General features: G+C 37.9%; 4 protein-coding genes and 1 long non-coding RNA gene across 12 annotated transcripts; 3 read left to right on the forward strand and 2 right to left on the reverse strand.

Annotated features, from left to right (window-relative positions):
- Nucleotides 1-34,402: 34,402 nt before the first annotated feature.
- On the reverse strand, nucleotides 34,403-95,479 carry LOC142602620 (uncharacterized). The gene is made up of 4 exons (XR_012836374.1): nucleotides 94,804-95,479; nucleotides 92,920-92,968; nucleotides 50,189-50,281; nucleotides 34,403-34,526 (listed from the first exon to the last, which is right to left on the reverse strand). It is a non-coding gene; the product is annotated as an uncharacterized LOC142602620 (long non-coding RNA).
- Nucleotides 35,812-48,677, forward strand: PLAU (plasminogen activator, urokinase). Of its 4 annotated transcripts, XR_012836372.1 has the most exons (13): nucleotides 35,812-35,888; nucleotides 37,231-37,342; nucleotides 38,406-38,460; nucleotides 38,631-38,735; nucleotides 39,264-39,429; nucleotides 39,745-39,830; nucleotides 39,938-40,127; nucleotides 40,761-40,915; nucleotides 42,022-42,162; nucleotides 42,715-42,863; nucleotides 47,214-47,357; nucleotides 48,048-48,198; nucleotides 48,275-48,677. XR_012836372.1 is itself a non-coding variant. In XM_075758571.1 (12 exons), exons 2-11 carry the CDS (start codon nucleotides 37,283-37,285, stop codon nucleotides 47,310-47,312), a joined length of 1,206 nt encoding a protein of 401 aa, XP_075614686.1. In that variant the 5' UTR covers nucleotides 35,812-35,888; nucleotides 37,231-37,282; the 3' UTR covers nucleotides 47,313-47,357; nucleotides 48,048-48,677. The 4 variants fall into 4 exon arrangements, 2 of the variants coding, with proteins under 2 accessions (XP_075614686.1, XP_010301575.1); XR_012836371.1 differs by having other exon boundaries at nucleotides 47,214-47,367; nucleotides 48,048-48,677; XM_075758571.1 differs by having other exon boundaries at nucleotides 48,048-48,677.
- A 358-nt stretch (nucleotides 95,480-95,837) lies between the features above and the next one.
- On the forward strand, nucleotides 95,838-161,671 carry VCL (vinculin). 2 transcript variants are annotated; one of them, XM_075758598.1, is made up of 22 exons: nucleotides 95,868-96,313; nucleotides 119,472-119,542; nucleotides 125,810-125,960; nucleotides 127,886-127,994; nucleotides 130,442-130,564; nucleotides 130,841-131,001; nucleotides 136,778-136,868; nucleotides 138,266-138,413; nucleotides 140,807-140,960; nucleotides 141,938-142,113; nucleotides 143,316-143,506; nucleotides 146,218-146,417; nucleotides 148,341-148,469; nucleotides 149,494-149,643; nucleotides 150,184-150,292; nucleotides 151,269-151,571; nucleotides 152,172-152,296; nucleotides 152,619-152,804; nucleotides 155,146-155,355; nucleotides 157,572-157,775; nucleotides 158,355-158,459; nucleotides 159,143-161,671. In XM_075758598.1, exons 1-22 carry the CDS (start codon nucleotides 96,146-96,148, stop codon nucleotides 159,287-159,289), a joined length of 3,411 nt encoding a protein of 1,136 aa, XP_075614713.1. In that variant the 5' UTR covers nucleotides 95,868-96,145; the 3' UTR covers nucleotides 159,290-161,671. The 2 variants fall into 2 exon arrangements, with proteins under 2 accessions (XP_075614712.1, XP_075614713.1); XM_075758597.1 differs by lacking the exon at nucleotides 155,146-155,355 and having other exon boundaries at nucleotides 95,838-96,313.
- A 2,158-nt stretch (nucleotides 161,672-163,829) lies between these two features.
- Nucleotides 163,830-183,895, reverse strand: AP3M1 (adaptor related protein complex 3 subunit mu 1). Its single transcript, XM_075758599.1, has 9 exons — nucleotides 183,605-183,895; nucleotides 174,550-174,825; nucleotides 173,653-173,824; nucleotides 171,204-171,341; nucleotides 169,148-169,233; nucleotides 168,601-168,734; nucleotides 167,736-167,943; nucleotides 166,193-166,337; nucleotides 163,830-164,893 (listed from the first exon to the last, which is right to left on the reverse strand). Exons 2-9 carry the CDS (start codon nucleotides 174,820-174,822, stop codon nucleotides 164,793-164,795), a joined length of 1,257 nt encoding a protein of 418 aa, XP_075614714.1. The 5' UTR covers nucleotides 174,823-174,825; nucleotides 183,605-183,895; the 3' UTR covers nucleotides 163,830-164,792.
- Nucleotides 183,896-183,924: 29 nt separating this feature from the next.
- On the forward strand, nucleotides 183,925-478,956 carry ADK (adenosine kinase). 4 transcript variants are annotated; one of them, XM_075758603.1, is made up of 11 exons: nucleotides 183,925-184,130; nucleotides 199,871-199,945; nucleotides 220,613-220,666; nucleotides 266,916-266,994; nucleotides 321,773-321,945; nucleotides 327,020-327,128; nucleotides 396,209-396,379; nucleotides 429,748-429,783; nucleotides 436,426-436,540; nucleotides 460,363-460,449; nucleotides 477,818-478,956. In XM_075758603.1, the coding sequence occupies exons 1-11, from the start codon at nucleotides 184,075-184,077 to the stop codon at nucleotides 477,940-477,942; spliced, it is 1,080 nt and encodes a 359-aa protein (XP_075614718.1). In that variant the 5' UTR covers nucleotides 183,925-184,074; the 3' UTR covers nucleotides 477,943-478,956. The 4 variants fall into 4 exon arrangements, with proteins under 4 accessions (XP_075614718.1, XP_075614716.1, XP_075614715.1 ...); XM_075758600.1 differs by lacking the exon at nucleotides 183,925-184,130 and adding an exon at nucleotides 192,873-193,059; XM_075758601.1 differs by lacking the exon at nucleotides 396,209-396,379 and having other exon boundaries at nucleotides 183,956-184,130.
- The last annotated feature ends 26,147 nt before the right edge of the window (nucleotides 478,957-505,103 follow it).

A 505,103-nucleotide genomic window follows, 5' to 3' on the forward strand; every position in this document is an offset into this window, starting at 1 on the left:
AAAACTTAGGTCAAGCACATTTGGCACATTCTCTGGGTAAATGTAACAGACTTGAACATGGGAGGAGACACGGTCCCTTAAAGGGCACGTTCCATAACCCTTAGCCCAAAGCTCTTTATTAACAGTGAAATAATAAAGCAGTTAATTAGAAGCACCACCTACAATGCCACTCATGACCTAATGTTACATCTGACAGCTGCATTTCTATTACAATAGCTTGTTTTTACTGGCTGGGTTATCTTGGCCAAGGTCTGATTCAAGCCATACGGAAAGGAAGAATTCTAAAAACTCTGTAATACTGCCAGTTCTTTCTGTAAAAAAATGTTCTCAAGGGATGGGGAGGGGGTTCAAATGTGTAGCGATTTTACCTCTTCCTACCCATTGCTGTGGAAAGAAGTGACAGCCTGTGACTAAGGAAATCAATCACACAATGGTAATACCAAGAAATAGAGAATCTCCCAAAAGATGGTGGGGCAATATTTGGAAATAAGTCATTGATGATCCAATGTCTGTTCTCAAAAGAAAGGATGGCTGGAAAGCAACAAGTGAGTTTTTGAATGGGAGCTATGAATAACAAAATTGAATATGGACATGAACATAAGACTTAAAAAAATCTTATCCATCCTTCATTGAGCTGTTTTGTTGTCTCACCTCCTGGTTTTGCTTAGCTGTCGTGACCATGAGAGCAAATATGGAAGAAGGCAACAAAAATTTCCCCAAATACAAACCCTCTGCACTACGTATGTTACTCACTGCTTTGTAGCTACACTACAATAAATTACTTTTACCCTGAATGTCTGGCTGCCCTAATGTCGGTGACAGTGCTGGCACTTCTCCATCTGTTGCAGCATTAGCAGCCTGACTCCATGGTATTTAGGCTCAGGATTTATTACAACTATATCCTCTAGATTTGCATGGCTGTGTAGGCAAGCTGCTAAAAATAATCAAATTGTTTCTACTCTACCACAGTCAATATGTGATAAACAAGAATTTGAGGAGAGATTCCTAAAACTGCCAGGGTTACACAGTATCATGATGAAGTATAAACACTGGGTTTTCTTCCAAATAAAATACTTTAAATGCATAAACCCTGGTTCAGAAATGCATTTAAGCAGATTGTTCATTTCCAACATATGTGACTTATAGGCAGCTCTGCAAAGGTGTGATTTCCTGAACCAAGACAATATGCATTTTAATTACACAGTGCATTCATGGGTTGGAACTAGAATCTATAAGGTTCCTTCCAACTCAGACCATTCTATGATTATAAGATAATCTCAAATTTAAGCTGATGTTTAATTTTGGAAGAGCAGAGATGAAAAATGAAGAAGAAATTATTAACATTCATTTGTTTTGCTGCTCCACAGTCCTCTTGCCCCCGCAGTCCCTGTACTATATACACAGGGGATCTTCCCCAGTCCTGTCCATAGCCCCACACAGCTGCTTCCCACCCTGATCCCACTGGGCTCCACTAAGCTGGTCAATCCAACTCTCTCTGTGCCACCCTGCAGCTCTCCAGAGCTCTAGACTGAGATGATGCTAACAGAGAAGGGGGAATGCAAAAGGGTGAGATTATAAAATCTACATCTTCACAGGAATGGGAACAGGCTAAGCAAACAGGACAGTTTCCCCCTAATACTCTCTCAGCCTCCATATATTTTCAGTTTCATCCTGTGTGGCTGCTAGGTATGTAGCAGTACCTCCTTCGTCATGTAATTATAAACTGCACAACAAGGGGCTTCAGCTAACACACTGTGCTACTGGAGTAGCACCTGCTCTTAAGTACATCCCATCTGGGTTCATTGCAGAAATCCATTCTGCTCGCAGGTAAGCCTATAGCCTGCTAACAAGAGCCAACACAGCTTTGTCAAGAGCAAATCATGTCAAACCATGTTTTCTTCTTGGTGCAGGATGCCTACTGACCTCTCAAAAGAGAAGGAATAGATCTATTTCCAGCACAATCCCATTTGATATTCTCATGGGTAAACTAGTGAAATACAGTCTAGATGGACACTGCTATAGGGTAGTCCTACTATATGAAAAAGCATACATGCAGTAGTCATCGGTGTTTTGCTGGCACATGGAGAACCCATTTAAGTCAGTTCCCACAGGTCTGCTACTAGCCAATGTTTTCATTAACAATTTGGACGACATATTGAAGATTACAGTTATAGCATCTGTCACAGTGCAAAACCGGGGGGAATTGCAAGCACTCTACAGAGGAGGAAAAAATTTCAAAATTATTTTCTTTAGGATAAGAGAAAGTTTGAAAACAGTAAGATAAAATTCAGGAAAGAGAAGAGCAAACTACCACCCTTGAGAAGGAAGAATGAAAGCACACAAATTTAAAATTAAGAATAATTGCTTACTAGCAAAAGAGCAGTGAAGCATTTAAGTAAAATGTCACACACTGAATAGGGATCAATAATGTGATGGCTACAAAAAGGTAAATCTCAGCTTGTTCTAAATTATCAGTTTTGTTATGGATTAGAGAAGGGAGGTGAAAATCCAATGGTTCTGAGTGCTGGTGAAGAGGGGTATGGTATTGTTTTAAAGACAAACAAAATAAAGATGTAGGCAAACTGGACAAAGTCCAGAGAAGGGTAATCAACTAGAAAATATGCCCTAAAAGAAAAGGTTGAAGAAATTGGAGTGATAGAGTCTGGAAAAGAGACCACTGTGAAGGACCATGATGAAACACAACGGTAGAAGGCTTCTAATATATGAAAGGATTTTATAAAAATAATAGTGATGACTTCTCCATCTTTAGCAGTAGGAAAACAAGAAGAAAGTATAATATGCAGAAGCTGAGGGTTAGTACAAACACTGCAATATTATGGAAAAAGCTTTTAAAGAAATTAGCAGGAGAGGTTTTAAGTCCCATTCACTAGAGATTTGAACACAAATGTGTCCCAGGAATTTATAACTGTTTATATCTATTTATAAGTAATACTACCTCAATGAGGAGGTTACATTGCTTCTCAAAGTTCCCTTTTCACATTTCTGGGGTCATTTTCATAGAACCATAGAATTGTAGAATCAAAGAATCATAGAATCATTGAATGGTTTGGGTTGGAAAGGACCTTAAAGATCATCTAGTTCCAACCCCCCTGCCATGGGCAGGGACACCCTCCACTAGACCAGGTCGCCCAAAGTCCCATCCAGCCTGGCCTTGAACACTTCCAGGGATGGGGCGTCCACAACAAGCCATATAGGAAAATATAAGCACAGAAGTATGATGACTTCCCTAAGCTGAAACAGACCAGAATGAGCCAAGACAGGAGAGAACACAGATCATGAGACTTTGGATTCTCTGCTGTAATCAATACCTCTTCTCCCCACTAGGTACACAGCACTAAGCACTGAGGAAATTGATATGCATTCCTGAAACTCTCAGGGAAATTCCCAGCTTCCTCCTCCTTTTTATGCACTATAAAGTGTTAAGACTGGTAACTTAATGTTACCAAACATCAGATGAACTGTGGGACAGTTATGGCAGTAATTCTAAATAGTGTCACATTTTTATAGGGATTATGGATAGAGAATGTGAGGCTGCCTTTGTCTGCCAAGGACACCTACTCCTTTGTGGTACTTACAGAACTGTGAAAGAATAGTGAGTCCTCTATGTCAACATTTACAACTCAGTCTGCCCACCATGAAGAGAAGAGCCAGTGCAGCAGTGACAACCCAGAGCCCTACCTGAATTCCACTTTGGGCATGGAGGCAGGACTTTGCATTCCTTTTTTCAGTCATCGGTAGCACAGCCTCTGCAGGCTGGCCTGCATGATAGGCAAGTAGCAGATTTCTTATCCGGGCACACTAAATGTTCTCCACAGCAAACCAGAGAAACCTGTTTGTTTGGTTTACGTTTTAATTGCCATAGAGTTGATATGGGTTGGGGTTTCATTGGGTGGGGTTTTAAAAACTAGTTGTCCTTGACCCAGGACTGTTCAATATATTCAAAACAGCAAGAATGGTGGAATAGAGTTAAATACTACTAAGCATGCAGGGCTCAAATACTGGCGAAGATCAGTTTAGAACTTAAGGCAATTTTGGCGAACTAGAAAAATGATTCAAAAAAAAAAAAAAAAAGAATGCAAATCTCTTTTGGCAAATGCAAGAAAATGAGCTTCAGTGACAAGATGGCACTGGCTGGGATACTACTGTCCTGGCAGCAGTTCTGTGGGAATAGATGTCAGGGTTACAATCACTCACAGACTGAAGATGAGTCAGTAACATCATGCTGCTGTGAAAAATGCAAGCATTTTACTGAATTGGAGTTTGGCCTGTACAACACATGAAATAATCCTGCTTCCCTAGTCACTTAGGCACTTGTAAAGCCTCAGCTGAAACACGGGGTGCAGTTCTAGGTGCCGAAGAAGGACATGGGCCAGTAAGAGACAGGAGACCAATAATGTATTCAGAGGTTCACTTCGTGAAAATACTGCCTGTGAGCAGCAATCAGACACACTGCATCAGTCACAGAAAAAGGCAGGAGAGGGGATGTCTCTGCTTTAAGAGTAGTCTTAAAGTACTTGAGTGTAGAAATAAAATGTTTAAATACCTGTGGTAGACAGGACAAGAACTAATGGATTTCAGTTGCAGCGACTGTAATCCAAGTTTTCATTAGAATAAATTGATGAGGAGCATACTGTCTATATTATCACAGTTTTTTTAAAGCAGGTGAAACAATGTCATACATAGGGTGGCCCTGTTTTTGGACAGAGAGATGAACCTAAGGTTCCTTTGAATGTGATTTGTTTTATAATTTAATGAAAGTAAGAGTAACCCGGGACATAGTATTGTAGATGGTTCATTCCTGAGCTTAAGACTACAAAAGAAAACAAATCTAAAAAAACTGATATATAACCCTCTGCCTCTGAGACGACTTCCTTCTCACAAGACCATGCGGATGTGAATGTTATCAATTCCTGTTATGATATGCAGGAACATAAAAATACTAACATGGGAAAAAAAGAACCTCAGGCAAATCATCCTCTTCCTCTTTAATCTTCAACACAAGTTCCTGTTGTCCAACAAAAAAATAATTTCTCTGATTTATGCCTATTATGGAAATGGAGAAGTGTTTGACACACTAACTGCAAACTTTTCAACAAACATTGCTCCTTCCAGAAAGTAATTCCTTGCCTAACATTATAATCCATCATGCAGCCTGAAGCCTCTGTGGGACACACTGCCTTCAGATACCTAGGAAATAGTTAAGCTTTTTAATTTTCTATGACTGCAGGTTTATCTAATTTCCCTGTGCCTCAATCTCTATTTCCTGGGAATACTGCGAGGTTAAAACCATGACTGTCAAAGAAAATTCACTAAACAGACACATCACAATATACTTAAAATAGTCTTTTCCTTGCCAATATGTCAGAAAATAGGGAATGGACTAGATAGTACCTTGGCTGGAATGCATATCAGCTACTCCTATTACACACAGCTTTTTAAATTAACAATACTTTTGCAGCATTTTATTTTGGTTTTGTTTAGAACATGCCTCCAGTAGTCATAAAATCTCAAAAGGATCTGAAAACCAGGAAAAGCACCACTCCTCACTTTCTTTAATTTAGTAAAAACAGCTGCTATAATTGCTAAAAGAATGTCAATGACTTGCATAAGAGATATTTAGATTCAATAAACACATTTTCCACATGAGAACATCTGAAATTAAAGATCATTTTCACAGCTGGAAGTATTACTATAATGAAGATCCTTATGGGAGCATTTTTATGCTGACTGAGGATTCAAAATAAGAAAAAAATAATATATAAAATATCATGCAGACTCAGGGTTCAGGATACTGTAATCAAGGGGTTGAACCTCATTTACTAATTATAAACCTGCAAACAGGAGGCTGCAGAATTGAAGGACACAGAGACATTCCTACCATCTGCTAAGCAACCAGCCTTACACAGTGCAAGCACTACAATAAGAGAGACCACCAGCACGGACAGAGCTTCTAGTGCCTAGAAAAATCTGTGTGAAAGACACTTATCATTCAATGAATTTGATGAAGACAGTTGTAAGACATGAAATACTGGTGTAGTAATATGACAACTTTTGCTTGCCTTTCTGCATCTGAAATAATCATTCTGAATGAACTTCCCTATTTGCCTCTTCAGATCAATCAAAATTTATGGATATACAAGAAATTTCAAACATATGCAATGTTCTTAAATGTAAGGATATCAATAGAGAAATTGTTGAACAGGAACAGTTTTCTAAACAAGGCCTCCAAAGTCATAAAACACAGAAAACCAGCGATGGTTACAGAGGACAGACCCAGCAACCTCAGTTCTGGAAACAGTCAGCGCCAAGAACAATACTGGGGACATTGACTCATGGAGAACTGTTTAAATTCCCGAGTAAATTACTGCACATCTGCATTATATCCTGGAAAAAAGCCAGGCTTGGAGATTTTATCTTCTTCTTTCATGAAACTCCTTAAAATGACTCTTGGGCAATCTCAGACAAAAACTGAACAGATTTTAGGAAATACAGGACTCCATTGGCTAAACTGGTTGAAATAAGCTGAAGGCAGGTAACTTGTAAGCATGCCAGCTTCAGCCCAGTAGGCCATTTGTGCCTCTTGAGATTCACTTTAATCCAAGTTCTTTTGACAAAGGCAAGGAAAAGTTGCTTCACTAGTACATAAGTTCAAATTGTAAAATTCAGATTTGTCTCAGGGTTTTAAGAGCATACCTTGACTTTCGAGAATGTACTTCCAAATGCCCCTTTCAATGCAAAAATCTTTCTGAACCAAATCTTAGCCTGAAACATCTCTTTTTTCAGTATATTACTAGTACCTGAGAACAAAGGACATTACAAGGTGGTTTACAATATTACCTGTAACAATGGCTACCATGAAAGTCCCATGGGTTTGCATACAGAAAGAAGTCCATTGTAGCCCAGTAAAAGAGAGACTGCACTGTAAATAGGTTTGGTTGTAATGTTTACACTGAAGGCTTTTTTGGTTGGCAAATATTTCGTGAGTCAGTTCTGATTTCTTCAGATGTAGTCATTGGGTCATATGAATATATCATAACATTTTCACAAATACCTGAAAATTATTTGAATGAAATCTCACAAACAATTGTGCTTCTGTTACAGTATTTGCAATGTTTATTCAGCAAACTCCATTTGTCTTCTTCAACACATTTTTCTATAGCATTCATATTGTTATAATCGTAAATTTACATTAAGCAATGCCAGAATTGCACTCAAGATACTTCTAACTACCATACTGTATTTAATACTACAGAAGAGAAAGACTTGTATAATCAATACTAACCTTTTAAAACTAGTAAAGAAAACAACTTGACAGCCTTCTCCACATACTCATAATTTATGGGAGAATTATCTTCTTTCCTAGATTAGGCTAAGACTCTGAACACATACCTAAAATACGCAGCTTTGCCATGAATCGCATAAACAATTAACAGAAAAACCAACAGCTGAAGCCAAATCTGAGAGGAAGACTATTTCCATGACAGAACAAGCCAGTATAATCAGGGTTTAGTTCTACATCAATATCTGTAACCATGCCAGTATGTGGGAAGAAAGATGGAAAGCCCACAAAGCCATTCATTTTTTCCATTCCAAATATTTTTTTGGTTCTTATCACCTGATTATTTAACTTCTTTAGGATACTAAAATCAAAATTCTAACACAATAAACTACATCATCTGGTTCATATTCATTCCTTATTCTACTGACACATTCAAAGAATTCTGAAATAAGAGAAGCAAGATTTACCCTTTCAAAACCTGTATTCTTTAATCCTCTGAGAACATAATCTTCCAGTGTTCCCTCTATTTTAGCTACAGTTTCAAATAATTGTTGGGAATAAAGGTAAGGTTTTTTGGTATACAATATTCTGAGTTAACCTTGGAATATTTTTCAACACAAGAGCAATACTTACTAATTCTGATCCTCTTCAGCAGCAGCAATTTTAATTGAGAAGCCACATTATCTTTAACATTCCTGTACTTCATATTAAAGTTCATTCAGAAGTTTCAGATGCTGCTAACCTCCTAACAGCACTACTTCTTTCTGAGCTACTGGTGTGATCAGGCACCCCTTTTTTTGATATCTCATTTTTTCATATATATTACAAGGAGAAAGCAGGTCCAAGACAGGTCTTTCTCCAAAATTAGTAAAGAAGAGAGATACAGAAGGTTGGTTTGCAATCACAGCAATTGTCTAAATTTCCTAACTGTATTTCCTAACACCTTGTGATTCACTAGGCTAATCAAATTGGTCATGGGCTTGCCTTTTCCAATAAACTTAAGGTAGCACATGATTCTTTCGTTTGATTATACAACAATAACCATTTTCTGAACTATTTGTAATGATATCTTCCCTCTTAATGCCTGTCATAATTTATATTTCAGTTTGCTGATTTCATTTGTCAAAGACTTCTGTGTGGCTTTAATGGATTTTCAAACCTCACCATGTAGCCAAAATAATTCTTTGGAACAGAATAGGGCAAATGTTTTTTTGAAACTTATGTATTTTACTTCAATTTCTTTTAAAAGAATTTAAAGTAACTGAAATCAAGTAAGCATGGACACAAGATCATACCACCCTGTCATACCAACGCAATGCCTCTTTGAAACAGCACAGGTGTCAAATAAATCAGGCTTCAATGCCATAGAAGTGGTTCATAAAGGAGTTTGGATATATCAGTCAAAATCCTATGGGTAAATTCAAAGGAAAGCCAAAATTCAATTTGGCTATTGGTTAATAGTCATTACCAAACTGCAAATAACACAACAGAAGAAGAGAGACTACAATGTACGGTATGCAGTATCTATGCAGAGGAAATGAATAAAGATGACCCTACAAGGCTGACAGTCACATTCAGTCTTAAAAGCTACTTAAGTCACATCCTATTTTGTTTGGAAATGCGGCCCACAGTTATGTAAAACAAGGCAGACTTAGCGTCAAGTCATGATTGCATAAACTTATTTACAATAGCGTAAATAAAGGAAGCAAAGTGAAAAATATGTTGAAAATCTGACTGATGTTAGGCAGTCCTCTCACTCATGCTCTTGCAATCATTTTGCTGCTGTGGTGATCAGCAAACTTGCACAGGGACAGATATGTCTAAAAATTTTTCCTTGCCACCGTAAATACTGAATATGCAAACAAAGCTTAGTTCTATGTTGGATCTGAGGAATGAGTCTTATGGGTGATGAGACAACTAATAGGGCTGTAAGCATCTGGACTATACTCTTCTGTGGATTCAAGTTCAGATAAGGTGACAACTGAGAAGAGGCAATATGATGTGTTCTTCCAAGGATATACACTAACATGCTGCAGGAGAGCTGTGCTATTTCCTATAGATTTGAAATGTCAAGAAGTACTATGAAGGGAAATTTATTTTTCAGATCCTGAGTTTGGTACAACTAAATCAATTAATATTTCACTCATGTAAGACTCGGATTTTGAATTCTTTGATAACTGGATGGAAAACTGTCAGTCAGTCCTTGCTCTGGCACCAGTACTATCAAAAGAGGCACATCTCTATACACCTTGATCCTTTCTATCATCACTCTGCCCACAAACTGGGGAATGTTGCTTACTAAGCTGTACTTTTACAGTATTATAACTAATTTTCTTATCCAGATCTGGCATGTCGTGAAGTCTATTGGTAAAGTAGGTGCACTGTAAGATCTGATTTACATATCTCTTGACATCAATAGAACCACTGGTACTAAAAGATACTACACAACAGACCCTCACTATACATTTAAACTTCTATTAAATATCTGAAGAAACTGATGCAAGTACATAATCTAAATAGTTTTCCTCTTCTTCCCCCAATTCATATTACTGAACTTCAGAACTTAATTCTGCATCTTTTGTTCATATATTAAATTCAAATGTAGATTTTAATGTATGTATTTAACAACAAAAATCTGCCCCTTTAAAGTTTTTGGGTAGGTAAACCTCACACAGCTGTGTGACTGCAACTGTCAAAATCTATTTGTGCATGTCACCACCAACAAAATAATCCTATAGATTAGCTCCTGACAAAGACAGTAAAGCATACAGGCCTTCAATATTGTTAAAGAGAAGAGACAGGTCTGTTGCATGGGCGGAACACAGAGCTCCAAGCAATACAGGAATTCATGATGCTTAACTCTGTCAGTAAGACCCTTCCTGGGGTGTCAAATAAGCATTGTAAGTTTAATTATCACGTATGATTCTCAGACAGCAAGGAGGTTTCCTGTGTTGTTCTTGGTGAAAAAAAGTTAATGAAATACACGAATTTAAGAGCACCTGTTCATTACTCCTCCCCGAGAGTTGCAACATCAGTATTATGTGCAACCTACAAATACATCTGTAAGATTTACAGATTTTAACTTTGAAAAATTTCAGATGAAAAGAAATTTTCAGGTTGTGTTAGAAAGTGCTACCAATGATAAATGAGTTGGAATTTTTTATAGTATTTGTATACTAGTAGAAGTCTTTGTGCAGGTACTGCTATGCTAGAATGGAAGAGGGTTAAGGATACTAATATATTTTATTTTGCTCACAAAATGACTATGCTCAATCTGCAAAGTATTCCAAATAAAAATTTCTATAATAAACTAGTCCAGAGGCAGGGATCTTCCAAAGAACATGGGAAAATGGTATGATTAATCTCATTGAACTTCAGTTCATTCAGGAGCTCACTTGAAATAAGCATAAAGGATTAATGCAAAAAGTGTGAGAGTTTTATCTTCTGAACCTTTAGTTTTAACTGTCTAATTTGCATACATACTGAACAGCCTTTTGTGTGAAATATGTGGGATTTGTGAAATGACATACAGGGAGAAATATAAAATTATCAGTATTGACCGATCCTAGTTCAAAGAACATTAGTCCAGCTTTTCATTTGGTAGAGATATTAATCATAGGAAGGAAATCCTTATGGGCATTGGAAGAAGGAGTATTTTTATCAGCCAAAAAGCAAACACAATATCCTATTATTTTCTCTTCCTCATTAAAATTAACATCTCCAGAGAAATGGAAGTCTGATTCAGAATTTCTACAGATTTTTAATGGCTAAAATAGTCAGGAAATGGGAATGGTGATACAAAAAGTATCTACTTTTCATCTTCCTAGGGATGAATGCAGTTCTCTGCTTGAGTGAGTGCAGTACTTCACTGCAGGACAATGCATGTGATGTGTGTCAGTGCACTGTGTATATTCATGTTGCCGCTCCCGTCCCACTAAGTGGGGAGGTTACTGCAGAAAATACAGAACCAGACAGGAATTTAAACTCACTCCTATTTTGTTTTATTCTATTTCATTCCATTTTATTTTATTTTAGCTACAGTACTTTTTTACATTAAATACAAAGATGGAATAATAGCAGAACACTGAAAGAAAAGGGAAATGAGTTTTAATGAGTGGTACCAGAAGTAAGCAGTTCATTGTGGAAGAGGAGCAAGCACTATTTTGACCAGAGAAGAAAGCAAATAGGTTTCAAATTATGTTTAGCTTCATTCTGACAAAATCATAAAGATTCTGAAAGTTTTAGTACTCAACTTCCATGGTCTAAAATGTATGAATGCTTATCCAGACTTCAGAATTATGCTGGTTTTATCAAAATTGAACGACTATTCTTCCTCCCAACAGCTCCCAAACATACGTCTTATTCTTTCTAGCAGGCATCTCCATTGTACCTTCTCTCGTCCCAGTAGGACATCATCTTTGCTTTCTTCTAACATGCCTGTCTTACTCCCTACTGACTTTCACAAATCTTTGTGCATGTAGAGCAGAGGAAAACTGCTCAATTTATATCTCCTAATTATCCTTGTATTACCCTTGTTAGGTGCCTGGGGAAGTACCTTTTCTTCTCAAACCAAAGCATCTTGGAGTTCATTTAATATTAGTACTTAAACTAGCTATGTCCTTAAGGCCTGAAAAAAAAAAATGCAGTCTTCAGTCATCTACACTTTAAGGGCAAGAGAAAGACCTTTAGCTCCTTAGCCTTTTCTCCTTCCCTTGCAAGACATATCAAAATGAAAATGAGTGACTGATGGCAGAAGAATTGTTGAAATCCTTCCATCCCTTTGGATACTTGGCATGTGAGACATGTTTGTTAAATTAACTTTGTAAAGGTTTAAGAGTGTAATGATAGGGATTTATGTGCACAAAGTTCTCTACCCATCTTTCCAGCTCAGGGGCAGGAATTCTACAGAAGTTTTTTGGTTTTTTGTTTTTTTTTTGTTTTTTTTTCTTTGCTGCTGACTTACAACATCTACCATCATAAAACAGAAAATGAAGACGCTTGTAATTTTCATAAAACATGGGCTTTGGTTACTCTAACATCTGTATTCTGTGGCAGTCCTTATTCCAATTAGTTAAAATTATTGATTTGTTCATCATTTCACAGAGATCAGATAGATATGCTGTCACCATTACCAGCTGCTGAACTTTGCTTTCCACACAAGAAGCTGTTTTCCCTGACAGGGACACTTTAGGACACTTCAACTTAAATTGAACATTTTGCTTGAAAGACATAGGATCTACAAAATATCTGACAGGGAAAAAGATGAAATTATCAGTACTGACTGATCCTAGTTCAAAGAACAATAGTCCAGCTTTCATCTGGTAGAGATATTAATTATAGGAATTGACAGATAATTGAGGTAATACTGCTGAATCTGGGAAGCAGCAGATTGGACTGCTGCTGTTAAGTATACATATATTTTTTAGAAAAGGCTGAAGTTTAATTTCTCAAGTGTTGTGCTCACCAAACAACTAGCATATAAATATATTTTTGGCAGCCAGTAAACATTCCAGCTAGAATACCAATACCATGTATCAGTGAAAAGTAAACATCTCCCGATGTACTCTAAATGTCTCAGACACAGGAACTGAGTTAATATACTGGACAACCAAACGCAAACTCCTAATCTCCACAGAAATCAACACCACATCATACCATAGCAAAGACACTTTCTGATAGACATGTCATCTTTAAGATTGGAGCTCTCAATTTGGCAATATTCCAATACACATCTCCTGAAATCTATTAGGTGGGCAGATGTCTATGACCAATGCTTATTTTAAGAAAAGAGAGATATACAGGAATTGACTTTGCAGCTGATGGAAATGATTTGGGAAATCTTTCTAGTCCTGCCATTGATTTCTCTTTCCAGATTTCATTTTTATGCCCTTGGTCTAGCCAGCTGAACTTTCCATACCTCAGTTTCTCATTAGCTGTCCTACTAAATAATGGTCTATTAGCTGAATTGTGAATTTTTTGAAAGCATGACTTTCTATGCATTTATTAAATGCTTAAAAGAAAAAAATCCTATTCTATTGTAGGCTTTTGAAGGACCAAGCCCAGAAAATAGATATAGATTGCAACAGCTTTCAAAAATTACCTAAAGGAAAGACATATTTTTGGGTGGTAAGTTTAAGGTACTTCAGTCAACTTTTGATCAAACTTAAGTGCCAACTCAAGAATCTTTAAAAGGAGTGAACTGAAGCACCCACATTTAAAAAAAACAAAACAGCACTTGTAATGTACTCAAGGTAATTCCACACACTTTATGGACTTGAATCACCTGTTAGCATGGAACATGAGTTTCACTGGCTTTTTTATTCTAAATATAGACCATGCATATTGAGGTACCTTATGTAATCTTAACAATTACTCCACACCCAAACTAATCTAATCTAATCTACTGTGAATGACCCAGAACTCCTTCGACTCCATTAGAGACAGCAGGCATGCGAGGAAATGCAATGTCCCAAATGCTGTGGGAGAACTGTATACTTTGGACTGACAGGCCACTTCATTTCAACTGATTAGTAAGTATTAAGAGTTCCTGTAACATCTTGTTTTTACAAACTGGAACACATTAAAAGCCCTGAAAGAATGTGAAGTATGCAACAACACGAAAATACAAATATTTATCATTTACTCTAAATTATAAACCCGAAAGTTTCCAAGAAAAGGTTGATATGGAAGTCAGACAAATATGGGCAACTGAAAAGGTCTTCATTTCAAGGGGGGTTGTTGTTCTTCATCAATTTTTCCAAAACAGGAGGCTATTTTTCTCAATATTCTCTGAAAGAGATAATATTCAAAGGGATTTATCACTATGGAGCCATTAAAAATGGAAATGATTATGAACACATCATGCAGAGTCACACACAGTGCCCTCAGGGCACTTCAATGCTCACATGATTTCATTAAAGATACCTGTAAATAGAGCCCTGGAATGGAACTCACAAGACTTACAATTTACACCATTTTCCCACTGACCTATAAGCAATATAATTTAAACTTTTGGTGCCTCCTGCTGCAGCCAAACCATTTCTTCATACTGTTGTCTATCCAGAATACCAGACAGCGCTGCTTACAAAGGTAGTGAGAATTGCGAGAGAGCAACTTGGTGACAGGCTGGAGCTCCCTGAGCTGATCACTGTCTCACACATCTATCTCCACTCTTTAAGACTGTCGTATCATAACAGGTTTTTAAATCAGTACACATAACATAGCTATATTGTATAAGAATGTTGATGACCAGAGCTGCAAGCAATCGGATGTGCTCCTATGGTTGCCTCTAGAGAAAGGGTCAGGGTGTGGGAGATGACAGCTCCAGCTGGCAGCGAGGGGAATATATCCCCTTAGCCATACCAGTCTCTGCCATGGCTTTCCTTCCATCCTTCACATACACTTGGGAAGAGCAAAAGCAGCAAGGTGGTCTCTCTCCCAGTTTAAACCTTGTATGCCAGTTTTATGGACATGGGTTTCACTTTGTCTCTCGTTCTTACAAAGGGCAAAACAAGAGCTGACCTACTAGCTAGGAAGCCTTCAAATACTTTAATTTTTACTTGATAAGAAAGGCAAATAAAATACTACTTTTACTTGTATTTTTAGCGGTAGAATTTTTAATGGATTGACTGGAAACCAGGCTGAAATTTGGATGACCTTCTTTCCAGCTAATCTCAAGGGGCTGAAAATAGTTGGCCATCTTCACTATGGAAAAAAACAATAAATGGAGTTCCTATTGACCAAAAACACCACAGAGAAGTACTTGGCGGCTGTGACTATTAGTGCTACTTCCTCCTACTAATCGTATTCTTATAATCAGAGCTCTTGCTATTACAGGTAATGATTCTGTAGAGGTAGCATTCAATACCACCATCTTTACATTTCCTAATTGCATCATTGAGAGCTATGAATACAACTGTTCGAAGGTCACAAACTGTGACGTCAGTGGAACTGTGAGGGTGTAGCTAGGGACAAATTTTGACTCACTATTTGTAAATGATCAGTCTAATGACCAGTCTGATACTGAGCTACATCATCACAGTGGAAGATGTTTAGCATTTTTCTAGAAATTTTTCAAATTATTTAAGCAATGTTCATACATGGGCAACAAAAATGCAATGCTGCTCTCTTCCTATAATTCACTGAATAGTTTACTTTTAAAACATGTGGCGACAAGAACAATATACAGTGCCACAGTATCTTTTCAAAATTACTGTCAGCTGTCAAGATTGCATAGCCCTCAGCTATGTCTTTGTTCATGGGAAACAATAAGCAGGAGCTTGCAGATATAAATGGTTAAGTTGTTTTTGAAGCACTTGAAAGTTAAAAAGGTAAGCTGTTTATATGCTTTTAATCACAAATTTTGGTTGAGTCTATTAAATAATTTAAGACTGTGGACAGTGTAACAGTTTCTTCAGTCCATTTATGAATACTGGTTTCTCACTGAAATGGTATCTGGGGACTGAGTACTATAGCAAAAACTTTGGTGTTCCTGAGTTTTCAGCCCAGCTGGTAATATGAGCTATTTCTGTCATTTCTGAGCTCTACCTCTACTTCAGCAGTTAAAAAACAGCAGCAAGACTTCTCACTATACCTGTTTTACAGAACTGCACTGGTTATTGTCTGCAGAATTATCATCCGATAGAAATGCTTAGGCACAGATGGAAACCAAGACACATAGGAAACTGTTCCAAACTTTCATGCTTTTTTTTTTTTATTAAAAAAAACCCAACCCTGAAATCTTTTGTAATTTGATAGAAGATAATAACGTGACCTTACAAAAACAGGCAGAAAGGTGCCTGCTAGGCTTGCAAGTTGTGATCCCCTGACTCTTGTAGCCAGTCTCTACTATGAATACATTGGTGGGTCACATACTCAAATCAGCAGCATTTGACATACAGCTAGGAAAGATGTAAAGAGTACCCTTACTTTTTGCCCCATCCTTGTGGAGTGACACAGCATGACATTCACAGCTCCGCACAGCAGTCGGACCAGAAAAATAATCTATATAAACAACCACAATTGCCATGAGTAGCAAACAGTCTGAGGAGAGGAGGGAAGCAAAAACCATGAGAGATGGGGGGGGGAGCTGATGAAAGGGGAGTTGGGTTAACGGTCTTTGCTGGGCATGCCTCTGGTAGTACAAGGGTGTCTTTGTGGGAGAATATTCTGGGCTGTCCAGGAAGACTGGCCACAATGAGATAGTTTGGGAAAACAGTTGAACATGGTAAGACAACTGTCCATAGGACAGGAGTTAAGAAGAAAATGGACAAGTCATCAACACCTTTCACATAAATTTCACAGGGAACAGCACCCACAGACATCTATCTTAGGAACACATCCTACTGTAAATATGACATCCTACAGTAAATATGACTAATTCACAGTCCTCTATCACTCAGCTACTTTGCTCATACTACCTTGCTTTTCCTCTTCCAGGTGACTGATTTAATGAAGAGCTTCCTGCAGTATAAAGTCAACAAGCCATTTTATGACATACCTCCCCAGCACACTATGTTACATGTACCTCAGCAAACAGAACGGCAGAAGCACGTACAGCTTGTCTAATTTCAGGACTGAGATACAAAAATTATGAAGGATGAGGAAACACACACGTTTCAGGTGAGAATTTAACTCACCCGACTACCTTTATGCCTAGAAGCTGGATCACTGCATCACTGGGTTGGCACTTCAGCAGACAGCAGTATAGTCCTGCTCAGAGGATCTGTTTGCGAGCCTTGGCATAAGGGATGTGCTGGAGAACTGGAGATCTACAAGACATGCTCTGCAGATTTAAGACAGTGGTGCAGCTCACAGAAAAGCAACTTGGAAATAGTTGTAACTTGGATGCCTGTGTGACAGAGGTTTGAGTGGGGTTTACACTTTTGAATCTGTCTACAGGACAATCTAGTGGCACTGAAACTGATGTAGACATATCCAAAGAAGCTTTAAGCATGAATCTTCAGTGCTGCCAGCATAGCTGTGGCAGCTTCAGCTCTGCATGCCCAAAAGGGACTCCAGGCCTAACAATGAAAACTACATGCCCCTGCAACTCTACTAGATGTAGTTAAGTTAGCAAGCATAAAGCTACCTTAGGAATACCTACACCAACTGTGCTTCCCATCTGGATTACCAGAAACAGGAAATTTCAGATACAGTTTGCAGGGAGTTTACACTAAGGCATACAAATCAGTAACATCCTGTCAACATTTACTGCTAGTTAGCTCTTTTCAGGTGCTGCCCTAAAATAGCCATGTTTCTTAACGTGTGTCAAATGTAGCAAGAACTGGGATTGATGCATGACAGCTACATATCTTTCCTCCAAAGCCTACTTTTGTTTTAATATTTTTCACAAGAATTAAGAGGTTAACTGCCTCAATCTTCCTATATTTGAACGCTCACTTTGGTTATTCAGCTACTAGTTAAAGGCTTTTTCTACTATTTTATTTCAAAAAATATAAAAAGACAGCCCAAACCTTATTATTTTGTTTTTAACCAGGAAGATATCTTAATTAATTTCAGCTGTGTTTACAGTCATACTTTTGTCAGTATCAGTTCTAGATGACAAGATAAGCCAACAGTGACCTTGAACTCCACAGGGAATTTATTCCTACTCACTGGAGTATTCTTATCATACTTTAAAAATCTTTAAAAACCAAAGAAAACTAAACAGCCCTCTCTTGTTTACACAGGATGGGTTCAGATTTGATGTGATCAAATGCCTGTGCGATGTCAGGCAGCAGGACGCACTGGTCAGTCATGAGATGTTGCAGACTAGCAGTGAGAATACACAGGGCGTTTTATTGAGAAATTCATACTGTGAGTATTCCCTGAAACATATCCCTTTGCAAATTTTGGCTCATTTGGAAAACAGTTTCCATAATAGGATGGAATAGAATATGTTGTGCACCTTGCTTTTTAATGCAACACCAGGTAATTAAGTCCCTTAATTTAGAGTTTTATTTTGAAACAAGGACAATGAGAAGGAACTAAATTTGTATGAAGTTCCATTAGAGACAATGAACTTGTCTTAACTTCTGATATAATTAATTCTAAATTATTTGACTTTTTATCCATGAAACATGGACAATCAAAGAATTATGAACTCTTTAGGAATACCCTGATCGAGTGAATCACACCTCAATAGGGACCTTGCCCTTCACTTACCTTCTTTCATAGCTGCCCTCATATGCCTACCTCTCATTCACATCCATGACCTCCATAGCAACCCATGGGGACTCACAGCAACCCATAGGAAAGTGCAGTATGTGATATGAATAAATGTCTGTAATGATAAATATACGGTTGTTTCCAGTAGCTTCAAGAAAATTAATGTTCCCTGTCTTTGCTTTCTGTGGTACTCCTGATAATTGCTGATGGGTACATATACCCAGTGGGCCTGAAAATTACTTTTCTTCTCCACTGAAGTCCGAGGAAGAGGTAGAGGGGAGATGGTTGAGCTTTGCTTCCATTTCTTTGGGTGCTCTGTATGTTTTCACAATGCTAGGTGTCATAAGTCTTGAGGTTTTTTGAGGCAGCTGGAAATAACAGAATGAGGACCTGTACTAAATAATAACCCAGCCCTCTTCAGGAGGCAGTTTGGGAAACCTCTGGCTTAAAATTCAAGCACTAGAATAAAAGGCAGGTAGGTGTCTGTCCCACTGTTCACCCTGACTACTTATGACCTTGAAAAATTTACTTTCCCCCTGCATTTATAGATAAGTTAAGGCAAATAAACATGTGAGGCAGAGTCAGGTAAGATGCTCCTATATGAGCATCTTCAGCTAGATGACAAGTAATATGGATGACAGTGGTCTACATCTGGTGACTATGCCTACAGCCACACACTTCAGAAAGAAATCTCAAGGATAGAAAGGGAACTGTGAAAATGCAATGATGTTATCCTGCACCTGCAAACAACCTCAATTAGCTGCTTTCAGAGAATGAGCTGACAATTGTTTCTCACCAGGGTGAACCACTAGGGAAGAATCTGCTAGCAGAGCTTTGTTTGCTACAGGAAAGAAAGAATGAAGAAAAGTACTTTCCCAGGAAGTGAAAGAAACAGAAATTTCCTGCTGCCACTAAGCATGGTGTTCTTGTTTATGTATCTTAAGGAAATGGGGAAGTTGCCCTGATAGAACTAAAAAGACCTTTGGGTAAAAGACATGCTTCTCCTCAATATTTGAACTTCAGTCTCTTAATCTTCATCCCACAGAGCTGTGTGTACCCTGGCTAAAACTCTTCCAGTTAGGTGAGATAGCATCTACTTTTTGCTTACTGATCAGGCTGCATAAAGCAAAGAGGTTCACTGTAAGCAAATGAGTTGTATACAGGCAGTGTAAGCAGACATCCAGGAGTGGCACCAGCTACTCATCTCCTTGCAAAACTCAGTGAATGCTCTCAAACCATAAGCACTGACACATGCTTGAATTCTCAAGCAGTAAAAAAGCACCATCTTACCCGTTTTATCTTCAACCTGCGGTTCCAAGGACAGGGTGAAATAAACCTACCCTTTCAATTCTCAATCAGATACATAACAGTTTTGTCTGTTCATGATCTCATGAGGCTCAGAAATAGCAGAGTGCAGGAAGTGGCCACAAATCCTATTCATGAACCAGGTTTAGTAGCGGAAGAGACAATATCTTTTGTTTGCTCAATGATTTTTCACTCATGCCCTGTAAAAAAATCTCCCTAAAGCTAAAGTCAGAAGGGATTTGAGCTGCCTAGTTGCTTGGCAATGTATGACTTTTCCAGTAAGTCTTCAACTACTAACCTTTCCCCACAACCTGAAATGACTAACTGATTCAGCATGATAACTGTATCTTCACAGTTCTCCAAAGGCTAGGAAAGATGTAGTCAAGTCATAAAATCTCAAAATAACAATGTTACTATTTTTTCAGTTCTCTTTTGCCAGTCCCTATGAGCAGAATTTGTGGGGAAGCCAGACTGCAGAGGGACTCCACTGTCTGTGATCCCACAGTTCTTGCCAACTAGCCCAACTCATCATCTGCACTCTGTAAGCTTCCATGCTATGGCAATACAGGTATAAAATAACAACATTCTGACTGAAGAGCTTTTTAAAGTTTTTAATTTTCTGCACTGTGTAGGTGTTTTCAGCATTACAAAATGAGAACAATACACCTACAAAACCCCAACATGCTCACAAACGGGTTGCTTGGCTTCTGTAGTTGTTCACAGAACTACTGGCAGAAAATGTGCTAGTTGAAGAAATACCCTAAAAGCAACACTTAAATCAAGCAAAATTTGAAAAAATAAATTAAAAACTGCTTGACTTAGGACGGGCTAACATGAAATACAGTAACTTATGTTTGCACAGTACAAAGACCAACAATTATTTGATTTTTTTAAATAAACAGATGCTAATATACCGATGCAATATACACCAATATGGTAACTGGATATGACACAATCAATTTCTGTTGTTGGATGTATTTTAAACTGTCAGAATGTAGACAGCCTAAATCATCATATCTGAGGGGGAGAGAGAAGCCACAAAGAAAGGTGCTGCAATAGGCAGGATATGACAGATGAAGGTATCAGTAAGGATTCTGATCAAAATGGATTTACAGTCAACTAGTGAGCTTCCGCATAGGCAGGTTGCTATGTGGGTGAACTGTAAGGCAAAGGGACACCAGGAATTTCATAATGATTGGCATTTCTGGTTCAATACATAGTGAGAACTGGCACTCTATATTATGTCGCTGACAGTTGGTCTCACACAAGGCCACAGACTTTGAAAGCTCCTGTTAGTAATTGCATATGATTAAATTGCTTTGCTTACATTATCCCCTTTCCTCATTTCTTCAGATGTGTTTCAGCATATTTCTAGTCCAAAGCCCTGTATTTAGAACATTATTTTTCATTGACCATTTCCTTCTCCTCCCCTTTATTTGACTAAGTGACCCAGCCCTTCCTCTAGCTTTCTCTCCTGGGGTAGCATCCAGGCTCCATCACTTCCTTCATGATCAAGTGGAAAATTTCTTTTGGAGGGTGGAGGAAAGATAAAGGAAGGGGAAGGGGAGAGACCAGGATTAATTGGCATGCTGTGCATGATCAGAGTGTTCTTTATATGACACCAACAGAACTTCTTGATCAGGTTTCAGAATGAAATCTTGCCACTGTTTCTCCCATTGAGTAATGTCCTGTTCCCCATTCTGATGGAATGATTTACTCCTTTAAGAACAAAGGGGCTTGGACCTGCAAATCGAATTCCAGCAGGTGCTCAGAGTTGGTACTATTGTGCCCAGGGAACTGAATTTTGTATGCTTATGTCCCTTTCTCTGCTGTGGAAGCTACTGCATCACTCTTGAACCGCATCTTCTTGCTAAGATGATATATCTAATGTTTAAACACATTCTCCACATTAATAGAGATCCTACTAAAATTTCTCTAAAATTAAGTCAAATGCAGTTAGATATTATTTCATAATTACAAAAAATGAAAATTAGTAAAACAATAAAAATATTTCTGTGAACAATTAAGCATTTCATATTTACAATTCTAAGCACTATGTCATCAACTACATGATCACAGCACCTACACTGCCTGTTGGACAACTTCAGATTTGAAGCTGTGATTTTTCATAGCAGCTTCTGGCATTACTTCGTAAATCTGGGTACTAAAATTTGCTGCCACAAAGCTTCACATATGTTAGTGCGTGGATGAAAGACATTAGACATCTGTTTTGAGGACTTATTTTTTTTAAATTGTAAAGTTGGGATTATTTTTTTTAAATATATATAACAATGGGGTTTAAAAAAAGCAAAGCAAAGCAAAACAAACCAAACCAAAACCTATTGAGTAGAGAAAAATTCTGTACTGGACATGTGAAAGCCAGTAGGAAAGATCCCATATGAGGACAATCTTCAGTTTAAACTTTGCTGAGATTTGTTCAATTCCTATCCATAAATTAAGACTTCGTTTAGAAAGGGCTGTTCTGAGTCACTGTGCATATCTACTGGGTCACGGGTCCTGAGAGGAAATGTAATGCAAATGCCTCAGTGCATCCCTTCAGTTGCAAAATTGAACCAGCTGAAAAAGCTCAGACAGGTTACAGTCACGGTGTCTCTCTGAAAGACAGTGTCCAAGTGGGATAAATCACAGGATTGCAAAACTGCAGGTGCAAAGCCTGGCACTTCCAGCAGTGTCCACAGAAAGACAGACTGCGCATCTGAGTTGTGGCACTCATCCTTCCAACTTGCCTAGAGGATGGTGACCAGCTAAGTGCAGGAAAAAGGTACCAGCCTAGAGGAATGAAGAATAATCCTCCCAATGGAGTAAGTAGGGGAAAGTTGTAATTATCCCTGTCTGGAATCTGGGATGTTGCGGTTAATATCCCTGTTCTCGTCAATAGTTCAATGAATTTCCCAGTGGCCACAAACAGTCAGGACTTTAGTTTTATATTCCACACTCTAGAAACGCATTCGGACACTGGCTCAACACTGACTCAGTGGGCAAGGTGCCGTTTACTGAATCACAAATACCACTTCCTGCGGGACTGTTTCTGCCTGTAGTATTTTGAAGGAGAGCTTTGCTGGTTAGCTGAGAATCAACTTCACAACTTCAGACAACAAGGTTGGAGAACATATGCAGTTTGTGTAGCGTTTGAACAAAATACACTGTTCCATCCCACAGACTTTTAATTAGGTTATTCAAATGCAGTAGCGTTTCATATGTGGTTTATGATATTAATTTTTCTTAGATAAACTAGGTTTTTTCAAATGGAAAAAACAGAAAACATGTCTATCTTTATGCTTCTCTTGCTTTGTGTCCTTCTTCAATGGTGCTGCAAAGCACTTCATTACAACAGAACAGACATCTTATTGAATAGGATGATTTTTCCCTGTCAGGAAGTCAAGATAGCTAAAACTTTCTGAGAGAGGTAGATTTCCGTATCTTAGGCTGTACAACACTTTTAGAAACAGTCAAAAACGAAACAAGCAACTCTTAGATCACTGTAATATTACACATTTTAAAAATAAATAAAGTACTAGTGGGGGAATTTTACACTTACTATTATCAGCAATTACATATCTAATGTCATGTGCACATCTTGCACATGACTGTCCCAGCTCATAGATTCACTGCTAAGTCTTTGGTCAATAATGCTGGTAAATGTACTTGTCCTTATGCTATGCAAAAGAAAAACAGCATTTTCTTCCTCTTGGTGACAAACTGTTGGCTGCAAGTAGCTACACGGTTAATTCCTAGTGAGGATCATCGAGTTTATCATGAGGTCATGCTTGCATGCCAGCGCTAACCACTTCAGCTGTACATGGGACAGCAGAGCTGTTTCTGCAACCCAGCCAAGCCTAGGCACTCTCCTACAGTTTTGTGACTCTCCTGCTATGATTTCCATTAGCAAAAGTTTTGGCAAGTTGTGCTTATAAGAATGTTTGTCAAGTACAAGGAATATGTATGAAATAACGCTGTAATCAGAAGTAATGGATGCTTCTGTTTAGATTTCTCATTGTTAGCCCAGCTGTAACTATTCTCATTTGAGAGCTTATTTAAAATACATTTGACTGGTTACATGCCTGCTAAAGTCACATCAAGCATCTGCTTTAACTGGTAGTAAGCAGTAAGTCACTTTTCATTCTGAGAGTGACCAAAGATTTAATTAGTCTGGAGACTCAATTAACCAGGTTTCTGAAGATTGTCCAAAAGCAGAGTAGTAGTATGAGAAAACAATAGTATAAGCCTAGCCTTGAACTGCTAAAACATTCAGATTTCCTTCTTAAGGTTCATCCACAAGGAACTGTGACATTATTTTGCTAGAGTAACAGCAAAATAACAATTTTGATAGAGTAACAGCACTGATCTCTCATCCTGTGCCTGAATGAAGACAAGAACCATTTGGCAAGGAAACTTGAAAATTCAAATCAGAAATTCTCAGATGACACAAGGGGGGCTGCATTTGTGCCAGGCACTAAGATCTGAACCAAATCTTCTGGTTTGAGTATCATTTTTAGCTTATATAGGCAGCTCAAATAGGTCCATAGCATTCAGAATATTCCCATATACCCAAAACTTCAGCTTGTAAGTACATTATTGTGGAATTTCCCATAGCCACAATGTTGCTGTACAGGAATCTTAAGAAACCAACACGATGCTGCAGAAGATTGCCCTGTTGTGGAATATAGGTTTCAGCAGAGGTGAGATGATAACAGTACTATACAAGAACTCATGAGTATACTGTTTCCTTTGGTCAGTGCCCAAGATCTACCATTCCAAGGGTTTGGGATAGAGTATCAGATATCCTGTTGTTAATCACCTACTTATAAGCAGTGCTTATAAGCAATAAACACTTTTATTTTGTTAAGAAATAAAAAGAAAATACAATGTTGACTTCCAACCACTGAGCTTTCTGGCTCCTTCTCTTCCTAGAAAGACTTCTTTTCAAGAAGTGTTACTATTGCTTCGAAAGGTAATTCTCATCTCAGCATTCAGGGAACTACCTGTCACATCAAAGGTGCCTCAGACCTCCTGATGAGTCACAGCTCCTGGGACTCTACTGACTCTAATAGGATTGGTCCATCCAACATCAGAAGAAATCCACTTTTATTAAATTGCTGGAAAATTTCCATGTCATTTATTAATAACCCAAACATAGTTTATAATATTTCTTTTGCCTTTGGGAGTGTCTGTAGATACACGTTAGTCAGAGCTTATATTTATTTTTGATATTTTTTTGAAGATACTTAAGGCCAAGTTTGCCTGTTTGTCTAGTTTGAAGTTACTTCCACAACCTGTTTCAAGTTGTAATACTGATATATATGCTCACACAGACTTGAATGTCACATGCTTAAACTGTGGTTTCCTTATGTTCCTTAAATGATTTTGTCTTTCCTCTTTTTCTGCATTTTCTCACTGATTTTTGAGGAATCAGTCCTCTCAGTATATATCACAGCTAGGGAAAAAATGTCAAACATGCTTAGAGAAGGCAATGCAGAGAAACACAGAGGTCCAAGTGTGCCAAATTATCTAGCTCCAGAACTGAGAGCTGTGAAACCATAACTGTGCAGCACTGTCATTTTAATGAACCTCACTTTCAGGAATTATCTCATGTTAATGCAGTGACATGCTTTGAGGATCAAAAGCAAACACCTCTGCCTGGCACTGAATACTACTGTGGAATCACCTACTAATATATCACCAGACCTTTTTCAATATGAATCACACAGTGGGAAGGACAAAAGGCAGAGGAATAGCATTAATCACGTAAAACTATCTGAAGCAAGTGACCTAGTAGCCTACATTGCCTTTATTGGAATTTAGCTTGAAAATCATCACTCTTATGAGCTTAATTTCCACATGTATCAAATTTAGGCATGGAAACATAAAAGAAAAAAAAAAGGTGCTCAACCTGGTTCAGAGTGCCTAAGGTAGGTATATGATGTCCTTTTGTAGAACCATAGCACAAGTGACATTCAGTGCCTGCACTAGAACCACCCTTTCCCCCCTTAAGATTCATATCAATTTATCTTCTAAGAGCAGGAGCTTGACAAAAGAGGCAGCAGTAGCAGCACCCACTTTTTGCAGTGGAAAAGGAAAGATTGACATGCCAGGTTTTTGTCAGCCTAAGGCATGAATTTCTAGCTTTTACAGTGAAGAGGGTGGCCTAGGGCAGGAGTCATTCTCCACTTTTCCTGATGAGAATGAGGTCCTGCAGAGAGAGAAACGGAGATCTATGAGGCCCAAGAGACAATGAGTAACTAGGTAGCTTTCCAGGAAAAGCTGTTCCATTGGAACATATGTTCTACAGTGGTTTTTTGGTATAATTTTGTGGATACAGGAAAACAGTGATGAGTTATTATGGGCCAAATGCTGACCCATGTTACACCAGTATAAATATGTTATGGATGTATACTGCAGAAGAGGGTTTGGGTCTCTAATTTAGTAGGTATTTTGGTACCCAGACCTATTCCACTGAAATGAACAGAAGACAAGGATCTCCCTAAGCTAGTTTTCCTTTAAGTAATATTCAGTGCAGCGTAATGTAGTTTTAAGTAATATTCAGTGCAGCATAATACAGTAGCCTAGGATTTGCCCTGACATTCCCTACTCCCACTGAGTAACGCTTATTCATAGAAGTAGTTCCATATAATGAATTGTGTTACACAGACTATATTAGAAATTTCCATTTATCTCAGGGGAATTCACACAGGCTGGCAAAAGCTTTCCTATTGAACTACAATATGAATGTTCATCACCAGGTGCCAGGAGGGAAAACCCAATTCTTTCCTATAATCTGCCTTACCTTAACAATATCCTACTCTTTACACTACTTGTAACTACTTCATGCATTGATCACTTCAGAGCTCACCAAATACAAACTTAACAGTGGAGTTTCTCCTCCAACTCCAGTTTAGGCTTTATCCAATCTTCCTATTCCCTTTGCATGGAGTGGAAGCTATCCTCACCAGAACTGTTCAGAAGCAGAGCTCTGTCCTCATTTTCCTGGGATTGGGAGGTCCCTTCACACGTCACTGGCAACGTTCCACAGCTCTCTCCTTCACCGCCTCTCTTCATACTCTCCTAACTCAACACTTCTTGCCTTTGAAATGGCCCTCTTTTCATTCCCTTTATTTCTTCATTTTATATCTCACTTGGAAACACAAACTAATTTGCCATTTCTATGCGGGTGATGTTGCACCTCTGCTGTAAATCTCCCTCACTCTGTCAAAGAGTAAATCCACACAACTCCTCAGTATCCCCTTCTGTAAGACCTTTCATAAGATCAAACTCAACTTAATTGTAACAGAGCTCCATCTTTCCTGGTCCTTTTGGGTCCAAAACCACTGTCCCGCACCTTCTTGCTCTATTACTGAAAGTAATGCAACTTTTCTGCCTGCCAGAAGCCCTGACAAATGCAATTCTGCTTCTCTTGTCTGCACTCAGAAAAGCTCCTGCAAAGGCTTCTCTTATGGAATTCTCTTTGATCAAGTCATCCTATATCATCCGCCTGTTCTTCACTGACTCAGCTGTACATAATTTGTTTTCACTCTCAGAGCACCTCATGACCCATGCCCTCTAGGCCTATCCTCTCGCATTCAACCTTTGGATGCTGACTCCTCCTGAATAACTTGTGTGGCCAGCCTCCACTGTCTACTTACTAACTACTCTGATATTAAGTCCAGGGAGAAGTGGCTTTCAACCTTTTCCAGCACAACCTTCATTTGCTACTGTGTTTTCCTTCCATTTCTGACAACTACTTACTTAATAACACTTCTTTCCTACCCTTCTCCTGGCTAAACCACAGCAGTTTCTGAAAGGCGAATGACACTTTACACTGCCTCTTCCCCTGCCCCTGCATACCAGCATGCAGCCCAAGATGCTGAGCCTTACAGATTTGTTAGCATAGACTCCGCTCTACACCTTGCCCTCTCCATCTCTTCTGTAAATGCCTGCCTTACTGCTTGGTCCATAGAGACAAGTGACCATACTCCTGACACCTCCTGGGGAGCAAAGGGAAGATGCACTCAAAGCTGTTTCAGAAAGTCCCAATGAGGGAGGCTTTGTTGTATTGCAATTTGAGATATTTTGCTCAAAAAACACATACAGTTCAGAAGAAATAAAATATTGTAATTTCCAACAGTTCTAACCAAAATCACAGAATGGCACAAGTAATCAGTATTGCCAAGAAAAAGCCATAGAGTCAGAAAGCAAGTTTTTCTGCTTTTCGGCAGGAATAGCCTTGGTGGTAGTGATGTTAGGTCACTATATGCCAGAACCTCCCTCTGGAAGACTGCACCAGGATTAAAACCAGGACTATTTTGCAAACAGAAAGTACTTTTAAAAGTTCTTTTCTGTTGTGCTTATCATAGACGAGAAGGCTCTGTAATCTCTTTTTTTTCTTTTTTTTTTTGGTCCTCTTTGTCCATCAAGAAAGCTGCAACTGCCCTAGACAGGATAGGTGTTAAAGTTCCTGCAGGAAAGCAAGCACAACTTTGTTTAGAGATGTATTTACTTAAACCCTATAAACTTTAAACAACAATCAGCAAACAAAGATTAAGGAAAATAGCGCAGTGTCTATACTAGAAATACGTTACAGGAAGCTAACTAGAAAAAAAGGAAGACTGCAGCCAAAACATCCGAAGGAGTGGGAGGGGGAGAAAAGATAAGTAGTATTATTAGAACATCTGAGATACATGCTATTATTAGAGTACCCAAGTTAATTCTGTTTCTCCTTTCCTCTCAGTACAGTTTCTTTATGAGCTTATTCAGGAAGAATGCTGTTGTTCAACAGCACCCAGGAAGCAACTTATTTTTTCTCCTTAAAACTCCTTTTCCTCTGAATTGTTCAACAGCTGTTCACTTCAAGTGTATTGAGACTCTGCCTGACACATTAGGCAGGGCTGCCCTATGGGCTGTCTGCACTCCCACCTTTCTGCATTTGGTATCCTTTATCTTCAGCTGTAAATTCACAGGGGTATCTTTTTTTCTTCAAAGCTTTTTCAGTATTTCACAGAACAGTCCATCATTAAGGCCATTAATGTTATGATTACAGAGAGATATTTTTATGTAGCTTGTATTTATTTAGATAATTAATGCTTTAGAAATTAGTACTGCTGCCCACCATTATGGTACTTGGATATTTACAGTCAAAACTACCCTGCATTTAAGGATTTTTTTTGACAATTTTTGACAATTCTGTGCCATGGATGCAAGTGATCTTCATCTCTGGTGAGCAGCAAGGGATACACTCAGCCCACCTGCTACCCTCCGGGCAAACAGGGCTCCCTGGCACTGATCCTGCACCCCTGGATTCTATCCGAGGGGTGCAAGACCTGCTGTTTTCTCCCTGGAGACCAAACTGATAAGAGCAGGCAGTGTCACACCCTGCTGAGAGGAGGAACAATTAATTGTCTCTCCACTAAGGCACCTGTTATAGTATTAGTGCTGCTTGGCAGGGCAGCCTGTAAAATCACCACTTCCTTCCCCATGGGTAGGAACTGTCTATGTTAGTTTAGGCATTTATCTTCCTTCATGAGTAGGAAAGCCAAAGACAGAGAAGGAAGGAGTGGAATCCTGAATGATCTCCCAGGCAGCCTCTTGCAAAGGTGAGCAGTGCCAATTTTCTCGCCTGGGCTGTATTGCATAAGGGGTTAGGGTACGCTGCTTCCCCAGATACACCGTCACTGGGATACAGCATGCAGAACTCTTTCCCAATATTTTCTTTCTTCCCGGCTTTTAGCAAATCTTTTTTCTCCAGAAGTCTGCCAACTGGCGTGCTCTCAGCTTGTTGGTTTTCCTGTGGAATGCGAATCAGATTGACTGACGCACTACAGAAATAATAGTCCAAGCCAGCTGTTTCTGTAAATTCCCGATGTTAGATTTCAATGTGCTATTCCAGATCAGTAAATGGCAGGCAGACGTAGGATTCCCTTGAAAAATATCCTACTTCAGAACTTAAGATCACCAAAAGAAGCACAGCTTAATCCCTAAAAAACTGTATTTGCTGTCTGCATCCTAGCTTCAGACTCCAAAGTCTTCTTTTCTGAGTTTCCCCCAGTGCTACCAGCAACTAGAAACTAAAGACAGGCCTAGACTTAAATGCAAATATAATTTTGAGCTATTTAGGATCTGGATACAACATCTGTAGCTTAGAATAATGTTTGCTTTAGATATTAGCTGTCTCAACTGAGCAATTTCAACAAACGTCAGAGATTGGTGATTTTCATAATCAATGGATTTTCATAAATGCTAAATGAGACACAAAACATAGTTTAAAAGCAGGTGCACATCAAGCTGATGAAGAAATCCTCAGACGTGATCATTGCTGTTCAAAAGAACATCCATATCCGGACAGCTCACTGAAACAACAAAACATTGTATACAGAAAAAAAGAACATTTGTCAAGTAGCTGCTTTCTGCACATGAATGAAATGGGCCCAGTGACAGGGGATTTCACAGGTGCTCAGGGTGCTCAGCCTATACCTAGAGTCAACTTCTAGCACGGTCAGTCACTTTGAAGAATGCAGTTGGAGTATCCAACAAAACTGTGCTTGAGAGGCATTATATTGTTTTGAAGCTTCAATCGCATTCTCTCCTAGTGTAATAAAATGGCTGAGCCAACAGCAGTTGGTTTCTTGTTGTGACTGAAGCAAGTTTGCAAGTTTTGATTACACTGGCTTAGTTCAGAGATAAAGGCTGGCTAATCCTGCTGCTTGCAAAGCAACAAGTAGTGTCAACAAGCAGCCGGAGAGAGTCCAATGGCCATCAACTGATACTCTCTGCTACTTCTGCCCACAAAGATAATACAGATAAGAGAAAAACAGTAGGCAGCAAGGAAAAGGAACAAAATTTTAAATAAACAAAGAAACCTCGGTAGCTGAATTATACCTAAAGGAAATGAGATCACCATCTGTTTCAGATTCCAACCACAAACAACTGACAAGTAATCAAGAGTCATTAAAGTACAAGAATTTTTATGAATCACATTCAACTTAAAATCAGCTACTCTGGAAATTCCTGGGACTCATACAAGCTGTAATTTGAGAGAATAAAATTAAAGAGCGAGCTGTATATTTTTAAATTTATGAATGGTGATAATATAACATTTGAAATCTATTGGTTTACATTTCAAAATCTGTTGGTTTATTCAGTCATGAATATCTCAAGAGCTAGAAGTAAACTGATTTAAAAAAATAAACTGGCTAATATCAAAGGGACAATACAAAATGGTTTACCGTAAAAGTGCCCATGTTTTTAAAGGTGAAGCCAGAATATTCTAAAACAACTTTATACTGGAAATTTTCCCTTAAACTTGTAACACATTTTATGGTTGCCTTGAAATTCTTTCTGCCATAATCCAAAATTTACTGTAACCTAATACTGTTTGATTTTGAAGCCTTATTCTAATACACAAAGCAGTTGTAAATACAGCTATATTCTTTACATTCTATACCCATAGCTGGGGCTACTTAATTCAGTGACAAGCTATTTTCTTTAATAAAAAAACCACCACCAAACTATTATCATTATGGAGATGACAAGTCATGTTAAAAGGATCTAGGTGTTTTCTTAGCTTTTGTATTCTTAATCACTAAATACTGAATGTGAGGCTTAACAGTGCTCTTTGATGTGAGATGACAGAGGTTCAGGTACACATAACTGCTCGTGTACAAATTTAGACCTCCCTGTTCTTAATGCACCATAAGTAGTGAGGACTTGCAAATGATTTTTCTATTTCATGGGAAGCCACGTTGGCAAAACAGACATAATTCTTATAATATCAATCTGTGATACAAACCAGAACATGCTCCACACAACCACCAGACTTAATGCAATATAAAGCCTGGGGCGCATCTGAGCCCTGACTCTAAAAATGCCTTGAGCAGAAGGGACTGCTCCTCCCGCACTGAGCCCCATTACCTTCAGCAGCAGCTTGCAGAAGTGTCTGCTCACAGAGCCAGGATTTCAGGATTAGAGCAGATTTCTAAGCATGGTTGTAGTTTTAAGCGTGTGGAGATTCCTATTAGGCTAGTGAGTGTCCCTGTCTGAGAAAACCAGTGTGGAGTGTCAGGGTACCACAATAAGGGAAATTTTTCCTGACAGAACAGCACTTCTGTGGCAATTCTTTTTACTAATATTTACAGGGTTACTTAACTCTCTGTGAATTCTATCCTTTTGGAATTTACTGATGGTCCACCAGAAACAATTTGTGGTGGATGTTATTTTTCTTTAGTTTTAATATTTTATCATCAGCTGTGACAACGAACACTGGAACTAATAATACCTCCACCCTGGCAACTTCTGCAAAACAATGCGAACCTCACAATCTCTTTCAGTACACCACCATCAGATAAAACCCCTGTACTTCTTTAGGAGGGTCGATGTCCTCATCTAGTTGGAATGGAATGTTATCTTTTCTAAATTTGCTAAGTCAGGATGGCCGATTAGTCTGAAACACTCAAGTTACTTCAACTGTAAATTAAAAGAATCAAGCAAGATTTTTATCGGCAACTGGAAACTAAATCACAGAATCACAGTAAACCAAGAACTGCCTGACTGTGGGTTTAATCCTGCTAGCTCTTCAGGGTTGGAATCACTACATCTGACCTCTGTTTGAGAGAAGCACTATACGACTGCAAGGGGTTCACAGACTTGGATCACGTGAGCAACTCATAATAGGTGTATATATTTTCTTTACTCTGTGTTATAATCCAGGTACAAAGAAGAGAAATATACAAAGCCCTATTATAACAGCCCTGACTCTGTAAATGAGAGAATGACTTCAAGTTTTGTGAATTGCATTTTCTTGTATAGATGCTGTACTCCTACTAAGCAGGTAAAGTGTATTCTACAAGGTCACCCCTACCATTTCCTGTAGCACCTCTTTTCTTTAGAAGTCTCCCCCCTTCCATCCTTCCCATACCTCTGCCAAATTCAGATAGAGACCAAAGTGATGAAACCGCAGACATGTATAAGGAAAAAGAATTAAACTGCAGAAACCAGAAAGTGTCTCTCAAAATACAAAACTTGTTCATGGATCTGTACAAGAGTCTCTCTCTTAAGCCCAATGGCTTGTAATTAATCAGTATCTACTGGACACATAAGTTTCACTGGGAGTCTTTCAGTAGGCATTTCATTTTGCTCACTGTTCTTCCCAAACAACTTTGATTTTGAGTTATATAGACCTTCTTTTCCTCTGTCCTATCACAATATTACTCTGGAGAGAAAACATGGCTTGTAACACGGCCCTTCTAAACTCTCGAGACATGCACTAATTAACAAATCCTGACCCTGAAGCTACTGAAAGTCCCTTGGTAGCAGAACTGGTCCTGTTTCACCCCTCCCACTCCCTGGTTCTGTGCATTTCCTATGTGTGCAGGCAGGTCCAGCTTTGAGGTCAGGTGGAGGTCTTGCTAGAACTGCCAGGCTACAGATTTTCCAAGGTCTGTGCCTTAAGGCAAGACACATAACAAGGGTCCAAGTGTTTATTTCAGCTGTAACCTCACTTCAGATCTTGTTGTGCCAGCCATCAGCCAGCTCAGTGAACTCAGGCACTGGAAGTTATCTCGTTCTGCTTCCCTAAGAGTTACTTAATGCTCATAGAGATCATGCAGCCTTGTTTGCTGTGAGATACTTGCAGTACCAAAGCAAACCTATTTGCAGCTAGCTTGAGTATCTCTCTGCTAAACCATAGTTTCAGTTCAATCATTCAACTATAATTCATTCACCTGTCTAGGTGCAAATATTCATACCAAAGGAATCTGATGGCACTAAAGCAGTACTGGAAACATGGCAGAGTTTCTGATCAGTAACTGTTACCAGTCCGATCGAAACAGCCACAGCCCAGGTCACTTCTCCTGGTGGCCTTTTAGATACAGTTTATCATGGAGAATGAAGTAACACAGTATTTCAGTAAAACCTGACAAATGGTAGAAAAAGGGAGTTTTTAATCTTGCTGTATCTTGTGCCAGAGTGAAGACAACAGAAGTTTTTGGCTCTTGGACCTGGGAAACAAGTATGAACCTTCAGGTTTTAGGGGGGAAAAGAGGAACAGGGGACATCTGCACAGCTTGGTCAAAGGTTCAGGGAGAAGTTTATTGCTCACACTTCTACAGCACTTCTCAGGGAATAAATGTGAAATAGGAAATGCAGAGGCTCTAGTGCTGACTGTTTTTCCAGAAAGAGAGTTTGAGGAAGCCACCAAGGCCTAGCACCTCTTCCTTGGGAGCGTGGAGGAGGAAGGAGAGGAGCTGTCCAGCCCCGAGAAGCCTTCCTCTTCCCGGCACCTTGTCCCTTCCCTCCTCTCCCTGCTGATTCAAACTATGACCCATTTCTTCATTTATTATGTGTAAGGTTGGTGTATTAAAAGTCATTAAGTGAGTAAATGTTCCAGAGTGATTTTAAAATCTGGATTACGCCCTCCCCCCGCCACCCCAGAATTTATTATTCATTTTTAAGTTTAGTCCACAGCCACTCCTCTAAAGTGAAGAGAGTGCCATGGGGATTCTACTTTGATATTTTCTGCCCTGTTTCTTAGAGGATCTAATTGTTTGTGATGTTGATATATTCTATCACCACAGAGAGAGAGAAAAATTACTCATAAAATTCAGAAAGATTTATTCCTTACCTATGTTCATTTTTGGACTTCCAGCTTGAGCTGCTTCTCTTGACTCAGTTTCTGCCATTCAGTGAAGTGAATTCAGCATGCTTTCAGCAGACATGAGGTCTGTTCTGACGTGAGCTTGAAGATCTGAACAGAAAGGAATAGAGAATATAAGTGGCCAGTACCCAAATAAAGGTATGGTTATACCAGAGACTTGACCCAAATAGCAGGTAGGGACGGAAGAAGAAAGCTCAGCCATACTCCTACCAGTGAAGTTAGATGTCAAACATAGAAGGGTAGTCTCCTTAAGCTCTGAATTGTCCAGTTATGAAAACCTTTCTCTTGAAGGAAATTCAGGTCAGCTCCTGCTCTGACCTGACTTCTGAAGAAACTGCTTTTCATCAGCTATACAGGCTATGGAGACTTGCCTCAGCTTAGTCACCTGCACTACCTGAAGCGAAATGCTATGAATATACCCACAAATACTACGTGCTGGTCTGCTGTTTTTCATTGCATTGTTACAACATCACAGTGTGACATTTGGCTGGGCTAGAAAAGACTATCTATTTTGCTGGGCCTGCATTCTTAGATGTCTGCCAGGTCACATCTCCATCCACATCTTATGAAATGACCCCACTTTAAATATTTCTTTGGAAGACAGAAATTATGGGAAAACTATGACAAATTTCTCGGGAGCAGAAGATTGCTTAGGGGTCAGGGAACTGTAAGTACCTTTGGAGAAGATGACTTTAGTCCCTGCTGTGAGCCCTGTGTCCTAATAGATTCTAGCTGGCATAAGGAATGCACCCTGCTCGCCTCAAATGTCCTGTGTTTTGGCTGGAGGCAGCTCTCTGAAAACGCATTCAGTGTCTCAAGCACACATTCTGGCCCAATACCCCCTCCCAGCGGGCTGCGTTTAACCCACAACTGCATCAATTTAATCCTCTATTAATTACTAAATCATTTGTGTTTCTCTCATTATGGGTAGCACCATATGAATTAAATACACCATGCTTGTTCATATCTCTAGGCATGTTTCAACACAAGTCATTATTCTCATAGCTGTCAGTCACATGTCTCTTTCGTTTTTTTTTTAAATGCCCCTAAGAAATTGCTGCCTGTGGCGGGGAAGCCAAGGAGCCCCTTACAGAAATCCAACTCCGAATGCAGTTTGCTCGCCCTGAACGTACTCCCCCCACCCCCCGAAACTAAAAAGCAGCATTTAAAATTTCCCCCTTGAGTCACTCCAGCAGCTTTTGTTTGCAGCAGGCAAGCACCGCGGCGTTTGCGGGTCGGGAAGGGGGGGAAGGAGGGGCGGGGGGGGAAGAGGCGGGAACGGACCCGGGACCCGGGACCCGCCCGGGGCGGTAACGGCGGCGGCCCCGCCCCGGCCCGGCTTTTATAGCGCCCGCCCTGCGCTGTGCCACCAGCAGCTGCCGCTCCGAGCCTGCTATCGTTCTCGGTACTGGCACCGGTACCGGCCGCGCCGCTCCTGGGGCTCCTGCGCTGGTAAGTGCCATGCCTTACAAACCGAGGTAGGGTTTACGGGCAAAAATGCCAGCCAGAAGTCAGGCAGAATTAAGTGTTTGCTCTTTAAATTGAAAAATGAAAATCTCGTGTGATGCAGTCTTTTGGCAGTGGGGAAGAGCTGTTCTCCATGCTACAGTATATCATCATTTTCACAGGAAATCAGTAGTACTGCTATTTGTGATGCTAAGGTTGGGCCTGAGATACTAATTATGGTAACAAATGACAAATTACTTGCATGACTGCCAAATGTGCTAAAAATAATTATCTTGATATGAATAATGCTTAAGGAAAAATATATCTGCTGAATCTGAGAAGTGTGTTTGTTGAAGTACCTGAGGCATGATTTGCTTTCTTGCATTGTGAAACCTGCTCACAAGTAAAGGATGTATCTACATTAACACTTTGGTTTGGATCATGTCAATTTTTTTCCAAATGAATCCAGAGATCTTCTCTGTTTGCCATGTTTTGGCTCACACTGAATGGCTTTAGAGTACTTGCACTGTGTTTCTTCCAAATAAAACTGAACTGGAAGATGCACTTTGGTGCATGCCAGCAGGCATTCAGTCTGCAGGACCTAACTAGAGCTAGTCCAGTGTAGAAACATCTGAAGCAGGTACAGTGTGGAGCAGGACTTCAGCACCAGCTCAGTTCTGCATACTTTCTCCTACTGCACTGATTGCTGATGTAAATATAACTAAGATTCCTATGGAATCTTCCAAAAAATCAAGTTTTCCAGTTTTCTGGAACTGAGGATGCTTTAAAAAAATAATCCTATGACTTGCACTGCAATTAGAAATAAAAATTATATCAGCACATTCTAGGTCTCTTCCCCCATTGCTTTTACAAGCTAGTTCTTTAACAGTTACTCTTGGAAAGATTGCTATACATGCTTGGCTACAAGATCCAGCTGTATGTAAGAAATCAGGACAGAATATGTTCTAAGCCTCTCTAATACTGTGAATAAGTGAGCTAACATCAAGACCAGACTTGCAAGAGTTTCTAGTGGTCAGAGGCAGCAACTAAATACATGTGCCAATTTCTGCGTTAGTCCACACTGCAGAAACTGAGTATGGATTTTTCTGATTTTCCTTTCTCTGCTTCATTTAAACTCTAAAAAACTTGGTTGTATTGCTAAATGTACCAAAAAAAGCTTCAAACAACAACCTCTAATTTAATTTATGGAAACAATAAGCAGATATTCCACAGCAAGTCAATGCTTAATTCTTCTAGCAATTGTTGTGATTCACTCTGAAGACAACAGAAACAAGAAAGCTGATGCTGCAAGCTACAATGTGCCACTAAGTTCCTCTTTTATTTTCAGAATCAAAATAATACGGAGAGAAGAGGAACGAAGTGAGACGTTAACTAACAACATGAAGTTACTAATCTTCTTCACAGTAACTCTGGGCACACTTGTCACAGGACTAGATTGTGTAAGTTTTGAAATAAATAGTGGGGGGGTTGACTTGGAACCACTTCTAGTTCTGATTATACTTCTGCTTTTGACTTGAATTCTCCTTTTTGCTGCATTTGCATGTACATATTAAGTCTGCTGCACATACACCCCCAACAAATAGGGTTTTGAACCCTTTGTTTTTTCTTCTGATTCTGCTACCATTCCAATAGTGAAGACATCATGCAATAAGCAAGAACTCTAGCTTTTTCTATTTGTCTCTTAATGTATTTTAGACCTGGATACTGAGTACCAAGAGCTTACTGGTCTTTCATGGAGGTGCATATTGGGCTTAAACTAAATTTCCCCCTCCCCTACTTGAGTGTGATGCTAAAAAAGGAGCAACAGATGAATTTGAATATTTCTAATTATCAACTTATGACAGGTGATATGTATCAGCAGAGCCATTCACCAGCATTGTGGAATTATATTGTTACCATAGCTTGGTTTAGCTCAGGCAAGCCCACTTGACCTCTGGGAAAAGTATACTGAAAGCCTAATCTTATTTAATTCCATGGAGAAAGAAATATTTCTGCAAAGCAGAGGCAGGACCTGAAGTACAGGGCAAGAATCTAATGTATAAATCTACTGGCTCTTCTTCCATGGCACAAATGAGGCACCAAGGTCATCAAAATGAGAGGCAGCTGGAGAATATAGCATCTTTGCTGCACTGCTTGGTGGCTGAGAGGTGGAGAGGGAGAAGTTCCTTTCCCTGTTTTAGAGAAACTGAGTCTGGACACCTGCTTAGGTCCTTACAGCAGAGAGAACTGCTGTCTTGACCTGATGCAGTGAACCAGACTGGTAGGGTTTTCCTGGGTCTTTTTGTGTGGTGAGTGGTTTTTCTTCTCCATTCTGCTTTTGCTCAAGTAGAGTTCCACTTCTCATTCACATCCAGATTCCACAGAGCAGCTTCAGCTGGTAACTTAATGCAAAAAACTGAACTGTTGAAGGTATGCAGTAAAGAAGAGAGCTTAGGCATGTAAAAGATAATCAAACCACAAGAAAGAAACTGTTCCTTAAAATCCTCTTTTCTTTTTCTTTAGGTTTATAGCAAGAAATATTACCAGCTCCTATATAAACACAGATCAGATCACAAGGGTAAATATCTGCCTGTTCCACTTGAACCTAAAAACTTGTTAACCTGCAATTAATCTTCATATAAGAAGGAAGAATCTTAATGATACTTAAACACCTAAAACTTAGTTTACAACTACATTTCATTCATTCAAATGTTTTGCCTGTAATTAGTGATGCCTTTTTACTTGCAGAATGCCATTGTTTGAATGGAGGAACCTGCATTACCTATTACCTCTTCAGCAGAATTAATCGTTGCATATGCCCAGAAGGGTACACTGGGATTCACTGTGAACTAGGTAGAGTATCTTCCTTAATACTAAATAGATTGAAAAGATCTAAAAAGATAAGCAAATCATGAATATGAAATGCCAAGTGAAAGTATTATCCATAAACAAATGACTGGATATCCTTTAGTGCTTTATACTAACAGACTGAGTGAGGGGAAACAGCTAAATATTGGTGCAAAATCAGGATCTCTAGTGAGGCAGGGACAAAAAATGTAACGTTGCCTATCTCTTCCCAAATATTTTGGGTGTGTGTGAACTTGTTTGGAAGTCTTCAGAAGCAGAAGAACTCATATTGTGAAGTACACTGAAACTATTAAAGAAGCAACAGGCATGCTTTAAAGTATAAGATATTTGATGCTCAAAATTCATATAGAACAAATTTAATAAGAATATGTAATCAGTCCAGATCTTTGCATTATCTGTTTCCAAGTGTAATGCATGAACTTTTTTCATATTAGAAGGATCCATACAGATTATTTCTGTCTCAGAACAATTATAAACAAGAAGATGCTGCTAACAAAATATTTATTTTCTCAGACTCTGACAGTGTATGCTATACTGAGAATGGGGAGGACTACAGAGGAATGGCAACAGAAGACGCATGTCTGCCATGGGACCTTCCCTCAGTAATCAGAAGGGGTCATTACCATGCTCACTTGAGGAATGCTTTGCAGCTTGGACTGGGCAAACACAGCTACTGCAGGTAAGAAAAGCATCTTTCTGGCATGATTTCTATTGTCACATCCCCATAAGTGCCTTCAGTGATAGTACATTTAAAAACCCACTATAATATTAGACATTAATTTTGACTAAAAATATTTGGAATGTGACTTTTGAAGTGTATAGAGTTCTCAATACTAAAGCTGATTGTACTGCAAAATTCCAAGTAAGCACCAGTAATAGTCAGTTGCTAGTTTTCTCTGGCATATCTTGCAATGGTCACTTTTGGCCTTTGCAAGACAGTTAGAATTCTAAGATACTTTAAGTCTTTGAGAAAAACACTTCCTTTTTCTTCTAGAAACCCAAATGGAAGAAGCAGGCCCTGGTGTTACATTAAAAAGGGATTCACCATTCAAGAAATGTCCTGCAACATAGAGAAGTGTGGTAAGTAACATTGGTTTCAAGACAACTGTTTTCTATTGTTTTTTTTAAATAGCACAATGTTGGTGCTTAGTTGTAAGAACATCTGAACAAAATTTCTCCTTTTGTAGGGCGTGCATGTGGTCAAAGGAGCATCAGCAAGTACTTCAAGATTGTTGGTGGAAGCCAGGCAGAAGTTGAGTCTCAGCCTTGGATAGCTGGCATCTTCCAAAACATAAGGGGCATAGACCATTTTCTGTGTGGTGGCAGCCTCATTGACCCTTGCTGGGTACTTACAGCAGCACACTGTTTTAATACTCCGTAAGTTTACAGTTCTGCATCCTTCCTATTTGCCTCTTTGTTCAACTGATTTCTTTGTGGGATGCTCACTGAGCAACCCTTCAAAATGTGCTGTAGTAAGAATGTTCTTTCAGCAAAACAAGAACAACCATAAACACTAAGCATCTGGGAGTCTAAGTCTAGCAGAATGAGCTACAAGCTGCAAACACTTTGGATTATGCAATTTAAACATTTTTTAGCCTAAATTGGAACCAGGTTTCATCTTACCCCAGCTGTTCCCCAAACTTAAAAGTTGTACTGAAAGGTGATGAGCTGTTGAGCACTACCTTTATGGATGTCTTGATTTTTTTTTTTTTTTTTTCCCTGTGGAAAGCTGATCCTCCTGGCATCCTGCAGGGGATTCTCATTGCCAGTGCTTGGCATTAGTAGCAGCTAGCTAGGTGCGCATTTCAAAATGCCTGAACATATCTTAATCCCTTCAAATGCAAAACCGAGATGCTTTCTTTTAGAATACTGGATCAACTATCAAAGCTGACTAAGTTTTGCTTTTTCTTGTCAGCATTAAAGTAAACATGAAACAGAACGGGGATTTGATCTAAACTGTTGATCTCACTCTCAAACTGGTAGTCTTCATGAATATCTTTATTCTCTCAGGTCAAAAAAACCACAAAACAAATCCACCTACAAAGTCTTCCTTGGAAAGTCTATACTGAATGTTACTGATGATAAGGAACAAGTATTCATGGTTGATGACATCATCTCTCACCCTGACTTTACAGATGACACAGGTGGCAATGAGAATGATATTGGTAAGAGTCATCTTAATATAAGCCTCTAAAACATGGAGGATAGCTGAAGGCTACATAATAGTGGCATACATCTTTTAAAAGAAGTAGAACCAGAGGTGAGATGAAGGGGAACAAGAACTAGGTGCTTCTGAGAACTAGGCCTGTGCTAAGTGAGTTTTTTCCACATGTGTAAATCTGGTGCATGGCATGTGTCAGATGGATTACCTGGCACACAGTCAACTATAGGCCTGTCTTATCTCTGGACCTGTACAAGGCATGGCTTTTCCATAAGTGCTGGTGGCAAGCATCCTGTTTCTACCATCCTCCCAACTGGAGGGGCTGCCTGTCAGCAGAAACACATGCACACCAGGTCTAGCTATTCAGAATGGGGCAGGATGGTCCTATACATATGCAGTATGCCTGCTCTGACTTGAGCATAGTAGGCCCAGAACTTTGTGGGGTGGAGATCACACTGTATGTATAGTAAATGAAGAAAAAATGCATGCACAGTAAGTTTCATCATACAGTAGGGGAATGCTATATCAGGTACCACATTAGCTGAAGGTTAGTCAGAGTTAATCAGACTTTCGTAAGTCTCTCTGGCTTTCACAAGCCTATCCCTAAACCAACAAAGTCAGAGATGGTTTTTACAACTTGCACAGAGCAGACTTGACACTTAAAACTCTACCACCCATTCCAAATTCCTGCTGCTAAGGAAAAAGACTCAGAAGAGCTTCACAAGCCCTTCTGATGAGAAGTACAGTATAAACTTGCCCCCTCTTCAGCAGGGTAGCAGGTGCCACCCTTTACAGCCAGGTAGGAAGCTGAGTTTTGAAAACATCTGAAGATACATTTGCAGGGGAATCTTGCCTGAGCTATCACCCCCTATCCTTCCAGGAATTAAGTTCAAGTTGGAATGTTTGATTTTCATGTTGGGAAACTAATTTTGTTAATACTAAATAATGACCCAGTGTCATTCCAAAAGTAATGAGAAGAACCATATGTAACCAGAACTAAATGTAATTGCAACTATTCACATTAACTCTACATGATACTCCTAGTCTCAGAACTTGAGAGGGGAAAACTTGCTTTACAAATCTAACTATCTTCTCTTACTTGTTTCTTAGCTTTGATAAGGATAAGAACACCCTCTGGACAGTGTGCAGTAGAATCCAAATATGTCAGAACAGTCTGCTTGCCAGAGAAGAACCTTTATTTACAAGACAATACCCGGTGTGAAATATCTGGCTATGGCAAACAAGATTTTTGTAAGTGAATGACTTTTCTTTCCAAGGTTGTACTTGCACAATGTGGTAACTGGATAGTTTTTATACGATGATCTGCAAAGGATTAAAAAAGATTCCTTTCTATTTTATGTACTCAATGTGCATCTCAAAGATGATCTTTGATATTATCTTCTAGTTGTCCGTGGCATCTCCTGTCTGATGCTTCTCACACTTGTCAACCATACAAAGTAAATCAAGATGTAAAACACAGCAAATTTTTTTTCATTCCTGATGTGAGGAGTAGAAAAAAATAAAAGCTGTGCTGGAGGATTAACAAAGGATTGTATTTGTGTGGAACTTCCTTCAAAAACTATCAAACTCTCTCTAGAACCCAAGCTTTATAGTTTGCATTTAGAACACTTATTTCTAGCTTATGCAGATTGGTTTACTTTTACTGTTAATGAATAAGTTTTTAAAGAGAAAAATAAGAGCCTCAAATACAGAACTAGAATAGTTCTTTTATATGCTGAAAGTGTTAGAGGTTTTGGGGTTTGTCTTGGTTGACTAAAATAGTTAAATCTTTTTTGTTTGCAGATGACATTTACTATGCTCAAAGACTGATGTCAGCCACTGTAAACTTAATATCACAGACAAAATGCAAACATGATTACTATGATGATATCAGAGTTACTGACAACATGGTCTGTGCTGGAGATCCCATATGGGAGACTGATGCATGCAAGGTAAAACTGGTTTGTTTTATCTTCTAAATGAGTTTAAATGCATGTACACTATATGAATCATCTGGTGGCATCTTGTAATTATACTAGTTAGAAAAGTCTCTCTTCAGGTAGCAGGAATTCTGTACATCCAGTGGAGTTGACCTGTAGTGTGGCCAAACAAATGGAAGGAGGTTGAGACCTAGAGTTAGGTGTTATCCCAGTCTAGATTCTCCTCTGGAGGAGCAAGAAGTGCAATATCTTAGCCATTGTTATTCCTCAAGGCCTTATTTACAATCTATTCAAGCAATGGCTGGTAGATATGCATCAGAGCAACTATTTCAATCTCAGCTTGCACTTTAGTTAACTATAGCTCTGCAATACAGGGTAAACTACTGGGGGGTACTGAGCCCCTCTGCAGATTTCTCAACTAGATTTTTCTTCCCTGCACCCTCACTGGGCAGAGGGGCCATATAAGCCGCTAAAAAGAACTGTTGTCTGTGGGTAAAAGTACCTTATAAACAAGGAGACAATTGATTCTGTGAGGAAAATTAGGTGCATTGGCTGTGACCTTATCACAGATACTAGGCTAGTGATATAAACTTTGGATGAAGTGTTGTATGCAAGGTAACTATATTCTCTGTGCTCTGCTAGGGGGAACTAGAGAACTCCTTAACTCATAGACTATGTTCAAGTCACAGGAAATGCTGAGCCTTCTGTTCCATCTATGCAGTGTTCTCAAAAATAAAAAAACTAGCTCATAGATATTACTAGCTTGTTTCACTCTAGAAAAACAATCAATCACAGGCCTCCTGTTATAGAGGCTCCATCTGCAGAAAATGGCCTAATATGTTCTTTTTCTATTGTCAGGGAGATTCCGGTGGCCCCATGGTGTGTGAGCACAATGGCAGGATGACGCTTTATGGGATTGTCAGCTGGGGAGATGGCTGTGCGAAAAAGAACAAGCCTGGTGTTTACACCAGAGTTACTCAATACCTTAACTGGATTGACTCCAATATGAATGCAGTAATTTCCAAGAGTCGTTTTCTCCCTGAACCAAAGTGACCTTTTTTCTACACCTGGACTCAAATGAACAAGACTAAGCCTATACTGATGCTAGGACACTAAAGTCCTGAATGTCATAAGGGGCTTTCCTTTTAAAGGCTCATGTGGTTGGCCACTCACATCAGTGTTCCTGAGGCAGAGAGATGGCTGATAATTATCTTACTACTCTGAATTACCTGAAAACCACTCCATGGGAAGCTAAAATATTTAACATTTAAATGAGTATTCCCATGCATGATACTATGCATATCAAGTTACCTATCCATTTTATTTATGAACCAGCACTTGGTCTAGAAGTCTTGGTAAAGTTCTAACTTACACTCAGGCCATATATAAAGTGAATACTTGAGTTAAAATCTTTTCTTATCACACTGAACAATGCTAAGACTTGTATTGTAGAAACCTAACCTGTTAAGACAGAGGTGATCAGGCTTTGCATCAGAAGGAGAAAGAAACAGCATGGGCATTATTATCATTAATGCCTGAAGGACCAAAGTCTACTTAGAAAAGTCTATGTATACAGGGGCACCTCTACTATAGACCCAACATATAGTAAAATCTTAAGGATGGTACCTGTAGCTGTGTCAGCATTATGAACGCTTAATGTATTCCACTTAAGAACTGTGCTGTAAGAAGGCAAATTGTAAACTTGACTGGACTTCTGGGTTGCATCTGGAGGTGTCTGAGTTCCCCTGAAAAGCCTGATAATGTGACCTCCCTCCATGTACCTATGCACCCAGGAGAGGATTTAAGGACTCGGCACCCTTTGAATGCTGCAGATGTCAAAAGTCAGAACTTTATTTCCATTAATTTAACTGATACTATATGGAAACTACTTCTTTTTTTTCCTGAGACTTATGCTGGTTTTATTTTTAAACACGTTTTTGTTTTATAAACTTGAATTATTTGTATGAGGGCTGGAACCTCAAGCTTTATTTAATAATTTTTACTGTTTAATTTATTATTTGTATTATGGATGTTAAAAATATCATTAAATGCCCTATTATTCTTAGGTGTCTGTTGCCCTTGTCTTGAAAGGGGAAGGGTATGACTCTATAACAGCAGTTCTCTAAGTTCTAATCTGAAGCATGAAGTCCCTTGGAAAAACACAAATGTTTGAATCCTGTTTATTAAAGCATTTAATATGAACTACTTGAGGCTAGAGTGCTAGAAAACTGTGTGCACTAGCAAGCCACAGAACATGGGCTCAACAGTACTGCTGAGGAACTGATAGCCATGCTGCAGGTGCTTCAGGACTCCTATCTAGCCCTGTGGAACAGCCCTTCTCAGGTGGTTGCAGAACATTAGTGAACTTGTAAAGTAAAACATCCCCTTAGGCTTCACCTTACAGGCAGACCATTCTCATGCTCCAGATCTGCTCTGCAGTAAGACTCAAATCACTTGAGGGAGGGGGAATCAAGATAGTGGTTTCAGAAGTTCATTCATTACCTCAACTAAAATGCTGGTGCACATGGAAGAACGCAATATTGTAGAAAAGTGCTAAATGGAAAGCAATAGTTTCAGATTTTCCTTAGTACTTCTTTGTGGTCACCAATTTTCAAAGAGAAATATTTGAAGTTGACTCTAGTACTGCTGAACAAAATCTTAGATAGTAGAAATTATATCTGAACAGCAAGATTCATTTATATTTCAGTTTATTTTTCAAGAAAAAACTCAATGAAAGTCCTTGATTAAGACATTATTTTGTTTAGGCAGACAAAAAAAAGCAGAAACTATTCTCAAGGTGTTTTCTTTGGGATGGTTAAGGGAAGATCACAGTGAGATCCTAGCATCACTTCAACATCCTAAAGAGCATGTGCTGTCTGCTTTGACTGGAGATGCTGCTATAAACAGTGTTTATAGCAAATTTAGAGAAGAGTTTGTATCATAGCATCAAGGTACCAAATATTGTAATTGTGAAAGTAAAAGGCTTGCACATATGACAATATCCTGTCAAGTATTAAATGACTTCCTACACTGAAATGTCCATCATGGAACAAATTAGCAGGCTAATTAGCAGGCTAATTTCCAAAGTTAGCAGTCCCATCCATCCTAACCAAATAACACAGTGAGCCAGCAAGACTCCAGTAGTTACTGGTCAAAATATCTCAGACTAGCAATTTGGCTTACCTATTTTTAAAAAAGTTAGTACCCAAAAATTTGTTAGTTATTCATCTTCTCTCACAAATGCAGAATTTGGGGTCAAATTGCAAGACTGCTAGCAAAATTTAACTGATTTTTGTAGATCAGACCATATTAATGTTTATTTTCTCATTATAGATCATTTAAGAATTCAGAAAAAAAAATTCAAACATGTATGTGCAATCATTCCTTGTGGAGCTCTCATACAAACCTTTTGGTCTCAGTCACTAGCTGCTTAATGATGAATGACTACAGATTTCAGAAACATTTTTTAAAAGTCTCAAGCAAGAAATTTGTTGTGGCCTACAAGCAGTGCTCTGACTACAAATGAGCAGAACTGGTTCTTTTTAAAGAGAGTCCACTTTTTGGTCAAGTGTTTGTGGTTTTTTTTTTCATGATATACACACCAAAGGATGTAAAAAACCTCCAAAGAGAGAAAAATTTCTTTTTCCATTTTTTAAATCAAAAAGAGATGAGCTACATAAATTGAACTCATTGTTAGACTGATTGATGTTTTCATAGCAAGGCAACTGTGATTCTGAGTTGCTCAGGAACAGATTCAACTATACCAATATTTTCAAAAATCAAAGGAAAATGCATAAACTAAATTCTTTCCAAAAAGCACACTGGTATCTGTTAGAAGCACGCTACATCTTGTAGCTTATTGCAGTCTGGGTACATGAGCCTTGCACATTGGGGATAGCACGACAGGAATAAGAACCTTAAGTTAAGTTGTTCTTTAGACTCAAGACTGAAGCATGCAATAACTGGACTATTTCCAGCTCTGCTATTGTTAAGTCACATGTCTTTTTACTTCCATTTCCCTTCTATAAAATGGGTGGGACAGTACTTCCTTTCCCCTAGAGATCTGCCTGGATATGATTTGTCAGGAGGAGGGAGAGTTGACAACTGTGTGAATGTACTGTGAGTAACATGCTGACAGCTATGTCTCGTACAGGGACAGCAAGCACTACTTAAACACGAAATGATTACCAACAACACTGGATTGCAAACTGTTTGGCAATACAATTTGTGGTTGGGATCTGCAAACAGAAATAAATTAGTAGAGGTTACCACTGTATAGGGTAGAGTTATTCAGCAAAAGTGTGCTGTTTGTGGACTGCTGATTAAAGTTTGTGCAGGGAGTTAAAACTGCACTGTTTCTAGAGGACAAGTTGGAGATCTCCTGCGAGAGATTGTGAGACTGGTAACTGTGCAAGAAGAGAAGGCAGGCATCACTTCACTGCTTTTCTAGACAGTAACTAACAGGTTAGCCTGACCAGTCTTGGCAGAGGATGCTGTGGGCACAAAGTAAGCAATGGTAATATAGCTATATAGACAAAAATACACTATGTTTTAATCATGTCTTTTAGGATGCTACAGCTTTCTTACTTCAGTATTTCTTTCATTTAAACATTTATCAAAGTACTAAAGTCAACAGATTTCCAACATGTGGCGAATATAAATATCTTCAGGGTGACTGCATATTATTATCATTGTCACAAACAGCACATTTGTCATTGACTTCTATGGGCTTTTTCTATGAACAAAGTCAATACAATTTAAATTTCAATTTATTGCCATCATTATGAATATAAATAAGAATGAAAAAGGAGTGATAAACAAAATTTGCATTTATGTCTCTCTCATTTTGAAATCTAGGAAGCTCTGGAGAAAGTATGAATAAAGAGAGTATTGAGAGTAGAGGAAATTTAGATGCTGTTTTGGGTATGCAATCTTATTTGTGCTTTAGTTTATGTTAGATAAACTGCCCCAACAAAAATAAAATCTTGTAACAAACATACAGTGTTCATACATCTCTGCTTTGCTGCTATAATACTTCATACAGTCTCTTTTTCGCCCCCACAACTACGATATCATCTGGCTGGCTAGTTATCAGAGCCTGGGAAAAAGAAGGGGAGAAGATGAGAGCACTGTTTTGCAAAACTTTCTCTTCCTGCAACAGAACCCACAGGAAACATTTTCTTTCCCTCCTTACAGAGAGTGAGCAGAGGACAATCCAGGTTGTGGTGCTGGTGAGGAAGAAGAGAAGCAGCCTAGAGAATGGCATGTGGAGCTTGGCAAACACCACTGCAGAATGACAACAGAAATACTAGAGAGGGAATGTTTTTTGGAAGATATTAGATATCTGGTGGGTACTAACATACATAGAAGACAAATTCTGATATCATAAATCTGTTCTTAAGCATATCTTTCCTTCATTTCAGATATGTGGCAGGCAACAGAAAGGAGTAGAATGGGAGTCCAACAAGCATTTAGAAACAGCTGAGAGATGGGCATCAGCCAAAGAGAAGAGACCACACTCTCGGAAGCTGTAGGACCATAACTAATATGAACTCAAGACTCTACTTATCTTCAATACTTCCAGAGAAGAAACATATTAAGCAATGAGGATAAAGCAGTATCTGATGTGTCCAGAGTGTAGAAGCTAGTTTAACCTATCAGCTCCTAAAAGGAAGTGATAAATTCTGAATGGACAGACTACCTTACCTTATATAGCTGAAGCTTTCTTCACGGAAGTGAAACTAAAATGTGACTCAAAACACTTAAAAATAAAATCTGTTTTAAATAAACTAAGTTATTGTGAAACATGACATATAGTCACCCATTTGTTGCTGTCGTGGTTTTACCCCAGCCGGCAGCTGAGCACCAGGCAGCCGCTCGCTCACTCCCCCCAATCGGGATGGGGGAGAGAATTGGAAAAGTTAAAGTGAGAAAACTCGTGGGTTGAGATAAAGACAGTTTAATAGGTAAAGCAAAAGCCGCGCGCACAATCAAAGCAAAGCAAGGAATTCATTCACCACTTCCCATGGGCAGGCAGGTGTTCAGCCATCTCCAGGAAAGCAGGGCTCTGTCACGCGTCACAGTTACTTGGGAAGACAAACGCCATTGCTCCGAATGCGGCTGCCCCCCTCCCCCCTTCCCCCAAGCTCCTTATAAACTGAGCATGACGTCATATGGTATGGAATATCCCTTTGGTCAGTTTGGGTCACCTGTCTTGTCTGTGTCTCCTCCCAACTTCTTGTGCACCCCCAGCCATCCCGCTGGCAGGGCAGTGCAAGAAGCAGAAAAGGCCTTGGCCCCGTGTAAACACTGTTCAACAATAAGTCCATAGAACAAAAACATCTCTATATTATCAGTGCTGTCTCCAGCACAAATCCAAAACATATCCCCACACTAGCTACTATGAAGAAAATCAACCCTCTCAGCTGAAACCAGGACAGTTGCATATGTTACACCACTTCCATGTGGAATTGTATATGTGGGAGGATTTTGGTTGTGCATACTGAAACCCGAACTAATAAAGAGCAATATGACTACTTGGTCACTACTTTATCTCACTTTGACACTTAACTGGAGCACTTGCTTTGGGACAAATGAGAACAGAGCTTATCCATGAAAAGAGAATCAAACCTTTCTGCATTCATCAAACTTGTAATCTGAAATTTCAGACCTCTACCTCAAGCCAAAGTAAAAAAAGTAAGTGATATACTTGAAACAATGCATACTCATTAATGAACAAATGAGGTTCAAACTGGTCTGCCATAGCCCTTCCACATCCATCGCATCCCATGCAATAATACAAATGGGCAATATGAGCAGAATTTGGGTTGTGTTGTTTAACCTTTTGGCAAGTGAAAGAAGTGGAACTTCAAGAAGTGAAAATATAAGAAATTTATGGAACAAATGCTACATACTTCATGAACAGTAAAATTAGATGTAGATCCACAAGTCAAGCATGAATACTTGATATGTATTGATATGAATACACAATATGCAGGCCCATGTGAGCAGTATGCTCAATTCCTGTGTCCTGCTTGATAGCTACAGCCAACTAGTTGACTCATTTAGATTTAGGCTGCATCTGTCTGGTAGGATACACTGATGATATATGAAGCTGAGAAGGACTGCAAGTATAGCAGCATCCAAACAGAATTCAGAGGGAACTTAGCAAACCAGAGTTACCAGAAATGAACAAGCTAATAAAGACAAACAAGAATACCCAAACGCACAGATGTAGATGAGTGACAACTGGTATTAAAGCAGATCCAGAAGGCATAGCAGACCACAAGCTGGATTTAAGTCAACAGTATTGAGTAAAAAAATGTAAACATACTGACACATGCACCAGAGCACAGTTGGCAGACACTCAGCTGTGTCTTGTTTCGAGCATCATACTTCTTGATGAGAACACAACAAAAATGATCAATGGCCTAGAACATGACAACGAGAAAAGACTGAAAATATTTGGTTTCTTTTATCCAGAGAAGCAAAATCTACAAAGGACTTTTTCTTCAAAGAGGAAAAGGCTGCAGCAGAGAAGGAAATAAACCGTCCTCTGTGTTTACGGAAGACAGGATGAGAAGCAATAAGCCTGGTTGCAGGAAGGGAAACTGGATCAAAGCATTATGAAATTACTCTACTGGTAAGAGTAGTGAAGCACAACAATAAATGGCATTGAGTGGCGTTGAACCTCTTCCACTGGAATTTTTCAGAACAATTTAGACAGAGATAAACCAGTTGTTTTGGGGTCTTGCAATGAAACTGGAAGAGATTTTGAGAAATCATCTAATCTCAGCTTCCCTGTTTTATTATGAAATAAATGAACACGCTCAGTGACTGAGATGACTACATGAAAATACAGACACCACAGGAAAGTTTAGAAATAGTATTACACAATTTAACTGTCTTTTTAAAAAGTGGCTTTAAAAAATGTGTCCTATGAGAGAAAATGGTCTGGATTTGTAAATTAACAATTAAAGGCAAACCTCTTAATTGTAGACTAATAACTATAAAAAGTTTTGAGCAAACATTTCAGTGACTCTTAACAAAATAATATTCCAGGCAGAACTAGAATCAAATTAATTGCTTCCATATCCCACTGGGCAAAATATTTTCAATGAATAACATGTGCAACTGGCAAGAGAGTAAAATTATTATCCCCCACTGGATAGTGGAAACGTTATTTCTCTACTGAATAACTGGAAAGTGTTTTGTATGTAATGCTATGACTTGACATCATATGCATTAATTACCTCAGTATATTTTAAGCTGGAGGCCTTTGGGTGTGATAAAACCTTCCAAAAACCAGTATTATCAGAAGGAGGTGATCACGAAAGAAGCTGAAAATCACAGACAACCAATAGACATTGCCAGTCACGGCCTTATGCATTTTAGGATCTGATGCCTGTTTGGTGACAGTAAAATTCCAGAAAACCAGACGGACACATTTACAAATACAAACCATCCACAGGTAGTTTCATCATTTATTAGAAATTAAGCAAAGTTTCTCTGCTAGTCACAGCTCAGATGTTCTAAATTCAGTATATTCATAACTTCAGCAGCAGTAATTAAGAATCACTGCTTACTAATTCTTCCCTAATTTTTTTTGTGTTGTGGCACAAAACTTTAGCCAAGTCAAAACAAAACATCCCCAAGTGACATAAATCAGAACATCACTACAGCTGTTGAAATTGCAGCTGTTCCATGAAGATCGCATCATGTACTTGGCATTAGTACAGCACATCAGCATCCATGACAAAAAAATCCTCACTATTGTTCCAACTCCTTCATCTTCAAATGCACCTGCAAAGTCTGACATACTGCACATTGGTGTGGTTGGATAACTTTTTTATTTTCAAACATGCTTATGTGCTATAAAAATAGCAACCCCAGCCACATCAGAGAAATTTATCATATTCTGTAGCTGGAACCAAGCTATGGCAGTATTTTTAGACAGACAACTCGACTCAGCCTTAAAAGTACATTAAAGGGACTTTTAGAACATTTAGGGGGGGAAATTATATAGGCTACTAGCTTTGCTCTAAAAATTTTTGAACAATTTTTGGTTTTACAGTCATATTCTGGTCTTAAATTACACATATGTCCTCCTGAAGTGTAAAAACAATCACATGGACAGAAAAAATACTGACTGTTCAGAGGCAACAGAGCTGTCAAACATACAAGCTGATGAATGGTGGGAAGGACATAAAGAGACAGTGGATTCCAGCCTTCCACAAAGCTTAAAAATAAAGTTTCTCACCTGACTGTGATCCATATCAGCAGTCTTGTAACTCAGTAAACTTGGAATAATAACAAAAAGTTTTATTATTAATTGCAGCATTGAAAACAGCAGGAGGCAGCACTTTAAAGACCTCTCAGGAACTAGATACAGTATCTCACTGAAAATGTACCAGACTAAAGTGCCAGCTGGCATTTATGCTGACAGACTTTGTGTCAGGATAAGAAAAGGGAAAAGTATACAGGTATAATGAAATTTTATAGTTTTCACTACATTGGTTTTACAGTTTTGACTACATTGGTTTAAGTTAATCATCTTTCCATATTTGACAATTTTATAGCTACAAAGACTGTGTGGTAACAAGGTCTGAATTTCACAACTACATGAGCTTTTCTACTACATTTTTTTCCTACCAACCATGTGTGACAAAGGCTGAAGTTTTTACATATATAGATATAGATTATATATATATATGGTGTATTTCACCAACCTAACATCAAAGGATCCTGCAAATCTCCAGCATGTGAGCTTCATCAGCCTATTATGTACCTGCTGGTATATCCTAGTTTCTGTAGAGACAATCAAGATCAGATGCTATTTAATTATTGTTTTTTCATGGTCTGGATATCTGTTACACTTGTCCAGCCACTACAACTAGAATTACAGTCTGTGGGCTCTTCAAATGGCAAAGGGCACTTCTGTATGAGCTTTCTTAGAAGGTTACCAGTACCCCAGCCATGTTCTTGGTATCGCTGCACAGGAGCCAATGGCTCATTTTTCATACTAACAAAACCACTGCCAAACAGAACTCTTAGTCTTGGATTTTTAGTTACAGAATCTTGCTATGAAAACAAAGATGCAGCAACAGATTCAGCAACAGAAATGAAATATAAAAGCCCTCAGATCAAAGATATGGGTAATCAGATCAGTTTGGAGGTTTGTGAGCTATCAGAGAAAGATTGTTTTAAAGGGAGAATGTAAATATAGCACTGAGGAAAGCTCCCACCCTCCAGAAGACACCTTTATTACTGAATGATCTACAAGAGCAATTGAATTCTTATTTCCCGATGTAGTCCTACTTGGTGGGGCCAACTTCATCTCTTATTTTACAGGAGACAATCTCACACCTACAAAGCTCCCAGCAGATAGGGCAGCTTCCCTGCCTTCAAATGCCACTATTCTCTATTAAAAATTCTATGAAGACCTGAAGAATAAGTAATTTTGTCTTTCCTTGATTGGCCTACATACACTCAAACTTTGATGGGTGGCACTTGCTTTTGTGCAAATCTATTTTGAAATTACGTGACTGCAATGGATAACCCAGCCTCTGAGGAGCGAGCATCTCGTTTCCTCTCACGGCGCCCAATGCACAGAACTGCCAGGAGATGGGGCAGCAGCCTCAGAAAAGGAGATGCTACCACTCCCAGCCAATGCACAGGCAATTTACTGCGCTGATGCATGTTAATCACACTGAAGTGGTTTTAGTTATACCGTAATCTTTGCTTCCCTTCCACCTCAGTATTGATGAAAAGGTGAGCAAGGGCTAAACAGTAGGTACTCAGCCGTTTACGCACATAGCACCGCACTTCTTACTGTGACCCTGCCAAGCAAGACTGTGATTCCTCATTGACATTTATAATCTTGCATTTTCCTGACTTGTCCAGATTTCAGGCAACGCTAGCACACTTCACGGCAAGAGAAGAGCTAGCATGCTGCCCTTATGAGAATCCCTTGTCACAACAAAGCCTTTGCGAACAAAAAGAAATGGCCAATTCTTTCATGTCATGCTCACAGGAAGGCATGGGAACAGTGCGGAAAGTGTTTTAAGAAGAAATTGCAGAAGTGCAGTACAGTACATTACCGTTTTCCTCCAACAATGCATGAGTTCGACTAAAAAAGCATAGGCAAAGATAAACCGGCACATACATAAACTACGAGCAAACACGACAATACTATATCCTACCTAAGAAGAGTAACAGTTATCATTGTTTTAAGTGGGAGCGATGACAGCGATCTTCCCCTGAGCCGCTCTAAAGCGCTAGATCATTAACACGTGCCTGCCAGCCACTGCCACCTCAGAGCATTTGCTAGGAGCACCATCCTCCGCCCCGCAGTGCGCGGCGGCGGCGGCTCCGCTTGGGGCTCCCGCGCTTCGCGGCGGCGGGGCCCGGGGCGGGGGCGAAGGGAAGCCCCCGGTCGGGCGGGCCTGCGGGGACAGAGACGGGCAGCCCAGGCTAGCCGGGCGTGCGTGTTGCAATACAAAAATCACGGGGAGGGGAAGGTGCCTTTCCCCAGGGACACCCCAGCCACCCGCAGTGATGCCAGGCTGTAAGCCCCCGCTTATGAAAATACTAGTTTTCATATTATTAAGAAGATATTAACCTCAGGCCGTGTGGCCGCGTCTAAGTATGAGCAGCTCAGGCCTGAGAGCTGCTAAGTGTTACTGCTCCTCAGATGGAGACACTGGTGAGGGTGGAGGTGGCATCCCAAACATGGCACTGCAGCCCTCCTGGCACTACCGCTCGGCAGGGTTCTCCAGACCACTTCTGTTATGTGCTGCACACAAACACAGACAAGCACTTTGTTGTACCCAAGTTACAACAACATACTGCAATTTGCTTTGAATTGGTTTCACCCCTTGGCTTTTGGATGCTGAAAGTTTTAACTTCAGGACTACACCCATGACATTTCTATAGGTGCTTGGGGAACTCAGTGCTTGACTGCTTTTTGATAGTAATGCAGACACACTCAGGTAATAGCCAAAAGTTTTGTTATAATTTATTTTTCGTGGGTCTTCACATCTGACAAGTTCAGGCCGGGAAGTGAAGTACTGTCAAATGACTTTTGACAATGCAATTCCATCAGAAGGTGTGTGAACATTTTCAGAACACAACTAATTTTACACTGAGTAATTAATGTAATCTACTCAGGCATCAGTGCATAGCTAAAAAGACAAAACTCACCAGTTAGTTCAAGAAGTTGCCCATCCCAAAAGTAAAAATGGCCTTACAATACCAAAATAGGTGTAACGCACAGATTAACAGAACATCCAGCCAGCCAGTATTTGCATATGTTTAACAAATAAGTCTGCACACCCCTTGCTACAGGTGTCTGATCTGTTGCCAAGATCATGAAGCACGTGACCCGAACATTAGGAATCCTTATCATTCTATATCTGGGAAATATGAAGATGTTTGAACACCTGTTACTAGAAGACATATATTGTAACATCAAGAAACTTTTTTCAGACTCTAGTTTATCAAATGTATATAAAGAATTTTTCAAATTCTCTTATTTCTCAATAAGAGAAATGTGAAATATATGGCAAAGATAAAAAAATCCTAGTTCATCATTCCATTAAAGAGCACTTTAAAGATTATTTTCTCCCTGACATATGAACAGAACTCAATATTGCTTGGAGAAGCAAATGCTACTTTTCCAGATCAAAACTGAACACTTATTTAATCTCATTCTGCAGATGTCAAACAAACATGACATCCGTCAGAATGCCTAAGATATTCTGCATTTCTCTGAAATTACCTACCCCTATTAGAAACTGGTTTTGTAACACTTAAATAGGTTTTTTACATACTCTATTAGGCTATTACAAGAGCACAGCACACAAAAATTACCCAGTTTCTAGGTTACTATTGATCTTTGTTACGGACCACTTACATTCTAAAATGATGCCAAATCACTCATTCCTTTTATAGTAATCTCTGCCACAACTATATGATATAGTATGTTTTGAAAGCAAATGAGATAAAGCTGTGGCAGTCAGCAATGAATCAGAAGTTAAGGGAGGAGGTAGATAATTTTCATAATCTTCAGTAATTTTCAAAATTATTTCTAGAATTGCTATCTTTCACAAAAATTGGTGGTTCAGATGCCAAGGATAAGTAAGTAGATTTGGGGTTATTTTTGCTTAAAGGATAAATTCTGACTGAAAATGTTCAGACAATTTAGTATAGAATAAATTTTTCTAAAGCATTCAGTTACAAATTAAGTGAGAGGTAACAGTCAAGTAGTTAATTTTGTCAACAAGATGCATTTGGCCTATTAACATATGCTACATAAACTCAAGATGACATTACACAGGAAAAATCTCTTTCATGCAAAAGATGGGGATTAAGTAGCTGTCATTTCCAGGCCCTGCTGGAGAACGAAGGTTAATGAAGAAGCTCCTACTGTTACTGCACAGGCTGTATTCTGCATGGCAGCCTTCCAGCATCAGTGGGAAGGTTATTAAAGCCGCAGCAATGGGTGATATTTAACATGTATCACTGGGGCACTGGACAGGGTCCAGAGAACTTGCATCTTCTAGTATACGTACAAAAACAGAATTCTGCACCTTAGTGCAAACATGCACCTGTTGGCTCCCATAAATTAATTAATCTATCAGCAAGTGTCTTTCACCATGGATAACTCCTGATTTTCCAGTTCTCTGTGATCAGAGTTTATTGCGCCTTTCATAGCACTTACATAGCTGACAATCCTCTTCAGATCTTTTGCAAGACAGTGCAGATCCATCACTATTCAGCGGTCAAACATTCAGCTCTCAAACATCAGTATCAGATGGTCAGTCTAAGAGTAGTTACAGACACTGCAAGAGCCAGGGGTGTATCTCCTGTAGTCTTTGGATGTACTCCCGGTCTCTTCAGCACGGAACCTACTCTAACCTGTGTGTCTCCTTCCTGCTTCTGTGTTTGTCCATCTCTAAAAGTAGGTTTAACAGTTGCAGCATTTCACTATTCACTATAAATATTTCTATCTTTACACATAAAAGGCACATCATGCAAATATATATAGAAAAGATTTCCTTACTATAAGAAAGTGCAGAATTCCATTAGAAGAAAAGGTACTACGTGTCATGAAGATAAGATTTTTTTTTAAAATCTGGTTCTTCACTGTCTTTTCTTTTATCAAAAAATCCCCAACTATCTTCTTTTTATAATCCTTTCTCAAGTAATCAGAAAATCGTAACAACTAGTTTCTTTCCCATGCTGTGAATGTATGTTGATAAAAACATCATCTTGCTGGAAAAGAAACAACTCAGTTCAGGGTTTTTTGTTTGTATAAAGACTCAATAAATGAACAAACCCAACATTAATAAAAGTAAAGCCAGCCTTAAAAGCATTAGTCAATTTGTCTCAGGTCTTAAATTTGAATTTCCAGTCATCGTTTCCTTAGAATCATTTCTTTGGTCAATAAGGAATTTTGTGAGCTCCTGTAATCACTTGTAAAAGCCGTTGTTGCCACCAGCTAAAAGACAGGTAAGAGCAGCTAAACTGCAGGTGAGCAAACGGCCTTCAAGCAGAAAGGCAAATGTCTATTGCTTATTTAGCATACAGTTCAAATGTGTCCACACACCACCGTCGGGCATACAGTCCAAGAAGTAAAGAAATTAAATGGGAATGCTATCACACCCCCACCAGACCAGAGAGACTGAAATCACTTTGTAAAATAACTGGACAGACAATATAAGAAAAAGGAGGGGGGACACAGAGGCAGCACATTAGGCTAGAGCTACACTTTGGCATAAACCTTCCAAGAACGCGTGCAACTTTTGCTCTGCCAATGAGCTGTGAAACTGCGATGTGCTCCAGATAGCCTCTTTCATAGGCAGGACATGATACGCAAACCTGGATTTCTGACCAAGATTTACAGAAGAGCTCTTTAATTTATGGCTGTTGTAGATATTTTTTTAAGTGTAGGAAGGAATCCATAATCTATGGATGTTTCTTTTCTTTTCCTGAAGCTCTGCGGAGGTAAGGTATAAAGCGAGGGTGACTTTCCAAAAATTTTATTAGGACCTCTGAATGGTTGGGTAGCTGGAGAATGTTGGGACCCTACTTCTAAAGCAAGTGTAGACTAGCACAAAACTGCTAGATCTAATACTATATTTCAGTATTCACAAGTCGGACTGTCTTGGTTAGCTAAGAAAATGTTTTTAGGGACAGAAATTAATATCCCAAGCTATGAAGCTAACCATGGCTGAATATTCACAATGCACAGGTCTAGTTCACTAAAGATCAAAATGTATTTATTGAAGAAGTTTTTACATATGCAACAAAAAAATAAAATCAGTGTGTTCACAGCTTAGTAAGAGAAAAAGTGGTGATTTTTTTGTCATATTTTACTTTTTTATGCAAATTATTCTTACTGTTCCAATAATGTGTAGACCTATGTGTAAACCAACTATTTACTACCCTATAGGACATTTTTGGATTAGATCCATAAACAATATAACTACATCAGTTTAAAAAGCACACTTGCATTTTGTCCTGAAACATGTCACAGATTTATTTTAGCTGTTGTAAAAGGGTTAAACTCTGCTAAAGAGGAAAGCAGTACTTCAGCAAATGAACCCAATTTTCTTTCCTAACTATACAAACTGTTGCATATATTTTCCCCTCTAGCAATCTCATTTTCATTGTTTCACCTACCACCCTGAATAGTAATTTGGCTTTGAATAATTCCCCTCATCATAATGCAGATGTCAACACCAAATGATACAGGCACAAGCTACAGTATATGCAGCAGCTCTGGTTTAAAATGCAGAGTCTTGTAGGCAAGGCCAGTGGACCATATGTTTTTTATTTTTCAGCTGTCTCCAACAGATTGAAAATTCCATAGGCTACAGAGTCTTGAATAATTTAGAATGCTGCTTGGAATGCTCCTTAGCTAAAAAAATATATAAAAAGGGGGGGAAATTACTTCATTTTACTTTGCTGGATAGATTTGATCCCTAAATAGTACTGTTTTCCTAGGGAGCAGAGGCTAAGAACATAAAACATGCCAGTTCAGGAGAACATGTTGATTCATTATGTTAATGAGACTCAAGAGCAATTTCATCATTGAACAAGACTAGCAGCAGGGCTATTTCTCTGCCTCTGTGACAGGAGAGGAATAAAACTAAGCTGTAGGACTTGCTTGACTACTTGGAACTGACAAAACTCAGGTAGGTGTAGAGTAGATTAGCCTGCAATTGCTTTAACAGCACAGTGCTGGGGAATCAAGCATCATGGCAGTTGTTAGTTGGAAAGGAATGGCTAAACATATTTATTGAAATGCGTTGGTGATTTAAGTTAAATATTTTAAAAATGTAAGTTAAATGTTTAAAAAAATCTATTATTTATGGACCTCTCTTGAGTAAAAGAGCTTGCACCCAGTAAGGGAGTAAGTTAAGTTAAGTTAAGGTCAGATTTCTCATTATGCATTTTTTTACATCTCCTCTGTATGTATCTTCCCTCAGCTGGAGCCAAATTCAGAAATGGTATTTATGTTGCACATCATTTTTCAAACAGCTATTTTATCAAAAATATAATACATGCCAATGAGTCCCCCCAAAAAAATCCTCTGCAAATCCTTTTTGTCTAGATTATGTTCTAATGAATAAAACTTAAAATTCTTTTTCAGGGTCAAGCCCAACTATTCAGCCCTGCCCTCCTCTGTGCCAGCAGCTCCCATTGAGTCTCACAGGCACCAAGTACTCATTCCAGAGGCAGAATCTGGCAACTTCCTCTTACCCTGTAGTCCAGATTGTCACGAAATAGAAATATAGCTTGGTGAGATCAAATGCTTGCAAAGACAGCTCTTGATCAAGACACTGAAGACACTACAAAATGCACAAATATGAACCTCTTATGCAGTTTATATTTTGCAAACTTTTGCAAGTCATAGTTTCAAAGCTAGGCTGCAGCTCCCGCAAGAGACTGAGAAGGAACTGAACTGCTGTAGCAATAGTGTTCTTTCTCTTCAGAGCCCCTCTGGGGCTTTCCTCACTTAGACCTGTCAAATCTCATTGCTCTGAGCGTAGACTCACTCAATTAGACCTCAGCTTATGCACTTTCCCACTTCTGCCAGAGTCTGCATTTCCTGCATTTGCAGTCTCAAGATTTTCCTCTAGCTCTTTGCTGTGCCTTGTTCATGGAGTTTCAGAAGGAGCAGACGTGGCAGCAATGCACATTTTCTGGGCAGCTGCCTAGCAGCTCTGCACTCTCCCACAAACACGTGAATCCATGACACAACCTTGTGCATGCCAGATGCACAACCTTCTCCCTCATCAGCTAGAGTCCCATGAGTCAGCATCAATATCTGTTAAAAGATGCATGCTCCAAGCATCGAGTGAGCAAAGGGAATATAATTGAACAGATACCTCCACATCTAAGTAGATAGTGCTTGCACTCAAGTGAAGCCTAGCAGAAGCAAACAGCCAACAATGCCAGCTTCACATGGACTGGTAACTAGTCACCAAATTCGCTGCAATTTTCCCCTGCTCCAAGTGGCGAATGGAGCTGAATCACTGACTGAGGAAGGAATGCCCTGCGGTCCTAGCTTTCCTTCTGAAAGTGTTGTGCACTGAAAGCGGAAGCCCTGCACACTGTGTAAAAGCCAGACAACTTGTCTCCTCTCTTTCTCAAAGCCGTGATGGAAGTGAAGGATTACATTTTGTGTAGGTTCTTGGTTTTGGTAGCAACTCCCATTTCAAGGCATAGTGGAAGAGTATTCAATAAGAACTAATCGTGCTTACAAAAATCACATCCTCTAATGACTGTAATTAGACAACTTAAGTATTAACTATTTGCATTACACTCATGCTTTTAGTAGTTTTATTTCATTTTGTGACACATTCCTAAGACTAATGAAAATACAAAAGAAAAAAAGCTGAAAACCATAAACTCAAGGAAGCCACATTAATTTATGCATCTGTCTGGTAAGCACTGTTATTCTTTCTTGATAGTACTTAGCAGAAGATAAGTTATTTTCGATGACTCAAACCACTTCCTTGTTTCGTTAGCACTTATTAATTAAATGACATGTGAAAAACCATCAAAGCATAACTTCTATTAAATGAGGAATTTATTATCAGCAGCATAGCCTAAAATTGATGCCTTAATTGAATTTGCTGCAAAAGCTGCACTACCAAGCCAGATGAACAACATTGCAACATCATGTATTCTGTACCTAGGTGGTTGCTTGCATGTTCAGAAGTATAATAAGCTTAGTGGTGTATGAAGACATAAAACTCTCTATCCATTTAGACTAATTTAAACAGGTAGTTACAAAACAAAGGAAATGGGCATGGAGATAAGTGTCCATTTGGAATCTGTAACAGCAGTTAATGCATTAAAAAATTGTTGTGAAGACAGATGTTCAAATAAAAACATTCTGACACTGCCAGTTAGCCATTATCGATATTTTTTTAAATTAAGAAATAAGTTAAAAGCTATATAAACCAAAAGGAATGAGGAATTAGATTTCATGAGTGGCCATTCCCCACAAGCCTTTAGTACACTGCTTGATGACTGGTTGCAAATACCAACAATCAAAGCAACCTCCCACTGTGAAAGCTATCTTCAACTCTTCCTTTGGCTGACATTGATCTTGGTGGAATTAGAAGGACAATAACGACAGGTTTGAGAAATGCCTATGATGCAAATCTGCAGGCTTACAGAACAGGTAAGTGTTGATGTTGGAAGATGATTTGCAGCAAATATGTGAGTTTTTTTTCTATTATCTGTGTACAAAGAGACCAAAGGGTACTTCTACATACCTGATACTGACAAATAAAACCACAGAGTGCTTCCTAAGGCAACTTAATCCTGTTGTCACCATGCCGCTAAATGCTTATTATCATACTGGGAAAGATCATGGCACAGCAATTAAATCAACTGCAATTATGTTTCTCAGCTGGGGCTAGTGTGTCAAGTACAGAAAATAACTTTAAAATTAGCTCCCCATTTCACTTACCATTCTCTGGATGCAAAGATATGAAGCTTGAACCTTCAATGATCTTGTCTTCCTTCACCTCAGCATCTCTCTCATGGTCACAGATAAGTCTTGGTTTAAAACAAGCAGCCTACTCAACAAGAATCCTGTACTGCAGAACAAGCTAAATAGCTTTCTGTGAGTTTCTAGCACTAAAGGAAGCACCGATGGTATTTAACATTGTTAGAAATAATACCATTCATCCTAAAGTGATATAACAAAAGCTATGAGAACTTGTAATGACAATTGGTGTTTTGCTTAAAGCCCAGAGTCAAGGGATTTAAGCTTTCATTTACAGGAAAAAATTGTATCCCTCATGGTTGCAGAGAAAAAAGTAAAGTCATGACTCAGATGTTTTCTTAAACGAAACAACGAAAGAAATGAAAAAAATCCCATCAATGGCGAAGAAAAGCCCATGATTTTACAGGATGATGGGGAAGGGGAGGGGAGAGAAGGAATACAGAAGTCTGCACAATATTAATATACATGAACTCTGTATAACTCTATTTGTGATGTAATGTTTTTAAAGATCATCCACAGGGAAGCCCAAGCAAACAGAAGACAAATCTGAGTGGTTATAATGTTGCCAACCTTTGCATTTCACTTTCACATGCTGCACCACAATAACAAGAACACAGAACTTGACCAGCGTATTTTGATTCTGTCCTGCAGAATCTTTCAAGCTCCCCAAATTAGTTTTATTTTCCCTTTGCAATGAAAGCAGGCAAAGCCTTTCAATACTTCTGTAATAACTCAAGGGTTCAGGACATCTGATACAAGTCCCTGCTCTAATATTTGAATATGAATTATGAGTATTTACTGTGGATTTTCATCCCACATGACTCTAAATCAGAGCATGGTTTTAAATGGGCTTTTCCATACACCATGCCAGTAGTCCTGCTTTTCAAGCTGTTGTCAACCAGCAGTCTGTAACTCGGTCTTTAAATATCTCCTGCCTATTTCTCAGAATTTTCACATTACCCAGTAATTTTACCAAAGATCTAATTTCTACAAACTAGGTCTACGTATTACCCAGCAATATTACTGCTGTCTCTTAAGAACATTTTTCTTCATGTGCAAGCAAGTTTTAAATCTTAGAAGAAAGGCTGGTTTTCTAGGTCTGCGTGTAGCAAGAAGGATGTAGCAGACTTCCACATCACTGCTTTCTTCTTTGTTGGAAAGCCAGCTTGCAAGGACACAATACCTATTACCACCAGAATCCACCAGAATAACACATAAAAATATAAGAGAGTAATGTATTTTTTTCCCTCTTGTTGGCTAGGCAGCATTTCACTCCTCTGACACTCTATTCAGCATAACCAGGCCAAACATGCCGCATTGCATGGTACTGGGTATGCATTGACTAACTACTGGTGTAGACCGTAAATTTTAGACAAATCATCCTCTTACAACAACCTCACTTGCTCAGGAGAGAGTGACTGAAATAGCCTTTGAATTTAGATGGGGCAGGATGAATGCCTTTGGTGGTTTGGGGCATATATTCAGAGTGTTCTGAAAACGTAGCGAACATGAAAGGTTACCTTGGAAGCAGAAGGAGCCTGTCCACTATTAAGCCTCAAAAGCACAGCCATTAAGGAGCTTGCAATGTCTTATTTGAGAAAGCTGGTAAGTGCCAAATCAATGCAGATATAATCACTGGCTTCTAAGTAAGAATGCAGCAAAGATATTCTGCTCATTTTTAAACCCCAGACTGACTCATAGAAGTAGAAAAAAAGTACTGTCTGCTGTTTTATAGCAAGATGCCACTTTCTGAATAATCTATATACAGCATCAGGTCACAGAGGATTTCACAGTTCTACAATGACAATGAAGGAGAAGCTGAAAACATGCAAGTTAGATGCAGCTGCATGTCACAGCATGAAAGTAATGTATATACATACATGAGTGGTCTTTTCTCTTTCATGGTCCTGCTCAAGAAAGCAAGAAAACTAGGCATCACTAGCATCCAAAATCTTCCCCCAGAGATGAGAACCCCAGTGGATTTCACAGAACTACCATCTGTCCTTGTTCTTTTCTTCAAGCCAGAAGACTGATCTTAGCTAAGTAAAACAGAGCAGGTCCTCTGGCACAACTGAAAAGACTGAGGGATAGATCTTTGCTATTTCCTGACCTCAGTCCTGATTTTCCCATCATCATAAGGCACAGCTTTAGGGTTACTTTGCCTGGCATTATGTGAGAAAGCCCCAGATGGTTTATACAGCTTCCAGATAAGCTCTTTGCCTTATCCTGGCACAGCCATTGTGCCAGTATCTGAGAAAGCTGTGATGTAGAGCTGACTGTTGTTTTTCCAGCAACAACATTTGCCAATATTTACGCAAGGAAGAGGAGTGGCAGATGGTTACAAATGACTCATTGGTAAATAATGCAAGAACATTTTTTAGCTAACCCTGAAGCAATCCCTTGGGATTGCTGAAGATCCCTATGAGACACACAACATTGATTCCATGGACTTAGCCTTAAGGAGAGTCTAGTTACAAACGCAGAGATGGAACATTGATTTGAAGTAAATTTTACAGTGCTTCTTTGTGTCATCTCCATCTATGCTTCCAAATAATTTTTTATTAATTATGTTTGCAAATGTTTGTAGTCCTTGAAGTCAGAGGGCACTTTTGGTAGCTCAAATCAGGCTCCACAGTACCATTAGCTCAGAAGTAATTTCCTATACATCAGTGTTAAGCTTTTTTCCCTAAATTAGACATCAGAAAACATGCATACTGAAAATCAGACATAATAGCAGCTGAACCACTGAGCTGAGCAACTAACTTGTGTCAATGTGGTGTGACTCATTCCTTAAATAAGAAAATTCTCATAATTTTGAGTAGTAAGAAGCCAGCATTCTTATCTATTGAAGTACATTCATTTTCTCTCCTCCAGCACCATTGTGTATCTATTGCTTAAGGATCCAGGCTTAAGACAGCATAAGCAAAGAATCAGAAAGTCTAAAACAAATATATGTGAGTCAACAGTTAGGGAGTGGATTTTACTGGGAGCCCCCATTCATTGTGACAGAAAGATTTCAAAATGAAGGCAAGTGAAGGCAAGGTCAGACAAATGAAATGTCAATTATGATTCCTTTTTAGAAATACCATATATCTCATGAACATCCCTTCATTCTGTTTCCTTCAGTGGATTGACACATATTGTCCTCCTTGACTGGTAAGCTTCAGCCACAATGGGCTCAGCAGTATGCCACATTTCCGTAATTTCACATCCACACAGTACCATCTTTAACCGCAGCAATCAACTAGCCACAATATGGCTTAGTCATTTCCTTACAAATTTAGGTCTCATCAACAGTAGATATCCACATAGCAGAAGCATATGTGGAAATTTTCAGAATCAACACAAACACAATTTTAGCTAATTGATCATTTAAGGAAACAGTGAAAGTTTCTCAGAAATGGAAACATTCCCCATTTCGGCCTTCCACTCCTCACTTGTTCTTCAGTGAGTGCAGATTTAGATCTGAAATTTGGTGCTGCTGCTAGCAGCACGTACACAAGGCAGGAACAAAAAGGAGTTCTACTAATGCCTAGAAAGCCCCAGCTCAGCGTAAAGTCATTGTAAACTTAGCTAAATGAGCTAGCATTGCTCATCAGTCATCCACAATTAGTACTACACTGCTGAGTGGCTGAAGAACACAATGGCCCATTACCAGACAAAATATAAAATCAGAGCCAAATATTAGAACTCTGTCTTTTTCCTACAGCCAGAAGTGAAGCATTATATTCTACAGGTGATAAGATGCACCAGTACTCTGAGAACATCCAACAACTAAAGAGCTATAGAAACTCTGTTCTCTTTTGCCAGGACTAACACCTCACACAGCAAGAAATCTTTAGCTGTTGGTCAACAACAAAAATCACAAAGAAAAAACACAAACTACAGCTCTGTTTCACTGTTAACTGTTTTTGTTAGATGGGAAGATAAGATCTTTCCCATCCTTATCCACCTACTTTAATTTGACATCTGTGTACAGGCACATCTCTCGTGTGCATGTGCCACATGGATTTACATGCTGTCTGATGCTTGGCTTCCTGTATGAAATGGAAGCAGTGATTCTTCTACAAAAACCAAGCATCTACTCAGAGAATGAGTGCATCATAACTTGATTCTGAGGATCTGGAAGACAATGTCACTTCTTAGAGTTACCGTGCCATCTCACAAATGGAAAAACCAGTATCTCCTAATCAAGGTAAAAATGTATTTCCTGAAGCTGAACTATGAACATTATTTTAATTTTTTTCAGCTTACAATGTCCAAGCACACTCAGATTTCTCCCCCCAGAATCACTCTGCCTCTTGGTAATTGCATGTTTCTCCAGATGACTAGGAAATTGCAGCTTACTAGGTGCAGAAGCAAATTACTATACAGATAGCGCTCTGGTTGAAGAGACAGAAATAGTGATGTATTCGCTTTATAATTGGCTGGCACTTGCTATCGACCATGTAAATCCTCCACCATGACATGCTGATTAGTGTGCACTGTAATTTATCAGCCAGCTGTTCCAGGCTGGAATGCTGTGCCTTGTAATCCATGCTCTAAAAATGCTGTATTTAAGTGCTGTTGCTACCTGCTAGACTATAGTTTGAGAGTTTAAAGTGCAGAAAGCTCTTAAATCATCAAGAGCAAGAAAAGAAGATATAATTAATTTTAAAATATGCCTATTTAAAAATACATTCCTAAAGAGCAAAATGTAGTCAGGTGCGTTGCTAAAACTGCTAGATACTAATGATCATAAAGCCACGTGTGCGCTACATCCTATTTGTGGAGACTCCTGCTCTTACAAAGTGTCCCTGACAGCCCCGCAGCATTATCAGCACAAGTAGAAAGGCCTTAGATTAAAGCAAGCTACAATTTATTTCAAACAAGTGCAACAGAATGAAGCCAGCTCTACAGCACTGCAGTAAACGTACCCAATTTCAGCAGTTCTTGTCAAACTAAGGATCCTGAATATGATCTTGAACAGAAACCTAAGAAATTTAGGCTAGTCTGCCAGTTCTTTTTCCTTCTGTTTAATCGGTGGTGAGATGGAAACAAGCAGCAACACGGTGGCCTGTGACAACAACTAATGCAAGAGTTGCACTTCTGATGCAAGTAATTTTATAGTAAAATGAGAACAGCCATGTACAAGACAGTAGTCTTGTGTAGACAATATTCAGTAATTTTGACCTTTCTGGTTCGCTTTCCAGCAGTGTTCCAGTCTGCATGTTTTGCTATACAACTCTAATACTTTGGTATCAATAATCTTCAGATTTTGCATCCTCACTGACTTTAGGTCAGATATTGTGAGAAACTATGCAAAGAGAAATCGCATTAGTGAAAAAGATTTGCAAAAGGATATGGTCAGAGTTCTATGAAGAACAGAACAGTTCAAGAAAAATCAAAATAAAGAAAAGAAAAGAAAAGAAAAGAAAAGAAAAGAAAAGAAAAGAAAAGAAAAGAAAAGAAAAGAAAAGAAAAGAAAAGAAAAGAAAAGAAAAGAAAAGAAAAGAAAAGAAAAGAAAAGAAAAGAAAAGAAAAGAAAAGAAAAGAAAAGAAAAGAAAAGAAAAGAAAAGAAAAGAAAAGAAAAAAGAAAAGAAAAGAAAAAAGAAAAGAATGTTATGTTTGTTAGTCTGGTCACTGGGAACCACCACACATATGACAGGCAGAAGTGAGAAAGGCCAATGCACCAAAATTTTGCTTGTATCTAATTCAGGCTTTCCATGATTGATTTCTAAGACTTCTCTCTTGCTCTGATATAACAGATAGACTCTTTAATTGCAATTTTATAAGCTTAAATATGTATTTCAAAGCCATCCATCACTATGGCATTTGGATGGCTTTTGAGAAATAAACTGGTAAAGCAAAATCATTGCTCTGACCTCTGCCTTCCTGGTGTGTTCAAAAGTATCACAACCATCAGCAGAGAACATTCAGGGCCTAAAGCAGCAGAAAGTCTATTCTTACAAAGGAAAAAGACCATACATAATGCCACACAACCAAGACCTTGTAAATCTGCTGAATAGTGTCTTCAGGGCAGAGGAAAGTTAACTGACAACAAAACATTTAAAGTAACAATTGAAAAACCAAAGCTAGTCATAATTAGATGGTTGGCACTTTGATAGATCTGCAGTAGTTAAAATATGGAAGAGTTTTAGTTCTAAGCTGTTAACAGTGGGAAAACAGAAGACTCATGTTCTTGGGAGGGCCAGACAACTGCTGAAATTTAACATATATGGTAATTTAACTGAAACATTACTATAGGTTTAGGAAAAAATAATTCAATCCTAGAAAAGCCTTTTCTGCACTAGTAAAGACAGAAATAACATTTCAGTATAGAATTTACCAAAGGAACCACTACTTCCCTGCTATCCTTCCCCTGGCTACATGCTGTTTTCTAAGAATTATAAAGATTAAAAAAAAGAAAGAGGAACCTGAACAACTAAAAGCAAGTTTGTGGTTGGTTCATATTGAAAATATCAGTATGTCTAGATCCATTCATTCAGAATGGCCTCAGACCTAATGGACTGGTTCTTGTTTCTGTACTTCATGTTTATGAAACATGAAGATTTCCCAGTTGTATCACAACTAGTGATTTCTAGTTAGGATTACACCAAAGAGTCCTTTGATCCTTGTCTCTGCAACTGCATCAAAATAAAGCATCTCATCTGTCCTCCACAAAACCATGTTTTCAGAGTTCTGTGCTAACTGGAGCTTGGAATAAAGTAAACAAGATATGATAAATAATTCTGTGCATTTAAGTGACTGTGTCAGGACAGCATACAACTGAGTTTGTACATCTTTTGCAATCTGAGCCTGATCCTGCTGCTTTGGATATCGGGAGTGAGGACGCACAGTGATGCACTTTTATAGCTGATGTAGAGAGACTGCTTGTTGCCCCAGCGTATGCATTCAGTGTCTTAGGGGCTTCTCCAGAGTTCAGTCTTATGTTTGAGGCACTGAAAAACTTACCATATCCTTTCCTTTGAGCGAGTCACCTACACAGTGTACCTCTTTTTCACTTCTCTCCATGCCTTGAACTAAGTAATATTCTGTCTTTCTACACAGGGTAAGTATTGTGCCTGCTCTGATACAATGCCAGTCTAAAGGCAACAGCAAGCACTGGCATTGGCAGGGTGTCCCTAATCAGCTCAAACCTTCTGCCTCTTGCTTGCAAGTCACCAACTCTTCTATTTCTGTACAAGCTGCATGATCTCTGATGGCATAATGTTGTAGTGGTGCCTTGTGTGGGTCTCCAGAGGTTTCACATTTGGGGTTTGTCTGTTACATTGACTAACAACCCATTTTTTCATGTAGCTTAGGATGATCTGATGAAAATGCACGTATTAGTACATTTCATAAGTTTGTCATCATAAACAGTGATGTTTGACAAGTGCTTCTCATTTGCAAAATGAAATATGAAGTACTGCGTTAGAATTAAATACATAGTAGTAGCTAAAAGCAATGCAAAACTCAAACTCTGCCATGAGCATTATTGGCACTCAGCAACCTTATGTAAGTTTAAATGAGCAATATTATTTATAGAACATAATTGCAGAGGTACTAAACACACTGTGCAAATGCAAGAAGAGCTGTATACCATCTTATCCCACAGTCAGTCACAAGAAGTGGAGAAAAACACAAACCTTCTCTCCTTGTTTAGAACTTAAAGTATCCTTCAAGTATTACCACAGAAGTCTCTACTAGCCAATGTGTGCTGCAGAAGATTAACCTCAGCACCAAAGAGGAGATTTATTTGCCTATGCTGTTATGGGAGGCATCCAAAAACCCCACACAGGAGCACGCTGCATACAATGTTCTCTCCTACAGAAAATGTAATTTTTCTGTCTGCTTTAGTAGTGACACACAGAAAAGGACAAATAGATTTCTGCTGGGAATTTCCTGATCAAAGCTGCCTGCATTCATACGACACTGTACTTGTACAGCAAAGTCACCTGCTTTCAGGACATGCCAGAATTACTGTGTATGCATAGCTGTTTTACCCAACACTTTCCAGAATGCCTGTGACAGTGAGCATGCCCAGGGTTTCTGGAAGTGCAGAATCTCGGATCAGAGCTGTTGGGCACTTTCAGCAGTGTCCAGTTATGGAATTTCATATATTCTTTGGTATATTTGCATTTTGCTTATTCAGAAAAAGTGAAATAGGACAGAGTCATTGTTATGGTTTTGTATGTTAGTTTCAGCCAAAGCCAAAATTACTATTTTTTTTTATATATTTCATTCACACACAAAGAATCTCAGAGTTTAACACACAGTCAGACCCACTGCATACAGGTAATATTATTCTCAGTGCTGGAATATTTATTTACATGTGGGCCTGCTTGCTTACATTAGTTTCAAAGCAGCTGAACAAAAAGCAAATTAACAGAAAATAGAGAGAAATGTAAGTAAAAGGAAACCAAGAGAAACATTGAAGAAACTTCTTCCAGGACACATAGCAAGACAGTGTCAATGCTGGACTACTAAGACTCAGCAGTTCTTGGATTTGGAGCTCCAAGCTCAAGCAGAATATGCTTTTATCTCTCAGCTCAAAAAATTGTAGATTCAATTCAAAATAATTTATATTATCCTCTACATATTGTCAGGCTTCCCACTGCATGAGTTGTTCAAAGATTTGGGATAACCTAGTTGTCTTAGCAGTGATTCATATAAACAACAAGAAAAATCATAAATAGCAACAATTATGGTTGATATCATTTGGCGCCAGTGCCCGGAGGAGGCTGCCTGCCAAGGGGAACATTCCTCACAAGTTAGTCCTACAACGTGCTGGCAGCCAGCAGTGCCTGGAACGAATCCGATGTTCCGCTCAGTCGGGCTGCTCTGAGGGCGCCAGCGAGGCAGGGCAACACAGGGGTGTTTCAAGGAGCCCCCCAGGGTGCACGGAAATGGGGGCATTCCCTCTTCATCTGTACAAGGGAGACTTTGTGATAAGTGGAAGCATTTTGCTAGTTTCTGGTGTAAGGCACAGGAAGAAAAAAACACACTAGGGAGGTCAGGCTCTGCTTCTCAGATATTTGTTTTCATCTGTTAGCATGCCTTAAACTGAACTATTCTCTTTTATTTAAAAGATTGTGTTTCACAGTGAGGAACGTGTCAAGATTTTTAGCATCAATCCCCATGACAGAGTCGACAGCTAGCACAGATGATTGTTTCAGGATGTATAGCATATTGTAGCTTTTGGACTTGTAAGCATCAGATTTTGCATACTTGAGTAGGAGAGGCACTTGTAAGAGAAGGGATTTAAAACTAAAGCAAGTCTGTGTTCAATGTAGTTCTTTCTGGAGTCTCCCAAAGGTTAAGGGTAATTTCTTTAAACTCTTGACTTCCACCAGAGAAAAATGCAAGCCTACTCTGCTGAAGGCTGAAGTGCCTCTCCATTTTCTAGTATAGCATTTCCTGATACCTTTTTAATATATGGTAAGCAGTAGGAATATGCTTGTCTAGTAACTTCATATCAGATTAGGACAGTAGATGCTACTGCCATGCCACCTTACCAGATGAGTACAGCACTTGTACAGCACTTGAGTGTCTGTTAAAATGCTTTTTGATGTTCAGAAAAAATTAAGTATCTTCTATGTCCTACTGCTCATAGTAGCTGTGAACATTTTTATTTCACAATAAGCAAGCACAGAGTTCCCTACGCTGACAAGTTCAGACAATTTCAGATTTTCTGAGTCTGCATGGCTCCATTTTCCAAGATGATTGATTACATTTGACTCTCCATGACCTTAAAAGAGTATTCTAAGAACAATTTCTGTGAGCAGCTAGAAGTGGTGATCTGTTCAGTGAAAGATGGCAACTTCTGCTGTTGAGAATTTAATGGAAACATATTATGCCCTATGATGTGCTTGGTTTCAACCAAAAACAAGAAAAGCAAAAAAAAAAAAAAAATCCCTTTTATGTCATCTATTTTAAAATTTACCTGAGTTAATGATCACCATCTTGATTAAAGTCATAAGCTTAAAGATAAAGATAGGGAATCTTTTGTCAGAAGATACTAAGTACTACTGAAACTGTGTAGAACTTACCAGATTTAATAACTACTAGGTTATTGATTTCATACTTACACTTTTTTTACTTATACTTTTTTTTTGGCTGTTAAAATGATCAAAGTTGTTGGTTTCAACCTGACACTAAATAAGAATTGAAAATAGGAAAAAAATATTCATAAACAGAGAAGTAATTTTTCAGAAGTTTAGACACTTTAGAGCTTGAAGTAGCTCGGTTGGGGACCTTGAACATCTCTCAGTGTGACAGCACAACAATGGTGACCCCTCCACATGCCCAGGTTTGGAAAGAAGGCTGTAGTGTCAAAGTGTGCTCAACATGTGAGAGCCCATGACACGAAACTTTCTTCTACTCCTGTCTCAAAGCCTACACATATGAAGCATTGGCTACTCTGAACTCAGGCATGTTATTCCATTTCATTGATGTGGTCCTGTATTCCAATCTCTTGTTATGTTACCTTGAAAATCATGACATGATTTGCTGACTCATTTCTTGAAAAGAGATTTTGTGATGCTTTATTGGTGGAGAATTTTTTTAAGCAAGACATCAGATAACCTGACTACATGCTTCAAATGTCTTTTCCTAGGAAAGACAATTTTTAAATGTGCAAGCAATGTATTTTAGTTAATTAAGCACATCTGTATCTCAGTAAAAATAATATTGTATGCTGGCTGCTCTTGCAAACATCTTTGCTAAAAGATTTCTTTGCAGTTATCAGTATCATCTTAAATACAGGAAGAGCCTTGAAATGTGTTTTTAAGTCCTGAAAGCAGCACGTTGAAAATGTCTGGATAGAGATGTAGCCTTTCTAAACCTAAAGAGAAGAGGATTTAAAAGGACTGAATAGCTCAAAGGATTAGCAATGAAAGACAGACACTTTCACATATAAACTTGCCTGAGTTCATCCAAATTCAACAGCAACTTAGGTCATCAAATTAAAAGAAGCTTTGGTGGTTCACTGGAAGCAAGTCTATGGCTCTCAGCCCAGTTTCTAGAGAAAAGATACTCACCAAAAACATGCCTCTATTTGGCATTCATACTGGGTGTTTCAGAAAAGACCAAGAAATGAAAATACGCAGAGCAGTTCTCTTAAAATATGTGATATTAGTGGCCTAGCTGGAATAGCATGTGGGGAGCACAACCTCCCTTTTTTTCAGTTGTGAATATGCAATGCAATTCGTGAATAAAAGCAGATTTTAATAGTATGACTAATGCAGAATTTTCTAAAAACATGTCATATATTCAGTAAGTGGGAAGGAGAAATCAGGTGATTCACAACTGAATTCCTTATTCCTAAACTTAAACTCTGTTTATAGCATAACAGACTCACCATTTTACATTATTATCATGGGCTTTCTTTTGTACAGTCCTTCCCCATAAAAGCGGATACAGATAAAGCTGGACTTCTTTCTGCCAGGAAGACTGTAGGAATGTATCATGCTTTTATAAGACACCGCTACCCTGCACACATGAGCTATGGCCAGAGCTGCTGGGCTGGGGGGAGCGTGCAGGTCCGTGCTCATCCACTCGGGCTGAGACGGAGGGAATTCCATGAGTGATCAGGTCTCATCCTTGCTCAGCAGAGCAGCCAGCAGACAGGACTATTGCATCTAGTTACCAGCTCGACTTTCTGCATAAAAATTCTTGTTTCATGGGCATGCATGTGTCTCCAAGTGTAAAAGACAAAGTTAGACATGGGTAAAAAGGCACAGATTTTTCTGAGAAGCTACAAATTAATAATATTTCCCCAAGCAAAAAAGGGGTGGAGGGAGAGAAATGCCTTTTTCCTTAGACATCTTCTCATAATAAGCATATGAAAATTCTAGATATGTTCACGTGGCTATAAGCTTATTGTGATCAGTAGCCCCACAAAGACAAGCAGCATTTTAATGAAAAATCATTGTGTACATTTCTTTTCATCAAAGCAGCCATGGACATGGTGTCGGGTGACCTCTATTCATGATCTAGTTCTCTCAGTCTGCATGATCAAATAAATTCTGTGCCTAGAAATCAAATAATCTCCTTATATAGGTGTTATGAATACACAAATACACACACGTTATCAGACTGTTTGCCTCTTATACTTTAAAAATGGGGGAGGGACAGCTCCAGAGCACTTTAGCTATAAATGCTTTCTGTATATCGTGGCATGGTACACTTGTACTCAACCAAACTCAGGCTGGTGGTAAAAATAACCCTCTCTTGAAGAGCAGACGTTAATTTATCTACTAGGGTTTCCACCTGTTAACATTTTTCAGAGAGGGGCCCTGTCTGGAAATAACTCTGTATTTCGTGATGAACTCTATGTGCTTTACTGGACAGAACCAAGATGTGACTCATTGCTCTAGGATGTGTAAATATTAAACCTGTTTCAGCTGTGGAGGCTCAGACTTGTCTGATAATACACAGACATCAGTGGCAGAGCTGAAAAGAGACCACAAAAATCTAGAATTTTGAGACTTTTCTTTTACCTGAAAGAAATGTTGGCACTCCGAGAGTAATCTCAAGAAACAAGTCACTATAAGGAAGACAACACTGACTAGAAGCAGCAGGCTTTGCTTTCTAGAAGGTAAGAAAATGTTTGCATTAGTCTATAGGACATCTTAGCGATCTTTAAGCCGTGTTCATCCATCCTGCTGGTCACAAGATCATAATAATGATCACTGGAAGAGTCACATTTTCTGATCACTGTGGGATTTACTTATGTATCCTTGCATTACAAGTTTTGCTCTCAGGCTATTCTCAATTTATCTGCAATAGTTTTGTGAAAGATTTCAAGGCAAGGGGGAGAGAATGGACATATAGCTGGACATTGTTTATTAAAGCATACTCTATTGCCCTAACCATAATGCTACTAAATCATCATATCAAATTAAGCAGAAGGCTTGTTACTGAAACAATAGTCAAAATCAACTGTTCTCTGTACTGTGCTCCCAGTTCTTCCCCCCTTTTCAAATTTTTATCAACTTACAATTTTTAAATCGAAATTAAATAACATTTTTTAAAATTACATGAGGTTAATATAACATTCTCTTTTTCAGCATTATGTCATGACATTCTAGAATTCCCTGAGTCAAACTTGTCTGAATTTAAACATTATTTGGCTACTGGGGTCATGAAATCATGGCAGTTATATATGAAGGAACCTAGTAACGGCAGTGATTCTAGTTAATGCAGAGATTGCCATTATCACTGAGAGGTAAGACAGACAAAGCGCAATATTTTGGGTAACTGCACTAATTGAGCCCTAGTATTGTTTTGCAGGAATTGGAAAAAAGGTGCAGTACAGATAAGCATTGCATGATGAGGTCTTGCTCCTGCCCTGATAATACTGCAGGTAAGTTAAATGTATGTGTACAGAAAAAGAGCCACAGCAATATATAACCATTCATTTAGTGAGATCTGCTATGAAAGGTAATTGAAAATGTTTTGGGTTTGGCATAAAAGATTCCATATCAAAGAAGATACAGTGGGGCTTGAGAGTAGGAAGAAGGATTTGTTTATCTTCAGAGTGTGGCAGCTCAAGAAACACCATGACAAAGTGGAGACTGCACCAATACATGGGCTTAACCCTTACTCCTCATACATATATTCTTTCCTACAGTTACTAGCAGTATGACCTCATCAACATTTGCTCAGCTTGATACACAGTAGGGGTGCTGATACCCATCACTTGTACAGAGCCAGTACAAGGTCTTAGCACCATATAAGACCTATGGCCTACTGAGGGCTTGTGTGGTGCCAAGTCTTGTGAATTAAAGTCAGTTCCTGAGTTACCCTCGAGGGCTCTGATCACTGTACCAATCAAGGCATACTTATCTAGGAATTGTTAACAGATGCCCCATTTCCTAACCTTCCATTTTCTTCCCTAAAGTAAGAAATATCCTGCAACCACTGTGACACACAGCAGCTGTGACAGATAAATAATTCACTTTCCCATTTAAGACACACTACAGCTCCAGCCTATATACATTCTGGCAAAGATGCTGGTATCAAGACAGCACAGCTTTCCAAATGGGACTACAGACTATTCTGTCTCTGCTGTTTGATGATCGTTCCTGACCCTGAACTAGCCTTTAACATTGTAGGGAAAAAATTAGCAACTAGAACTTCAAAAAGAATTCAGTACTGATACATACTCCTTCACAGGGGCAGTGCATATCAGCACAACATATCCTGGCAAGCTTCTTTAATAGATTAGTCTGAGAGAGATGCAAGCATCATATTTTTGTCACAAGATAAAGGAAAATAGGGACAAACCGATATTTTAATATCTCTAGCAGCTATTCCCCCAAGGCTTTTCTCAGGGGCAGGAGAGTTCATTGGCACATGTGCCAGTTACCCAGCCAGTGACCGCCGAGTGAAACAGAGGGGGAGAAAGGGATTCTCCTCCATGTAGCTATCACACTTCAATGGATTTTCTTCTCGTATGACTTACGCTGACAAAACAACAGAAATCCAGGTCTTTCCAAATAAACAATGCAAAAAGCCTGACTCAAAGAACTCTGATTCTGCCTTTAGTTTCCCACAGAAAAACAGCAGCTTTTTACTTCCGGTCCGCATGTCTTATTTTAGATTACGGAAAGTATTTTCACAGATCACTCACTGGGATGAGAAGTTAGGATTTGATGCTACAAGATCCCAAATCTCTTTTTTCCAGTAAAGCAAAAAACATCTGATGGTCAAAACCTTATAGCTTTAGTTGCTGTTAAACTGGATTTGATTTTGTTTTATAGCAGTCTTCATCAGCCTTACTATTTTTGAGTCTTTCTATTTTGTGCATGACTGTTAGCAAATGCGGATTTACAGATTTCAGAAATATAGAAGAGTTCTGGCAACTATAGTATATTATGTTGTTACAAGAGTTGGTGGTCTTGAAAAAGAGGAAGCTTGCAATAAGCATGCACTACACTTGCAAGAAATCTGGAAGAAAATATTTAGTGAACTGTCTACACATGTTGCTACAATCAATGGTTGTTCAAAAGATTGTAATAATCTAGGGATTCTGTAAAATAACTCAGTGTCCTATGAAATTGAAATTACAACAGTCTCCTCATCACTGACATTCTATTTCAGATTGCTTCAAGCCAGAGACTGGGCTAAGTTTGTGTTTGAATACACTACAGCCAATTTCCCAAGAAAAAGACACCTGGTTCTTTCTAAACTAAGAGTTTCATTACTTCTGAAAGTGCCAGTTAAAACCCAAGCACATCTGTTTAGGTTTTTTTTTTTTCATTTGGTTAGGGTTTTTTGTTGTTTTTATTTTTAAGGAATAACCCAAACCAGATTTATGAACACTGGTGAGAAAAGTTGGCATCTTCTGCTTTTATTCCTATAGTACCAGCACATTGTATGCCACTCTGGGAAAGTGCTCTTTATTCTGGCTCCTGAATTGCTACCAAGGCTTCAAATAGAGAGTCTTTACAAAAGTTCTCATGTTGCAAGTTTTCTAAAGTACTTGAGCTCTTTACTGCCAGGAACTAATGAACAGGAAGAAAACTCTTCCTTTGCTTTCACTTTCTAATCAGAATTTGGAGCAGTAGCTGTCAGAAATAGCATTTTATTTATAAACAGATAAGATCTGAGATGGCTACCAAGGTGCACACACAGAGCATTCCAAAGCCACTTCATAATCCCTTCCCAGAGTCAAACTGCACTTTAAAATAATACTTTAAAAAGTATGACCTGTCTTAAACCATCAAATGACCTGGCACTTCACAGAAAAATTTCTAAAAACCATCATAAAGATGATTGATTGTTTCTACAGAAGTTCAGCTATTAGCTTTCCACCATCACACAGCTTTAAATTAAAGATGGGACGGGTGATTCCCTGGTAGTTCTCAGCAAGGGAAGCACCTTAGAACCTTCAAGGCCCCAGTGAAAACCAGGAACTCCTGCAGAAGTAGAGTTCATATTTATGTACTACAGCATCCTGCTCTGAAAAGCTCATTTCCCAAGCTATATAAGGTATTTTCTAGGAGTCACTCACCATCTCTGAGATTAGTAAGTCTCAGAAGCAATCAGAGTACCAGTAACTTCCTTTGCAACAGATTTATAGAGATTATCCACAGTAGAAAAATATTTCACATTAAATAGAGGAAAATTCTGAATCCCTTCCTAGGCCTGTACTGGCCACTGATAAAGTTTAGCCCAAGGCAAACTAAATACATTAATTAGTAAACTAGCACATTTAATGGGGACAACAGAAAGTAAGTAAGATCCTGAAATGTCATGTAGTATTTTAATTAAGTGTAGTGTCGTAATTAAGACTCCAACTACTTTCTGGGATTTTAGAATTAGAGTCCCCCATTTCTGAGCTTTTCTCCCCAAAATAGATATGGGAATTAGACATATTCATTTAAGAGTTTATATGGCATTAAATAATTAGAGAACTCAAGAACTAGCACTCTATTGGTAGTAATAGTAAAGCCAAGAAGAAAACTTACAAGGTTTTAGAGTCAGTAACTTTGAATGCTATGTTAGTGGGAATTAGACAATTACCTCAACTGATGTAATGAAAGCAGATTTTTTCATCAGATAATAAGCAGTCAAAATTATGCCTCTCAAAAGAAAAGGGTAACAACAAGACTCCAGCCTTCAAATAAAAAACACTACTGAGTGTCTGAACGCACTGCAGTCATAGGGGAACTCCTTTAAAGCTTAGTTGGCTGACACTGGGGCTTGTGGGGATGATGAGATGAGTTGTCTGCATTAGTATTTTGTTTTAAAGCCTCTTCCACACCACCATGTCAAGTTCAAGAGAAAGCTATAGCCTAAGAAGTACAGATGTGGGTGATGAATTTGTTTCAGACTGTGAATTAATAACAACTAGATTAGCCAATGGGCTAAATGGAAATGATGATATACACGGTGGGAACGGAGACTGTCACTGAATTCCCAGTGATAGCTATGAACTGTTCTAGTATTTCTGTACAGATTAAATGTGACTGGTTTTTAAAGGGGATTTTAAAGTAGCTTTCATACACGACTCATTTTTACTTCTTTTTAAAAATCTTTACTCCATATTAAATACTATGAACGGAGAACTCTTGTCTCATTCACAATGAACTGCACACACTTCAGGTCACAGCCCACATCATTGTTGCAAGATTGCAGCTCTTTTGAAATCTAAGGTCTGTTCTAGCTATGTGGAAAGAGTAGGCCACAGCTGCAGCTTGTGGTGTTCCTGCACAAGGTAAACTCACAAGAAAAGGGGACAAAAAGTACTATGAGCGGAGATTATTCCAGGATTGAGAAAAGCACAAGTTTGCTGTCTCTCTTACAAGACTGGAGGTTGTACTGTTTTCTCTACATCAGTGACTGCAGGCCTAATTCCAAATAAAGACAAGGTCTTTGTGTCTTTGCACATGGCAACATGTAAATAAAATCATAGTTTACACTGCCTTTCTAACTTTTTCATGGTAACTATATACAATTTCCTCTGCAAGAAGAAATACTTGTCTTTCTGCTAGCCTTCTGAGCACTACTTGGTATGCCCAGTTCTTCAGCAAATAGAAAATCAAAAGTGGCCCACATGAAGTGGGCAGACTATTCCTAGAATTACTAGGGGAGAGGGGATAAATGATCTGCTAGGAAAAGTTTACATCTCTACTCTGTATGTTGTGACAGCTCTGTAAATTGTTAGCGAATGGACGGCACTGCCCCCAACTGCAGTTGAGGCACTTCCTATCGGGGTTTAAACATAACCAAGGGGATAGCTCACCTCTCAGGAGAATACCAATAGCAGTTTTGTAATGGTAATAGACTATTGTTACCAAAAAACATGTTGGAATGTCACAGGCTATATAAATTCTGTCTCAGAGGCCCACATGAGCTGCTTGTCATCTCCCAGCATGTCTGAAAGCTCTGGAGACTCTGGAAGATGTTAAAACTCATCAACCACACTCATGACTGAATGGATATTCCCTAACTTCCATCATATCTGCAAAGCCTCCCATACATTACTTATTCCTTTGTGGTTCTTCACAAAGGTACTTCATGCATGCCAACCTCTGTGCAGTTTGCTAATCACTTTACTACAAAAAGGGTGAGCTAGCAGAGACTGAGCACTGTGTTTTACCGTATCACTACTTACTGTGGTCAAACACTGTTGACCACATCAGTAGCGGAGCTAGTACCTGGAACTTGTATAACAGGAGCAATTTATTTGCTGCAAGAAGTTGGATTTAGTTTTAAACAGACTAAGTAATGTTCAGAGTGTTTATGTGCACGGTCCAAGGGCAACTCCTGCTCTGCTTCACAGCTTCCTTTGCAATATCCAGGAGCACCTCTGGACTGTCAAGAGTTTAAGTCGAGACTGAATGTGTTTGGGAAAAATGTGCACATACCTAAACATATAATTCTATTGCATTAATTCTGCAAGTTTCTTCAAAATGAAAAGCTCTAGAATGCTCAAATGGGAAAAAAGTTTATGGATTTTTTTCCAAGTCACATAAGTTCTTTGAAGTTCAGGGGTAAATTCCTTGCTTTATTGAAATATGTGTGAGTTCTGCTACTTAATTCAGCAAGACAAGGATTTCAGCAAAGATACTTCCTTGCATACTTAGGACTTGGATAAAATTTTGCAAAGTGGGCTAAGTACTTAAAAAGTCCAGGTCAAATGATAGCTTATGTAGAAATTATGAAAGACTGAGGTACAAGCTCCACGGGTTGTTTTTTGTGTGTGTATATAGAACTAGTAGCTGATATTAAGTATTCTCCCACATGTTCAAACATTCCTATAAGCATTTCAGAGACATGCAGAAGACTTACAATGCATACATTACTTACATAGAGTAAATAAATCATCCCCATGTAAGGAAGCTATAACTATGCCAAACATTTCAAGAATGGGAGTGCAGAGGAAAAGAGACTGTCAAGACATAAGTAGTATCACATCGTCTTTATCCGGAATCTAACATCTAAGGTCAAGAATTCAAGAGAATGGATTCTCGGCTGTGTATATTACTGGGGCTAGAGAAGTTAAAAGAATTAGTTTAGAATATCCAGAAGCAGCAGAAGAGAACCAACAGTGTACTCAGGTGCTAATTCAGCGCTGTATCCAAGAGCACAGGCTAAAACCCATATTATATTAAACTGGGAAGCTAACTCTGAGATCACCTCTTAACACACCTGATTGTGTTAAGAGTAAGGCAATCAGCATTCAATTGTGTAATTACTGTGTTCATATCAAATCACATAAAATAAAAGCACACAGAAACAGTGCTCTCCAATGGCTCAAAAAGAGCCCTACACAAACTAAGCCTAAAAATATGACTTAGCAATTCCCAGGCACTATTAAAGAATGAAAAAATGTTTATTTCTAACTAGTCTCAGTTCCTTCTTTTCTAAAATAAGGCCTTATTCCATGCCAACCTCTCAGAAGAGAGTACTACACATTAGCTAATATCTAACTCATCCTTTGAAAACTATGTAGTGCTGAATAAACTTACAAAGAGCATTGATAGATATAAGTAATACCATTAGTTGCAGGGAAAACAGAACATCCACAGTATAGGGAGATTAATCTACCACCAGATAAATTGATATTACTATTACTGCTAAACTATACTTTCAGTTACTTAATAATTGTAACTTTTGGTAGCAAAAAGATAGGACTATTCACTGCTGATGATGTCAAATCATTATGTGTTGTATCTGTATTTCTTATAGACTACAACGGGAGTTTTGCGAGCTCAGCGGTTTTGCAAGTCCAGATACTTCTGAATGTCATTTTGCCAGTATGTGAATCATGCAACCTGCAAAAAAAATACCCTAGTGGGATTTTCCTATGTAGTAGAATGCATATATGCAAATTCTGACCCAGCATGTAGTATTTCATGGCAGAAATGAGCTTGCTTAGCCTTTCAGGTTACAAGACAAGTAACAGGAGAAATTCACTGCCACATTACAGGGGTCAAAAAACCCACCAGTTTTCAACCTTGGGTGGGAATTCCTAAGTAGGGTTTCTTACATCTTCCTCTGAAAGTATCAGGACAGGCCACAATCTGATTGGACTCGACAGGTTAGTGGTCTGGTCTGTATGACAGTTGCTACCTTCCTACAAAAAGTTTATGTAAGTATTTGTGCTCATAGGAAAATGTAAACAGGAAGTACTTTTATTTCTTATATCAACTAAAAATATCTTTGTCCGCTTCTGGAATACCAAGAAGTTTGAACTTAGTGTGGCTGTAGGGTGCTAGCTGGGAATGAAAAAAAAGAGAAGCAGCCTGGAGATCTTCACAAAGCTCTGGAGCATTCCATGCATATGGAAATGTTTGCAGTAGCATTAGCAGTAGTGCCAAATTACCTCTTCTTACTGTAAAGGCTATCTTCTGACTGTGGCAACTGCAAGAAAATACATTTCTAAGGTGTCAACTGCCATCTCTAATTTTGCAGGCCAGGGGGGCAGTGCTACCTTGTTTCCCATGTATTACCCTCCTTGAAATTCAGCCTTCAGAGAGCAGAAGGGGAAGCAGTGCAGTGGAAAGAAATGAAAGTCCTTTGATTGTGGGTGAGGTGGGAAAGCCACATACTGGATCTGGAGGGAAGAAGCACAGTTCTCCATTCTGCAGTACTATCAGCTGCATGGTTAATTCCCTAGAGTGCTCCTGCAGTGTCCATACCCTCAAATGTACTGAAAGTAAGCTGTAACCTAAGAGTATTTAACATATTATATTGCAGGCTCAAAGTTGATCATAGCAAATTATTGCCATTTTAAATATAATTCAATTTATGTTTGCATGTACTTTAAAGTTATTTTGTTCAGTAAAAAATCCAATTATTTTATCATAATGGCTACTTCTTTCCTTAGGACTCCTTTTGTTTTTTGTCTCAACTTGTTTCAGACTTGAATCTTTCCTAAACGATTTTTTCCAAGTTAATGTCATTATTACTATCACTGTCACTATCATTATCCTTCTCTTCTCTTCTCTTCTCTTCTCTTCTCTTCTCTCTCTCTTTTTTTTTTTTTAAATGTTTAGATGTTATCACAGAACAACCAAGCCCAGGACACTATGGACAGGCGCTGGGCAAGATTCTTTACATAGCTCTTCTGTAACAAGGCACCTCAACCCTTGGCCTCTGGCACCTGTTGTTCTTCTGGTCCTGGATTTACTAGGGAGTTCTCTCTCTGCTCCCTGCATGTCCACACTCCCTCTTGTTCTACTCCTGGCCCTCCCAAGTTCTTGCCTTTATGCAGCTCCTGCCATTCCAATCCTCAACTGGAGAGACACTGAGCAGAATCTAAGCTATGTAGATTCAGCATATCGGGTTATTTCTGGGTTAGGTTTTGGCTTGGGTTTTGGGTTTTTGGTTGGTTGGTTTGGTTTTTGGGCTGGTTTTTTGGTGGTTTTTTGTTTTTTTTTTTTTTTTTAGTTTTATTTACTCTTTTCCTAATGTTCTCTTAGAGATCCAAGCCAACTTCAGGCCTGGGTTGCAACTCTACTCCTTCTCACTTTGTGGGTGATAGAGTAGAATGGCAGCAGTCAGGACGGAGTGTTTACACTTCCTCCTTCCCTCTACAGTGGTGTTGACCACTGCATGATTCAGTATGATCTCCAGGATTTCAATGCAAAGGTCATGGTCTCCTACTCATACAGCATCTCTGAGCTTATCTGCTTGCACCCACTATTAAAGGCTGTGTGAAAAAAGTGAAAAAACACAGGCCTCTCACTACTATAATCAGCATAACTGCTTTGGATTTTTGCACTGTCATAGGTCATCTGTGATATTATTATTTCTTAAAAGAAATACCTGTGCTCCTTCTCCATTCACTTTTTTGTTTTAGAAGAATAATGACACTTGTTTGCTAGTGTGGAATGGAACAAAAATTTTCTTAAGTAAAGCCTATCCACAAATACAAATCCACAAATCCAAAGACCATGTTATGTGTTGTGTTCCCCAGCTGATTGGTGTCCTGGGCATAATAATGTCTCTTTCACATCCATGTAAGAAAGTCGTCATGTAATGCACCTGTTCTTGCACAGGTTTACTTCCTACCATAACATGTGGCGATTAACATTTATATCTGACCTTGGCATTGGACATTTGACATGCAATCAAAGGGGTTCCCAGACTATTAGAGCCAGGAGCTCCAGAGGCCCTTTCTATAACCACTTGAAAGGTACGTGCTTTTAGGGCTTGAGCCATGCAAATCCACGAACTGTGATTTTCTTTGTACTTCAGATCATAAGCTGATGTTAATTTTGCAACTAGACAGCTAGAAGGAGAATCAGACTCCGGTGTCCGGTAGTGAAGGTTACAGTGTTATCCCCAGGACCCTCTCAGCTGCAAGCTTACGAAAGCAAGTGTGCCGAGGTGGTACAATTTGTAGCCATCAAGTACCACAACCAGCTCTCATAAACACATTGCCTGTATGGAGCTTTACAGACAACAGCAAGCACAGTGTAGGGCCTTCCCTACTGATCGTCACATTTGGAAATACACTTAGTGCTACTATTTTTAAATCTTCCTGAAAGCTATAGAAATACTGGTTTCCTATGGAAGCTGAAGGAAGCTGACCTCCCAAGGGGTTTGTGCTGTGGATGCATGAACTGTAGCTACTCAGAGGTGGGGGGATTTCTTAAAATGTTTTGCTTCAGTTTGAACTCATATTTATTCTTCCTCTCCTTTACTATTACTTTGAAATTAAAATGTAGAAGCCTTGTTTCCTTTGCTAAAAGGAAGTCTCACTGTCATTTAATGGGCAAAATAAAATATTCTCTTCCTTTCATGAAAGCTCTCCGATACTCAAAGCAGTCCTGTCCATAGAATCCTTATATGATTTTTTCCAAAAGAAATTTTCTCCCTGTCTCAGTCCTTTGTTCGGAGTCTGTTTTCTTTACCTCATTTTCAGATCTAATTTTCCCTGGGTTTCTATTGCATTATGTTCTCTCTGCCCTCTCTCCCAGTCTCTAAGAGAAATGCAAACCTAATTAAAGACACATGGAATTTTTAGGCTTTGTTAGTTAGATGCAGTTAGAAACTGGAATGAAAATAGGTTTGCATGAAGCCATGGGAGGTTGTTTCCAGGCTTCTTTTTTGGAAGAGAGATGCCACAAGTTTACTCTCGGCTTACATGAAGGAGATGCAAGGATCTCTCTCACAGAGAGTGTCATAAGCATGTAAATAAGGTGCCTGGGAGTACACAAATAGGTATCTTTAATATATGTACTTTTTTTTTTTTTAACAGCTCATGTTTTGAGTGGTAAAAGCACATGCAGCTTAGAGGTTTGCCCAGCAGGCAGTCTCTGCCACGTGACTAGATGCAAACCCACCCCATGACCTGATCCGCAGCTGTGCCTCTTGGATCACTGTGTCCATGGTTGTCCATAGGGTCAGGACATGATGATGCAGTACGCGTTGTTTTCCCTCACATTATCACTAATTTTGAAATAGGAACAGTGCAGTGTTTATACAATATGTATCTTTGTTGTAACAGAGACAAGCCAATTCTGGCAGAAGAAAAGCTCAGTCACACAGAAAAGAGGAAGTAACAGCAAGAGCAGATAAGTTTCTTTCACATCACACATCATCACCCTGAAGTTTCACATTAACCTAACACCAATTTTGGTCCTCCTTTCTTGATTTGAGGTTTTAGAGTAGAATCATTTTATAGAAACAACATAAAGATGTACAGTCAGACCTTGTGTGTCATCTAGCACGCTATCCCAGCTCTGACAGTGGTCAACTACTAATAGATGTCTATTTTGAAAGAGTACAGAAGTGAGGCAAGAATAAAATAACAATTCCCAAAGTATACATGTCCAGCTGAAAAATCTAAAGCTGAGGATCTTCTTGAACTAGAAATAGTGTCTGTGTTTAATAGGCCCTGATGGGACTATCTACTGTAAATTTGTTTAAATAGCTTTTGAACATTTTGGATTTTTGAACTTTGTTCCATAGAAACTTTTGGAATCATTAACATCTTTTAATGATGATATAGTGAAAATATATCTCTACTGAAGGTATAAGCACTTAACATTCAGAACCCCTTATTTTGTCTTTTACAGCTATGGAGAGCACATATTTATTTTTTTAATCTCTAACGAAAGACTGAGCAGTTTAATCAGATACTGTGAGGGAGAGTCTTTTACATCCTCACAAACTGTTTTTTGGACTCCATGATCATGTACAGGGTTGGAAGGTGAAAAGCAGAACCAAATCAGGCATTAGGGTTTAAGCCTTTTGAGGGGTAAAATACATCCTTCAAATAGCAGCCAAAGCAATGTCATCTTACAGAATAAAGTACAAAATTTCTGCAGTTAGACAGAAACAACTTTATCAAAGTTGCAACATTTCCTATTTCAGACAGCTCTGAAAGCTACTGGTGTAATTTAGTAGCACTCCTACTAAATCTTTCACTGATGACACCTTAGCTTAATCACTATGACTCAATTTTAACATTACAATCCTAATGTGAGTGACTTGTGACTTGAAATTTAGGAGTCCTTCTCACTACAGCTTGTACATGGTATCTTTATTTTGGCGGTAGAGGAAACGCATGAAGGCACACGAAAAGTTGTTTAGAACCTGCAGAGAGAAATGTTTATGCTTTTGCCTAATGACATACAAATAATATACTTCCATATATATCACCATAATATACCACCCTAAAGAAACTCAAATACAATTGTTGTTCAGATAGCAAAGTCAGTTTCAGAACTTTGAAACACAGTGCAATAAAATCTCTTTTGCTAAGTGGATACACAATACTTCCTTTAGGCAGTTTGAAAAGAAAAACAGAATCTTCTGCCTTCAGCTTCATCTTAACAAAGTCTCCCAGGACAAGCAGCACTCTATCTCCTCCATAGCCATTCCAGCCTGAGCTATTTTTCTAGAAAATTCACAGCTCTTTCACAATGAGTAAGGGAAAGCAGCCTACAAATTATCTTCTTTCATAAACAGCCCACCTCCCTAAGAGGGCTTTTCTAATGGCATTTCAATTCATAAGGCATTGGCTTAATTTTCCTTGTTTCCAAAAGCCAGATTTATCCTCATCCTATCAAAAGGTCCTAAACCTTGTCTACAAAGCAGCTAATAAGGGTACCACTTACAAAGTGTTCTCTGAACAGTGACTTGCTAGAAATGTGAACCACTTTGCAGCCCTCTACTCTGTCAGACTTGCCCTTGCTGGTTTGGCTCTGTACTCCTTTGGCCTGTAGGCCACTGCTTCTCTACGTGCCTGGCTGACACGCAGCTACCGCTAGTTATGGATGTCAGAAGCCCCAAAAATCTGCAACAGCTAAATACAAGTGACTCTACCAGGTAGTAATTAGAATCTGTTGATCCTCTGCTTTCTTGGAGCTTTTTTTTTTTTAAAGGTCTGCCCTATGTTAAATGTATATTAAAGGCTTTTATTAAGCCTTTGAATAAGGATTTGTAGAACGTGGGATCTAAATATCGGTGAATTTAGTTCTGTTCAGAAAGTCTGTTCTGGCAGAATTTCAACCAGACCTGGTAGTAAGCCCCACTAATCTTCTCACAAGTGTTCCTCTTATGAGTCTTGCTGATGAATCTGCAAACCCAACAGATTGGTGTACCTATACTCTGCCAATACATTTGGATTTGGGGTAAGTGCACTATTGCATACTGAAAAATGGAATGGAAAAAAAAGCTGCACTTCTGTTGTTTAGGCCCTAGACAGTTAACATTTAACAATGCTCCTTTCTGCCATCACAGTATTTGTATTTCATTCCTTTATTCTGACTAAAGCACTACAGCAGTTACCTTTCTGAACAAATTCCAAGAAGCTCATGTACTCCCAACTATTTTGTCCCTTGCTGTGCTGAGGATGGCTTCCCAGGCTACTACGGCTGCTTCGCTTCTCCCATATTTGGAAGTTGGCCTGCAGTGCGGAGATCCCTTGTGGGTTTCTGTTTAAATTCCAGAGTCACTGTTGCACATTACCATTTCCTTCAGCTGATGTAAATCAAATACAGTATGAGTGAAAAATGTGAGTATAGGCTTGGCTAACTGCTTTGTGAGGGAAACTGTAACGAATGGAGAAAGTTTGTCTCAGGAGAAAATGTTTCACAAGCGCAGCGTGCTTTGCACAGTGTGACACCGCTGCGGCTATTGACCCTCATTTGGCAGCAGTTTGCACACACTTTACCAATGTGTACCACATTAAATTGGCAATGCAGACAGTAAAGAATGCCACAGTAAAGAATGACACACTCACATGGAAAAGATTGTTGCCTGGCATCAGGGGCATTTTTCTATACACAGAGCCCAAAACCTAAATGGGAATTTCATTTCACCCCATAACTTTTAAGGCAGCTGCACCCAACTTAGTAGCCCTTAATTTTTTGCTTCTCATCTTCCAGCAGCTCGAAGACAGCAGAACCCAAACATCTGCTAGTTTCAAAAATGTTAATTTTTTTTATTAATCAAGTGTTATTTTTTTGTCACTGGACTGAATACATGATATCACATGGAACATGATTTTAAAATATTTTAACAGAACAAATAGTTTACAGCCAAGCTCCTTTACGACAGGGTTTATGAACCTCTCATTTCTATCTCTGAATACTCACATGGGTAATCTCACCTCTTTAATGGGGCAAAAATCCAGCCCCTTGACTCTTGATTCCTGCAGGAAAGTAAGGCAAAGCACAGGAATCTTCTCTATGTGTAAGAGATTCAAAATTTAATTCTTAATAGCTATGAATGTAGCTATAGAGGAGTCTAAGAGAAAGATGATCAAGTTTTCAGTACACTTTAGAAAGATTCTAAACCAAATCTTATGGACATAACATGTCATGAGGACAGTTTTTTCAAGCCCAGAAGTGTTGCATGGATCAATGTAATTCTGGATTCTTCCCTTTGCAACAGGATAAAACAATCCTAATGATCTTTAAACCTATGAGTGGCACAGTTGAATATACACTGTCCTTTCTATGACACCACTGCATTTTTATGAGGAACAGAGAACAAAATGTATACATTCATAGAGCAATCTTACAATGAGTCCTACTGAATTTTCTGCAAGTACAATGTCTGATTATGTGAAAATAACTGTAGGTTCAGGATCTCAGGGCAGGAAGAAGGAAGTATTTTTGTATTAGGTTACTTTACTGTAATTACTTTAAGCTCCTCTGAGGTCTGGGACACTAAGAAGAGTTTTAGTCAAGATGAATTAATGACTATAGCACAGATAAGAAACTCAAAAGGATGTCAATGTGATTTATTCTGTGGATTTATATTTCCACTGTATGTGGAAGGAGTTTATACATATATACAGATATTTATCTAGCAGTTTCTTTTTTAAGTATTGCATAATTTGGCCATTTAGTACTTGCTGATAGCAGTAAATTCCTATATCTACTAATAAAAAGTCACAAATCTTTAGTATGCATGCTAAATAAGATAATGATTTAAGCCATAAAGAATCTATGAAAGAGTTAAAGATCTTCCATACTATCCAGTAAAAAAGCAATTACATACATGCATATATTCAAAGAGTTCATTATTACTAAATATAGTAGTATTTAATTTTAGCCAGTGGCTTTCCAGAAGTCTTGGCCAGTCCAAAGGCTTTGGCTTTGTGGTATATTTGAACATACACAAAATTGCAGAAACGGCTGAGCCTGTTCATACTGCAGTAGGGATATAAATAATTTATGAGACTCCAAACCAGGAAAACACTTAAAATTTCAGATTAATCTTACACTTACCAATACACACATGCTTTAATACTTTGCTAAATTAAATCCAATATGAGGAACTACTAAGAAAGAAGTTGATACATACAAGCATCTAATGTTATGGGGAGGGGGGAAAAGCCTGCACAGCTGAAACAGGCACAGATAAACATGTAGCCAAAAAAATGCAAGTATTGCATAGGCCATCTTATAGGCTGATTTGGATACAGGTGTCCTAGAAATTGAATTGAATATTATTACATGCAAAAAATACTTAATCAAGCATTGACTAAGTATTAACATGTGTTCTTGCAAAGGAGATTAAAAAATTAGAGAACTTACCGTATGTATCTCAGCTGAGATATCTGTCCATTTCAGTGCATAGTAAAACAGGGAAGCTTAAATTGATCAACAAGAGTGATTTAAACCAACCTTCCCATTTTTAAGGAAATACACAAAATCATACAACACATCTCAGCTGGTAGATACAACAGCTCTGTAAACTGCTTGATCACAAGTCTTACTGCTCCCAAAAACCATGTTCTTGGAAAAGAATCAGTGCAGCAAAGGCCATTTAAAGTTGAATGACAATAACCACATGAGGTTTAATATTCTTAACTTAAACAGATTTAACATCTTCAGTTTATTTGCCTCAATTTCTCTGTGTCTATATGTGACATGACCATAAACATTAACCAAAATTAACAGTGGTAAAATTAATGTCTCTGTTCAGACTGTTAAAATGGTCACATAGTGTGAATAAAGCACTTCAATTGTTTGCCAGATAGTCATTTATATTGACAAGCTCTGAGCCAGAATACATATACTCAGAACACTAGCATACATCTCTCATTGCCTAAAAATTGTATTTAGAATAACACTGCCATAGTAAATGTGATACTTGGTGGAATACATAGGAACTTCAATTTTTGGCTTCAATTCTTTTTTCCTTTTAGTGGTACTCATCTATCCAATCACAGAGTCAAGCTACTGAAAACTACTGCCTTTTGAAAAATCAAAGTCTACCATAGGTTCATAGTAATGTTGCCACAAGAGTAGAAAGATCTTTTGTTTGCATTTACTGAGTAATTTTAACTACATATACACTATCATACATGCCTTGCATATACATGATAATATATTCTCATCTGGAATTTTTCAGAAGAAAAGTAGGAAAATTTGTTTTTTTGAACCTCATTCCTAGTTAGCAACTTCGAGAATAAGTATTCATATATATTTAATACGCTCATCTTTCTTTCCTACATGTTTTATGTTCTTAAAATATTCCTTGAATTGTGGTGTTACAATTGTCATGCTACTTCACGATAAACCACTTAAGAATGCAGTGTAGTTCAGAGCAGTTGGCACAGTAACTGAGATGAAAAAATAAACAAGATTTGCACTCTTGGTTTCCCAGTATATGCTACATAGGTGTGTAGAACTTCTGACAAGAAACTCCTTGAAGGAGATAGTGAATTGGTAGCACCATTCTCTGCAGATCCAAGCTCCACTATGTTTTAACAACATGACACACCTATAGAAAGACAGCTAGGAACCAAGCAGCGTTGTGTGATGAAAAAAAGTCAGTGTTGAGGAGGTGACTGGCAATTGTGATTTAAATTTTCCAATCCTAATAGGCTGCTCCCATCTAGCTCAGATAGTGACTGATGATGAGTCACTGTAGAAAAATTCTGAAGTGTTGGTCTTTGCAGTTCCTAGAACACAGCCAGCCAAGGCCCAGAACTAAACATGACCTAACCTAGTTTCGTGACAGAAGTCATCTTTATAATGGCAAGGCACACTGATGGACTATTATGGTGAAGTTACACTGTCAAACCTCCTTAGTAATCTGCTCTTTCTTTCTTGTAGGTTGTAATTTCTTAGGTGTGAAATGTATTCTTTCTGTGCCAGTCACCTACACGCTAGAGCTATCAATACAGCAATACCATTCTACAACAAACCCATGACAAATTTAAAATTTATGTTTAAGGCAGACATTATCACAGAAAGAAAAAAAAAAAGTATCTTTAAAAAAAAAAAACAAAAACAAAAAACCCCTGCATCATCCAGTGCTTACTCCTTAGATTACCCAAAGTTAATGACTTGATAAGAGGGAAGTGCAGAATGCATTGATCTTGTAGTCTATATCCACTGATCAATACTAGCGTGCAATTCTCCAGAAGGTGATAAAAAGAGACTCTAATCCTTAAATTTCACCATATGCTTAAATTTTCATAGGATCAAGACAGTAATGCAATCCAGTTGATGCAATATATGAATACAGTATTTCTGTAAACTTTCTTAGGCAGCTAATCAGGTGTTACTCAGAAAAGTTAGAAGTTGGTACAGTCAAGGAACAACATCAGATCATTCCAGGGAAAAGTGATGAAGCACAGCCAAGTGCATTTGCCTAAAAAACCTAATCCTTCCCTGCTGTGGTACCCAATACTGAAAATAACTACTTTAAAATGCAGGTTAGTGCTCAGAGCTACCCAGACACATGTACTTCAATGAAGTATTAATATAGTGAAGCATCTTATAATTACAGACAACTGCAAGTTCATGAACTCTTTGAAAATAGTTCTGCTCTACTGCTCCCATCACTTGCAGCTGCAGTGCCATATACTCTGACCGCAGGATACAGAACTCTCCCAAAGATACTGTGGAAGAGGCTGTATTGTTTGTTAGCACACAGTGTTCTCCCTTTTTATACCAAAGCCTGTTACTTCTGTATTCATGCATCTCACTTCAGTGGAAGAGAGGATTTCTTTGCTTCATTAAATGACTTCATCACAAGTGAGAAAAGGATAATTTATTATCTGATCATCTGGGACAGAGAGACATTATGGCCCTAAAGTCAACAGAGATTTTTGGAAGCAGAAGAGTCTGCTGACATCAAGTTCTCTGCAGAAATGGGTTTAACTGGACTCACCTGAGTTCTTATGAAATAGTAAAAGGCATGGAAAGAGTGTCTTAAAAGCTAATCTTTTCATTGTAACCACTTTAACTTATTTGAGATGCTAGTCACCACTGTTGTGCTAATAATAGATACTGCTTCTTAACACTACTAAGATTCTGAGTGTGTGGAAAGAAAAGGACGTTCAGCATCTCTTTTTTTTTTTCTCAGTGGGGAATCCATGGTTGCATGTGTAATACCATATTGAAAGAGGACAAAAGAATTCATACATTTCCACCTTGGGCTCAATAAATAGAAAATATTGTGATCTAATCTATTGTTACTTTCTAACCATCTGTTAGGACCTGGAGAGTTAATGAAACTATAAACTGGAGAAGCAATCTCACAGTAGCAGCATAATTAATGTGTAATTACAGACTGAATAGTACAAAGGGCAAAAGAAACTGATTTTTTAAAAAAAGTACCTGCTGTAAAGCTGTAATTCATATGACATCAATGCAACAGGTCTGAATACTGCAAAGGAAAGAGAAAACACTGTAAAGGTAGTACTTAAAAAGAAACAAACAAACAAAAAGCAGTACTACATGTATTGTTTTTAATTGCACGGAATTTTGCTGCATGTGGCTTCAAAAATTAGGTAGCCACAGCAATAGCAGGGCAGGGAATTTCAGTGATGGACCTGCAGTACAGTCACATAGTACAGACAATAAAAACTGATTTTTGCATGGGCAAAAATTACACCAATATAACGCAAGTAGTGAAACATACTCTTAATACCAAGATACCCCCAAATATAAACACACATATTTTGGCCCTGTAGATGAGTAAAGTTTCAGAAATTTCAGAAATGTCCATCTGTGCTATATTTTATTTTGCCTGTAGTAACCATATCTATTACAGCCACCAAGACAGTCTTTTATAAACAAACAAACAAAAAAGTGTTATCTGATCATTAAGACATATGCATACACATGTGTATTTCAGCCAGAACTCAGTATACAAGATCCTAGACTTAAAGGAATTACTTTTAATCAGAGAACTTAGCTTATGTGCAAGTCCCACAAATGAATAATTAGGCTTGCATACTTCCACAAAATGGAATTTAGCAGATTATTAGTTCATAACATCAACTAATTGCTTTTTGCAGTTCCCAGCTGCTACACATTACTTTCCAGAAGGATTTTTATGTGTGCTCATTATTACTGATCCATAGTATGCTAAAGAGGCACTGCTGGGAATATATATACTAGAAATGATATGTACATGCTATATAGCCAATAGCTAAGAATGTAAAATACTCTCACGGTGCATAGTTCAAGTGACTTAATACACTCATTACTGCTGAAACGCTGATATTTTAATTATGTTTTGAATGCCAGTAACATAATTTGATTATCTGTTATCAAGCCTACAGGTAGATCTCTTTCCAAACAAAACTGGATTGTACAACACGTGGAAATTAGTCATTTGACTTCTATCATTACAGATTAAATAAACACACACATAAACACATTTTCCAGCATACTAAAAGAAAAGAACAATAAAAAAAGAAATTCAGAGCTAAAGGTGTTGCTAAGATTTCCAACCCTGCACAAAATCTGTTTTTCCTAACTCTTCAGGCCTACAACTTGTAACTATCCCTGTAGCTCCAACAATGACATCTCTGGTACTGGAAGTTATAATGACAGATCCTTGTGCACACCAGAAACCTTACTGATTTAATTGCTCTTTCTATATGTCCCCTGTGTTTGCTGGCAGGACCAGCTGTGTTCAAACACTGCACAGAAACTATACTGTTTGCTCGGAAACACTTAGGACTGAAAGCTAGTCTGACATGAACATTGATTTATAGCTTAAAATAGCAGCACCAGGACAAAGAGAAAAATACCTAAAAGGCAGTAATAATTTTCCAAACCTAACTGTGCTCACGTTATCAAGGAAAGGAAGAAGTACAGACCGCAATCCGGTAACCCCTTACTCACATGCTTTATTTTATTACAACGAGCGCTACCAATGTCACAAGACCGCACAGGCAGCGCTGGAGAGCAGGCGGCATAGCACTGCACATGACCTCACACCCCAAGTTTTATCCAGACCAGTGATGGTATTTGGAGACCTCAGGACAGCACTCTCTAAAATAACAAGGCTGCAAGGTGGCGGGGAGCAGCCCGCTGACCCCAGGCCGAGAGCCGAAGGCCGGCTGCCTCCGCTACTGAGCAGCGGGCCTGTGGCACTGCACTCCCGGCGGAGCAGCCACCGGCAGCCCTGCTCAGCGCTACGGAAGGCGGGAATTTATGTTACTCTTCTGCTATGGCTTGTAGTCCTTTTCCCAAAACCACGTCGCTCACCTAAATGTATTTAAAGGAGCTCCCGCGTTCGTGCTGCTGCTATCACCAGAGATTATAACGGTAACCACCGCAAGCCCAGATTCACTCTCCCCCTACTTGGCGCTCCCGACCCGGCGCCGCCTCAGCGCCCCGCCACCGCCCGGCACTGACCCCAGGCAGCGGCGACTCACAAAGCCACCTAAGAGCTCTCCCGACGGAGCGCTGCCGGGACAGGGGCCGCTGTCCCGCCGCATCCCCTCAGCCTCGCGGGGGGGGGGGGGGGGGGGGGAGCAGCGGGGAACAGGGCGGCGGGGGCACCCCTCCCCCTCAGGCGGGGCGCGGGAAGTGGCCGCCGCCGCCGCCTCCCGCCACTTCTCGGGGGGAGGCGGAAGCGGTTGGGACCGCGCCCGGGGCGTGCCGGTCTGTGCCGAGCCGGGCCGTGCTGGCTGCGGGCACTCTGCGGAGAGGGCTGTGGGGAGAGCGCGCGCCCGTGCGCGGAAGGCGGCGGCCGCCGCGGGGGGAAACAGGTCGCGGCCGCTGCGTGAGGAGCGCTGCTCGCGGGAAGCCTCCCGAAACGGCGGCTGGGGACGGGGGGAGCGGGCGAGGGGCGCCACTTCCCCTCGACCACCCCCTTTTCCAGTTATGCCCAGCCACACGCACCCCACCGGGCGAGATCCGGGGCGCGGGCAGCGCCCGCCTCAGCCCAACGGACTGAACTTCTGCCGCCGGCGGGGCGTGGGAGGGGCGGGGCGCAGGAATCCCGCCACCCCCCTCGCTCCCCGACCACTATCCCAGCACGCCGGCTTTAATCGTCTCCTTATATGGATACCAGAATGTCTGACGTCATCGCAACGCTGGGAAACCAGCGCCCGCGCAACCAAGCTTGGTTAGGAAAGCGGGCGGTGCGGGAAAGACGGCGGGGCGGAGGGGGCGGGAGGGAGGTGCTGGAATGTTGATGGACGCGGCATTGCGCCACTGGGAGCGGCGGTCCTGGCTCGGCCATTGGGCCAGGGCGGCCGAGGGGGCGGGGAGCCGTGGGAGGGGTAGGCGGTGATGGTTGAAAAGCCGCCGCCTGGCTCAGGAGCGGTGCTAGTGCGGGGTGGGCGCTGCCAGGGGGAGGTAGGAGGGCAGCGAGTTCGAGTCCTGCCTCCGCTGAGCCTGGACGGGGAGCCGCTTCTTTGGGCTTCTGCAATCCGCTCAGGGGCGAGGGGAGGCGCGGGTGGGCGGTTGTTTTCCTCTCCTTCCTCGTTTTTCTACTCGCGCGGAGGCCGCGGTTTTCTCTGTGGGGCGCCAGCCCGCAGGGACAGAGTTTGCCAGGAGTTTGTACGGACTTCGGGCTCCGGCCCCCCGCCCCGCCGCCGCCATGCCCGTCTTCCACACGCGTACCATCGAGAGCATCCTGGAGCCGGTGGCCCAGCAGATTTCCCACCTGGTCATCATGCACGAGGAGGGGGAGGTGGACGGCAAGGCCATTCCGGACCTCACCGCCCCCGTGTCGGCCGTGCAGGCCGCTGTCAGCAACCTGGTGCGGGTGAGTAGCGACGGCCGGCCCGCCCGCCTCCTCCGCCCCTCCTCACGGGAACAACTTCGGCCGCCGCGGCCAACTTCGGGGCCCTGGCCTGTTGCTTACAGGTGCGCCGGGACCTTCCGCCCCGGCCGTTGGCCGCCGGACCGGCGCCTCGTAACAGAGCGGCTTCCCCGGCTGGGAAGGGGTTAAGCTGGGAGGCTTTCTGGACCTTTGCGGCTCCTGTCTGGAAGCCGCCTTGGGGTGTTCCCGCCCCGGCCGGCGAAGGAGCTCGGCGAGCCGTGCTGCAGAGCAATGGGTTGTCCGGCACGGCGAGTTGTTCACCATCTTAATGGCTGAGGAAGTCTGTTTTTTCCTCACCTGAGAAGTTACTTCACGTTAAAGTGCATGTAAAGTACTGTAATTGTTGCTGTTTATACCGTCCTCTCCACACAGTGCGGAGCGCACCCTGAAACGTCTCACAGATGTCTCTGATACGCTGTGTGGTTTTTTGCTGTCTTGGAAACTCCTATTTTAAGTGTGTGCACTATAAAAGGCAAAACGCTTACTTGGTGCGATTCTGTCCTAAAAAAAACCCCACCCCAAACCTCCCAGGCATTGGATACTCATTTTTGTATTGATGAAGGCTGGCAGTTTGTTATCAGTGCAGGAGTCGAAGAGGGACAGACCTGCAGTTTCTAGGCAAAGTTTGGAGTTGTAGATGGTTCGGTTTGTTACATAGCCTCGAGTGTGAGTTACTGTTTGCTTCTGGGAAGCTAAAGGTGACTGAAAATCGGCTTGAATCTCTCGACTTCTTGGAAGCAGCTATACATAGCATGTCTCTTAAAGATCCAAGTATTTGCACCATGGACATTTCAGTCAGAGAAGTGCAAGTGACTAATAGATTTGAAGTGTTTTTGTTGTATTAGTGCTTTTATAACCAGCTCCACCAAAAGAATAGCAAACTGTTGTAAGGCAGAAATGGCTTGCTTGATATAGAAAGTGCTGTAATGCTTCATACTCCTGCATTTCATTAAGAATTACCTGGTAATACTTACCTTGCACTTCTGTTAAGTTCATTTACAGATACTCTGAGCTCATTTTTGAACATCAGATGTTACTTCCTCACTTTGAATCCTGTAAAATTAAGTCATTTGTGGCAAGTGATACTCCTTGCCAGCAGGCTTTACGTTAAAATGAAATATCTACATACAGTTAAAATATGTCTCTGCTAACTGATGTATTAATGCACTGAAACTGTGAGGCTTGTGGGTATAACAAGCTGTCAAGATGACTAATGTATGTGATGTGTTTATCAGATTTCAGCCATAGTACCTGCTACTGCTAGAATAACTTCCCCCTTTGAGGTTTTGCAGCTTACTATGGTGCAACTACAACTCTGGGTTCCTGTGATTCCATGAATCTTACAGGATGTACTGTATGGAATACTTGTGCTTCTTGCTGACTTTAGCTGAAACTCTGGTTTTTAGGAAGACCAAGCAGTCTGCAGCAATGAACTGATGTAATAGGTATATTGGCTGTAAGGGTGTGAAGCCTGAGTGTATGAAATACTTTTCCTTGAAAGGAAAACTTTAGAATAATGTTTTGCCTCTCTGAGTTTAGCGTGTATCACTGAGTTGTGTGGCTATCCTCTCCACCCCCTCGGCTTCCTCTCAAAAGAAACCTGATCTGATAAAGTAGCATTTATTAGAGAAATACAGAAACAGAATTAGTTTCTTTCTGCAGCTTGCTAATGCCAGCTCTTTCATTTTGGACAGTTTTGGAAGCCTCTGTTTTTCTTTTCTTGCCTGCTAACTAGATAAAATGAAAGCCTGGTGAATTATTTTTCTGTGTTAATTCAAAAAGAGCAAATAGAAGTGGTGTAATCTGAGGTGGTACTTACAAGGAAGATGCCCTGATCTACAATACAGCTTTGACTACATTAGGAAAAATACAGAATTAAAGTTCTGTTTCTTACCTAAAGCTGTTTACAGTACGTCATTTTGAAGTGTAAAAGTGACTTGTGAAACTGCAGTTTCACAGGAGCGGGAATATTTGTGCATACAGATTATCTAATTGTGAGCCTTCTGCTGGCTTTGCAGGTGACAGCAAAGATGGACTTCTTGGTATAACCAAGGCAGTAATGTAGCTGCTAGCTCTTTATGTCGCTTGCTGTCTGCTCAGGGTTCTTTGTGTAGCATGAGTATCACAAAGTGTACGTGATGGTAAGTGCTGACCAGCAGAGTAGTTTTTAAGTGATAACTTGTCACACACAGCAGGACCGTTCTCTGGCTCTCTAGCCTATAGTAAGTACTCCACAGTTTGGAAGGTGCAATATTTAATTCATGTAACTACTGTATCTGTGAGTAACTGCTGGTAGCAGTGTTTGATGTGCTGAGACCTGCTCTTGTGCAAGGCCTAGGAGACATGCTGTGTGGGGAAATGGGCTAGGAAATGAGAAAATGGCGATGAGTAAGGACCTGTATGCAGTAACTACGAAGTTTATTTCGTTGATATTCCTGAGATGGAGTTAACACAATACACTATATCCATGATGGAACAGAGGTTGCTAGAGATAAGTCTTAAATTAAGACTATTAGATGAGTTAAAAGGGAGTCTTTCTTCTAGGTAATTTGACTGCAGATGTCTATATGCAGTCATGCATATAGAGAACTTTTCCTTCAGTTTATCATTCAGCATGCATTTCTGTCTTTTCTGTCAGAAATGTGTATGCTGTATTTTAAGGTTTGTCTGAAGCCACTGTAAGTTTCATGGCTTTTTAAATATAAAGTTTGCCCACCCAACAAAACCTACTGTAGGGATGCTTCTGTGTCAGAACCTAATTGTAAAGTAATCCTAGGTAAGAGAAAGTCCAAGTCATAGTTGTAGTTAATAAAATAACTAAATCTTTACAAGTTAGTCTTTTTCCTATGGTAAATACCAAAGACTTGGTCTTCTGTGCTTTGGTACTGGTTCCCAATATGTGACAGTTCAATTCTACTGTCTTATACTCTGTTAGGGGATAGCTTTGTAGAACAATACTCAAATGGATTTGAAATAAGTTCATAAAATTTCTCAAGTGTGAGATAAGGTACATGTTGCCCATGCAAAACTTGTGCATGTAGACATAAGTGGCAAAGCTTTTTTGCACAAAAAACCCCCTTCGACTGGAGCCAAGAATTTGAGAGAGAGGCTTCAGATCAATATCACAAGATTAATAATGTGCTAAATCGGTCCTTTTTTAAACTGAAGATCTTAATGTTTTTATTGGCTGATATTTGGAGTGGATATGTCTCATATGGGAGGTTTGGGGTTTGGTATTCCTTCTAGCTAAAGATGTAGCACTGTAAGACAACAGAATTGGTTGGAGGGGACACAGTCAAGTCAAAGAGGCAGGGAATAATTTGGAGCTTGCTAAATATGTGGTTATTTTAGTGGGAAATGAAATTCTGAATTCTAACTGGTCAAACTTCACTGGGAGGAAATGAACCATATGGTGGCTTTCTAATATTTTTAATAAAACATTCATCAGATGTTTAGCCTCTTACTTTTTTAAAGAGGGATTTCAATCAAATATGACTAATAATGATGCAGAAAACTTAAACCCATCATATGCATTTCATAAAATAACTTCATTTCATGGAGGAGAAAAATTTCTACTTTCAAGTAGTGAATTTACAAGCATTTATGTTCAGAGTAATGTTATATTACTGCCAAACAGAGAAAGCAAATTCTACTCTGATGTTTTAAACTCTGTTCACCTACTGCCTTGTATGGATTCTGGCTTTCTGTCAGTAGAGGCATAGCCCTCTCTTGTCACTTCCGTCCAAAACAGTGGACAGAACTGCTTCAGAGCAGAGTCACTGCTGCTCTGCCAAATGCCAAGAGTACCATGGGTGAAGCTGCTGGGTTGGACAGATAGGGAAGTAATTCTGTGCATGAGAATTAAGGTAATAGAGGGGAATCTAAGAAGGGACTCGAAGTACACATAATTTAAATACTGGAACAGGATCAGCAACTCAAGCAGATGTTGGCTTTTCAGAGGCTGGGTTGTTGAACCAGGTCAATGCTCTGAAAGATCTGAGCTTCTTTACCTGAGACCAAATGCCTGACCATTACCATGTTTTTCCATCTGTCATTTTGACAGAGCTTGAGCCATCTGAGAAAAATGACACTTGTGTGAAATGCTCATAATGAAAGATTTGTAAGACATTTCTGGTCATAAATGAAGTGGCTGACGTCTCTCAGGATAGAGATCTGCTCTGGAAGGCCAGCATTTGTCTAGGTGGTGCTGCAGCTTCTGTCTTTCCATCCTCCATGCTATAGGTGCTGTCCTTTTGTGTTTGAATCTGTGCGTTTCGTAAGTGTCTACATGAATCCAATTCCTATAACAATATTTTTTTATGGGGGAAAAATTGGTTTACTCTCTACTAACTATCATATTTCTCAAGAATGTATACTTGGTGGATGCTGTGATATGCTTTTGTTTACATACTGAGATTTGGAGGCTTATGAAACTATACTAACATTTTTCTGCATCTTGATCACACAGGGTAATCAATCACCAGTAAGGGTCTCTTAGCTTAGATATATATCCTGTCTTGTAGTCATGATTTATCAGATGTTTCTGATAAATAGAGCAGGGCCAAACACTAATTTTAAGAAATAAATGCAGTCTAGAAAAGATTAAGCTTTACTGGAGGTTGTACTTGATGAGAACAACACTGTATAGCACTGGGTCAAACAGTCATTCATGTCAGAGGTTTTTGTCACTTGCTGAAGTGGTCAGTCTTTTAAACTACCACCAGCTGAAGTCTGTCCCATCTAGACACACCTAAAATCACACAGATTTCTCGCAAAACAAGGGGAACTCTATACCAGTACTTAGGCAGTGACATAAAGTTTAAAATGAACCAAACAAAACTCAACTGTGGAAGAGCTGCATTTAGTGTAGCTGTAAGCAGCTGTCCTATCTCATCCTAGTGGATGAAGAAATAGTCATCACCTGAATCAATTGGTATGTTCTGGGTGCATATCCATGGGCCTCTGTCAGGTGAGATATTGCCTGTGGTTGCAGGGCTGTACCGAAAGACCTGTGTGTTTTCTGTGGACAGGCTGCGAATTGCCTACTAACACTTGTAACCCACCATCTTGGAAATCACTCATATGAATGAATTTTTGAAAAATGCAGCCTGCCTTGAAACCCTTGTCACTATTGCAGCAGCAAAAACCGAATATATGGCTAAACACTTAGAATGAGGAGAAATGGTCTCTTGTTGAGAGTAGGTAGGGATGAGGAAGCTGTTTTACTAAGTTTTCTTCTGGCATAGCTGACTTTCCTGTATCTCAGGGTACACAACAGAAGAGTGAGTTGTTGAAGACAGCCTAGTATTTATCTTTTTTTGAAAGAAAAAAATAGCTTGCAATATTTTTTTTATGTATTTATGTATCTTGGAAAAGGATGGAGAAGAAAGGAAAAATGTAAGCTTTTTCCTTGTAGAATTTTATGCACAGCACAAAAGATGGCACTCGGGGTTGTAGTAACTTTCTGAACTTTTTTCTTGATTGTAACTTGTCATGATGGAATATGTATAGGTCTGCACCTTCCCACCTCCAGTTTATTGTATTGGAATATCTTTAAGTTGAAAGAAATGAGTTTTTGCAGCAGCTCGTCTGAACTCTACAGAACTCAAAAACTTAATGACAAGTGAATGGGAGTACTAGAGGAGCCATGATGATCTCATGAGAGAATAAGTCTTTTCATTATACATTTCTAGGTCTTGTCTATGTGTAGTAGAAACTTGTGATTAGTTTTAGGAGAGAGTGTGTTTTTCAAGATAATGAAAGTTTTCCTTCTTTTTTTTTGAAATGAAACATTCTACTTCATTGTACCTGCAATTTCTTTAGGGATAATTTACCATATTGTGGGAACTGTGGCTGTATGCTCTGAGAAAGTGGATAAAACCCATTAGGGTATGTGCATGAGAGGGACAGCGAAAAGAGTGATTAATGATTAATTAGACAGAAAGCCACTTTATAATAACAAAAGCACATCATAAACTTCTTTCTTGCTTTTATCTGTTAGAAATTATCTTTACATAAGTGATAAATCAGCTTCTGATTTGAACGGAATAATCTCTTTGTTCTGTTATTATGGTTGGAGACTTAATTTATACCAGTCTCTTCAATCAGATTTAAAAGGAATCTTTTGTTCTCTGTTCCTTTAAATGTGCATAGAGATGGTGAATGCCTCTATTAGTAATTACATGCAGCTTGCTTTTTGGGCATAAACCCTGAGAATATTATTGTGGAATGGATAACCTTAAAGTGGCAGTTGGACTAAAAAATTCCATATGCCAACAATATGGTGTATACTACTTCTGCTCTGGAAAACTTAACATATGCTTTTGGCTGCATAAGTGAATTATACCAGTGAGGGAGGAGTTGTTAAATCCATATTAAGGACCAGTGTTTAGCAATTTTTTTGTTGTTTCCTGACTTCTTGTAACTTTAGAGTGTTGCATAGTTTTGCTTTGTGCTTTGAAATAAGATGATCTTTTCCTCCATATAGTAGTATTGAACTGTAGACATTAAATTCCTCTAGAGTTTAATAAAACAATGAACAAAATAAAACATGATTCAGTATGTTTTACACTCAGAAATGTGTCTTCAGAACAGGAACAGGGTAATTTATAGGTGTCTCCCACTGCCCCAATATAGTTGAAATTTGAAATGATGAAGCAAGCCTTTGAAAGGGCTAGGGCAGAGGGAACCAAGCAGTGGTTTTAAAGATGTGTTAGCAAACATGTGGTGTTAATGCTAGTTACTGGAAATTATGCCTGAGATCATTAACTGATTGTTGCAAATGCCAGGGTATGTTTCTTGTTTCAAATCTGCTAGAATTCTTAAATAAAAGCCAAATGACACTTTTCTGCCAGTTACTTTTCAAATGAGAGAATAGGCCTGTCCTAGTCAGTCCTTGCCTTGAGGACCGCTCAATTTTGGCAGTGGCTTCTCATAGCTAAGACTAGCTTTTTATTCCTACTTCTCTGTGGTACAGCTTGTACGTGGTGTTCCTAAGCTCTTGTTTGTGACTGCATTGTTTTACTAAGTCTTATTGGGTTTGTATCTTTTCACCTCAGATATGAAAACAAAGTATCTACTGTTAGTAATATCAATCTTCTGCTTTTCAGAGTGAGACATGGCAGATCAGGCTGGTGAACTACACCTCAAGAAACATTGCAATATAATGTGTGTTTTCCTTTAGCGACACAAATTCTATCACTTGTTCAGTCAAATACCGAGACGCAGTTGTTCTTGATAAGAACTTGTCTCTGTGGCCATGGTTCTTAATTCTAGCAAAATAGAAATCTTCCTAGTACTTACCTTTAAACACAGCACTAGGAGCTCTTACTAGGGAGCATTGTTGTTACCCAGTTTGAACAGTAAAGTATCTTTAACTGTATAACTGTTATAAGTGCATCCACTAAATTAATTGTAATGTTTAATTGTAGAATATTTCCTTAACTTTTATGACATCAGGTAAGAGAGAATTAACCCTAAATAATCTACATTAATTGGAGTCTAATGTAACAACTTGTTGATATGTGGAAACGCACCAAAGATGAGTGGTTATTGCAACTATCTGCATTTCAGAATATGCTTTGTAGTTACAAGATGATTGGCTGTATGGAGAGATGAAATGATAAAACAAAGGTTGGATCTTCTTTTCAGTTACAAATATTTCACCAATAAATATCTCCTTAAAACATGAGCCTAGCAGCTCAAAACTGAGTTAATGGGGGGGTACTCTATCTGAGTAATATTTGGAAGTAGGTCTAGTTTGTCCCTGTAGTAATTTCAGGCCCTAGTGCATTTGTAAGAATATGAAAACTGGATAGAGAATCAGTAGAGAGGGCAAACATATCCTTTGTTTACCTTGACTAATAATTCAAGTCTACTGAGGTATGACTTATACTTGCACCTATCCTGAGACTAGAAGCAAAGTTTTCTGTGAAAATGTACTGAACAACTCAAATAAATCTCTTACTCTGAAGTAAATAATGTTCTGATGATTCAGAACAATTATTTACATTATTCATAATCATCACGGGATAACAATACTGGCTGGTGAAAGGGGAAAGAAGGGAAATCCAAAGGCTTTCCATGATTACTGAAACTGTCAGCTTATATTGACTCTTAAATGATGATGCTTTTGATAACTTTCTCTCACTGACAGAACATGTATCAGAACAGTTTCCCAGTACCTTGACTGGATGGGTAGGGTAAGAAACTGATGTTTCATGTCAGGGTTCTCCAGTAAAAAGTGGAGAACAGAAACAAGCTGTTCCTGTAGAAAACTTGTGTCTTGTTGCTGGTGGCTTAGAATCCTTATGAAGAGACCTTTTGTAATGAAATTGCATTGCATTGTCCATCAGTGGCTGCACCCACAGAACAGTGAATGTAACCTGATCCTCTTTCACTGAGGATAGGTTTTCCTTGTACGTCAGAGCATCTTGGGGACCTGGGATTGCCAAAGGCAGATCTCAGTAAAGATTGCGGTAAAGGTATTGAGTACTTCAACCGTTTTTGTGTTGTCACCAGGCTCCCCATCTATTCAGCAGTGGGCCCACGTTTTACTTAGTCTTCATAAGCAATTTTCATATTAAACTGGGGTTTTTATGATGGCCTAAGAAGGTTTGACTTGAGCAACTGTCATGCTTGTTCTTTGTCCTCAGGTAAATATGGTGCACAAATTAAATGATGAATAACAGAACTGAGAGAGTGTACTGCTTTGGCTAGTTTTACAAGCTTTATGCTCGGATATCTTTGTGTATGCAACTTAAAATGTGTAGGTATGCTGCAACTCTTCTGGTCTCGTTGCTCTACAAACTAGAGGTGTGACAGTTCTTAGTCACTTAGTTATGATACAGTAAACCTTGCATGATAATTCCAAAATTGTCTAAATTCTTTAACTGTCCTGAAAGGTACAGATGATTTCAAGGCAGTCTCACTTCAGATTAGCAGACAAAGACCAAAAGCCTTGTTCTGTAATGAATGTAAATGCATTTGCAGTTCATAAGGATATTCAGGAGTACTTGATATTCTTGGATGGTGTTTATCCAGGAATGCATCTTTTTGAAGTAGGTGATTAGAAAAGATTGTTCTGGCTTGTCTTATTAATAGACGCACTAATGGCAGTACCAGACTGTGTTCTGAAAGCTGGAGAGGGACTGTTTACAAGGGCATAGAGTGATAGGAAAAAATTCTTTACTGTGAGGGTGGTGAGACACTGGACCAGGCCCTTTCCAACCCAAACCATTCTATGATTCTTTTCAATATTTATCTTCTGTTTGTGGGAATAGTAAAGTATAATGGTGTTAAACTTGAACTGCATTTTAGTAGCTGAGTCTTTGCATGAATTCCAGGCACAAGATTGCCCCTCCTTAAATGCTGAAGAGTGCACAAGAAAATAGCTATGGAAATTAATTTCTTTAACAGGTGTAGTCACAGAAGTACCAGGGCAGCAGTATGAGAGATGGTGGTTACTTCTGTAACCCCTGAAATTGAGGAGGAGCACTCTGGCCTGTACTGGATAAATCACAAGTGTTGCCTTAGCCAAGTCACTGTGTGATGGCAAACAGTAATGACAGTTCTCTTCCATCTTTTTTTAAAAATTCCTATCAAATAGCTGCTGCATAATGTAAGGAGCAGGTGCATTAAAATAGGAAGCTTATTAAAAGCTGAACCAGGAAAGTGTATATGAACTTCCTTGCCCATTCTAGTCTTTCAGCTATTTTCTGGGTATCAGCTCTTCAGCTGTGGAAGAGTCTGAAGACTCCTCCTGTCAAGCAGGGAAGCTATTTAAATCTGTCATCTGGACCTTCAGTTATTCCAGCTGAGTTGCTTCCTCTGCTGTCTTCAAACCTTTTCCTGAGTTTAGAATAGGCTGCAAATTGCAACTGTTTCTAAGGAGGGGAGTATTAATAAAATTTTCTTTTCTTATGCAGGCCTGGTTTTGTTTGCCTGCATAATACTTCCTCAGAAAGAGCAGGAACAGACTTCAACCAGGCTGATAGTCAGTACATGTGACAGCCAGATACCTTGTCAGTTGCCAGAGTTTTTGGGTGCGTTTGGTTCCTGGTGATCACAAATTTGGTTAGGTTTTGAACAAATGGACTTCTCATTTATGAGTAAAATACCTGCCTGTGCATAGGCAATGAATGGTTAAACTGTTAATCTGAAAACGGGATATAGTAGTACATAATTGAATGAAACAGTGCTGAGGTTTAGCTGTATGCAAGCTAGCATGTTCAATTTTCCTATACTTAAACTCTGTGGAAACCTTGTCAGTTGCTAACATATATCCATGTAATCATGTAGACTTGCTTAGGAGACGTTTTTAATACTGAAGTGTGATGTACTGAATGTTTATCACTATAAAAAATGCTGCTTCAAGCACCCAGTCAGAAGTTACTGGGCAGGTTACTATCTTTGTGTCTGTTTGCTTTTAAAATCTTACTTTTTATAACTTTGCTCAAGATTGATCTCAAAAGATGTTTCCCATTTCAACCTCTGAATGTGTATACATGTGTCTAAATATTCTTCAGCAAAGTATTCAAAAGCTAATTTGGTAACAAAAATGCCTAATATTTGAAAGAAAACATTCTCAAGTGTACAAACATTTTCCTAAACTGCTGCATAACTCTTACAAGGTTTTAGGTAAGAGAACAAGTTAGTAAACTGACTAGTGTTTGTTGGACTACACTAATAATCACTTCCACAAGCCTAGCTGTCTTTGCAACTTTTACAGCATAATAGTTGTGCTGAATAACAGAGAGAAACAAATGGAGTTTCTCTTGAATTCTAGAGTAGTAGCAAAAAGGTCACTTTTTATTTAGCTTGCCCTGATAGAATGACAAAAAAAAAAAGGATTGTGAAGGGCTAGTAACTGCCAAACAACCGATTTAACTGTAGCAACTGAAGAAGTGCTGTTTGATTCTTTGTCACACTTACAAAAAGTTCCCTTCTTAAAACAAATCAAGGGGTAGGGAGTGGGAACCTCAATAAATTGTAGTTGGGTTTCAGCTTGGCTTCAGTCTTTCTCTGAGGGGGAAAAGAAGGTAATAGCACAGCATTTCTTTTACTTCTCTTAACACAGGAGAAAACCTGCATTCCTTAGCTCTCTGACTAGACTCCACTGGCACTTGAGATGTCAGGCCAGCCCAGTGCACCCAACCCCCCCATGCAGCAGAAAGGAATGTATTTTTCTGTTAATCTGACTTTTTTGTTTTAATCTTCCCAGTTTGACACGAGTGATTATAATAGTTCAAAGCTATAGAATATGAAGTGCTTTATCTCCCAATTGCAAGTTAATGTCTGTTGTAACAATTTTGCTCTGGTAATTTGGGAGGGGAAGCAGTTGGAATCTTTGACCTGTTCTCCAATTACTCAGGGTAGTGAAATATTAAAGAGACTTTACAACCCTGAAGCAGTTACTAACTGCTACAAAGAGTTGTTGCTTAGCCTTTGTTGTGGCAGACTCTTACACAGTTGTGCTGGACTTTTTTCCTTTCAAAGAGCAAACTTTCCTGCACATGACTTATCAGCATCACCAAAATATTTAAAACTAGTAACTAACCTTGTTACTGTGTGGCAATGGAGGAAGTAAGCTGTGAAGGGGTTTGTAAACTTGAAGGATCTAGCTTCTGCTCTCACAATTGAGTGCTAATTCCTTTCTTCAGACAGATTTTCCAGTTTGCTTGTTAGCTGGCCCAAAAACTTGTATTTCTGATTACTATAGTATAATGGTTGCTCAGAAGAGTGATTCTCTTCTGTTCCATTGCTTTTAAATTTGGAGCAACTTCCTCAAAATGTTGAAGGGAACAAGTGTGGCTTCCTGTTATAGGAGATACTTTTAGTCAGATTTGCAGCAATACTGCTCTTTCTCTTTTCAGCCCCATTCTTGTAGCAGGTAAAGGAACTTCATCTCTAAATATGTTTACCTTATAAAGATTTGAAGGATTTTTCATTAATGTCTGTTAGACTTCTAAAAGGATTTAAACAGTGAGAAACGGTACCTATAACATCTCAAAGTGGTAACAATTACATACTGTCAAGTGTTGGTGGCACTTTAATATCCTTTTTGTAATGTGAAGTTGATTTGTCAACATTCTTCTAATGTGGTACAGCAATGGTCTGCTGTTATAAGTGGACTGGATAATGTGCCACTGTATTTGTACAGTGCCTGGCACAATGGAGCTCTAAAATGCTAACAAATTACAGTGGAAAAAACTTCTGTTTTAAATTGAACTTTCTGATGTCTCTATGATTCAGTGTCAAATTTAAAGATTTATTTTTAAGACCAAGTTTATAGCAGCTTTACTTCTGTACAACTTCAAACTTAGTGATGAGGATTATTCCTTTTGTATGCAAGAGGTGAAGCTGGCTTTGGCCAGCTTTGCCAATCATGGGTACTTAACAAATTAAGCAGTTTTAGCCTAGATATTTGTATATCCTGGACTGTAACCTTCAAGTTGTTTGCTTATACTGCCTAATTTCCCTCCTTTGTTTCAGTGGAGAATAGTAGTAGCTTCATGGTATAAAGCCACACTGAGACAGTCTGTCCATCCTATCAAGCATGTTCAGATGCTGCAGTCTACAGTAATAGGGCTGAACAAATCCATTAGTACAAAGAAAAGTCCCGTAAATTTCAGTATTATGTGAACTAAGCTTTCCAGTAGGGACTGCAAGAGTAATGCTTTCATGATGCTTTAATTGGGTAAACATAGAGAAATATAATATATATTAACGTTAGTCCAAAGCACTGTTTTAGAAATAGGCTGGCTCCAGCACCATTTTGAGTGGGAATAGGTTTTAATGGCTGAATGTAGACTGTAAAAGTGGCTAAGACTAGATTCTACTCAAGATGGCATGGAAGGTAATAATTCTTCTAAGGGAGAAGCTAGGTCTGTAGAATGAATTATATGATAAAATTTCTCAAAGGAATCACTGACAACTAGGAATTAGATTACACCACTCTTATTGGTTATGTCACCCTGTAATAGAAGATTCTGACAACATTAGTAACATCTGCTGCTATGCCATAGTTTATTAGCCTTTACCACAAAAAACCTATGTAATATTTTCAAAGAATAATTTTCTTTTCAGTGGGAGTCAAGAAATAAATAGCAAATGCTATTGAAAGTAGTTGTTTTTAAAGCTTTTTTGGATGCGAGTAGTTTGTTACTTGACCACATAGTAAGCGTAAGTTTTATTAAAAACTAATTTTAATAGCTGAGTAAAGTCTTCATCTAACTCAGAACTAATGCCAAATCAGACATTTCTTTGTTTGATTCTTAATATCCTCTATCAGTTATTTCTGCTGAGTAGCTGCTTTGTAATAGTATGCAAAGTCTGTGATGACTGCGCACATAAGTGGGTTGTCTTCCACATGCTGAATTCCTTGCTGTGCTGGTGTAAGTGGTCACAAGCACTGAAGGCAAAATCAAGCTGGAAAATTATTACGTAATATCAAGTTTGAGACACTTAAGTTTTTAATAGTGCTGTAAATGAGCACTGTCCCTTGGAAAACACCCACCATTTCTAGTCCTCATTCTATTTAATGTAACTAGATGTTGTTGCAGCTCATTAAAACATCATATTTAAGTGCACAATGATTTACACCATAGACTTACTGTAAATTTGAATTAACTGTTAGTCAAGTAAAAGTGAGACTCCTATGAAAGACAAATTGTCCAATACGCTACTGAAGGTGGATAATCACTATAAAACACCATGTTAGTACGTATCTTGCTGGTGCAGAAACATTTACAGTGACAGGGCTTATACCAAAAGATGAATGCTGCAAGTTTCTCTTGTGTCAACCAAATATTAGTGAGCACATGAAGTTATTTTTAATATTAAAACACAGTGAAAAATATCGCTTTATCAATAAAACTAACTTTAGATGAGTTATTTCCTTGGAGGGAGACATTAGGATTAAAGTCAATGAAGGACAGAACTTTGCTAGTTGCTGCATTTTTAGGTTGACTGAGTAAATAGATTAAGGTCTCTTATGTATTTCTTCTCTGCCTCAATACATTGTTTAGCACTAAACCCATTTAGTTTTTGTAACCCATCAAAGTGATTGAAATAGATACTTGCTTGATGAGGCTGCAGATGAGTAAGCCAGTGCTGATGATAGGCAGATGAGAACAAGTTCAGTAACTTGGAACGGTGTCACAAAGAGGTAGAGGAAATTGTAAGAATTTCAGAATTGCTTAGAATGAAGGGTGGTCTCATGACAGTGGCTTTGGAAAAACAGCCAGTTCAGAACATGCTAAAAACCAGTGTCATGTAAGTGCAGTGGTGAATATTCTTCAGTTTATCCACTGATCAATGTATCACCCCATCAGGTGCTAAAAGTGAGTCTTTATTCTGATTTGTTGTCTTAAAATGAATGATGATTGGTGTTCTTCCTCCCTCTATCAGAGGTGTTGAAAACTGCTTTTTTTAATGCTCATAATTTTTGTCTTCCTGCAGGAAACTGTTGCTGTCTTGAACTTAGAAAACAAACAATTCTGTTGCTCTGGAACCACTGATGTTCTAAGGAGGGAGCTCATAAGGGAAGCAATGCTGTCCTTTCTGTGGAGGAGGGAAAATTGGTGTTGAACAGTCTGGTATTCAGAAGTTAGTACAAGTTTGCATATAACAAATAGAAGATCCCAAAATTCAGTGTCTGGTAGCCAACCTGCATTTTCAGTTGTGGTATATTAAAATGCTGCGTATAGCTAACATTACCTATCAAATTAGCAGTGTTTTCAAAAAGTAAAATGGTTATAAAAAGTAGCAACAGATTTTGTAGTTAACTAAATATCAAAGTGAAATTAAGGCATTTATAGTGGACATCTGTCTTGCATCTGATTGTCAGACTTCTTAGAAACTTGAGAAGAAGAAACTTCTCTACTGTTCTGTATCTGAAACTCAGTCAAGAAGTAACAGAGAACACACATTTATCTCTTCTTTTTTAACTTCTTGAATATTTTCTGTGCCAATACATGAAGAAATGAAATACCAATTCAATATTATTGTTACAGAGACCACCTCCAACTTAACTTGTCATTCTGATGAAGGAGAAAACAGCCTGGGGAGAAAATCTGTTACTGCTTATGTGAAGCTGTATCTTGCATTGGCTTAGAGACTGTCTGTGCAGTACAATATTTATCTGTATTAGAAACACAAATTATCACAGGCCACTCTGCTGTGTCTAGAAGGAAATATTTCTTCCACTTGATATGATATATGGCCTTCCTACGTTGAAGCTTTTTATTATTACTCTGTTACCAACAGAGCCAAAAAGTCTTAGTCTTTAGTAAACTTTCTAGGTACTTCTACTTAACACTTGGAAAGCTGAGGGGACAGGATGCATCTTAATTACTGAGGTGGAGAGAGTTCCTCATCAACTGAAATTCTCTCCAACATGCAGATATTAGCAGACTGTCAAAGATGATACAAACCTACTAGCACCATGATGGTGTTTGGTTGCTTGCTTTTCAGACAAGTATGTGAATAAGAGAATTTAGCTCTGTCACACATGTTATCTTTTGATACAGTACTAATCTGTGTACACGTCTGCAGCAGGATTTATGTTAAGAGCAGCTCTGAAATTGAGTGGTGATTCACAAGTACATGGAAATGAACTGGAAGAGCTTTTGAAGCCTGCATGCTGTTTGGTATGAGGCACTTAGACTTCCTTGTAAGGTAAAAGCAGCTAGTTGCAGCTGTGAATCTCATTTGTAGAGGACAAATGCTGTATCTTATTTTTCCAGGTGAGCTTTGTGTATGCTCAAAGGTCAGAGCTGACTTATGTTATTTGACTGGAGTTAGAATGTCATGAAAGTAATTTTAACTTGCAAGTACTGGTTGAGAAGAAGAAACTGTTCTCTTGATGAAAGAACTAATTTCCAAATTATGTGAGACTCTTTACTGAACTATTATATGTATGTGCTTTTGTTTCCTTTAGGTTGTGCATCCTGTAATTAGCTAAACCAGCCAAGCCTCAGCTCTGTGTTGGTAACAGGGTTAGTAGACATTAGCAGCATGAATAAGAGTCTTTTGGTACCCAAATGATGTCACTTTCTGGTTTCCATATGGTTCTCATTGCATAGCTATGTATTTCACTTGGACAGGAGGATTTCCTTAGCCTCAAGCCAATTGAATTTATCTTAATCACCAGTGTAGACAGGTAGGTCAGTTTGCTGCTATTAAGGACCAGATGGCTGGAGTGTTCTAATTTACTTGACTTATTGCCAGATGTCTTCAAAATTGTACCTTGCTATGCCTGGAATGCAGTCTCCAGGGTAATAATGAGAAAACCAGGAGCCAGTATACAGCTTCCATATTAACTGAAAGGTAAAGTCAATAGGCTCTGATTCAGCAGTCTCTTGAGGTTCATGCCTGGCTTGAAGGAAAAGTGGTACTGTTGACTGGTATCACTGGTAGTATATGTGCATTGTTTGGTGTGAACTAGAAGCAGGAAGAGAATTTGGCTGCATATTTCTCTGGGCTTATTATTCAGTCTCTTAATTGCATTGGCCTTTTCACCTACAGAGAAGTAGAAAAAGTTAAAACTTCTAACAACAGTGTTAAACTCACTAATTGCAAGTGACATATCAATCCTAATGATAATTCAAAGCAAGATGAGAGTGGAATGATGAAGAAATTGGGAATTTGCTTTGTTAAATGCTTCTAAGAGAGCCTTTGAACAAAAAGGATAGTTTTGTGTTTAAAAAAAAGTTGTATTATTGTACCTTGTTATAACTGACTTTTTTTCAGTCTTATTGGATGAGAAGGATTAGATTGTGAGGAGTAACCTGTAAACCTATTCTAGATTTTTCTGAAGGCACTTCAACATTGCCTCTTTTCACTGTTTGCAGAAATTTCTGTCTTTACTAGAAGCTGTTTATGTCATCTGATGATAATTTTTGAGTGACTTGTGAAATTTAGGTATGACGAAGAAATTTCATCATGTTCCCCAGAGCTGTTTGACTTGCATCTGGCAAAGTTTTATGCTTTGCTGCTATGCCAGGATGTATGCAATTCTATTTTGCTGCATTTACCACATAGATTATGGTAGTAGCTAAGGGTCAGGGCATGATAAAAAAACATTCACTCAAACAGCTGTGTTTCTTAGAGCTAAGCAAAATAGCTTGAAAGAGCAACAACTGGATCTGCTTGATACTGTAAATAAAAACAGAACACGGGTTGCAATCAAAATACTGTGACAGGAATGAAAGTAAGCAGCTAAGTCCTGTTTGCTGCTTTTTTTGCTGCCAGAGCTCCTTCCCAAAAGCTTTCTGTGCAATTTGGCTCCAATGATTGGTTTTACAAAGGGAAAACTGAACAATTATGAAGTAGCTTTTGAGCCCTTGCCGCTTTTGAACCCACTGAGACAAACTGTCTCTGAACTCAGTTTGAGATAAAGGACCTGTTTTCTAGGACTTCAATGGACAAGCCTGGTGGGAGGGATGAACTCCGAAAGGTGTAGGATACAAAACTGGATGCCATTAACTTAAGCCATCACTTTATTCATATTGTCATGTGTGAGTAAGACCACTCAGCCTGTAACCTGAATTCAAAATCTTTTCACAGATTTAATTCTTTCTGTCCATGTTGGGTTTTTTGTCTGGACTGAGGAGTAAATTATCTATGCCAGCAAGGAGTAGACATAAATTTGGTGTAACTTTGGCTTCTAGCTCTGGATTGTTCATAGTCTTAAAATCTAGGCTAGCTTCTCTTTATTAAAAAGCGAGGTGCAGGGGAAATGACTGTTTAGAGATGAATTCTAGACATGGACATGCAATGTAGAAACTGCTGTCATTATAGAGTTATAGCAAATACTTCAGCTTAGTTTTTCAGGATAGACATCTAAAGAAATTGAGAAAGAAGTTTCAGAGAACTTCATGGAACTGTACTGATGTAAAACAGATTTCTGATGTGAGATTTAACACTCACATTGTCATGTCACTATTCTTCCTGGAAGCTTGCAAAACATGGAAGAAAGCACAAACCAGCAACTGGTTTTTAATGTGAGATGGCTTACGGTAGAGTTGCTTTTACAGCATACAGACTAGATCACTTTGGTAGCTTGATTTGTCAAGCAAAACTCATACTGTAGCTTATGTGTTCACTGGATGATGATGGAATAATTTTAGACTCGTTGCTAAAATGACAGATGTTTTAAATTAGCTTCTAGAACACTGCAGGAACTAATTCTTCTAAGGTTGGTTTCCTTTTTAACTGGGGAAGTCATATAAGCTGCAAGGAAAATTTCACTTCCAGCATTTGGCAAATTGTCAAACTGGTGTTGCCAATATAGGCATTCAGAAGAATCTTTGTTTAAAAAAAACAACCACAAAAAACCCAAATAAAACTACCCCCAAACAATCAACTTCAGATTCTCATCTTAAATATTTGTGTGTTATTCTGTATGATACATGCAGCTTCTACTTTAAAACTGCTATAAGTTAAGAGAACTAGATATCACTGGGTGTTTGTGGTATCTTTGTTGAAACAAACTGTTAAAATACAGAAGGTGGAACTATTTCCTCCTCTCACTGAACAAGCTGTTCTTTACTATAGCCAGCAGGCTAAGAAGGTGGGAAGGGACCTTGTGGGGTAGTCATGTCTTGTCTTTCGTGCTGTAGAAGCAGACATGACAAAGCTGCAAAACTGTTTATAAGGAAAAAAAACCTCAGTCTGATCAGGAAGCTTTCCTCTTGCTTTTCCATGGATAAAATATTCCCCAGCAGGAAGCTTAAAACATACTGATCTTCTATTAATTGGTGGCAGATAAGAGTGCATGAGACGTACTAGCAAGGTTAAAAGCCAAAAGCAGCAGTAAATATCAATCTCCTGGTTCTTCAAGGTGCATTCCTAGGTGGCTTTTCAGTGTCCATGTATGCCCCCTGTGTCCCATTTCCTTTAAATTTCTGGACTTGTCAACCTCTTGTTCACTGTTGTGAAGTAGCAGGGAAGTAGCTCGTACCACATCTCAGTTCAAGTGATTTGCCTCTAATCTAAAGTGTATGAAAATGAGTGTGGTTGGGTAGAAGTTGTAACTATGAAACTGTTTCAGTAAGTTTTGCTTGAGAGCTGCCCTTCCTCTGCTGCTCTGGGCAGGTACTGTGTTCAAGAAGTTATGGTCTCTTTACTGTGTTAACCAGTGCAGTTTCTTTGGAACAATGAGTAATGGGCACTTCACTATTACTTAAAAGCAGAAGCTTCTACTTGTGCAGACTGTTGCTTCCCAGTTACTTACTCTTACCTAAAATAATCTTTCCTTATCTGAAATGCGAATAGGAATCTTCCTTTTTTCCCCACATATATTCTGTTGAATGGAAATGAAATACAGGTTTCCCAGATTGTTCTGTATTAGCATGAAGCTTGACAAGCCTTCTGCCTGAAACAGGGAATGTGTGGGTATTACATCTTAAGGAAAAAAATATTTGTTCCCTTGGTATTGGAATATGGAGAAGGTAAGTCAAATGACTCTCTACCTCAGGTTACACTGTGGTGTGTCTGAAAATTGCTTAGCCCATGTGAAATTCAGTCTGAAGAAACCTGATCATATGAAAACAAAAAAGTAAGAAACACAACAAAAAAATCCCCCTAACCACAAAGCTAAAAAGGAAACCCCATAGAGGTCTTGTGGAATTGTGTATTTGTAGTCATGAATACGGCCTCATTTCTTGAGACTTTGTTAAATGGTTTGCAGTGTACGTTTGTTCTTTGCATGCCATCTCTATACCTTGGCTACAAATGCAAAGAGCAACTTCTGGAAAGGTTAATTAACTATGTAAATATGAAATGGTTTCCTTTGAGCCACAAGGTTTTATATTTAAACAGATTCAGTGCATATGTGCTGTATTGGTGCTTAAAATATGGTAAAAAGTAATTTCTTCTAGAAAAGTAGGGAACCCTTTTTATTGAGGCTTCATGGGAACTGCCTGAAATCTTGCATCTTGTCTGTGTGCTATATAGTGCTGAGGATATTGGAGGAATGAGTATTTCTGCTTTGTGATGGACTTGGAAGACAAATGTCTTTGGAGTTTAGCACAAAGACTGTGCCTGTTTCAGGAAAGTTTTGAGGTTAAAACTCCCCACAAAAAAAAGAAAATGGGAATTGACTCATTCTATGTGTTACTTTAATTTGAAGACTAAAGATCCTAGCTAGCCATAGCAAAGAATGTCCACATATATGTGTATGTATAAACATATAAAGTGTGTGTATATCTATAATTAGTTGATAATGCTTCTTTGAGTAGTGAACCTAGATATATCCTCTTGTAGAAGAGACTTATGCTTTCTAGACTGCATGAAGAAATGCTTAAGTAACTTACATCAAGCATGAAAAGTATTGTAACTTGCACAGAAATTGTTTCTTGGTTGCTCCTGACTGTTCAATAGAAAATAGCAATAATGATTGTCAGAATGACCATCAAATTGAAGCTCTCCCATTGGTAAACTTTTTTCATGCATTCTTTAAAAACCATATATACTCAGAAATATATATTTTTTTTAAAATATACTGAATGATATACAGGCTGGTACAGCTGTGAGAAAAATAAATCTTGAAGGCAATGGGATTTCCCAGTGGTTTTTTTGGAAATAAGGTATTACTCTTCATTTTTACCTGGTGACAGCCTTCTGTCTGAATGATGTGTAATCTAAAGCTGTGGTGGGTTGACCCTGGCTGAGGGCCAGGTGCCCACCAGAGCTGCTCTATCACTCCCCTCTTTCATTAGACAGGGGAGAAAAGATACAATGAAAGAAAACTTACAGGTCGAGATAAGGACAGGGAGAGATCATTTTCTAATTATCATCATGAGCAAAACAGACTGAACTTAGAGAGGGAATTCATCTTATTTCTAAGCAAAACAGGGTAGAGGAATGAGAAATAAAACCAAATCTTAAAAACACCTCCCCCCACCCCTCCCATCTTCCCGGGCTCAACTTCACTCCCGGCTTCAATCTCTGTCCCCCCCAGCGGCACAGGGGGACGGGGAGTGGGGGTTACGGTCAGTTCATCACGCGGTGTTTCTGCCCCTTCTTCATCCTCAGGGGAGGACTCCTCTCATCGCTCCCCCGCTCCAGTGTGGGGTCCCTCTCATGGGAGACAGTCCTTCACGGCCTTCTCCAACGTGAGTCTCCTCCACGGGGTGCAGACCTTCAGGAGCAAACTGCTCCAGCGTGGGTCCCCCACGGGGTCACAAGTCCTGCCAGCAAACCTGCTCTGGCGTGGGCTCCTCTCTCCACAGATCCACAGGTCCAGCCAGGAGCTTGCTCCAGCACGGGCTTCCCACGGGGTCACAGCCTCCTTCAGGTGTCTCCACCTGCTCTGGCATGGGGTCCTCCACGGGCTGCAGGTGGAATCGCTACACCCCCTCATCCTCCCTCCATGGGCTGCAGGGGGACAGCCTGCTTCACCATGGTCTTCACCACGGGCTGCGGGGGGATCTCTGCTCCGGTGCCTGGAGCACCTCCTCCCCCTCCTTCTGCACTGACCTCGGTGTCTGCAGAGTTTCTTACATCTTCTCACTCCTCTCTCTGGCTGCAAAAGTGCTCTCTAACTGTTTTTGTCTTTCTTAAATATGTTATCACAGAGGCGCTGATTGGCTTGGCCTTGGCCAGCGGCGGGTCCGTCTTGGAGCCGGCTGGCATTGGCTCTATCAGACACAGGGGAAGCTTCTAGCAGCTTCTCACAGAAGCCACCCCTGTAGCCCCCCCGCTACCAAAACCTTGCCACGCAAAACCAACACAAAAGCTTATGCAAATTATTCCTTTTCTGTCATCTTTATCATGCATGTGTGCATACAAACATGTGAGAAGTATAAAGAATGCATTTCAGAAATGCAATGGAAATAATTAGGACAAAGCAGGCATACTCTCTGGTGGGTCATGTAACCCTGTCCCAAGAAACAAGCATGAGATAAATTATAATTGTGCTCCTGAGGCATTGTTGTGAAGTTTAGGAGGCAAAGCAACACTGCAGTGCTGTGCACTAGGAGGGAGCATGGCTGTTAGTGAGCCTACAATGAGTGTAAGAGACAAAACTTATCATAAATTGAAGACCTGCAACCTGCTCTCTGATCTTCTCTTCATTACTTCAAAATATCTTTGTGACTAGTACTGATAGATTAAAAAAGAAGGCTAGGCTGACTCTGTGTTTGAACCAAATAAAATACTCAGGCCAATGTACTTCTGTAAAGCCCCTCTGAAAAGGACCAGATGAGGGAGACAGTTTTGGGCAAGTGGCATGAATTTGCAAGGAAATAGTCCTTCTGGAAGGCTGTACAGCATTAGAGTTGGCAAGTGCTGTGCATACTGGCACACTGCAACTTCTGTCAAAAACAGCAAATCTTTGAACACCAGCTGATCAGGGATTTTCAGGGCTATCTTGTCTAGCTTGAACAGGCCTGGCAGCTCTTAACACAAAACTAGTGTCTGGGTTAAAGACCTTCTGCTTTGTGATGCCTTTCTGAATAGCTTATTCAGCTGGAAAATACAGTGAACAAAGGAGCTGGAAATATATTGTCAAGTTGGTGATCTCACAGTCCAGAGAGCCAGCTACCAATTATAAAGACTTCTATTGTATAACATAAGAGCTAGTGTATAGAAAACTCCAGATCTTACTCTATCTCTTTCTTTATTAGCTTCTGCATAATTATTTTTGCTTAAAGGATGGTGTGAATGTGGCTGTGGGGTGTGTTCTCAGTAATTAAGTACACTTTTCTGGTAGACTAGGTTGAATAGTAAAAAGGAGTAACTTTTTTAAACTTTGAACTTGATTTCTGACTTGGGATTAGGAGGAAGGGAAGCCTACAGAGTTTGGTGATTAAGTTTTTACAACTAAATGCAGCAAACAAGTAGTATTGTTTCTATGGAGGGTGGGAAGAGGGAAGAGTGCCCCCTGTTAGTTTAGTAGAGATGTTGGCAGGAAACTGCATTATTTCTAAAGCATTAGATTAACCACAGTATATAGTGGTCTCAAAAATAGACACAGCAAACCTAGTGAAAGGAATTATTAGTACAAATAAATTTTTTGATGTTATTTTGCTATTTGTTTTCATCTAGGCGTTACAATGAAATTCTGAATCTTAAGTATGGCTTCTTTCTCCTGCAGGTTGGAAAAGAGACTGTGCAGACAACAGAAGACCAGATCTTGAAAAGGGATATGCCACCAGCGTTTATCAAGTAAACTCATTTTATTGTACATCTTCTATTGTAGGTACAGGAAACCTGTTCTAATGATAGATCACTGTTACTCATTTCTGCTGTACAGGTTAGAAAATACTTGTATGTTTGAATAGCTCTTTGGGGTCTTGAGGCTGACTTTTGTCGGGAATGACCTTTCTGCCAGCAGTGACTTTTCCTGTTACGTTCTGTATATATGGATACATATCTAGGGTTTTTCTTCCTTTAAAAATAAAAAAAATTCAGAGTAACAACTGCTGTTGTAGTTTTGCCTAACAGTGTGAGAAAGAACATGATATTGTCAATCTTTTCTATTAATTTGGTTGGCGGAAAACTAAATTTATCAGTATAGGCAGCTGATGCATGACATAACTGCCTGGAAATCCAAGATGTTTGAAGAGCAGTGATGGGCACTCTTAATTCCCTGGCCACTGACAACCTTTCACTGAAGTGACTTTGCCCTACAACCTATTGAATGTAGTGTGACCTCTCTATTAGCATTGTCCAATGTGTACAGAATGACTGAATGTTTTACTGTATTCCCAAACACAAAAGAGGCATATAGTCAAAACAAGAAAGCATTGAGGCAACTAAGAAAATACTAAAAGGGAGAACAGAGATGATCTTTAAAGAGAAAATTTGTTAGGCAGTGAAAACAGATTTAGTTTGTTGCATTGTAGGTTGACAAAATGAATAATAAAAAAAGCCTAGAACCAGCTAGTATTAGTGTAACAGTTCAAGAATGAAATAGCTGAATTATTAGTGAAACACAGTGTCTCACTTGAGAACACCTGATATGTCAGGCTAGGGAAATCTGGGGAACAGGATGTCTATAGGTCTGACATACCTTTGGAGCTATTGACTAGAAACTTTATACTAGAGAAGAGAATTAACAGAGCCTAAATACATACAGTTTGCTTTGGGTGAATTGACTGTTTCTGTGGAGGGAAATTCTGCCTTACAAATCTGTTGATGTCCTTAGACATATCACAAACAAGGATAAAGGTAATCCAGGTGATACAGTATACACTGATTTCCCAACTTGTTGGCAGTCTGAAGACTTTTAAGAAAATAAAGTAGCCACGAAATAGTAAGAAAAGTTCTTGTATGGAAAAGAGAAAGTGAAAGGAAAAATTACATGGTTAACCCTGGCATTGGTAGGGCTCTGGAGATCTCTGCTGGGATTGTGCCCTGGAATTGTGCTTTTCGCCATGTTCACAAATGCCCCAGAAACCAGGATGAGTTGGGAGTGGAAAGTACTTGCTGAGGAACTGAAGCCTTACATTGAGGTAGTGAGATTAATGGACAACTTGGAGAAATTACAGCAGGACCTTATTAAACTGAGTGATTTGATATTGTGTGGGTTAAATTATTTTGAAAGATCTGAAATGATGCACACATGGGGGAGCAGCAGGTCTAGTGTCAGGTTGATTGACTCTGAACTGATCATTACCAATAGTGAGCAGAGTCTTGGAGCTGTGATGTGCTGGTGACAATATCCATTATATGTTCAGTAGTGGTCAAAAAGTAACCCAAATGTTAGGTTTATCAGCAAAGAGTGAGACACCAAAATGTCACTGTATATTTTTCTCCCACACTTTGAATACTGCATGCACTTGTGGTCTCTAAATTTTAGAAAGGCTGTAGTAGAACTGGAAAAAGCTTGTAGAAGGACTTTGAGAACAAGGAAAGGTATGGAATTGCTTTTGTATAAGGCAAAGCTAAGTAGGCTGGTACTTTTCAGCCAGGGAAAGGTGACAGAGGGGACTGAGGCCCTGGCAAAGGTCTAAGAAATCATGAGTTGCATAGAGAAGATGGAAGCTTGCACTTCTCTTCCTGTATGAGAACTTGATTGGGGCATTGCTTTAAGATAGAAGTTTATAAACCAACAATAGGGAGAACTTCTTTGTATCACAAGTCATGTACCATTAAAATTCTTTATATAGGTTTGGAGGTTAATAGATAAGAACCTGGAGGAACCCATTGTGGGTTTTATCAAATTCAAACTGCAGGAAATCCCAAGAACTGAAAATAGTTGGAGGATGGGAGACCACCCAGAGGAAGTATGATAAATGCTTATCCTGTTCTTAACCTTCCTTAGACATCTACTTGCAGCTACTTCAGAGACAGCATACTGGAGCTAAATGGGCCTTTGATACAATCCACTACAGTATCTATTATGCTGTGTTCTGGGTGTGTGATCTTGTTTGGGTGTAGGGGAGGTTGATTTTTATTTTCTTTCTTGAGGGGAGTGTTTATGTATTGAAATGAAACTGAAACTTTTTCTTGCTTCTTGATGAGTTGTATACAAACATGTAACTTTGATTGTGCTGACTTTCTAGAATGTATAGAGTTTTTAATTAATTTCCAGCTTCTTGTTCACCTAGACAAGTAAGGTATAAGGAAAAAAGATTTTCTTAATTGCTATGCTGTAACCAGCCTTTGTTCAACACTTCACATATTGTGGATACTTAAACAGTTAAATTACTGTAGAAATGTGATACAAGCACTGCTGAATAGTACCACCTCATTCTGGCTGCAAGAACCTTTTCTGCAGCAATTCATGACTGCTTGAACTGTGATATAGTGAAAAAGGGGAAACAAAGCTATCTGTCACAGTAATGAAACCTACTTCCTGCAGCACTTGCTTACTATCCTAGATGCAGTAATATGAGTTAGGAATCTTCAGTGGCCTTTGTGAAAGATAATCCATTGCATTTGTTGCTTTTTGTTAATCTGGAGTTTATATCAAAATGTACTAGTATGTGTTAACAGTTCCTTGTCAACACTATGGAGTGTACTGTCACTGGTATCTGTATTGTAGGGACAAGTGACAGTCACAGGTGAGCTAACAAGGGAGTCTTACCTGTTCCTGCATTAAAGGGCAGGATTTGGATTGAGGAAGTGAAACAAATGAGGGTGGGTTTTTGTTTTATTTTTCTTTCCTGAGAGGAGGGTTTTTGTTTCTAAAGTGTTAGTTCAGGAATTGGCATTCTTTAAGGGAGTGTTCCAGCAACTGGACCACATGGATGATGGGATAAGGAACAGTGCACATGTGCTAGCACTGCACTCCCTGTCAGTATTTTTGCCAATCAAAAGGACCACCAATCTTCAGGGAACCACTCTTGGAGAATGAGGGAGACTTTTCAAAGACTTGGGTTTTGACTTGCCTGAGACTGGCATTGAGGGTTCATAATAAATATATATGATGGTAATCTCTACAGTTTTTCAGGAGGAGTATGATTGTGCAGCAAAATAATTAATTGGCTGCTGAGAAGCTATTAGCATCCCTTTGCTTGCTACTGACATAGACCACATTGAAACTATTGACCTAGAGTTAAAAAATGCTGTGTTCTTTATCTTAATTGTCTTTATCATCAGGGAGTATGAGTATTATATATAATGAAAATCAGATGTTTTGCCATGTGCTCATATTACTTGTTACATGTCTCTTGTAAAGAAGGAAAAAGCTGTAATCTCTAGGTAAAGAATAGGGTAACACCTGATTTGTTTACACAGAATGAAAATTTGTCTGCATCTAACTTGCACATGCAAACTCATTTAACAAATCAAGCAATAATGCTATTCTATATTAACATTATTTTGGTTACTAAGCTGGAACTGCATTGCCTCTAACTGTATTCAATGAATTTTAATATAAAATATTTGCTTTTTAACCTATTTCTAGAACTGCAAGTAATCTAAACTCTAGTGAGTTTACTTACTACAACTTAAGCGATTAGAAATTGAAATGAGCATTATTCAAGCATCAAAGACTTTATTTGGCATTGTTGGGCAGGCATCTCTGGGAAAAGCAGAAGTCAAGCTGAAAACCAAAACTGGTAGTTTCGCATAAGCTAAACTTTTTTCCTCACACTTTATAAAGAAGACACTAACAAGAATGAAACTGGTTGACTACTGACAAGAATATGGTTGGAAATATCATGACCTGTGTCTTCTCCACAAAGAACTTGGCTGGTGTTAACGTAGCTTTATTGCAATCATGCCTCAAAAATAAATATGCATTTTTATCAAGCTGTGGGTTTTTTTAGGTTGCAATATAATACAGGGAATAGAAAATTCACCATAGCAACGAACACTTATTTAGAACTTTTAAATGTGTTTGATTCTTGTGATCGAACAAGTGGTTTATTGCAGTAAGTGTTTTGTCTTTTTTTTAATTTAAAGTAATTGAATTACTTTTTTTTCCCAAAACTCTGATCTCTTAGCATGCATGCTTTGCAGGGGATGGAAGATGTCTGGTTTTTAAACACCACTCTGCTTTCTGTACATTGCACACTCCTGAAGTCTTTCAAATGCATTGGGAAGTGAATACAAAATAGACACTGTACAAGTAAAATGCAAGTTTACCTTTCAGAGGTAATGCTAAAAACTAAAAAAAAGTTCAATCTTTAGAAACATTATTTTTAGTTGTGATGACTTCTGGGATAATAAACACTTATGTTAATTCCTTTCTTGAGAAATGAAAAAGCCAGCCTTGAGATAATCATTAGTATTAAACAGATGACCATGAAATTGAACTGTAGGAAATTAAGTATTTCTGAGCCTATAGTTCTGAGCAGGCTGAATAGGTGATTTGTATAATCCCTTTCTTGGCAGAGTTGAAAAGAATAAATTTGAGAAGCAAGCATGGAAATCTAATTTAGTGAAGTCAGTTGACTTTGATAATACAACTAAGTACACTGCATAGTGATGAGCAGACTGTTCCCACTTTCTGCCTTGAAGTAATCCTGTATTTTCTTGCTCAGTTATGAGTTACCACCACCTGATGCGTTGAGCAGATGTCTCACTAAGGAGCAGGTTATGATAAGGTCAGCTGGCCCAATTTGATCTACTTTAGGGAGCCATTAGCTGAAAACTTTACTTTCTGAAAAAAGTATGTTTTCCTGTAATGAGTGTCTTATTTCTAGCATAGTTAAATTTAGATGTAATCATTAACTTCTGCTATTTGTGTTAACAAGGAACATAGGGGACAAAATGGGATAACTGCGTAACTTTCCAATAGTACTTAACTGAATGTTTGACAAAAGAGTGTGTCCAAGTGGTCAGCAGAAAATGGTCTGTATGATAAGCATGAAAAAGTTGTGATAAGATGTAGTATTGCTGTAATAAAAGGGTTTAATGTTTGTTGGAACCTTGTGTAACTTGAATGAGCACATGGCACTTGCACACATAGAGGTACCTATAATAATGATAATGTATAAAACATGTGATGGCCAGCACTATTGCTTACCCCCCTGCCCCGCCCCAGCTGATGACTGCACTTCAGGAACTAGCTGGGCATTGCTCTTGGCCATCTTTGTCCAAGTTATATACAGAGCATGATGTAATGTGGTATGAAATATCCCTTTGGTCAGTTGGGGTCAGCTGTCCCAGCTGTGTCCCCTCCCAACTCCTTGTGCACCCTCAGCCTCCTCACTGGCAAGGCAGTATGAGAAGCTGAAAAGTCCTTGGTGTGTACATTGCCTGGCAACAACCAAAGTATCAGTGTGTGTCGTGGTTTTACCCCAGCCAGCAGTTGGGCACCATGTAGCTGCTTGCTCACACACATCCCCCCCCAACAAGATGGGGGAGAGAATTGAAAGAGTGACAGTGAGAACTCATGGGTTGAGATAAAGACAGTTTAATAGATAAAGCAAAAGCTACATGTACAAGGAATTCATTCACCACTTGCCATTGCAGGCAGATGTTCAGCCATCTCCAGGAAAGCAGGGCTCTATCATGAATAATGACGGTTACTTGAGAAGACAAATGCCATCACTCAATGCTGCTGCCCTCCTCCCCTTCCTCTTCTTCCCCAATTCCCTTGTATGTGAAGTATGATGTCATATGGTATGGAATATCCCTTTGGTCAGTTGGGGTCAGCTGTCCTGGCTGTGTCCCCTCCCAGCTTCTGCACCCCCCAGCCATCCTGCTGGTGGGGCAGTGTGAGAAGTAGAAAAGGCCTTGACTCTGTGTAAGCAACACAACTCTGTGTAAGCAACAACTCCCTGAGCAACAACAAAAACATCTGAATATTATCAACACTGTTTCCAGCACAAATCAAAAACATAGCCCTATACTAGCTGCTGTGAAGAAAATTAACTCACTCTCAGCTGAAACCAGGATAGTGTATTATCAACATTATTCTCACCCTAAATCCAAAGCACAGCACTATACCTGCTACAAGGAAGAAAATGAACTCTATCCCAGCTGAAACAGGACATAATACAGACAAACTAATCCACAAACTTTGACTTCCCACAGAGTGGAGAATGCCTGCACTAAACTTGTTCGGGCAGCCCAGATGCTGCAAGCAGATCCTTATTCAGTACCAGCTCGTGACTATCTAATTGATGGATCAAGAGGCATCCTTTCTGGAACGTCAGACTTACTTCTGACTTTTGATGAAGCAGAGGTAGGAATTCCAACATAACTGACATAGGTATCTGCACAATAGCATTATTAATTCAAATATCCACCTAACTGAATTAACTATTCTAAACTATTGAGTAGATGAATGTGGGTTTGATTGTTTTAGCTTGATTGGAAGCATATTTTGCATTCTTTTCTGTCACATGGAGCTTAGGCTTGTTGCTCTGTTTTGTTAAGAGCATCTTTGCATGACATAATATTTAGGCGTTGCCTGTGATTATTTCTCAAAAAGGCCAGATCCCATCAACCCTGTCTTATACCTTCCTGATGCTTTTCTGTATTCCTTTCACCATACCCATTACTGATCCTTATATTCTCTGTATCCCTTTGCTGAAAAGCCCCAGGTCACTTCTGAACGTGTCTGCCTGACTCATTAGCTGCGGCAATTTAATTGGCCTTGGGGCATGGGAGGTAATACAAGTTTGGACTGTCTGGCTGGTCAGCCAGGAGTGTTCTGATAGATGTAACAGTTGGTACGCTTTGGCTGCTGCATAAGCAAAAAAGCGGCTCAGAGGTGCTGTTTTTCTGTCCTTAGATGGACAAAAAAGGCCAGAGTTGCAAGGAAACTTAGAAAGGAGGTTTTGAGTGTCTTATATTTGAAAATGTTCCTTTGTTACAAATCTTATTCTTGTGATCCTCTTTCTGGCAATGTGGAGTCTTGCTCATTTCTAATTAGCAAATATCATGCTATTATGAGGAAATGAAGCTCACGAGGTTAGAAGTGCTGATGTTAATTCTAAATTTTACCCATGCAACAATCTGTTAATCTATGAAATTGTATTACTCTTCCTGTTGTTCTGAGTAGTCTAACATGGCATCTTCGTGTCTCATTTAATCAGCTCGTGCTGCTGTTAGCATGTTGCTTTGAAACAAGGAGAATGCTATGGGATTTCCCTGTGGCACTTGTGATTGCACGCTATTTTAAGTGATTTTTTTTTTTAATAGATACTACAAAGTGTTATAGGATAGAATTGCAAGGAAGTTAATAGCTTTTAATCTCCCTGCTTCCAGTGGTTAGGAAATGAGTTGACTTCTGTGGAGTTTAACGCTTCATTGAACTAGTCTCTGACAACTGCATGTTAACCAAAAGAAAAATATTGCCCTGGAATGACTGACTTTTCACAAATACAAAACTTGGCACATCTCTATCCTGCTGTGTTTCGCGATAAACTAACATTGGAATAAAACGGAAATGAGTTTTAGAGGAAACTGGTCTGTTGTGGGGACTGAACACTGCACGTAGTTGATACAAATTAAACGTTAACTAACTCCTTCCTCAGTTAGAATTGTATGTGGTTCAGGAGCTTAGAAGATCAACTAAGAGAACTCTGTTTTGGAATCAAGTACAAACTGAAAAAGTTAAGCTGAGGCAGATGTCCAGTGGTAAATACAGTCTTCACAGATTTTTCTGGAAAGCTTGAGATGTTGGATCTACTTTTCCCACTGGAATGCTGGATAATGCTTTATCCAAATGTAAAGCTGTGTGGTGAATAATATTTCCTCTGAAAGCTTGGAATTTGCTTTCTATGTATTTTTGTTTTGTGATTTAAGTTAAATATTCACAAAATTGCAATGAAAAACTTCAAGCATGCCAGCATACTTAAATGCCTGTCCTTATAACCTATTTTCTCAATGCTATCCTTCATTTATCATACGAAGTGAGAACACTGGAACTAGGATTTTGCATTTCTGAGTAGTGGAATGCTGATTAAATATTGTCTTTGTCAATACAGCACTCCTGAGTAATGGCATTGTGGGTAACTTAATCAGTATCCCAGACCTTTGTGAATGACCATATGTCATATTAGCAAATGCTATACCTATTCTGTTCTAATAATAGGCTTACATTTCTAATTGAAGTATAACTTAGCTTCCTCTAATAAATGATGGAATGTTTCTTTTTTTTAGGTCCGTAAAATCATCCGTGTCTGCAAAGGAATATTGGAATACCTGACTGTGGCAGAAGTAGTAGAGACTATGGAAGATTTGGTGACATACACAAAGAATCTAGGGCCAGGTTTGATTTGCTTCAGCCTATCATAAACATACTAAGTATAGTCTTTTCCACTGCCTCCTTTTCCCCCCAGCACCTTCCTCACTCAAGTGTCGACTGTTTGGATAATGATAAAGCAGTTGTTTGAAAGTGTCTGTTGGAAAAGAGTTTTAAACTAGAGAGTGAATGATGACTATTTTCTGATTCACACTGTCTCTTAAGAATACAGAAGAGTCGAGGTGTTGGTAAATATGTACTACACAGATGATATATACTGTACTTTTCCTACACTATATTATATGAGGGAAGTAAGCATGCATGAGTGAGAGTAAAACAAATAAACAAAGTTGTGTAATTAAGCACTCATAGCTATAAAGTCCATTAAGCCAATAAAATGTCTGTACTGAGATGGTTAGGCCCAGTAGGAATTTCTTGGGGTAGTGTAAGCTACATGTCATATATTAACATCTTGATAAGGTTGCAGAAATAGCTGTCTGGCAGTACAATACGAAAGCACAGCTGCTACAAAAATTCTTTTTGTTCATTACTTGATGCTCCTTCACCACTTGTTACCTCACTGTGTTAACTCACACTTTCACTGGTGGAAGTAAGTGATTGGTAAGTGAAGCACTGGGTTGCTATAGAGGAAATCCACCATTAATCTCTGCCATCTACTACTGCAAATGCTTTAGTTTCAGCAAGCATAAAGTAGTTTAGGTATTTAACAAAAGCATTCTATAAAATCTAGATGTTGAAGTGGTAATGTACAAAGATGTTGGAATTAAAGTTACACTGAACTAAAGAATGTTTTTATAAACAGAACAGGAATCTAGTTAGTACTTATATATATAAAGAATACATATGTAGCATAAGAATATCTAGCTCATAAATGAAATGACTAGTAGCTCTTATGTCATGTGTTTGGATTATTCTGTTTTTATTGAACATGTATACTTTACCCTGTTTCTAGATGTGAAAAACTAATTTTTGTATGAAGGTAAAGTGTTCTCTAAACTTTGTCCTGTGAGGTTAACTTCAACTGAATAGATTTTGCCTCATTTTGAACAGGAAAAATGGAGTAAAAAGGGCAATCTTCTCTGTCTGTGAAACTTGTTCTTTTACTTGGTATACAATTGCAGTTTCTCTGTGGTCATTGTATTCCATGTCTTTAAAGTGGAAGTTTCCCCAAACTTCACTTTATTTGGCTCAGTCACAAGCCTTTGGGACTTTTCATTGAACATAATTTGGTGTTACGTGTGTATGATAGAGGTAATAGGGGTTGGGCAAGTATCTTAATTTCTTAAAGTAGGCTTGTACCTTTATTGCAAATAATCTTCTCTAAACTTACGCTGTTCTGAATCAGTAGCTAATCTTGTGCTTCTGGCATGTTCTAGAAGCACTGTCTTTGCCTCAACTAAATGCTGCTCAACACTTACAGCCCATGCCCACAAAACTTTTTATGCCTGTAGTCCTTGTTCCCTTCAGCTGTATCAGTGGGCATCTGAACTTAATGGTTAGTGTAAGCACTATATAAATAACAGAAATATGAGCATGTACACCTAAAATCAACAAAGTTCTTGTAGGCTTTATGTTGGAAGCAGAGAGAACATGATTACCTATTTAGGCTTTTGTCATTGAAAGGAAAGGTGGTTCTGCACAGCTTACCCTTCTATGCTGTCAGTGTGGTGATTCTACTACTTTTTAGTGTTGTAATTAAAGCTCATTTAATCTTTTTCTTATATTAAGATGCTAACCAGCAGAAAAGTAATTCAGCCAAAGAGTATACAGCTTTCTTCCAGCTTTGTCCCCTGTAGGAGGAGGAGTGGGACCAAACCAGCACCAATTTAAATCAGCTTAATTTTTTATGGAGCTGTGTCTAAAATTTCCACATGTGCTGTGCGGTAAACCTCACAAGTCTTAGCTATTGAAAATAGTTTTGCTCTAGAATAAATCTAATTCTTTCCATACTTCTAGAGCACTGAGATAGTTCTAGCAGAACTGAAGTATAAATAGATACAATTTTTGAACTCTGGTAGAATCTCAAGGCAAACAAACTGTAAACAAACTCCTGATGTTTCCTTTATCTGCCATTCACAATTAAGGCGCTGATCAAGTCTTAACAGAAAAGAAAAAAAACCCCTGTAAATTAGCTTCCAGAGTTCATGAGGTGACTTCATGTCCAAAAGTAGTAATTTCAGGTATTTTCCTATTTTATTGCTGGGATTTTTAAATCAAGAATTTTGAGGATTCCATTCTGCTTTGCATAGTGGTTAGGTTTTGAATCAGTGGCTTCTCTGAAGCATCTGGAATGCATTTTAAGTAACAGCTGCTAATATGAAAATTAAGTTTTAATCTTCAATATAGTTGTCATAACTCATTATGCTTTGTTCCTCTTTAGAAAGCTCCACTGCTGCAAATTAGACTTAATATTACATTTATTTATGACTATGTTTAATTACTTTACTCTTTAGGAATGACAAAGATGGCCAAAATGATTGATGAGAGACAACAGGAATTAACTCATCAGGAACATCGGGTTATGCTGGTAAACTCCATGAATACTGTGAAGGAGCTACTACCAGTTCTTATTTCAGGTATTTTCGGCTTTAATTTTTAATATCACTCTGAATTGCTGTCTGTTTTGAGCTGGAGTTCCAATGTCTTATGTTTATTAAAAATAACAGCCTTGACATTGCTTCTGTACTGATTGCAAATAACTGTGCTTCTTGTATTAAAACTACAATCTCCTTGAGATAAAATGGTCCATGCAAAATAAAATCTACTACCACTGTATTAATGCAATAGGAGGTCACCTTGAGCATTGATCATATCTTGCGTGTACCATTTTCTAATCTATGGTATTTTGACAGCTATGAAGATTTTTGTAACCACGAAAAATTCTAAAAGCCAGGGAATAGAAGAGGCATTGAAAAATCGCAATTTCACAGTAGAGAAAATGAGTGCTGAGATAAATGAAATCATCCGTGTATTACAACTCACTTCCTGGGATGAAGATGCCTGGGCAAGCAAGGTACGTGTCACACCTACATTTGTACATTGAAGTCCAATTTTTATCTACTGTGGTATACACTTCTGTTTTTGAGACTGTTGAAATATGTATTTGTGCATCAGTTTTGTAACGCTTCGTAATCACATCATATAATCTCTTCAAGGTCAAAAAACATCTTCAGAGATGGTTGTATTAATGTATTTTTCAAAATTAGCTTTCGATAAGCTAAGTGAAAGGAGTGTGACATCTGAAGGTAGCTCAGTGGCTACACAATCATATTTGACAGAAAAGTTAGTTACAAAGCTATCGTTTTATATGTTAAACTAGTCTTGTAGCTAGGCGTTTATAAGTGAGATTACCTAAGGTTTTTATCCTAGATATGACTAGAAAAGATAGGTTGCTGTCATATTCCTTGTGCAAAAGGCCTGAAGTTGAGAAGTTTTAGTCAATTTTTGGTGATTGCTCTTTAGATGCTTGTCCTTTTTCCCCTGCCCCATTTCTAGTCTGGGAGTAAAATTGTTTGCCTTGTCTCAAAGCAACGCATGCTGGTTTGAACAGCCTTGCTGGAGAAGTATGATGTCTGCGAAGCTGACATATGGACAGTATTGGTTCCATACAACTCAGTGTTAAGCTGTGTACATGACTGCAACCACTTACCTGGAGTGAAGTGTCCCCCTTAAGTGGTACCCACCAAAGATACTGAAAGGTCTAGCAGACCATAAAGCAGATCTGACAGGCAGACTTGTAAAAGTGTTATTGTGGGCTTACACATAAATGTAGCTGCATAACTGAAATTCCTCCCTTTTTTTTTAGTACCTTGAAGTAAATTGCTGAAGGGATTTTTTTTTAAGGGTTAGTGCTGTGAGCAACAAGTAACTGTAAATATATTGAAAGAAAATATTGAGACCTGATGCCAGATTAATTAACAAATGAAATCTTGTAGAAAATCTAACACTGATATTATCTAGGCATTAAAATCACTTTGGCCTATATTGTTTGGCACTTGACCCTTAGTTTGCCTTTTGAGTTATTTTGTCACTATCACTTCCTTATTATGACTACTTTTATGCATCTTTGTTTTTATTCTCCTGTTTCTTACCCTTTTCTCACCTTTAGAAGGTAAGCTTTCTTCCACACCCTACACATCTACTTTGTACTAAAACCAAAAAAAAGCATGTATGTGGGATTTTGTGCTGTGTGCAGACTGTGTGCTGTGCAACTTTTTATTTGTGTGCCAGCTGTGACACCCTACTTATGTATATGCACACGTGGAAGTTCTAAAAGGAACTTAATAGCTCTGTCTAGCTATATGTAGAACTGGCTGTCACTAAAAGAATGGTGATTGCAAGCTGAACTGCATTATGATTGTCTTTCTGAGTCTGATTAGAGTTAGCCCAAGATTTTAGAGCACATTCTTACTGAATGTTTTTGTATTAATTTATGTTACTAGTCTCTATAGCTACAAATAAAGGGTCCAGTCATGCAGGAACAAGCTTTCTGCATGCCCAGAAAGCTTTATTAAATCAGGAGTTTTGTCCATTCCATAGTACTTCACCAGCAGCCTTCCTTCAATTCAAATGGTTCAGGCTCTTAAGGTCTAGGGCTAAACCTTCAATTTCATATGTTTTATTTTTGGATTCAAGCATTCCTGTATCTCACAAATGCAGTTTTATTCTACACAACAAATTTGGAAATTTTCTTGGTAAAAAAAGACTGTTTCATATAGTTGGCAATTTAGCCATAAGGAAATTCTTACTTCTCTTGCTAGCAAGGCAGATTAATAAAGGATTTTATTAAGAAAATAGCTGGCATATTAGCAGTATTTTCAAATGGAAAATACTGGCCATTATGCATAATACACAAATGTGTTGTGTGGACTAGTATAATCAAAGTATCCTTCTGTTCTGAGTTGAGAACTTTTAAATTGTTTTGGTTTCTTGAATCAAGGTATACTGACAATTTGGAACGGTAGCACTAGACATTAACTAAATAGTTATGAAAAAGAATTTGAATTGAAAAATGCAGTGGGGTGAAGAAGCAGGAACTAGTTTGCTAATGGCCGCATACTACAGACCTTTTCCTGTATTTGCATATATATCTAACGGTTGATTCTTTTCTGGGGGGGAGAGGGAGGAGCTCTTTAATTTCTACTTGCAATTACTGTTGCATGGATTTTGTGCCTGATGGTCAAGGGAAAGATATTTTTCCCCATGCTATTCTGGAGCAAAGGAAGGTGTGTTTGGGGATCCACAGGCTTGAATTTTTACCTGTGTAGTACACACTGCTGTTGATGTTGGTGGTTATGTTTATTATTCTATCTTATATTGTTTATACATTGAAGTATCACAAAATCTACCTCGAATGTATGGAGTCAGAGTTGTAGGCTTTTTTTGTAAACTATTTTGTTGTTCTTTCTAGACTCTGAAATGCACATTACTGTTACTGGATTGCAACAATCTCTACTTGCACTAACACTGGATTTTTTAAAATAGTATGCTGATTTAGAATTGAAATACTGGGCAAATACTGATCTGACAAAATCTTGGAAAAAATCTGTATTTCTGCCATGCATAGCTTTGTACTTTTTTCTTTGAACTTTACCTTTTACAGAGGAGTTTAGCTTTCTCTTTTACATTCTTAGTGTTTATTTTTAAAATAAACTTGAAGTAATCAATCCAAACATCTTCCATATCCATAGAAATAGAGGGAATTAAAAGCTGTAGTAAGCTGAGAAGTATCTAGTATCCTGCAGGATTGAACTCTGGATGGTGACTAAGCTGCCTATTCTGCCAGAAGGCTGGCTTTGCCTATTTCCTTCAACATTCCCTTCTTTGGTAATGAAATGCAGATATTGCTAGACTAGACCACTTCATTGAGTCAGAGGTTGTGTTTTATATTCAACAAGAGATTGTGTAGGATTTATTTTGCTCCTTTTGAAAGCAGTGCCAATACCACCTGCCCCATGAATAATCTCAAAATTCTTGGTAGTGGCAGAGGTGATGCATAAAGGTACCTTGAATAAGTGCTTATTTGCTTTATGAACTGACTTTCAAAATGCCAACTTCCTCTTTTCCCTTCAGACAATGTTGCCCTAGTTTAACTTGATTAACTTGTTTATCTCTTCTGAAAAAGGTAATAGTGTTGATTTTGATAATGAAATTCCTTTTGCCAACAGGGAAAATGTGGGGAGAAGGGGGGAAGGAATCCTTTTTTGCTTATAAAACTACTTTACATTAAAACTTTTTTGCAGGATAGCTGTAGGATTTTTTTCTTGCTCACAACTGATTCTGCTGGCAAATTCCAAAGAGAAAAATTGTAAACATATTTAGCTGTTTAGAAAGGGACAAGGCATTTAAACAGCTCCAGAAATCAGGAATATCAAGACACGTTGAAGCAGTAAGACCTTGACCAAGTTGCTTTGTTTTGTTTAATTTGAATATTTCTACTTTTGTCATCTTGCTTAATAGCCTAAATTGGTGGATAAGTCTAGACACTTCAGAATGGCTACACGTTTGTCGCTTGCCAACTACCTGGCACAAGACATAGCTGTGGCAGAAACAAAAGTGCAGTACCAATGAACCTGATTGAGGATGTGTTCTAACTTCCTATTTAAAAATTACTTGACTCATTGCAATGAAAACTGCTTATCAGACTAAAGCTGAGAGGGTTTCCTTGCTGTGGCAATTTGAGCTGTGAAAATGGGAAATCTGTGCTTTAAGAGCAGTTGTCCTGGAACACTTTGACTGCTACACTAGGACTTTACCAGATTTTTTTTTTTAAATAGGAAAAGGGGACAGTATGTTGCAAACATGGGTGCAGAGCCAAGAGGACAGCAACATTTACACTGCAGAGCAATCCAAATATATAGCCTTCATATGATAGGATAGATGGATCCTGTTATTGCTTGGGTAGTGCTAGCAATTACAAAATCATGATTTTGTAAAAGCTAAAATACTCTTGATTTTTGTCCCCTGATATAAGACTTCAGATTCAGAGACTTTTATGTAACTTTGCTGAAACTGCAACTCTGCAGGCAGCTGAGACAATACAAAAGCCTGTATTAGTAAAAAGGGAGGGGCGAAGACAGTTGTCTCAACACTCTCCTCTGCCATCCCACACCTATCATCTCATTAACACTAAGCAACATCTGTTGCCTCTTTTAAAAATTCAGTTAGTTCTTTGTTTCAAATTATTTATGAGTAGGCAAGCCTGCAGTAGATCATTCATTCATTCCAAACTAAAGTAGCTTCAGTCCATATATAAAACAGTGGAAAACTATAACGCCTACCTTCACAGCTAGCAAGGTTTTTATATGCGTTCGAACGCTTAAGTGATTATTTACTTGTCTCTTGTCATATATTAAATGCACAATTCTCAAGCTATAGAGAAGATGACTTTTAAAAAGAATGTACATGCTGCCTACCCCTAGCTGCATGTCCTACCCTTTTGAAGCTTTTTTTCGAAACAGGTTGTGACCTAAGCTCTGAGAACCAGTTTCTAATTTAGAGAATCAACCTTCCAGGTGAAAATGATTCTGCTTTTGGTGTTATCTTGCAGGCTGTGATTCAAGAGCCCTTAAAAATACTCAACAGTGTCACATGACCTTTTAGGAAGTTGGTTGCTGAATTATATTATAGCACCTTATGAATAGCTGACAGACCAACGTGCCTGAATAAAACTGACTGAAAATGCCGAAATGTTTACAGTGATGTAGCTTTGAGACTAAGCATGGAGAAGGAACAACTCCACAAAAATGTGACAGTTCGTTAGTGTTGTCAGGATATTGCATGCTGTACCAGATACTGATCATTGAGCTGGTAGGCTCCTTTTCTTCCCTTTCATAAGAGTTGGACATGGACAGTCCAGTTAATAGCATTAGAGCCAGGCTTCTTGTCATCATCTGTATACTAATAATGGGATGTTAGATGCATTTCAAATTATTTCCATGACATGTGTGCTAAAAAGCTATTTTGGCTTTTCCCCAACTTTTTACTTAAGGTACTTGTTCCTCTTTTCACTGTCTTTCCATTTGTGTAAGATAGAAAACTTCTGGCCTCTAGTGGAGACATGACACATCAACAATTAACAGAATATGCGGAGAAATGAGAACTGGATGGTTTTATTTCCTTTAGTCAAAGAGGTGTTGGATAATAGCAGCATAACATTAAAGCAGCAGCTTCTCTGATGCTCCTAGCAGAGAAGTTCTGAGTTTAAAACAACCACATGTAAATACATGTGGTTTAAGTTTCTGAGGACATTAAACTACATAGTTGAGAATTCCAGGAATTAGCTGGCAGTCTATTTTTCTGCAAATGGCAACTGTTTTGACTTTAAGCAGCAGAGCAGGTGAAAAATGCTGATATGCAGCCTCTTACACAGAAGTAAGGAGTAAAATTTACTGGCCAACTTCCATTTTTGAAAGGTTGACTCTAATCTCATTGTTACAACTCTTCTATGTGCCCTGATATATATTAAGGAAGGAAATGGAACTAACTCCAAGATGTGTGCTTATTAGAGCTCTGAATTTAGAAATTAAACCACTAGTAAATAAAGGAATAGAAAAACCACTAAACTTGCATGCATATTTTCTGCATTTTGAGTGAAATGAAAATGTCTGTCTTAATTGGAAAGAAGTGATTATGACCTGCTATAGTTTGAAAATGGGTTTTGAGCTGCTTATATGGGTGTGTTTCTAAGTAGACTCTGCTTTACAGAACTTCTGTCTGCTTTGGCTGTGTTGACTATTTGTGCTTTGGGTTTTTTTGAGAATCATTTTGGTTGTTTCTCTTTTGTAAAGGACACTGAAGCCATGAAAAGAGCTTTAGCTTTAATAGATTCAAAGATGAACCAGGCAAAAGGTTGGCTGAGAGATCCAAATGCACCTCCAGGTAATAATGCAAAAAACCCCCCAAAACAGCACAAAATATTCTGATTTTAGAGATCTGATTCTGTGGTGTAAGGCAAAATTATCTTTAAGCATTAATAACTCATACATAGTGGATCATTCTGAATTCTAAATACATGCCTGTATTTATTTATTCCTTTCTCTAGATACTGGAGACTGAACAAATTGTGTCTAATGATCTGGAAAGTTTTTCTTCTAAGTTGTCCAAAGAATTTATTTTGTATAACTTACATAGTTTGTCTTTGCATTCCACTAGTAAAAACAAAACCATGTAAATTGCATTGAATGATATTTAACTGCAGTGGTTGTTAATACTGAACATCCTTCCTTTTGTATTTTCAAATTTGTATAACTTCAGATTTTTCTAACAGTCATCTCTTTAACTGGTTTTCTTTCAATCTTAATAGAAAATTTTTAATATGAAAAGCGGTCATAAATACCATAACTACAGTCTCCATTACTTATATAAAGGTTTTGCTTTTGTGTATGTCTTTAAAGCAAATAAAACCAGATAGAGGCCTGTTCCATTTGGACTTTGAAAGACCTTATCTGAAAGACTTCCTCTGAAATGGAATCCAAAATAATACAGTTGTAAAAGTTGAAAGTGAATTGTTGTTATCTGTGGAGCTGGTGCTTATATGACCTCTGACCACATTTCCCTTGCCCCACTCAATTCCAGAAATGTCAAAGTTATTTTCAAAGCCTTCTGTCTTTGACACTGACAATTAATGAAACAAACTATTAAAAATTCAGTAGCTAAGGACAAATGCAAAGATATTTATAGAACTTAGTGCAAATCAGATTTTACTGGATGTGTTACTTTAAACTAACCTCATAATACATTAGTCATCTGAGTGTTCCTTCTGGTAGCACTTCTTTGAGCCAATTTCATTATAATTTCATGGAAGAACCAGTACTTTATGGGTACTGGCACCTCTACTATCCATAATGCTGGAGGATGGGATCAGGGTGGGTTGCAAGTAAAAGGAATGTTGTTCTTGCATGTTCTTTAGCCAAAATCAAGTCAGACTTGCAACTGGCTGAAGTTAAGGCTATGTGAATCTTGCCATGTTGCTTTTTACCTTTTCAACCTGAATTACAGATTCTATAAATGAAGTATTTATAGAAATTAAGTTATGGTAACAGAATGATTAAATAACTTTAAATACATGGCACATGGTGCACGTTAAAACTGTGCTACACTGTTTCAGACATACTGTTTATTATAACTGTCACATTTAATGTATGTCATAGTTTTTGATAAATGTATTTTCACAGCTGAACCTGATGCAGTTAATGTGGTGGTACATGAGACTAGCAGTTTACTCATACATGCCAAGGAATGTCTTGTTTGTTTTACTAACTGACCCTGTATCTTAGGGGATGCTGGTGAGCAAGCAATAAGGCAGATTCTTGATGAAGCTGGAAAAGCAGGAGAACTGTGTGCAGGCAAAGAACGCAGAGAAATTCTGGGAACATGCAAAACACTGGGCCAGATGACTGATCAACTGGCTGACCTCCGAGCTAGGTAAATCTGTTGCTTTTAATGGGTGATTTTCTAGTACTATTAAAACAGTTTTTCTGAACTTGCAGTTGAGTCACTTCCTAACTTGAGGGAGAGCAGGCCAGTAGCTGTATTTTACCTTTTTTTACTTCAATCTTTTCTGATAAGAATTGTATTTTTAAATATGTGAAATCTTAATTATATAACATGATGAGCAAAATTGCTCAGGTAAATAATTCAGAGTTTGTTTAATGTCAAACACATAACCTTCCTCCAAATAAGGCAGAAATGAACTTTTAAACTCTACTGTTAAGTCTGCTCTCCAAAGAGGATATATCCCAATTACTGTACAATACATGAATATTCTGGGTTTTAGGTGTTTATTGGTATGTTAGACCACAAGCAGTGGCTGTTGAAGTTGTTTATCAGTCACTGATAAATTCTGCTGAACTTCATATGTGGTTTTTGCATAGACTTTTACTTAACCAGAGCCCTTTACCAGTTTTCTGCCTCCTCCTTAGAAATTCGTTATTCTTTCACAATGGTTTCTTGAATTCAAGGGGGTTTGGTTTTAGGCAGCAGATGAGTCTCTTTAAATTTCAATATTTTTTTGATGTTAGGTACTATGGCCTTTTCTTTTGCCAGAGAATAGAAAGTATGATATTCCTTTGTGAGGGCATAAAGACGAGGTAGGAAATAACTAATTCATGTAGTTTGAACATGATAGCCCAGTTTCCTTTAAGTATAAGGAATTTTTCAGCTGCTTATCAATGTAGTCATTAAGCTAGAGTGCTCTGACATTGGCTTCTTTATTTTGTTGTAATATTCTTCCCCACCCCTCAAAAAACCCCACCCAGAAACCCTAGAAAGCTATTTAGTGCAATCCATTAGGGATATGGGTAATGGTTTCATGGTATAATATTTTCTCTTGAATGTTAATGCATCTTTCAAATTGCTAGAAAAAGCATTAAAAGTTAAGAGGTTTTTATTTTTTTTTTAAAAAAAAGCTTTTAGGTAAAATAACTGCCTTTTCTGACTTAAGGCCCTAGTGAAGTGCAGGAAGTGAGCAAATACAAATTATTTGGGGAACTGTGATTTGAGTTACCTTAAGAACAAATTCCCTGCCATCACTTTAAATCCACAGACCACCAGGCTTTGGATGTGCTGTGATGATAGGTACACAAGTTTGGAATAGTTCCATAACTTATTTCCATGAAGAGTCGTTAGTTTGCTCAAAAGCTAAAAAGGCCAAAATTCAGAAATACTGGTTATACCGTCATTAAAGAAGTGATGTATATTAGCTATAATAGTGGTAGTGGATGAGAAGCTGGTTTTGGTTTATCTTTACTTGGATTTCCAGCTGATTGACCTGAGAGAATGTAAGAGCTTCTTTGTACCATTTTTTGCACAGAGCGTTAGAAACTTAGTCTAAACTCTTACTCTTCTTGTAAAGCAGTGGCTGGTGTCAGCTTTGTAGTGTTTGAAATTTTTTGAGGTGGAGGAAGACAGGACTAAGATTTACTAGCAAATGAGTTAATTTGTATGCTGTCTTAATATATAAGTAACTTCAACTCAGCCTATGAGAAATAAGGTATAAAGAAACTTATATTGAGACTCTGCCCTGACTCTGTAAATACACGTTAGCATCTCAGTACCATGCTTATCAAACTACTAACTTTAAAAAGACTATAGTAAGTGGAAGGATGACAAAGTTAACATGCTCAAAAAGCTTTCCAGTAGTCAGGGTATAGTGGAATGGAGTGTGAGATTTCTTATGCAAAACTGATGTTCTAGGGTGTATGTTTTTGAAGTAATCTTTCTATCCAACTTTTAAACTCCTAAGCATTTGAAGAAACAGTGGTGGTGCTACAAATTGTTTTATACAGTCCTGTAAATTTATATTGCTGGCATCCTTTTCACAATTTTAAGAAGTCTTACTAATAGCCTGTAACCTTTAGTCTACTTTGACAGCATGACTGAGGCAACTAAGACATCTTATTTTCGCTTACAGGCTTGCTGTCCTTACTTAGGTATGGCGAGACACAACTTCTGCAGGTTCTGACTGACTTGCAGCAATCTATAAATGAGAAGATAACAAGCCTTGCCCTGGGTGCTTTAATGGAGCTGCATCCTCAAATAGCCTTACTTTGTGACACTTAAAAAATGTTTGTTCTTCTGAGGATGCTACATGTCACATTCTGGAAAGAGGAAAATACGCTCTTAGTTTTAAGCTCTTCTTGTGTGGTGTTCCTCCTCTAGTTATTTTTGTTTACTCGGGGGGGGAAAAAATCTGATTAAATACTAGATCTCTTGCAATGATTGCTGGGAATGCTCATAAACAGTTTTTCTTACTTCATTAGAAAAGAGTTTTGCTCAATCCTGAGCTGAATCTGTGATGCTCTTTGTGTCTTGTGCAGAGGACAGGGGGCTACACCCATGGCGATGCAGAAAGCACAGCAAGTGTCACAAGGTCTGGATTTGCTCACTGCAAAAGTGGAGAATGCAGCCCGCAAATTGGAGGCCATGACAAACTCCAAGCAGGCAATTGCTAAGAAGATTGATGCTGCTCAGGTACCACTAATGATTTAATAAATACTTTAGAACGTAATTACATCACTGTTTTTAGAGCTGTTATATTGAACTATTGTTGTTGTTTCCAAGCACAACACAGTTGCTCGTTAGGAAGAACATATGGAGATACTTGCTTTTACAAAGAAAAATCTTCAATTCAGTAACTTAGTGCTGTGAGTTTTGCTACAGCAAAAGTTATGAAATTAAAATGAGGAAACACCCTAAATTTGGACATAAACTGATCTTATTAAGGAAAAGAGTAGAGGAGTTTCAGACTGCACAGATTTACTTGTGGGCAAAACCAGAGCCCTTTCCTTGAGCTCTGTTGTGGGAGTGGAGTTCAGGATTTAGAACTTCATATTCAATGACAAATGCAAAACAATGTTAATGAAACTACTTTTTTCTTGTAGTTGATCCTTTATTTTTCTAACTCTCAAAATCTCCCTCAGTGGTCAGCCTATTACCCAGTGATGATGATGGTCATCAAATAATGAACCTTCTATATATACCTTAACTAAAAGTGTGTAAGTGCATATAATTATATATATAAATATAAATTAATATTTTATATATATATGGAATGAAATGATAATGAGATTTTTTTAGGAGAGCTCTGTAAAGTGTGCCACACTGTGCACAAGAGCACCTGGTTTCTTTTCTTTTTTTTTTTTCTGAAAGCCAGATCATGAATCCCTAAAGCCACTAGTTAAATTTTACTTCTGAAAATACTGTTGGCAAATGTTGGGGAGAGAGACTGTAAAATCATTGGGTAGATCTAGCTTGACATCTTTTTCAAAACAGAAAATCTGCTAGACAGTAGAACAACTTCATGGTATCTAATAAACAGAAACTGCTTTTGAAAAATATTTGCTGTTAAAGTTTTGAAAGCTGTATTGGTATTTCTTTTTTTTAAAAGTGTCTATAGAAATAATATTACTTTTTGTATTTACACTTGTACACAATCTCTTTCTATTAAGAATTGGCTTGCAGACCCTAACGGGGGCAGTGAAGGAGAAGAACATATTCGTGGAATTATGGCTGAAGCAAGGAAAGTTGCAGAATTATGTGAGGAGCCTAAAGAAAGAGATGATATCCTTCGTTCCTTGGGGGAAATCTCTGCTTTGACAGCTAAGTTGTCAGATCTGCGACGACAGTATGTATTCGTTTTATCACCATTAATTTATTTGAATGACTTTCATTTGCAGGTCAAAGTGCTGAGCAAAATCATAATATTGATATTTAATTGGGGAATATATTTTCTTCCAAGAACTGGGAATGGACATCTTATACTTCTGAGTTTCTGTCCTGTGTTTAGTAGAAATTGAATGCAAAGAATTGTTCAGTTCCTAGGGGTATAAAAGCTAACTTTTTAACATCCTTTTAAAAAATCTAATTTATAAAATATGGTATCCTTTTTAATGCTTCAACCTAATGATTTCTATCCCAAAGCCCAACTTGCACTATCTTCCTCAAAAAAAAAAAAGTCACTAGAGTTGTATTACCTAAAAATATTTTTTATTCTATTGCCTATGGAATATTTGACAGGCAAACCAAAGCCAAAAGTGAGCTCCTTTGTACTGTCAAAGCACTTGAAAGGAACGAGATAACGTAAAATTTAAGTTTGTTTATACAAATGTCATCACTGTTTTTGCCGAGCCGTTTACTAAACGGCAAGGTGGAATATCTAGCACTTCAATTGGTGTCAGTGTTCTAAGCTGTAACTGCAAACTCTATAAAAGATAAGACTTTCAGATAACCCTGTTAGCTTGGGTTCAGTGCTTAACTGCAAATGATATTTCTATATCAGTTTTGCAAAGAGGATGCTTGAGAATGGAAGTGGAGAAACAGTTATTGTATGAACCGTGATTTTCATCTGTGGCCAGTTGCAATATGCAGATAAATATTTTTCTTCATTAGTTAGATACTCTAATCAGTTTTTTTCTTGAGATTTAGCTGCTGCAGGTCTGAATGTGCTACCTCTTTTCAAGTTTATATGTAGCTTTGGGTCTGTTGCTGCTTACTTTTCTGCTTGTAATCTGTGTGGCATTATTGCAGTGGCTTATAAGACAGCCATGAGTATGGGAAATCAAAGTCGTACATCAGTATTATCAATGACAGTACCATACCTTCCCCCATCTCAGTGCTGTGTTGAACGTACGTAATATCCAGCTGCCACAGCAGAGAAGTGCGAGGTGGGGATTTATAGATGACGGATCTGCATTATTTGCTCTAAGGCTCGTGTGTCAAATTTAACCTTATTTAAAAAGATGAAGTACTTTGCATTGTGTCTTCATGCTGAATTTGGGACTAGCTGTAAATGATCTTTATATGACTATACTTTTTTTTAATCCTTAGTGGGAAAGGTGACTCTCCTGAGGCCCGTGCGTTGGCTAAGCAAATAGCTACATCGCTTCAGAATTTACAGTCCAAAACAAACAGGGCTGTAGCAAATACCAGGCCAGTTAAAGCAGCTGTCCATCTGGAGGGCAAGATTGAGCAAGCTCAAAGGTGGATAGACAATCCTACAGTTGCTGATCGGGGAGTAGGTAAGTGTTTCTGTGTGCTCCTCCCCCCCCACCCCTCCAGTTATATGGTTAAACTTGTTTAGTAATTTCTGTGACTGAAACTACTGCTCCTGGGATGCTGAGGATGCATGGCATATCTTCACTGACGTGGAGATCGGCAGTTTGTGGCTGGAGGTTTATAGCCAAGTCCTGGTTGCAAAATTATTGAATCATGCTGGCCCATTGTTGTGGATTAACCTGGCGGCAGCTAAAAGAACTACACAGCGGTTTGCTCATTCCCCCCCAGATTCTCTTTGTCTTCTGGAAAGACCAACTTTGGTGAATAACGTGTGCTGTAAACCAGACAAACTTTAGACTGCTCCTTGCCCTTATTATCATGCAAATAAAGTATCTCAAAATTGAATTTATAGCTACTCCAGCAAATTGAGTAATTAAGTCCTTCAGGGAGGAGAAAAACATTCTTACACCTGACCTAAAAATATCACTTCTTGTATTGTTTCTGGATTATCTGTAGAGAATGTTACTTGAAGAGAAAGATGATCTGAGAATCCAAGCATGCTATCAACAGGCATATAATTATGTTTCAGGAGCTGCTCTACTGAGAGCTTATTGTAAACCACTTCTGAAATTTCTTGTTTAGCTGCTTCTGATGCTATTTCAAGTAGGTGGATGAAGCTTGAAAACTGGATTCAGTAGGTTTTTTTTCCATAGCAGTTCTGGGCATTGCAACTGATGAGTGGAGACATGGCTTACAAGAAATAGTATAACTGCAGACCTTTAATACCTCTTTCTCACACCTTTCCCTCTCTGTCAAAATAAATTCTGTGTGAATAACCAATGACAGATCCTTGATTTAAAGATTTATTCATGTTGATAGCTTGGACGCTTGTGAAGTGCAAATTTCTATGCGATATTTTAAAAAAGAATAGTGGAGTTACGTGTTTTGATGCTTTCTGATGAGCAAATTGCACACTGAATGAGGTGACCAAGAAGGTAATAGATAGGTCTCATGAGACTTGTTTTGGCAGTGGCTGAAAACCTTCCTAATTTTGATGTTTCTCTTGAATGTAATAACATGTGAGGTGATTGTCTCAAAGCAGCACAAAACCTAAACTTAACTTTTCTATTTTTAATTCAGAAGAAACTAAGGTAACTTAAATCCTGCTTGAAGTCTGTAAGTGCTTAGTTAATCATGAGGCTTGCATACATACTGAAAGCTTGCTGAAGGAACTGAAGTTTCTCAACATTGGATATGTACTACAGAATTTAATCAATTGCTGTAGTAATACGACAAAAATGTGTGTAGAGATGCAAGTTGTTACATGTCCCATTACTGTTTTTAGTTTAATGGAGGCAAATTCTAGTTGTAACATAACATCATTGTTCAACTTGTTCATTTAAATGTCTTTCACTTGCATTGGCCCTTGGCAGGGTGCTCATAGGAAAGGTATATTAAGAATATAAATCAGATATGTGCTCTCTTCAGTCTGGACAGCACTTCTGGTAGAATTTGGCCCGGTATTTTCAGTGCTGTGATAATGTGAAAATACTTCACTGTTCTCTGCAGTAGCAATGACCATGTCAAATAACTGTGTGTGCAGTTATTCCAGGGTAGTGCTTCAACACAAACTAAATTTTGAACTAACAAGGCAGAATGTGTATTTTATTTTATGAACACAAGAGCCACTTCAGTGGTGTTAACAGCTACAAATATTTACATGCAGTCATATTATGAATTGTCCTAGCTAAGTGATGGCTAAAGCAATTGTAATTGGCAGATACAAACTAAGCAAAATGTCCTGAAATACTAAACTGTTGTGTGAAGTACTTGGTTGGCTGCACTTGACTTATGAAAAACAACAATTAAAAAATATCTTGGGCCAGTCCAACAGCACCAAACTTAGCTACACTAATAAGCCTTCTAAAATGATGGTCACAGCGCTGAGTGATTCTTGGATAGTCAGGTCCTATGACAACTTCCTTCTAAGTAGTTTTGAGCTTGATCATGAATGTGGATTACTTGTGTGTTGGCATTGGCTTAAAATGATTATTCAATGACTGCTTTTAAAAGAAGAATACTATTGTATTAAGGAGCATATTCTTGTGACAGAATAGGAAGCTTCTGTAAGTGAATGAAGGAAATAACCCACACTAAAAATAAAATTTTTTACAGAAAAACTTTTGACACACTGTGGAGGCTTTATAAGGCTTCTTGCCCTCCCATCCTGGACACTTGACACTTCTTACCCATGACTTCTGGAATCCTAGGAGGGGGTATTCTCCTTTTTCACTTCTGTTTTCTACTTGGCTTTTCTCCCCCTCTTTCTGTTCATTTTCTAGTAACTTGTAATGATGTGAAGATGAATTGCAATACTTCGAATTTGCAAGTGCTTTCTACTGGAGTCAACAGATTAGTTATGTAAGAATACCTGACAAATGTAATGATATTAACGTTCCTGTTAATATCAGGCTGCCCTAGTTAAAAAGGATGCATCTCTAGCCAGAGTTGCTCTAACAAGCAAAAATAAACTGGTGAGAGTTGAATTCCTCTATGGGCCTGAACTTCAATTGCTTAATGGTAGGCTGCAGAAGATCCATTCCACTGCCTAGAAAGGTGTTCTTAAAAACCCAAGAATTCTAAAATGTCACTCAGTTCATAGTGCATTTGACTTAGGCTTTCAGGGTTTTTTGTTCCACTGTATCTTAATGCAACATGACTTCTTTCACTGTAGGCCAGGCAGCAATTCGGGGTCTGGTTGCAGAAGGCCGTCGTTTAGCCAATGTCATGATGGGACCTTATCGTCAAGACCTGCTTGCCAAATGTGATCGTGTGGACCAGCTGGCTGCTCAGCTAGCTGACCTCGCAGCAAGAGGGGAGGGAGAATCTCCTCAGGCCAGGGCAGTTGCTGCTCAGCTTCAGGACTCATTGAAGGTAAAAATCTGCTCTTGTGCAGTGAAATATGCTGAAGTATTTGCTTTCCTCAGATGAAGTGCTCGTGTGGGGGAGGCATCAATAAAACCAAAAATGTGCAGCAAAAAACCCTGTTGGTTTAGCTGAGATGCTTAAAGCAAACTTTGTAGAAAGTCCTTGACACCATGCCTTAGGGTTTAATTTCAAATAAACAATTTAGAAGTAAAACCATATAATTTTAAAAGAAAGTAGTATGGTAGCATTGCAAATTTGAGGGGCAAGGTCTCAAATTGTGCTGTTCATAGCTTCTGATGCAGCTTCAAGGAGTGGTATGTAAGCTTCTAGTATTTCAAACTATGTAAAAAGTGATTAATTGATCATGATTTTAAGATCATAGAATCATAGAATGCTTTGGGTTGGAAGGGACCTCAAAGATCATCTAGTTCCAACCCCCCTGCTGCGGGCAGGGACACCCTCCACTAGACCACGTTGCCCAAAGCCTCATCCAACCTGGCCTTGAACACTTCCAGGGATGGGGCATCCACAACCTCTCTGGGCCACCTGTTCCAGTGCCTCACCACCCTCACAGTAAAGAATTTCTTTCTAACATCTAATCTAAATCAACCCTCCTTCAGCTTAAACCCATTACCCCTTGTCCTGTCACTACACTCCCTGACAAACAGTCCCTCCCCATCTTTCCTGTAGGCCCCTTCAGGTACTGGTAAGCTGCAGTTAGATCTCCCCGGAGCCGCCTTTTCTCCAGGCTGAACAATCCCAGCTCTCTCAGCCTGTCCTCATAGGAGAGGTGCTCCATCCCTCCGATCAGCTTCGTGGTCTTCCTCTGGACTCACTCCAACAGCTCCATGTCTCTCCTGTACTGAGGCTCCCAGAGCTGGATGAAGTACTCCAGGTGGGGTCTCACAAGAGCCGAGTAGAGGGGCAGGATCACCTCCCTCGACCTGCTGGTCACACTTCTGTTGATGCAGCCCAGGACATGGTTGGCTTTCTGGGCTGCAAGCGCACACTGCTGGGTCATGTTGAGCTTCCCATCAATCAACACCCCCAAGTCCTTCTCCTCAGGGCTGCTTTCAATCCATTCCTCGCCCAGCCTATAGTTGTGCTTGGGATTGCGCTGACCCACGTGCAGGACCTTGCACTTGGCCTTGTTGAACTTCGTGCGGTTCGCACGGCCCCACCTCTCCAGCCTGTCAAGGTCCCTCTGGATGGCATCCCTTCCCTCCAGCATGTCGACCACACCACACAGCTTGGTGTCGTTGGCAAACTTGCTGAGGGTGCACTCGATCCCACAGTCCATCTCGCCAACAAAGATGTTGAACAGTGCTGGTCCCAGTACTGACCCCCGAGGAACACCATTCATCACCGTTCTCCACTTGGACATTGAGCCGTTGACCACAACTCTTTGAGTGCGGCCATCCAGCCAATTCCTTATCCACCAAGTGGTCCATCCATTGAATCCATGTCTCTCCAATTTAGAGACAAGGATATCGTGTGGGACAGTGTCAAATGCCTTGCACAAGTCCAGGTAGATGATGTCAGTTGCCTTTCCCTTATCCACCAACACTGTAACCCCATCATAGAAGGCCACCAAATTTGTCAGGCACGATTTGCCCTTGGTGAAGCCATGTTGGCTGTCACCAATCACCTCCTTATTTTCCATGTGCCTGAGCATAGTCTCCAGGAGGGTCTGCTCCATAATCTTGCCAGGCACAGAGGTGAGACTGACCGGCCTGTAATTCCCTGGGTCTTCCTTTGTTCCCTTCTTAAAAATGGGGGTTATGTTCCCCCTCTTCCAGTCAGCGGGAACTTCGGATCATTTTATCTTAATGGCTGCGACTGTAATTTTTTTAAGAGTTCTTATGGATTTGAATCCCTGCAAACTTAATATTCCTCTATGATGTGCTAATAATTTTCCTTTTTTTTAAGGATCTTAAAACACGGATGCAAGAGGCAATGACTCAAGAGGTTTCTGATGTTTTTAGTGACACCACAACTCCTATTAAATTGTTAGCAGTAGCAGCCACTGCTCCTTCTGATGCTCCCAATAGAGATGAGGCAAGTATACCCAGGTGGTCTTTTTTCCTATATGAAGCTTTAGTTATTTTTTAATTTAAACTGAATTGGTTTTTTGAAAAATGAATCAGTATTTTCTTTCTCAAGCTTGTGTGATACATGCTTTTTAATTCTGACAGCGTAATGATTGTCACGCAAATTTCTCTGGACTCTTGGAGACTGCAAATTGTGCTGCATATGCCTGAAAATGGTATTGTCCCTGACTTCATTAAATGGCAAAGATTTCTCCCTGTGATGTTTGTACCACACTGCTTTCAGCATGCTAAAAATTCTTGTGCAAAGATCACTGACACTGTAGTTAGTGGATTGTATATCTCAACATTATATAAGCTGATTAAAATAGTCAAATTCATGCTAAGATTGAAGACATTTAACCTGTTCTCTTGCTGGATAATGTTTTCTGTACTTCAAAGATTCTGGCTGCATGTGAAGTATGTAAAACTCTGGCTTGCAGCTCTGGCTAGTTGATTTGAACATGGTCAAAACAATTCCCAAGGCCTTGGGGAATTTAGCTTTATGACAGGATAGCTTTTTGTCAAAGCATTCTATGCCTCGAATAACTAAGGACTGTCAAAGGAGGGAATTTTTTTCCCTGATGTGAATCTTCAATTTTTAGGGTAAAACCCCATATTTATTTACCAAATATAGTTACTTTTGGATTATGGGTTTGAAGATTTATGTCTATGAGCTAAAATAGTTTTAAGACAGCATTTGTTGCAGCAGTAGCCATCAGGAATTAGTGTGCTTAATACCTCAAAGCTGTAAAGTGTGGTAGTATCCTTTGTCCAGATGAGTTAGTAAAGAAGAAGGTCCAGTAAGGTAAATATTAAAAAAAAAAAAAAAAAAGGAAATTGCTTCAAAGCTTTTGCATTCTGTTGCATTGCCTCAGGAGATGCATTAAGTTGGGATGTTATGAATGTGTGTCTGGTATTTGACAATATGAAGAAATTACATATTCTTTTAGGGAAGTTAAGCTTTTTAAATGTGTGTTTTCTCTGACAACTAGGTGTTTGATGAAAGAGCAGCAAACTTTGAAAACCATGCTGCTAGACTGGGAGCCACAGCAGAAAAAGCAGCTGCAGTTGGAACTGCAAATAAAACTACTGTGGAGGGCATTCAAGCAACAGTGAAATCTGCAAGGGAACTTACCCCACAGGTTTGCTTCCTTAGTCTCAAATGACTATTAAAAGGGCTGGGGAATCTTCTTTATGCCTCTGCTATCAGAGACAGATGTTAATGCCAGCAGGGAACATACTGCTGACAGTCTTAAAAGGACAATGGCAAATACTTGCCTATATGATGCCAAGTAGAACAAACTGATTAAATGACACGTCTTTCTTGTCAACTTTTCGACAGAAGCATTAGTGACTTATCCTTGAAACAAAATTACTTTGAGGCTTAGCAAAATATGTAAGTGGAAAAAATACTCTTTAATGAACATACTTTAGTGCTTTCAAGAAATGTTTTAAAGTGATAAACACTTTTTGATACATAAGCATGTAAATGAAGTTCCAGAAAAAAAAGTATGTGTTGACAAATTCCAGAAGCATTGTAAATCTTCAGGCAGCTAGATATTGAACTAGAATTAATGAACTAGGATTCCAAATGAGGATCTACTCATCCAGTCCTGAAAAACAAATATGTGATGTTGTTATATACTGATACTTCCATAATTAAAAATGTTTTCCATTGGCAGGTAGTATCAGCTGCTCGTATCCTCCTGAGAAATCCTGGCAATCAAGCTGCTTATGAACATTTTGAGACCATGAAAAACCAATGGATTGATAATGTAGAAAAAATGACAGGTGAAGTAGGAATTTTTGTTGAAGATTATACTTGTGGCTACCTAGCCGGTATAGACTTTTTCCCCATTCTGTTTGGATTGATGAAACATGCATAAGAGTAATGACTCATTAAAAATAAATTAAGTGGGAATGTGCTCTCTGACTCCAGAAATAGGTATATGTTACAGCATAAACCAAATACTTTGCTTGAAAGGTGTTAGTTTTGAGCTGCAGGGGAGCAAATTCAGCTTTGGTTCTTTTGTGGGAAAAACAAAATACCATTAGTTTTTATTGCAGTTGCTATTCTAGCACCTCGTGGGGTTTTTTTTCCTACATAATCTTGGCATGTTGAATGAGGATTAATAATTAAGTGGGGCAAAGAAAACATATTCAAAATTATGTAACAGCTTGATGAAAGTGGTGAATAAAACACAGCTACTGAATATTGCTGAGATACTTAGAAGTTTTGGTCCTTCCAAAGTGCAAATCGTTTGCACTGGTCTGCTAATCTCCTGACTGTACACTACCTCCTTTTCCATCCCCACAATTAAATTGTGGGTATTTTAAATCTTACTGCCTTGTAACTATATATCATCCTTAAGTAAAAGCACAGCCAGAGAGGTATTTCCTTTTAGATGAACGGGAGAGGTACAAAAAGTACTGAATATGCTTAAAGAAATTTGATGGGAGGAAGGAAGCTCTGCTGCATATACTGTATAAGCCAGTTCTTGACTCAAGCAACATCCCTGGCAGATGAGTAAAAGCTCGGGATGCCATTAAGTGGGAGCAGGCCTGACCATGGGTACTGTGATAGAGGTGCTACATTAGCAGAAGTAAAACTGCAGTAATGCATTTGGTCTGATTTCTGTGCCCCCTTCCAGCCCTCCCCACCCCTCAGTTTGGAAATACTCTTCTGGTTGTGAACAGTCTCTGGAATATCAAATATCTCTTTCCACATATGAAACTAGAATGTTAATGTGTTTAACTTTTATTCTAGGGTTGGTGGATGAAGCCATTGATACTAAATCTCTGTTGGATGCATCAGAAGAGGCTATTAAGAAAGATCTTGATAAATGTAAAGTTGCAATGGCCAATATGCAACCTCAGATGCTGGTAGCTGGTGCCACCAGCATTGCCAGACGAGCAAACCGCATCCTACTGGTAGCAAAACGGGAGGTTGAAAATTCAGAAGACCCTAAATTCCGTGAGGCTGTTAAAGCAGCTTCTGATGAGCTAAGCAAAACTATATCGCCAATGGTAATGGATGCTAAAGCTGTAGCAGGAAACATTTCTGATCCTGGTAAGGATTCAGTCAGCTGATTTCAAATATATTTTTTTATTGGCTGAAGACGATGTGGAGTAGTGCTTACTTGGTTTTGTACAGCTGTGTATTGCCTTTTGTGCAAATTTTGTGTACACTTAGATCCCAGAATGGTGAAATCAAGGTCACACCACTAGCTGTTGTGAGTCCGGCTCTTTTAAAATGCAATCAAAGACCTTTGGCCTATTCAAGGGAAAAGGATTCAGTATTCTAGTTTATTATGTGATTTCATAATCTTTACTAGAAGTATTTGTCCCTAGTTATCAGTAGTACTACTTTTATGTAAGGAAATACTACTTAATTTCTTTTGTTCTAAAAGTTGTTCTGGAAATTACTTTGGCTATTGATAATGACTGTTACTCAGCCCAGGCTTTATTTTATACATGTTGCATGTGACTCTTAACTTTACAGTAGATTTACATGTTTGAAAACATTTTTGGTAGTTTTTAACATTGTTTTTTTAGCATACATATATATATGTATTCAGCACAGTATGTTATAGAAGTAATTTTTGGGGGTAGTGTTGCAGTTCTAAATATTACAGAATGCTGTTAAACTGGTAATGGGATTTTTGTTCAGGTTTGCAGAAGAGTTTCTTGGATTCTGGATACAGAATTCTGGGAGCTGTGGCCAAAGTCAGAGAAGCCTTCCAGCCTCAGGAACCAGATTTTCCCCCTCCTCCTCCTGACCTTGAGCACCTTCATGTAAGTGCAGCATAGTTTGTAATAAAATGCACAGTTGTCACTGACAATGTGTGGATTGCGCACTGAAATTACTTGAGCATATTTTCCTTAAAAATAAAATGCATTGTCTGGCCAGCCATGCATACAAGTAGCCTTAAGTCTAAAAAATTCCAATCTAGCTTTCAAAAGAAGAGATTAAAATGTGGTATTTCCTTTAACACAGAGCACTTGAAAAAATGGAAAAAGGCATGAGCTCATGCAGTCATGTTTTTGCCATGACACCATCCTTTACTCAATCTGTGTACTATTTGATTGCACTGGATAAGATTTTTCCCTTTCTTAGCTGACCGATGAGCTTGCTCCTCCAAAACCACCACTTCCAGAAGGTGAGGTTCCCCCGCCCAGACCACCACCACCTGAAGAAAAGGATGAAGAGTTCCCAGAGCAGAAAGCAGGAGAAGCTATTAATCAGCCCATGATGATGGCTGCTAGGCAGTTGCATGATGAAGCCCGAAAATGGTCTAGCAAGGTAAGTTGTTGTTATATGTCTTGTGCTAAAATTAATATATACATTTTTTGTTGGTTTTTTTTTAGGATCAGTGTGTTTGGTCCAAAGTCAGTTGCCTCAATGATAGAGAATAGTCTTTTATAGACCAACCAGTAAAAACACTGCTGTGGGAGGAATTAGAAACTCTTTCAAGTTTAGAGTGAACTAGGGTCAACTGTTCTAATACTCAGAATTGCTAGAATGCTTTATTAACATACCTTTGTAAACACAAATGTGCCTTGTATGCTAAGCTGTTTGTGATCCTTGGTGCTAGTGTTGCTTAGAGAGCCACTAACACTTATGCCTTTCTAGGCTGACAAGCTGATTGCTATATTTAAGTCACTTCGAAAAATTTGTATGGATATTGCAGAGGCCAGCTGCAGGAATCATGAGCTGGCTTGTCTTAGTTCTGGAAGGAGCTGCAATTACTTTGCAGTTAATCTGGTGCATTTACGATCGGAAAAGTGACCATATATAGATGGCCTGGTCTCATTCTTTTTTGTAGCAAGTCACACTTGCTATCAAGGTCAAAATCTTTAATTTCCTTACTATTTCAGTGCTATAACAAAGCAGTGTGAACTCAGTCTTATAAATGCTAATATATTTTTGCTTCCCCTTTTTTCCCCAGTGAGCTACATTTTTCCTCTGGCAGCAACTGATTATGAATGAGCTCTAAGCTTAGTGTCTTTAGGTTATGAAACATTATTTTTATTGCTGTCTCTTTAATTTGAAACCAGTAAATGAATAAGTTAGTCTAACATTGGTCCTTCCAGCATTTGTCCTTCTAATTCATTTTTTAGCAATCCCATTTTAGCAACAAGACTACAGTTATTCTGACAGTCTGTTTTTGGGGAAGAAGTTTTAAAAACATTTTTGTAGTCTCTGAAGTCACTTACTGGGTGTAAGAGGGATTGATGGACAGTGCTACTGAGAAATATGGGTTAGACCTGTGTGTCAACTACTGCTGCTTTTTTGCCCAATTACATTAGTATACTGGAACTTTACCATGTGTTACGCTTATGGGGGGACGACAAGTACTTAGTGTTTAAAAAATTTGGATGACATTCTTCATTCTTGTAAGACTTAAAATCGTTTTGTTTTTTCTGCTTTACAAAAACTTCACTGAGTGGATTCTGGGCTTTTATGTACTCCATTTGTCTCATGGAGCACAAATGGAATGCTGTCTATTGCTGTAGCTTTCCCTGCCTTTCCCCCTCATTTGAATAAATCAGAATGAGGGATATTTGGAAGCTTTTCATTAGATTAAGACTTAAATAGAAGTCATCTTTGAAGATGACTTGATTTGGCAGTGTTACAACTTCTTTCCAAAACTCTGTGTGTGTTCATTGGTGTAGATGTTTTTTCTATAAAAGGCCATATCTTAAGCAAAACACAGTTGAAAATGCATAGTTTTTTGTAAGGGTAGTTTGGCTTTTATCACACTTGGCTTTAGTCAAAGAAATACAATTAGTAAACTTGTATTTTTGTGTTGAAATGCTGCTGTATTATAAATGCCTGTATTGTTATACCACTTACCTCTTCCTTATGATCTATGCTAACACAATATATTTGCTTGAATCTTCTCTTTTTTTTTTTTTTGAAGGTAATGGATACAACGTATTGTGGCAAAACAGTATCATATGTTTCATAATCCTCTTATTCTACTAATTCTGTTTCAGTCTTTAAGAACTGTAATACAGCATTCATAACATTCAGTATCACCTCCTCTTTTCATAACCTGGTTTTGTTCTTTTTCATGTTATCTGCGGTACTTCATTACTCACTTCTACAGTGTTTCCTGCCTCACTTTTTTTTGTTCTACAGCAAACAAGTCAGTGGTTTTTCTGTGATCCTGTGGCTATCTCTTCTTATGTATATGTGAAGGGCTTCCATGCAAAGCTTTCTTTCTACACAGATACCACAGTACCATCAGCTGCTGTGCCTGCTTCTATGCAGTAAAACTGGCTTTCATTGAAACAGAAAATCCGTTGATTTCACCATTGTCTTGCCAGAAAAGTGTTGTTCTGCCAGCCTCTGTCTGTAGAAGCTGTGTGCTCACATGAAAAATGTTGCTGCATCTTTCAATTGTAACTTCTTAATATTTTTGGTAACTTTGGTTCACAGGTGAAATGTTTGTTTCCTTCTACTAATCTTGTTTTCCTTCCTCTCCTCCCTCTGACCTGATCCTAGAGCTGTCTTGTCAGATCCTGAGAGACCAAGAGGATGTTTTGGTCACTAAAACAGCTCAGTTCATGCTCTTCTACCAAATTCTGCTTCTCATACTAACTGTCCCGTTTCTCCACCCTTGCTGCCACCTGCAAAGCCTGATGTGACTGTGATTAATGAAGCGGCTGAGGCTGGTGTAGATATAGATGAGGAGGATGATGCAGATGTTGAATTCACTCTCCCCTCTGACATTGAAGATGATTACGAGCCTGAGCTGCTGTTAATGCCAACCAATCAGCCTGTTAACCAGCCCATTCTGGCTGCTGCTCAGTCTCTACATCGGGAAGCAACCAAGTGGTCTAGTAAGGTACTCCTGAGTCTCCCCGGGGACTGATCCGTGTGCATCCAGCCATTTGGAACACTGACACATTTGCATCACTCTTGATCCCTGCTGGGGCCCGCCATTCTGAATGAATAAGTGCACTTCATTTTAAGAACTGAGAGTGGCTTCACAAGTTTGCGAGATCTGTTTGTCAGTGCCAGATTGAAGCTTGATTTCGGTCACTTATTAATATTCAAAGGCTTCCTCTCCCTTTGCATCTGCCTGTTCTTCTTTGTTACGGCACTTTTCAAATTGTAGTAGGGGTTGTCTTTGCCCCCCTCCCCCCTTTCTTTCCATTCATGTGGGCTACCTGGGAAGCCATGGTTAATGGTTTCTTAATGACTTCCAGATACACCATAGTATGCAGCATTCAAGAAGTCATTTAACATGTCTATTGTGCTTTGCCTCCATTGATGCCATCAATTAAAATACCTTCCAACAAGGAATGGCTTGGTATGGTATGGCAGTGTTTACTGAAGATGACTGACTGTCTGCTGGCTTGCACTTGGCTGTATTGCAAATGCTGGTCTTGAGAGAATTCTTCTATGAAGAAGCTGCACTGAATGCTGTTAGATGCTGAACTGAGATTGTGTTTAGATGAAACTGGTGGAAATCTAACATGAGGTTCAGACATTCACAAGTAGCCTGTCTCTTCTGTCTAAGCACAAATGTTTGCAAGACTGGTCACTTTATATAGCATGCTACAAAAAATGAGGTTGGTGTCCCATAACAAACAAAGGTTAGGGGTGTGTGTATGTATATGTGTGTGTGTATATTTACATAGATAGATATACTAAACTATTTTAATAAAAAGGGCTTTAAAAATGTTCTTGTCCTTTTCAGATTCTGATGCTTGGATAACTTGTTAGAGGGCTTCGTAAATGATACTGGTCCTAATTTCTTGATCCTCCTACGTGAAAACATGGAAAAGCTTTGTGTTATGTCATTTTGCATCCTAACTGGTTATACTAGCAAACTGTTTAGCTGCTAGGTCACGGTAACCAATAGTTCAGCTTTTTGTCACTTGTATCTGTAAAATATCTGGGATATCTTCTTGAATTCGCTAGTAGCGAGTTATGGAAGTATGTGCCCAGAGATAGACCTTACATTTGCCAAGGTGGGGTCTTGCTGTGTACTCTTTGCTCCAAAATTCATTGGTCATTAATTGTGGAATTATACTGAGGAAGAGTGTGCTAATACTTAAACTCACTCTGCTAATGTGTCATCCACGCAATAGGAATGCTTCATGGCACCAAACAGTTCACTTGTCTAACAACTTTCTAAAAAGTGAATCTCAATATACTAACAGACCACTAACAGCTGATCATCTAGGTCTGCTCTTTTTTGCACTAGGTTTCTCTCTGGAACAGTGTATAAGAAATGGCTTTGTCTTGGTCATACTTACTTCACATGTTTCAAATATTTCTCAGAAGTATTTCTGTGACTGTAAGTTTGATGTACTTAATACAATAAAGCTGGATTTTAATATAAGAGATAGAACTAGATTATTTTTTGAATTATCAAGTTCTTCTCTCCTGGAAGCTTTATTTTAAAGGGAGAGATTTTGTCAACAAGGAAGACTTATTTTCAAGGAATAACTTTAAAATAAAAAAAAGTAATAGTTGCATCTCATTTCCATGTTACCTGTGACAAAAGTTTTGTATGTTACAGATTCTCTTCCATTTATCCTTTAGCATTATAGCAGCATAGCTGATGCTTTAACAACTTCAGTTTCAAATGCCACTGAAAATTTTATGTTCAAATGTTATGACTACGCCATTTAACTTAATTAGTGCTATTTGGTCTAATAAGCTATTTAGCACACTTTTTTACAATTTAAAAAAAAAGCCTCTTTTGGGAAAGCTGGAATTTCAAATGCTAACAACATGCTTTATCTTAAAACCTAGCCAGCAGAGCAGTAACGCTCATTCCATGGACAAACTAACACTTTTCTTTACCACTTCTTTTCTAGTTTTGAAGCGAACATTTTTTCCCCCCGAGTGTCAGGAAGAAAAGTATCAGAAACATAGAATTAGTACAGATCTTCTCTGTTCCTTGAAGAAACCTCTTCTGTGTTCACAAATGGCTCTTCGATCCTTAACTCCTTTAAAGGATTGCTACCAAAATGTAGACTGCCATTGAGTCATGACTCGTGTGAAGTCTGTCCTGGCATGAACACTAACTCATGTTGTTCTCTGCAGGGTAATGACATCATTGCTGCTGCTAAACGAATGGCACTGCTAATGGCAGAGATGTCACGCCTGGTGAGAGGAGGTAGTGGAAACAAGCGTGCCCTTATTCAGTGTGCGAAGGATATTGCTAAGGCATCAGATGAAGTCACTCGATTAGCCAAAGAGGTAGCAAAGCAGTGCACTGACAAGCGCATTAGGACAAACCTTTTGCAGGTAATGACCTGACTTATAAATGCCTCATACTTTTTCCTTTGTTCCTCTCTTAGTGTGAATGAGTGCAGGAGTTGTGGCAGTACATCATGTATCTTTCCTTAGCTTGTAAAGTTTTGTCAGGTTCTAAGTCTGGTTTTAGATCCCATGGTCATCTGTGGACTGTAAAGTCAGGATTTGTTTACAGGTGAGTGGAAGATGCCAGTGCCTGAAGAGGTTTTGAAAAACACTCTGCGAATTTCATCTACTCATTCCTTTGCATCAAGAATAGTGGCGGAAATATAACACTCCTTAGTTTTTTAGTCTCAGCCAAATACACATCCTCCCATTCCTAAACAAGCAGACCCTTGAGAAATATCTGGAGGAAAGGAAAAATGTTGGTTCCATCCCAAAAACTCCCAAAGAAAGTAAAATAAGATTCAAGTAGCCTGCCAATATTTGTCAGAAAGTCTTGAAGGTTGTAAGATTCCTTCCATTCCTATTAGATAAGGAATAAGCATAAGTTTATGTGAAAAAACAATAGAGAATGTGTTGGTTCAGTTTACAATTCTTTTTACAATCTTTTTTCCCCCCATTCCTCAGGTCTGTGAGCGAATCCCAACCATCAGTACACAACTCAAAATTCTTTCCACTGTCAAAGCCACCATGCTGGGCAGAACTAATATCAGCGATGAAGAGTCAGAACAGGTAAGAGGTGTAAAAATTGATAGTAGTGTGGAATTGTTGATCGGTTTTATGGGGAAAAATACACAACATGTAATGTCGGATGTGCTCTGGGAACTCAATGTTTGGAAGCTTACCTCAGCAGTTCAATGAAGATAACTTTAGTATAGAACCTTGGTTTCTAGCTCAAAAGCTACAGTTTAATAGAGGAACATCAATCCTTCCCAAGCCAGAAAGCTCCTCTGGTTCTAATTTTTATATGAACAACTTAATCTCCTTGATTTAACAATAAAAAGAACTTTCTTCCCCGAGTCCCGAGGCTTGAGGTTGGAGGAGCAGCGCCCTCTGGTGGGTCGTAGGGAAAATACCCTCCACCACCATCTTGAGCACTTGTCTTGAGGTGCATCTCTTCACTTGAAATCCCACAGTTTGGGCTTCTGAGAGAGATTAGTCTACTTTGAGACACTAGGCTTTTATTCAGATTTTGTACAAATGTATAGTGAGAAATGAGGAAGTTTTGTTTTGATTCAGGATAATGCTTGCTGGTTTCCAGAGGCTAGTTGTTTCCTTTACTCTTTCATAGTTTAAGTTGGCAATCAACTGATGTAGTGCTTGCACTGGGAGCCCTCAGGCATCATGGGTTTCCGTGCTACTGTCCTGAACACAGTATTTACTAATGCATTGGAAATTTTTTTTTTTCTTGACAGGCAACTGAGATGTTGGTTCATAATGCCCAGAATCTCATGCAGTCTGTGAAGGAAACAGTGAGAGAAGCTGAAGCAGCATCCATTAAGATAAGAACAGATGCTGGATTCACTCTTCGCTGGGTCAGAAAGACCCCCTGGTATCAATAAATACTTGCCACATAAGTATTGTTTTCTGTAACAAAATGCCTTTTTTTGGAAACAGAAAAGATATATTCACAGCAAACGGTGCTGTATACATAAGCTTAAGATTAGCTTATGCTAATGCCCCATTCTAAGGGTATGAATTATGAGAATGCATTTCAAATGTCTTCGGAACGCATTTGATATCGAACACCTCAAAATTGCTTCCAACAGTAGACAGTTCTTATACTTTTTTTGCTTTTGAAGATTCTCCTCCCAAAAGCACATTTCATTTATGCACTGTATATTCCAGTAGTTTCCATGTGGCAATATAAAACATGGACCTCACTTTAAGCTTGTGTTGAGAGTCTAGGACACCATTGGTTACTTGCAGTTTTCTAGGGACAATCACTGATATAGAAACATTCAATTTTTCAACAGGATTTTAGTTGGCTGTTCTTAAACCATACAGAAATGATAGAAAGTGTGGGGGTTTTAATTAAGGAGGGGGCAGCAGAACAGTTGTAAATTGACAATTAAAACTCCATGTCTGAAACTATTTTTTTTGCTTTTGATTTTTTTCCTGGCATCAGTACTTTAACAAAAACTGGAGCTGTCTCTGTCAGCCTCCTGTCACCCTGTAGGTAGGCATTCCAGAGCTCTTGTACTGAAATGCTGTGCAGTGGATGTTAGTGGCACACTGACAGCTTGAACCGTACAGCTGGAGACCTTAAGTCATAGAACTCTTTCCTTCTTGCTCACTTCAGTAATGCATTGAGCTGAGAAATCCTGGTTCTCTTAAGCTAGCTGCATCTCCAGGACCAGAAAATGCCACATGCTGGCTTCTTCCTTTTGAAAACCAAATAAGCACATGCAATTATTCTTCTTTCCTCTACTCTCCATCTAATGCTATTCCAGCCACTCAAGGTGGAAATTAAAAGATATTCAATTAAAAAAGACCTTTTGCCTCACTGCCCTTTGCAACAACACATAAGCTTTTTGAAAACCAAGTGCTGCAGGGACACAAAACCTTTTAGGTAGTCTGGCTACCAGCAAAAGGTGGTTCCTAATGCTAAACATACCATGGTATTTTTTTTTCCAAATTCTAGTAATAGAGAATTGAACAAAGTGTTGCTGTACCTTTACTGTTGTGGTTTTGTTTGGATTTTTTTTAAAAACCCACAAAATCTCCCCACTCTATCACTAAAATATACTTGGGATGCTTTTATCCTTCCATAATTGAACATGCCTTCATATATATATGTGTGTGTGTATATATATATACACACATGCACACACACATTCATTTAATTGCTCCATAGTCTCTTTTGACATTTGACAAGAGAGGAGAATTATTGTTTGAGAATGAGGAATGCATGCAGACTTCTGCCCAGATCAGCACTGGCCTCATGATGCCCTCTTCATCTGCTGAAAATTGTTGCATGATCAAACCACCTTTAACAGAAGTGCCCTTGTGGGAAAAACTGCTCAGTCTTAACAGCTTGAAGAGACACACAATACAGTCAGCTGTCCTTTACCTGTCTGCAACATTTATTCTACAGCTGGACCTTCTCCCCTCCACCCCCCACCCTTCGTTGCACTGTTATCTAAAAAGGGAAGTTAAACTGATTGTAATACATCTGCCTCAAACTGACCTTAGCAAGAGAAAGCATGCATTCGTCTTGAATTCACTCCTTGTGTCCGGGTATTAGAAAATACGTGGTACTTGGGATCTTTCCTTAGTGTTCTCTTCCTGCAATTACCTGCAACAGGAAGAGCAAGGAAGGGGTGCCAGAGCCTTAACCTGAATGTCTTGCATTTGGTTGGTTTATACCAGATCTTTAACATAATTGTAATGTAGTAATTTCTATTTAATAGTAAATAACACTGAATAGGTAGGGGTTATTTTTAAGGGATTTTCTAAATAGTCTTCCTGTATTACTGTTCAATGCTCCTCACACTTCCTTCCCCCCCCCATTCAGGCTTCTCTGTGAGATTTTTTTTTTTAGTGTCACTCTTTAGTTGCTTGACTGATATTAATGCAATATTACTAATGCCTTTAATACATAATTGTTTATGCCAAAGATCACTTTTTGTTTATTGAGGAATGTTTGCAGGAAAGTTATGAATCATGGTTGCCTTTTATATTCTTCCGGAATGTTTGCTGTAAGTTCTTGAACTGTTTTGTAGAAGCTAAGATACCTGTCCACCTTATGCAATTACTGCTTTTTTGAACACTATTGGTCTTCAGACCTGAAATGCAGCAAAAATTTAAAAAAGACCATGAATGTCATGTAGGAATGTTTTACCACTATAAAACTTTGTTTATAAACCAAAATGTATTGTATAGTCTAATGTTTTCAACCTTTCTTTGGTTCTGTTAAAACAATAAAAATGCATTTGTACAAATGTCCGCTGGTGAGTATTAATGATAAAGCAGCAGTGGGTAAGACCGTTAACAATAAGAGCAGCAAAAAGCTAAAGCAGCAGAAATACCAAAGCAAAAGAACAGTTGTTTCTGTGTATTCTGAACAAAGGGCAGAGTTTCTCAAGCAGGAGAAGATTAAAACAACTTCATTCTGTCTTTTGTTCTTGTAAAACTCATAATTAAAGAACTTGCTGGAAGCTGTGGTCCAGCAGGAAAAAGGAGGAGTTTTTCCAGAGGCCTGATGGTCATCTGCTCTAGTGGCACCAAACAAGGTTCTGAAAACTTGAAATGGGATTTCCTGATCCTGTCAGTAAGGGATGACCGGCCGCTCTGGCCAACACCTCATTAATCTGAGTTTTACTTTGTGAACTGAATGCAAGGGTGATTAGTGTGGGATCACTCTCCTGTTTTCTTCACTGTAAGAACTTCTCACACATTTTCTTGCTAAAAATTTCTACCAGCACATGTGATGTTCTGACTTTATGGAACCAACATGTATTGGTGCTGTAGGACTAGAGTCCCACAGTGCCAGAAAGCATCTGGGATTTAGTAATAATAGGTAAAATTCAGATTTCCTACTCTTCACACAGTTCTCTCCATATCTGAGAGAGGATGAGAACCAGAAAGACAATCACTTTTGTCAGTACTCCCAGAGCTGGACACCTACAGAGGGGGAGATCAAAAGTTGGCAGTACTAATTCCTCAGCAATGACATCATCCCATTTCTTAAGCTGTGCTAGTCATACAGGCGGTGGTGTGACTTTTTTAACAGGGAGAAGGCAAAACAGAACCCCCCCTTCTGCAGATTCTGCCATTGAGTTTGCCGTTTGGAAAACTGGCAGGAGCCAGCACATCCACAGCAAAACGTACAAGCCTCACACAGCAAACACCATTTCCCTGACAAAACACACCTTTGTGCTTGCGGTGGCTTCCTGTCAGGTGAGCGTGATTCTTGTTGGCAGTGACTTGCAGTGGAGTGCCACGAAGTACATGTCAAAGCTTTTCCAGAGACAGCAGCTTCGTGCACGCTGTCCTGGTGCCTGAGTTACAGAAGGTTGGCAAGGCTTGTTCTGAACAGGCTGAAGGAGGAAGCATTGGGGTTAAGGCTAGCCAGTTTTGGTACTACATTACGTTCTGTATCAGTGATGGTGTCAGCTCTGAAAGTAGATTGTGCAGCATTTCTGGGCTGCTAATGCAGAGAACAGCTCTGGCTACTCAGACTTAAGCTTGGGATGTATCAGTTACATCTGAAGACAAGACTTCTTGTAAAGTCATCAAAGGATGCTGTTTGCTGAAACATGAAGCAGAACTGTAGGATGTGTAATGAATTGATGGATGTTTATCTAGTTGAAAGAGGTAGACTAGAAGGTCGGTAGCTTTTAGTACAGTGTTGTGTCTACACAGATGCAAGGCTTTCTTATAGGTGCTGTTTCTTAAAAGTGCTGTTTTATCTACACTAATCTGTAATTCCAGAAATTCAAAGTGGTAGTCTGTGGCCAAGTTTACCCCAGGGATATTACCAGAGTTACCAAAATAGATGCTCGTTTCCTTTTGTACTGGCTTGCTGCCAGCGTTCAGACAAGTCCCCCCTCCTTTTTTCAGACTGGATCATTTTTTGTCCCAGTACTTGAAGTTTTGACTACTGAATGACGTTTGTTCCTGTTCTTCACTGGAAGCAAAGTTAGCACCTATTCATCAATCTGTAAGCCAAATGGGTTAAGGAAACAAAGATTCTCCAGTATCCCACCCTTTCTTAATTCTGAACTTGGGTTTCTTGGCCTTTTATGTACTGACCAAGCATGTGGTTTGTAACCTGAGGGGTACTGGGGACCACCTGTTGGTTTACAGTGATAACAAGTTTACGCTGCTGTATAAGGAAACATTTAGTCAGCTTTGCATCATCACTGTTGTCTTTGAAATGTCATGACATAAACATTGTCCTCCATTTAAAAATAAAAAATATGAAAGGGAGCTTACCTGCCATGCTCCTAAATGCCCTTTCTAAACTTTAAATAGCTGTGCAGTGATCAAGTTCAGTAAAGATGTAGCAAATACCGATTTTTGTGTATCAGATGTCTCCTGCCAAAGAGCATCATGTATAGTTTACAATAGTGCAAGCATTTCACAAGAGAAGATGTATTTGCAGTAGAGTTCCCTTTATTTCATAACATTGAAGGACACAACCATTAAATACACTTGACACTTCTACTGTGCTATCTAAAGCGCTACGCTCCAATGTACACATGGCACAGATCTGGTGGCATCCACTTCGAAAAAGTGGAACATCTAAATCAAAGCAAAGGCTTCATGTAAAAAATAGATCTTACTCTCTGCAACTGTGTTCTTAAAAAAAAGATGGTGGTGATGAGATTGAATGGAAAGAAAGTGGATTACTGAAGCGACAATCACCTCCCAGATTTAATGCAGATTGTTATTTTTATCAGCTCATCTGCAGATGGCACAAATGAAAGCTGATTAAGGCAAATGCTTCTTAAGAAAGGCGATTTCTTGTAAACAACAAGGAAATTATTTTTTTCTTCAGCAGAAGCTCTTACTCAGGAGTGACACTTGCTATGTCCCAGGTCCTGTGGGACCTCTGCCCCTCTCACTGCTGCTCTGGTTCTGAAGGGATTACATGATGCTTTGTGGAACACCGGCTTGCAGCTGGCTGTGAGAATAACTGAGCTTTCTTTGCAGGAGGCTGCAGCAGCAAAACATGCCACCACAAGACTTTTCCAGTGGCCTGCCTGGCCTTCATAATGTGCTTGGCCTCTGGGCTTTGGTATCTGACTGGCAGTGTAGTGTTTGCGACATTTTGTGGATCACCTATATCAAACTATTCACCAGCACAACAATTCAGTAAAAAAAGAGTGAAAGTATATTAGAAAAAAAGTACCTTATTTTAAAGCTATATTAAGAAAAACTAAGCTATGCTTTCATTTTAAGAGCTGCTGTGCACAAATGCTTTGATCCCAAACTAATCAGTGTCTATTAATTGGCACCTAATTAATAGCAACATAAGTTACTAAGCAGTCAAGTTTGTGGTTTTGTTTGTTGTTGTTTTTTTTAAGGGGAATTTCCTCTTGGAAGTAGAGCATCTTCTCATGTCCTGACTTGAAATTTTCCTGCTTTTGTAACATATTTGACACCTTTAAAAGGCTTGTATTTTTCTCCATACATGTCTAGGCGATTCACTTTCAGTCCTGAAAAAGATAAAAACAATACAAAGTTAAAAGCAGAATGCTAGAAATCATGTCAGTCAGTTTAAAAGTCCTGCTTTCTTGAAGCATGTTAAGATCAGTTAGGAAGCTAATTTTCCTTCCTTTCACAAGTTCATCTGGTTTGAAACAGCAGAAGACCTCACTCTTGTCACCTGATCATAGCTGCCCTGGCAGGGCAACAACTTCTTTCTGTTCTACTTGGTGAGCCAACATCCTGCTTCCAAGGGAGGGACTATTGAACATGAGTCTATCTTTCACAGCTACCCTACATGGCACTTGTTTCCAATAATGTAGATGATGCAAAGGACAAGTTTTAGATTTATTTTCACTCTAAATCATAAGGGCAAGGACAAGCAAAATCCCTCTATTAATTGAGGAACACCAGTAGCTAGTAATCACCTAACAGTTTCAGGTTGTCCCCTGCTTTCTCACAGGCCCATTATCTCTGGCATCCAGCCATGGAGCCACTGTGTTTTGCTGGATTGAAACGGGTGGGTTGCAAGTTTGACAAGATGCTGCAGGATTCAGTTTTTACACAAGGACTGTTATTTACTCAAAGTAGTCTAGGAAGCAGAAGGACCATAGGCTGGTAACCTACCTAGAAAAGTAAGTACTACGTGTACTTCCACCAATTCTCAACTACTGCATCCACTCATTCTCCTTCTTTCCAAAAGTAAGTCTTCTGTTAGGGTCTTAATCCTGCAAAGCTTGCTTGCAGAAGCATTTTACACATGGACAACTCACATGATTTAAGTGCTTGCAGACTGAAGTCTTGTTTGCTTTAAATTTACTTTTGCACTTACCCTATAGACTACATTCTGATTTTACTTGCAGATTGTTTTGAAGATGAACTAACCAGCTCCAGAAGGAAAGAGTAAGAACGGCATTCTTTAAAATTAATGGAGTTTTTTGACCACTAGAAAGGGCTTCAGTGGTACAAGGCTAAAGCAAGTCCAGAGGAGCATGCTAAACCATCATCCATCACTCTTCACTAAAAGGATAAATTTGCACGTTTAATGGACAGGTCAACAAAGAAAAATCCATTCTTCTGTACGCTTCCACAGTCTTTCTTGAACGAAACAACTGGGAATTCACAGTTCCCAGTGAGGGAATCTTCCAGCAAGGGTAACTAACTGTCAGATTTGTGTAAATCATACCTTTCTGGATCAAGCTGACTTCAGATCAGCATCTCCAAATTAAAAGATTAACAGTTTCCCACTTCCATTTCCTACTGCTACTCATTCCATCGGTGCCAATTTCACGTAATGCCCACCCACTCACCTGAAATTGCAAGCTGTTGTATCTTAAACTGGATGTTTAAACTTGGATTCTCTTCTGGCTTGGGGGCTCCAGATTGCAGGTTCACTATGCCCTTCAGGTTGGGTAGCTTTTGAGGGGTAATTTTGCCAACATCCCATGTTAACACCTTGTCAGGAACAAAAGAATAGTTGCAGTAGCTTTCTAGGAAACAACCTATCATCAGGTCAAGTTCATGTCAAGCTTTTAGTTTGCAGATTGGGTATAGAAAGTAGCCTGGTAAGCCCACTGGCTGGGAGATGGCACAGTTAGGGCTCCTGCAGGTATGGTATCTTTTCTCTCCCAGCATTTCTTTTGCCCTGTCAGTGTTCCTTAGTTGGTTTGTGCACTTAATACATCTTGTTCCCTTAGTACTGGTGATTGCTGCTGTTGTCAGATTGGGTCAGCTAGATCCATGAAACAAGTAGAGTAACCAGCACAAAGGTTGTAGGAACTGAAACATGAGAATGAGGACAGGAGCAAGGCACTTGGCAAAAGGAGATGTTTAAGCTAGAGTAACTGTCCTAAGGGTCACTTGTTTCCCACTGATTCTTACACTTTAAAGAAGATACATGGAACCAAGTTGGCCCTTTACTCACTCACAAGAGGGGTTTTTTTTTGTTGTTCTTATCATAAACTGAAAATTGTTGATAAATGCAGAAAAAGCTCATTTCTCCCCACTTCTACAAACTTTTGCAGTTACAATCCACCTAGTTATCCCAACTCTTGATAAAAACACACTATAATTTATTTTTGCAGAGAAAAGACTTCAAGTGTTTTTGTTGGTGTTTTTGTTTTTAAAAGATTTGTTCTTTTTGAAACAAAATGTTACTTGGAGAGCTTTCACTTACTTACAATTCAAATCAATTGCTGACAGATATTTCCAAGGGCAGCACAGAGCTCAGAGCAGGATGTTAGAGCCAGCAGAATGGTTTGGCTCAGATGGCATTTCAGCAAAATGGTTCCTGAGTACTAAAAAGCTTCGGAAGCTTTAGAAAATTTAGGTTTCAAACCCCAAATCGCAAGAAAGCGTAACTCCCAAGATACAGTTTTTCAGACCTTTTATTTTCCTTCCTGTATATCTTCAGGCAGCTCTTTTGGCAGAGGTTATTGTTCTCATCGCCTGCTCCCTGTTTTTCTGGCTACCTATTTTTAAGTCTACTGCATTTTCTCCAGATAAGGATGCTTTATAGAACATAAATTGCAAAATATACCATAGCTGAATCTACCAGCAAAATACTACTGCATCCACTAACGAAAAATACTAGGGGGGGTGAAGGAGCAGGGGAAAAGAGAGCAAGGAAAAGGAGAGGGGGGAGGGAAAGGAGGCTGATAAAACCAGAAATCACAACTAGTATGTATCTAAGTTTGAAAAAGCAACTTTTAAATAGAAGATTTTAATTCATAAACATATGCTGAAGGAAAAGTTTTCTGCTAAGTGTGGAACACCGTTCCAGTGCTCTGCAATATGTATGACTTGTTCTAATGTGGTCTTAGATATTTAAATAAATAAAATCTTAAGACTTACTTTAGTAACTGGGTCAAACGTATAGCTGCCTTGTGTAGCAGTGAGGTTCATATTAAGTACGGCCTTTGGCATGTGAACTGTCATGACAACTCCTTCTACTGTTTTCCCCATATTCTGTTTTGGTCCAATGGTAACATCAAATCTTCCTGAAGAACTATTTTCCTTAAAACTGATCATGTGTTTCACATATACAGGAATTGCCACCAAGCTGAAAAGACAAGACTAGCTGAATGCATCCTGGCTACTTCTCTGCTCAAAAAAAATAAAGCTCTTTCTCATAAATAGTTCTTGTGTTTCTGGCATGTATTCAACTTAGAACCAGTTTGTTTCAAAAGTGAAAAGTGATATTCAGCTCTTCAACATCAAAATATGATTTTATTAGCAGAGAAATCACAGGAAAAAAAGATTTTCTTCCAAATCACTTGTCCTAATCTCTCTCCCTCTGTTTATTTTTTTTAAGTAATCTCATTGTGCCAATTCTCAGAACAGTCACCAGTCAAGTCAGACTTAGTTTGCAAACATCTGCAGTTTAGACTTTTTTGCTTTATTTTTTTTTATGAAGCTCAGAGTCTTCTATGTATACAGAGACTTAGGCACAAAGCATCTAACAGCAACAATGATTACCAGGAATGAACAGCCCTATATTACTGTCATGTGTGGTTTATCCCACTGAAAAATGATTGCTGAGTATCAATTGCTTTCTTGTTTTAGTGAGGAGAGAGCAACAGATGTGACAAAACCTGAGAACAGGCATTTTAGCAACAGTGCAAACTCCACCCCACAACAAGGAGAAATCTGCAGTTACTCAGATGGAAAGTGGTATATGGTACATCTGAAGAACCAGTGTGTCTAAACGGAAACGTACTTCTGTGAACTGACACGGTAGGAGATCAATCTGAAATTCCCATCGGGAGGAATAAATGAAAGGACTCTCTCAGACTCCCAGCGTTTGAACCGAATACATGGATGGAAGCTGACGTCATCCAGCAGCCGTGGATTCTGTAAGTAGCAGCAAAGTGGTAAGTGAAATCTCATCAAGTATCAGCAGTTTGAACTAGCTACTGAAGTCTACATAATTCCTATTTCTTGGACTTTAAGTATTCATTCCTAGCCATTATCTGAGCCATTCCTAGTATATCATTCCTAGCCATTATCTGAGACACGTTACTGAGCTGGATGGATATCTGGTCTGACCTAGTAAAGCAGTTCCTGTGAGTGTATTTTTATGTACAGACAAAAGCCATTCCAGCTACTGAGCAATGCAGCAACTTCTACAATATAATGCAAAACCTGTTATTTTTCTTATGTGTAACACATGAAGTAGTGATTGCGCTCTTAAAATTGTTTAACTTCGATCATTAAGAAAAATAAATCCTGAGCAATTAAAATTCCCAAATATATGCTCAATTTACCATGAAAGAAAGAGACAGATCTGGCATTCCTGAGAGCTTAATACACGAATCTATAACACCTTGGATTTCTGCAAAGACTGTGGAACCTGCAGGGGGGAGGAAAAAAAAAAAAAAAAAAAAAAGACATTTAACATTATTATCAAGGGCCTAACAAACGTTAAGTGCAGCTGGAGGGCACAGATGACATTTGCACAACACTCCAGAACACACCAAGCACAGATAGGAAAGGTCATTCCAGTTACCTGTGGCCTGGGCAGCTTGCTAAAATACATGAGCCAGAGCAAACAGCTTGTCCCAAATTAGCTAATTATACTTGTGCCAGCTGTTACACAGGACTTATACTGGATGTGCTTGAACTAGTTGCCAGCAATGAGCAAATAAGAATTTCAGAATATGCAAGCTCTGAATCTTCCTTCCTTTCTCCTCTGTCTCCACAAAACTAGCAAGTGGTGTAGAGGTGCAGAGAAGTTGAAGCACATCAAAACACTGTGAGTTTGTGCTACAGAGCTCCAGCTGACCTTGGCTTTCACAAGCATGGCTTGTTTAACAGGGGGATTACATATTTAGCTTGATGTTAAATAAATCTACAGAAAAAAAAAAAAAAACCCAACCCAAAAACCCACACCCCAAAGCAAGAATACCAAGCATCTTACCCAGAAAAGGCTCATTTCCTTAAATACCCTATAAGGACAGAAAGGCATGAGCAGGACTCTGGACTAATTAGCCCTAAAAGCAAAGGTTATTTTAGAAGATATGTATTGCTGATCTAGTCAAGGGGAAGGAGAAACTGTGGGTTAATACTTTGCCTGAAAAGAAGGGATCCTGTTTCAGATGAAAGCAGTTAACAATATCCCTATGAAACCAGGTAACATCCCTGTTCTAGGGGAGCAATCTTATCTACTACTTAGTCCTAGTGAAGGTGAGAAGGAAAGATTCTTGCATTGCTAGTCCCCAAGGAATCAGAGCAGAAAAGAGTAGCTATCACTATGGTGGAGGATCCTCAGTAGGAAATTGAAGCTCTCAGTGGACACTGACTGGGGTTGAAATATGCAGAAATACAAACATGGTTTTGACTATAACTCCTCAGACTAAGCACTCATACTACTCATGGGAATCCTATTGAGCTGGGAGAGTAACACAACCATCAGGGTGTTCTGACTGTGATTGCCACCACCTTTTAGTTTCAAGACAGCGAGAGTAAAAGCTGCACAATAACTGTTTACGACTATCGAGTTCAACAGCGGCCAAAGTGTTTGTCAAATTGGTGTATGGAACCAAACCAACATTGACTAATGCTACAACAGCAGCACTGAATGAAGAAATCAGAGCTTTACTCCCTGTCCCATAACACCACAACATGGTGTCATGCAGTCTTCAGCTTTAGTAACTGAGGGCCCCGATAATGAGCAAAACAGCAGGTTCCTGTCCACAGCATAGCAGTTTTCTTTTTGGAGTAGTTTTTCCTACTTCTTGACACTGGCAACACTGACACAAAAGTTATCAGATTCCTCCACAGAGTTAAATATGAGATTAAAGATTTTTGTATCTGAAGAGATCATATTTCATTTACAGAAAAGAAAGGAGAATTTACTATGCTTCATAATATCTGGCTCCAGTTTATATATAAGGAAAACAATACTGTTCAGCTATTTTGCACCAAGTTTTGTCTTGCTATCAGAAGAAAGCTAATGAAAGTTTTTTGTCTTGCTCATTTGAGGGCCTACAAGGACTACAGTAAATTGTTGGCAGGAACAACGGAAGATAATTTTTTCATCACATTTAAAACTTCAACTATTTTTTCCATTTGTATCTCTTAAGAGATAAGATACAAACAGAGAATATCTAAGTACAGAATATTTCTTGTGGATACTGCTATTTTAAGATAACTGAAGAAATACATTTGGGCACAAAATTTTAAATCATATTTCTATTTAAGATTTATATACATGAATCTATAACACATGCAAAAAAGCAGTTGGACTGTATTCTCTCTAAACAGCAGCAGCTAAATGTAAACACATTCAACAAAGAAAAATGCATTTGCAAGGCATCTTACCTGATTTGTCTATAATTGCATCAATTTCTTCAATGACATCAAAATAGGCTTCGTTGTTTGTGTATTTTACCCCTGCTCTGCGCCAAGGAATGTTGGACAACTGTCCAGTGGGAAGTGTGTCACCCACATTACTACTGCCTTAAAAATGAAAAGGGACTCAAAATCAGTAATTAATTACAAGAGGAATGTTTCAACTGCCAAAATTAAGAATCAAAGCAAGATTTGCCCCCAAGAACTGCAGACTAGAACCTGGACCACTAAAATTTCATTCGTTAGGTGACCTGGATGCACTTCAAGGATGTGTCCAGATGTATGGTTTTCAGACTATACTTTGCAGTGCAAAATAAAAGGCTCAAGTCAGCAGGAGATTTGAGTGGGAGCAGATCTGTGGCTAGATCCTGTGAAGGATTTTGTCACTACAATTCAAGACATTACAGCTCCTTGCGACGGCCTTCAGCACGCTTCCCCCTTCTAAGAGAAGGCTGACTTCAGGACTGATTTACTGATAAGAGTTGTTATGCAGAAAGACCTGGAAGAAGCCTTAGGGAGGGCTCCCACCCCCTTTGCTTGGGAGCTGCTGTTAGACTGAGGGTCTCACCATTGGTACCCCCTTGAGCTACTGTGCAGCAAGAGGACAACCATGCCTACAGCTGACCACATGCCAAATTGATCCAGATTCTGACCCACAGACTTGATTTTTTGGCTTGACCTGTCTTGTCATGATGGACTTTCCTGGCAAACACTCAGCTGCAGATGACCCTGTTATCATCTGATGCCGCCCCTGACCTGATGGCTCAACTTCTGGGCTCCTTAACAGTCATGCCACTGTCCCTGCCTGCCTTGCTGTCACCCTTGGCTCCTGGTTCTTAATACCACTTGAGCTACCTAGTTATAACATAAACTGATGATTCTTTAAAAAGGAAAAAAATATAATAATCTTATCACTGCTGGGTCTTAGGTGACTGAAATTTGAATCCCAGTATAGTGGAAACAACTCCCTCTGCTAGAAGGAGGGCTCAGGACAGGGCCACAGCTCACACTTGCTTGTGCCCTTTAGCACAACAAATGTGGTAGTGTCTCCTGCTGTGTGACACACTTTCACTGAGAGACTGGTGGCCAGCAGTTATCATTTCTATACAACCTGCTGGGTAGGCCCTCTCCTAGCAGGCAGAAAACAGAAGTTTTCATTCTTTTGAGCTAGTAAAATGACTCACACAGGAAAACCCCTCCCTAAAGCCCACACCTGGGGGAGGAGTTGCAACCATTTCCTCGCTCCCATTACATCTCTGAAGGGGAGCAGTTGCTGTGTCCGTGCCTTGTGTCCCTCAGCGGTCTTGCAGGGTGCAGCAGTGCTATGCAGGCTGGGCTGCCAGGCCAGGCAGGTAGGAGAGCTTTCAGGCTGCCGTTTCCCACCAGCTCAGCACTGAGCTGTTGACAGGGACAAGATGCAAGCCGCCCTGGGCAGGCACTTTAGGGTCCTAGGGAATTCTAATAAGGCTTTAGATAAAACAAGAGGATTTGATGCTGAAACCCTTGGTTTCAAGAGTCTTAATTCTCCTTACAGTGGTGCATCTAGTCCATTAACATGACAGATACTTTTCATAAATATAACTACTACCATCCAAAACCACATTTAAAAAAAACCAACAACCAAACCCCCAACCCCAGAAATTAAAACTGATGAGATTTATACTCAAAGATCAAACCACATGTGCTATCTCAAAGACCAACTCCTCCGAGCCCCACCTCTGTGTAGCCCTGCAGCCCACCTACTACTCTCCTCTTACACAATGTAGAGGCGAACATCTCACGTATCTCTGAACCCATGTGACACCTCATGCCATACCTCCCTTGCACCCACTTGCCAGACAAGCAGATTCCACCAGCTCAGCTGACAGACATTTGGCTCTGTCAGTGCAAGACATACCCATTTACAACAGCCTGAAACCAGCCCTGAACCTGATGGATGCTGATGGTGGTAGGGGCAGGGAGGAGGCTGAGGACAGGCTATTTGCTTCCCTTCATGCTATCTGTTCCCAGCCAGCAAAGATTTATTAGATATCTGTTATATACGTTTCTATAATGATTTCCTACAAAATGCATAACCTTCTCCAATGCCCCTGTCATTCAAGACTTGGGGCTAGCTCTGTACCAATCCCAGAGCACCTGTCTCCAGTATGTGCTGTCTGTGCTGGGAACTGCTATTCCTGAGGGACTTCAGCAGCTGTGCCACTTCAGGCAGTGCCACTGGGAATATCAAAGGGGTCAGGCATGAACTGCAAATAAGTTTGCAGGAAGTTGCTTTTATTCAAATTTTAATTGTGAGAAGTGGCAGGACAGTGGCTTCACCTTACAAATCCACACCAATATATTATTTTTTAGCTATGAAGCATGATGGGGCTTTGTTTTTAAGCAGCTAATCACCGCTGAAAATTATTTATTTTCATACCTGTGATGGAGTTGACAACGGAGCGCAAAATTGTGGGAGGCTTAATCAACTCCTTCAATATGTTAGATTCTGTTGCCAGTGGAAAGCCATTGTCTAACATTTCTTCTAGAAGTTCATACACAATAACTACATTGTCTTTAATTGCAGTCTCAGAACATTCGCCAAAGTAATCCTAAACAAATCAGAGATTACAAAGGAAAGGATTTTTATTCCTGTTAAAATGCTTTGCAAAAGTTTGTTTGGGTTTTTTGCTTACAGAAACCCTCCAATATATCAAGGAATTTGTGCGCCTAAACTGACTAGCTGCTTCTATGGTCTGACTGGATCACATGTTAAGGTTACATCTATCACCTAATTAGAAATAAAGACAACATGAACAGTAAAATTAATGTAATCTGATTTACTAGTATATATGTCCCAAAGGTTCTCCGGCTTGTGAACATTAACACATTTTCAGTTAGAAGACTCTTGTAAAATAAGGAGACTATCTTTTGGCAATGCTCAATCTTCACAGAAGCTCCCTTATTTACAGTATCTGTGAAATAGGTTGAAAATTGACTCACGATTCGCATGCCTTTCCTCCCTACAGATTGCTTCATGACTGCATGCTCCTTCTCGTTCATCTATGTAACGTGAACAGTACAAAAGCTTACAGAAAAATGACAGCATTTACAAAGTGTGATTTGGGTTTTAGTGCATACGCACTGGCATCTATAAATCAAATGAATACACAAAATATACCTTCTTTTCCTTTGTACCCTATAAACCAGTGCTTGACTTAAAAATTGCAAAGGGGAAATCACTGGCAGAAAGGTTTATTACCCTTCTTTAAAATAAGTTTATACAAAACACCCCTTGGAATTATTTAAATTTTAAAATTATTTAATGGTGACAGACCTGGAAAGTATCTGCTACTCGGTGTAGAAATTCAATTACAAAGAGTGGTGGCACTTCTGTCTGTATGACAGACACAAAGAAAATTTTATCCCGATAGATGCTGATGAGGTAGTGATGTGGCGTGGAGATGACAGGAGGCACATTCTCAACATCGATTGCCTTCTCCTGAGCTTCAAAGAAGTAATCACATACAGATTGGCTCACAACACTCTTCCAGTGCTTCTCCAAGAATATATCACCAGAACAGTTTATAAGAAACAGGCTGTGGATCATTTTCTGTTGGAAACACATTCAAAGAAGTTAAAAGAAACAAAAGGATATGAAGATTGACATTATTTTTTCTCTCAGATTCCCTTTCTTACAACGGGTATTCATTATTACCATGCACTGTAAATTTAAGAAAAAGATCTGTTTGCTGCTTTTCTTTAAATTTTATTTTCTTTATTTAGAGGACTGTTCCACCACAAAATATTTCACAGTGGATTAAGTCGCTAACATAGATCACAATGTAAGCAAGAAGCTAGCACCATTGATTTCATCTCTATTTAGTTGTCGTAATTTATTTCTTAAAGAAAAGCTGACTTTCATGAGCTGGCACGCACTTAAACATGTTTGGCAACATGTAACTTAGACATAAAGTTTCCTATGGCAGAAGATTTTGCCTACCATTTACACACACAACTAAGAATTGTGCCATGTTAAAGATACAGCTCTTTACCTTGTCAGCTTTCACCTATTGAACAAGAAAAATGTTTTTTGTTTATTTATTTGCTGGCTGATCAGTCTTTTACTTATGATCTAGGCCAAGCTGCACTCAGATAAAGGGTTGGAATTCATTAAAAGTACACAAAACCAGGGGTTTAAATCTGGTTTAATGAATAAAATTGCCTCAAATGTGCCTGACACACATGAAATATATTCACATAAAATGTTTTACACTTAAAAACTCACCCACTCATGAAAAAAACAGAGTATGAACTGCACATAAAGAATGCAACTTTTTTCTTATATCTTTAAAAATTTACAAATAACATGCCTCAGCCACTGATCCTTCATTTTATTCATGGGACAAGAAGCTTATCTGCCTTTTTATTTTTTAAACTAATTCCCGCTCTATTTCTCAACTTTCAATGAGATAATACGTGAACTAAGTTGCTGATTTAAATGCAGTGAATAAACTATTTTCTCCATATCTACAGAAGACACAAATGTGATCGGACTTCAGTTTATCTCTTTAGCCTTTACATCAGACAGATATAATGCTTTGGGTGACCTGCAGCATAACCATCCTCTGACAAAAATAAGGTCCAAGTTTAAACTCAGACTTAGAAAACAAAACAAACAAATTGTAACCCAAGCACTGGCTCCTGACAGTGAAGTTAACCTGCTACTTATGTCCTGCATAAATTCATTCTGTAGTTGAAGAAGCTGTCCCTGCCACTGGTTATTCATCCCTTTTGCCTTCCAGGTATTGATCTCAGCAGGTCTGTGGCTCTGCAATTACCTATATCAGGAAACTGGTCCAGCCATAAACTTACCCAGAAAAAGGAGTTTCTGGTCAGATCAGCTTCCTAATGCAAGTTACTACATTGCCAGAGTGCTACAGCAGGCACAGAGGAGGTGGTGGAAATGGGCAGATGATAGCAATGGAGATGATACCCTGAATTGAAATTTATTTAGCTTTTGGAGGAATTCAAACATGATTGGAAAGAGACCAGTTACTGGGCATCCACACCTCGAAAGAGGAAGACCACCATCAACTCTGTATGTCCAAGAGAAGCCAAACATGTCTACCAAAAACCTATCATAGTTGTTATTAATCTTAGGGTGTTTGGCCAGGATCATGTCATAAAACGCAGATAAAATTTGCTCCTTCGCTAATGTTAACTCTGGCACACAAATGTGAAGATGGCACAGAAGCATCTAGATGTAAATGGCCCAGTCCCACAGAGATATTAAGGAGTCTAAACACTGTATGATTAAGCCTCATTCCAAAATACTGGAATAAGCACTTAGCTCCATCCAGAGTGAGTTCTTGTTGCTGTGTCTGAATCTAAACTGTCCAGAGTACTAGGGCTGACCTCCCAACACACTTGTGACACTGAAAAATGGCCTGGCCCTGCAGATCTTGACAAAACAAAAGTATGTCTTCCAAAGCTCACCAGAGAAGGTGAAAAAAGACTACTAAAGAAGGTAGTTAGCATGTTATTTCCCTCCACCTAAGTCAGCAGATGTGGGAAGGGAGCCAAGATCCAGCTTTTCAAATTCTAAACTCCAGCTGCTCCTTCACACACATGACAGCAATCTGCTCATCTTCGCTGGGGCCTTGCCAGGTCTTTGATACCTCCTGCTAAGAGCACACTGTCTTTGGTGATAGACACAAAAAGACCAATAATCAAAACGTGGACAGAAAAATCCAACTAACCCAATACAGTATATAAGAGGAAGTTCTTTTGGAAACTGTGATTGGCAATTTGCTTAAGAGTGGGAAAGGAAACAAAGCTACAAAGGGTTATTGTGTGATTCTACTGTATCTCTCCTGGACCAAATTAATCTCTAATTTAGTTGGTTAAAAAACAAGATAATTTTAATACTGTGAGCACAGCATTCTTATAAAGGAGCCTTGACACAATTGCTTTAATCCAGTTTAACTAAACGTGTTCTGAATTTAGCCAGTGCTGAACATTAAAACCCTCCAAAATCTCCTGGATAGTCACACAACAGTGGCAAGTATAATCAACCACTGAATGTCAGTATTGTTCCACACCAAGGCAGCCCAAACGTATGAAGGTGATCAACTATAAAGCTTAGAATAGTTCTCTGTACATTTTAATATGGATACAATAGCATATCTGTTAACAAATATAAAACCCAATTCCTAGTAAATGCACACAAAGCTGCATAGGAGAGTTTCAGTACAAGCAGCACCAGTAAGACTCCATTTCCAGAGGACTTGAACTACAGCCCACTGTGAAGCTATGCTGGACTGCAGGCAGCTTTGGACGATACTCTGGCAAAGTATGTCAGATATGTGTGACAGAGTGTTTTTAAGCCCTAGCAGTTGTCCTGTTGTTAACATTCATACAGATTCTATTGATCAGAAATGATTGCATTTGTCATGATACACATTTAACAAGCACAGCAGTGCAGCACACCAACATAATCGCTACCTAAGTACAGCAACTTCATTCTACTGTGCCCACAGTAAGCTCCTGGCGCACAAAATGGCTGTGTTAGCAGGGCCTCTTCTTTGCCATAAGTTCCACTTGGGATATTAGACCATGACTTGTATGTAACTGAGGGAGGGCACAGGCAGCCAGAAAGGGCGGTAGTGTTGGACCACTGCCCCCGTTTACTCATCTGCCCCAAGCTGCCCAGGTACCAGCTGTGTTCATATGAGTGTTTGTGTGGCTGCGTGGTGAATTGGAGTAGCAAACTGATCCAGGAGACCATGCTTGGCAGATTACAGCTTTACAGTATCTGTGGAAACTGAGCAGTAAAATCCCACCTAGCTGCCCACCCTATCATCTGGGTAAGACGACAGGGATTACAGGATTTCCCATGATACATAATTATTTTGCTTCTAGTCTAAGAGTTCCCTTCAAAACCTCTCACATACTCCTTTCCTCCTTTACAAATTTTAGCACCACACTAATTTGCTGCTAATTTGAAGTGATGTAGAAAAATTAAAGCTGTCTCCATGAGGCTTAAGTACAGAGCAGGCAGACCCACGGGCACACGCTCTGCCCTATCAGTCAATGGGTAGCTCAGTTTGGACGCTTCCCTCTGCCACTGCTGACTATCGTAAAGAAGCCCTTATAGCAGCAGGGACGTCAGCCTATTATACCCAAGACTAAGTCATTTGATTTATTCCATACACTGTCAAACAACTGGTACCAGCCAATTAAAGATAGATTTTACGTTAGATTTCTTACAACTGGTTCTACTACAAAAATATCTTATGTAAGCTATTATTTAACAAAAATTACTTACAGTGCTCCCAATACTGCAGATTTCGCTGCTACTCTATTTTTTGAGTGCCAGATTTCATTTCAGACACACAGACATCCCTGAATCCATTTCTCAGTACCCTACCTTCTGTACATCAGAGCATTACATTTGCAAAGAAAAAAAAATTTTTAAATGCTGAACATAGGAAATCAATCTAGTAACAGTAAGATTCCTCACACCAATAGGTCAAGTTAACACTCATGACCAAACAGCAAAGCATGTTAAGAGCTGCAACACTTTGAGGGCAAAGGTCCTGAATCAAAGTTCCCAAGTTTAAAAAAACAGTAGCAAAAGCACACCACCAAGATTTAAGAATCATGAGAGTACCTGTGCAGCAGCGTACACATACGCCACTTTGAGATGGCAGCATAAAACCACCCTATGTAAAATTCTGAAGGTGTGCTTCTAGGACTATTTCAAAAGGACGTGCCTCCCATGTCTCTGCTTTTAGGCCTATCTAAGAAGACTGAAGATGTACGTGGATTATTATTTACATCTTTAGTCCAGAGCAAGCCATTCAAGCTCATTTTTAGTAGGCTGACAGCCTTCCATACTACTACCTAATTGAAAGGTATCTTATGGGCACTGCAGCAACAAGCAGCCCAGCAGAGGTTTTGCAGCTTCTTCTCACAGACTTCCCATCCTTGCTCTGACACACAAAACTTCACGTGATTCTTTGTAGTCATTTCCATCCTACCAGAATTTGAAGTCCTCACAGAAGAACTAAATATTTTAACTAAGGCGCCTTCAATACACTGTTTTCCAAGTCTGCATCTTTTCTTTCGACTAAATCTGGATTTTGCAATGTTTCTGTTTTTTTCAATCTCTTGGCAGAGAAACATCTGGACTGAAGTCACAGCAGGCTCACAAGACTAAAGTGGAGCTCATTGGCAAGAGGGAGAGGCTGTGAGCATGGGAAAAAGACTGATTTCACACGCTTGTCCTTAGCTACAATTAAGTACTCTAAAAGGTAATTAATGCAGAAATACTGTTACCAGCTGCTTTTCCATAACACTGAGCTGAGTTACAGTCAAAGCTCTGAAAACCAAGAAGTGAGGAATTTATCACTGACCTCTGCAATGCCCTTTAGAGCTAGTGATAATTACTGAAAACAGCTCAAAATGAGACCATCACTGGGAAAGTATTCCATAGCATCCATGTTCCCTGCATTTGGTGTAGCTGCTCTGAAGGGTGGAAGGATTAATGGGGGTGGACTGTCTGAGCCCCTGTTATGTATTTGTGGAAATGAACTTCTAATGACAAGCGAATGGAAAGTAATCAAATGCTTAAAGTAATCTGGAGAAAGAAATAAGCTAAGATAGGCAGTTCTATTTCTATTTTAAAGCTAGTATTTTTGTCACAACCAGCTGGTTGGTAGTTTAGCGTTTTCCTATAAATTCAACATGTGTCACGGATGTGGCAAAACTAGACAACCTTAGCTCTCCATCTTCCCAACCCCATTCACTGGCTCTTAAAACAGCAAAACAAATGAAGAGAAGTCCTTTTAAATACTCGAATGACATTTTCGAGACAGCCAATGTGGCAGCTCTGAACATATGTATAACTGGCTGGACCAACCCTGACATAACACTAGAAGTTGTGATTTAAACAGATATACCTGGATGGCTCAGATCTTACTAAAATGTGAATGTTCTGTAATTTCACAGTTTTTGTAAGACTATCATTGTTAGTGTATCTTACTGCTGCCACTCAAGTGTCATTAATCTTTTTATACTTATAAGACACCCACAGCTTAGGTATCTGCACATTAAAGTAAAAACATTTTTGCAACCCTTCTTAAAAACTGCCTAGTGTCCCTCTCTGTTAGTCAAGCAAAACTCCCATAATAAAATCAACTCTAACTTAGCACCATGAAGTGCTTATTATGTCTCTACAACTACTCAGATGCATATTTTACCAGCAAGATAATCCTTATTAAAGACTAAACACTTTGCTTCCCAGATGTTCAGTATACATTTATTTATCTTTACTCTCATTTAAAACACTGTTAGTAACTTCCTGGAATTGTTTTTAAAAGGAAGTAGTCCTTTGAGAATACTCTGAATTTGTCTTAAATCAGTGTTTGGTATCCATAACAAAATTTCCAACTACCTCCGTGCTTTTACCAATAACAATCACAGCCTGCGTAAGAATTTGTGCAGCATTTCATCTGCTGACTGATGAACTTTCCAATAATACATTTGCATGGCGCCTCTGTTCAATCTAGTTCCAGTATAAATCTTCTAATTGCTGGCAAGATAGTTCCATTTCTTGCCAACAGAACAATATTAGATCCTGAATAATCAAACAGTATTAGATGTTGAATAACTGCAGTTCCCTTTGGGACCTGCAAGAACAGAAAGCTTCACTGTAAAAGCTGAAAAACCAAGAGTTTCTTAGGAAAAAAACCTCACCAAAACAATTAAAAATTCATTGCTAAAACTACATTTTTACACTAAGATGGAATATTTCTAACACAATTTACATCTGAATCGACCACTTTAGGACTACTAAGGGACCACTTAAGAAATTCACTCTCTGAAAGCAGTACTGAATAGATAGAGAGGACCAAATGGCCACAGGTAAGGCAAGTATCTTGTCACACATTTACTGTCAATGGGATTTTCAGGAACAGACTGATAATTAGCTTCATATTCCAACCAAACCATGGAGAACTCTGAACCATCGAGGCAGCAGGATTCAACCAAAGGATACAAAAGCCTTGTCTCAGTCGCTCTTCAGGAAGATGTTTTCCATCGTGCTCTCCCAATTCACTGGTCCAGTAAGTCTGATGGGCCAGAGCAATAGTGCTACCAGCTTTATACTGCTCTTTCTCACAAGCTCTATTTTAAGAGACGCTTGAGGTTCCAGAAAGGACAAGCAGACTGCCAAAGAGCCATGCACTACTGAAATACTAGACCAGAGCCAAAAAGTCTCACTGGAACCCTGCTGTAAATGACAGCTCTTACTGATGTGTGTGCACTCCACTACAACTACTCCAAATGCAGACGGCAGAAAGACGACACGTAACCATTTTAACCTCCCTTGTTTTCCACGAGAAGACAGCAGAGCAGCACTCTTTAATTCTTCCATCCTATATGAATAAAATCAGGCTCCCAAATAGTGTCTTAAAGAATCTTCTAAGAAGTTCCTGTTAAAAAGCAGCCTCTCATGCACTATGTTGAACAAGCATAAAAAAAGATTTCACTCATTTTTTGTGTATTAACTAAGTTTTGAAAGCTATATGGGAAGCTGCAAGTTGGGGAAAAATAAAAGGGAAATAAGAGGAAGGAACTTAACATTTTAAAAATTTGGTTTCTTCCCGTTATTACAGCCATGAAGTACAGCTGCAACTTGTCACCTGCTGTTCAGACCTCTCCACCTCAAGGACTTCAATTTCTTCCATGAATCCTCACAACAAGGTTTCTATTCAAGATTCTTAATGCAGAACTGTTTGTAAGGAGAGCTTTGTTTGAAAGAGTAACTGGGACTTAGCAGGTGCATACCTATTTTGTATGACATGAAATTTCATTTTTGGACTAGGACAGCAAAATTAAGTACTAGAGGGCATGGAGTGGTCTTAATATTTAATTCACCATCTGCAAGAAATTTTCAAGTATGTGCACACAAATGGGGAAGAATCTGCATTTTATATATGTATTTTTTTCAAACCCAGGTTTCCTTGTGTTTTTGAGCTAGCACCCAATAGACCACTGATTAAATCCTAGACATTTACAGTGAAATACCATTCAGATTTTTTTTTAAATAAATTAGAAGCTATGTAAAATTCAAACCTGCAAGGAACTGCCAGGTGAATCATTCCCATGGCTGGCATAGTCAGTTCTTTTGAAAAACACTGCTTCCATCATTTTACCTCTTTCATGAGTAATTTAATTTGCTCATGCTTTTCTTGTAAAATAGCTTTTGCTCTCCCATACTGCAGTCTGCCTCCTATGAACATGATTTTTCATTATTCAAGTATGGGGGGGTTTTTTGCCTGGTTGTTTATACAATAGCTACATTTAATGGTGAAGCTATTCCTCCAGTGTGATCGACATCTAATGGGCACAAATAATTCATCCTATGAAAAGATGGTGAGTGCATTCCTACTTCAAAATAGAGTTGCACTGAAACAAAAGAAGCGACAACCTCCACTTAATTATCCTGTTAGGTACTGAACAGGGCAGGAGTGATGTGCAATGCACAGCGGTGGATGATAATGGATTAATTTCCAGCACATATTATGCAAATCTACACTCACAGGGCCCCTTACTAATAAAGCAAGTACAGCATGACCAGAACCAACGTGTTTGCAGCAATGCTGCTGAAAGATTCAGGCGATTCAGGTGCTAACCCTCCTGCAGCCCCCCTGCCACTCCCGGTGTGGCTTTGCTGCAGGTTTTGCAGATAGCCTTGAACAGCAGATCCTGCATCATCTCTCCTGCAGGCCCTGTGCCGTCCCCCCTGAAAACTAAACTAAATTACCTCCCTGTGCACAATCCCTCCTTCTCATCATCGCTTACAGCAGCCTGTGTAGGTCCCCCCGGGACTGGGATACTGACCCGAGGAGATGCCAGAGCAGAAGGCAGGCCAGCCGCTCCTCACCCAGCCTCACGCCCAGACCCCGCACACCCACAGCTCTGACCGGCGCTGGCCGGGCCTTCGCTCCAAAGCAAGCCGTGCAGCTCTGCATACGCACCAGAGGCCAGAAAAAACAGGGGGTTTATTCAAACACGGAGCGAATTTTGTATTTAAATGGACACCGAACAACGGAAATGGATGCAGGTAAAACGGGAAGTCTCGGATTTGCGGGGCAGTTTCCTGCTACCACCGCTGACAGGGATGTCACCCTGACCGACACCTGCCACCCAGAAATGCCGGCGGCTGCGTACGGAGCCGGGCACAGGAGGCTCTCGCCGAGCGAGGGTCCCGCGGCTGCTGCCGAGGCCCGCCCCGCCGCTGCTTCTCCCGAACACGGAAACCAGCACCCCCTCGGTGAGGCCTCCCTCAACGGCCCGGCCCCCCCACCTCCGGCCCCACGTACCTCCCCCGGCCCGGTGCGGCCCACTCGCCCCGGCCCGGCTCGGCCCGTCCCGCTCTCGGGGCAGCGGCCAAGATGGCGGCGAGGCCCGGCAACGCGCGGGGCCGCCCCCCGGCGGAGGCGCGGGCGGCCGGGGCACTGCCTGCGCTGAGGAACGAATAACGGGCTTCCCCACACACACAGCCCCGCCGCGGCGGCCAGTCGCCCACGGCCCGCTGGCGTCCCTCGACGGTGGGCAGGGGATGGGGGCCGCCTCCAGGCGCTAAAACCACCCGGGCGGGCGGCGCGGCGGCGCACCGCTATGCAGGAGCGGCGGGCGGCGCGGCCTCCCCTCCCTGTCAGGCGCCCGGCACGGCCGCCCGCTCCGCCGCCCCCGCCCCCCGGTGGCGGTGCCGGCGCGGTCGGCGGGGCGGGCCGGGGCCGGCGGGCGGGCCGAGGCGAGCGGAGCGTGCTGCACGCCGCCCAGCGCGAAGATGGCAGCGGGGGAGCCGCAAGCCAAGAAGCTCAAGCTGGAGCAAAAGCAACTGAGGTAACGGGCGGCAGGGCCGCGGGAGGGGCTCTTCTTCACGAAGAAGCCCCAGCGGATACCGGAGGGGCGCTGGGTGCCGCCGGTGCTGCCCCCGGTGGAGGACGAGACACGTGCTGCTGCGGTGCGCGGTCAAACTCACGCCGCGAGGGTCCCGGCGCGCCGGGCTGGGCTTGGCCGGGCTGGGTGCGGGGTGGGGCGGGCGACCCCGCCGCGGGACCGCGCTCCCCTCCGGGCGGCATCGGGCGCACGTGGAGGTGGGTGGCGGGGCCGCTGCGCTGCCGCGGCGCCCCTGGTCGTGCTGCCGCCGTTCCGGCGGCCGCCCCGCGGGTACCGGTGCCCGGCCCCGGCGTTTGCCCGGGGGCGCCGCCGGGCAGGACGCCCCGCAGCCGGAGCGGCGGCGGGCGGGAGCGCTGGTGCCGTGCCGCGGGAAGCGCGGGGACCGCGCTGCCTGGTGTGCGGGGCCCTCGCTTTGCCTTGGGGTGGGTCAGTGCAAACGCGCTTCTGGGCTCCTGCATGGGGTCGTGCGGTGAAACTGAAGGTTGCGTGCAGCAACGCCTCTCGGGTGTTTGAAACGCAGTCTTGGGTTGTCACCCCGTGTTCTTCGTCTTTGAAAACATCCTCTGAAAATGCCCTCTGAAATCCCCGAATAATAGCCTTGAGAGGAATCTCTTTCCCCGTTATACAGGAATTTAGTTATCTAAGAATCCTCATTAATAGATATATTTTCTTCAGGACACGTGGAATATTTGTGTTTTCATATTGAAATAATCTGTGCCATTTGTTACACTTCCTTATTTGTGTGACCACTGTATAATATCACGGACTGAACCCCATCTGACTGATGGCCTGCACAGAAACAAGTCATTTATTTTTAAATGCCATAGCAGAAAAACATAAGGTTTCTCAATGCAAGAAGCACGGTCAAAGTGAGTACTGAGACTATAGCAGGGCTTTTGTTGCTGCAGTTTCTGATTTGTTTTCTTGGCGTTATTCACATGATTGTAAGATAGCTGATCTCCTTCCAAGTATTCAGTATATGAAGAGGATTAATGACATAAGGCTTGAAAGGTCCGAAATTACCTTGGCGATAACTAATAACTTGCTCAAATATAGCATAAAAAAAGATGTACTTTAACACTGAGATGAGAACAGTCCCTTTTGGTTCCGATGTCCTTACTAAAAGCACTAATCCTATTAATTTTGTCAAAGTCAGGGTATTTGCTCCTTTGACAGCTGAGTGACTTTTCAAGTCTAATAATAGTTGACAAGCTCAGTAGCAGATAGTGGAGGAGGAAAAAATGTAACTGAGCTCTGAAAGCAAATAAATGGCAGACAGCAATGTAAAATTGTAATTAAAAAGCAGCAGTTATTTTCATGGGCCTTAAAACAAGGTAGGACAAGAAACTGGGAATTGCAATGTTTCTGTTTACAAAGCTTATTAGAGGAAAGTGCATTTTACCTGCTTCAAGCCTAAACATGAAAATTCAAAAATCTGAGAACATTATTGAAGTACTGAGTTAAAAATGTAAAGGATGTTTACAGTGGAATGAAAGGCCATGGTGACAACTTAGGTAACAACTGATTAAACTGAAAGTTATCCTTTTGTGAGGTATGATGGATAAAACATAGGGAAGGTTATTAGAACTGGTATCCTCTACTCCTGTTTCAAGTCATTTCAAAATGAAGTGCAAACTAGACTCTGTGTCTGTTTCATAAGAGGAGAAATGCCATAATCAGCTGGTGGTCAAACAAAGTTAATGTGTGCTGTGGGCCACAGGTGGGCCTTGTGAAGCGTGTGCAAGGGTTGGACTAGATTTGGCAGACCTCCGCACTCATTTGAATATAGCAGCAAGAACATGTTTGGCCAAGTGCTGCTGTGGGACTTTGTCCTGTGTTAAAAGGCCGTACGGAGGGTACCAGAATGGTTGAGGTTGCTTAACTTTGTTGTATTTGTAATGAGGTTTGATTGTTAATGCAGAGTACTGCTATGTATGTCTGGAGCTTTTAAAACAGTTAACCTACAGATTACAAAAGAAGTGAAAGATCACTTGAAAATTTTGGGAGATAACAACTTCATATTTGTTATACCAAGAATTAGAGGAGAAATCCTTGTTCTCGACAGCTAGTTCTGAGACTCTCCAGCCTCTTCAGAAGACCATGTCTAATGGACTCGACAAGGAAGGTTTTGTACCTTACTTACTCTCCTGTACAATACAAACCTGAATCTTTCCTGTGCCTACCACAAAAACTATTTAAATATTAAGAAGATAAAAAAAAAGTTAAATTTCACTCTGTAATATAAGCCATACCTTGTCATCCATAACAAACATTTCCTTCCACTATATTTTTTTTCATCATTTTCTCTCTCAAAGTGGCATCTGGGGGGTTTCATGGATACTTTTTTTTATTTTTTTTTTTTTTAGTCCCTTTTGATCCTTTCAGGCAAAGGAAAACAAATATTGCTCCCTCATCAGGTAGGCAAAGCTGACCAGGTTCAACTAAAGTTGTTTGAAAGCAATATAGGATGGCCAGCTTTTGCCACCCATTGAGCAGAACACAAAGCCCGAGACCCAAACCAGCGTTCCCAGCTCAACAATGCGTTGTGCTGACATTAATCTGCTGGGCAGCAGGTTTTGCATTGTCTTTATCCGACGGGTGCAAATCCCCGCTAAAACCAGCGGGCTTTAGGCAAGGCCATTAATGCGTGCTGCCTTGTTTCAGGCTTCTGACTACGTCTCTGCTGTGTGAAATAAAATATCATTGTGTGTGTAAACTCTACTGTTTGAACAGAAAATAGGCTTGCAAAACTGCAAACGGCTTGTCATTGAGTGGTAGCATCAACTTACTAGAAACATCATGAGGCATTACTTTAGAGAATTACTAAGGATTTGTGTCCTTTTTATATTTGGGTTGGTTTTATCTTGGAAGTCTGTGAAAATTGCAACCAGACTCGTGTTAACGGACTGGTACAGTTATGAAAGAATTTGGACATTCTCTGTAGGAAAGCTTATATATAAATGTCTGTATAGAAATATGCTTGCATGCAGAAGAAAAAATGAACAAACTTGTGAAATCCTCTGCTGTGAAGTCCCCTGTGCTGCATTTTGGCCTTCTGGCCGTTCTGCAGCTGCTGTATTGATTGAATAGTCGTGACGTGGCTGGCTGTTTGGACAAATCAGTTTATCTACATGAAGACAATGTAGGCATTGAATTTGACAAATACTTTATACTAAAAGTACAAAGTACAATATTCCTCTTCTTCTGTTACTATTAGACATCTCTTCCTTTTCAGAATAAATTATCAAACACTCTGTGGGTAACTGTTATCTAAAGCAATCCTTTGTCATTACTGTTTCACATGCATGTTTCATGCATTTTTAATTTTGTTAATAGCCTGGCTTTTAATTTATCTTATTCCTTCATCAGCTTTCTACAAATGAAAGAAAATTCTGAATATTTTAAATTAGATGCAACAAAGCTTTCAGTTAGAATTCAATAAATCATTTTTCTTTCTCTTTTTTTTAATTTCTGACTTTTTTTTTTTTTAATTTCACCTCACTCCCCATTTGTATTCATTTCCGTTTCTCTCTTCCTGGTTTATACTTTTCTTACTTTCCAGTTTCTCATATCTACGAATATGGGTAACTGTCTATGTCAGTACTCTTAATGGCCTCTTAGTACAAAGAAAAGATCTGAAACTCAAGCACCTTGCTATGTTTGCTCCCAGAAGAATAAAAGCAATAGACTTTTTCTTCAGATGGATATGTAGACTCTTGTAGAAAGCAGACAAATAAATACTTTTGAAGACACTAGCAACAGACTTTGTTAGTTTTCCTTTATTTAGGACATAACAGTAGCAACCTTCCCTTCAAAGTCATGTTGACAGAAATATGTCCAAAACCGGAATGACTTGCAGCGTGAAAAATACCTCACTCTTGCAGTTCAGGCGCTCATTTCCGTTGTTCAGATATGTAACTCTCAAATTACTGTTTAGATTGACGCGTGTCTTCGCCTGGCCTTTGATGTAATCTCTGTGGGATATCTCACAGCACGTGTCATATTTCCACTGTTTTGTGTTCTTGTATTGGAGAAGCTTGTTATGATGTTTTCATCCTTCTAATTAAAGTAATTCCTTGCTTTATGGGAAGGAGGGTGTAACCTGAGGAAAGAGGAGGTTGTGGGAAGGGTCTTTGTGCTCTGGACCACAAGCACGGCTTGTGTCTCTTTCTTTCATTACTAATGTTACCTGCAGCCCACCTAGCCAGAAGAATCATACTGGTGAACAACCGTAGTTTAGACATAGTAGTCTTTGATATCGTGCAGAAACGTATGCCTCTAACTTGGTGTGCTGCCTCCCTCAAGTCTACAGGACTAGTCTTGTCCCTAGAGCTGCTTGCATGCTTGATTACCTATGGGAGGGGAGCCAGTGCAAATATGCCTGTTTCATCATCAATCTTGAAGTGGCTGTGAATTTTTCCAAGATTTGTGAGTTCCTTCTTTTTCAGCTGATGAAACAGCTTGTGTAGAATTACTCATCTAATTGGATCTACTAATACTGCTTACACACATATAGGGAAGGTGTCTGGAAAGGAGACTTGAGTGAATATAGAAGTAGTTGAACACAGCGTCGGTGCAACAGTATGAAATGTGCTTTCTGTAGAACAAGACCTTGGCTTACCCTGTTGTTGCTGAGGTATATTTGATGTGGAAATGGTTGAAGCAAAACTCTGGCTTGTGATTCAAGGTTGTGATATTGAATTTGAGTAGTTACTTAACACAGGCATGGTACACAAGTATTTCACAAAACCCATTTCAGAGGCAGGGAATGGGTTGCTATCTAAAGGTCATTAATTAGTATTTGCGGCAATGTGTTGCAAAACCTTATCTTCTTGAAAAAAGTAAATCGAACTTGCAGATACAACGTGAACACTGTTTTCTCAAGGTTGTTAATTTTTTATTTACATAAATTGCTTCTTAAATAATTTCAATTTACATACTAATATTATTTATGCAATAAATAGCAAAGCATTTTGTGTGAAGGAGAGAACTCTTTGGGTATTACTCAGAAATCAGTGAAGGGAAAGAGATTTTTTCCATTTTGAACGGTAATAATTTCTGTAATGATTGTTTGACCACAGTCAAAGCTGTTCCATGCTTGAAGGGTATGGTAACATAAAGCTACTTGCTGTCTTTATGCTACCTTGGGATTTCATTTGCAGTGAAAGATTTTTGTGGGTTTTTTTCCTTGTACATTCAGTGGCACAAAGCAGTTGGAACTGTCTCAAGGGCTAGGTTTTTGACTAGAATAAGATAGAAAAAAAGTATAGCTGTCTGAAATATGATGAAGACAGCAAATTTATAGACTTTCCTTTGGTCTTACAGCCGTATGGTCTGTGAAACTGCATTAAAAGGGGATTATGCTATGGAATTTTAAAATAATAATAAAATCATTTTAATACTTTGCTAGTAGATCCATACAAGATAAAAATACATCTTACTTTATATTGCAAAATATAAAATTCTCTCTGTAGGAAAGGTTTCATAACAACCACTGTTCTAGTTAGAAAATACATGCAAGCTCTGCAAAATGCTGTTACTGAAAGAGAATTTGTGGACTTTCTGCTTGCTAGTCCTGTTTTATAATGTCTGCTTATTATGTAAAAGCTCATCCTTCTGTCTTGCAAAGCTAGAAGAGAGGGCAGCTTATCTAAGATTAACCTTAGTTTTGTGCTTTGAAGAAATTGAGTGACATGGGTGTTAATGGAGAACTTTTTGTTTACGTATTGTAAACTGGATGATTTATACCAAATATTTGTGGTGTACAACATAACACATTAGTCCAAGGCTAAGGCCTAGGTTGCCTCTGTCTTGGATACACAAGTTACAAATGTATAAAATGTATAGTTTCATGGATTACTTTAATCAAGTGCAATTTTAAAAGTTCTCATGTGCTTACCTGTTGTTATAGCAGGTAGGGATGCAGTTCACTTTTAATTCATACCGTGTTTGAAATAAATTGTTTTAGTGAAATCACCTGAGGAATTGTTGTTCATCATACATAGAGGAACTGATATGGTTCGGAAAATCTCTTCCTTACTGTATAGTAACAGAAGCAGTTGAGAGACATTGTGGCTAGACCCTGTCAGGTATTATACATTTTTAGATGCAAAAGCTGTGAATTCCATATTTCTCTTAGGGATTTCTGAAGCTAAAACATAACGCAAAGGCACAGGTCAGCTGCTCCGTGCAAGCAGAGTGAGTTTGGAAGGCATCAGGGAGCTTGAGCAAACTCAGTCTGGCAGCCTAGCACATACATGTTGTGACTATGAGTCAAACTTGTAGCACAAGCATCATAAAAATCTATGAATGACCACAAGTGATAAATGACCTTTTTTCCAAGGATACCCTGGTTGCTGTTGCTCCCCCTATGTATTAGGATGGCTAGAAGTTCCTTGGCAAATGACCAAAAAACCCATAATGGTAGGTGATGCCTCAAAGACATTAGTAGTGCAAGCAAGATGGTTGGGCACTTGGGAATAGTTGGAAGTTTATAAAGTGCTATTAACAAATGCTGTTGAGGTGTCTGTCATACATGCTATTTCATGAAAGGCTGTTTAATATTTTTAGAAAAACACCCTTTTGATCCTATCTTGCTGAACTGGTAAAAAGTTAGAAACATTTGATGGTACCTCATTTGGACTCTGTAGCTTAATATTCATAATATGCAGTTGTATGTTACAAATTACTATAAATATAGTAATGTATTGTACCTGTTTTCCTTTACATATTCTTATGTGCTTGTTAAAGCCAAGCAATTATTTATGAGGGGATCTACAACATGATTTAAAAAAAATGGATTTATTATGTAAAATACAATGATCGGATCAACAAGACCCAGCTGTGTTACTGCTATTGTATATTTGCCTGTGATGGGATTGCCCCCACCCTCCATGTTAAGTTACAAAACAGAGGGGTGGCTATTAGGCACTAAAATTGTTAAACTAGGAATAATCTGCTGTTCAACATGGATCAGAGGATACAGCCATTATATATCCAAAAATAATATTTACATTTTATTGGAGTTGAAAATCCTCCATCAGTATTTGAGGACCTGTTGAAGTGTGTGTTGCAATAGTAAGGGGATGGACGCATTTCCCACTTCCATTAGTTTGACTTTTCAAGACCCTTGGCATACTTTAATAACGAGAATTTCCTAAGCGGTGATTAATTTTTGACTGTCCAGTTTAGAGAACCTAGGAAATTTGTCCTACATCAGGTATTGAACATAAATGTTCCTGTTATCTTCATGTGATATTATAGGTCCTTAAGCATTGTGAACATCTCAAATTTTGGCATCTTCTCTTCTGACACACCCAAAAATAAGCAAATAGTTGAAAAGTTTGGCTTTACTTTTTCTGCGTACAATATTCCCATTTTGTAGATGGAGAGGAAGGGAAACTAAGGCTAATAACCACATGATTAGGAATTTGTAAAATTTAAATATTTAATTAAAGGTGACACAGCAATACTTAACCAAACAAGATGGGATTCACTTTTGGCAAAACAACCTCTTCTGACATCATTTTCATGAATCAGTGTTTCTGGTACTGGTAAGTTAACAAAATAAGTGCCAAATCTGCACGGGATAGCAGTAACTTTGACAGCCAAATGAAGAGGAAGAGGGTAGGAAGAGTGAGAATAGGAATGTGCCTTTACTGATGCTTTTCCTTTCTGATACAGCAGTTCTGCTTGAATGTCAGGCGGACAAGAAACACGTTAGGCAATGAAAGGCAACCGTTTTTTTCCCTGCAAACGGTGGCAAATAGGCCCACAACTCATCGGTGTCTCCACTCTTGCCCTGTGGCAGGTTGGAAGGACGATGTCCGGTAGGAGCGTACCACAGGTGGCTGCCAGGCGCTTCAGCAACTCGGCAATAAAATAACCTCCTCTCTGGAACTAAAGCGAGAGCCCACACCGGCACGGCCAGCCAGCCCTGCCCCAGCACCCGGTTGTGCAGAGACGTGGTCTTTGCTGGCCGCGGGGGCCGATGCCCGGCGGTGGCGGCCGAGGAGGAAGGCTTCGCAGAAGGTCACCTGAGGCGGCGTTAAGGTCTGACCCAGCGCACAAATAAAAAGAGTGAAAATGCGTTCTTCTCGAGTGTGTAAAAAGCGTGTGTTGGGGAAGGCGTCGGTCAGCGGCCGGGGAGGGCGAGCGGTCCTGGAGTGGCAGCGGGGCGGTGGGCAGACGCCCGGGGCGGGACCGTGACCGCTGGCCGCAGGGAACAGCCCCGGCCGGGGGGGGGCGGTTGGGGTCCCCTTGGGAGCGCAGCGATTCCCACGGTCCCGTGACAGCTGAGGGACAGCGATGCCGGGGGCTACTCTGGCCATCTTAAGTGTGGGCAGCACGGCTCGAACTCTGCACCTTTTCGCTACCTCGATAATTTTTTTTTTAAATTTTTTTTTTTTTAAATTAGCACCGGCGACCATAATTGCCTCCTCGGGCTGGGGGAGGGAGGTGACAGGAGGAGGTGCTCTCTGCCCGTACCAAAGATGGCGGCCAGGGAGCGGGGGGCGCCGGGCGGGCGGTGCCGCTCGGTACCTCGCGCTTCCGAACCGGGGCGCGGGGCCGGTCGCCAGCGCCCCGAGGCCGCCGCCTCCCGGGGCTCCTCGCGCCCCGCCGCCGCGGAGGGCCCGGGCCCGCCCCCGCAGGCCGCTCAGCCAATGGCGGGGCGCGCGGGCGGGCGGGGCGGCGGCGCGCGGGTGGGGCGGCGGAGCCGTGGCCGGCGGCTCAGTCGCGGCTGAGGCGGGCGGCGCGTGGGGTGGTAGGCTCAGCGTCCGCAGCTGCCGACGGGCGCCGGGTAGAGAGGCGACGCCGCTGCCAGCGGGGCTTCGCTGCGGGCGGCCGGTCGGGGAGCCATGCCCACCCTCAGGTAACGCCGAGCCCCGACGCGGCTCCCGCAGCTCAGCCCGGCGGCTCTGGGAGAAGGGGCGGCGGGCGCTGATGCGCTCCTGCTCGCGGGGCGGGGGCGCCCGGCGCGGTGTTCCGCTCGGCTCTTCCCTCCTTCTCCACCCGTGCAAATTTTTGGGTGTGGGGTAGCGCGGCTTCGTTCCCTCCCTCTTTCCCTCCGCCGCGAGTTGGTTTTGCGGCTGCACGCCCGCGCCTCCGGTGCGAGGAGGGAGACCCGTGCCGGTTCCCTCCCGGCCCCTCGGCCCGGCGGGCCGCTCGCGCGGGTGGGGGTCACCCGCTCCCTGCGCGCGCGGAGTTTATTTCTGGCGGGCAGGTGGGCGCGCGCCGGCGTCGCTAACGGTCGCCCCGGCTGGGGGCTCGCAGCGCGCCGGGAGATGCCGATCCTCAGCCGCTCGCCGGTCCTCAGCGGCTTTCCCGTCCGGCTTAGCCCTGGCGCGGCTATCGGCCCCCGGCCAGGCGAGACCCCCGAGGGAGCGCCGGGCTGGGCCGGGCTCCTGGAGGTGAACGGTGGGGCGGCGGTCGGGGCACGGCCGGGGGTTTCGTGCGGCGTCGCTCTGCGGCGGTGCCGCTGTCAAAGGTAGCGCCTGAGCGCGGGCGGCCACCTTCCATTGCGGGGTCCCGCCCGTGGGGATGGGAGGACATATGTCGTGGGACGCCGGCAGCAGCGTTTGAACCTTAAAGCGTCCCTGTAGCGTGCCATGACTGGAACCTAATTTTAAATGAATCACGAATAATGAGAAGCAGGGTAATAGTAACAGGTTAGACTCTTAGCAGTCTGTTGGAATGGCGGTGGTGTCAGTTTATCAGCGAGAACCGAAGAATGACAAACCCTCAACGTTCAGTGAAAGGAATTCTTATGATCAGTTTTGCTTCCTAAAATGCTTCATCTTAAGATGGGGTGGTATTGTGAAGTGAACTGGTAACCTTCATCATGTAGTTATTTTGATTGGTCCTTCAGTTGCTAAAGAAATGCCTAAAATTACAGGCTCTAAGTTCAATGATCGTTCAGGTCGACTCTCTCATCTCCTCTCTCCACCCTCAAAACTCAGTATATCAGATTTCATGCTGTTTCTGCCCGAGGAGTACAGACGGTACTCTTTGAAATTGCAGTAGTATCTCACTATTGGAGCTTGTGGAGTTAGCACAGCTGTGTAAGGAGCTGGGTAGTGGTGGAACAGTTTTTTTTCCTGTGGCAGCCTTGCTTACATAAGGCCAAGGCTTTTAGGCTTGGCTTCTATGTTGGAACCTGTGACTGTGTCACTCTAGAAGACTATGAAAGTTTCATAATGAATGAAATCTTCAGTGAAGATACGCCTCTAAGTCAGTATGTAAACATGTAACTCCGTAGCCAAATATTGCCTTTACTTAAGTAAGGAAAGCATGTGAGCTGTCTTGCAGGCTACTTGTATGTTTAAGGTCTGTATCCTAAAGTGATTTGCTGACAAGTGGTGCAAGGGAAATTGTCTGAACTCTGGAATCATGCAATAATAGTTGTGAGGTACTTTTAGTGTCAGGCAAGCTATGGTTAACAGTAAATGTAATCTTATTCGCTTATATTTATATTGCCTTGGTAAGTGTGATGAGAGAAGGATGTTCCTAGTCAAGAGCTTATAGCTATTCAAGTGCTACAAACCTGGTACTGTTGCTGTTATATTTTAACTACATATATAAATGATTTTTGTTAAATTCAAATCTTCTCTTATGTGGGGTTTGACTATGTTCCTTGTGACTGAAAAAGATATGCTGAGAACAGGCTTAAAACATGCCTTGTTTGGCCTTACTTTTAAGAGCATAATGATACCCTATTGAAATACTAACATTTTAGATCTTAGAAAACCATATCTTTTATTTGTAAATGGATGACTAGACATACAGTAGGCTGTCATGCAATTGGGACACCCAAATGTCCCAATCGTGTTTTGTTAAAGCTTTTTGACTGTAAAATGTCTTAGCATAAGAATTTAATATTAGGTCTACTTTACAGCTGCACAGCAGTATGAGGCTGTTATAGAGCAATAAAAAGGGTGACGTTTTCAACTTGGCTTCTTCTACTATTAGTTACTATTATATAGATGGGAATTTTTGCAGTAATTAGCAAGAAAAAAATCTGAAATTTTTTTAAGAAGAAAAAAAAGATATCTCATTATAAGCAAGACATGCCAGTATCCAAAGGCTCAAAATATTCCTCTGTCTCTGTGCCAGTAACTAATAATATGCTTTCACTGATATTTGATGTTGCTCTTCCACTGAAGTGCACAGCAGCATGGGATGATAACAATATTGTGTGATAGTTAGATACAGTACTGCTGACATTCAGCAGCCAACTTGAAACAGGACTGTATTTTTAAAAATGCCTGCAACAGTAGAGCGTTAGAAATGTATAACCATGATACTGGACACAGCGTTCCAGATCACTCAGTTGTGGTTAATTTTGTTGACTTCTTAAAAATGATTGAAGGGTAGCTCAGGACTGATGTGGATTTTTTGTTTGGTTTTTTTTTGTTTGATTTCATGTCATTACTTCTGAAACTTGTGATAGGAGTAATATGTGAAACACTGACTATTTCGGAAAAATCAATCATCTTGGCAATCTCCAACCAAATGCCATCAGTAGTAGGTGACAATTTATTTATATTTAATGAATTACATTGCTTGAACTTATAATTACAAGTCACTCTTCATCTAGATCAAATTTAAATTACAAACTCATAAAATATATTGCTTGTTGTCAAGAGTTTAGAATGCAAACATGGTGTACATCCAAGCTTTCTGTAAAGTAAGTTACTATTGTCGCTGTAGTTTTGTTTGCTAGATGGACATTGTATTTCTGTGTCCAAACAGGTTTTAGATTTATATGAACATCTTATTTTTAGTTACAGTTTAAAAAGTATATATACTGTTCATAAATGTATGTACTCTGTGTGTATGTGTATGCATATAGATACACGCACACATACATACTGTGTATAGTCAAGTATACCTTAATTTATGCAGGTGGAGTTGTCACTTGTTTCTTGAAGACCTGAGCCAAATATTCTTTTGCAATAGGTTAGTAGAGTTAAGCAAGAGCGTCCTTCTCAGATGATTAGATACCAGTAGTCCCATGCAAAAGACTGGAGAGAGTCAAGGAGGCTGTGGAGTACATCATAAGAGTTTGTTCTGTGTCTGTTGCAGAGATGTATTTCCCAAATCACCTATTTATTGTGAAATCTCACATTTCAGGAAACTATTGCTGCTTCTTCACTATGCTTTACGTCTAGTTGGTTGGAAATAATCCACGAAATTTTAATCAGTGCAGGTGTCCAGTGTGACTGAACAGCAAACATAAGTCCGATAAAGTTCACATGTATAGCTGAAAGTGTTAAACTTGGTGAGAATGTAAGTTTAATATCTCAGTTTCTTGCTCCAGAGACTTGTAAATTTAGCATTCTCCAGGATCCTAAATATTATGTTTAACTTTTTGCTTTTACGATATATGTGGCTTTACAGAGTATATGTGATTTTTTTTTTTTTAATTTTTATTTTTACAGAGGAGGAAACTGTAGCCAAGTAACTGCTATACCTCACGTTGCGCTACAAAGAAGCGCAATAGCGTAACAGTGCAGATATTTTGGAGCCCCTCAAGAAGGGAACCCTGATTTGCACTGTACCGACATGTAGCCACTGTTGAGTTAATCAGGTTGAACACGCTGATTTATACAGCCAAGTCTTTCTCTTTAAACACTAGAAACACTGACCTTTCCAGATTGTGGTTCACAAAGCTTGTGTTAGAAAATACAAGTTAGAAGATCACAGTGGTGATCTTAAATGTCTGCTTAAACTTGTTGAAGTTTTAAAATTTGTGACTTGGATTGTTTAGGCTCTTCCCATTTTGTCCAGAAGAGTGTTTTTACCAAATGCGCTGTCAGTTAAGAAATGACACAACTACGCTCTCCAGTACAAATGGAGTATATGGATTTTTCTCATTTTTTGCCAATGGAAAGTTCTAGTACTTAGGTAGTTCAAGGACTTAGTTAATTCAAACAGATAACTGAAAGAACAAAAAATGCAGAAATACGTGTTAACTGAAAAAACAAAGCTAGCTATTAGTTTTGCAAATAATCTAAATATGTGAGCTAGTATATATGAAGTTGAGTGTTATAACCTGTGTACTTCTCTTCATAGAAATCAAACAGTTAATGTACTCAAAGTTTTATGTGTTTGCAAATCTATCAGGTTCTGCTATCCTACGTTTGGTTGTGAGAAAGAACTGTACTGAAGTTGGGAGGAGTTTGCCCAGAAGTTTCAGGGTAATGTTTCTGAACATACTCTTACTAGGCTAGTGATAGCTACCTTGGCTTTTAAAACTTTCCATCCCAGATGGCACCCTACTACACAGCCTCTGGAATACTTGAACAGGGATGATTATAAAATACTGAGGGAGAAAGAAGGCTTGGGGATGGAACAGGACTTGTTGCATGTGATACAAGCTGCCTGGATTAAATGGCACTGAAAGTGCTAGTTCCTGCTGCTGCTGACATATTAGGAGTTTGTATGCATGTTATTAGCTTGAGCTTCTGTGGATGTTAAACCAGTACTAAGTTGCTCTTGTGCTGCTTTAAGTATATTGACCAGTATGTTCTGCAGCCTGCAGCTTGTTAAATGTTTGGTAGCTTCTATTTTACTTTTCCGTTGAACAAGGTAACTTCTTCATAGGTAGTGACCTCAACATGTCAGATGTATTTCAGAGAGTTTTCGAAGTACAGCTGCTGATTTCTGGCATACCATATACTTAAGTGCTGAGACTTGTCTTATATGGAAGTTATCCATGATATGCATTTTTTTTAAGTGTAGGTATAAAATTATTGATGTGTAGAATTTCACAGAATGTGCGAATCAGCTAAACATCAAGTACAGGAGCATAGAGCTTGGGACAAAGCTACATTCAGCACTATTGGAATTCTGACTTGTTCATTTCATTGTCCTGCAATACTACTAATGCAATACTTAGTTTTTAAAATGGAGAGAATGCCCTGTCTTGGGGCTCCAACTGCAATTTCCTTTATCCTTACATCTTCTTAACTGTCATCTGTGTCTCCTCTTCTTCTAGCTAGATATAACTTATAGTTATGCTATTTGGAAGAGCCAATACTTCTTGTCACACTGACAAAAGTATTCAGTGAGTCTTGTAGGTTTATACTAAGCAGATGTTACCTATCTCAGGAGTGAGCTGGATTTCTGGCTCTTGTCTTCACAAAGCAGTGTCTTCCACATTTCACTTACAGTGAAATGGGCTGTAAAGGCCTGTCTTTGAAACTACAACAAAAAATAGGATACTTAAGGCATGGTTTACTGTGTCTCAATATCAAGATTTTCCACTTCTGCACTCCCGGACTTCAGAATTTAGCATTTTATGGAGGCTAATGTGGCATCGTAAAGAGGAAGAAGTTTGATTGTGCACTTTTGGCAAGTAGCTTCAAATTTGACAAATATTTGTCAGCTGAGGGCTTTTCATAGGAGTTGTGAGAGGAAGTAAGTGAATGAGTTTCCAGCCTCTTTGGGACACAATTCATGACATTGTTCCATATCATCCCCTTTCTGCTTGTTTTGTATTCTTTTTTTTCTTACCCTGCTGAGTAGAAACTAATGACATCTATCATTTAGTAGGCACATGTTGAGTCTCTAAAACATTTATCTTGCTCTAAATGGGTCAGAACAACTGAAAACTCACTCACTTGGGGATTCAGCTGACACTGTTATGCAGCTTCAGATAAACTGTAGACAGACTTTGGATCCAATGGCAGTGTTGCAGTAGTACTTTTTTGGGGATGGAGAGACAGGGAATATGCTTTCTCTGCCAATACTTGATAGAGACATAGTGAAGAGGGAGGTGTATTTGTTGGTCATACTGAAGCTACCTTCGGTGGCTAAAGCAAGGGCTTGCCTTGCCAGTTGGAGGCAGCAGGTGTTAGCTTAGCAAGGAATGTGATGGGTTTGAATGTAGTTTTAGGCAGCCTTTGAGAACAGCTGCATTCACTCCTTGACACTAGGCCATGTATCTAATCCTTTTGTATTACTGCATTATCACCCAAGTACATGCTATTCAAGAAAATGGAACACATGGTTTCTGAATGAATCTAAAGCAAAAGTTAAAGCCAGCTCTTTCAGCCATTTGCAGTATCTCCGATGTCTTGTTTTGATGTGGCAGAAGTCATGGTAATGAATTTCAAATTGATTAAAAAGTATATAAGTATATACATTCTTATCAGTAGATGGTTACACTGTTTAAGATGGCTGACAAAGCAGAATCCATAAACTCTTAATTTCAGTTTATTAAAACAGACTTAAATTGTTAATTATTGGTCAGTAGTAGAGTAAATCCAGAAACTAAGTCAGTTCAGTGAAATTCTTATAACATGGTCTGATGCTCCCCCTGTCTAAAATCTGATATTACAACCTAAATGCAATCCTTTAAAACTACTGAATGTGGCATGCAGCTCTAATTCTTTATCTGAGTGAATGATAGCTTAACAGAATACATACCTTTATATATTCTTGGCTGCTTGCAGTTTGTATATTAATCCAAGAATGTAGGGTGATACTTCACTCAAATTTGATTCTGTCTATATGCCAGGTTTCCATGTGACTACTGCACTGGGCAAAAATGTATCTTTTTGTGCCTTAGCTATATTCAAGAAAAACTTTTCTCTCTAGTAAAATAAGATCTTCAACATATTATGCTAGGAACAATAAACTAATGCTAAGCTAACTTGAAATAATTGTTTCTCTCACAGTGAAAATGTCCTGTTTGGAATGGGAAATCCTCTGCTTGATATCTGTGCAGTTGTGGACAAGGACTTCCTTGACAAGTAGGTCTTGCTTTTTTAATTTTCTTTTTAATGTTAGTTTTGTTTCCAGAATATGCCTATAAACAAATGGAGGACTACTTGCTTGTGCTGTTCTCTGTGGGATTCTGGCCTTATGCTGAAAAACAACAATATTGTATCAGTCATTTGTTTGTTCTAGCTATACGAAACTGTGGTGGTGTCAATAAAAAATTCCAGTGCTTTCATGTGGTTTTGGTATTTATTGTTTTTTATCAATTATTCACTGTAGTCTCTTCACGTTGCCTTTGCTAGCCTTTAATTGGAAGCAATCATCAGTGTCAGTAAGATGTAGGTAGTTCTTGTATGAATTTGTGTGCTACTTTTGATATACTATTACAGCACTCTTTCTTTTCTTCCTTCAGTGATGACTTTGGGGCAAATAAGCCATTTCTGTAACACACGAAGAAAAGCTGTGCAAGCGTACCTTTTTTTTTAAATATTCCACTTTATCAGTCAAGAACAGGACCACTTTTTATCATGTGATCTATTATCTTGCTTAAGCCTAGCTGTTATGCTACCAACCATATAACCATATCATTGAATTGCTGTTTGTGTATTGCTGTTGGCATAAGCTTTCTTGTTTTCTGATCAGCTTGGAGATGTGTCTTTTCAAGAGGTGTAAAATATAGTTGCTCTTTTAAGTCCTTCATGAGCTTGCTTTCTTCCAGTTGTTGCTGTTTTGTTTCTCTTGTTTGCAAGTGATTGTAAGTTGATCTCATCTTTCAGAGTGCTCGGAATCCTTTGTTCAGTTTTTAAAGTGTTAATATTTTTTTCTCTAGTTCTTTTAGTTATTAATGGGAATACTGGATCAAGAATAAATTTCACATCAAAGAACAGGTGCAGCGTTTTTTTTCATGAATGCATATAGTCAGCCACAAATCTTTTGTTCTTAAGCTTTTAATAATAGCAATAATTTGTTTTGCAATGGATATTTTATCACTCAAGTTTGATCTAAAGGTGTGTTTAGGTGAGACCCTAAATATTATAAGCTGGAAGCAAAAGACACTAATGTAATGGAGTATATCAATCTCAAAAACATCTGGAACTTGGAACACTCAAGACATAGACTCAATTTCTGAAAAAGTAAATTATTCTGATGTAATTCTCTACTTTATGTTTCTACTGGAATAACATGAAAACCAGTTTCTAAACATAAGTAATGCTCCTGCCCCCCACCCAACAATACTCCCCAACTAATCCTTACAAATTGCTGTTATAAAAGAGATGATGGGCGCTCTGTTGCAGCAGTGAAATCTTGCAAGAGTGCATTGTGTTTTTCACTGCACCTGATGTGCTCTGCAGGATTTAATTTAATTTAAAAATCAGAAGTCTTATGTACTCAAATTCGAGTGCTGTCAGACAAGTTAAAGTATCTCCTGAACAACATATGCTCTGTGAGCATTTCTTTACTGCCAAAATGCCTTTGTGGAGCGTTGCAGTATTTAAAGCAATAAGCAGTCCTCAAACAACAGTTTCACAGGGGACCTGCTGATAGTGTGATGGTTCTAATAACTTGAAAACTGAGAAGCTTGTCTACCTTCTTCACATGTACTTGATTTTGTTTCTAGCTCCCTATTTGTAAGTATATGCATAGTAATCCATTTAACAGACAGCATGTTTCTACGCTAAGTCCAATTACCTTTTGCAATACTTCTGAAATGGGAATCAAATCCCCCGCTTCCTCAGCTTGTGAAGGGAGATAAAACAGCAAACCTAGCTGTAGAACAACTGCTGGAATAAAGTTACCGATTCAAATGCTGCAGGGAGGTGCAAGAACATAGATGTTTCAGAACTGTGAGGCATTTGACAGAGAAATTGTTGATCATACCAGCCTAATGTCTCTTTTTTCTTGTCAAACAAGATATGCATCCATCTCTAGCCAGGTAGTGTCAGGTCTAGGTATCTTGGCAGTGATCAAGTAACTTGGGAGTCTGTGTCTCACCTCTTCTAACTAGATGGGTGCATTTAATGGGGCTGTCAGGCTGGCTGGGCTCTGACTTCAGAAGGTAGCTTAGTAAAGTGAGAAAAGAGTTTAGGTAAACATTCATAAGAATTTTAGACATTTAAGTTTTTCACAGTTTCTGTTAGTTTATCTTGTATAACCAGTTTTAAGAGTAAATACCTTTGTTCCATCAGAACATGAGAAAAAACTTCTTTCCTCTGAAGATGACAGAGCACTGGAACGGGTTGCCCAGAGAGGTTGTGGAGTCTCCTTCTCTGGAGATATTCAAAACCCGCCTGGACGTGATCCTGTGCAACCTGCTCTAGGTGAACCTGCTCTAGCAGGGGGATTGGACTAGACGATCTCCAGAGGTCCCTTCCAACCCCTACCGTTCTGGGATTCTGTGTTTAGAATAAAGTACTTGATGTTGCAAGTGTAATCAATGTATATTGTCAATGAAATGAGAGAGTATCAAAATGAGCCTTGTAACCAGTTTATTTTTGTAACTTCTATTAAGAAAATGCAAATGGAAAAGCATAAGATTGTGTAGGAAGTCTCAAGTGGTCCTTTTAACAATATTTAAATGGCCTGTAATCGATGTTATAAATAAACCTGAAAATAAATACATAATGCAGTCCTACCCTAGGCAAATTTAAAACAACTTGCTGCCATGTAAGGTTTGAGGAAATGAGCAGTATTGAAGGGTTGGATGGGTATTTTTGGCTTGGGTTGTTAGCACAGCACTGTCACCTTTCTTTCAAGGTGGATTTTGGTTTAATCCGGGCTCCAAAGTCTTTTGCTTTCTTGACAAGTTTTGGAAAGCTTTAAGCCTGTCCTAGACTATTTCTAGGAGAGGTGGTCTTAATTTATGTCACAACGGAACTTCACTGTGCCTTTCTGAGCTTTTCAGACCACATCAGCAGTCTGACGTTACCTCAGCCAGAGAAGCTTTGCTCTCTGTTAGGTAGTTACGTTTTCTGGGTCTCACTTCTTATCTCTTCAGGGAGGCAATCTGGAAAAGTGTTAGCAATGTTGATGGCACTGTTGAAAGCTGGTCCTTTTAATTTGCATTAACTTCATAACCTAACAGTATTTATCATTGTTTATTTTTTTCTAGGATATACATACTTGCTCAAAGGGCAGATTTCTATGGGTGGGAGGAGATATTATAGAACAAGTATTATTGCTTTGTGGTTGAATTGCTAATTATACCTACACTAATCTCTGAAAGAAATTTTGCTAACAGGTATTCATTAAAGCCTTTGGTGTACTCTGTTCTACCTGTGATATTTAAGAGGAGTGATTCCTTCACCTACTGAATCAGTAACAGGCATTTAAGAATAATAATCTATACTATGTATGTTAAACTCTAATAAAGCGGGCAAAGAAATTCTGTTTAACATGGCAATGATGTTTTAAGACTCCATAGAAACTCAGTACTGCTGACTCCTGTAAATACTCCAATGTCCTGCTGTTAAAAGGTAGGAGATGGCATCTGTTTTATTGCTCCCCCTAGGGCACACTGTTTTGCAAGTATTTAGTGTTTGACATTTATCTAACGATAGTTAATTTTTAGGCTGTAGAGATCTGATCATTACTTGTCACCTCAAGTGCACATCCAGTGGTTGAGAACTGTGTGTTCACAGAATGGACAAATCTTCTCTTGCTTTTGTCCAACATTTGGGTCTATGACTGCATGAATTGAGGTGGTGGAGAGAATCATTACTGACAAATGCATATTGACAGAATTATTATGCTAGTCTTGGAACTTCACAATATGTGAAAACGTTGTATCTTCCTTAATTAGCCAGTGGGAATACAAGGGAAATATTTGTAATTGTCAGCACCTGTGTAAGCATATAAATATCTTCTGCTCATGCTCTTAAAAAGGAGTGGAGGTAGAGGGGAAATCATGATATATTTCCAATTTCTCACAAAAAGGTTAAGGATGCTTATTGCTTTATTTTACTCTATTTTCTGGGCTCTTGACCAGAGTCATGATCGCAGGAAGTAAGGTATGTTTACTAGTCTGGATGCTGAATTCCGTTACATTTATCATCTCCAGACTGATTATTTGATCAGCATCATTGTCCAGGATTACAAATTGCTATTTGATTTACTTACTGGTTGTCAAAAGCAGCCAAGTCTTTTTCTCCTTGTGTGTGTGGTGGTTTTTTGTTCTCCTTAAAATCAGTGTCTATGGCAATCTTTGTACAAGTTCATTGAAGGTGCTCAGTAAAGATCTGTAGTTTTAATAGCTTTCATGCCCTGTATCATCTTCTTGTTAGTTCTCTTCCCTGCCTTCTCTGCGACACTGTTGTAAATACAGTGGTGGTGTAAGTATCTGTAAACCAAGAAATGGGTTTATGTTCTTTTTACTCTTCACTAGAAAAACAGGTTTGAAGAAATGGTAGAGGAAGAATAAATGGGGTCTTCGATGTGTATTTGTGTTTTGGAGTGGTGGTGATGGTTAATGTATGAAAATAAATATCATCACACTGAAGGAAGTAATTTTGATCTGTAATTTCCTAAGTATGGGTATGGGTCTCCTGCAGTGTGCTACTAACTGGTCTGCAGCACTGAAAGTGGTTGGGTCATTACTGGAGATCCCCAGATGCTTGGTCATTCTCTATCTTTCCTTACTGCAGAGTACTGTTGGAGGGTGATGGATTAGTTAAGCACAAACTTTACTAACAGAGCAATGTTGACATCTGGTAAGTTAAACTTTCTTGTTTGAGGCAGTTTTAGTGCTTGCTGTGATGGAAGTGAAGATGTACATATTTGATCTTTTTCCCACTCTTTGGATTATAATTCAAGAAAAGGTTTGAGAAGCAGCTGAAATGAAAAACATCTGCTTACACGCATTAAAGTAGGTTGGCCCTTATAGCTGTGGCTTTAGCTATTCTATTGTGTGTTATTCTCAACATTGTCAGTTTGTTACCTTTGCTCCTATCTAACAGAAGCCTTTGTAACTTCCCATAGCAAAAAAAAATCAAAACACCACTCATGCAATTAACTCTCATAAAGTGGCTGAGAGTCTAAATAGCTTTTACACAATCGGAAGTGATTTTTTTGTTCACTAAACTCGGGTTTTAACACAGTCTTAAGGCTCCAATGCAAAACAAGCCCAGAGCTTGAAGACTGAGAAAGACTAGTGGTGATTCTGTGCTAGGAGGTTGCAGGATCAAAGAATGCGCAAGCTGCAGATATGGACTTCTGCTGCTAGATTTAAGTGGGAGTAAAAACCCAGACTTACAGCTTTTTCAGTTTCAATAATGTGTTTACTTTGACTTTGTATGCTTCATCAACCCTCTGGGACAGGTTAATGGGGTTTCGTATTGCTTTGAGCTGGGGATCGTGCTGTCTGTGCAGTGCTGAATGTATGGAAAGTACATAGTAATAACTTTAAAACTTGTCTCTGAAAATTTACCCTTCTTTTGTGTGGGTTGGTTTTTGTTTTTTTTTTTTGGAAGGTAGTTTACTATATAATGTTCCATTGTTTCAATAATCCTACTGGATTACTGGCTACTAAAAGTATCTGTTGCATTGGCTCATTTGGCAGAGAAGCTGAACAGCTGAGGGTTCTTTATTATTGCCTTGTGTTTTGAGTTGTGTCTGTAGAAGTCAATATAGTTTATCTCAGGGTCTGACCATAGAACATTGTTGAAACTGTTGAGCCAAATTGCATCATCTGACTGCTGGTAAATTATAAAAAACTTAAGTGTTTGCTTGCAAAAACTTAGGGTAACAATGGCTGTCTTTAAAATGGTCCTCTCAGCCCTAACATGCCTATAAATTTGGTAGCATTCCTGACAAAGTAATTAGAGCTTCCTACAAGCCTGATAATTTCTCCTAGTGCATTTAGTTGAATGTGTAGTTTAAATGAGTGAAAGATTTTAGTTAAGCTCCATTTGGAAAAGGCTATTTGAAAAAATCTACCCTATGCAAGGATAAAGTTCTGCATGAGCAGCTGTGATGTTTTCAGGGTATACTGAGCTTGAACAATGATTCTAGAAGAGCTTGTAACTACTTATTTACCTGTAAAATAGAATGTTCATGGATAGAAAATACTCCACTCTGTTATTTCTTCTCTTTATTGTGTGTTTTTACTGTCTTAAATATTTGCTTAGTAATAAACTGCAAATTATAACTTCGGGGTTTTTTTAGTTATCCATTTCTTCAGAAAACTAATTTAATAGATGTCAATAGAACATGTCTAGTTCTTGGATTAATTGTTTTCTTCAGAATAACCTTGAGACACATGACACTCATGCACACAGAGCTTATCTGTATTTTCCCTTCACTCCCAAGTAAAAATTTGTTTAAGAAAACTTTGGGAGTTGGATTACAAGGCAAATGATGAAATACTGGGCTCCATTTGCCTCCTCAATGCAAACAAGGAACTTTAAGTGAAAGAGCTCTATGAATTAAGTGTTTCTGTTTTTAACTAGGCAATGATATTAAATAAGACCCTTGCAGAAGATGTCTTTGATGGAAAAAGCTGGGCTTCTCAGTAGAGAACTGGAGTCAATCCAAAACCAGATGGTAAAACCTCTTTGGAAGTGGTACTTGCTGTTTGTATTGAAAAACTTTTCATGTTAGAGTTTCCTGATTGCACAATTATGAGATTGACTTTTATTTAGGATACAGTAGATAAAAATTGTGATTCATGTTCTGGGTGTAGTTGCAGGCATTCTTTTAATTACTGGGTAATAAGCTGTGAGTTTAATATAACTTTCCATTCCCATCCTGCTTCACCAACCTAAAATTTTTAACAGTGTAGGAAAGGCTAGAGGTTTTTCTAGTTACTAGAGTGATACAGTGAAACAGTTTGATCACTTATGAATTGAAGAATAGTAAAGTCCAGTCAAAAACTAACAATTATCTGTCACATTCTCAGGTGTTTTTTTTACTGTGGATGAAATTTATTTGTCATCTCTTAGAAAAGACAACTTTCTAATGATAGCATCTTTGAAGTGATTGGAATACCTTCAGCTTTTAAAAAAACTTCAGTTTTTTAAAAAATCAGATATTTAACTAAATTTTAATGCTCATTACTACTTGATTGTTTTGCTTCCTTCAGGTCAGGCAATTGGCAATCTCAATAGCTTTTCTTCCAAGTTATGTGTATCGACATGAGAGGTATTCTGTCCTTCCCTTGAAATTGAATACTAATTTTTAACATTTCTTTTTAGTAACTTGCTATTTCATCAGGCTATTCCTGAACAATGTGCCAATACCACATCAGTGCTACTGTTAACTGTAATCTACGTTATGAGGTACTTATGTTGCTCTTGATCTCAGATACTAAGCTTGTGCTCTGCGTCATATAACCACGTCCAGGCCTGCTCTGTGCTTTGCCTCTTCTTGTTCTGTTCCTTTCTGGAGCGTTGGACCTGTGGTCTCTGCTGTAGCCACAAGGAGAGGGCGGAGGCAGTCTGTCTTCCTCGTAATTACTGGTGTTCCTGTTTTCCCTTAGTCATGGGATGGAGGAGGGTAAACCAGCTGTTTGAGTGCTATTTTATTTCATTTTTGTTAGGGCAGAACCATCAATACTCCAAGTTACTGAAGACCAAGTCTCTGTTGTAGACTTCAGAATATCATGAAGCCTGTTGTTCCCTAATAAGTCTAGATTAAATGGCAGAGCTGGGGACAATGATCTTTGATTTTTACAGACCCTTGATTCCCCCCTTAATAAGATAATAGAATGCTTCAGTGAAAGTGTCATATGTTCTTTTTTTGTTTGTTTTAAAATTATTATAATGAGATTCAATGTTGAGTTCATCAGTCAGTAGTGTAGGTGTTTGTGCTGTGTGTTAGATTCTTACTTTGAACCTGTGCCAAATCCTATAAAACAACTAGGATAACTCAAAAAATGCAGTCAAAAAAGCTTTGCAAGCTACATGAATTAATTTTAACAAATGAATTATCTTCATATTTTAGTTCTACTTTAAACTTGTGGGTTTGTCTGTGTTGTTATCAGATGAAGACTAGAGAGCTATGGCTAAACAATTTTGGGTGCTTATTTTTCCAGCTTGCTCCAGTGATTTTTGGGTTTGTTCTTTTTCCTCTCCATTTTTTCCCTTGCCATGAAGTGACAGCAAAAGTGATTAAGTTTCAGTGCAGGAATCAGAGATGCATATGACAAAGCGTAAAAAGGGAGCATATGACTGCCTAATATGACAAGCTTTAACAACTGAACAGTAGTGAGAAGTTGAAGACATAGAAATATTATCATGGACTTTTTCAGTCCTTGTAGTGTTGAGGCTACTTCTTATTCTTTTTAGGCATTAGGAGCTTCCTGTTGGTTGGAAGATAGGTGATAAAGATCACTATAAAATTATGCTATCAATCTAGTCAGGAAGCCTACAGTCATCTTCCTTCATGAGAAGTGAAACTATGACTAAATTCAGTGCCTGAGCCCTCCAAGTAAAGGTGGCATGCAGTCTCAACTATGGATATTAAGTTAATAGAAAAACAAAAATGGTACATGGTGATGCAGATGTTTCAATCCCAGTGACTCTTACGTGTCTTCAAGCTAGCATACCTTATCTGTTCTTTTTCAAGACAAGAACTATAGTTACAATGTAAATCTTTTCGTTTCTAATATTTATATGGACTTTCAGTAGAAGAGACAAAGTGTTCCAGAGTGTCATGTGTCTCTTGGGAACTTTTTCGTAGAGTTTCTGTGTGGAAAAAGAGATGAAGACCTTCACCCGAATCTGATTGCTGTAACTTCATTTTTGCACGAGTGTGTTTCAGTGTATTTCATTGAAGCTATTGTGGTTTTGAATTGTGCTTGCGATGTTATGTACAGTAGTACTAAATAACAACTAAAATACAAAATAGAAATCAACTGTTAGTTGGTCTACATTTGTGTAGTACAGTGTTTGGATGTGTATCTTGATTAGATGTGGTTTCAATTTCAATGTCTGTAGTATTTTTAAACTAGATTGCAATTCCATGAGCTCGGAGTTGTTGGAAATCACATTTCAGAGGATTGTGGGCTGGGAATTAGCTATCTTCTTTACTGGGGGGGGGGGGGGGGGGGGGGGAGCTAATCTTGCCACCTTTGCAAAAGTTAGCCTGTGCAAAATCTGACTTCTTTCTTTAGCAGCTTTTGTGCTAGGGACATGGTTAGCATATATAAGCTAAGGCAAACTGTAGAGTTGTATCAACATGTTCCACCATTCAAATACCAAATTAATTAAGATTAGTAAATTGCTTTAGTAATTGCTAGCTTTTTATTGTTTGGAAAGCACCAACTACAAATTCCTGCTTTAGTTAAGAACATCTGAGATGTAGCTGACTTGTTTTCAAAAGCAGGGTTGTTTCAAGTTTTGTATGTAAATTGGGGTAAAAAGTTAATAAAAGAAGCCTGGCAACTTTACAATATAGGAGGATATTTTGAATTTCAAATTTTGCTGACTCACAAAATCAGAAATGCTCAAAACATCTTTTTCTGCAATCAGCCCTGGGACAAAACTATTATTCAACCAAAGCAGGAAGCTCTTTTGGGCCGCAAATAGCAGAACTGTCCAAATACCTGTCCCTCTGTTCTCTGCCAGATCCTTGGATGTCTGGGCTTGATGTTGCAGCTACCACTGTGGGTGAAGGGTTAAGATACAAAACAGTGCCTATGGCTAGAGGCAAAAGGGAGTAACAGTTCTTCCCAGAAGCAGTAATTGCTGTTCTCAGTATGTCTGATCATCTAGAGGTAGCAGAACAAGGAGTTTCTCTTTCAAGAGCTCTTCCCTGAATCTCCATCTTGGTATTGCTTCAAAACATATCCCCACGCTAGCTACTATGAAGAAAAATCAATCCTCTCAGCTGAAACCAGGACACTCCTTCATTTTTTTTTTTTTTTTTAGGATGAAATTAAAATTTTCAGTGCAGTAAAGAAACCTTCTCTGCCATTTTCCATATGCTACTTTTTGCAATAAAGATAATGCCTGTAGTGGCTTAGGTAAGTTCTTTCAGCATGGCTGGAATTTCACAGTAGCTGCAACACTTGTCTGTAGCTTGCCATTTGCTCTAGTCAGCGTTATAAATAATTTTTAGAGAAGGCAAATTAAGGCACACGAACTCCCTGACAATTCTCTGTTTAAGTTTCTGTAAGCTGAACTATCCCATAACAAGTCCTCAGATGCAGAGCCAGATGATTGAAGACATCTAGCTTTTAGGCAGCACGACGACTCGTTTAGGTTTAATAATATGGAATTGATACTTTTGCCTAGCCTGTCACAAACACAAAGACATCCATAAAGTTGTGTAAAAGGAAAATGGAATACATCTTAAACTATATTTTTAAAACATATAGTTGAAAAAATTTAAGTGGTATGTAAGACTCGCTGTTAGTTTCCTTATGATTTCTAAATGGAGCAATGCATTTTGCATTAAATATACACCAGTCTTTTTCTCTGTGTCCCCATGAATGATGAAAAGGTGAATTCTTAGCATTTTTAAGACAATATAGTATTTAACATCAATCAAGATGCAATACAGCCTCAGGACTTCTAGTATCCTCCTTTTGGAGGATTTTATTGCTTGAAAGTAATATTCTGGGCTGACTTTGTGGTTTATGAGTTCTTCACTAGAGAATAATTGGTTTTTGCTGTGTCTTAATTGATTTTATTGATGTGGCATTTCTTTCTATGTACTAGAGATAATAGAAATTCTATTGTCATATTCTTTTAGAGATAGAGACAGAACAGATCTAGTATGGGGACAAAGTTGTAATTCAGTTATGAAATGTATTGCATGTTGATGGAGCCTAACACTGTTGCTTTATGTTTGCAAGTGTAATGTTACTGCCTTTGTTTGTCCAAAGTGTTAACCTGTACTTTGTTGTAGAAGTAGAGCCTATTGAACTTCATCCTGACACCTAAAGCACATTGCTTTACAAGTCTGCCTTCTCCTTAGAAGAAATGATGAAGGATTCATTTTCAAACACGAAGAAGCTCAGCTGAGTAGCTGGCAGTGTTACTCATATATGGCATACAGAGAGTCTTTATTTAGAAGAAATAATTAAAATAATTTATAAATCTAGGCAGGAGAATCTCAGGGACATGTCCACAACCACACTACTCTGCCTTCCTTGAATGATATTTTCTTACAATTTACTTTTCAAAGCAGAGGTCCTTATGCAGCAGCAAAGTATTTTGGGATTTTCAGTACTGGTGCTAGCAGGATCTATGTAGAACTGGTACAAGTTGGTACGAACAATAAATCTTAAAGTGATAACAACATCTAGGAAGAGAACAGGAACCCTTCAGTTTATTACTGTTTGGATTCTGTACATGTTACTGTTGTTGGGGGTTTTTTTAAAATATATTTTTATGCAAATGAAACTTTAATGCAGGATTGTGCAAGCTTGTTTGTGTTTGTAGTTGAATTCATTTTGATTATAAACCAATGTTTATTTCTGGTTGAAGAAAATTAGTATGTAAAGGTTAAGTTATGATTTTGGAACAGAAACAATGCAAAATGGTGTGATTAAAGAAATGGTTTAAATATTGAAAGCTCAAAGGAATAATATTGAAAGAATATGTTAGAGTTCAGTCTAGAAGCAGAACTGCCTATAGGTCTGCACAAGTTGAATTAATATTTTATTCCTTGGTGAAGTTACTAAAGGTCACCCATTTCTACAAGTGTAATGAATATAGAATTCAGAGTACCAATTTCCAAAAAACTGTACAGAGTGTGTACAGCTTTTTAAGAGGGGCTCACAGTTAGATATTTCAAAAATTATTACTGAAAAAACAGTTTTCTTTAGCTGTATACCAGAAGTGTTTAGATGTCTTAAATTTTTAGCTCACTGGTTTATAGTTAAGAAAACTGTTTTGACAAGGTCACTACTATATGCTTAAGTCCAGAGTGATAGGGCTGACCCTATTAAATGATCATAGTTTTCTGCAGTCTGGTGATTAACAGGCTTTGAACTTTCCTGGCTTTCTTAATCTTTCTTAATCATTTAAACCTATTATTGTTTTGACTTCAATTTCAAAAGCCCTTTAAATCTGTCTTACAATATTAATAGCTGATTAAAGTCCTGATTTCTAACCATATTATCAGTGGGGAGTCTACCTTATTACACTGAATAATTTAGAAGCAACTATTTAGGAAAATCTTGATCAAGGGGGTGGTACTGGGGAAACCACCAACAGCAACAAAAAACACCACTCACAAAACCAGAAAAAACTATACCTAGTAATGTTTATATTAAAGTTAGTGATCTTCTCCATGCAAGAAATTGGGGAAACAAAATGCTTCTGATTTATGACATCAGTAGCTGCATTTCTTTTTTTTCTTTTAGGTTTCAGGAGTGTAATTTTAAGTTAATTCTGTGTTGGAATTTAAATCCATCTTTCCTTCTCATGATAAGTATTGTGGTAAAAAAAATTCTTTCTACTAATATTTTTGGGATTCCTTTCACCCAGAAATTCCAGGTTTTTTTCTGAAAAATAGATCTGTGCAAGATGCGATGCAGCCAAACAAGACTTCAATCATACTAGTACACAGGAACTGTGTACTAATAACTGAGTAAAAATGAAAACACCAGAAATTCCTCCATCAGTTCTCCAAGATGGTCCTTCATTCTCTCAGCCCTGACATTTCTACTCCAGTAGCAGTGTTTAAAGTCTGGGATTTCTTTATAAATGTGATGTGTGGTTTGAGTTGGACTTAAACTTTTCCTTAAGCAGATGCTTTTGTTTCGTTAAGCAGTGTAATTCTCTGCCAGAACAATGCTACATGCTCTTTCTCTAGCTGGACCTGATTCTTTGTCCTTGATAACTGTAAAGTAATTACTTTTCAACAGTCTTCAGGTAGAAGTACCTTAATTTTCTGTTGCTGTTTTTTCATGTCTCTTTCCTATTACTACTTGTGTGTGCTTTACTCCTACTCACGTTCCTTCTTCCCAAGCTAAATGTTTTAGCTACGTGTTTTTCTGTTTAAAAATGGAAGGGAATGAAATAATTAGTGAGGCTGATGGCTCACTCTTTTGTTGGTCTTCTTTCTCACTTTTGTTTTGTTTCTTTGCTCTTTCCTGTTTCTATATTAAAATAATTCATTGATGTCTTCAATGTTTGACATAAGTTGGAAGCTCAGGTTGAGTTGCAGATTGACACCTGGTTTCCCTCTCTCCAAGTTATACTCTGGGGGTTGCCTTTACCCCTGCCCATGTTTTTATTCTTTTTATTTACCTACTTGAATTTGCATCTGTCTGTTGAAGTTACTGTGTTTGAATGGGTTCATCTTACTGTCAGCTGGAATGTTCCGTTGTCACTACATACCCTTGCCAGTCTGCTGTCATCTATGGATTTCATCAGTAGCTACTGTACTTAACTCTGGATCACTCATAAATGTGTGGCATAGTGTTGACTCTAGTGCTGATCCTTGTTGAAGTCATTCTCAGATGTGCATTCTCTCAGCCTTAATATTTTCCGAACGGAATGTCAGTTTCTTCTTTTGTTGGTATGAGTGGACTGTTGCAAAACTTAAATTTTTCTGGAAGCAAGTTTTCTTTGGGATTATATTGCACTATCATATAATTCCTCTTTAAGCTTTCAGTTTTTCAAGTGAGAGATTCTGGACTTGCATTTTGTATTTGGCAATAAAGAAGTATTTACTCAGTAAGGAATTTTTCTAAGATTGTCTAACCTGTACAAGGTCATCCTAGAGTAACAGTGAATGATGATCAGCTGTCATTAAACCAAAAAATTAATGTAGAAGGGATCCCTGTTTTGCTGTCAATTTGAGGTCAAGAAAATGTGAAAAGATACGTGGGACCAGCTGCCATGTTATGGAATAGGACAGAGACTAAAGGGAGAGACATTTTGAGGGAATAGGAAGCATGGTGCTTTTCAGATGGTGAAGCTGGGAGACTGTAGCAAACAACAGAGGAATTGTGGAAAAAATGAAAAAGCAAATGTATTAAACTGGCAGAATAAAACCAGTGCAAGTCAGGCAAGAGACTGAGACTTTCAGGGTATGAATCAAGTTTTTTTTTAAGGGAGGAGAGGTGGGGGGAGAGATGTCTTAAAAGAAATACTTGGACTAGGGTGTATGTGGGTGCCAGTTACACAAAACTTTAATTTTGGTTTAGCTGGTTGTGTCTGGTCCATGATGAATTTGGCTGCTGAATTTATACGTAAGGTGTGGTCTGGGTTGTGTTTTTTTGTTTTCATCTTGATTTAGAAAATGCACAGCTCCTAGAATCTGGCTTAGCAAGCTCAAAGTAATGATTCAAACAAATACAAGTCATGGTACTTAAACTCCATAGTTGTGTACATGAAAAAGATTAGTAGGCTAATCAGAAGAGTAAGGCAACATTAGACTTAACTGAAATTTCTAAGCAACTGTAGCCTTGTCAAAAATGCAGAAATACTGCCTTGCTTTAAGTAGTATTTTACTACGCTAGGAAAAGCAGTTCGCTTATTGCCTTTTGATCTCTGTATAGATCAAGTCAGAAGAAATGAAGCTAGCAGTTATGGCAGGATTACTCATTCTGCCTGATAAATTGCAGATGGAACTTGAGAAACAGTCTGACCTTCTATACCCATCCCCCATAAATCTGATGTGTTAGAAATGTTTTGGGAGCTTCTGTTGGGCTTGCTATGTGCATTGGTCTGTAAATGCTCATGAGGATGTACTGTTGTAGCAGATTCATGCATGGCAGTTTCTGACCTGAAAGATCTTGTGGGATGTGTTAACTGTGTTTGGTAGAAAGCAGTTGATACAATCTGAAAAAGGACGTGTGAGCACCAATGTCCCACAGGCTGGTTGTCCTAGTTTTTACAAGATTAATAATTGAGAAAAAACAACAGGAAAAAGGGCTGCATTTCTTTTTTTAGAACAGTGAAAGTAGCCTTAACATCACTTGAAAGTTGACAGTTGAAGCAACGTAATTGCTGAATCATTCTGATGGAAACTTCTTTAGATTAATCTGAAATACAAGATGACTATACTGAAGTCCTTAAGGTTTCTTAATGGCTTTGTTGAAAAGTTATGGAGAAATGCTCCTGCAGAGCTCTGTCTTAAAAGGTCTTTTCTTTTTATTGATGAAGCATAGCCTAGTATAGCATAAATTCTACTTGCCTTGTCCACTTAATACAACCAACATGCTTTAAATTTCTGTCAGAAATAGTACTCTGTTTCTTTTTTGATGACCTTTCTGCAAAGTTCAAAGAATATGTTGGAAATCCACCCTTTCATACATTCCATTTTTAATCAATCTGGGAAATACGTAAAGCAGTTATTGCAGCAAAACATGTCAAGTATAATAAGCTTATGGAGTAGCAAAGCCCAAGGGCATTTAAAGGGGAGCAAAGTTAGTCAGAGCCATGTACTGTGGCAAAAAATTTATATTTATTTGTATATCAAACAAGGCAGAGGAATGTCTGCACAAATATGTTTGGAGCTTCCTAGGGTGCTTTACTGTCACAACTTTGTATTCTGAAATAGTTTTAATCCTTCTTTCTTTTTATGCTGACTATCCACATTGATGGTTAATGCAAAAAAAATTCTATTATCTTTAGTGTCGTGTTCCTTCACAAGTATTCTTGAAAATATTTAGAAAAATATTACTCTACCATGTATATAACTTTGTGTACCTCTTTGTTTCTGGGTAGTCTGCATGATGGAGACTTTGTTGGCTCTTCTGGCCCAAGCAGCAGTGTCTATGCTGATTTTTAGTTTTATATCTGTGCAAATTTTAGCTATTGTTTCTATATAAGCTTTTGGTTAGTTTGGATTCATGTAAGAAGTTTTGGAAGGTAAATGAATTTTGAAGCTATGAAGCTCTACTGCCACTTTTTAAACCTGTTTGTTCATCACCAGTTTTTATTGTGGGCCTTAGGACAGGTGAGTTTTACCAGCTTTTCAAGAAACTCTTGTTCGTAGAGCAGATCTGAACTTGATATTCATCTGGACTTTTTCACCAGTACGCAGTAGGCTGTGTTTTCTTCTTAATTTGGTTAAGGCTTTGTAAAATTGAATGCAGCCTGCAGGGAGCCATGCCTTACGGCTGTTTGTTATGTTAAGAACATTATTGTAAAAATGCTGACTATGGTCCAAGCACATTAATTTTCATACACTGTCATATTAACAGCTGGGAAATAAACAAGCATTGAGTTGTGGGATTACCATTTCAGAAAGATCTTTAAAATGCATTGTACAAGTCAGCTAAACTTACAGGTTCTAGTATGCTTAAGAAATAAAAAGCAGACATGAAATGCTTCATTGGGGTTTTTTTGTAGCACTGTAATCAAATAGAATGTGTTTGTCAGAGTTGTACCTCTAGCTGTTAGACACAGTATAACTCTTCCAAGTGGCCTTGGCATTTGGTGGTGTGTTTTTGGGTGTGGTGTTTTTTTTGGTGTTTTGTTTTTTGTTTTTTGGTGTTTTTTTTTTAATAAGAGTATATTTAGCTGTACATATAGCCAAATTTCCTTAACACCATTCTGGCTCTGTGTAATATCTGTCCTCAGAATGCCTGCAGTAATCTTTTACTCTGGGTCTGTGCTACTTTATTTTCAAGCTTGTGGAAAGGGAAAATATTTAAGATTAATGTGGTTGTGAATTTATCATTAATGTTTTAGGGGCTAAATTTGATATTATGTATGTATCTGCATGTACATAAAATTTGGTTCTGGAAACATAACAATTAGGAAAGAAGAAAATAACATGAAGTTCAGATCCAAGTTCTGATGGAATTATTGGTTATGGTAGGGTTATTGGTTACAGTGAATAAATGAGGAAAAAAGGAAAAGTTCAGGAAAGCTTTGTCTTGGGAAGTTGAAAAAACATCCTTGATAGGTACAATCCAATTATTTCAAGATTTTCTTTTTGAAATATATTCCCAGTTTGTCACTGTTCTGGAGTTAGGGATGAATGGGAGCCATTCAGATTGCCTTGCTCAGCAGGCTAATGTATCACTATGCCCCATTGCAGTTAAAGGACAGAGAGATGATTTTCCAGAGCGTGAATTTAGGTTGAGCCTTTGTTTCTTGATAAAGCATAGGGGGATTAGCTTGCTCATTTGTTCTGGTAAGTTAAATGCCTAAACATGCCTTTTTGTAACCAGGTTGGAAAGAATACTGCTTAAAAAAATTATCTCGACACCGAAGAGAGTAATGTAAAGCAGCGTGAAACTTCTCATTTAAACTACAATTAGAGAATGGATGATAGTATGATGATCTCTGTTAGTTCCTATCTGCAGCTGGGTCACTTGAGCTTTGATCTGAATAGGGTGTGTTGGAGTGACTATGATACGGTGACATCTAGAGGTTAGACCAAGAATGTTGTGGTTTAAGAAATTCCATAAGGAACTGAGTTTGGGGAGAAAGCTGCTGTCTTCCAAAAGTGGAAGTTTTATCTAGGGTACAATCAGCCTATTGGGCTGTCAGAAGCCATTAGCTGCAGTGCTCAGAGGCTGGGGTGTGTGTATCTGGGCAGGCAGCTGCACTAGTTTGGTGGAAATATGCAGGTGTGCAGTGTGATAATGACTGCAGTTGGGGTGCTTTTTCTGTCCATCCTCATGATTGTGTGCAGCTGCCATTTTGAAGGGATGGCTGGAACATTGGCGGTTCTTCCAGTAGGTTAAATGTCTGAAGGACATATCAAAGTGTTTAAACGTATCATTTTTGAAATGTACTACAGTTTGTTTTGACACTTACCTATGATCCTGCTGTAGACTCTTGCATATTTTTATTTTTAGGTCCTTTTTTTGAAATAGGATCTTGAACACTGATGAAGAGACTGTTAATGTTTTGAAACTCTATCACAGTTTGGTGCTGCATAGTTGAAAAGAATAATCATTATTTAATGTGCTAGGATGTGTTGAACTTTGAATTTCACAGTGCAGAAAATAGGAAAAAGTGCTGTTATGGCTCCTTCAGTTCCTTTGCCTGCTTCCATAGCACATTTGCTTCTCTTCTACTTACTAATTAAGTTCCAGGTGTGTTAATGTATAATATATATACTGCTTGCTTGGATGGTTTTAAATGTCCTAACTTATTTTAAATTTTTTAACTGCATATCTTTAGCTTCAATTTTGTATTTAGTATCCTTGGTTCCTAAAATGTTTTTTAGTAAAATCCTCCAAAGTCTAACCTTCATCAGTTAGGAAAAGCCAACTGGTGCTTATCAATCTTGCCTATGAAACACATGTTGGGATATATTATGTAAGCTGTTTGCTGTGCTAGTTGCACATTTAAATGTATGAAATACTTCAGCAGCTGTGTATGAAAGATAATATGCATCCTGTCTTTATGCATAAAGTACTAATAAAGATTTGAACTCTACAAGCATGTCCCTTTGTGTGAAATTTTCTTTGACAAGTTGCTATCAAAGCAACTTTAGGGTCCAAGGAAAAATATTTGGAAAATGCCATTTTCATGGTGAAAGGAGGGGGTGGAGGTGAAAAAGATTAGGTAAGCTAAGGTTCACCGAAGGAACCATTCTGCAAACCTCAAGGGCAGCAACTGTGTCACTCCTGCACCCCTCTGTGGTATGTCGGTAACATACCCGAGGCAAAAATCACACATCTGTTAAACAGCATTCCCATTATGTTACATGGTTTCTGTTGTAGCTGATTTTCTTGTCTGAGTAAGTAGTGAAAGGTTTTATTTGTTTTTCTTTTCTCTAAACTTGGGGTTAAGTTGTGATTAAAAAAAAAAAGTGAAGGAACAAAGAATCTGGAAGCTTTAAAAAGCTCAAGTATAGATATTATTTCTACATCCTCAGCAGATAAAATTGTATTCAGTTCTAGCTGAAGTAGTCTGATTTCCGGTCAGAGGAAAAGTATGCAGTATTATTTTTAGGGAAGAATGGTTGTGACTTTATGCAGGTATATTTTCTAATGGGCAAACTCATCTCATATCTCCCTTTACAAAATGGATTGCGTATTAGCCAAGGATATATCTGTCTTACAGGCAGATCCTTTTAACAAATGACCTGATTTAATTTTAAGTAAGATTGCAAGTTGCCTAAGAAGAGTTAGTGTTCTTTGACTTCTGAAAGATGTTCCTTCCAGAATTTCCTGGTAGCTCTTTGCTTTTTCTCTGATATATAAGTATTTGCTATCAATAAAATGCTTATTAAGATGAGACAAATGGAGATATCGGGGAGGTGTAGCAGCATTATGAAGACTGGTATTGGGCTAGACCCCTTTTCATTAAAGAAAAAGAGCCTGATACTGTTCACTACAGAAAACATTGATTTGGAAATAAATGTAAGATCACAACAGCTAAAAATCTGTGGCTTCAAGGCTGATAGGATGGTAAACTATAAAGAAGACTTGGCAATTAAACAAAGGACCTGAATCTGCTATTGAACAGTGTGCTACAGTATAGTCTGCTTGCTATGAGAGTCAAATGCAAACCTTGTATTTAGAAGGAGAATGTGGATGGAACCCACTGTATCCTGATTAGAAGTGACTCCATGAAGGATTTAGCAGCAAAGTGGATAAATGGATGCAAGTCAGTGTGATACTATGGCAAATAACCTAAGGCAGTCTCTGCATATGTAAACAAGAAAAATGGGTCAGTCAGTTGGCATCTTGTATGTTTGAATGCAGCACTAGTGAGCTTGAGAATGTGTCTGGGGTTGATGCTTGCATTTTAAATGGATGCTGAAAAAAACAAGTTTTGGAGAGTATGATCAGAAAATGCTCTAAGGAATAGAGAACATAAACTTTATCTATTTATTTGAACTAAAAGTCAGTTTGCAAGTTAGCTTGATTGTAGTTGGTTAGTGACCAGAATCTTTCCTCAGGAGGAGTAACTTATGGTTCTGCAGTTGACTGGAGCAAGGAACAAAAACAGATGGCTAAGGGACAGTGGGAACCTTCTGCAGCGTGAGCAGTTAGCTGTTTGCAGAATTATCAAACGGACACTTGACTTCCACCTGCTTATATTATGTATGACTGTCTTACAAACCAATTAACCAAAAAAACCCCAACCAAACCCCACAGAAAACCAGAGCAGTGAGATTTGTGGAATATTTTGAGATGGCAAAAGATTTTGCTCTGAGGCGGGAAAAAAAGTGAGGTCACTTTTTAAAGGTATTTCAAAGTGAGTGACAGTGCAGCCTGCAGCATGACTAGTAGTAGCCTGTGCTGGGGGAGAACTGGGTTTCTTTTTCCCTCTGATTGAGACAGTGTAGGCAACCTATTCTGTTAAATTACCTGTTAGGTTAATCTAGCAAAGAAAGTTTCTCTCAACATCTCGCTCTCATCAGAGCTTGCCGAAATTTTCTTAAATAGCCTGTTGTTGAAGTATATTTTTTCTATAGAATGTTTTTTGGTATGGATTACTATTTTATTTGGTACATCGGGAAACACTACAACTGGTTTTAGTGTTCACATTGTCTGTATTCCTCACTGTCGTGTTTTGTCAGATGCAAATTATAAGTTCAATGTACAGTTTGTTATGAAGTCCACTGATTTTGGATATATAGCAAGCCGAAGTATCTGATATAATTTGAAGCTGTGATCTAAAGCAAAAGTTTTGTGTGAAGTTAAGTTTACTTTAATAAATATGTATAAATTTTTTAGAAAACTTTGCTGTCTTTGCAATACCTGAGGTACCTGAATCAACAAATATTATGTAGTTTAATAATTTGCCAGTTTGAAACTATGAAACTACATATTATAGCTGTATTCTCAAAGGAGTAACTACTTTGTGTTTTGTGGTTTTTTTCCCAAGGTATGGGCTGAAGCCAAATGACCAAATTTTGGCAGAGGAGAAGCACAAAGAACTGTAAGCTCTTTTATGGTGATATATGTGCATGTTACATGTATTTACTTTTCTATGTATGTACACATCTTATTAAAGACCTGAAGCAAAAATTTTGTGTTTTCTTAGCTTCTACTCTTCAGTATTGTCTGCCATAAATTACACAACTTGTCTGAAAACTAATTGTTTCAAAAAAAAATTTAAAAATTGTTTTCATTAATTTGTTTTAAAAATTATTTTAACTGCAGTTGGTACGCATGCAATTTAAATGTCTGTGTTCATCCTAGTTGATGTTTTACATATGACAGTGGTTACACTAACAGCTACTACTTGCCTGCATTATGTCTGTGTGTAAGTCTTTGTTTATATCTAGCAGAAATGAAAAGGAAGATTTTTTATTATTTTTTTTTTTCAGGTTCAGTGTTGACTCCCTATTTTAATTTGCCTACTCATGTCACACATCATGGCCATTCCCACCTTCACAAATTCTCATCAACACAGTTGGGCTGTGGTATGGAATGTAGCTAAAAGTCACCAGTGCCCTGTCAGTTATATTGAAATTTTGCTTGTTTTAGCTAATCTGATTTTGAAGCCTAAAAACTCTTGTTCCTGGACAAAAAATATGATCTATTGTTGAATGGATCATTCTTTTGTGTTGCAGAAGTAGCAGCCATAGGAAGCTTAATCAAACATTGCAGTAACAGCATGTTCAATTATTTTGCTCCTTCATTAAAGATGTGCCCAAACCAAACAAGCTTGAAGTTCAGATTTACTCTGATTTTAGATAGTCTTCCATGTTCAGGCAAAATAACCTTTATTTTTTTTTATTTTGGCATGCTATGTACTAAAATACAAAATCTCTACAATTGAGTTCAAAGCAAATACTAGGTACTGTGCGTAAGCATGTGTATATACGTTTGGAAATGCAAAGTAAAAAGATGGGTAGGTATTGTCTGCATGTTATCTAGATATGGGGGAGGTGGGATTCTGAGTTTGTGTGCCTGGTATCGACACCTTTTGGTTTTTTTGTTTGTTTGCTTTTTTTTAAATGATGATAGCTTTTACAACAGCTACTGAAGTTCTCCAAGTTACTGACTTCTGAACCATATACATGTTTTGAAAGTGGAGGGGACTTACCAGAGCTTGATATGCTTTCTGTGATGACCGATTAGTTCCATCAAGGGTTACTGTATTAAATGGGAGAAAAGTAATCACTAAATAAAAGATGGCACAATTGGAACATTCCTGCTCACTTGTATATGTAAGCATACAGGTTACATAAAGGCAATACTATAATACTTTTTATTTCAGAGTTTAGTTTAAAAATTCTCTTGTTCTTAAAAGTCTTCATTATGTGAAGTAATTATTTCCCTCATTACTGTTGTTTTTAATTCCTGCACATTAATACCGCTGACTGAAGAGCTATACTCTGTGCATGATCTCCAGTTTTCTTCTTGCCTCATTCATTCACTCTTTTCCATGAGCTGCCTGAAAAACATTCTATATGAATGTTGTGTTTGCCATCCCTTGAATCTGTATTATGTAACTGGTTTTTTTTTTTTTTTTTATTTCTGAAGATAGCTAGTTGGTATGAAACTGTAGAAAATGCTTCACTTGTCAGCCCTTACATAATTTTTTTTTGTTGTCTTCTCCATGATGACTGGTGGAATATTTATATAAAAGTCATATTTCCAAATAAGATACAGATTTTTAGGATTACTTTCACATTTCTTCCTTTCAGGATAGAGTAGTGGGTATTTAGTTCCTTTTGGGTGCATCTGCATGCGTAGATATAAGAAAAACACCTTTTTTTTTCTTCTATTTTAAACTTTCAGCTCTTGCACATAATTGTCTGTTTCTATTATTACACTAGCATAATTTTGCATTATTTCATAGTACTCCCAAAAGACTTAAGCAGTTTATCCATGTCTAAGATGAGGTAACTGTTTCAGATGAATTAATATCCATAGCTGTCAGGTTTTTCTATGTTAATTGTTGATATTTCTCAGTAAGGTCATAGATTTCAAACAGTATTCTGGTAACAAAGATTTAATTCCTTTGGAAAAAGAATTATTAGCTAAAAGCCTTAGTGATTGAATTAGCAGCCAAATAAAATTTCCTTGTTCTTTCATGGAAAAAGATATTTAACTTACATTTGTACATCATGGTAATGTACCTGTGACATTAAAACTGCTTCAGCTCCAGGCAAAAGACAGGCAACAGTAGTTGCCTTTGGTAGATAAGATTGGTTTTATGCAGAGTGCACTCTCTAAAGACAGAGCACTTGTGGACAACATAATTATGATTAACCCATTAAATGTGTTAGACCATTTTAAAAGGTGTAAGGTAGAAGTATTAAAAGTACTAGCCTATCAAGGGCTTAAACACAAGTTAAATGACATTACAGGTCTGTATTTTGGAGAGTAGAAGTTGTACTGTGTACACAAGCTTTATTTGCACAATAGATACTGATTAAACTGAACCTTCTGATGGGAGGTATTTCATTTGAAATAGTTTAAATGTACTAAAATCCTGTTTGAGCTTTTTTTAAAGTATGTTGCATATTTCTTAAACATATCAGTAACTAATATGCAATTACCGCATAGTCACCCCTTAAATGAAGGACTGAGCACCTGTAATTAAATAAAGAAAATTCAGAAAAGGTAAATATTTACACAAATCGGCTGCAAAAGAAATCTTTCTTTGGTTTTTCGTTATCACTACAGTAGCTCCTGAGACAATTTATATGCTGTTGGTTATAATGAAAGAGTTTGAACTTGCTTTTGCCATTGACCTTGGCATCTTGAATGTCGGTGGATACTTGACCGGGAAAAAACTCTCGTAGGTCAGTGTCATGTTGTTTCAGGAGAGGCCTTTGAAACTTTTCTAATATGCTATGTGCTCTTTTTCTCAGACTGTGTTAACTGTATGGTGCAGAACAGATTAAACAGTGTTGAACCTCAGAGCATTTTCAGTCCTTCTAGTGAAATTATCTGATTTAACTTAAAATGAGTTGTTAGATACTTAACTATCCTTTTCTGATACTTAGATGAGCCTTCATATTTTAAAGAAATGCCAATTCTAGGTAATGGTGCAAGATAACTTACTGCTAGGGTAATTGTGACTGATTTCATTATAAAGTTATTCTTAGGTTTGGTGGCCTCATAACTAAGGTATTCTCCTGAACCTGTCCTAATGTTTTTAAGTCAAATACAAAGTTAGTCTCTTATGTATTCTTGTTCAGTGACAAAGTTCCTCTGCTTAAAATAATTTATCTTCCAGTCTTTGAAATGTCAGCAGCTTTTGTATTGACTTACCTAGTAAAGACGACTTCTTTGGCATTCTTCATATGAATCACAATGATTTCTCTTACTGTCAGATGTCCTTCAGTTTCTTAGAGATCACTTCTATGTAACTGTTCTTCGTAAAAATGTAAATTTCATTCAGTAATGAATGCCTTATCTCCAAAGGTAATTGGGCCAGCTACACCCTGACTTGGCTTGATCTTCTTGTCCTTTAATCTTATCTAGAGAGATAAGTACAGCCGCTAACACAGACTGGAGTTGATTTACAGGCATGGCATCATACTTAACTTCTATTTTAAGAGCTAAGGTATGAAAGATCACTTTTTTCTCTCCCTCCCCCCCCCGTATCAGCCTTTTAAAATTGTCTTTTCATTAGTGTATACTTTTTTTATCTTAAAGGAATTTGTTAGTACCAAAGTTGTAAGTTGGTGCATATATCCATTCTTTTCAGAATTCAGCTGTGAGCATCCACCTCCCTTGCCCCAGTCAACTCCTGAGTGCACATAAGGTGGAGGTTATTGTCCTGCTGCTCAGCCAGGGAGTGGAATGTGTGGAGGCTCCTTAGCCTGCTTCCATGGAGAAGTAACAGATTAGTTCAAACCATCTGAACTGATGATCAAGCCAAGCATGCCAATGTTGTAGTGAATCAGATGAGCAATCACATTTGTTCTCACTGGTGAGTTTGTTATTCTGCAGTGAGAATCTCCTCCAACTCAATTAATCCCCTGTATCTTTGAGGAGAGGAACAAAAGAATTCCATCCTGCAAGACACTGCTGGGAGTAAACTTTGATATAATAAGGGTAGTAAGGCCTTAATGTTGCATATGTTTTTTCCCCTTCTGAGAACAATAAATAAATATAAACTCTCAGAAAAAGGAAATATTTCTCCTGACCCTTTGTATAGTCCTTTTACAAGTGTTGCTCCTATTTTGAATTCTCAGAATTGGACTGAATGACTTTAACTGAAGGTCATATTAACCAAGTATAGATTTGTGTGCATGTGTTGTTGCCTAGGCTGGGTTTTTTGTTTGTGGGGGTTTTTTTGTTTTTGTTTGTTTGTTTTTTTACTATGGTTTCACATCAAAAGTTTTTGAGGAGAATAAATTTCAACTAGCTGCAGCAAGCAACGGAATGTGATTGAAGTTGTCTTGATATTAAAGTAGAAACAATTTGTTTACTCAATGCCAAATACAGAGTCCATTTTCACTGTGTAGAGTAGTGTTGGCAGAGGTGTTGGGTTTTTTAGTAATATCCTCTTTTACTAAAATATGGGCTATAGCAAAATCTTGGTAGCATGACTAGCTTGTATGAATAGGCAACTAAAATATATTTATTGTGAGTCTTAAAACCATTGTTTGGAGTTTAGTGGTACCACTGAGTCTGTAAGCAATGCTTCAGGACACTTGTTTTAATGCAGCTTTGACTGCTGGCTGTACAATTTTATAAACTACTTTGTTTAAGCAGTTTTGGCCATAATGGAACACTTAACTTTTTTGGAAGTTAGTTGAAGGAGAAAGTAGGAGATGTGGCAAGTATTTTGTGCCCCACAGCCACCTCTGCTTTCATAATGTGTCTTTTTACAGAGGTAAAAGCCATGAACTGAGAAAGAGGAAGGTCATCAACATAAGCTTCCATTTTCTTCAGTGAGCTGTTTGATGTGTTGCAGTCAAAAGGGAGGGCAGATGTGTTGCTCTGCTGCAGGTTTGCTGAGGGGAATTTATTTATGTATTTCATTCTTAGCTGCATACTTGCTATATGAATATTTTTTCATAGTGAAACTGAGCAAAGGAGAGAGGAACTTTTAAGCTTGAAACAGGTATTTGGGTGACTGATGCAGTTTTGAATTATCTGTAACATCTGGGTTTTTTTGTGTGTTCTGGTTTTGCTTAGCCAAGTTGTGTACGAGTATTGGAAGGGTGAATCTTAGAAGTACAGTAGGGCCGTTTGGGTATTGCAGAGGGCCTGTATGATGCTTGAGAAGAATACACAGTAGGGGGTTAGAGGTAGTCTGGGTATGTTAGAAAGCTAGATAATGCAAAAGGGATTTGAACCTCTTCATGGGAATGCTGTAGTGGCATTTCCTTGTAGTTTGGGCGGTTACCATGTGTATTTCACTATCTATCACAATACTTAGGTGCAAAAGCTAAGGAACTCAACCCCAAACCCATTTATTATGCAACCGTGCCTCACGCTCAACATGCAGTGGGAGAACTATGAATGCTGGAAACATAACGGGGTACAACTGTCTGTCTAATACTGTTGGAAACAACCAAGCTACAGTATCTTGTGCCACTAGAGGGTGTAGCTTATCTTCAGTAACACTTTCAAAAATCCTGTATATGTCGCTTTTAGGATTTGGTGTCCTGTTGGTGTGCATTTTCTCCGAAATACCTTTATTTTGTATCCATCTTGTGTCCCGTGTCCCCCTCCCCCCCCCCCGCTCCTGAAAAAGAGGATAGAAAATTTTTTTGGCAGGAAGAGATACTAAAATTTCAGAAATACTAAGCTTTTAAATCTTTTGTCAACCTATTCAATATATGTTGACAACATAGATGATTAGTATGGTTGGGGTGATGCATGAACCTGTCCCAGATGTCTGTCAAAGCTGTTGAGTTACTTTATGTAATATACCTCACTTGTAATTATATTTGAGTGGCTTAGTATGTAATATGAAATGTGATTTGGCAGTGAAGTAATGTGGAAAACTGTTATAGCAATAACAAGGTGCCCAGCTTTATGAAAAAGCTTACCAACTCTCATCTTTACACAACTTTATTTTAGATTTCCTCCTTTTTTTTTTTTTTAATCAAGCTGTCATACTGGCCTGTTTCCTGGTGTAGAGATTTGTATGAAAACTTCAATAGAAATGCTTATTGCAGAATTGACATTCATTTTTACAAAATCTAATATTTTTAGAATTGTTACAAATAGAAACATCTAAACTGCTGGTTTTAATGAATAAATAGTAATTTAGAATGATCAGTCTCTAAGTTGCTACCTTCTTCCAAAGCAAATATAAATTCTGTCGTATATTGACATTGATTGTTCTTTGACATGTAATCAAGCACTTCTTTAAGTAAACTTTCTTTAAATGTTTGGGAATTCTGTAGAGTAAGAATCTGGATGATATGCTGTGGATGTTTCTATAACATGTAAATGTAATAAGAGATCTGTTGGGAAGAACTCTGTGCTGATCTGGAATGCATTTTGTTAATCGTGTTCCTTGGGTTGTTGGCTCCCTCTGTAGAAATTACTTTAAATTGCAGTTTGATTTCTCTGGAATTGTTTTGTCACTTCTGTGGTATATATAAAGGCTTGACTCAGAAATACAAGAAGAATGATTTATGGTTCGCTACAAAATTTATATTACAAATTCCTCCCTCTATTTTTTCCCTTAAGTTCTCTGCCTACCTACCCCTACCCTATTCTGAATGCAGAACCGATGCAAATTAGTGTTACACAAATCATCTCATGAAATTGTCTCTTGGTAACAGACAAACCTGTGTAAAATTTCCAAAAATAAAGAATTTAAATTATAGCAGAAATACTTTTTCCTTCTTTGATGGAGGCAGTCTTTACATCTGCCTAAATTTAAAATGAAAAATTGCAGGTGTTAATTATATTGTATAATTTCATTTTGGATGCTGCTATTGATAGTATGAAATAAGTAATCTGCAGGTTACCTATATGGGTAAACATATGGGAGCAATGTTTTTCAATTGTGCTTGTGTATCAATATAGTATTATAATTAAGCTTTCTGCCTCTATTTACATTATTTTGTGTATATAGTCTATTAAAGTAAAACTTTGCTACGTAGCTTTATAGGCTCTGTTAGAATATTCCTTATTCTTAAGCAGCTCTTGGAAATTAGTGTTGATTCATTCTTATATGATGCTGTGGTTGCTATAAAATAGAAGAAAACTTCTGATAATAGCTATGGTTGGCAGATAGAACAAGGCTTGTGTTCCTCTGGGGAGCTTGGTTTTGTAGCCCAAGCTGCTTATCTGAGACTGTTGTGTGATAAAACACCTCCATGGTAGTGGGAAGGGGGAGAGCTGGAGGGGAAAGAGAAGGATGGATGTGAAAGCCAATGGAGAATCCAAAATATTTTGTGCGTGAGACACATGAGAACCCAAAACTGAAAGGTCTAAAAACAGCTGCTAGAGGAATGAAACTTAATTTGCTTAAATCAAATAAAAGAATTTCCTAGTATCAGATTTATTGTTCTTCTGTAGTCTTGCTCTTATGCAACTTAATATCATATATTAATTTTCCTTCTCGTACCTTCAAGAGATGTTTTTCAAGTACCTGTGTCATCCACTTTGATTATCACTACCATATTATAAGTGGTACAGCAGAAATATCAAAAGATCCTTCAAGGGAAAGATGTTTTGAAATATTCCAGCTCAAATTTGAGAGCTTTCAGGAGCTCTCACAGTATTGGTTATTGAGTTAAACTGATCTTTCATAACAATTTCTTACACTCTGAAAATGTATGCAGGAATAGATGGATTGACATTGACCTGCCTGGTTTTTCTATGTAGTGAGCCAATGAGATGAGTTACTCTTTCTCATAACAATTACTGTTACTTAATATACTCTACATACTTTGTTTAAAGCAAGGAAATAGATTTTTTGCTTTTGCTGCCAATTCCTGAAGTCACCCTCAAGCGCAGAATGAGCAGGTAGCCCACAGCACTAAATTGAATGCCCAGACTTAGAAGATTCAAGTATTCTTGCATTTAAGTATAAAGGGGTTTAGCTTGCCACTCACCAAGTGTTCATAGTAAAGGCTTCACAAACAGCATGAAATAGGTGAACCCTCTTGTCCGCCTGGGATTCATGTTTCAATAAATGCAGTTTGGGCAGTCACTGAGGCATGATTGTCCAGAAGGAGACTTTCCCTCACCACTTCTCTTGACGCATTTCTTATTTTATAACAAATTCAAAAATGGTGTAAAAATGGTCTTAACTCTATTTTGCATTGACTCCAGGTACGCACGAAGTGTGGTGGTAATACAGTAGTGATGTGACTGTGTGCAACCACTGATGCATTTGAAGACTGAGTTTTGAATATGCAGACTAATTTTTCCATAGCACTGTGTATTTCTGACATTGTATTGATTTCTTTCAGATAAAGAATGAGGTGCATACTTACTGTAAGATGCAATTTTGCAGCAGAGCATGCAAAATCTTCTGGGACCACTATTTCTTAGTTAAGGTAGCTGAAAAGATTTCTGCACCTTTGTTGCACAGAAGTGAACAATTTAGAATGGGACAAAATCTGTCTTTAGAGTATTAATTTTTATGTGTTATGCAATGTAGCACTAAACTTGAGATTTTTTACAATTTAGAAATTAATAATTGGTCATTTTACTAACTTGGAAGATATACCATCTGTCTTGGTGTCTCTTAGAAAGAGAATGTAAATAAAGGCATTGCTGCGGGATGGTTTTGAGCCATCAGAGCAATTAATTTATGCAGCTCTTGCAGTGTATTTTGCAGCTTGAAGTATTCTGAGAGATAGAACAAGAGTTTAATTTAACATGGGATTTCTATTCTATTCTTTTACTGTACTACTTATATGTTGTATTTTGCTCAGTCCTCTGGAGACAGCACTAGATGCAGATAAAAAGTTAATATCTGACTGAGCACTTTATGAAATGTGTGTGTGGAGGAGAATGTTTAGAAAATCCTCTCTTGCCAGATCCTTTTTAATTCTGTTTTTATTCAGAGTTTAATGAAATGCACAGCAAAGCTGTTGAAATAGTGTCAATATTTGAAAGCCCCACAAAAGGGACATGCAGTCAGTATTGGTTTTGCCACAAGGTGGTGCTTTGTGTGGTATCTAGCTTTATGACAATTAATTGAAAACTACAGTAAAAGATGTAAAATGTCTCAAACTTTTAACCACTTCAAAATTACTGTTAGTGCACTGTTGGGGTGGGGTTTTTTGTTTAAATACTTCTAAGCTTGAGATGAGGAGGCTTACTACTTTGATAGAGACTATTTTAAAACAATGAAAATAAGAAATGTATATTTTGTTGTACATCATATGCATGCACAGTTTGACCTTGAGAGAAGATGCACCTGAGTACAGCAAGCAAATTGTATGCATGTTTTTTTGTAATGCAGACCACTAATGTTTTTGGTATTCAGATTACTGCGTTAACAAATTATGTTATAATAGGCAAAGTTGCTAAACCCAGAATGATAGTTTAATACTTCTCTAAATTCAATTTTATTTTGTGAGGATTTGTTTTGCTACTGGCATGATGTGGTTGAGGTGATGTGCTTTAAAATCATTTACCCATATTGCTGATATGATTATCTAAAAGCTGGTCAATGCAAAAGAAAGTAAAAAAATATTCATTACTCAATTTTTTTTTTTTGATAGTCCTAAGAGTAGATGGAGAATTTAAGCTTTCAATATTTTTACATTTTAATGAAGAAATCTACTGTAACAGAAGATATACTATAACTGAATTTTAAAATGCAGACATCTTTCATTTGATTTTTGAATAGCTTCAGGCTTTTGTGAACTCTTAGAATCTTAAAAATAGAACTTTTTGCCTGATGGCACCTGTGTGGGGGTATTCCGTTTAAATGCATAAAGTGTGTAGTTTATTGTTTCTTCCTAATTCCATAAGAGACGTGGTCAGGATATAATGCCACCAGTTTTCCTAAATAATCAGGTAATGAGCTGTATTGTGCTGTAGTCCTGTTGTTCTTGGATGTTTGTGTGCTTTTCAGTCCCATGCTGGGTCTTCAATTATCCCATTTAAAATCTTTTTCAGTGAGACTGTTTAGAGCTGAATTGCCAGAGAAATTCAACTGATGTCCTGCTTGTATTGCTGTTGTAAAAAAGGAACGATCATATCAGATATTCCATTTCCAAAGCTGCTATAATGCAGTATCACTCACTTAACTAATTTAGATTTAAAAGTATCGTCATTTACAGATGTAGGCTCCCCAAATAAACTATACAGCTTATTATTTTTTTTATCAGCAACTGAAAGAATACATAAGCCTCTGTTGTCTACTCAGTCTTTTCTGGGTTAAGCTTAACCCCAAGAATATAAATTAGCCCTCAGTATAGTGGATTCTGCTGTTTTAAAGGTGATCACCTATCAGAGCAGATTAAATGGCTTGTGTGAAAATAATTTAGTAGCTGTCCATTAATTGCCTTTGCTTTCATAGAACTTTAGAAAGAGACCTCAAGAGATCATTTAGTTTCATTCCCCTAATCCAGCTAGAGGTGCATCTTTGTCATTCCTGGCAGATACTTGTCTAGCCTTCTCTAAAGGTCTTTGGAAATAGTAAGATGTCATGTGGAGACAGTGCAATCTTACTGCATAATCTGTATTGGTGTGCCGCTTCATTCCCACTGAAAAGTTCCCCCTCCCCACACTAACCTAGGTTTTAATCTGTTCTGAATGCAGTTCAGTTCTATAAGATATCCTATTCTCCACTGACACAGAGAACAGATTGTTCCCTACCTATTGGTCTTATTTTTATGTTCTCAAGCCTGTCCTTTTCTCCTCATCTGTAGACTGGAGAATACAGAGTACATCTCTTTCGGCAGCTCACATCATCTCAACTTCTTCCTAATTTCACTGCTTTCCTCTGGCCTGCCTTCAGTTGTTTTAGGTACTTCATGAAGTGTGTTGCCAAAAATGGGATGCAATCTTCCAGCTGTGGCCTTGCCATATGCAGTGTGGAACTCCTAAGGCATCAAATTAAAAGACATTAAACTTAAAGCTTACGGAATACTATTCTGAGTAGTAATATTGGAATCATAAATATTTATCTTTAAATTTTAATTTCCCCATCACTTTGGAGATGCTGGTTGGTATGGCTTAGGACTAAAATTAGTTTGTTATTAACATTCAGATTAATTAAGAAACAAGACTAATAAAAAAGCTTAAAATTTACAGCATCTGTTACTTCATGTATTTAGTATTTAGTTTTTGAAGTTTAAGAGTAACTGTACTGCTAATTAACCCCTATGATTGCTACCCACTCCATACCCCCCACCAATGAATGAATTCAGAAAAAGAAGGTAGATATTTTAAACAATTCAGATAATTGACTCTTGGAAGTCCTACGGATATTCAGCATAAAACAACAACAAAACAATGTTGCATGTTTAATTTCTGGAAGTGTTTTTTTGTAACTCAAATTTCTAATGTGCCTTCAGAGAATTGAAAATTGCTGTTTTGGAATGGCTGCTAGTTTGTGTTGTTGTTGGGAATGGATCATTCTTCTTTGCCTCCTAGTAAGCAGGAGACCATGAGTCAAAGGCAGTTTGTCATTATTTTCAAATTGGAGTGGTCAAAGTTGTATATACTTTATTTATGAAGAACAGTTTGTACTTCTAAAGTAGGTTTTACAGATGAGCCTTCCTGTTACAAGAAATCGTGGTACAAAATTTGGCAGTTCTGTTTTGTTACACAAGTTTCCCTTTGCATCACATTTGCAGTAAGAGCATGAAGTGGCAGAGCGCTTGAGGGATGAAACAGAACTAATGCTTGTAAGCCAGCTAAACAGTGGAGAAAGAAGAGTGAAGAGGGAGTTGGACAGATTACAGAGTGCATAGGAATGGGATGGGGAAAAAGGCAGTGGTTCTAAACTGGGGAGCCAGAACAGTGCAGGATCAGCAGGACAAGGCCGTATGCAAAGAGAACGTGCATGTATATTTGCTAGGGCAAGGTTCTGTGTACCTGTGCACACCTACAGGCAAAAATGTAGAGCAGGCAGAGTAGCCTGTTATGTGAGGAAAAAATTGAGACTTAAGCCATTTTAGTATGATGGAATAGATCACTTAAAGTTGACTGTCTGATTTAATCAGGACGTCTAGAAGCCCCTACTTAGCAGTGTAAATGTATGTCCAGTATGGATATGCAATTTTACATTTGCAGGGAGATAAGTTTGTGTGTTAGTGTAAAGCTGATTTGCTTTCTTACTGATCATGAGTAGCATTGAAGACTTGCCAGGAAGTATCTCATCTTCTGATCTACATACTTACATAGCTCAGTAATCATTGTGTATGGGTGTCTCAGACATTTAAATTGATTTGTTCTTGCAGCTTTCTGTTAGATGAGATTGTAACTTTATGGATTTGTGGCCAAGGCAAACAAGGAATATAACTGTCTCCAAACTGCATGGGAAACTTGCTGCAAATTCAGCAGCAGTGTGCCTTAACCACTGAGCCATCTGCTTATTCTGAAGGGGGTCTCCTGCCCTAATACAGTACTGACTGTATGATCAGATGACCTTGCTTTATAAGAAGTGGAAACAGCAACTGACACACACTGCAGCTTCTGTCCCCAAACCAGTGATCACAGATGGAGCGCAGCTGCTGCAAGGGATTCAGTGGTACCTTCTGGTCACATGAGTCAGCTGGTGCAGTTGCAGCTGCAGATGCCAGTGTCTCTGCTGAGCAGCTGAAACCAATATACATTATTCAGGCTGGTGCAGGAGTGTGTGGGAGGTGATGGAGATAAACTCCCTGTGCCAGTTAAGCATCTTAAGCACCCTGTCCCCAGTACCTGCGGCCTGGCCTGGCCTGATCTCTTTGACTGATGTAGCTGGCTCTGCTTGTGAGGGGAGTTAACAATAGACTTGAAGACAGTGAGACTATATGTGTATTAATATATCAGTTATTAATTTATAATATCTGCATAAAAAAAACTAAATACACACACATTCTCCTATCCTGCTTGTCCTAGATTTAGGTCATCAGGATGTGTGCAGGTCTTGCACTGGACTATTGAAGATAGAATCACACTCTTCCACTGTATTGGAAGAAGTATTTTTGGTAAATTCAGTATTAGTGCAAAATTGTGTTGAGTACTTTAAGTTGAAAGTGAATATTTAAACAAGATACGCAACTACAGTAGCTAATGTAGTTAACCCAAACAAACAAAAAAACCCCCAACAACAAACCCCAAACCCACTTTGGGTTTTAACCCCAGCAGCAGCTGTAAGAATGCTTTGAAACAGCAGCTTTCTTAACACCTTCCAGTGTGTGAACATCCCACTTCCCAACAAGGAGAATCATGCCCTCATAGTTGTCCAAATACATGTGTTAGTTGTTGATATAATTTATGGGAGTCTTTCCTAAGCTGGAAGGATGTCCCTGTGTCAAGGACTGGACACTCAACTATTAAACTGTGTGACTCTGTCTCTACTCTGAGAAAAACACCCTGCAAATGTCTTTAAAACCAGTTCTTTATTCCTGCCATGTTGGTTATTGCAGATGGCAATTACTGTACTATCTTTTTTTCCCTTTATTCCCTTTATTTTTATTCCCTTTATTTTCTTTCACAATTTCAGCTCTGCCACAGGTGCTTACCATGAATAGAGGTCACCATTCTGGTACCTCAAAATATAAAATATTCTATTTTCTGAGGAAAGAAGACATGAACCAACTGAATAGAAGGGAGAAACTTAACTGAATATGAATAAAAAAAATAAAGGGAGGAGTGAGCAGTCGTAAAATACACAGATAATAGTTTTTTGGGAGTTTTTTGGTGGGTTTTTTTTGGAGGGAGAGGAAGGAGTGTTTCGGTTTATTAAAGTGTATACAGAGAAGACACTGAATCATTTTGTGCCTTAAAAGCAATAAGAAGCTGTCTAGTTCAGGAAAAAAGCATTTTCAACCTTCAGTGAATGTATTAGTGGGATTTCAGCATTGGAATAAACTTGCATTACAGATCTTACAAGTAGCAGAATCTCATATTTGATACTTGAAGTTCAGTGTTGGTTTTGCACAATTATTTGTATGTGCAAATACAGACTCTTTGCTAGTACTGCATTTCCCACCAAGATCCCTGTATTCTCGGGATGCTGGCTGCTCAAAACCCCCTGTGATCAGAAGTGGAAATACCCTACTTAGCTGTTTTACAGTTGCTCCAGCAGGATCACAAAAGTGATGAACTTCTTAAAGTGAAGATGTTGCCACTGGATGGTGCTATTGTTGTGTTATTTAACTTGCATTTTGTGATAATGTGGACAGTATGAAATCTCCACCCCTGTCCTCCCCAAAGATTTTGTAAAGATCTGCTGCAAGAAAATCCTATGTATACAGTTCACAGTACCAATGGAAAAATAGTCATCCTTAACCTGTACCTTCACAAAGTGTGGGCAAGGGTAATTCTGTCTGGTGTGACCTGGATTTGAGATTTGCAGATGAATGTTTAATACAAGTTTGGATGAGAACCTGCTGCTTGATAATACAGTTGTTTTTATGGAAGGTGATGTTCTTGAGAAATGGGATATATTTGAGCCAATCAGCTCTGTGAAATCTGCATATTCATAATACATCTAATTATCCAGAAAGAGATGCTGAGTTACTGAAATTGTCACTTTGAACGGTTTCCTAACAAGGGGACTGTCTTTTAAAACGGCAGGGGTTACATAGTTAGCTACCTATTACATTACAAAAAAAAAGTTTTGACTGTTTTATGCAAATATACTGCATTACCTTGTATAAATGAGAAGGTAAATCAGCTTTTGAAAGCCCTTCATGTTTTTTTCAGGGGGAGAAAATGAATTCTTCTTATAAATTTGCATTTCAAGAAGTAAATAACTACTTGAAAAGGTATGACTTCATTTAAAAATTGCAGTTTGATAAGCTAGAGATTTGAAAGTTAAAACAGCTTTAGAAATTTTTGAAATTCATCTTTGAATATGCTACAAACAATTGGAAATGTACTCCAATTTTCCTATCAGCTAGTTAAAAAATGACTTGAACTGTCTCCCCCTTCCATTTTTCTTTCATGTATTTCGATCTGTCCAGAGCAATTGGAATACTTTTGTTTTTTTAAGAGGCCTGGGAGAAGAGAGAAAGGAAAAAAAAAAAAAAATTAAAAATCTCCAGAACCTAAGAAAACTATTGTTGCTGTCAGTCCTGACTTCAGAAGAAATTAGATTTGGCAAGACAGCATCTTCTGTATTTGTAGCCTATCTCTTTTACTAATTGAGCTGTCCTGTATCTGTCTTCTAATAGTTCTTAAGCTTAGTGGGCAATATCATATTTGACAGAGCAGCAAAAATGTGTAGGATAATGTTACTTCAGGTTTCAAGTAAATTAGTGCTTTGATAAAGAAGAAAGTCCCATGGAGGGAAAAGTGGGTAGAACTTGGACATTATTTGCTCCCAACAGCATCGTGCCTGGTTAGCTGGAACAGCCTATGTGTATGACCCAGTCAACCACGATGCAGAGAACCCCAAATTAACAGGTCCTCCCTTTTCACCAGCCAGACAGCTAGGTTGGAGGAGGTAGGAGAAGATGAGGGTGAGAGGGTACTGTGGTGGGACTTCAGGAACATGACAGGGAAGTAAGGCTATTGGGGTAGGAACTATAGAATGTGCTTGCTTAAGAAATTAGACTTCGTTATTTCTCTGATCAAGAAGCAGTTTTACTTTCAGCACGTATATCTTTCAAGAGGCTACTTGTTGGATATGCTCATTACTTACTGAAATCAGAAGCTCTTTGCTTGCTCCATCTGCACCTGGAAGACCTTAGTTTGTTTATGCTATGTATGCTACATCTGTCCTGGAATTATAACTTTCATTTTATTACTTGTACTTTTCTAAGATGAAAGTAGCTATCCCTTTTTTCTTTTTTTTTTTTTTTTAAATTTCTTTTAGTTATCAGACACCCTGTTCCAAAGCCTGTATTCTAACAGGCGTAGATTTCAGTCTGCTGCTTTTGGTGCAATTATTTCATATGCTTAATGCTCGTTTTTCTCCTTTCTATCTCAACCCATTAACTCTTTTAGTGTGTTTATTTTACTTGCTGTCGAGCTGTTAGCTCTATCTAGCACAGACATTGTTGACGGTGACCTAAACTTTTAGAGATAACAGTAAGTATATACTCATACAAAGCAATGCTATGTATCTTGAGTTCTCAGAGAAGGCAGTTCTCTTCCTAGAGCTCTGCTCAAGAACAGAGGTTGGGATGAGGCAGAATGAAGTTAGGCTGTGAGGAGCTGGCCTGAAGGGCAGAGAAAGTATTTCTGAGAGAAATCTTGGAAACTATTCAGAGGCTTAGGGACATGGTGCAGTACAGTTGGGCCTCACTGGAGATCCTTGATGCCAAGTGGGGATCAAGAGAAGGTGCAGGGAATCCCTGCTGGGAACTGAAGTGCAGGAGTTTGGCAGGAAGTTAGCCAGCATACTTTGGAGCTTTGTGTGAGGGTTTTTACAACAGGGCTAAGTGGTATTGATCTTATACTTGAAGTGTCTTTTGGGCTGAAGGCTATGGGATGTACTTACTTGAAACAGGCTGCCTATGTACAGGTATGTTGTGGGTGGTAGAAGTTGAAAAGGATATTAGGCTGAGTATGTCAAAGGTGTAATCTAAAATGATTATGAATGAATGGATCCATTTCTCTTGCATCGAGGGTTGAAAAGATGAAAAGATTTAATTCTAGTTGAAAATCCCATTTGTTATTACTCAGTTCCCTGCATGGCAGCTGGTAGAAATGTTTGAATATTTTTAATAGAATATGTAACTCTTCCCACTCAATACAAGCGAGTGGATAGCTAAAGATTTTTTTTTTCAAATTTCTACTCTCCACTTAAGTTTCTTAAAATCCCTTGGCATTCAAAAAGACCTAAAATGCTTAAAAGTAAGTAAAATAAAGATCTTAACTCATGTTAATCTTAGTGCATCTAAAGGCACAGCAATGTAAACTGGATGATGCCTTTTAGTGTGATATATTTTTATTTCTTCATCTTTTGAATACCCGAAGATGATGTGTTTCAGAAATTAATAATGAAAAAAACCCTTTGCATTCTTCTTTGTGTCCATCTGCCTGGGACAAATTGAGATCACCTACAAGATTAAATATGTGCAAGAGCCTATGTTCTTGTAATTAAAGGTGGGACACCTTCTGTGGAGTGTTTATTGCACAGTGCCATGTCTGTGTGAGTTATTAACAAAATTTGATTAATATATTGTATGATTTATTTGATTATACTTTGTTTTACATCTTTTTGTAGGGTCACCATAAAATAGGCTGTAATTTAAGGGGGAGGGGCCAGGGAGGGGGGGAGGAGGTTGACATGTATCTCTAGATTTTTTTCAAATTCTTCATGTTACATGCTGGAACCAAAAATGACTTATCCATACAAAAAAGTTTCAGTGATTTGAATGAAATGTATGAGTCACTGTAGCTAGGTATGTGATTCCAGATACACCTCAGTTTTTCAGGGTTTTTTTTCTTGATTATTGGATCTACATGTGAAAGAATGATTACATTGTATTATATGACTGCTACTATGCCCTCCAGCTTTCTGTATGAAATAGCTAAGCAGAATTATCACTTGTTTGAAGCAGTATGAAATCCTAGATACATTCCCACATTGAAGTCTCATGTTCAGTGTGTCATAGGTCTGTCTCACTTGAATTCTTATTACTAGAGATTCATTTTCTGACTGTAATGAGGTAACACATCACAAACTCATGTTTTAGTCAGTGTGATTGTGAATATAGATAGGGTGTTCAACAACCATGATGTAGTAGTAGCATATGTCTTTTTTTAAATTTATAATGTATAGTAGTCGTGATAGATTTCATAAAACAGATATTGTTTCAGAGCATCCAGCTTCATTTGGTAAATAAAAAGAATTCTTTAAAGACACCATCTGTTCAGGCCTCATGTTTTTGGGTCCAGTATCATCTTAGTGTAGATTTATAGATCTTAACTGACTATTAGAAGTCCCTTCTCCAACTCTTTAGTTTTCAATTTATTGTAACCTTTCTTTCCCAACTATCAATTTTTTTTCTTGATCTATTCCTTTATGTAAAAGTAGTTAGGACTCAGGGTTAGGTGTTAGTGTCCAGTGTTACCTCTTTGCTCTCTCTTGTGTCTTGGGATACTATTCAAACTCTCTGTCTTGTAAGACTGAGAATCCTTAATAGGTGTGTTTTAAGGAGAGGGAAAACTGTGGCCTTTCATACTGCTCCTCTGACGTGGGGGTTTTTTATATGTATATATATCCTGGATTGTTCTTCATCTATCCTCCAGATCACAGTTGAGTTAAAACTGTAAGCTGGCTTTCATTTGTTGCCCTGTTGTTCCACTCCTTCTGAAAGATGGAGTGCTGGAGTTGTCCTATTTCAGTCATGCTATGACTGGCTCCTGTTTGTGGAAGCTCTGCCTTTCACTGTGGAGACATGCACAAGTAGAAGATGAGCATGAGAACCTCGGAGTTCTGGCAGAAACAGCTTGCTTCGTATGCTGTCCTCTTCTGGTGTAAAAACTTCAGCATTAGAGATGATGTCCTAGACTTGACAACAACCTACAAGTATCTTGATAGGGAGAAAACACAGAATGTTGAAGAGTGTTTTTTACTATCAAAGAGAAGCAAATCAAGATTAAACCAATCTGGGAGCTTAAGACATGCAAACTGGTCAAAAATGAAGCATGCTGAAATTGGCAAGCTGGTTGGATGAAGGAATGAAAATCCTGCAAGCAGTATCTTCATGTTATGAAACGAACTATTTTTCTTAAGCCCTTAATAAACTAGGGCAGGGGAAAGCATATGCAGATATTAAATTTTGCATTAAACCCCCAAAGCCACAATGAGAGGGAACAGAGTATGTAAATTTCTCATATTACATCATGACTTATCTCTGAATACTTGGTGTTATTTAAAACTTTGTTGAATTGAATGAACTTTGATCATAATGACCGTTTGATGATATTAAGTGCAGACTTCAAACTGGTGCTTACCTTGAAGAAATGTTTGCAAGTAAGCATTATATGTATATCTAAACAATCTAAAATTACTATTTTTAGTGTATTATATGTTGATATGCAAATTTCTGATAGCCCAAGGAGTTTATTTACTGCTTTCCAAATTGTGCTCAATGTTTTGGTTTCTCTTAGCAAAAAGCAGCATTCATTTTATGGACTTGCTTTTTCTTCCCGCTCTTTCATCATGCAAACGTAGGTTTGGAATGAGGCTGTACAGGCTTGCCATTAAAGGATGCAAAGTGCTGTTAGCCTAACCCTTTCTGGTGCTGGTAGAGTGGCAAGTCATTTACTCCAAGTGATGTACCTCAGAGGCAGTCCCTGCTATAGCTTATCTCTTCTGTGTACTTTGCAGTGGACAAGTAAGATTACGTCTGTGTTTTTGGGTGATGAGAGTAAGTACCGTGGTTGTTTGAGGTATAATACAGTTTGTTACTACAGTTCTGGAAATCAGCCCTATTTGTGTAAATACCACTTTTTTTATGTAGACTGTAGGTTATCTAAGCCAGTCAGTGTTAATACGCAAATGAAAGCTGCTTAATTAAACTGACTCATTGGATTTGCATACAGGAATAGTAGTTGGAAAGATAGATGTTTTATATAAAACACTGCTGTGTTTTTAGGAAATTAGCCTTTGAGGAAAAGACCTTTATCTAATCTGGATGCTGTCTGGGCAGATTGAACTAATGTGTTTCATAAATGCATTTATCTTAGTGTCTACTTTGGATTTCCTCTACTTTTGAATTGAATCTTCCAATTGTCCCCACTTACTGCACTTGGGCTCGCATTGTAGAGTGATGTCCAAGCACATCAACTGAATTCTTTTTGGGCGAAACAAAAAAGAAAGCATTTTCTGGGAGTGTACCTTATCTGCCCCAACTGCTGTGAACTCAGGCTAGGGGAGTACACAAGAGCTGGTCTGACAAATGCCCTGAAATACTTGTACAGTGCATGCCTACTCCTGAAATTAGCTAGTTGTCTGGCTGTACCATTGGCTCTGTATATATGAGCTTGAACTTATTTTTAGACCTAGGACTCCTTGGGGCAATGCACTACCCATTGAGCTATGTGCATGGTTATGATGGCATTGTTAAACTTTTAAAATATGTGACTGCTGCTGCTAAGCTCGTAGTGGTTAATGTATATAGGAAGGTTTTATCTTCTTTGAAGAATAAACAAGTGAAGACATGGTAAATAGTTACCACTCTGTTCTTGGAAAAGAATAACCACTGATGTGGGATTTAAAGATAAGAGAAAAATCGAGACTGGACTGGAATGCATGTACTGTCTGCTAGTAATGCTTGTTTCCTTCTTTAGGGATGTTTCCATACAGTTAAGATTTTATAAAGAGTCTTCATAAACTAAAGTCTGAAGAAGTAATAGCTGGTTGCCCCCACTTTTTTGCAGTTCAAGATAAGTTTTACTTTTATCTTTAAAAGTACAGTTGAGAGAATACCTGTTTCTGCCTGGAAGTGAACAATATCAGTTTACCAGTCTATAGGGAAAAGTTGTGGGATGTGCTGATTGGTGTTAGCTTATGTTCAATTTTATGTTTGAATTATACTTTTGTTGCATTCACCTAACCCTTTAGGATTTTGCATGCCTTCATGCAGTAATTAGGAGAGACTTTCCTTTAATGTGTATAGCTTGGTTGCACATGCACATCTCTTAGACTTGTTGAAGGTAATGGTAGTGGTAATAGTAGTGCACCAGGATTTGAGGTGAAGTGTGGTGTGCTTCTAGTGGTATTACAATATATTCTATGCCTGTCAGGCATGTCATATTCATGAACTGAAGTTGTATAAATGGTTTACTGGATGTGGAATGAGAGACACAAGAATGTTTCCAGTGCAGGTCTGTTTTGGTTTTCACTTTTTTGTGTCTTCTGGGACATGGTGGAGTCCCCTAGCTCATCTAATACATTTCTTAATATTGCAAGAACTTAAGACATTTTTAATAATTTCTTTCTCTACCATTTTTTGCTGATCATTGATTTTTGTCTTCTCCCCACCCCATCTATGGCAAACCTGATATCTTATTGCTTTTGATAGGATGCAGTTCAGGCTAATATTAGCAGGAAAATATTCTAGTGTGGATTTTGGTCTGTAAAGAGTATGTTCTGTGGCTAGCCTGGATTATCTGCGGTTGCCTACAGCTATGGAGAGGATTGTACTTTAATTAAAATGGTCCGTATATTCTTGTATTGCTTTGTATTTGCACTTTTGCCATTTAGTGATGTTTTGCTGCCTTTAATAATTGCAGAGCAAGACCACCTATCACTAAAGCTACTGAAAAAGAATTACCTTTGCACAACATACTTTTAAAAACAGCACATCTAATTGAGATTTCAGGCTTATGTGCCATGGCAGCAATAGCACAAACTGTTTTTACAGAGACCTGAATATCACTGCAGGTTTTTTTGTATCATTTGTAGTTTTAATTTCACTTGTGCTACTTAGATGTTAGAGTAATTGCCGCTTAAAAAAATCAATTAAGTAAAACAAAGTTCACAGATACACACCTTTTATGTGCTGCTTGTGGGTTAAGTTGCAAGGGGGTTTAGGGGTGGAGGCCTGTGTCTTGGTCTCTTGGTGGTTGTTTTTTTTTGGTTTGTGGTTTGTTGGTTTTTGTTTTGTTTTATAAAACCTTACAGCTGAGTATTCTTAACTTGTTTAAATTCCTATGATAATCACGGTGAGGTCGTTGTAAAATTCATTTGTTAGCTTTTCAGAGGAAGGACGTGCATGCTTATTGTAAATTACATGCATCAAATTGATTTGAAATTGGACCATTAGTTACATTGATTTAAAGTGCCAGAAAATTGATCTAAATTTCATAATTTTAGAATGGAACTAGTTTCTGTTACTTATGAGAGGATGATTTATTTAGAGACCAACTGGAGCATGAGTACTTGTATAATAAAGTAGATAATGGAGAGGCAGCAGTGCTGGGGAAGAAGTAAAAGGGCTATCACAGTTTGTTCAGGGAATAATTTTTGGTGTAACCCATTGAAAAATCAAAGATACCTGAATATTTCTGGATTTCTTGTTAAAATGTGTCTCCACATACTGTTGCATTTTTAACAATTGCATTTCTTTTACTTTCTCTTTCTAGTATGCTTTGAAGCTTGGTTAGCAAGCATTGTGTCTTTTATGTAGAAGGTTTTATTAAATAAGCTTTTCCAATTGTAATGAATGAGATGGTATGCTAGCATAATATATGCAGATGATGATGCTGATAAGAAAAATTCAGAAGTTTAATACACTGGAAAGTTTGAAAAAGTGTCAGATACTGAAGTTACCCAGAGAAGCAACCGTTGGGGGAAGTGTGTAAAAGTAAAATTTGAACTCTATTTTTGTTTCTAAACCTTTACAACTGGTGGTACTATTCTGGATAAACTGTTAATCCTATGGATAGTTTTGTGGAGTCAGGAAATACAGAAATGGGCACTGTTTGTGTTTTGATTTAAACAAAGTGAAATTGCACAAACTTAGAGTATAGCAGTCTTGCAGCAATGTAAATAACAGATTACCAAGTGTGTATGACATTGACAAATACTGTTATATGATAGCATATTTTTAACCACTTGAGGCAGTTAATTCCATTTCCTCAGATAATCAGTTAATAGTAGGAACAAATGTATTAGTCCATTCCTCTAAGTTGTGACCTCTGATCCATGGAATCCTCTTAAATTTTAAATATTTCTGTGTACAACTGAATTTGAATGTCTTGGTACTGAGCTTTTTCTTACTTGTCTTAGATTCTTAATGCTGCAAAGAATAGACCTGGATTTGTGAATGTCCAGTTTCTTACAGGGGACTCACGCTAACGTTAATACTATGCCTTACTGACGCTAGAGGTTTCATAGGGTTGAGCTGCTTGGAGGGGCACAGGATAGCATCCTCTATTAATGAATGGTCAAGGATGTCTGTGAGGGGAGCCTGAGAACCAATTAATTCTGCTGAATATTTTCTTGATGCTGAAGGATACTGGTGATGCATATGCTTTGAATTAACTTCTCAGTCTCATCATTTTGGTGTTTCCTTTTGCCAAAATCATGTTTGCTACGTGGGCTAATGAAACTGGATAGTTATTCATGATTATCTTAAATAGAAAACTGATTTTGTGTTTATTTAGCACAAATGGATTTGCTGAAAGTGCTTATAATAAGCATATAAAAAGTAAATCAGAACATTATGATCAATTGTGATTATTAATATTGAGTTTCATCATAGTCTTAATACCTTGTGTATGCAGAGAGCAACGCTGGTCTTAACCTGTATGAGTAAAAAATGGTTCTAAATTAGATAAGCTGTTAGCCTGTAAAAATATTTAGGAGGGACCAGTACAGAATTAGAGGACAGTAGGGGGAGGGGAAAAAAAGATACCATGGGAAGGGGGTTTGTATCATATTGTTTTGAAGTTATTGGAGCTAAGTACATTGATTCAGAGAATGAGGTAATATGTGTGGGTTGTTAGACAAGTTATGGCAGTTCTAAACATGAAATAATTTTTGAAATGGATTAAGATGCACTCATTTTAACTTTTCCAAGCTAAATTCAGCAGATGTAATGAAAGAAAATTATAAGAGTAAGTGAAAATGGGAGGCAAAATCTTTGGTATAGAAATATTGAATTTAGTTCTGATAATAGAAAAATATTGTAATTATTGATTATAGTATTCAAATAGGTCAGTTCTATTAATGTGTTTGCTTAAATGTGATGTTTGTTTAGCTTCTGTGAAAAAGAAGGCAAGTATTTAGATAAAACCAGTGAAAAGATGTTTTAATTTTGGTAGTGAATAAAGCAAGCATTGGGGGGTGGGCAGGACCAATGGTTGTTATTAAAGCTTTTTGATTCTCCTTTTGTTGTTAATTTCCAATAAAAAAAAATTAAGGTTTAACCTCTTAAAAGCATTATTTATGTTTATCTGTGAAGTTGCCCACAGCTGTTTCACTTACCATGCTTGGTATTCATTTAAATATACAAGAAAATTATTTTTAAAAAAATTTCTATTGGTTGCTAAATTCATTAATGGTTAAGAAGGTAAAACCTACTTGACTCAAAGATTTTTGCTTATGTAGTAAATGTATCTTAAAATTTCATTCTAACTTGCACTGTAAGTAGTGCCATTAGTAATGAACATCGTAGAGGGACCTGACAATGTATGAATTATTCACTGGTAGATTATTATATCTTTGTTGTTAGCATGCAAGATAATGAACATAATTACTGTGGCAGTGTACTCAGGGGAATGTGCAGTTCTTTGCTCCATGTAGACTGGAGTTACCATCTAAAGGAGTATTAGGAAAATATGGATGAGGTCTGGTTGCTGAGTTGCTGCTGCTTATTTCCTTCTCCTGCTTTAGTAAATGTATATACTTTGTATGTTTAGTCTTAAAGGTTTGGGTTTGGTGGGTTTTTTTACTCATTTTTGAGAGTTAGTAATCATCTTGCTGTTCTCAGTCTGGCAATATTGCATACTGACTAAAAGGATTTGATGTTTAATTGTAGTAGCACTGTAGATTTACCCTCTTCTATTAGAATGATCTATTATAGTAAATTAGTATAAACAGTCTAATTGCTTACGAAATCCAGGATAAAAGGTTAATCAGCAATTTGCCTTTCTTTAAAGGACTTGACTTGTTATGATTTACTTGTCTTAAAGAACTTTGCAAGGCATTAGTTTACATGCCTCTCTAATCTATGAATCTGTCCACCTGATCTTAAGTTAAGCTTTTTGATGAACCAAGTACTTCCATTTTCTGTTTTATATTATGATAATGTAAATTATCTGTAATAAGCCATCCTAATTAAAGTTGGTAAATCTACAGCTCTGCTCCAATTACACACTAATCAATTATACACTAATTTAATTCTACTTAGCTTGATACGGTGCATCATTAATCAGGTTCAGGTTTAATACAACAGATTTACTGTATTAACCAAAAAATTAGTGCATTCAAAAAGGGGGAAATAAAGAAAGTCACGATGCCAAACAGTGTACATAAATACTTTCTTATCAATAACGTGTTACAAAGGAGTTCATTTTTCCTTGGGGAAGTATAACTGAAACTAGTTCATTCTTTGTGAACAGATTATTGTTATGAGCTGAAACAACTGATAATATAATACATTTAAGCAGATCATGGTGGTTGTTCTGAATGCTATACTTAATTAAGTAATGTAGGCAATTGTCTCACTTCTAATGTTATTTAAATGATTAGTTGTAAATTAAATTTGCCAACAGTTGCAATGCTCATGGTGGTAAGACAGTGAAAGCAAGTGGCCAAGTAGATGTCTTTCTGTTCAGACTTCTAAAAGCTTTACCTATATAGAAGTCTTTGTAGAAGTTTAACTTTGCTGCTCTTACCAGTGAGACTGCTGTTTTGATGGGCCCTTATGTAGCCACATGTGCAAGAAGGCTGTCTGCATGCTCTATTTTCCCTCCCCCTTTGCAAGGCCTAGGAATGGCTGAAATCTGCCACCTGGAGACTCTTCGAACAGTTTGTGGTTGCAGGGTGCAGTTCACTTGAAAAATACAGATGCCACACAAAGCTAAGATGGTTTTCAAAAGTGCTTGCAAATAAAGACATTAACCAGACAAATAGAAAATTCTTAAAAATAGAGAAGAAAGAGATAGTTCAACAAACAAAAAAAGGAGACAAGGTCTGCAGATGAGGTCACTTTAAACCCTCCATTCCTCTCAGAAATATTTTGGTATAACTAAAAAGGAGTTGAAGGGGAATAAGGGACATACGGTATGTCATAAAATAGGATACTAGGTGGAAACTAAACTGAATAATAAATGAAGTTAGATTTTATTACTCAGAAAATTATCCTAAGTTTTCAGATATCTTTGCCAGAGAAAATGCAGGAGGACAATTAGGTTGTGAAAAAAATTTTGGAAACCATGACTGGTAAAACAGGAATAAGAGAACACATGGAAAATGGTCACTATCCTCAGGCATGCTGTTCTGGATAACATGCATCTTTAGAAAGAAACGGAACTGAAAAAGAACTTTTTGTGATTCTGCCTGTTCAGGTACAAAAAATCATGACCAGGATTTATTTTCCTTTGCTATATATGCTCTTGGTCTGTCCATGTTCAAGATTTCTTCTGATAAAATGTATATTGAAAAAATCTTAAATCCAGGCGGTTTACAATAAAGCCTATGGAAAATATACTTGTTTGTCTTCCAGAATCTTAATTTGAGGCTTGTACGTGATGCATTAATGATTGTCTGTCATTGCCATTGCTGTCACATTCCTGTACTAAACCTAAAAAGCATATTAAAAAAATATGTTCAGAAGATGAACAGCAGATTCAGTGCACTTTTTCCAGGAGATTTGCAAGGCAGCCTTTTAGAGCTCTTTAATTTGTAAAGGCTTGATTTAGCTTAATCACAGAATGGTTTGTGTTGGAAGGGATCTTAAAGATCATCTACTTCCAACCCCCCCTGCCATGGGCAGGGACACCTTCCACTAGACCAGGTTGCCCAAAGCCCCATCCAGCCTGGCCCTGAACACTTCCAGGGATGGGGCACCTACCACCTCTCTGGGCAACCTGTTCCAGTGCCTCACCACCCTCACAGTGAATTTCTTCCTAATATCTAATCTAAATCTATCCTTCTTCATCTTAAAGCCATATCCTGTCACTCCATGCACTTGTAAACAGTCCCTCTCCAACTCTCTTGTAGGCCCCTTTAGCAGCCTTCCTTCCCCTCCCTATAAGGTCTCCCTGGAGCCCTATTTTCTCCAGACTGAACAACCCCAACTCTCTCAGCCTGTCCCCACAGGAGAGGTGCTACAGCCCTCTAGATCATCTCTGTGTCCCTCCTCTGGACTCACTCCAGCAGGTCCATGCCCTTTTTATGTTGGGGGCCTCAGAGCTGGACACAGTACTCCAGGAGGGGTCTCACAAGAGAGGAATAGAGGGGGAGAATTACCTCCCTTGACCTGCTGGTCACACTTTTTTTTTTTTTTTGATGCAGCCCAGGATAGGGTTGGCTTTCTGGGCTACAAGTGCACATTGCCGGCTTATGTTGAGCTTCTCAATTATCTTTGCCAGCCGAGTTTGACTTCTCTGTTGTAGGATCTAAAACCGAACTGAGGAGGAAAAAACAGTCTTTGAAACTTCTCTGGATATTGCATACTTCATTTCATGTCATCAGGATGTGTCTTTGTCCAGTGATATCTTATATTTACATTTTGGGGAAATACTTGTCCTTTCTACAAGTTAAGCTAACAAATGTGCATTCAAATATCTATGCAATGTGATGATTTTCATGGATTATTTTTTTAAACACAAGAGTTTACTTTTGGGAGTGTTTTTAATGTGGATGTACCTGATCATTACTTTAAATCACTTTCAGAGACAATCTGCCTTGTTTTACATTAAAACTGACCAACATTTATACAGGCAGTTAATCGCTGTCTCCACTAAGGTGACAGTAACTATGAGCTGTGTGATTGTCTTAAATTCTTCAGTCCTGATAACAAGCGTGCATCTCTGTGTTGGTGGTCTTTGGCAGTATCATAGAATGGTTTGAGTTGGAAGGCACCTTGAAGATCATCTAATTCCAACCCCCCTGCCATGGGCAGGGACACCCTCCACTAGACCACATTGCCCAAAGCCCCATCCAGCCTGGCCTTGAACACTTCCAGGGATGGGGCATCCACAACCTCTCTGGGCCACCTGTTCCAGTGCCTCACCACCCTTACAGTAAAGAATTTCTTTCTAACATCTAATCTAAATCAACCCTCCTTCAGCTTAAACCCATTACCCCTTGTCCTGTCACTACACTCCCTGACAAACAGTCCCTCCCCATCTTTCCTGTAGGCCCCTTCAGGTACTGGTAAGTCGCAATTAGATCTCCCCAGAGCCGCCTTTTCTCCAGGCTGAACAACCCCAACCCTCTCAGCCTGTCCTCATAGGAGAGGTGCTCCATCCCTCTGATCAGCTTCGTGGTCCTCCTCTGGACTCGCTCCAACAGCTCCATGTCTCTCCTGTACTGGGGCCCCCAGAGCTGGATGCAGTACTCCAGGTGGGGTCTCACAAGAGCCGAGTAGAGGGGCAGGATCACCTCCCTCGACCTGCTGGTCACACTTCTGTTGATGCAGCCCAGGACATGGTTGGCTTTCTGGGCTGCAAGAGCACACTGCTGGCTCATGTTGAGCTTGTTATCAATCAATAACCCCAAGTATATGATCATACACTATGTTTTATGTAGAACTGTTCAGAGCTCAGTACGATAGGAATGATGGCTGTGTAATGGAGAGATGCCCTTGTCTATAGAGCATCATATGCTGTGGAAGATGGGATATGTGAAGATGAATGAGAAGAGAGATAGTGGAATGTGAAGACAGGGTTTCTTTAGAACAGAATTGAATAATCTCCTGGAAGATTGTATTCTAGTCCTTTGTGTAATTTTTCTAACTTTCACAGATGACTTTTTTCCCAAGTATTTGACTTCTGATCTTAACATGCTGAGTACATACAACTGTAAGTAGATGAATCGGAGTCATTTTTAAAACATATTAGGTACTAGATAAACCTGGATACAGACAAAAACAGGTCCTAAGGACTCAAAATTAGTGCTTTTTTTTTTTTGCCTTTTGCTCCCACAGAAAGAGATAATTATACCTTTAATCTCAGTGGGATCCTGTGAAAATACATTTGTTTATACTTGAATACAGGTGCTTCACTATAGAAATTTGTCCACAATATTTCTGAGAAAGCCAATAATTCTATCTTCATAAATGGTATAAATGGAATGTGTAGGGCTACAAGCTGAGTAGGGAGATGAAATAGAAAGCAGAACACACAAGAATGAGCCAGTCTTATTTCTAGCTTTTCTTAATGTTGAAGTGTTTGAACTGGAACTTGAGTGATTTTAACATAAGGATTTTGTGCATCATTAATATAGTTTCATACATTTTGTATAGTGCTCTTTTGGGTACAAACTCATTTTGTATTGTCTTGAAATTTGAAGCTTCAGTAACTTTGCTTCAAGTTCAGCAGTTTCCACATTAGAATAGATCAGTCAACTGAGAAATCCAGTCGTGAATCCAGGAAATAGAAATTAACTGAATTGGGTTAGAAGTTTGATTTTTGGGGGTTTTTTTGGTAGTGAGATATATATATATATATATATGTGTAATGTTTTAATTGAGACATCTAATAATTGTGTAATATTACCTGTTGTCACAAAATACATGTTACATATTTTAATGAATGATTTTTAACTCTGCTACTAATTAGTAAAGGAGAATAGAGTTAGAAATTGAGAAAAAGAACCTCATGAATGAGTATCAGTTTACTATATTTTGTTAATGAGGTGATAATTTCTAATGGTATAATTATGTTCACACTATATAACTATTTGTTTCAGTTCATTTTTTTAAAAAAGCATGCACACATGCATAATTTACACTGACACTTTTAGGTAAGTGTGTGGTGGGTTGACCCTGGCTGGGGCCCAGGTGCCCACCAGAGCTGCTCTATCACTCCCCTCATTCACTAGGCAGGGGAGAAAAGGTGTAATGAAAAGCTTGTGGGTCGAGATAAGGACAGGGAGAGATCACTCACTAATTATCGTTACGAGCAAAACAGACTGAACTTAGAGAGGAAATTCATCTAATTTATTACTAAGCAAAACAGAGTAGGGGAATGAGAAATAAAATCAAATCTTAAAACACCTCCCCCCACCCCTCCCATCTTCCCGGGCTCAACTTCACTCCCGGCTTCAACCTCCACCTCCCCTCAGCGGCACAGGGGGACAAGGAATGGGGGTTACGGTCAGTTCATCACACGGTGTTTCTGCCGCTTCTTCATCCTCAGGGGGAGGACTCCTCTCATCACACCCCTGCTCCAACATGGAGTCCCCCTCACGGGAGACAGTCCTTCACGACCTTCTCCAACGCGAGTCTCTCCCGTGGGCTATAGTCCTTCACGAACTGCTCCAGCGTGGTCTCTCCCATGGGGTGCAGTCCTTCAGGAGCAAACTGCTGCAGTGTGGGGTCCCCCACAGTGTCACAAGTCCTGCCAGCAAACCTGCTCTGGCGTGGGCTCCTCTCTCCACAGGTCCTGCCAGGAGCTTGCTCCAGCACGGGCTTCCCACGGGCCACAGCCTCCTTCGGGTGCCTCCACCTGCTCTGGCATGGGGTCCTCCACGGGCTGCAGGTGGAATCGCTACACCCCCTCATCCTTCCTCCATGGGCTGCAGGGGGACAGCCTGCCTCACCATGGTCTTCACCACAGGCTGCAGGGGGATCTCTGCTCCGGTGCCTGGAGCACTTCCTCCCCCTCCTTCTGCACTGACCTCGGTGTCTGCAGAGTTTTACATCTTCTCACTCCTCTCTCTGGCTGCAAAAGCTCTCTCTAACTGGTTTTTTTCCTTCTTAAATATGTTATCACAGAGGCGCTGACTGGCTTGGCCTTGGCCAGCAGCGGGTCTGTCTTGGAGCCGGCTGGCATTGGCTCTATCAGACACAGGGGAAGCTTCTAGCAGCTTCTTACAGAAGCCACCCCTGTAGCCCCCCCGCTACCAAAACCTTGCCACGCAAACCCAACACAAAGAGCCACTGTGCATGAGAACATTCAGTATAGCATTCCAGTAGCTCTCATTACAAGTCATTGAACAGTAACAAGTGATACATCATTTCCATGGTAGGAGTTCAGATATGTGTGATATAAAGGCAATAGTTGTCATGTTCTATGCTAACTTCCTACCATCTATGTTTATGCAGTAAAAAAAGTGTATGTACTTATGTCCCTAGTTCTCTCTGGAAGTAAAAAACTTTTGTGAAAACTGTCTTACAGTTTTAAATTGCCTTTGTGACTGATGGCTTAAAGTCTTATATTTTCAAAACAAGTATTTGTAAATGTGTGAAGAATGTTAACTACTTTTATGACAATGGCTGCAAAAGTTTCATTATGTTTTCAAGCATTTTTATATTCATGTGTATTGTTCATAATGGACTTCTATTTAAAGCTTAACTTTACAATTTCCCTCTATAATGAATGAGAACCTATTAATAAAAATGTATGTTAAAGAAAAAGTTTTGTAAAATGGACACAGTCCTCAACAATTATGGAAAGTTAATTCAACAGTTATGAAAAGTTACTTTTTACAAATAAATGCATATTAGCAATATAAATATGTTTTAAGAGGAGTATAAATGTTCCAGATGTTCCCAGTATTCACAGTTGACCACAATTACACATGACTGCTAAATTGTCTCCCCCCAAAAGCAAGTTCTGCAAATATAGTTGTGCCTTCGAGTATGGCACAAAGCCACAACATAGTCACTTTTAAACCAGAGGAAGAAGAGATCGGGGACATAAGAATGTAAGCTGACAACACTCTTACTTCTAGACCAGTGAAACTGCCATCTGTTGTTATATATAGATACATATATACACTGTAGCAAAAAGCTGTTTATTTTGCTACATATATGTTTTATGCATACGTATGCATATGTAAATTTTTTCTCATACTTGTGTTTTGTGTTTTTTATTATTAGTTTTGATTTTTATTATTATTCTTCTATGACTTAAAAATCAGAGTAAAGTGGTTTTGGAGATCGTATTTGTTACTTCTGTATCAGCTCCTTAGATATTATTAAAGGATAACATCTCTCAGTATTGTTTGGTTACTAGAATGCAGGCTTTAAACACAACTTGCATTTGGCTGTGTTTTGACAATGGAAGTTAATCTTGTATGTTTTTTGTTAAAGCACTGTTGAAAAATATCTTATTGAGCTATTTGTGGTGGCTTTTTAAAAGATGTTTAAGATTTCACATACAGTTTAACTGATCACAGATGAAACTGTAAATTAATACCTCATGAGTCTTACTGACTGCAGGGCATTGTTTGTAATTCAAAGCTGCTTTGTTCCTACCCACGAGGAAAAGACCCTGTTCAAGCAAACAAATTAAAGAGTTCACCATGATATCAAACTATTTATTAAAATTGAAAACTCTAATTTTGAATTTATTATTTCATTGTGACTTTTATAATAACCTAGTTAGAACATATTTTCTAAAAGCCTAATTCTTTGGTCTTAATCCACCTTGGTTGAAATTTTTTACTCAAAGAATTACCTGGCATACAAAAAGAGAAAATGTTGCAAGTTGCTTCGGTTAAACTTGTTCTTTGATCAGATGTATTTCCGTTTCTACTGACTTGTATATGATCTTGATACAAATAACAGCTCTATAACAAAACTTTCAGGCACGTTTCATGTATAAAGTTGTAATTTTCTCACTACCACTGGTCATTCTTAATTGGAGAGAGTCAGGATAAATATGTTTGTTTTCAACCTTCTTTTTTGCCTTCTCTAATCTCAGAAAGGATTTGGAGGGAGGCCTTTTTTAAACTTTTACTATTTCTACAGTATAATTAGTGAGTAAAAATTGGAGAGGGAAATAGTCTCACCATATGAAGAATGTCTCAAATTATGTAAAACTAAATCAGGAGCTCCTGCTAGAAAAAAGATAGGCTTTGTCTGTGAACAAAGTCAAGCTCTTGCAGAGGTGTTCCCATACAGAGTGGTATATTCAATCTTAGAGAGGAGTCACCCACTGTCTTCTGTCAGGTAGAGAAACTTTCTTCAAACTCTCCACTCAGTAGTGCTCTCTGTGGATCATCCCACAAAACTACATGCACTACAGAAAATATACTTGAAATGTGTTTGAATTGGGTAGCATTGCTGTAATATGGTGAACATTGGCTAGCCTTTGGCGTAAGGGCCGAATGTTTTTTCGCAAGTGGTTCAGCTGCACTAACATAAATATAATACCCTGCCCAAGTCTTCTCAATAACAAAGCAGTATGTCATGGTGACGAAGGCTACTTAAAACAGCTGAAATGGCTTATGTACCTCTGATTGGTGTTATGTAAGAACGTAGTTATGGCCACATCCAGTCAGTTCGAAGGCTCAATTTCTAGCGTTTGAGACTGGAGGGAAGGACTGAAATATAGCAAGCATTACTGAATTTCTATATTTGTGTTGAATATTCTCCCAGCTTCCAACAAATAATGTTTAAGTGGTTTGTGAAATGGAGATGGGAAGTAGGGAGAGAGATTTTTCTCTTGTACCAAATAAATTTTGTTAGATGTTTTCTCCATTCATTTATCCAGTAATTTCTTGAATCCAGTATGCTTCTGACATTCATAGTCTGCTAAGAAAGAAGTGCCATAGCTTCTCTATACATTCTGTAAAAGTATATTATTTTCCATCTTTGGAATCTGTCACTAACTTGGTTCATTTATGCCCCTCACTTGTATTGTGAGATGACGTGAATATTCACAACCTATTCCACTGATAAATTTTTAAATCTTGGTTGTTTCTCTCCATTGTTGACTCTTCTAGACCATGTCCTGGTCATCTTCATTAATGTGAAAGCATTTCCGTTACTTTGATTATGCCAGTTGCTCTGCTCTATGCCTATTTCAGTCTCTCACTGTTTCCCTTGTAAAGTGATGAGGATGAAAGCTGCTTATGGTGTTAATACCATTGATTTTCACTCTGACATGATGATGTCCTCCGTTTGTTTTGGGAGGAGCAGTGAACAATCATAACACTGAGATTTTTCAACCTGGCCGATCTTATACATGAGCAGTAGTATTTAGGTCAGGGTCCTTTATTGTTTCAGGACTATTTTTACTTCATGTGTACCCATACCTCACTCAAAGGGAGGTCTTGACATCCTCTTAAAAAATAAGTTTTCTAAAAATGATCTCACATATCAACCTCAGGACATTCAGATTTCCCCTTGGAAACTCTGATTCTGGTCTTGTCTAGGTGTTCAAAATTGCTCTTTGAGATATTTTTCTAGTCTTGTGGGCTCTTGCATCATTCTCATCATGCTTAATACTGGAATGTCTACAGCTACTACAAAAGGATCTGTGGGTGGTTGGGGTTTTTTTCTTCTTCGTATTCTTAGGCATTTTCCTTTTTCTCCTCTCTCCAACAGGAGATTTAGGTACAGTTTTGAGTGTTTTTTTATTATTATTATTTAAAATATTTTTCTTTATTTGTGAAAGGGGAAGTTAAATAAATGTTTCTGCCACTTGGAGTGGTAGAATTGAAGTGGTTGTGATTGCTTTGGGTTTCTGTGGAACTTCATTACAGTTGTCTGATTTCTTAGCTGGGTATTCTCTATCTTCTGTGACCTTAATGTGAAAGATTACATTTGAAACAAAATGAGTTGTTGACTTTTGTCGTCTTCAAAAACTGTGTGGTGAGCTCCTTTGCAATCAGTATCCTTGTATGTTGGTTTCTCTTCTGTGGGAGCTTTTATGTTGTTATGTGTGGAAGATTAAAGGAATGTTCAATCTAGAGATAAGAAAACTGAGGAAATGTCATTCAGTTTTCTCCCGTACTTTTAATTACAGACACAGAGGGCTGTTATGAGCCTCAAGTCCATTGTATAGCACCAAGCTAGACATATGTAGCTGGAATATCTAAAAGTTTGTCTAACCATTCTCAAAGTGTGAGTGAAGGAGATTCTCCCCCCTCTATGTAGGATGTCTCGCTACATGTGGTCAGCTTTCTGTAAGGTATAGTCTAAGTCTTAGTTAAGCTCATTTCTTCCTGCCTGCAAGGGATATGAAGAAATGCTGTTGGATTTCTTTGTAAGAGTCATTATTCAACTGTCCATCTTGTTTCTGGACATTTCTTTACTTGACTAAACTCAGTTTCTTCAATCCTATACATCATGTTTTAATATCTCTTATTCTACTTCCAATTAATTCTCAGGACTGCTTTTCATCTCAATGTAGGCTACCAAAATTGGACTTGATAGTTGGGGTCTTCGTATTGAGTAGAAAAGAGTACATTTTCCTTGCATCTAACATTTGTCATCTTTACTACTGTATTCGAGAAAAACATACACCCTCCTGCTCCCACAGCTCCCACAGCTGCCGCAATGGAGTTACATTGTTGACGGATTTGTACATTTTTGGTCCTCCATTACCCTCAGACCTCTCCCTTCACCACCCCCACCAGCAATGGTACTGCTGCCTAATCCCAGTTACTTCTTGTTTGGTACTTGTTTCTTAAACTTCTGTTTCATCAGTGCTACTCCTCACTAGCATTCATCTTAAAAGATTTAGATTTTTTTAAATCTTAATTATATTTAGAACATTGAGCAAAGTAATTATTTTTTTTTTAAATCTGTTTAGGTTTTGCTATGTTTAGGTGCCTGATTATCTAAAATACTGACTGCAAAACAGAACAGAATAATCACATCTGGGCCAAGCCTGAGATGTAATTTGATTATATAGAAAACTATAGTTTTAGTTGATGCTTTTCAGTTACTGGTGTAACAACTTAAGTATACTTAGTTTTATTTCATATTTCTGAGTTTGCTTATGAGAATGTCACATGACAAAATGCCAGGAATATTTTTAAAGTTGAGATTTTATGTCTATTTTTCCTCTGTTTCATACTAGGCCAGTTATCTTGTTGAAGAAGGAAATGCATATTGATTTCTGAAGAAAATGTTAATATCAAATTAATGGTCACTGTGTGACAGTTTAGTGCACTGGTATTTTGTTCCAGCAGCTTTCCAGACATAGAAATTAACCTTCAGTGGTATGTAGCTGCTGAGTTTCTGCACTTCCCAGTCAATAATGTATTTCTATGCTTCATAAAGACAGGGGGGTTTTTTTCTTCCTAGTTTTTGCAGGGCTGAGGCTAAGAAGGTAAGTTTCTTTCTCCTTCATTCTAGCCTTCTTGGGAGGGGAGATAATCACAGGAGTTATGCATGAAAGAATTTAAATGCTGCTTTTTAGAAATACTGTTCAGCAAAAGAGCTGGTGTGATTCTGTGAAACTTAACAGCTGACCATAAGCTTAACAATAGCATGAAGACTAACACAGGGTATCACTAAAGATGTCTTGTTAGTGTTGTAGTGGCAGGGTGTTTACAGACAGGGGAAGTCAAAATGACCGGTTTATCAGAGGGAGCCTCTCGATGTTGTCATATTTGGGTCAAATGTTTGGATTTTTCCTTTCAGTCCATGAATTGCTGCTCTCTGTGGAATTAGCCTTTTAGTGCTGCTTGGAACACTGTTTTTTGAAATTATTTATGCAGTACTATTCCCTTGCAGCTTTTCTGTAAGTTGTGATTTTTGGGTGTGTGTTTTTCCCCCCCTGTTCATTGCATATGCTAATTTTTTTCCCCAAAAGGTGACCCTCTGAGATTGTGCCTATGGAGTGAAGAGATGGACTGAATTGTCATAGGCTGTGGGATGAGTTATTTTTAGTTGTTGGCATTTCAGGCTGGAACACTTCATTCTGTCGTGCTTGTTAATGAGTCATCTGGAGAAAATGGGCTTCTTGCTTTCAGAGAGGGTCTGTAGCAAATAATAATAGGCTAATCTCTGCAGGAAATATTCTGTCAAGTAACTAAAGCTTCAACTAGAAAATACGTTGAAATGGAGACTTATCTCTCTGTAAGAATAAGCATGCACTGACTATTATTATTATTGTATTATGTATATGAAAATCTCAAAAACTAGAAGACTGATGAAGAGCCTAGTAATGATATAACAGTGAAACATTTTTGAGAAAAAAGGTTAATTGGAGACAGTCACCTTTTACAGATAAAGAAGAATATGTAGTTGCTTCCTAATTCAGAACATTGTTCACTTCCGGAAATCTGAATATTTTATCTAGTTCTAGGAATCTTCTGGAAAGATTCCTAACTAGATAAGCCCTATATAAGGCTGGCATCCCTGAGAGAACCCCAAATTCATCAACATACAGTTTATTATTTTTAAGGATTTTGGTTCATACTGAAGAATATATTTTAAATATTTTTTTTCCTTTCTGTGTACAATTCATAGTCTCTCCTTTGACCTCTTCTGTCAAAGTTTGAAGGTTTTGTGCTGATACAACATGGGAGGCTTTGTTGTATAGCTGAAAATATCACCACTCAAGTAAAAAACTTAATGTAGGAGTAATTAATCAAAGTTCTTAATCTGGTTGCTTCATTTTTCTATTACTGAAATTTCAGAATCCGGTAGTGCAAACGATTCATTTAGAAAAAAGCTATGTGAAGATTTAGAGAGAACTGTATGAAAGATGAGGAAAAAAAACCCCAAACCCTATTCTATAAAGGAAATTATTTAAAGAATAACATCAGTGTCAAGTCTTTTTGTCAACTGTGGGACTTCTAATGCCACTTACAATTTATGTGTTTACCTTCTTTTGTTTACATATCTTCCTCTTGTAAAGCATATTACAAGTCTGAAGGGGCCTTTCTGTTTTGGTGGCAAAAGGATGTTTCCTTTAGAGCTAATAATTTTTATTCTCCGTTGATTATTTAGCTGTTTGGGCTTGCTTTTTTTCAATTATCAATGGAATATTGAGATAAAAGATAAAATTTTATCTTACCTTGTTCAGATAAATAGTTTTGCATTATGAGCAAATATGACTCTTCAACTGATACTATTTTAACCCATCTTTCCATATTACTGAAACCACTGTACCAACTGCTTTAAACCAATCACATTTAATGATTCTGATATTACCAGTGTACGCTGCTCCTAAATAACACATGGGGCTTAGACTGGGTTAGTAAAGATTAATATTTTGCATTTTAGAAATTTGGCATATATCTACATTGCAGACCATAGTGTTGTGGTCAAAATACTTGAGAAACCTGTAAGTTGGTGTTAGTATCAGAAGCAATTTAACTGCAGTGGCATGGAAGTGTGCATGGGAAAACTTGCCCTGTGTTTCAGCAGAAAGAATGAACTTTTCATCAGGCTGCTGGGCTAGACTGCTTCCAAATCCTGATCTCATCTGTTTATGGCTAGTTTGAGTACACTACACTGACTATAGATTATCCCATAACTGTCTCCCTTGTAGGCAATTAATGCATCTTATCAGGTAGCAGTCTATTCTATGTATCCAGTCCTTGGATGTCATCCCACCACCGTAAGTTCTCCTGCTTGTAGGAGAGCCAGGTTTTTGTCTCTTCCAAAAGTGAATACAATGTATTTCCATGTTATCCCTTCTGAACAGTTCTGGTTCCTTCTTTCTTCAATCTTTTTTTTCCCCCCAAGTATCTTAAGATGTCGAGAATAAAAAGTTGATTCCTTTTGCAGTTTCCAGTGCCACCTACTTAAAATAAACACGTAATCACTTTCTGATATTTTGTCAACTCTGAATTGGAACTCAAACTTTGCAACTTGGTTAATTTTTTTACTGTTTTGATGTATTTATAGATAAAAGTACAAATTGTAAGGTTACTATATTGAAATATTTCTCTACCAAGTGCAAGCGTGCATACATCTTTATTTTTTTGTCAGCTCTTTACAAGCAGCTTAATATGATTTGTACTACAGCTTTAGATAATCTAAATTGTAGCAAAGATAAGGTCTAAGATTTTTTGATGACTGAATACTTCTAATATTAAAATATTCTTGGCAAATATTCTATTAAGTTAAACAAATTTTCACTTTGATGTGAGCTGGAGTAAGTTGATGCTTGTGAAACAGCAGTTTCAATTAGCATTCACTAAAGGTTTATTGACAGTTAACACCTGGTCACCACTGTGCCAAGTGGGAAGCATCTACTGCAGTCTCATGTGATTGTTGCATAATTAGGATTATGATCTCTAATTTGCTTTTAATTTTGTAAATCTAGTCTTATTTTTAAAACCAGTCAGTGTTACTTGTGTTCCTGCATTTTTCTTGTACGGCAAAATTATTGATGCTAACAGGATTAAGTAGTATACTACTCTGTAATATGGTAAACAGCTTGCCCTTTCATTGGTTAGTTAGCAGGGAAATCTGGACAGGAGAAATTTTCTGGTAGGTCTCAGAAAGCATGTATTCTTCTGATGCTACTTATGAGAAGTCAACAGAAAACAACAGAGCTTTTTTGGAAGTAGTATTCTTGTATACAAGCTGCCAAATGTATACTGGGAACATCAGGAGCAAGTGTAAATATTTTTTGTAAACCACTGAGAAATAACAAAGGAAATGACCTTGTTGTTTAGTGCTCCAGAACATACCTTGCCACATCCAAGGATGAAGAAGGTAAAGGCTACATACTTTTCCCTGCCTGCAATGTCTTTAGATTCTTATTGGCTATGCATAAGGGTAGGGAGCTATTTCTGGCTACGGTGTTTTGCAACAAATACTATGGTGCAAATCCCTAAATGTATCTGCAAAATTTTCAAGTCTTGGCTGATCTTTGGGAAGATCTTCTTCCAAAAAGACGGGGGGCGGGGGGGGAAGCATAAACTTGTAGTGAATTACTGAACTGAGGGAAATACTCTAATAATATTTCTGGTTATGTATCCTCAGATAAAACTTTTTTAAATGTTTTGATTAGAAATTTAATGGAGAAATTTTAGTCTTCTTGACCTATACTATAGCAGTCATATATAATATACATTTTAAGGTTCATGAAGGTACTCTGTGTATATATAATGTGTCTATGTATCTGTAGTGTTTAGTGACAGTTAGAATCAGAACTGTAATCTTTTCATAATCTAGTGGTATAGTTTTTTCATTTTCTTACAGCATTTCAGAATATCAACAGTAAAACTTGCCTTGTGGTAGTTGATGTTTCTGAGTGTAATCATGTACATTTTTCAAATAATGTAGAGGAGGAAGATATCCAGATAATCTGAAATAAGGGGGGCTTTTCAAGTATACATGCATAAATTTGCCTGAATCTTTGCTGAGAAAAGAAAAAAACAACAACCAAACCTTTGAGAAATGTCTTTAAATCATGATCCTTAAGAGCTGATGTTTTAACCTTACATTTGAATGACTGTTACTTTTTCCATCTTGTTTCAATATGCCTAAATGCAAACACATGTGGAAAATGTTCTTTTGGCTTTTATCAAACTGACATTTAAGTGCATTTTTTTCAACCTCGCTAACATTTGTGGTAAAATATTTCAAAGCTATGAATCTTGCAATTTGCCTATACATTTTTTTTCTTCTTTCATATATTAACATTTGGTACTCATAATCCTAACCTGGTTGGAATTACTGGCTTTTTTCATTTGCTGTTTGTTTGGATGAGGTGATTAGGAAAATACTTTATGTGAAATTCTAGTTTGCAACAGTAAATACTTCCATGAAGAGTCACTGTTTTCTGAACTTTAGTAAATAAAGGATAAAAATATGATAATCTGCTATATTCAATTGTAGCAATCCTATTCCTAACACATTTAGCTTTCTGTTGTGTTATATGTCCCTGGTGCTAACCTGTCTCCAATACTTCCTTTTTAGTATGTTTCATTTTTCTCCTCCACTCCCCTACCCATTCCCAAGCTCTTTAATTCTGTGCCAAGCTAATAAGGAGAAGAACTAACTCTGGGTAAAATCAGTCATTGCCAAGGAGCTGTTGTAAAGTTTTCTCATGTACACCTCTGGTTGTACCTCATTTCTAAAAGGCAATATTTTTGCTCTTTCAGGTTCAATTTTAAGTAAGACAACGAATTATATCTGCATCTCAATCTTAATTGCTTATCTGTTAAAGACTAGGGATGAAATAGTTCATATACAAAACTATCCTTTCTAGAGTTTCAACAGAGTTGTACAGTTTAGGCAGAGAAATTAGGTACACTTTCTACAGTTAAAAATATGAATTGCTTTTCTTTTTACCCACAGTATTTGTCCTGCAGTATTCTCCCTTTTACTTATGTTTTTAAAAATAATGTCTTGTTGTTTAATTAGAATGTTTAAATTTTGAGATTAGACTTTTTTCTTTAAATCTGAATTAGATTTTACTTAGGATCAAATTATAAGGGCTTCAGCTTGCCTGCTAACACTGACCAGGGAGGGCTGTCTTTCCACAACATGTGCCCCATCTGCCTGATGGTGTGGCTGCCTGCATCGTTCTGGCATTGGCCCAGGCTGTGATGAAGCTGAGAATGTGACAGACGACAGGCTTGTCCAGATGTATGCATAAGTACTTCTGCCATGCCCTGCAAAACAATCAGGATGCAGGTTTGGCATTATTTAGTTGTTTGTGTTGATTTATTCCTTGAGGGTTTTCTTAAAAAATGGAAATAATATTTGGTACTCGGTTGCAGTTTTACTGAGCTTTTAGTACTATTAAAACAGGTGGTATAATATGATGCTCACTCTCTCACGTATTTTTTTTTTCTTTAATTTATCGAGTGATTTCATAGACATTCTGACACAGGTTACTTAATTTGAAGATTTAGTAGATTTTAAAAAAATGCAATTAAAAGGATCAAACATCTAACTGTCAGTGTATTAGTCTGGTTCTTCTCACAGCTGAACATTTAAGCTATTGCCATGTTTTAATATGACTACTTCCAACTAAAAATAAATATCTGGGAAAGGTGTCAGAATCACCATTAATTATGATTTTTAATTAAAATCTAATTAAAATTCATCCAATAGCTTGAAAACATACCAAATCTGAGTCTACCTTCCTCTCTAGAGGTATCAAAAAAGGCTGCCTCCCCAGCCCCAACTTACCTCCAAAGAAAAAGTTAGACTTATGTGCAACTTGCAACCTTTTATTGGTTATTTAAGAGGTTTTCATCTTAGTGTTTTTGAAGGTTTTTATAACACTGAACAAAACCATACAATACACTGGAAATATTGTGGTAGTAGTATTATTATTATTATAAAAAATAACCAGATTTTTGTCTTACATTCAGGCTGTTGTTATCTGGCGTACAAAAGCAAAAAGGGCAAAAATTCTTTTTCTCTCCTCTCTAGCTGTTTCTGGCAGCTGATTTTTTTAAAAGTGTAGCTCCCTGCTGATGTATGTGTTGAGTACATCTTAGGTAATAAGCAGATATATCAAAAGATATCCAGGGCAACATACTCTGCAGAAAAACAAGAGATTACTTTTCTCTATTTCTTGCAGATAAGTAGCTTCTGACATATGCATCAGAAGTGTTTTTCCCTGGTGCTCTCTCTATATAAGACGGTTAAATGTTGGTGTTCTATGGTCATTTTACTCTTCAAAAAGAGCTTCTTTGTAGTCTGCTGTAAATTCTGTCAAAAAACAGCATTACTTGAATTGCTTTAATTTTCCTTACTGTAGCTCCATTGCCTTATGTTATGTGCCTTCAGTTGCAGGGAATGTTTTATGTGCTTATTTTTGTTGTCAGTTTGGTTTTGAAACCATGGTGAGTCAAACATGACTGTATTTGTTGCTGTGTAACATAGAAAAGAAGATAGTCCCAGCTGAAAAAAGCCTCAGATTTTGTGTATAAAGCGAGTTACAAGATATGAGTATTGATCCAGGAGAGCATTGCCAATCATTAGGCTGGAGAATAGCCTCAGGAAATCACACAGCCTTACTGATGACTTTTTTTAGACATTATGGTGAAAGATAGTCTGAAGGAGGATTTAAAGTAGATTTGCTAATATTCATAGAAAATTCTGGTAACTGGACATTGGATGATATCATGGGTTAGTGAGAGAAAAGGTATTTTTGTTGACTTCTTTGTGCCCGGAGGCTGTTGTAAATCTAAATGTACCGAATGAAGAATGGTACATTCAGTGCCATAATGCTTTGCAGGGCCTTGAAAATGTAGAGAAGTGGCTTCTGCTTGAAGTGACTGAGAAGGGGCTAGAAGAGGGGTATGGAGAGAGGCAAGCTGGTCAGGGGAATAGCCAACACAGCTGATATTTGCAGCTGTCTGAAGGGATTAGATATTAAGATGAGTGCATTTATCTGTATAGAACAGGAAATTGTGCTTTTTAAGAGGTGCTATGAGAAGGAATAGTGTAAGGTTTAAACATAGTTTGGAAAGAGGACACAGAGAAGATGGATAATGATGCTCAGGTTATGAATGGTCTGAGTGACAAACAGGGTGGTGAAATTGTCACTGACTTACTGGGGGGAAATTCTAACAGCTGTCTCCAGTTTGAGGTAATGGTAGGGCATATGTAAGAGGACTCTGTGCCTTTTAAATGTAAGCCTCAACCTCCTGTAATGTAAGGAGTGTATTTTGTTTAAAAAAGGCATAAAAATTTTATTCTCATTCTTGTTTGTATTCTTTTATAAAATAGCTTCTTCCATTACCTTCTTACACCTTTTTTTTTAATAGCCGTTAATTCTGTTGAAAGTGAAGCTACTGAAAAGGCTCACCTTTCAGTATCAAGTTCAATTAGGTGTCAATCCTTTTTAAAAAAGGGGAGGAAAAAAAAATCAACTGACAGAAGTGCTATGGCCTTTAGTATAATTGAGCAAAACATTAACATATCCTCTTTGGTCAGCACTAGAATTGATCAGCAGTATCACAGCTGAAAACATATGCTGCTGCAAATGGAAACTTGTTTTTGTTAAAATATGCTGTAATGTGGTGAACAAATTCATCACACCAAAAATAGGGGCCCCTCTATATGGTGCTGATTGTGGGATTTATTATTCTGTTATTTAAGATAATGGTATGTTGCTAGGTCAGGAAAAGGGTCACAGTTCTCAGATATAGCACAGCCTTAAGAAATACTCAGAAAAACCAACAATTGCAGAACGTAAAACAAAAATATTATTCAATCTTGCACATAAGGTTCTAATTTTCTTGAATTATCCTAAATGTGATAACAGTTTAGTCCTGAAGCACACACAGAAGCTCTGTTTAGCATTCCCGGGCCTCAGAGCAGTTTCTACTGTTGAACTTCCTTCCTTAAAATGGAGAATTTTATAAAGGCAAATACCATGTTTCTGAGGCATCCTGGAATGACAGTCTTCTCTTTGCAGGTCAGACATACAGCAGACAGTGACAAAGTCAGTGTTCCCACGGTGCCTCTGCCATCTGCTGACATTTAGAAAAATGTCCATCTAACTGTTCATCAACTTAAGACAAAAAGCTATTGGCGTTCTTAAATTTGAGGTCATTCTTGATACAACTTGGTTATCAGGCTCTTGTGGATTAAAACAACACAATTTATATCATCCTTTTGATGTATCGTGGACAATAACAAGCAAAAATTACTTTTCTTGCATTTGTACGAATTCTCATTCTATGTTATATAAGAGTCCTTTAGAGGTGTTGGGTTTGGTATCTTAATTTGAAGAAAAGGAGTCAGGTCTTTCAATGTTCAATCTGAAACAGTAAAAGACAATTGCCATTGTTTGTCTTATTCTATTAGGTAATTGTAAAATAATTTGTTGAGATTATTTCTTAGATTATATAGTGTCACCTTGAAATTTTCATAATACAGACAGTATTTTAAGTCTGTTTCCATTTTTTTCCCCCAAATTCAGATACCACCGCTTTTATTAATTCAAACTATAAGATAAGCATTTAAATACCTACTCATCTAGATTGAGAGCTGCTAATGTAGGTGATCAACTACAATATACTAAGTTTATAAGGTTTAATGTGCCATTAAATAATATGGACATAGAAACATTAGATGTCTCTAGGTAAAGGAATTAAAATATCAGTTGGCATGCTTGTAGATATACAATAATAACCATGTGATTTGGGCAGTACACACGCAAATTGATTGAAAAGGTAAAATGTCAATTAAATTAAAGTAAAAATATTGCCAAAATACTTAATTGCTTCATGATGGTGTGTATGTCTTTGCTTGAGAAGCAATTGTTAGGAGACCTGTTGTTTTTTGTTATTTTTTCCCACTCTCAGCTACTTGCTATCATTTGGGGTTTCAATTGCTTGACACAGAATTGGTGGATAATTAGTAGTGTGGATAACTGTGAAAAGCATATGTAGTAATTTAGTTCTTAGTTCTTTCTAATTGTCTGCCCATCGGTACTTTGCTTGGGTGAGTAGCTCATTATTCAAACATTTTAAATGGAAAGTACTGTAGAAATAAAAATGCTTTTATTAGTAACGTGGTATTGAAAATCAAAACCTTTTAAACAAACAAGTCATTACTTGACACATCTATCCCCAAAGCCGTTGTTCACGTACTCTGAGGAGATGGGGGTTGTGAGGGGGAGAGGAAAGGTAAGGTTGGCAGATATAAATACCTGTCTGAAATAAAGATGTGTCACTGTTTTAAAAGATGCTAAAGGTGAATACAATAAAACGTGTTGAAATACATCTAACTGGGCAAGCTTCATTTGTTAAAAGTTAAACATCTAATGTTAATAGACCTTAAGGGCAAATCTATGCTATTAATTAGGGTTGACCTTGAGGTCATCTTGAACCTCAAATGTGCAAACAAATGTTACAGTAAACATTTTAACTTGCCTGCAGGAGTACTTTCTTCTGAGACTAATGTCTCCTGAGGTTGTTAATCCTGCAGTTTAATCCACTCATTTTGAAGTGTGCTTAGAACTTAAAGGCATGACGCAGTATTTGTGCACAGCCTCCCTGCAGTCTCCACAATTTACTCATTCTAGTTCCCTTTTCTGTGACACTTTGCTTCCCTTTTCCCTTTTTTACTTCCCTGTGACTAGAGAGAAGGCTGGTTCTTAAGCTGTGATGTACTGTGATCAGAGATGCAAAATAAATCCTAGACATGGAAGGGTATCTTACAGTACTCTATCTAGGTCTTAACCCTACAGTTTGATCTGAAATATAAGGGTATATATTTCCATTAAAAGTTTAAATGTTTGTTTTAATGTTCAAAGCTAATAATATACTACTGAATGTTACCAGAGAATGCTATGTTTTCATAGTAGTATGACTTGAAGGATTTGAAAGTTCATCTGGAGACACTTGGCTTTTCTGTTATCAGATTTTCTTACATACCAGTAGATTTGTTCTTCACCTGTCAAAATGTACTATTTCATATGAAACTTAAAACATAGCACCATTGTTTGGTTCAAGTTAATTTTGAATTAGATACAAGATCTCCTCAATCTTCTCAATTTTACATTCTATTTCTAGCTTTAATGAGGTGGAATAAGCATCCGAACATCTTCACTTATATAATTTTTCTTCAGGCGTATATTTTATGATCTAACAGTTTATTGTAATCAATCTTATGTTTCAGATAATGGTGGGGTTTTTTTATTTACTCCACTTGCAACTTTAAGGTGAAGGATTCAAGTTGATGTCACATTTTGCTTTGTAATTTGGACAAAATCTAAATAGGTGTTTCCATCTTGCACCATGTGTAACAGCTGTTGTATCTGAATTTCTTGTTTTAAAATAACATGATGTCATCTACTACTAATCTTCATGTCTTCTTTTGGGGGGGGGGGAAAAGTAGAGTTTGACTTTTTTCTTCTCCACTTTTTTTTAACAGATTTGAAGAACTTGTGAAAAAGTTCAAAGTAGAATATCATGCTGGTGGTTCTACTCAAAATTCCGTTAAAGTGGCCCAGGTTTGTACTTAAAAAGAGAATTATTAATAATTTGAAGTGTTGAGTTTGAATCAACTTGATGCTCTGTATTGTCTGTGTTCGTCACCAGCACTACTGAGTGGGTGCTTGTGGTACTGTTGCTCAGACTATGTTTGTATTTTTTGACACAATTTATTTTGAAGTTGTGCTTTTTATTCTTTTCACACACTTTCTTTAAAGGTTATAGTTACAACTACAATGTTACCTGGGAGTGGAAGGGAGGGTTTTATGGAAGACAGAGGCAGGCTTTTGTCAAAGGTGTATGGTGGAAGGATAAGAGGCAAGGACAAGGTCCCTAGCTGCAGTTAGGAATCTTCCAATGAGGGAAAAAAGTCGCAATGAGAATGATTCAACAGAGATGTTGTTGAATCTCTGTGCTTGGAGATTTTCATAACTTACCAGGATGAAGCCTTGGGCAACCAGATCCAAATTTGAGGCTGTGAGTGGTAGGTTGGACTAGCGACCTGCAGAGGTACCTTCTAGCCTGCATTGTTCTGTGATTCTACCCATGTTTATCCTATAAGAACTTGAAAGTTTGTCCATAAAAGATAGAAATGTAAAACTTTTTTTAAATACAAGGATAATTTTTCTGGCTATGGGTATGATGAATAACGGTAATGATGAATTAGGTTTTGGGTATATTAACTTTTCTATAGTTAAAGTATGTCTTTTGTCACAATACTTTTAAATGTATACCTGTGTTTATATTTTTAGATTGTGATAGATGTACAAATCCTATAAATAAAAATATATAAACTGTATTTATAATATGTTTGCTAATGATCCTGGCTTATTAACTTCCAGACTTCCTATATAATTAAAGCTTACTGCCAGATAGCATTAAATGCACATTTGGAAGAAATTAAGTTATAATTTAACAAAGGTTGCCCTCAACAATAAAAAGAATTCATTCATTATAGTAATAATAGCTGCTCTGTACAAAATCGTTGCTGCTTCTTTACTAAGGTTTTCATTTTCTTTAATCTGAAATGTCTTGAAAATATTTATGATAAAAATAATCTCAACAGAGAGAAATCTAATCTGCATGTTTTATGGTATATAGCATTATAATTCTGAAATGGTTATGTTTTTTTAAATATAGACAGCTTTCAGAGCTTTTTTTGGATTTTGTTGTTGCTATTGTTTTATACTATGTGGTCAAGCCAATTTTTTTTTTTCTGATACTGTATAAAAAACCTCTTCATCAGGAGAGCTCAAGTTAATTGGATTCATTCTGTGTTAGTATGACTGTTGCTTGACCTGTGGGGATGGTGCAGAGATGATGTCTCTTTCATGACAGCTGATTAGAGGTCAACTTTTTGTTTATAAGCAAATGCATACAGTAGACTCAGAGTTTCTAAACTCTGAAGTGTTCCAAGAGCCCAGGACTTTATTTCCATCTCTCCTTGAAGTGACCTCTTTGACATCAGCTGATGTATTAGTAAACTATGTCTCAGACTTAACTGTTTCTTAATCTATCAGTCCAGATGTTATTAAATAATTATGCTATGAAGTACACAGAACCTAGATTCAATGTAATGTAAGGGTTTCTATGTCAATGCTCCTTTCTTATACTGATTGGGTTTTGTTAGTGAACTTTCCCTTTTACCGTGGCTCTGAGCTGAGAGCCTCATTCAACTCCAGTTGCCATCTGGAATTGTATTTGTCTCCAGAAGGGTTGTCATCTCCTAGTTTTTGTTTCAAATAAGATTGAAACTTCAAACAGTTGTGCATGAGTAACATAAAACATCACTAAGAGGCTTTAAAAAGAGGGATGGAAGAGTGAAAGAGAGAGAAAAGAGAATTCTGGAAATCTTGAAAAAAGCTGTTATTCTATAAGCTTTAGCAGAGGGAAAAAAAAAAGTGAGGATAGAAAAAAAAAATAGTTTAAATGTAAACCAAAAATCAAACTAGAAATTCTGGAAGAATTTTTGCAGCAATATTCATTGGCATATTGGAGAGAATAAATGTGTAAGTAATCTTAGGTCTAAATCACTTAAATATATATGTATTTGTTGAAAGTAAGAGGAGAAAACAAAGACTGATTCAGGAAGCCTGACGAATGGTTGAGAAATAAAGGACCAATAAATAAGTTCAGAGCTCTGAGGTAGTCACAATCTAAGTGAATGTGGATTCTCTGTGAGAAGACGTGGGGAAGAAATCCTAAGAATACAGCTCTTAGTAATTTCTCAACTTGTGTTACTTTATGGGAAAAGCTTGAAAAAGTATGCTAAAAACTGAGAGATATAAAGTAAAAAAGTTTGTTTCAACTGTTTAAAAGTTGATAAGAAATAATGGCATGTTACAGAAAAGCATCCTTGGAAGCCTGAATGCAATGGAATACAACTGTCTGAGTAGAATGGCTGAAAATGAACAAATGGCCTCTGAAGTCTGGCAACTGCTTTTTTATAAAGTTCATTTCTGAGCAGAATCAGTATTTTATTAAGAAGTGCAGTAGGAAAATTGGAGAGCAACTAATAAAATGATTGGGGGGGAAAAAAAGAACAATTTAAGAAGCAATTCATAAATAGTGTCGTTTAATTGTTTATTTCAAATAGTTTGCTGCTTTAAGGGTCAGAAAAGCAACTGATTTTCTTTCAACTATGTTGAAACAAAAATACCTACAGGTGAAATGGATGGGGACACTTACAGTATGTAATGTGTTTAATGTGTCATGCTTGCTTACATGTTATATGGTGATCATCACTTCTGTTATACATGCTCATATATTTTGTATATTTCTTTTATATCTGCAAAGATAGAGATTTACTCAAGAAAGACTATATCTCTGTTTCTGAAAAGGATAAGTCAACTTAAAAAAAAAAAAGAGGAAAAAAAAGAAAGCCTTAGAAATACTATATTTATCATGTGTGAGAAACTTGAAATGGTAATCACAGAAAGAGGCAATAGGAAGAAGATCTGAATTATGAAGAAAACTGGGAAGAAAATGAAGCTTAAATCATGGGGTTTGGAACTAAAATTTTAAAGTAGCAGTAACTATAATGGACATGAAGATTTTAGATGTTTGCAAAGAATTAACCAGAATTGCAGTCAAGCTGTGAAGAGTAGAATTAGATTTTTTTTTTCTAGCTTGTTAACAGAAAGGAAGGATCTGAAGTACAGCCTTGAAGGAAGAATTTAGCAGGTAAGATATTAAAAGGAATCTTGGTATTTTTTCGAATATTATCTTGCAGCAGAGCAGCAGTAGAGTGTGTGGCATTCTGCAGGAGTGAGCGATGGTTGTAGTGTTGTGAGAATCAAAAAGCTGAATGCTGACTACCCAAAGTGGACAGGGTATCTCAGGCCATTATGTGGACAGGGTATCTCAGCAGGGTCAGAAAAAGAAAAATGTCTGGATGTATCGGAGGATTTTTTTGAAGAAATGCTTCTAATGTATGATGGAGAAGACAGACTTCTGCAAAATGAAATGTGGAAGCAGAGGCAAAACATACATTAGAGGAAAAGGTCTGTGAAAGGAAAAGAAGGAGCAAATGAAAAATTATTCTGTTGCAAAAGAAACACAGAAAACTGTTGGATTAAAAATTGAGAGGATGGAAGATGAACGATAAAGGGGCAGAAATCTGGAGATATCACACTCTTACTTTTCAAAAGTGTACTTATAAAAAACCTTATATAATACAATAATATTTTTTTTAAAATACCTGAAAATGGTGAAAGGGAGTACGAAGAGCAATATAAAAGTGATGAAGAGCAGTACTGAAGCCAGTGAGATAAGATTTTTATGTTCAAGTTTTCTGGGATATGAAAGTTGTTTGAACATATACTGATCTTGAAAAGTGTGAGGAAGTCAAAATTGTTTTGGCTTGGCCTACTCATGTTATGAATGGGGTTGAGGAGGAAGTGATTGATGCATTCCAGAAATAACAGTAACAGTCATAAAAATGGAAAATAAAATAAATGAGATTACATTTTAGTCATCCCCTAATGAGATTAAGTTAACAGCAAATTATATCTTGGAAATACTAATTCATATTAGGTAAGGAATAGTGACAGAAAAGTGAAAAAAATGGAGACAGAAAAGCGTATGAGGGAAAAGACAAAACTGTTTGAGAGGATAGGAAATACGTAATCTGGAAAGAGAAAAACAGTATAAAAATCCTAATGTTTCTCTGATTTTGCGTCCCTCACTGTCCCACTGCTTTTCCTTGTCCACTCTCATCTTTCTTGGGTGTAAATTTGTTCACCTGAAAGAAAAGATGGCTAAGTAGAACAGATTGAGTATTTTGAAGGCCTTAAGGAAAAGTCATATTGAAATAAATATATTTTTATTGAAGACTTTAGTACTGAGTGGAAAAACAGAGACAAACCATAAAGAATGGGAGAGGGGAAAAGGAATCATGATAAAGGGTTTTCCTGAGTGCAGTACAATACAGAAAACAGTAGGAATCCAGATTATCAGTAAAAAATGTAGTTACTATACTTCTAGAGGTGCTATATTACTATTGGACACAGTTGTTGGGATATTTTTTTATTTTTTTTTTTTAACCCACCAGTAGGGAGTGGTAATAACTTTGCTGGATCAAGCTTTAATTAATCAGGCATCATTCACTGAAAATTGCTTGATGGAACTTTGGAAAATGAGGACTAGAGATGAAGAACTGAATTGCAATCATTTAGTTTCTGGAATAGAAACTGAAGTTTAGCTTTCCAGCTTGTTTAGAGATCTTGGCATTGGAATTATCCTTCTATGCTAACTTTTAGTTTTGCTTTGTGTTTAAAGTTGAAGTTATGATGCATGCTTAAGAACAGGGAGGAGAGTGGGGGTATCAAATTGAAACTGCAGTGTGCTGCTCTGACCTTTACTTGTCTCATTAAATTTTGGCTTTATATCTAATATGATATGTGACATCTTGCTTTAATCTGGGCTCTTGCAATCCCTCCAAATGATTGGATCCATTATATTAAATCTATAAAATATGCATACATGTAACTGCATGCAGTTCATAAATAATGTATTGTTTTAGAGTTCTGCCAACAAACTAAATTCAGATTTGTAAAGACAGTATTTTACTACTTCTCAGCTTCCTTCTGTAATTTTAATTAAGACTGTGCCTGTCTAGCAACAGACATTGACCTGGAAAGGAAAAAAAAAATCTGAATCTTTTAATAGGGCTCATGACTTTAAAGTATCTAAAACAGATAGCTTGCAGACAGGGCAAGTATTGCTGACCAGGCCATATTTGCATGATTTTTATCAGTGTTTATTTTCACTTTGGAGTGCTGAGGTTAGAATTGCAAGAAGTAGTCTTTGAAGTTTTATCGTTCTAACTCAAGTGCTGGATTTCAAGTCTAACTTGATAGAATTTTATAACTTGGATTTTAAAAAACACAACCTTGGCAACAAACAGCACACTTTTGTTCTTGGTTCTCTGGAAGTGCATATAAAGAATGCCACATTCTTCATCCTCAGAATGGGTGTTCTTGGTTTATGCTCAATTTCTTAATAGCTTATTTTCATTCTAACAATTCTGCTATTGCTGTGGACCTAACTTAGCAGTTAGAGCACTATATTCTATCATTTATTCATCCTTAGAAGAATTGTGAAATTCTCATTACACAAGTTTATTACTAGTGATGCCATGTGAACTTGGAAGAATGTAGCTTGACACATTAGAAGCTGACTTTGTAGGACTGGTAGATAAGGGAAAAACATAAGGCATAGTTCTTGGGAAGCTTTCATATAGATACTTTTGGAACTTCACAATAATGTTTTTAAAATACACACCTCAGAAAATTGTAATGACTCCCTGTTTTTTTCCACACTACCTCTTGCTATCTGATCATAAGCTTTTGGGTTTTTGTGGCTGTGCAACATTTTTGCAAAATGCCTACATACTGTTGTTAAGTACTGTAAAGAAGCTTGGTTTTAAACTAGAATATGTGGTTATTTACTCTTTTAAATGAAGGATAACACTGAGAGAATAATATGATGCTAAATTATGTTGAGCATTTGTGTCCCACCATCTTCTGTACATCAGGGAAGTATGATGCTTTCCCTGTATCAGCCTATATTTCAAGGGCTTGTAACTTCATCCCAATTTTTATTCTTCAGTGATGATTAACTTGATCCGTTAATCTAAAGTGACTGTGTTTTTTAACATTCTAATAACTGACAAGTTTGAGAATTCAATTTTGAAAAATGAACAGATTCATGCTTATTTATAAAAAGTGTGCTGAAGGCTTAGATGTCTTTTAAATTTTTACTGTTTATGTGAGTAATTAGCCAAACCTTGCTTTACATTAAACATGCGTCTACTGGGTCATGTCATGCTTAATCCAAAAATAGTCTGTAAAATTACAAATTTATCTATGAAAAAACTTGCAGGCAGGACTGCATTTTTTAAAGAATATAAGCTGTAATCTTGTAAACATATAACTAGCTCATTGCAAGTAGTTCCGTGCCTTCAAAATTAGGTTTGTATGTATTTGCAAAGTAGTACCCTTGGCTAAGCATTACTTCTTGTATGTAATCTACAAAGTCTATCATATTAACTCTTCAGTGTTCAGGAAAGTGAGGAGGAAATCACTAAATGACTATCATTCTGTACAAATGGGCATATAACTGTAATGAATTTGATGTTTTCCTCACTTGTGAAAATTTCTGGATTACTTCTATACAATTTCTTAGACTGAGGCATAGCAGGAAGAAAGGTTTGGCTTGGGAGTAGGCCTCAAAATGTATCAAGTATGCATAACTAGGAGAGAGTTAGCAGGGAGGTCACCCCAAGCATGCTCTCAATTTTTTGAAGGTGATGCAACTTTGCAGGACCTATAATTGTTTTATGGAATTTGTCGTACCATCAACTAGAAATGTTCTCTGTTCTGCTTATTGTGTGCTTAAATTCACTTATGCCACAAATATCTTTCTCCAAAAACTGTTTCTGGAATAGTACTCCCAGAAAGTGCAAGTAAGTCCCCTAAATTACTTTTTCCTCCTACTTAGTGAAGCAGAGAACGTTTACTTCTGTATCTTTCTGTTGACCCAAAGGAAATAGGTCATTTTTTTCAAAGAGAATTAGGCTCTGTGCTTTCTGAACCATTTGGGTCAGAATCTAAAATTCCTCAGAGTTAGTTTTGGCCTTATGCTCGATATTCCTTAAGCAGCTTCATTACATCCCCCTACTCAGATGGGCTTTGTGGCCCCAGCAAACATATGTTTCCAATATTTTCGATAGTTCAATCCAGCTTTCAAGAAAAAGTATGAAAAAGCCCTCTAAACCATTTTCTGTTTGGTATGATTCAATAAATTTAGAGGTATAGCCTCACCTTTTCTGCCAGAAAACAATCCTGAGGCATGTGTTTCCTTCTATACCAGCTCCCACATGTTTGTGCCGTGCCAGTGTAGCGTTCCATCAGTGTGGTCTCCTGTCAGTGACAATGCCGGCACCCTGTCCTGTCCTGCAAGTGCATGTACTTGCTTCTCAAACCTGTTCAACGTAAAAGAAGATAGAACAGAGGAAGAGTTAGGACTTATAGCTAAATTTTTCTTCTTTATACCTGGCTAGAGTTTATATGCTACTAGCCAGTAAACTGAATCTCTGAAGCATCTATCCCCAGTGCTGTGCCCAGTCCTAATGAGTGAGACTTGTGCTTTGTGAAGGAATAACAAAACATGCCTCATTGCTGACAAAAATAGTCATTTAAGCTTGTCTCTCTGGAAATACAGTGGCTATTCCCACTATTGCAAAGCCGATGTCCCATTGATAGTGTCGGGTTGTACAGTGTCACATGCCAGTGACGTCAATTTCCTAAGTTAGTTATTCTCTCAAGGGCACTCTATCGAGTTTCCAAATTAACCTATGTCAAACACCACAGTGATGTGTCTGTGCTTCTGAACAGACAGCCTTTCCTCTTCAGAATTGTAACATGCAGCTTGGGAAACTGGTGTAATGCCTAAGCTGATTGGTACAGATGTCAGAGAAATTCTGTAATATTTGAGAGCTGCCTAGATTTTTTGAAAGCCTTGGAAAAGATTGCTAGACCTTTTACCTGCTTTACCTGAGATCAATTTCAAAGCCTATTCAGAGCTACCTGGAACAGTTAAAAAAAGCAACAAACTCACTTTATCATTGTGGCAAACTGCAAAATTCTAAGCAAATTTCCCCCAGGTACAAAGCTGGGTACTTCTCAAGCTTTTCTGTGCTTGTGAAGGAAGCCCGTATGTTGTTTCTATGGTTAACAGTCAGATGTTGAAAGTAAATGATGCAGCAGTGTGCTGGAGGACCTAACTTTTTCAAGTTACTGATAGTGAAGCTTTTTTCTGCACATGGGTACTGGTTGCATACTGGGAATAACTGTGTACAACTCTCTGTGTATATTCATAGACCTGGTAATATAGTTTCAACAAATACCGGGATGGTCAGAAAATGAAGCTCCAAAGAGCCTGTGGCATTATTTCAGATTCTGCAATGCCAGGTCCCTAAATTTGTCCTCTTGAAAATGTGGCAGTTTCAGTTACACCATCATCAGTCTACAACAGACTTTGTTATGAGACAGATGGTAACTGTTAAGCATTGCAAGACAAATGTCCTTATGTGCATCGCTTTGGCATGGAATTGAGTGGCTGGCGGCTGGTCACGTGGGCTTGCCTGTTTGATGCACCAGAACCACATTCACTTATTTCTTCAGGTCTTATCCCTGGCCAGCAACATCAATAGGATTGTGGGAAGAAGGTCTTCGAAATATGTCACATGCCAAATCACTTTAGAAAAACGGTAAGAATAGTTGTACAATCACATCCCCCCCTAAATCAATTCAGATAGAACCTTACAACTCTCCTTCTCAGTGTGTTCGAGTGAGCTTCAGAGTGCATATGCAGCCTCTGTTCATCCATCCAAAATTGTAATTTATTTAAATGATTAAAAACTGTTTCCATATTCCAGAGTCATCAAACATCAGTCACCCACATGGAATCAGAAGGCACTATATAAATGGTAGCAGTTGGCTTTTCCAGGGAGTGCAATTCAGCTGCCTGCTGCTTGACTCAGCTTCTATGCCTGTTTAGCTATGTTAGCACCATGTTTTGGAGCTGTAAAAATTTGACAGCTTTTTCAAAAGCAACGAAGGAATTTGGGCTCTCTCTCTAAGCTAATGTCCAGCTGAGTGAGTGGACTCAAACTTCATTGTTTCTTCGTTTTGTTTTTCCCTGAGCCAATGCCACCTCTAACTTGTAAGCCATGCTATATATGGGAGTGAGATTAATTAGTACCTTCCCTAATTTATGCTTATCCTGAAAATAAAGATATTTCTAGCTAATACAATAATTGGTGCAGACTGGGATTTATCCTGAAGACATAAACAGCTGAAGTATCAGTGAGCCACATTTAGGGAATCTGGTTCCAAGGGTGCCATGCTGTGAACCCTCCAGCCTTTTTGTACGCAGAGCAACAATGGGACTTTCTCAGAACCTTTTATTCCGTGAGGCTGTCCATGCAGTGGTGGGCTGATGGCACTCTAATAGTTGACTGACATTTACTTGACTTGTTCCCATTAGTTGACACTGGAAGGAGAATGACTGCTTGATTTGGCAATCTCAGAAGAGAGGGTAAATCCCTGTGCTTCACTGATTAATTTGGCATGCCACTCAAGTCTTGGGAGCTCGGGAGCTGTTTTATCCTTAGCAGCTCAGTAAGTTACATAACTACATCTTTAGCAATTAATTAATGTTAAGTGATGTGATACAGTGGGGAGTTAATTGCCCTGGAAATCTGAAATGCCAAGTTACAGGGGTTTCTTGCACATCTCTACAGTACTTCCTGTTGAAAGTGTACATTTATTTTTTTTTTTTCCTTCTGGAAAAAGGACACTGAAAAATCTTGCTGCTAGCTAAGAACTCTGTGCAGGTTTTATAATATACTATTCCTGGACACCTAGTGCTTTCCTCAAGAAGTTTAAGTCTATTACCATAACTTCCTTGCACATTTATTATATATATTCACAGGTTTGTTGCTCAAACCCATTCTTTTTCTCTGTTTCAATAACTTGTGCTCAATCCAAGTGCATCTATGGCTGATTTTGTACTCTTGAGTTCTGAATTTGACTTTACTGCTAACTTGCATTGTAACCACTTTGTAAATTAGTGCACCTTTCCCTTTCTTATGTATATAATGGAGACAATAGTGGTTTATCAGAATAGGAATTTAATATAGGAATTTACCTAGTCTTTTTTAAGAATGCAAAGGGATAAGGACCAGTAATTTGGTTCATCAGGAGGTACAGTAGTGGTTGGTTAGTTGGGTTTTTTGTTTGGTTTTTTTTTTAGGACCCTGAGCATGATTTTAACAGAACATGTAGGATTGCCTTACCAATCGCATCATCAGACTGTGTGTCACTGTCCTTTGCAGTGACTAGCATTACGTGCTATTCTCTTCAAAGAAAGGATATGGGATAATGCAATGAACTCCCAGTAGGGAAGTCTTATCCTGGGACTACTCCATCAGTAGTTGACTTGCACCCTGGCCCATTAGAGTTGGCCTGTAGGTATTCTTATTATTGGTATATATGTCTAGTCTTTTTTACTTTCTAAAATTTGACCTCATTGATATGTATTGAGTTTCACAGTTTAATTATTCTTGCTGCAAAATAGTATTTAGATGGATTTGGCCTGTTACCATCTTGAACAACTGTAGGGGAATAGTTACCCCATATTGCTGGAGTTCTGTTCAAAACAGTCACAGGACCTTAAAGGAAAAATATGCCTCTTGTATACTCCGAATTTGTTAAAGCACAAACACATATGCAGCAGCTCCACTTAGCTTCTTGTTATGTTGTACCTAGTAAAGCACTGGAAGTTGATGTGTTTGTATTCACTTCAAATGCTGTGCTTCTGTTCTGCTTTAACTCAGATGTTTTTCCACTTGTGAGTGAAGGAAGGGTCCTGTATGCATAACAGCTAGATTCTGCATACTTTCCCTGGCTATTCACAGTAGCTACCTTAGACTCTTCCCCCATCCTCACACATGCCACAGTATTGGGACTAACTGAACAATGTTTCAAGTATTTTTGCCTTCCCCCCCACCCCCACCCCAAATCACTATAGATTTGCCCTAGGAAATAAAATACTTAAGTAAACTTGTTTGCTTCTATGCATACAGTCCTATATTTTCCATGTTTCTAATGAGAAGACCAACTCTGATTAACTAAGACATCTTCAGGAGTGACATGCAGATCTTTTAGAATTGAATAATTTTTGCTAATAAAAGATATACTTTCTATTATATGCTAATCTACGTAAGAAGAGTTAAATTCAGATAGCCTAATAAAGTGAAATGACTATACCCAATTATACTGAGTTTCTTCATGATGTTAGAGTCTGACAAATGAATGAATTCAAGAAAATTGTTTACTCTTGTTCTGTCAGATTCATTAATGCATTGAGATATATTTGTAAACCCAAAGAACACAAGCCTTTCTTTCACTGTCATTGCAGTGCTACAAATATGCCGTAGGATAAATTAAGCTGGTTAGTTTATCTTTTAAAAATACATCCTGAAATCACAGTAATTTCATATTCTTAGTTCATAAATAAAATAAATAAAAGGATTGTTTTTTAAAGGCAACTTTCCAGAGCTCACTTTGAGATGAGCTGGGATTTTTCTGCCTTTTTCATGCATTTTATGTGGAAGTAATTCTGTGTGACTGTAGATTAATTCCATAGTCTACAGTAGATTATTATTAAACAAAGAAGGAAACTTGTTGACGTAACTGTTGACATGTTGTTATTATTCATTGTTCAAGTTTTTAAAATGCTTTGTGTACAAGTCAAGACTACACCGGGTGTGATTGATCAAAAAACCTAACTTTTTTGTGGCCTCAGCAGTTCTCACCTATGATCTCAAGATGGGTCATCTTACTCCGTAACAGCTGCTGAATTGCTGCAGCCTGCAGGCTGAAATACTAAGAGAAAATAGATGCTGGTTTATTTTAATTTACCAGGCTGTCAGCTGCAGTAGCTCAGTAGATATGTCATGAGCAACTGAATTGTTCCTGCAGTGAGGGAAAGGGTTCCTGGGAAAGGATCGGTAGTCTGCTGCTTAAACACTACTCAGCTCTCCTATGGAAATCTGTTCTTGCTCATGAGTCAGAGCCCCATGCTTCGATGAGAGCCCAGACAGTCAGGTCTTCCTCTCTAGAGGATACGCATTACAGGAATCTGTCAGGATCATTAACAGTGGTGTCCAGCTATGATTGTAAGGACCCCTGCCCTATTGTGAAAGGGAATCTGATCTCAGATTATTGCATCTTCACTTTATGAATATAGCTAATGATAATTGAAAGGTAGTCCAAAATTCAGCAGTAGTCTAAATTACTAAATTTGGATCCTCAAATTAATTTTACTAATAGTTGTCACATGTGAAATGCAGATATCTTGATAACATGGTGATATGTATTACCTTTTAAAATAGCTATGAAAAGCTGCTAAATACTGCTGCTTATAATGTTCCCCCCTTTTTTAAAAAAATAAGATAAAATGGTAATGCATCTGATTAACTAAATCTAGAAGTTTAGGGATTGCCTATTTAAGTTACTATGAATTTTTTTTCAAATATTATTTTCCAAACTGAATTGAATCGAAATACTCAAAATGCAAAGAAGTTAGTACTGCAGGAACTGACTTATATTATGATTATACATTAACGCTAAACTGAATTAGTATAGCATAAATTGTACTTTTAAACAGTTATGTGCTTTACAATACATTAAAAATCTGGTTTTCAAAATTGTTTTGAAATTTTATTGCATATTCTCTTGTCCAGTGTTAGTTGCCCAGAGGATACAGGTCTTTGTGATGTTTTGGAGTCATGGAACAGAAAGTCACACCTCAGAAACAACAACTTTCCATTCTGTTCCCTTTTCAGAAGGAACCAGAGAGCAAAAGAAAATGGGACTCATTCTTTTGAGGGAGTCTTAGTGAATAAAAATAAGGAAAAGCATATCTACCAAAGGCAAAGGAATTATTGTCAAATAATTAGTCTCAAATAAGTTTTTGTCTGAGTATTTGAATATTTAGTTATTTTTTTCTTCAGAACCATTTTTAATGCAAATTCTTTATTGTATTATTTTATTACAAGCTAGTCCATGACTCTCTAAACTGGGAAATTTATTGAGTTTTGCCATCACTATTGAAGAAGATGTATTTACTTTTCAAATCCTTTGCAGTAGCCCTGTAAGAAAGTGTATGCCTTGTTTTTCCACTAAGCATGCTCTAGGATCCAAAGCATGATCTAGCATGAGCCAGGACTGGTGGGTCACAAAATAAGGGCAAGTTGGCAGGAATGAAAGGAAACAATTTTCTTTCTGTTACCCTGTTTCTGGTATGGATGGGTAATGTGTTTAGGTATGATAATTTTATTTTTTTTTTTCAGAACAACTAACATGATTTTTAAAAAAACTGTAGCAATGACAGTTTTTAAATTTACATACATAATGTAAATTTGAGCTTTATGCTGGGAATGCTGTGAAGTAGACCAAGTGTGATTTTTCTGTGACAATCTAACTGTGCTAGAATTTTAGACTAGATGACTCAAAGCTGCCCTGCTAAAAATAAAGCAGGTTTCTGTTTTAAAATCTGAGCTGTACACATACAGAATATATATGCAAATAAAAAGCAGCAAGCTTCTGTGTATGACAAATTTTTGGTGGTATTTTATTTAACTGTGACATACAGTTCAAAGGTCTGAGGATCCTGAGACCTAAGGTACTTAAAAGGTAACTCTGACCTGGTCATATGCAGCTCCCTAAGAGACCCCTATGTCAATACCTCTAGTATTTTTTACAAGTAAAAGAAGTTGGATGCAGCAATTGGTGAGGCAGCACAGGCTTAACATCCAGGTTTCCTTTTGTTAAATATTGGGGGCAAGTTAAATCTTGTAATCAATTTAAAGGTTAATTATTAACTTCCAAAGCAGCTTCACTTACAAAATGGAGAATGGTATGGCACACTTTATTAAGAATATTGAAGTATAGTAATTGAGAATCTTCCATGCTTGACTCGGAACAACATGTATCAGATAATTATTTTTTAATTGCAGCATGTTGGAGTGAGATGGCAATTTGGGTTCTTGGGTTTTCTTTTAGATCTTCTCATTTTTGCCATCCATTCTTTGAACTATTTTGTTAGTCCTATCAAGGTGAGGTTTAATTTTTTTCCATCTTTTCCAGAAGGTGTAGAAGGAAGGGGTGAATTAGACCATCATCTGATCTGTGTTCTTGTCAGAGTTTTCTCATTTTACTAGCATCATGAGAAGTGTCTAGTATTTAGGATGCTTTTAGACAGCTGCAAGCAGGGTTCTGACTAACAAAAAAGAAATCTTCTGTTGATTGAACTAAGAGTCAAAGACACAAAAACTTTATTTTGAACTCATGCTCTGAACTGCTGTCTGACTATTGAAGTTGAACTTCTTTTTTTATGGTGTGCCTGGCTTAACATGAAATGATCTCTTCCACTTTCCACAATCCCCTTCCTTGCCTTTTTTTGTGAGCATGAGAAGGAGTCCAAGTGTTCCCAGTTCTAAAGCTATGATTTAAAATTATATGGGTGAAGCAGATTAAATAAAAGAGTTTTAAAACAAATCCCACCCTGTTCCATTCTTTATAGGGCTTTTAAAATGGTTTTGCTTGCTCGTTTGGGAACTTCAGATGGCTTCTGACACTAGACAAACTGTGCAATTTTCTCTTCACCCCACATCTCTGGAAGTGTTTTCTTTGGATTTTCCCTCTAATACAAACTCACTGTACCTCTTAGGAGTCTATAGTCCTCCCTTGTTCTCCAGCTTTCTTGTTGCTTTTCCTTTCTATTTTCCCCATTCTGAGCTTAAGAAGAGAGCATCCCTTTTTCCAAGGGAGCTGGCCCAGGTTATTGTTAGGAAAGTCGAAATATGCCTCCTCTTTTAACAGAGGGCCCCAGAGTGCAGTGGCAGGATGTCATACACTATGAGCTTTCCTTTTTCTTTTGACAGTCTGCTTAGGGAAGAGTTGATGGGTCTTTGAATAGTACTTGGTATTTCATTAATATAGAATTTGTCAGGTGCTGCTTTTTCTGCCAACTATCATGACCCGCTGCCCTTATGGAAGGGAGTACCGTATGATTAATTCCAAAACTGTTGCTTTATTGCTTCGGTTTGGGAGTATGTTTGGGACTGTTGTGGTAGGACACAGGGTCCAGCTTATTCTTTAGGATTATGCTTGAATTGTAGACATCTGCATCTCTTAAGGAGACCAACAGTGCCATTTTTTTGATAACATACAATTACAAAATATAATTTAAATAGAAAATGAGAAAGAAAAGCACTTGATGCTTCTGTATCTTGCTCTTTGTATGATAGCTCTTCACTTATTAGAAATTTGTTTCAGAAACAGATTGGAGGAGAATTCAAAAAATGCCCATCTTCTGCCTTTGTGGATCTATTTCACTTGGCCTTTCCATTAGGTTGACTTTGGATGCGGGTAAGAATTCATTTTAACAGAGCTAATATTGGGGTGTAATGAGAGAGGTAGTGAAAGAAGAGATGGAGACAGTCTTTCCACAGTCATGTTCATTATTTGGCTTGCAGCTCAGGGATCCAAATTTTGTTGCTACTGTCAATAGCAGTGATACCAAACTAAGTTTGGTAACTATGTATTATGGGAATTGACATCTTTGTTTCATGAGCTGTCTTGTATGCAGTCTTTCAGACCTCTGTTTTCTTCTCCATGATAGTTAGAATTTACATGAAACCCCAGGGGGTTATCAAAAGTTGCCAGTGTGCAGACATGAAATAATTGTATATTTCCTTTAAGTCAGTGCAGGGAACATCATCTAAAAGATTCTGAGAAATCTGAACATAAACGAAAACCAATATATTGGGACAGAACTTAGCGTAGAAGTGATACCAATGGAAAGATGAAACCTTTGCTAGAAGTTAGTGCTTAAAATACTGCACTTCTAGAAATGATGTGATGTGCAGCTTATGCTCTTCTTCAGTCTAGAAGAGAGCTTTTAAAAGCTGCTTTTTTATTGACTACAAGTCTGTGCTGTTATTCTGACAGATACAGATCTTACCTTTGAGACTTGCATGCTTGTTTACTTTAACAATTGCATACCTGGAAAATACCTAAGGCTTAAAATAACGCTATCTGGTCCAGAATATGGCAACTTAAGGTTGAGCTGAAAGCTTCAGTTCTAAACTACAGTTGCTCTTCATTACATACTAAAACTGGCTCCAGAGTATGGTACTAAATATCAAAGCTGACTGGACTACCTAGGGGGCTGTGTCTCCTTTAGCAGTAAAGATCTCTCTCACGGTGGCTGTCCTTTTCAGAAACAGGGAAGCTATTAAAAATAGTAGCTGCAAAATCTGGAAAGAAATGGTCAAATTTGGGGCTGGAAGAAAGTAATTTATAGATATGAACTCTAATTTACACATCCTAACAGAGAACAAATGAGTCAAGTCAATGTAAAGCAATATATTTTATGAGCATTTTATATCATTTCTGAACATGGCCTAGATTTTTCCTAATGATTAGCCCACAGAAATTTTCTTTCAAGGGTTGTTGGTGACCTCAGATCTTATTGCCTTCTGAATTGCCTGTAAACTTTCAATGGTGACAATAAATCCAGGATGGATGAAAGAATGCATTGTCTGCTTTAGTTTGTATGGATATACCATAGTTACATGTGGCCATAAATACTTGAATTGGCAAGAGATTATTTTCATACACAGCACTCTACCAGATGGGAACTCTGAGTTACCAAGTTGACACAAGTCTTCAGGGTCTGAAGTTGCCTGCCTTGCTTTGGTATATGGCCTTTGTTCAAAATTATATCAGAAATAAGAATGAGAAATACTTTCTGATTCCCTCTCCTTTCCTATCCTATTGCATTGTATCGGTATCTGATACAACTTAGAGTTGTACTCATGCACATGTGTGTATATGTTTTTGTAACTACTAGCATAATTACTACCACTAGTTGTGCTCAGGTTTTAGTTTGCAGGAAGGAAATATATTAAAAAGTATTGGGATGAAAAAAGCAGCAGTGTGCTCTTTTGCTTTCACAAATAATGGCAGAATAGGAGGAAGCAGTATGCAAAAATGATAACCCGTTATTATACCTTTGCATTTATTTGCTTCAACTCTTTTTATCATGCTGTTTTGAATTCCAGACTTCCACGATCTGCTTTTACTCTTCCATTTTCATGAATGTTGATTCCTTTTCAGTAACTATTTATGATAATGCCCATTTCGTTTCTTGCTTTCTATGGAGTAAAATAACTACAGATTTAAGTGTGAAACAAGGTAAACATAGTAAAGAGTTCAGACAAGACTGTGAAAGACAACTGAGGGGAAAATAAAGATTTATTTATTTTGAGACCTTTAGAAATATTTAGCTCTAGAGTTGAGCTGGAAGGTAAAAAGAATTGTTTCTGGGGAAGTGGAGTGTCTTTAGTAGAATGCCATCAGGCAGTTGTATTTTACCTACTTTGTCTCTGACCTTTTTTAGTCTCATTCTATACCCGTCTCTCAGTAAATCGAGTTGCATGTGCATCTATCAATTTCTGATCAAGGTGATGGAGGGAAGTAGTAGATGAGAAAAGTGAGCTTTTACTGTAGCAATAACCTCTCTTTCAAATACTTCCAGTAACTTCTTAGAGAGAAATAAAAAGATTTACAGTTGGGATTGGTCCACAACACTGCAAAATTTCTCAAAAAATGTGCTTAGGCGTGGCATTCTCTTTAAGCAGGCATAACACCATCAACTGACATCATTCGTGATACTATAGCATAATTACTTAATCATAGTAGTAGCTTAACTTGTGTACTCATAGGTTAAAGTTTCTTAGGTAATGGAACAACACAGTTGCATGTTTTTATTCAAATCAATTGCTATTTTCACTTTGAAAACTATTGGTGTTTCTTTAATAGGAAATACAATAAAACGTCTTGAGAACACAGGTAACAGATTTTCAGTATGGACCTTCTTGATGTCCTCAGTCTAGTGTGTTGTGTCTAGGTGTTGTAACAGTTCACATCTGTGACTGATCTTGCACATGGCATGTAGTGCATTACCTAGATACCAGGCAATTAAGGTGAGGCTTCCAGCTGGGATACCTTTGCTTTTGTTGGTAATCTCAGGCCTTTAATGCCTGTTCCAAGTTGAGGGTGGTTTTGTATCTCATTTTCTTTGTGTGAGTTGAAAACTCAGTCTTCTGTATGGCAAAATCATTTAGGGATCTATTAAATCTCTAATTTAAAAGCAGTGATATTTTGAAGATTATATGGGTAGGCTGGATTAGAGGCAATGTTTTTGAATTACAGCAAGTCAGCACCTGCAGAAACTCTTAAATTTCCACTAGGACCAATATAATTTAAAAAAAAATATTTTTTCAGGATGCAAAGAATTGTATTATATCAATACTTCAAGTGGTTGTTTTTATCTGAATAAATAGAAAATGATTGGTTTACAAATATGTTGTAAGAATAAATGAGTTGTTATGCACCTGCTATCAAGTCTTCCCTCATTCCTGTGAATTTCAGGAAGTATCACCTCAATCTTCCCAAAAACATTGTTTTGAGATTGTACTTCAGATAAAAATCCATAAACTGTAAAGCCTATGTCAAAATACAAGCCACTTTGATCAGATACTGATTTAATTTTATTACTCCAGTCTTTGAGTCCTAGTCAGCAGGTACTACACTTCTGCTAGTAATAACATGGTAAATGTCAGGGCAAGTTTTTTTCAGTTTTGGGGCTATAGGGTTTTTTCTTAAGAATTGAACCAGCATGGTGATGAAACTGAAATGCAGGATAGATGAGTATTTAAATATCTTATTCTGAAAATGAACTGGAACATAAAATTTTAAATATCATCTTTTAATAGCAATGAAATTTGAACTTAGATTTAGTTCAAAAGCCCCTTTTAGGCATTTTTGGGTAACTTTTTATGTATTTCAATCTTGTTAGTTTAGGCATTACAAGAATGGAACTTCGAGGTGGAGAACTAGGAACTGACAAATACGGGGTTTGATTCTTCAGAGAATTGTTTTCCCGTTACTCCTCACTCTGTATTTCTTAGGGGTTTCTGCCAGTATAAAACACAGTACTTCCTGACATGAGTGTAGGAATTATGAATGTATTCAGACTTTGAAGTACCTAGTATTGCCATTTACTAGAGGAAGACTGTTGTCTCTCTGGATTTGAGAAAGAAAATATAAAGAAGCTTTTTCTCTAACTCTGTCATAAGATGAAGTTTCACTAGTATTTTGTGACTCTTCATGCTCTCAGCTATGCCTTTGTCAGCAAATACTCTTTCCTTCCTATGAAAGGCTTAAAGAGTTCAAGAGCCAAGTTTTTCAAGAGCCTTTGCCAACTGAGCCAAATTTGACAGGATAAGGAAGAAATTGAAATGAGTACAAGCAATAGTCAATCCCAGGACTACTGAAGTAGTCCATGCAGTCACTGGGATACAGAAAACGTGTATTCAGAAGGTGCTTTGCCATTTCTCAACACCCTGGTTAGGTGATCTGCAGCAAAACTCTTGGGTGTGCTCAGGTCTGTCTCTCTGATGAAGAAATGCATTTTCATCATGAGCAATCTTTCCTGACAAAAGTCTTGTCAAATAAAGTTACCTTTCTACACTATGCCTTGGTTTCAGGGAGACAGTACTTTTTTAATGAGAAGTCTTAAATGGAATTAAATGAAATCCCCAATCTACTGCATTAATGATCCACTTTCTTCTCTAATTTAAAACTAAGTGAGAAAAGAGGGTTCCCTAACAATGGGGAGCAATACGCAATGGATATTGGCATTCTGTGGAACTTGAGTTAACTTCTAATGGTAACTGAGTGCCAAAAACTTGTCCGGACTCTAAATCTGAGGTGCACAGTGAAGTATGCTAAAGTATTGTAGATGGAAATATACCTAATTAGTACTGTAATTTAATATAAGTCCAGCAGAGAGTCTCTGTAAGCAAGGACATATCAAAATTTCATTTTTATTAATTTAGAAAAGAAAACATTTTGCAATGTTTTGATCTTTTCAATACTTTAAAACATCTTTACTGAAATGAATAAAGGTCTACAGTGGCATTCTGTGATAATCTTTAAATATTTTTTAGTTATGTTTTATGCTTAAGTCAGATCAGTTAGACTTAATTCAGATTAGTTCAAACTCATTTTGCAAGTCTGTAAACTGAATTGCAGTAGACTTGCTAGAATTAGTAAAAGTTGTTTTGCATTCTTTATATCAAAAGAAATTACAGAAGCATCTGAATATATGCTGTTAACTGGTTTTGAAGTGATATGCGCTGTTTAGAATATTTAAATAACTAATGAATCCATTAAAATAATTCTTTCATATTTTGTAAGACTATGCAAAATGAAACTTGATAAAAGGGATAGGCTTTTATATTGTAATCTCACATTTCATCATGCTTTTTGGAACTCGCGTGGACACTTGAAAGTCCTCAGAAAAAACTACTTGGATGTTAACAGAAATTGGATCCTGTTAGTATTTTCCATTTTATGCATACTAAGTAAAAAGTGTAATATCTAAATATGCTACAGGGAATTATTAAAATTATACAGTTATTTTCTAGCTGAAACTTGAAATTATCTGCTAGATTTCATACTATAATGTAGTGCTTAAAAATGTGTACAATTTAACAGAAGTTAAAATTGTGTAAATGGTTTCCAACCTTGAAAATAATTCTCATTTGGTTGCAAATTCCATTGCGATTGGAAAAGACCATAACAATTTTTAGTTTTATTTAAGACGTAGAAGAAGAGATCTGATTTCCAAAAGTGCTGTTTATCAGCAACTCTGAAGTATTTTAAATTCTAGCCAGAAGCCTAACATAATTGATATTTATATTATTGGGTACAGCAGCACTCTGTGCTGTCATTTTGCTTGTAATTTTCTCCTGGCTTGTAAAATTGTGTCTTATTTATTATTTGCTCTTTATTCTTAATCAGTTTTGCTAATGTAGTAAAAACATTGAAATGTTATTATATGATTAGCAATTTTCCACTATATTAATCCAGCATTACATTATACTGTGTGGTGACAATAATGATTTCTAATGTGGTAATGAGAGAGAGTTATTAACATGTCCTGATATTTAATAGTTTCTTAATTGCAAGATGGAAAAATATGTTAAGTTACCGTAACCAGCTGTATTAGTGGCAAGAATTGCAAAATGGTAGTATCATAAAAATGTAAAGATATACTTTGAATGGAATGCTGTCTCCATCACCTTGAAGCCGTTTTGGTTTTATGTTTGTTTTCAGGAATCATGTAGTTATTCATAGGATATTTTCTCCATGTATTAAACTCACTATTAGTATTGAGAAATAGAGGAAGACTTCTAGATTTAATGCGTGTTTACCAGTGTGCATTAAATGGGTATGTAATACACCTTTTTTATGAGGAAGGCAAAAAGTCTGTGATTTAAAATCGTTAAGCTATCATGGCCATGACATAGTATACTAAAATAGCCACAGTACAAACTAAGAGCTGCACATTAACAGGAATGCAGACTCTGCTTTAATGATTCACAATCAGCATAAAACAAGTAAATACACATAACAAATGATAAATCAAACTCAATATATTGAGTGGACTCTTACATTCAGTAAATCACTTAAGTGTTGGAGGTGCTTCAGAAATTGGAAGTTAGGAGTCCAAATGGAGCTTCTGCCTTTGTGTGTATGTACATGCATAGCGGGGACTGTTTTTGCTGTGTTCGTGTGTCTGAGTGTGTGTGTGTGTATAAAAATGTTATAAATAATTTCTTTTGAAATGTTTTTTAATTAGGCTACACAAGCTATTGAGAGTTTGCTTTGGTTTTATTTAAAACATTTAGTTTCACAAAAATACATATCCTATTTCATTTCAGCAGTTTTAAAGATAACTTGAAACATTGCTGGGAAGGTAAAAAAGTGGGAAAAGAATTATAGTCAGTGGGGGAAACAAGTATATATTCAGATCTGAAAGTATTATGACCATGCATAAGATAATGATACAATGTGTACTGGCAAGTATGTTGACAGAAAATCTTATTAGAACACCAGTGTGTTAAGCTTCAGATGGAAAAAGACACTGTAGAGGTAGAAAATATATAGTCCTACAGATAGTATTATCATCAATAATCCAGCTAGTACAGCAAAATTCAGGATTTGACCAAAGCTGAATGTGACATTACTTCTAGAAATTCCATTTTTTGAGAAGTGCCTCAGTGGTTTTGGCATTGGAACAGCAGTAAAGTCATGCTACAAAATACTTTTTAAACAACAAAAATGTATAATTTCTACATTTCTAGTGTTTTCCTTGTAGCATGTTGTGTTGGGTTTGCGTGGCAAGGTTTTGGTATGGGGGGGGGCTACAGGGGTGGCTTCTGTGAGAAGCTGCTAGAAACTTCCCCTGTGTCTGATAGAGCCAATGCCAGCCGGCTCCGCTGCTGGCCAAGGCCAAGCCAATCAGCGCCTCTGTGATAACATATTTAAGAAGGAAAAAAACCAGTTAGAGAGCGCTTTTGCAGCCAGAGAGAGGAGTGAGAAGATGTAAGAAACTCTGCAGACACCGAGGTCAGTGCAGAAGGAGGGAGAGGAGGTGCTCCAGGCACCGGAGCAGAGATTCCCCTGCAGCCTGTGGTGAAGACCATGGTGAGGCAGGCTGTCCCCCTGCAGCCCATGGAGGAAGGATGAGGGAGTGTAGCAATTCCACCTGCAGCCCGTGGAGGACCCCATGCCGGAGCAGGTGGAGGCACCCGAAGGAGGCTGTGGCCCGTGGGAAGCCCGTGCTGGAGCAAGCTCCTGGCAGGACCTGTGGAGAGAGGAGCCCACGCCAGAGCAGGTTTGCTGGCAGGACTTGTGACACTGTGGGGGACCCCACGCTGGAGCAGTTTGCTCCTGAAGGACTGCACCCCATGGGAGAGACCACGCTGGAGCAGTTCGTGAAGGACTATAGCCCACGGGAGAGACTCGCGTTGGAGAAGGTCGTGAAGGACTGTCTCCCGTGAGGGGGACTCCATGTTGGAGCAGGGGTGTGATGAGAGGAGTCCTCCCCCTGAGGATGAAGAAGCGGCAGAAACACCGTGTGATGAACTGACCGTAACCCCCATTCCTCGTCCCCCTGAGCCGCTGAGGGGAGGTGGAGGTTGAAGCCGGGAGTGAAGTTGAGCCCGGGAAGATGGGAGGGGTGGGGGGAGGTGTTTTAAGATTTGATTTTATTTCTCATTCCCCTACTCTGTTTTGCTTAGTAATAAATTAGATGAATTTCCTCTCTAAGTTCAGTCTGTTTTGCTCGTAACGATAATTAGTGAGTGATCTCTCCCTGTCCTTATCTCGACCCACAAGCTTTTCATTACACCTTTTCTCCCCTGCCTAGTGAATGAGGGGAGTGATAGAGCAGCTCTGGTGGGCGCCTGGCCCCCAGCCAGGGTCAACTCATCACACATGTAAGTGAAAAATTATTTAAATCTGAAGCTTCATATTTCTTACCAATACTAATCAGACATCATACAGATAAAAGTATGACCAATATGTTTTTGGGAGAAAAATAATCTATATACTATTCAGAAAATTGATATTTGAATATCTAAAAACAAATCTGTTGCCAAGAGATTAAAATGCTCTGCATTGATTTAATTTTTAAAATTATTTACTTCCAATGAAATGTAGATTTGGATAATTTGTATAGCTATTTTAAGAGAGTATTTTTGTTTTGAGAAAATTGTTCTTGAATTGAAATGGATATGCTACACTTTTCATATTCAAAATGTCAGAAAGCGAGATCCTTGCATTGAGTACCATCCCAGTTTGAAATCATAGGAGTATTGGATTGCTTTCAGAGCTCTACTTATGGGAGGCGTAGTTCCCAGTCCCTCATGATTCCAGTGAATTTAGAAATACTTCATTGTGCATTGCCCAGTGTCTCAGGAGCTTACCTGGAACAGGCAAAGGCTCTCCAGCTGCCGCTTCATCTTGCAAGAGTTGTTCTGGGCATGATGCAATTGGAAAAAATTGTGAAGTTGATCTAAACTTTGCAAGAGGCTGTTTAGATTCCTTTTCTCCACTATCTTGAACTCTCATTACACTTTGCTTATTTCTCTTTGTATAATCTCACAGTGTAATATTAATGAACTGATAACAGGTTTCTTCCACTGTGTGTTCTCAGGTTTAGAAACAATCATTTTCTTGCATCTATGTCTTTAAGTTTTCACGATAAAATGACTTTTGCTTGTGGTATTTTTGCCTTTGAGTTTGGAAATTTATTTTCTGAATTGTCTTGGGTTAAAAAAGATTGATGAATTTATTACTCTCAGCCTTATTCCTGCATTCTTAGGTCTAAATTGTCCAGTAGGAAATGCATGGAGTTTTCCTCGTACTCTTTTCAAATCAACAATTTAGTTTATGAGGTAGTGTTAATGACATATTAAAGAAATTTCTTCTAAAGGTTCCACTAGAGTGACTTGCATTTTATCACCCAATAAAAACAGTGAGGCTTCTATCAGGATTCTTACAACTGAGAATTCTGCATAATAAAAACTGTCACTTGAAGCCAGTATTTATGAACATGAGGGCAGTCCTGTAATAAGTAAAGGACGAGTTTTCACTAATTTTGCATCTGCTACAATTAAGAGATAGATTTACATTCACTTGATGTAACGTGTTGTGAAACAGATTCTGTGAATGAAGCTGAAATGTTTAGCCTGCTTTTATTACATGTTTAAATAGCATAAGGAAATGACATTTTCAATGCACATCCCTCTAAATATATATCTATTGTTCTCAGTAGTTAATTTCAACGCACTTCTTTGTCTCAGTGATTTGCTTCTAGTAAAAATACTGTGTTCTGTTCATTATTCTGTGTAAAACTCAGTGAAAACTTGCTCACATTTCAAGTTTTGTTTTCAAAAAGAAACAGCAATAGACTATAAAAACATTGCAAATGCCAGCATTGCTTTCAACAGTCTTGTGTATTAACTAGTTTTTAATTCCCAAATGGTTAAATTTCTACCAGCCTACCACTGCATTTTATTAAAAGAACAAATTATTCATACCTCCTTCAATCTTCCTTCCCCCCCCTTCCCCCCCCTCTTTGGGGTACACTGGAGTTGTCCATTGAAGGAATTATTTCAGGTTATGCTTGAAATTCTATGGCGAGATTAGACAATCTGGAATTATAGACCAAAAAATGTGTTTTCCTTTCTCAAGTAAATTAGTAATAGTACTGGTATAGTGGATGCTCTAAGCTCCTTCTTGTAACACCTACTTTCTTTTATGTGTAATCTATGTTACTGAAAATCCTATTAAAATAGCACTCCAACTTTTCCTCAAGTTTTATATTATTTCAGGATCTACTTTAGATGAAAAAGCTTAAAGCCATAGCACTAACGAGATTTGATGTTTAGATGCTGTACTGAGTGTTACAATGTTGAAAAAGTTGAAAGCATTACTCTTAGAGTTTCATGTTTCAGTAATGCAGATTTGCTCCTGCTTTACGGGTTTTATTTTGCCCATCTCTGTAGTTAACTGTGCATCTCATGGTGTTGAATTCCTAGTTGCAAACCCAGAAGCTCTTACAGAAACAGATGAGCTATCACTAACAGAATAAATGCTTGTGAAGGTGCACTGTAAAAACATTAGCTGTCTAATCTTATGGGATTGTGTTTGTCCCTTGCCACCCCTTTCAGATGTTCCTTTTTTCTGACAGATGAAATATGGAATGCTATTTGTATTTTATCTCTAAGGCAACTATTGATAATTTTTTGTTTCTCTTCATACATACATATTTTCCTTTTTTGGCAAAAAAAAATTGCAATACTTTTGGATATTGGGGAAAAGTTAATTTGTCTTGTGAAGTTCTATAAACAGTTAACAAGAGGTATATTAAGTTTTATAACTGTATACATAATTTTCACCTTAATTTTTGCCTCTGTGTCATAAGTGACAACACTTCAGATTTTTGGGATAATACCACTGAAGTGTTCTGTTTCCTTTTCAGTGGTCTGATTGTTCCTGTACGCTGTGATATTGTTATATGTGGGTGGACACCTTTTCTCAGATTTTGTAGACAAGAAATGAGGACATTTAAAAATAGGGGGTTTTTTCTCCCCCTTGTGTCAAAGTATAACATTTGACACTCAACATCTTGATGTGTGGTTAAGAATACTTTATTAATTGTCTGAAAAATTTTCAGGTACTCATACATCTGTTTTGTCTATGTGAGTACCTAAACATTAGCTTGTAAATTAAATTGATTTTACCAGAAGAGTAGTAGTATTTTCTGTTGCTTTTTCAATATTTCTTTTCTTGCTTAATTATTTCAAGTGGTTTTCCTGTGTGTGGAAAAAAAAAAAAAACCAAACACAAAATCAAAAACAAAAACCAAACCCCAACAAAAAAAACCAAAACAAAAACCAAAACCAAACCAACCCAAACAAAACCCAACTAACCTCAAAACAGCTTTTATTCAATATTTCTCAAACAACTTGACTACGTCATCGCTCAGGCCTGCTTTGCTGGTTTGATGGTTCTACATTTACCTATGCTTTACATTTCTTCTCTTATCTTACAGTATTTTTGGAGTTTTCTTTAGGTGTGATCATGCATATTAACAGCAGGCTATTTGCTCCCTCAAAGTTTTCTTCCCAGTCTCGTATCTGTTCTTCAAGAAATCTTTGAATTTATCCTTTCTTACATAATTTATTAGAAAGTTTCTGATTATCTTCTCTATTCTTTGTGCTCAGATGCATTCTGAATAGATGCCGGACTAGGGAGTAGCTTTAAGTTACTAAAGCTATAAAAAGCATCTGATGTGATTTTTCTCAACTGCAGCATCTGCATCAAAATGTTCCTGGCTTGTCTTGTAGAGTGTCTATTACCTCACTCACCTGGCTCTTGCTTTGCTAATTTTATGATGCTGCCAGTGACAGAGGAATAGCCCCAGCTGTCCTATTATGGGTTACTTTTAAACTTTCACATGTAGTTCCATTCTGTGAATTAATCTGTGAACTGTTTCAGAACCCTTGAGAGAACTAGACTAAATTTGTCTTTTGACAAAGGCTTTTTCAGTTTCTTACTTTGTCACTTATTTCTAATTGTTTCCCTTCTGGTTTTTGTGGATTGCATTTGTGTTGTACTCTACACAGCTGGTGGTCATTTGTCATCTCATCTGTATTGCTTGTCTTGGCTATGCCACACAGCTTTCACTCTGTTCCACCACAACCAGAAGCTGAACAAAATGCATGCTCTAACTATGTTCATTTGTCCTGAGATGAAAAATAATGTCATACTTTAAGCAGTGAACCACATCAATTATAGAATTCTTATCTTTTCTTTAAGTGTTCTGTATTAATAAAAGGAATATCAAATCTGATAGTTCTAATAGTCAGTTGCCACCTTTTAAATTACAGGTATGTAATCTTTCCTTTGAACAAATCCATACAGCCATCAGAACAATAGCAGTGTGTGAATTACAGCTTTTGCAGGAAATCAAGCAGGGAGTATGCGAGTCTCTGTTGTTTCTTTCTATATTCATCTTTGCAATAACAATGCCTCTGCTCATTTTCACAAACCTTAATTGTTATTCAGAGTATCCCATTTGAGTTCAATTATACGCTCTTAAGGGGAAGGAACCCTGTTAATGTTTATCTGTAAAGCACTGTGTTCATTTATAGCACTCTGTAAGTAGTGATCAATTTTCTTTTATACTACACATTCTGGTTTGTACTAAATCCATTTTAGCAGGCAGTAATTTTTCAACACCAATCTTTCTCAGTGTGTGTGTGTGTTATAGGTAATTCAGTAAAAAACTCTGACAGTGGCATGCAGTTTTTACTTGCATTTTATCAGTTTTGTTTCTTAACTAAATTTTCAAAGGCAATAAAATTGCATATTTGAGAGCATTGCATACAGGTCAGGGTAAATCTTATTTATTCCATTTTTCCAAAACCAATGTTTTTCATGTCCCAATTAAAAAAAAATACTGGTATGTCTGTTCATGCATACGGGAAAGCTGTCTAATTTTCTGTCTTCTAGGAGGGCATTATAGTTAATGTCTTCATTTTGTTTTTAAGTCCTTCCATCTTAAACATTAGAAATGTAGAGAATGGATGATAAGTAGCTTACTTGTACTTGCAGTGCAGAAGGAACTGAAGTGAGCCTAGGATCATATGTCTCTCTTAACTTTGCACTGAACATTAAAATGTGAAGCATAGGGAGCCCACAGGGCTACTTAAAGAAACACTGTGGTTTTCGTGCTGTGCGTTTGCCAGAATATCTTCACTCAGAAGATTCTTAAAGAATAAATGGTTTTTCAGTATTAATTCTGCTTGTAGTTACCTGGTGTCACAGACAATTATTAAAATACAGTTTTATTGGGCTTGCCAATTTCAGTTCTTTGACTAAGTAAAAAGGAATTTAGATTCACAGACCTTTTAGGTCTCTGTAGATCTGAAAAAACATCTGAAGCTGTATTTGGAATTTTAGATGTGTATTAGATATAACATGATTCTTGCATGCCCTTATGACCCAGCACTTTAACAGTGAAGCTGGAAGAACCTGAATCTATTTAAATGAGAATCAAATTTCGCGATCCCAGTTCTTTAAATCCTTTATCCTGCTGGTAAATGGGAGATTGATATAGCAAATTTCAACTGTGGCAGAGAACAGCATTGGTTATACCATATATGAGAACAGGAGCTTCTCTTGAGAGATTTCATGTTCTCTTCTGGTTAAATGTTCACATGAAAGAAATATTCAGAGCCACTGAGCACCTTGCTATCACAGTGGACATTCAGTATTTTATCCGTAATCAATATCAATAGAAGTTGGAGTTATCTAGTACTGTTGAACATTACTTAATGCCTAACTTCAGTGATTTAGGTATGTAGGCTTGAAAATTTTCATGAGTCTTTATTCACACTGAAGAAACGCTGACAAACTATTTCTAGTGAAGAAAAAACATTCTTAAAAGTTAAGTTGCTTCTTTCCTTTAAGGCTTGAAAATGTGGTTACAAAGAATTGTTACAGAGATGAAAGATTGCTAGACACACGAACTGACACTTTCTAAATATTAGTTGTCAACAAAAGATGTTTCAGGTGTTATCAGTTCAAGTGAAATATAGTTGTCCTGTGGCTTCTTAGCAGTTAAATATAGCTCTTTTTCCATAAGGTCCTTTTTTTTTTTCTGCCTTGCAGTGGGTTTTGTCTTATATCTATTATATATTTGCTTTTTTGACGTATTTCCATGCAGGATGTTATCAAATGAAGTATTTGGCAGAAGTACTGCTCTGATTTAGCAAGAATAAATAATACATCATCTGTAACTAGAACATACATTTATTCTCCTTGGAAACATACATTATGGTAGATATTTTAGCATTTTTTGGAAGTGTTTTATCAAAGTTTTAAATTCAGATACAATAAGCATGGAGAGGCAACAGCAGACATTTCAAAAACTGGTTACTTGTAGTTTATGGATCAAACGGAACAGAATCTCTAAGTGTTATGAGGATTGGGAAAGGTTTTTTGTGTGTGTGTGGTGGTTTCATTTTGTAAGATCAGGGAATAGTAAAAGCTTGCTGGGAGGGCACTGTGATAAGTAAGAATCTGAAGTTACTACTTTAACTTTGTAGTGGTCCATTTACACTGCTTGAAGTAGAGTGACTTCTAAAAGCCAACAAAGAGCATAAGTTGAATGCCAGCATAGGTCAAATTTTTAAGTCATGTAAGAAAATCCTGCCATTTCGAAATAATTACAATGCAGTTTTGTATATTGTGCAGGCAGCTGCTGTTTATAAGAGAAGAAATCTAGTGATAGTTTAAAACTGCCAAATGAGAAGGCATAGACTACTGTATTTCAATGTATTTCAGTAGAAAACTTAGTTTTAAATTGCAGTATGTAGAAGTTTTTCTTGTGCATGAAACATGTTTTATAATGACTTGTAGGTGTTATTCCATGCAATAAATTGTTTGATACATCCTTTATTGTAGTCATACACTAGATTGATAACTTGGTAATCTGCTAGAAATATAAAATAAAACCTCAACTGATGTAGTTTTTGAATGTTTATTTAGTAGTATGTTTTATTGCTTGTTGCCATGAAATCAGTTGCTCAGAATTTATGTGATATGCCTTACATGCCATGATAGGTAGGGCACTGAAGTTCCTTTGGAGTGAAATAGATAAAAGATAGACTTCTCTCAAGTCAGGTTTAGGTTTTTAAATTAACATCTTTTAGCTCTTGCTTATTAGTTCATGGTATTATATTTAATTGCAGAAATCATACTAAATGCAGACATTTTAAAAGTCCTAATAGAAATTTTGGACTTTGGTTTGGGCATTTTGTTAATTTTTTTGTTGGCGGTGGGGGTTTGTTGGTTTTGGTTTCTTTCAAGCCAGTGGAAGTCACTAACATTTTCACTTTTTCTTAAAGTATGTTAGTTAAAATATTTCTGAGGTAAAAAAGTAAGGGCTTAGGTACTTTCATGGCCCCAGTCACAGTTACTTAATATTAAATATTAAGTTCATATGAGTGCTTACAAGTAATTTGGCTTCTGGAGGCTTTGTAAGTTGTCAGACTGAGATCCTGTTGTTCTCTGTAAACATCAAAGAATGTCATGTGACATGCAGACTAGGTACAATTTGTTCTTTGTTTTGGAAATAATTCATTAGCTAAAATTTTCTGGTTAATTTTGCTTAAAGAAACAGAACTTAGTGTGCTGTTTAAATGTAAAACTTGTAATTGCCTAAAGACGATATTGCATTTAATACAGGACAAGATTCACTAAAGTTGGGGCTGCAGAAAGATTGTTGCGCATCTGTGGAGAATGTAATAATGAATGCTCAATTGTGTACGTATTCAGTGATGTGTTATTTCATGGTAGCTACAGATGTGAGGTATGAAGTTATCTTTCTCTATGAAGAGAAAGACCTGAAGTTGTTTAGATACCACAGGCAATTATGTCTTGTACTCCCCTACACAAATTTGTCAGCTTCATCAAAAAAACATCTGATTGGTTTTCTACCCTCCTGTGCTTTTTCTGAGAAGCTGTTCCAAAGTAAATAATATTGTAATTTCTGTCCTGTGTTTGTCCTGGCTAATTTGCTTAATGAAGATGTATTGTCCTCAGTATCAGTCTCTGGGGTAGGCCCTCAGTGACTCATCTCTAGCTGGATTTACTGGGCTGATCACAACCCTTTGAGCCCAGCAGTTCAGATGGTTTTTCAGTCCACTTCATTGTCCATTTATGTAGGCCATACTTCATCATTTGAGAATGTTATGAGAGAAACTGTCAAAAGCCTTGCTGAAGTCAAGATAAACAACATCCATTGCTCTCCCTTCATTCACTGAGCTAGTAATCTCATTGTAGAAGGATGTATAGTCTAATGTATACAATCTTTGACATTGTTTCTTTTATTAAGCTATACAAAGCTGAACTATTTTAGGATCCCTTTATACTCTCTTCATTGTCATGATCGTACTGTTCTGAAAACATTGACCAGACTGCAAAAGGTATTCTGCTTGTAGTCATAACAAGAATTCTTATAATGGGCTTAATGTTTCACTGTCTATATGGGAAATGCTATTGCTGCTATGATGATGATGATTAAAAATAGTGGCTTTTAGGGCATCTCAGGTTGTCTAAGTCAGGTTGTGGTCAATTATTATGTCCAGATCTTTCTCCAACAAATAAACCCTTACCTTTACATAAATATATATATACACACACTTCTTGAGCATTGAATATTGAACAATTATTCATGCTAAGGCATTTCATACCATTTCTATTTTCACAGTTGAATAGTTTTCAAAGTCATTTGGTTCCTCTGTAAGGTTTTCTGCTTTTCCTTTTAATTGAGCTTCTTTGTAAGCAAATCTCATTAACACTGTTCTGCGGTATCTGTCATTAGTGTTTTGTAAGATCTGTCCTAGGGCTGATCCTGGAGGAGCTCCAGCATTAACTTGCTTGAAGCCTGATGATCTCTTTTTCAGCATAACACATTGCCAGGCACTACTGCCTATTACTTTCCTGGGATTTGCGTACTACCAATTTCCATTTCTGCAGCTTCATTAATAGTTTCCTCTACAGCATTAAATCAAATACTTCAGTCAAGTCCAGATATATTAAATATCAAAGAAAAATGTCAGATTTGTCTGGCAATATCTACCCTTAGGAAGTCCATGTGCCATTTTTCCCACTTTTACCTCCATCTGTTTCATTCAGCTATTCTAGAAGAGTGCTTGTAATCTTGCATAATGTTGAGGTCACATTGCACATCTTCAGTTATCTGTATCATGTTTTCCCTTTTCTTAAATGTAAGAAGTATTTCTTGTTCCCTGTGTTTGCAGTACATGGTGTTTCAGTCATCAGTCTATTGTATCCTATCATTTTTTTATAGATGTCAATTAATACCTGCAGGCAAAAAGCTATAAGTCTCTGAAGCAGACATTTTCTGTAAGAGATGGTACTTGAGGTACTTGATCATATTTCATATAGCTGTGTTGAAAATTCTTTGTGCATATTTTACTTGTCCTTACTTCATCAACTATGTACATTTGTAGTGTTTTTAATTAAATGAGAGATTGATTATTTTCCCTAGTAGAAGTCTGCTATTTTTCAAGTTTTTGATCTAGAACATAATTTTTATCCTGTAATGAGTTGTTATTTATATGTTTTGGAAGCAAACACTTCCAAAGCTTTCCTAAGTGCAGAGATAAAAACTTGGTAGCGTATGGTATAAAATCTTTATTGGCTTCCTTAAGACAAATTTTAAGAAAAAAAGTTAAAAGAAATTATCTCAGGAAATACTCTAATTTTTCAGCATTTGGGATGGTTGTCAAGAAGTTGGTGGGGCAGGTGAATGTGGCTTTTATTTTAGAATGCTCATTATAAAGCAGCTGCTTGAAATTTTGTGCCTTCTTATTCAAAATGCTTATAATGCTGTGCTGCAGCGTTGGAACAAAGGTGGAAAACAAGGTATGTGAAGTGTCTGTGAAAACTAGTGGGAAAGCAAACTTTAGGCAGTTTTTATGAACAAATATTATGTAAATGCATATCCATAAAGTAGTTGCTGCTTCTCTGGGAGAAGCCAAGGAAGCCCTTGCTGGAGCTGGCATGAGATAGGCACATAGGAGTGTGCAGCTAAGATGGGAGTAAGATAGGATGAGTGATGGGAGCTGCTGACAATCCCTCACTGCATCCAATAGACTTGTACATCAGATTCCTCTTAGCCAACTTCTTCCATGAAGATGAGTGATTATTAATGTACCCTGCGAAGTCTTCCAGAGACACCAAATTAAGTTCTTTGCTGTAACCCCACTGTGCTTTTTCCTTATCCAAGAGGGAGCCTGGCCATTTTTCTTAATGAAAAGAGGGATTGACTCATTTCCTTAGGCGTGTTCAACCAGGACTAAAGCTGTCTCCTGTTTCCTTTGGTGCCTTATGTTTGAATATGAATTATCATTTTATCATTTTTTTACATTAGTAAACATGCATAGTACAAACACTTAAGTAGAATAAATACTGATTGGTCCCAGTCAAGAGCTAATTAAGCACATTGGGATGACAGTGCTTTTGTGGGTAACAGATCCCTAGACTCTTGCTTCCTAACAGGAAGGTATTGAGAATTAAGTACATGAAACAAATAATTTTTTTGCCCTAGGAATTTTAGTTTGCTTATTCATTTACTTAAATATTTATGATATTGTGATTCTATTTATATTGTAAGTCAGACAAAAACACTGAAGGCAGTATTTCCGAATGCTCATTCACATTATAAATTCCACAAAGATTTAAGGAAGCATTATTTTGTCAACTTTGTGACAGCATGTTAAACTAACGTTTTCAGATTTTTAAAGTAATATTTTTAAAATTTAAAACTTTCATTTTAAAAATATTATTTTTATGTGAATATTTTTCATTGTGTGTGTGTTTACCTGCTGAAAACAAACTCGTATTATTTGAGAGTGGTCATTTTATATCATTTGTACTTATATTATCCTAGTCTCTTAAATCAGTTATATCCAACTAATTTAATCTCTTTGGTAACGCCAATGGATTTAAGGTCAATTTTTGTATAATTTTTGCCTGTTTTATGATAACACTTGCTATCATCATAATAATGATTCTGTAACCAACTAGTTTGCAACAACGTTTTACTACATATTCTGAAACTAGTATTTTTTTTAAAAAATCACTTTATCGTAACAATCTACTTGAGATCTGTTAAATATTGAAGGTATAAGCAAAAATATAATAAGAATTAACATGCTGGGTAAAAATGGACATAACTTATAAATATTGATCATCATAAACATGTAGAGTTCCATTTTACACTGAGTATAGTAGAATAATTACTAGACCAATAGTAAAAGTAAGTTAGAAACTCCAAATTTTATTGGCTTTTAATGCAACTTAGCACATTTTGGGAGATCTTCAAAGCTGTAAGTAGCTCTTAAATGTTAATTTCCATGCTTTTTCAGTGGCTATTCAACTGAAATTTTTAATATTTCCTATTATTATTAATGCAGAATGGATTATTTAAAATTAGACTCTTATGCTACCGTAATATCTAAAAAGCCACTCAACTAAAATGTTCAGCACCAAGTCAATTGGACATTCATATATGTTTAACTGAACACTTTCAACTGCATCACAATCTGAGGATAATAAAAGGTATATCAGTGTGAAAATAATAGTGGTTATGTATCTCAGCAGACTGCTGACCTGGATGCATTATTTTTATAATTTTCTGCAGTATTGCAGTTACAGTAGTAGTATATTTTATTTTGATCTTTCTAATGAATCATACAACACTTTTTGGAAAATTGAGTGCTGGAATACTTCCAGACTAGAAGTCTTTGCCAAATTTAGTATTATTATTATAAAGTAGGTGTAACTTCCTTTGCCAATCATATTAGCTATGATAGCAGAATGGAATGCCAAGTACTGGCAGCTGTTTGTTCTTTTATTCACTGTCTTTGATATCCCTTGCTTAGTCATTAGTACTTCCACAAACATTTAGCAGGTTAATGTGTCAGCTACATATCAGCTATAAAAGTATTTCTGGCAGTCTTTCAAAGAAACTTTTCTTTTGTAGCTGAAAGAATCCAGTCTTCTATTCAGTGTTTTAAAAAAACCTTTAGATTATACAAACTGTAGCTGTAAAATTGAACATGGGTATCCCAGTATTTATGAAGTATGAAAAAATGTATTAGGTTTAATTTATTCTGAAAACTTAAATTTCAGAAATCTAAAGCCATAGTTTTTCACCCTCTGCATGACTGACTTTTACGCTGCTGAATATTCTAGATTGAAGAAATGATAAATTCACGAAAGGACAGCAAAAATTGCAGATTAAAATAAAAAGGGATATTTGCAGATTGGCTTGTATTAACCAAGCTAAATTCAGTGACAAACTTGTAAATTTAATTATTTTAGTGTGTAGAATATTATAACATCTTAATCTATTCATTGTTCTTTTCATATTGTAGACCATTGTGGCTTATTCCTCCCAACACCACTTCCACTTCTTCTCCAAGGCCTTAATCTGTTTGTACATTTGCACTGTTGATTTGTTCCTCAGAACTGCAGATCCACCCCATCTGTGGACATTTGTCCCATCATGTGATTTTTTCCTATGCTTTAAAGTAACAAGTTGCATTTTCTTAATACATTCAAAGTTAAGACCTCTTCTTTTCAGTGGTTTTCTGTATGACCCTCAAATTAAAGAGCTAAGTTGGTTAAAACAAGCAAACAGAAGTAGTTCCTAGCAGTTACAATGACTATCCCCATTTAGAGTTATCTCTGGTGTGACTAATAGTTCAGCTTCTGAAGCATACAGGTTTTCTGTGTTGGAGTCGACAAGTGCAGTATATAATCAAAGGATCTTCACACTTGCGTGCAGACTCTATACTGTGTATCACAGTTTATTGTCACTGTGATAAACATGCATTAATGGAAGTTATGCCTGAATGTCAAGAGAAGAATAACTTCTTAATGCAGTAAAGGAATTAATTGAGCTATGTTTGGTTCATTGGTTACTGAAATGTGATCATTAGACTCAAAGGGAAAAAAAGTGAGTGATGTACTAGTTTACTTTGTTCTGTGCAGAAACCTACTAATTTGCCAAGGCAGAGCTATTAGAAGATCAGTTAATTTTTGGATACTTGCTGTACCATTATGGTGAATGTATAGCATGACAAAAAAGCAAAATTTCGTTAGTAATTCTGTGAGATGTAAAAGGAACATATTTGTGCAATTCAATAAGGTGAAATGAGAGCTTTATTGAAGTTTGCTTATAAAGGAAAATCTGATTTATTTCTGACAGTCATTTTGACATCTAACATGACTATAATAACCTCATGAAGTATTACTGAAATAGTTTGAAAACTTTGAGAACCATTGAGTTATGTATTCAAGCCATTTCTGCCGCTCCTTTCGGTGTTAATAGTATTGTGTTAATTTTTTCTATTCTCTGTATGTTGAGTCAGATAGTTATGGAGTGTTGCAGTTCTTAAGTTTTCTTATTTGACTCTATGCTAGGCCTGACTATGGAACAGAAACTAATCCACTTATTTTGGCGTTCTGAAAATTTTGTAGCCTGCTCTTCTCTCTACCATGCATCTGTTACTTTAAGTAGTGTCTGAAAAAAATGTGAATGCTGTCTTGAGTGCAGCTGTGATAATCTGAAAAAATTGGGCTTGGAGATAGAATAGCTTTTTGAAAAAATATATATTTTTTTAACACAATATAATATAACACCCTACAGTTTGTGCAGAAGACTGCAGATAACTGGAGCTCCTCTTAGTGTGCATGTAGGTTTCACTGAGTGATCCGGGTCTCAGACTGCATACTGAGAAGAAGTAATTTTATTTTCCAAATTCAAGGTACAATTTCATCTTCACTGAGCCACGTGGTAGACATTGTCTTCAGAACATAATAAATAGTACTGGTTGCATATATGGTATTTATTGCTTGGTTTAGGTAAATATTATTTTAGCCAATTTTGAGTAAGCAGAATCTTTTTTTCTTTTTGGTATGATGCAGTATAGTGAAGTAAATGTTAGAGTTGTTTATTCTCTGTCATCTTTTCTGAACCAAATTTTAGGCTTTCATAGGAGTTCAGTACAAAATATACAAATGGAAAATTGCTTCATAATTGCTTATCAACGCTCACCTTTCATTTAAATTTCTAGGGGTATGCTGAAGACAATGATTTTATGTATTCTGATGGAAGCAAGGCATACCTGGAAACAATTTATTGTGACTGACTGAACAAATTTTACCCATGTACTAGTAACAATAGCTTGGTCCTCTTCCAGGTACATTCATTTCATTGCTACAGTTCAAGGAGACCTTGTCTTGGAATAAGAAGTTGTTCAAGGGAGAACAATTTGTGATTGCTTTCCTAGTAGCTACAGTAGGAAGTTTTTGGGTCATGTACTCTCCCAGATAGAAAATCAGAATTTTTACTGGGGAAATCAGCTAAGTGAATGTTGTCTTCTGGTGACATGCTTGTAAGCGAACAAAAAGTACTCTCCTGCCATAAAGAGTTTGTTGTACAATAGGTGTGTGTTACAGTTAAAAAAGGTACATCTTGAGATGTATTTAAGGTGTTAAAGTGACAAAATAAAATACTGAATGACTATATAATGCGGTCTCATATGCTTAGTGTAGTTATAATTCCTTCCTTATTGTAAGGTAGTTTACATCTTACCAAAACACTGGATTTTTCTCTTAATAGAAATTTCATGTGCAGCATTAAATTCTGAATTCCATAAATCAGCTGATTTCTACATACTTTATAGAAGTTATTACTCTCTTAAGTGGGATCCATCATTGCACACTCCAGTTGTCAAAATTCATCACTGTGCTTTAGAATTCTCTCTGAATTTTCTTTTCTCTGTTTTAGTTCTTTCTCAATGTACAGGAATGCAATCTGCTAATCTTAAACTTATGTGCAAACTGGCAGTGGTATGGACTGACAGTTTAGTTTTTGTATTTGGTTGGTGTTTTTAGGAGTCTAAAGCATTTGAGGAATATGTTTAGACTTCTGTATGAGTGTTGCGGGTTTTTTGTTAAGGATTTTTGGGGTGGTTTTTTTGGAGGGAGGTTAGCTTAACATTGTAACACCTGGAGTTTGCTATGTGTGTGATCTCTAGTAAGGTCAGGGTTAAAAATATTATTACAGCTTCCTACATTAGTATCTTCTGAACGTGCAGCCTACAGAACTGTAGAGTCATTGTCTTTTTAAAACCTCATTCCAAAACAGTCCAAGATATCTGTTTTGATGCATTTCTAGCTCTCATTTTTTAAAACTGCTATCTTTTTTGTTCAGACTTTAGCAATTGTTAAGATGGATAATATATTAGCAAGGAAATTAGATACAGTTCCTTGACTTAAGAATGCTACTTTTGGCTTTTAGTGGAGGAATTTTTTTTTTTTTTTTTTTTTTGAGAAGAAAAAAGGTGACATGATTATACTCTTAAGTCAAATTTAATTGCAGGAATGACTGTAACAACATTGTTTTCCTACATTTATCACCTTAAACTTTCCAAAATGTTAAAATACTGGATTAGACTGGGATTTTAACAAATACATTTTGGAAAATAAAATGTTTATTTTGGCCTGCATGTAAAAAGCTCTAGAAGATGGTATGCTGGGGCTCAGTTGTAGAGAGGCAGCTCATCAAAATCATTGCTGCTAAAGGGTGAGCTTTTAGTATTGCTAAATCTAGAAGGAATCCTCACTATGGCAATTATTTCCCCTCCTTGAGGGAGCAACCTGAAGAATTGGTAAATCTGGATTTAGATACAGCAAGCATGACACACTGGTCTGTTAACAGAGGTTAGTTGTAAGCTGGTGATACTAGTTTCCTCTGTAACTTTCTATTGGTTTTGGAGTGATGGTGGAATAGGAGCAGCTACTGAACATCGACTTGAACTACCTGAATTTGGGTTCATTTCTAATTTACCCTTTGAAGGACTCTGTTGCTTAGTATTTGCCTTGTGTTTGTCTATGGGTATTCAAGTGATCTGAAAGTAATCATGGACTTGTTAAGTGGTCCATAGAAACAGAATGAGGAAAGAAAGTTCTTGTCTGCTATATGGAATCTGTATAGCAAAAATCTAAGGGAATGTGCATTTCCAGGAGAAAACTGGAAGGTTTGAAAATGAAGAATCTTCATTACCATGTTGCATTTCATAAGTAGAAATATTAGCCTTATTAGGCTAAATTTAAACATTGTAAATACGTGTCATGCCCTCTGAGAAGTTGATGATTGTGATCTTGCTCCTCTGAAACTTCTTTCAATGTGAAACCTAGAGCATAACAGATTTCAGCCTCACAAAAATCAGTCTGTCCTTGCTTGACAGCCCCATTTGTTTTCTGGAAAATAATAGTAAAATCAAAAATGGCAAAGAAAGGGTAAATAAAAATTATAAAAATACAAGCAATGGCAGTGATAGTAACTAGCTCCTAGTCAGATAACGTCATGAAGTGGCAGTATACAATCATACGTTCTCCCTGGAGAGTGAGACCCTAGACAGAGCCCGTCCTGGCCGTGTCTCATCATGTATCCACAGGACAACCTCTGTACATTGATATGTGGTACAATAAAGTGTGAATATGGGAATATATGCATTATAAACCTGGATGTCTGCAAAAGTGGCCTGCTGCCACTGGCTACTGCTGCTGCTGGCCAGGAGTAGGCTGCTTTTAGCCTTCGGTAAGAATTTGTCCAGTCCTGGTGTAGACTGACTTAAAATAAGAGTAATCACATTGGCATAGTAATAAGAACAAACAAACAAACGCCCTCTCTAGTTTCAATACAGAAAAAAATAATTTGGGACAACATATCAAATCTCTACAGCATTTTCCAGAGTGTGGGTTATGACATGTTAATAAAGGGATGACTGCTTTCAACATTGTTAAAATAATGGCTCTGCAGAAAGCATTTTTTGTTAACACCTGGACTTTCTAACATAATTTCAGCTTGCTCTTTTTAATATTAAAGTGCTTTGGTTTTATAGAAGTAGTTTTTGTACTTAAACTGGCAAAAAGAAATGTGTTTGTATTTTCTTAGGAATAAAAAGTGGTGATGTTGACTTTAAAATTGTGCTTTCATCACAGTGTCTAGCATTGATCTGGTCTGTTCAGTTTCAAATTGCTTTACAGTTACTAATGTATGTCCTCACAGCCCACTAACAGAGCAATGTATTTGTATCCTGAGGAATTAATCTTGAAGAGTCATATACGATGTATAACAACTAACAACGTAACAGAATTAAGATAATAGGACTAAATTCTCTTTTAATCCATACTGGTATAATCTCACTGATATTAGTCAGGTTCCATGCAATATAAGTATGAGCAGAAAACTGGCTTTTAGATTAAAAGTATCTGAAGCGCTTAGGAATTTGTTCTGGAAATTTAAAAATAAGGACTAATGAGTTAACTTTTTATATCGTTACTTGTTAGCTTTTGCATCAGGAGAAATGGTGTTAGACTAGTTAAAACTGGTGAGGGTTTTAATATTGATACTTGTCCTTATCTTTCAGTTGATTTAATGACAGGTTTTCCTTTTAATGAACTTTAGGTAGAATCTTTCTGTTGTTGTTGTTGCTTCAGTTATTCTAATGTATTAGCATTTTTTGCATACATTCGCTGCCTGAAGCATACATTGAGTGCCTGAAGCTAGTTTGCTGCTTCTGTTTTAAGTAGCATTTCCAAATCTTGCATGCTGTATTACAAATACAAATTTGCATTCAATGTCATTTTATCATCTTGACAGCCTCCTAATCCACTGTGCTGCTCTGCCTCTATAGAGAATAAGTAGATGGAATTACAAGTTGTTATCCATGGGAAATCATGTAATGATGTAATTAACATTAGTAGAGCAGCTAACAATAATGACAGTATCAAAAAACTCTAGAAAGAATCCTTAAAATTGTTGCAGTTTTTATCCTTCTGAGAAAGAAAATATCCCAAGATATTTATAGTTTGAAAACACTTGATTTTAGTTTTCCTTAGATATTAAATACATTTATACTAGTGCACTTTCAATATGATGGATTTTGTGCTGTACAGAAAATGATTATACAAAATACTGAAGTCATAATATGATAATTTTAGATTCAAATTTATTAGGACATATGCAGCTAGGGTTTCAGATTAAGTACATGCTGTCTAATTCATTGGATTTTCAGGGTTCACAATTAACATATCCTGCAGCCAGTGCAAGCAAGATATGGGGTTGTTGGCTTGCCTGATGCGACTGAAAGCAGTACGTACCCCTGAGCAGAAAACAACAGAAATTGTTGAATTACATTATTGCTTAGACTGTTTTACATACTCTTTTTCTATAAAGCATACATAAAAACATTTCTTTAAAACATAAATGAACTATTATATGTGCTCAGATGGAGATAGTTTATGACAGATTTGTTATAAAGAAGAGCAGATAATTGTGTATATTTGGAATTGCCCATGAGGGAGAAAACCAGACTTTATAACAATTAATAAACTTACTGTATTCCCAATGCATCAGCTGAAGATTTCTGTCTCATTTAATAGCACTGTCTATCCTCTATGACATGTACAGGGCCAAGAGTGTATCACACCAAATTTTGGCCACAAGATTTTTCATGTAATCTTATACATTTTTTGGAACAGCTATTGGTTATGATGCTAGTAGGAACAAAAGGGTCCTAGATCATGTCTTGGAAAGCAGTTCCTTTCTCTGAATCTTTTTTCCTTTCTTCAATGGTAGCTATTCCAACTCTTGCCTTTCAAAGTTAAGTTGTGAATTGGCATTTCACTGTTACAGTACAATCTTCATCAATAGCAAGCATTCCAAAATACAGAAAAAAAATAAATGAGAAAATCCTAAACTTGTGAATTTGGGGGATAGAAGGTAAGCACATTTTCAGAGATGTTCTTTTTGTCCATATTTAAAGGATCTTGTTACCAGTAGGATCATAAGACTGAACTGAAATGCCTATCACTAAATGAAGTTTTTCTGAGGGTTACTTGTGGTCTCTTAGTGGTTTACAGTATTTGAGTGATTTGACAAGTGATTTACCTGATCTGCAGCAAATTTGAATACACAAGTTAGATGCTTAGGGAGCTGTTCCTGCAACTTGACTATTTTGGAATGGTGGCTGTATTGAAAATATATTTTTAAGGTGAAGTTCTATTTATTATTTTTTAAAGGAAATTACTATAGTATCAGGAATTCAAATTCTAATTTATTCTTGGTTTGCTGTGTTCGTGGAAAAAAAGGAAAGACATAGTACTCCATAGTCCGTTTTGTAAATTGTTGTTTTTCAAAATGTTGCATTTTATTGTTGCACATGCTTTAATGCAGATGAGACATTGTTTCCTTACTTTTCTTTAAAATCTTCAAGTGGTACTCTTTTAAGTATCTCCTGCACTGAATGTCAATCTTTGACATAGATCTTCTAATCTGAACTATTATAGTTTAATAGTGGTCAGTACATGCATTGTAGAAGATGATATTGTGTAGTTTTTTAAAACATTTAAACAATGATGCTATACACACATACTTGCAGATACTCCTTTAGGTAGAATAAAAAATAAATTGCCAAATGAAAAGATAATATATACAGAGTCATACTTGGTATGGATTCGATTTCATTTGCGTCTGCATAAATCATGCACAACTCTGTTGAAGTGAATAAATATTCACCAATGTTAAACTGGATTAATTGAGATCATAACTGGATCTGGGCTTTCCAGCTTTTAAGAGGAAACCAGAAAAGGAAATCGTTAACTTGAAAATATACCTCACTCAAAGAATATTAACTGTATCAGGGTTGTACAGTTGTCAGCAAAGCATCTTCTCTTAAGTGTTTCATGTACATGTTTCTTCTTTCTGTTAGTTTTGATTTTTGAGTTTGAAAAAAATATTTCCTGTTGTACAAAAGATAAAGTTCATCAGGTCTGGTCCTGTGATTTTTGAAGCCAAGCGGTGACTCTTTTGAATCAAAACTGACATTCTCATAAATGTAAGGTTTCCCTTGCCTTCCACTCCTGCCAAATTAGGACTGGGAGTTAGTGCTGAGGCTGAGCTGATGATGTGAGTCAAGTATTGAGTGTCTTAGCTGCAACTGAATTCAGGAAAAAACAAATTTAAGAGCAATTTGCAGTTCTTTTTCAGAAATACACAGGAGTCGGCAACTAAATTATCTGTTCTGTGAAAATTATTTGAACTTAGTAGAGCGTTTGAGCTATGTGCCAAGAAATTCAGGTAGTGCCAAGTGCTGCTTTCAGCTGCACATAATTATATGTGACTTGTGTCACACATTTTGTTAAATTAAAAAAAAAAACAAAAACATTACAAGTTGTTACAATCAAATATAAAAATTACCGTGTAGGAAGGAGTACATCGGTTTAAAAGTAATCAAAAGCTATAATAAATAATTGTATTTTGCTCTTTTGTTTGATATCTCAAGAATGAGAATGGAGTCTCTTTACAGTTTATGGCAAATAGAAGCCTTCTTAAATGATTTTGACAGAGGTATTGCTTGTGTCCCACCAAAGCAAATCTAAAGGCATTACAGATGAAACTGGCAAGGGGAAAAGTGATCCTTGTGAACTGGCACAAATACAGTACAGTATTTATATGCTTCAGAAATTAAGAAATAGGAAAAATAAGATTGTTGCCATTCAGTTATTGGTGAATAGAATAAAAAAAACCCCATCTATTTCTGTGAGTGGATAATATTAACTACTGTGGAGGAACAGCATACCATCTCTCCCCTAAATGGTTAGCAAAAGCATCTGACGTAGGGGCTTGAAGTTCTCTGCACTGGGCTACGCAATTCCATCCCAGAAATCCCATAGAGGAGAAGGGAGCAGAGCCTTGGAGCATACACAGTGTGCCCAGTGCGGCGCATCAGCTTCCCGCCTATGCAGGGCGCAGGCGGCTGGTGTTTGCCTGGGCAGTCCTGGGCGCTCCAACTGCATCCAGCTTTCTGTGGGGGAGCAGGGGGATTCCAGGGTATGTGCACAAGGACTGACAACTTTAAGACCTGTTGTACCTCCTCTGCAAATGAACTGCCCAAATAGAGTGTTCCATGTGACAGCTGTTTGTCCAGACTTCTTTGTGTCAGTAGAAAGCAAGAAACAATAAGAAATAAGTACTACTCATGAAGCTAATATTCTGTATTGATTTCATATCTAGTTAGTACTGGAATAAGAAGCTGAAAGGTAATTTAGAAATGTGAAAGTATATACTTTATCCAAAGTTTCTTGTTCTTCTCTGAGCTGTTCGAGGTATGTTTCTACACATAGCAATAAACATAGTAATTTATTTGTTTCAGTAACATAAAACATTATAATTCTGAGGAAGTGAGTGCTTTCTATTGGGAATACTGTGGCAATTACTTTTATTATTTTGTGAGAGCATGCATCAGTTCTCCTCCAAATGATTGTTCACATGCACACTGTGAATCCGGTATTGCCCTGGAATCACAGCCTGGTCTGTATGCCAGTCACAGTCTTTGGCAGACATAGAGCATTTCCAACTAAATGTGGTTGGAAGTCACACACGAGGAATCCGGAGGTTTTTCTGAGACTTGCCTGTCCTAAGGCAGTTATTTTTCATTTGATTCACATTTTTCTTCCTTAGAAGAGATATCATTCCTTAAGAATATTGAACCTTGGAGTGGGGGCATTTCCATGTGCAACTGTGGATGGAGTATATGGGATAACACTTAGGAGAGACCAATCCCAAAATATTAATTCCTAATGGGGTTAACTCAAAGCCTAATGTCACCTTTCCAAACTTTTGTCTTGGTCATTCAGAGGGCTCCTAGTCTAGTGAGAGCAAGCCTTGAAGTTAGAGGAGAGACAAGATCATTTTTTTCTTAACTTCTGTTCTAATGTCTTCTGGAGGAACTTCTTTATTAACTCTGGAAGAAATAAACTTCTTATCAGCTTAGGTAAAATGCTCCACCACAATACTATAAGCCTTGCTGTACATATACAATAAAGTTTAGGCTGAATTTACACCTGTTGTGACTGGGTGGGGTTGTTGTGGGTTTCTTTGAAAAAAGATTGCAATTTAATAGTGCTAATCCCATTACTTCTGAACTTGTTTGGAGCTCCTGGAACATTTTCTCCTTTGCATTCCTATCAAAAAACAGAATCTGGCTAATTACTTAACTTTTACACCAGTGCTGGTAGTGCTAAATGAAAGCTAATCAGTTGCTTTCCTGACTTGATTGTCTGTCTTTGTGGCATGTTGTGACAGGCTCTTATTTAGGCTCATGTTTACAACCTGTAAACATGGTCTGTTACCTGTAAGCCATATCTTGACATTTATATGAAACCCATGAGTTTCTAGTAGACAATTCTGATTTATTTTTTGTAATCTAGGTTACATATCCCATTTCTTCAGGTCAGTGAGGTACTAATGAATAAATGCCATAAGTGCCAAAAGTCAACGCATTTTCCAGAAAAGCCCAGGCACCTTCAGCGACATCTCTGAGGGATGTCTCTGTTCAAGCATTTTGTAGATTTTCCCACATGGAGACTATTTGCCTTCTCTCTTCCCTGCCCAGCCCTCTGCTATGCCTTTGGTGCAGCATCTGGGCACAATGCATAATTATATTGAGGAGCTGTAGAGTCAATGTCTTCCTGCAACTGCTAGGTAAACTTTTAAGGTTCAGATACTACTTGGAGTCAGTCAGTATGGGAATGAGATGTGGAAATCAACTGCTAACTGAATAAAAATGGAGGTTATTTAATAGTAACTGAAAATTCTTTGAAATGTACTTTCTGTAGGCATGTTTGCAACTAGCCCTCCTTTCTCTTTTGAACAAAAAGATTGGGATTTAGAAATGGAAGGGTGAAGTACATTTCACATTATCCACTACTTGTTGCTGTGGCAACATAGATGCATAATTCTAAAGGCAAGCATTTCTTAGCATTTGGGAGAGATAACATTTTGTGTCTTCTTGCTATTTCAGATTGAGAAATAGGATTATGATTCATCAAATTCTTATAATTATCTCACATTGATTTGAAATAGAACATATGTTGTATGTTATGTCTGTAAAATGTATAATAATTTATAAATTAGTAAAAAGGGTGATCTCTAATTGTTCAGGAATGCCTCATAAATGAAGGGTTTGCTATTACAAAAATTATAATCTGTGGTACTAGAGCTTTGGTAAATAGTTTAATGCATTGGGAATTCTTGACAACAGATAGATGAAGACCTGCAGCTTTAAAAACTCCCTTGCCTTAACTGCTTTCTAACTTGGGTAGTCAAAAGCTGTTAAGCTTTAAGTGCTCTGTCATATTTGTGGGCTTTTATAGCAAAGAGTAGAGCAGGCAGCAGTGATGATGGAAAACGATGGTAGGTAGACTTAAAATACGATACAGCATAGAGACAATTGTATGTAATGCCTGGAATTGAAACCTTTTTGAATGAAATGGTTGGCCATATGTGCCACCCTTATGGACCCTGTAAGAAGAGGAGAAGAAATGTACCCTATTGCTAACTGTGCATGAAATTGCAGTGTTAGGAGATATTGACCAGATGTTTCAATCTCAACAAATGGCTTGTTATGTGACTGAGTGAAAATCTCTCTGCTGCTTTGATCACATACACCTTAAAGGAAGAAGTAATTTAATAGAGGCTGTCAAAGTTCATCATTGTCAATAAACTTTGACTTGACCTTTGCCATCTGTTTTTGATACTGTTGCTGATAGAAGCTGATAGGCAGCCGTTTACAGTTTGTGCTTTATGAATTCTGTGCTGCCAGACAATGAAAGAAGTCTCTTCACTTGTGGATTTTTTGCTGTCATTCTGAGTGTGGGTGTATTCATTGAGACTGCACATCATCTAGCAGGGGAGTGAGTGTGACGCATGCATGCATTTTGAAAAGGAAGATTTGTTTTAAGGTTATAGATATGCAAAATCATATGTGAAATATCCTAAAATGTCACTTTGCAACAATATCAACTTCCCTTATAGGTTAGTACTTAAATACAAACAGTGTTTTACACTGGAGAATTTTAAGGGATTTTTGAAATGCTTATCAGTCTTCTCTGTATCTCCATGAAATGAGTGCTAATTCTTTACGGGTAGTGTAGGCTGAGGCATGGTTAACTGTATTGTACAGTTGCCCAATGAGTGTCTTACTGTACCCAAGTATGATGATCCTTTTTCATGTTGTTAATATGCTTCCATTAACAGCTTAACACCACAGCTTCTAGCCACACAGAGTAACAAGACTTTATTTTGTTGTACTCTCTTTGTCGCTTTGCCATGTTTCACACACAATGTTCAACAAGAACGTTACTATCTTTAAGTCCTTTTACTGATAAAGATACTCTTAAACTTTACTTCATACATAGCTTCGTAATAGCAAATTTCTTAACAGTTGTACACACTGAAACGGCTGTGGAAGAGTCCCAAGTAAACCTGGAATTCTTACTGTTAAGATACCCTTCGTGTAACTGTCATCTGAGTGATGCAAAACTGGCATGACAAGCCCTGTTCTGCAGGTGTGTCATCTTTTACCTGGTTTTGAGAAGGCACCATGTTAATGTTGTGGAAGGCAAAAGAGTGTGACACATGAGATCAAACAACGAGGAGGTGTTGATGTCTCAAGTTTTGTGCTTCAAAAGGGGAAGGGACACCATGCCAGCTGCGGTCTCAATTACGTGCCTTGTAAGGTCTTGCAGGATGCATTCTGCCTTTGGCCTCAGATAATGTATACTGAACTTCAGAAGAGCGGCTGCAGCGCTTCAGGTGTTTGAGGCAGATCTGTAGCATTATAAATACAGGATAAGAAGGTAATGAAATAAGGAATATTGGAATTAAGTGCCTAGACTGTCCAATATTTAAGGGGTGCAATGAAAGAGTGAGCTATCTTTTGGCCACATTGAAACTTTGGAATATGGCTGCTACATGTTTAATTACAGAAAATATGCTTGTATTTCCTTGAATAGCAAGAAGCTTACAAACTAGACTAAATATAAAACAGTGGACAAGCAGATGAAGAGCAAGAAGAAGAGAATAGGAAATGGAATACAAAAGAATAGCAGCACTGAAAATAGTTATTTGGATTATAGATTTTGTTGAGAGGCAGTTTGTTAGCTTTGTGTTTTTAAATGTAGAATGAATGAAGTACTGCTCCTGGATGACTAACGTTTTGATAGACATCTTAATTTGAAAAGCTATAGCAAAATGCAACTTGTGGTGCCAACTAAAACTAAAATATATTCCTGTGCAGAGATTTGGATAGTACATGTTGAACCAAATCCTGATAAGATGTATATATTGGCCTCGGTGCAAAGCTTTAGCTAGCCTTTTCCTTTAAAAAGTATTATCACTTTTATCTCATTTGACTGGAAGTTGCTTGAGGGTGTTGTCATGCATTTTAACAATATCACTTCCTCATGCAAGATTTGGCAGCTTTAGGTAATGGTGGAAGAATTACTATACAGGACATGGGGCTCCTTTTTGCAAGCCTACTTTTATAAAGATAAGCGTATTTTTCCTTTTCCATTTTTTCTTATACGGCCATTATGTGACAATAGCTGTTGCAATCTTTAAATGTTGATCAATGAAAAAAAGAAAAAGGAAAAAAAGATTGCAAAGGTGTTGGAACAAAATTGTAGTATCTCATCTGTTTTCCAAGGCCTTGATGGTATATTCTCATAACACTGATTCTTGAGTAGGTATACTGGGTCTCCTAGGGAGTTAATTTTCTTCATAGCAGGATGTATGGTGCTGTGGTTTAGGTTTGTCACCAAAACAGCACGTTTAACACAGCTATGTTTTAGCTATTGCTGAGCAGTGCTTGCACAGCATCAAGACCGCCTCTGTTTTTTCACTCTCCTGTCCCAGCAAGTAGGCTGGGGAGGGGACACAGCCAGGACAGCTGACCCCAACTGACCAAAGAGGTGCTCCAGGCCAGGTGGAATATAGTCAGCAATAAAACTGTTGGGGGCAGGGAGGGAGGGGAAGTTTTTCCAAGATAGCTGTGGCTCAGAGACTGGCTGGGCATCGGCCTGCTGGTGGGAAGTGGTGAATGATTGCCTTTGTCATCGTTTCATCTTTGACCCATGCGGGTTTTTTCTCACTGTTGCACTTCCAATTCTCTCCCCCATCCCCCTGGTGGGGAGGATGGAGAGCACAACTAGGTGGGGACTTAGCTGCTCACTGCAGTTAACCCACTACGGTAGGGATTTTAAATGATATAGTATGTGTAATGGTAACAGAATATTGCATTCCAGTTGTGCTTGAGGTGTATCACATCATTCACAAGAAATAAGTGAGCTCACTTGGAACAGTGACACTGATGTCTTTTTTTAGCATTGTTTTGCATATTGTCAAGTTTTCTGGTTTTTAACATATATGTATAATTATTTAGGTTTTGATCCCACTTTTTCTCATTTTATCTGGTTTTCTAAGATGAAGTGTGATTTTTTTTTTTAACATCTAAAATATTCCTTAAAATATTCATAAGAGCTTTTTAATGGACTGTGTATATAATTGGTGATGGGAAATGTCCTAGGGGTACAACAGACTGGTGAAACCTTATGAGAAGTGTATGGACTCATTCTAAAATTCAGAATATAAAACCGAGAGATACTTCAAATAGTGCTGTATAAAAAGAAGCCTTTTATGTTCTGATTTACTAAACAGAATGCTTCATGAGTAGTTGCTAACATTGTTTAGTTTAGATTTTAGCAAGCATGTTAAGTCTTAGCTAATTTTAGGTCTTCGGAGTTCTCTCCTCTGTGAGCTGCAATTTAAAATAAGATCAGATTTGACAGATCATGCAGGGAAGCGTCCAGCTTCAAATAACGCACTTCAGATGCACTTCAGATGTCTGTATTCAGTGCTAATGAGTTTTGAAGATCCTTCACTGTGAAGGGGCATAATGCTTCCTGTTGTGTTGTCAGTTCCTAGGCATTTAGGATTCAAGTCTACAGCTGAAAACTCCTATGTGCAGGAGGTATGTCAGTCTAAGCAAAGCTTCGGATGCTTTGGCATTGTTAGTTTAAGATGACTGACAAATGTGGAAATGCACTACTGGCTGCAGCTTTAGAAAAGAATTCAGGAGCTCAGGAGTTCAAATGGGTAACAATGTGGGACTGATAGTGTCTTCGTCATCCTCCTTGTTCTGATTATCAATGTTGTCCAGTTAAGAGGCACTTAGAGCAAAGCATAGAGTCAGGGTAAAATGAAATAATTTCTGAAGGAACTTTGTTTTACTCAGATGGCTGTAAAGCTGTCTTAAGCTTCATCAGTATGATGTTTCTTTTTTTCTTATGGGATTGTGTACTGAGACCCAGCAGTAGCAAACTGTCTTTTTGCAGGGGAAATATCTTTGCAACTGAAGATAGTGAAGTAAATTAGATCAACTATTTAGTTTTGCAGCTTTCTGCCTTTCAAATAGAGGTCGTCCTCTGCAGTGAACTTTGCAGGAACAGCAAAGAAAAGCTTTCAATGCAGATCAAGTGGTGTGATATGGGATACTGGACTGTGCCCTTGTGGCCAAAGTATGGTATTCTCAAGGTAAATAGAATAAACTTGGGAAATACAAAGAACTAATTTATCTCCCTTTTTTAAATTCTTTAAGACCACTGATTTTTCTTTCATATAGTATAAAGGGGCACTTTTCTGGTTTTGGGGTATAAGGAACGATTCAGGTAACTCTCATCTTGAATATTGTTCTCAAAAGACAGCAAGAAGTAACCAAAGTCAAGTCCCTTCTAGTGTTGGAAGTGCTTCTAGAAGTGCTTCTGTAACTCAGGGGAAAGATTGTTTCCAAAACCATTTCTTAATCAAACAAAAGTGGGAGATAGGTGTACCACATCTTTGAGTCTAAGGATATGAAAGAGTGGGACATAGTTAACTCCAAGCAGTTTCACAAAGTCACAGTTGAGTCTTCAGAAGTTCTACTTGTTACCAAATTTTCTTGGAATCTCAACATTTTGCAAGAAAAGGATGATGCTGTTCTCTGCAGTTACCACCCACTCCCTGGAACACAAAGGTTCCTACGCTTCTCTGATAGCTAAAGCATGCCAGAGAGTTCACCCTGTTAACTCTGATCAAGAAAAAAAAATAAAATTGAACAGATACTCCTACTACTGTGGGGCCAAGTTAGCCTCATGAAAATAGAGAGAAGCGTTCTGTCACTCTGTAGGGTATCCTTGAGTGGCCAGAGTGCTGGCCCCTTTTGGAAGTGTTGACTGCTGTATTTAATCGTAAGGAATAATGTGCTTGTAGGGATAGGGTAATCTGATACAGATGATGCTTATTTTTAAATCAGCCCAATTTTAAGACACAGTTATGCTAAAGGCAAGTTGTTTTGTTTTGTTCTGGTTTTTTTTAAGAAAAAGTTAATATTTTCTTTTAGTTTACCAGGGCGCATACAACAAAAACGTAAGGAAAATGCAATCTGTTTAACTCAAGAGAACATACGAAAGGTGTTCTAGTTCCCATGCTCCTTCCATCCTCTGTCACGGATGCTTATCCTAACTGAAAAGGTCAAGGCCTGTCCTTGTGTGTACCTTGTGTCAAAGCTGCATTGATAGCAGAAAACTTTCAGATGGAGAAACAAATTAGACTTCATAAACCACTCTAGATTTTGAGTTTCCTTTGTGGTATCCCACTCCTGAGGCTGCCTTGTTCCTTTGTGATAAGTTCTTACTTTTGACATTCTGTCTTTGGGCTGTTAACAGCCTTAAATTCCCTTGGGTGATGGTGAGGACTCATGGTGTGGCCAGGTGCCAACCTCTCCTGACCAGACTGTCAATAGTTAGTTAATAGCCACCTCACTGCCTAGCCAAACCCTAGATAATTAACTCATTATGCTAGTGCCTGCTGAGCTGGGTCATTTTCTGTTTCTGTCTAAAGTCTTTTTCATTCAATTAAATCTTGTATTTCCACATAAATCTATAAAATGAATCTGCCCATATACCTGGCATTAATGTGTGCAGTTTGTTATTGGCCTTCATTTGATATTGGATGTAATGCTGCATGACTCTTTCATGGTGATAAATGTCTTGTGATGACTGACCCCCATTCCCATTTACAGTGTTTTAGCCAAAATGTTGCTAATAACAACAGTGCGTGAAGTAGCCCATAGAAACCTGTTTTTTCCAGATAAGGTTAATCAAAATTAAACTCCAATCCAGGGTCAATTTTTTTAAAAAGTGCTCCAGAGTCTACTGTGAAGATGTTATTTTATCTTTTTGTTTTTTCACATATATGCAAAAAATGCCTGCTGTGACTCATTCCGCTACGTGCAACTTCAATGGTATACCACAGAGATATTCCTATAGTTCAGTTTTATCAAGTTTGTGGTGTGATGTCTGGTTTTTGCCTTTACTAATATGCAGCCTTTTAGCTGAGCAAAGGAGGAAGAGTTTGGATGAGTTCTGCAACTAGCAACACCTCACCACCATTATTATGGGAATATGTAGAGATAATTTTAAGAAGCTCTGAGTATTTGTAACTGGAAATCTGCATGATGAGGGGATCTTTACAGAAACACTGCTGAACTACTTTTCCATCTTCCTCAGTGTTGCTTAACTTAGCTCAGATGTTCAAACAAAAAGAGTATCTACAGAGTGGGAATATTTCCCCTACCATACAATACCCATGTTTCAAATAAGTATGAGCAGAACCACTGCTTATGGAAGAAGTGATCTACACAATGGAGGTTCATCTCAAGAAAGCCTATATTGTGACTTCTGAGTCTCAAGAATAACTTTACTTACATTTAAAGTAAGGATTGTGGCAATTATATATGGCGTGTATCACATCTGAATTCAAACTGAGCTGCTGCCAATAGCTAACTGTGATACTTGACAGAAATTCTTTTTTCAGAGATGTACGTGAAATATTACTTACTACTGCTCCAAATGTTGTCAGACTTTATGTATAAAGGATGGAAAAGTTATGTCGTTTGATAAAATGTTGTAAGCCAAAGGTGCAGTTTGAAATCTTATGTTTTTTGAATTTGTTTGTGTTGGGGTTTGATGCTTTGATAAATGCTGTTCATAGTGATCTCTATTAATTCTTGTTATTTGTGAGAATAAGGCATGCTTTTCAACATGGGACACAAAGCTTCAGGTACTTCAGTTCTTATCACTGTGGAAATTGGTTCCATATTTGCTTACAGTAGGTGACAACATCATTAGTCTTGTTAAATAATCTGTTCTACTTAACCATACCTTCAAATATAAAAGATTATTGTTCCTAAGACATCCTAAATGAACACTGTGCAAATGTGTATTATGCATGTGCAAATGTATGTAAAATATGAGGATATCTTAGATAATTTTCTTGTTAGGGATTGTCTTAATTTATATTAGTGTGATATGGAATAGATTAGCAGAGCATATGTAGTGTGCATTTCATGAATGAGAGGTTGAACGCTGCCACCATCTGACAACACAATCTTTTTTTGTCCTTAAACTTTATATTAAATTGCTGCAGGAAAGAGGCTTTGCAACTTTTGTCCACCTTTGCCTTATTAATGAAAAATTTTACATGGCTAAAGATTTTTTTTTTTCCCCCTCCTTCTCTGGAGCTGGAAGTAATAAAGATGTGACTAAGCATGTATTTGCAACTCAGTTACTTGACCTTTCTACAACCCACAGCTACTATTAATGCTGCTTTGTAATGGAGACATTATCATTTATTTAAATCTTGATTAGGAAACAATTATAAGTAGGGTTTTAGAAAAGCAGTAAATTGATGTAGCCTTTAATTCATACTATAGATTGAGTGGATAAGCTTTCTGACTGTAATTAGAGTGAATTATAATGACTTCAGTTAGTTGACTCACCACCAGCAGAGTAGGGCCTATGATTGTTACTTCACATTTATTTCTTTAGTTCACTCTTGATTTTTACATTGCTGCTAAATGCTATTTTTTAACTTCGTACAAGATGAAGTTACATTTACAGTTGAATGATGCATATTTTGTATTAATAAAAGAGGAGCTTTAGGAAATAACCTGGCACCTTAGCAACACTGTGCAGCTACACTCTTTCTTTACAATTCAAGTGACAGAACTGCTCTTAATAAAGTTGGAGATAGATATTTTCATGCATGATTTAACAATGTAAATGGGGAGCATTTCCTTTTTTGCATATAATTAAATGGTAGACACAACTGGTTATTTTCAGTACCATTTAGTTTTTATATATATTGTGAATGTTGCACAATGTTTCTTCTTAGGTTTCTCAAACATACTGTTTTCCTTATGTACTATCTCTCTTGGTTTTGTGTTTGGTTTTTTGTTTTTTTTTTTAATTTTGGGGGGTTTTGTTTCTTTTGTCTTTTATTTTCTACAAATTTTCTTTAAAGAGACCATACATTGCTTAATTAAATGTAAGTGTAGGGGCATCTCCTTTGAGCAAGGGATCTTCTTTTGAAATACCTTGTAAAAACATACTAATCTACTTTATTTGATAGTCAGCTACATGTATTTAAGTTTTACATTAGGTAAAACACTCAGTGGGATCAGTAAGGGTAATTTTTTTTTATTCTTTGCTGACTTTCCCTCCCTTGATGTACCAGATGTTTTTACTTCAGGCATAGAAGTGTTCTGTATGTCACAGTGCTCTGTAGGCACAGAATTAAGTATAGTGAGTGGAGAGAAAGAAATGGCAAAAAATAATATACTAGGCGTGCTAACTTTGGTGGGTTTTGATGATGTTGGTTTTTTTTTTCCCTGTCAATCTGCAGTGGATGATTCAGAGCCCTTACAAAGCTGCAACTTTCTTTGGGTGCATTGGCAAAGATAAATTTGGAGAGATATTAAAGAAGAAGGCTGAAGAAGCTCATGTGGATGCCCATTACTATGAGCAGAGTGAAGAACCAACAGGAACCTGTGCTGCCTGTATCACTAGTGACAACAGGTCAGGGGCCTTTGATATTTTCCTACGATATAAATGCAATCTGCATAGTGTGTGTAGCCTAATATGTTCGGAGTATTTGGCCTTGAAAAATTGTGATTTGAATGTTAAAGAAAGTATTAGCACTGAGGTGAGACAATGCAGGGCTGCCTGGCTCATAGTTTGGGGCTGGGCAGTATTAATATATTTTCAGAAAACAGCAGTTTTATTATGGCAGAAAAGTGCGAGATAATAATATACTACTACTTTGTGAACTTTATAGCTTCCAGTTGTTCTGGAGAGAGAAAATACGTGGGAGACAAAAGCTGGTTAACAAGTGTGTTTCTGCAGCCTATGTGAAAGCTGATTGGCATGTAAGGCATATACTTGATTGGCAAATGAGGAATATACTTCAGATGATGATATGCTTAAAGAGGATAGATGTCAACATATAGCCTGACTGAAAGGGTTAATTTGATTTTATACAAGAGGAAGGAAAAAAGCAAGTTGTAGACTATGAACAATGGTGTTTGTGGTATTTTGTATGGTTTCCAAGCATTCCATAAGTAAGAACCTGTTTATAGAGTGATTTTTTTTGGGTATTGTAATAAAATTAATAAAAAGAAGAATTTCAGAAAGAGATAATGAAGAAAATAAGCATTTATCTTGAGCATGGCCCTTTGCTTTCTTCTTCAACCCACAACACTTGAACTTATGTACTACTACTATGCTGATTACCTCCTGATGATTTTTTTAAAGGTTTCAAAACCAGCCAGTCAGGTCTGCCTTAATCTTGAGATGTTACCAGCACACACCAACCCTCCCTGATTTCTGACGATATCTAAATTTTCTGATACTAGATATTGAAACAATAATGAAAATGGTATCAGTTACCCTGAAGAGTGTTTTCTTTTTGGCTCTGAATAAGAACAAAATATTTTGGTTTTCCTCTGTGGCTTTCAGTGTCATTGATCCTGAGGAACTGCTCATTCCCTTTCAAAACAGTATCAGGAGTTAGTAGAATTTATTAAGGTAAGATAGCAGTCCTATAATTAAAATCCACACCAAATTTCCTGAGAATTTGGTGGATGTTTTGGGTAGAATTAGAAAAAGCAATAGGCAGCAACATGAACTGAACTGAGAGTCAGAGGAGGGAGGATTTTCCATAGAACATGTAGAACCCTAGAATAGCTTTAGTTAGAGTGGACATCTGGTCTAAACCCCTGCAGAAAGCAGGGCCAACTTTGAAGTTCGATTAGGTTTTTCAAGACCATATCCAGCTGGGTTTTGAATATGTCCAAGGATGGAGGGTGCACATCCTCTCTGGGCAACCCATTCCAGTGTTTGACCACTCTTCATGTGAGAAATTCTTTTGATGATACCCAGTTGGAATTCTCCTTCTTCCAGCTTGCATCTGTTCCTTGTGTCCAAGAATAGTCAACTCAAAGCTGGACATGGAAATCCAGATGAGGTCTGGAGACCAGAGAACAGAGATTTTCCTCTATTCTGAATATATAACTTCCTTTGGCTGGCTGGCTGCCTGCTTGCTCATACAGACCAGAGTGTGATTAACTTTCTCTGTGCGGGTGCACTGCTGTTTCGTGTTCCAAGCCTGGTCCACCAGCACCTCCAGGTCTTTTTCTGCAAAGCTATGTTGTATCCTGTCAACATTCAGCTTATATTGTTGCATGGGAGTTACTGCATCCTAGTTGCGTGACTTTGATTTGCTTTCAAGTTTTCTGCCAGCCCAATTCTCCAGGCTGTTGAAGATCCACTGAATGACAGACAGCCCTGTCCTCCAGCTTATCAACCTGTCCCTCCCAATTTAATGTCATACATAATGTCTTACTCTCAGGAATGAATGTACATACTCAGTGGAGGACGGAAGTTCATTCATCTTCATCTGGAGTTTTGACATTAATTATGTCTACAGACTTCCCCCTTCATCTGCAAGATCCATATTCAGTTTTTCAAAGAGAAGACAAGCAATAAAGATGTTTCTGCTCAGTGATTCTCGCTCTCTTCAGTCACATAGTGTCTGTTGTACGCATCCTGTAGCAATCACTATTTCCTAGATGACATGATGGAAAACTGAAGTCAAGACTGTCAATAGACATACATCATGAATTCAGGAAAAATATGTGCATCTTTTGCCATGCATCTCAATGGAATTTAAAAGTTTAGGTAAATTTATTAATAAAAATGTCCGCAAGTACTACTTTAACTTATTAAGCAGTATTTTTGGTTTGCTAACGTAAAACACTTTTCTCTCTCACTGTCAAATGTTTCCTCATATACTACAGACAATGACTTTGTCTCAATCACTGTTTTAGAGCACGCTTGAGAGTGTGCAGGGAGTACAAGAGACTTATTTCCCTCCTCGGGAGATAGAAAGAAATGGCTGATGGTTGCTGCTAAAGGCTTTATTGTGCAATGCCCCCTCTTCTAGTGAGAGCAAGTTTATTCTCAATCTTTAATTACCCTCTGATTGTTTCTTAGTTTTCAGCATTTTCTATATTTGTAAGAATCACTTCAACCTGGCCCCAGTTGATAACTCTGATTAATCTCTTGTCCCAGTTGAGGTACGTGCTAACTTCCTTCTTCAGGTAATTCAGCTTTCTTGTCTCTTTTGGAAGAACTGGCTAATAGCACTCCTGGTTTTCCCAGTAAGAGTCTGTGTACATTTATGTTCCAGAAGCCCTGATGTGAATGTTGTTTCTGCTTTCATGATAACCAATCTGAATTCTCTAGCTTAGCAATACTAATACACTTTTTCTCAGAGCTTTTCAAGAAAATCCTAACACATGATTAAACTCTAAGATAGTACCTACGCTCCGTCACAATCTGTGATTTTGATATGTGCATTCTGCTCAGAAATACCCATTAAGCTGTTTGATTTGAAGCACTTTGGCTGTCTCCAATTACCAAAAAAACATCTACCTTCTCTGTGTCCCACATGTTGAACTTAGTGCTGTTAGACTTACAGTTCTAATTTGGAAAAACCTGGTGCTTTGTCTTCAGTGTAACAGTCTTGTATTACACATCGTGTGCAGAGCATCTCTACAGTTGGATGTAGCCACACAGAGCTAGGTTTATAGCTTCAAGGGCATGTAGTAAGTGAAAGGAAACATATAGAGAGTCTTTGCTTAGTTTTCTGGAATGTAATTGCTTTGCACTTAGTAACATACATAGACAGACAAGATTTTTCCAGCTAGGCCCTTGATGGATATTTAGGGTTTGCCAAAACTGAAAGATTTGATTTGCTTTTTAAGTATGGTTTACAGAAAATTACCACAGTTATGCACATGTCTTTCTTGGATTTATGTGGTTCTCTGGTGGATTTCTTGTCACTGAAATGATAATATTCATCAAGTATGAAATTTCTTGCCTGTTACTTGTACTGCTACAGAGGCTTGGTCTATTTGTTTATAAATTATTGGGTTTTTTATTTTCCAAATTCACATTAGTTCCCTTTGCCCTTAGGCTTCAGAATTCAAGAGATACGTCCCAAGAATATTCCTGGGATGAAATGACACAGAACTGTGCTATGTATTTTGATACATTCAGAAAAAGTCTAACTTTTTATTTTAATTTATATATACTTGATCTGTTTAACTTACAGGGATTGTTAGTGATGAGTGCTTTGGGAAATTTACAGGGAGACTTGGTTGGTGTCTTCATAAGAGATTCTTTTGGGCTTTTGTTTGGTTTTTATTGAATAGGACAAAGAGAAATGGTGATAGTGATGATGTTCTGAGGTGGTATAAAGTTTTCAACAATTCCGAGTTTACTCACCTCCGAACACCTGAACATTCAGTCTGGAGGCAGAAGCATAACTTGATAGAAGCAGACTAGCAATTTACTCCGACTCATTGTCTCTGGATTGCAGTAGCGTTTATGTGGAAAAGAATGATACGTACATCAATTGTATGCAAGTTAGAGAAGGCAAAAGTTTTCAATAGCCGTATGTTGTATGTGTGATTACACATTATCCATCTGGCTAATATATGTAAATATCACAAAACAGTGATATGTTAATGTTAAAGGTACATCCTATGACTATTAAATCTTGAAAATTAAATTTTAAACTCTGTATGCCAGCACAGAAATGTCTGTTTCCACAACTCCCCTACTCTAAATACTAGATATTATTAAACATTCTCATAATAAAATTGCACAGAAGGGTTTGGTCATGGTAGCCAGAGTGGAGAGCTAGTGCATAATCATCTTTTTATGACCTGTTTTTAGGAGTACATCTGTAAGTTTTGTGTGTTTCATAAGGCTGAATTGAATGGCTGAAGAGGAGGATTTAAAATAGAATGCATCTTACATGTAACAAAGTAAATATGATACAAGTATTTTTGTTCTTGCTAATGGAAGTCGTGTCCCATGGCTTGTGTTATAACTTGTTATGAAAGAATTAAGTACAAATGAGTTTTCGGTAGTTTTCTAGTAATACACAACTAAGCCAAAGTTTTTTTTAACAGTTCATCATCTAAAAGTAGCAACATGACTCTTTTTCATTTGTTAAAGGAAAATATTAACCTAATGGGGAAAAAAACCCCAAACAAAAACCCCCTTTTAAATAATGTAACTTTTCATTTGAAAATGATAAAGGCAGGATGTAAATATCCATCAACTTTTTGGTTCTAGTGAGGGAGAATAGTTTTCAGAAGATAAACTGGAGTAGCTACTCTCCTTTAGGTGTTAGGTACTAGAAGAGTTTTAATGAAAATCTGCAGATGCCATACCGTACAGAGGGAGTTGATCACAAAATGCAACAAAGGTTGAGTCTAAGAAGGCACCTGAACAGTATAATAGCAATAAGTTACATAAAGTAACTTATCCAGTAGCTGGATTTAAAATACATTATTTAATACATAGCTTAAATTTAAATTGCATTTAATATGATTTTAAAATATATTATTTAAATATTATTAAATGGTCAAATGAAGTATATGTGTTTTACAGTGCTCTTTGTTAATTGGTTTTATGTTCCTTAGGATCATTGATTATCTTTGATAAATTTTGTTCTTTGTGAGAAATTTGCAGTAGTATTAGTTAGAGGATCTAATGCCTGGTTTTTAATCACATTCAGGTCTCTTGTAGCTAACCTCGCTGCTGCTAATTGCTATAAGAAGGAAAAGCATCTTGATCTGGAGAAGAACTGGAAGTTGGTGGAAAAGGCCAAAGTTTATTATATAGCAGTAAGTTCAGCTTTTTTCAAATTGCTCAAATTTGTGTTACAACATTGCGAGGTTTAAGCAATGAGCATGTCTGTTCCATATGGTTTAGGATGATTTCGTAGGAATACAATGAAAGAAAATGACTGCTTCAATTTCAGCGTAGTTTGATTTCTTCAAATTTAAATGTACAAATGTAGAAGTATGTTTTAGTTGTGCTTTCTTAAATTAGTGGGGGAAAATCATAAGAACTAAACATATTTTCAGAGCTTTTGTAGTAGTGCATCAAATTTACATTTCACATTTTCTAGTAAATTGTTGTGAAGGATGCACAAATTATGTAGAAAAACACTATTAGCATAATTATTCACTGCAAACAGTTTGAGCTTATTTGTGTGAACAATCTTAATTGCTATTTATTCCATAGTAATTACTACGGCACCTTATAACTCAATATTTCAGCAACAATGATTGTGACAAATCTCTTGAATGTGGGCGGTGGGGCAAAATGATTTTAATGATGAAATCTTACTTCTAGAATAAAGAGGTTTTGAGGATGGGGCATTAGTAGTTTCACAATTAGTATTCCTTTTTTACCATTCACAGTGAATCAAGCCAGATTAGTGTATTTGTGTAGATTACATCTTGCCTAAATAGAAGTGGTGAGTTTGTTTTCATCTTGCTCTCAAGTTGATATGACTGATCAAAATTAGCAAACGTAAAACATCTATGACAGATTAAAACCTCATAACACGCATGTAATATATGGATTCTGTATGACAGCTGCTTCCATTCTGCTACCTGAGCTATGTGGGAACAGCTGGTAAGAAGTGTAAAAAATTGATTATCCAGAAGGAACAAGTTCATTGAAAATACAGTTATTTCTTTTAGCTAGTGTTAATGTCTCCTACAGCCTGTTAGTGTGCACTGCTGTAGGCTTTACATGGTTGTTATTGATTCTTGTGTATGGCCGAGACTGCCCCTTTATAACTGTCAAAAATACTTATAACCTTCTCAGTATACAAAGAAAATGCATCCCACCGCTATGACCATATGTTTGTGCTGCAGTTAAAATACATAGGTGTAGTGCCTACTCATTTTTTTTATTTCTGTTTTTCAAGCGTTCTGATTTTTTATTTCCCAATAATTATACCTCAGTCTGTTCCAAATGCAATACTTAGGAATTAATACTATTGGCTAAAAAAATATTGAAAGGCTGAGACTATAGTTTAAATAAAGAAGAATGACAAATGTTACCAAAAGCTATACTGCACTAAGGTTTTGTTGTTTGTGTGTTTTTTGGTTTGTTTGTTTTTTTTTTAATTTACCACGCTTATGTATCATTGCCAATATAGCTTCTAATATACAATTTAGATAAATTAAACTTAGTGAAGATGCTTCAGGAAAAGTGGGAAACAGTACATGAGGTGAAAAAAAGATGTGGGTTTTTTAAGATATAGCCTTCATATTATTTTAGTTCTGAAGCCACTCTTCTGTGTTCAGTCAGTTTGATCACTTAAATCACCTAATTCACTACACTGGTTTTCATATATATTAAAAGCTGTTCTTCAGATGCCAGTTCTACGACATCCAAGCTTTGACTAAGAGACAGAAAACTCTTGTACTAAACTGAAAATACACCCCAAGGTGTGCATATGTTAATGGATAAATAACACTGATGTGCTAATAAATTGTATTTGATGTTTTCAAAATGGAATTCAGATTAGGGAAACACCTGATTGCAGGAGGAGCTCTGTTGGGTAAAGAACCTGGTTCACACCTGTAGCAAAAGCATTCAAGGATGGGATTGTCAAAGAGATTTCTAGGACAGTGTTATCACTTCTGATTACAGATTGCATGTGTAACTTTACTTAAGGAAAGGAGACAATGTATAGAACCATACACATTCCCTTCTGCTACAGTGCATTCATGCCCGTTTCTTTCATTTAGCTTCTTTACTTGCAGGTTTGTAGCGGTTTACCAGATTAAACAAAACCACCATAGTGAACAATTACCACTCCTGAGGTATAGGATAGCCGAGTCATTAATTTGTCAACTGTTGTCTGTGTTCACTTTTAGTCTTGTTACCTTTTAGTCTTGTTACCTTCCTTGGCTTTGCACTGTGCATATGTTGCTTTTCATTTCCTTCTTTCTATCCAACTGTCACCTGTTTCTTGGATTGCATTAGAATGTATGTTAGTGACAGACACTTATTGTCGAAATCCATGTCCTGAGATTATCAATCTATTTTCTTGGCAGAGTAGGGCAGTTGTTGTTTTAGGACAGGTCTGTGATATCCAGTGGTCATCTGTATGTGCTTCCTAGAATAGATCATATGCTTTTCAATGCAGCATTTAGCAGAATGGCCCTCAGATGAAACTTAGCTCGGAAATCTAATCAATTCACAGAGGGAGGAGTAGGTACAAAGGAAAGATAGTGAAGCCGTGACAGAACCCTTAAAGACAACTTCTGTTACCATGAATGAACACAATACATTTATTTTAGCCATCTGGTAATCAGATCCGGCAGACAAATTGGAGAAAGACTAGCGAAGAATAGGACCCTGTAAATCACAGACAGAAGCAAAATACAGAGGCTGCCCCAGCTTTCTCAAAGATGGTAAACTTTCAAGGTGTATTTTAATACTTTAAAATTACTTTACTTTGTATCATTTAAGTTAGATTACATGTACTGTCAAACTCTATGCAATTTCTTTCCCTTCTCCAGATATAATTCATATACTTGCAGTAATTTCTACCATTGACATCATATCTTCCAGTCTGTCATATTCATTTCACTGTGGATCAGCTAGCTGTGCTGCTGGTGTCTGATTAGAATTCACTGTGAGGGATTTTATTTGGTTCCTACTGGGGCTAGAAAATGTCTCTTCCTCAGACATTTCCCTTATTTCAGAATAACTTGAGAGTTATGATAACACTAAACATTGTCATTCTGTCTCTGAAATTGTGAATGGGACACAACCTGACATGAAAATAATCTTAAATTGTGGTTGGGGGTGTGTGTTCAATTTTATTTTTTTTTCTTTCTTTCTTTTTTGTGAATCTATGCTTTCTGTCAGGACTTGCATTTTAGAATTCTTATGTGTTAGAGTTGCATCTTACAAACTTTGGTATAAACCTCCATATTTCAGCACCTTATTTGTCTTATTTTCACAGGCATTTAATAATCTGATGGTAGTACTGTATTTATGTAGGCATCTCTAAGAATTCTGTAACATGTATTGGGTTGTGGGGGTTTTTTGTGTTGTGTTTTGGTTTGGTTTTTTAATATCATCAATGGTTTTGGCACCAACTGAAATCTATGAGAGTTGCTGGTTCTCAGTTTCTTTGACATTGCACACAAACATTTTAACGTCTTTAATGCAACTTGCAGTATATAGCTATTAATTTTCGTATCTTACGAAGGCCTGGAATGCAAAGATATTTTTATTGTCAATGCTTTTGATTAAAAATAGTCTGCTGATAAGAGTTTCTTAGGAGAGCAGAAAAACTGAAATTCTTAGTTGTCATTTGACTCCAATGAGCACCTCTATGTTACTGTATGTAGGTAAGGAATTTTGCACTTGTGCTTTCATAAAACGCTTTCTTTCATTAAAAGCTGCACTTAACCTTGTGAAATCTTTAATTCTGTGACAACTGATATTGCTTGCTCATACAGACTGCCTGTATTTGAACATTATTGCCACAAGTGTGGTGCTTTCCAGATGTGTGTTTTCTCTTGTTCCATCTTTATTTTTGCCAGTTACTTAGCTTTACTCAATTTGTTCTGCAGTCCAACACCTGCATTCATTTAATGTTTGCAGTTGGAGGCATTAGGTGGGTGAAACACTGTCATTTGATGCTAATATTATCTTGGTGCTGAAATAATAAATGTGTTATTGAAAGTTCCTTCTTTGCTTCATTTTTTTTGTGTTTTGGGTTTCTTTTTTCTTAAATACTTTCCTTTACTAAGCATATGAAATGGCAGTATTGACTGCCGTTGGGTTCCCAGTCTCTAGTAACTTGAGTCTTAGCTTAGAATGGATCAGTTAAGTGGCTCCCAAAAACCAAACAGATCTTCCTTTAATAAAATGTTTTTCTCTTTTCTGTACAGAGAAAAATAGTAGATTGTTGATTCGGGACTGTGTTTGAATTTGTATTTTGTGGATATAGTATGTGTGCTTATTAAAAAGCTGGTGTTAAGTGATGTTTGTAAAAGTTTTTCTTATTAGTATCTATGTAGACTCCTTGCCTAGCCATTTCATATAGGTACGAAATTGCCAATGCTCATGCTTATCTGTGTTCATTAAAGAGATGTGGGACCATTTTTACACTGTACTTTATGCATTATGATCTCTTGTCTTTGCTTTTTGAATTTACAGTACCCAAAAGCTTCAGCTCTTGTGCTACCTGTTGTAGGTAGAGAGTAGGGGAGCTTTTTTTGTAGCTCTAAGACTTATTTCTGTGCAGCTGAATTTTGGGTTGCTCACTTTGAGTATTGCCATACAACATTTATTCAGAAAAGATACTACTTTCACTTAGTTTTGCATAGGCTGTTGCTGTTACACAATCCGTAAAAGTTTAAACCATTCTCTTCTCCTACTTCCATATAGCAAATAGAAAATTCTCAATGGTGATGCCCTTCCCTTGTACCACGTTAAGTATAAAATTTTCTAATACTGCTTAGATTTGTTAGCCTACAGTTAAATTACATTCACCACCTTCAGTGTCTCTTCTGTGTTTCCAAAGTTAATGGCAAGTGTAGCTTATTTTGATGTTCATGACAGTTCTGATCAAGACCAGGTATTCTGGTCTTAGGCTGAGTCTCAGGTAGGAAATGTCACATATTGTGGCATGTCATACTGACCCCTATGCAACATACCTATCTGCTGGAGAAGTTTTCAAAGCTCCAACCACCCTGGTATGTTTCAACAAATACTGTAGTATTTTTATATTTATTTTCTTTTAATGCCTAAGTGCTTGTCTAAGCAGAGAGATGGTGGTGTAGTGGGCTTGATGGTGGAATTATCTGGTTTCAACTTGAGTCTGTCAAAACATATGCTTGATGTCGGCAATGTGTAGCAAAGCTTAAATAACATTCTACAGTATTTTATGTGGGGCTTGGCTATTCTACTTGAGAAAAATGCTGATTATTATAACAATGTAAGTATAAATGAAACTTCTTTTGTGCTGTCTCCTCCTTTCAGAGGCATATTCAATGAAGGCATTTTATTGTAATTTATTGCTATGATGAGTATGATAATTTACAATGGATTATGATAGGGTTTTTTCTTTGAGATGTGTTAGGTCTGTGTGTGCATCATGGGAAACGAGAAACATAGACACTTGCAGGAATCAAAATATCCCCTAAAAATACGTTTGTTTGAATAACTCCACAATAGCTTTTTCTTCCATTGATAACTTTTGCCATAGTGCTCTGGTATCAGTATGTATGCCATCTGACATGCAAAACTCTTTCTTGCAATAATGAATAGGTTTTATGACCGAGAAAACACCATTCTGACTGTCTTAATGGTAAAGAAGAAGCTGCAGCTAGCAACAGTTAGTTGTGGTCTTTTTTGCTGGCCTGGGATAACGTCGCCTTCCTGAAACCCCCCCGTCTTGAGGGATTGTGTTTTCTGGAAGTTATAGCAGAAGTGTTGATGCATTCATTGCAGAGAGATGATAGACTCTGTAGCTAACCAGGAAACAAATTGCTATTTCTTGGCTTCCAACACAAATATGGGAAAAGTACTCTCTCTCTCATAAATACAGAAATTCACAGCTTTATTTCTTTGATCAAAATGCGAAAAAGACCTTTGTCTAAACTGGTACTGGCATGTGTTATGTCATTCTGTGATATATTTGGGATGTGGTATGCATTATGCTACCATTTCTCGTGCATCAACAATTTTGCCAGTATTTTCTCAAGTAACTTATGTGGAAAAGTGAAATAGAAACTTTTTTCTAATTTTTTGCGGAGTTTGATCCTCAAGATGTCATTCTTTGAAGATGAATGCTTTGTACTTCATGCAGACAATTACATCATCAACTTTCTTTAAGAAAGATTGTACTTCCTTTTTCTGTAATAGAAAATTAATGAGAATCTGTCTAATATGGTAAAAATATTTATTTCTGAATGTTCGCTTCTGTGTTATTAATTATATTTATTTATATGAAGAATAGACATGTTCCCTTTCTTGTCATTCTCCTCCTACCCCAGTAGCCTTTAAATTGCAGATCCACTTCTTCAGCACAGTAATTAGTGAAGCTCAGTCATCGTTCCTTTTATCATGTGATTTTGGGGTGTTTTTTAGAAGAATGCATTATTAGAGCACTTACACAGCCAGTCTAGCTGCAACAGCCAGGCGGCAATAGCAGTGCCATTTTTCACAAAGAAAATGTTGAACAGGAGCCAAATGTTTGGTGGCAGAGTCTGTTGCTAGGAAATCAAGTTCCTGAGGCGATTAATGACAAAGCAAGCAATAACAAGAAGGCAGAATTACAGATTTAAAAGAGAGGGAGAAAAAAAGTGGTTGGTGTTATAATTACCCAAAGAAATCCGTACTCATTAAATTGGCTGTTTTTATGATTGACTTTAATTGGAGGTTAGCTCAGATATTTAGCTCCTTTCCCACCCCTTTAAACACACACATGCACATAATCTGTAGAACTGCAGACTTGTTTTTCTAAGCATTGAGAGGAGCTTGCCCTGTAATTTGATCCCCACTGACAGATGCATTTTCTATGCTGCCATTTTGAATTAACCTATTGTGCAACAATTTTCCTCAGCTCTGTTGAATAAAACATCAAGTCTTATTACCTCAGATGGATTTGATAGAGTAAAAGAATGTACTTCTAGCTGAAGTAGACTATTTGCAATGAGTTCAGTGATTTGAACTCTGCCAACAAGCACCAATAATTTGTGATGTATACTTAAAGAACGAAAGAGGGAAGAGCCACGTGGGGGGTCTTTTTGGCTGTATGAAGTTCAAACGCAAACCTCAGAGTAATATTGTTGTTTGTGCTAAGGTTATTCCCCAAGATCAAGCCTTTTTAGATAAAGCATGTTAACTGAGATTTTTACCATTAAGCAGATCGGTTTTGAACTGGAGATTCTCTTACTCCCAGTGGTTATCCAAACTGTCAGACTACTGTTGGATTAGAAAAATAAAAATCAATCCCCCTCTCCCAGAAACCCCAACAGTTGGATTTTTCCTCTGAGACTTCTTTTGTGAAGAAAAATTTTCCTTTGTAAAGTTAAACTGGAATAAATGATGTTTTAAATTGATTTTAAATTCCAAATAATTTGTATCCTGTGGTAAGGGAAGACCAGGCTTTCACCTTATTCACTTTTCTCCCCAATTAGAAAAACTTATGCAGTCAGTTCAACAAAATTTTGGCACAGAAACGGGGAGGCAACTGACCCTGACATTTAAATCCTGTCATGTTTCATCGATCATGTTCAAGACAATATTCCCTACTTGCAGCGAATGATAAGTGAGAAAATATCCTTTTACAGTACCTGTAAGTGAATATACAGAAGCTAGCTATAAAAGCTAAACTATGCTCATAGCTCCAAATTCCTAATCAAACAGTGAAACAATAGAACTGCATGTATTCTGTCCAACAATACCCACATTACTAATCAGATGCCAATGCCAAGCTGTCTGCTTTGTTAAATACTCAGGTTCCCTGAGGCAAGAAGACAGCTGCTATAACTACTATGAAATTTGGTAGCTCAATCTATTTTTGCTACCCTTGGGCTATCAAGCTACTGTTAATTCAGACCACCCCAATTGGTACACTTTAGGGATTTTTTTCAAAGTGTTTGTAATTAAAATGATAAAACATCATTATTACTCCAAAGATGTTGTGTGCGCTTTGCATTTGACAGATACCTACAGAGATAAACCCAGCGTGTAATTTTCATTGACATAATGGTTGTGATTGCATTACCCTTTTAAAAGTATATTGGGGTTTTTTTTTGCAGGGGGTGGGGATGGGGACGTGTAAGAGGGGCAAGGGCATGCTTTTATTTCATCAGTAGAATTTGTAAATCTGTTGAAATACTAAATCAGTCTCTTGGTTGCAAGCTACTTGTCTCCAAAGGCTGAATTGGGCTTTGTAGCAGACTGGGGACTGGTGAGAAGAGGCGTTCACCAGGGACAGGGACCTGCCGTGCTGCCTGCAGACCACTGTGGAGATCTCTGCTCCCAGATGCTTCTGCCTTTAGGGACATTGAGCTTCAAATCATATGTAAAGTCTGGGCAGACTTAACACACTATTTAAATGTAAATTAAAAAGGGAAGTCTTCATACTCTAAGGGGTGAGGTGAGTCAGTTTGAAGGGAAATTTTTACTGCAAGTCCTCTTGCATGTCAGTCTTTAGTAGATGCTGTCTTTATGAGAGCACAAGAATTTTGTCTGTTACCATGTCAACTTTGTTACAGCAAAATCTCAAAACTAAAGCACCAGCAAGTTGAGGAGTTAGAATCTCTGGCTGAAACAGTATTGGTTCTATCCTGAATTCTTTTTTGTTTCAGTATTTCTCTGATAAGGTTTAAAAAGAATCATTAATTTAAGACTGTTCTAAAGACTAAAACTTGAAATTTGTGATTTTTTTCTAATTTGAGGCAAGTTGCTTATTTTGGATGCTAACTACCAAAATTAATAATAAATTGGTAGTCACTGCTCCGTACAGTTGATTGAAATTTTGGGGGTTCCACCTTTTTTCTAAAGGAGTTGATCTCATTAACACGTGGAGATGTCATAGTCTGCATAACCCTAGAATATGTATTCTTTGTGTCTGTCATCAACTGCCACATTCAAACCAGCAGATAAATACTACAGCAATTGTGCTGTTTTACATGAAGAAGGTTAATTTTTAACAGCAAAAACTATGTGCATGTGTGTAACTTGAGAGCTGAGTTAAGCTGTTTATGGTAGTCCACTACTTGGTCTGAACTTGAAATTATAGCTTCATTTATTATTTACGTGTGCAATAGGGACAGTGCAGTTCTTTAAATACAAAACTTTTTTTCCGTGCAAAGTTATGATTAATGATTTGCTTTGAAATGATCTTATTTGTGCTTATTATTTCAAAGACCGTAACTTTTGCACTACAATTATAGAATGTTAAAATATGTGTACAGAGTGCAAGAGGATTCCTATATGCTTCCTCTTAGCTCAAAAGGTTAACTGTACTAAATGGCATTGACCTACACTGTAGACTACAGGTGTTATGAAATAGCAGGGGTTGCAAGCAGGATAAGAGCCTGAAGGCTACTTTTGGATTCTGCAAACAATTATAATTTAAAAAAATAAAAATGTTTTTACAGCATAGCTCAACATCCCAAAAATCTGTCAAGTAATTTTTAGTGTGCTACATTGTGCTTAGCCATTGTCTACTTAAAGAAGTGTTTTGCAAAAATGCTTCTGCACAGATTTTCAGTGACAATGTATTAAACATGTCAATGTTTAATTAAACATGACAATGTATTAAATATATTAAACATGTTAATAGTATGCCTTGCAGATTGGGCTTTTTACAACTGTGTAATAGATTCTTTAGCCCTTTAGGAGGCAGAAGGGCCAAGTTCAGCCAGCCCTGTTTGTTATCGGGTTTATTTGAAAAAGGAATTGACTGATTCCAAAAATAGGATCTGGGAGTTCATTTCAAAGAGGCTACAGGACATAGGACAGATCCTGGATTGGCCTTGGTGCAACAGAGAAAAAGACCTTTCCCCTTTCTCAAGGGATGTCTGCTTTCGTTTGGATCTTCATGGTGTTTTCTGAGTTTCTTTTTAAAGACTGGAACTGTGCCCTAAAGACAGGGCTGAGCAGGTTTTTGGTGTAGCTTTAATCTTCCTAGTTGTGGGGCTAATGCTCAATCAGCAGTGTGCTGGGTCACCTGCTTAGTAAAAGTGCTTCAGACTGTCTGGTTTGGTCAAAAGAAAGATCGTCATCCTTTTTTCTTTTCTTCTTAAGTAGTTAGGAATAGAATACTTAAGGAAATACTGTATTCTCTAAATAGGTAATGAGTGCTGTTTTAGAAGAAAAGAGAGGAGAAATAGAAGTAGACATTGTTTTTTTCCAAGACACATCCAGGCAATCATGGTGGCAGGTAGGACTTGACTTGCTAAAACATAATTTTAGCAATGTGAACAAGATATAAACATCAGTACTAATCCTTGCAAAGGTTTGACTTAAACAAAAGCTAGGGGCACTTAGATTTTGTCCACAATAGAAGGATTTTGCTGATGCAGCTGCTGTGGAAAACCCTCCTGGGGATTTACACTTCTCTGTGGCATAAGCACCCTACTGTGGAGACGGTTTCTAACAGCTGCTACATCAGCAGAAATGCTGTCACCTTCCCAGTCTAATCATACTTGCAGCAAAGTTTTTATTGGCAGAACTATGTTGGTTAAGGACAATGGTGGGTTTCTCATGTTTCTAAATAATGTAGCTGCTCAGGCAAAATCATTTAATAAATAACTGGCCCATAAATATCAGCATACTCAGACCTCATAGTCCATAGATATTGCAAAGTCCTTTGTAAATCACAATAATAATTGAAGATCTGTAGTGGTCTCGTTACCACTTTTTATGCTAAAGTTACTGAAGTTGTTTTGCAGAATGCCCCTGCTCCTAATAGTTTTTTGCCAATTATGCTACTGCCAGATGCAGTATAACAATACTTTCCTGCAAATTTGAAAATGGTGGGGAACAGCAGTTAACAGTATTTAGCATGAAATATGCCTCAGCATATGCCTCTGAACATGTCTTTTTAAGACCATATGGAGTATAATTGGTGCTGAACAACACTGAGGTGTTTTGTGAAAAGTAAAGGCTAAGCATTATAAAGAGTCATAAAATCTTAAAGAATGAGACAAATGGAAGAAATGGGAGAAAGAAGAGAGGTATGGAATTTTCTGTCTCGCTCCCTCTGCATAACCTGAAGTGAGAGAGCACAGTTTTTTAAATAGATTTCTCTTCACAGTAGGGTTAAAATTAAGAAATTCAGCAAAACAATGGCAGGTAGTGGGCATGGAAGATGGTATGAGTAATTGGAACAAAGCAGAAACAACCTTATCATCCATTGAGAGCACCCAGGAGAATATCGGCATTTATAGCTGGGCTTACTGTCATTGGCATTCTTTGTATTTGGTGTTCTCAAGGCACCTGATCACAGCAAAGTAAGGTAAGAATGAATTTCATCCTTAAATATGAATTTCCCCTCTCCTTTGAGGACTGGAGTCAAAACTTAGAGTTTTTATTCTTTTACTGATTAAGAGACCTTATTTCCAAGAGACGATTTGGAATTAGTAGAGCAATGTGTTAATTTTAAAATTCCTCACCATTTTACTGATTTTAATGATGAACTGTAGCTGAATGTAGCAAAAAAATTTACAAACTGTAAGTGATTGACAATTTTCAACAACATGAAGGATCCAATTTTCTTTGAAGAAAGAGAGAAATTTTCAATGAGCGTGTATATAAAGGATAGCAAGTATTCATTCCCCAGAAACTAGTGCTGTCCCTAAGTGCTTCTTTATACTGCTGAGAATGGACAGAAGAGAGTTTCTGCTGAGGGCTGTAGATTCTTATCGGCCTAATTGAGCCATCATTTGTTGACATGAGGGAAATCACATGACCTGCCTCTAATGCATCTCTCTATAACAGCATGAGTGCAAAACGTAGTTCATGGAAGAGGAACAGAAAATGTTAAAATTTTTCAGAATGGCCTCCTGTATAGAATACTGCAAGGTTTGTATTGCAGCAGAATCAAATGTTTGAACATTCATACAGAAAATACATTAAATAAAATAATCAGATTCTAATTATTTTGAAAGCATTGAACTTCTTTGTATTACAAAGCCCCCCAACCTTCAGAATATGAATTTAATAAGTTCTTAATTTTATCAGTATGATGATAAAATTATGTCAGTGGAATTGAAAGCAGGTGTATTCTTTCTTTTCTTTTGAGTAAAAATGTCCACATAGTAATCTGCCCAATTGCAGAGTTATACGAAGTGTTTTACAGTGGTAAAAAGAACATCAGAAAACATTCAATATTATCATTGAGTAGATAAGTATCAGAAAAGGGTATTAAAACCCCCTGTAATTGGAGGCACATTGTCTACTTTATTCAGTCCATCTAGCACATCAATTTTATATGAAACTTCAGTCATACTGCCTAAGCAAAAAGCCTATTTTATAGAATTACAGACATGCCGCTGTCTTTTGGTGATAACTGTTTGCTAGAATAGTCTGTCTTTTTTTTTGCCTTTTTTTTTTTTTTTTTGGACACTAGTTTGAATTGATCTCATCTGTAAGAAAAGTTAATTTCAATTTTGTTTTTAAAATAAGTCATTACTGGCTGCTCTGATGATGAAGTGATATCATAGGTTGGAAGATAGGGGTACAGCAGCAAAAACTGATTATATGTAGAAATCATGTAACCAAGGAATATGAGACTTGTATAACTCTGGAGGTTAGTTTGCCAATGAATAAATAATCTGATTGCATCTGCTAATTTTCGTATCACTAGCAGTCATGTCACCACTGACCTGACAGGGAGGAGTATCAAAAGAGTACTTGAGTCTTCCTGCAACTGCAGATCTCTGTAGGAAATCCTCTAAGCTGAAAATAGTTGGCAGCTGGAAAAGTATTGTATGTGCTTCTCTTGTTTTACTCTTGTCTAGACATCCACTTGTGGCTGCTGTTGGGATGCAATACTGGACTAGGAGGACCTTTGAGCTGATAATTTACTATTGCAGCTTTTAAGTTCAAAAGATTCATGGCTTGCACCTCTCATTCCTGATTTTTGACCTAGTGAGAGAAGAAAAATGTGAACAATAATGAAAAGTAAGACAAAAGTGCTAGAGGTGAAAAAGGAAAATATAACTCTTCAGATGTTAGGAAAAAATGTTTCTGGGCATGTTATAACATTGTGTCTGTTACTCTTTTGCATAAAAAGAATACACATACTTCAATATTTTGTTTTCGGAAAAATTGTGATAATATGAATACAAGTACAGCTCACTTGTGAACACTGTCAGAGCATTTACTGTGTTTTCCACAGTGTTCAAGCTATTGGTTTTAGATTTGAAAATAGATTTTGTTATGCCATAATTGTTTTAAGCTTGTATTACCAACTAGAAAGATACTCAACAGTTAATAAGTGCCCTGATAGCAAAATTTTTAATTCTCACTGTACAATATAATAGTAAGTAAGTAAGCAGAAAATTCAAGGGTGGATTTAGACTTTGGTGGATTTAGGTGTAGAAGGCAGCACCTAGCATGCTACCCAGGACATGAATTCCATTTTCTAAGCTGAATGGCTATAATAGCTAAAAAGCTATAGTTGAATCACAGTCAATATATATTTAACCTGGAGTCAGAGTCATCCTTGCGTCCTCTTGTTTCCCTCTTTGGAAGAATAATTCATACCATTTGACAGAGTACAGGATATTTTGGTGCTGAGTGGCATATTGTCAGGAAGGAAGAGCACCACCACATTTCCCCCCATTCTCCTTGTTGCAGCCCAGTTAGACTGGAGAGTAGCAAACCTATGACTTTGCTCTTGCTTCCTCCTTTCTACTCATAACATAAATGTATTTGTGCATATACAACTGATGCATCATTTGTATATGTCCAAAATGACATTTGGAAAGTCATTTTCTCCTCCTCCTAACAATAATTGAGCAGTATTGTCATAGCCAGTAAGAGTTTTTTCAAAAAAATCTAAGTTCAATCATCATCTTGTCTTTTCATTCTTATTAGTACCATATATATTATAATGCTAAAAGTAGTCACCTACATTTTATTGTAAACAGATACTACTTAATATTGCATCACTTTTACAATACTGTATTGTCGTCTTGTTATAATTCAGCAATGCTTTCAATTTTTATAATTTTAACAATAGGTAGATTTTAGTTTTAAATTAATAGAAAATGCATAGCTTTATTTTGAGCTTGTGGAAGCTGCTTCCACTGGTAGCTGGAAGACTCTTAAACCAGGAAAAACAAACCCGCAAAAAGTCTTAATATTATTGAGTGTATGTGCCCTTTAGGTAGCATATGTGTGTTCTTAGTTTTGCCAATTCAAAATGTCCAATGGAAATCAATTTCTGGTTTTAGTGCAACAAGAAAAGGGGGATTGAGATAATAAGAACCTTGGTTTGTTGATATGGCCACTGGCAAAAAAAATCAGCGTTGCAGTGACTCATCTATACTAGAAGGGCAACAGTAGCCCACAGCTAAATAAAAAGAAAAATTAGTTACATTGTGCGTACTCTTATGTTTTGCATGTATCCCTTAATTATTTTAATTGAAGTAAGATTACATACTTATTATGACATAAATAAACTAAAAATTTGTGTTATGAATTAGGCAAAATCTTAGAGACAATCCTGTACAGATTTTTGGGCTAAATCTGGAATGTGTTTATAGTCTCTTCAAGCTGAAGAGCTCTGGCTAAATATGGAAGTTCTGATGAAATGCATAAAGCATGTTAGCTGTAAATTCTACATGTGTAATATTTGCTTTGGAGTTCTGTTTGCCTTCACTGATAAGTTTGCCTAGCAATACCCAGAAATTATGATTGCCCTGAAATGGATGATGGTTCAAAAATAAGCCCTGTGCAAATTAGGAGGAGTTAATATTTGCCTGATACGACAAATGAGCAAGAAGTTTTAGAGCAGGCATAAAAGCAGTTCTCAGATTAAACTCTCTTGTTTAAAAAGAATGAAAAGCTTTTAGAAATCCTGTGAAACATGGTGGGTTGATCTTCCACATCAGTAGTGATTATTGCCACAAGAGCCGCAAATGTTTGAGAATATATTATAATAAACTACCTAGTTCTGCCCAGATGTCAAGGATTATTATTAATGAATCATTTTGCTTTGTAATAGCCGTAAAGTTTTTTCATTACCAAAACCTCTGATGAGAAGACAGCTTTCCCAAAATTTCTCTGTATGCTGTTTTTTATATTGAACTTTGTAGTCTATTTTCTAAAAGTTCTTAGCTTCTAATGTCTGATATCAAGTATTTTTTTTTGTCTGAAATGCATCATAAAAGGACATACATATGGTTGATCTGTCTTTGTTTTATTTTGTATAGCCTTGTTTGGCGTAATGTTTCAAATAATGGAACACCACAGTTCCTTCAGCCCCAGAATACTTTCTGCTGTTTTGGTAATAATGGGGCAGAAAAATTGGATTTTATTCTTCTGTCATCTTTGTTCCCTCTAACTTGCCAAATTAAAAAGATTACTGCTGTGTTGGCAATAAAATCCTGGTTTTCAAGTGTATGGAAGCAGAGGACTTATACTGCAAAGGTGGTTGGTTTAATCTCCAGAGAGATCCCTTTTTAAAATCTCCTTAGACCTCAACTTTCTTCAAGATAATGTTCTCTATACTTTGTCTTTTATTTTATAGTTTAATTTGCTTGTGCCACACGGAAGATTTCTGTTGTGTACTGTAATTTGATGTAAAATAGCAAAATTCATCTTGTCATTCTCAGAATCTTTCCTGCTGATGAGCTGCAGGATTTGGTAGCTCACAGTCACGTGGGCCTTTAAAACTGAGTCATGGACTTCATAAATCGTCTAAAAAGCAGCAACGGTACAATCCGCAGCTGTTGTCATACATAGGAGGTGTGACTTTTTTTCACAATATGGAAGGATATCAAATGAGAGAGAGGGCAAAGAGCATGTTATAAAGGAGTTTAGTCCACTTGTAGGTAATGCTGCTTGTGTTTTTATTCAGCGTATTTAAGGTACTTTGTTAGGATGTGGGATACCCCATTTGGTTTACAGTGTGGTTTTCCTGAAAGGGTAGCATTGGTTAAGCACAATAAAGCAAACAAATCATTTTCTCCAGACGTATGTGGTTGAAGTTCAGTGACTGTTGGCTGTTAAAAGCCCCAGAGTAGTGGCGGTTGATTTGCCTTGTGCTAATGTGAGTGCATATGGCTGGTTGTTTAAATGTAGCAGTAAATCTAAGTGTAATTTTTCTCCAATTTTGCTCATGTTTTTGCTATATACCTCACAGATTTTTATAAGAGATTGTTATATGTGAATAAGACCACCCAATAAGTTTAGTACTAAATATTTGAATGCATTATGTTGACAATACTGTATACTTACTAATTAAAATTTTGTTAAAATTTTATTAGTGTCATATGTTCATAATGGGTATTTGAATTTTTACTATGAATATTACAGTGGGTTCTTCTTTTAATAAAAAGATAGATTGTCATCTGACTTCAGCAAGCTAATTCTAAAAAAAAAAAAAAAGGCAGAAAGGTAACTTCATTTCAGAAAATAAATTTTCAGCTACTAGCAAGTCAAATGCAAAATTAAGCACACTTTCAAGATACTGCTTTGTCAAAATGGATTTAGATTTAGGGAAATTCCTGTGGATTTAAGTGAATTCTCCCAAGAAGTGGTGTACATAAAAGAAATGAAGAAAACTACTTAACTTGCTATGAAATGCACAACATTTATTATCACTTTCAAAGCTGCTATTGCATGCATGGGTAGCTGTTTACGACTGGCTCAAAAGCAGTTGGGTAAGTCTGCTTTCAGAGATGGTCGTGCTGCTCCAGCTGTGACATAGCAGGAGTATTGACAGTTGGTTTTAGCTGAATGGGAGTTGAGCTACTTTGAGCAATGCTTTGTTTAGGAGTACTTTGTGCTCTGATTGATCTTGATAGTTTAAGGTGCTCTCCAAAGATACAGGGAGGTTGTTTAATACAACTGTTCAGGCATGGGTTGGACAAAGTTATTGTTATTGATTTTCCTTTTAAGTCCAAAACCAAGAATTAACCTCGTCCCCTCTATTTGCTTTAAATCAATGATGTTGATTAAATAAACTCCTTTTTTTCCCCCGCTTCCTTTCATGTCACTCTCATTAGATATTTAAACATATATAAACTGCTCTTTAGATCCTGTTTATTTTCTTTAAAATATTTTCTTCAACAGAATAAAAGAGAGAAATATAAATGAGAAATAAAGCTGTGGGACAAAATAAGAGCAACATTTACAACTCTTGAGAGAGCAAGCTGATAGAGCAAGACAAGTGCTAAGGGAAGAGTAGGAGATCATGGTATAGAGAAATGTGCACAAAATACTGTCTCAGCTTTCAGTAATCTGCAGCTGTCTCAGCTTTCAGTAATCTGCAGCTCAAGGTGTTCCTCAGGTAAAGGTGGTAGCATGCTGCTCAAGTTCTTGAGGTTTATGAGTCTTTTCCAAGTAAGTGTAAATAATGGGTTTTTTTGAACTTCTGCATTTGTGGCATGTTGGTATCGTGAGTCATACACGTCAGTAGTGTATGTATGAAGTACTTTGTTGTTTTGAACTTGCCACCTGGTAGTTTCATTTGATGTCCTTTAGTCCCCATTGTATGAGAGACACTGAGCAATTGTTCTCTGTCCTTCCTGATGCTAGAAGCTAGATATTTGTTCTAGAAAGGGTGAGTTCATATGAGATGGTCGACATGGAGTGAGCAATGATGTGAATGCAGAATGCCAGGCTGGCTCCATATGGATCTCATTAGTGTGGGTAGGGTGAGGAAACGCATATAACTTTTGAAGTGGAATAGGTTAATGTGTGCAAAGGCTTTGGAGTCCTAAGGCTTGCCTGCAGAAACTGGGAAATGGTGAGTAAGGGTGAGTTTACAGCATAGTAGTCACTTTACTATTACAAGTACTCTGCACACCACTGTGAACGTGCTGCAAGATGTACTTTCATACTAAAAACATGGATAAGCTCCAAGTATAGCCTTTCCAGAAGTTACCATGGAGTACGTACTGTATTACAATCTAGTTTACTGTATATTTACTTTCCAATGTGGACAAGCCCAAATATAGCACATGTGCATAGGTTTCTATTTTCTCTTAGTAACTTTATCCTTCCTTTTTTTCACTCTTATATTAAACATAGTATCTATTTGTTTTGTGAGTAATATTTGATTTTCATGTTTGTTGCATCCTGGCTCTAAATTTCACGGTCCCAATTTTCTTACTCTCTTTTCAGACACTGGGTCTACCTGCAATTATGGAGACCTGTTTCTGGCTCCCAGAAACTAAACACTGTATTTCAGATGAGGATGTATGACTGTAATTTATTCAGAATTATTTCCTAAACTTAATATAAACTCTTTCCTTTATTTTTTGTTTGTTTGTTTGTTTGTAGTTGCTGAGCAATGAGTTTTTCTCAAGTAGGTAAACCTTTAGGGAGCATAATTTTTTTCTTAGTTTGAGCCCCTGATATTAAACCAGAAAACCTTTCTTTACTTATTTGAATGGCTGTGGAAGACCTAGCATAGAATTGTATAAATATCTAGTGATGGTCAATTGGAGATTAAAAGATACAAGGAAAAAAAAAATTAATCAATTATCTAGATTTTGGAAGGGTAAATCCAAAAGGGATAAAACAATTGACAGTGTGTGAGAATAGTACCTGTCTTGAGGCCTGAGTCTGTATGCCTGGTTTGGTGCTGCTGGTGAAGAAGAGGGCAAGCTGAAGAAAGACTGTATGCTTCCCAGAAATCAGTTTACTATTTTGTAAGTGCTATCTAGATAGATTAGGGTTTGTGGAGTTGAAAATCCCACAGGAAAAAAGGAAAATCAATGTTGCTTCCATTGTTTTATCCCATTTTTGAATTGGCATGCAAAGCTTTTTTTTTAAGGTTTTGTGGTTTTCTTTTACATCGTTTAGCAACTCAGAATTGCATACATGGGTATGTCTACTTTGTCCCAAGAATGTAAACTTCTTCTGCTTTTAAAAAACTGAGATTATTGTATATCCAGTAATAGTAAGTTAAAATAAAATTAAATTAAAAACACCAAGAATTTGGTAATTATAAAATGTGGGCTGCTACATAGAGCTTAATGCTAAAACAGTCAGTGATTTGCAAAGAATCAGTAATATCCTGAAAATAATTTTATCACCATATACCATTGTACAGCAGTGATGCCCTCCTACACCTAACCCTGGCAATTGCCTGTAGCTTTGCTCAAAATAAGGACATAAAATCCACCTTACAAATCATTCCATGTTTTCACAGCGGCAAATATTCATACAGGCTGTTGTGCAGACTACTCAAGATTTTTTTTGTTAGTTTTATAGATAAGCATAACAAATTAATCAATAAATAGAAAAGAAACTAGTGGAAAGTGGAGGAGGACATCATAGGCATGCAGTGGTGCCTTGTGGCATGCTTTTTTTGCAGTATTGCTGGTTTTTTAAATAGTCTTGAGCATGGCTTTTGTGACATGTGAATGGGCTGTATTTCTGCCCAGGCCTCAGAAGAGCATGAGTGCCTTCAGATACCATCTAATTTCATTTATTTTTCTTTGTATGTGATCTTAGTGACACCACAGTATAAACAGTCCAGGTGTTTTACCCTGACTGGCTGTTCTGAGATCCTTTTCTAGCACTTTTTCTGTACAGATCTGCTAATCTGTTTTGCCCCCCAAAAAAACATGCCCACCTTCTTTATGTCTGTTCTTGAATTACAGGAATACATTTGTCAGTATAACCTGATGGTAACTTTACACACACAACCTAGTAGTAATAAATTTTAATGTAGAATTTTTGCACTCAGATTGAGAGTGCTCCCTGAAAGGGCCCTGTGTTACTATGCAAGGACATCATGTACATTTACACTACGGAGCTAGGTCAGGTTTCTAAGCTCAAGTTGACGTACTGAAGTTTGCTTATCTTGAGTGAGGGTGGACACGCAACGTGCAGAATCACACTTCAGTTACTATGCATGCCCTGGCATTACTGTATCTTGCCTGTGACACAGAGGTTCCTGGGGCTCATCCCAGGGTTAGCTAAATCAGTAAGCTAAATCACTATCCCATATGTTTCCTAAGCAGCTGTGTTAAAGCTAATCAATCCTTTTGGGGCACTTAATTATATGTGGCAAAGAATTAGAAGTCTTGCTGTAGAGCTTGTCAGCATCCACATTGAGAGTAGTTGTGTTAGCAGGAACTGAGTTGTTCTAGCTTGAGTTTTATTGTATATTGTGTCATAATGGTTTCTGCTGTGGCAAAATGCATCCAGCTGACAATCTTTTCCTTCCCTTATAGCTTACCACTCACAGGACAACACTCCAAAAGATAATGTCCATACTTTGAATTGAACTCTGAAATGTAGACAAATCTGTTCATAAAAAGAGCTAATGGTTAGCAGTAATGCTGCTGCCACTATAAGAATTGGGTTTTTTTCCTCTGAATCATTGTTCATAATACAAGAAGCCTGCCCATAAAGACCAAGTATATGTAGGTTTTCAAGGGAAAATCTGAAGAATATTTTCTTAAATATAGCAAACAAATTGAGTATTCCAGTTCTCTTCTTTTAAAACAAATATTTTCTGGAAGACGAGTCTCTCACAAAAGTGGATATTGATGCGGTATCCATGTGGGACAGAAAAGGATTGTTTGAGCTCACTCGAGTGAAGTCTTCCACCTCTTTTGTAACAAATACAGACACCCGTAGATGAATGAGTGTTACAGCTGGTGCCTGTCGTGATCACATGTTCTGCTTATAGATCTTGTCTTACTCTAGACTTGATATATTACAATAATTGAAGTAATAAACTTCACAGTGAAAGATTCAAGAAGTAAAAGATACAGCTTCTACTCAGACTTGAAATGCCTCCCTTTATTAAATTGAGGGTTTGGAGTTTAGGAGAGCAGTATTTCTGTGGCTTTTTTATGAAAAAACTGAAATGTTTGCTCTATTTCTAGTGAGTGTAGGTGGAAGAAGGCAACATTTTGTTAAACGCATGCAAATAAAACAACATTCTGACAGTAGCAATGTTAATTTATAAAAATTTCCTTCACACGTGAATAATTGATAATGCTAAAGTCTCCCACTAAAGTTTCTATATGATGGATCCATTTCACAAAGGAGCTTAATTCTTTCATCATGATGCTTTTAACTCTGATAAAACAAATGAGTGGATTCTGGAAATGTGCCTTTTAGTATTGCAGTGTCTTTCATTCATATTTTTCCATACAGAAGATCCAAATGGTTCTTCATTCAAGTGACCTACGGCCTGTATAGTCTCAGTATTTTCATGTGTGGTCTTCAGCCTATAGCAGCAAGATCATTGTTTGTGCTGTGGAAAGAAAGAGAAAGCTAACAGATGTGTGTGAACGCAAGGAAGTGTTGTGGAAGTAGAGATGGGGTGTGATGCTATCTGTAACTTTGTAGAGTTTTCTATGGAAACTTGACACTTCTGGAGTGCTGGCGTCCCATACCAGTGTCTCAGAGCACGATGGCCGCCTATTGTAGGAATGCCGCTTGTCAACAATCCCAACATTGAAGCTAGCATATTTACTTGTAGAACATGTAAGGTCTCAGATTCAGCGTGTCTTCCATAAAACAAAACAAATCCATCACTCATAAAAAACATACCCAAAACCCACAAAAAAACCCCAAAGAAAATTAGTTTACCAAGTAGTTTATAGTTCTTACTATTGCTTTCCTTTTTTATTTTTTTGTTACTGTAATACTCTACCTTTTTTTTAATAGTGACTAGCTTTTTCATATATTTGCCACTTCATAGAAGAAAACACTGTTAATTTGTCATAATTTAACTTTCTTCTGAAGCCAATGCTCTTATTTAATAATACATCAGTATAAAATATTTCCATTAAAAGTTAGTGGACAAGATTATAGTCTGCTCCATAAGACTGCCCAGATAAACGTGCGGGTGTGATGTTACATTTTCACTTTGAATCCTGTGGTTTCCATGCATCTTGTAAGTACAACATTGACGGAAAAACACATACAGGTAAAGGTTTAGTTCTGTCTGTCTAACTGCCTTCGTCAATCAGTATAGCAGTTAAAGGAGTTAAATGCCAATGATGTGTTGTTTAGCAAGATTGCTTTATCCTAGAAGCAGGTAGTCCTATTGTTGCATTAACTGGTCCCAAGCAGCTGCAATTCCTTATAGGGCAGACAATTTTAGTACAGGAATTTAAATGTAGCTTTAAAAAAGTACTATCTTGAGTAAAGCTAGTCTGAAATGCGGTATTTCCCTTGTGCTAAGCTTGTTTGTCCCTGAATTTCAGTATGTTTCTGCCATAGTATAAGGTGTTCAGGAAAAAGCACTTGATCCTGAAGATTTATAAGCAAAAAGAATACCGGTAGCAATATTGCAATCCTTCAAAAAAATCTCTGAGAACTGCCTATTATGAATGGATTTCGTATGTGGGGGAAATAATCAATGTTTAGGGTACAATTCATAGTGAGAGGATCTTAAAACAGATTTTTGAGGGTGTTTTTTCTTTCTGTTTCCTGGACTTTTGAGCATACTGTAAGGTAAAAGGTGGAAGTGTTGTGTAGGTAGGTAGGTCATGCTGCAGTGCTGGTTTATTTCAGCATGCAGTCTTGTGTTACAGAAAGAACTAGCAGAATAATGTATCCAATTATAATTTGTGAGAAGCGCAGTTAAAATCTACTAAGAAAAGCAGCTGGTTTGCTACAGTCTTCCTGAACATTTAAACAACTGTGTGTGTGTTTCAGCTTCAAGCTGATCTCTCAAAAATGTGTAAATGCATGCTTTACACAATTCTGTCGTAAAATTCAGTTGGTTGCATTACTTACATGCCCTTTTCTCAGCATTCTCTCACCTCCCACTCATTTTTAGCAAACCTCTGTAGTTATTCCTACTGATTAAATTGGTGCTTAGAGATGGGTAGAGAGCTGCAGGCTATGCATCTTGTGGATCTGATGTGATCTTTGAAGACTGATGGCAATTTGTGGATGGCCTTTTTATTTACCTGTTAAAACCTGGGAGTAAAGTTGACATTCAGAAGTAGGGTGCAGCTCTTGACATGTAGCATGGAAGCCTGAACATGAATGTTAACAGGAAGATAGCTCACCATCCCTTTTGTGCTGATCAATAAACTTCCTTTCCTGTTTATTGTTTCAAAATAACAATTTTGCTTCATGATCAAGTGAAGAGTGCCTTGGCACAGGAATAAACACTTGAACCCATGCGTCTTTGGGCTAGTGATACCAAGGAGGTGAAGTTTGAACAAGGAGGCAAGACAGTAAGTGCTTTTTTTCTCCAACAGCAGGAATGTTCTGAGTGCAACAAACATAAAAGGCAAAAGGCATTACATGATCCATAAAAATGTTGGCCCAAGTAGGCACAAGTCTTGATCTAGTCAAGAGACGAATGAGTGGAAATCACATATATTATATTCCTCAGATTCTCTGACTCAAAGTTCTGAGTATGTAAATGTTATTGTTATTCAGTACTTAATTGTAAAATTTACTAAGCTATTTGATCCTGAGTTTTTAGTGATGTGATAGTCCATGTATTTAAATATATACCATGTGGTAAAAAAAAAGTGACTCCTAAGTATATACTGTTTGATGGAAAAGGGAACTAAAGAAAACCTTCCTGTCCTGACAAACTTAATACAGAATTCCCTACAGTCTGCCTTTATAGTAATATTTTGTATTGGATTTCAGGTTCTGTTACTATGAATGTGAAATTACTTTTTAGAATGCCTTACATCCTTTATTGTAAGGCTATTTATATATAAAGGTCTTACTGAATTTGCTGATTGTTGTCCATTTTCAGAGTTGAAATTCAATTTTAAGGCTTGGGGTCAGCATTTTTCAAAGTTTGCAAAACTATAATCCTTGAAAAAAATGGTACATAAAATAGCAAGCTGTTTTGTATTTGCTAAAAGCTGACAAAGTTATTACTTCGGCTTTTGCCAAGTAAGATGACTAAAAAAAGAAAAGTTTATCAGAGAGGATTACAGAAGGAACAGATTTATGGCAAGTGTCTGATATATACCCAGAATCCTCATGTTCAACTAAACCAGACTTGCCCTGGGCCTTCTGGAGCACAATGCCCTTAGCGAGTAGCTTTCGACAGCTTTTTCAGGAAGCAATATTTTTCTTCAGAAAGAGGGTCACTCCACTGTTTTTCTTTTTCCTTCTCTCCTGTCTTATCTTTTGAGTTCAGGAAGTATTTTAAATTTACAGCCAGCTTTGAAGGCATGAAGCAAGTTCAGCCCCAGAAGTATTTCCTGTTATGGCATTAATCTAATTCCATGAAAGTAGAACTGATTTTTCATCTGTAAAGTAGATAAAGTGCCTGGAGCAGCAGACCATTACTCTGGGTTATCATGATAAAGAGGCTTAGTTTTGACACCAAAGTGTTTATCAGCCTAACCAGGGGAAGATTTCATCCTTTTTGTTGAAAGAGATATTAATGGATTATAATATTTCTTTCCTTCATGGAGACAATGAGTTCATATTGAAAACGTTGACCCGAAATAACAATGTTCCCATAACATATTATAAGTTAATTTATCTGGAAAGCTACCAGTACCTGGGGGAACACAGAAAACTAGTTGTAAAATGATAATATAGTGGGCAAGTATGTCATAAGTACATGATAGTGCTAATTTCAGAATTATAAAATAGTTTTAGAGCTCTGGCTGGAGCTGCTGTTTTCTTTATGGCTTTAGTGGTACCTGTGAGCATGGTTAATCTGATCTGCCTCATTTTAAGGATGTTCCAAAATATATTACATAATAGCACTCAGATGCTGTAGATGAGAACAAGTTTCACACCTCTTTTACTGACTAAAATGATGTTGCCTTTATGTTTCTAACGCTGCTTAGAGCATTCTGCGTTTACCTAGAAATGTGCAATATCTTATACCTTATTCCTTATTTGTAAGACTGCCTTCTACAGTGTTTAAGATTTTGTTAGTATTTATGTTATAAAAAGATAGTTTGAAGATAATATTTAACTTGTCCATAAGAACTAGTGTCAGCTTAAAGCATTGGCTGTATCCCAAGTGTGTACCTGTACAAACTACATCTGCAAATTTTTTTCAGACTATGGGAGGTATCAGAAATCTCACAGTACATTTCTTCCCCACTTCAGTTGCAGTGTCTGTATTTAGGTGTCACCTCCCCAAATTAACATTCACCTCCATAATTGCTTGCTGCCACTTTAGAGCTAGGGCTAAACTCTATTCACTGGTCTTGTGAAAGTTAATATAATAGTAATTTTCACCTCATGTGTAATGAATAGGTTTTGGTACGTAAGCTCCTGAGGACTAGGAAGTGCTGCATTTTTTTCCTCACTGACCTCCTGGGAAGCATTGCCTTTGGTTTTCCTGGGGAGGTAGGAACCTAAATTGGTCCAGCCAGCAGGGAGGGGCATGCCAAAGGCAGCTGTATGGGATGTTGGCTAAAACATATTTCTGCTAGCATAGAAAAACCGAGAGATGCATGGGCCAAATAAGCCATAAATACTCAAGGTTGCAGGAATCCCCAAGAGCGACTGTTGCACTTGCAAGAAAGTTTCTTACTGTTAAGAAGCAGGCATAGAAGGAAACATCGTTCTGAGTCTGAATCATTTTCAGGGATGGCAGAGCCTGAGCCTGTGGCTGGTGTGAAGGACTGGAGTCCAGCTAGGGCAGCTGGAATTGTCCTGAGGATGCGCTGGGCCTGAAAGTCTGCTAGCTGAAAGGGACGGGCAGACAGGGGGAGGCCAAGCCAGAACGAGAGGACAGCAGTGCAATGTGCATTTCCTTCCCTTCCGTGTCTGGCACCAAATGCTGTAGGTGGTGTGTGCCAGCAAAATGTCTGGGCCCACTCGGGCTAATTCTCTTACATCTTCAGGCCTTAAGCTATGAATTCTGCCCGATTTCATTCTGTCATTTGAAAAAAAAAAAAAAAAAAGCTAAAGGGTTGAGTGTGGTTGTATAACTATCTGCAAATTCATTATTTTTAAAAAGTGCTTCCTACATTTCCATGACAGACAATATTGTCTTAAAGGTAAATAAGACAGCAGTGTTTTCAAATCTGTGTCTGAAAAAATTTCAGGCAAGGATGTCTGTACATTTCTTGTGTGGGGTGGTGTACCCAAGGCATATTCTCCCTGTCCTTACTTCGTGTCTTCACTTGTCTAGTATTGTAATCTATTGGGCTGCACTCTGAATTGAAGCAGAGAACTGAGATGGGTGAAAGGGGGACAAAAAAAAAAGTGGTGGTGGTTTGTTGGTTGTTTTTTTTCAGCCGATCTCCTAGCAACCCCACAAACAGTTCTCCCATAACACTGGCCATAGTATAGGGATATTAATGAGCAATTGGGGAAGGTGGATGTTAGGCATTATCCTAGCACTGCACTGCTGAGAATAAAAGTGTGCAAGTAATTGTGGCCTAACTCTGTCTACATCACATTTACATTTTTAATAAAGAAAGAAGGATCTGTGTGAGGCATATAATACCATTATGCTTGTAGGTTATTATTTTGGACATCCAAGGCATTAATGTACTACTTATTTTTTTAAAAATACCTTTTTATTTAAATGTGAGTAGATAATGTTGTAATAGCTGTGTAAAAACTGGTATATACACAGAAATTTAAATTTAAAATATTTTAAAGAAATATGCCTATTATAACTTTTTCCTTTTGCTATTTGGCATAATGAGAAAAAAATTGCAAATAATTTGGACTGGTTTGTTTTTTAAATTACTTATAAAATTGAGATTGCCTTTATTTATGCGGTGTCTGTTAGGGCAGGTCTGTAGTGGTGCATTCATTCTGCAGTAGATCTTCAGCTTCAAAGGCAATGTAACAAGCCCCCTGGAGCCAGTTTCCCCCATGGCTTTCCCAAACTGCAGCCTGGAAGTCTGCTGGGGGAGGGGATGGGAGCATCTGGGCCTGAAAGGATGGAGCACTTTCAACTCTGTTTTCTGTGCTGTGGAACAGCTGTTGAAAGAAGGTAACCACCATGCATTAGAGCAGCAATTAGCACTGCTCTGGCATATGTTGAAATGCTCTCACCCATCCCCCCAGAAAAGTGCAAAATTATGTGAGGTGCAAAGGTAGATGTCCCTTCTCCCTTGTATCTCCTGTATGATGCCTTCCTGAGATGGTATTATGTCTTTAGTCTATTCATTAAATATCTATCTTTTGATATTTTGGGAACAGGGAAGTGAAGGGAAGGAAAATGATGATTCTTCTACTTATCAGTAGATTGGTTGCATATGATCAATATTTAAAAACTTTCTACTGAAGGGTGTTGGCTGTGAATTTCGTATGGTTTCCTTGGTGGAAGGAAGAGGGAGTTGTGTATTATTACAGGAAAAGTATGTCTTCATCTAAAACTGCACCTATGGTTTCAATTAGTTAACTCTCAATTATAATAATGTAATGAGGAGTAATGAGGAGGTGGGGATAACCTAGGTAATTGGAAACGTGACTAACACAAAACATATGTAAAATTAGATTGCAAGAGCCTCCATTGAGAGCTTAATGGAAGTAAAAAGTCCTATGATAACAGTTTGTGTGCACAGATCATCTCATCCAGTTAGACACATGGAAGCAGATAGGTGCTTATGTTGCAGCAAAGAACTAGCACAGCTGTGTCACTCCTGTACGCAGCCAGCTCTCCAACCAAACCAGGCTTAATCAGACACTCCAACCATGGGTGATCATGAGTAGCAAGGAACTGCTGGGAACAATGTTTTAGAAGCAACAAATACCTTGTCTTTGTGAGTAAGGGAGTATTTATTGGAAAAGGCCTTCTGTGAATGACTGAATTGATTTTTTTCAGAACTGTTGTTAAATAAGCCGTTAGATCTTTTCTCCTTAAGTATTGATAATTGATAAATGTTATCCTGGTCAGATATATTTGCTTCTGATTTTCTCAGTAGCTTTGACTGTGTTTAATAAATACCACATGCCTTCAAGCTGCAGCTTTGTGGCAATCAGAGGTGATGCAATTGTATTTCATCCTTCTGTCAGAAAATGCAAGCTTAGTATGTAGTATGGTAGCTGAAGAACAGCAGTGAATTGTTCCCTTCCTGAATGTTGATGTAGAAGTGTACATGACTCTGTTCATATCTGTAGCGAATGTTTGTATTCATTGAGTCATGTGCCTCCTTTAGAAATAAATTTTTAAAAAAAGTAATTTGGGGGGGGCAGAAAGTTGAGAGGGAAAACATGCTTAAGGTACAAAAAAATTATTTTCTGTTGGTTTGATTGGCAATTGTATCTATTACCACCTTATCTAAGGCCAAGACAGAAACATCTCTATAATTCCCTTTCTTGATAAACCGAGTATGTTTGTCTTTTAGAAAACATTGTCTGAGGATTCTAATCATACACGGAGGAATCTCTGAATTAATATTTTCCCTAGTAAGTATTTAAACGTTTTGGTTTGGATTATTAGAGATAATCCTGTTGCTCAAGCAATCCCTGAAGTTTCTAGGGAATTACAGGCATGTCAGCTGGAGGATTTTACCAGGCAAATTTAGTAGAAACTATAATAGAATAGAGTTAATGACTGCCTGGCTAAATATAGTCCACTTGGGAGAAGTCAGTATGGCTTCTGCAAAGGGAAATCCAACTTGTTGTGTTTGAAGGACTCAACAAACACGTGGGCAAGGGTTATCCAAGTAATACAGCTATGTCTACATTAGGAAGGAATGCCATGCAATAGGAGCAATCTTCAAAGCAAAACCACACAGAGAACCAGACACCCATGTTATGTTGGGTGCAGGGGAAGCAGAGGGCACTTGGAATAGTCCTTATCTAGCTGGCTGGACCACACACACAAACCCAAAAAACCAGAAACCAACCACCCAACCAAAAAACACCACCAAAAAACCCAAATCCAACTGTATAGAAATTCTAAAGCAAGGACAAAAGAACAAGGCACAAAACACAAAACATCATTAAGTCATCAAAGAAATTCACTTCTTGGATAATGCTTGTAGTTCTGGTTCTGTCAATTCCAAAAGGCTGTAGTAGAACTGGATAAAAGTTCAAAAAAAGGCAATAAGATGGTTTCTGTATGAGGAACATAGGACTCTTGCTTGGAAAAGCAACAGCTGAAAGGAAGAAACTACAGAAGCTGAAAAATTCAGTAGTAGTGTGAAAGGATGCATTAGGATCAACTGTTCGCTATCTCTTCCAAGGTGAGACTTAAGTGTTGCTTAGTCAAGCTAGTAGAAGCCAGATTCAAAATAAATACAGGTAATAGACATGTGGCACATCTTGCCAAAGGTGGTTGTGGATGTAAAATGTTCGCTTCCAAGACAAGTTCTTGGAAGATGGATTCACTGAGTATTGCCTATAAGACAAACTACAGCATGCTCAGGAAGTTTCTTGAGCTGGAAACAGTTGGAGGTGGAAAGATTACACGGCAAAAGTGTAATAAATGCATGCCTTGTTCTTAGCTTTCCCTATGTGTGTCCACTCATGGCCATTATTAGAGGCAGGACACTGGACTGGATGCCTTTTTGACTGAACAAGTATACCTATTCTTACGCTCAGTATTGGAAGCTGTGTCTTGGTTTCCAGAATGTACTGAAACATTGAAAGATTTATAAAGAATTGCTATTCTACAGAGAGACTTTTCTTGGGTATAGAGTTGCTAAGGAGCAGCACAGTTGCTCCTGTTTCCATTTGCTACTTTTGTCTTTGGTTTTGTAGAAGTAATAAGTTTGCTAAGACAGAGCTGTGGAAAGTACAAGTTCTGGCAGAATAGTATGGATGTGAACACCTGATGCTCAGCTGATGTGGGAAAATAGAAACCAACAGCTTACATAAGAACAAATGGAGACCTGCAAACTGCCCTTCATGTGAGCCCCATTATTTCATCCTGCAGAGCTTCAGCTGGAGTGGAATATATATTTTTGCAGAGTAAGTACAATTAGTAACACTAATTCAAGCAGTATATATTGCCCATCAGCTCTTGCCAAAAAAGATGATTGGAAAAATCTTTAGCACAAGAAAGCTAAAATCCGAAATTAACTTCAGATGTTTCACTCTAACAGCAACATATCACTCAGCTTTGAGTCGCTTATGTAAAAATAGTTTATTTTTCTGTATTATTACTAGCATTCTTATTTAATTGCACCACAATTGTTATTGACTTAAAAATTTGGGGTACCCTGGACTCATTTTGAAAAGTTTGCAAGAATACAAGTAAAGTCCCCAGGTGAGCATCTGCCCGTGGCTTACTTTTTTACACATGTTGTTTTGAAAGAGATCTGTAATAGCTCAAAGTGAGACAGCATCCTCGAAACAGTGAGTAAGGCATGTCTTAAAGTGTGTTTCTCTGGTAGAATTGTCTGTATATGTGAAGCTAACATTACTTGCTGGGCTTGCCATTTTTATCAGTCCTAGTGTTTTTGACCATCAACCATGTAATTCTAACTCTACTTCATTTATTGTCCTGTCTCAACTCGGGGATTCCAAATCACATGGGCATGGCAAAGAGTCTTGATGCGCCTGTTGACTCATCTGATGCTATCTTATGTTGGGGTCGGGCGGGGATATTGCAGAGCTGAGATCAGTGTGCTAGTCCCACAGATACGCATTTCTTCCTCTAAAAAAAATATCTTTGTCCTTCACACATTCACTGGTTTCTATTAGAAAGTTTTAACATGTTTTTTTATCTGCAGTGCCTTTATTATCGTAGGTGTGCTTGTGTTGCACTGCTAACAATGCTATGTCCTGTTTTCTAAGGGAAGAGATAGTGTATATGTATTTATTTACTAAGGTCTCAGGTCAAGGCAAACTTCTCTGGACAATTAGAACACAATCATGTTAGCCATCTGTTAGCCTTTGCTCATCATGAAGTTTTTTTTCTTTTTTTAATTTAAAAAAACCCAAAAACACCAAAAAACCCAACACCATAGAAATTAATGCTTGACAGATATTCATGATGCTTGTTTTCTTTCATAGTGAAAAAGAGCCTTAATTATTTTCAAGTAAAATTTTACGTTGTTGGATTGAAATTTGAATCATTTCTTTAGAAGTAGAAAAGGAGCATACTGTTTCTCTTAAGATAATGACATGCATGTGCTCATGACTGATACAGTGTTTTGATCTCAGATGCTCTGGACATCTATCATGTAGCTACTGTCATATAAATTATAAATTAATATCACTGAGATTTATTCCAGCATTTGCAGTAATGGAAGTTCCCTTCATGACAAAGTATTAAAAATATTACAGGATATGTACCATATTATTGGAAATTTAATTTTTTTTTTAATAGAAATCTACCTGCCTAAACATAGTAAGCAACTATATCTCTTTCGGCTTTCTGATAAAAGAATATCACTGATTTAATTGAAACATTTGGAAACCTTACAGAAGTATTCATTTCATAAATATGATAAAATCATCTTAATAGGTTAGAATCTGCAGTTGGTAAATGATATGATCCATTGATTATGAATTTCTGTCTGATATTTTAAGATATTAGTGAATATTTCTCTAGCTAGTGAAATTAGCTTATGATGACACTGGTTGCTTTCGTTTGGCTATTACAGAAAAACTTGTTTAAACAAAGCTCTATCATGTGTGCAGGTTTCTGAGCCAATGGAAATATCAATGTATGTATCCAATTATGTTGGGGTATTTTTGTGTTCCCAATCCTTGAATTTTGTTTTCTGTTACCAGACATTTGTATTGTTTTATAAACATTGGCTAATTATTTAATAACAAAGGCAAAAAGAGGACACTTGCAGACAGGGATCAGGAGCAAGGAGAGGGGGAAAGATGAGGAAGCGAGCAATGCTGAGGGTACATTTTCAACTTTAAATATGAAATCACCGAAAAATGTTGATGTGATGAAGCTGACACTTATAAACCCCATTATATAAGAAAGAACTACAACCCCTAAACAACTTTTAGGGAGGAGGGCGAGGCAGAAGAATGTTCTTTGGGTAGGACTATATTGAGAAGACAGCAGGAGCAACAGCTGGCTTAACTCCATAGTTTTGAACAACCGATCACAGCATACATGACAGTAGCATTCACTCTTCCTTGAGCAGGAGGAGGTAGCTGGAGCCACTAAAAATCTGTGGGAGATTTGTACAGCTAGCCATGGGAGCACTGCTATACCAAGTAAGCTGAGCTGTTCTGATTCAGTGCAGTATGTTTCTTTGTTTCTTTTTTCTTGTAGCTAAAACGTGAAATCAAGAAAGAGACATAATTGTTCAGTTATGTGCAGTGACTGAGGAGGAAATGGAAAAGCAATAGTGAATTTATGGAGGATATAAAAATAGCAGGTACCTAATAGGAAGTTTTTCTGTGATCTTAATTACGTTGCTTGTACCTCGTATCTCATTCAGTTGCATTTTTCTGAAGTTAGTATTTTAGGGTAGGAATTGAGTCAGCCTTTATGTATAGATCACCTGTACTATAATGAAGTTGCGATCTAGATCAGAGACTTTGAACGTTACCGCAACATGAATAAATAATAAAATGATATTAATAAGAAACAGCAGTCCATCTGCACAGGAGGCACAACCTCCCTAAATTCTATATATGTCAAGTGTAGATGAGTTGCAAACTTTGGGTTTCTTGAGGTAGTGCACATTTCCTCTGGAGAGGAAATTTCCTTAATAAAAGGCTTTGTCATTAATAAAGAACTACTTTTGTATGCAAATGCCTATTAAAAGAAAAAATATCTATATTCTAAAACAAAGTACAACTTATCTGGGTCGAGCAGAACTTCCTGCTTTTGAGATTTTAAATTATTAGATTGTAAGGATTCCAAGACAGGAGCTGTTGGGTGGTTTTCTAATTGTAAAACAGTAGAGCAATGAAATCTGAAGTAATACTTATGATACAAAATAATTTACTTAAAGGTCTTACCTTCCTTTATGTTCCTTGCTGTCTTGAAATGTGAAGATAATCAGGCAGATGAAAAAAGGAAATATCAGCTGTCCATGGATAGAGACACCCTAATAAGCACTTAGCAAGATACTTAATGATTAAATGTGTGCATTAATTAGTTACAAGTGTTATGTGTCATTAATAAATCTATACTTAATTACAATATTAAATACCTTATGTGTTTTATGATTAATTCCATAACTAAAGCAAGCATTTACATGTTTGTAAATAAGTGATGATTGCAGAGTAATTATTGTTAAATTGACTAAAATGAATTGTTAACTGTGTCTTTGTAACCTGCTCCTTTCACTCAGTCTAAGGATGAATGAAACTTGTGGTTGGGGATGGGGGGGGGAAGATTTCCCCACCTTATTTCTGTATTTGCATGAGAAAATTCTGTGCTGTAATGCCTCCTCTGTATTTTCAGGTTAAGAAACATAATGTAAAACAGATTCAGAAAAAGCAGCCCGTTTTTAGCAAAGGTAGATAATACAGTTTGCTCATAAGTACATTAGTATATTGTTTTTGCAATTTAATATGTTTCTAAATGAATAAGAAAAAAGTAATTCTTGTGTGTATTTGGCAAACTGTTGTCTATTTATGTATAGTTCCTTAAGAGAATAGATAAAAGCTATGTGCATTTTATCTTTGTGCTAAAAGTGATTATACAAAATGTGCCTTACGGTCTGTTTATGTCCCATTGAAAGTTGGACAAAGTCTTATTTAACTTTAGCAAAATCAGACCATTATTGTTCTACACATAAGGAATTGGTTTAGTGGCTTAAGCTACTAAAATGCAATTGAAAAAACTGCAGTTTCTTAGAACTATAAATTAAATTCTTCATCCTTTAGAGGCAGATGACTTGAATGCCCACTATTTTTTTGAAAAGAAAAAAAAAATATCTGGTCCTTTCTATATTTTTTTCCTATTCAGTTTTCTAAGAATGGCAAGCCGTTTCATTCTTATTCAACAGGTTTTTTTCAATAAGTGTTCTTCAGTCATTTTCAGTTAATATCTCTGGGCTCATTTTGTATAGTAGATATCAGAAAATGCCATGTAATTGAAAAAGCAATAGGAAGATATTTCATTCACACTCGTTTCTGCTATACCTCTTCATTTCTAAAAAGCATAGCTTATTAGTATACTCTTAGGTATCCCTTATGAAAAAATAATGCTGGTTTAAGTAGAAGAGCTTCTGTTTATCAGCTTTCCATTTCTGGATGCTAACAACATCCCAACATTCATGAAAGGTTTGCTGTTATTGCCACTGTCATAGCAGATGGGCTTTCATGTTGATAGCTTGTCCATCTGACTGGTTTGTTCTTCCCATGTATCGTAACAGTAGAGAAAGGGCTGCCTAGGCATGGCCCTCTGGACCATTCAAGGAAATTAAGGCACACACTGGTCTCGGAATGCAAAAGGATATTACAGTTTGTTTTTCTTCCACCATAAATTATCATTAACTTACTTTGTGGATGGATGTGAATTTCAGTAGAATTACTAAACTTAATTGTCTGCTTGTTTGAACGCTTTTCTGGAATAAAGGTGCTTATGTGTCACTTAATAAGCAAATTGAGAAAGAATTAGGTGGTTTTTGTTGGGAGGAACAAAACCTTCCCAAGTGAACAAGAATCATCTGTATGTCACATACATTCTTTAAATTCAAGCATATTCTCTAGGTTTTTCATGTAAAAGGATCAAGGAATGGCTGCAGTAATGACATTTCAGTCAGCTCTCGATAAAGATGGAAGTTTTCTGAGCAGAGCTGGTGGCCAAGGCTCTTTGCTGTCTCTGCATTATTTAACTGTTCTTATTTTTAAAGTTATCACTGGAACCACGAGGGCTAGAAATATAGGCCATTTTTACAGTTCTAAACCCTAATTTTCTAAATTATGTCATAAAGTAATGTATTTTGCACAAGCCCATTATGATATTTGAGAGCTCTAAAAATTTAAATAAAATGTGTTTCTTCTTCATGATGGCCATCACTTTGTATTAGTAAAATTTGATTCACTTTTACCAGAAAGAGAATTATTTCACTGCATTTCTCAATGCATATACAAAGTTCTCACAGAACAGTACTGGTGTGATATCGATACTTTAAATATGATTGAATATTCAGTGACAGATTGTGAGAAAGATTAAAAAATTGACAAAGCTGGAAGCAAGTAATTAATGTGAGTCTTCTTTTTATTGCAAAATGTAACTGTTCTATGCAAGAGGAGAATCCTCCTGTTAGGAGGAAGAGAGCAAATGAGGGAGAGTTTGAGATGAAGGCACTGAGTCTGAAGCCATGAAAAAGGCCTTGATTCCTGGTTGTGCCATTCAGATTTTTTGCAGAACCTTGGCTTGGAAGCTTGCTGTTTGGTTTAATTCAACAACACATGTAAAATCTTCTCAGCTTCTGTTATAAGCACAAAGTATTAGTAGTATTTGCCTTGTTGACAATTGGCCCCAGGGATAACTACTTCAGCCAAGTATTTCCATTTGTATTCACTAGTATTTATATATATGATATACCCATGAGTCCCATTGGTCCCTGTTATGATTGTGATGTGCTCAGAAAGGAAACTATGAATTATATTTCTGAAGAAATTAGGGGCATCTTCCAAGAAAACGTTCTGTATGAATCCAATTATTTATAACATTATTTAAAATCAAAATTCTGCCTTGCTGTCGCAAGGCTAAGACTTGTTCATTGAACAGTGCTTCAAAGAGGAGATGATTGTGATAGATGTTGTATTCAGAAACTATTGGCCATCTAAGCAAGAGGATAGAGGTATTACATGCATGTGCACAGGTACCAACATATATATCTGACTGTTCTGGCTGGAATCCCTCACAGTCTCGAACTCACTTTTTTTAAAGATATCAGTCTTATATTTACGTTATATCGTTCACAATTTGATTTACCTGTAATTTCAAATTTTTCTTTATTATAACAAGTGTGATTGCAATTTTTAAAATAACTTTTCAGACATGAGAAATAATATTCATTTTTATCTCAGGATACATTTTCTCTAGAGAAGGTTAGATTTGGTATTCCCAGTCTTCAAAGTACTCATAGAGAAAGTCAATGCAAACTTTGTGTTGTCGTCACGCAACTAGCCTTAACACATACTTTAGATAATTCAAATTATAGTAATACATAATACGCTATTAAAAAAATGCATCTTTTGTCAATGCTGGGGTTTTTTCAGCAGCCAGCAGAACTTGCAAAAAACCAATACAGTTGCAGAATTGCTGCAAGACACTATTGATTTTATTCTCTCATCAATTGCAAATTAATTTTGCTGCAGTTTAGAAAACACTTGTATTGTTCTAGCTCTTGTTCTTAATAGCAGATGAGAATCTCTAGTTCAACTGAATTAAACTATTACAGCATTGTGAGATAGAGCCAGAAATGAAATCTGGCTTGCATGCTCAAGTATTGGAAGTCATGCTTTTTGGAAACCAGCCCGTAATAACTTAAAGCTTTTATAATTGTAACTCCTTGGTATTCTTTAGATGCTCCAAGCTCTCCGCTGGACGTCATGGCCCAGATTCATTAACTAAGTTCTGCCAAAGACTTTCTGCCTAGTATTCCCAGCTGACTGCCTCTGTTTCACAAGTACTTTATCCAGTAGGACACAGTGAACGGAGGGTTTTGCAGACTTTAAACAGAATGAATCCAGCCTCACTATGCCACCTCTGAGAAAATAGTCAAAATAACTAAGTAACTTTTTTTAAAAAGTACAAATATCTATTTTAAGTAATACTGGTTTTCAAGATGCATGTTTTAGTACAAGACTAATTAGCCATGCTATCGTATCTCTTTACCTTGTCTGCCAGTCAATGGCCTGTTAATGCATGAAGATTGTTCTACTTCCCACTATGCTGCTTCTAATTACCTTTTTGAAGATGTTAAAAGAGGAAAAAGCAACCAAGCTTCCATTCCATCTTGGAACAAAGCTATGTTGCTAACAAAGTCTCAATCCCTTCTCTGTAACGTCTAAAAGTGTGGGGCTTTTGTAAAGGAGAGAACTAGAGAAAAATCTAAGTTTTGTAAAAATCTAATTTATTTTTTTTCCTTTTTAAACAAGAGATGCATCTTCTTCCTTTGGGAAAATACTATAAAACTGCCTTTCATTTTGGTAGCATGCATTAGATATCTAAGAAAGGTACAGTGGCAATGCAGGTTTAGAACAGAATTTCTAATGTAGTGAAGTTAAAACATTTTCATCCAGTCACAGACAGGATGCAAGACTAATTTGAAGACTTTCTTATTACTTGGTTGCTGCAGGTCTTTTCCTGGCAGGATGTGTAACTATGAACTAGTACAGCTACCGTCATTTTCAATTGCCACCGGACTCTCAGTGCATACCATTTTTACCAAATTCATAACAAATACCATGGAAGGTCATTTTGTACTGAAAATGATAAAATTACTGTGTAGTAAGAATCTGGGTAAATGTTTTGAAATACCAAGAGAAATCAGGTGACAAGTCCCTAACAGGGAGTATGGATTTGAGTCATAGTCTACATGGTCACAAAGTGAGCAAGAAATGTTTTTGCAAAGGCTTCGAGTGCTGATCTGCTCCTATTTACACAATAAGAAATAATAGGAATTAAAATTTAAAAGTGTCTATTTTTAACTATATGCCATCTTATTAATATAAGAAACAAATATTTACTGTCTAGCAGTACCTTAGACTCTGACACTTGTATTTCTTCTCCAGTTGTTTGTTTTGGGTTTTTTTCAGTGAAACTTCTGTATTTTCATTGCCTTTGTGGTTCTGTGTATTGCTGAGTGTTTTTACTCGTAAGATAAAGGCAGAAGAAGTGTACTGAGACAACGTGGTCATTATTGAAATATGAGAATCACCAGGAAGATGCAGCAGTTTCATATTCTGTATCTGCAATGTACTTTAAGTTTGGAACTGCTGTAAATTTTTGCTAACTGTATCCATACAATAACCTTTGTGATACGACTCTCTTCTTTCCAGGGCCAACAGGCCATCTTTTATAATTCTGAATGTGCACCTAGGATTTTCACAGTAAAAATTATTTCAGTGCAGCTTTGAGGAAAATACAGCATGGCAGTCATTCATTTATCATGTGCAAGGTTAATGAGAGACTTTAGACAAAAATTCTGCAGTCCTAGAGATTAATTTGTTGGATAACTAATACAAACCCCCTCATTTTCAGAGCTGAAAACCTGCTATGCTTGATACATCATTTAAGTAATAATAATAAATATATTCCTTCTGTTAGAACATTTCAGTATACTTTTGAAATATTGTGAACACGTAGAAGACAAAACTTAGATGACAGTCATGACTGGCCAGCTAATCCAGAGCAGACCTTAAAATTAAACCCAATTTATTTCACACTATTACTAGCCTAGAAATGGCAGTGTTTCTCTCAAATGAGCTTTAAACTTCTATTAAAACTTACAATATTTCACAGCAACCTAAGGAATTCAATGACAACCATTGGGCTGTAGACAATATTAAAGTCAGCTTAGATCAGGTCTTTGAGAGTTCATGCTACTGTTTTCTGCAATAGCTGCAGTCTTGGAACTGTGAGCAGTACAAGAAGTAACTGTGGAAGAATACTGAAGCATTTCATATTCTGTTGAAGTCAGATAGCAATTATCACTGGCCTTCTAAAGGCACCAGCGGGAAAACAAATGTGAAGTTACCTAAATGAAAATTCCAGTAAATAGAAAGGAAAGTTCAAGGGTTCAATATTCAAAGCTGCTTGTGTGTCTGGGAATACTGATGGTCATCAAGAGTACTTTCAAAAGTAGTTAGTATCTTACATGGCAGCCCTGCTTATGTTCTTTTAAAAAAAATCCTTAAGACCCTGTCCAGTATTACAAGGATGAATAAAAGAGTTTGGTCTTCTCTTTAATTTTAACTTTTCTCTTTTCCTGTCTTCTCAAGCCTATGCCTTATCCTGCTCTGCAGTGTGATCAGTCAGAAACCATGGCACATTTAGACAACATAACCCCCCAAACTCTTTTCATGTTGAAGTGTGTGTTAGGTTGAATTGAGACTAATAGTTTTCATGCTGTTGAGGTATTCAAGCTACTGTAACCTTTAGCTTTGGGGAAAATATATTGGGATTTTTCCAGAAAAGCAAAGTAAGGTATGCTCCTCCTTGTGATAAACTAGCAGTTGTGTACTTTATGGGTGAGGATTTCTACAACCACTAAAGGGCAGTGCATGCCATGTTATGGTTTCTCTTCTGCAGCTGTTGAACTGTCCTTGCTGATAAGTAGACTGCGATAGAGCCCATTGCTGGGGCTTTCTTTTTGAGAGATGTGTGAACTTGATGCAGTTTTTAACACATAAGATTAAAGGTCCGTTATTGTGAGCAGGACACAAAGAGAAAAATCCTGCCCTTTTCTTGTTCCTATTCAGGGGCCAACTGCCATGTGCCCATAGTAAGTAAAAGAGCTGCTTGTTATTGAAACAACATTTTTCTTGGCCAAAAATTGGCTTGTGTTGCAACAGGAATCATAATTTCAGTATTGGTACTGAAACAGAATTACTGTACAGATCTAAAGATCTGATTATGCCAAACACAATGTGTGGTATTTACTGTGCAATTGAAACTCTTAGCTTCACTAATAAGTAAATATGATCAGGTTTTGGATTAAGTAAACAAACATAATAAATGAAGATATTGAAATCATGTCTCTTATTCATGTATTCTGACAAATATACTTTAATTATTGATCAAGATGGCAATACAGTAAATATGCAGCTGCTTACATTAAAAATTCAGCATCTTTCAACATTTAGCTAACAGTATCCATACAATATTCTTTGTGATACGGCTCTTTTACCACGACATAGCACCTGTTGGATAATGTTGATGTCTTTTTTTTTTTTTTTTAAGGATAACTACTACCTTATAGTATACTGCATAAAAATACTGTATTAGCAGGACAAGACTGCCCTGAGTCATTGCGCTGTTATATATGATAAGTATTGACCAAGTACGTGATATAAGAAAGTGGAATATCAGAGCTGCACTCACTGGTGATTGAGTTAGTAGTTTTCTTGGTCTCTTGGGTTGTTTTTCATTCAGTTTTCATGGTATATCAAATTTGGTGTTCCATTAAGAGGAACTGGAGAAGCCGTTACTCTAATGACAAATGAGAAATATATCTTTTCTTTCAATATGCAGTAAGGGAATAAAATTCTATAACAATCTGAACAAGAATATGTTCTTCTGGGCTATTTTTCATAATCTGAAGGATAGCTTTCACTTTGATACCATTGTGTTTTTAACCAAATTCTGATGGCAGAAAGAGTGAAAAAGACTCTTTGCTCAGTTTGGATATGACAGGAATGCAAATGTGAAATAGATACTTAAGTATTTCAGAGAGAATAGGTAGCCTGATGGCTGTTAGTTCCTCAGTCTCAGGTCTGATTGCTTAGTAGGTCTTTATAAAGCATTGCCATGTTATAGAGCCTGGTGGCATCTAGATTGATAGAATATTGCACTTGGCTCAGGTTTTTTCTTTAGTTTGTTTTTCATAAGAAGCCTAGTATTTGAACTAAGTGGTTGTAATGAGTTCCTTTTCCAGCGAACAGAAATTCCAGGAGTTGCTTTCTGTGTAGGGTAAATGACCAAAGGAAGCAAAAGGTTTGTGCATTCTGTACAGTTCTACTTAAAAGGAACAGAGACTTGACAAAAACTACCAACTCCAGTACCTGACCTGCTTCTTTTAAAGCTAGTTCTTTTTATTGAATTACCTGGAATAAACTAAACACATGGCAGAGCAGTAAAGACAGGCTATTTCATTACATATTTAATATGCTGAGCTTTTTTATTGGTGGATTGAACAGCTGTGTTTCATTTTTTCTTTACAAAAAATTTTCAGAATTTTTGAAAACAGTATCAAAATGTTCTAGAAGGAAAAAAAATCTCTCGTTAGTGCTTACAGTTGAAGCTTTAAAATGGTGGTATTTTAAAAAATAATCTGGGATCATCAAGGTAAGGAAACAAAGCTTTGTTCAGTGTTCTGCTGAAAGGTGGCTGTTTGGTGTACTGTCTCTTCAGACAGTTTCTGGACCAGATTTTTGTGAAAGGAATGTCTACAAGATAGCACTGTAAAAGTGACTTTCTTTTTGGGGAAAAAAACCCAAAAAGTGCTGGACTTGATCAAAATTAATTTCTCTCAGTCTTTACTATTTTAAAAAAATATTTTAGCAGTACATTAGAATAAAGCATATTGCTCCCATGTTTGTCATCCTATGGAGAACTGAATTCAAGTCAGAGCTACTTCATGTCTTCCTTTCATTTCCTCTGCTTAAAATTTCCTGGAAAGATTATTATCTTAGCTTAAAGAAGACATCCAGCACTGGCATATTTTGGCCCAAATGGGAAGCTTGACAAAACTATACACAACAGAACAGTCTTATAATTGGAAGTATGAAAACACTTAAATACTTATATGACACTGAAGGGGAATTCCTCAGATAGGAAATTAAGTTACTGATAAGAGTTCTTAGGTATCAGATGGGTTGTTTTTCCTGGGAGCATTTTACAATTGTGGATTGAGGTCTTTTACATCTCACCTTTATGTTACCATTTGAGGAATTGATTTGGGGTTTTTGGGGTGCTTTTTTTCTTCCCCCACTAGTCTAGTAGGTAAAGATATTTAGTAGATGTCTATCAGAAACACCACCATATCTTTGTGTGAGGAGATTAGACTTGACACATGCAGTCCCCATGTTCCTAGTTGTCACAAAGGTTACGTGTCCTATCAGTAATGATTTTGCTTGTTGATACAGATGTAGATTTTATGACTGAAGTATATCTTGTTTGCAGGGATGAAACTGTTAGCAGTTTGGTCCGTGCCTTTCTGGGGAATCGGCTAACATTGCAGAGTCACATATTTCTAGAAGATGCCATATTCTGTTGTGACGTTCATTTGCTCAGTGTCCCAGGCAGATCGCTGACAAAGCATGAGCCACAGCAGAAGATGCCTAAGGTCTTCTCGGCTCTGGTTGCTGGAGGAGAGTGGAGCCACACTGTGAGATCTCAGCATTATGGGCTGGGCTGTAAGGGAAGCAGCAGCAGTTAGCTGCCGAATGACATGCATGAGTGGCACCAGCTCCAGCAGATGGGTCTCTGTGGTGTCCATAGTGGTGTGAGCTTCCAGTCCCCGGTGGACTGACATTAATCTGCAAGGACTTACTACCCAGGGCGAGGTTGAAGAGTTTTAATAAAACAGCAGGCACTTCGGTCCCACACCATGCATCTTTCTCTCCATTTACAGTCTGGTGTTTTACAGTGGTATAAACCTTAAAGCATAGGAAGATGCATGTTTTACAACTCTGTTTTACAACTCCTTTTTAAAAAATATCCATAAAAGTCTATGTAGAAAAACTTTCAACATTTAGAATAAGCTTTTAAAAGTGTATTTGTATATGTTTATTTTTTGGAAAATTGAATTACAGGAATATGTCACTACTGCATGGTGTATAGCCTTTTAAAGAAAGAAAAGAAAAAATCACTGCCAACTGCTGAACAGCTAATTCACTCAATATAAAACAAAGATGCATTTCTGTAGGGCTAACGACATGCATCCCATCTCCTTGACAACCGCTCTAATTACCTCAGCTTGGACGATCAATATTTGATCTTTTTCCCACCATACAAACATGTCACTTTAACTCCATAGCTTTCTCTTAGCTTTTTGATAATTTGCAGCCAAGTGAAAATGGTCCTTTCTATTTGTTCTCCCTGGCTCGAGGCCAAGGGTTCTCTCAATAGTATAATGCAGTTCATTGATATGAATTTGTTGATCGCCTGGGTAGTTTTTCACAAATTTAGGGCAATTAAAAACCTTTAGAAAGCATTTCAGTTGAAGTCAATAATTTTGCTTTTAGAAATTACTTCATCATTTTATGATCATTTTTGCTTCATCTGTTCATAAAACAACTCCAGAAGAAAGACAAAGCACCATTTTATTGAGTAGTTTATATATACATAAAACCCATAGCTTTCAAACTTCAAATTAAGCAACAATTTAGAAATACTTTAATTGGAATGTTTCATTTGTAAGAATAAGAAATTGTTAATTCTATTTTGGACTCTGAAAAGTAATTCTCCTTCTTTTAATACAAAGATAATGAAGCGTGATGAACTTTAACAATAGTTATGGAAACTTTCTAAATACATTTATATCATTTAAGGTATGAAAGGAATGTGGTGTTGGGATGGGGTTGATTTGTGCATTCTGTTTTGAATAATTTTTGGTTAGAGAGGTTTTTTCTAGGCTGGTCCAGAGATATTTTAGGATTTACAGGTATTACAGCAGTATTATTTAATCCAGAAAGTGTTTTACAGAGGCTCAGAAGTTTTTTAACTTATGTAGCAGGCCATATATAAAGGGGTGCCATCTTTAAATAATAGAAAAGTCAGAAAGGCTATGCAGTTTCGTGGTGTCTTTTGCTGCTTACACAGATCTTCAAGTAGTATCATGCTTGTTTGAAATACAAGATATCTCATTGTACAATCTCATGCAAGAGGGAGTTACTGAACTTCTTTTGACACCTAGGTAAGGAATCTAGTTTTCTTGGAAAGAAAACGAGATTTATGGGGGAAAATCAAGACAGTAATGCTCACATAGAGATGGAACTTCAACATCCCTTTGTAGAGAACAGGGAGGGACATGCTTTATCATTTTGGGGTGAATGATCCAAGGATATTTACTTTGTGAATAGCTGTTGTAGGTGTTACACAGGTAAATATATTGTTAATGAGATAAGAATAAAGATCGAGTGAAAATAAGTTAAATAATTTTTTAAAGATTCTAATGATGCCTGAGTGACAGAAAATGGTGGAAGCTTTTGCTGAAAGATGAGCATATGCTGAGATTTTAGGCAGCTTCACCTTGCAAAGATTTAATGGAATACTGAGAGATCTTTCAAAGGGAGCAATGACATTCATAAAAGTAAAATAACTATAGCTGATGATGTTTGAAATGATGCAAAAAGTTATTTGAATTTTATACCCAAAAATCACAACAGAAACTATGTACAAATTTCGCCACTGTGCTTAATTTTCTACACTAAATTGGGAAGTGATCGTGTGAAATAAGTGGCTGTTTCACACAAAGACCTAAGAAAGGTTTGACATGTGATAATGATGATAATATTGAATATGCAAAAAGAACAGAATTGAGGTTGTGTGGGATGGTTTTGATTGTGGCTTTCCTCATCTTGGAAGCTTTGCATTCTGCAACTTGAGGAAGATTCTTTGATTACAGAGGGTGTTAAGGGGTGGGGAAGCTGAGTGCATAATAGTGAAAAATGCAAAATGTGCACTATAGAACTACCGATTATCGTCCATTATCCCTAATCTCAAGTGAACAAAAGGAATATCTGCCCGGGTAAGTAGACACATGTTCATTCACTATTTGTACTCCAAGCAGATGCAAGTTTATTATGCCATGTTCTGATGTGTCCTACAGCCATATTCTATACAGCACTGAGTTGTATAGACTTAATGTACCTTTTTGCGGAGATGCATTTATTAACTAACTTAGGCTTAGCTCTGCACTAACATAACTTACCCAGCTCTTGATTTTTGACTGTTCTTGCAGATGGTTGGCCCAAATCATAAGCATGCATCTCCCTGTAAGAGACTGTTCAAAATACTATAAATTAAAATTAATCAATTTAACTATATTAAACAGAAGTATGTCCATATCAGTTTATGATGACATACCACGCTTTCTTGTTGATAGTTGTATTCGCCATTTCAGAATGGATTAATGCAAACCTTGAAGCAGCAAGGAAGGAAAGTCACAGCTAAAGTACAGCATTATGTGCCAAATAATTTGGTTAAGATATGTTAAGTGTGAACATTAGACTTGTCCAGGTGGACTGATCATGCTTCCATTCAGTGAACACTAGTAAGTTGTTGAACTTTGTGGAAGTGTTTGTACAGAGGACGTGATACCCTAGAGTCCAAAAAAGCTTTGTGAATCATTGTACACGGCAGGTCAGAAATAGAAATAGCAAGCATCTAAAATCCAGGCCATGGAATGAAGTGTTTTAATCAAGGTAAATTCTTTTTTTGTCATGTAGTTTATTTACTTATTTTGTTTCCTTTCTTTTTTTCCCATCCTCTCATGAGTGGGAATCTATGTTGTCGAAAAATACCAGGATTGTCTCCGTGTGGACAATGTAAGATTTGTTTGTTATCTGGAGTTGTATTGTCATCTTGTTTTTTTCTCTTTAGGAATTATTGCTAAGCTCTTAGTGTTTTATGGAAGAGTTTAAATTCTTTGTTTAGTGCATGCTGTGTTTATTAAATAGATACACTGTGTTGAATTATAATCCGTCCATAGAGTAAAAGGCTACTATGCCCAAGGATACATTAAAATCTTTCCAAGTGCTCATATCTGCAAAACAAAATCTGTCACAATAGATCAAGGCAAAAATCCATCTAGCCAAATACCCTATATCTGACAGTGGTCAGATATTCCTTAAATATTTAAGGAAACAAATGAAGAAAGAATCTTTTTTCTGTGGTATCCTGATAGCTAGCAGCAGTTATAGACTTCATTGATCTGAAGTTGAATCTCTTCACTCAAGAACATCATGTTCCCATCATAATATTAAACAATTAATTCATTTGAAGAAAATTTTCATTTGATGTAAGAGGATGGTTTATTGAACTTTTTTATTTTATTAACCCTGTCAAATTTTTGTTTCTACAATGTGGAGCATTTTAATAAAAATCCTGTGAATCTTGGTAAAGATTGCTAGTATTCAGGAGCTACCGAATCTGTAATTTGGAACAGAGTACAAGAGTAAATCATTCAGGACCTATACCAGACAAGCTGAGTGTTAATAAGATGACACAATTTCACTGAGTGTAGAATCATTTCCTTGAAGGCAAAAAAATAATTTCCCATGAAATACCTTCTTTACTTAGGCTAATTAGATGCACATTTGAAAAATCTTCACATTTAGCAATGGCCTAATTATTTAGCCAACTAAATATATTGCTTAACCAAAGAGACAGTCAAAAGAGGAATTACATCCTGTTATTTGTATGAAGTGCATTTTTTTAACTACTACAAGAATTCGAGTCCAGCTTTATTACCACAGTTATTTCTGTGAGAAAGTCCAAATCCAGATGATGTGTAATCCTCAGGTAAGAGGACAATGTTGAGAGAGGGGATATTAGAATGAAAAAGTGGGTAAAAAAACCGTAAAGGCTAAACCATTTAATTCAGTGTATCCTTACATTTTGTTCCTATACTGTCAAAGCACCATTTTCCAAAACAATATACTAGGCATTGAATTCTGGAGGTTGCTTTTCTTCTTACTCTTTTACTTATACCTATGCTACTTCTGTACCAGTTGGGTCAATTAGTCCTGTCTTTCTTTTTGTTGCGGTTACAGAAAAGGTAAAGGCTAGATGCAGAAAGTATCATTGTGGTATATGGTTGTCAAGTATATTTAGATAAGCAATAGCCAATTTTATCATAATGCATCTAATTACTAACTCGATCTCTTTAGACAGTAAAATATCTTCAGGACTCATTTCAGTACAAGCATTGTATGCAAAATGGTGGAATAGTTTTCATGCACCTTATAATAATTTGTTAATTAAAAGTAAATATGGCTCTTAAGTGGAAAATGAAATTATCCCATTGCTTGAAATACCTTGATGCAGTTTTTATTACAGGTTGCATATGGTATCTGTTAGGAATTTGAGCATGGGTTGGTTGTTGAATTATTGTGTGGATTAGCTGTAGTATTTGAAGGTTCTCGACTTTAAAAGCATGTGTCTGTTTTAAATCCTACATAAATTCCTCACAGTTTTTTAGAACAGTCTGTAACTCTAACCAGGGCATTTTTAACACCACAGCTTCAAACAACAGCAGGAGCAAATCTAAAACATTGCTCTGAGTGGTTTCATAACATCATTAAAAGATTTCATTTTAATTAGATAAATTCCCCCTTTCTTTAACTTTTCAACCTTTCTCTCCTAAGTTCTACAAGGCAAAGGGTAAGAAGACTAACTGAATTGAATTAAATATTAAAACATTAAAATTGGCATTTTAGAGCTCATGAGGAAAAGACGGGGAAAAACTCATGAAAAACATATATTTCATGGATATTTTAGATTTTATTTTAAGACCTTTCCAAAACTATTATGGATATTCTTAGTAAGAAATATTATAGGCTGTGTTGTCTCCCAGGGCAGCTAAAGTTTCCAAAAGGAAGTTCAATCTGTAACACATCTTTCACATGTTATTTTAATAAAAAAGCAAATATCATTTGTGTGTTTCCACTGCTAAATGGAGACTCATTGTTTGGTCATGTTTCCCTACATCAGCAAATACATTTAGAAAGAATAAAGTAAACTTTATTTCAAGTTACGCTTGAAATAAAGCATTATGCGTATGTTACAGTAAAAGTGATTTGAGGTTGAATGTGAGAATAGCTTAACTCATGTCTCCCTGTTTGTGTCTGTGTGTGTCCAGGGTTTTTTTTTACATTCATGGATTCATTTGCATGTATTTGTAGGTTTGCAACTTTTGATGTTATTAAGCTCTCTTATTTCTCACTCAAGAGCAGAGAAACTTTATTAGTAATCAAGTACTGTGATCTACAGAAGAGTAAATGAAAGAGAAATTACATTTACTTAGTTTGCTGTTACCATTTTTCAAGACCAACTTGTATTTTGTATAAAGTAAGTCAAAGGAAGCTGTTCACTGCATATAAGCATTGATCTGCATTGTAAAACCAATAGCTCCTTCACTATTGTGGGTCGTTAGTCTGGAATGTGCTGAAGGAATTATAACAAGTCTTTGCAGACTTTAAATGCTCTATAGCTCTAATGCAATTTGTCTTACTAACGTGTTGTCCCTGGTTTTGGTAGAAAATGGGTCAGTCCTTTTGCCTTGTGAAACATGGTATCGTAGGCAGCGGATGTTTATCTTCTGTGTTTATCTGGTTTTTGAGATACAGTGAGCACCAACTTGTTTAAGACCATAAATTTGATTCAAACTCACTTGAATGATGAAATCTAGGTTTATTGCCAACATCAAAGAAAAATGATGTTATAACTAGGTTTCTTGAGAAAATGGCAATGGTGTGTAGATGGACCTTGTGTAAGTTTTGTAGGTTGAAACTAGAATAAGTTGTTCACTGCTCGTATCTGTTGGTTAACAAGGGAAAAAGGTAGCTACCAACTAGTCTTCATTTATATAAAACTGTCATGCAGAATTCCTACGGTGATGTCCAAGGGCCTGTCTTAACTACACCTAAATTCATAATTGGTCGTATATATAATAACAAGGGTTTATTCCATTTAATAAACAATGTCAGGAGTAAGGTTTCTGCTGAAGTTACATCCATGCCGCTTCCCCACAAGAACCATGTGCTGATCAGCAGACCATGTGGCTAGAGATGATGTACCCTGAGGACTTCACTGTGAAAGTTCTGGCAGCCTTTGGAAAGGGGAAGATTGAGGCAGCTGATTAATGCTGGTATAACAGAGTTCACTCATCAGTCAAGAGAGGATTTTTTTTTTTTTTGCTGAAGTTGCATCATTGGTAATTGAGCACTTGTGAGTCCATGCAGTCATGGTTGTAACACAGAGGCTTGGGTAATGCAGCTTCAGTTCAAGAATGGACATCACTTCCCTACATGCCTGGCCTAAACTACTGGCCTGAACAAACATGCTTCAGGATATTGGGCCTAATGCCCAGACGTAATATCAGAAATGGGGATTTAAAACGATGGGAATTGGAGCCAATCTTCAGGTGAATTGTCCTCTTGGTTATTCAGGCTGTAGACCACAAAAGAGTTATGGAGCAGCTCCCATATGGATGAATGTTTTATTCATAGTTCATTTAGATATATTATTGCTTTGCTTACCCACACTGACAATATGTTCTTGTCCTCCAAACACATTTTTCTTGTTTCATGCATAGACTCAGTGCCTGTGACCGGGGAAGTATTGCATGTTGGAGGCACCTGGGGAGAACACTTAGAAACATCAGTAATTCCAGTCATGGTCTTGAGTGTTACCTGTTACCTTTTCATGGTTAGAGCACTATTTCTCTTTCTTTCCTAGGCATGTAACAATAGAAGATTTTAAAGGATGACTTACGCCATTCTGCTTGTCAAAGAATCCTGGTTTCTGAGTTCAGGTCACAGGGGCCGTAGTTGTCATGACTAACTGAGGGAATAGAAGATTAATATGAACAATTGATACTAGGTTATTTGAATCCCAAATGAAAAAATGTAAATAGCAACAGCCTACGTTTACCAAGGCTGTTGGAGCTGGCAAGAAGATCTTTGACAGTCAAGAACTTCTATTTCTGCCTCTTACTGTAGAATAAAAGTGACTTGGTTCCCTTTGGGGATTATGTATGGTTCAGTTTTATGTATTGATCAGTGTTTTTAAATGCTTTTAAGGCTTTTAGACCAGGTGTTATTTGAGGAGTCAGTTTCTCTGGTCCTTTGTGAGCTGTTAGAGTGCTAGGGTATTACCGAGTGATTGACAGGGCATACTTCTGTTTTTGTCACCTACTTTTTATTTAATGCAAAGAAGTGAAACAGAGGAAATATAGAATAATACATTTTTCAGATTTTTAGGTTTGTATAATTATTTCTAAATCTCCTTGGTTTGTTTTTTTTTTTCCTCCTCATGCCACCATAGAAACAGCAGCCTATTTATGAGGAAATTGAAGTAACTTTTCTGAAAACTGTATTCTGGAATTAATTTTTATTTGGCTTTCATTTTTTAGTGGATTTTGCATAATTTGCCAAAATCTACCAATTCTTAGTTGATTTATATTACCTTTTAAAAGTTGGGGTTTTTTCAAGTTTGTGCTACATGTTATTTGTTAGGGATATAACCTGACATCTCTGGTAACTTCTTAGACAGTTTCAAAGCACTGACATAATTAATACATCATATAAAGAATCAAAAAGAATGAAGCTGCTCAATGACTCACAACGGCACTATGTGATAGTTTAGGACAGGAAGTGTGGAATAACTATGTGCAGCTGGATCTACAGGATGAAATTAAATCGACAGGAAATACTTAACCAAGCTGGAATTTAACCACATCCAAAGTGGAATTTGATGTGGATACTAGCACCTTTAATTATATGAATTTTTTTTCAAAGGAACGCTTATGGTCATATGTGGCCGCAATCTTAATTTTCTTGTGTTGACACTGAAATTCAGTCATTGATTGAACCAAATTTTACTTCTCTTTTTAGAATGTCAGGATCCTAATTGTCTCTGTTATATATCTCTCTTTTGTGCAGTATTTAATTTTTGAATGGACATGCATTTATGATTTTCCAGGATCAAATTATCAATTAATAATGATTGATTTTATTTTTGCTGTTTAACAAAAGAATTAGCACTATTCCCTCCTCCATTTCTTCTGTTGTTTTACTACAATTGCAGAGTGTAGACAGGACTGACTTTGGTCAGTATTATGTGAATATGCATGAAGTAAAAACACAATCAAAACACTTCTCTCTCTCTCTCTCTCTCTCTCTCCCCTCTCTCTCCTCTCTGTCCCTGGAACCTTCTCTGTAACTTGTCACACAAACTTAACTTTTTCTTTTTTCATCCTATTATAGTAGTGCCTTGGAGTCTTAATGACAGATAAAAGCCCTGTTAGCGTCCTACTCAAAGAAATATTTCCTGTTGTAGGGCGTGCAGTAGGGAAAGCACATAGAAATAAGAACATAGCGGTGATGATGGTCTGCGAATCCCAGAATCTCCAGCGCTAAAAATTTTATGGTGGCCCTGGAAAAAGAGAGGCTGATTGGAAGCACTTCACCTGCTTATGGGATAGAATGAGATAAAAGAGATAGCTAATTGTTTCAAAAGTGAAGTAGCAAGTTGGTGAATGCTTACAAATAATCTGGTTTAAGATGGATATGAAAGCCTGGAAGAGGAGCCAATACTTGATGCAGTCAAGAGGGAGATGAATGGAAAGTGATCTGATTAGATATGAACTGGAAATTATTTCTGTTTCAAGGTCAGTTGGAATAAGGCAATGTCTGTTCAGTTTAAGCTGTGTGACTAAAAAGTAAAGGAAATGTTATGCAGAAACTATTTGAATTAAAGTGAAGTCCTAAAAAAGATGTTAACTGAGAATGTGGTTTGAAAGTGTAGGTCTCAGCTTGGACAGAGTAAGTCAGGACTCAGAGAGAGAGAGGATAAGAGAAAAAGGTCCACCATCAACTTAACTATGTGTTTGGTAGTAAGATTACCTGGAAATACGCTAGAGCTACAGGTAGCGTCAAGATGTCTTAAATCAACCTGTAGAAGCATGTTCAGTAACATTGAGGAGGATCTTCCAGAAGACGTGCTGGAGGAGTTCTTAGATAAGAGCATCAAAAAAGGGAAAACTTATGAAAGTCAAGAGAAAAAAGGACCACTTCAGAGGGAAGAACGTGATCGATTCTTCTATAAGATGATTGATTAAGAAAAAGCAGGCACTTAGGTTGTCAGAGTTGGGAAGAAGTTTTTAGAGACTTTGATTATGCCTTGGTGATGCAAACTTGCATCAAAGATGTACTGTAGCATAAAAGGAGTTGAAAGTGAATTTGAGTTGGAGGTTGATGGCCATATTATGGAAAAAACAGTGCAACAGGGCCATTATTAGAGAATGAAAGGGCAGGATGATATAATAACCTGTTATTTTTATCATATGAATTATAGCATAAATTATACAATATTCTACTTGAAAATTAGATAACTTTATAATGAATTCTTTTCCATTGTCTTGCCTTCTATACCCATCCTTTCCTTTTCCTTGTTAAACCAGTTGGCAAATCTTTAGCTTGCTAAGTTGCACATTATGTCATTTGTACATTGAGGCACATGTATCAGCACAGTTCATAAATGGAAGCAGCTGGTTTCCTCTGCACTTAAGAGAATGCACAAACACACAACCAAGATCTTCAAATCCTCTGTATGCTTTGGATACAATTCCTATCCTGAAAAGCCATGCTGTGATTTCAATTAGTGCAGATGTGCACCAAGCCACCTTATTGGCTCAGAAAAGAATTCTTTTGTTTCAACACTTGAACTGCTAGATCTGGTTAATGTTACCAAATGGAAAAAAAATAACATCACACCTATGGTATTAGTCTTATACTCCAGTATCTGAAAAAGCCTTGGCAGGGAAAAAAAAATGTTATCATCTCATAGGGAAAAGCTGAATTCATACACAGGAACTGCAGGATTACTTCGACATTTTACTAGTCCCCTGTAACACCAGCAAGTCCCATAAATGCCTAATGGAAAAACAGCAGAAAATGAGATCTGCAGCAGGCCTTTAGAGATCAAATTTATGTTGCTGAACACTTTTTTCAGGTCAGGTTTAAAGGTCAAAAGAAAGTGGATAGATTAAATTTGCTGATTTTGCCAACTTTAAAGGCCCCTTTTAGAGGGTTTCTGTTTCTATGAAAGCCCTGATATGCTTTTGGGTAGTTTTGTGCAAGAACTGAAATGTATAGAATCTTTACTGTATTTTTCTCATGTGAGAAAGACACTCATATAATAATACTTAGTTATCCCCAGTGTACCCTTCAGCAGCATCTGATTTAGATACAAGGTATGTTATCATCTTAAAGTAATTAATTCTTCCTATTAGTAAAGTTTTTAGTGTACATTCATTTCATATGCAAACCCAGACGCATTTATCACAGGGCCAGCTGTGACACCACAGTGACAAAAATAGTTACCCCAATTTGTTTTCACACTTGTGTTAAAATTTATCTCCTTGTTTCTCACACAATATTTTTCCCTTCTGTATCTCCAAGCAGAAAAGTATCTCCCAGTGAGCATCACTAACTTTAACACTCTGTGCTCCCTTAAATATGAATACAATCAAACTACAATATCCTCAATTGAGAAGGAAGAAAGTGGAATACAAAACTTAGCACAAAGGACATTCTAGATCATCAGTCTCTGCAAACACTAGTAATAAAATGAATGATTGGGAGCAGAAGGATGACTGTTGGGCAGTATCTTCAGAATCCCAAGTAATTTGGGCATAATGCCAAAACCATCATTTTTAGAAACAAAACACTTTTTTTTTTTTTTTTCTACAGGGTAGTAATACTACACAAAGACAAGTTGAATTAGAAGCTTAGTTTCTGTATGTGAAGCAGAGCAGAACAAACAGCATGTTTGTATACCTGCATTTTGTTTTGTGGTTTTATTTCATCAGTCTTTAATGTAGTTATTTCATCAGTCTTTAAATGTTTGAGTAATTTAGTGCAAGATCATTCAATATTAGCTCAATGTGAAGTCCTAATACTTCCTAATTCAAAAAAAATTGTGACCTAGCCTCCTCAGTATGTTCCCTTAGGAAAATCTTGAATGTGTAGCAACTGCAGTTGTTCTCTCAGTATATATAGGTACTTGTAAATTATTGTGCTTAAATTCATAGCAAATATTCACTCAAAAAGGCTTTTTAAAAAATACCTTGAATTGCTACTTATTTTTAACATTCTAGTGGATGCTTTTCTATTATGTGATGAATTTTAGGGCATGAGGTTTTCAGAATAGTTCAAAATTTCATTAATATCCAATTCAGCAAAGACCATAGACAACTGTGTTGGCTTTCATCTGTGTGTTTCCTACTTTTTAACATTAGGTATGTCTTTGGAATGGAGGAATTAAGTGGCATCTTTAAGTACAGGTTTACCAGTATCTCCATAGTGTGAAGTATATTATTAGCCAGTCATTTAGGAAAAGCTTTTCTTTCAATATGAAATTATCAATGCTAAAGAATGTTACTCTTACAGTTCAGTTATTTAGCAAAGCTTCTGCTAGGATTTGAAAAGCTAGCTGTGATGAGATCTTTGTGTCTTGCATGTAGTCCTGTGGGAGGTTTTGGTGTTTGAACTCCACTGCTAGTTCTGATGATTTTCAAACTCAGCCAAAGTGGACATAATAATTCCAGTCTCACTGCTAACTGAAAAATTCACTGAAATGTGAGCCCAAACCTTTAGTGAAATATAGCTGTCTTTTACAGTCATAAACACAGAACATTGTCTGACCAGATAAGGACCTTGCTGAACTAAATGAAATAGAACTTCAGGCTTGGGTTTCAGCTGAGGAAGAACTTATCACAAAATGTGCACAAACTCAGGGTGAATTTGAAAATTCTCCTTTCACAATGGAGCTGATGGGACAAATTTTAATAAAATTGGATACATCTGCAGTGGTATCATATATCAACCAAGAGGCAGACAAAAGAAGTAGGAATTTATTGGAGGAATCCATCTGACTTTTCTTGTGGGCAGAATTACATCTGGCATTTGTGAGGGTGTGCCATTTCCCAGATCTTCACAATATGTTGGCAGACTATTTTAACAGGCTTGGATGTTCATTTGGGAGAGCATGATCTCTGAATAGATACATAATTCACTGTAATAAAACCAGGTACAAATCTCCTCAGAACAGACTCTTCTGCCAGAAGAATATCCTAAGGCAAATACAAATTTGTACCAGGCAGTCAGAAAAGCAAAGTATTACTGTATCAAAATGCCAGACATTCAGACGATGTTTTATAAAAGTTTAATTTTTCAAACACCTCCTTGTCATCTGTATCCTCTTCTCAGAACATAGAATGATTATGATGGTAATTGTGGAAAATTGCTAGTCATCAGTGCTATTAAATATCTAAATTCTAAAAATGTATCATACAGTATTGAAATTGTTGAATATTTTCCAAGGACTATTATTCACAGTGAATATTCTGAAGTTCATTTGCTCTGAGATTAAAGTGGACAGGAATATGGCAGGGTACATGAGATATAAGCAATCGTCATTGCAGAGAGTAGATGCCAGGAAAGCAACTTCAGAGGAAGACTTCTACAACTCCTCCGCATCTGAGTGCAATTTGTGAGGAGTAAATAGAGTCAGAAGACACCTCAGACTGTTTCATACACATATGCCAAAGTACTGTTGTGCTGCAACCCATTCTCTGAAATCTGCTTTTTCAGCAGCCTGAACCATACCATGGTATTACTTAGAGGTTATGGCTGTGCATTAGTTACTAGACTTCACTACTGTTGGATTTACAAAGTGAAGTTGCATAGCTTCGCAGGTCTGAGTCTGTCATTCAAGGAAGAGTCATGTAGTTTCTCTGCTTCCAGAGACGACCAGGGCTGCAGTTTCTAATAAGTAACAGTAATTACCTCTGGCTAAACCTAGCAATTAGGTGACATAAGCATATTCTCCTATGATTACCTGTATCAATTTTAAGCTAGGAAGATGTGGATGAAGCAGGCTCTGAACTGGTTCTAGTTCACTCTGGAAGAAATGAGTTGGGTGCTGGCAATAGAAAATCCTGACTCTGTTGGGTATTAAGTGTCTGAAGTACTAATTTGGTCAAGGTAGAGCCTATAATGTAAGCTAAATCATCATATTCAGAACAAGTTCTTTTTGTTGGAGCGGTTTTGTCTGTGTCCAGAAGGGAAACTTCCCATCAGACTGTTTGTCAAAAAGTAAATTTCTAAACTCAAGTTCAGCAAACATTACAAAATCAGGACCAGTTTCACTGTTAGCACAGTGGTGCTCATTTGTAAAAGCTAATGTAAGGCCTATGCCAGCAAGAAATTTATTCTCCTCTTCACATTTCAGTTTTGTGCCCTGGTTACTGATGAAAAAAACTTATTATTTTTTTTCAAAGTCTTGGTGCTTCATAGCAAGGTATATGGGAATGCACATTAAGGATCAAGCTTACCTTCACAGGAGCCACTATCCTACAATGAGCAAATTTTCAACAAGAGTCCTTCACAACTTTTATGAAAATCTATCAGTGTCCGTTTCCAGTACGGAGGAACTGTGCTGATTGTGCTCAGAGCTGGAGGAGTTTTGCTGTAGAACTGCAGGAAAAGCTAAATGTGTCCACATGGTGCTTTCACCTGAGTGACAGGTCAGAAAGAATACCTCTCCAGCCTGCCTGGTGGCTATTTGGGTACAATAAACAAGCAATTCATTTGTTTGTGGATCCCGTTTAAATTATTGATGAGGACAGGTAATATTTTATAAACCAGTTGTTTCCAGTTATAAATTTTTTGCATTGATTTTCATGGAGTAAGGTTTTCATACTACAGAAATATAGAGCATAAAAGGGAAAGAAGTGAAAGGCAGTTTGTACTTCACATTAGTACATCTAAAGTGAACAAAGCCATCCATTGTGTTGCATTTGTGTCACTGTTGTAAAATATTAATTTGATAAGGACAGAGTATGTTAAAATGGGGACTGGAAAAAAAAAATTGAAACTCTTTTTTTCCCTGAATGCTTTATCATACATTATAATGTTTATTGTTGAGATTAAGTACTCTCTATTCAAGCAGTAACAAGTTTCATAGTGGAACAAAAGTGAGCAGCACTCACAAAATTCATTTTAACAAAAAGTATGAACAGGAAGATATGAAAACTATTGATTATGTTGTCTGTGGTGACATACAAACAAAGTGATAACTGTTCACATCTATAAAAGTTGAAGAATGGCAATGTCAGATTGTGCAAAGATTAACATAAGAATCTGACATCTTTGGTGAAAATTTATAATTACATTTGACGCTTTGGTAGAGATTGGAATGAGGGTGGAATCTTGTCAAGTAATTTTTTTTGTTGCTCATGTCATTACCAACTACTTAACCCTTTGATTAACAACAATTATTACTATGGATAAACATGACTATTGGAGAGGGGAATATGTTGTTCTGTGATTTATAGCAGTATTCAAACATCTGTTTCAGAAGGCAGATTCTTAAGCTTAATTTTGTTCTGCAGAAGATGTTCTGAGTAGCATCATATAGGTATTGCTCTCCAGGGAAAGTTTTGTTGAGTATAGCTGATACGTGTCTCCACTGCCCTTCCTGAAGAAAATTAGAGCTCTGAGTATCAGAAAGTTGAAGAAATGTAAAATATTTATCCATGGCTTCTGAACTCTGCTTTGGGAGGTACCATCATTGCTTTCTTTTCCTGTTATTTGTAGAAGTGTTTGATACCACTCTGCCAGTATTTGCTTTCTGACTAGACTCCTGACTGGGTTGGACCACAGATGTTGATGAGGAATCGTTGCAGGGACAGGAGTAAAGAGAGAATCCTTGATTTCCATAGCTAACTGTTTTGAAGAGAAAGCAAGCTCCAATAAACACTGAATCATTGGGCTTTCTTGTAAATGAGGGCATGTCATTGATACAGATATATTTAAAAAAAAAAAAATCAAAAACTTGAGAGGGAGACTTTCCATGTCTGCTTTGAGGAATGCATGCTGCATTTTACTTCAACATGGACCAATAATTTTCATTCCCTAAAATGAGGTTATTTATTATACAGTTCCAAAATGTTCTAGTTTGTATGTTTAAAAAATAGAAATTATGTTTATTTAGCATAAGGAGTGGATTTAAATTCTCAGAACTGAGGAGGTGATTGAGAAATCCCAACTTCCTTTTCTTATAAAAGCACTAAAATATAAGCTTAAATGCTGATTTAAAAAGGAGTGCTTTTTAATTTGTCTTTATTTGTATGTGTCAAATATGTCAAAGTTCTTCATTGATATTCTAATCTAGAAAATCATGGTTATAGTGTATAAATTAGCACACAAGTTAACACTGTTAAATACATTATGGTAGACTTAGTATCTATTTTTCTTATTCTCTCTATTTTCAAAGACAGAAATTGGATGGGCAGAGATTCAACTAAAGAGCAAAAAAGAGTAGGGAACATTTTTCCATAATTAATATTCTTATAGCTGAGCTCAGGCCTGTCCAAAGTACTGTACGTATAGGGCTGTGGGCGTTATTAAGATCTCATTGACCTCATAATTTGGAATTCAGGGAAGCTGCATGTGAAGTCAAAGGGATGCAGGAGGACCTTAATCTTTAAGGTGTTATTCTACTCCTAATGCATTTACATGGTTCATTTGCAAAATGTATACATTTTGTGGTGTTTATTTCAGGGTAAACTAGATAATTTCTTACATGATAGAGGTATATGCAGTATCTGGGATGCTCTGCTTTGAAATACTTTCTTAAAAGCAGATAGAACATTGGAGGATATATGCTCTGTCCACATATTTTTTGTCCATATTTTTCAAATACACACAGATCTAGTGTATCATAGACTTCTAGAATAATGCAGGTCGGAATGGACCACCAGAGGTTTGTCAGAGCAAATTCAAATTTACACAGTTGTTTTGTGTTCAGTCATTTTGAATATTTCTAAGGATATTCTAATGTTTGACTCCTATTACGAAAATACTTTTTTCTGCATGGAATTTCTTCAAACATTATAAAACTCATATGAATTTCAAAACAACTTTGTTTGAATTATATCATTTCAAATACAATTTTTTAAAAACATTAACTTGTATAAATCTCTCTTCTTTTTCCCTGTATACTTCAACATTTCAAGAATAAGCAAATTTAATTAAACCAGACAAACTAATTTGGGCTCTAATAAATAGGAGAGACGTTGGTTGAAGGAGTTAGGCCTGTCTTCCCAGACTAGAATTGTCATGTTAGAAATATCTCAGTGAGTACTTTGTTTCCATAAAGTAACAGTTTTGGAGGCTTAAGTGAGTCCAAAGTCACTCATTACCAGTTACTGGTAATTTTCTTAATTGTTATTTGTATTCTGCTTTGTTGTTCTTAAGCTGTAAATTGATTTGGAACTATAAATTCTCATTTACATGACAGTTGATGAAATCCATTTGTCTGTTATACATTAAGTAGAAAATACAGCCCATATGTTTCTATTGTTACCAAAAAAAAGGTATAACATTACGCAGTATTCTTAAAATCAGTAGCATGTAATCCTACCATCAAAAATTGCATCACAACATATGTATGTGAGCAGCCTCATTCAGTATTTCCTGCATTCCATGTTGCCAGACACTAGTGTTTTTAATGGAATATCTGTGATTTGCAAGTGTTCCCGTCAGAAGCTGTACATCACATCAACATTTAGTAGTAACCACACTGTAACATCCGCGGAAGGGACCTGTACCCCGTTGAACTTGGATACCTACTTAGGAAGACTGAGAAGCTGTATGGGTGTTATACTTCTAAGGTGGCTAAAGGGGCGTTGTCACAGGCCACACCTTCGGGAACAAATAAGTATTTGCTCACTAAGTTTCAGGTGTTTACTGTTCTCAAAATCATTTTTTATTGAAAAGTCAGAGGTATTCTGCATCAAGAAAGATTAGTTTTCTGCCATAGGCTGGCCACCTAACTTGATCTTTTATTGATCTAAAACTGTTTTTTAAAATATTACACATTTTAATTAAATGGAAAAAAAATGTTTGCTCAGTCATATTTCCCGTATCTGTAGTCGGATTTTCTGTGAAGGTGGGCAAATAATGCAACAGGAGTGGAGTCATTTTCAAGTAGAGAAGTATGAAAAATATTCAGTAGGAAATTAAAACTTATTTAGAGTATTTAAGCATCTTGAATAACAGTGCAAATTGAAGCCCCTACCGAAACCCACTACTCCCACAATAATATGACATTAGAGAAATAGTGTTTTAGCAGAGAAATTTCTCCTCAGGTTCTAAGATACAGGAGTGAAAGACTAACACTACTCTCCCTGGTTACAGTAGTGGTCCTCCTATTAAAAGTGGGCTTCTGAGGTGTGAGCTTGTGAGTTCATTAGAAACAGGAACTTAATGTAAGTATTATTTAGCTTTAAAAAGCTAATAGTTAGAGGTATTCCCCCCCACCCGCCTTTGAATTTGAAGAAAGTACTCATTCAGACTATAATAATTAATGCTAAGCACTTACATACTTACATTGTATTCAAATTGTTCTACAGGCAATTATTATTACCCAAATTAATTTAAGTGAAAATATCTTTGTTTAGAGTTTAGCAACTCTAAACATTTCAACTATATTTCTTAATAATTTTTAGAATTAGCATAGTTCCTGACCCTCATTTATTTGAGTGTTCAGAAACAAAGTCATGCAACAGTCTTTATATAATGAAAATTAAAAGGCCAAGCAATAACATTAATGTTCTTTTAAATAATTAATTTTAATGTGTGGAAGTGTGAGCAATAAATGTTTTATTGTAAACCCTGATGTGGTAATTAATCCAAGCAATTAGGACCTAATTGCATGTTCATAGTAAATGTTATATTTGCTGTCAAAGAAGTTTTTTTGGAATTGTGGTTCTGGGGCTAGAGTTGTGAGAAGAGCATTTTTTAAAAGGAAATGCTAACCCACTTCCTTTTAAACTTGGTAAGCCAGAAATTGAAAGAAATACATCTTTTATTATTTTGCCAATTACTTTTTTAGTTCTTCTGAGCATGTGATTTTACTATGCACTTAATTTTATGCAGTAGTGGAGCTTGTACGAAATTAAATGTATCATAAGGATATGGAGGCTGTTTGAAATCAGCTAGCAAATACCTTGGGGAGCAGGAGAGGGTATTTGTTTTATTAATCATTTACACTTTAATTTGCAAATAGCAAAAGTCCTATTATTCCATAAAACTTGTCATTACTGTACAGGAAAGATTAAGTCATCCCGTGAACAATGTTAGTTTCAGGTGCACTGATTGCGCTTTGGGTAGCCCTCACACACACCAAATGAATTCAGATCTCTGCTGAAGCTTTAGAGCTGCTCTGGATTTTCACTGGCATAATTTATGGAGTTTGGATCCTTGGCTTTATGTTGTGGATTTTTTTCCTCTGCAAAATTACATTTTGTAAATACATTGTATGCTTCTGTGTTTCTATATAGAGCTCTGTTTTGCCCGTGGTGAGTCTGCTTTACTTAGATGCTCAGTTAAAGGATGAGTTAGCATTTGAATAGTGCAATAAGCTCCAGAAATCTTTTGTGTTACCTCTTGATTCTTTTTTACTCTTCATACCTACCATGCTACAGTATCAGTGTAGTCTTTCTGATGATACGATCTTTATTAGTGAAATAATGTGCTCTTTCTTTGGGGCTCTTGAAATATGTTCTAACGATGATGGTAATGACTTTGATTAATATTTAATCCCCGTGCTGCTATGTTCTTATAATTTACAAGATCTCAAAGGTAGTTGGGGGGGAGGGAAGAAAGGTTTCTGCTTAAGCGTTTCAGTATGAGAGTGCTTAGGGGAAAAACATACCTATGTTTTATTATGCCTTATATCTGTTTTCTAACCTGAATATAAGTGAAACCTTTCATAGCATGACCGCCTTATTGACAGGGAAATCCGTAAGGTATAGAAGTCATGCTGGAGTTGACTTATTTTTCATGGCATCGGACTCATTCCTGCATTTGTTTATGTTATGTAACAGTCGCATTCCTCTGCATCACCTGGGAAGCCTGACACTCTGAGGGCACAGGTACAGCAGTATATACTAGTACAGAGCAAGGAGTTGGTGGGGTTTTTTTTCCCTTTTTGTGTGAGCAAGGGATCTAATATTTGTAAATACAGCAGGGCAAGCCCAAATTAGTTTCCCTCTCCACTCTAAAAGTCACAATATTTGTGTGCATAGTCACATAACCAAAAAGTCTTTTGGATGTACAAAGCAGATCTTTTATGATTTTCAGGCCATGGGATATTAAAGACAAAATTCTTAAGCAGTAGTGATATGCAAGCTTTGAATGGTTCTCTAGAAGACTTTGTACAACAATATCAAGTAATCTGCATTTTTACAAGATCTTCTGACACCCCATCAGTCAATGGTGATTATCTACTAATACACCAACCATCATTGTTTCAGTCTTTGAGCATTTTACCTGTGTTTATAAAATAAACCATTGTGCTGGCATAAACACATTTAATTAAAAAGGTACTCTCGTATTTGTTCTCTTCTTGTTCAAGGCTATTGGAATAAGCAAGGAATAGGCTTGTTTTAAATGTTTGCTTATAGAGCTTTCAAACTGAGGATTAACTGTCTAGAGAATTAGAAATTCTCTATGCATTTGTAGTTACATAGATTCTCTCAATTTACTAATATACTGTAAATATTATGTACACACCAAACTTGAATGAATTCAACATATGGTTGATGTTTACATAATTAATGAGATGCCAAATTATATTAATGTAACTAGCCATACACAAAAAAGCAAATGTTCCACAATCATCAAGGGCCTACATTAACCATACCTTATTCTTTATTTCCTGAAATGCTTATCTGCCAGGACAGGGACCCTGAGATTGTGCTCAAAATTGTGGAAATTAAGATTGAAAATCAATTATCTCATTGTTCCAATCATCATAAATAATATATTTACCAATTTTTAGACTTCTGGCTATTGTTTCATTAAACAATAATTGGTATGTCTGAGTCTACTTTTTGGTCTAAATGCAACATTATCTTCCTATTACTAGATGGATTAGGCAAACCTAATATTGATAAAGAGTTATTTTAGAAGGATGGAAGGTGAAAGAAACAGTTTCTCTCTTTAATCAACAATTTAACAAATATATTAAGATGCATTGCTTTCTCTGTATGGATTAAATTGGTTTTCAATGAAGAAATAGTGTAGCGAAGTGTTTTTGGGATACTAAGGGGAAAGAAGAAAAGTGGCTTGTTCTTTATCATAGCTTGTTTGATTTGCAGCTTATATTTTATTGATGGTAATACCCTGTACTTTATAATACCTTTCAACACAGAATTTCAGTCATTTCAGTAATGTTAAGTAATTAAACCTCCCACTGGTTCTGCCAGTGGAGGTGTATTTATCATTATAACTATTTTGCAAGTGGGTAAACAGAGGCAAAAAAGGTTGAATTACTTAATCAAAGTAATAAAACCTCTAGGGTCCTGTCTCCCAGATGATGTTTAATACTTCTTCCAAAATTTTGTTATAAATTCAGTATAAATAAAAATAGACATCTCACTCCCTGGGCTTAATAAACTCATGTAAAACTGTATGCTGAACTTCAGAGAGCATATAGAGATCTTTTGCTTCCTCACAGAAGGGCAGACTTTAGGGAGCCATTAATTCATCTTGCCAAAATGAACTTAACTAACTTTGTAGTTTCCAGGGAAATAGAATTTTTTATTTGGGTTGAAATTTCCGTACACCAAAACTAGATATATTACTGCTCTCACACATGTGTGTACACCTCCACCTCGTTGTTAAAGTTCCCATCTCTATGCTCTGCGAGTGTACATCTCATAAGTAAAGTCATACCATTCTGTTGTCCTAAATAGGGCCTGGAAAAACTTCCCGGAGAGTGCTTAGTTTAATCAATGGTAAACAGAATTGAAAACCATTTTCAAATTGTTTAAAACTAAAAAGAAATTGCTAATATATACATAAAATAATTATTTTTTTTACCATATAATGGTAAATATTGGAGATTTTCTGCTACTGTTGTAATCTGATAGATACTAATATGGCAGCAATCAGAGTTCACTTCAGCAACAAAGAAGCTGTTCAAGTCTGAAAGCAATCCTCTCCTTCTGACATGTTGGCACCATCATAGAAGAAAATGTCACAGTCAATATAAGCACGTTTACTGACAGTTAAGTTTTTTCCTATGTTACTGAAAACTTTGAAACTTGGCTTTTATCAAAAACAGAAACACTGGCCACTCAGAATGATAAAACAATAGTTTACAGCTTAGTCATTTTCCAGTTATAAAGCAATACTTTCATAAAAATAAACAATGCCTACAGGAACAAGCCAAAACAATTACTCAGAGAAATTGTTGCATTCTTGCTGTCCTTGCTTTCTGATTTAAAACAACTGTCTCCAGTAGGAACTGGATGAAAAGCAGTGGGTTTTGTTTCATCAAGTAACAACTTGTTGATCACTGCAAGATAAAATATAGTTCCAAAATGCAATTGATACTGTGTAGATACATTCTAAGTTCCTAAATGGCCTATTACATGATGAACAGGTACATAGATTAAAATAATGTTCATGTATTTCGCTAATTTACAGACTGAACATTTCCCAAATGGATAGTTCTATAGAGCTTTTGTCCTTCCTAGAGCAAGTAAAAAATGACTTAAAGCACAAGCACCTTCATTAATAAAGGTCATGTTGTTTATTTAATTTGTGGGGTTTTGTTAATTATTGCTGGAGGTTTTTTCCATATCGTGAGTATTTTACTATCTCTATCATTTGATACTGTTCTGTCATATCTCAGTAAGGAAAATAATTTGATGAATAATTTCGAGCAGGAACAGGTTGCGAGTTATAAATGCTCAAAACTCAGAGGAAGAGGTAAGGGGTCAGTAAGTCTGCTAACTTTACAGTGTTGCACCTTCTAAGTATCATGCTCAGATGTTTCAGTGTTAAAGGTAGTTCTTAAATTGTTCCCTGCTCTTTTAAACTCACATAAGTACTAAGACAGATGAAAAGCTTTTGCTCTAACTTTCCAAGAAGATTCCTTCTGGTTTCTGTTCTGAAGGAAGATGATTTCATTGCCTTGTCTCACAGTGGGTGGGATGTGGACTGCACCCAATCTGTGCTCTGTGCAGTTCAGACGCTAGAAGACAAAAGTCTTTCAGTCTCTCCTGGTTGTAAGGGGACCTGGAAGCTTTGTGTAAGTTCTTCTGTCTGGAGCAGTTACCTAGTGGTTCATTCTTCATCCCGAGAATTGCCATGTGTTGCAGCTTCACTCTTTCCAAGCCCTGATATTTCTGCTAGACTGCAGCAGATGAGACTGATGGCAGAGCAGAGCTGAGCAAAGTCTCTTCTGCCCAAGTGTGCGGCTTGAAGTTCTCTTTGTGTACAGAACATAGGAAATGTAACCAGGGCCAAAAGCTCTGACTTGGTTATGTCTGTCATTTAACAGAGCAAGTTCTCTTGGCACCTTAGAAGTCTCGCTCTTTTACTGAACTGCCAGCATATTTGAAGTTAGATGATTTCTGTAGGGCTTTACTGAATCATAGTATTTATCAGGACTGTCACTACGTAACTGTCAAACTTTCTATGTGCCTGAAAAATTCCACCCTTTAGATGGATGAGACTGTGATGTCGTCATAATTGCTTTTTTATGTAAATGCTTGCTGTAAAATAATTTTGGATTAAATGATGTGTTCCTTTCATGTTGGCAGATTATAATTTGTCTTAAATGGCAGCAGACTGTTGTATATGTGTTTCTGAAAGTTAAATATTTTGATTCACACTTGCAATTTATTGATTTTACATTGTTACCAAATGACATTTCAAAATCAGCTCACAATACCTTGGTTCAAATTCCTGTCATTCATATGATAAAGTTATTTTCATCTAACCCACCCTGCAAATGGGAGTGGCAAGGAAAGAGGAAGAGCTAGAAAGAAGAGAGGGCAAATGCATTTTAGTGGGTAGTAGGTTTGAAAACAACCCTCATTTTTATTATCTCTGTATGTTCTTATGCAAACATTGTTTCTGTGCTATTAAACAATAATTAATCCAAAATTACAAAGCTGTTATCATCTTAGCCTGGATTTGTCTAAATGTACACTAAGTCACAGATTTCAGTTTTGGCTTTAAGGAAATACTCACTGGTTTAAAAAAAATAAAAAATCTTGATCCTCATTGTGCAAACATTACATGTATGTAATCCAGATGAATTCAGTGCAAACATGTTATTTCATGTGAACAAATGATAGCAATACCTCTCAGTTTGGACAGAACACCTTATACAGAATTACTTTCCCCAAAGCCAGAGTCATTCTGGCTTCATGAGGTCCTTCAACACTCTCTGATTCTGTGCTGCTGACACTCTGACACCCTTAATTTGTTGTCCTCACATCTGCTATAGCTAGTGCTGTATGAGCTTAGTGTAGGTCAGAAGAAACCTTTGGGGTTTGCGTGTGATAAAAATGAGAGAGATGACTTGCAAAGATAAATTGCTTGTGTGTAAACCCACCAAATCCTTCCAGTAATGCTAGCATCTATAAAAAAAAGACTTGAGAGTAAAAGACTATCCTATACTCACAGTACCTTGGCATATTTTAAAAGATGCATCAAAGAATTCCTGAATATTGTAAAAGCAAGATTAATACGACATTCTCTTGACTTTGTCTGTCATCAGTATCTTAATATTGAATCTTAAAAGCTCTTAAGTTAAAAATGAACTACTCTGTCTCCCAGAGCCATGTGTCTGCAATACAAAATGTGTTTTTCTTATTTCTTCCTTTTTGTTTCTCTTTCTCCCACAAGGAAAATGTTTTTTCTCCCCAAAGGGACTGTATTTAAACAGAAGGACTGCTTACAGTGCATAAGAAAAGTATTGTGTTTTGCATGTATGTACATACAAACATGCATATAAATAATTCAGTCTATCATCCTATTTTTCCTGGTGCATGTATTAGTTCAGCCTTGCTCTCTGGCTTGTGGTACAATGGTACCTTCCTCCTGGCATAGAAAAGCAGCTCATTACATTTTGAGCAGCAGAAAATAGTGGCACATCATGAAGCAGTAGGATCTGGTATACTCAGTCTCAGTCAGTGCATGCCAAAGGACCAGTGCGTGCTGCTAGCATGTCTGATAGCCTTTAATGTTTAACAGGTTCTCTTAGTACAATCTCACTGCCTTTCACTTTTTTTGACTGCACTGTCTAGTTATCATATGTCCTTGTATGTACAACATTCTTTCACAAAGATAGACACACAGTAATTTCATTTCATATATAAATGCAAGCTAAATTTCCCAGGCTATTGAAAATTCTGTATATTAACTACATGTCTCATCTTTTGATTACAGATATTTTCCTCATAGTTGTTTTAAAAGTACCTTTGGGGTTTGAGGGTAAAGAGATTCCCAGAAATCTCAGAAGTATACTGAGGTGCATAGGTGTTTGTAGAATATCTTCTGAGAGGCCTCTTAACCTTCTTGTTAGTGGGATAGAACTTCTCACTAGTGAAATACAAAGTCTTTTATACCAGTGATACCTAGATACGCTTATTCTCACACTCCAAGCTAATATGGGCTGACAGTTAATTGTTAGAGTAGGCAGGAGCAGTCGACTTAGACATTCCTTCGTATGCATCTGTCTGGACAAAAAGCAGTGGCAGCTGCAAGAGCATGCGAGCTGTGGTTCTAAGGAAGGCACGGAGTGACTTCGTTGCGAATCCCAGTGAGATATAAGAACCTGTTTTAGTGGAGTTCGTTCCTGTTCAGAATGGTGGCATGCTGCAATAGTGTGGTCTGTGGTTTATCTAGCTGTAATTCAAACTTGGGAAGGGTTCCTCTAACTGTACTGGCCATAGCTGTAATTGGAATTCCACTACAAATAGAGACAAACTCACTTTAAATACTTAACAAGGGGTGTGTGTGTCTAATTAGGTTTCTTTAAACCCAAATCTGTTCAGTTCAGATTTTATACATTTTCTTCCTACTTTGTTAATTCCATTGTGTGAGTTGTACTGCTGCAACTTTTTTTTGTATTGCTACAACTTTTTTTTTTTGCAAAGAAATGTTATACTTGGCAAAGTTTTAACGAGTTCTCATATGCACAACTCATAATTTCTAGATGTTTTAATGTCAAATAGTTATTTAAATAAAGACATAAAAAACTCTTGGAAGAATGCAATTAAATGGCAGAAGTGATTTTTAGGAAACCCAGAAGACAGAGCTGTAGCCTTTGAGAGTTCCTGGCCTTTACTTTGCAAAATCTGAAAAGCAAGCTCTCCTATCTGCATCTCAGTACTTTTATGTTGCTTTTCCAAGGAAAAGGGAGTTGGATGCAGGCCTGAGTTAGATCTCACGGGGATACTGTTCTGTACCTTAAATTACAATCAGATGTATTTTAGTTCAGATGAAGTTTTCAGCCTAAAATTGGTAAGAAGCCTAATTATTTGACCAGGTTACTATTTACATAGACCACTGTATAGCAATCTGTGATTTCTCCACAGCTGGCAACATGTTATCCTTGAAAGGTTTTTATTTTATGTTTGGAACAGTTTCTAAAAAACCCAACTCGGTTCGTTAAACGAAAAACTAAAAGATGGTAGAGATTGCTATGGAGACAAGATGTTATATAAACTGTTCATTTTAATTCTTCAGAATGTAAAAATAGCAAAGAAGCTTGCATGTTTACAGGCTTCCCGTCGTTCAAGGTACTGAGTAACTCTACAAGATGCAAAGCATTCTTGTGCCCTTTGGACTTTTATTGTCATGTAGTGAATCGTGCCCAGATTTTTAAATCAATCATGTATTTGTTAGACTGGAGAGTGTGGAGTAAGGAGAAATAAATAGAAAGACTTTCTAAGTAGTCTTTAATCTGTAGACTCTTCATCATATTATTTTTTCCAGTGAGTAGAGTGCCTAAGATGATCTGTTAGCTGAAGTATGCAGGATAAAAATATAGATATTCTGTGATCCGAAGACATAATAACATGGATAGAAACTGGAAAATAAGACTATTTCACCATTACACCTTTTAGAGTGTCATGGTGGCGATGTTACAGATAGGACCAAGATGGTGGGTTTTTATCAGACCCCCCTCAAAGTTGTTTCTTACTGTGCCTTAGACATTATCTCTGGCCTTAAATTTAATGCTTGCTGCTCTTGCTTGAAAGTTACTGTTATTCACTGAGTTTTAAGAACAGTTAGTAAAATTGCTTTTCGGATTATAAAAATGAAACTTATAACATTTGTTTAATTAGTGTAAAGACTAAGCCTTTGTCTAATTAGTAGATTAATGAAACTGTAGGGAATCTTTACATAACTCCTGGAACACATGCAGTTGAGGTAACCATCTGCAATGCTAAATGCAAAATGGCAGCCTTGAACTGTTCTTCATACAGTGTTGAAATCAGCAATCAAATTTAGTAGACAAATAGTCATTTCTGGTTGAGTTCTGTTTATTTTGTTTCGCAATTGATACTTCCTTAAATGTTCATATTCAGAATAAAGAACAATACTTTGGGGGGGGGGGGATAAAATACATGTGTGGAAACATGAAAACCCCTAGGTTTTTCCTGCAAAACAGTAACAACTACTACAATGACAGCATACTCAACATATTTATTATAAACAAGGTAATACTTTTTCAGGCAAGGGATTTCATTAATCTCCTAGCTGTGTACAGAGCCATCAAACTGGACTTCGGAATTAAGCAGCACAGTCTGGTTGACTCTACTACTAAAAAGGGGCATTTAGAATGATAATATATCACCTTTTAAAATACAAACATTAGTCTTAGCTGCCCTGGGAAAGTGTACTACATGGAATGCAGAGGTAGGGAGTTAAGTCTAATTTTGGAGGACTGCTTTTAGGCATATGCAGATTCTTTGTCACCTCCATAATATCTTAACAGAAAGGCACTATTTTCCAGCAATTCTTATCTGTGCAGGTGTATGACAAAGATGGGTTGGGGGAGATCTTCTAGAAGCAGCATGCTTCATGCAGTTCCTAATATGAAATTAGTAACATACATTTGTTTGGATGCTTGCAGGGATTCTTCCTGACGGTGTCACCCGAAGCAGTATTAAAAGTGGCTGCTCAGGCTTCTGCAAACAACAAGATCTTCAGCTTGAATCTTTCTGCACCATTTATTAGCCAGTTCTACAAAGAGCCTATGATGAAAGTCATGCCTTATGTCGACGTCCTTTTTGGAAATGAGTCGGTGAGTCCTAGGAAAGTAGTTGAAGTATTTGTATCTCTTGCACCTAGCTGTTTGTGTCTAGGAGCCTGCTTCCTGATTCTCTGTTGTGTATAGAGAGATACTGACCGTGTGACGTGTCACCAGAAAATGAAATCCATGGTCACAGGACTGTGATATTTCAGTAGATGCCAAAGATGTCACTTGATCTGTTAGAGGTCTACAACTTGCTCATTCTAGTGTAGAGACACATGAACAAGTTACTCTAGGTTAAAAGAGGAAATATCCAACACATTGGCTGCTTTATAATAACTGTCCATGAAGTTAACTTGCTGCTGGAAGAAAACATATGAGGGGCTACTGCAGAGCTGCTGAGGTTCTGTAACTTGTTTCCATACCCTTACTGCTGCTATTAATAGCATTTTCTGTGATGAAGAGGACTGTTTGGGGAGAAGTGGGAGGAGAAAACTAGGAAATGGTTAATTGGCTTAGAAGGTTCTCATTGATTTTATGGTAGATGGACTGCCAGTCCATCTAAGGAAGGCTGATCTTTGCTGTGCAATGGTTGGCAAACAGATTGCATGAAATTCTACCTGAAAGTCCATGGTAATAGACCAAATTAGTTCAGATTCCACTCATTGTGGTGCTATCATTTTTTATTTTTTTTTTTCACTTCAGAAAGTGCTCTTAAATATTTATTAGTTTATTCAGCAGAAAAAGGTTAAAAAAAGCCTTGGAAAGTGTGATACACCTAAATGAAGAGTGGGCTTGTCTCTCAAGATAACTACATTAGTATAGGAAAATTATGGAAAAGCAACTTATTCCTGTCAGTGGTTATTCCTGATTGTGGCACAGGGAGTTGCACCAACACAAGTCAGTTTTTACACTGTTGCCCACATGTCCACGTTAGGGGCTAGCATTGTTACAGAAATAGGACTTCTAAAACAAAAAATAAAATAAAATTAAGAAAATTGCAATGTTTTTAGATGCACTAGGATAAGGGAAACCTTTTTAACTATAGTTAATGATACAGATGAAGAATTTTCCAGACATTTTGCTGCTATTGCCAACTGTTACCTTTATTCTGTCTTTCACAAAGATGCTACTGAATATTTTGATTTAATATCTGAATGTTTTGATTTAATAGCAGTATAATCTCAAGAAAAAAATCTTGATAGATTTCACAAATTAAGTAATACCAAATCTAGTCAATGTTTGGGTGGAAGGGCTTCACAGAAACTTCTGGGATTAAACCTACCTAGTCTTTTATATAAATTTATATAAATTGCCCCATTGACCTATTAGCAGAATTCAGATCACAGTGGTTCATCAGGTGGTGTTTTTCAGAAGATAAAGCATAGGTTGTTACTTTTGGTATATGTGCACACTTTATAAGCAATAGTCCACTATACTGGCAACATTCCAATTTTAGAAATTATATTCAGACTACGTTAATTTCCCCTGCCATTTCAGTTTGCTATGGTATTATTCACCTGCTGTCATAAAATATTGTATAGAACTGTTGCATGTATTGAAGTTGAAAGACTCCCTGCATTTTCTGTGTATAATTTCTAAAGCATTTTGATGTCTTTCAGGGTAAAAGATACTATTTAAACTTAAGTGATCATCCTTAAACTTGGAAGTACAATAGATATATATATATACACACGCACCTCAGAGTACCAGCTTCCTATGCTTTGTTACTTATACTAATAGGTTGAAACCCTGGTCATTTCTTAGTCTCCACTTTCTGCTCTATAAGTTGGCCATTGCTGCTTTGGAGTTGTTGAAATGTTATTTGCAGTGGTTTATTCTCATCTTTCTGTGTGATTTTAAACCTCACTCTTGGCATGGTGCACTTGTAGTTTTTAGTAGCTGTTGTACCTTGTGATTGTCAGTATTTCTGCTCTCTGCATATGGTTTCTGGTAACCAGTAGTTACAAAACTCGAGATGCTCATTCTGACATGTTCTGCCTTCTAGTAGCTGCCTCCTTCATTGTTTGCTGGGTTTTTTCCTCCTATATTCATTTAATCTACAAGTACATCCAGGGGTTTTTTTGTGTTTATGTATGCCTTGATGGGCAATGAACCACTTCAGCTAGCCAACACCGAATTTTTGCCCATTTACTGTGATTTCCTTTTGCTTTTTGTTATGTTTTCCATCAGTTTTGCTAATTTAGTTAAACACTGAAAGCGCGTAAGTTAACGTATAAGCAAGGCATACTAAGTGGTGTGGTTGTTACTTTATTAGTACGAACAATACTCTCAGCCACGATTTTTATTCTTCCCTATATTTATCTTCACTCCACATTATAGACCAATACAATTTTATTGTTAAGCACTGAGCTGTTTATTTTTTGAGTAATACAAAAGCATCCAAGAGCAGCAAAATTCCAAATTGCTGCCATTCCTAAACTAAAAACAATTGGCAAAGTGATTTTAAATTACATCTTCTACTTAAAAATTTACATCTGAATGGAGATTGGTTATTTCAAGTTTCAGCCAGATGGTAATTAAAATGGGCAAGTTATAAACCTCTCGGAATAAATGTTCTAGTTTGGAATGTAAATGCCAGCAGTGGAGACACTGAATGGTGTGATAACCACTCAGTGCATGTTTCAGCATTAGCTCAGTGACCACTGGTGTTTTGATCATTTGTTTAAATCCCTTTTATTACTAGCCAAACGTCTTGTCTTGGATTTTTGATACTTATTAACTGTACTTCATACAATAAATTTAGTACAGAACATTCAGAATAGGAATAATTATATGCTCGTTGCTGCTAACCAATTAGGGCGATTCTGCAGTCATTATCTAGCGATACATGACTGGAGAACTTGATTATTGTCATTGCTTTTAATTTTTATTAAATTAAGGGGTTTTTTAATAGTGTCATTTTGCAAATGATTCTTAGCAATAATACCTTCCAAGCTACCATAATCACTGGATAATTAACCTGCCAGGATTAAGCATACTCTACTTTGCCTCAGGATGCTTAACTCTCAAATAAGGTCAATTATCTCCTGATGATAACTGCTTTGTCACAAGTTGCTGCTTAATTCATCTGTAAAAGCTCACCTTAGAATACATATTTTACAACTCAAAGTAACTTTCAGTAACAGAATGGTCAAAAGAATGAAAGCTTTTAAAATTACATGTCTACACAGAGCTGTGGAATGTTTCCTACACAGCAATTATACTAGGCAAGGAGCCTAAATTTGCATGTATTACTTTCCCAGTTAGGGCTAAAGATTGGTGTCTCTGATATACTTGACCCATCGAAGTCAATAATGGGCACAGGATCTGAACTCAATTTCCAGTCACCCTAAGAGATGTGAGTTACAATGGCATCTTCTCAGGAAGGGAACTGCTTCTGGGGGAACGATCTGTGTATTTTGGGATGTGCAGCTAGGTAGCAGTTTCTTTTCTGTGGAGGTCTTCAGAATTCAAGGGACACTACAAAGCTTTCACGTGATTCATCCCTGCATATGGCAGTCATTCATGACTCAGAGAAATACTTATGAAGATATTGATGTGGTAAAGATCTTCTGGGTTCTCTTCCTATGTGTAGGCAGGACATCACTGAGAAATTTTAGAATTTAGAAACTTTAGAATTACAAACACGCTAAGCTCCTCATCTATTGCTTTACAACAAAAACTGTAACAACAATATAGCTTGCAATTTACAGTGTACAGCAATTGGTAAAAGTTGAGGAGGTTTATGTAGAAGAGAAATTGTGGATTTTTCTAAAGCATGAATATAATAAAGAAAACTAAGATAACAATTATTATTGGAAATTAGATCCTCTTCCTCTCTAGTGTAAAGAGCTGTTACTTCTAAACACCCAGTCTCTGAACAAATTAATTACAGGATTGTAAGCTGAAGTTCTGCAAAGACAGATGCTTCTGCAAGTTCGTTGGGAAATTGATGCTGGTGTGACAGCAAATATGCTGAAAAGAAAGAAGGTTGCATGCAAGACTTCTGTTTTAAAAATAAATGACAATAGCTTTAGTGGTGGTTCTGGAGTTGCAAATCCTGAGCTTTGAAAAGATGGTTACCTTTGTATGCAATAAGATATTAAACAGGTCTTGTCCTCATTTCATCTTACAGTTACACTGAAATGGTACATTGTGCCTCCTTAATTGAAAATATTTTCAAGTGAGGTATCAAATCCTACCATAAACATCCCTACAAAGGTATGTGGTTTGGACACAGCCTTTAAGAACCTTTATAAGCCTTTACAAAGGCAAGTGTCTTTAATGACATGGAAAATTCTTTTTAATGGCAAGGAAAAACAATAAATCTAAAACTGATAACAGTGGTTAACATGCTCCTGATTTTGAATGTGCAGTCAGTCTGTAGTTTTGTGCTTATTTTAACTAGGGGAGTGAATGGAAATGCTGATAAGTTTTCTGGCATAAAATTGTGTTCAACACACTAGGATTTACACCAAAACAACAGTTTCCAAACAAATTGGTTTGTTCCCTTTCTGTAACCTTTAACACATGTTTGTAAACAACTTTCACTCCACATACTTTGATATATTACGTTAAGATATGACACTGTGGACAACCTTCAATCTCACCTGCAAATTTCCTCTGCTGGGTTATCACCTAGGACCAGACTGATACCTGCAGGCTTAGGCATCTGCCCACAGCTCACGAGAATCTTGAATGAGACATAATCACTTTTGTACAATAAATGAGCCTCATGGTGATTTTTTTTAAACTAGTGTGCATTCATAATGGCATAACTGAATTGATCTGAATTTACACCAGTGTAATGGCTACTGTTTAAAGACCTAGCAGATAGTTTTCCACACTAGCTGAATGTCCTTTCACACTGGTGAGTTGCCTGATTCTGAGGAAGCGATTAACAGGTAAGAGGAGAAAATCAGGTGGCAGATGTAATTTGGTGTGTGAAAGAAGGGAAATACAGTTCAGCTTTCAATAAATAATGAAAAGGGGACAAACATTTCAGTCTGTTCTTCTGTATCAGATGGGGTCAAGAAGTAAGGAACATAGCAAAGGATAGCTGGTTGTGCCATAAATGTCACCAGACTGTTGGTTCTGTTTGAAGTACCTTCAAGTAAGCACTTAAAATTATTTTTGAATGTTTGAAATTATTAGTAGAAGGCAAATACTATATCGTACTTGAATCAGTATCTTGAAGAGGCTCATTTTACTGTCCTGCTAACTTGCGTGTATGTTATGTAAAGAGCCCTTAAGAGACCTTGATTCTTTGTTTTTAGCTTCCTGGGACTGGTCCATGGTGAGTGGTTATTTTCAGTCAGTGGTTGTTTGCAAGCTATCTTTCTTATGAGTTCAACCTTTACCTTCAGGTTCTACATCTTTATTCATTTTGAATCAAGTTTTCAGAAACATTAATCATCTTAAATGAAATTAAGTTGGGTGTCAGTGTTTTGCACTTCAATTTACATGCCAGTCCTTTCCTTTTTGTTGTGCTTTCAGAAGTTCTCAGACACTTGCCCCACAGGTGAGGGTAATTATCTTCATTTCCTAGGCTGAGTGTGAGACTGAGGTTTGCACAGTCCCCTACAGGGAGTCTGTGGTTAAGTTAAAAATCGTAGTCAGATATTCTGACCCAGTTTATTAAATACACATAGGGAAAAGATTTGTAAGGAGACGTCTCATCTTCTCTTCTATTTTAACAGGTAGAGGTTTTTAAGGTCAGCTGCTGCTGGTGTTTGCTTTTCTAAACTGCAGTAAACAGATAGCAATTTCTTGTAATAAGTCCTACATTTAAGATTGCTGCAAAGTCTATGGAGGGAGTCTGGTAATTAAAAATTGTAATTTTGAATGGAGGGAAAATATTCTTTTTCTTTGATGTCTTTGTAGAATTTTGACACATTTTCTGGTGCAGGTGTTGTGTTTTCAATTATAGGAAAGCTATGGCATTGTAATATTTCTGCTTAATTCATAGAATTAACTTTCTCAGTATTGGAATATCTACTAAATTGTGGCCAATTGAAAAATGAGAGGGTTTCTAGCACAAGGGAGGTTGATCATGTCAGTGGCATGTTGTAAAGATGTGCTGTGGGAAGGATGCTGAAACAGCCCAAGGCTATTTCAGCTGCAGACACTGGATCTGCTTCTCCCTCTCTGTTGCTCTCTCTCTCTCTTTTTTTTTTAATTTTTTTTTTTATTCCCCCACCCCCCTCCCTTGTGAACTGCAGTGGCTCTCTAAGATGAAATGCTTTTAAATCATTTCCCAACCTTGCAGCCGTCTTTGATAAAAGCCCTGTTATCTGAAATGATATGAATCACTGTGGAGTTAATCGTACCTTATACAACAACATATTTTGTTGTGATTCATTCTGTTTCAATTAATCATCTTATTTATCTACATTGTCTCAACTGCTGCACTGAAATTCATGAGTAATAAGCAAGTAATTATTTTAGTATAGTTTACCTAGTACATTATGAATGAAAGGAAAATTGAGAGCCAAGTATTTAAATTGATATTTAGTGCTGCTTTCAGCTAATGTCTAGCTATTTAAGCAATTTAGGAATCCTGTCTCAAAAATGGCTTTCTTTTTTCCTGTTATGGAAAACAAACAGGTATTTAGAAGAGAAGCATATACTTTACAACAGGCTTCTCTTCTTAAAACTAAAAATATTTTCCGGTAGTCTCTCAGAATGCTTAGGGATATTTATCCTTCCTTATGCTATGCAGTGTTGAGAGACTTGTAAGATTACAAATACTATTTAGAACGCAGCACAAGACAGAACATGTCCTGTGAGCAGGGAAGGCAGATTTCACCGTGTTTCAGCAGCTTGTGTTTTACTGACAATGATTGATAACCCTTTTCACTTTGTAGCACTTCCCAGAGCATCTCCTAACACTTCACAGACATTAAAGCTCAGAATAAACCAATAAGGTGGGTGTGTAGTCTTGTCTCTGTTTTACAGGTGGACAATTGAGAGGTTATTTGCCCAAGGTCATACAGCAAGAGCAGAGCCAGGAACAAGTAAAATCGAGTTCTAACTTTTTTCTTCACTTAGTGTCCTGAAATGTTGTCAGCTGCCGGATACATTTAGGACAAAACTCACTGGACTGGTGGAAAAGACCTGCAGAATTTGGCTTTCAGTTTTCAGTGTAATATAAATATATGTCTCAGAAAGTCTTTTAAAGGTGATCTGCATGTGCATTTATACTAATCAGTACTAGGGCAAAAATGTATAATATAATACAAATATATAATGCAAGAGCTGCAAAAATAAGAGTATGAATAAAATTTAGTTATATAGTTGATAAGAAGTAGAATGAAGGCAGAAATGTTCACAAAAACGTCTTTAAATCAGTCTAAATCCAGAACAATTCAATTTCACAGAGATATTTGCAGATAACAATGCAGGTAAAATATATAGGTTTCAGGAAAGGTTTTGTTTTCCAAGCCAGCTAAGGTCTATTCAATGACTCCACACTTCAAGCCCTATTTGGGGCAGATGTAGCCATTTTCTGATTCAGATCATGCTAAAGCCTTTTATACCAACATATACTGGGGATTCTCCCCCTGTTACGTCCTTACAGTGAAAGACGTTAAGGCTGCAGTGCCATGTCACCCCCATGGATAACACCTAAACGTGAGCTGGCGCAGGCCTTTCTCACTTGCCCTCATCACATAGTCTTATCTGCCCCCTTAGTCAGATTTAGCAATTTTATGTCCACAGCAAGAGTCATTTCTGTGGGCTAGATTAATGTTAAATCACTGAGCCCGTCCAGCTTTCCCAGGCCACAGGATCACTAGATCTGACTAGATGAGAGGGTAATACGTGGTGTTACAGCGGACTTTGAAAGAGAAAGCCTGATAACCTCTCTGTTTCATCTGATCTAACCAATGTGTGCTGTTAGGGTGTCTCAAGCAATATAGCAAAGAAACACAGTTGGGGACATTGGCTTAAAAGTTTTATTTCCATACTATAGTATTTACAGCAATATCCTTTTTAATCCTGATTTATGTTATATATGCAGCCACTCATTATAGTTTTATCTGCAGGTATTTAGTTGAATGTTGTTATGCGTGGATAAGTTAAGGTATTAGCTGTAAAGTTCATGGACAGAGGTTTTTATATAAAAGAGCTTGTATTTGCCTAAGGAGTGTGTATTGATGCTTCCTGTGTTTATAAATTTGAGTCTGACCAAAGGGTACTTGAAAGAGAAGAAAAGGGAAGGATAGTCAAGGAGCCAGAAGTAAGTCCGTGATGATGTTCAAAACCCCGTGATCGTGTATTGTAGAGAGGCCTGGAGGCTACTCTAAACTGCTCTAAACTAAATTTTTCAAGAAAATATGCAATATAACATAATAAATTTAGAGACTAAAAGTAGATGTATTTTTCAGTCCATATGAGTGCAAATGTTTTAGTAATTATTTTAATACTGAAGCTGCTTAAGAAAAATCCATATAAAATGCAAACATGTAGCTGTACAAAAGTAAGTTGAAACTGCATTAGGATGACATTTGATTTTTATTTTTTAAAACTCTTTTATAAGGAATTAATCTTGAAAACATAGTTTGGGGATTTTGAAATAGAATTGGCAATGTCTTTATTATGTTAACATTTTTTTCTGTACTATTATGTAGCACTATTTTTTCAAAACTACAATTTCAACCTTGTTTCTTTTCTCATGTTAACTTTCTCTATCAACACTTGCCTTCACCCTGCTTATATAGCTCAAATAATATTTTTATTCTATCAAGAGAATTTCACATCTGATTACAAATCTGTTAAGTAGTTTTATTTTTCTGACTTTCTTCAACAAAGAGGAGCAAAACTAGGCTTTCCAACTATTTATATAATCTGTCACTGGAATTCCTACTGGTAGATTTGATAGGAATACATGTAAACCACTGATGTTTCCTTAAGACTGCTGAAAAGGTGCTATGTATAAGTAAACAATGCAAAAAGATGTTTCCTTCATGCATTGATATATACATTGAAGGTATTTAGAACTGACTTCTGCTAAACTGTTATTGATTAAAATCTATATTTTAGATTTTCATTAGAATTAGGAGTTAAGACATTAGAATTGATAATACTGGGCATTTTCATTGATTAAATTTACTAATTATACAATTAAAACATAATTTGTCCCTCCTATAAATGGCATTAAAAGGAAAGCTAAACATGCACTATATTATGAACCATATGCAATTTGTCATGAATGTTTGTAAGGGTTGCAAAAATATTTTATTAATTTCTAAATAACTTTTCGAAGAGTAGTCAAAAAGTTAGATAAGGAGCTTGGAAAAGGAGTGGAAAAAAATATGGTTGCAGCGTACCTAAAATACTTGAAAGATACATAAAAGCATCCATGGTTTTCCCAAAGGTAGTAATGGATCTCAAAAACCTTGCCTTCTTTATAAGCGTAAGCCACCCCATTTACAACAGCCTTTGGGTGATAATTTTGCAGCCACATGAAAGTGTCTCCTTAAGCTATATTTCGAAGTTTAGGGGTCATAATCTGACTTACAAAACCATTTGTTTAAATATTGACCTCCCAGGGAAGCAACATGGAGAAATTGCTTTGCAATTTGCAACATGGAGAAATTGAGTTTTGTCCTAAGTTGACAGAACTCATCTCTCCTAGTCATTACACTCTTTTTTTTTTTTTTTTTTTTTTTTTTTCTCCTCTACAGAAATGATCCAATAAACCTTTACTTTAGTAAAAGTACTGCTGGCACATACGTGATAAGTAAAAATGTCTCTCATTAAGTCCTCAGACCTTCATTTGACATCTTGTATTCCATGTCAAAACCAGGAACATATGCAGTCACATTAGGGAAACATGGATATATAAGTCAGTTTGCTTTCCATGCTAAAGCAGTTTCCAGGTTGGGGAGTTTCCTCTAGAGGAAAAAAATTGTAGCAGTCTGATGGCTGAGATTCTAAAAATTTTGAAATATATAAATCTGTATGTTTTTTGGTTATGTTTCTACCTGTGTAGAGGGGGGACCCCTACTCTGAATTTGAAATTCAACTAACAATTGTATTCATCATCCTCAAGTTATTTCACTCAGAGGCATCAGTTTCACAAGCAGAAACTTTCTTCCCAACTGCAGCTAAGGAGAAGGGACTTCCTCACCACCCTTACAAAGGAAGAAGCCATCAGTATCTGCTTTTCATCTGAGTCTTAGAGTTCAGAGCCAGCTGGTTCTACCCACTCTGTAAGGGCACAGACTGTCCTTGTCAATAAGCAAAACCTTTAGCATTTAAGAAACTCACTTGAGAGCAATGGGAAAGTGGTACACATTCCAATGGAAGACCCTTAGGAGCCCCAACTAATCTGTCCTTAGTGATACTTTTCAAGCTGTCCTGCTGTTACCAAGGTATAGCCGTGCTAGTTGAATAGGCTATTTGAGGATGTCCCAAAAATTTCTGGAGTTAGGAGTTTTATTTTAAATTTTTTTGATGCCGAATATTGATGGATCTTGATTCAGGGAAAACTCGTTGTTTTTATTGAGAAATTCTGCTTCATCATTTTGATATTATTGTCCTTTGAGTCTAAGCCAGTCTGCAGGTGCCAGTCAACAGCATGCTTATTTCTCTTTCTCTGTGGCTGTCCTTCTGAAGGATACTGGTGTTGTAATTCTGAGAGGCCAAGCTATTAGCAGTATCTTTGGTTCCTGGCAGGTAAGAGACCTCATAGAATTAGGTCCTCTTTGGGATCTCTTTTAACAAGGTGTCTTTCTGCTCTGGAATTCCTCTGAGAGACCAGGGCATTTTTATCTTGTCTAGTCAGACTGTTGATGTCTCCAGGTTGTGCAATGTTCTTTCTTTTTTAAAAGAACTGGAATTTTTATGAGAAATTAAGTTGTACCTATAAATTATGTTGTTGGGGCAGTTCTGATTGCTCTGAAAGGAGGACCTTCCTCCAACTGGAAAAATATCTGAAATTTCAGGGAATTGCAGGTGTCTTTTACCATCAGTTCATGAAGTTTTTCTTTAACTTTTTTTGAAACATGTATGACCCTATGTGGATGGGCAGTCACATGGTCTTAACCCACAAAATATTTACTATATATGTCATTTTGGAGCAGCTCTGATTAATGTGTCTTTTTCCTCTCATCAGAATTTCTACTAGACCAGTAGATACATCTGTGAGTGGTCTTGGACACATACCAGTTTCAGATAAATGAATCAGTCAATTTAAATTCTGCACATATAGTTGCCAAACACTATGCATTTGATTTGAACATCAAAGTAAATGCCAGATTTGGATGGAGCTGCATCTTATATATGCGAATTACAATAATGAGTCAAACTACTGAATCTAACTGCTCAAAAAAGAACACTCATCATCTGGAACCAAATTCATTTCTTCTAGAATCTAAACTGGTGAAAAGAACTGAAGAAGTACATAGTCTTATGCTGGCCAATTGTAGCCTATCTCTGAACATGCATTGTCTGAGAGGTGGGTGGGCACACGTACGAGTATTCTAAGGGGTAGCACTGGTGGGAGGTGGACCCATTATTTAGAGTACACCATGGAAACCGTAAGTTTCAGGAGTCCATATTAACTCTACTTGCAGATGAGTTTCTTTCATATTTCCAACAAGAACTTTGTGTCCCAGGATGAGTGGTGCATGTGTATATTTCAGGTAAAGCAAGTTAAAATCAAGACCAAAGTGTTTAGTGTGTTAACATCATCTTCAGCTGTGTTCTTGGGATTTTTAAGCTGGCATGGAAATGACAACGTAAGTCATCCCAAAGTTATCTTTTCATTTATGGTAAAGATATTAAGTATTTTAGGGAGTGATCGTCCTTGTAACAGACTTTATTCAAAGCATACGTATTCATTTTGCACCTCTTCCATTGGAGTTGTTTTTGTAGGAAGTTAAATGTCAATTTTATCTTTTTAACCAACCTTCACCTCTACTATTCTTAAATATGAGTTTTTCCTCTCTTCTTATTTGGAACTTAAAAGTGCACTGTATAGAATACTGCAACATAAATTAACAGACGTTGGTTATTTTGGAGGGCATTTGGACAAATCTAGAGTGAGAGAAGAATATGTAATAAGTTAACGAGGAATGTTATCACACCAGGAAGATGCTTAATTCAGGTGTAAATTATGCAGATATTCTTGTGGCTGTTATTCAAGTAACAATTTTTAGAAGAGTATCTCATGTAATGAAACACAGAGCAAACCTCTAATTTGTCTATTTCAAAATCTATACACTCAACGAAACAGTAATGATTTTGAGTGTTAGGTAGATGAGGAGAATTGGATAATTAGACAATATGGCTATCCACAGTTATTTTCCTTTAACACTTATTTTTCAGGGTAAAAGCCAACTCTTCAATGAGAGTTTAAAGGAAACCAGGCTGTTCTGTAAACTTTCAGTTTCCTTCAGTTTTCTTTGTAACAGTTTTCCAAAGACAGGGTCCTGAGCTAGATAGATTGCTGGTCTGATCCATTACAGCCAGTCCTGTGGTCCTTGAACAAAGATATTTCTTTCAGGAAAAGATTAGCCAGATAAATAGAACTCATTTTACAATTTATACAACATGTGGAAAGTTTTCTAATGAATTTTTTTAATTAGAATTGAACAACTGTTTTCAGTGCTAATGTTTTGTTCATCTGTTAATAAGACCTCTTGCAATAAATCCTCGTTCAGGATAATGAATAAGAAAAATTATAGTTCATGTAAATAAAATTCCCAAGAGTAGATTTGAAATATATCCAACTCATCCTGCAAACTGTTTGAAATGTAACTAATTTTGTCTATACTAATCTGTCCAAACCATGTTACTAATTTAAATCAAGATCATAACAAGTTATGATGCTTACCTTTTCATAACATTTACTTAACTACTTTTTTTTTTTCTTGTATATTTCTTGCATTCCATTTTTCTGGAATTAAACACATCATACCCAGCAACAGCCCAGGGTGCAAATTTGGTATAACTGTGCGATGTTTTCCTATTTTAATTCCACATTTTACAAACACTTCTATGGATCTTATGTTGCCTGTCTCAGCTATGTGGAAAGTATAACAAGGTCTTCCGTAGTACTTTTAACTGAGCATAGTTACTGTTCTCTCTCAACAGAGCCAGCTTCTATGCTCTGAACTACCCTAACTCACCATCTTTCTGTAATAAACCAGCCCTTGAAAACCCTTTTCATGTTCCTGCTCCCAGTAATCTCCCTGCAAATATGAAATGCCTCCCTAATATTATACGGTCTAGAGACATAAGGCATGCAATGTTCAGTCCTGCATCAATATCTTTGGTCCTTGGATGGCTGTAAATGGAAGATTGACAATATTGTAGAGGGGAGATCCCTAGCTTGCCAGCAAGACACACAGAACTTACTGCCTGCCCTTGAAGGCCTCCAGGATATTAAGCCTTACATATGAGTTTACCATTTATCAATAAGCTATTATGGGATAACCTTAGAAGGTTTCTAAAACATTTTCCCCTGAGCCTCATACAACTTCCTGACTCTACAGACAAAGGCATATGAAAAATTGTATCAATAAAAATTTTAAATTCTCTAAAACAGTTTTCCTCTGAAACATGTCATATACAGAATATATGATGGGTTGGCATGTTAAAATGGTTTTGTGGATCCTTCTCTAAGGCAACTTGCATTACTAGCTTGCGAATCGACCATCTGAGTAATGTGTCCATCCCAAGACAGCTTTTCGAAGAAACCATCATGTGTTCTTTTTTTCCTGCCTATCTCCTACCCTTATTATAAAAGCAGTTAGCTTTATAGAAGGTGTTTGGAGTACTATACACTATATAAAACAGAGTAAAAGGCATGTCGTGTCCTAAGAAATTTACGTTTTAAACAGAGATGACAAACAAAAGACTTCAGAAGTAATGACCAGAGAGAGGTGAAATGTCATAACAAGGATCAGACACTTGCTCAGTGCCATTACAAAAAATGTAGATAAGGTTTTGCCCTGTAATCTCATATATCAATTTTTAAAAGGAATGCAATCAATGGTAAAGAAAAAAGTAATGATGGGCTGTGCTAAGTCTAGATATCTAAGTTTCTTCACTGTAGATTATTTAGTAATTCTTTTGCATGTGGGGTTTTTTTCAGTCTTAAATATCATGCAGAATTAAAGCAGTTCACGATCAGTTAAAATTTTAAATATTTAAGCAGTATTTAAGATTAACTGTTCTCCATTTACTGACCGTTACTTGGAACCAAAAAAATCTTGTATTTTTGTAAGCATAGTAAGCTACACTGTTTTTCTTTAAACTTTAGGGTATGAATTATATTCCTATAATGACAGCTGCAGGGTGGAATGTTTTAACACACTGGAGTGAGATATATCTTGGACACATTCTTGGTATCTTAAGTTCAACATGCTCCATATGGTGCCACTGAGCCAGTGATTTTGAAGAAAACAGTCAAAGACTGCTGAAACAGCGTAAAATACAAATTAGTCTTTGCTATAGAAGTAAAAAAAAATCACTGTCAATCTTTTCAGCTTTCTGCTTGAATACTTCCAGCAACTTTTAATAGCAGTCCCCATGTTTTAAAACAACTGTTGAATTCTAGCAGAACAGAGTAAAAGATTGGGGGCTAAGAATGCATACTCATTGTTAACTGTATTATGCCTAAGCCTTATGCAGGAGACCAAAGGGAAAGGAGGTTGGGTGTCCCTGTATTGTCACCTTCGTCTCTAACATGGCAGCAGGGATTGTGTGTTGCTGGATTTGTGAGAAGTAGGTTGCCCTTTGTTAACTTGGTCCTCTGTCAGCACAGAAGAGCGGTGTCTCAGGGAGGTGTCTTCTCAGTCCTGCTATCGAGAATAGTAATGATAGGGTACCCTGGAGTAAAACTATGTAATAATCATTGTTATGACTTCAATATTTTAGTGTTTGTGGTACTGGATTAGCTGGGAATTATATTTTCAGGACATTGGACTTTTTTCATTTATGGTTTTTTTTGTAGTATCCTGACAGGTAGGAATTAATGTACGAGTAACTTGCTTGTCTATCTTTTGTCTTAATGTGATTGGATTTTTTTCAATATGAACTTAACCCTGAGTTTATATTCGTGCTTATGGATTTCAGAATTCTTACAGCCTACTTGCAATTCTTAATACTGAAATTATTGGTTCATACCCTGTTTTTAATTCTATATTGACCTGATGTACATTTTAGTCTTGGAGGAGGATTTTTTTTTTTTTTATTGTTATGGCTTTTTTGAAGTGTCATACATGGACTCCAAACAAGAAACCCAAGGATCACACAGCCATGCAAAAACTCTGTCTCTTTCAAGTAGTATCAACCTTAAATCATTTTGTATTGATGTTGACTCTTAAGAACGGATTTACAAATATAACAGAGCATAAGAAAAACAGCACACTGACTATACTTGTGTACTTTTTCTATCAGCAGAGCAGCATAATGAAATGAGACCCTTAAGGTGGTGATTTGCAGAGTTCAATTAATTTGAAGTTGCACATTACAGCCTGAGTTGATTTAAGAATTTACTGCCAAAGGAAGATGGAGATCTTGCTCCCTGCTCTCCCCCTTTTCAGACTTGTAACTTCCGTCTCAGGTTCCCTCTGCACAGTGGAGCTGAGGCAGCAGAGACGTGGGGGATATTTTAAAGGAAAGGCCCAAGGAGAGGTGGCCACATGATTGTTAAACAGGGATGTAATTTGAGGCAGTCAATCTAAAAGAAAGAACCAAAACGCAGTCCTTGAGCTTCTTCTCCACTGCTAAGTTGTTACAATCTATAAATTCATTAGACAAGGACTGACAGGTAACTGCTGGCATTTTAGTAATCTCATACTAGAGCTACCTGCACTGCTGTAGTCCTTCTAGATATAATTTGATAAAACAATCATCAATAGTTTGTTTAAATTTCCATCTTTAAATATAGCCTGAATGTCAAATTTCAGTTTATAATTACTTATGACATGTTAAATCCTTTGGGATCCACCAATGTTGGTATCTGTGGTAAAGGACCTAGTTGTCAATGCATTCATAAATAAAACTCTTGTATGCTCTCAGAAAGTGCATTCAAAGCACACAAGGTCTTGATACAATATTTCTCCTATTAAATAGAGGTCAAATCTCTACTTTAAGTGAGAAACAGAACTTAATATTGGCATTCGAGACATGACCAGAACATCAATGATACATTAAGGTGGATGCTTTCTCCACATAGATAAAATATAATTTCCACCTTTTATTTTTTTCTTGCAGCAGCTGGATTCTCTAGTTTAAAAAGGTATCTGCTGATGTTCATCCAGTCACTGGACGTGCATTGGTATATGGTCTATGAAAGACTTATTCAGCTGTACCTCCCTCATCAGTGATAACTGTGTAGGCCTTCCACTCTCCTAATCCATTTGATATGATGATATAATGCAGCTGTAATATAACACTGTCTTCTTTTTTTCAGAAACAAGACTTCCAAGCCATACATGTAATCTAACCCACAGAAACGATCCCAAGGGATCCACTTGACCTATCAGTGCCTTCCTTCATTTTGTACCATGGATACATGGTCCCTTCAGTTATCTGCTCAGCAGGATTACAGTCACTGTCTAAATCACAAGACAATTGTTCTTTCCTTCTCTGAGTATCAGTTCATCATCACTATGTGTGACAAGCTTGTGTTAAGCTACATGTTAAGCTTACACTTAACTGTTCCTAAACAAGTTTGTGTATGAATCATAGAATGGTTTGGCTTCGAACGGACCTCAAAGACCATCTACTTCCAGCCCTGCTGCCATGGGCAGGGACACCCTCCACTAGACCAGGTTGCCCAAAGCCCCACCGAACCTGGCCTTGAACACTTCCAGGGATGGGGCCTCTACAACTTCTCGGAGCAACCTTTCCAGTGCCTCACCACCCTCACAGTAAAGAATTTCTTCCTAATATCTGATCTAAGTCTACCCTCCTTCATCTTAAAGCCATTACCCCTTGTCCTGTCACTACATGCCCTTGTAAAAAGTCCCAACAATTGAGTTATATTTGTCAGCTGGGACAAAAGGGGGACCTCCTTAAGCCAAACAATCTTTATGATGAAGAACAGAGCATAAGAGGAGACCAAAACATCTTTCTGCATGTTACTGCTCTTTGCCAAAGGAGGGCAGGGTCCATCCAGAACAGATGTGTTCTTTTCTAATTCCACATCTCAGCTGTTTGTGGATTATTTGAGGAGAGGAGGAGACGAATAATAAGGGGAAGATTTGAGAAGATCAGATGGAGCTCTCTACCTGAAAATGGCTCTGTACTTCCCAGAGGTGGAGAAATTTCCTTAGCCTTTCAAACTTTCTACAAGGGCTCAACCTTCCCTAAGTGCATCAGGACCTGGGAGTGGTTTTCTTCATGCAGACCAGAAGCCTGTTCATACTTCACTACTTAGAGGCCAATAAATTACTTCTCCAGAAAGTTCCTTTCTTAATAAATCAGTTTGCTTGTGTGTTTGCACTATATTATGTAAGAGGAGCCTTGTCATCTTATTGAAATAGTAGGACATTGCAGATACCAAGTATTCATGGCTACATTTAATGATTTTAAAGGAAGCAAATTATTGCAGCTCCAGGGCAGCAGTAACTTATGTAGTGACAACTTATACATGCTTTATGTACCTATTTACTTCAATGTTCACTAAAAAAAGTATACTTACCATAGCAATGACCGTGTCACCAGATTTCTTTGCTGCTTCTGAAATACAAAATACCCATATGCCACCTGAACTGTGATTATTTTCTGCACAAGTACTGAAAGTAGAAGTTGAGGGTGTCACATGCTTACCTAAACAAACAGTAACACACAGATTTACAGAACATTTTATGGTGAAAAGCAATTTGTGCAAGTGGATCTCAGGTCACTAGCATCCCTAGTATTGTAAATCTGTTGCCACTAAGCTGAAAGAAAAGCTTCACTGGCTCCACTAGTGTATACTTAACCTTTAGTCTTCTGTGGAATATTGGTACTTACATACAATATTCCAGGAAAATAATGTGTGGTATTCAGGAAGACATTTTCTCTGATTTTAAGTGTGAATCATAAATGAAGCCATCTTTTGGCTTTTTACAGCTTGTTAATGTTGTATAAAATAGCATCACAAAAAGTGGTGGGTTTTTCCCCTGCTGCTGCTTCTACTTTAGAAATGGCAAATTTATGAAGTATTTAGGTAGTAAGCTTGTATACCTTGGGGTGCTGCTCACTAACACCAATAGAAATGAGAAGCCAAGTACTAGTTTTCCCATATCAGCATTAACCACTGCAGCAGTGGTAGGCTACCCGATGTGACTTGTGACAGTGGGCAAGTAAAAGGTGAAAACTCTTACCCCAGATCTAGACTTCTTCTTATAGCTGTGTTTGCTTGCGTGGGATAACCTGAATACATATAACAATTGTGAATATGGATAATTGAGGAAAAGCAGTTCATGGGACTGCAGACTTAACCCACTATTTCAGTCATTCTTGTTTAAAAAGACTTGTTTACACAGCAAAGTTAATCTGAACTGAGATAGCATGTTATTTTAAGCACAACAGCTTTAACTCAATTTGTATTGTGTCCATTTGTGGACAATCCTATGCTAGAACAGGAGTGGGTTTTTCCTGTTCAACTTACATTGAAAATGTCTTTAGTTAAAGAGGACCGGGGCATGTGAATTACTGAACCAACGTCAACACGTGGAGCCAGCCATTAGCAATTCCATGTGACAATGCAAAAGTAAAACTGATCCACGTTCATGTAATTGTTGATCTCCTCTTCCTCATATTGGCCTGTGTCAGAATTCTTTCCACAAAGAAGGAATCTCACTTTGCAGGGTAGGGAAGTGGACATGGTGCTGTTAGGTGTTAAGTTTATCTGTATGAGTTGTAGAGAAGAGTTAGGAAATTATTTTAGCTGGGAAGTTTGATCCAACCTCCCTAAGTCCTTGAACTGGAGGTGGAGACTGAGTGGTTCAGATTCCAGCTTTATGTAGCAATGCCACCATTTAGACTCTCTAAATCTAGTCAGAGGCTCCCAAAGGAAAATGCAGTCTTAAATTAAAAAGAAGGAAACTTTTTTTCATGGCCTCCATGTTGTCTGCATATTGTGTAAAAGGATCAAAAAAAGCCTCTTTCATTGTGTTATAATTAGTAATCATTAATACGTAATTCTAACTACTTCAGTTTTTATTTGGATTCTCTCCAATCTCCTATATTTTTTTTCTCAGAAAAAAAAACCTCAGTATTTTTATGTTTATCTAGGCAGCAAGTGGAATTTACGAATAATCCTTTAAGAGCATAGGTTTACTCTTCACCCAAAGATATTTGAACCGACCCTGGACATGTAACTTGCAAAATGAGATGATTCAATTTGCTGGTGCGAGTGCTGTGCTTTGGGAGTACCTTAAGCTGTGTGACTCTCTGCACTAGCAGCTCAGGTAGTTCTAAGATCTCCGTGATGCTCCGCTGCCCGATGTAAACATGCCCAAGGACTTATATTGTCTCTGACCTTTGCACAGACGTAGAGGTACTAGTCCCTATATAATTTACCAGATAGCCTTCAACAGTGACCTATCCATGGTAAGGGGAAGCTCCAGCAAGTGAATGGAGTGTGAGCACCCAGCTTCATGCTGATGGACAGGTATGGTGGGAAACTTTGTCCAGAAAGCCCCCTCTCTCTGCAGCTTGGGCAGCTGTGTGATAGATTAGGTCACTCTGTCTATGCCTCTCCACTTTTACCACATACTGCTTTCATACTCAAGAGTGTGTTTGTTCCAGCTGTGATGTTAAAAAGTATAACTCCATTTACACCTACAAGAATAGTCTGGCCAGAGTGTTTTTTTATCATTACTGGCAAATACACTCAATACAGAAGCACGTGCATCTTGTATATGTTTGAAGGTATAATGTACACTCACCTTTGTTGCCACTGCAACAGACTTAGGAATAAATCTGCCTCAATTTCTGGGTGAAGGCTGTCTTTCCTCTACTAAAATCTGGCATCGAATTCTTGTTCTGTAGCTACTCAAGTATTATATTTCTTCTCTGTCCTCTTGCTGGTGCAGCCACCCAGTCTGGGGTGGATACCATGTGTGTGATGCTCACACACATGCTGCTCTGCTGCCAGAAGCAGAGGACCTAAGTTTTTGTCACATGAGAAGAAACTTGCTGGTACAGTATGTTACTAAATGATAGAGACTCATTTCATGAAATGGGAACGCTGCAGGGGAATCTGGCAAGGAAGATGTGTTTATGTAACTGAATTGAGTGTTGCAACTGCCATCACTTAGTTCCCTTGGCTGCAGCGAGCGAGTTGTGAGAGAAAAACAATCCAAACAGATATCTTCAGACACTGAGGGCAGCTCTAATTACATACAAATAATTAATAAAAATGAAATGCAATATTATTATAAAATACAAATACCATTCATTTTCTTACATGATCATGTGTACCGAGCTCATTGATAGGGACAGAAACACCCAGGCTTTTGCACTTTTATTTGAAGTGCATTTTCTTTGGGTGTCTTCAGCACATTCTGATATCCCAGGGAGATTCATGACACAAGAGTAATTGCACATAATGTAAACAAGATCTGCATTAGTTGGCTCTTTTACTCAGAATCCCTTTCCAAGTCCAGATGTGTGGTGTGTAAATGTTAGGAGAACAGAGTCCTTATGAAGTCGCTTTATCAAATGCAGCTAGTCTTTCAGCAAAACGGAGAAAATATAAATTAGAGCTCAAGACCTTGGTCAAATCTGGTGCATAAAATTTTATGGTTATATTTAATGTTCCATATGTGCTTTGGACAAGTGCCATGTTTGTAAAGAACTGCTTCAATATTATTTTTAAAAAGTGACACTTTTAACACAGTATCCTCTGCAAACTGTTCACTGCTCGCCATATAAGCCAGCCAGACTCCAAATAAACTGTTTGTTTTCATGGTCTAAACCAAATGCCTTTTAGAGCATGACAATTTTCAAAACATGGCATAGTAGATGTCATATGTGACTTTTCGAAGCATAATTCAGAAGAGTTGATTAACTTGACTGAAAGAGAAGTGTATGATACAAAAATCCAACACGAGATGAGGAATTAAGAAGATGTATACATGTCTGCTAGTGCTGAATATCTGTTCTAGCTTGTTGTTTATAACATCATTACATTTTACTATAATATAAGAGCACTACATTCCTCCTAGCTCTTTCAGGAAAAGCAAACCTCAAACCAAGGAGATTCTACAAATTTGTGCCACTTTTCAGAGGTCCTAGCCTATTTTTTTCTTCATTTCCCTAAATCCCTAAATAGCTGTCTTTTAAAAAAGCTTCTAATGCAGCATCTGGTGTGCTGTTATTGCCACTACTTTTGCTCTGAAAGCGTAGCACTACTGTTTTAGAATGTTCCCATTCATTTGTTGTCTGGTATTTGGCCAAAAATTTTATTACTAATATAAGAGAAAGAAGTAAATTTTCAAGAACCCAAATTGGAATGCAGTCTGAACAAAAGAACAGCACTGCTTTGACCCTACAGCTCTTTTCAAATTTTGCATAAAATGTAAGAGACACAACGTCTTGGAAGAAATAACAGGAATTCTCTGTGTTCGAAAGTGTGAGGCAAACTAAATAGATTGAAATAACTTCTGTTATATTTAAACACAAATATAATGCTACAGGCAGAGAAAAAAAAGATTATTTACACTTCTAAGCACTCAGGAGGTGTGAGAAATCTGTAGTGAAGGGCTTGAGCAAGTACTTAGCTAAAAATAACCTGTCCAAAACTGAATTACTACTGCTATTACTGTGGCTACTAATTTCAGCTTCAGAATAATTTGTAGTCTTACATGTGTCATGTAATAAAATAATGAAAGTATCAGGTGCAATTTCAGGTTCATTTGCAATATGCCGAATATACTAAGCATATAGTAATGGTTACAAATATATAAATGTATATTAAAATATAATGTCAATCTGTTCTCAGTAATTAAAAAATAGTTGTGAGACAAATCCTAAAATATATGTAGCATTTTAAAGACACAGAAGTAGAAGTTAAAGTGGTAACTGTTCTGAAATACAACTGAGGATTAATAAATGTTCTTTGAGTCTGGGAGTCTGTGGAGAATGTGCATATGGTAGAATCAGAGATGGTAAGTTTTTTTGTATACTTACGTACAAAATTTATAAAACATTATTGCTTGAAACCTATGATACATTTTTATGATCCTTTAGAATATGCAGCTGGTGCCACTAGGAGAGTGTCCTTGCTTAGCAGAGATTTAGAGAACTGCTCTTGTAAAAAGAGCACAGTTGAAACTCAAAGTTTTCTGTTACTCAAATGTAGATAATTTCTCTTCTGTGTGGACTGAGTCCAAATTTTACTTTTCAGCTTGGTTTTAAAAGTTATCCCTGTGAATTTATGAACTGAAGAACAACAGTACATAGCAAATTGTGCAACAATCTCTGCCATTGTACTGTAAGAAAAATGTATTTGCATTTTAATATTTTATACCTAGTGAATGTATCAAATTATATTTTTAAGAGAGAATAGATAATTATTTATTGCAACTATATTAACAAGGTAAAATTACTTCATAGTAACAAAAAGATACACCAGTACTATTTAACACGAATGGTGATGTAACCAGTATATCTCAAACAATAGCTGTAGGTCTTCATAACCTTCAAGTGCTCAGAAAACTTGAAAGTGCCGATAAGTTGTGGTATTTTAATGGCTGTGATTCCATTGCAGGCAGGCCTTTTTTTCCCTAGTTAGAGGTCTAGTGAATAAAAATGCTTGTGAAACCATTGATTTCACCAGGAACGGTTTGGAGAATGGGTGTATGTAGAAGACTACAGAAGGTTTCAGAGGGGGAGATCACCTTTGTTTTATCATGAGTGATGTATGTGTTTGGGAACGTCATGTGTATGTGTGTGTATATATGGGTACGTAAACTTGGTTTACCAGGGAAGGCAAATGAATGACAGACAAAACCACTATGGATTTAGCTTCGTATCAGTATTACTGCTACATATCTAGTGCATCTTAGAGCAAATGATCACATTCAGAGAAAGGGGGTTGCGTACAGTTATCCATGTAATAATGCATTGCTGAAATATGCACTTTTAACAAATAAGTTGTTCTCATAGTTATGCTGTTAGGTATTAGGTGAAGGATTACTGATCTTTGATGCAGGATTGTAGTTTTCCATAATTAAATAATTTAATTTTGAAAATTTTTCTGTTGGAATTCATGCATATTCATACATCATTTTATATTCTTTGTTGCATCTTACTCTTTATCATTTTCTTTTCTTTGATGAGTGTGGTGTCTCAAAAGTAGAAAGGAGTGCTGAGAAAGCATATAGTTTGCTTTCTGTCATAGGAATTCTGAACCCCACTTCTTGAAAAAAATTCACTTTCATGTTGGAAAGCATAGTTAGTGACAAAACCAGCCAATAGGATAGTTGTGATCTTTTGACCTCAGCTATTTTTAAAGGAGAAAGCAATTACAATGAAATGAGAGAGTGATTTGAATGTATGAAGCAATTGGTTATAGGTAATTTGAATGTCTGCTGTCAAGCATATTATAACCCATATGAAATAGGTAAAGTTCAGTGGTCAAGACATTAGTGGACATTAGTTTTCTTCATCTTTGGTGTGCTGTACTGATGATAACAGTCCTTTGGCCAGCAAAAGCTGGATGGGGCATTTTTCTGAGTCTCTGAGAGATAGTTTATTTGTCAGAGCAACTGCTTCTGATACATCCTCACCTGCTGCATGGTTATGGTTAGTTGCTTGGCTTCTTTAGCTGTTGCTTTGCCATCCTAACAGTAATCTAATTTGTCTGCTTATATAAATAAGTCTTTGATAAAGTCTTTCCCTGTCTGCCTAGTCCCAGTATGGATTTTATCCCATGCTTGCAGTCAGTAGCTACCATCTTAATGCAAAGTATAGTATCAAATTTCAAAGACTTTGATAGACTGCGGAAATGGGCCAATGGGAATCTCATGAAGTTTGACAAATTAAAATGGAAGGTACTCTTGCCTGGGGAAGAATGTTGGTCCCAGGAACTGACTGGGAACCAGTTGGGTGGAAAGCAGCTTTGCAAAAAAAAGGACCTCAGGATCCCAGTAAAAAAAAAAAAAAAGGATTTGAGCCAGCAGTGCGCCCTCACAGTACAGAAGGCTGACAGCATCCTGGGCACTGCCAACAGGTGGAGGGCAGTGATCTTTCCCCCTCCACTCAGAAGTAGTGAGACGCATCTGGAGTGTTGGGTCTAGTTCTGGGCTCCCCAGCACAAGAAAGACATAGACTTACTGGAGTGATACCAACAAAGGGCCACAAAGATGACTGAGGGTTTGGAACATCTGTCGTATGAGGAGAGGAGACCAAGAGCCTCAAGAAGATCTTATCAATGCATATAAATTCCTAATAAGAGGTAGTAAATAAGATGGAACCAGGCTCTTCACAGTGGTGTCCAGTGACAGAACAAGAAGCAGCAGGCACAAATTCAACTACAGGAAATTCCACTTAAGCATAAGAAAAAACCTTTACTGTGAGGGCAGTCAAGTGCTCAACAGATTTCCCAGAGAGGCTGTGGAGTCTCCACCCTTGGAGATATTCAAAACCCAACAGTCCTGAGCAACCTGCTGTAGCTGACCCTGCTTGAGTAGTGTTGTTGGACTGGATGATGCTCAGTGGCCCCTTCCAACCTCAACCACTCTGTGATTTTTGTAATACCTCTTTAAAATATGTTGGAATTTGTTATCCCTCTAATTTCATTACTTGACTTTTCTTTCAGTCCCTGCCCTGAGCTCATCAGGTTGGCTTCTCTTAGAAAAAGGAACAAACATACCAAAAACCACTCATCCTCAAACACTTAATGGTCAGAAGCAGGTAAATACTAACTTTTATAGATTTAAAAAAAATAGTGCAAGAAATTAGCAACTTGTCCAAGATGATAAATAGTGCCTTAGTCACATCTGGAATTAGAGCTCATGTTCTTCAGTCAGGACCACAGTGACCTAACCATGGTCAGACTGAAATTTTGTTTTTCCATGCAATGACCATGTTGTGAGAGAGAGCCACTAGTACAGACTTAAGAACTAGGTTTTTCCTGCCATAAAGTAGCTGCAGTAGCCTAAACTCAAAATAAAAGAAAAAAATTGTATTTTGAATATTCATATCTTGAACACACATAAGCGTAAAATAGCATTAAATCGCACAACAAACTCCAGTAAGACTCTTTACATCAACTAGGTTCAAACTTCATTGAAAGGGTAAAATATGTAATATTAAGATCAGTTAAAAAGTTAGTGTTATTGCTGGAGTTCGCAGTGAACAATTTTATTTTCTTGCTAGAGTTAACAAGCAGTGCAAGCCTAGCACATGGAGAGTTATGTGATGATTGCTCTTTACAGAGTTCCCAATACCATAGCCTTAGTTATAATTCTAAATGGCTGTGCATGACATCATACCGAACAAGGTATATAAAACAACTCAATTTCACTGCTAAAAATGTGTTAACCTTTAGCTGGACTAGAGACAAGTCCTGCTGGATCCCAGCACTTTTAGCACAGTATCTGATTATTCTCTTCATCTGAAATTGCTAGATGAGAATATCTTGTCAGTGATTTCAGGCTAGTCTGAGTGGTTGCAATCATAGAAGGCCTTGTTGAAAATGATGCAATCTTTTATTTCTGTTTGTCATCCTTCAGCCAGAAACTTAGCACTAAGAACATCCAATGAGCAGTATTAAAGACTTCAAAAGACCCCGCACATCTTTTATTTTTTATATGTGTATAAAACTCTTCTAGCTATTAAATTAATGTTAAGATATTTTTTTTTCATTTTTATTATGTTCTCCTAATTGTTCCTGATAATTAAGGGGTCTTTTTTTTCCTTCTCCCTCTTTTCTGATCATGATGCATCTATTTTTAAGATAGACACCGACATATTTGTATAGCAAGACAGTGTAAGGAACTATCATTCAATAATTTGATGCTTATAATGTGTGAGGAGAGATGCAGAGTCATAGGTAGTTCAGTTCTTTAGGTAAGGTTGTAAGGTAGAGATATAAGTAATAGTGCTTTATCCATCATAAAATTTCAAAATGGCTCAGAGGCATCTCACTGCTGCAGCTGTTGCAGACCCTGTAATGGCATTAAGCTCTGACTCAGGGTGATTTTTCTTCCATAGAAGATTCTAGCAGGAGCTATAGTTCTGGTAATAACCTGAATAGGAAAATAAATAACTTGAATATTAATGAATTGTACGTGATACAGATGCTCCAGGGTGAACCCAAGCAGGACAGGAAATACATTTCTTTCTCAGTTCTTTTCACACTAGGCTTTTTCAGACAAACCCCTCTGGTACTCTGCCAGAACCCCCTCTGAACATTACAACTTTAACCCCATATGGTATTTATACTTGTTCTGGTTATTCACTTCAACTGATTATTATTATTTTATATTTTCACCTACTGCGTGAAGGCAGTGTAGACGTATTTACCAGTATCTTTAGTACTACTGGAGCAAGCTGAAATAATATTTTAGGATATGATATGAACACTTGCTATCCTTTATGAAGAAAAGCAATTTTGGGGTCTGGCACTGCTCATGGGAAAAGTAAAGAGGAAAAAAAAAAAACACCTCAGTGCTCCTTTATGATAATCTGCCCATCCAATTGATGCCAGCTGTGCTTTCTTCAGTAATAGCCAGTGAAGGGTAGATACTTGCTCAGATATTTGGTGGTAGATATGCTGCTCAATGTTGATTCTCAAGCTGTGTGCGGGGTCTGTCCGTTCTGTGACCAGCTTCTACTGATCTCTGAAACATGAGCAGGTGTACACTACTGACCAAATCAAGGATTTGTCTTCTGTGCTTGTCAAATGAAAATAATATTAGAGCTTTACACCCATGTAACACATCCCCAAGTATAGCTCAGACTTTATCAGCTGTAGCAGAATTTCACCGTGTAGGCATTTGTTTCAGAAAATATGCTGGGTGGTTCTTTTGACTTCTGTTTCTCAAACTCTCATATGACCCATATTAAAGCAACTGTCTCTGGGGGAAAGAAAAGAAAAAAGAAAAAGGGTAAAATCACATTTGCCTCCTGAGTGCCTTTATAAATGGCCATTTTTTAATAACAGCATATGAGCTCGTGTTGCTTTTACACAGTAAAATGTAGTAATAGTTGACCTTAAAGTAATGCCTGTCTAAATCAGACTACAATAACATAGAAGGCTGGATAGGACAATCTACAGTGTTTTGAGTAACTGTTGATAACTATTTAGCACTGAATTGAAGAGGAATGTATGTACCCTACAACTAACCACAATAAATGTACTGTTGGCACCAAAAGTTAGTGATCCAGCTGGAACTATGTCCTTTAGACTTTCCATCCATTCATTTTAAATAACAGAATGACAGGGGCCATTTGTTGAAATCATGTTTTCAACTGAGCATCAGATAGTCTTCAGCAGTATTGACCTCTGATTGCTTAGGTAGGCCATGATTATCATTACCACAGCTTTGACATCACCTCTATTTGCATAGCATGAAAGTAATCATAATTCTTGCATGCTTTTAATTTACCATGTTAAGAACTGTGGATCTGCTGTTATGTATGTGTGTGTGTATATATATGCATCTTGTTTCCTCACTTAAAATTTGGATGGGCAATAAAATCAAGCATAGCTTAAGTTTGGCTTTGTGTAGCATACACAGGAAAGAGTGGTATAAAGGCAGGTTATATTACTGCACATTTATGGGCTATATTATACCTGGATTTCATATAAGAACACCCCACCGTGTCATGAGGTTAGTGGGTGTATATATGACATCTTTGTTATAATTCAAAGGCAGCAACTGAAAATCCATTGTCCTGTCTGTACCTTAAGACACATTTTCAGGGTCATATTTAGTGTAAACTGCTCTGGAGCTGGAAGAGTGGAAAACATGGCATGGCACAGCTGACTAGCCCCCCTCCTTAAAAACTAGCTTACCTCCTGCACTGTGATGAGTGTTTTATGAAGGAAATACCAAAAGGAGGGCACATGGTGATCTTGACAGTAGTATTCTTCATGACTTATCTTCTTACAAAAAAAGGAGGGAGATTTTAACAAAAGATGTCTTTTATTGACCTGTATTCAGAATTACTGGGCACAACAGATACTGCTGAAATCAGAGGTTTTCAGTAGCTATGGAGTACATGAAACTAAGGATATAGCTCTGAAAGCACAGAATTTTATAGGAAAGCGCTTTGTTAGGCACAGAGAAAGATGACAGAAGGGACAGGGAGATAGGAAGGACAAATGTGCCTTCCTAAGGAAAGCTGAACTACGAGTGTTAGTAATTATATTACAATAAAGCGGAATACTTTCATGTCTCTATAGTGCAGTGAAACAAATAATACACGAATTTTTGGTTGGTTGTTGGTTTGGTTTATTTTGTTTTTGAAAATTTTACAAGTATGCTGTCCTTTAGGAAATCATTAATAAAAATATCTATTTCAGAAATGCAAATCTTCAGCACCTATCTCTAGGAAGGGCGACTGTCGATGTAAACCAACTTTGATTATTTGAGTCAGTCTTCTACAGAATGAAGTTGTAGATACTGATGTGCTTCACTTGCATGAGAGTCTTCCCTATATCCCCATTTGCTTATTTGACTTTGTTGTCACCCGTTTCATTTAGATAGCAGGGTTTTAATGTTAGAGATTTGTGAAACTGACTTTGTTGCCACAAACAAGGCAATCTGTAGAAAAGCAGGGGAGGATACAAAGAGCACCAAGTTATACCAGGATTGGCGATGAACTCATGAGTGGGATGGATAGTACTAAGTAACTATATTGAAGAAAAATGGAATTATCTGAGCGAGATAATTGTAGCCTTTAATGTGTTCGGGGAAACAATGTAAATGGAAGAAAGCTAACATTTCATACTTCTGAAATGTATGAAAGGAAGGAAATGTTAAAAATGTGATTTTTAGAAGATTGTAGCAGTTTAAAAAGTCTTGTAAGGTACAGTGGTAGAAGTAATATTCAAGTTATAATCAAACATGGTTGGTACCAGTAGGAGGCATTAAGTGGATGATCCCCATAGTCATTTACTGTTTCTCATTAAGTGAGTCTGGTCAAGTTTGCTTTTTTTATTTCTTTTTGTCATTATGCACTCTGACTTACTGCAAGGATCTTCCTCTGCAGTTAGACATGCTGTATGTGTGTGCACAGGTTTAAGGTTATATTGATTCATGGGCTGGGCTGAACCCACTGAGTCACGGATTTGTTATGTGGAGGAAGAGGATGATGTTCCTAAAAACGTGAACAGGGCTTGTTTTGGGCTTAAGTCCTTGGCTTAGGACTTTGGATAAGTCAGGAAGTTTACAGTTACTGCAATAGGAACTCCCTCAAAACCTGCAAGTAATCCCCCAATTAAAAAAAAGTAAATCAAATCCAGCTGTTTGTTTTGGGGTTTTTTTGTGGGTGGTGCCTGTCTCCCCCACCCCACCCCCCCAAGGAAAAATAGAGAATTAGAGAGAGCTGCACAGGGTAATACACTAATATGTGAGTTTAGGTTATTCTGTGAGATGTTTCCTCTACCAAGAAGGATGGCAGGGGAGGGATTAGCTTCAGTGTCCCCTGCATTTGCTTTCTTGTGTAATTATGGGAAACGCATTCAGTGTGCAAGGGTATCATTGCTGTCCTGCTGTTTTATCATTTCTTTATGAGATAATGTTGATTTCAGCAATGAAATGCAAATTTAGTTTACAGTGCTCCTTTTCTCTGTATAAAGGTTAAAATGCATATTGTAGATAATACTGTTGGTGGTGCTTTTGAAACAGTCTTTGTCAGCTAATTTCAGCAATACATGGCTTTAAATGCTGCTCAGTGCAATTGCATGAGTTTTATGTTGGCCTACATGAATTAATTTTAACCCAACATGCATGTTGTTACCATTTTGGCTATAATTTGATCAAGTCACCATAAAACCTTGGTACAGACAAAAAAAATTGGCTGTCGAGAATAGTTAATATATAGTGTACCTTCTGTGTGTTATGACAAACCGAATGTACAATTATTGAAGTCAAACCATCTTAACTCTAATCACAGAATCGTCTAACACAGAGGGCTAACATATACTCCTAGGAAGGTAGATGTTAATGAATTCTGTGTTTGGAAGGTGTGTTTCTGTTTACTTAGAAACAAATAGTTTGCTGGTGATAAAAAGGCTCAGAATTTTAACAAGTCCTGTTACAATTAGATTCTAGACAGCTCCATTTACTAAATGCTGGGACTCCAACAGCAATAAAATACATGCAAGAATGGAAACAGCTTTCAGCTAGCAAGCAGGTTCTAACATAACAGCAAGGCCAATACAAACGGAAGCTGTCTTTTTTTATTGTTATCTCTTTAATTTATCTCGCTTTCCTGTGTAAAGTGCTCACTATTGTGCAAAGAGAGGGTGTGTGTTAACTGTGGTGACATTTTGTTACTCCCATTAAGTAACGCCTTACACAGTTTTTTTTCGACATGACTGTACTTAGGATTCTTTTTTTCCCAAACTACATGAGCCAAATAATGTTTCGTAACTAATAACAAATCCCATTTCTACTTTAGGTGGTACAGCAATAAATTTGCTGGTGTGGTTAGTAAAAAGATTATTTAGAAAAAGGAGTGTGTGTTCTTTAATATATTTAGTATGAAAGAGTAAAAAGGTGGGGGAGAGAGTTTTATGAAATGAGGTGTTTTGTTGTAGACAATAATGGAAAATAGCTCTGAAAATGATGAGTTGGAGTAATGAATGAATAATGTCTAAAGTTTATCAAAACTGAAAGAACTCTTGATGTGAAATGAAGCCTCCTAAGAAAATTCTGTTCTGTCGCTGTTTTGCTTTGCTGTTGTCGCATGTCACGCATGAATGAAAATGCTGCATTCTCCGGGGAGCGGTAAAGCTTCTGTGTAGGTTGTTTATTTCCTTAATCCCTCCTTCTTCGTGATTTCCAATGTCAGATATAAAATGGAAAGCCTGTAAATATAGTGATTATCATACTGATTATCACCTGCATCAGGGAACGCCCTGGCTGGCCGTTGTAACCCTAACAGTCTCCACATGTTACAGCCACTTAGATTTTAACCTGACTACTTTATTAGCGACGTGAAGCTCAGTATGAGGTGCCCTAGGGCTGCACAGATGGGGTCTGCTTGTTTCCTGTTCTCACTGTTATTGTGAATAGATACTAAATGTTCTCATTGCTTTTATCTGGTTAATTTACTTTGAACTGTCCCTGGCATTCAGGGTCTGCCTCACATTTCTCACCATTTTGCAAACACCAAACTGTAGTCTCCAAACCTGTGTTTTGAGCTTTATTATCTTTTTTTACTGGAAGGGCCTTAATTCTTCTCAAAAGGGTGTAATTCTGAGAGAGGCTGATTCTTAGAGGGCTATAGGTGCAGTCCTTACTGACAGAAGCTGCTAAGGAGTTACTCTGAGGTTTGGTTGATAGGAGAGAAGAAAATGAAGATTGCTGCTGTTCTTTGGCACATTCAGACACCCTCAGATTAGAGGTCAACTGCAAGGAAATCTATGATTGTATGCTAGCTGCCATTATTCATGTAGCCGGGCAGCAGACCAGGCTAAAAGATGACGCTCTAACATGAAAATCCAAAGATGAGATACTTTTTAACAAATGTGCAATCATTTATCCTTTCTTGTGGAAGCGCCAGGTCTTTCAAACCACATGTGCTATGCATGGGTGCCCCAGTACAGAAAATTAAGATGAATTCTCTCAAAGTCTCCCACATAAGGAAATACTACTGAACTAGAATAGTTTTTATTTAACAGATGTAAGAATGTACTGGTGTCCAGTTTCCTGGCCAAACAATAGTTTAGCACAGATGTTAATGTCCTGCTGCATTGGGACATTAAAGAAATCCCGTCAGGACAGATCAGTGTAACTTCCGATTTCAACTGCATGACCAAAATCCTGAGGTTAAAGGAGTAATTTGGCTACAGTACGTAATTTTTAGTCCATTTTCTTATTCTCTGCCCCCTTACGACTCCCTTATTTTTCTGATTTTTGCTTTTTGTTTCTGTGTCCCGGTCCCATTTGAGGCTTTCTTGGTTGTGTTGCAGTTCATTGTGAGTGCATCGCTTCAGAGTGGAAGCTTGCAGGCTCCTTTTTTCATACGAGCCTAGGCTTTGTTAATCACATGCTGGTTTAGGAAAACACTGCATGATATCTTTGAACCCTACACTCCTTCTTGACAGCCAGGCTAGCAAATGTCATTGACTGTGTGATGTACAAGAAGGAATTCAATTGTAAGTAAATTGTCAAAGTGGCTAACCTTGCCCGCACCCAATTGTCAGGACCATGATTCAGTTTTTCTGTCAACATCAGCTAAGGCTAACCCGGTCAGCCTTATGTTTCTGCAGTGAAGCAGCCTGAGGAGTTGTGCTTTTCAGCTTATCACATTTTATTAACCTCAACTTACTGTTGTTATAATCAATTGTACCCACTTCAAATTCTTATATTGCCCCCAAATTGGCAGATCATATAAGTCCACAAGTATGTATTTTCTGCAGCACTAAAAGCTGTCGTAGGGACACTGGACTTAAATGGCTTGGTATGGTAGTTATTTTTGTTCAGTTGGATCAACTCACCATTTTGGCTCAAGACTTCTCCCTCTATTAATATCACTTGGCAAAGATAATCTGGAAAAATGCAAGTAAAAACATAAAGACTGAGGGTTTTCTGCAATATTTGCAATGTTAAAGTAGAAAGTGAGTAAGAGAAAAACATTGCTATTGTCTTCTGTCTCCTTGCTTTTATTTCAAAACAGATTTTAATTGCTCCATTTAATATAAATAAGAAATGAGGACATTCTGATACCCTGATGTTTCCTCTGTTCTTTCAGGAAAAGAACATAGTTAAATTGCCTAAAGCAGTGATTAAGACATCAGAGTATTTTAAAATGCTCATCTGATTCCACCACAAGGGTTTGAACACATTTTGTGATCCTATTTTTTTTAATGCACTGTAGATGACAAATGATTTTTTTAAATGGCTTGATAACCTGTATCCCATGAATGTATCCCATAAATGGAAATATGATACAATTTCAATTAAAAATATGTCTGAAGGATGTTTGAAGTAGTGGTTTCCTAGTCAAAGTCCTATCTCTAGAAGTAACTTTTCTCGCCTGGAAAAAAACGTATTGTACCTTCTTTATTTGAACTTGTGAAGTGTGTTGACGTTGTGCTGTTGTTGGGCTTGAGGGAAGGAGGGGGAAGCTTTTGGTGCGACTATCAGAATTGAACAACTGTATATGGGTATATTGAGATAATCGTGTAAAAGGAAAACTGGCTGAATGAGTTTCAAAATGTGTTATTTCTTCATTATCTAGCCCTTTATAATTAACTGTTCTTTTTTTTATTATTTCAGGAAGCTGCCACTTTTGCTAGAGAGCAAGGCTTTGAGGTGAGTTAACCCACAATTGCACACTAAACAGATCCTAAAGGTTTTTTTTCTTGCTGATAATGAAGTTCTTTTGGACAATGATTGATGTGCTATTATACTCTCCAAGCCTCGCAGCGGTTGCCATGGAAACTTGGCAGTCGTCATGGTTTCTTTGTTCTGCCAGCTCAGTGTTATGACGCACTCTGCTAGGTCTGCACCCAACATCGCCTACAGATGTTATTTATTGAATTTTGAAAAGCCTCTTGGGAAGCCGAGAGGTTGGGCACGGTTTCAAGCTGCCTCTGCAGATATGGGACCTGTCAGTTTGTTCAGTTAAAAAGCTACCTCATTAGCTGCATTACACTCCATAAGGATTCACTGCTAAAGCAGTGGTGAAGCAAGACTAAATAGTGAAATATAACACCGCTCAAATAACTTAAACCCTGCCATATGTGGATTATCATTATGCAAATGAATTTTAGAAAGGTTGTATATAAAATTGTTAGGTACTGATTAATGTAAACCATGCTTCTACAAACAGCTTCTTTTAGAAGGGGTAGTGTGGAATTTGTGTTTCAAAACATATTTGAGTTGGTGTTTTCCATCTGTGCTCTAAAAATGTATGATCCTCTACTTTCTTGAAGTAAACACTGTTGATTTTACAGTGATTTTCAGAGCTTTTGATTTCATCTTCTTGAGGTATTTATTTGAATAGGATCTCACATTGGCTAATTTCAGATAACAATCTGGAGAGCTATAAGCTATTGGTCTCTAATGCTGAATTCAAACAGGCAGGTTTTAAATACTATAATTAATGTGACAACGGTTGTGCTAATTTTTTAGATAGTAACTGATCTTACTGAAATCTAAATTGCAGAACGGAACACACATATATCCTTTTACATGGTTATTCACTGGAATAAGTCCCACCTTAATTGATTTGTTTGCAGTGTAAAAGAATAGATAGGAGTATGACTGCTCAACACCCATTTTGCATAAATAATAGAAGCCGCGCAATTCAAACCGTATCTCTTTAAGAACATGCCACTTTTGTGTGTGGATGGTTGCATATAAAAAAAGAGGGAAAGACTGACAGCTTTTGTTCTACAATTTAGATTTCTTTAGAACCATACACCAGCAGGTACATCAATGCCATCAGTGGTTTAGATATTAAAACTGTGGGCTGCCCCATTTCATTTTATGTTTCCCAAATTCATGTGGCTGCTTTGTAGAAATCAAGACTTTTTATCACTGTCAATTTTCATTTGTATAATCTGTATTGTTAGCATAAAAATACACTTTGAGTTTATTCTATCAAATGAATGAATTTCACAGATGCCTCCAAATATAATATGAAGCATAACAAATTATCGGTACCCTCTGGTAGCTAGACAATAAAAAAAGAAAGGAAGTAGTGTATTAAGTCTACCCATTCTATATTTTTATTGCCCCCTTGAGCTAAAGACTTTGAATGTGCCTGGTTTAAATTCAGTTCTAGTGACAAACTGCTTTTGCTGGTGTCTGCTAACTACCGTCGTATTAACCTTTCCATTAGTGCTTGCTTAGAGATTCTAGCACAGTTCCTTCTGAACATCCTAAATCTGCCACATTTGATTACAGCATATCAGTAAAGTGCACAATGATTATGATCTTATCTCTTATTACCCCCTCGCTTGGCAACAACTCACATGTCAAGTTTACTGACAGAGATGTGTAAAACTTGATAAGTGTCCACAGTCTTGTTTTCCCATTGTGCTGTGGAGGCAAAAAAAAAAAAAATTAAAAAATCATGCTACTAATAAAGTATCTTAGGAAAAACATAAAGAGCTTCAATTAGCCTTTCAATTAAAAACAAGAAAAATTTCCAGCCACTCTCAAAGAACTTGTAAAACTGATTCTGCAATTTATATGGAGAATAGAGAACTGACGAAACGCGGAGAAGTACAGTAAAGGACTGGAGTGACCAGAACAAAAAGAAGTGATGAAAAGTTGCTAGTAGGTGCATTTGAATTGCAGCCTGGAATTTTATTTTTTTAAAAAAAAATCATCTGACATCTTTTAGCATGGAGAATCAGTTGTGACTAGCTGGTTTTTTGCCTTTTTTTTTTTTTTTTTTTTTTTTACATCATCTCCTTTTCTACCTTCCAGTAATTTCAACAGTTTATGTATGTGGCCTAAATGCATCATTTAAGTATAGATTGAGTTAAGTATATCTGAAACAATTTTTGGGAAAAAAAAAAAAAAGTAGTACAACCAAGTCAACTTTAGGAAAAAATACAGCTTTTCTGAAGAAATAAAATCTTGTCATAGGCAGGAGAAAATACTTCCATGACACAAATTTGTTTTTCCTTTGTAAGAGAAACCATGTTCAAAGGAATTTTATTTTTATGCTTCACTTGAACAACAGTTAGTTTTCCATTGTACTTTGCTGAAATCCAAGGTATTTTTGTAAAATCAATTATGATATTTGAAGAGCATGAAGGAAATCTTCATTTTATCTCCTGACCAACACTTATCTGTAATAATCAAAAGTAGAACATTGCTTGTGATGCAGTCTCTTCCTGGAGTGCATCAGCATTTTCTTTTTGTGAATTTTGTGTTCTATGACATTTTAAAACTTTCAAATAAATATTAAATTCACTGTCTGTGAAGACACTGCTTCATCCTAATTGTATGTTGCAGTCATCTCAGTAATACATTATAATAGTCACAATTTTTATCCCAGGGAAGCTCTTGGACTTGGTTCCCCTTGAACTGGTAGAAAGGTTGTCAGTATATTTCTGTATATGCTGGATGTTTGTAATATGTTTCAAGTAACAAAATTGCCAGGACAAAGTTTTATGAAGTTTTGTTTTTATAAAATGGTAACTTGCTGTTTATTCTATGTAGGAATTAGGAAAACATAATCCTACTTTAACATAAAAATTAGGGTTCAATTCTGTCTGTCAACCCAAGAAGTAAAATGAAGTGAGTGGAGCATTGTGTATCTAAGGGGTTAGTAGCAGCTGCCATGCAAAATAATTTTTCCTATTAGAGGCAGAGGTTTCCTCCTACATATGTATTGGTTGGGAAACCAAATTAGAGAGTTTTGGTACCCTGGACCAAATTTAGATCTTCAAGTTAGAGGTACACTGCACAGGTCCATGGTTTTCGATGGATTTATGCCTGTTTGGGTCAGGGCTACGGTAATCCCAGCTATTGTATATCTGTCCAGAGGCAAAGACCAGAAGACTAGCAGTTTTAACTGTGAGCAGTTTTTTGCATACCTCTATCTGATCGTGGGATGTCTGATGGACTTTTTTTACATGCATATATTCCACTTACTTGCTGAAATGAATGCCACATGCATGGTTTTTTCAAGTGCAGCATCAATGGGCAAATCATGCTTCTGTGAGACTTGTACGTCAGCTTTGTTAAATCAGATTCAAGTGTATAATTGGATATGTGTGAGTATCCTGTGAATCTGGGACACGTTGTAGGGGCTTTAAGACCACAAACCAGTACAGTCTTACCATTCAGCCATGTCTGTAGATACAGGATGTATAAAAAAGTCTCGATAATTGTGGAAGTACCAGTCAGTGCAAAACAAATGTTATTCATTTCAGCTATTTGAAAATATTATGTATATTCTAAACAGAAAAAGGAGATGACAACATTTCACTATGTTTGCTTGACAATGAAATGAGAGGCATAGTACCTCTGCAGTCTTAAGCTGTAAACATTCACATATTATAAAATGTCACAGTTGTACCTTCAAAATACAGCATAATGATAAGGTAGGGATATATTGTGGAAAAGTCAAAGCCTCCTCACCACTGAGACTACAGCTCTTCCACTATATAAGCTCTATTTTATTCTCTTCCTTTGAAAAATTTTAGTATAGAAAGTGATTTTGGCTAAAATGACCAAGTTAATTCTCACAGAAGATGCTATTCGGTTACTTTTAAAGTCTGCACAATCAGACACAAGTCTCCAAACCACTCTGTATTGAAATTTCTGCTTTTTTAAAAAATTGCCTTTTTCCCCTAAATACCTTCTTCTACTGTTACATGCTTATTATATATTTAATTTTTCCTGAAAACATATGTGCTTTTTACTTTCCGTCATTGTCTACTTTATTTCATCCTTTACCATCATTCTTCACTAATCTTTTTCCTCAGGGTCCTGTTTCCCTCATATAAGTTCATCTTCATTCTTCCTTCAACTGAAGAAATCATCTCTTGATCATGCCATTTTCTCCTACTATAACTTCCTCATTTTCCTTTTAAAAATTAAAGTGCATGTAAATACATTGCACAAATATCTTCAAGCTCTTTGGTTTCTGTGCCTGCTTTGTTCCACTGTAAATGTGCTTAATAAAGTCACTAGTAGCCACTTCCTACCTAGCAAAAACTAAACACCTGTCTGCTGTTTCCCTTGATCTCCATGATGCTTTATTGCATTTTCTCATTCCTGGATCTCTTAATTATCAAGGCCTGAAATAGTTCAGAATTTAGGAGAACCTTCAGAAGCCTACGTATTACCAAGCTGGAGGGCTGTAATTCTCCATACATCCCCTATTCAACTGCTTGTGCCACCGGCTGATACCTGCTACTCACAAATCTCTTTTAAAAAGTTTCAAAACAGCAGCATTTTCCAATTTTTTCTCTGGCATCTTTTAAAGGACTCCTTGCCTTTTGAAAATTAGGGGTAAGATGGCCCCTCTTCACTGTCCTCAGTCCATGCGGAGAGGTTCAACATTCTCTTTCTTCTCTGGTGGACGATGTTGCCTTCTAAAAGCTATATTAACAGTCTAAGCAGGAGGAAGGAAGAAATAACACAAATGAGAGTGTAGTATATGGAAATGAAAGGTATGAGAGAATTTTAAAAAGAGGTAGAGACACCCATAATTAAGGGGAAATTATTTTTGTGTTTGGCAAATGTGTATAAATCAATGACCTCACTGACTACCAGAGTTGGGGGAGAAATTAAAGGCAGGCTAAGAGTATTGCAGAAGAGCTAGATAACTTTCACATAAATAGATACTGGTAAATATATAGTCCAGGCATATGCTCTGTCCATAATAAAGGTGAAGTGCCTGAAGATCAACAAGGTTATGAAAAATCAGCAAGTAACCAGGACTGAGTGGTATGCAGATTATAGTTCTTGAAGTGTTTCACTGACCTGCTGATGAAAAATTATCAAACTCTTGTTAAAATCAGCAGCTGCAGTCAAAAATGCACATACTGTACCTGGGTTTCAAAATAACACGATATGCTGATTTGGGAAGATAAAAATCAATTTATTAATAATACAAATTAATTGTAACAACTCTGGTAAATGACTTGAAACCACTCTGGACAGCTTTATAAATGAATTCTGTTCATTATGTGCTTGTGTAAAAAAATGAGTTGGGATTCATAATGAACAGGACACAAAACAATGCAGAAAGCATTGTTTCGTTTTCATATAGTCAATGCTAGGCCTTCACCAAATCAGCTGTGTTTCACTACAGTTGCTTCTACACGAGAGCAAACTGGGGAAAAAAGTATGGTGTTATTTAACAAAGATATGAATGAAGTGGGACATGCTGAGTTGCACAGAGAGTAATTATAGTGTTTCTTACTTTTCCTAATGTTGAAAAAATACAAGAAAAAAAGAAGTATAAATGATGGCAAGAAATAGGTTTACATATACCAATGTTAATTTGTAGAACTTTCTGACTTGAGATAAATCTGAGAACAAAAGCTTCCCACACAACATTATAAAAGGATTTGATGCTTATACAAATAACAGGAATACCTGTATTTAGATTAGATTGAAAACTAACTAAATTAGAAATTGAAATCCTTGTGTTTCAGATCATAGGGCAACTATGAGAATCGGAATGACAATATTCTAATGACAAGTTGTGCTGTTTGGAGGGAAGAGAGTTTTGGTTCAGTATGCCAGTTTCGCTGTTCCTAGCTACATGCACTATGGAGCACAGACAAAGTCCCTTTAAAGCAAAGATTCCAGAAATTTTTTGCAGCTTAGCCTCACTTCAGAAAATCGGGGATGTTCTGTGCCCCACTGAATATAGCTTCCACCCTTTGCTTCCCTGCATCTCAATTATGAAACCAGGTAGTGAGCACAGAGCGTATTCACCTGGGCTCCACACCTCCTAAGGTGCTGCAGTGTACAGGCAGTTTACTTGCTGAGATCCGTTGCTGTAGGGAGGTTAGAAAAACAGTATTTGTAATCCTGCTGAAATCAGAGGGATTATAGCACTATAAAACCTCGTTAAATTGGATGAAAATCAGGCTCAGAGTTTATCCAAAGTATTCTCCTACCAATTTTATTTTTAATTTTATGATAGGTGAGGTTAGAATCCAGTCAGCAGCAAAGAAACCCACTAATTGCTCATTAGGAAATGCTCTGTAATTCCTTTGTTAGCTTTGCAGTTTTGCAGCAATTGGAGTAGCTGAACTATCATTATCACGATTAAAAACAATGGTCTCATAGTACTACATAAACCCTTAGGAGAATGAAGTATTCTGCCTTTTCAAAATGTTTTTCTATTGACAATAAAGTCTGTTTTATACCTAGCCATAAGAAAATAAATCTTTGATCTGCTAATAAGGTTCTAATCTTTCACCACTCTAGTATGCTGATAACAAGAATTTTCTTTCCCTCTGTCCATAGACTGAAGACATTAAAGAGATAGCCCGGAAGACACAAGCCCTGCCAAAGGTGAACACTAAAAGGCAACGAATTGTAGTCTTTACCCAGGGGAAAGATGACACTGTAATGGCTACAGGTATATTTTTCCAATCTCTGTTGTCGCTCACAGTAAATATTCTAGTTAATCAATTACAAGTTGTGGTTTTACAAATTATAACTGTTAAATGGTAGTTGGAGCGTTCGTCTTTTGATGTTAGTCCATGTTTCTCATCTGTTATGCTTTTAATTGTTTTAAGATTCTGAATTTGAGAAGTTAATATTTCACAGGAATGTCTGAGAATTTAGTTCTGAAGATCTTAAGTTCTTTTTTTATAACATAGATCTAAAATATTGATCCAGTTGGTTTTACTCAGATTTTTATGACTTGAGATTTTATCTGTGTAGCCATCTTTGCTGCAAACAAGAACACGCTATGCCTGCTGAGAACAGCTGTGCAACAGTATAGTATATTTAAACATTTGTGAAGAGGAGGAAGTGAAATCCAGTACTAAGTGAATTTCCAGGTTTTTTTGCTTTGAGCAGAAAGTCTCACTTTAGCTTTTCTCAGCCGTCTGCTCTTCTATTCTCAAAGGAGTACGTGGGAAAAAGGTGTTCTAGCAGGGATAGAAGTAGTTTGTGCTGTCTAAATTGATGATGTACGACGCACAAATTTAAGCGTTATAAACATGACTGCCTACCTTTTGACAGTCTCTTTAATTCTGTCCACCTATGCTTCTAGACTAAATAAAGCTATTAAAAACATGTGCTGTGGCAAGACATTTTAGTCATTCATTCCTTCACAAGGTAAGTCAGGGCTGAATTCCTCCTTTGGAAATGAAGTGAAGTTGAGGAAGCTTTGCACCTGAGGGACCAGTGCTTACTCATACGATGTTTGCCTCAAAATCAGAATTGGCTTCAGACTGTGGCTGCAGGGCTAGGCACTAAGTAGGTATGTCACTGCTGTATAGATCATTCCTAGCAGCAGTTTGAACGATTTCTCCAATAGTTTGCTGATTCCTCTGTTTTGTTAGCTACAAACTGATTTAAAGGAAGTAGAAAGCAGTCATTGAGAGCTGGGTATGTGTATCTCACTGAATAATGATAGAAGTGTTGCTTCCAGAAAGTTACTGCATTATGTGAATGGCCCATATGGAGGCACTCCACTGGAGTATAGTACAGTTGGCTGAAAAATAGCGGTATAAAAATGTTTTTATACATGAGCTAGTAATAACGGTAGTAAACCTCTATCTTATATGTAACCCTCCTGTGCTCTTATTTAGTTTTCACTGTATACTTATTTTATTCTTCAAACTAGCGTTGTTAACAAATCCATTAATCCCTTCTTTGATATTTTTACAACTGGGAGCTTATTTGAGGACTGACACTTGCTAATCTTAGCTGTTTGTTCACTATGAAATGAACTTAAATTAGAGAATACACTTTATATGCATGATAAATGCAAGATGGATAGAGACTGTATGCAACGGTGTCAGCTACAAAAGCAAACATGATAAATGTTAAGGCAGTTTTGAGCCGTGGGATAAGCTATTCAGTGCACAAGCGTAGCTGAATCTCTTTGCTATGTTGTTATTCATGGCAGCCAAATAAATGTCAATAATAAAAGAGAATTAAAGATTTTCATTTCCCAGAGGCAGTCCTCTAATACAGCTTGATCTTTCATTTCATTTGTAATTCGTTCTCATGTCAGGATGCAATCATTCGCCAGGCTCTGTGTGTCATGTTAAGTCATTTAATAATGATTAAGAACATAAAAATGTTTGGCCTGTGGGGCAATTCTCGAAAGAGATACCAATTTGTTATTGTTTTCCCCCTTTTTCCTTCCTTTGGTGTGGATCATCTTCTTCCCACCTCCTCACATTAAAATAATAATGAAAGAAGGAAAATGTGTCCCTTAATTTAGCATATGATACCACCACAGAATGGCGTAGAGTACTGCTAATGCACTTGTTTCAACACTAATTAGGTCTAGTTGCGCTTTGAAACCTGCAGTGGAAAGTGTAAAAAGTTTCTAAATGATCTCTCTAAGAATTGCTGCATTTAGGAGCAGTTACCAGTATAAAATTCATTTCCTTTTTCTAATGCACAGAAGAATAGCTTTTTTGAAAAGCAGGCTGTGTGTAGTTGTTCATCCTGCCTTTCTGAGGAAACAATATATTCTCGATAAGTTTGTGCCTAGATTAAAATAGTATTTGCAAAGTCAGCTATGGATTTGGACATGGTTGTCGGTACCTTCTACTTTATATTTTGTCCATAATAAGAACATGTTTATTAGTTGACAGATGTTTCTGTCAGTAGTGACTCAACCAGAGGGGATCAATATCCAGGCAAAGGACTCTACTCTTCCTTTTTTCCTTCTACTGCTGCCTTTAACCATCCTTCATCAGCTGTTGGGAGTATCACATATTCCAGTGGTCTCTGTTTATGTCCTCTGAAATAGTGCAGGATGGACCTGGAGCTTACAGGTGTGAGAGTAAAAGACTCCAAGGTGAATTTGGCCTTTGTGGGTTTTCTACCTTTTTTTACCTCCTCCTCTTTTCCGTTTTCCCCACGGAAAGGTCTCTGCTCTCTGGCAGCAGCGTGGGGCGTCCAGCATTGCTGGGAGCCATGGGAGTAGAAGTGAATGGCTTGGCTTGGGCTGCACTCTGTGAAGAGACACAGCCGGATGGCCACCACTCCTCCTTTCCCTTCCCCTGCCCACGCATGGCAAGATGAGAAAGGCAACACCGAGGCTGTAAGAGCATCCTTAACAGAGCTCCGTTTCCTCTGTCAGACAAAGCCTCTGTGTACTGACAGCCATGGGGCTAAGCTGAGAGGGGCTGGGCTAGAAGAGGAGGAGTGCACCTCTTCGATGAGTTATGTGTAGGTTGAATGGGGGGTCAGGTAATGGAAATAATGAGGGGATACACTTTGATACAACTCTGGCGGGGAGGAGAGGAAATAGGATGGATAAAAGGGGTTGTTGCAGGTTGCCAGCTCATTCATGAAAGGGCACAGAATTATATGTCCTGGAAATTAGATGTGGAATTTCTTGGGGTTTTTTTGGTGGGATGAAGGAGGCCAATTAGAGCTCGTAGTTACATGTGGAGAGGACTGTGGTTACAGTTGTTGATTTCTGGACACTGCAGAGAGTGGAAGTAGCAACAGCTATTTGAGGAGTAGAACGTAGGGCAGAAAGGCACAGTTTGTTACCAAAAGGAAAGAAAAATTGACCAAAAATTTCTGAGAATATAGCTCAGATAAACAACGGAGAGAGCTTAGACTGCGACAGCTAAAACGTCTACTTCCTCCAACAATCTGGCCCAGCCATACTGCAAAGATGTTTAGTCAGCTTATGAATTGCTGTGGTTTACACAACATTCTTTTGATGCCGGCCAAAAACACTGGTGGCTCACCTCAAGCAGACCATGAGCTGTAGGCACTAAGGCACCTATTGACAAGCAAGTTAGAGGTTCATGCAGCTGTAGCAGGTCATGAAAACGGTGAGAAGCAATAACTGCATCAGCAATCCCAATCTAAGCCATTCCCATTTGTCAGTCCACTTTCTTTGACTGTCTGAATTATTTGTGTTTTCAGAGGAAACATTTCTATCTCTTTATCATGGAGCGTATTGGGTCTTTCTACTGTCTGTTCATATCTCCTCCATCACAGTACTCCAGCCCCAAGGCCCCTTTTCTCTCCCATTCCTTCCTGTTCTCTGTCAGTAGGAATAATTGCAAGGAAGAGGCAAGCTCAAATTCAAGCTGAGTGTGATCAGTGTGTTTTATAGGGAAGGAAAGGAGGATTGGCACACAGGAGCTGTAGCAGATGAAACGTTGACTAAATTAACTGTCATCTTCTAGTAAGGCTCCACAGAGCATGTGCAATTGATTGTAGTCTGAAGTTTTCCTCTTCATGTCGTAGAATCATAGAATAGTTTGGGTTGGAAGTTCAACCCCCCAGCAATGAGCAGGGACATCTTCAGCTAGATCAGGTTGCTTAAAGCCCTGTCTATCCTGACCTTCAATGTTTCCAGGGATGGGGCATCTACAACCTCTCTGGGCAATCTGAGGTGCATTTTTCAATTATGTCAAATTTTATCTTTTTGCTGAAGAACTTGAAGGCATTGGATCTTCTCAGTGACCCTAAGAATTACCACTGACCAAAAAATTGTCTTTTCTATGGCATTGGTCCCCAACATGGCTGAATTTTGATAAAACTCTCTTGAAAAAAAGTAGCCTGTGCGAGACATCTGTGACGAAACCTTTCAGTACAGAGGATTATGGTTTGGGAAAGGTACTGGTAACTGAAAATAGGATCTATGGACCTGATTTCCAGAAAAGTTTGAGAAGCAGTATTGGGTTAATTCTTTGTGCGGATGCTCCTCATCCATACTGGGAATTACTTGCTATCAAGACTCTGGTCCTACTACCATAGCCTTGTTCCATCATATCTCTCTTCCCAGGCCTGAGATTCTGGATTTGATTCAGGGTTCCTGAGCTTATGGGATACATTCATTTCATGTTCCAACGCTTTTTTTCTGTAACCACAAAACATACATGTGCAGGGAAGGCAGGGAGAGTTACTGAACACATGCAATCTCCTGATTTCAGCAGCTGGAGCTTTTAAGAAACGCACCAAAAATCACAAGCTCTGGCGAGTACATATATGTCATATCTATATGTGTGCTATAACATTTGTCAGAATCAAATGCTGTGAAAGCTATCCCTTTTACAGAGTTGCTCATAACATTTTTAAACAAATTACTTTTAGTCAGATGCATTTTATGACTGGTCTTGGCCCAAAGGGAAGTCTTCGGAAACTCTGAGCAAAATCAGTTCAGCAGTGGAAAAACATACTTTTATATTGAAATATTTGCATAATTCAAAAACAGCTGAAGCTACAAACTTTAAACTTGGCTTGTTTTATAGCTTTAATAGAGGAAAGAAAAACAATCCAAATTTAAAGAAAATCACTTCAGCATTTTTCAAGTTATGAATGATGAAATCTGGCATGTTCAGGCGTGAACATAGAATTTTCCATTCTTTTTTCCCCCCAATGTTTGTAAGACCACCTCTGTTAAGGGCACATTTGTAATAACCTCATTTGTTAGAATATAGCAGTAAAAGTGGATTTTTTAAGGATTCAAGCATTAAAGTCACCTCAGTTAGGGCTTACTAACCACTTACATCTTCTTCAGGTTTTGGGATACATTACTTGAGAATAATTCAGGAAATATATTAGCAGTGCTGGCAAATGTGGTAGAATGAGAAAGGTCCATCTTAAAAAATTTTTAGTGCACCTACCACATAGTACATACTGAAATACTTTTCTGAGTTTCTACTTGTTATTACTACTTGTTATTTAATCTATTCCGTAAATTAAACAGCATGTGCAATATAGCCAAATTAATATGTTGCCATAAAGCTTGCAACATTACCAAATTTTAAAGCCTGCCTACCAAGCTTTGGATGTTGGAGTAATACTAGACATTTGCCTCTACCTGTTATCTGAAACAGGATACTGGGCTTAAATGGATGTTGGTGTCACCCACTACAACTCTTGAGGTAATGTATGCAAATACGTTCATAAATTTAAAAGTTTATATGTTTGGATAGAACCAAAACCTGTTCTAAATGAAAATAACTACAAAGGTATGCATAGTATGTTTTTATGAATTATGAAGCTTCTTTTACTTTATAAGGATATGTTAGATCTTAAATATTTTAGAAGGAGGGTTTTAAAACCATTTGTTTTAGAAGGGTTGTCAAAATTGTGGAAACTAGAGAGATTTTAAGAGGCATTCTTAAATCATAATGGCATGATGCTGTGTGCTTTTGGGGGGAATAAAAAGGACTGATGTTCAAGCATACAGCTTACTCTAAAGAGAGGTCAGTAGGTTTTCTTTGTCAGACTGTGCTGCAATCATAGACCAGCATGTTACCTTGTAAGCCTATCTATAAAACATAGAAGTATTTATTACTATTGACACTGCTGACATTTTATGGTGGGCCTGTTTGCAGCTCCTCTTTCTGTAAGTTAGTGAGTATTATGTGTTCTCCTCTAAGAAGCAAGAAAAAGTGTTATTTTTTTTCCTCACTTCTCACAGCTTTCATGCTTAGCCTTCCAGATAGGAAAACCTTGACTAGCTCTTTTTATCAGACAGCCTTCCTATGTGTTTACACAAACAAAAGTAGTGTCTTAGACTTAGGGAAATAATAGTTGAATTCTATTACATTGTGTACTCTTTTTCACAGCATTGCACACTTTCACTCTTCCCTATCCATTTATATTCACAAATGGAAAGAAAAGTTTAAAAAACAAAAATGGATTTAGGAAGAAAGGAAATTTTAGTCTGCTAATGGCAAAACAAATGAGCTAGAAAGCCCAATAGAATTCTTTTTAGTTTAGTTGTGACTTAGGAAACCACAAAACCTAAATTAATAATGAAGATTTGTTGATAGGGATTAATGAATAGCAAAGCTGGTAATACCTTTTTGTAACTGAGACCATTCATGATTTCATGCTGTGTGGGAGAGGAGGTCTGAACATTTTATTAGACAGCTGAAACGCATTATTAAAACCTAAGTTCCTGGATGCCGGTATGTTAACTGGACTTAAAAGTCTATCAACTACTGCATCTCAAAGAATGCATATATGTATATGTAAATATGTATGTGGATAGGTATGCAATATGTGTGTGTGTTTCAGTAATTTCATACTGATTTTTTAAAAGAGTAACTTTTCTAGTCTAACGTGTTAATGCACCAGTTTAGTTCAGAAATTAAGTGAAGCTGGGAAATAACATTTTTGTGTATAATCACCAGTAAGAAGGAATTTTCAAGGCAAAACTGTGCCTCTTATTAAACCTAGCCCAAATTTCAGGTGTTACAATGAATTTACATTCTGGCATTCCAAGGAAAAATTACCCCTTTACACTGTGAAAAATGCATGTTTGTTGAACGGCAATAAATATGGGCCCCTGTCCCATTCCTTAGGACTAGGCAGCATTTCCTCCTGCACAGAAGAATTTCTATATTTGTTTCTTAAGTACAAATACGTAGATTTACAAAGTCAGATTTTGTTCCACAATTCTAAAAAGCATTCTTGGAGGCGTGACTGTTAATATAAAAATCCACTGCTTAGGTGGTAGAAATTCTGTGATGTTGGAGAGGCAATATAGAGTGAAAGATTGGGAGCAGGATTGAGGCAGATCAAAGATCGGTCTAACCTGGTATCTGCAACAGTGCACAGTACTGGGTACTTGTAAAAGAGGATAAAACCAGAACAAATCTATAGTGATACTTCCATGTTACACACTTCAAGCTTCCAGGAATCTGTAGCTTGGGAATTTCTCAACTAGAGATGTGGTCTTTGTGCTTAATAGTCCAAAAAAGAATTTTTTGGACTTTGATGTCTTCTGATAATGATTGTTAGAGACTCCATGTTATGTAAAGAAATGCCTTCCCTTGTTTGTTTGGACTCAGCCACTTAAGAATGTTACTGGCTATCTCCTGCAGCTTGCATGCACGGCCAGTCCGTAATCATTCCATATACAACATCCTGTTACTTTTGATTTTGCAGAAGTCTTGCTTATATCTCCTCTTCACTAGTCTTTTTTCCAGACTCTTTTCCTATTCTGTTTTTTTTGTTCTTTGTTTGCTCCATAATTCTGATACCCTGGCCCACCCTTCACTGCACCTTTTTTTCAGGTCTGCTGTACACTTTGTGAATCAGGGACAGGAATGTTCAAGTGCCTGAGAAGTTTACAAAGTGGTTTAATTCTGTTGTCTCCTTTGTTCTGTATTCCTCTCTTAATAATTCCTAACATTTTATTTGCTTTTCTGGCTGCCACTGATGATTGACCTGACATTTTCATAGAATTATCTGTTGTAACTTCAGATTTTTTTTATGGTGTGGTGATAGGTGGTTTAGTACTCTTCAGTGTGTATTTAAAGCTAGAATTGTTTTTTGTGTGTGCACCTTTTTTACATTGATTGGCAAAGAATTTTATAGCCCATTAGGGTGAGATACTTTTGCAATTCTTCACATTCAACTTTTGTTTTTACTATCCCAAATGAGTCTAAGTGTATCACAAGAAGATGGCACGCAGTACACTGAAGAGCTCCTCTCAGAAATGGTGTATATATAGCCTGGAGGTGCTACCCATAACAGGTAGGCACAGTTAACATCAAGGCTGGACTTAGGCAGGGGGATTTCAACAAGTGCATCTCTTAAACCACTTGATGCCTGTCTTGCTTGACTCTGGAGAGCAAAGTTGAATGAATTTACAGTAAGATGCTGATTCAGGTGCCATTAAATTCCAAATGGACACTCCTGTTCAGGAAAGAAAGTACCTTAATACACTTTTTTTCTTTTTGTTTTTTGTTTGTTTGTTTGTTTTGTTGGGTTGGGGTTTTTTTTTGAGAAATGAGGCCTTCCTTGTGATATTTTTCCTCAATTAGAGCATCCACATGGAATTAATTTATCATAAATTTCTGCTGCATCCTGTAGACACAGCTGTAATACTTTAAAACTGGTGCTATTTTACTGGTGATCTGAGTGAGTTGTGAGGTGGTTTGTACAGAAAAAATTACATTGGCACAATATTACTCTGTTTACTCAAGCCACAGAGCAACAGAACTACCAACCAGAAATCCTGGGAAGACACAATTGTAGCAATTAAGCCTTCTGGCTACCAAGGCAGGCCCCTACTGTTCTGGGCCATCATGGAAGGAATGAGGATTCACCTTATTCATTCTGTGGCTATGTAGTCCTCAGAGCACAAGAGTCTGAGGCTTGGGTCCCTGGCAGTTTTAAACTGATAGAAAAGTCAGAAATCACTGGCTCCTCCTAGGACACATGTTTCCATCCCCTACTTTTTCCCCGTATACTACTGGCACTTCTCTGCTGCATGGGGAACCAGTTCAGCAGTCTGCACAGAGAGGCAGAAACCTACCCTGGTAAGGTATTGAGCTCTCTGAACCAGCTCATTGCAGGGTCCAGATGGGTACTAGTGCCAGCGTGGGAGGAGAGAATACAGCATTGCAGTAGGAGACAAGGATGAGACTATAGTATCTGCAAACTATAGCGCCTGAAGTTGCTGTGGAGCCTCACTCCACATGACGTTTTATTTTGAACTTCTATCTAGCAACAAAGACTGTCATTCCAAGTTGGAAGGAAAGTTGCTCCAGGATCAGCTGGCAATGTTGTAGAATTATGTCTGCAAAGTAAAGAGCAAAGAATAAGGGGACAGAGATACGAATATACTATCAGAAGGGAAACAATCTCTTTGACATCTCACATGCTGAACACCAATGATTTTATCATAGAACTATATTAAAAGAATGGGGAGACAGCAGAATCGATCATTCAGTACTTGGGAAGCACTGGAACTAATGACAGCCTTCCAAATTTAATTTGTGCTTTTCATGTGTACATGTATTTGATGCAACTTTGTCAAGGTTATCCCCATTTTTCTGAAAATGACTGCGCTGGTTTTGGCTGGATAGAGTTAATTTTCTTCGTAGTAGCGGGCTGTGTTTTGGATTTGTGCTGAAAACAGTGCTGAAAACACAGGGATGTTTTTGTTGCTGCTGAGCAGTGCTTACACCGAGCCAAGGCCTTTTCTGCTTCTCACACCACCCCACCAGTGAGTAGGCTGGGGGTGCACAAGGAGTAGGGAGGGGACAGAGCCGGGACAGCTGACCCCAACTGACCAAAGGGATATTCCATACCATATGACGTTATGCTCCATATATAACTGGGGAAGTTGGCTGGGAGGCAGGATTGCTGCTTGGAAACAGACTGTCCATCAGGGGTATTTTTCCTCCACAGGTGTTGAGCAGTTGCATTTGTGCATCATGTGGGTTTTTCTGTATTATTATTTATTGTTGTTATTGTTGTTATTCTGTTCTTTTGTTGTCCTATTTAACTGCCTTTGTCTCAACCCACAAGTTTGGGTTTTTTCCATTCTCCTCTCCATCCCACTGGGGAGGGAAGTGAGTGAGTAGCTGCGTGGTGGTTAGTTACCAGCTGGGGTTAAACCACGACAGTGACACTTATTCCTCTCCAGGTACACCAAACATGAAATTCTGGTGACATTTAGTTTTTCAGCAACTGTTTTTTGCAGCTACAATGTTATGTCTATCTACATATATCTTTCTGACTTTTTGACCAAACTGAAGAAAATCCAAAATTGCAGTATTCTGTTTCGTATAATATAATTATTCTATAAGGTTTTCATTAAATTTAGGCTTTAAGTTTGAAGTTCAGCATTGTCCTTTTCTATACATGCATTTTGTGTTGCTGCAATATTCAGTATTGGACGCTACCCATTTCTCCTTAAAAGCATATGGTTTAATGAGTTGAAATCTGAAACCCATGCTTTAAAGGTTGACAGTGCGTAGGTTTCTCCCCTACCAACGCTATGGTTCACATCATACTAACAGGGAGGCTATTTTATGGAATTAATCAGATAGTAATTTTTTTTACCCTAATTTGGTGTGATTATTTTTTTCATTGTAAGAAATTAAAAGTATGGCATGTTCGGCAGGTTTCATAATAGATCAATAATTTGTTGGCTTAACTTTCTTTTTTTTTTTCTCCTGTGATGTGGGAAGATCAATGTCTGTAGTGCCCCAGGTCATGATCAATGCTTTTAATAAAACTTCCTTTTTTTTCTTTTTCTTTTTTTTCTTTTTTTTTTTTACCTTTGTACCTTTGTATGGTTTTGCTTTTATTAATGAGCTTTTCCTTTAGTTTCAGACCATTAATGGTTTTCAGATAATGTCATACTGCCCAAGGTCAAGGCCAGTTTGAACTTGTAACTCTACTTATCAGTGATTAAATCTATTGGATGGGCTTAGATGTGTTAGAACATATAAGAGTTTGAAGTACTGCTTTCTAGAGGCTCAAAGTTAAAACAAAACAAAATCTCAACCTTTTGGGAGGATGACACATTAAGGCTTTTTTTTTTTTTTTCATTTCCTTCTTAAATAATGATTGTCTTATTTATGGATCTCATATTGGTGTTAACATCGCAAGTAACTACTGTGGCTTTGACTGCTCTTCAATTAAATATATTAAATGCTCCATATTGAATTTTATAATGGTATATCGCTCATTTTGCAAAGACAGTTTAAAATAAGACAACGTATCTTTTGTTCATTGCTGAAATTCTGAATGGGAAAGTAGCAAGTTATCAAAGTATGTGTTGTCAGCTGGAGTACTTGCGGATAATGTGATGTTATTGTCTCTGGGGCTCAAACCAGTGTCTTTTGAAATCAATGGAAAGATCTCATTAACTTCATTGGATATCGATTATGGCCATGGAGAACTTAAGAGATTCATAAATATTAATGGTTTATACTGATCCATGCGTCTTTTTATGTGTTGTACCTTGTCTGCAATCTCCGATTCAATTTTTGTAGTCTACCTAGAGGTTATACAAAAAGCGAACTTTATGTATGCTGCAGGATTTGATAACACAGTTTACCTTAAGGTATCTTCTTTGTTGTCTGTTACAAATGAGGTGCATAAAGAACTGGACCCTTTGACCACTGGCACCTAGGCAGAATATGTTCTGTCGAAGATCTTTTTTTCCGTTATTTTGGCAGTTTTAGCCTTGTTCACTTCATAACAAATCATCACAGAGGAGTTTGAACAGCAGAATCTCTACTCAGAAGGTGCCCTACAGACTCTGATAGCCTATCATCTTTAATTTAGAGATTTTATTTCCCATCTTGTGATTACAGTTGAATGAACATTGCAGAAAAGTTTAAATTGTAGCTATCCATGTCATGCTTTTGCCATAAGTGATGGAACTTACATTTTCAAGCCTCTAATCTTCACCTGCTCAAATAGTCACTATAAAATAATTGCACAGAATGAAAGGAGAGTAAAATGTGGGCATGTATGGTGACCCTGGGTGAAAATTAACTGCAGGAACTGGCCTTTTGATTAGAAGTTTCTCTGCTGTAGCATCCAATTGCAGGCAATAGAAGTTGTGGGAAATAAGTAGCTGAATGGAAGACAAATCCTTAGCTCCAGGAGGGACAGAGCAGAGATCCTTGCTCGTGGAAAAAGTGGACAAAGGGGAGATTTAAATAGGTCCTGCTTTGCCTGACTTTGGGGATTTAGTATTCATTTTGTGTAAGACAACAAAACATCTACAGTTAACATTGCAGGGGGGAGGGACACAGAAGAGAGGTTAATTGGAGTTCTTGAAAATTATTAATTGTCTAAAAGTGGAATTATTAGATTTTATGATCAGTTCGGCTCAGTGATTTCCACAGTAGGTTTTACAGATAAAGCAAAAGGGAAATTATTTAAGTGCCCTATCTGAAAAGTGGGCTGTGTACATTACCCATATACCAGTGACCTGGCCTTGACACACCTGAGCATAATATAGAATATGAAGTGGCAGTTTATATCTAAACCTCTGGATACCACAAAAATAATGTTTATGTAGTTGATCCCATTTGAAGGAAAGTAGGCTCCGGCTTACTTTCACCATAGCTGTTTTCTTTGTTATGAATAATAAAGTCAGTAAAGTAAACAGACCTGACTTGAAGTATATACGGACTGCAGATTTAGTGAATACAGTAAACATGAACTATTTTTATATTGTTAGGTTTTGGCTATACCTACTGAATGATATAATACTAATGTTTGTTTAAAAAGAATACATAGAGTTGTCGGAAACCAGATTTAAAGTTTGGAAGGCTGCTTACGTTGGTTTTGTTTGCTGTAGACTGCTACCCTGTGCCCCCCACCGCCCTCCTAATCCATCCTGATTCCTCTGCCTGCCCCAGTGATTAGCAATCAAAACTAAACCAGAGAGGAGTCTATGGAACCAAATATTTATGTCCCTTGTAATCCGACACTGTGATATTGTACTGTGAACCTGAAAAGATGCCAGGCCACGCGTTGTGGCTAATAGCAATGGGATCACATATGAAACTGCGGAACTCTAGTCCAAATTGTTGGCTTTATAAATTTGATAATAAGTACATTTCCTGATAGAATATAAAAGTGCAATAAACTATGCGTGCCCTCTCTTTTCTCTCCACCTGTCCAATTGCGGAATGCTGTTTGTACAGTATATTGTTGTTGCTGACAACTGAATAAGAATTTTTAGGAGCAGTTGGCTATCAAATGATGGCAAATTTAAAGGTTATGCAAATTGTGCCAGTACAGCCCAGCTTGTTTCAGACCTCTTTTCTCTATTATCATATCAATTGAGTCAGCTCATAGTAGACAAAGCAAGGTTATGGGAACCACCTAGAGCATCATGCACCATTAAACATCAATGCAGCATACATGAACATCTGCAACAACGATCTTATTAACAGAGGGTATAACGGAAGGCAATAAACAGCTTTCCTAGTCACTTAATTGTAAAAAATTTAATAATCTAATACTTGCATTATTTATCAACAGCAAGTTGGTCAAAAATTATGCAATTGTGGTGGATTAGGTTACAATACCTATTACACACTGTAAATTACTACAAAAATATGAAAATCCCTTTGTGAGCAGTTAAACACTGTAGTTAAGAGTGCTAAAAATGCAATTTTCTTTGAATCGCTTGTGCATCACGGCATGTAAGTATCTGCTTTTTGCACTAACATTTTTATATTTGGCTAAAACCAAGTATAAAAAAACCTAAAGATTGTTGGTTTTGTTTTGTTTTTTTTTATATCCTGCTTAACTAGACAGCTTAAACATTTCAAAGATCAAGGCACAGTTGTTTTGTTGTGAAAAGTAGAATACAGAAAACATAAAGTGCTGTTTGTGCAACCAAAACAGATGTTTGGGGGAACAAAGTAAAACATGTTAGATGTTCATAGTGGATATGTATTGCGTGTTGGTTTCTGGTGTAGTCACTAGACTGGTCTAGAAGGTGAGAACATGTGAAGCTGTGATCTCAAATGGCTTAGGGAAATGAATACAGAAATTAATATATGTCAGAAATTTATGATAGAGAGAAACAAGGTTTGGTTCTTCAAGGCCAAGGCAAGCCAGTAGGGATCAGCAAGGCTTGGACCACAGCCTTTGCTGGAGTCAGATAAATTGGTGGGGAGTGAGAGCCCTCCCCTCTCCTTGGAGACTGGGGGCACTGGTGGATTCCCTGGTTTTGATTAACAGGGAACTGGAGGCCTACTCATAAAAGGTTAGAGCTGCAGGAGGAAAACACCACTCTTCCGATTTCAGCCTGAACATGCAAAATGTACAGGCATTTAAGAATAAATTCAGAAAAAGGAAATAAGAGACTCGATGAGCAAAACAATACAGGCTCAAAGGTCGAGTTTGACAAGTGCATTCAGCAGAAAAACCTGCTCCAGACGTTGGTCTGCTCCCAAGCAGCTTGCTTCCTTCCTGGCACCCTCAGCTCCCGCCTCTGCTGCTGCCGCCGAGTAGCAATTGGATCACATTTGTATTTATATGGAAAAAGAATGAAGCCTTCTAAGTTTTTGTTGGCATAAAAATCCAAATTGCGCTAGGATCATTGTCTACAATCAGCCTCTGGGTCACCAGCAGGCCCCTCAGTCGTTTCTGTAATCAGTAGGAATCAAGAGGCAACAGAGAAGAATGGGGGGGACAGGGTGAATGAGGACAGTAAGCAGCAAAGAAAGCTTGGTACAAGTATAAATTTGGCAAGTTGAGAGTTACAGAAGTTAATTTTGTTTCCATAAATAAAGAAAGTTTATCTTCAAAAGTGTCAAATTGAAAGTCTTTTTTTTTTTTTTTTTTAATCCGGGTTTATTTCCTCTAGGAAAAGATGGCAAAAAAGCAGGCAGTATGTCTAAATAACCATTAAGTGTATGCTTTATACTGAAATGGTTCTAAAAGGAACAAGTAACAAGCATTTTCCATTTTTTTCCCCCACATTTTTAAGTTACAGTTCAAATGATCTCACTCTGTAGGCTAACCAGATTTTTTCCTGCATATCTATCTGGTTTTTAAAGCAATATCTGCTTCTTGCCTTTCTTCATAACTTTTCATAACTTAATTATATCAGTAGAGTGTCCACGTTTTATTTATACATATCTATTTACTTGCTTACCAGCCTTGCTTTTCAGACTGGAAACTCTTCAGAGCAGAAACCCTTTTTTTTTCTTCTTCTTCTTCTAATACATATCTTGGTGGTCACCTTGACAGTACGAGAATACAAATTAGTTTTAAAAGATCACAAGTTGAACTTGGCTATAAGTGCCAACTAAAGTTTGATTAATTTTAAAATGTTTTATTGCTTCTAAAAAGAAGATTGATGTTTTGGTTTTTAGGTTGAAATAACTCAAAACTGAATGATTCAGCAATTTAATACTACAGAAATAAAACTTTGAAGAAAAGTAACTGAGAGTGACAGGTGATGGTAGGAGTTTGACAAGGTTCCGCAGAGATAGAGGCTGGAAATTTTTAATTTGTCTGCTAGGTTAGTTATTTTGGTTTTGTCAAGCAGCCTGTTTATACAGCGTTGGGGTGTACTTGAAATGACAGTGCATGCACTGTAAAGCCTGTTGTGTTACCTTTATGAGTGCCTATATGCTACTGCGGCCTTTAAAGGGCTTTTTACACAAACATACGATTCAAGAACTCTTGCTGGAAACTGTTTGTCAAAACTGCTATTATAATAGCTGTATCCAAAAGAATTTAATTCACTGTGTAGTCAATAATTCTATAAATTCAGGGTTGTATAATTTACATTAAAATGTATGTGACATTATTTTAAAAGGTAGTAGATTGATCATCCTGCTGACAGCAATGATTAGGTAATACTTTTAAACTGATTAAGTGATATTACAGAGATCATAGTTTGGGGTATTTAATTATCTAAGAAATTGTTTGCAACTAATGTAGGGGAGAAATAAACTACTCCATTTTGGGCCAAATTGTTTTTCTAGACTGGCATAACACTTAAAGAATTCCATTGAAAACACTGGAGTTGCTCTGTGTTTAACTGGCATTTTAAGAGCAGAATGTTTTCCCATTGAGATTAGAACAAATTTCAGCCTCCATTGCAGTGACATCTTCTAATAGATTTAAAACCTGCAAAACCCTGAGAAAATTCATTTAGCAAGCATGTTTCATTCTTCAAAAGTAAATAAGTAGTCTAGGGAGATCTTAATTAAAGGCAACACAGAATAAACAAATGCAGCTCGAGAAGAAAAAGATAATTATAAAAGTTCTTGAGCTGAGCTCTGAGTTAAAAGGATGAAAAAATAAAATTTCTACATGTAATTTGAATATTTCAAGGCAATGGTGTAGAATTTCTATGGTATATCTACCTCAGCAATGTCCAACTAGTATCAAATTAATTATTTTTTTAAAAGGAGAAATAGGTAGATACATTAACTTATTTTTAGTAATGTTTCTAGGGAAGGCTGTCTCTTCCATTCCGATGGACTGATTTTATTTATGAAGCTAAATATAAATTCTCCCAGAAGAAAAAGCTCCTTCAGATCTGCTCTGTAGTGACCTAATGCTCACTCCTTCTCTTTTCAGTCTTACTGATGCTCAAGTAAAATAGAAGTGCCTTGGGCCCATTTCTGCCTCCACTGACGACCTATGCTTCTCAGATTATCATGTAGCATAAACAAAGCTGTCATGTAACATGGCATTTATTTAAATGATGTGATTTCTGTGTTCACCTCTCTGAAACTGAGGTATAGCTAAGAAAGCTTGCAAGTTTTGACAGGTGCATTTGCCCCGCTATGGCAATATGCTTAACGTATAAAAAATGCGAGGCATAATGCAGTTTTTGTCCTGCTCAAAATCAAATTATAATGCGTTTTTCTTGTTTGTTTTTGTTTGGATTTTTTGGGGTTTGGTTTTTTTAGCCAATGCCCTGATAAGCTTTTGGGTAGGAATTGCTTTGACCTGATTATAGGTTGATATTTGTCAGAAAATTCTCCCGTAGGACAGTGTTTTGATGGTCCAGCTATGCAATGGTTTAAGATATGTCTGTAGAATACCACAAAATGGAGTACAAATATACGTGCATTCCTGCTAGTGTGGGGGTCAGTGCAAACAGTAAGTGAGGTGCTCGGTCTGCTTTCTGAGCTGAGAGATGCTTCATTTTTGCACAGTCCTCATAGCCAAGTTTCAGAAGCTTGAAGAGCATGTGTGAGCTAGAATATATGTGTCAGTGTAACTTGGACATATGTATGTGATGTATTCTTTACATTAGACATTGACATTCCAACTGTCATCATTTGTGTGCATTTTCAATTCTTGAGCTACCTATTTACAGATAGAAACAGATTTGTGTGTATTTCCCATTCTTGTATACAACACAAAAAAGAATAGGTTTTTGAGGGGTTAGCTTGGTTTTTTACATGTAAGAATCAAATAAGATACATGGTGGCCAAACCAATACGTGTAGGATTTACAGTGCAGGAAGAGATATTTATATTTGTTAATATCCAAGGCCAGATCTGGTTTTGTGTCACGCTGTACTTTCACTGGTGTGGCTAGGCTCACTGCAGTAGAGCATGCTCTCGACAGAGACTAGGATCATACCATTATTGTAACACATCTCTTCTGTCTTCAGGACTGATTTTGATCTGAGCTCTTCATAGTAATTCCAAGACAGTCATTGTGTTGTATCAGTGAAACATCTGCAGAAGCTTTTCTTAATTTTGGTGCTTATGACTTCACACCTTTTGCCTTTCCTGAGTCCTCAACCCCTTTCCTGGTCCGGACAGAGATCACAGGAAAAGAATTCCACTCTGAACAGTACCTTATGTCTTCAGCAGCCATGCTGAGTTAGAGGAGTGCGTTTTCTGGCAGTTCAGTGGACGCAGTTTCAGCTCCCTCTGAAATCTGTGCCTAGCGGGCAAATGGCAATACTCTTGTGTGCTCAGAAAGGCTTTTTCAACAGAGTTCATTGCCATTCTAAACCTTAAACATTGTGACACATGCCAGAAAAATTCAGCGGCTTGTTCTTTAGGGCAGTTTTTCCATATATGTATGCGTGTATATATGTATTTTTAAAATGTTATATTAGCACCAAACTGAAGTAAAAGTAGTATTTTCTGTTGACCTCTTGCTTCCCCATCTTTTACACACATAGTGTTTTGTTTACTTGTGCAAACAAAGAATTATTTAATATGAGAAACAGAGCTTCAACTCATGGCACTGGCGGTGATGATATAGAAAATACTGATGTTTAAGTGGCTCTCCCACACCTTCCATAAACACATTTGGGCCTCTAGAAGATATTCATGAGTCATTAGTTGATGCTGTTACATTTTTTACAATTGTTCTAACTAGATACAGAGTTCTGAGTCTGATCTCATGCTGGTATAAATCAAGAGTTATTTCAAAGGAGCAGTGTTGAATTGAGAGGAGTACAGACTAGTTCAGAGGATATACGCAGGGTGCAAAAATAGTGTTTAATTTTACATCATGGCTAATAGTCGATGTATATGAGTGTACGAGTTCCTTTGGAGGAACCTTCTTTCCCCTATTAGCTCTAATCCTATAAATCACCCTTTAGTGAGATGCTATGAATATGACTTCTGAATAAAAACACTCTTGACTAGATAATGGGACAATGCGTATGTCTGAGGAGAACTACAAAGGGAAGGCAAGTCTCATTGAACATGTTTGGATTAACTTTACCCCCTAGGAGAGAGGGAAAATGGGGTCTGCACACTGTCATTTCCCCTACAGATATCTATAGGACCATGAGTAGAGCCACAGAAGATTCAAAGTCTGTGGCATCATATTCTCTGTTTCTACTGAAAATGAACTAGCTGCCTGAGAGGGACAGTACTTTTTATCCTGGTCAACACAGCTATATGGACTTAGTTTTGCTCAGCAAGCTGCAAAGAGAATTTTAGCCTGATTGCACTACTTGGGTCTTTTATTATGGAAACAAATTAATATTTGTATTAATTGTATAATACCATAGACATAAATGCATTGTAAATGACATCTACTCTATAACTTGTATGGGGTAACATAGTTTATTATAGCATTAAAGGCTTAACTTCTTCTACGTTACTAGTTATAAAGTTTCCTTGGCTGCATGTTGAATTCATTAGAATACAGCATCATTTGTTGCGTATTATTAAAATATTTTATTAGAAAGATCCCAAAGCATGTGGCTGACTTGCGTCTCACACTATTTAACTCCATTGACTTGCACAAATAAATTCCTTATTTTTTCTGACAAGCCCCACATAGCTACAGCACCAGGCCAAACAATGCACAGAACTAGATGGAGAGAGGAGATGTTGGCATGCAAAACAAGGCAAACTTACCATGCCCACTAAAAGTGCCAGGGGGCCTGGAGTGTTCATCCAGTACAGCTATCTGAAAGTCCCAGCCTGACAGTGCAGGATCTCATTCTGTTTGCTTAGAAATGACGGGTTGAATCAACACTGCCAGGTTTGAAATATAGCATCACTGGAAGTCTTAAGGATTTCTAACCGGGGGTTCAGTGCACAGTGCCCTGCCCCACGTTGCCTGGTAACTTTGGACAGTGCCGTGCTGATACAGTGGGTGAATTGTGGTACCTATTTGATTTATGGTATCAAGTGTAGTATCTTTGTGTGAAGTACAGCAACAACAGCATTTTTTACTGTAGAAAAAACAGGGGAAAGTGTTGTTATACTAATGATTTTTTAAAGATGTATTAATGTGCTGATGAAGGTGCAGAGACTTAGAGCCTATAGGCTTCTGGGTTTTACCTTCTGGAGAGAGGCAAGAGCTCAGAATCATCCTGACTGACACGGGCGTCTTCCAAATACTTTTTTCATTTACTTCTTACCTTGTAGCTGCCCAGAGACATTTACAGGTTTTGAGTTCAGGTTTCTATGTTCTGTCACGTTCTTCCTGTCTCTCTTTTTTTTTTTTTCCTCTCCTTTCATTTTATCTGTTTTTGGCCCCTGATCTAAAGAAAATTAGAGAGCATGGAGGTGGGGAGGAGATGGGACAGAATTCTGTTTCACAGTTGTTCCTTTTTTTACAAGTTAAAGCTCACAAAAGAAACATGAATGTGTCTCCATCTTGTAAGCATCTGTACTACCACTACCAACCCACGGATCAAAAGATTATTTGAGGAAATAGCTAGACATTTTTGTGTATATTTTAGGGGTCCCTTCTTCCTTTTATTTTATTTTAATACAAAATTAAGGACACTCCAACATGTTGCCCATAAGAGTTCTGTTACAGGTAATTAAATGTAAGTTTACACATTTAATCTACTTTTAAGAGCAAGAGAGACTGGTAAATGACCCAGTTAAGGAAAGTACTCAGCCTAATTAGATGTAATGATTGCTTGCTGGTGTTTATTACTGTACTAAGAGTAGACGTGTAGTCTGTGATTCTAATTTGGTTTAAAGACAGACCTGTAGTATTTGCAGCTATCATCAGAGTTCGATTGTTTCATTTAACAACATGAAATGGGCTTGTGTTCATTTGGGAGCTTAAATGTATTAGAATGGAAGGAGCACCGTTTTTACAGTTAATATTGCTCTCCAGTTATTATCTCTCCAGACTGTTTTTCCTACAAAAATATCGTAAGCTAGATATGCTGGTGCATATTTTTGCCTGAGGAAAATAAAGATAGACTTCACATCTTTATGTACATAATGTGACAAATTAACAATAACTAAATTTACCAATGAGTTGATTCCTTTTGATTTATCTGTGAATATTGTCTTCAGCCTATCAAATCACCATACTAATGTTTGATTTTGATTATTTCTGTATCATTCTAAAGCAGTTGAGTTCCTCACTAATGTAAAATCATTGAGAGCTGAATCAGAGTCCCAACATTTTAGATTTCATTAATGCTTGTTACTAAAACTTCCCTAATTATAGACACCTTGTTGCAATTTGCACTCACAATTCTGGACTTCCAGGAAATAATATCAAGTGGAATGTGTTGTATCCCAGGGTGTTTACCATAGAAGATATTTGTTGTTTAAAAATAGAACACTGGATTTTATGCCCAGAGGAGCAGCACTTGGACTTCAAAACACTTATGTAATTATTCTTTATTTCATAAGCTCTCAGAATGATAAATGAAATCAGAACTGACTTTGAAAAGCAAGGCCACTGATGACCAGTGCACTTAGCCAAGGTGTCTCTATGTTTGCTATGATGGATTTGGGAGTTTTATAGCATAATAGATCACACACAAAAATGAAGTTAAAGCAACATTAAAGTCACAAAAGCAAGGATATTCAGAATGGAGACTTCTGCTTCATCTTAATTCACCCTGTTGTGCCTAGTCGTTACAAAAGACAGATCAGTAAGAGATGTTAGCATTTTTTTATGTTATTACATACATACATAATGTATTACATACATTATTACATACATATATTACAGGCATAGCAAGGTAATTTAGTGGCCTGTTTCATTCTAACTGACTTCATTTATTGTGAAGGAAAGAAAAAAACCCACCACCTCAGTATTATTTTGTTGTATTTTTCAATACGTATTATTGTTAACTGTGGTTTAGTAGACTCTACTAGGCTAGTAGAAGTTCTCCTAAGGTTAAAGGAAGATAATTTGCCTATTGGGTGTGTGCAGATGGCAATATCTTTATAATGTAGTATGTGTTCCAAAGCCATGCTGGCTTCTTCTGAAACTTCAGTACTTCAAACTATGACATTATTGCTCTTTTTGAAAGTATATAAAGTTATAGACAGAATGTATGAGCCAGGTAGAGATGGAAAACTGTGATCAGAAAAAAAAAGATTGTTCTTGTACCAGCCGAATACCTTGATGAGTTTGGGGTTTTAGACCGATTCAGCTACTTAGGTATACTGCAGAAAGAACAGTATAGGAGCTCATAGTGCAATACTCACCTGCAGGTACTAGAGGGGGCCGGAGGAAGGAATCAAGACAAAGGGGGAAAAGAAAGGAGAAAGATGATGGTGAGAACTTTCGTTTGTGTTAGTTTGCTTGAATAGAGTCTCATTTGATGCCAAGCCCCATTTACATCATTTGAAACATAATGTCTATGCATTATTCACTCTGTGTGCCCAAACACATACATTTGTATGCATATGCAAGTGTCTACTGTGTATTTAACGTAGAACATCTGTGTGTGCCCATGCACACTTGGGAAGGAAACAGGTTCGTTTATTACAATGTGTCTTCAACGGAGTTATCACTTTGTTCATTGTTTTAGCATTATGCAGAGCAAATCACATATACCTTCTTCTGAAATGGATGAATACGCTCTGCTCTTCTGGCAGAGTTTAATGTAAGACCTCTCTTTCTTGATTTCCAATTCAAATGAATCCTGTTAAAATTACTAAAAAACATTGCTCTTGAAGACTATCTTAAGAGCACAACACAGCATTGAAGCACGCTTCTAAATAGCTTTCTTAACAGGGTAGAGAGTAGGATGCACTGAGAACTGACTGAAACCTGTTCTTTAATTGGAATATTCATCTTATGTTTTTCATTACCCTTCTTCCTTTGCCTCTCATGGATGGTTGTTGCTAATGCTCCCCTCCCCTCCCCTCCTGGTGGGCCAGCCAACAGTTCCCTCTGGAGGCAGCATCATTATATCTGCCTGGTTCACTTAGTAGCAGATGGTGAAGAGCAGTAGAGCTGATACACTGCATTTCACAGAAACCAGGATCCTTCTGGTACCTCTGCAGCATACACAGACTTGCCTGATTTGAGACTGTGAATTCTTTATATGCCTCCCAAAGTAGGTTTCCTTGTTTGCTACTGTGTACGTCAGTGTGAGAGAGATTTTTATGATCTGCTCTGTTGCTGGACAGTGAAGAAACTACTTATCTCCAGCTTTCAGCTACTGGAGGATCTAGTTCCCATTTTATTTCTATTTTTACCAAAAATTAAAAGAAAACAGCTCTGATGGTTTTCATTTTCACTGGTTGACAGGCTTTTCTTCCTCCTCCCCTTTTTTTAATTCCTGCTGTCTGCCAAAGGACAATCTGTTTGCTCTGAGACAGTTTAATGCATACTGACTACCAGAGGCAGAACTTCCATTGGCTCTGTTACAGGGGTAATTTACACTTTAACAAGGTATTGTGACAAGGTGGTAATTATATTTTTATCACGTCATTATGACATTACCACCTGGAAAGCCATAGCTGATTAATTAGTGGCATATATTAAATTTATAACCCTAGAACTCTAAAGTTATCATACCTAAGTGGTGTAATTATGTTGAACTGTGGTGTGGCAGTGAATTGGAGGTGAAGATGCTGAGTATCCACCTATGGCAATAGGTTTAATGAGTGCCAGTAGAGGGCAGGGAGCTGCAGAGAAGAAAATATTTTTTTAAAAAAAGAAATACTAAGGAAGAGGGTGAAGTCATTGAAATCTTGAAACCAAATCTAGTCAGATGGCAAATTGCAAAGCTTCTTACATATATGTGTTTCTTAAAAAGATGTAATTTGAGAACACTTTGATTTGCACTAGTTCCTGCTTTTAATTTCACAGCTTTATTTGAGTTAGTTCACGTGCATTTTGGTTTTTACAGTGCAGCAATTTCTGTTGAGCTTTTGGAGGCTTGGACTGGCCATTCTGGAGGCTATATCACCTCTCTGCAACTAATAGGAAGCACTGGTTTTGGCAGGGTGGATTTTTCTTAGTCTTGTCCACATGCCCAGGTGGTTTATGTTGTTCCTCCTGATTTACTTTTTTCCTCTTGCCCTTAATATTTGGAGATAAAGAAAAGAAATGAGGCTGGAAGTAATTAATGAAAATGTCCACAACAAATAGCTTGATCAAATGTGTTCCTATATCCCTGTGCAGTAAATACAGACAGAATTATAAACAAAAATCTATTTTTATCCAAATTGTCGTGTTTAAGGTCAGCTCCAGTTTTGAATTGTTTTGATTTTCACTGTTTGTTGTGCTTTTCAAAGTCATATTTGCAAGTAACTCATGGCTTATTCTCCCATTCCACTATAGAAAATGAAGTGACTACTTTCCCTGTGTTGGTGAGTGATCAGAGTGAAATTGTGGATACCAATGGAGCTGGAGATGCGTTTGTTGGAGGTATTTCTTACTTTTCTCTTGTTTGGAGGTTATCCTGTTATTCTCTTTGTATAAAATCTACCAACTGTCCTTCAGAATGAGCTTCATTCTTTCAGAGCTTTTCTCTGCTTCCTGAAGTTATATGATTTAAGTAAGTTCTGATTTTCAAAGGGAAAGTGTGTTCTATTACTTTAAAACTAATATGCCATTATGCTGTACTCTGGTCGTTTTCATGAGATTAATTGTATCTGTCAGACTGTTGCATAAACAAGCTGCATCAAGTACTATATAGTGTACAGAAATCCCTCCTGGCTTAAATGTTAACACATTGTTGTTCTTTAAAACAGGTTGTAGTGAATATTAAACAGTATGTTAATAAGTGAGCATAATGTCTTCTGATCATGTCAATTTTGGTAGAACATCTGCTTCCAATACAATTATTTGGACATCAGAAAAGAACACAAAGGGTTAATTTGTTAAAACAAACCCAGAAAATATCTGGCATTGCTTAATATCCATTTGCAAACTTACTATTTTTTTTGGCACAAGCTCTAAGGAAAAAAGAGGATGTTATGTCTATGCCTGTTTTAAAAAATGATTCAATATAAGCCAAAAACCAATCTAATCCAAAAGTTCTGTCATTCATTGTAACCTTCATACATGTAGTTCTGTGATGCACTATTGCATCCCGAAGCCTCTAATATCCAGTACGTAGTAGCTGTAAGGAGCTCCATTAGTCACAAATTTACTGGAAACATTACTAAAGAGACTTTATAAATAGAATTGCAGGGCTCAGTCTTGTAGCTATGAAGGGAATAACAAGCAGCGTGTTACCAAATTAAAGCTTCAGAACTGTGTCCCACTTCAAGAAAGTATCCAAAATAAGCTTAATCTTAAGCATGTGAGTAATTCCATCCTTACTCAATACATCACTTAAACCAATGATACATTTTCAGTATATGCTTAAATCTGGCTGAAAATAGGAATGTTATTACTCATTGCTTTGGTGCTTTCATGAATCAAAAAGGACAGAAATAGAGGGAAACATGTTAGGTCATATTATTCATACACCTTTTAGTGCATGGTTGTCACTCTCTATTGTTCCTAAATCACAAACAAGACTAAATTTGAACCAGTAAGTAACAGTGACTGTAACATAAATAAGATCTTCAAGGGCTTGTCCTTGTGTACATGTGCTCTGTGTATCACCTGTACCACTAAGCTGCTGTTCTTGTCATGAAAAAGGGAAAAGGTCTTGCCTATTTTGTTTTCAGATCCTGAAAATAAAGTAATACTGGGTAGGGCCCAAATGGGCAATATGGCAGACATGATCCAAGCTTTGCCTCAGCAGGAAGCAGCTTTTCATGTGTCTGACATGTTTGTCTTGGGTTGTATTTATTCTCAGTTCTTCAGATTTTAGGCATTTTGAAATCAGGTTCTTTTTTTTTTTAATAATCCTACTTTTGATCTTTCCTAGTTTAGCTGGAGGAAGACTATTGCAGCTAAATAATCAGGCTTTAAGAAGTTCCTGGTGTCTCATAACCCTTGCTCTTTAAATTATATCCTTTTCCCTGGTACTGCCATAGCTGCTGTTTTTCTGTAGAAGGGCTAAAACGTTGACTTCAGTAATTATTCAGAACATCCTACGCAGAGAGGCTGATATAAGCCACATCAGACTCTATTCCAAGCTGCTACCTTCCACCAGCAGTATAAGGAGTTCAGACACAGCCTGTCAGGCTGGTCTTGCATCAGTTGTGAGATTCCTTTCTCCAAGTGTCAAACAGGGGATTTCAGTAGTTTGGGGAAAAATGATGTGGAAAATGCTAAACTCCGTTGGGAAGGAGGGAAAGAAAATACATCTTTTAGATCAACTCCCCTTTGTCATTCTAAGTCTGTTAAGATAATGTGTCTGGATACAGCAAGCTTTAGTGTATTTATTTGGGGTAATCTTAGGAAAAGTCCTATGTTACTGTTTACGGACATATTTTCCTCCATTCGCCCACAAATAGCACTGAGGCATCAGTTGCTTTTTGTATGGAGCACAAGTGCAGTGCAGTCCAGTGGTGGCATGGCATTGTACTCCCTCGATACCAGGGAAGGAAAGGACCACAGCTGGGTTTTCCTCTGTAATAGAAGTTGGCTCAGCAGTCGCAAATCTGTCTGAAATCTCATCCTGGTTAGACGCTTGCCGGAGCTTCGGTATGTGAGCTGAAGTTCTTGTTGCACCATATTTCTCTCTGCTATGACTCACAAAGCAACATGAGCTTTAGAATATCCATGGTTCTTCCATTAGCTTCTGAGATATCTTAGTTCTCCTCTGTCACTCCATAAATAATAAATTGGTGGTTTATTCTCCTCAGAGAACAGATTTTCCTGAGTTTAGTCCAGATGGGAGATTTGGGAGTCATAGCAGTCTAGATACACAGCTGATTCTAGTCTTATATACTGTGGTCTCCTTCTTCATGGAGTCATTTCATTTTCCTTCCCATATGTAGGAAATAGGATACTGGACTGGATAGGCTTTGATTTGGTCTGTGTTTCATTTGGGGGAAATGTCTGTATTTTATCTATATCACACTTTTCATGTGTTTTCAAAGTGCATTTTTGCAACAGGAAAAGTTCTTTATTGTCTCCTTACCAGAAGGCCCTACGCAGTAATGTTGGTAATACTACTCAACATATGTATCTTTTCTTGATTCTAGCATTGAGCCAGATGCAATGTTATTGTCCTGACAGAATTTTTATAATGGGAAGGTTATATTCTGTTCAGTGTTTTTCTAGTTTTTTCTTTGATTGAGGTTTTTATCAAGTTGTTACTACCTAGGCAACAGTACATATAATATTTTCATTTTAGTGTCCTGGTTGTAAAATGTTTCAGAATTCATCCCTTAACTCAAAAATGCACTCAGTGTTATAATATACTGTCTGGGAAACATAGTTCCTTTATTCAAACAGCAGAGAACAAGAGTCCCATGGCAAAGCTTCTGATACTTCTCTGGGACTGGTATATTAACATGAGTGAACGGTGGTTTTGTTGGAGCAAGTGTCTTGGCTGAGAGGGAAATGTGGGATATAATGAGAACTAACCCCATCAAGCAGAATCTATTTTACATTGGGAGGTCAGGTTTGTTAGACTGTCTCATATTTTGAAAGGTCTTTCACGGAGGCACTCTCTTCCGGAGGTATAGCTCACAGATTGTAAGGAAATTCCTTCTCAATAATTATGCCAACTTGGCAAATCACTCCTCGTGTGCTTCTCCATGTGAAAGTGGAAAATAAAATAATCTGTTGTTTGGGTTTTTTTCTAGAACCTATCTAACTACTGAAGGTCTTGAAACCTTAAAGTCATGAAAAAGTTTGAAGACACAAAGTTTCTGGGTACTTGTAACTCTGTGAGTTGATTCATGAGTTCAGCATTTCTGAACATGAAGCCGCTGGCCTCCAAGGAGAACTAGCTCACTCCAACAGCTAGCAACAAGAAATAAACTGCATTCTTCAATTGAAATGTGTTTTTATTAAGTTGGCACCAGGAGTGTCTCTGAATTTCATGCCTCTTACTGCAGGCATCAAGTCATCTGCCATTCAGGCTGGTGCAATGCATGAATGAGAAACTGAGTCTTTGAATTGCTGCAAGTATCTTTATGCTAAAAACATTTCTCTGTATAATACTAGCAGAGTTCTGCCTTTATTGCTTTCTAGTAACACTGCTACCTTTTAGAAGTTTAAGCAATCATGATTTACTTTGTAGCATCTTAGCACCTCTTGTGGATTTCAAGGGTACCACAGATTTTCGGTTATAAATCCCTGAAATACCCATAAATTAAAGTTGCAGTTCCACCTCCAGGTTCTGATGACATTGACAAATCACTTGAGCCTTGCTGACATGGCTTATGTCACAAGAGTTGTCTTAATGGAATTACAGCCTTCGTTTGTAGAGTTTGAGGAACATTCTATTACTCGTTAAATTAACATTTATTTATTACTAGTCAGCCCCAGTTTGAACCTTTGCAATAATGATAATCAAAGCATGTTTAATGGCAATAAACAGATTGAAATATGGGCAGTATTACTATCTTATGCTTTCCTTTATGCCATCCTGCTCTCTTTAGCCAGAGTAGATCTGCCTTCTGTCTGGACTCCCCTTTGTCATTGCCACCGTAACTAATGAAAACAATAAGCGTCTTTTCTGATAGTTACTGCCATTGTTCCCTGCAAAATCTCTCCCCTAGAATCTGTCTGCTCAGTGGAACTGGGTAGGGAGTTCATAATAAATGAATAGGAGAAGGTGTAAAAATCAATGTTACTTCAAGTTCTGTCAATATAAATATATTGACTTAGTAATCTACTATGATTTAGTCATATGCTGCAAGAAAAGTACTAGAGTATGAAATGTAACCACAAATCATTTTCAAGTAAGGTGATGAAGCAGTGACAGAATGATCACAGCAAGCGTATATTACTTATCACCATGCTATAAAGATGTTATATCATTCTCAAGGAAAAGAAATCCCGAGATAGAAGGAGCTCTTCATTAAGCATTGTACAGTGCCAAATACGAGCTGATAGCAATTTGCCTCTGTTGGTATCAAAGCTGAGGTCAACGGCTCAAACCACCTGTCAATTTAAAAATCCCATTGGCAGCTTTCATGTACCAAGCAACCTCATAAAGCTACTAGCTATCATTTGAAAGCTACGTTCAGAATTTTTTTGGTGCACAATGCTTACAGAATAAGCAGTTCTCTCTCTTGTGAAACCTAGCGTGAATCTTATGAGATGGCCAGCTACTGTCTCAGCCATCAGAGAGCTACTCTGATAGAAGACAGGGACAGCAACAAAAGAGGAATTGTCAGCTTTTATACGTGTCCTTGCGTGAGTGTGCCTCGTGGCATCCTTATCTTTTCTTTAGAGACCACAGGGCTTAATGGAGATAGTTCCCTCCTTTTGTTTCTGTTTCTGTTGCCAAACTGGCTCAATAAAGCCATTCCCTCATCTTTAATATAGAGGTTAATTCTAAACATTATTTTTCCATCTTAATCTAAATGTCTCTACAAATTAGACAAATACCTTGAACTCCTAAGGGTTTGCCTAAAGGTCATCACATTGTTCAAATTTTAGCCTGTTTTCATGAGGTAAATGCAAATGATTTTCTATAGAATGACATCCAGCTTTGATTTCAGAGCTAAGTAATATTTGGTATACTTCTACATTATTGAAATGTTAAAATATTATCCTTAATGTGAAACATTCTTTGAATATATTATACATATACATACATGTATGTTTATAAAAACAGCACAAGAAATATAAATAGAGATTTGCAAAGAGCCCATACTGCACAGAATATTTGCTCATCGTTACTCCTCTACTATTAAAACTTTGATTCAGAAATCTTTTTAAAAAAAGGTCTAGTTCTGTTTTCTGAACACACTGGTGTAACTTCGGAATACCTTGACTGAAGCCGGTGGATTTAGACAGGTATACTACTGATAAAAATGGAAACAGGATTGAATCCAGTATAATAATTCTTATGCTGCTGTTCTGCAGAATCCACCATTTATGGAAGGAATCCAAGAATCTTTAAAACAAAAAATCATCTAGGTGGGATTTAACATGATCTGAGTTGGCCCTGCTTTAAGCCAGGGGCTGAGGCAAGTGACCTCCACAGGTCCCTTCCTACCTAAATTGTGCTGTGGTCCTATGGGTTCTAATCCTATAGGAATTAGGTCCCCAGGTGCCATTTCCTCCCCCTCTGAAAATCCAGCCTGTCATCTTCAGAGGGCAGTGTTGGTGGCTGAAGAGTAGAAGCTGACTGAATCAAAAAATGAAGCTTATATAATGGGAATTCTGTCTTCTCACAATAAATCTGATACAGGGCAAAGATGGACTGCATTCATGACTTTGTCTAATAAGTCCCTTATGCATTTCATGGGAAGGAATTGTGTGGATGGAGGCACGTGCATGTGTGAGAGATGAAATAAGTTCTCATGGATAGTTCCTATATAGCTATACCAGGAGTGCTAAACATGCCAAAAAGATCTGATAATGCCTTCAGCAGAGACAAGTGATTTGAATGGTTTGTCAGAATACTAAATTATGAGTTTGTGACTATATTAAAAAGAAAGTTCTTAATGGATTTATAGGGCTCTCTAAGATTGTGGAAGCATCTGTTTTCACCAAAAATATTGCAGAAAAATTAAATATTCCTCTTATTTATTATATTTTCATCCCACATTCAACGTTCAACATTCTAGATTTGTTGAAATAGGAGTTCAAGGAACTAGGAACAGTTCTTTACTGAACAGCAAGAGTGTGATATCGGAAGCTACTTAATCCACTTACAGTGGTCTTTAATTTGTGTAAGGTTTTTAAACTTGTTTAAGATACCTTGGGAAGTTGTCATCATTTTTTAATCATATTTGATAGAGACAAATACGGTGGGTAAAATATCACTGCTGTGAGTACTGCCTTCTGATAACACCAGAGCTCTGAGATGCAATTTTATTTGCCAGCTTGGGGTGAGGGGTGGTTTTTTTTGGTGGTATCAATTAAATATGTATGTGCATGTAACTTGTTATGGCTGATTTTTGCTACAAAATTTATATTCACGAGCAAAGAGACAAGGGGATACTACTTTGAATTGTTCCGTCTTTTCTTTGAAGTAAAGATAAATGTTATAACAGAAATCAGCACACTCTCAGTCTTCATTTATACAACATGGGTGGTTAATTGCCTCTGAGCAATCCTGTTGTTACTGAGATCATGGCTGATGAGATATGAAGCTTTGAAATAAAAATACCTTCTTAATGTCATCAGCGCTCTGACTGACAGCTCATTTTGCCCATCTTTAATACTCCTGTTTTATAAACAGCGTACATGAGTTTAATGGCTGAGCTGCAGATAGGGCATCAATCTTTGCTTGCTAGGGGATAACTTGTCAACATGTTCATGACTTAATGCCCGTGTGTTCTGATGGCATTCGTAACTCTCAGATAAGCATCACATCGAAACCCAAGCTATTAGACGGCCACGTTATCTCTGTAACTGGCCTTCTACAAACTAGAAGATTACCGGATTATATGTTCCTAGCTGCTTTTTCTCAGTCTCAGCTCGAGGCACATCATTATTCTGATCAATAGTGTAGCCAGTTGCTAGTAATTTCAACATTAGTACTGGCACAATTTAGAAATTTGCCACAGTTTGAATTGCAGCTACTTAAACAAGAACATAAGAATAGATATCACTCAAGAAAAACAAGGAATATTCCTGTTTTCTTTTTAATTCCCTACTTCACTTTTTACCAGTTTCCATTCAAAATTATTTCTTTGGAAATAATATGCTCTTCTGTGCTGGCATTATACTTAAAACAGATAGCAAGTGTTGTCCAAGTATAATTTAATTGTGATCCAATCTGGTTTAATTGTTTTGTTTTAGTTAGAAACCCTTCTCTTGGTTTCTAACTGTTCATCTTAATTTTATTACATATATAATTTTTTATCAATATACAGTAACTTAAATGTGGTAATTCACATTTTTACCTATACAATATAAAGGCGATCCAGAAAAATACATGATAGAATCAATGTAAGGCGAAACATTAGTATACTTGTTGTCATTTTTTGAATAACATGTAGAAGTGAGAGATCCATTTAAAAGGATCAGCATGTGGAATTAAAAACCCTCAGAAGTTTCTAATTAGACTGAAGCAGGACCTGATCCTTCTAGCTGCTGTGTCTCTCTCCCTGTCAGCGACACCGTCAGTGTTAAGGGAGCCTCAGTGCACAGCAAGAGGATTAATATTTTGCAAAATTGGGTTTTAAAAGGCCTAATTTACCTCACCATAAATTCAGTGACATTCTGGACAGGCTTTGTGAGAAATAAATGTTGAATAGGTTGCGTACATTTTAAAAAACAAACCTAGTGTGTTAAAAATAGATTTTCGAAACCAATTATAAAGTTCCAATTTTTGCTGTAATAGCTATGGGACAATTACAAATTGACTTAACGCCTCAAAGCAAATCATCACCATTTAAAATACTTTGTCATGCCTACTATCGTCCCTATCCTCATAACATTTCATTTTATGTTAATGTGTCATGTGTTAGAAAATCATGTAATGATAAAGAAAATGTTCATGTGGAAGGTTAGAAATTACTTTAATGAGTTATTATTACCTTGCTCGCAGACTGTTGGTAATATTTTTGTGTTATTTTAATGTATTCTGAGTAGAGACAGAGGCACTAGTCAGATTGGATCATCAAGAACATTCCCCTGGGAATCAAGGCAGGATATAGTCCCCTAAGAAACGATGTGTCAGATTAAGCTGATGCTATGTTCGCAAGAGATACAACAACACAACAATGAAACATAAAAATACACTGAAATATGTTATCTATTTCACGTCTAAGATGACTTGGTGTGGTGCTATGGAGACTGGCACAATGACCGTAAAGGTACTTCTCAGGCTGTGGTGTTCGCTAGCAGGAGCCTCGCTCACTCGCAGCTGCCTCTCTTATGTAACGGGATGGTAACGGCTCCCAGAATTTGCTCACTTCCCCCACACTGAAATGGGCTCATACACGAAGTGGGAAGATGGCAAGGTTGCAATAAAAAAGCAATAAAAGAGAAAACATGGTCCCAGTTGAAAGCAGTGGTTGTAGCAGCGCTTGTAGGCTGGTTTGACACTGATCTCCGACTCTACTTAAAGGGACGTCACTGTTATTGGGGATCAGTAAATGATTAGTATCCACCCAGGACTGTAACAGATATTTAAAGAGGCACAAGATATCAAATGCCAGTGTATTAAAATAGGAGCATTATGAATATAATGCTAGAGTAGGCTATTTCAGCCCACGAAAGTCAAATTCGTAGGCTGACTAGCTACCATATTCCCACTGCATTGGGTGTTGCTTTCCGATTCTCTTTGCAAACTGCTGCTTGATCCTGTGGAAGTACACCTGCAACTAAAACCTTGCTGACGGACAGTTGCTCTGCAAACAAAACTTCAAATCTCCTAGCTTTTGTGCATGTGAATTTCAACTATAAAGTTACATTCACGTAGCCTTTTTGGTACTTGAATATATGTTAAAAACTAAATAGAAGGTAGTACATAGTGTTGCATTTTGTTATGCTTAGAACTTCATTATTTCTACATTAAATTAGTGAAATTATCTTCCTCTTATCCCAAGCAGTAGGTGTAGTAATCTGCACCATTTAATGTCAAGAGAACAGATCTGTTTTGAGGCTCAGAAAATTTCCTCAGGTACTAATAAAAGAAAGCTTATTTCATTCTGCTGTCTCAAAAATGGCTAAGGAGAATTTTAGCTTTTGAAGGAAACTTTCTAGTAAATGTTTTTAGGAAAAACGAAGAGAGATATCAGCCTGGAAAGTAGTTTTTTTCAGATAGAGAAGATACTTCCAATGAAAATACCTGTATTTGGTTTGGCATACACAGTGCCTTGAATATTCCTTGTAAGCTTGGAGGGTTGGTTTGGTGTTTTTAATCAAATGTTTTCCCTTGATCATGGCTGTTGGAGACAAGCCCAGAGCCACCAGATTCTGATCAAAAAGGGAATTTCCCAAAGTTCATCATGTGGACTTAAAAATGAAAAATAGGACCAACCCATGAGAAGTTATACCTTTGTTGTCATTTTCCTCCATCACAACTTTCTTGGAGCATATTGTAAACTGAAATTATTCTTTTCTTGGACAATAAGATGCGCTGGGGAGTTTAACAGAAGTGATATGCAACAGGTTATAAATAGAGTCCACTGTGGATGATTAATGTGGAGGGTGTCACAGTATAAAACACTTAAGCCTCTCCTCCGGCTTTAAGGACAGTAGTCAGTCAAGGCGTAGGCCAGGGATAGGAAAACTTCGTCAACCTCAGTAGGTTTCAAATCAGGATCAGAGTTTTCTCCATCCATTGCACAGCCCTCAGGACCAAACCGCTACAGAGTTACAGCCACCGCTCTCACTTGCACAAAGACATCAAAGAAACAACACTCTAATGTTCCTTAGAGAGAGACTCCAATGGGCCCAAGCATCTATACAGCCCTTGGGAAGTGTGATAAGTTATTCTACAAGCTGCAGTGAGCTGGCCCAGTAGGTCCAAACAGTGGTAATCGTATATGCAATGCAGTACAATAAAATTATTCAGCCTTGAGTAACTGATTCCTAATGGAATAACAGGGGTGTAGTGGAGTTTTATTTAGGGGTTTTTATTGTCACATTTTTGCAGGAATCTTTCATTAACATTTTCCACTTGTAATGATTTAAAGCATTAGGGTCTGAACGCTTTTTTGCTTTGTGTATTCAACACCTCCTCTCCATTCCAGGAAAAGGCTGCTAAACTGAAAACTCCTTTCACTTATTCATAATTGTCTAGTAAATGCAAAGTTGTATTATTTGCACGTGTCCATAAATGACTGCATAACCTCAGTAAAAGGAAGATGTACACCCATCCGAGTGATCCTTACAGAAATTCAATGCATTCAAAATGTGTCCGTAAATATAAAGAAAACAAGAGGAATAGGGACAGCGATACCAATACTCATTGCTTTTCTTGAAAACATGCTTGGTTTAGTATTCATGCTGGTGATTAGAAAATAAGAAGTTTGTGTTAGAGGGTGGTACATAGACAGTGAAATGCATTTAGCACCTGACCATTTTATAAATAAAGTAAATATAGACTTCCAAAACATTTTATTCGTGATCTCATGGTTTTGTCATTCTGTGGAAGTAAAAATATTGACATTTACCAGGCTGTTTGTTCCAGCTTTCTGATCTCCTGCAGTTTATTTTTATAACAACCTTATCGATGAGCCTCTTACTCAGCTCTCTAGGTTTAACTGAGTTGAGTCGATTTGTTACCACAGCTTCAAGTAGCTGTTACAGAACAAGCGAGACATCCTAATAAAGCTGTAAACGTGTTTACTCAAACATGGTATTGATTTTACTTGGAGAGGGAGAAGCTAGTGCTTAGCATGGTGTCAGGAAGGATGAATTTAACTGCAGTTTTTCCTTGTCATCTGTCATGGTTGTGAAACACTAAGTGAAGCCACAAGAGGATAATTAGAATTGCCAGAAATTTAGCCCCTAAAATCAGTTAACCACTTGGGATTTTTGTAGTTTAATTAGTTTTTATTAAAACTTTCCTCCAGTGGTATAGTCAGGAAGGGTTTTCTAATGTTCTTTTCAGTGAGAGTGAGATTTCGAGGTTGCCACTTGTTAGATACACATCTTAAATGGCTGCTTTTCTGAAAGGGTTTTTTCTCGCACTTGTAGTTAGGCTGGCACTACAGTTCTGTAGAAGCACAGAGCCATTTCATCCTAAAAGAGAGGGAAAGACACTTGTTTGTACACATATACATTTGCAGTTAATACCATATATGTGCATGTGTGGAATAATTCTTACACTACATTTTGAGAGAGAAAGTGCTAAGGTGTGTGAAGGGTGAAAGAAGTGCAGTGTATTTGAAGATGCTTACATTTAATTTGTCTTATATACTGTAAGTCTAATGTGTCAGACCACAGTGCCAAAATACATGAAGACAGAAGCCAAATCCCACCCTTAATCAAAAACGTTTCCATTTAGAATAGCCAACATTCGGTTTGATAGCAATGGGCAGGGCCTCTGGCTTACCACAGTTCTTGGCTGTAATATCCACCATCTGCCACAAAATTAAAAAAGGAGAAACCTCGGCATGTTGACGTACAGTCGTTCAGTTGACTATATTGCAGAATTGTCTGATGCCAACATCTTTTACAAAATCTAGGTTGGCTGGTTGGCTCCTGGCACCAGCATTGCTAACCACCTGATTACAACTGACCAGGCTCGTGCTACCACAACATTAACCCACTCCAACAGTGCTAAAAGACTCCCAAAAAAGCCTCAGTCGTATCAGCTACAAGGCTTTAAATTGCTAGGGTAATGTTTCTTGAAAACTGCATCTTCCCACACTGCTGGCCTGGAAAGCTAGTGGGATCACATAAAAATAGATGAGCGTTCAAGCAACTGTGATAAATGCTGTATACGAAAGAGAGTGTAAAAAGGTGCTTCCAACTGCCCCCTTTAGTGGAATAACACCATTTTAAAAAGGCAGTTCACAAATTAAGTTCACAAAAAAAGAGGAGGCAGCTCAGTTCTTCATGATCCTTTCTGTGGCTGGGACAATTTTGCTGGTGAATGGCCTGGCTAGCATGGATTACATTAGGAACTTCAGGGTTCAGCTGGAAGAGGAGGATTCTCTAGGAACATCACATAGCAAAAAATGTTTTAAGGGGCTCTGACTCAGGGTCAGCTTGTAATTGTTTATAATTAATGCATTTGATAATTTTTTTTCTGCTTTTCTTTCTTGCATTTAAAAAAATACATTAATTTTGCCTTGGGCATTTTATAAAAGTTGGAAGTGTGAGAGAGACTGCAGAAAGACGAGTAGTGGGGGAGCTGGGTGTCGGAGGCTATAAACGGATTTCCAGCCAGCATTAGTAATTAACAGTCATTAAAATTAATTGTCAAGTGTACAATTTGAAATGAAACATTTGGCTTCAATATGAGCTGTTTTTAAGTGTTGTTAAACCATTACTGAAGCAGACCAGAACTGTTTTAAAATCTCCGCTATTGGACTCCCACATTCCTATCCTACTGCACTAGCACTAGGCATTCATTCAGAATTACCACTGATGACCTGGAAACAAAACTTTCAAAGAAATCACTGATTTCAGTGAAATTGCCTCTGAAATGTCTATTTTGCTGGCCACAAGAAAATGAACTTGGTTCTCCTTTAATGATTTATAAGTGCTACTCAGCTCTTCAAAGTAACAAAGTAAAGACAACACCTTTTGTGTCAGTCAGTGGACTGTCTTGCTGTGTCTTTTCAGACTTACATTGACATCCCCAAAGAGATTTGAGCTGGTTTCAGTGAGGGCCTTGCTTTGGGTCTGGATTTTGAGGCTCAAGCACCACTTCTGGCACTTGGCTTACAGAACTTTTCATTTGGTGGTGCGCACAAAAAAGAAGAAAGCAACTTGACTTTTCAGTCCCTCATTCTGTTTGCAGACCTAACAATTATAAGCATTTTCCTTGGGCGTATGTAGTAAGGAAGCTGGAGATAATAAAGATTAACTCAATTATTTCAGGCACACTTTTCAGAGTAAAGTGATTTCTTTTCTCTACTGAGCAGAAAAGAAATAATTATGGGCCAAAAATAGCTATTGGTGTGTTATAATCACTTCTATCATCTGGGAATGCCAATACATTTTGTACCACTCTAAGGTTTAAAGCAGCTTTTGAAACAAAGTTGTCTTGGCTTTCTAGGAAGATGCTGAATAAGTGGGGTGAATCAGATGCAGTTCCAAATAAGTTCTTATCGTGGCTAGGTACAAGATGATTACTTGGCTGTCCATGCCTGTGAGCAACAAAAGATAACCCAGTCTACTCTGAAAGCTTACCAAGATGGCTAATTACAGCACGGTGGCCTACTAGACATCCTGCAACTGCCATTTTTCTTATTCCATAAAGGTTAAATACTTTGGATCGCAGGGCAGGAGGCAGACAAGTGGGAAAGCCTTGAGTTTGTTTCTTACCTTTGTGTTCTAGTGTGAAGAGAGTGGCACACAATGCACATAATGCTGTCCCCAGCTTCAGCTAGTGCAAAATAGCTGCGATTAGAAGATGGTAGATAATAATTGCCTGAAGTTGTTTTGGTAAAATATTTGAAGTGAGGTTGTCTTGTGTAACCAAAATATACTACTGTTTTCTGCACTCCATTCCAATGATAGTCAGGAACTGGTTCAGGCCATGGCAGAAGTTAAAATAGTTGCTGAGCTACTTTAGTATGTGCTGGGGTGATCTAGTTCTGTGAGCACAGACCCATGATACAGGATCAGAGTTCAATCCTGCCCTTTCTGTCTGTGAAATTGTAGGAGGAGTGTGAACTCAGTCGGAAGCCATGTTCACTTATCTGCTTGCATTTCCAGTCATGGCACCTTAAAGAGATTACAGTCTTCAACTGCTTATCATCTTCCCTCCACTGCCCTGCTTGCTGGTAGAGCTGTTTGAGTACTCACTAGCCCACTTCAGTTTAAATCAGCCGGGTTAGCAAAGATCTACTATTCCACAGCTTACTGTTTAAACTAATCTGGCTCATTGTGACAGAGTATCAGGTTATACAAGCAGCAAAGAAGGATGGTGAAAAACAGATGGGGCAGTAACTTCTTCAGCTGGAACTCAAAGATCTGAATCCATGCCTTGAGAGTATGACTCATAACGTTTGTATCACAGTACCTTACACACTGGAGGAGGCAAACTCTGAATTCTATTCTGGCCATGTTGCTTTTTACTGCATTAACTAAAAAGAACATTCTGCAGCTAAGGCAGCCAACCTGATAGAGCTCTTTGTTTCTCTGCTCAAACAACATTGCTTTCTGGTGTTCCCTCGGGGTCTGCTTTGCCAACTGCCTAGTCTTAGTATGTGATGTAGTTCTGTGTTTGTGATGTGTGTGTTTATATTGTCATTCGATGCTATATTGTGTCAGATACTGCTATTTCTATTTCATCTATGAAACACATACCTTTTAAGAGAAACTCAACAGACAAGAGAATGGTTTGAGGGCAAACTCCCCACTGCAGTTTCTACATAGCTCATATATGACAGCTATACTTAATGTCATTTCTCCACTACTCTGAAATCACAGAGATCGCTTATTTCTATCCCCAATTAGAACAGGATGTTTTTTCACCTGGTTCTGCTTTCACATAGATCAGAATAAATAAGAAGTAGCTTCACTGAAGACAGAAGATACATACTAGCTTGAAACTACAGTGAGCCTGGGAGGTGATGACGGCCTCAATCTAGTTGGTATTGAAAAATAATTCATGTTTTACGGTCCTTTGCTCCTTGGATTTTCTCATCTTCATATATGTTTGATGCCTTGATCATAAACATAGAGGACAGTTGTTCTTTCTTTTATAAACTGCTCTCTGAATTCATGCTCTGCACAAAACCTAGTCTTGTGTTTGCCTTTGGAGGCATGCCCAGTGCATCTTCAATACTTACTGAGTCAGAAATGGACTGTCTTAACAGCCTCATTTTACATACGGTTACCACTTGCTCTCAAGTTTTAACCACCCAGAAGCACACTGGCAAGCTCCAGCCTCCCAGGCAGTTTAAATTTAATGATTGACATTCTCTGCATATCCAAGAAAGTTTCTCCTAAGAATGCATGTTAATTTAATGGAGAGCAGACCATTTTCATCTTGTTATTCAGAAATGGTCTGATTCCTGCCAGGCATGCTGTTTGAATTTCTCAACTGTTACCCAACTATTACAGCTGGACCATCCTGCCGCAGTTGTGTTGTCTGTCATCCCCTGACTGCCATCAGTGATAGCACTCACAGCACAATGTCTTCCTGTTTCAGATTCTCATCTTTGTATACTGAAAACTCCTGTCTGCTCCACTTGTGCTTATGGACTTAGCTTTTGTTGGTGAAACAGTCCTTTTTTCCCAGCTAGTCTCAGTCAGTATCTGTGAAATTCCAGCTAATATGTAGTTCTCTAGAAAAGTAGTGATGTCAGAAACATATGAGTTTTCTCCTAGTTGTCAACTAAAACGCCTGCTTTCTATGGCCTCCCTGTTCCAATGAAAGGTATTTGATTTATAGATTTAGGAGTTTTAAACTCTTCTCCCATTTGGTGCGGTTTAAAGAAAACTGTACATCAGCTAGGCTTCTTTCCACTGTTGGTCATGACTGAGAAGCCAAGAAAGATCTTGGTAATTCATGAAAACGGGATCTGTTGCTTACCAGTATTATCCTTGGTTAATCTAACCTTATTTTTCATCTTTTACATGATTTTTAATCTTCAAAACCCAGACATTATTGCATAGGATAAAATATTTTTATCGTCCTCTAAAAAATATGTTCTAATGTGCCACAAGGAAGGAAATATTTAGAAAAGGAGCACAGGTTAAATAAGAGCATCACAGTACAATGTAGTCCTTGTTCCAACAGTAACCAAGCTGAACAGAGAAAGTGTATTTGACTCTGTCGAAAGAAAGCTAGCAAAACATATCATCTGTGAATCAAGATTTGTAACATGTCAGAAATTGGTACCTATGAGCTACGTAGTACTTACGAGAGGCATGGTTTCAAGACTAGATTTATACTGTCAAGGCCCAAGGCCTGTCAGAGCGTGACACACGAACTTCAAGTGGTGGATGAAAGCTTTAAGAAGAACGTGTTTCAGCTTGCTGGAATTCTGATTTTCCTGAGCAAGTCTCACTTTCCTTCTGTGATTGGACGAGGAAGAGAGATACATCTGAAACATATTAAAAACAGGATAAAAGTAAAAAAAAAAAATTGCCTCTAGAATGACAGAGTAGAGTTTTAAATTATAAGATACTAAGTTTACTTTTCACATCTTGAAAACCTCTTCCAAATTTAAAATATGTATTTCACCTCTGCCATAAGTTCTGTCATGCTTTCGATCACAATAGTTTCAGCCAAGGCAAAGTGCTTCAGAAACGAGGGCCTCAATCCATAAAGTTTCTGGTGCCACTTGGACTTAACTTTTCCAAGTACCTATGAATAGTCTTTTTTTTTAGGATACTCTCTGCTTATATTCATTTAAAGAGGTGCTCTGGTTTTCAAAACACTCAGCTCCCAGTGATTTCTGGTTTTCTAAGCCACGCGTGCTAGGGCTTTGTTAGCTAAAGCAGTTAAGTGCCCCCATTCAGAGGTGCGCGGCTCTGCGTACGGTTTGCTGCTCACGTAGGTATCTGAACATGCTAAGAGGTACCCACTGATTCTGAAGTCTTGGGTTAAGTTTCACGTAATCAAGGACAACAAATGTCATCTACCTTTCTTCATCAGGTAAAAATTTCTCACCTTTTCGTTGCAAACAGCCCTAACTATGAATATAGATAACATTTCTTTGTTACGTGCCTTTCCCTTTTTTTGAGAAAAGCTTGCAGAGTGACAGTCATGTGGGGCTGTAGCTGTAGCCAGTATGAACAGAAGGAGCTCTCTTCAGCAGGGAAAACTGCTGCTTTGTTTTTAAAATGGTATTTGAAGAATCAGGGATTCTCTGTGGAAAAGGAGAGAGCAAGAACTCTGGTAAAATTATTTTGAGGGTACTAATAAAGATCAGTCTTGATAATCTTTCATTTAGTTGAAGCTACCAAGTGGAGACTTCAGGTAGAAATAACAGCAGCAGCACTCCAAGTCAGCAGCTCACTCAAGCGCAATACTAAATTTAAAGTAGCCAGGCTACCCATGTATGTACAGTTAGGCCAGTATCTCACTGCTTTGCCCTGTGACAAACTGATACACTGAAAAAACCTAATCTAACCATTTTTTTCCTGCTCTTTCTCTCCCTACTTTGTTCCATAGGCTTTCTCTCACAGCTCGTCTATGACCGGCCAGTGACTGAGTGCATCCGAGCTGGACATTACGCAGCCAGCGTAATTATCAAGCGTTCAGGTTGCACCTTCCCAGAGAAGCCTGACTTCCACTGATACTGGTGAATCGGAGGGATCAAGAGTAACTCCTATGTTGCCATGGGATTGCTGCCTAAATTTTTCCTCCTTCCCTTTCCTCACCTTTCCAATTACCTGCATCAACGCTTCTGTACTTCTGTTCATTGTATTCTAAACAAAACATATATTTCTATGGTGTTTTCCTTTTCATGCCACTATGATGTCTCAGTAGTCTTAACTTTTGGAAACAGTGCTAAGTGAAGCTTATTCTCTCATCCATCAGGAAAAATTGTTCTATTTACACAGTTTATAGGGAAGTTCCATGTAAATGACGCTGCTGATTAACACAATTAAAATAATTCTGTTGAATTATCTAGTTTGTATCCAGCTGTGGCCAAATCCTACTCACCTTATGTGAAATCAACAGATTCAATGGTCACTGTATGTTATAAACTGGGAATTGTTCTTTCTATATAGTGGAGTCACACTCATGTAAAGAGCAGTGTAAATGTCCCAAGAATTTCCTTCCATATTTGAGCGTACAAGATCTGGCCATCAGATCCAGCCCAGCTTCCATGAAAGCGGACAGCTATTTTGTCAGTAATTTAAGGACCTGATCCAAAGCTGATGTCATGCATTCAGTCATCTTGCACTGATGTGAGAGCAGGGTCTGGCCACTCTATGTACAGTCACATTCATCTGTCAGGTGAGCTAGCAGATAGGTACTTTCAGTGATTTCAGGGCAGATTCATGAGTTGATGACAAACATCCACATACAGATAGGTCCTATCTCCTCCATATGAGCTTTCTAGAGGCTGTATTTAAGGTACACATAGTGAAAATGAGGTACAGAAATATTTATGCAGGATATATGGACAGGATATGCCAAATGGAATCTCTGAAACGCACATTTTTAAACTTTTAATTTACTTTGGATAATTAAGCAATATGGTGGATTTTGTTTGTATTTACAGTATTCAAAGAGGTGATCTGACACTGCATTCATTACTTTGCTATGTAATTTGATACTGATAAATAAATTGTCATACCGTTGCTCCTGGCTTTGTATTGGTATGTGTCCGGCTTTCCCCCATGTATTGTACTGAAATGGGAACAGGAAATATGTTACATCTCAACATTTTATATGTGATTTTCAGTGTCCAGGTCGGTGTTCAAGGGTGATCTCAGCAGTAAGGAAGGGAAGGAACGTTGGTTTGGTGTTTGTACCACAGGAGACATGAAAAATTAATGGCTAGGGTTGATCAGAGAATGTTAAGTCAGTGCCAGCTTCGCACTTTGCTGCATAGCATGGAAAAGGGACACACAGAGATTGAATGTTGTTGTTACCATTTATGTATTGCAAAGAGCATGGGGAGAAATCAAGGCTGTGATCCCAATTCCCTTGTTTGGCCCAGTATCCAGTCTGATACCTTGGAGAACAGGCTCTGTTGTCTTAGAGGTCACCTGGTGAGATCCCTTGCAAGTACATCAAGGAGCTTCAAACCAGCCACTGCTGAAAATCCTCGTGGGGCCATGGAACTCCATCGTCACAAGCCAGATCACTGCGTTGTAAGTATGGCCTGGTCTTCAAGGACTCGGGCTCACAGTTTCTCTCTGAAAAAGGTTGCATGTATGAGCCTTGTCTGTCTGTGGACATGCTCATGAACAGCTTTGTGCAAATAACACTTGTCTGGTTTCTTCACAGTGCTGCTCTCAAAAGAGCTTTGGACTTTACATTTCTCATGTTCTAGCATAGGAGAGAGGAAGAGGAATGACTATATTGGAGTGCAAATGGAAATGCAAACAAAACTGAAAGAGGCTACAGTGTTCAGGCTTTATGGGCTGATCAGAAGAATGTTATTTTTTACATCTTATGGTTAATTTTTAATTCTTTAACTTGATGTATCAATATGATATATTTTATTCAAGAAAAGCTGATAGGCTAAGGAAGGATGTGTTGCAGTCTCTGCTTTTAATGTATGGTCACATATGCCACACCATGCTTGCTGTATGAATTTGGCTGTCAGTAAGGAAAAACCTAATGGTCTAGTGGTTAAATTTGTTGTTCTCTTTGCTCTACATCCATGACACTTTCCATTCCTTTTGAAACAACTTTATAAATGTCCTGGCCAGATAATTATGGCCCATTTAAAACAGAATATAAATATGTAAACATTCTTTACTGTACCAATGAAACTACAAGATAGTATAACTACTGTGAAGGAAGGAAGGATATGTAAATGAAGGCAGTTATAACATGGGAGAGGTTCCCTTTCTTTCTTTCTTTCTTTCTTTCTTTCTTTCTTTTGGCTATTCCTTGTTTTCCATTGAGGATGCAAGAGAGTCAAGTCAGAGGTTCTGTTCTGAGCTTTTCCACTGACGTGCTTGATGAGCTTGGGCTCCTGACATTTGGCTCTGAGTGTCAGCTACAAAGCATAATTTGAAGCCGGTGGGAGCAGCTGAGGAATAAACTACTACCCAATTCATGGAAGGGCATCAGAGTCTGACCTGCTCTATTTAGCCATTCATTATTTTTCCAATATCTGTCAATGGGTATTCTTGGATGATATATGGATGCTTAGAAATGTATTGCTAAATCATGCTAAATAATTTGAATTTGTGCTGTCAAATTGCCTGACGATTTCATCCTGGATTCTTTTCAAGATCTGTATTTCTTTCCTGATGAAGGGTTTTTTTAATCTATATAATGGATAATGGTGCCATCCTTAATATTCTCTCTCACAAATATTCCTCTTCTCTCTTTGGTCCTGTACCAGCTTATTCCACAGAGACGCATGCTAGAAAACTGGGTTTCCTGAAAAACATCACTGAAAGAGTTGTCTGCCAGTGACATGTGCCACTGTCTCAAATCCCAGATGGGATAACTGAAGTGAGTCTGTCACTGAGCTTAAGCCATCATTCAAACCCAGAGTTATTACCTGGGATACTTTCAGGAAAACAAATACTGGAAATCCATTTCCCACTAGCCACCAGCCAAAGGGTATCGCCCTCACTCAGATAAAACTCTTCCCTTTTGCTGGGAATGAGACTGTATCTCCTGTGCCCAACATCATGCTTTTTAGCCTTGTTTTAGTACCGTGCAAGCGGGAAGCAACACTGCTGGGATCAACAGGCAGGGAAACGGGCCCGGTATTCAGAAAGCCACATGCTAAAGAGCTGAGAAGAAGTAAGAGCTAGGAATCAGGAAATAAAGGTTGCGTTTCCCTTTCTGCAAGCGATCCACTTTTTGTTACTTTGGGCAGATTGCTTTCCTCTCTCAGTCTCTCTCTGTAAAGAAGACGGTAAGCTCAATTAGATCATAAATTTAAGCGGTGAAGGTGGTAAGAATTCAAGTAGGACGGTATCAACCACATCTCTGCCTGTACTCTTTGCTGGTCTTTTGATTATTTGACTTTCCCCTTTTGTACATGAATGAATTTAAAATTTTTTGTTTACCCTTAAAAAATAGCACTAGCTGTTACTACTTGCTTGAGGGTTAAGGCAGGGAAGGCAAAGGAGGGGGCAGGAAAGAAAAACAGCTTTACTTATAAGATGAAGTAAAATACGCTACATGAAAATGACAATAGAAATGCACAGTGTTTTAAGATGACAAGTCTGGGAACAATCTTTAATTTAAAGGGTCTTATCCACAGTTTTCATAAAGAAATGTTAATTAAAAGTGTGATGACATGTTTGGGATTTAAAGGAAATCATTCTGCAAAGGATTTGTAGCAATCACAGCTCCAGAGCATTAGGATTACAGATCCTTGTGCTGTTCCTTTTCAGCGATCATGTGATTGGCCTGCTGTTAAATATAGCTCCCATTTAGTGAGCTGAGACAGGCTTGGGAAAGGTAGGGGTAGTTTCCCTTTAACCAGCGGGATTTCTGAGGTGTTGGAGATTATACAATTCATTAGTTTTTACATAAGATCAAAGGGAGAGAGGAAGTCTTAATTTGGGCACCAACTGCTACTGTCTGAAAGTCTTGCAGATTAAATGAGAAGGGAACATGTGCAGTGCTAGCTGCTTGTATTAGAGCATGAGCCTATTGTTTTATATCTCACTAACTCATTGTTCTCTTCCCGGAGATAATTCTCACACTTAAGACCTTCAGAGATAGTTATGTCTATTGTGAATAGTTCAGCAACCAGCTGGCTCAGAGGTTATTGCCTAAGCATCTTTCCCTTGGTCTAATCCCCTGCAAGGTTTTTTTCTGCACAGTGTTGTTAATCTAAAATGACTGCTAACTGACTCCTGTGTCAAACATTATTCATTATGTGCTTTAAATGCTTCCTGCAGAGGCCAAAATAAATTTTGCTTTTTAAAAGTGGACCACAAAGAGTGCCTATGTAGGATATTTCCTAAAAGATTAGACTCAAAATGGCAGTTAAGATGATGAGGGGGAAAAAACCGTGCTCAAAACAAAGCCTAACAATTCAACCAGGGACATACGAAATGGACAAACCTCAGTTACCAAACCCCACTTTTCACATAGAATTATCCATAGCCTGTTCTTGTGAGAGAGAACATACACCTTGCAGAGAAGGAGAATTATAAAGACATGGAATAAGCAACCTTATTAGAAAATGAAGGCCAAATAAACAAATTTTTTAAAAGCAGTAATTCTTTTGTGTCTTGGGGTTTTTTTTCAGGTGTCACTGGTGTTGGCATAAAGCGAGAGGGTTTTTTTGTGTCAGTGGCACTGACAGGCCTTGCATGCGTAATGACAGTATGGGAAGAGAGACAGACAGATAGATTTGAATAGCAATAAGGTGGGTTTTCTTCCAGTGTGAAAAGAGCATGGGATTCATGTGTACTGAGATGAAGTATAGCCTTGCTGCACAGTGCAAATATTTAATGCTGTTCTAACTATCCCTTGGTTATTGGAGTGTGACAGTTAATAGCCGTCAGCTGCCAAACCCAGTGAACAGTTTGGTTCCCTAAAAAGAAAATGAAAAGTTAAAAAATGAAGCCAAGTCAGACTAGAAACCCACAAATCATAAATGTGCTATAGCTTAGCAGGCAGATCATCTCCAAAGTTCAGAGCCGTGTTGACCTGAGCTGCTTCTCAAATGAGAGAAGGATCAAGTACGTCTGTCTTCTAGTCCTAGCTTTGCCAGGTACTCCCAGGCAAGCTTTGGCTGGGCTTTCTGCCTCCCAAGGCCCTGTTACTCCCTAGTGGTGTTTATAAAGGAGATTGAGTAAAGCCTGGAATGAAGCAAAGCAAAGAATTATCATTATTCTGGATCAAATATCTCAAGTCAGTGGCACAGCGTAAATTCAGGGAAAAATAGAAGAGCTCCTAAACTGAGTGTGAGAGAAATTGTGTGCTTGGAAGGTCTCCCTGTCTGTGGTACCATGGAGATGTTAACATTGGTGTAAAATATTGCCCGGAAAGAAGCATTACAGTGGAATAATAACAGCATATGAGAGAATATTTCAAGAAATAGATTCAGCTTGAAAATCACCTCTCATTCTACATATTATTTTTCTTATTCATGCTAGAAGTAACACTTTGCTGTACTTAAAATTTCCTCAGTTTTGAACATACCTACTTTTTGGGTCCTCAGGAATAGTATGTGAAGGTAAGTACTAAAGGTAAGCAGTTAGAAGGCCATGCTCTCCAGGCTCCCTGTGCAGCCACAGGAGAGCGTGCCTCCAGAGGACCGGTTAGAGCAGGGAGCTGAGCAACAACTCCTGAAATGCTCTGCAGGCACCTCTGCTAGCCCTAGAGAGAAGGTAGGATTGGACCTACCTAGGCTGAGGCTGTAGCCTTCTAAAGCGGGGACAGAGAGGGGGACTGCTCTTCCCTGGCCTTTTCCCTTTGTTGGTATGCACTTTTCACAGGAAGGCAAGAGGAGAGAAAATAAATAACAAACAGGCAAATAAAGCAGCAAAATTTGTAACCATCAGCAAAATGACTCACATTTAAATTACCTTGATCTTGGTTTCTTAAAATTATTTGGATTGCAAGATAATGATGATTCTTCTAATCTCTCCTTTTCATATTAATACTTGTGGTAGATATTGCACAAAACCCCGTTGCTCATCTGCTGTTTGGGCAGCAATTCCTACACAACCTTTTGTTCCCATAGGATTTATCTCTCTCCTGAAGTATTTCCCTACAAACACAGCTCCTGTCCCAGTGAGCTTCATAAAAAGAGTAGGTTTGGAGTTTTTTAAGGAGGCAGTAACCAATCACAATAGGTTTTCCCCAAAATTAGATTGTTGTCATATCTGAGGATCAGTGAATTATAAATGAAATCATTGATCCAACTTTGGGATACATTGTCAGGGATATCACCTATTGGTGGGGCTATTAACAGCACTCAAATAACTTGCAGAATTTCCAGGGTTCTTCTATCACCCTATCACATGGACAGACCTATTTTAGTCTGGCCTGTCCTAAAGCATAGCCAGCTGCTGTGGCTGTCTTGCAGGGTGAGGACAAAGCGCTTTTCTATTCATCTCCCAAGGTCAGTACAATAACAAACACATTTTATGTTGATAGTGAAAAGCATTTATCAGTGCAACTTTTGCATTCCTTAACTGGCCACAAATTTCACACGATGAACACCATGGATTTGGGTAAGGTTGTGCTCCAGATACATGGCGATTTGTCTGTACCATAAATACATACATGATACATTTAATTGCCTAAAATTAGCAGTAGAACAGCCTCTTGGGGCTTGATGTTTATTATGCACCACAGTGTTTCAGGACAAAGCAAGAGACAAGAATTTATCACATAACCTGGCAAATTCAGCTTGGGAAAGGAAGAAGTTCATTTGGAGTGACTTGTAATAGTATGTTTACTATAGAAATTTATGCCAGCTCAGAAGTTAGCTCTTCTACTCCCCCCCACCCCACCCCCCCCACCCCCAGCAGCAGCAGCTTAAATTGGGCCATGGGAGTCTCACAGAGTAGGAAGGTATTTGACTTTCCCTGAGGCACAGAGTTCTGCCCTGAAAAGAAGCCTCACATATTATTGTCTCAAAGAGAAAAAATAAATTGTAGTGTGCTTGGGTATTAACTTGCACAATATCAGCTGCAGCTTTGCAGTTTGGGTTGATACGCAGAAGTACTGTGTCATCCTTTGCATGACATAGCTGCACGCCTCTGCCTGACACAATGTTTGCTTGTCCCTCTTGATCCTGCCTATAAAGTCACAAGTACCACGTTTTATTTATCCTAGCCTTGTAACTTTTTCCTAATGACCTCATTTTTCTAAAAGAGTTGAAGATGGGGCAGTGATGGGGAGGACATCTCTCCTATATCATCGTTCATACCTACTGAGATAGTCGGCTTCCCTGAAGACTCACTCACTCTTTGCTGAACTGATGATGCAAGAACCACTCGGTGCTAAAAAGGCCAGTGAGATTTCTAATGATCCATTGTTGCTTATGCCTCTTCCCATGTTTCAGGCTGTAGTGAGAAGTCAGCTCTCAACTCTGTTGAACCAGCAGGCAGCTCTACCAAGGGACTAGCCTCTTTGCTTTAATTGCCTTTAATTCTTGTTCTTTAATTTTCCTTGTCTATATCATGCCCATGTACTAGCCCATCCTGATGCTGTGATATCGAATGGGATCAGAGTGCGGGGCATTTGACATTGTAGCCCCATAATGAGCTGGATAAATTTGAGTGGTACACAGAGCAGCAAGGATCACAAGGGCCTTGGTTTACTTCCCCTCCAAACACGACTGGCAAAAAGAAAACAGACATAAATGCCTGTTGCACAGATCTCTTGCCTCTCAATTCTGCTCATTTAGCTCAGCTTAATGATTCCTTTTGGCTGCCTCTTCCCTTCCAAACCATAGCTGTGAATATTCATCTTTAAAAGTAAAGCACCATAGAAGTGGGCCTTCCTTCATACAGGACTCTCGCTGGCTGCCACTCCTGCTGACAAAAAAATTGCAAGAAGCAAGAATTTGAATAAAGGACAAACGTCACATATGCTGTGTGCTATGGAGGACAAATGCTGAATACAAAATATGTTTAATTGCTGAGTTAATTATCTCACTAAAGTCTAAATGTTGTTTTTCGGCACTCCCCCCCCCCCCTCAGTTGTTTACTTTTATCAGTTAGAAAATAAAAAATCAATGTCATGAAAAACATAGTTATATTCCTACTAATCTGGAGTGTTTTCTCATTTGAGTACTGCAGTCTGATGCGTTTTATCGCTTTCCTTCAGATTATAGCAGTGGAAATTGCCAGTTAAAAGCTATGGCTTTAGAGCAAAAAAGGGGAAGAAGCACACCCACCCCAAAGCCATGTGCCTTGCCAATCAAATCTTATTCCTAATGACAAAGCTTCTGCGATTTCCTTTCTGACAATACATGAATAGCTAGTGAATAATTGGTTCAACAGGAGCTTCATTAAAGTCCAAGAGAGAAAGCAGAATCTTTCATGTGAATAATTTGGAATGATTGGTAAAGATGAGGCATTATTATAGGATTGCCTTCTGCTCCACAGTCAGAAATATGCAGCCTCTTCCTTGCTGAAGTGTGAAAACATTTTGCAAATAGTTCTAGCTACTCCCAAGTGGTGGATGATCTTGCTACTTAGTGAAATGACTTTTTGGTTGCTACTGTTTCTGGATTAAATGCACCCATTCTTTACACAAATGGAAAGTAATTGGGCTTTGTCTGGGGAGCCCAGCTGCGGACACATCCTCCCACTCCCAGCTTGAACAGGTTTTGGTGTAAGCCTTGGGTGCTTCTCCTCCACCCCTGCAGCGTAAAGGGTAGTGACGCTGACCAGAGAAACCCAGACTCTCTATGTGCCCCAGCTCACCCCACCACACTGCTTCACTCCATGCCAGCTGGCCTGGGCTGGAGAGTACATACGTGGTGAGTGCATCATCAGCCTGTCCTCAGTGGCTCTGCCAGCAGTCTTCCTGGCAGGTGAAAACAACAGAGACAGCTCAGCCTGGAACCTGGTCAGCAGAGTGAACATGAGAGTGACCTGTGGTCATTTATGGAGCAGATGAGTCCACATCAAACCACCACCTCAACTGGAAGGACTCTTTCCTCCCAGCACTCTTACCACAAAACCCCCATGCAGCAGGGCAGCATGATACAGCAGGGTCCCACCAGTAAAGCACACAGATGCTCCTGTCGCCCTCCTGGCAAGTTAGGAAAAGCAAAAGGAACAGAGAGGAGCTTGAGATTTCAGGGAGAGACCAAGCTCTGGGACTGGGAGCTGCTGACACCCTATAGAGACAGGCCAGTTTTTGAATTTCAGATTTGGGTTCCCTCCTCCCTGACTAGTGCCCAGGCCTGCCAGCCCCAATGTTTCTGACCAGAGCCAATTAACCTCATGGCCTTGCATGGGATTTCATATGTCCCTAGGTTTGCCACATGGCATCCTCAACTCTACATATACCTCCGATTTTAACAAATAACCATTCTTTTTTAAAGGAAGGACCAGTTAATTTCTTTACCCTGCAATAACAGATGCTTCACCTCACATGAAAGATCATTCAGTGATTCCAGCAGCGCTGAGCTGGGTTGCCCGACTCCAAGCTGTCTTAAATGGACGTGACCTCAACATGGGGAAACTCGGCAGTAGGGCAGCCCTCTCCTTGTCTGTGCACCTGAGGATAATGAAGCCTTCTCCAGTATGTCGTCTCAAGAAATCACCTTTCTTTAAAGGTGAAGCTTTAAAACTGTCAGTGAATGCATTAAAATATCACTTTAAAGATAATCTTATAGGGTCATTCACAGTCTTGAGGCAGTGCGTTGTTAGTGATGCACAGTGTCAAGGTTTAGGGATTCAGAGTTTCTTACTGTCTGTTGAGTCTTTTCTAGTTGAGTTGGAGTAGGCCTTGAGCAGTACCAGTATGGCTCTGAGCGCCCCAAGGAAGCAAACCAACATCTCCCAAGAGATTGAGCAGGCTGTGGTAGGGCCACTGTGTAAAGGCAGGGCTCAGGGAGAGCATATAGGTTGAATGTGTATGTGCAGCAGACATACGTGCCCTCCTGCTCTGGCCTCTGCCTGTTTTGACAGGAGCCAAAAATCAGGGGATTGATTTTTCACCCAGTGTACCCACTATAGCTCAGCACAGTTATGCTAATGTACAGAGACATACGCTACCTGCCAGAATTTGGTTAATTCCTGCCAAATTAATGACTGTAATAAATAACAGCAGCAATGTTGAACATGATCCTGCTCCTCTAGGCAGTGAATAAAACAGCCTTCCCAACTCAGAGGCTGTGGCCCAATGTCAAGTGGCTGCAACCCAGCCAACTCAGGGCAGCTGAGGAGACTACGTATACCAGAGGAGATTCACTGCGGGGTAACTTATGGAGGGAGAAGCAAGTTTCATTTGCTATGAGTGCTCATTCAGATGGACAAGAGTTAATCTGAGCTGTCCCTTTACCATGCTGAGGCTCCTTACCCCATATGTGCTTCAAATGCGGAGCGCCACACTATCCCTGCAGGACTGAGAATCTCCAGAGGGTCTAAAGCCCTGGCAGACCTTTATCTGCAGTTTTGAGTTTACAGACAATGTCCACATTCATTTTCATGTCCTTGCAGCCTACTTTTTAAACCATTTACCCCATCTCTTTCTCTTTTCACAGGTCTTCAGGTGGCTGGTCAGCAGTGTGTGCATTGCTGGCATTAAATAGCCCTGACTGAAAGATGAGAATGAACAGTAGCGGGATTGATGTATTAAAAACATCAACAAATTCAGGGCATGCAACAACAGTGAGCAGGATTTCTCTGAACAGTTTTGTCATTCATTACTAAAAAGAATATATTTGTCATTGCTCTTCCCTGGAATGTTTTTACAATGGCAGCTGCTACCTGAGCTGGTATTTGGGTTGCTGAGCAAGTGAGCAGCATCCTAAGGAAATAAACACAGAGGCAGGTGTGCAACCATGCTCATTCACTGCTTTTTGAGGGCAGGAGAAGGGTGATGTAATTAGCAGACACATGTTTAAATTTTTAATTAAGAGTTTTAATGGATTATTCACTGCCTACCAGAACACACATGCTCTTACTTTCTCGCTCTTTTAGGCTGGGTTCCTAAGGAAACCAGGCTTAGTCAGTCATGCTGCCTGCCAGCCAGCCTGCCTTCCTTCCTAATCAGTGTTGAACTCTTTGGGGTTCATAGCAGGTGAACACCACTTTTGTGGTAAAATCATGACTGCATCACAACACAGTGGTAGGAAAAGGTCTGAGCAGCTGCTGCAGGAGTTTAGCAATAGGCACAAAAAGACTTTTTCCAGGAGGAAGGCCCAAGCCTCCAGCAAAATCAGCTGGGGCAGGGGGAGGAAGCCATGAGAGGAAAGCAGAAGAAGAAGAAAAGAGCATCCTGACATAGAATTATAGAATTGTACAATCATTTTGGTTGGAAAAGACCTTTAAGATCATCAAGTCCAACCATTAACCTAGCATTGCCAAGTCCACCACTAAACCATGTCCCTAAGTACCAGTGTCCCTGGACTCCTTCTGACCTAATGTTCAAAGAAGATTTTTTAATATATTTTTAGTTTCATGACACTTGCCTGTATGGTGATATTCTTTGAGGTTGCAATGTGATATAGGTTGCAGCTGAGGTTGGTTAGGGTGCAGCAGGGAAGGGCACGTGACTGAAAGATCCATTGGATCTTTAAAACTCCAGGAGTTTTAAAAGCTACTGCTCACACAAGTTGTTTTCTTCTACTTTATGAATTAATGGCATTTATTTCCAGGATATCTCTTCACTTTTGGTATAGAAAGGCTAGGGACTAAGAAAAAGAGTTCCCAAAGTTTCTACTCCTGTCTTGTTATTGCTGAAAGAGGGGAAACAATATAAGACTACTAATTTTGCTCCTTCCATGGTTCAGTAGTATAAGGGGTAGGTTTGATGCCTGGCTGATTCCCCCATTTCTGTTCTTCTGTGAAGGAAAGTGGGTTGACATTTTTGCTGAGATCATCAGTTTTTAAAAGCTATGGAGATTTTGAGAGGAACAGCCTGTCAGGGAGCAGCAGGAGCTGACTCTCTGCAAGGGAAGGGGAGCTGAGCACAGTAATGCAGCAGGCAGGGCAGGACTCTGCCCAGCCCCACAGCCCCCAAGTGAGGCAAGCAAGGCAGGTCCGTGAGGGTAACAAGGGTCAGGCACAGCCCAGTGAGCACCAGGCAGGTTCATGGTGATAAGGCCTGAGGTCAGGCTGGAAGGCAGCGGCAGGTCAGGATCTAGGTCCAGGGTAAGGGACCCAAAACCAGGGACAGGCATGGCTGCAACACAGCAGGAGCTTTAGCTCAGATCGGGGCCAAATGGAAGGGGCTTAGCTTAAAAGCAGGTCCCTCAGGAAGTGGTATCAGCCCTGGCTGAGGCCTCCCCACAGTGCTGCGTCCAAGGCCAGCAAAGGAGGTGGGGCAGGCCTCAGCTGCGCTAGCTCCAAGTTGGCCCTGAGCCCAGGCAGCCAAACAGCCAGGAGGGGGATGCTCTCAGGGCCCCCAGGCAGCCCTCCTCTCTCTGTGCTTGCTCTTGCTGAAGCATGGAGGAATAAGTCAGAGAGTTGCTACGTGATGAGGAATGGTCCCTGATGGCTTTAAAACCCATAATGTCCCCTTTTGGATTTAGGCTTGCCAGATATAACTGCTGCTTGTTGCCTGGTGGTCTAGCAAATGGTTTTTCCAACCCTATGGAGTCTGAGGAAATCAGGAGGCTACTCAGCACCCGCTGGTGCTGGTGAACATTCTGGTGGATATGGGATGGAGAGGACTCTGGCCCTAAGCACGATGTGAGATGGATGACCACCTGGGAAGTCCAAGGTGCAGAGTCATAAATATTGAACCACAGAAGCTGAACGGCCAGAAATGAAGCACATTGTTAGAGTTGAACAATGAAGAAAGGAAAAAAAAAACCCCAAACAAACCAAAACCCACAACAAAACCCCACCCAAATTCTTTCTGTATGTGCACAGTTTAAGAAGGAAAAGTGGTATCGCTGCATCCGTGTCGGAAGGGTACAGAGCTGCTCCTGTACTCTCGGTGCTATATAAACTCACCTAGCAGCTAGACTGGGGTCTTGCTTTGGATCTGCACTCACAACCAGTCCCAGCACAGCACAAAAACTGGGTGTTGCAAAGCAAACTGCCAGGGAACTCCTAGCACTAAACTACAAGAAGATTCTTGTCCCATAATTGGGTTCTGCATATTTGTTTTGATTGTTTTGATTGTTTCACTGCAAAATACCTCAGTGAAGCTACAAAGGATATATTTGACATCTATTGCTGACAGGTTTTTCTACACCATTCACCAAAGCGATGTTTTGTATGCCTTCTGTTCTATTTACTACATGAATTATCCATGTATTAACACAGTTTACAATCACTTTCATTTTTGTTACTGTTGCAGTTTCACTTTATGGGTAACTTTGTTTATTAATTCCTTCCCACCGCCTTGCCTGAAGGTAATGCTTTGTTCTGCACCAGCACTGCCCTGCTAAACAGCATCGGGCTTCTCTGAAGAAGGTCCATACTGTTAGCTCCATTTGCGGGATGGCCTAGAGAGAGATGAGCAGTGGTAGTGGGCTATCAGTGTCTTTTGGAGGTTCTGCTTGAATTCCAGGACGTGACATAGCCCTGAAGGACTTTCCCACATCGGTATCTCCGTCAGAGCTGCTGTTTGAACGAGGCAGTGAGTCTCTTGTTCAGACTCAGCACTTTGCTGCAAAAGGTGCATTTCCACTTCAGTCAAACAAGACCCAGCCTGAATCTGGTTGGAGAAACAATCTTGGAGCCTTAGGATCTCTTCCCCCCTCCCCCAAATCTCCTTTGCAGATAAATTAGTGAACGCAAATGTTGTAGGAGCAGAATGAAATTGTTCATGTTATGACTCTCTTCTCAACTTGGGCATTATAATTTTGGTCTTAATCTTGCTATTGCACCTTTTACTGGTAATCTGCTTTGTTTTGTTCATTTACATTATTTTAATAGGCTGCATATAAACACATTATAACATAACACTACACTAAAAGTATGTGTGTATATGCATGTATGAGCATGTATCTATAATTTTACACAGATATGAAGTGATTTGGTTTTTAATATAAAAGTTGTCATCTCAGATTTTTAAATGTGGCTCCAGCTTTTCAAGGTCCTGGCCTAAAATAATTGTATTAATTTAGGATTAAGATTGTCTTGGATTTATGGAAGAATTTTAAGACATAACTGCAAAATGCAACATATAATATAAAATACATTTTGGCTTCTTCTATCAGTTTTAAAAACATATGAAATGGAAAAAAAAAACATCTGAAATAATAATAATAAAAAAAATATCAGAGAACAGCAGCTGATTGATAGAAAAAAAAAAAAAAAAAAAGTGTAGTATAGAATAGAAGTATGGACAACTCTTCCAGACTGCTTTTCAACAGAAAAGCATATACCAAGGACTGAAATGAAAGAATGGAAATATTTGGCTGGAGTTAAGGTTGGTTCTAATAATGATTCTTTCAAAAGACTATTTGAATTCTCATAGCCAAAAATATTTGCCACTCTTTTTCTATATGCAATTTTATAAATCAAAAGGCAATGGATATTGCAAAAATTGAAATTATATGGATGAGTTTTCCAGTGAGCATCCAAGGAACCGGAAGTGTCACAGACCCTTTAATGTGCACCAATACAGCACTTTCACGGAGTATTGCCTTCATTGGAACTGCTCACGTACTCAGATGTTTGCAGCAGCATTTTTGTGCATGGTAAACTCTTGCAATATGGAAGGTTTTCCTTTCCCTGGCAGCACAATATGCAAATACACTCCACTGATGCAAAACTGAGCCCACTTAGTGCAGCTTATCATACCGAAATAGCCTCATCAGTGCAAACACCCAGCATCCTCTTACCCGGGCTGTAATAAGATCTCAACAACATATACAAGGGTTTGTAGGCTCAGGTTATTATTTGTGTAACATTAAAGTCCTGCTCTATGTGGCAGGCAAATGTACGGCACTTTTCATGGCATTTATTTAAAAGAAAACTTGAAAACACAGTGCATCTATACATCAGGGCATATAAGTATTAATGGCCCCAACCAGCCTCACCTGGGGTCTCCCCACCACCGACCCCTGCCCAGAGCCCCGTCCCAGCCCAGCCCTAGGCTATGCAGCAGGAGTGCTGGTTTCCAGCTCAGCTGCAGCCATGCCTGTGCCTGGCCATGGGCCCTGTTGATCCAGCCCACAGGCTAACTTTCCCGCTTCACCGTGACTTTGGCCCTGCCTGCTCATCACTGTACCCAGTACAGATTCTGACTTGTGGATTGACTGTCCGGCTTGACCTTGGACCTGCCTTGTCAGCACAAACTTGTCTGGTGAGCTTGACTTTTGGTTAAACCTGGCCCTGATCTCAGAGTCTGCCCTGCTCTGCTCCCTCGCTGCCCACCCTGGGACACCCCTCAGCTCTTGAGCAGGGGGGGAGGCAGCTGACCCTCACTGATCCCTGATGCGGTACTAACAACTCATTATGTGTGTCCAGGAACCAGAGAATGAAATTAAGAGATGAGTTACAAACTCAAGAAAACTTGTTAATAATGGAATCAGTGACTCAGCACCCTTGCCGTTATTAAGATGTGCCACATGAAGGATTTTTTTCCTAGTGTGTCTCAGACCCTGCTTCAGCAGTATGAAATATAGATCATGAATTAATTAGAAACAATTCAATTGCATGATCATAAAATTGTTTTTCTTTCCATGAATGGATGTAACTCATCTGTCTCTGTCACAAGTGCTCGAATTTGTCTCTGAATTGGACTCAGGGCCTCCTGAGTTTCAGATTCTCTCTCATTAGGGATTTTAAAATTATACATGTAGTTCTGAGAACCTCAGTCTTTTGGGGGTTTTAAATCTGTCTAGCAATGGGAGATAATAATTCTGCCTTCTTAAATACAGCCGTAAGGCTCCTGGTGTACCAGAGAAGCCTTGTATCTAGAACACTTGACAGGCTACTCACCCAGCATTGCAGCAGGGGACTAGGTAGAGCAGAAGCAGAACCACGGGCTGGAGGCACAAGCCCTGGGCAACCTGCCAGCTCCCCCTTTCTTAGTCCCTCTGATGCTTCTCAGTTGAGCAGCACATCACACGCAGCCTCTCTTTTTGCTGAACTTGCAATGACTGCTGTGTTCTGTTGTAATTCATCATGAGAGAAGAAGACAGACTTTTGTCCCTGGCAGATGGCTGTCTGTCTTGAGGTACATGTGAGGTTTGGAGTGTCAATTTTCTGGACGTATGCTAAAGACATCTTTGTCAGGGGAACCTGGTATGTAGTGGTGCTTCTTGGTGTGTATGGGGGCTGGTTTTATTTCTTTGCTGTGTGTTTTGTGGCTTGTCACACCTTTTGATCTAAAAAAAAGTCCTGTACTACGCCTCAACAGTTCATAAAGCTGTGTTGAAAAATGTAAGATGATGCTGAAATCAACTGTTGCTTAAATCCACATGGATCATGTAATGTCTAAAAGCTTCTTTCCCCACAACATGGAGGAGATGAATTTAAAAAACCAAACAAACACACACCCCCACAGCTCCCCCAAGGTCAACATGCGGTCATTCAACTCAAGCAGTTGATCCTGCCTGCAAAGAACACCACACTCAATATTGCTAGACTCATGATGGAGATCACAGTGGTGTCAGTTCTCAAATCAAAGAGTAACAAAGACTCATGGTCCTGTCCCAAGAGAAGGCAATTGGTTTTGAAGGGTTGTCAATCTAGAAATTTCAAATACAAACACGTACATATGCCACCAAAGTCAGTCTTCTGAATGTATGAATAACCTTTCTCCAGACTGGAGTTTGTAGCACAAACCCCTCTGAATGGCAGTCTTTAGCACAACCAAATGTGGTGGTGTTTGTTTGAATCTTTCAGCTAAAAAGTATTTCAAACCAGCAGGATAAGAATAAGTAGCTACAGGTTGCTTAACTGATTACTGGCGAGGAATATGGCAACTGCTTACCCAAGATAACCATTTGCAGTAAACACTAACAAAGGAGAAGAACTGATTTAGGACTATAATTACACTTGCAATGGCTTAAAACCCAGTGGAGAAAGATTTAGGCTGAACATCAAGAAAAACCACCTGAAAGCAGCAATGTGTTTAGTCTATGAAATGCTGGGGAGGTATTGAGGGAACCTCCACCCAGGTCACTTCAGGGTAGCTCATTGAGGAAAGTGCACAACTGAGTTACACATTTATTCTGGACTTTCATTTGCAGGTCATCTTTAAATCTAAGCTCTAAAGAACACATTTTAGGGAGAGATCCTGCTGAAACAAGTTACAGCTTTTCCTCATTTGGATCTATGTTCTGTACTTGGAGCATTTAAAGAACTAAACCATCAACCCAAAACAAGTAATTCATTTCCTCCTACCTTCTCTGAAAAAGAAGAAAAAAATCCAGAGAAATTACAAAGAGAATTTTAACTAGATAAAATCAAGAAAATTCCAAATTGAAGCAGGCCCTTCTGTTTGAATGGGGGTTAATGCTGTTACTGATTAGAATCACAGTAGTGCCTAGATGTCTTAGCTGAGATTGGGCCGGGGGGGGGGCGGGGAGTAATGTCGCTTTATACTCTAGACTAAAAAGACAGTCAAAGGAGGTATTACTGTCCCTATATGATAGAAGAGAAGATGAAACACTGGGAGGTTAAGTGACTTACTGATAGGAAACCTGTAAGAAAGACTGAAAATGAAGCCAGAGCTTCTGAGTTTCAGTTCGGTGTGGTATTCCAAACTCTGTATTCCCTCTGTCTGAGAGCTTTGTCAGGGTAGGGCTGCGAGAAGGTTTGCTGTTACTTGCCCAGCACATTGCTACCTATGCAAAGTGGGAACTAGAGTGCTCGGATCAGATGGGCTTTGTGGCAGGAATTGGAGCCAGTTAACGTGGCTGGCTGTGGGTTAATTCTTTAAGAAATGAGATTGTTGTTCATGTGTGTCATGCAACTGCACTCAAGAGACCCAATTCTGATTGCTTGTGTTACCAGCTGGGAAGTCAGAAGTTTGTAATTTTAGAAGCAAAAGGAGAAATGTAATTTCCTGGATATAGATCTTTTTTTTTTTAAAGCAATTATCCAATGTCTATAGAGTCAACATGTAAACTCAGTGCTAATTCTTTTCTAAGAGGTTAATTGTTGTAATAGGAAAAACCTCATACGCAGCAATTGAAATTGAGTGGGTTCATCACTATATTCAGAAACCCCGCTCCCAAGCTGAACATGTTCACTCTAATAATGTCCAGCATTTATACAGACAGGAACGTTTCTGAGCTTCAAGTCTGCTTCACCAAGAGACAGGTAAATGCTTTTCCTATTTAAGAAACATGAAAACTGTAGCAAGGAGCTTTCAGCAAGACTAGAGACAGCACCATGTATTTAAAACTCAAAAGATCCTACTGCCTGCTGTTGTATTTAATTTCTTCAGGCATATTATTTTCCATTAGGCTGTTTGCCTCTGATAGCTCTGGGTAGCTGTGGATTTGAAGGCAAGGAAAAATTTAAAAAATAAAGCCAAGTGAAACCCTGAAAGAAACAAAGGACATGTAGGCTGAGTGGGCAAAGGGACGTGAACAAGAAGGCTCTACTGAAAGTTTCTCTTTTTTAGGAATACGTTGCTACTGTGTATATCTCTGTGAAGATGTCACTGCTATTTTACAAATATTAATGATTTAGTTTTACAGATTCCCTCTGCAGAAGGTAAATAAAAATAGCTTATTTACTGTCTTTCCTGAAATGGCTACATGTAGGCACAGAAATTCAGGGCCTGATTTTCAGAGGAGATGACAAACAAAAAAAAAAGGTCAGACTTACTTACTTTTCTTGAACCTAATGAAGATGGAATTATTTTTCTTATATTCCTGAATGTTCTCCATTTATAGATAACTATTCAACTATGTTTATGTTTCGATTTTAACCAAATTATGTTGTTAGATTAGAAAGTCAACATTTGCTAATAAAAACATTGAGTTTATTGTGAACGTTTATTCTTTCAGATGCTGCCTGCATTCACGAAGAGTGTTTCTACCTCCACAAGTTTACAATTTAAATGGTATTTCAAATTCTACCACATCCAATTCTTAGTACAGGGAAAATCTGTAGTATAATAGATAATTTCATAATATCTAAAAAAAAGCCACCAAGCCCCAAAATTAGAAAATGCATATTTCCAATGTAAATAATTTCTCATTTGCTTATTCAGTTTTACTTCTAATTGAATGGTCTCCTATGTGTCTTGGTATTTGCAATGACAGCATTTGTGAGAAAGTTATTTTTATGATGTAATGTAGGAATTTATTACATATATTTGTAGATTCTTTTCCTGTTAGATAATTTGGTATTTGCTTTCTCTTTGAATATTTTATGTATCCCTTGCTTCCCAGAAAAAGCACTGAGGCCACAGATGAGCTCTTTATTTAACTTTAAATTATTTTAATTTAGTCCAGAGTTTCCAAAGATTAATTATTTTGTGCACTCTACTTAAGATTGCTTCATTTGCAGGAAATTAATGTTCAGCATTACTTGGAAGCGAAGGAAAATGAACAGACCATTTTTAAAAGCCTGTTATTAATACCATATACTGTATTTTTCTATTCCTAATGACTGGGATTTTACATCAGCCATACAAAATTAAGCCCAAATGTACAAACACTTAAGGTAGGATAGTGAGCTCATCCGTCAGTGGAAACCTTTCACTGGCTTTAAAGGATTTGGGATTAGTCCCTGAAGCAGGTGTATAACTTCATAAATACATGCATGAGTATCCCCACTAAAAACTTCAAGAGTGCTCAGTTGCAGCCACACATCTTATTCAGACCACAGCAAAGCTGGGTGAGGATTGATTGAGGTTCTCGGTACTAGGCACCTTCTCTCCCCAGACTGTCTCTTCAGGCATAATTACATCTGTAATCACTCCCTAACCCCATACAGTTTAGCTTATATGCTTTTAATGGCAGGTCATTTCTAGGATGCCTGAAAGTTCTCTTCACCTTCTCTGGGACTGCTTGCGTGTAAGCCAGTGACAATTCAGGGGATGATTCACTGGATGCAAGTTAAGCACCCAGCTCCTGTCGAAAGACAATAAGAGTTGATTAACTCCCAGCTGAGCTTTTGAAAATATCCAACTTTGCTCTTAGGCCACCTTTCAGCTGAAAATAATGCACAGAGAATGCTACTGGTTGCAGTGGAGCAGAATATTCATCCTAGTTCTTAGCTCAGGCAGCATGATATCTCACTTAGCAGCAATAAGCTGTGTTAGAAAAAAATAAAATAAAAAAATACTCTGGCAGCCCAGAATTAACAGAGTGGGCGAAATACTGTGAGGAGCAAGAGAGACAGTGGTAGATGTTATGGAAAGACACAGGGTCTGGTTATCCAGGCGTTGAGAGGGATAGGGAAAAAAAAAGAGGGGATGTTCTGCAGCTTAATTAATGGAAAGAGGCTTGTGCATCTGACAGCAGCCCCTCTGCAAGGTGAATTCTTTCATAAAGAGCCTCATTCATGAGTTGCCAAGACATCCACAACCTATTCTTGAATTCACACAAAAATTAAAAGAAAAACAAATGAGTGGCTAATTTAGCGACTTGCAGGATGCAGCTGGTGCTACTGTTTTCACAAAAAAAAGGCCTTTTCCCTTCCACCTCCCAACCATTCCAGTCTTTCTCCCCACCCCCAGCTATTTTGTATCCTGCTGCACCAGTGAGGAGTGTGACAACTCCTGACTTAGCTGCCACTGTGGGATATCGAATAACAATGGGGAATAATATCAGGATAACAAGGGGGTTCTGGCCAGTGCTAAGGAAACAATTCTGACACTCTCCCTGCTTGCCCAGGTCCTGCCATCAGCTGAGACATAGAACTTCCCTCTTCTTTTTTTCTTTTTTTTTTTTTTTTTTTAATGAAACAAACAAAGGGCTTCATTATGCTGGATACTGCAGCTCCTTCCCTGGCATCTTGATAAATCACCAGCTACCTATCCTATGTACCACTGAGGAGACAGTTTGTGTAGTTCAACGTGTATGAAGAAGACACTTTGTGTTTCCAGCACCAATATATTATTACCTTAGTTCTTCCCAGCTACTACAGTAGTTCACATTCTCATATTACCTGACACAGAAAAACAAGTCCCTCCTGCCCCCCAAATCCCTTTTCACTCAGATTTTCCTTCCCAGAGGATATTTAATACAAAATCCTACTGTGCGTGACAATAATTTAACAACTAGAGTTAGTCAGGTTGGGAGCCCTAATACAAGCAAGCCACTGGCTATTTTTAAAGCAGCATTGCGCAAATCTAAAGGTTTCTGAAAGGTATTTGAAATGATGTGGTATATTGCCACCTGACTCTGACAGGCCTCCTAGTCTAGCTAACAGAGGTAGAGTCGCTCTAGTACCAGCAGCTACGGGAAGTGACTGAAATAAATTGTTTGTGCAGTCAGAGCTTTATTTAGCAAGGGAACCTCACAACTAATGCTGCCAACAAAGTAAGTAAAGAAAACATCATACAGACCTAGCTAAAACTCCAGCTGGAGATAGCAGTTTGGTCCTTGAGACAAGCCAAACTCCACTTGGTTCTAGCTGCAAAAGGAAAAGACCAGAGTGGAGGTTGCTCAATTTTCAAACAACACAGGGCAGACCTAAGGCACTTCTGGGCTCAGCAAATTCAGAGCTGGTTTGTCACATGGGTTATTTCCCAAACTCCCCTCCTCTGTGAGAAGGTGGGTGTGCCGGGAGATGCTGAGCAGAAGTTGAAAGGGGAAGTGCTCCAACCAGCTCTGCAGTAGGCAAGGGTTCTTGCTGTCCGTTGAGTCTGAAATGCGGTGGGTGTGCCTTTCAGCCATATTTCTTATCGCTCTGGCTGCTTGTCTGTTGTACAGCAAGGGCTGGGCGGCATCAGCATAGTCTCCAAATTATGTGGCTGGTAACAGCCTCTCTGGTAATTTCAATTTCTTCAACATATTAATAGGACTTTTAAAAAATACACTGGAAGCTGGATGAGAATGGCATTAACAAAAATACGGTCAAGCTCTCTCCTCCTCCTTTTTCTCCACGTTTCTTGGCAATGTTTGACCAATAAAAGACTGCCAACAACTTCAAGTCTGGAAATTTTCCCCTGGCTAAAACTGAACTAGAATGTAGTACACCCACATCACAGTTGGAAGTTGTGAGGATTCATTCAGTTACATTAAGGACCGTCAGGATCTTTTAGAGGCTCAAAGTAACCTTATTCAGCAAAACTGCCTTTGCAGTCTCTTTTATTGGCTTCTAAGTACTGAGGATGGCCTTCTTTTCATCTGAAGGGCTTAGCAAGTGTGATGCCAGGCTTTTTGGAGAGGCTTTTTTTTTTTCCCCTCTCTCTCTCTCTCTTCTTGTCCAGTTGGATCTGGAGAAAGTTATAAAAGTAATGTTCATTAAAACAGAGAGCAAGAGAGTACTCCAGCAGTTTAGAGATCACAAAAAGCTGTTGGGAAGCTGTGAAAGGGATTTTGTGTGAACTCTAAAAAGAATCCCCCTCTCTCATAAAGTGACAACCCAATATCCCCAAAGGGAACAGCGGGAGGGAAACCTAAACCTGTGGACAAAGTCAACCGATAATGATTGGAGAGTTAATTACTTTAAAGCTCACAAAGACAAGCTGAGGTGTTAAAATGGCTCCTGCAAACACCAGCATCCTCCCCTTTCACCTAGACTAACTAATCGCAGCAGGACCGTAGCGAGAAGGACCTGAGCAGCCCCTGATTATGGCAGCTTTCACTAGCTCTGAGCAAACTGATCTTTATTAATTTTCAATTCCATCCTTCATCTCATCAGCTGCCCTCACAAAGTATTACTGTAAAGGTGTATAAAAACCCAAAGCTGCATCAAGTTCAGTGATGCTGGTTGATGTAGAGCCCTGCAATATCCCAGGCCTTCCTCTTGGGATTAGCCTAGAAAACACTCTTGCACACAGCAGCAAAATGCTTCCTGTCGTATCAGTGCGTTTTACATGGCAAAAGGAGAAACTTAGATCTAGTATAGCTATAACTAACAATTACTGTGAAGCCTAGGTGCTAATCCTTTTTTCTCCAGCACATTTGTTTTGAGTCACACTTTATATTAAGATTCCATTTGTGTGGTTTAACACAAGATTAGCAGGTGTTTCTATGTAAAGCATATAGAGTTTAAATACATCAGTAGGGTGTTTCAGATCATGATGAGCTATTGTTATAAAAAAACCCTATCGACTCATTGGACTTGTAACAATTGATTACCATTTATTAAAACATCTATTAATCAGTAATCCTTTATCATGTGTTTATAAATAGAACCTCCATACGCCGTATTGTGAGATACTGTGCATAGGAAACACACCATCTTATAGGACGCTATCATGTATAAGAGCCACCTGGGTTTTTTTCTGCTTTGCTTTTAGCCTTTTCCTTTGCACTCCTGAATTCTGTTCATTCCGTCGCCTCTTTAACACGTATGATAGTTAATGCCGCAAAAAGACATGCTCCTGCTAAGGCTTCAAGAACACTAGTTTCTTCTCCATGACTAGCACAGCTACTCCATAACTGGATCTCTTGCGGCTAGAGCATGGCCCTTGGAACTCAGCTGGCCAGATTTTTCCTTAAGCTGGCATCCTCTTCTAACCACTTTGCTCCATGCTTTCTGTCTCTGGTTGGAGAACAGAAAAAATAATACACATTCACCTATCAGAGCTCTCATAGGAACTAATTAATTAAGGATTGTAAAGTACTTTGATGTAGCAGTGTGGTATATTTGCCAGAGTAGAATGGAACATGTGGGATCTATTATAAAAAGTCACTGTCTCCATCCCTGTGGGATGACAGCTGATCTACCACAAACACTTATTTCCACATTACAGAGTTATGCCGATTACAACTCCTGAGTTGAGACTGTTATACCATTACCTTATAATCTGTTAGTTTCAGGAATTAAAAAGCCCCCAAATCAGTAAGATGGCAGCAGGAGACTATTTTACACTATTATTCAATTTTACTAAATGTAATAGATGAGACAGCAAATGATCGGAAAACAGGCCCACAGGTTATTCACCTTGTGTGTGTATAAATATATGCATGTATATATTAATATAATCTATATTAGTATTTATTAATAGCACTTAAATTGGGCAGTGATGCTCTGTTGTGTGCAGCAGTGCATATCCTTATACATAAACCAAGAAACATTCTGTTTGTATTCAGAGGGGTAGACTTAGTTACATGGATTCATCTTTCAGATTAAATTACAATATAAAAGGTTGTAAAAAAAAAAATCTCAGAAGTGAAAGAAGAAAAGGCTGTTTTAATCCAGAAGGAATATGAGGTTGAAGGTTAAGGCTCCAGGGAAGCTGCTGAACCCCTGGCAGGTGAGCTAAGCAGAGGAGATGGTATAGGTAAAGCATATATGCATTCAGCTCATTGGCATGGACACGCTCAGGGTGACTGTACAGGCTGGGAAGAAACTCGCTGCACCCTCAGGATGACTCTCCTCCCCAGGGTCACTTCTTTCAACAGCATATGCCTGGGAAGGCAATTTCCAGGTGACTGTATCATATACATGGTTATGTATGGTAATCATAGAAGGAACATCCTGGCTTTGTTGAAGTCGTAGGAAGTTTTGCTAGACTTCACCCTCTGGCAGCTCCAAAGATAAACAGGGATCTATAACCATACCAACATGAACAACTATAGAATTGCTTCTAAATATGTAACAGCCCCACTAGTTCTAATGGAACTGCACCAGCAATTAAAGCCCTCATAGGGAAATTTTGTTTTTATATATGGCAGTAATTTCATGCACAAGAATTTTCTCACTGATTTCAAATGAGTGTTCAAACTTTAATTTAGCGTTCTTTTTTGTATACTGATGAATTTGGTCTGCATATGGCTGGGCTTCATTTAACTGGTAGTCTCCAGCGTGTCTTATACCACTGCTATACAAATAGCAGCTTTAAGATTTTGATTTTTGAGAACTGAATTTAACTCAGACCATGTTCAGCCTTTAACTTCTTGCTTTCTATCTCTTGTGATCCAAAAATAGCCACCATACATGCATTTTTAGAACAATCCTAAGGACTTTTGGAGAGAAGGATATGATTACTACATACACTACAATATAGATGTGCAATCAAATATATTTTTCCAAGGGGCAGAGGGGGGAACATATCCTTTAAATAAGGATATTTAAACTATAATTAAAGCAAAGAAATTAATGGAACAGAGTGAACCGGGCCATAGTATGGTTTGATTTCAGATTTTTTTTTAATATCAGGGATATCTTTTTTAGCAGAGGGAATGGGTGTATTTGATGTGTGGGTGTCCAGGTACCTGTTACTGCTCAGGGGCATTGACTGCTGTACTTCATCAGTTTTGTAGTGGCTATAGGAGAGCAAATCCCCCAAAGTCTGACAGTAGAAGACATTCTGAAGTGTGAATTTTATTGCTTACACTAACTTCCTTGATGGGCTTATAACTTTTCCATGGGTTTTTTTAACGTAGGTTTGTGGGTTTTTTCACATAATAACCCAAAAATATTTCTTATCTAGATCACAAACCAAAATGCACACAACATATTGGATACCCTCAATTAGATCCAAAGTGTTTCAGGGACTTATAGCTTGTCTGTGTAACATGCACTGTCTCAAATTGAACTGCCCTAAATTCACATGATGCAATTCTTTTGAAGTCATTATTTTGGGAAATAGTATAATTGACAGTGACAGTGGATCTAAGTTCGCTGAAGGATGATTCATGTATAAAGAGGTTCATGTGCTTAACTTCACAATTTACATAGTGTTAGGTACACCTGTAAATGTCAAGATCCATAGGGGTTTCTCTTCAAACAAAAAGTTCTTGAATATGTTAAAAACTGGAACACAACACCCGATGACATTGTCCTATAAAGTTTATTTTTAGGAAAAGAATTAAATTAAGAAGAAGGAATGAAAGTATTTAAACCAGAGACTTTTATGATTTTTCTCTGCTATTACTTATGCCTTCAGCACACTTGTAATTTCAAAATGGCCAAACAGATTGTCGAGTGTTCTCCAGTGTTTTGTTTCCTGAACTGGGATGTGGCCATGCCAAGTTTCAGTTTGAAGAGATTATTTTTCTGTTTTGCCACTAACAAAGTTGTAAATTTCGCAGAAAGAAAAAAAAAATCTAACAAACTTTATAATGGAAATGTTGACACAACATTCAGAATAGTGTTGCAAATGTGACACTCTGCTACAAATTGTGGTGTAGTGATTTATATTGTTTCCAATACTTTAAAAACTATTTCAATTGCAGCCAAGTCCTGCATAATATATGAACCTCGAAGGACTATCCAACAAATATTAGGTCACTACACATTTCAGCTTCCCACTCTGTGTTTTAAAGGCTGCATCTGGCAGTTAAAGGACTAAAACCTCAGTCAACAGGTATGGTATGAGAGATACATGCTGGAATATTATTTTTACCTGGTAGCTTTCTGTAAGTAGGTCATTCAATTTTATAGTGCTCGAAAACATCACCAAAGAGCTTCCTTATACCATATCTCCAGCAATTGACTCTGAAAAAGTTGCACTAAACCTTAACGCTTAGTATTTTATTACTGAAACTTTGTTCACTTGCTGGTCTACATACAATACATGTTCTAGGAAAGACCTTCTTAATTTATTGCAGAAGGTAATTTTCCACCCACTCCAAAGAGAGATTTTTTTTTTCCTTTTATCTTTTCTTCTTCAGGACCAGATATCAATTTTAGAAAACTTTGCAGACAGGCACTTAACACAAGACATCACCCACACGACACGGAAAAGAGGATGTCTAGGAGACCTCTGAGATGGGTCAGCTTTCAAGTTTGGGAAGATGGGGGCGTGTCTAGTTGGTAATTGCTTGAGTAGACGTTCAGGTAGGCACATCACCTTTTCTTCCCTTGTGTGGTACCCTATGGTATATACCCAATGGTATTTTGTCATGCTGCACTTTGCTGAAAAGCGGTGTTTCCTAGCCAGAGCTGAGAAAACCATCATGAGTATTAAAACTTTGACATGGTGAGTGGCCTTTGTCAGCATGGCTCAAGACAGCATGGAGAAAACATTTAAATGAGTTTTAAATCCATACGTGTTATCACCTTGTCCTTTAAAATATACTCCTCAGAACATCTTGTTACATTTACAACAAACTCAATGGGAGGACAACATCTGTAATTTGTTCACCCTGCTTTCATCCCTCAGACTA

This window comes from Balearica regulorum, chromosome 7, assembly GCF_011004875.1.
Source record: "Balearica regulorum gibbericeps isolate bBalReg1 chromosome 7, bBalReg1.pri, whole genome shotgun sequence".
NCBI classification, from domain to species: domain Eukaryota; kingdom Metazoa; phylum Chordata; class Aves; order Gruiformes; family Gruidae; genus Balearica; species Balearica regulorum.

Coding starts and splice junctions, on each gene's coding strand:
- PLAU (XM_010303273.2), top strand. CDS start 37,283: ATGAAGTTACTAATCTTCTTCACAGTAACTCTGGGCACACTTGTCACA. Junction 38,736..39,263: donor TGGGATTCACTGTGAACTAG/GTAGAGTATCTT, acceptor TTATTTTCTCAG/ACTCTGACAGTGTATGCTAT. Junction 39,430..39,744: donor GGCAAACACAGCTACTGCAG/GTAAGAAAAGCA, acceptor TTTTTCTTCTAG/AAACCCAAATGGAAGAAGCA.
- VCL (XM_075758598.1), top strand. CDS start 96,146: ATGCCCGTCTTCCACACGCGTACCATCGAGAGCATCCTGGAGCCGGTG. Junction 143,507..146,217: donor AGTTGCTGATCGGGGAGTAG/GTAAGTGTTTCT, acceptor CTTTCACTGTAG/GCCAGGCAGCAATTCGGGGT. Junction 157,776..158,354: donor TTAGGACAAACCTTTTGCAG/GTAATGACCTGA, acceptor CCCATTCCTCAG/GTCTGTGAGCGAATCCCAAC.
- AP3M1 (XM_075758599.1), bottom strand. CDS start 174,822: ATGATCCACAGCCTGTTTCTTATAAACTGTTCTGGTGATATATTCTTG. Junction 167,944..168,600: donor TACCGTGTCAGTTCACAGAA/GTACGTTTCCGT, acceptor TTGTCTTTTCAG/CTTGGTGGCAATTCCTGTAT. Junction 164,894..166,192: donor ACAACAGCTTGCAATTTCAG/GTGAGTGGGTGG, acceptor TATCTTTTTCAG/GACTGAAAGTGAATCGCCTA.
- ADK (XM_075758603.1), top strand. CDS start 184,075: ATGGCAGCGGGGGAGCCGCAAGCCAAGAAGCTCAAGCTGGAGCAAAAG. Junction 199,946..220,612: donor GACAAGGACTTCCTTGACAA/GTAGGTCTTGCT, acceptor TTTTTTCCCAAG/GTATGGGCTGAAGCCAAATG. Junction 321,946..327,019: donor TGTATCACTAGTGACAACAG/GTCAGGGGCCTT, acceptor AATCACATTCAG/GTCTCTTGTAGCTAACCTCG.